Genomic DNA, 495,407 nt, shown 5'->3' on the forward strand with positions numbered 1-495,407 from the left:
GTCTACTTTATACATCAGAGCCCTGAGTGTATTAATCATAGTTGTTTTAAATTCCTGGTCTGATAATCCCTGCCAGGACTGGTTCTGACACTTGCTCTGTCTCTTCAAATTGTGTTTTTTGCCTGTTATGCATTGTATTTTTTTGTCTTGATAGCTGGACATGATGTACCAGGTAGAAGGAACTGCTGAATACAGGCCTTTAGTAATGTGGTGGGGAGGTGTGGGGGAGGGGAAGCATTCTATAGTCTTGTGATTAGGGTTCAGTCTTTTAGTGAGTGTATGCCTCTGAACTGTGAGCTTCACAAGTGTTTCTCAGTTTTTACCCCGCTTTAGGTGGGAGAGGATGGCTAGAGTGGCTGGATTTGTGTATTTCTAGCCTCCCACATGGGAGGCTAGAGCTAACTGGAGGTGGGTATTTCCCTTTCCCTAGATCACTTAGGCTCTGATAATACTCCAGTTTTATAGACATTGTGTCTTTCTGCAACCTGTTAAGGATGACAAATGATTTTCTAATTCTTTTCTGATTCTTATAGTAAGTAATACTCTACTAATCTTATGTTTTCATAAGTTCTACATATGCCCCTACTCTACACTCCATTTGATTTCAGATGATGGCAGGTGGACATGCACAGCTCACCCCATGTCTGTCTGAATCTTATAAGACGTAGCCCCTGGATCTTCTATGATGGAGTGCATGAAAAACTCTAATCCCCAGTAGGCATTGTTCCCAGGACGACTCCTGTTTCCAACTCTGCCTGCAGTGTTCTATGTGAGTAACATCTTGCAAGATGAAAAGCACCATCACTAGCATTTGGAATGGCAAGAGGAATGGAGACCACCAGTGGCTGGCTATCATGCCCACTGACCACACTTCTCCTATTGATAGGTTTACTAGATTGAAATGTAAGAAGAGACCTTTCAATGTCTTTCATTATACACTGTATTTATTTATTTAAATAGTACTTATTGAGCACTTCCTATGTATAAGGTCCTGTTCTAGACAATAAAAACAGAGCAGTGAGCAAGGCAGACATGGCCCTGCCCTCAGAGAGCTTACATCTCAGGGCGGGGTGGGGTGAATATTAAACAACTGATTACATAATTAATCACTGTAATTAGAGCTGTGATTAGAGTTTCAGAGAAAACATCCAGCCCAAGGGGAAAGAGACAGGATCACTGGTGTTGGTGGTTCCAGGATGGTCTCCCTTGGAGAATTGGTGTTTGAGTTGAGCTCTGAAAGATCAGAATGAATAAACTAGGAGAGAAGGAGAGTATGAATGTTCCAGGCATAGAGAAGAACATATACCAAGGCCCTGGGGCAGGAGGGATCAAGGCGGAGTTGAAGGTATATAGAAAGTTGCTGTGGCTGGAGTGAGGAGGGAAGAAACCAGAAGAGGTGAAGCCATGTTCATTGTTGCGTGGGCAGAACAGGGGCTCTGTAAATGATTTTGTTTAGCGGATGAAAGAAGGCAGTCACGGCTGGTCTGTAATGAGGTTCCTAATGGTGGCTGTGGGGCTGCCCTCAGCTCCTTCTTGTCCTCACACTTTACCAGTGACTAGAGTGAGAATGCAGAAGCCGTGCCCAGTTGGCCAGGAGACAAGGGAATGAGGGAAAGTTAGAGAAGGTCTAAATGAGGGATGAGCATTTAGACCAAATGCTAAGCCACCAATGTGGCTAAGACAAAAAAAGACATGCTGATATGAGGAAGCCTGGAGGTTTCATGCGGAGATAGCTGTAGAGGCAGTTCTTGAGGAGTGGGGGGTAGAAGGCACCCCAGCAAGTAGCAGGGCAGGAAGCAAGGGCTCAGAGAACAGAACAATGTGAACAAAAGCTTCACAAAAGAGAAGCTTGGGTGTGGGGGTCCTGCTGGGCTGTAGGACCAGGGTGTGCAGAGTAGGAAGGCTGGATCATGAAGTGGATGAGGCAGCATCTCAGCTGCTGTCTGACCTGAATATATCTTCAGACTACACGTGTCCCTTTCTTGAAGCCCATCAGGATGAAGCCCAGATCAGCCTTCTCTGTCCAGAGCCCTGAGGTCTACTGCTTTTCTTATTCAAGCACTGGATAAAGGTACCTGCTTAGGACTTTGGTTTCTGGGAGGTGAAGAAAAGTGGCCAAAGCTGGGAAAGCTCCAAATCTTCAAACGCAGACTTGACATCCTACTGCTTCCCAGTGAACTTGAGAAAGAAGTTGCCCCATCTCATCACTCAGATCTCAACAGATCTGAGACCTAGTGAAAACTCTGCTCTAAAGTCCTACAGAACCTGAACAAGGGAAAAGAGAAACCAGAACAGCCATGACTGCAAGCCATTAGTTTTGATAAACATTAGTTTGTTTTGACTGCAAAACATTCGTTTTGTGTCTGTGGAGCCAGGGTCCTTCATTCAACAAACATTTCCTGTGTGCCGTCTCTGTGCTACACACACCAGCTGGCATCAGCTATCTCTGTTGATGCTGAGAGATGCCCTAAACAGCACCATTTGGGACATGAGACATCCCAGAGAGCAGTCTCTCAGGAAGTGGCTTGGCTTCTCTGAGCTCCCAGGAGTCTTTGGCATCCACTCTTAGGGGAGAGGACGGCTGGGAGGGACACGTGAGACTTTCTCCAAGACCAAGAAGCCACGAGGCGGCAACTCCCCAGGAGCAGGCAGAATTGTACAAACTTAAATGAATCAGGAGTGTAAATGGAGAAGTTCGACTTGGCTTGCACAGTACAATAAAGATCTGCAAACACTCAGCTCCGTATTGAACTCGAAGCAGGGTGATTAGTTCATTATTCACTTTCCATCCTGGAAGGGAAAGCGTGCATACCCGGGGGCCAGCACGGATGAGCACAGTCGTAAATCATACCATTTACAAGCCGCAATGAGAAAAGCAGCTGGCTGGAGGGGGACGCTCTGCAGGCAGCGACAGCGGCTGGAGGACTGGCCAGTCGAGGCGGATCAATCTGCTCCCTGGAGTTACACCAGTTGGCTAGTCATTCAGCCTTCCAGCCAAGGCAGCCAGCCTCTTGGCCACCCAGCTGGGCGCTTCCTGGCCAGACCACAAGGAAACAAACTCCACTCCACCCAGGAGGAGTGCTTTGGTGACCTGAGGTAGCCTCTCCTGAAACTGGACAAAATACTAGGAATAGTGTTAGGATCTTTCCAAAAGATCTCTCCGGTCCAATTGGGATAAACCACTACCTGCTTCCCTCCCTGGGCTGTTCTGGGTCCCAGGTCCTTCTGGCCCAGCCAGAGGGCCAGGCTTGTGTCTGCTCAGCATCTTCCAACAGGGGGCCCTGGATATCACCAGCTGCTAACCATGCCTCACACCCTTTGCCCCCCCACCCCCGCCAATTTCTGCTGCTTTCAGGGCAGAGCCTTTTGGGGGATCAGAATTTCATTTAGAGCTGAAAGGTGCTATCCGGCACAGGACATCCTTGTCAGGTGGCTGTTTAGCCACTACTGGCATACTGTGTAGCCCTTCAAGTAGACAATTCTTTCTCTTCCAAGCAAAACACCCTTAGTTTCCTTAACTGTTCCTCGTATTTCAAGATTTCCAGACCTCCCATGATCTGACATTTTGTCATAGACTCTTTCCCACTTTATGTTTCCTCTTAAATCTCCAAACCCCCAAAACGGGGTGTAGCACCTCCTGTGTGTTATCGCGAGAACAACAGTAATTAAGACTTATTATTTCTTAATGCTTTACATGTATCATCTAACTCTCATAATGACCTGGTGGCGTGGTTATTAACTCTACACCATGAGATGTAGATGAGGCCTGTAAGCTAGAGGTGAAATGGCTGGTCAGGATTCAACCCTTGGTCAGTTTGACTCCAGAGGTTGTGCTTCTAACCTTTTTGATATGCCTGGTCACTCACCCAAGAGCCTGGTGGGTTTATTAGCTAAGACACTAGAGACATCTGTTTCAGGGCCTGCTAAACTTGGGGGCTTTCTTCCTCAAAGCCAAGCTGAGTTTTGAGAGACTGGCGAAAACCCTTTAATCTTTACCAAAGGTACCATCAAAAAACAAATAATAATAAAATAATGAAAGCATTATCCACACTGTTTTCTACTCTTCCAGAAAAGGGAGAGGCGGTCCTTATTTCTCTCATTCTTCTCTTCCAGGCCAGATATTACGGCTCAGGATGCAATCTACTCACACCTTCCTTCTACCTTATTTCGGACACAGAGGAACATGATTCTCCCTAATCTGTTTATGGCACAAAAGAGCAAGCCAACAGGATTCCTGCACAAAAGGGTCTCTAACCAGGGATTAGGGGATAATGCTCATTCTCCTCAGGGCTCCCAGACAGACATCTTACAAAAAAGAGCACTGGGACTCAGTCTACCTTGCTTAAAAACAATAGGCCTAATCTATTAATACCTTCCCTTCCCCTAAGAAGGGGAAAAAATGTTACATGGCCAGAACTGGGGGCCCAGGCTCCAGTTGGGGATGTTGCCAAGCATTGCCCATAGCGACACTACTCATGTATTAACAAAACTTCCAGGGGGGTATTTGCAGAGGAGTATTCTGATCTTACTTCCATGTGGGCTGTATTGGACATTATCGTCAAGGAGAGAGGATGGGGATTGGGCTGCTGCTTCTGTAAGGGTCTCTCATCCTAGGAGAAGTTGAGTGACCTGGAATGGGCATGCAGGTGGGGCCTGCAGAGCTGTTCCCTGAGAGGTGGAACAAGGAGTTCAACCCCTACGTTCCTCTGGCAACCTCAAGGCAGTTAGAGTTACTCAAAGCCTGCCCATTGGGCTGGCCTTGCTCCAAACTAACGGGAATATGGACGCAGGACACCAGCTGGTGCCTGCCAACCATCCGTTAGGATCCGCATGGGATGTGGGTGGGTGAGAGCTGTCTATTTCGGGCAAGGGCATGAAGACTGAGGACGATTTATGGAAAACTGCTTGTGGCTCAGTCCCAGATGCAAATATCCACAATTGCCTGAACTCGGGATGCTGTGTGCTGACGTGTATGTTCAGATCCATCACCTGGCGTGACTTTTCCAATTAGATGTTATGAAAATTAAACTGTCATGGAGTTGAATATGCTGAGGGATGTAGCACATGTCTACCATTCAAAGGAGGCGAAGCTCACTAAACAGGTACCAACCGGAAGGTGTGCTAATTTTCCTTCGAAATTAAAATTTTACCCCCCAAAAGTATTTAAAAACTTCACTAAACTTCAAACCAGAGGTAAAAATATTCAAACTTGGTGTGCTTCTGAGTGGAAACTTACATATGAAATATAAAGAAGTATAAACAATAATTTAGTGAGCTGTTAATTTACACCTAGTAAAATGCACAAATCGTAAGAGTAGAGCTTGATGACTCTTTGTGTATGTATGACTTTTTGCACATGTGGCCACTTTCCAGATCGAGACATAGAACATTTCCTTACCCCAGGAAATTCCTTTATGCTCCTTCCCAGTCAATTCCTACTCCTGGATAAGAACTGTACCAATGCTTCCACCATATTTTAATTTTTGCCTCTGCTTGAACTTCATACACATGGAATCATACCCATGCCTTCCTGGCTTCTTTTGTTCAATATGTTTTTGAGATTAATCCATGTTGTTGCATGAAGTAGTAATTCATTGTATGTATGTAACTGAATTTGTTTATTCTTGTGTTGATGGATACTTGTGTTATTTCCAGTGTTTGGTTATTATGAATAAAACAGGAATGATCTTTTTTTGCTCATACGTGTTACACAAGTCATTTTGTGTAAAAATACGCTGTTTTCTCTAGGATCTATACCTAGGCATAGAACATTATTAGAATTTGCCAAATGATATACTGTAAGTTTAAAAATAACTTACAAAAATGTGACATAAACGTAAAAGTCCCTTAAATTTGCTTACAAATTCACAAAATATTTACAATAGGAGGAGTCCTCCAACACTCAAAATGCTGTATAGAGACAGAGTGATTTTATTCTTAAAAGCCACAAATGTGCTCTTAAGATATGCATTTTCAGGACTTCCCTGGTGGTCCAGTGCTTAAGACTTCACCTTCCAATGCAGGGGATGTAGGTTTGATCCCTTGTCAGGGAGCTAAGATCCCACATGCCTTGCAGACAAAAAACCAAGACATAAAACAGAAGCAATATTGTGACAAATTCAGTAAAGACTTTAAAAATGGTGTACATCAAAAGAAAAAAATCTTAAAAAAAAAAAAAGATATACATTTTCAACAGCCGGAACTTTAAGCAAATTGACTTTAGGCAAAATGGTCTTAGGCAATTTGGCCCAAAGGCTCAATGTAGAGTCTTGTCAAGGCAAGTCTCCCCCAAATTTAATTGAATTTTTAAACAATGCAGAATTGACATTCATCCCTGTGAGACTGCATACCGGTGGGAAGTACATATATATTTATGCCCATGGATATATGGGATTAGGATGTTGAAACAAGTAGACACTTGGTGGAAGGAGGGAAAGGAATTCCTGGTCCTGTTCACAGAGCTCTGGGGGACTGATGATGGGCCATGAGCTGGCAGGATGCCCAGAGAGTTAAAACGTGGCTGAGTCAGGACAGGGGCCTAAACTGGGAAGGTCTTGATAGAGCTCAAGTGCAGCAGTAGGCTTTGCCTGTCAATGTTGGGACCCATTTGTGGGGAGGAGCAGGGGTGTCATTAAGTTAACGAGAAGAATAAGATAGAGGATGACCCTGGGGCTGGTGGCATAGGGAACTAGGTAACCAAGAGGGCCCCCAGCGTCAGCGGGCTGTGCAAGTTAGCATTTGTTGGAGAGGGTGAAAAGATGGCTTGAATCAGCCCTCAGCAGGCTTTGCCCTGGTTGCCGCTATTTCAACTTTCACTGCCAAACTGTCAGCAGATATGACTGCAAATTTTAAAAAATTTATAGTCTTTCACGTGTGTTCACTATCTCTTCTGCCTTAGTGTCTCCCACACCTTTGATAAAATGGACTTCTATGTCATCTTCCAAGTTATTAATAAAAAATATTAACCTGGACAAGAGCCCGAACAAAGCCCACTGGAGTGCCTCCAGAGACCCCCCCCTCCTGGATGACAGGGATTCATTCATCAACACCCCTGCAGAGCAATTGTTCAACCAACTATAAATCTACTTCTCAGTCCCCACTGACAGGTCCCTACCTTTGCACAAGAGAATCAGGAGGGATTTAGTAAAAGGCCTCGCAGAAGTAAGACACTGAGTCTATGACATCCTCCTGAGCCACTAATCTAATAATTCATACAAAAAAGAAACCAGGTTAGACTTATGCTTAGTGACTCCATACTCGCTCCTGGCAAAAACACTTTCTTTTTAAAGTACTCAGAAAACCACCTGTTTAATAATCCTGTCAAGATTTGTGTTGGCGCTGGTGGCACTCATCAGCCAGGTTGTAAATTTCATCTATCGCCCCATTTAAAAATCAGGACATTTTCATGTTTTGGCTATGCTCTCCATTTTCCAGGACATCGCAAAGATTTTACAGGTGACTCTTGTGGCCATCTGGAAGGTCGTTTTTCTGGACCAGCTGACTTAAACTCATTTAAGCAAGCTAGGTAGTGTATTCGGTCCAAGTGAACTTCTGGGGTATAAGCAGAAAGCAACTTTATTTCATCTCCATCTGTTTCTTAAAATTATTCCGGTGGGGGATATCCTTCTGCTGTTTGTGGATGAAAATTCGTCAGTCCCGTGACTTTTCTGATCACTCATGATAAATGAAAGTTCTATAATCACTTTAAGTCACCAAATACGGTCTCCATTTAGATACAGAAGTCTCCTCTACATAAGGAGCAGAACTGTGACCTTTGTTGCAAGTTAAATCTTCCTCATCAGCCTGGGCCTGCTGCAGACAGGAAGCTTACAGCTGGTCAAACTGTGTGTTAGTCATCTTTTTTTTTTTTTTTTTTTTAACCCTTTCCTCCTACTTCGGCGTACTAACCTGGAATTCTGACTCCCTGGGGTGGGGCAGTGCTGAGAAATCTTGAGGGTAGGGAAGCTCTTCTCTTGTACTTCTGTAAACTAGCTCTTCACTCCCTGAGCCTGGCAAGTGCTGCAAGCCTTCTCATTCTTTTCTGTTTGTTTGTTTTTTACATCTTTATTGGAGTATAATTGCTTTACAATGGTGTGCTTCTCATTCTTTAGATTTTTCAGGCAGGAGTCAGACCCCAATTTCCTGTGTCCCGTCCTCAGCCTCTGCCTTCCAACTGCTCTCCTTTGAAGCCTCTCTCTCTGTCTCTTTCTCGTTGAAGGGGAAGTACCCACAGGACGCAAACCATTCTCTCCAAAGACCTCTTTCTCCCAAATCCTCTCCCCTGTCTGCCCCCCTGACTCTCAGTGCTCTCAGTGTGGTTTTAAGGGGTTCAAGAAAAATTCTACCAGATCAAAGACACTTATGCAATATTTGAACAGTGGCCTCCCATGGAATGCAACTTTTCTTTTCATGTTGCAGCCAAGAGTGAGGCAGAGTCCAATTTGTATATTCGGTTAAAGTAGTTTCCCACTATCTGTGCGCCTATCTTGGCCTTCAGTTTCCTCCAGTCTGGTTTGATGGCATTTCTCCTTGATAGGGAGACAGATGAAAATAGAAGTTAAGAACGTCTGTGCTCTCTCTGAAACCTCCCCTTGTTACCTGCCATCTTCCTCAAGCACAGAGATTTTCTTCCTTTCTGAAACATGTGCTTTTAAAAACCACAACTATCAGGCCATCCAATTAATTTATAATGAATAATAGAATGGTACATAGATCTAAATACTCACATTCTTTTTATTACTTCCTATTGGTAAAAATGAAAATAGGAGTGGGGAGGGGGGAAGCAGGAGAAAGAATCCAATATTTATTGAACACTTAATATGTGCTCATCACTTTATATTCCCCTTATTAAATAATCAAAATAGCCATGGGAGGTAAATATTATCATTCCCATCATACAGATGAAGAAACTCAGGTATAGAGAAATGAAGTGACTTGCCTAAAACCTGCAGCTAGCTGGATATGTGCCTTTTCTACTATACCTCTGAATTCCACATTACTGTCATAAGATAAATTGGTGAGCTTGGTAGAATAACAAATAGATCCAATTATTATTATTTTTTAACATCTTTATTGGAGTATAAGTGCTTTATCCAATTATTTTTATAAACAACAAAAAGCTGTCTCTTTGGTGAGGGATACAAAGAAGAAAATAAAAATCACCAGCTATGAATACCTAAAGGGTTGATATATTTCTTTTTAATATTTTACTTAGGAATATGCACGTAATCATTTTATAAAATTAAAATAATATTAGATACACAGCTCTGAATCCTAATTCTTAAGCTTACCATACTATGACCATTTCCCATTGCCAATACAATTATCTGAAAATCACTTGTAATGGCTTCATGCTAGTCCAACATATGGGTATACAATTACTTAACCTTCTTCCCTTATTGTCAAACACTGAGGTTTTCATTTGTTACCACTCTGGGTGACACCTTAACGTATACCATTGTGTGTAAAGCTGTTTGAATTTCTGACAGTTATTAGAAGTGGATTTGCTGGATCAAAGTGTATAGACTTATTAAAGGCTCTTGATACAACTTGCCATTATTGCTTTCTAGAAAGTTCTGTAACAGATAGGCTTATCTTAATGGACAGTGGCATCATCAAACTCCACTAGTCTAAAGACCCATTTCCACACTAGGGCCAGCCAACGAAACCAGGACATTTATGAGGGCTGGCCAGATCATTCCCTTCTCTGGACAATGTCAGACACACAGAACAGAAGTGTTTTCTTGGCTACAGTAACCATTTTCTCAAAACTAGGAATCCGTTTGGAGGGAGTGGAAGGAGGGAGTACATTTGTATATCTGCATATTCCTAGTCAGGGTTCTCCTGGAAGGCTGTGTGCTCCTTTGATCCAGCCTGCATTGGGTTCATTGCCCTATAACACAGCCCTGCTTCAGCCGGGTGGGCCAGAAAGTCACAGGCAGGGCAGTTTTGTTTGCTTTCAGTCACATTCCGGTCACACCTTCCTACATGTAACTCCAGGGCTCCTCCCTGGAGCCAGGGTTTCACTCAGGAATCCCCAGCAACACATCTTAATAAACACATCTTAAGGTGGGTTTGCTTTGCGTCTATCACAGGTTGAACTGTCCTCGTTTTGCTTTCAAGTGATGACCTTTATCTAGAGCTTATTCTAAACCCTGCCCGTTTCCCACCCCAGAAGCACACTTTTAAGACAGAAAAGCAACATTCGGCAATACTAAAGATACTTTTAAATAACAGTATTTTAATAACTTTTCCCTCTAATTTCAAAAGCAGCACATGTTTAGGAAGAAAACTTAGAAATCCAGGAAAGAAGGAAGAGAAGGATGCAGAGTGACCAGCACGGACTGTGGCCTGCCCGGCAGATGGGGTGTGTACAAGTCTTGGCAGACGTCTGTGTGGCGTCAGCAGGGGTGATGTTCAGCTCAGCAGATGTTGGTGGACATACAACAAAGACTGAGAACGGGTAAGAACTCTCCCACTTGATGCTCTGTAAGCCCAAGAACTTACTTCCAATGCCAGGAAGAAGGGGAGGGGGAACTCCTGAAATGATTCAGGAGAAAATTGTCAGAGCGGTAGAATGGTGCTTGATACAGAAATGAAGTTCACTTGTACGAAAACAAAGAGCACGAGAGTCTGATTTGTATTCTCTTTCTAGCTCTCTGTGGCTTTTGGTCTCCAGCTTCAGGTGTACCAACCACCAGCCTCTGCTGGTACCTCGGCTGGGTTCTGCCCTGGTACCTGAGAGGACTGGAGGAACAGAAGTAGAATCTTTTGGGCTCCCCATGGGAGCTAACCTGCAAATTGCCGTGGAAACTGAAGATACTGTGATTGTTCATGCTGGGCTCAGATTGAGGTTGTTCCCAGGTAAAGGCTGGGAAACCCACTCTTACGAAGGCTGCCAATGGTCCTCTACCTCTGAGGATTTTCTTCCCCTAATTCTCATTGGAACTGGGGGAACCAAATCTCTGAAAGCAGCAGGTGGATATAAAACAAGACAGCAAAATAAAATAAACAGCCCAATAGGGCCATGATCCTTGGCAGAAACATATCAGGAGGAAAGGAATCTGGTTTCCCATGATGCTGGACCTGGCTCTTTGTACCAAAAGGGCTCTCAGAGCCACCTGACACAGTTGTCTTTCTCTTGGGGGGGGGTCCTTATTTTTGCACTCCTGCACTCTTGGCAATGTTTCAGGGGAGCCCCTGGGTAGGGCAACATCCTGTCAAGACGATGCAGTATCAGAGAGAACCACTGAGGCAGGCTCTGGAATCCCTGGAGATCTCCAAGAAGAGAGCACATGTGCCAGGATTGTCATTGCAATGAGGTCTACAGTTACAAAGAACTTGAAACATCTGAAGTGTGCTGATCCATAGGAAACCACTTAAATTAAGGTACAGTCATACAAAGGAGCACTATGCCATCATTAGAAAATACACAGATTTATGTAAATTAAAAGGGAACATGAATACATGAATATGTTTGTAATGTATTTTCAGTGTAAAAAGTTTAAAACAGTATGTAGAGCATGATCTTATTTTTATATGTTATAGATAGAAAACCTCTAGTGGGATAACAATAATTTCCTTTTCTTTTTATACTTTTCTACATGTTTAAAATGATTATGATACACGTGCTTTGCTTTAATTTAAAAATATCATAACCTTTGTTGATGAAAATGTTGCTAAAACCTCTTGTGGCGGCCATGGAGGTGTGCCACTTGGATCTCCCTTCAAGAGAGAACTTGATATCGTTATGAGGAGTGCAGTTAGCTGACAGCCTCTGGCTATAGTGCCTTGGGGATTCACTGGAGCTTTTGCCCCAAGCTCTAGGTGCACTTCCTGGGCAGCCCCTGGCAATGACCTAGCATGGAGGGTGTACCAATTCCCACTCTTGCTGCCCCACGTTGAAGTCCTGTTGGGGGCCCTTGGTGCTAGAGCTCCCTTTTGGGCTGACAGCTTTCTCAAAGCTGCCCCAAAGTCTGAGACTCTTCCACGCAGCCATTCCTCTTCCCCTCTCCTTCCACGGGTGTTAGACTGGCATGGCAACATGAAGCTTTCCCTGCCTCCTCTTTCTCCCCCTTTATTCTTTACTCTTTACAGATATCACTCCAAAAATCTCTATTGATGTCTGCTTCCTGGAGGACATAACACGATGCCTCTGTGTTCCTGAACCTATAAGAAACTTGGACTTGGTTTTACATTTTTTACATAGAAATACCATCTCCCCACCCCTTACAAGGAATTATTATCCCAGATGACCCCCAAGTGGTCTCACAAACAAAATGAAATGCCTTTTTTTTTTAACCAGGATTTTCTTCTTCTGATTGTCATTATCTGCAATTTTACTAGAATATTGGCTGTTGTAGGCTGATTTTCCCAGATATGAGATGGACCTTTCACTATGAACTTTCAAGTCTTATTTCAGAAAAACTTTCTTAATTTAAATATCTTTGTATTTGTGTCATTCTGTTGCTTTAGTCTTCATCTTCAGGATTTCTATTCCACATGCATTAGGTCTTCATTGCCTAATGTGTGTGCACACACCATCTTCTCTTGAATCATTTTTCACTTTCTTCATTTCTTTTTTATTTAAAAATCTTTGATCCTTTGCAACTAGTGTTCAGTCATATTTAGATTCTGTGGTGGCTTTAAAACATGGCCACAGAGAGCCGTGAGAAAACATTTTAAGGTGAGGGAATTGTTCTACATCTTCACTGTGCTGGTGGTTACAAGACTATATATAATCATCCCAAGTCATCCAACGGCATGATTATAATGGATGAATTTTATTGTATGCAGATTATACTTTAATAAAGCTGAGAAAAACAGACAAAAATTCTTTGACACTCTTCCCAACAAGAGATAGAATCTATGTCTCCTCCCTTCAATTTGGGTGGGTCTGTGACAGTGCTGACTGATAGAGCACAGTGGAAGAGATGCTATGTGACTTCCAAGGCTAGGTCAGAAAAGTCCCAGCTAGTCTGCCTTGGTCTTTGGGACATTCACTCTTGGAAACTTGAGCCGTTATGTATAAAACCTGACTACCCTAAGAAGGCTATGCAGGACAGGCCACCTGTCAGCACTCCAGCCGCCAGGCCTAGCTGAACCCGCCCTCCAGCCAGCCAAGCCCAAGTGCCAGAGATGAAACTGAAGAAGCCGTCTTGGAAGTAGACCTTCAACTCCCAGCTGTCTCAGCCTACAGCCATTCAAGTCATCCCAGCTAAGGCTAGAATCCATGATCCCCATACAATTATTGTTTTCTTCCACTAAATTTTGGGGTAATTCATTATGTATCAGTAGATAGCTGGAACGTGTCCCTTCCATTTTAATCTTCACTTACAAAATTGTTTTTTATTTCTTATTCTTTTCTGAGTTCTGTCACTTCTCTTTTCAAACCTTTCCCTTCTCAATTACCTCATCTCTAAGTGTTTCCAAGCTTATTAGAATCTAATAGTATTAGGACTATTCTTTCATAACATCATTTTTCTTAATTTATTTTAGTTCATTTCATATATTAGGTTACAACGTTTATCTGTTTTGCGGGCATGTCTTTCTAGCATGCCTTTGTCATCTGCAGAGACAGTATTATGCGCCTTATTTTCTTTTCTCTTAGAGTGACTTGGTGGGGGATTTGCTCACGATCATTTTCTATTGCTCATTTTAATGAGAGAAATTTTTGTACCTTTAGGAGGGAAAGGTAGGCTAGGATAACTTTCCTAGGTTCACTACCTTGGAAGTTCTCCTTCACTGTTTTCACAACATGATTAAATCTCGTGAAAATCAATCAATCAACCTCTCTCTCCAAGTATTTTCTCAGCTGTGTCTCCACTGCTCTTCTCTCTCACGTCTACATGAATCCCCTCTCTCTCTTTTTTCATCCCTGTTATACTCAATTTAAATTCTACTCCCAGCAGGCACCCTAGAAAAAACTTTGGTTTGTTAGCTAAGAACATTCAGAAAGCCAGGACTCTTCCAGCACCTTCCACCTCCTGAGATCCTCTTGCACTCACATGCAAATTGGAGACTTTGAACTTCCTCCAGCTTCTGGCTGATGCTCTCAGGTTGGGCGACCAAGATTCCCAAGGCAATCTGTGGCTCCCTGGTTCTCAGGGCTACTGGACCATTTCTGTTTCTCACCTTCCTCCCACCTAATTGCCAAAATCACGTGATCTTGCAGCTATAAGTAGCTTGTACCCACCTGCTTGTACTTTGGAGTTTGTTATGATACCTTGTCACCCAGTTCAGTTGTAGATCAGTGGTTCTCGAACTTGAGAAGCAGCATCACCAGATGCCTGGAGGGCCTGTTGAAACACAGATGCAGAGGTCTAGTGTGGCCTCTGGGATCTGCATTTCCAATAAATTCACAGGTGATACAGATACTTCTGGTTTGGAGACCCCACTTTCAGAACCATTTTTGTTGATGTTTGTGGGCTTTTTGTTTTGCTATCCTTTCTGTTCTGTCTCTCCATTTTTTTTTTTTTTTTTTTTTTTTTGGCCTTGTCTCACGGCTGGTGGGATCTTAGCTCCCCAACCAGGGATTGAACCTGGAACCTTGGCAGTGAAAGCACAGAGTCCTAACTACTGGACCGCCAGGGAATTCCCATGTTCTGTGTCTTCTTATGGAGGAAACTGAGGAGTTCAAAAATTATGCCGCTGCCACTTTGGCAAACTATCGGGCAGTTCTTCAAAATGTTAAACATAGAGGTACCATGTAACCCAGCAATTCTACTCCTGGGTATATACCCAAGAGAAATGAAAACATATGTCCACACAAAAACATGTACACGAACGTTTACAGCAGCATTATTCTACCAAAAGGTAGAAACAACACAAATGCCCATCAACAGATGAGTGGAAAAACAAATGTACTATATACATACAATAGAATATTATTTAGCTTTAAAAAGGAAGGAAATTCTGAACCATGTTACAACGTGGATGAACTTTGAAGGCATTATGCTAAGTAAAATAAGCCAGACACAAAAGGACAGATATTGTATAATTCCATGTATATGAAATGTCCAGAATAGGCAAATCTATAGAGACAGAGAGTAGATTAGTGGTTGCCTAAGGCTAGGGAAAGCGGGGGGGAATGAAGTGTGACTGCTAATGGGCACCGGGTTTCATTCTGGGGTGATGAAAATGTTCTAAATCGATTGCGGTGCCGGTTGTACAACTCTGTGAATGCAGTATGGTATGTAGTACAATCATGTAGTATGGTATGTGAATTATATCTCAATAAAGCTGTTACTAAAATAGCAACTATGTTGCCACCTCTGCCACCTTCCCAGTATCCTCTTATTTTCAAAAAAGATTAATTATTCACAAATGTTGGTACTTCTATTCACTGTAACAAGTTTTGCATAACACTCCTTGCGAACAAGCACACACGGCCGTTGTTGGAGGGTTCTGTGATTGAAGGTGGTGGCTGCGGGCACCCAGAGGAAGGCTTTGTGGCTCCGAGCGTTGCTCCCAGTGTAAGCTGTGGTGATGTAAAGTGGGGTTTGCCATGATAAAGCCCTGTGTCTGGCCTGAGAACAAAGCCTCTGGGCTCCAGGAATCCTAGCCCCGCCCTGGCCCTCAGTGCCGCCCACTGCCGGTTGCCTCTACCATGAAAGGAAGCAGACACCTTCGTCCTTCCGCTGGCTAGTCTTTTCTCCCTGCAGACTCCTTCCCAGCCCTTCCCTCGTTCCAAGGGCTGTCAGGGTCACCCTCCCTCTCCCCAAATCCCCCACCCCCTGCCCGATCAAGACTCAATCTGCTTTCCATCTTGTCAGACAACAAAGACACTGGAGGAATTTATTTATACGTCCAGCCAGCTAATGAGACAATTCAATAGAAAGCAACCCCAGCTTGCTGGAACCTCCTCAGGCCTTTGATTGTCTCTTCTGTGTTCCAATTCCCAGCATTTATTCTACATATAAATTCTCCATGGTGAATAGACACCATTCTTCCTGGAAACCCATTTGTTCCCCTGGTTATTTCATTTCAATCTCTGGCTTTGCTTTTTATTATTATTGTTAAACTGTAATTAATTCTTCTCCTATCAGCTTCTCTTTAGTGTACAATGCCTAATGCAGCATGAAGTGGCTTCACTCACCCCAGCTCCACACCCATTCTTGAGAAAAAGGAAGCCTCTGACATTTGAAAAACACGCCAGCTGCTAAGTCCTTTCCTCTCTGGGATGGGAGTCAGGGAGGGAGGTTTGTGCAGGCAGAGTTGAAATGGTTTCATAGCTGAGAGACTGTGGATTTCAATTTAGCGGAGATACTTCTGACTTTTAGCAGACAGACGCTTGAAGGGTGAGGAGTCATGGCCAAAGACTGAGAGAAAAGCCAAGATGCTCTTTAAAGTGTGGCCCCTGTCTTGCTGCTCACATTTGGAACCACTGTCATGCTACCTCCAGAAGAACTTTGCTGCACTGTGCGCCCTCTGTTTCTTGCAGCATCCCCTCGAAGTCAGCCTCTTTGAAAGATTTACCAGCACCCGTGGACAATTATGTGATGGTGTACGTAGTGGCCTGAAAGGTGACCCCCCCCCCAGAGAAATCCACATCCTGATCCCCAAAACCTGAAAATGTGACCTTATTTGGAAAAAGGGTCTTTGCATATGTTATTAAGGATCTTGAGAGGGGGAGATCACCCTGGATTATCTGTCATTGGGCCATAAATCCAACGACAAGTGTCCTTATAACATACACCCAGAGGGGAGAGACAGACAGAAGAGGCTCTGATGGGAAGACAGAGGCACAGGCCAGAGTGATGCAGCTACAAGACAAGGACGGCAGGGCAGCCACCAGAAGCTCGAAGAGGCAAGGAATGGATTCTGTCCCAGAACTTCCAGAGGGAGTGTGGTCCTGCTGACACCTTGATTTTGGACGTCTCACCTCCAGAACTGTGAGAGAATAAATTTCCGCTGTTTTAAGCCACCAGGTGTGTGGTCATTCGTTAGAGCAGCTCTAGGAAACTAACGTCACATTCACGGTTTGCCAACTCACAGCAAGCTGAAAACGCGGAAGAGAAAGGGATGGATAATATCAAGTCACAAAACTTTCAAATGTCAGCCTGCTTCCGTCAGATGGTGACAGGCTACGTTGTCAGATCAGACGAGGCTGTCCCCATAACTCAAGCCTAAAGCACTTATTGGATGCGAGAAATGAATTCCTGCAACTCAGATCTTGCCAGAACTGTCTGCCCACAGTTTTGCTTTGCAGGAATATTGTTTCTCTTGTGCACGTATGACATGGCATGTCATTGCTCAGCTGTGACTTCTTGTTTATACATAAGATTCCTCCAACCCAAAAGATTTCAAGGCTCAAGATTTCTGTATTTCATCCCCCCTGCCCCCTATCTTCTGCATTTCTTTTAATGGCTGGAAAGAACACATTTATGAGTAGTTAGGGACATGTCCTGGAATCACAGGGCCGCATGGGACCTTTCTGAGAAGTCACATTGTTTGTGAGCGGATACCCTGCCTTTGTCTCAGAAAGGGGCCTGTCCCAGCCGATGGGTGCCCCACTCTACCCATCTTAAGAACTGGCTCTTCCTTGTTATTCATTCATTCAAATAAATGCTTGCTTTTTAATATTTAAAATTTTCTCATCAGTTGATGACACCTTATAGGCATCTGTTTTTCTTTCTTATTCTGTTGATTCAGGCAACTTCTGGTCATTCTCCCTGTAAGCTTCTCCTTGGTTCACTTGCCCCCTACTGCCAACCTCTCATGTAATATCCAAAACATTCCCTCGTCCTGTCCCCAGGACTGAAGGCAAGTTAGTTGAGGTCTGTATTTTTCATCTCTCAGTAGAAACAGAGCCTACATAGGACCTGGCATACAGTAGGTCCTTACAAATGATCTGTTGACTAAAAGGCCAAGTTTCCAGTTATCCTAGCCATATATAATACCACTTTGTTATACTTTGATTTTTATCTTGTGGGAAAATGTTTGAAAATTTATATTGAAATTGCCTCTATTTCTATTATTTTAAATAACCTTCTCTTGCAGCTTACAGAGTGAGTTTTTATCCTAAATGACTAGCTATGTATCTCTGTTTGACTTGTTGTAGCTGTGTGTGTGTGTCGCATCTGTGTGTGCATACGTGCGTGTATGTTTACACACAAAATCCCACTGGTAACAGAAAGTTTATTTTTCCTCTTCCCATAACTCAAAGTCCACTGAATGAATTTAACTTAGATTACCTCTCCTGACCCAAATAAATAAATAAAATATCAACAGGGTAAATTTGGGCCTAAAACATTATTTCTTACTTTCAAAAAGTGAAAAGGTGAGCGTAATTGAGTTTGCTGCTCGAACCACAGCTCTCGCTCTTGGCAACACCCTAAAATAACACTTTCCACCTCAGTTCTGTAGCCCAAACACAGAGGCAGCCAGGCCCCGCTTCTCCACTGATGAAAGGTTTTCATTTCTGGCAGGGCGCGCTGAAAACCGAGGCCCACAGCAGTGAAACAAGAGGTGGTGTGGAATTTACAAAGCTCAGAGGGGCAATCTGCATCCATTTGTGGTGATTAATATCTCCTTCCTGTGGGTTGAATGCCAGTCTTCCATTAGAAACAGAAACAGAACCCTGCTTGTTACAGAGCAGTCCCCAGGAGCCCTGGAGGTGACTGCCCCTGGAAAGGAAGGCCTGGTAAAATGGGAGGAGAAGAAGAGCTGACATTCCCGCCTATTAGCAGAGGACACTGCCTTCCCGTGTCTTCCAGGCCTTCCCTGCTGGGCACGTTACAACATGCCAGCCTTACCAGTGAGCTCAAGAAGGTGATGACTTAGGGAAGGAAAAAGACTTAGTGAATTTCTTCTTTCGTTTGTTTGTGACTATTTTTATTAAGGGGAAAAAAAATCCCAGGAGTCAGTGGGAAATTTCCTAGGTCTCATTGGTTATGAATGGGATAGTCTAAATGGATGAAAATGGAAACCAAACAGGGCTAGATTACTCTGAAAAGGTCACCAGTTTTGTCCTGGCAATCAGGTAGAGAGAGTCTCCAAGGCCCTGGGATGGGAGAAAGATCTAGAAAGGAGATAGTAAGAAAGAGAGCAGGTCCAAGGAATGGCAGATGCTGGGGCTCAAGGATAGGCTGGCCACTGACATCCTTGTGGTGGGGATGGTCCAGGCCTGTAAGATCCCATTGGTCTAAAATTCCACTGTAGGTTGTTCTCTGCTCCGTACCGTCCTATAGACCCCTTAGTTATCCTCAGACCTTTAGAAAAAAGAGTCTGTCACACAGGGATATCAGCTCGGTGCTTTGTGACCGCCTGGAGGGGTGGGATAGGGAGGGTGGGAGGGAGGGAGACGCAAGAGGGAAGAGATATGGGAACATATGTATAACTGATTCACTTTGTTATAAAGCAGAAACTAACACACCACTGTAAAGCAATTATACCCCAATGAAGATGTTTAAAAACAAAAAAAAAGAATCTGTCACATGTAAAACCTCATGTGAGTGGAGCTTTAGAAAATCAAAGAGAACACAAAATTGTTACTCAAAGACAGGCAACAAGGAAAGATCAGGAATTCAGAAGGATTAGGAATCTGAATTTGAGTTTGCAGACCAGGAGAATGTGAAACCTTCTGGGATCCCTCAGAAATCGTGGGCAGGGCGGTAAATGGCCATGGCACATGGGATGGAGGCTTGAAGCAAGTTTAACTGGCTACTAGCGTAGTGGTGATTCCAAAAGACTGAAGATCTTGAGGCTATGTGAGTTAATATAAGTAAAAACATGCTAATTGATTTTTAAAAATCGGAAACCCATAAAGAAGTAAAGATTGCCGGCGTAGCATTTCCATCCATTTGGTGTAATACATTCTCGCATTAAAAACTAAACTCACGCACTGCGCCCTCCGACTTTCCCCTCTGCCATCGCGTCTGATGGTCCAGCTTTTACAGTAATGCAGTACATGGAGTCAGAAGCCCAGAGCTCCATAAACCATCTAGACACCTAATAGTGCTTTAAAAGGGACCCTGAGCACAGGAGGGCAAGGGGCCAGTAATGGCTGAGTTGGGTGGTGAAGGGGAGGAGAGAGGGCTCAGGGCTTCAGGGGAAAGTGAAGTAGCCAGTGAAAGGAGGATTTTACAGCGGCCATAGAAACAAGCCCCACGCACGCACGGCTAGATTCTGAGTTGGCCAAGTAAACTCAGGCCTCTTGCTGTTTGAGTTGCCAGGCTTGGCTTCAGTTCTGGCAGCTACTGTCTTAAAGACCCAGTACAAAACGCTTCAAGAGAGAAAGAGGCACCACCATCTCATTGTGTGGCCGGGGCAAGGATGGCTCTCAGAAGGGCTCCCTGTTACCAGGAGTTACAGGCAGCAGGCAGTCCTCCTGGTCAATAGGCTCCTGGCAAGTGATTATTACTATTCAGTACCAGCTTTTGGTTCCTGGGAACCAAACAATTATTTAGGCTTCTGAGCGAGGGCCACGCTTTGCAGACATGGAAGGGAAGGTCAGTATCTGCAAAATGCTATGATATAGGGCTGCTGACCCAACAGCCCACTCCCATAGGAACTCCAAATGCAAACGCTCACCCATCAGTACTCCCGAAACTCCCTGCTCTCAACCCATCCCCGGTGACACATGGAAATTTCCTGCCTCGGCCCTGCTCTTGAGAGGTCAGAGCACAACTGCTGGCTTCACTGAAACTCCCAGTTTAGATGTGCTGGGAGAGGAAGGCCAGACCTGGGCTGATAAATGTTCAACCACCAGCTCTCTAGGGGACAAAAGCCCTGATTTATAGCATTTGCTGATTTCCATGCGGTAAATATTCCCACCAGCTACCAAATCATTTCTCTGGACAGAGTCGGGAAGAGGAGTTCAGTAGCACACCATGCTGTAATGGATGGGAATAACCCCCGGAACAGCGAGAGTCATAAAATGCAGTAAGAGAAGGAGGAAGTGATGTATTCTGAGTATTTATTACCTTTGTCTTTGATATAATGTATTTAACTGTAAGCGGATATAATTTAATTTTTAATAATCACTGTGTTTAACAACTGGCTTGCCAAATTCCTGAAAATTTAGCAAACGACTCTCATGAGCTGGTGTGTGAACTGGATCTTAGCACACCAGTGGCTGGGCCCTGGGGCCTCCTTGGTTTGGGTTCTGGATCTAATTTCCTTCTATAAATTTCCTCCATGCTTCTCTCTTTGTTCTTCTTCTCTTCTCTCCTCCTCCCTTGCTCTGGGCCTTTTCTCCCCACTTTTGCCCTATTTATCGAGCATGTAGCCCCTGTGCTGGGCATGTGACGTGTATGATCGGAGAGGCCCTCTATGGGGCAGACTTCCGTTTGTGCTTTTCTTTTGGCACCGGGAGGATGATACTGCTCGGCCTCCCAGCAGTTAGAGCCGTATAGCCAGCTCTGGTCACTCATTGGTCGTAAATGGAAGTGACATGTGTCACTTCTAGACCAAAGCATGTAATTGATGGTGGGAGACTTCCAAGGCTCTGTTTCTTCTGCAGTGGTATTGGAGAAGGACTTGTGTAAAGACGGCGGGGCCAGAACATGGAAGGGGCTCAGGTCACTGGGTCACCACATGGAGTATGGTTGCCCTAAAGAATCATCTGGACCTGGGGTGGATTTACATGAGTAAGAAATAAACATTTGTGCATTAGGTTACAGAGATTTTGGTGTTGCTCATTAATCAAGCATAACCTAGTCTATCCTAACTAATAACCCTCCTTATAGTGAATGGCCAGCCATGCTTGTATTATCAGGAAATCCAGTGTACCTCCTTCAAGACTCCCCACCCCTAGCAAAATCTTTGTTTAGGAAGTTCCATGTGCTATAAGTGTTGGGGGTTTGTTTTTCTTAGAGGGTTGGACAGTTCAGTCGGTTTGAGTTTTATTTACTGCGGATGTAGACAAACCAAAAAATATGGTGAGTTATCTAAGGTAGAAGTTTCAGATGCCTATTTCTCTTACACATAAAAGTCCATACATCAGCAATACAGGGTTGTTGAGATACGTCCTGAATATGTGGCTTCCGCTCTGGGTCCAAGGCATATGACCCATTTGTTACTCTTTCCCACCCAAAACAGAAGAGAAAAGGGAAACCCAGTCCTTTCAAGCTAAGACCGCAAAGTGGCACACACCACTTCTGCTCACATCTCATTGGCCAAACACCTCATCACGTGGATATACCTAGCTGCAACAGAGGCTGGGTTATATAGTCTCTAGCTGGGCAGCCACATGGCTGGCTAAGATTTGCTGGGGCATTTCTGTTACTAAAAGTAAGAAGGGATACAGAGAGAAAGAACACATTCTCTGCCATGATCTATTGTGTTGTCCAGGCAGGGAAGGAGCTCTAGCTCCTGTGGAGAAGCTGCCTGGGGCAGAGGAGCTGTTCCCAAGTAGAGTAACTGGTCCTCTCTGGCTTCTACCATGGAATAGGCCATTTGGGGTAGAGGTGAGTCCACTTCTCCAGTATCATCATAGCTCCACCCCAAAATGGCCAAGGCCCTCGTGTCAGGGTGCTACATAGTGCTACGTTTCTTCCCCCAGTCTTGGCCAGGGTGAAAGTCCTCTCCAGTGAGGTTGCCTATCATGGAGGTCAGAGATAGAGGGCAAGAAGCACTTGTCAGACTGTCTATAGGGAGACGGCCAAGGAATGGTGGGATATGTGGGCTCTGGAGTCAGACTCCCTGGGGGAAAGTGCTTCATCTTTACTCTCCTAGATTTGTCATCTGTAAACTGGGACTATAATGGTACCAAGTTCACAGCATTCTTGGGATTATTAAAGGAGGTAATGATGTCAACGAGCTTAGCATAGCGCTTTAACACCCATTAGCTATGACTGCTGCTACCATGGTAGGGAGTGACTGCTTCTTGCTGCTTCTGCAAGGTGGAGGTCTCCATTAGAAGGGGGAAACACAGCAGGCTCCAGCATGCCTGATATCCTAAACCTAGAACCATTCTCTCCCATTTCTCATTTATGACTCATACAGAGTGCGGGTCCATTTCTGCTCTCATGGCAGCTTTGTTTCGGTGTTCTTCTTGCTTTCTCTGGCACTGGGCCTTGGTCAGGGGACCAGCCCGGGTCTCAGAGAGGAGTTGGGCTATCAGTTCAATCCTCCCAGAAGGGTTTCTGGGTGCTTTTTGCAAATTGATTCTCCTGCTTTCCAAAGTTCTGCTACTCAGGGCACTGTCTGGCTTTGCCACATCAAATAAAAATCCTGTTACATCTTTTCTCCAGGGCTGGACAGTTTGCATAACTGAGAGGGGTAGGTGAGGTGATCCCTGCCCACAACCAGACTGAGTTGTGGCTGGCAGCTTTTCTAAAAAAACAAACCAAAACGTAACAACAAATCGTAACATCTTGGTAAGACACCCGGCTGGACCTCTCATTACATAAGTTTTATCTCATGTGATTCTCCACAACAGACCTGTGAGGTAGGCATCCTAGAGCCAGATCTATTTAAGTCCAAAATATTGTCTTGCTCTGGTCATTAACCTATTTAGGCAGAACGAATACAAGGGAAAAAAGACAACTTTACGTCCATCAGAGCTTATTTTTAAGATTTTGAGAAATATTCTTACGTAGGATTCTTATAGATACAACTGACAAACTCAAATCCAGTTGGGTTAAACAAAATCTGTACTCCATTGACTCAATAAAGGTGAAACCCAGTGGAATCTTCAAACGGAGCTGGGTCCAGGTGCTTAGATGTTGTCACTAGTGCTGTGCCTTTTCTTTTTTTAATCTCTGCTCTCCCTGTGTTGGCCTCATTTCCAGGCCCACCCTCTCTTCATGGTGACCCCGGAAACCTGAGGCTCACAGGCTACGAGCTTTAAGCCCGGGAGAGAGAGTTTATCTTTCTTGATAGCTTCAGGGAAAGTCCAAGGTCAGCAGCCTAATTGGTTCACTGAGCCTCGCTGAGTCCATCTGGGCCCTGTACCCACTCCAGAAGCTGGGGAGGATTGGGAGAGAGTGGGCAGAAATGAGAAGAATTGCTCCCCAAAGGAAAGTTGCTATGCAATTACTGGAAGGTAAAGCAAAACCCACAGATGAACCTGTAGCGCCTATAAAGATTGGGATGATGAGAGGCCGTATTTTTGACTCCCTGCGATGTAAAATGAACTTCTCTCAATCTCTCTGATTCAGGGGTTCTCACTCCTGGCTGAACATTGGTATTAAATATCTTTGATGTTTGGGCCACATCCTAGACCAGAGAAATCAGACTCTCTTGGGGTGGGGTCTAGGCATCAGAATTTTAAAAACTTACCAGGTGATTACAGCGTGCAGCCAGGATTGAAAGCCAGTGCTCCAATTTCCTGGTCTCATTATTAAAACCTGTGCTTTGTGAATACATTGATTATGCCAAGTTCCAGCCCAGCAGTTCCGAGTGCTGTTATGAGCTGTGTACTTGGGGCGGGTGTGTGTGTGTGTGTGTGTTTGTGGATCTGAGCCTCTTCTCTCCCAAATGCTGAGCCAAGGGCAGGTTACCTGGGCCCCCAGAGAAGTCTCTGGACATTCACAACTCAACTCAGTGCCAAGAACCAGGCTTGGCTCAAGGGAAGAGGCCAACACCCCAAAGGGTCAGGGACCTGGCCATCACCCTCTCAGCACAGCTGTAGCCCTGTTAGTGCAACCCCTGCCCTCTGAGGGCCCCGGGAGGCCTGATGCTGCCTGCCCCCAGGGTAAAGTCCTGGCAGGATGCCAAGTGGGAGGAAGAGATGGTGTCCCCTGAGGGAGAGAGGAGTACCCCACTCAGGGCAATGTGGAATTTATCTGAGGAAGAGAAGCCAGCCGCTTACACCACTGGGACAAATGAGTCTCTTGGCAGAGAGGGGGCTGAAGTGGCAAACACAGGCTCAGCCTTCCAGCATCCATGCTGGTAGACAAGTGCTGGAAAGACAGCAGGGAGACGCACTGTGTTCTGGGTGTTGCCCGTCAGAGTCCCCATACACTAGGATGGGTGGTAGGACTCATCTGTGATCTCTGGCAGGTGCCCCTGCTCTCTGGGCCTGTCTCCCCTGCTCTATGACAAAGAGGCTATGTGACAAAAGGACATCCCTGAGGTCCTTTCCTGGAGGTTGTTGCTTGATGAATGGTTTCCTTTCGAGAGGCTGCATGTCTGTGCTCTGCCCCAACATTCGTCCAGAAGGTGAGAGTCTCAAGGGGCCCCCTGGACCTGCCCTTTCCACTCAGATTCCAAGGCCATTGCCCTGGTCTGACAGTCAGCCAGTCCCAGTTCACTACCTCAGCTGAGCCTCCCGGATGCTCTAGGGAGATGTCAGATCAGGTCTACCTCAAGGACCCTGGGTTCTGAGCAGTGCAAGTCTCTCCTCTGCTGCCAGCCTGAGGCTGTCCCCATCAGCCAGGCCCTCATGGCAGCTCTCCTGAGATACAGATTTCTCTGGCTCTATAGCACTGTCCTAGGTTGAGGATGCATTTGGAGTTTCCCTTGGCTTCCCCAAAGGCTGATCCTCCCAGGCTCAGGCCTCCTGAATAACCAACCAGCCCTACCAGTTCCTCCCGGAGTTTCCTACTCTTCACCCTAATAGGAAACCTTGTTTTCTTATCTGGAACCCAGTCTTGCAGTTTCAGGACATGACATAGGCACCTTTCTCGTCCCCCCTAGCACCCAGATCACTGCAACCATCTCTTAACCTATTTCTCTGAGGCTCTCTCCCCTCTCACCCGGCACCATACTAGTAACAGGGTCCTCTTCCTGAAAGGGCCCTTCCTTTGGCTCAAGAACCTCCAAAGGGTCATGAATACTTCCGCACTCAGTACAAATTCTCTGCCCACCTTTCAGGGCCTTGAGGCCTCGAGCTGGTCTGTGAAGACAGCCTCTTTCTGGGTTGGTCCCGGGGAGCCCCTTCCACTCAGCCCAGACACCTCCACCCCGTGGTACCCTGTGCTTCATCTATTAGCCTGTGTGTCCTCCCCCAGCTTTGAATGTTCTCCATTTAAAAAATCCCTCCATCCATTTAAGGCTCCCGCTCTGGTCTCACTACTTCCAAAAGTCTGTTCCAACTATTCCAGCACATACTGGTCTCTTCATCCTTTTATTTCTTTTCTTACTCAGAGTCAGTATCATCGTTTTTGTTGCACTTGACTGATACTGAGCTCCCTGAGGGTGGAAGCCACAGCTTGTACTTGTTTTGTGTCTCACCGTGACACCTGGCACCAGGCTTTGTGCATCGCAGGGTGGGACACAATGTTGTTGCCTGGTTGCCCACCCAACGGCAACCCCTTCTTGCTGGCCCAGCCAGCGTCGCTGCAGGATGGCGTCAAGAAGGGAACCCAAGGGCTGTGTTTGCCAGCCTCCTGTACAGCAATGGAACTGATGCAAGAGTCAGTCCTCGCCACTGGAGCCCGAAGGGAATTCCCATGGCTGGGGGCAGGGCGGTTGGGGGGTGTCTGGGGGAGATTCCTTCCTGTGTGAGGCAGGAAATTCTTTTACTTCTCAATCTGTGGAAATCAGAATGGAACCAAGAGATACTGGTCTCAATACCAGCCCCTCCCAGACTTGAGCCAGCACCACTGAACCGGAGCGTCCCCCAAGGCTCTTGGTAAGTCAGTGAGACCTCGGGAACAAGCCCAGAGAGAAGCACATAAATCCATAGGACTTTGTTTGTTTCATTTCTGATCATTTCATCAAGCCACTGACCAGCAATTAATGCTTCAGAAGAAGGTAAAAGTCTTTGATAATGGGCCTACCCACTCATGTAATCCTAGAAAATATGCCTTCCTGACCCCTCCAGGCAATCAGCTCATACCATGAAATATGAAATCCACGCATGCATAACTGTGAATGTTATTAACGATCATAAAACAATCCAACTCCTTCGAAAATCTCAGCCTTATTTCCGACACAATTACCCCCTGCTGCAGGCTGGTTATTCATGATGAAAAGATACATTTCCTTTCCTTTGTTAAAATATACCAGTCATTAACTCTACTAAATGAGAGACTTCTCATATTATGGACAAGTTGAAGCTTTCCCAAGAAGGGAGAACTGCACACCAAACGCTCCCAGCCTGGGTCTGGAGATGTCCAGAGACGGCCTTTGCTAACCTAGAAGAGTTCTCTCTGTTCGTTCCATTAATACCCATCTATGAGTGTAAGTTGGTATCTCCGCCGAGCAGGGTCTGGGAGCTGTTTGCTCTTGGGGAGAGGCGTGAGGTAACACATCAACCTTCACCCCCAGCTCAGTATCAGCTTGAGTGTATTGATTTACATGACAGGACAACGCTTTGGTAAACTATGGAATATCAGCATTGGTTGCCTGACAGACTCTGCCTGTCCCAGCATTGGAGAAACTCCCTCTTCTTTACCCTTCATGTTCATATTTCAATTGGAACAGCCAGGTTCCCACCAGATGACCCTGGTCCCCTCCCTGCTATTGACTGGACCAGGGTCAGCACCTGATGATGGCAGCAACACACGGCAGAGGTGACAGGAGCAGTGGCAGTCATGCACGCAAGCTACAGCAGTGCCCAGCAGATGCAATGTCAGTTTCCAATTAATGCGATGGGGTCAAGGAGTCCTACTGTATCCACAGTGATGTCTGGCAAAGCCAGCAATGCCCGGCGGGTGTGGTGGGTCCAGTGATGTAAGGATGGGAGTAAAGAACTCAGAAGAGGAGTAAAGGATCAAAATGTTAGTAGCTGCCTGGACAGCTAGATGGAAGCCTGAAAGCTAAAGCAGTCCCAGATGTAAGTTGGTGCAGCCACTGTGGAAAACAGTCTGGAGGTTCCTCAGAAAACTAAAAATTGAATTACCATATGATTCAGCAATCACACTCCTGGGCATATATCTGGAGAAAACTATAATTCAAAAAGATGCATGTACACCTATGTTCATGGCAGCACTACTCAAAATAGCCCAGCCATGGAAACAACCTAAATGCTCATCGACAGAGGACTGGATAAAGAAAATGTAGTACACATATACAATGGAATATTACGCAGCCATAAAAAAGAATGAAATAATGCCATCTGCAACAACATGGATGCAACTAGAGATGATCATACTAAGTGAAGTAAGTCAGAAAGAGAAAGACAAATACCATATGATATCACTTATATGTGGAATCTAAAATATGACACAAATGAACCTATCTATGAAACAGAATCATGGACATAGAGAAGAGACTGGTGGTTGCCAAGTGGTAGGGGATTGGGGGAGGGATGTAGTGGGAGGTTGGGGTTAGAAGATGTAGGCTTTTTTATATGGAATGGATAAGCAGCAAGGTCCTACTGTATGACACAGCGAACTATGTTCAACATCCTATGATAAACCATAATGGAAAAGAATATAAAAAAGTATATATATGTATAACTGAATCACTTTGCTGTACAGCAGAAATTAACACAACATTGTAAATCAACTATACTTCAATTTAAAAAAATAAATAAAGCGGTCCCAGAAAACCTCAGTAGACTGCTAATGCCTTATTGACCAGAATTTTGCCACATGGTCACCCCTGCGAAACAGCAGGTTAAAAAAACAAGTTTTCAACTTTTTTTTCTTAATCTAGAAGCAAGCAAGGAAGAGGAGAAATAGGAATGAGTACCGCCTTGATAAAGGGGAGTTAAAAACAGTATCAAATTAAATATAGGCAGATATTATGGGGAAAAAATCTATAAGAGTTCTTCATTGAGACTGTAGTTTTATGACACATAGCCTTATATCAAAAAACAGTGAGGGGTGTTCATTTATGTGTTTTAAATGGAAATAAAATGTTTAACACATGCCTATGTCATTCTTTGATTCCCCACAGTAACTGACATTTTCCAGTTTGTCAACCATGGGTTTCATCACTTCCAGTAGATCAAGTCGACTTCCACCACATTTCTTCTTCTTTTATTTTGAAAATAGCTTTATTCTATTAAAGATTCATGCTCATTATAAATGTTGAAGTAATAAGAAATACATAAAGAATAAAGTAAAATTCAGCTGTTAAGGTAAACATCCTTCCAGACCTCTCTCTATGTGCACTTATTAAAATATTTTACAAGTGGGACCATGCTGTTCTGTTATCCCCCTTTTTGCATTCAATTACATGTGTCACAGGCAAATTTCCATGTCATCAAATAAAGAGCTCCATCATCATTTACACATTATCTATATGGAAGTGCTAGAGTTTCTCTAACCAGTGATTTAACTCATCCACTTTTTTACTATTATAAACAAAGCCGAGATGGAAACCCTTGTCTGTAGCTCATTGTACGCTTTGGTAATTATTGTCTTGGGGAAAATTACAGGAAGTGGGATTGCTGGGTCAAAGGTACACTCATTTAAAATGTTCCTTCCTCCCATCCTCATGCATTCCGGAAAGGCTGGGCCAATTTATGTCACCACCAGCAGAGCATGAAAGAACTGGGCTCCTGCCTCTCACCAGTCCAAGGTTTTGTCATTCTTCTGTTTCCTCGAGTAAAATTTCAGAAGAATTCTCTTCATTCATCTTTTGTCTACTGTAGTCTTTTATTGTAGGTGCTTTTTTGCATAGGTGCCACGCTGAGTTTTTTGCTGCTTACTTATCTTTGACAGCAGTTCTATTAGGATTTACCATTTGCTTAAAAAATAGTATGAGTGAAATCTCCTTGACTCCATTCCCCGTTGGTTTGGTTACTGTTAGGATCTCCTTTTTAGGATTTGAGTTAAAGGCTACAATCTAATTGGGATTTTCCTCTCCCAATTTATTAATTTGCCAGAAAGATTTGGTGAAAGGATAGAACCCTGGTTTCCCTCCTAAATTGTTACCACCTCTGCCACCTGGACTACTTGGTCAAGTTGGGGCTGTTTGGGTTTCTGCAAAGGCTGTCCACTTAGGTGAGAAGTTGGGTGAGTAATACCTGGTGGTTCATCAGATGAATCTGCTCCTCTTTAATAAGGAGAGCAGGCCAATTGAGACAAATACAGTAAAAACCCAGCTGCATTAACATCCTCTGGCTAATTGGATCCAATCTGAGCAAGGTTACCTTCTAGATCATTTGTGTCCAGGCACTGTCGCCAGGGGGCCTCTCATGAAGGTTTAGGCCTATCCTTGGCTGATCCCACAGCTCAGAGCTGACATAATTCCCTCTGACCTGGTCTCCAGGAGGACTCAAAGACTTCTCAGTTGATACGTCTGTCCTCAGGGTCTAGAACCATACCCTTAAAGACAAGATACTACCTTTGATCACCACAACTCTCTCCTTTTGGGTCACGAAGTATGCTGTCCCAGGCTGCACTAGACATACCTATTCCCTGCCACTCTTTCTGCTTGGAAGGCCTCAGGGCAACTGTGGGGTCTCCACACTCAGACAGCTATCTATCAGCAGGTGAATGGGACCAGGATAGCCATAGGAGGGCCCAGATAACATCCATGACGACAGCATATGAGAAAGACGCAGAGTTCACTGCTCAGAACCAGAGCCCCAAGAGGCTGGTAGGGCATCCCAATGAGAATCAGCCTGTGTTTCAGGAATCCTACCTACCAGCTCTTGAAGGAAGTGCAGATGGCCAAGTGCACTCCAAGACCAAGGTCACGGACTGACTCCGTAATACCTCTTAGCCTTCCGGTTCTGTATTGGTTTTCTACTGCTGCCATGACAAATTACCACAAGAGGCTTAAGAGGCTCTGGGGGAGGATCCTTTCTGGCCTGTGCAGGTCGCTGGCAGAATCCAGTTGCAAGTAGTTGTAGGAATGATGGCCATTGGCCAGGGGTCATTCTTAGTTTTTAGAAACCACTCACATTCCTTGGCTCATGGCACCCTTCATTTTCAAAGCCAGTAACAGAAGTTCAAGTCCTTCTCATGCCTTATCTTTCATGCCTTCTCTTCTGCTGGGAAAGTTTCTACTTTAAGGGCTATGAGATTACACTGAGCCCACCTGGATAATCCAGGATAATCATCCATTTTAAGATCCATAAGCTTAATCACATCTTAATTAATTAAAAACTACAATAATCTTAACTACATAAAAGTCCCTTTTGCCACATAACTTAACATATTCATAGGTTCCAGGGATGACGTGTAGTCATTTTTGGAAGCCATTATTTGGCCTACTATGACCTTTTTGGCCAGGATTCATTCAGGAGTAAAAGGCCCCTCAGAAATCAGTCCAAGAAACACTTGCATGATTCCTGCCACCTCCCAAACCCCCTCTCCACACACACCCACCTCCCCGGGACCAATTGGTCCAGGCCTCCCAGCTGAAAAGCTTGCCAGACTCATGCCACAGTGCATCATGCTCCAGGAAAGGCTGAGCAACTGGCACAGTCTCCTGCCTCTGGAGAGCTGAAGGCAAGGCTGTTACTTTCACCCCAGGCCCTGAGCTGCCCAATCTGTCTGCCTACTGCTGTTTCCTGAAGCTGAGCCAGTATGCCTGGGAGGATCCCAAGGACTTCGGGTTTTGGTCCAATGTGCCCATAAACAGAAAGCTCTGCCTTCCCTTTACCCTTAAAGGCCAGGGGTAAGTTTTCAGTGGAATTATAAATATTATAATGGTATTATAACCAGGGACTCAGGAAGGCGAAAATATTGATACTATCCTGCCAATCAGCCTGCTCCTTTGGAGCCCGTATAAGGAAGAGTAGAAGGATGAGAACTAAAAAGTCCCACTTTAAAAATCAGCCTTGTGAGTGGCAGACACGAAAATGAAGAAGCTGGTGCAACGATGATTGTATGAGGTGACTCAGGTCTACGCAAGATGCACCACTTCCCCTCTTCCTGAATCTAAATCTAGGGGGAGCAAATGCAGGTACACGTGCCAAAGAGTGAGCGGGCCGAATCTGACTCATTTACCTATTCAGGGAGAGAGAGCCGTGGCCAGGTTTGTCCTGGGGCTTGCTCACCACATACAGGCAGGAAGCACAAGCACAGTAGGCCCCAAAGACGAAGACCTTCCTAGGACCAAGACAGGAAGAAAGAGAGAGAAAGTGGAACCTAGGGTGGGTGCCTTTAAAGAACAGTAAACTTGCTTGTCAATAAAGTGTGGCCCAATGAATATTCTGGACTCTGACCTGTCAGGCTACCAACTGTTCTTCCTCTGGGCCAGATGGGGAGCCAGGAAGGAGCTAGAGGCTGTGCTGGCGTGTGAGGAGTACACCCTGGGCTAATTCATTCGGGCCCGCCTTCACCTACTTCTGCTCTCAACCCAGGGGCTGCCCCCAGATTTCTAGGGATGGACGGTATGGGTGCTTGTCTACCCACATGTTTGTGAGCCCGATTTTCTTGGAAATCAGGTGCCCAGCCACTGTGAGCTCGAGATGACCACACCCACCAGTGGAGGGGACACATCACCCACTGCGAGCCACTCGGCCAGAGACCTGCAATGGTACAGCTACTTTGAGACCTCCTGGCCTGTAATGGCTGGGGTGAGCTGCTCCCTGAAATGTCAAGGACATCCTAAATTCCTAAAATGCAAAGACCAAATCCGGTGCCAAATTTCTGTGCTGAGAAATTTCTAACCTGGGTTAGGGGAACACAGATGGTTTCCTGGGTTCAAGAAATTATCAAGATTCTCTCCAGGAAGTTTTCCCTGACACCCAGGTCAGAGCTAAGTGTCCCACCTGAGGCTTCCCTGCCTGCCTCATACTGCACTGAAATCACTTTTTATTGGTCTGACTCCCCTAACACACTGAATTTTTTGAGGCCAGGGACTGTGCTTTTTCTCCATTATTTCCCTAGACTGGTGTAGGATATAGCTCCGTAAGAAGTCAGCTAAAAGCTGTTGATGAGTACTAAATGATTGAAATACCTGTCCTACCCAACCCTTGACGGATGCCCCCCACCACCCTGATCCGTATAGCCCTTGCTAACCTCAAGCTTCCCAGGCATGGCATTTTTCAGAAGGACAACCTTTGTCATGGTCTGTACAGAGTCTCTTGCAAGCTCTCCCTGCCTCACATAATCTGACCCCTATATTGGGTGCTCCATATTGGAACTTCCAAGGACCTACTGAACCAGAGGAGGAAGGTTTCTTGCCATTTCTTCAAATTGTTGAAGGCACCAGAACTGTGGGCCTGATGGTTGAACTTAGAAGTTGGAATGCTTGGCCAGCCTGCTGGTCAGTTCTCCTCCTGGCACTCTGCTATCATCCCACTTCTTACTCTTTTTGTCCTGCTCTGTTGATGCCGACCACCCAGTCCTTTCATCCAAGAAAGAATAAGGATGGGATCAGGTGCTTTACAGCTTCCACTTTAAGACACAGAGGGAATAGCGTGTCAAGATTCCCTGGAAAGAGCCCAGCCTGATGCCCTAGGCAGTGAATCTCACCCACCTCATTGCTTCATGGACCATCACGGACTCCCTACTCATCCCCGCCATCTCCTCTGCTCCACCCCAGGCAACTACCCTGTGCTTATAATCTCACTCTCTGCCCACACTCTCCTTGGCCTCAGACCTAGTTGTATTTCCTACGGATCTTGCTCTTGATTCTCTGCTGTGCCTCTCTGGCACTGATCTTCCAAGGACTGTACTAGACCCTTGGATGTACACTGCAGACCATTCCTATTCCCCAGCTTTCAGCCACCATTCAAGGCTGGTTCTATGCTCTTCCCAGAACCCCTGGGTTCCAGTCCCACCCTGAGCTGTCCATGTAGATGGAAGAGGGAATGACTGGTGACTAGGAGGAATATGACCCAGGCAGGTGACAAATCCCCAGGAATGTAGGACACTTACACAACGCTGGGGTGAGTTGAGACTGACAGAAAATACAGAAGGCCTTCTACTTTTTTTTTTTGTGGTACGCGGGCCTCTCACTGTTGTGGCCTCTCCCGTTGCGGAGCACAGGCTCTGGACGCGCAGGCTCAGCGGCCATGGCTCATGGGACCAGCCGCTCCGCGGCATGTGGGATCTTCCCAGACCGGGACACGAGCCCGTGTTCCCTGCATCAGCAGGCGGACTCTCAACCACTGCGCCACCAGGGAAGCCCCCAGAAGGCCTTCTACTCTTTAATCTGCCTTCCTTACCCTCCAACTGAGTATCATTTCATTATCTGCTCATATCAGAAGCCTTACATCCACCTTGTTTGCTTGTTTTTTCTTACTTGTTCCATACATTGGTAAGACCTTTGGGGTGGGGGAGAAGGAGTAAGAGGTTACTGAAGGCTTGTGAGCAAAAGATGACATGATCAGAGTTGCTTTGTGGTAAAACCATCATGGCAGCAGAGAATGGAGGAAACTGGAGACCAGTTTGGGGGTATTGTTCTGGGCCATATGAGGGATCTAAACTTGAAGTAGGTTAAGGGACTTCCCTGGTGGTCCAGTGTGTGAGACTGTGCACTCCCAGCGCAGGGGGCTGGGGTTTAATCCCTAGTCGGGGAACTAGATCCCACATGCATGCTGCAACTAAGAGTTCGTGTGCTGCAACTAAGAAGCCCGCATGCCACAACTAAGAAGCCCGAATGCCACAACAAAGATCCCGTGTGCCACAACTAAGACCCAGCACAGCCAAAGTAAATAATAATAAATAAATAAAATAAACTTCAAGTAGGTACGAAAACATGGTGATGGTGGTATTACTACAGATACAAAATATAGTCAACCCCTGAACAATGCAAGGGTTAGGGGCACCAACACTTCGCTGCAGCTGAAAATCCACATTTATTATAATTTATAGTTGAGCCTCCATCTCCACATCTACGGTTTTATCCAACCTAGGATCGTGTAGTGTACTATTTGCTATTGAAATAAATCCATGTATAAGTGGACCTGCACAGTTCAAACCCATGTTGTTCAGGGTCAACTGTATTATGGAAGTAGAATTGCAGGATGTAGGAAGGGATTGGATGTCAAATTTGGGTAGTGGGGAAAAAATCAATGAAAACACCAAAGTGAACAGCTTAGCTGACTGGGACTGTAGTGGTGCCATTAACAAAAATACTGAACATAGGAAAATACGTTCCTAGGAGATCATTTTGAGTTCCTTTTGTGGTATATTGAGTTGGCAGGCTATCTAGGTAGGATACCTAGATAGAGCTGTCCAGTAAGCAGTTGGGACTACTGCACATCAGTTTGGGAGAGGGGAGAATTGAAGTTGCAGCGATAGGAGTTATCTGCATAGAAAGGACAGTTGGAAACAAAACAGAAAGCAAGCTGAAAGGGAAGAATACCCAGACTGTCCCTTTGCCTGCAATGCTTTTTCTCCCACATCTGGTGGGGCAGTTAGCTATTGTTGGGTAACAAGTGACCTCAGAATTAGTGGCTTAAAACAACAAGTCACTTTATTGTTAACTCTAATGGTTCTGTGGATTGATTGGGCTTAATTGGGTGGTTCTTGCTCAGGATGTCTCAAGTACTATTGACCCTTGAACAACACAGGTATGAACTGCACAGGTACACTTATATACTGATTTTTTTCAACAGTGAACACTACACCATTCATGGTTGGTTGAATTGCAGATACAGAGGAACCCTGAATATAGAGGACCAACTATAAGTTAGAGGCAGATTTTTGACTCCACTCCTCTAATTCCCTGTGTTGTTCAAGGGTCAACTATAGTTTTAATCAAGTGGTGATTAGGGATGAACTAGGCATCCCTAATAATGAAGGTGGCTCCTCTCCCTCACACGTCTCTAGCTCAGGCTGGGAAGAATCCTACAGGTGGGGCCTGGAACAGCAGGGGCTCTTCAGGCGTCTCTCTGTCTCACCCCCTCTCTGTCATCTCTCCAGCATGGTGGCTCAGGTGTCCAGGGTAGCCAGACTTCTCACATGGTGGCTCCAAAAGTGTTCATGTCTCTGGGCTTCCCTGGTGGCGCAGTGGTTTAGAGTCTGCCTGCCGATGCAGGGAACACGGGTTCGTGCCCCGGTCTGGGAAGATCCCACTATGCCGCGGAGCGGCTGGGCCCGTGAGCCATGGCCGCTGAGCCTGTGTGCCCGGAGCCTGTGCTCTGCGACAGGAAAGGCCACAACAGTGAGAGGCCCACGTACCGCAAAAAAAAAAAAAAAAAAAAAAAAGTGTTCATGTCTCAAGAGAGACAGAGCCAGGAGAAAGCCACATCACCTTTTATGACCTAAGCTCAGAAGTCATGCAACATTATTTTTGCTACATATTGTTCCTCAAAGCAATCACAAAGGCCCACTCAGGTTTTCAAGGGGAAGGGACATAGATTCCAACCTTCATAGGTCAGTGCAAAGGTTCTACAAGAGCATATGAGACCAGAAATAATATTTTAGTCACTCCAGGAAAAAAATCTGCCTTGTCTTCCAAAATCCAGCATAAGAAGCCTCCCTGAATCCTCATGGGTGGTGTAACACACCCTCCAGTGGCCTTCCAGCATCTTATACCCCTACAAAAACACTCGCCACTATAGGCATTTTAATTTAGTTCTATATATTGGCATCTATATAAATTGTAAGGCTCTATAAGCCAAGGCCCATGTCTTGTCTTGTTTTGGTGAAGCACAAAGTAGCAGGTAGATACGGCTTACTGACTTTAATTTCAAGACAAAAGGAGAGGACTGAGTGCAGAACACTGGGGAAAACCTATTTTGAAACACCAGAAGCAAGATCACCTATGAAGTGTTTAGGGAAAGTGTTTTCAAAAGCAAACTGTAATAGTCTTTGCAAAAATATTGTGCGCATTTTTCCTATGTATGAAAATTGTTGCTGAATGAACCTAAGCACGTCTATGATAATTAGCAAAATTTGAAAATCCTCCTTATTTATAAGGAAAAATTTCCTTATTTTTATAAGAGGGAACTTCAGAATAAACCCTGTAATAAATCATAATGATAAAATAGAACCAAAGCTTGAAAGGATTTTTTTTCTGCCCAGAAACTTATGGTATGATAAGGCATAACTTCACCAATAATCAAATAGTCTTAGAAAAATACAGAGACATCATTTTATGTCTATTAAATTGGGAGAGCTTTAAAAAATATATTTGTAAAATGGCCTAGTACCATCAAATGGACAACACTTTTCTGACAGAAGGGTGAGTTACCAAGGCTTCTGGAGGATAAAGGCCTTTTCTTTTTTTTTCCTTTTCCGGTACACGGGCCTCTCACTGTTGTGGCCTCTCCCATTGCGGAGCACAGGCTCTGGACGTGCAGGCTCAGCGGCCATGGCTCACGGGCCTAGCCACTCCACGGCATGTGGGATCTTCCCAGACCGGAGCACAAACCCATGTCCCCTGCATCGGCAGGCGGACTCTCAACCACTGCGCCACCAGGGAAGCCCGAATAAAGGACTTTTAAGAGTGCATTCCTTTTGATGCAAAAATTCCACCCAAGAAATTTATTCTAAGGAAATAACCCTGGTATTATTCATATGAAGGTGTACAACAAAGTATATTTTATGACAGTAAAATACTGGAAACCACCTACATGGTCAGAGGTTGGTTAAATGATATATTATGGTTAATTCAATCACTGAATAATTATACAGCCATTAAAAATAATGTTCTTGAAAATTATTTGACAGAAAGGGCATGCTTACAATATGATATTCTCTATAAATAAAACAGAATACAGAAGTCTAAGCTCTGCTCCAAGTCTGACGTGGCTAACTATAGGGAGCTCCATGACCCTTCAGTATGGAACCACTCCCCTCGAACATCCATGTGGCTGACAGGGTCTTGGTGCTCTGGCCAGGTGTCAGGCCCATGCCTCTGAGGTGGCAGAGCCAACTTCAGGATACTGGTCCACGAGAGACCTCCCAGCTCCATGTAATATCAAATGGCAAAAGCTCTCCCAGAGATCTCCATCTCAATGCTAAGACCCAGCTCCACTCAATGACCAGCAAACTACAATGCTGGACACCCTATGCCAAACAACTAGCAAGACAGGAACACAACTCCACCCACTGCCTAAAATCATAATAAGGTCACGGACACCCCAAAACACACCACCGGAAGCAGTCCTGCTCACCAGAAAGACAAGATCCACCCTCATCCACCAGAACACAGGCACCAGTCCCCTCCACCAGGAAGCCTACACAACACATTGAACCAACCTTAGCCACTGGGGTCAGACACCAAAAACAATGGGAACTACAAACATGCAGCCTGCAAAAAGGAGACCCCAAAAACAGTAAGTTAAGCAAAACGAGAAGACAGAGAAACACACAGCAGATGAAGGAGCAAGGCAAAAACCCACCAGGTCAAACAAATGAAGAGGAAAGAGGCAGTCTACCTGAAAAAGAATTCAGAGTAATGATAGTAAAGATGATCCAAAATCTTGGAAATAGAAAATACAAGAAACGTTTAACAAGAACCTAGAAGAACTAAAGAGCAAACAGACAATGATGAACAACACAATAAATGAAATTAAAAATTCTCTAGAAGGAATCAATAGCAGAATAACTAAGGCAGAAGAACGGATAAGTGACCTGGAAGATAAAATAGTGGAAATAACTACCACAGAGCAGAATAAAGAAAAAAGAATGAAAAGAATTGAGGACAGTCTCAGAGACCTCTGGAACAACATTAAACACACCAACATTTGAATTATAGGAGTCCCAGAAGAAGAAGAGAAAAAGAAAGGAACTGAGAAAATATTTGAAGAGATTAGAGTCAAAAATTTCCCTAATATGGGAAAGGAAATAGTCAATCAAGCCTAGGAAGCGCAGAGTCCCATACAGGATAAATCCAAGGAGAAACATGCCAAGACACGTATTAATCAAACTACCAACAATTAAAAACAAAGAAAAAATATTAAAACCAGCAAGGGAAAAACAACAAATAACATACAAGGGAATCCCCATAAGGTTAGCAGCTGATCTTTCAGCAGAAACTCTGCAAGCCAAAAGGGAGTGGCAGGACATATTTAAAGTGATGAAAGGGAAAAACCTACCACCAAGATTACTTTACCCAGCAAGGATCTCATTCAATTCAACAGAGAAATTAAAACCTTTACAGACAAGCAAAAGCTAAGAGAATTCAGCACCACCAAACAAGCTTTACAACAAATGCTAAAGGAACTTGTCTAGGCAGGAAACACAGGAGAAAGAAAAGACCTACAATAACAAACCCAAAACAATTAAGAAGATGGTAGTAGGAACACACATATCAATAACTACCTTAAATGTAAACAGACTAAATGCTCCAACCAAAAAACATAGACTGGCTGAATGGATACAAAAACAAGACCCATATATATGCTGTCTACAAGAGACTCACTTCATACTTAGGGACACATACAGACTGAAAGTCAAGAATGGAAAAAGGTATTCCATGCAAATGGAAATCAAAAGAAAGCTGGAGTAGCAATTCTCATATCAGACAAAATAGACTTTAAAATAAAGACTATTACAAGAGATAATATATTAATGATGAAAAATCTGAAAGTGAAATTAAGAAAACACTCCCATTTACCATAGCAACAAAAAGATTAAAATACCTAGGAATAAACCTACCTAAAGAGACAAAAGACCTGTAATGCAGAAAATTATAAGATACTGATGAAAGAAATCAAAGATGATACAAATAGATGGAGAGATATACCATGTTCTTGGATTGAAAAAATCAACATTGTGAAAATGAATATACTACCCAAAGCAATCTACAGATACAATGCAATCCCTATCAAACTACCACTGGTATTTTTCACAGAACTAGAACAAAAAAATTCACTGAAACACAAAAGACCCCGAATAGCCAAAGCAATCTTGAGAAAGAAAAACGGAGGTAGAGGAATCAGGCTACCTGACTTCAGACTATACTACAAATCTACAGTAATCAAGACAGTATGGTACTGGCACAAAAACAGAAAGATAGATCAATGGAACAGGATAGAAAGCCCAGAGATAAGCCCACACACATGCGGTCACCTTATCTTTGAAAAAGGAGGCAACAATATACAATGGAGAAAAGACAGCATCTTCAATAAGTGGTGCTGGGAAAACTGGACAGCTACATGTAAAAGAATGAAATTAGAATGCTACCTAACATCATACACAAAAATAAACTCAAAATGGGTTAAAGACCTAAATGTAAGTCCAGACGCTATCACTCTTAGAGGAAAACGTAGGCAGAATACTCTATGACATAAATCACAGCAAGATCCTTTTTGACCCACTTCCTAGAGAAATGGAAATAAAAACAAAAATAAACAAGTGGGACCTAACGAAACTTAAAAGCTTTTGCACAGCAAAGGAAACCATAAACAAGACCAAAAGACAGCCCTCAGAATGGGAGGAAATATTTGCAAATGAAGTAACTGACAAAGGATTAATGTCCAAAATTTACAAGCAGCTCATGCAGCTCAATATCAAAGAAACAAACAACCCAATCCAAAAATGGGCAGAAGACCTAAATAGACATTTGTCCAAGAAGATACACAGATTACCAACAAACACATGAAAGAATGCTCAATATCATTAATCATTAGAGAAATGCAAATCAAAACTACACTGAGATATCATCTCACACCGGTCAGAATGGGCATCAACAAAAAATCTACAAAGAATAAATGCTGGAGACAGTGTGGAGAAAAGGGAACCTTCTTGCACTGTTGGTGGGAATGTAAATTGATACAGCCACTGTGGAGAACAGTATGGAGGTTCCTTAAAAAACTAAAAATAGAATTACTGTATGACCCAGCAATCCCACTATTGGCCATATACCCTGAAAAAACCATAATTCAAAAAGAGTCATGTACCACAATGTTCATTGCAGCTCTATTTACAATAGCCAAGACATGGAAGCAACCTCAGTGTCCATCGACAGATGAATGGATAAAGAAGATGTGGCACATATATACAATGGAATATTACTCAGCCATAAAATGAAACGAAAATGAGTTATTTGTAGTGAGGTGGATGGACATAGAGATTGTCATACAGAGTGAAGTAAGTCAGAAAGAGAAAAACAAATATCGTATGCTAACAATATATATGGAATCAAAGAAAAAAAAAACGGTCATGAAGAACCTAGGGGCCAGACGGGAATAAAGACCCAGACCTACCAGAGAATGGACTTGAGGACATGGGGAGGTGGAAGGGTAAGCTGGGACAAAGTGAGAGAGTGGCATGGATATATATACACTACCAAACGTAAAATAGATAGCTAGCGGGAAGCAACCACATAGCACAGGGAGATCAGCTTGGTCCTTTGTGACCACCTAGAGGGGTGGGAGAGGGAGGGTGGGAGGGAGGGAGACACAAGAGGGAAGAGATATGGGGATATATGTATATGTATAGCTGATTCACTTTGTTATACAGCAGAAACTAACACACCATTGTAAAGCAATTATACTCCAATAAAGATGTTAAAAAAAAAAAGAAAGACTTACAAGAGACAAAGAAGGACACTACATAACAATCAAGGGATCAATCCAAGAAGAAGATAGAACAATTGAAAATATTTATGCACCCAACATAGGAACACCTCAATATATAAGGCAAATGCTAACAACCATAAGAGGGGAAATCGACAGTAACACAATTATAGTAGAGGACTTTAACACCCCACTTTCACCAGTGGACAGATCATCCAAAATGAAAATAAATAAGGAAACACAAGCTTTAAATGATACATTAAACAAGATGGACTTAAGTGATATTTATAGGACATTCCATCCAAAAAAAACCCAGAATACACTTTCTTCTCAAGTGCTCATGGAACATTCTGCACGATAGATCATATCTTGGGTCACAAATCAAGCCTTGGTAAATTTAAGAAAACTGAAATCTTATCAAGTAACTTTTCGACCACAATGCTGTGAGACTAGAGATCAATTACAGGAAAAAATCTGTAAAAAATACAAACACATGGAGGCTAAACAATACACTACTGAATACCCAAGAGATCACTGAAGAAATCAAAGGGAAATTAAAAAATACCCAGAATCAAATGACAATGAAAACACGACAACCCAAAACCTATGGGATGCAGCAAAAGCAGTTCTAAGAGGGAAGTTTATAGCAATACAATCCTACCTTAAGAAACAAGAAACATCTCAAATAAACAACCTAACCTTACACCTAAAGCTATTAGAGAAAGAAGAACAAAAATCCCACAAAGTTAGAAGAAGGAAAGAAATCATAAAGATCAGATCAGAAATAAATGAAAAAGAAATGAAGGATACGGGCTTCCCTGGTGGTGCTGTGGTTAAGAATCTGCCTGCCAATGCAGGAGACACGGGTTCGAGCCCTGGTCCGGGAAGATCCCACATGCCGTGGAGCAACTAATCCTGTGCACCACAACTACTGAGCCTGTGCTCTAGAGCCTTTGAGCCACAGCTACTGAAGCCCGCTCACCTAGAGCCCGTGCTCTGCAACAAGAGAAGCCACCGCAACAAGAAGCCTGCACACTGCAACAAAGAGTGGTCCCCGCTTGCCGCAACTAGAGAAAGCCCGTGTAACAGCAGCAAAGACCCAATGCAGCCAAAAATAAACAAATTAATTAATTTAAAATAGAAAGAAATGAAGGAAACAATAGCAAAGATCAATAAAACTAAAACCTGGTTCTTTGAGAAGATAAACAAAATTGATAAACCATTAGCCAGACTCATCAAGAAAAAAAGGGAGAAGACTCAAATCAATAAATTAGAAATGAAAAAGGAGAAGTAACAACTGACACTACAGAAATACAAAGGATCATGAGAGATTACTACAAGCAACTGTGTGCTAATAAAATGGACAACCTAGAAGAAATGGACAAATTCCTAGAAAAACACAACCTTCTGAGACTGAACCAGGAAGAAATAGAAAATATAAACAGACAAATCACAAGCACTGAAATTGAGACTGTGATTAAAAATCTTCCAACAAACAAAAGCCCAGGAACAGATGGCTTCACAGGCGAATTCTAACAAACATTTAGAGAAGAGCTAACACCTATCCTTCTCAAACTCTTCCAAAATATAGCACAGGCAGGAACACTCCCAAACTCATTCTATGAGGCCACAATCACCCTGATACCAAAACCAGACAAAGATGTCAAAAAGAAAGAAAACTACAGGCCAATATCACTGATGAACATAGATACAAAAATTCTCAACAAAATACTAGCAAACTGAATCCAACAGCACATTAAAAGGATCATACACCATGATCAAGTGGGGTTTATCCCAGGAAAGTAAGGATTCTTCAATATACACAAATCAATAAATGTGATAAACCATATTAAAAAATTGAAGGAGGAAAACCATATGATCATCTCAATAGATGCAGAAAAATCTTTCAACAAAGTTCAACATTCATTTATGATAAAAAACCCTCCAGAAAGTAGGCAGAGAGGGAACTTACCTCAACATAATAAAGGTCATATATGACAAACCCACAGCCAATGGCATTCTCAATGGTGAAAAACAGAAACCATTTCCTTTAAGATCAGGAACAAGACGAGGTTGTCCACTCTCACTACTATTATTCAACATAGTTTTGGAAGTTTTAGCCACAGCAATCAGCGAAGAAAAAGAAATAAAAGGAAAATTTAGATTTTCCAATTTAGATTGGAAATTTAGATTGGAAAAGAAATTGGAAAAGAAGAAATTGGAAAAGAAGAAATAAAGCTAAATTGGAAAAGAAGAAATAAAGCTGTCACTGTTTGCAGATGACATGATACTATACATAGAGAATCCTAAAGATGCTACCAGAAAACTACTAGAGCTAATCAATGAATCTGGTAAAGTAGCAGGATACAAAATTAATGCACAGAAATCTCTTGCATTCCTATACACTAATGATGAAAAACCTGAAAGAGAAATTAAGGAAACACTCCCATTTACCATTGCAATAAAAGAATAAAATACCTAGGAATAAACCTACCTAAGGAGACAAAAAACCTGTATGCAGAAAACTATAAGTCACTGCTGAAAGAAATTAAAGATATACAAACAGATGGAGAGATATACCATGTTCTTGGGTTGGAAGAATCAATATTGTGAAAATGACTATACTACCCAAAGCAATCTACAGATTCAATGCAATCCCTATCAAATTACCAATGGCATATTTTACAGAACTAGAACAAAAAATCTTAAAATTTGTATGGAGACACAAAAGACCCCAAATAGCCCAAGCAGTCTTGAGGGAACGAAACGGAGCTGGAGGAATCAGACGCCCTGACTTCAGACTACACTATAAAGCTACAGTAATCCAGACAATATGGTACTGGCACAAAAACAGAAATATAGATCAATGGAACAGGATAGAAAGCCCAGAGATAAACTGACACACCTATGGTCAACTAATCTATGACAAAGGAGGCAAGGATATACAATGGAGAAAAGACAGTCTCTTCAATAAGTGGTGCTGGGAAAACTGGACAGCTACATGTAAAAGAATGAAATTAGAACACTATCTAACACCATACACAAAAATAAACTCAAAATGGATTAGAGACCTAAATGTAAAACTGGACACTATAAAACTCTTAGAGGAAAACATAGGCAGAACACTCTATGACATAAATCACAGCAAGATCCTTTTTGACCCACTTCCTAGAGTTATGGAAATAAAAAGAAAAATAAACAAATGGGACCTAATGATACTTAAAAGCTTTTGCATGGCAAAGGAAACCATAAACAAGATGAAAAGACAACCCTCAGAATGGGAGAAAATATTTGCAAACGAATCAACGGAGAAAGGATTAATCTCCAAAATATATAACCAGTTCATGCAGCTCAATATTAAAAAAACAAACAACCCAATCCAAAAATGGGCAGAAGGCCTAAACAGACATGTCTCCAAAAGAAGACATACAGATGGCCAAGAAGCACATGAAAAGCTGCTCAACATCACTAATTATTAGAGAAATGCAAATCAAAACTACAATGAGGTATCACCTCACACCAGTCAGAATGGGCATCATCAGAAAATCTACAAACAACAAATGCTGGAGAGGGTGTGGAGAAAAGGGAACCCTCTTGCACTGTTGGTGGGAATGTAAATTGATAGAGCCACTATGCAGAACAGTATGGAGGTTCCTTAAAAAACTAAAAATAGCACTACCATATGACCCAGCAATCCCACTACTGGACATATACCCAGAGAAAACCATAATTCAAAAAGACACATGCACCCCAATGTTCATTGCAGCACTATTTACAATAGCCAGGTCACAGAAGCAACATAAGTGTCCATCAACAGATGAATGGATAAAGAAGATGTGGCACATATATACAATGGAATATTACTCAGCCACAAAAGAAATGAAATTGAGTTATTTGTAGTGAGCTGGATGGACCTAGAGACTGTCATACAGGGTGAAGTAAGTCAGAAAGAGAAAAACAAGTACCGTATGCTAACACATATATATGGAATCTAAAAAAAAGAAAAAAAAAAGGTTCTGAAGAACCTAGGGGCAGGACAGGAATAAAGATGCAGACGTAGAGAATGGACTTGAGGACATGGGGAGGTGGAAGGGTAAGCTGGAACGAAGTGAGAGAGTGGTGTGGACATATATACACTACCAAACGTAAAATAGATAGCTAGTGGGAAGCAGCCACATAGCACAGGGAGATCAGCTCGGTGCTTTGTGACCACCTAGAGGGGTGGGAGAGGGAGGGTGGGAGCGAGATGCAAGACGGAAGGGATATGGGGATATATGTATATGTATAGCTGATTCACTTTGTTATAAAGCAGAAACTAACACACCATTGTAAAGCAGTTATACTCCAATAAAGATGTTTAAAAAAATTAAAAGTGGAAAAAAACCCCCCACAAAAAACCACAGCAGTTGCTTCTGTGACTAGATAGGTGATTAACAAAATGGATAATGGAGAAATGTTTTTCTGGAAGGAAATTAAATAATTTATGATAAACGTCTTGGTATAGAATAACTCATACTTTTTAAAAACCTAACATGCAAGAAAGCAGCCCGGACACACACAGAAGTGCTATCTCTGAGGTGTGAAATTTCACACATGCCAAAGCCTGTGCAGCCCCACTGAGTATTTCCTTTAATGGCATAAGGGAACTTGGAGTCCTCCGGCTGTAACTAAGACAGAATCTAATGCGCGGCCAGAGTGCTGAGCTGTGCCTTTCTGGTTCTGCCTCGGACTTCCTGGCTAACAAGGAATAAATCCTTTAACCTCTGGAGCTCTTCAAGTCCCTCTCGGATATGGAAATCCACTAACATCAACAGAGCTCCTAAGGGCTTAAGCGGAAGAGAAGAAGAAACCACAAATAAGGTGGCTTTAGATGCCCAAGGATGGGGACACTACATATCTGTCTCCAATTGAACTGCCAATGATCCCTGGCTGGGGGGTTTCCCGATGCCCCTTGTCATAGCCCTCTCACTGCAACACTGCTGTCGGTGCCCAAGGAACAGCTGAGCTTTTGGGAGCTGCCTGGGACCCACCACACCTCCTCTGATAGGAGGAGCCTCTATTGCAGAAACTAGTTACCGTAATGCCATAAAGGTGTCTGCCCTTGGCCATGCGTCATGCAGTGGTGACAGGCTCATAAAACCTGACTTCCCTGTGGACACTGAGTGCTAGCCCTAAGCACATATATGGTCAGTATTCAGGCCATTCCCAATTTGCAAAATGAGCCAGGATTTGCAAACCTTGTTTGTAAAGCAGTCCTGAGGAACCTGGAGGGCCAAGGAAACCACGTTATAAATATAGTATAGTACGTGGCACATAGTAGATACTGAATAAATATTTGGTAACCAGTGATGGCCAATTGTAGGTCAAGGTCCAGTTCTAGCTCTTAGAGGCATAATGTAGAGAAAAGTTGCATATTTTTTCAATATGGGAAACAATTTTGCTTAATGCTAGCAAGTAAAAGAACTGAAGACCATCCATAGCATTAAATAACTGAATACTTAAATATATTTATCTTAATGTGTTTGAGGAGAAAGCAGTCTTAACTAGAGGAAGTTGAAAATGCAGGTTCTAGCAGAGACCAAGGAGGAATCTAGGCAGTTTCAAAGAGTTTAGAGATGAGAAGCACTGCATTTTTATTCTTTTACTTTTTGTATCATTTCTATAAATGAAACAGCACTTATCTTTTGGTTGACAGCCAAGATGGAGGTCATTTTACAACAACTACAAGAGAAAAGAGGCGGAAATAGAGAAAAGGAGGCAGTGTAAATCCACGCTCAGACATTACAGAGTCGCAGGGACTTCCTGCCACACACCTGGGGAGCAGCCAGGACCAGCACACACAAATCTAAGATTTAGGAGCTGGTTCAGCCACTCACCAGCTCTGTGCCTTGCGATTCGTGACCTCCCTCTCTGAGCTCCAATTGCTGAAGCATAAGCGTACCCATTTCATAGAGTGATTGGGAGGATTATATAAGGTCCTGCAGGTAAGCACTCTTACAATGGCACATAACAAATGCTAAATAATGGTTGTCTTTATTATTATCATTATTGGGTTTTCTTGACCTTTTCCTCTGAACTCTAAGTTTCATGAGAGTGGGACCCATGTGGCCATCTTGTTCACTGCTGTATACGCAGCATGTAGCCAACAAATATTTGCAGGGGAGAATTTGTTCTCATTGTTTCCTATGGTCAGCGGCAACATTTTTTATTTTGCTTACCTTTTTTCTCAAGTATTTTGTAACACATTGTAAAAGTCATAACACTTCATTCTTAGATATTATATATAGTATGCTTCTCTAAAAAGGACATTTTCCTCCATAGCCATGATATCATTATCATACCCAACAAAGTTAGCAATAATTCCTAAAAATCATATAATACCTAGTCTGTATTCAGATTTCTTCCTTATTCCTAAAAATACCCTTTACAGCTGATCTGCTTGCTCCAGGACCAAATAAAGGATCATTTGGTAATTAGCTCTTCTAAGTTTCTTTTGATCTAGATCTCACACCCCACTCCTTTTTCCTATGACACTGACTTATTGAAGATACTGCAGAATATCCCATCTTTTGGATTTGCCCCATTGCTTCATTGAGGTGACACCTAACATGTTCCTGCCTCCCCTGTTTTTCTCCTGAGATGGAAGTTAAATCTAAAGTCCTGTTGTGATTCAGGTTAAATATTTTTATCCAGAAAACCTCATAGATGATGCTGTGTACTTAGCACTGCATCCCACCAGGAGGCATATACAGTTGACCCTTGAACAACATGGGTTTGAACTGTATGCGTCGATTTATTTGTGAGTTTTTTACAATAAGCATATTGGAATTTTTTTTTGGAGACGTATGACAACTGGAAAAAACTCACAGATGAACTGTGAAGCCTAGGGATATCAAAAAAAAAAATTAAGCTATACATGGATTTCCCACTGCGCTGGGTTTGGCACATCTCAGGGTCAACTGTAATGTTGGCTTGGCCTACTGTTAGTAATGCCAACATTGATCACTGGGTTAAAGTGGTGATGGCTTGGTCCCTTCACTGCAAAGTAAGGTTTCCCCCTCCTTGGAACTAGCAAGTAAACTATAGGGTGATAATTGGTACCTTGTCAATATGTAATTCACTATCAAACTTTCTCTGGATGGTTTGAGCACCCACTGATGATCCTTGTCTGAATCAAGTGTCCCAATAGGGGGTTGCAAAATGGAAACTTTCCAATTCTATCATTCCTTTTTAATTTATAAGCTTGCATTGTTCTGTAAAAAAGAGCTTTGCCTCTCAACTGGGGCTATTTGGTTATTCTGAAATATAGCGCCTAATGGGAGAACAGGAGATACATAATTTTCCCTTTAAGAAACAATTTTTCAAAAAAAAGTTATTGGTAAATAGCAGCAAATTAAAAAAATACTGAGAGTCAAAGCAAAGTACATAAATGGGCTTTCCTCTACTCTCTGGTCCCAGTAATTGTCTTAGTATAAGCCTGTGGAGGGATTGGGGGGCTGGGGAGTGTGGCAGTTACCCAGACTGCTTGGGTGGAAATCACACCTCTGATCTCGGTTCCTCAGATTCTTTCTCCAGTTGGTTGATCCTACATCTAAGATAACATGTGCCTATTATGTTCCAGCTGGTCCTGGATATGTAATTTGTGAATTTGGTACTAATTTCCCCTCTATAATTGGAAATATCTCCTAACAGTATTTTTCCAACGCTTCCCTCGGAAGAGTATTCCACAAGCTGATAGAAGGCGGGGGTGTCATTGATTTTGCTGAAAATTTTATTTTATACATTCCAGTGAGAACTCTTCATTCTGAAACCTCGAATCAGAGTAAAGTAACTCTCCTCCTTCCCTCCATACATGTGGTTGGACCCATCACTAGCATAAAACCTTGACTCTCCTCTCAGCCAAGCAACACAAGCCACACTGAGCTCTTGAACGTGGCCCCATAAATCCAGCCCTGCTCAGTGCTTCTCCATCCCGGCCCTATCAGTGCCCTGGGATTCTGCGGCTCCAGATTTGCTCTCCCAGAACCGAGCTCAGCACTGCTGTGGCAGGGTGGCGAGGTGCCCCCTTCCTGAAATCAGATGCAGAATGTCCTACCCTCTCTCTGACCCCTTTGCTGCCACGCTGCAACATAAGCTCCCATCTAATTGCTGCTCTGCCTCTCTCAGCAGAACTTGACCTCTTTCTGGGCTCCTCTCTTAAAGCAACTGTCTGTGTTTTTCATTATGTTTGCCAAGATGTATTAGCTTGAACTTTCCCTGGATGAGTGGATGAGGTTCATTTTGCTACTTTCCCTTCAAACCTCTGAGGCAGCAGGTTCAAGAATGCAGCCTTTGGTGGGGAAGTTTTTCGTCTCAGAGCCTTCAGCCAGACAGCTGAGTTCATCAGACTGTCCCACTGGTGCTGCGTGAGAACTGGCCCTTTAAGAAGTGGACAAATTCGGGTTCCAACTCCAAACCTCAGTTGGAAGTTCAAGCCACAATTGGAACACACACGTCCTGCCCAGAAAGCTGCCCCAGCCTTGAGTTGACGTCCTCCTACAAGGCTGTCCTCCTCAAACCCATCCCACGCAAACAGAAACATCTCCTTTTAAACATTGAAGTCTCAGAGCCTCCACCCTAAGGAGGAAGTTGAAAGCCAAGTTCCGGGTACCCTCAGCTTCTCTAGTCTGACCAGTCAGCTGGCCAGAAGCAGTGGCGGTGGACAGCATGTCCAACACAATGCCAATGAGAATTCCTTTGCGATCCCTGAGAAGATGTCATCTCTGTGTCTCAGCTAATCCTTCCCTTAAAAATAAAAGTCCTCCTGAGACTGAGAGAGAGGAGAGAGGAAATGTAGTGATAAGAATGCTAATCAGAAGGAAAGGAGTTTTCCAGCATTTTCTTTGCTAGCACACACACACACAAAAAAACAAGGTCGTCTATAAAAAGTGCTGGAAGTCTTTTTCATGCAGCCCGGGGCCTTTGCCAGGGGGACAGATTTCTCTGCCTCATCTCAGTTTCTTCCAGGCCCTTTTCTTGTGTGTTCTCCTTTTCTCTTGCTTCCTTTCTTCTTTCCTCTAGCAGTCCTCTCTGTCTGGGAAGCAATTTGTGGGGAATCAGAGGGGCCTGTGCTGTGCAGGCCCTGACAGCAGATGAGGCAGATTCCCTGCTGTTGGGGACACTGGACCATTTGGGGTTGCAGTAGGGAGACCCGACTCCTCAGCCTGGTGGGGTCCTGGTGAGGTCCTACCCAGAGCTCCCTGCTGCTTTTGCTATCACTTTGCTTGCTGTTTCATTCCCGTTTCCTTCTTCTCCTGGACTTCCCTCTCGTGCAAGCCCTTTCCTTTGGCAGCAAGATGACCAAGGGAGTCAGCACTCTGGAGGCTGCATCCTCACACTCCCTCCCTACACATGATTTTTGACAAGACTGATATGTGCAGCTCAGCACATGCAAAGGATGGCTTTCTCCCTGACTCCATGGTCCGGATGCACGACCCCAACATCTTTGTAAATAAAATAGTATAATCTCAACCTATAATGGAAAAGAATCTAAAAAGAATAGATGTATATATATATATATATATATAACTAAGTCACTTTGCTGTACACCTGAAATCAACTATACTTCAATAAAAAATTTTTTAATCTTAATATAAATAGTATAATATTATACTATTAATAGTATAATCTCAAGAGGCTTGCTGCTATAGAGAGAGAAGTAAATAAATAAATATGTAAATAAACACACAAGGGAGGTGGGTGGGGATATACTAGGACTTTGCAAAGCTGTGATAAAGCATTTTAGAAGCTGGATGTTGCTGCATTTCTGGTGAGCTGATTGAAGGGCTAGGATTCCAGCCATGGGCTGTGGGAGAGAGAAAGTGAGCCGTGACTAAAACTCCCTCGTGGATTGATCTGACTTAAATATATTCCAGGAGCTGGTCTAATTCCTGGTTCAGTCTCAGGCTTTGATTTTCCTTCTCTCAGTTCCCTGCATTTCAAATACTTTTTATCAAGGGGCCCTGAGCTGCCTTCAGTTCTACTGAGAATTTTTCTGGATTCATGATCGACTCTTCTGAGAGCACAGTGCTGAAAATTCTGCCCTCTGCCAAAGGGAGAACCAGACAGTTCCCACCTGGGAGAAACATTCTGGTAATTTCCAGGGAAAAAGGTGGTTAATTCTCATTTTGAAATGGAAGTACAGATGGCAGGCTTTCCCTGTTCACACAGACTCAGAGCCGCTTTGCTATGGCGGAGAAGGTGGGAGGAGAGTTTCCAGTCTTGCAGGCCCTCTCACATCGCCCAGCCAGCACAGAAGGCCACAGACACTGATCTCTGGAGTCTAACCCCATGAGCCTCTTGCCAATTCACAGTCCCCAGCCCCACCCCTGCTGCCAGTCTCCTCTGCTCGACCCCCTGCACTACCACCTGATTCATTCTTCCTCCACCTTCCTCCTCTTCTCCTTCTCCTTCTAGAAAATCTCAAGGATATACAAAAGTAGAGAGAATAGTGAAATGATCCCCCATATACCACAAACCCACCACCCAGCTCCAGCAATGATCAATTCATGGCCAATCTTGTTTCAATTTTATACCCACTTACTTTCACCTCCACTCCTCATCTGTCATTTTACTGGGATGATTCTGAAGCAAATTTCAGATATCATTTAATCTGTAAATAGTTTAGCATGTATTGCCAATGAGAAAAACTTTTTTGGATGCAATCCCATTATCACACATAACGATAAACGATTCCTAATGTCTCCAAATGTTCGGTCAGTGTTAAAATTTCCCAATGTGTTATTTTTATATTTGCTCAAGTGAGGATCCAGATAAGATCCATATGTCATAATTGGTTTATGTGGCTTAGAAGTCTTTTTTTCTTTTTTTCCATGTAGCTTCTCTTTTTATCTCAAAATTTATTTACTGAAGAAACTCAGCTATTTGAATTGCAGGGTTTCCTGCAGCCTGGATTTTGCTGATTGCATCCCTGTGGTATTATTGAGCATGTTCCTCTGTCCCTTATATTTTCTTTCATTTGGTAAAGAGCTTCAATGACTTCAGGTTTGATTTTTTTTTTAAACAAGAATACGTTATAAATGGTGTTGTGTTTTTCCATCAGGGAGTACGTAATTCTGTTTGTATTTTTTGTGTGCGATATTAACAGCCATTGAGTGTCACTGTCTGATCAACTATTTCAACTGTTTTATAAAGGGTTGCAAAATGGTGACCTTCTATCTTTTGGTTTTCATTTATTTGCTAAAATGCTTCTATAAAGAGAAATTCTTTCCATCAACGAACTGGTTACACTTAGTTCACGCATTGCTTGGAAACTGTAGTCTACACAGACAGAATGTGAAAGCTTTGTGGCCAGTGTCCCCTAGACCTTGTGGTAGATTCCACAGGAGGAAACTGATTTTTTTCCTGGGCCACCTATGCCCATTTTTTTCAAAGGTATTTCAAAATTCATTTGCCAGCCAAGGGATTGGCCCTGCTTCAATATCTGTAAATTCTGTGTTTACCAATATGAAAATATACATTAGTTTCAGTTATGCAGAAAAAAATCTCCTCCACTAAGTTTTTAGAGACTCAAGTTCACCCCTCCAGAGTTCAGAGCTGGAGCTCACATGGGGTATAGCGCCAAGAACCCACCATTCCAGGGTTGTCCTATTGGCTGCACAGTAAGGAAGATCTATCCTAGGGTTTGGAGGTACTCAGTATAGGCTCTGAGGAGGAGGAAAGCATAAACTTCTCCATGTAGAGAGGCCTTCACTAGCTGAGGACAAGGGTGAGGCCAGGGTCCGGCTGCTTACCTTAAGCCACCCATAAGCCATGCTCACTGACCATGATGGCTCCAATATCAGAGTCCCTGCTACTCTGTGCTCTGCAGTCTCTTTAGCCAGGTTTCTTTGCAACTGTGGAGATTTGCAGGCTGCACCTGGGTCATTGTCCATCAGATCCTACCAATAGAGGCTTGTCTGCCCACACCTAATGGGGGAACCTAGAGGTGGGTCTTCCTGCATAAGCTGTCAACAGCCCACACAAGGGCTCTTGGATTCCCAAGAGATCCACCTAAGCGGATACCATTCAGCACCCAGGGCCCTCTGTCAGGGCCAGGCCAGCTGGCTGCACCAACAGGATCTCTGAGGAGCGAGCCATAGTGAACCAGCTTGGACTGTAGCCACTGACTCAAAATGCTCCTAGGCACTGGGACCAGGGTTGCCTTACTAGGGGTTTGAGGAGAAGTAGTGGCAGGAGTACAGCAGGTTTTCTACTCTTAGCCCCAAGCAGTCAGCCACAGAGAGAATGCAATGAGGATGCAGAGCTGGGTACCATTTACCCTGACTACCATAGTGAAGTTTGGTTCTTGGGGACCCAGTTGGGTGGGCCCTGTGTCCTTCTAGAAGAAATGTGGGAAGAGGAATTAGCCAGCTCTACTCGAGATTTTCACGAACCACCTCAAGTTCCTCTCTGATCCAGAGAGTGTTTTGACTACTCACCAAAATGCAAGTAGATTTTAATTAAAATCCATCCATTCCAAATTTGGGAGCTGGACTCTGGCTCAAAAGCACCCATAAACCACCCAGTGCAAGCTGGTCCCAGTCCAGGTGAATATATTGATATCTTTCGAGCATCCACATTTGGGGCAGAGTTTAGTAGGGAGTGGGAGTGGAACCTCTCACCTATAAGATGCTTTGAGTCTTACCTGTGGAGTTTGAGGTGGGTGGCTGCAGTTGGACGGGAGGGACCCAAGAGAGGTTAGTATTGTCACTCACCTTATGTTCATGTTTTTATTTCCTGTTAATAATCAGATGTAGCTGGAATGAATCCCCTGGCTCTGCCAGCTTCACTCTAATGTCCTGGTATCAACAGACCATGCAAATACCCTCATAGCCCACTTGGATAAGAACCAAGCAAACATGCAACCTCTGAGCTGTTCTGGGACAGACCTTGCCAAGTATAAGGACCGGTTTTCAAAGCCTCATACTCAGGTCTGCAGGAGCTCAAGGGCACATCAGATTTTTGCCACATCCTGGGGCTTTTTTTGCAGGGGAAGCTCCAGATAAACCATGCCTGCAAGGAGGGGACATGGTGATGATATGAGGCTACCATTTGCTACTACTTGACACCAGCTTTTGGATTATCTCATATCATTCCTAGGATTCACAAAGGCAGCCTTGCAGGGAGCAAAGCCTCATTCAAATCAGGAACCAGTGGAAAACACTAAGCTAGTAGTCATTAATGCTATTCACCAAATACTCTTGATTCTCTGCCTTCTAGACACATGGCATGGTTGCTCTTCTTGATCCCACTGTGTTTTAGTGTGACCAGTTGACTAGCTTTGACCAATGAATTGTGAGCAGAAGTGATATGTGTCACTTCTAAGCCCAGGTGTTTACCTGCTGGGCAAGACACTCCTCCCCCACCGTGATCTCTCTCCATCCTTCTGCCATGACAATGGGTGATGTTTGCATTGGTGGTTGCTCTGTCCATCTGGGTCTCTGAGTAAGGAGCACAGAGCAGGGTCCTGTGGATCCATGATGGATATGGATTTACCAGGTTTACCCAGTAAACCTTGGTTGTTACAGGCTATCAAGATTTGGGGATTATTTGTTACCACAACATAACCTAGACTACTCTGACCGATACACAGATAAGAGATGCTTAGGGGCAAAGTGGCTATCTAGGATGGCCTGGAAGACAGCCTTCTAGAGGTTTCTTGAAGTTGTATGTAAGCTCCTACATGATCTCTTGGACCAGGAGTGATTATCCATTTAATGACATATCCATGGACTTCCTGGCCTGCCTCCTTCCAGATACCCAGAATAGTGTCCTGGAATTCTGAGTGCAGGGCATCATGAAAGATGCAAGGCCTATCTGTAGGGCATGAGACAAATGATAGGCCCAGGAAGCCCAAGGTTTAGTAGGCAGAAGAATGGCCCCCCAAATATGTCTATATCCTAATTCCCAGGACCTGTGACTACGTTACCTTAGATGGCAAAAGGGACTTTACAGATGTGATGAAGTTAAGGATCTTGAGCTGGGGAGACTACCCTGGATTATCTGGATGGACCCAATGTAAGCACAAATGTCCTTCGAAATGAAAGAGGGAGGCAAGAGTATTGGAGTCAGAGGTTTGAAGATACTCTGCTACTAGCTTTGAAGTTGGAGACAGGGGATGATGTGCCAAGTAATGCAGGTGGCTTCTAGAAACCAGAAAAGGCAAGGAGACAGATTCTCCCCTAGAGCCTCCAGAAGGTACACAGTCCTGCCAACACTTTGATTTTAGCCCAGGAGACCCATTTCAGACATCTGACCTCCAGAACTGTAAAATAATATATTTGTGTTGTTTTAGGCAATCAAGTTCGTAGGACTTTTTACAGCAGTAGTAAAAAACTAATTACTCAGCCATAAAAAGAAACGAAATTGAGCTATTTGTAATGAGGTGGATAGACCTAGAGTCTGTCATACAGAGTGAAGTAAGTCAGAAAGAAAAAGACAAATACTGTATGCTAACACATATATATGGAATTTAAGAAAAAAAATGTCATGAAGAACCTAGGGGTAAGACAGGAATAAAGACACAGACCTACTGGAGAAGGGACTTGAGGATATGGGGAGGGGGTAGGGTGAGCTGTGACAGGGCGAGAGAGAGACATGGACATAGATACACTAACAAACGTAAGGTAGATAGCTAGTGGGAAGCAGCCGCATGACACAGGGATATTGGCTCGGTGCTTAGTGACAGCCTGGAGGGGTGGGATAGGGAGGGTGGGAGGGAGGGAGACGCAAGAGGGAAGAGATATGGGAACATATGTATATGTATAACTGATTCACTTTGTTATAAAGCAGAAACTAACACACCACTGTAAAGCAATTATACCCCAATAAAGATGTTAAAAAAAAAACAAAACTAATACACAAGGGAAAATGCCCTCCTGCTCCTGGGCATTCTCAGGAGCCCATCACCCAAACTTGCCAGGGTCACAGCACAACCTGTGCTGGATGCAGCCCCTAGAGCCCCCAGCAACTCTACAGTGCCTATGTGCCTATCAATAGACCCTCATTCCTGTAGTGATTATGGTAGATATTCTTCAAGATCCTCCAGGTTTGAATCTTCGGTTCACTGCCCGTCACTCTCAAATTGCCAAGTGCCGTTGAACCAATGCACTGCATCTTCCTTATTCACTGTTGTATGTCAAACATGGAGTAGGTGCCAGTATATATTAAGTAAATGGAAGAATAAATAAGTGAATAAATGCCATGAGGAATTATCTGATTATATGTGTAGTTCTTGATGATTTATTGAAAATCTCCAGCAAGAAACACATCAAGCTGAGTTACTTACAGTAAAAAAATTCGAACAAAACAGCAAATGAATACAAAAAAGAATTTAATGCTTTGCCCACTCACAGTTTTGTCAGGTGCAAACACAATCTATATGAGTCTCTTTACCTGGCTGATTCTTTTCTTTCCTTCTGCCGTGCATGTTTTATCTGTGTGTGTGCTGGCAGAGGGGTTTTCTGACAGTGCAACAGATCCATTCTCCCCTGGGCACCTGCTTCCTCCAGCTTATTAAAATTTCACTCATTTTTTAGAGAAGTAGCTTGGTTTTGTAAGCAAGGATGTTCAGTGGGACTAAAATGAAGCAAATAAACTCATATTTTAGTGACCTGAATACAGTTTCATCCATTCTTATTTATTTCGACCCTGCTATTGAATAATAATTACAAAAAGAGAGTTTATGCTTCCATAAAATAACATTTTGCATGAGAGCTAGAGAGGTACAATCCCATCTTAACAAAAACAAGCATATCTAGGGACTTCCTTGGTGGTCCAGCAGGTAAGACTTTGCTTTCCAATGCAGCGGGTGTGGGTTTTATCCCTGGTCAGGGAGCTAAGATCCCACATGCCTTGCAACCAAAAACCCACAACATAAAACAGAAGCAGTATTGTAACAAATTCAATAAAGACTTTTAAAAAATGGTCCATATAAAAAAAAATCTTGGGCTTCCCTGGTGGCGCAGTGGTTGGGGGTCTGCCTGCCGATGCAGGGGGCGTGGGTTCCAGCCCCAGTCCGGGAGGATCCCGTGTGCCGCGGAGCAGCTGGGCCCGTGAGCCATGGCCGCTGGGCCTGCACGTCCAGAGCCTGTGCTCCGCCACGGGAGAGGCCACAACGGTGAGAGGCCCACATACCGCAAAAAAAAAAACCCCAAAACCAAGCATATCTAACTTAACAACAATAGTATGTTCCTGAAAAACCGAAAGTTCTGCTCCCAAACACTGATCATTATTTTAAAAGGGGATAATCCATTCTGTAACAACCCAAAACTCTAATTTCCTAAAACATAACTGAAACATAGGAAAATGCCTGTGTATGTAACAACTATCATTTTTGCTTGTTAAATGCTTAAGATTTAATCATCATTTGATTGTCAAAATTATAAAGTCTAAATCAAAACTGATCTAACACTTAAGTGAAAAATCTAAACCTATAAAACTTCTAAAAGAAAATATTTCTGACTTTGAATTAGGTAAAAATTTCTCAAATATGACACCAAAAACACAGTCTATAAAAGAAAAAAGATTGCTAAATTGGGCATCAACAAAATTGAGAACTTCTCTTCCAAAGATACTGTTAAGAGAATGAAGAGACTAGCCATAGACAGGGGAAAACATATTTTCAAGGTACACATCTGATAAAGAACTTGACTCAAGAATCTATGAAGAACTTTCAGAACTCAACATTAGAAAATATAAATAATCCAACTTTAAATGGGCAAAAGATTTAAACAGAGAAGTCACTGAAGAAGATATATGGATGACAAAAAAAGCACATACAAAGATGCTTATCCTCATTAGTCATCAGAGAAATGCACTATGCTCCCATTAGAATAGCTAACTTTTTTTTTTTTAAGCTGACAATAGCACATGCTGACGAGGACGTGGAGCAACAGGAATTTTCATTCATTGCTGGTGGAAATGTAAAATGGCACAGTCACTTTGGAAGACAGTTCAATGGTATCTTATAAAGAGAAATATACAATAACCACCTGACTCAGCAATCCCTCTCTTAGATATTTATCCAAAGGAAATGAAAATGTATGTTCAAAAACCTGTATGTGAATTTATAGCATTTATTCATAAGAATCAAAGTCTGGAAACAACTCAATGTTCCTCAGTTGCGGAATGGATAAATGGACTGGCCTATCCATGCAATGGAAGGTTATTAGCAATAAGAAGGAACAAACCATGATACACACATCAATACAAATGAATCTCAAATGCATCATGCTAAGTGAAAGAAGCCAGACTCAAAAGGCCACCTACTGTATGATTCCATTTATATGTTACTCTGAAAAGGCAAAACTTAAAGTTTTTCTGAACTTATAGGTAAGAAAACAGATCAGAGGTTGCCAGGGTGGCAGGGGTGGGGGAGGAGTTGACTACAACGGGGCACAGAAGGGAGTTTTGGGAATGAAAGAAATATTCTTTATCTTGATTGTGGTGAGGTTTGTCGAAACTGCAGATCTGTGCACTTTTTTTAAAAGAGCATATTTTATCGTATACAAATTACACCTTAAAAAACAGCAGCAGCAAAAGCAGCAAAGGCCAGTTGCTTCATATGCAGTAGCACGTGCAGTTCCCATGACCCTGTGAACGTACGTGATTCTGATAATCTACCATTTACATTTGGAAAGTAAGTTAAGACTTCTCTGCATGTTGTTTTGTTAAAAATGTTGAATTGAGTTTTTGGTATGTAAATACAATTTTTTCCTATGTAAACATCATACAAAAATATATTGACAAATACATGTGTTCAATAAAGTTTGGGTATTAAAAACCCAGAGGGATTCTACTGGGAAAACAAACTGAAGAGACATTCTGCAGGGTATGTGAGTCTCAGGATACTGTTGAACTCTATTTTTATATCCTGGCTGACAGCCTATACCATCACTGTTAAACTGACCTATATACAACAAACCCTGTTGAATAAAAAAATCCTCTGTATTTAGCATATCCTTTTCAGTTGCTGTCTGTTAAGCTGGCAAAATAGAGAGAAATCCAAAGGAGTTGAATAATTGAAAGAACAAAGATGATCTAATATTAATATCAATACTAATATTGATTTCCAGATCTGGTAACTAGAGAATACACAGTGTTTTCATGCCCGTGGAATATTTATAAAACTTGATCTCTTGGTCTATGAAACATTCTAAAATGTACAAATAAACTATATTCTCTGATTACAATTCAGTGCCACTATAAATAGGTAATGGGAGAATAACCAAAAACTTCTTGGAACAAAAATGTAAATACAGAATGTTTGTTAATATTAATAGTGTGAACAGTACACTTTGAAACTTTTAGGATGTAGCCAAAGCTGTACTTGGAAGGAAATGTATAGACTTAAACACCTCGCTTACCAAATTAGAAAAAAATGAAAATGAATTAAGTAATCAATTGAATATGTCTGGCACATATTAAGCAACCAATAAACATTTAGCAAGTGAAGAAACTAGGGAAAAACAACAAAACATAGTTAGGGCAAATAGGATAAAAGAAAACATTTTAAAACCTTAATTACTAGTTTGAAAACAATAAAAAGAATTAAGTCAGATAGCTGGATGGGGAGGGAGAGGGCAATAAAATAGATTGTCCATAAAGCAGTCAATTCAAGGAGAGAGAGAGAGGAAGCATAACTCTGCAAAATTTAGAATAAGGAAGGAGATGTAGCCACAAAGCAGATGGAATTTAGCAGAAGTTAAAGAATACTTTCTATGCTATGCTATTCATTTAATAATCTAAATGAAATGAGAGATTTCCTAAGAAAATATAGACTAGTAAAAAGTATGCAAGAAGTATAGAACCAGGAGACATTATCAAAGCAAAGGTAGAAAGTACAGAGCTTGGAGCCAGACAATCCTCATTTCAGGTCTGAGCTCTGCCCTATGGGAGCTGTGTAACCTTATCAAATTACTTCACCTCTCTCATCCTCAGTTTCCCTAGCTGTGAAATGATACAAACAATAGAACTTACCCCATAGAAATATTATGTGGAGATTTTAAAAGATGTATGCGAACAGCTTGTCTGATGCACTGCTGTGATTGTGAAAATTTAAAAAGACCATGGAAGAAATTAAGAATGTTGGCAAAGAACCAGCCCTCATCAGAACACTGCAAACAAAGAGTTTCACTGCTTGCACAGCTATTTCAGGTGTTTTAGAACTTAGAAAAAGTGGAAAGGCACCCCATTTCTTTTTAAGAGACTAGTACATCCTGACACCAAAACCTGACAAAGATAATACATGAAAGAAAAGTACAGACCAACCCTCATAGGAATACCAATATAAACTTTCCAAATAAAATCTTAGAACTCAACCTCAGTAGTATTTATATATAGCATATGGGTCAAATTAATATTGCTACATTATGTCTCTGATCATATAGTGCACTAGTTTCCCATTGCTACTGTAACAAATCACCACAAACTTGGTGACTTAAAAACACAAAAATTTATTCTCTTATGGTTTTGGAGGCAAGAAATTTGAATTCGTTTCACTGGGCCAAAACCAAGGTGTCTGCAGGGCTGTGCTTCATCCAGAGACTCTAGGAGAAAATCCATTTTCTTGCCTTTCCCAACTTCTAGAGCTACATTCCTTGCCTTTTTCAGCTTCTCATTTCCGCCTGTATTCCTTGGGTCATGGCCTCTTTCTCCATCTTCAAAACCTGGAGTATCTTCCAATCTCTCTCTCCATGCTGAGGTCATCACATTGCCTTTTCTCTGTGGGTAAACATTCCCTCCTTCTGCATCCCTTGCGTAAGAATTGCATTAGGGCCAACCTGAATAATCCAGGATAATCTTTCCATTTCAATATCCTTAACTTAATCATATCTGCAAAGGCATTTTTTTCACATAAATTAGGATTTGGATACCTTTGAAGGGATCATTTTTTCCCCACCCTACCACAGTCTACCCTTTGGCCTCAAAGATTCATACCTGTCACACATGAGAAATGCAGTCACCCTATCCCAACATCCCCAGAGTTTCAACCCATTATAGCATCAACTCAAGTCCAAAATCTAATCGGCTCACAAGTCCAAAATCTCATCATCTATATCAGGTATGGGTGAGATTAAGCATCATCCATCCTGGGGTAAATTCTTCACTATTTGTGCACTTGTGAAACTAAAAAACAAGTCTCTGTTCCCCAAATAAAATGGTGGTACAGTCACAGCATAATAGCTGTAGATATTCTCATTCCAACGGGAAAAAAATGGAAGGAATAAAGGGATCACTGCTTCTAAGCAATTTCTAAAGCCAGCAAGGGAAATTCCATTAGGTTTCAAGGCCTGGGAGCAACCCTCTCTTGTTCAAGAGTCTTTGCTCTGGGTCCAGGGCTCTGACTTCGGCCTCTTGTCTTCTGGGCTCAAGGCCCAAGGAGTTATTCTTCCTTTTCCTTGTTTGCAGCTAGTGGTTTTCCTGCCTATAGAATTTTGGGAGTCTGACAGACATCCTTTATTTCATCCTCTCCCTGTCCTTTTTTTTTTTTTTTTTTTGCGGTACACGGGCCTCTCACTGTTGTGGCCTCTCCCGTTGTGGAGCACAGGCTCCGGACGCGCAGGCTGAGCGGCCATGGCTCGCGGGCCCAGCGGCTCCGCAGCATGTGGGATCCTCCCGGACCGGGGCACGAACCCGCATCCCCCGCATCGGGAGGCGGACCCTCAACCACTGCGCCACCAGGGAAGCCCTCCCTGTCCTTTTTAATACAAGTTAGCAGTATTTCTGCTGGCTTAATGTGCTCAAAAACTTTGTAATTCTCCCCTGTATTTCAGAGACTCATACCATTAGATAGAAGGGTCCTCCACAGCCCCCTGGCTCATCCCACATCTATTTCTGGCTTCTGTTGAGATTATTAAGTGGCTCCATGAGTCCCACCTTTAATGCTTCAGCATTAGCAAAAGGTTGTCCAGCCATAACCTTGGCTTTCTCTCCAGAGCACAATTTCCTAACAGTTAATCTCTTAATATTAGCATTTTCTGCAATCTAGATAGGCTGTGAATCTCCCAGATCATTAAGTACTGGTTCCTTTTTGCTTCACATTTCTTTCCCGAATTTGTGTCTTTCCTCTCACATTTTATAGGAGCGATAAGAAGAAACCAGTCTGCATCTTCAACACTTTGCTTGGAATGCTCTTCAGCTAAATATTCAAGTCTATTGCTTGCAAGTTCTGCTTTCCACATCACCATAGGACACAATACAGCTAGGCTCCCTGCCACTGTATAAGAAAGATCTCCTTTCCAAGTTCCAATAACATGTTCTTCATTTCCTTCAGAACTCTCACCAGCAGCACCTTTAATATTCATATATCTGCCAACATTATATTTATGATACGTGTTGTACTTGAAGATGGTACAGGCTTTCTCTACCATGTTCCTTACTTCCGCCTGAGCCCTTACTGGACAGAGTCTTTAACAACCATATTTCTACCAACAGTCTGTTCAAGACAATCTAGGCTTTTCCTATCACGTGCCCCCAAATTCTACCAGCCTCTACCCATTTTCCAATTCCAAAGTCACTTCCACACTTTTAGGTGCAGTTGACCCTTGAACAACATGGGTTTTAACTGCACAGATCCACTTATATACAGATTTTTCTTCACAAACTATATACTAAAGTAGTACACAATCTGAGGTTGATTGAATCCATGATGCCAAACCATGGATACAGAGGAAGCGCAGATACAGAGGGCCAACTATAAACTATACCCAGATTTTTGACTGTGCAGAGAGTTAGCGTATGTAAGCCCTTGTTGTTCAAAGGTGAACTGTATTTGTTACAGTAGCACTCTACTTCAAGGTATCAAAATCTGTATCAGTCAGGGATCTGCCAGAGAAACAGAACCAGTTAAAAAAATTATATATACAATACATATATACACACACATAGGTATAAAGTGTGTGTGTGTGTGGAGAGAGAGAGAGAGAGCTAGAAGAAAGGTGGGAGGTTGATCAATTTCAAGGAACTGGCTTATACTGTATAATTTGGGGCTGGCCGGGCATGTCTGAAATCCACACGGTAGGCCTTCAGGAGGGGGAGTCTGGAACCCTCAGACACAAGCTGAAGCTTCAGGCCCCAGGTGGAATTTCTTCTTTAGGAAAGCCTCAGTTCTGCGCTTAAGACCTTTCGACTGATTGAATCAGGCCCACCCATATCGAGGATAATCTCCTTTAATAAAGACAACTGATTATAGAAATTAATCACATCTATAAAACACCTTCACAGCAACACTTATATTAGTGTTTGATTGAATAACTGGGGACAATAGCCAAGCCAAACTGACACATGAAACTAACCATCACACACTGTAAATAGGTAATTAATGCAAAATATTTAGACAAACTCCAAATAGAAAATATGATAATGAAAACTACCAGGAGACCTACCAGCCAGAGACACCACTGCTAAGCTCTCAGTGAATATCCTCCCAGACTTTATTCTATGCAAATACAAATACAGACAGACAGACACACACACACACACACACACACTTTAAAATAAGATCATCGTATAAATTCTGTTCATTTTTACAAAAGAAAATAACTCTGTATGTATTTTAGAAGTAATACATGTTCACTATGCAGCATTCAGAAAGATATAAAGGAGAAAGTAAATATTATTGAAAGTGTCATCACTCAGAGATAAGTCACCATGAACATTTTGGTGTATTTAAAAAAAGTTTTCAGAGATATATAGATAGAGATAAATATATATTGTTATACACATTTAATTTTAATAGACATATGCATTTTATTCTAAGGATGTACTAGAATTTATTTAACCAATCTTTTCCTGGTGATCCTTGCATTATTCAGAACTGTTTCTCTTGCAAATGACAAATGCCCAACTCAAACCAGCTTGTAAGAAACAAAGGAATGTATTGGTGTAGCTGGGAGGTTAAAGCACAGCTGGAACAAGGAGTCAAATGATGTCTGACTTCTGTCTCCCCAGCTCTTGGTAGGCTCTTTCCATATGCTGTATATGATGACTGCCAGCTGCTCTACACTCACTTTTTATAGGCTTAACAACCTGATGCAGAGATTGCTATTACTTTACTTCGTAACCTTACAGAACTCTAACTTTATTTTGGGACTCAATGTACCCCGATCAAAACTACATTTCTGAGACTCCCTTGCAGGTAGGATTCAGTTCTGACCAAAAATAACAGTCATAAGATGTGGCTACAGGCAAAGCTCTCTAAAGGGTGTTGACCCAGTTAGCATGCATTATTCACAATAGACAAAAGGTGGAAGAAACCCAAACGTCCCTTGATGGATAGATAAACAAAATATGGTCTACACATCCAACAGAATATTATTCAGCCTTATAAAGGAAGGAAATTCTGAAACATGCTATGACATGGATGAACCTTGAACATTATACTAAGCCAGTCACATATATAAGGCAGTCACAAAAGGACAAATACTGTATGATTACACTTACACAAAGTGCTTAATCAAATTCGTAAAGATACAAAGTAGAATGGTGGTTTCCAGGGCCTGAGGGAACGGGGGAAATGGAGAGTTATTGTTTAATGGGTACAGAGTTTCAGTTTTATAAGATGGAAAGAGTTCTGGAGATGGATGTTTTCTATAGCAGCTACACCATTTTACATTTCCACCAGCATTGCCATGAACATTTATTTAGGTTGTCCTTAATTGCTCTCAAAAATGTTTTGCAGTTTTCAGAGTACAAGTTTTGTACTTCTATTAAATTCATTTTTATTTTTTTGATGCTATTATAATGGAATTGTTTTTAAAATTTTATTTTCATATTTTTCATTGCTAGTGTATAGAAATACAGTTAACTATTTTTTATTGACCCTATGTCCTATAATTTTGCTCAACTTGTTTACTAGTTCTAGCAGTTTTTAGTGGATTCCTTAGGATTTTCTATTTATAAGAACATGTCATCTGAAAATAAAGATAGTTTTATTTCTTCCTTTTCAATCCAGATACCTTTTATTTCTTTTTTATTGCCTAATTGCCCTGGCTAGAACCACCAGCACAATGTCCACAAGAGCAGACATCCTTGTTTTATTCTTGATCTTAGGGGGAAAACATTGTCTTTCACCATTAAGTATGACTATTAGCTATGCTTTTTTGTTGTTTGTTTTGGTTTTTGCAGATGTACTTTATAAGGTTGAAGAATAGAATAGTAGGCAGAATAGAGAATAGTGGATCCTCAAACAGGCCCACATCCCTGGACCTTGTGAATACGTTAGGTTACCTGGCAAACAGGAATTAAGTTAGCAGATGTGATTAATGTTGCTAATCATCTGGCTTTAAAATAGGGCAAGTCACTGGGAATATCCAGGTGAGCCCAATGTGATCACAGTAGTCCTTAAATGTGGAAGCAGGAGAGCAGAAAAGTAAAAGAGATATGACAGTAGAAGCAGAGTCAGAGAAATGCTATGTTGCTGGCTTTGCCATGGAGGAAGGGGGGCACTAGCCCAGGAATGCAGGCAGCTTCTAGAAGAGGGAAAATGGAAGGAAATGGATTCTTTCCTGGAGACCCCAGATGGAACACAGCCCTGCTTATGCCTTAAATTTTATCCCAGTAGCCCACAAGTGTCCGACTTCTGACCTCAGAACAGTAAGACAATAAATGTGTGTTGTTTAAGCCAGAAGTTTGTGGTAATTTGTTACAGCAACAATAGAGAATGAATACACCTTGTATTTCTACTTTGAGTATCCTTATCACAAACAATGGGTTGATTTTTTTTCTTTAAGCCTCACACCTTATGAATTCTAAGGAAAAAAGAACATCTTAAAATCATCTAGTCAGAAAGTAATACATTTGCTACCATGAAAAGTGAAATAGATTGGTGCTGGACTTTTCTTCTGTAGAGATACTAAATATTGGGAGATGACAATGTCCACAGACTTCTGAAGGTAGAGGATTAGGCCCGAAGAGTCTATGGCAAACCAATGGCTGTTCATGTGTAAAGAGAGAGAAAAACATGCTTAGACATGCAAAGGTTTGGGAAGGGTGTCACTCATGTATCCTTCCAAAAATTTTTCTCAAAGAAAAATTTCATCCAAATGAAAAATAGGAATAAAGGAATGAAAGGATGAAGGAGCATGAAAAACTGAAAAACAGTTAAATTTAAATGCTGATACTCTCAGTGTAAATTACAATGCAAACGTGTTTTAAACATTTCTTTATGGAGAAGGACATATGATGTCAAACAAAATCAGTAGTACTATGGAATTCTTAAACAAGATTATAAGGTAGCAGAGGAGGTAAGAATTGATAACTGCCAACTGTCATTTCCTGTTGAGCAGGGAACTCAGAGAAACATAGGCTCAAATATTTTTGTTACAAATTGTAGGATAAAGGTAACCATAGGCAAATCAGAAATAGAATATGTAGATTTCAAATCCTAAAAGAAGAGAGGAAACAAAGCCATTATGAGAGGTCTGGGTGACAGAAAAAGAAGAAAGGAAACAAAACAAAAAATAATACATTAAGAAGGCAAATGACCATAAAACACATAAGAGTACTGGATCTCTCTATTAAAAGATAAAGATTGATGTTGGGATCATTTTTAAAGGTGAAATGAGCTGTCAACTACATTCTAGAGCTCTTCCTAAAACAAAATGACATAGCCAGTTTGAAAAGAGACGGATGGACAAATGTATTCCAGGTCAAAATAAGAAACAAAAATCTGGGTCCGAAATCTAATTTTAGACAAAGAAGAATTTGGGACTTAAAGAACAAGGCGAGAGCAGATACTACTTGTTAGGTAATCTAACATCAACTGCCAACCCCTTCATCTTTTTCTTCCTTAAATACAGAGGCTAGAAAAGCTAAATATTCACTTCACCTTTCCAACACCCCATACAGCTCTGGGTGGCCTTGTGAATAGGGTTGCCAGATTAAGCAAATAAGAACACAGGAAGCCCAGTTCAATTTGTATTTCAGATCAACCACAAATAATTTTTAGTAAAAGTATGTCTTAGTCAATATTTGGGACATTCTTATGGTAAAAAATTATTTGTGGTTTATCTGAAATTCAAACTGAACTGGGAATCCTATATTTTTTTTAACATCTTTATTGGAGTATAATTGCTTTACAATGGTGTGTCACTTTCTGCTTTATAACAAAGTGAATCAGCTATACATATACATACATCCCCATATCTCTTCCCTCTTGCGTCTCCCTCCCACCCTCCCTATCCCACCCCTCTAGGCGGTCACAAAGCACTGAGCTGATCTCCCTGTGCTATGTGGCTGCTTCCCACTAGCTATCTATTTTATGTTTGGTAGTGTATATATGTCCATGCCACTCTCTCACTTTGTCACAGCTTACCCTTCCCCCTCCCCATATCCTCAAGTCCATTCTCTAGTAGGTCTGCGCCTTTATTCCCGTCTTGCCCCTAGGTTCTTCATGACCGTTTTGTTTTTAGATTCCATATATATGTGTTAGCATACGGTATTTTTCTCTTTCTGATTTACTTCACTCTGTATGACAGACTCTAGGTCCATCCACCTCACTACAAATAACTCAATTTCGTTTCTTTTTATGGCTGAGTAATATTCCATTGTATATATGTGCCACATCTTCTTTATCCATTCATCTGTCGATAGACACTTAGGTTGCTTCCATGTCCTGGCTATTGTAAATAGAGCTGCAATGAACAATGAGGTACATGTCTCTTTTTGAATTATGGTTTTCTCAGGGTATATGCCCAGTAGTGGGATAGCTAGGTCATATGGTAGTTCTATTTTTAAGGAACCTCCGTACTGTTCTCCATAGTGGCTGTATCAATTTACATTCCCACCAACAGTACAAGAGGGTTCCCTTTCTCCACACCGTCTCCAGCATTTATTGTTTGTAGATTTTTTGGTGATGGCCATTCTGACAGGTGTGAGGTGATACCTCATTGTAGTTTTGATTTGCATTTCTCTGATGGGGAATCCTGTATTTTATTTGGCAAACCTACACGTAACCAGCTCTGGCCAATGAGACATAATTGGAAGGGGTTAAGATGGCAATGAGTCTCAGGTGGAGCAACAGATTCAATACAAAGCCTATCAAAATCCCAGCTGCCTTTTTTTCCCCAGAAATTGACAAACTGATCCTAAAGTGTATATAGAAAACCAAGAGGCCCAGAATTACAAAACAATCTTGAAAAAGAAGAATAAAATTGAAGGACTCACTTCCCAATTACAGTAGTCAAGACAGTGTGGTACTGGCAGGGGGTAGATATATAGATCAATGAAACAGAATTGAGGTCTAGAAATAAGTTCTTACATTTATAGTTAACTAATTCTCCAAAAGGGTTCCAAGACAATTGAATGGGGGAAAGAATCATCTTTATAACAAATGGTGTTAGGACAACTAGAGAGCCACATGTAAAACAATGAAGTTGGACTCCTACTTCATACCATATACACAAATATTATGTGAAAATGGATAATAGACCTAAAGAGCTAAAACTATAAAACTCTTAGAAGGAAATCAAGGAGTACATTTTTGTGATCTTGGGTTAGACTGCCTTCTTAGGTATGATACCATATGCACAAATGAAAAGAAAAAGATAAATTGGACTTAAGCAAGCTTAAATTTTTGTGCTTCAAAGGACACTACTAAGAAAATTAAAAGACAACCCACAGAATGGGAGAAAATATTTGCAAATTATATATCTGAGAAGGGTCTAGGACCTAGAATATACAAACACCTCAACAATAAAAAGACAAACAACCCCATTAAAAAACAGGCAAAGAATTTGAATAAACATTTCTCCAAAGAAGATATACAAGTGGCCAATAAACACATGAAAATATGCTGAACATCATTAGCCATCAACGAAATGCAAATGAAAACCACAACAGGATGTCATCTCATTACCCACTAAGATGGTTAAAATCAAAAATAGGCAATAACAATTATTCTTGAGGATGTGGAGAAATTGAAACGCTCATGTATGGCTGGTGAATTGTAAAATGGTACAGCCACTTTGAAAACCAGTTTGGTAATTCCTCAAAATGCTAAACATAGAGCTACTCTATGATGCAGAAATTTCACTCCCAGGTATATGCCCAAGAGAAATGAAAACATACATCCACATAAAAACTTGTACACAAATGTTCATAGCAGCATTATTCATAACAGCCAAAATGTGGAAATAATCCAAATTCCCATCAAGTAATGAATAGATTAATAAACTGTGGTGGATCTATACCATGGAATACTATTCAGCACAAAAAGAAATGAAATACTGAAACATGCAACCGCATGGATGGACGTTGAAAATATGCTAAATGAAAGAAGCCAGTCACAAAAGACCAATATATTGTATGATTCCATTTGTACGAAATGTACAGAATAGGCAAATAATAGAAAGTAGATTAGTGGTTGCCTAAATCTGGGGGGTGGGACAGTGGGAGGTAGAGAATGAGAAATGACTGCTAATAAGTATGGGGCTTCATTTTGAGATTATGAAAATGTTCTATAATTAATAATTGCATGACTGTGTATATGCTAAAAACCATTGAATTGTACACTTTAAATGAGTGATTGTAGGCTATGAGAGTTATATCTCAACAAAACCTCTAACAAAATAGAGCCAGCCTCTCATTTGGTGCGCCTTTTGATCTGAAGATGATCTTCTATTATTTGTTTGATAATTTCATCTGCACTTGTTCACTTATCTACTTCTGGAACTTCTGTTACATATAGTATATTTCTGACATCCATCCTCCATTCAAGACCACAACATTGGGACTTCCCTGGTGGCACAGAGGTTAAGAATCGGCCTGCCAAAGCAGGGGACACAGGTTCGAGCCCTGGTCTGGGAAGATCCCACATGCCATGGAGCAGCTAAGCCTGTGCATCACAACTACGGAGCCTGCGAGCGACAAATACTGAAGCCTGCGCGCCTAGAGCCCGTGCCACGAGAAGCCCGCGCACCGCAACGAGTCGCTGCAACTAGAGAAAGCCCACACGCAGTGACGAAGACCCGACGCGGCCAAACATACTTACATAAATAAATTAATTAAAAAAAAAAAAGACCACAACATTACACAACCCGGAAGCCACCACTCACAGGTGGTGAAAGGTGCCCAAGCAACCCACCTCCCATCCCACCCCCCCACCCCACTCCCGCTGCCCCAACAGAGTTTTGCACCATTATGGCCCTTTCTGTGCCCCTTATTGTTTGTGGTTCCTCAAAATTTCCCTCTGTCTTTTTCTTAAGGGTTCTGGGAGAATCCCTTAAGCCTGTCTTCTGACTGAATGGTTCTAAGATCTGGTACCCCATCAAAATGACCTCCAGAAGCTTGTTAAAGATATGGATTCCCAGTCCCCACCTGATGATTCTGATTCTACAAGTCTAGGGTAGGGTCCAGAGACATTTTTAATATTAAAGTGCACTGGAAGATTGCTGACTTTAATTCAGCTAGTGGGGCATTTAGAAACCACTTTTATAACTAATTCCTCACCCTATAACATGCATTCTGCTATTTACTGCTCTACCGAGCATTTCAACAATGCTTTTCATCTCTAAGAACTTTTTGTTCTCAGATTACTCCTTTTTCATGGCAGTTTTTCTTTTTTCTATTTTAGCACGGCAATGTCTTCTCAAGTCTCCCTGAGAATACGAATTAGAGGTGTGTGTGTGTGTGTGTGTGTGTTTAAGTTCTCTTCTTTTTTTCTGTATGAGTTTCTGTGCACGCCCAGAGTACTCACATTTTAGGAGACTTCTCTTCTACCTTGGCCGCTCGTGTCAGGGCTGTGAATGCTCAGTGTGGCGGGCACCCTGTTTACAAACAGGCAACGCGGCAGGAAGAAGACTCGAGTTAAAGTGCAGTTATCTCCCTGGCATTGCTAGAAATTCCGTCAACAATCGTGCAACAAACACTCACCCAGTGTCTTCTTCAGCAGTGGTTCTCCATCTTGACTGCGTGTTAGAATCACCTGGAGAGCTTTTACAAATCCTGTTGCCTGGGCTGTACCCAGAGCAATGAAACCAGAACTCTCTAGAGCTGGGTTCCAGGAATGGGTCCGTTCTATAAGCTTCCCAGGTGATTCTAATGTGTAGTTAAGGTTGTAAACAGGTTATTATCCAAATCAACACGTTTCAAACTTTCATGGGATGTGAATCACCTAGGGATCTTAGTAAAAAGCAAATCCTGATTCATGAAGTGTGGCATGGTGCTTCAGATTCTGCATTTCTAACAAGCTTCTGTGTGATGCTAATGCTGCTGATTTCTAGGCACCATATTCTGAATATTAAGGGTCTAAAGCAGTGGGTGGCACAGTGTGATGTCTAGACCAGCAGCAGCAGCAGGATCACCTGGGACCTTGTTAGAAATTCGGGTTCTCCACAAATTTCTCCTGAATCAGAAACGCGGGGGGTGGGGCCCAGCATCTTTGTTTTAACAACCCCTCCTGGTGATTTCTGATGTTTGCTCAAGTTTGAAAACCTACAGCATACCTCTCCACGCATGGGCCTCTGACCACCTTAGTCAGAATCACCTGGCTTTATAACATGCAGATTGGTGGACCCCACCCCAGCTCATCTAATCAGATTCTCAGAGGGTGAAGCCTCAATTCTGCAGGTTACACAAGCTTCCCAGGTGATACTGATGCATGTTCACTTTAAGAACTACCGTGCCTCACCCTTGCTAGGCTTCTGAAGATATTTCAAAGTCCCAACACCAAGCAGTTTTGGTTATTTCAATGCCCCAGGGTATTTCTACCCAGTTAATTACCTGTGTAGAAGCTTAAGGTGATTAATTCAGGTGGATACCATCTTGGAAGTCCCATAGTACCCTATGATTATATGTGAAATACACATTTAATTTAAACACAGGGGTAAAGATTGCTCTGATGATGCTCAGGGGCCTAAGGGCGTGAAGAGCAGGTTTTGAACAGGGGATGAGAACTGTTCCTTCCTAGGCTTATGCCATAGCCATCTGCTGCTGGTAGGATTCTCAAGATTTGGGCTCTCCCATTCCCAAGTCAGTCTTTACAGCATCCAATCAAGTCTTAGTGCCGCTAGGGGCTTAAGCTCAGAAAAACGACAGTGGAGTCCCATAGATAACACCCAGCAGAGATCTAGGTGTAATTATTTGGATAACTTGACCACAAAATGTGCCAAATGAAATGTAATTTTATTTTCCCCAAATGTATTTTTGGGGTCTGAGTGGTCAACATCTCCTTGGTCTCTTGTTTTGTCTCTTGCAGTAACTTGGTCACTGTTTGAGTTTTGCAAAGAATACATTTTAGTGTGCTGGTCTATGATGTGTTAAACAAATGGAGAGATTTGGGTTCAGAAATTCTTTTTTCCTCTGTACTGGCCAAGAATTTCAAATGATTTGGCTTTAGTTTCAGTGTTCCTTTGGAGAGCTGATTTTTTTTTTTTTTTTTTTTTTTTCTGGTAATGGCTTAGGACAAAAATTTAAAAGAAAAATCAACTCCAAAGTGCCAAAGGAACAGCCAGGGCAACTCCATAACTGCCACCCCAGCCCTGGGCAGAAAAAGAAAATCCAAACAACACAAAATAGCCCAACAGGCCGTCCCCTAACTAACTGAAAACAGGTCTCAGGGGAGTGTTTCCTACCACGGCTTTCTCTCCACTACTGGGTCCTGGCTGAGGCTGGAAAGGGGCCAGGCCTCGGCACCTCCTTGCTTTTGATTGCTGTTTATCCCCCAAAACATGATTGTCTATAATTATGTATAATCTCTCCCTTGTTTACTTTTTTCCACCGAACCTTGAACGTGGTTCAATCTCTCTTTGCTCTGCCCAGGCCCAGCGAAGAAACATTTCCTGTATTTTCAACCTTTTTTTTTTTTTTTAAAGAAATAAAGGCGTTAGGTCTCCCTTTGTCCCTTCATTCTCCAAAACCTGACATTCTGGCCATTCCTGAATTGATTTATTCAATATCATTGCCAAGCACAGCGCTAAGTGCCTTGGAGGAGTTAGAAGTGAAACCAAAACGGACCTGGCTCCCAAGGATTGACCAGAATCGGTATCTTTTGTATAAAATGTGTGATAACACAGGGAGAGCATATACTTGAGATAATAACGGGAAGAAATAAAGCTACTCACGTCCTCTTAACGACAACATATCACTCGTCAATATATTCTCCCTTTCAGTCACTTGCTGGTTTAATTCCAGACCCTGAATTAATCATTAATAGCTGAGCTTATTAGAGGAATGGGCCCAGGAATATCCTATTTGGCTTATTCCATTACAGGCCATCTCTACTGCTCTGCTTAAAGAAAGTGAAGTAGTGTTCTCTACACGCAAAGCAGATCCCTAAGGCCAGAACAGGCACATGGATACATGCTTACAAGAATATGAATCGTACATGCGGCCTGTGCAGTCACATAGGACCCCATGCTCAGACAGACCCTGTACTTGTTTTAATGCCCTGCTGTCACCTCTGTGACATTCTTAACACTTTTTGAACAAAGGGCAGACATTTTTATTTTGCATTGTGTCCCACAAATTAGGTATCTATTCCTACAGATACCCCAGAACCCATCTTCTTAAGGCCTTCTCATCCAACTTTGAGCAAAAGGCAAACGGAAATTCATCCAGAATCTGATGGCAAAGAGGGAGTGGGGAAAGAGAGAAAAGTTTGTGTGTGTTCATGTGCTAATGACTTTTGTGGCACTCCTCCAGCCCGTGTTTAGATGTCTTTAACGTGCCTATTAATCTTGTCAAGTTTAAGCCTAGCTCTTCTGAAATAGAACTGCCACCAGAAATATCCTGGCAGTGGGCTGTTTGGACCCTGCCACCTTTCTCGGGCTTCCTGCTCACTGAGGACGCTGTTAAGGGGACATCTGTCTCCCTTGAAAGGAAGCTGCTAACTCCTGGGACTGAGCTTGGAGGACAGACTGAGTGTAAAAATCGCTTCCTCGGGGCAGTGATGGGGGCTGTTTGATAAACCATGTCCAAAGGGAAGGGGGACAGAGCCTGTTGGCTAAATCACCAGAGAATTACATAAAGGGAAAGCAGGGCCCTCTCCCGAAAACCTTATAGATTCCAAAAGGAGAGAGGGGAAGTTTACTTCCCAAGCTGTGAAGAAGTTCAGCCCCATCTCTTGAAAGGGCTGTGGGAGAGGAAGAGTGCCCCAGGGCTGTCTACATGGCCCAGTAGTATGAGTGAGTGAGGAGTGAATGAGAAAAGTACAGTTGTCTTATAAGGTTTACTTTGTATTTGGTGAGGCAAATATTGGCAAGGGAATCAGTTTCTTAAAAAAAAAAAAAGAGCAAAATCTTGAAAGTCAAAGCTTTCAAAAGACTGGAAGAAAATGCAACAAAATGTTACAGCACTTGATTTTGGATGGTAGGAAGATGATTGGGAGTCCCCCCCGCCACATTTTATTTCTGACTTTTTCAAATATTATACAGAGATAACCTTATCACTTTCATCATATAAAAATAAGTTTATTGACCAACTATTTAAAAATGGAAGGGTTAAATTTTAAATAGAGAGACGTAGGCACACATTTAAGTATGCTTGGGTCATCTGCTGAAGCGGAGAGCTTTTCTCCTGTCAGTTTCCCACCCCGAAGCCTTACGAAGAAGGTAGAAAATCATGGACTTACACATCTCACTTCAGTATTTTTAAATCTTCGGGATTATTTGTATGCAAACAGGAACGTGCGCTGATGGCTATCAGAATTCATTTGTACCTGCTGAACGTTCCCACCTGAATCTCCAAGTCATTCCTCTGCAATTTCCAGAGCGGAAGGAAACAAAGCCATACAAAGCTGGCTGTGAAAGGCGGCTGTCAAGGGGCACAGCTGTCCCACAGAGAAACTGGGTACTCAGTTTTCCAAAGGTGAGACGGGCAAGTGGACCATCGTTGTAAATTACCTGGCAAGCGTAAATACCGATGTTTGTGAGAAAGTCTTTCAACCTTTTTTTCCCAAGAAGGTTTGGTGGCTCTTTCAAGTACCAATTATAAATTTCCAAACCCCAGACATTTGGGTGCCAGTCTGAAACAGGGACTGTTAATGCTAAGACTTGTAGTAAATTGCAACAGTTTGGAAAGTGAGTTGTTTCCCAGAGTTCAAGCATGGACTGTAGCTGCCAGTGGCATCTCTTCCAGACGCTTCTACACAGGGCTCTTAGCTATTCCAAGATGCGAAATAGCTTTCATAGCCTTCCGAAAGGGGAGGAGTGACAGGCAGGAGACAGAACTCTCCAGCCTTTGGGCTCTAGGCTCATCAGTAAAAAAGTAACGGCTTAATGCAGCTTCCAGCTATGAGAGGAATAAAAATGAACACTGTGTTCTTCCAAAGGCATCTAATCTGAGGTGCCTGGGGGAAGATACATATGAATGTGTTAAATTTATCTATAAAGAGTCAGGTCTTGTGGATGTCCCTTTATGACTTACAAGTCAAAATGTGTGCAGCAGTGGAAGTTAACTTCACAGATTACAGCCTTGTTTCAGAAAAAAGGCCACTGGGCTGTCACTGAAAGATTCAGTGAGAAAAAAAAAAAAGGTGCCCAACGCCTCAGAATGGCAGCATATTAACTTGGGTAAACACCAGCATGTGGTGTGTCTTACACATGTATGTTTATGCCTCAGTCAGATGAATAGCACCACGAAACGGCTATTGAAGTGATTAAGTGTATTTGAGATTTTATTGATTCTAGAAGAGGTGGCACGTGAAAGGAGGGATGGGCAGGCAGAAAGCAGTATGTAGGCTGCAAACAAGAGAAGGATGTGCTGCCTTGCTGGGTGGCTGGGAAGTCTTGGGCCAGGAGAGAAATGCTTGAGTTAGCCACCACCATCTGAGACCAGATCCAATATGGCTACTGGCTTATCTGAATATAGACTTCAAAGGTCTAAAGGCAAATCTGGCCATACAACCTGGCACCTTAAGAGTTGACATCAAGACCCACGATCTCCTAAAGAGGAGGTGAAGTCAAAAAGACCTTCTACCTCAAGATAAAACCTCTAAGTCAAAGAGAAGGCACAGGCTTCTTCCTAACTCATCAGAGTTCCCTGAAACAGTAAGCAAGAGACCAATCAGCAGGAGGGGAATGGGGATGCCTGGACTCCACCTGCAATGCTAGGTACCAAAGGGCAACTTGAATTTTGACCCAAGGTGGTACCACTTGAACTGGGAATCGACAGAACCAGGGAGAAAGTTCCTCAAGAGAAAAAGCTCTAAAAACAAACAAAAACCTTGAGAGTGGATGGTCATCTTTTCAGTAGGCATTCAGAGTTGTAACACTGACTACGTGAGGCCTTGGCCAGGGCAGGGAGAGATCAAGGACCAACAGGAAAAAATCCAAGGGAAGGTGTGACCGGGGGAGCTCTGGCAGCTGAAGGGCAGGTCTTGGAAGGCTTCAGAGCTTTCTCTACTGGTAGAAGCTGGGGCTCGGGATACCAGGAGAAACTAAGGCTATTTAGAAAAGGGTGACAATGACTTGAAAAACTTGTTGCTAAATATGAACTTGAAAGTTACAGAACCAGAAGCATGGGCTATGGCATCAAAGAGCTGTGACTTCATCGCTTACTACCTTCCTGAGCTTGGCTTAGTTAAAACAATTTGAGCCTCAGTTTCCTCACCTTTAAAATATGTGTAATAAAACCTACCTCACAGGGCTGTTGGAAGGATTTAATAACAAAATACTTGCAAACAGTAGGCTCTCAAAAAGTGTTAGTTCCTGGGCTTCCCTGGTGGCACAGTGGTTGAGAGCCCACCTGCGGATGCAGGGGACACGGGTTCGTGCCCCGGTCCGGGAAGATCCCACTTGCTGCGGTGCAGCTGGGCCCGTGAGCCATGACCGCTGAGCCTGTGCGTCCGGAGCCTGTGCTGCACAACGGGAGAGGCCACAACAGTGGGAGGCTTGTGTACCACAAAAAAAAAAAAAAAAAAAGTGTTAGTTCCCTTCTCCTTCCTTCTCTCCCCTATTTAACCTTCTTGATTCAGGTCATTTATTCTTTTCTTAAAAATTGAAGTATAGTTGATTTACAATATTATATTAGTCTCAGGTATACAATATAGTGATTCACAATTTTTAAAGAATATACTCCATCAGTAGTTATTATAAAATATTGGCTATGTTCCATGTGCTGTACAATATATCCTTGTAGCTTATTTATTTTACACATGGTAGTTTGTACCTCTTAATCCCCTACCCCTATATTGCCCCTCCCCTTTTCCTTCTCCCCACTGGTAACAACTAGTTTGTTCTCTTTGCTTGTGAATCTGCTTCTTTTTTGTTATATTTAGTAGTTTGTTTTATTTTTTTAGATTCCATTTTTAAGTAATAACATACAGTATTTGTCTTTCTCTGCCTGACTTATTTTCCTAAGCATAATACTGTCCAAGTCCATCCATGTTGTTGTAAATGGCAAAATTTCATTCTTTTTATGGCTGAGTAGTATTCCATCACATATATATGCACCACATCTTCTTTATCCATTCATCTGTTGATGGACACTTACGTTGCTTCCATATCTTGGTTATTGTAAATAATTCTGCCATGAACGTTGGAGTACATGTATCTTTTCAAATTAGTGTTTTCGTTTTCTTCCGAGAAGTACCCAAGGGTGGAATTGCTGGATCATATAGTAGCTCTATTTGTAGTTTTTTGAGGAACCTCCATACTGTTTTCCATAGTGGCTACACCAAATTACATTCCCACCAACAGTGTACTAGGGTTCTGTTTTCCCTACATCCTTGCCAACATTTGTTATCTGTGGATTTTTTGATTGTAGCCATCTGACAGGTGTCAGGTGATATCTCATAGTTGTTTTGATTTGCATTTCTCTGATAATTAGTGATGCTGAGCATCTTTTCATGTGCATGTTGGCCATCTGTATGTTTTCTCTGGAAAAATGTCTATTCAGATTCTTCTGCCCACAGGTCACTTACTCTTCTCCTTCAATTATGTCTTTTCTCAACTCCCTCTATTGTCATTCAACGAATGGTGGAGGCTAAAGGTATACATCAACTTTCCTTGTCCTTGGCCATGCCTCCAGTTCTGAGACCTACTTCCCCCTTGTTGTCAGATGGGTTAGCCATGCAGAGAACTCCCGGATACCACAGAGCTGACAGTAGAGCCCCATGTTGACTTCGACCTGTGTCTCGATTCTAGAATAGTCTGGAAAACTGCATTTCTCTTGGAGTAGGCTACTTATAACTTTAAATTGGGTTATTGTCATTCTTTGGCCTAATAATATTCAGTTATAAGCCTCTTCCAAAAATCTTTAAGAAATTGTCCTGCTCAGCTGCTACTGCCTGCACTCTTGGACCAAACACAACTGACCTGGTTCTAATTTGCACGGCTGATAACTTTGGGATCAGTTCACTGTTTTGAAGATAAACCAAAACTAGGTCAGCCTCTGTTAACCAAGGCTAAAATCAGAACACACTGTTGAGGAAAGCAGCCAACAAACATAAATATATAGACAAGTAAGTATTTTTGGTTCTTTTTTTATTATTAATGTATTCTCATGGTTAAAAATCAAAGCAGTATAAAAAGTTATAGAGTGAATGTAAAGTTTTTCTCCCACACCCCACCACTTTGTTCTTTATTCCTCTGCTCCAAGAGACACTTTTTAACTATTTTACATTTCCCTCCATTTCTTTATGCCAATGCAAATATATTTTTATTGCTTTTTCCTTTCTTAAGAGGTAACAAATTATATACCTTCTTTTGTGTCTTTTTAAAAAATTTTGCAATATGGCCTGTATATTTTGACAAAACAATATTTAGAGACGTTCCTATGTATTTTTCCTTTCATTTTACAAACGCACAGTATTCCACTGGGTGTCTTTATCCTAGTTAAATCAGATCCCAAATTATGGACACTTGGGTTATTTCCAGTTTGCCGAGACTAACAAAGCTGCCATGACTTAACTTAGGCATCTGTCATTTTGCACATGTGCAGGTGGATCTGTAGGATGAATTCCCGGAAATAGACTTGTTGAGTTAGAAAGTCAGTGCATTTGTATATTAATAGATATTTTCATATTGCCCACCACGGTGTTGTAGCACTGTGCACTCCCACCAATGGTGTATGGAGGAGAATGCTTGTTTTCCCAAATAACTTTGCCTACAGAATATGTTGTCAAATGCTTGGATTATTGCCAATTAGATATGTGAAAAATGGTATCTCAACATCATTTCAAATGACATCTCATTGCATTTCTCTTATCATGAGTTAGGATGAGAATCTTTTCATATATTTAAGAATCATTTGTGGGCTTCCCTGGTGGTGCAGTGGTTGAGAGTCCGCCTGCCGGTGCAGGGGACACGGGTTCGTGCCCTGGTCCGGGAAGATCCCACATGCCGTGGAGCGGCTGGGCCCGTGAGCCATGGCTGCTGAGCCTGTGCGTCCAGAGCCTGTACTCCACAATGGGAGAGGCCACAGCAGTGAGAGGCCCGCATACTGTAAAAAAAAAAAAAAAAGAATCATTTGCATTTTTTCCTGTCAACAGTCCATGTCCTTTACTTAATTTTCTATTGAGTAAGCAGTCTTTATCTTCTCAGTTTTTAGACCTCTTTATATAAACAGAGATTAATCCTTTTTCTGATATGTGTTCATTTTTTTCCATTTTTGTCATTTGTTTTCTGACTCTTTTATATAATTGAACTTACCATGGTTTTCATGTATGACTTTTGAATTCCTGTTAGAAAGGTTTTTCCTACCCCAGTGTTATAGAGGAATTTGTCCATGTTTTCATCTAGCATGCGTATGACTTTATGTTTATACTGAAACATATATTTGATCTATATGGAGTTTGTCCTAGTGTACAGTGTGAGGTAGGGATCCAATTTTACCTTTCTCCAGATGGCTGCACACTTGCCCCAATACCATTTATTTATAAATCCTTTTTTACCTGCACTTTTTAAAGATAGGCCCTTTGGGGGCTTCCCTGGTGGCGCAGTGGTTGAGAGTCCGCCTGCCGATGCAGGGGACACGGGTTTGTGCCCCGGTCCGGGAGGATCTCACATGCCGCGGAGCAGCTGGGCCCGTGAGCCATGGCCACTGGGCCTGCACGTCCGGAGCCTGTGCTCTGCAACGGGAGAGACCACAACAGTGAGAGGCCCGCATACCGCAAAAAAAAGAGGAAAAAAAAAAAAAAAGATAGGCCCTTTATCATCTATAAGACACTCACACGTATTTGGGTCTATTTCTGGACTTTCTATTCTGCTCCATACAACCCTGGAGATGTATCAAGGGGGTGATTAAGAGCAAGAGGTTTGGGGTCAAACTGCCTAGATTAAAATCAAATACATCACATGCCGTGTGGGTGACCTAGGACAATTTACTATCTTAATCTGTAAAATAGGATTAAATGTACCCTACACTATGCCTGGCACAAGGGCACACTATGTTAACAATGAGGATAAGAATGTTGGTGTGGTTCCCACCCATTACGATGGGTGATGGGTATTATCTAAGAAGCTCCTGGGAGGGGTGTCTCATCCTTTCCGCCTTTGCTGGGTCCTCTGTGAGAATGCTACTGCTTATCCTGAAGTCCTCTCTCCTTGGGTTCCCAGTGTTGCCAAAGAAGGCCTATACCAGCAGAGTTCCTTACTGCGTGGGAGCTACCCAGTGATCTCTGGGTGTTCCAAGTCCCTGTGGAAATGGTTCCTTCTTCCAGTCCCTCTCTCCACAGACCTCAGGCCTGAGTCCTTGGGAGAGGAGCATAGAACAAGTTTCCAGCTGACACTAGCTCTCCCTTCATAAGCTCCAACCAATGCCTTATGTTTCATACTAAATCTTCGTATAAATCAACTCCTTCTTGTGGATCTGTCCTTTGGTTCATCAGACATTCCTGGATAGGTTTGAATCTCACTGCATGTCAAGGACAGGTCTTTCTCTCTATCTTACACACATACACACAGACACATACACAAATGCATATTAAACAGAGACCTGTAGAGCTAAGAATGTGAAGGAATGAGTCCTAAGGGATTGAAGAGAGAGGCAACTTGGGTTCCAAAAAACACTGAGACGGCAGAATGCAAATGGGAGTCAGGAACCCACTCTTCAGGCATCCAACCACTTCCCCTGTTCAAGATCTCTCACTGAACAGACCACAACTAAATTTTGTGGAGGAGAACAAAAGAAAGTGAAAACCTCAGATTTTTATTTTTATTTTTTTAATCTCAAAGGGGTCTCCAGGTTAACATGTACACCAAAACTACAAAGACATACAACAAGCAAGAGAAAAAAGTGTCTGATAGCAGCTAGCCTATGGTACACACAAACACAGATCTGGTCACATTTCCTTCAGTAGTGATTGGAAATCCATACGGAGCAGGGCACATTACTTTTCACTTGATAATAATGGTAACGTCTACTCTAAAAGTCCAAAAATACCAATACCATTACAAAACAAACAGCTAAATCAACTTTATATATAGGAGTGCACAGTTAAGGTCTCCTGTGAATCACTGATGAATTTGGGCCAAGTCAATGAAAACAGAGCTATTTAACAGACCAAGCACATAACATGCAGGTAAACATTTACTTTGTTTCTTAATCCCTCAGGCTCTGTCTCACGGACCCTCCCCAGTTTTAGCTACTCAGCAACTTCAAGGACACAACACAGTTACTGAGAATTCAGAACACAAATGGTCCATATTAAGCATTTGGGGTCAGGATGAGAGTTAAGAGATTTTCCTCTTGTCAGGAATCTCTCACGGTACATGTGCTTCACTATATAATTTGGGTGGAAACACCAGCCATTGTAACAGCAGCGTCTGGTACTAGTTGAGTCCCTGCTGTGGGCCAAGCACTGTGCTACTGTACTAAATGTTTGACCTGAGTTTTCATTTAACCCTAACAGTTGCTCTCTGAAGCAAGTACTATTATTATTTCCATTTCATGAATGAGGAAATTGAGGCCAACATAGTTCAAGTGACTTTCCCAAGGTCTTAAGAGCTACTCAGTGGCAGAGCTTGAACTCAGGTCTGTCAAAGTCCATACTCTTAACCTCTTCATTAATGAACTAATTACATGTGACCTTCGAGTACAAGCACAAATTGAATCGTGTGCTAACAGCACCTGGAGGCATCAGTTACACCTCAGGAGCTGGGGCAGGTGGCTTGACCCTATTCTGTTCCAGTTCATGTGGGTGAGCTCATTGCTAAACACTCTCTTTGCCTAAAAATATCAGGCTGTCCACACCCTGGAGCCCCACAGCTGCTCACGGCAGATGCCCTAGAACTAGAAAGTGCTTCATAAAGCCTTTAGAAAGGCTTTTTGACCAGGGTGATGGTGATGGTAGTGAGAGGAAAGGGAGGGAAGTGAAAGCAAGAAAGACCAAGAGAGACACCGTAGAGGTCCTGCAAACAAGGCAAGAACTAATGACATAGAGATCCTACAGACAGGGCAAGAACTAACAATGTCTGCTTCCTTAACTGAGGGGGAGCCAGACGCCAAGGCCCCTCCTTGAGGAGTCAGTCTTGGCCAGCTCGGCCAACCACCTTTACCTCTCCCTGGCCTTCATGGATCCTTCCTGAGTTCCAGGGGATAGCTAAGGGTAACTGGCCGATCATTCAATCCTTCTATTAAATGTCTACCATATGCCAGGCATCGTTATAGATTCTGGGGCTAGAGCAAAAAACAAACAACTCATTTCCCACCCCACCCCGCAAAAAAAAAATCCCTGAGTGGGCCTCATGGCCCACTCTAGAGTGGAAGGAGGAGCTGCAGAAATCAGACAAACTATAATAATAGTAAGTACATATCATAGGTCAGAGAGTGAGAAGGACTATGTAGAGAAACAGAGCAGGTTTGAAGATGGGAAGTGAGAGAGGAGGGAAAGGCAGAGAATGAGGGGAATTGCTATTTCATTGAGGGTGATCAGGGAAGGCCTCCTTCGATAGGTACCTCCTGTGACTCATTCTGCTCTCCAGGAAAAAGTGTTCCAGCCAGAGGGAACAGCTAGGGCAGAGCTCCAGAGGCAGGGACAGGCCTCACTTATTTTATGAGTGGCATGGAGGTCAGCATGTCTGGAACACAGTGAGCCAAGGGGAAAAGTGAAAGGAGATAAAGTGAAGTAAGCGGGGGCCAGATTACGTAGGGCCTTGAAGGCTGGAGTAAGGACTTCTGGAGTTGACGGAAGGTGATTGAAGAGCTTTGAGCGGGAGGATGACACAATCTTGGATTTAAAAGAGACCAGTCTGGCTGTTCTCATGAGGGCAAGAGAGACCAGCTATAAAGGTATTGCAATAATCCAGATGAAAGGTGAGGATGGCTTGGACCAGCATTGCAACTGAAGATAAGACACAAAGTGATCAGGTTTGGGCTGTATTTTGGAGGTAGAACAGAATTTGCTGAAGGAATAGATGTGAGCTGTGGAAGAATGAAGGGAGTCAAGAAAAACTCCAAGGTTTTTGACTTGAGCAATTGGAAGAATGGAAGGAGATTGCCAGAAGGACAGATTTGGAGATAAATTAATAATTTGTGTTTAAGATGCCTATTAGACATCCAGTGAAGATGTTTAGTAGGTAGCTTGGCATCAGTGAAGCTTGGATCTCATAAGAGTTACCTGGGCCTTTCTGTGTGTAGCCTTTGCAGAAAGACTTATTTTCATTTGTTCTCACTATATGGCCCATTGAATAACTTTGCTGCTATGTTGATTAGTACAAAAATATTCATTGCTCTTGTATTTCATTATGGCCATAGTATTTTCCATTTAGCACTTTTTGCTTTGAATTCAACTTTATCTGATAATAATATCTTAATCTGTTTGGTTTTTTTTTTTGGTTTGTTCACATTCCTTGCACATATTTTCCCATGTTTGAATTTTCCATTTTTCAGAGTCAGTATATTGTAAAAATATCTCAAATAAATAACCCGTATAATGTAATTAAAAAAATAAAAACCCAGTGAGTCTTTTACTTTTAATAGGTAATTTTATCTCATTTACATTTACATTCATTTACATTCATTGCTGTCAAATCAGAACAGAGTCTAGGTAAGATTTCCACTGGTTCATTTGTGCTAAGAACTTAATTTCAAAGCTCATCAAATATATTTAGATTTAAAAATTAATAGTATTTAGTTTCATTCCAGAATATGGGTTCACTGATTCTCCCTTCGTTCCTTTTATAAAGTCTGTCCCGATATTACAAAACATACATTTCTGGTTAGGAAGCTACTACTCTGACTATCAAAATAAAGGCCCTGGGACCCAGAGTTGGCAAAACCTGGCAAGTAGCTTCTTGTTCACAGTGTTTATCTGAACTCATTTTCATCTGGGTACACAATATATTCCAGGAATCATCAATTAAATCTGACTGGTTGGGAGGGACATGAGAAGGTTTTTCAAAGCAGCGGGCATTTGAACTAAATCACAAAAGATATGGAGGATATACAAATGAAGGCTATTTCATAGAAAGGGAAAAACAGGAATGCAGGCATACTCCTGGAATCTAGAGTCCAGAGTGGCTGGAAAGTGGGGAAATTAGTAAAGGGATTAAAGCTATAACAGAAGGTTGGAAAAGTAAAGCCAAACTGTGAAGGCCCTGAACACCATGCTAAGGAGACTAGACTCCCATAAGTAAGAAATAAGGAGTCATGAAAGGTGTAAGAGGGGGAAAGTGAATGTTCCTGACTATTTTAGGAAGATAGTATTATGCAGGCAAGAGACTGAAGATGAAGAGAGAGTGGGGAAATTGTTAAAACACCTGGGCCAGGGATGGTGCATGCATGGTTGACATACTGGCCCTCCTTCTCCCACATCCACAGTAGACATCACTCAGTGATCTTGATATTCTTTCCCTGTGTACCTGGATGAGGCCTCAGAATCCTTTTCAATACAGCACCATTTGAAATGGCACAGGAGTTATAGATATCTTCTATCCTTGGTTTAGACAAGAGGTGTTGGGAGTCTGAGCTGGGGTAGATCTGAGATTACCAAGTGTTAATAATATAAAAAAAGAATCGAAAGAGATGGATAAGGAAGAAAAAGGTGTTTAGGATGAGTGGACCGTCTTTAGCCTTGCAGAAATTCTATCATAAAGTGTATTATGAAAGCATCACCCCCAGGGTCTTTGATTCTATCCCATGACTGTATTGAGCTATGCTGATGCAAAGAGGAGATTTGTGTTCAATAGTAAATATGCAGATCAACAAACACAGCAACTCATTTTGAAATTAATTGGTATGAAAATGCAATGTGAAAAAATGTTAAATTATTTTTATGTCTTTTCCCGTCTGTAACTGGTTCTCTTATTGAGTGTTTTATGTTAAGTGCTTTATGACATGGAGTATTAAGGAGATTGCATAAAAATGAAATGGATTATACAAGGTAGACCTCATATACATAACCCAAACTCAACTCCATTTGTCATTGCCTTAAATTATCTTCAGCTATTACAATTTTTTTTTGGTCTTTTGCAGCTGTTCATTGATTTTTTTCTTCCATCTCCTCTCAGTGACCTTTATTACACAGTCCTTTCTGTTGCTAGTCCCTCCTACTCCATTTCTTCTTTTCAATTTCTCCCTGATGAGATACCTTATCTTGCTGGTCCTGTTTCAGACAGAGACTGAATTATATAGATTCCCCCAGAGAGCCTGCATCGAACCAAGGAAGTGACTGATATTTCTACAATAATACGTCTGAGTTTGTAAAAATGTTCTTTCACCCTGTTACTGAAAATTGGCATTAATTAATTTATTAACTTAACAAATAATTATCTGGCGCATTCTACGTTCTAGGTACCGCCCTAGGCACCGGAAATACAAATGTCTATCTGCAAGCTCAGTGTCACAATTTTTACGCTATTGACATTAGTAATGGAGTCAAAAATTTATTTGTGCTCCAACTCAGACGTGCGAAGAGAATGTTGCTTCTCTAGGTTGTTCATAACAAATCTTTGATGAGGTCTCACCTACTGGGAAGCCAGCAAAAACGTTTAAATTTTAGGCCAATCTTATAACCTGGTATAGTGGTACAATCATTTAAACGATGTCCTTAAGAAAATGCTCAATCCCTTTAAGTAAAAATGCTCTGCTTCTCAGATATCTAGCTGTTCTCCCTGCTCCTCTGCAAGATGGCACCTAGGTGTGTGAGAAAGGGCCATGGCTCAGTGCCTGTGAGCAGGAAAGAAGGTCCTAGATCCAGATCTGTGTTCCTGTGTGGCTCTCCACATCCTCACTGGCCTCTCTGGCAATGGTGTCTCTTTCTGACACCTTCATTTGCTCTGTGAGCCTCCTCTGCCATTGTCTGTGGTCTGGTCTCAGCCTGAGCAAGCCACAGAGAAGCTCCCTGGCTGACTGGTTCCTCAGCTCCTGTGGGCATCACGGAGCCCTCTGAGGTTCTGCCTTGGCTTCCCCCCAATTCCTGGACAGGTCCGACTCTTTGCCCCTCACCATCACAAGCCCTCTTGCAGGCCCCCCAGCCTTCAGATCAGCTGTGTCTTGAATTTGCACTCACACAGGGGCATGTGGAAACTTCTAGCTTCTACCCATGTCTCAACAAAACCAGCAGCTACTCAGAAAAATCAAACTCCTTCTGCAAATCATGCTGCCCCACCAAACAGTACTCTGATATAACCCCCAAAGGCTGGAGCAGTGCAGCCTTTGAGACAACTTCTTCCAGAGTGTCAAAGACATCTGCCCCCCACCTAGCATCCCCCATAACCCAGCTAACACTCCTCCCCGCTCTGAGCTGACGTCTCCCTGAAGAATTCTGGGCACAGTCTCGTTTCTCCTGCTTTTGTTCTCATTCTTTGTTCCAGTCTCCTTGGCCAGAGGAGGGGGTGTTTCTTTTACTTCCTCTTGCTGTTTGCCTGGGACTTCCATCTCAGTAACCTTGGCCAGAAGAGGTGGGCGCCCTCTTCCTTTTCCTCCCTACTTTCCCTCCTCCTCCTTTATGTCTTATGTCTTAAGTCTTATGGCTAAGCCTTAACAGTCAGTGGGGAGGGCAGGAGAGAGAGAGGTTTAAAAATAATTTAACCTTCGCTGAGAGATATTTTGAAAATACCGTCAAACACTGAAAAAGAACCAGGACATTTTTTGAACCATTAAAAGTTTGGGTCATAAAAATGTAGCTCTGAAATTCTGGAACAAAGAATAAGCCTCTTTGTGATTTCCTTGTGATTCAAATCACTCCATGACATGCGTTTCTATTGCTGCATGGTCTGATGGTATATAAAACTATTACATGAATTTAAATATTATAATGTAATGTTTCAATTATAATCCCAGCCTGTAACAGGAAAGTGGAATAGAAATCTTACATTAGGGATCATCTAATTATTTGTCGCCTCCAAGTAGGAACCCTGACCTATATCTCTGAGCCCCTGACTTAACATATGAACTCTAAGCACTAAGGAAATGCAACAACTCAGCAGGCAGCCCCTCTCAGAGCTAAATAACCCCCATTGTGAGAAAATTCTGCCTCTCATTGAGTCAAATTTGTCCCCTTGAGACTTCCAGGCATTTTTCTTAGTCCTGCCCCCTGGAGCTACAGAGGCAAATTGTAACATCTTTTCTCCATAGTGCCACTTAAAATATTCTAATTCTAAAATATTCTGCCCCTTTCTCAATATGTTCTTCTACCATCCATGGAGTGTTTGTGTGTGTGTGTGTGTGTGTGTGTGTGTGTGTGTGTGTTTCTTTCATTTTAATTTCTTCCACCTGGATACTTTTTCCCAGGCACATTGCATTCTCTCAGTGTAGTGTGTCTGTCTTAAAATGAGGGGCCTGGATGTGAACACGATGCTTCCGTTGTGGTCCTGAGTCCGGCAGGATCTGGATCACAGATTTCTTGTGCCAGAGTCTATTAACAGAGATTAATAAATGTTTGCTTCCCACTCTCTACCCCCAAGACCCGGTGGTTCATTGAAAAACCCCAGCTACACCTGCTGTCATGTAACATATTTCCTTGGCCCAGCATATCCCTGCCTCACTCTACAGTTTATGAAAAATCAGGGGCAGGACTTGTCCAGGCTCGTACAGTTAGTAGAGGCAGAGCAAATGCTGACATATCAAAGCTTAGGGCTGCTGCATTTCATAGCAAAGAAACAACAGTTTGGTGCTGGGGAAGGCTAAGAAAAAAAATTAAAATAATTTTTTCTCCTTTTTTCCTCTTTGTTGTCCTAGTAACTCATTGGCCCTCCTCCCTGCCCCTAACTTAAAAAAATCTCTTTTCACATTTGAAGGCACTATGCAGGACTCCTTAGAAAATAAAGTTACTGGGACTTCCCTGGTGGCACAGTGGTTAAGACTCCATGCTCCCAATGCAGGGGTCCTGGGTTCGATCCCTGGCCAGGGAACTAGATCCCACATGCGTGCCACAACTAAGACCCGGTGCAACCAAATAAATAAATAAATATTTTTTAAAAAGAAAGAAAAGAAAGTTACTAATATCACACTAGGAGAAATGTGCCGATACAATACTATACTTTCTTATAATGAGATACCATTATGGTCAGTATGAATCATTTTGAAATGGATAGATTTGTCAACCTCCCCTCACCAGTATAATATTAAGATAGTCCCCCTTAATACGCACATCTGTAAATAGTTAATTCAGTCCTAATGAAATATTAACCTGTGACTGTTGCATTAATACATGTAAAGTATGAAGTACCTTAGATTATTACTCTGCCTCTTAGGTGAAATACCCTAAGTGAATGCAAAGATGGTGATATAATATTCCCACAAGAACTGCAAATTTTGCATTTCCTGAACTGGGTAGGTTTTAAGTTACATCATTTACTTTGAAAAAAAGATATATAAATGGCTTCTGGTTGGCAGCAGAGTGCTGTTCCTGATACAGTTCCCCCTGCCTTCCCATTAACATGCCAGGAGGATAGACCATGATACAAAACTAGCAACAGTGTTGGAAACTATAAATAAGACCATGTCATAGGCCTGCAGTGGGGCAGACAAGAGGAAGGATTAAGAAGCATATTATTTGATTTGCCTCCTGCATGCTCTAACCTCTGAAGGAGAACAGGGCAGATGGCCTAGAGAAAGAAGGAATTACTTAGAGTCTTCCTTCATTATCTAAACATAATTCAGGTGCAGATCAGACAATCCAGAAAAACAAATTGCCGTTTCCTAACTGTTCTGGAGTCACATTCTGAATGAACTGGGCTCAGCCTCCTGTCAGTCTACCAGCATTCACATTGCTCTCCAAGCCCTTGGAGACTGAAACTCCCAGCATGCAATAGAGCAGGAAGTGGCAGGAGGCAAGCCGAGAAGCACCACGTCCTGGACAGAGAGTCACCTCTACAGTGAGAGCAGGAGTGGAAATAGGAAGACTGCTGGAGGTGTGCGGCCTTCAGTCTGACACGGTTTAGAGAAAAGCCACCAACTGCATCTGAAAATTTACAGGTTGAAATGGATGGCAGGTAGATTGGAGTATGTCTCTGCATCCAGCAGAACTATGCCAAAAAATGTCTGCTGGGAGCTCCTTTATCAATCCAATCTATGGGTTTCGAGCAGAAAGGGTCAAGCAAATTCCTGTATCTTGTCTGTTGGCAAACCCTGAGTCTGAATCTACTTACTTCATTCACTGATGACTAAACAGAAAAAAAAACAACATGAGTAAAGATGCAGATGTAGAGAATGGACTTGAGGACACGGGGAGGGGGAAGGGTAAGCTGGGGAAAAGTGAGAGAGTAGCATTGACATATATACACTACCAGATGTAAAATAGATAGCTAGTGGGAAGCAGCTGCATCACACAGGGAGATCAGCTCGGGGCTTTGTGACCTCCTAGAGGGGTGGGATAGGGAGGGTGGGAGGGAGGGAGATGCAAGAGGGAGGGGATATGGGGATATATGTATACATATAGCTGATTCACTTTGTTATAAAGCAGAAACTAACACACCATTGTAAAGCAATTATACTCCAATAAAGATATTTTTTAAAAAGATAAAATATTAATTATAAAAAAACAACATGAGTTTTATGAAAAGATTTATGCTTTTGCCATTGATAAAGAAATGAAGATTTAAGGATTACTTTTCTAAGCTGAAAAACATTAGTAGAATAGTTTAAACAGAACTTCTGAATTATAAATTACCACAGATAATTCAAGCAAATAAAACATTCCTATTACAGGATGTGGAGAAAAGGGAAGCTTCCTACACTGTTGGTAGGTATGTAAATTGGTGCAGACACTGTGTAAAACAGTATGGAGGTTTCTCAAAAAACTAAAAATAGAACTACCATATGATCTAGCAATCCCACTCTTGTGTATACATTTGAGAAAAACAAAAAACACTAATTTGAAAAGGTACATGCACCCCGATGTTCATAGCAGCATTATTTACAATAGCCAAGATATGGAAGCAACCTATGTCCATCAACAGATCAATGGATAAAGAAGATGTGGTGTATATATATATATATATATATATATATATATATATAAAAAAAATGGAATACTACTCAGCCATAAAACGAATGAAATTTTGCCATTTGCAACAACATAGATAAACTTGGAGAGTGTTATTCTTAGTAAAATGTCAGAAAGAGAAAGGCAAATACTGTATGATATCACTTATATCTAAAAAATACAACAAACTAGTGAATATAACAAAAAAGAAACAGACTCACAGATATAGAGAATAAGCCAGTGGTTACTAGTGGGGAGAGGGAAGGAAGGAGAGGTAATATAGGGGTAGAGGATTAAGAGGTACAAACTATTAGGTATAAAATAATCTACAAGGATATATTGTACAATATGCAGAATATAGCAAATATTTTATAATAACTATAAATGGAGGGTAGCCTTCAATAATTGTGAGTCACTATATTGTACACCTGTAATTTATATAATATTATATATCAGCTATACTTCAATTTAAAAAAAAAACCAAAAAAGCATATATTGCACAATGCAAGGAATATAGTCAATATTTTATAACTATAATTGGAGTATAACATTTAAAAATTGTGAATCACTATATTGTACACCTGTAATTTATATAATATTGTACATCAACTGTATTTCAATTAAAAAACATTCCCATTATTTTTGTTTGTTTGTTTGTTTGTTTTTGCAGTATTCAGGCCTCTCAATGTTGTGGCCTCTCCCGTTGCGGAACACAGGCTCTGGACGCACAGGCCCAGCAGCCATGGCTCACGGGCCCAGCCACTTCGCGGCATGTGGGATCTTCCCAGACCGAGGCACGAACCCGTGTCCCCTGCATTGGCAGGCGGACTCTCAACCACTGCGCCACCAGGGAAGCACCCCATTATTGTTTTTAATACAACATAGAATATGGAATAAAATATAGAAAACAAAGGAAATACCTATAAAACACAAAAAGCAAAAAACAATTTGATAAAACATAATCCCTTTGGCAAAAGATGTAAATAAATTTATATATTTAGTTTCTGTGAAAACAACAAAAATTTTACTTGGAGGTCATGAGAAAACACTTGCCTAATGGAGAATCAGGATAATGATATCTTGCAGGTGAGAGAAACTTACTCTAGGAGATTATAAACATTTTATAAAGCTATAGAAATTAAAACAGTCTGGTTCTGGCATAAGAAAAGACAGATCAATGGAATAGAATTCAAATTACTGGAAATCAGATAACATTCAATAAATGATGTTGAGACATCTTGCTGGCCATTTTGTGGGGAAAAAATGGCTAGATCCACATTGCACTTGTTCATATCAAAGTAAATTCATGGGTGATTACAAATGTAAAATGTAAAAACTTGAACCATAAAGATGTCTAGAGAACAAATGGGGAAGTTTTCTTTGAAACTTGCCATCAAAGGCAGGAAATGTAAAGAAAAGACCACTAGGGTAACTATCTTAAAATTAAAAATTTGTAGAGAGGGGAAACCACTCCATAATAAAAGTTAAAAGACAAATATGTGCTTGCAACATATATAACAAGGAATTAATTTCTTTAATATTTAGAGTTCTTATGAATTAATAAGAAAAGATGAGCACCCAAATGTAAATATAGGCAAAAGACATTAACGGGCAATTCACAAAAGAATACAAATGACCAATAGCCATACAAAAAGATGTTTAGCCTTACTAGTAAACAGATATACAAATTAAGTAATCAGTGAAGGAGCTTTTTTTTTTTTTAAATGATATTGGCAAGGCCTAGCAAGACTAATACTCCTCAGCGATGTCAAGAATGTAGGGAAATCAAATATAGCTCTGCTTCCATCTCTGCTGGACACGGCATCATGCCATCTCTAGCACCAGAGACCACTTCCGATACTAATGTCTCTGAATTAATGACATTAGAATGAGAACGGCACTAGAATGCCGTTTCTGCTAAAGGGGCTGACAGACAAGGAGAAAGCAGAAAGGTCAAAGGAGTAGCTCCAATGAGGCCCCAATATTGTTGAAGGGCAGAAACGGTGAGTCATTGGATGAGCAAGATAAGGTAAGAAGTGGTGGTTAGATTAGCAGGATGTTGAAATTAGTGGCAAGGACATTAGTACAGTTTTGGGGAAATGACAGGATCCAAACAGAAACAGTGGGAGGAGATGTCTGGGGTGGTGTCAGAGGGAAGGCCTTTGGCAGTGAAAAAGTCAGTGACTGGGAGACCAAGATTTTGGACGGTTGTTCCTGCAGAGACCTTGAAGTTCCCCAGGATGATGGCATGCGTTGGGATGGAGAGAGAGTCTGTGAGTCAGGGGCAATGTCACCAGTAAATGAAGGAGAGATACTAAGAGGGCAGTAAAAGGCGGCATCAAGATGAGGAGAGGGTAGTAGGGCTAAAAATGGGCTTCTTAGTTTCACAACAGAATAAGGAGATAATGTTCTAGAAGCAGCCTTTTGGAACAAGGAGGACAAGATGTCAATTTCTGAGGCTGAAGAACAGGAAGCATATAAAAACAAGCAGCATCCTTTCAGGAGGGCAGCAGAGCAAGTGATGTCTCTGGGAGAAAGTTTGGCACCAGTGAAGATTGGAAATGCAGGAAATATTTGAGGAAAATATTGAAGATATAAAGGAATTTGGTAATAAAGGAATGGGAGCATCAGAGGAAAAGAGATGGGGTTTGGGAGGGAGGGCAAAAATAGAGTTTGAGTAACAGAGAGGAAGTACCGAGCTTATAAAGATGAAAGGTCAGGTAGAGAATTTATCGTAGGAGAGTTTAGCCACTTCAGCGCAAGCTAAACTGTTTAGCCACAAGCCAGTTTAGCCCAAGACCATAGCTTTGGCTGGTGCAGCTGGTAAGTGATGGCTCCAGCCAGGGTCTCTCGCCTGGGTTTATCTCCCACTGCAACCCATCGTGGACTTAGGTGTGAAGAAGGGGAGGTGTGAATACTGAATGAGGAGTGTCACGGTGTGGTGAGTATACTTCGGTTTACAAGTAACAGGACCCAATTAAACTATCTTACTCCAATTTGACTCATGTAACCAAATCACAAAGAAGGGCAAGGGTTCAGCCGGGCCTGAAATCCAGGTCTCTGCTTTTCTCTGCATGCTGGCTTTCTTTTTTTTTTTTTTTTTTTTAATTTTTATTTATTTTTGGCTGCGTTGGGTCTTCGTTGCTGCACGAGGGCTTTCTCTAGTTGCAGCGAGCAGAGGCTACTCTTCTTTGCGGCGTGTGGGCTTCTCATTGCCGTGGCTTCTCTTGTTGCCGAGCACGGGCTCTAGACACGTGGGCTTCAGTAGTTGTGGCTCGTGGGCTCAGTAGTTGTGGCTCATGGACTCTAGAGCGCAGGCTCAGCAGTTGTGGTGCACGGGCTTAGTTGCTCCACAGTATGTGGGCTCGCCCCAGACCAGGGATCGAACCTGTGTCCCCTGCGTTGGCAGGTGGATTCTTAACCACTGTGCCACCAGAGAAGTCTGGATCTTAAGATTAAACATGAAAAACTGCACATTCTCTCATTTAACTAACTTTTTAAATTCTGAAAGAAAGAAATTATTTATTTAAAACAAAGAATATGGAAGATATAGCATACAACTATTTAAGGTGAAATGTGGAAGTCCCATGCTGACTTTCTTGACTCAAACCAGTTCTAGAAACTTAGCTGCCAGCAATTCCCAAGTTCACATTAGATTGACCACTCTAGAGACTTGAGTTCCCCAAGTTCAAAAATTCCAGGGAAGAGCCTTTATTGGCTCAGTTTAGGTCACTTGCCCATTCCTAGACAGTAAAGAGGACTGAAAACATGACAATAGTGTAAGCCAAAAAGGGAGATACAGTAGTTATTTCCCCTAGTTTGCAATAGAACATGGGGACAACCATGCACCAGCAGCAACCAGAGGAAGCAGCAGCAGTGCCTGGCTAAATGCCAGCACTGAGTGGACTTGAGCACTCCCGAGGGAAGGAGTACAGACCAAAGGAGAAGAAAAAAATAACAGAACCTCATGCGGTGGACCTAACATACTTGCTAGGTGCATGGGAGACACCCCAGGTATCTCACTGGAAGGCAAAGTCCCAACCACTGGGCTGCCAGGGAAGTCCCTGAATGATTGTTAATACACTCTTGTTACAATGAAAAAGACAATTTATAGGTAAAGAAAGAATACATTCACTTTTACTAACCACCTCTCTCTTGTCCTTTCCCAAACAACGTTTTTCAGATCCAAACCTTTCCTTTCATAGGTGCAGAAGAGTGCCTGAAGCTCAACCAATTTATTTAAGAGCAGGGTCCACCAAAGATATGAGCTGTGTATTCTGAATCCCTCAGCAGGTTGTCTTTTTTTAAAAACAATAAGAAACACACCCCATGTTTCATTGAATCTAAAATACCATTGTTTTTAAGACATGCCATTGTCTTATGTTCTTCTAAGAAATAATAAAGGCTGCCGATTAAACTCTGATATCACGCTGTTTCATTGCTTAGAATTTTTTATACTTGTTGAAAGAACTCTTTAAATTTATTTAGACATAGAATTTTATCCTACATTACTCTTGTGTGTACATAAAAAGGAAAAATCTAAACAAAATAAATTGGTTACAGTGTTCTTAAAACTTTTCACATTCAGAGTTCGGTTCTGGTAAGTTATTTTTTGAATTAGTGTTTTTTTTAAGACTGTTCCTTTCCCCTCCTTACACACACACACGCGCACACACACACACACACACACAGAGTATCATCCTTGCTGATGCAACATTTCTTTTAGAATTTTAGAACTAACATCTCTTAGATTTTCTTCCAAGCCCCTGATCAAATTTTGCTGTGCACGTGCAGGCAATGACAGCCCCCTCACCAACTGCTACCTGGAGGACAGAGATTTTTAAGACACATCCTGATTTCAGAGTTCTTAAAACATGACAAAAAGAGTGTTTTAGAACCATTGAAACACGGTATTCATAACAGGTTATTGCAGGCAGGGTGCCATGAGTTACATCAGGAAGTGCCATGTTAATGTCAAGGGCAAAATTTCTGGTGACATTTAGATTCAAGACAATGCAGTAGTAACATCATTTTAGTAGGTACAGTCTTCTCCAACATACTGTTGCCAAGTCTATGACTTCTTTCCCATTTTCTGATAAGACTAACCTTAGTGGTGATGCTGGGGCAATTACTTTTTTCTTTTTTTTTTTTTCTGCGGTACGCGGGCCTCTCACTGTTGTGGTCTCTTCTGTTGCGGAGCACAGGCTCCGGACATGCAGGCCCAGCGGCCATGGCTCACGGGCCCAGCCACTAGGCGGCATGTGGAATCCTCCCGGACCGGGGCACAAACCTGTGTCCCCTGCATCGGCAGGCAGACCCCCAACAACTGCGCCACCAGGGAAGCCCAAGGGGCAATTACTTTTAAATATGGCTGATGTGACCTTAACCAGAAAGACAAGTCATGTTCTACATACCTTGCTTCTTTTTTCACTTAATAATATGTTCTGCAGACCTCCCCATATAAGTGCTTAAAATGAATTCATTCTTTGTAATATCTACATAGCATCCCATTTTATTAAATAAATTTAAAAAGTTTATTTTACTAGTCACTACCAATGAACACTCCGTAACTTCTAGCCTTTTTGTTATTATAAATAATGCTGCAGTGGGCATCTTTGAAAACATAAGAAACCATGAATAGAGGTTGCCTTTTAAGAATGGGCCCACAGATTTGAAGTTAGAAGGAGACTTCCTTTTCATTGTATACACTTTTGATTACTTTATTTTTGCAATATAATTTTTATTTTAAAATTAAAAAGTAAACATTTAAAAAAAGGTTTCCCTGGTTTTGTTTTGACTGGTGGTTGATGTTTTTGCCTTGGTTTTAGAATGAATGTTGGGTTTAGGCCTCCCCACTGATTCTGCTCTGACCTGGGAAGTCTCTGGCTCTCTGTTGCTTGATTCTTGGCCTTGTTGGACTTTTCCAAAGGACAACTCGTTTCTGCAAATCCAGCTGATTGTTCTCTCCCAACCCCAAGTTAGAAAGAGGCACTTTTTCTTCAAGAGATCCTCCAGGCTGCCTATGGTATCAATACTGCATTTTTTTCTGCATTTCCAGACAGGAGAAGCACTATCTCTAGTCTACACTACCCTGTCAAGCTTCTGCTCTCTGGTTTGTGAAGGAGCTTGTACCCTTCCTTTTCTTCTCTTTTTAATCCTGAAGATTAACATTCACCTTTCACAAGAGACAAGATCATTTTTTCCCTGAAAATTCCCCTCTATGGCCTCAATTCAGAAGTAACTCCCAGTCCTTAGCAAGGCCTGTTGAAGTGGACATCTCGTGATTTGATATCTTTTCTAATAACTAGTATGTATTACAAAGTGGTTAAAGAGAGGGTATTTTAAAGCATTTTTTAAAATGAAAGACTCCATTAACAATTTCAAAATTCCATGATTTTGAAATGGGATCTAAGCCTTCTATTTTTTGATTCTCTTTTTTTTTTTTTGGTATTCTTGCCTGAGAATACTTGACTTTGTTTCAGACCAGGAACGTTGAACTTCCAGGGCATGTACTGTGATATTTTAAAAATGGATATCTCATAAATAAGTGGGGAAAAAGAGACAAATCTTCCCAAATAATATATATAGATACTCTCTCCTCTTATCCCCCACCACCCAGGGTTAGCTGGACTTAGTGACTCACTTGCAAAGAATAGAGTATGAAAATATAACTTTACAGTGGAGAAACTTGGCAAACACCACCCTCATTAAATGATCAAGGTTAGCATCATCACTGATGTCATGTAGCTATCAGGTACCCTCTGATATGGTGTGATGAGAAGGGCACATGACCCCAGTGGTATTCTTTCCAAAAAAAAAAAAAGCCATAACCTCAATCTGATCATAAAAAATATATCAGAACAAACCCAAATTGAGAAATATCCTACAAAATACCTGACCAGTATTTTTCAAGAATATCAAGGGCATGGAAGACAGGGAAAGACTAAGGACTTGCAACAGATTAGAAGAGCCTAAGGAAACATGACAATTCAATGCAATGTGAGACCCAAAACTGGATCCTGGAACAGAAAAAGGACCTTAATGGAAAATCTGGTGAAATCTGGGTAAAGTTAGACTATAGTTAACAGTAATGTCCCGATGTTAGTTTCTTAATTTGACAAATGTCCCTTAGTAATGTAAGATAACACTAGGGGACACTGAAAATAGCTGAGAGGTGTACAGGGACTCTCTGCACTATCTCTGCAACTTTTCTGTAAATCTAAATTTATTCCAAAATTTAAAGTTTATTAAAAAAATTTATATTTGTGTTGTCTCTTTTCAAGATTGTGAACCAGTGCAGTTAGGACTTTGTTTAGCCTGATTGCCTTTATCCAGAGCCTTCTATGATATGATGAAGAAACTTGTGGCTGCAACAAAGAGTTCTCATTTCTCCTCTCAGTCTAACAACCAGAAATACTGGTGAGAAGATGACATCAACAGCCAGGGCAAGAGTGAGGGAGTGTGTGTTTCCCGGAAGACCACCGTCTCTGGTCTTCCTGGCACCTGGGGTACCACCATCACTGCAGCTGCTGCTTTCTAACGTGCTGTCACATTAGAAGGGGTCACTCTGAGATCTCCAGCTGCTGCCATCTCTCCCAATGAGCTTAGGCTGCTGGTAACTGTGCTGTGATAAGTGAGATGGCAGTAGCATCTTCCTCAATGGCATTCTTAGACCCCATCTTTAATAGCAGAGTCTTTTAGAACAATCATGCTAGTTGTTTGAACACTATTAAAATGATAAAGATGCTGTAAACCACAGAGAATCAATAACTTCTTTCAAAGGGTTCCAATCCACACATGAGACAAGGAAACACAAACAAACATTTTTATCACTGAGCCAAAGTTCCTGACCCACAGGTTAAAGACTGCCTCCACCCCAAATAAGGGAGATTTTGCAGGGTTTCTGAATAGATGAGAAGATTTTGCTTCTCTTCCCTACATCCTGCAGAAGAATGAAGGAGATTGATAAGGACTGTGTTGTGTCCCCCCCAAATTCATATGTTGAGGCTCAAACCCCCCATGTGACTGTATTGGAGATGGGGCCCTTCAGGAGGTGATTTTTGTTAGAGATCATAAGGGTGGAGCCCTGATCTGATAAAACTGGTGCCCTTATAAGTAGAGGAAGAGACACCAGAGCTCTCTCTCCACCATGTGAAGACACAGGGAGAAGGCAGCCATCTGTAACCCAGGAAGAGAGGCCTCACCAGACCCCAACCCAGCCAGACCTTGATCTGGGACTTCCCAGCCTCCAGAACTCTGAGAAATAAATTTTGTTGGTTAAGCCACCCAGTCTGTGGTATTTTGTTATGGAAGCCCGAGCAGACTAATATAGAGCTTTTTCTCCCTTCTGCTTTTCCTCTTTTCACCCGAAGGGAAGAATGTTATAGGTAAAACTCAGAATAAGGCCATTATAAACAAAGGGACTTCTATCACTTTTAATCCCAATAGTGGCTGCTGGGGAAGAGACAAGAATGATAGAAAATACATCACCTTTCCTGGGCCCTACTCAAACTCCTAGGCACAAGGCAAAGTTTAGCTGGCCAGAACACTACCTTGTTACTACTACTAGTACTACTACTAGTACTACTACGACTACTACTACGACTACTACTACTACTACTACTATAATAGTAATAAAGACTGGTCTTTGGAATTTTCCCCACTTTTTTTTATCCTATTAATCGAATGACCTGGAGTTTCTTCTTGGGTCCTTTAAAAGCATCTAAAAGTGAACTTATACAATTTCCCTAGGCTTTCTCCCACCGTAGAGGTCTCTGAAGGCTCTTGTGAGGAATTGCATGAGGTAATGGATGCCAAAGTATTTTGTAAAATACAAAGCATTCCACCCATACAAGCTATTATTGGAAGGAAGCAGAAGGATGAATTTAAATCCCAAGATCCCCTGAAAATGTGTGAAAGGTGGCCCTGTTTAGATTGCCATCCTCACCATGAATTTACAGATCGTTTAGCAATTTCTCCAAGTGTTCACACCCGTTCCCTCGGTGACATCCATGCCCTGTGCTGGGTAGAGCAGGGAGAGGCTGACTCTCCCAAGTCTGGCCTGGTGGACAGCAGCAGTGCCTGCAGAGAAAGGGTCTTGGTTGCTAGGAGACCGGCAAAAGTGGGCAGCCAGCTCCCAAGCAGGTTAGAATTCATCGAGGAAGGATTTTAAAAGCCTATTTCTGTCTGCTTCTGATAGAATTGAAATTCTCTTCAGGGTCCAGCCACCAGCGATACAATCTGCTTACATTACTGGTATTGAGAGGCCCTTGAAAGGGATCTATTTGGCCATTTCTTGTGTCTCCCTCCCCACAGTGCCTAGAAAGGCAGGCACTTTAAATAAAAGGGGGATGGGGGTTGGGGGGAGGCAAGAGTTGACAGAGTCCACAGCAGAATCAGAGAAGTGACTGCAAGAATTAACCCAAGCACGACTGATCATGACCCTTAGACTCCAAAGAGGAAATAATTGTGCTCAAGCTATGTTAAATTACAGTGCACCTTCCACTGCTTCTAAGTACATCAAGGCCAATGGCTACACAGCACTGAAACTGTTTTTCAAGTCCACAAGGGGTATTTCAATCAGGTCCTTTTTTCTGGAGTTTATCTTCACAGAAACAGCCTGACATATGCTTCTGGGCTAATTGGATGAGGTTGACACTGTATTTAAGTTTTCCCTTTGAGGATTATGAAAAGAATACGATTTTCAAATAAGAATTGTTTGTTTGGTTTGATTTTCCCAAAGCATGCAGCACACCCAAGAAATCAAATGCTTTCTCCAACCCTGTGAGCCTTCAGCAAGATACAGGGATGCTTACAACTGCCTAGAACAGAGTATTGAACTCAGGAGGAGTCAGCTGGAAAAACAGTGGAATAATAGGTGCATTTAGAGTCACTTATGGGCTGAAGCTTGACGGTCTTTGTGCCTTGTTACTGCTGGAGGACTGAGAGTAAAGCAGCAGTGCTGATTTATCAGGAAGAAAGAAAGCTCGCAGGTGGTATGAAAATAAACCATCTCTGAAGAGGTTCCTGTGCCCTCAGCAGACATGATTTATTTGGTTAAAGGGTAATGTCTAATGACAAAACACAAGAACAGTTTCAGTATTTACTGGGACATGCTGGCTTCCAGCCTGCTTTTACAGGCAGTTGGGGTGGGGTGGGGGGACTCCAACAGGGCACAGTAATTGGGTGAGCAAAGAAAGATTCAGGAAAATCAAGCACATGCATAGGACAGTGCCTGTTTAATGGAGGTGAAGATGAGGGCAGATCTGAAATCTGAGAGTAGCGTCTTTCTAAACGACTGCAAACCCTTCATTGGCTAATGGTAGGAGGTGTGAGAAACACAAGGATGATCAGATGTGTGAATCGCAGCAAGGTGGGGAGATGAAATACCATGATACTATGCATATAAACGAGAAATAACTGAATCTCATGTATGCTTCTACATCAAGCTCACTGAATGAAAGTACCAAGCACTAGAGCCATTTCCCCCTAATTTCTCCATTGTAAAAAGTGGAAATAAGTACTTTGTATATGGAGACTTTTGATGAACGAAACAATTCTGGGCTTTGGGGTTGCACAGACCTGTGTTCAGATCCTGGTTCTGCCATTTACTAGTGTGGGACCTAGGACAAGACATTTAATCTTCTGAGTCTCAAGTTTTCTCATCTTTTTTTTTTTTAAATTTTACTCTTTTTTTAAAAAAATTTATTTTGGCTGCTCTGGGTCTTAGTTGTGGCACACGGGATCTTCACTGCCACATGTGAGATCTTTTAGTTGTAGCACGCGGGAAATTTTTTTTTTTTTTTAAGTTGTGGCATGCAGACTCTTAGTTGCGGTAAGCATGTGGGATCTAGTTCCCTAAGTAGGGATCGAACCCAGGCCCCCTGCATTGGGAGCACGGAGTCTTACTCACTGGACCACCAGGGAAGTCCCTCAGTTTTCTCCCTCAGTTTTCTCATCTTTAACACAAGGGAGGTGCTGCCTTCCTTCAGTGCAACAGTTTTTGGGGAAAGCCCAGTTCCATCTGTCTTATGACTCCCTGGGTTCCCACTCCAGGTTCAGATACCTGGGAAAGAGGGTCTGTCCGGGGATTGTGATAGAAGGGTCAGGTCCCCCTGATTTGTAGCTTTCCCTGAATCACACAGTGTGAGGGAGGGCCATTTTTCAAAGATGAAAGATGCCTGGCGGACAAAAACATAATCCCAACCAAACAACGTGAAAGGAGTCTTTGAACACCTTAGTTCGAAAACCAGGTGAAACTGTACTTCTTCGGAAGTTTATGTTTATGGTAAAGTGGCGGTAGCTCTGCAACTTCAAAGAAACATCACTCTAGGACTTGGGTCGCTCTGACAGCACTGGCCACGTCTCCTAAGAGGAGACCCAGGGGCTTGTCATCAGGTGGTTCTCCAGGTTTTCTCTAAATACCTGAATACCTTCACTACCCCTGGGTCCCAAAGGGCAAACTTAATGTCTCCTGCTGGGCAGTGGAATCTACAGAGCCAAGTAGCTCTGGGAGATGCCTTCTCCCCCTTCCTCAGTGAATGAACACGATTCTGTAGGCCTGGCTGCTCCCCTCAAAGATTCAGCTTTGGGAACCTTGGGTCCCTTCACCAGATGGATGAGGAAGAGCCGGTATCAGCTCTCAGCAAATGCTGCATTTAGGCCTGGTGAGCAGATGGAACCTCAGCTCACTGGTTACTGTTTTCTCCTTTCAAATAGCACCAGAACCCTAGCAGAAGCAGCTGAGTTTAGGCCGAAAGGCACCTTGGGGCTGAGTCTGCGGCAAGGCTCTAACTGAAAACTAAAGAAGGGGGCAGTTCCTTGACTTTCTGCTCCCTGGGAGGCAGTCTGTATGTCCTGGGTCATCCTGGTACCAGGAGGGGAGAAGGGTGAGAGGTCCCCCAGGAGGAACGCCCGCCCAGGTGTGGGTTACTATGGCAGCAGTCCAGGTCTTTTCTGGCTCAAGCGTCTCAACCTATGCATAACCTAGCCACCTGGTCCATGGCTGGAGGTGCTTCTGGGAAGAGTCTCATTTGTTGCTCTATCTCCCCCTCTCCAGCATGGGCCTGACTACCTTTTGCCATGCCTAAGGGAGCAGACTGCCAAATAAATTATCTATGCTTACGTGTCTAGCCGTACATGAAGATGACCTACTTCTTACCCTCACCCCAGCAGGTGGAAACCCAGAAAGTCCCCTGTGATGGTTAATTTTATGTGTCAGCTTGACTGGCCATGGGGCGCCCGGATTAAACATTATTTCTGAGTGTGCCTGTGAGGGTGTTTCTGGATTGGATTCACATTTGAATCAATGGACTCAGTAAAGTAATGGCCCTCCCCAATGTGAGTGGACATCATGCAATTCACTGGGGCCCTGAACAGAACAAAAAGCAGAGGAAAGAGGAATCTGTCCCCTTTTTTAACTGTCTCACTGCTTGAACTGAAACATCTCATCTCATCTTCTCTTGCCCTTGGACTACGATTTACATCATTGGCTCTCTTGGTTTTCTAGCCTTTTGATTTAGACTGAATTATACCACTGAGTTTCCCAGGTCTCCAGCTTGCAGAAGGCAGACTGCCGGACTTCTCAGCCTCCGTAATCTCATGTGCCAACTTCCCATTTTATATGTATGTATATCTGTTTCTCTGGAGAACCCTGACTAATAGAGCCATTCTCTCAGTTACCCTAAGAATTACAAAGTATGTAGGGTGATAAGTCTTCTAGCCATGTCAGAAGCTTCAGCACTGCGTTCCCCAAAAGCCAAAACCTGAGCCCTGACCCACCATGTTCATCAAACCTTCACGCCCAAGATACTGTGTGCAGGTTTGTGTGCCCATCCTAGAATAATCAGATAGGGGCTGCCTCAGGGGAGCAGACTGATGGAGAAGTACTGGAGTCCAAGTCAAGTGTGGAAAGTCAAGTAAAAGCACTGGAGTCCAAGTCAAGTGTGGAAAGTCAAGTCTGGAAAGCAAGTCATGGGATTGATGAGTTAAGGGAAGATCTGAAAGCAATAGTGAGGATGTTGTAGTGAGGTTAGAAGCCCAGAGAACTGAGTGGTTTATAAGAAGTATTAGTGGAAGATGAGTCAAGGGGTAGATAACAAAGAAACTAGAGAGAGCTGCCATTTTGCCAGGGGAGGGCTGTGTGTATGTTTAGAAGAGTCAAACCAGGTGAGCCAGTGATATAGAAACTGGCTCCAGGCTGGAGAGGGCCAAGGTGAGGTTGGGCGGGGAGGACAGAGTCCTGGGTTTCAGATCTCAGAGGCTGAGACCTGGTCTGATGGGGCGGGAGGGAGGAAGCACCTGATATGCTGCCAATAGCTGGCAACCACATGAATTCTCAGCCTGTGCTACAGGAGTCTGAGGATACCTGCCACACCTGAAGTTACCTTTCAGGAAAGTGGCCCAAACCGGTTCTTTCCTGTGGCAGTTACTATTGCTTATGCCATGTTTTGAGTGAAACCAAATCATTACCCTCACCATAACTGGCTTCATCAGACACAGATGCCAAGCCAAAGGCAGCCACCCATGAGCCGGGCATGGTAACTGCCTCTGGCGTAGTGTGGCATAAAATCTGCCCAGTCAGGGCACTTCATATCAGAAGGTGGCAAACTCACCTGTTAGAGGCTGACTTGTGTTCCTCCTCCAAAACCATATGCTGATGCCTTAACCCCTAGTACCTGAGAATGTGACTGAATTTGGAGACAGATCCTTTAAAGAGATGATTATGTTAAAATGAGGTCATTAGAGTGGGCCCTAATCCAACCTGACTCTTGTTCTTCTAAGGAGAGGAAATTTGGATACACACAGACAGGCACCATGAGCGTGCACGCGAAGAGGAAAGACCATGTGAGGACACAGCAAGAGGCAGCTGTCTGCAAGCCAAGGAGAGAGGCTTCAGAAGAAACCAAACCTGCTGACACTTTGATCTTCAACTTCCAGCCTCCAGAACTGTGAGGAAATAAATTTATGTTGCGTAAGACATCCAGTGTGTGGTATTTTGTTATGGCAGCCCTCGCAGACTAATATACACCCAATTCAGTTCTCCCTTTTGGGGAAACTAAGTGCAAGGTTTGGATCTCTCATAGTACAGTTGGAAGCACTGGAATCTAGACAGAAAGTCCAGCTGAGAAGACACGTCCCTTATGACCCCACATTCTTAACTCTACTGACAGTCAATCCTCACCAGCAAGGATCTCTTGCTTGAAATGTTATGGAGCCAGGTTAATGCACAGGAAGATGTTGAGGGGCAGGACAAAGACTGCAGGTAATGGGCATAGTGTGAGCAACTAGGCTGGGCTGGGCTGGGCTGTGCAGAGTTGGGCTAGGCCAGAAAGAAGCTCACAAAGTCCCAGGCCCTGACCTGGAACAGGAAGTACTCTAGGAAAGAAAAACAAAAGAAGGTAAAAGGCTGAAAGTGTGTGTTCATGTTTATAAGAAACACTAGAGGTGAATGGGGCTCTAACTAGATTTACAGACTAAGAGCAAGCAATTGTGTCCCAAATTAGCTCTGAGCCAGTGGCAGGGTTCATAGAGAGTGGATGTTAGAGTCTTGGGGGCTGCTGGGACCCTGGAAGGGTCTCTGGGGGTGGAATTTCTATATTGATTGGAAGTGAATCGCTCCCGGTGAGGACTTGCCCTAGTGGGGTTGTAGAGTCTAATTCTTAAGGCTGAAGAGAAACTATTTGCTTTCCCTGTCTTCTCACAGAAAAAAAACATTAGATTTCTTTTTATAATTGGCTCACAAAATAGTTAAGCCAGCTCTTGTGCATACTTCTTTTTCCCTCTTTCCTACAATGTTGCTTCTAAGCATATTTTAAAACTGTTTGGGGGAATATTGCTATTTTGTCACTCCACAGAACTTTGGATTTTTCTGGAGAGACGGGAATCCAGGGAAAGGGAGATAAACTCCAGTTGCCCTTTCAAATGAATTCCGGCAGCTGTGTGAAGAAGTTTAAGAACATGCTGAGTGTGGTAGACAGGCCGCGTGCAGGAAAGGCTGCTTGTGTCCTACAGGCTTCCATATGTGGTCTGCAGTTTTGCACTGTCTGCTTTGCTTTGATTTGCTTTGATTTTCTTGCTTTGCTCCGCGGGAGGAGGGACCAACACGAGGAAAAGCAGAGGGCGAGGGGAAGGGCATGCTGGACCAGACACATGGGACCAAGACGATCTCCATCTCCTGCTGTTCAGTTTGTCCTTCCCCTTCTCTTCTCTCATTCCTTGAGGGATGGGCTGGTGCTCCGGGGCAGGGAACAAGAAAGCGTTAAGAGTGAAGCTGGTTTTGTAATGGACTGTGAGAGTCTTTAGTTCTAATGGGGACCCAGAAGAGCATAGAACTCTTGCCAACAGCTAAATTTATTTTTGTTTTGACCTCCCAGAAAACTAAGATTTCTAGAAATTGCCTGTGATCCTATGGACCAGAGGCATCAAATAGGCAATCAGCCTTGCACAAGTTGGGCCATGGTGGGCCAACACCTGAGGACCCTTCAGGGCAGGGAGAGAAAGAGCCTAGAGGGAGTAGAGTCTCCTGTGGACTTAAGGGGTGTGTGATATTGAATTTCTTGACAGATTTTCTAAGATCATATCCCTAGGGCCTTCCCTGGGAAGGAAAACAAATATGATCCTTATTTTTCGTGGCAATTCCCAAGGGGTTGTTTGTTTGCTGTAAGAAAAAATTTTAGATATGTAAATAGGCTTCATAGCAGAATAGAGATCTACAATAAGGGAACATTAACTCTCAATTCTGATTAGTTTAGACATTTCCTCTGCTTACAAATAGGTAGGTCGACAAGATGATCTCTTGAGAATTCTCTCAGATCTATGATACTATATTTTCTCTGGGTTGGGTAATATTCCAATTGTACTACTTGAATTTATGACAAAGGAAATGAGTGACAAGTATCTTTTTATTATGTGCTCTGCATAAGTACCCACGTTATGTATGCACGCTGCAACGTAAATCTGCTTGCCTACACATTTATTTCGCACTCTGGTGCAATACTGTGACCGTGCATTTTGAATGCATTTCAAAAGCTACCTAAATAAAGATACTTTCTAAGACTTGGATGTATTTCTGTTTAACCATGACCTCTTTAAAAACACCAATTTTGGGCTTCCCTGGTGGTGCAGTGGTTGAGAGTCCGACTGCCGATGCAGGGGACACGGGTTCGTGCCCCGGTCCGGGAAGATTCCACATGCCGCGGAGCGGCTGGGCCCGTGAGCCAGGGCCACTGAGCCTGCGCGTCCGGAGCCTGTGCTCCGCCACGGGAGAGGCCACAACAGTGAGAGGCCCGCGTACCGCAAAAAAAACCAAACAAAACACCAATTCCTTTGGCAGCAATTCATTTGAGGGTCTCTCAGTGGGCTGCACTGATTCCATGTGCTACAAGGGTATGTGAAAAGCTAAGTGTAGGGCTGTTTGAATTAGAGTTTGTTGGAGGAGCGCTGGGAAGCTGCAGTGCCATGGGAACGGTAATCAAAATCCAGAAGGCAGCCGGTAGCACGTCATACTTGGGCACCAGAAGCCAGGTGACTCAGAGCCCATCTGCCCAAATGCCACCACAGCTGCTCTGTCTCCTGTATGAGGACCAGATTTCACATTTGAGGGATATGGCTGAAAGCACCCTGTCCATTTGTCCTAAACTTCCAAAGAGCATATAAATCATACAGGAAACTAGAAAGAGGCAGTATGCACAGAAATTGGCAAGCTCTCCAAAAACAGCAAAACAGAAGGCCTAGCGTAAAGAAAGGGAGTGGAAGAAATCTAGTACTATACAAAGAAATCAGGAGTTAGGTAAAAAGAGTCAGGTGTGTACAAATCCAAAGGGCAGAGAAGGAAGAGAAAGTTATTCCAGGCAGGAAGGTATAGTACAAAGAGCCCTAGAATTGCAGAAAAAGGGCTTGGCCTCTGTTCACCAATCTCTGGCTGTTTTTTCTTGGGAAAGTTGCTTGACCTCTTCTCACCACCAGTTCTTGGGCTGTAAAAAGAAGAGCGGGAAAGAGAAAAGCAACCAACCCTCAGCACTTGCCAAGAATAAGCACTTTACACACATGGCCTCACTTAAGTTCAACCTCGTGTGGGGGATATGATTGTCCCCATTTTACAGATGAGGACTTGGAGGCTTAAAGGAAAAGGCAACTTTCCCAAGGAAGCTTAAAGAGATTAAATGATCTCCCCAAGTTCCCATGGCTAGTGTGTTGCTAGTGAGAATTTCAACCCCGATTACCCGGCCTAGGTCTGGGCTCTTGCCCCTGTAAAAAAAACCCCTCCCTGTATCACAGAAATGAGGGTTTAAAGAGCATAATGTATGTGAAGGCTTTTTGATAATTGTGAAAAGCTAAATAGTTGTAAAGAATTCTTATAATTTAAAGTCAGATCTCTCCAGACCAGCCCACAATGAGATCGTGGAAAACTGTGGTCCAGAGAAATGCTCTCACTTGCCAAGTCAGTGACACTCCTTCCCAGATCACCAACAGTAATAAAGTGAGTTAATGACTGAATAAAGCTTTTAATGGTGGGTTGGGCTAGATGACCTCTAAGGTCCTGCCAAGTCAGTATTTCTGAGGATCAGGAATTTTATCAAAGCAGTAAGAATGTAGCTCTGTGCTGAATCTGACCTCCTAGAAAACTGAAAAGTCAGCAAAATGTTTCCTTTTTGTCTCTATTTTCATTTCTTTGTTCTTTCCCCTCACTTTCAACCCTCTTGCCAGGCAGTCATCGCTCTCAAGGCTATCGTTAGGTTTGCTGTGCCACAGAGGAGAGGGATTTGATAAATGAATTCAGACGGAGGGAGGGAAAGGTCACATTTGACTCTTGGCTCCTACACTGAGGGCTGTGTGATCTGGCAGTTTGTCATTTAACCTGTCTGGACCCCAGATTCCTCATCAGTAAGATGAGAAAAGCTTCTCTTAGAGATCGTTGTAGGAATTAACCAACGTGACATGTGAAGTGCCTAGCACGCAGTGTGACCCCTTTCAGTGTTAGTTCCCTTCAATCTTCTGGATGTAGTGACTGTTAGCAGAGTATGATAACTTCCTCCAAGAGGTGTCTGCCTATTTTTAAAAAATGATACCTAGAGAAGGCAATCCAGTACAGTCCCATGGTGAATTTTTTTTCCTGCAGTGAGACATCTGGGTAGAAGAGAGAAATTGGGGTAGGGAGAGGGGAGTGTGGGTGGATGGGACTTACCTGGCTTTTCCCAGTTGACTGCATAATACATGCCATTTTATAGCATTGTACTTGTAAGACAAACCTACATGCAACAGTATGAGAATATTTCCTTATTTGATTTGATTAACTTTCATTGACCCAAACTACTTTTTCTTATATTACTAGAGATGTGTGAAGAATGGTTGTTTCATGCGGCAATCAGGTAAACCTGAAAAATATGTTGGTTATTTACATAAAGAAATTCTTCCAGGGATTCAGAAATGTTTTGTCCAGAAATGGACCATCCATGGTTTCAACAAATTACTGATGGGTTTGACAAACACTGATCTGGGCAGAGGAAGAGTTTGGAGAGGGATACTTCTCAGTCCTTTTTTCCAGGAGGGTACCACCCAGAAAGAAATTTATAATCTGACTGTGGAAGCCTGGATTTCTTTAGATTCTAGTAATCTCTCATGTACTATATATACTTTTAGTAAGCTAGTACTGTTAAAGGAACTGTGACTTTCTTCTCACAGCTGTAAAGTGCAGGGATTTTCCTCTATTTTGTTTGCTGCTGTATTTCTGGTGTCTATAACAGTGCCAGGCAATAAACATTTGTGAAACAAATGAATTGTGAAGGTGATACTTACGAGAAGCAATTCCTCAGATCCACAGTAGAGTTGCATTTTAGCAGCCAGTTGGGTAACACATTCTTAGAAATATAGTCGATGTGGTAGGATTTCTTTTTTTTTTCCCTAGGCTTGGGGATACTTTATTGTTATTGCTAAGAACTTATATGTGTGACACAGAGCCTTCTATTACAGCCTGTACCTTTTTGCTAGTATACAATAAATAATTCCTTGGAAACATCTGCCCTTTATGGGTAATTGGAGAAATGTTTGCTTTGGTGTTATGATGAGAAAGATGTGACCTTTTAACTTTTATTCAATTGTTAGGTGAGGAAAAAAAGGAAAAAATTATAAAGTGGAGAAGATAATATTCTGGCAAGCTTTCAAAAAATGAAAAACCAGTACAGTTTAATATAGTCCCAAAGCTTTGTATGTTCCAGCTCTTTTTGGCAAAAAATGCTTCTTAGCTCAAAACAGAAGAAATTATTAAAAGAATTCATGAGGTGCTCTTAGATATCAAATAGCACTTTAAAAATACATCATTAAATGAAAAACGAATAAAAATCATGATTAAATATCCTTTGAAATCCATCTGTATTTTAAAGATTAGGAGACAAATTTCAGGGAGACCACATTTTGTATACTGTTGAAAACCAAACATTTGAAAATAATTCTACATAGTTGATGGAACACACACTTTTGTTATCTATATATCTTCCTAACATACATAGTTCGTTTTAAAAAATGGCAGAGCAAGTTACTGTACTTTCTTTTTTAAAATAGTTAATTAATTAATTTTGGCTGCCTTGGATCTTCGTTGCCACCTGAGGACTTTCTCTAGTTGCAGCGAGTCAGGGCTACCCTTCGCTGTGGTGCCCAGGCTTCTCATTGCGGTGGCTTCTCATGTTGAGGAGCACGGGCTCTAGGCACACCGGCTTCAGTAGTTGTGGCACGCATGCTCAGTAGTTGTGGCTCGTGGGCTCTAGAGTGCAGGCTCAGTAGTTTTGGCATAGGGGCTTAGTTGCTCCGCGGCATGTGGGATCTTCCTGGACCAGGGCTCGAACCCGTGTCCCCTGCATTGGCAGGTGGATTCTTAACCATTGTGCCACCAGGGGAGCCCTGTACTTTCTTATAACGGTACATTTTTAAGTTAAAAAAAGAGGAGGTTCAGCATTCAACAATAATAATTTAGGTTTCTAGGTTTTTTTCTATAAACGTACCAAACATGCATTTGGGGTGGGACTTGGAGGGAAGAAGGGATGATATAAAAGCTGATTTAAATAATTTATCTGCCTATTTCAAATGTTTGTATTTATCATTTGCGTAGCATCTTATATATATAACATTTTAGAAATAGTTCTTTTATCTCCTAAGTATTCAGAAATATGTGCTTTCTTTTTAAAAAAAATTTTTTTTTGTTTTGTTTTAACTAGACAGGAAGTTAAAGTACCAGATTGTCTGGTTCAGTACCAGACACCTGGCAAACCTATCATAACTTTATAAGTTCATATAGCTCTTTTCCTGGAAACTTTGAACATGTTTTGTACAACCTTAGTGACTGGGGGGGAGGGGGACTGGGAGATGCCCACGAAGCAGGTCTCCAGGTAAGGGTCTTCCCACAGCTATGGTAAGGCGAGGCCACCAAAGTTATAAGAGGGGAGCCCCCAGGCAACGTCAAACCTGACATTGAGGTGCAGAGGCTAGGCTCTAATTCCGAGGGTTAGTATTCCAAAGGCAGAGCCAGGCCCAAACGGACAGCTGTCAAACCAGCTAGGCGGCTGCAAGTGTTAAACTCAACAAACAGCCGACAGAGCACAGACCAGGGAGAATTCCAGAACTGAGCTGTGATCAGCCATCTCCAGCTTATGGTCAGTCTCTGAGGCTACTAGTATCCTGTCCCTCAGAGTTAAAGATATTAGTGGAGGATGGACACATTTGTAAATTCCTTGTATGCTATGTCAGGATCTCATTTAAGACCTGGGATTTGGTGTCACCTAATTCACGACTCTCAGCGAGTGGTCCAGGCAGGATGGAAGCGGTGTGTGTGTGGGGGTGCCCTCCCCTAGAGAGGCAGCAGTGCATGCATCCTTGTTCTAGGGAGATGGGTGGGCCTGGTTGAAGAAGGGTAACCAAAACAGATCACCAAAGCAAGGAAGGGCTAAAATGAGTCTTGGTTGCCAAGGGGCAGAGAACAAAGGAGGTCAAAGAAACTGGAGACAACAGTCGGGAGTAACAGGTTAAATAAACAAAGTAGGAAGTAGCCTTAGTGACTCTGGAGACTGGGCTGGAGCTGGCATAAGGAGGTGAAGAAGATTATATTAACAAGATTACTCACTGGGGAGAATATTGGTGTTGTTCAGTGTCTCTTTGGGTGAGGGTGAAACCCCCAGAGGGTAGGCTTATATAATAATAAGTGGTTACTAACTTGCCTTCTAAAGAGGGTGATAGGTCCAATAACTGCAAAGCTTTTACTGACAGGACTCTGCAAATCAGAGGGCAGAGCTGAATTTAGAGCTGTGTGGATGAAGGGTAGAGAGAAACACAATGCACATGTAGATGAAGTCTGGGGGGTGTTTCTGGGTGGTATGAATGTTATTTCTCTTCTCCATTCCTTCTCTCTCCCCCAGTGAAATCTTCAGCAAAGTTGACGTTAATTACTGAGGTTTTGTGCCAGTGGATGAAACAGGGTTGGTGGACGGCATGTAAAGCTGCTAGAGCTGCATCAGAGCAGTGTGTAGTGGAAACAGAGCACACACATGGTGACAGCTGACAGAGGGTCAGCTAGCTGAGGGTCACTGGAAATTTATGAACTTTTCCACGAGTGTATGCAGGCTCCTTGTCTTGATTCACTGGGGACATCTCTGGGTGTTGGTGAGCTGAATGCAGGGTTGAAAATGAAGTGGACGTACCTGGAGAGGGGTAACTACTATTAAAAAAGAATATGCATTGGTTGACTTCACAACCTCGAAGGACTCACAGTTATCAACTTGAGCAGTCCAAAGATGTTGTTTTTTGCTGTAATGAGAGTATAATCCCTTCTGGATAAAGTGAAAAACATGGTGAAAATGACTTCCAGACTGAAGTGGAGTAAGTAAAGTGCCAGTCCTTATTAAGAAGTAGATGATCCAACGTCAGTGAAGTGGCTGTTTTGTGCCAATAAGTTGTGTTTAGCAATCAGGAATGGAACACATGTATCCCTTCCCCCACAGACTTCTCCTCACTCCACGCAAAACAAATTGGAGTGAAACAACACCATCTGCTCATTTCACACTCTGAAGAAGCACGTCAACTCCTTCTCAAGGTTAGGAAGTCCAAACTCAAAAAGACACTCTCTAGCTGTGCAGTAAAAAATGCTTCCTGAAAGCAGGAACTCCATAAACTTAGAAGAGTCTGATATTTCCTGAAAGCTGACACTGCAAGGGCTGAGCTGATGAGGGCTTTCTTACAGGGGCATCACAGAGGCTTTACTTAATGGCAGAACGTCCTGTTTCCCTAGTAAATTGCATTTCCATGATTTGGGGCCTCTGATTTAGATGAGAAGAATAACGTAGATACTACTAATCTACATAATCACCACAGTTCTTGAATCCCAGCACTGAAAGGAAGAGAAGGAAATAGGTGAGTTTTTCTCAGTTTGAGTCCTGTTTTATTCTGATATTTTTCTTTGCTGTAGCAACCACGTTTTTTGGAAATCACTGTAAAAGACCCAAATCCCTAATGAAACTTCATTATCCTATTCAGAGATGATGCTTTGAATCAGAGAGGAAACTCAGCCATTTGATTCCAGTCTGTTTACTTTACTCAGCTAAGCTCTGGGCTCAGAAGTAAAGATAAGGGAGTGTTCTTACTAATTCATAGGAACACCTCCAGAGATTAGAAGGAGGGCAGACCTTTGGCTTTGGCAACAAATCTTAAGCTCCACATGGTTCTAACTGGTTGCGCATTAAATAATGCTGCTCCCAGGAGGACCCCTGGAACAATAGTGGCTGGACTTGTCTTGGAGACCAGACATTTGCAATACAAAGTCCCAGAAGAATCAAGTCTCTTGCTACCTACAGCATGCCTCACCAGTATGTATGTTGGTAAGTTATGATCTCCTGGGAGAAACAGGAGATTAATATAAAAGGATAAATTGTGACATGCTAAGTGCCAAATGAGTGTACATTATATAAAATTTTACCTCTTTTTATTCATAAAGCTGTTGCACCACAGTTTTGAGATTTTGTGAACAAGGCCACATTAACTTGAATTCATTCATCCATTCAACCATCTGTTGGTGTGTCCATCTGCCCAACAAACGTTACCCTAGCATCTACAGTGCCAGCCCTCAGAATTAATGAGAAGTATAAGGCGTGGTCCCTGCCCTAGTGGGAGAGCCAGACCTGCAAATCATAATATGGCAAAAAAGTACAATCACAGAAGTGTGTTCAAGATGGTAACTATAAAGGAGGGAGCTGTATGATGGTGGGATTGTGGGAGTATGGGGTTTGGGGCAAGGAAAGCTTCCTAGAAGAGTTGCTATATGAAAGAGGACTTGGAATTTACCAGGCATACACATTCTAATCAGAGGACACAGCTTGAGCAAAAGCATGGAGGCGTGAAAATCATGGGATAACTAAGGAGCTAGAAGCTATGTGATAGTGCTGCAGGGTTTCGGATGGCAGTATTGGAGATGAGCCTTGGAAAGTAGACAGAGGCTAGAGTAAGTGGATCTGATAGGCCACGTTTTGACATTTCCCTGTAGACAATTGGCATCACTGATGGGATTGAAGGAGGACATGTGTTTTGAATCATCTTTATGATGGCTATAAGGAAAATGGACAGGAGGAAAGTAAGAGCAGAACAGGAAACCCAAGAAGGGTGAGTTGTCACTGTGTTCACACCATATCTTTTTAAAGTTTTGGTCCTATTTTAGCCTTTGTATTTCTAGACTGAGAAATGTCAATATTAGTAAACCCAGTGTTTTTAATATCTTGGACCTTATAGAAACTGATAATATGTTTACAGCGTGCTGGGGTTGAACATTCTACTGAGTATGCTTATGACCCCTCAGCCACCCCAAGGGCTGAGGAAATCAGCATCTCAGCTTCACCTGTAACCCAGTGGAGATACTCTTCGTGCCTCAGCGGCACTCAGAGTCTAGCTGTATTGGAAACAGATGAAGTAATAATAAACAAGTTCAACTAGAGTAGAACAGGAAGCCAGGCGTTGGCCTCCTGACTCGTGTTATACCTTCTTTTCCTCTAATTCATCCATGCTGCCTCTTGGAGCTGTGCTTTAGGAGAATTACTCTCTCAGGACGTAGAAAAATGGGCAAATAGTTCATAATGGCCAATCAGGGAAGCTGTGGATATTCAGGGCTGACCCCCTGGAAGAAAATCATGTTTCCTCATAAAGTATCTTTCAGTACCAAAGTCAGAGGGAGAAAAATGAACTATGTAGTTCGTAGATTACTTTCTACATTGATATGGTCCACCTCATTGCTCATAGTTGTTGAGGTATCTCTGGAATCTGGCACATGTAGCTACAGGGAATTTGGGTAATCTATGAAAGTAAACTAGTGAGTGAGTGGCAAAGCTAGGCACACAAAAAGTTCAATTCTTTTGAGTTGTGGCTGAACTATTCTACTTGCCATGGTTACCCTTTCTTTCTCTCAGAGTTTTTGTGTTGGCGAAAAAGGATTGGGCAGTAATGCTATTTTTAATTTGCTATTTGGTCTACGAATAATTCATTTAAAATAAAATCTAAACATCTTTGAGCTCATTTTAGGGTCCAAAGCATTGATGAAAATAACAGCACATGGCAATCCTCAGGAAAATGTCTTCCTTCCATGTGCCGTCACACACTTCCAGTGGATTCCTTTTGCATTATATCATATTGAATTATATTACAACATTTCCTTCTTGCCATTAACTTTACAATCCAATTATTAAAGGAATCCTCTGATTTTTCTCCCTAAATGTTTTCTTCACTGTGATTAAAAGAGCTAAACTGAACATTTTGAAGATAACTGTCGAGTTGGCTGAAATAGTAAAAGTTATATGTTGTCACCTCATTTTTGTCTTCAGAGCACCACATCTAGGACTGAGACAGGAATGTATGCTGTTGGTAACCTTATACTTCTTATTTGTCTTGCTGAGACTGTCAACACAGTAGCCAAACAACTGTAATAATTTCTAGAAGGCATTTGTGCCATTGACATTTGGCATATTATGAACTACACCAAACCCCTCTGATCATTTCATATGAGTCTGAAAGTGGCTGTCAGGCAATAAATGCTCTCATTTGTTACTGACTTGGGCTAGGTTTGTATTCTACTTATAAATTTCCATCTGGTGTTTCCATTTGTTTTTTGAATCAGGGCAAAGCTACATTTGGACTCTTAAAATTCGTTCCGTATTTCTTTTAATCAATACAAATCAAAGGCAGCCTCAGAAATGCTTAGCTGTCAATATGTCCAGCCAAGTCACAAGTAAATGTTGTGGCTTCTGAAGGTTGCATTTTCTCAAGGAAGCACTATTCAGGCATATTTGTTACCTCAATTAGTCTGATTTAGTGGTTCAGTCGGTGAGCTAGAGCCTCTGGCAGCCAGCCGAGTAATTTGATTTCTAAGCTGCTAGTAAGGGACTAAAACTATCCAAAACGATGACTCCATCATCCTGAAAGCAGACGTACAGATCTTGACATTCTTGGTGGCTTAACTGTCAGGGAAATGTGGTAGTCTTTGATTCCGTTTTCATCTAGGATCAGTACCCCTCAGTGTCACGTACCTGGAGAGTGTGACTTTGACCATCAATTCCCTAAGAATGTTGGGAGGTGACAGGACAGATGTTCCTTTTGGAAAGTCAGTTCCCTGAAGTGATTCTTTTTCTTCTTTAACTACCTTTATCTGGCAAAAGGTACAAGCTGACAGTCCTGGGGACAGCACTGCAGGGCATGTTTTAGAAGGGGAGTAGTTTATTCTCAAAGGCTATCAATCTAGTCTCTTTTCCTCTCACTTCATCCAGAGGCCATGAAACTAGCTGGCTGCGGCCCAGATATGTGCTCTGGAAAAGTGGTCACATTGTGACCAGACCACCTATGACCTCAATCCAGTGGGAGAATTGGTGGCAAAAGAGGTGAGGGGAATGGGACCTAGATAACCTAAACTAATATATTGTATTCTTCCCGCTCTTAGTTCTCTGATGAACTGATCTGGCCAATATAACATCAAAAACAATTATTTATCACCTTGAGAAATTGGAAAGCTATCTCACTTGCATTCCTGCTTCAACAGTGAATCTCAACTGGTTACAAAGATATATATTATATTAGCTAGGAATCTTTTGATTGCAAGTATTGTTGAACAACTCTAGGTGCAGAGATGCAGCTGTACTTCAGAAACACCAGAAACTGAGGACTTGGATGACATTCACCCATTCATTGTTGCTGAGCTTCTGTATATCAGCTTCATTCTCTCTTGCTGGACATATGCTGAAAAACATGGCCTTGGACAGTTTCTGGTTTTAGAATTTTAGACTTTAAACCACCAGAAAGAAACTAGACTCGTTTTTTCAGGATTCAAGTCAAAGAGTCCCTTATGGACTCCATTTAGGTCAGGTACACATACATGACCCAATCAAATATGGCCAGTGCATTAGGGTGCCATGACTGGCCAATCTCAGGTGAGCTGTCTACATCAAGCCCAATCAGCTGTGGCCAGGAAGTAGGGTCACACTGAACTAACATGGTAGCACCAAGTGCTTGGAAGAGAATGGGTGAATGACAAGCACTCCCACAAGTGTCCACTATACAAAGCTAAAACAAAAAGGATAAAATTTAAAAATAAAAGCAAAGCAAAGATATATTAGGCATAAATAAACATAAAGAAAGTAAAATTCAAAGCCAAAACCATTCAGTAAAGAGTCTAATGTTATTTTGATAAGAGGTGTATTTCAAAATAAAAACATAACAGTAATAAATCCTAAAACATCAAGTAACATCTTATCAAGAACACAGAGTAAAATCGGTTAGAAAGAGAAGGGAAAACGAATTATATATCTATAAAACCAAAGAGATTCCATTAAAAAGCTATTTGAATTGGTAAAAAGAGTTCAATAAAATGGTAGGATTAGATAAATACACAAAAAATCAATAGGTAGCCTGTGTAACAGCAATAATGTATTAAAATGTGATGAAAAAGGAAATATCATTACTAAATGGCATCAAAAATGCAAAAATGGTAGGGAGCAGACTGGGATGAATATTTGATCAAATTAGTATAAAATTTACTTAGAAGAAAAACCATAAAGAAAACAAAAAATATATACTAAAGGTAGGCATAATGAGGGAGAGTTAGCCGGGCCAGATAGTAGAATGTCTTACACTTGTATAGTTAAAACAGTGTGGTATTAACTCAAAATAGACAGATAAATGAACAAGGTAAATAACCTTGAAACAGATCCTGATGTACTTAAAATGTTAATACTGTATATGATAAATGTAACCACACAAACCAATGTATGAGGGAAATATCATTCAGCAGAGCGTCGGGACAAATGGTGGTTATGGAAAGAGAAAGCAGCACACCACCAAAATTGAGTCAATCAAGAATCTGGAAAAGTTATTTGCAGCAAATATGATAAAAGTTAATTTTGTGCACCTTAAAATCTCATTCAAATCAACAAGAAATCCAAATAAGCAAAGATTATAAAATAGTGTAAAAACCCAATGATGCCACTGCAAAGGTAGGAATACAGATTGCCATAACCCTTTGGAATGTAATTACGAGTATGTATCAAGAATATGAAAATATTCACACTTCTTGACGCAGTAAATCTTTCACTGGTAAATTATCGTGACAAAATAATTTGAAGAAGTTGAAAGTACTGTAAATTAATCTACTCACTGCAGCATTATTTGTGCTAACTGTGCTCTATAAAATAGCAGCCCTGTCATCTTCTAGCCCCCTTTCCCTGTTTTATTTTTATGGCATTTATTATCATCTGACTTTTGTTTTTTGCCAGTCTCCCCCCACTAGAATGTAAGCCCCGTGAGAATGTGCCTACTTTCTTTTCTTCTTTTTTTTTAAAATAAATTTATGTATTTATTTTTGGCTGCATTGGGTCTTCATTGCTGTGTGGGGGGGGCTTTCTCTAGTTGTGGCGGGCAGGGGCTACTCTTCATTGCGGTGCTCGGGCCTCTCATTGCGGGGGCATCTCTTGTTGCGGAGCACAGGCTCTCTGCTCTCCGCGTGTGGGCTTCGGTAGTTGTGGTTCACAGACTCTAGAGCACAGCCTCAGTAGTTGTGGCGCATGGGCTTAGTTGCCCCGTGGCATGTGGGATCTTCCTGGACCAGGGCTCGAACCCTTGTCCCCTGCATTGGCAGGCAGATTCTTAACCACTACACCACCAGGGAAGTCCCTGCCTACTTTCTTTACTACTGTATTTCCAGGCTCCAGAACCCTGCCCAGCACATAGTAGGAAGTTAATAAATATTTGTGGAATGAATGAACAACTCCAAATGTCCAATAATAAGAAATGGTTTAGATAATAATGATTCACCTACCTAATATAATATTGTGAAGCTATTACCTACCTTTTTTTTTTTTTTTTTTTGCGGTGCGCGGGCCTCTCACTGCTGTGGCCTCTCCCGTTGCAGAGCACAGGCTCCGGACGCGCAGGCCCAGCGGCCATGGCTCACGGGCCCAGCCGCTCCGCAGCATGTGGCATCTTCCCGGACCGGGGCACAAACCCGTATCCCCTGCATCGGCAGGCGGACTCTCAACCACTGTGCCACCGGGGAAGCCCTACCTACATTTTTAAGAATAATAAGATATAACATGGGGAAGTATTTATGATGAAATAATAAGTTTAATAGAGCAGGATATATATGTAAGGATAACGAATTTTCCTACAAAGTTAGAAACTAGTTTAAGAGAGTACATATAGAAAAGCTTATAAAGTTTCTTTTTCTATGTATGTTATGATTATAAATATAGAAAAAGAAACTTTGTGGAGAGAAATAAAAAGGGAAGGAGGTACAGCTAATCCTTCAGAATGGTGTGGGAAAAGGGAATACAGGTGATTTTCCTCTTCTATTTACTTTTGACATTTTCAGGTGTTCCATAAGATGCATTTCTTTAATATTGGAAAATATGATAAATGCAACACCAAAAGGGACAGTTTTTAAAATCATCAATGATAAGAGGGTATGATATCAACTTAAAACAATGACAAGCAGGAAAAAGAGAGGAGAAAAAGCAAACGGGCTAAAAATAAGGAATTATAAGAGAATGTTTTGATTTATTTTAGTATAATTATATAAGTTTGGGCTTAAGCATATGAAAATCTATAAAGCTGATTATACTTCGAGTCACTGCTTACTTCTGTTACCTAATTACATCACCACCCTTAAGTTCCTCCTATACAGAAAGTCACTGAGTGACTTCTCAAAAATACATATTCCTAGGTCCCACCCCTGGGAGTTTCTAATTCAAGACGATTGGGGTGAGGTCTAGGAATCTGTGTTTGTTTAAACACAGTCCCTGGGTGACTCTGAGAATACCTGACCTAAGTGGCAGGGAGGCTTTCCCTCCGAGGAGCAGCACCCTTGAACTTCTGGGGTGGAGGAACCTCTCTTACATTTGCCCTTGGGTCACTACTGCTCCTGCAGTGTTGCCCCAGCTGCTATAGTTCTTGGCTGTCCACCTGAAGGTGTGTGTGAGAGATCTAGAACCCTCACGCGAGGAGCTAACAGACTGATCCTCCTCTGGCCCTTGGGCCTCCACCTACTGACCCGAACACAGTCCACAGACCTCAACATGATACATCGGCTTAGTGTCACCACTGAGTCAGAACCCCTCATGCTAGTGGTCATTGTCCTGCAGGCTTATTTTAAAATGTTCTGTGCTTCCTCCTCATTGATGCAAGCTCTCAGTGCCGACCCTCCATCCTAACCATTTCTTCTGTTCCCCTGGAAGTCCCTCTGGATGGTAAACAAATGCCTCCATTCCCCCAGTCTCTGCACAGGGACTCCCTCTATCTCCTGCTTTATTTGAAAGCTGACTGTCTCTCCTGAGGCCACTTCTGTGGACCTCATTTGTTCAGATCTCAAGTGACCAGGAGGTGGTGTTAATATTCACCTGGGCCTCCACTGTCATTTCTCAACATTTTGCTTATGTTTTGAGGCAAAAACAAAGAATCCCAAGCAAAATAGGAATTCTGTTTGATTTTGAGAATCATGGCATCCAGGCATCCTTTTTTTGTGGTACACGAGCCGCTCACTGTTGTGGCCTCTCCCGTTGCGGAGCACAGGCTCCGGACGCGCAGGCCCAGCGGCCATGGCTCCCGGGCCCAACTGCTCCGCGGCATGTGGGATCTTCCCAGACCGGGGCACGAACCCGTGTCCCCTGCATTGGCAGGCGGACTCTCAACCACTGCGCCACCAGAGAAGCCCTTTTCTTTGGTCATCTAATGACTGACATCTGAGTCACTTCTCAGATATCTTATGTGTAGAGTGGCTTGCACTCTTTCTCTCCACTCCACGCCTAGCATCCTGGGTGACTTCATTGGCCTTGTGGATGACCCATCTCTTGACGACACTGCCTCTGCTCTCCTCCTTCTCCCTCCCCACCACCTTCAAAACCTAGGAGGAGATTGCATGGCAACATGCAGGGCAGGAAAAGACCAATACAGAATAGCATTCCCATTGATTCCTTCCTCCCATTGAAACCTGGAAAGAGGCAACTCTCTTTTGTTTCCCAATTAGTGGTAAGGTTGGGGGTGTGTTCTGTGTGGGAGTTTCTCAGCTCAGGATGGCCCGGGAGGGCTGAGAAAAAGGGACCAAAACACAGGTGGCCCTTATATAGAACATAAGCTAAAGGAATAAATAAGCTTCTTGGGGTTTTTAATGTTGCCTACTTCAGCTTCCTAGTGTTGGAGAGCTGTCTGTGCATGTGCCGTGGGTTGTAACTTGGAATAAGGAACCTGGTAATCTCTGCTTGAGTCACTGCTTACTTCTGTTATCTAATTACATCACCACTTCTGGTAATCTCTTTTTTTGGCCACTTCAAATCTTTTGTGGAAAGCAGCTTGGTGTGTGTGTGTGTGTGTGTGTGTTTATCATATGCAAGCTCAATGCAGGCAACTGGATGGAGCTGAGTCCAGAGCAGTAAGAAAGAAACTCCCAACATTTCCAACACATATGAGTAATGCACCCCAAGGCAATGCACCGAAGACTACTATCTAAAAGTTTCTCAGTTCCTTAACTCTTCTGAAACAGTAAAGTTTTAGTGTTGAATACATAATCTTCTCTTTTATGCTTGTGCTTCCTTTCTCATACATAGTGCATTTACTCTTTGGTTTTCTTGAGTGCTCCAATTCCTTGACACTCTCCTTTTATCTTAGTCATTCTGCCCATATTCGATTTATTTCCTTCCCTATATAGACTAAACCACATGATTTACCACTTCAATAAATTCACTTTTCAGAATCCTTGAGTGCCTCAGTCCCTTGTCCTTTTGCTTCTTCACCTACTCCTAGAAACTGGGTCATTGCAACCATCTACCATCTCTCTTCTTACCATGCCTTGCCTGATGGAGAAAAATCACAAATATATCATTACTACTGATAATTTCAGCTGGGCTCATATATATATATATATATATATATATATATATAGTTCTTTCTCTTAAACCCTTCTGTGACTCTTTCAAACATTTACTACTCTCCTCAAACACCCTACCACAACCCTTCTCTTCTTGCAGCAGATGGCCTTGTTGCCTACTTCACGGAGAATATCAAGACGTTCAAGGACAAATTTTGTATCTTCTTACAACCCTATTTGCCTATACCCATCTTTGCCTCCTTCTTTTCTGGCTCTTCCCATCCAAGCAAATCCCTTGACCTATATCTAAATTCCCTTCCATCTTAAAAAAAATCTTTATATCAACATCAAATATCTATTCCTTAGACAAATGTTTATTAAACACCAGGTACCAGGCTGGGCAATTGAGATATAGTGACAAATAGAACCCAGCTGCCATAAGGCCTATTGAATTGTTTGGCACCTCTTTTCCATGAATTTCACATTCCTCCTTTATTTATTTGGTTACAATGGGAGCTGTCATATTACTCCCCGAATGATTTGGAGTAGGCATCTAAACCAAGATTGGCAATCAATCCCTTCACTGGGAAATTTGTAATTGGGACTGACAGTCAGCATCACACGGCAACAGAGTAACTTGGAAGTTGATGGTAGTGGCCGTTTTCTGTGATGTGGACCAAGACACGCAGAAAGCCATTCTGTAACAAGAGTGACGCTGAGGCAGATTCAGAGATATGTATAGAGGCAAGGCACTTTCCAAAAGAGGACTTTCTGGGTTCTTTAAGGTGCTCTAGGCTCTGGTTCTATTCCTGAGGTCCAGCTGCATCCTTGCTCTAAGATTCCAGGGTTCTTCCATTAAAATTTCTTTCTGCTTAAGATAGTATTTTGTTTTAGGTTTTTGTTACTTGCAATCAAAAAGCAAGATTCTGTCATTCTTACTGGAAAGCTGGACTGCCTTGTTTTGTGACTGCTGTCTGTTGGAACCCAACCACGTATCCTTTGAGGATAGAATTTTAGAGGACTGGGTAGCGAATGTCAGAATACTGCCTCTTATTTTCAGTCTTCATTAAGGTGTCACGAGAAGGGAACATGCTCAAATACAGCTGAAAGCTGCCTGGAAACCACAAGGCCAGGGTGTAACTCTGTTCTGTGAAGTCCTTTTTGCCTATTGCCAGTTGCCTGAGACTACTGAGGTCAGATAATCACGGGCTTTACTGAATTACAGCTGCCAAATTATCTACTACACTTTTTCTACAGCTATCAATTATTCCCTTTCTCTCTTGAATCTTCAACACTTCCCGCTATATTTGCTCCTTATATTAGCATTGAAGTCCACAGCCCTCTCAACAAAATCCTAGATTTCACAACTCTTTCTTCCTCCTTCTTCTTCCTTAAAGAAGTTGTTCATACTCAGTGACAAGCTGTAGCAATCAGGTGGCCTTACTCTCTGCTGTAACTGCACTTACTAAGGTTGTCCATGACCACCTTATCACCAAATTCAACGGGTGTTTTTCAGGTCTTACCTTACTTGACCTCTCAGGAGCACATGCCACTACTGACTGCTCCTGTATTCCTGAAACACTTTCTTTCCTTGGTTTTTGTGATACCGTATGCCTCTGGTTTTCTTTCACATGTCTGCTTGTTTCTTTGCAAGTTCCTCTTTCTGTTCTATACTTTAAACATATTGGTGTTCCTTGGGTTTGGTCCTAGTCCTCAATCCTCCTTTCTGTCCTCAACTTTCCTGGGACAATCTCAACCACTTTCTTGGCATTACCATACATACCTGAATATAAGACCAACACCTGCCTTCTTCCAGCTCACAATAATCTCTTGAGGAAGTCACCTTATATTCTGACCCTTAAAAAGTCCTTGAATAACAAAATGCTCTTTGGGGGAATACACATTAGCATGCAATGATCTCATTCAATGTTCATATAGAAGTCACCTGACAGAATTGGTAAGAAAGGAAAGAAGGAAATTTAACACAGATTTAGAAATTAGGTCTAGAGAAATTCCTTCACATTTGCAAATATTGGATGTCCTTGTAAACAGGCCTTTGAAAGATGATATGGAAGATGATATGATAGTGAATATGATTACAGGATGAATGACATAATGTGATTAGATACAGTGGCCTGGAATAAAATTCCCAGTGACAACACCATATATAGGGTCAAAAACTTAGGTGGAAGTGAAGATGACTGTCCTTAAGAACTATGTCAGAGACTCAAAATGTGACCCTGGTGATCATAAATCACTGTGAGGAGTTTCAATAAAATTATTTTTAAAATTACATTTTATATAATATGTAACTTCAAGTATTTAAGTATAATTAAATTAATACAGGGAACATTATAAGTAGATCCTTGATTATTTCATCTATATCTCTAAAAATTTATACATGCAAGTTGACCACAAAATTTTATTAGGTGGATGGATTTTATTTGGGAAAATGGGGGCCACCCTGTATTCAAAGGCACCTTATATCTGGGAATATATGGTATACACTGATGACTCACCTCTCTCTGGCCCAGTTCTCTCTGCTAAACTACAGAGACAAATAACAGTTTACTGATATTTCTACTCAAATATCACATAGACACCTTAAACTTGTCCAAAGTTAAACTCACAGTGCCTCCAATCTACTCCTCTTCCTTGGTCCCTCCTCACTGAATGTCGCCATCTTCATTCAGTGGCCCAAGCTGAAATCTATCACCCATATCGCCTCTCTCCCACACACCCCTGTGGTTTCTATCTCTTAAATCTCTCTCTTATCTGTTCGCTTCTCTTAATGCCCTCTGTTTTACTCCAGGCCACCCACATTTCCTCCCCAGACTACTGTTAACAAAAATCTAAACTGGTTTTCTTGGTCTTGCCTCCTTTTACCCTACACTCCTTGAAGCAGCCTGAGTAATCCTTCTAAAATGCAAATCTGATGTCAATTCCCACTGCAGGGGTAGTCAAGTCCTTCCCTTCTTCTTCCACATTCGTCTCAGTTTAGAGACTCATGCTGCTTCTCTAATTCCCCAGCCCTCCTCCTCTTTCCTCCCTAGCGCCTCCCCCCACAATTTAGTGAGATTAGATGCTCTTACTATGTTTTCCCACACTCCTTATCTTTCCCTACTATAACACTCTTCACACTTCTTTATTATAATTGTTTATCTTTCCTGCTAGGCCGGGAACCTTGTCTATATGGCTCACCATTGCATTCCCCTAAGAGAGGGCAGGACCTGAGACATATGAAGTGCATTATTAATATTAAACAAAAGAACAAATAATTTTGTTATCCCAGTACCCAGGATATCTGGCAAGTAAGAGGTCCTCAGTAATATTTGTTGAGTCAATAGATTGTTGTTGAACTAAAGATGTGTGATTAACTAAAGCAACGTGTAACAAGCAAAATTAATACTGTGAAGGCTTTGTCCTTAAGGAGCACATATCCTTCTTAACTGGGCTTAATTAGAGATGGCTCCCTAGAACAGGTGGCTTTTGGAAGAGAAAGGGAGAAATAAAAATTCTTACCTAGTGGAATGTAAAGAGCAAATGTAAAAATGTCAACATCTGTGCAGAAGAAAATCATGTTCTTAAGACCTGGGTAATTCCTAGTTTAAAACTGCTGTGACTTGGGAGTGTTCTGTACTGGGATCTACTTGTCAAGGAGCTAGCTTTCTTCTCTACCTTGGATACTGGGATTCAGCCAGGGAATCAGCTGCAGAATCTAATTACTGCCAGCAATTAAACACTGAACTATATTGCCTCTCTAAAGTTGAAAAATAATCCTTTCACTATAGAGAATAAGATTCTGACCAAGTTTTATATTCATAGGCTTTATTAATTTTTATATTATAGTACTTAGAATAAATTTCACAAGAATATTTGCTCTAGTTATTTTTGGCCTGCACTTTGATAACTTACACTAACACAATGGCCAGTCTGTTTTCTTTGCTGTAAAAGTTTCTTTGTGCACTATTCCTTGAACATGGGTCTCACGTTCTAACTTTACTTAGATGAAAAAAAGTGTTAATTTCATGAATGGTTTAATATCACTTCGTAGATTAATAGACTACATAAAAATACGTTGGCTAGCCGTATAAATGTGGATTGATGTATTAGTTGGAAATCTTGTTTGGAGAATGAAAATGATAAATAAGATGCCTAATAAAATGTTTTCTCAGAGATGCCTTACTAAAGAAAGGAGAGGTTAATTACTCCAAATGATGATTTTGAAAGGGAATGTCTACAATGTTGGTTACATTGAAACAAGGTGAAGGATCTGAATTCAAGTGTGTGGGTTACTTTACAATCTTACTCTTGAACTGTTATAAAGTCTGTAATTTTTAATCTGGGGCTTCATTTATTAGTGGTTTATTAGAGTGGGTTTTGTTAAAACTGATTTAAGCACAAGCCAGCAATATACTATTCGGTCACCCTATTTTACAGAAGGTGCTTTAAACTTCTGATTTAATCCTGATACACACAGTGGACTGATAAATTAACTAGAGAGTTCACAAAGGTCATACATGAAAAACAATCTGATTACTTTATTAGCCACAACTCATTTATTTTTCAAACTTGGAGATAAATGCAAGTTTCCTTTTCAAAGTCACATTATTATGCATTTTATACTTATGATACAATGAAAATTTTCCAGACTTAGAAAAGATGACTGAATATTAACATTTGCCAGGCAATTTACAGTTTCCAAAGAGCTTTCTCATTAATTACCTCAGAAAACTGAATAATGATGTGATTATTAAAGGTTAATTAAGCAAATACTTGTGAAGTAATTGGGAGGTAATCTATTTCTAATGTAACTGGTCAATCAGGGGTATTTAGGAAATATTTTTGCTGGTTAACAAGTCTAACCAAAACAAAAAGATATTTAAATTGTTTCCCTAGTGGAAAACAATAAGCCCGTGTTTGCTCTTTTAAGCGTCAATTGTTTCAAAGGGCTCCTGATTCCACCGTTTTGATGGTTTGAGAGGTTTTATGAGGACTCTGAGCTTACCCCTCCCAATGTTACCGCAAACCTCACACGGCTTTCTGCCAGTTGAGAATAAAAGAAAATATCTGAAGAAAGTAATTACGAGAAGGCACAGAGGGCTGTGGAAGTCAGAGAACTAGCCATCTACTTGCGGAAAGCAACACATTTTGGTTACTGGGTATACGGAACAGTGAATAAAAATCCAACTCATTAACAATCGAACATGACTCTCCAAGTGCATAACCAACACAACAAAATTTTCTCAAAATATTTTCCATGGGTGTAACTTATAAGATTTTCAGTATTCTCATCAGCAGTATAACTCCAAACTGCTTACTCCTAACTTTGGGTAGCCTGGGTGCTGCCTCACGATTACCAAGTGGTTTAAAATCACATCCCTCCTGCTCCCGCTTTACCAGCGAAGAGACGTTATTTCCAGGTACGAAATGCGAGGTGGCCCGCAAAAGTAGAGGTAAAAGGTCTCAGTTACAGCCCGAGGATCAGCCCTGGGGAGTCATGGGGCTCGGCTTAGGTCCCCGCACTGGCTGGTGGAGTGGACACCGGGCACCTTTGTCTGCGCCCTGCTTCCCTGGACCCGGGCGGAGAGCCGCGGGTGGGGGGGCGGGTCCAGCGGTCCGGGCGGGCCCGGCACTGTCCTGGGTAAGCTCGCGGCGAGGGCGGCCCGGCCGGGAAGCGGGAGGTCAGAGGCGGGGCGGCAGGCCCCCTCCCACGGGAGCCGCGCCAGGTCCCAGCAAGAGCCGGGAGGGATCGCTATTGTTTTTGGCTGGCACGTTAAGCCCCACGCCGACCCTCTGCGCACCCAGGTTTCCTCCCGGAGGCCATTCGGCTTCCTCTGAGGCCCTATATAGGGGCCTTGGGCCCAGGCTGAAAGAGGTGCGCGCCCGCTCCGGCCTCTCGGACAAGCCCGGGCTCGGAGCGCCTCTCGCCCTCAGGTCTCCGTAGCCAGAGGCGTCTGGAGAGGTGAGGCGGGGGAAACTTCTCCCCGGTGCGAGGAGGCCAGGAGGAGGAGGAGAAGTAGTAGTAGGAGGAGGATCCGCTTCTCCGGGGTTTCCCTGACGCCAGCAGCAGCGCTAGACGCGCGCTCCCCGCGCCTGTCCCCGGCTCCGGGGGCAAGGGGGAGGGGAGCGTGCCCGCCGCCGCGGCCCGCGAGGCGGCAGCCGGGATTGGACCGGGGCGGGCCGCGCGCGGAGCCTAGGAGGTGTCGGCGAGGGAGGCGCGCGCCTGCGCGTGCGCGGGGGTGCGCGCCCCGGGTCCCCGCCCCCCACCCCTGCCGCCCGTGGTCTCCGCCCCCCTTGCGCTGCTGTGTGGAGCCGGAGTCGGCGGTGGGTGGCGGCGCCTGGAACCTGGAGACAGACCCACCTCCCCGCCCCGGAATGTAGTGACTCCCCGCTCTCCGCTCTCCTCCCCTCTCCTCCCCACTGCAGGAGGGAGGCGCCCCCGAGTCTCCCCTCCCGCGAGAGGGGCCGCGCGGGCCGGGCCGGGCCGGGCTGGAGCAGCGGCGGCGGCGGCCGCCGCGGGAGCCTAGCCTGCAGCGAGGGACCGGCTGAGGCGCGCGGGAGGGAAGGAGGCGAGGGCTCCGCCGCGCTGCCGCCGCCGCCGCTCGCGGGGAAGAGATGGCGGCGGAGCGGAGAGCCCGGCGACTCCTCAGCACCTTCTCCTTCTGGCTCTGCTGCCTGCTGCTGCTCGAGCGCCGGACGTCGGGCGCCGCGGCCGCCAGGAGCGGCTCCCCGCCGCAATCCCCAGGTAAGCGGCGGTCGTGGGGTGCGGGCCCGGGAGGCGCGGGGTGGGGGTGGGGGCGGGGGCGCGGCACCGGCACCGGCGGCGGCCGCTGCGGTGTTTTTGTTTAGGATCCAGGAGGAAACGTGTAGGAACTTCTCTGCCTCGTCTCGGGTTGCCGAGGAGAAAGGGGGTCGCGCAGGGTAGAGAGTGAAGTGGGCAGGCGGGGGCGCTGCTGGGGGAGGGGCGGCCGTGGGGGCGCATCGGGGGCTCCGGGCTATAGTTCTGCGCTTTGTACCCGGAGGCAGGTTCACCCCTCGCCTCCCTCCCCTCCCCCAGGCTCATCCCACTTGTAAGAGTGGGACATTCTTGTGCTCACACAAGCACCAGTAGAGGCCACTACACACCTCATTAAATAAACAATCGTACGGCCAATTCATTAATTTTCAGGAAAGGAAGCGGGAGGGGGGCTTGAACTCCGCATTCCCTGGCCAGGGATTTCCCAGCTGAAGTCTCAGGGAAGCGCTGGTTGATCTCGAGGGACTCCTCGTGCGGGATTTGTAGCCCCGAGGCTGTGGAAGATAGAGGGTGTCCGAGGGACACGGTTGTCCCCTCATAACCAGTGGTGTTGACTTAACGATGAGGGCGCCTTGGAGAACAGCTCCAAGTGATTCTGTTAGTGTTCCCGTTATGAAAATGCTTGTTCTTTCCTGGGAATTACAACTATATTTACAGCCTGTTAACTGCTCTTAACCTAGGGAATGGTCTAAGCATCGGATTTTAAGTACTTGAACGTTGTTTTCAGGTGGCAATATTTAAGTATATTTAGCCGCAAAAGCCATTTTCAGGTTTTCTATATCATAGATTATTGAAGTCACCTGCATTCCTATTTATTTAAGGGGACCAATTAACAAAACGCCAAACCTGCCCGTAAGGACCTTACAGAGTAATTGCGGAGCGGGACACACTCAGCAGATGAAGGACAAATTAGCATGTAATCTGTTTAAATTGTTTGACCAAGGTGGTGTATCATAAAACTTGACAACTTTCACCTACTTGCATGAGATCCGAAATTTCTGTATTTGAAAGTCATCTTGTCAGGCACAGTGGCAGCTTCTATTCACTAAACCATTACTTGTTTTTCTCTGGTTTATATTTAAAATCACACGGCAATGTAATTTGGCTGATAAAAGCTTTCTTTTGATATTCTTACAGAGTATATGTAGTACACGGCTTTTGCCAGTGTTAAATGCTTTAACCCTGAAGTACCAATGGGTATTATCAAAACAGCCACATAAACAATAGTGTTTTAGTATCACACTTGCACATTCAGCCTAGAGTACACATGTTGGTCCTGAAATGTAGGTAACTGGTCCAACCCTTTCTATTCTTGTGGATAGGCAAGAAAAATGTAACTATCTTGGAAGACTCTTATTTAATTTTACATGTAGTTCATCTATTATGTGTGTGTTACTGCTTAAAATTTTGTCAATAATTTTGTAAGTAAAGTGCTAGTAATTTTAGATTAATAAAAATAATAAGTCTCTTAGGAAGTCATAACATCTGTCTCAACGTTAATTCAATTGATGGGCTTTTATTTTGTGCTGATGAGAGGTGTAAAGCATGGCTGAAATGTGCACTTTGCCTTCATGGAGTTTGCCGTCTGGCATGTGGGTTAGAAAGATAGCCATTTTAGCCACTAATTATATAGTAATTAAGTTGTTGTGATAAGCACTACTGAGGAGAAGAGTAGGTTTTGAGAAAGCGTATACTGCAGGGACCTAACCTAGACTGGGTGTCAGGGTGTCTCAGAAGTGAGATCTGAGTAGGAGTGGAGGTGAGGAGAGTCACAGCTAATTAGTGGTGTGGTTGGGTCTAGAGCACGGATCTTCTGATCCTGTGCAGAGTGCTTTCCACAAACCATTCTGCCTCACTTCCAAAGGGAAAGGAATAACTGCAGCAAGGAAGGGTTGGTCAGTTCTTTCGCCAGCTGCAGAGACATCAAGGGGATTGAGAAGGGAGTAAGCAGCAATGGAACAAGCTGTTTCAATAAATCAGATGTCATTCGTAAGTGGTTTAATTTTTTAATTGCTGTAGAGAGGTAGCTGAGATACCTTTTTGTAGGGGATTACAGTGAATAGGTGGTAGGGTATGGAGATATTTGGTAGTAAAAGGAGAACAATAGGATGTGGGACAACAGGATAAATGGAGTGTTTTTCCAACATTGGGTAGACATGAGGAGGTGGAGGAAAGAGAGAAGGACTGGTGATAGAAAATGGCAGCAGTGGCAGAGGGTTGGAAATGATTAGGCACACAGTCTGGCTTTAGGAAGCAAGGAGGGGCAGATTACTGAAAAGATATGCAGGGACCTAGGGAAAGATGACATGATAAAGTCACCCGTGCATTGCAGGTCTTCTCTAATCAGAGTGAACAGGTTAAGGAATGGTGCTCAGGTGGGATTGGGATGCCAGAATGGAGAACGTTAGGAAGACAGTGTGAGAGCTTATTTGAAATCAGTTTGAATTTGAAGTAGACTAGATCAGCTATTTCTACCATTTCAGCATCAATTTTTTTGTATCCCAAGAGCAGAAATAGTGAAAAGTTTTAATCCAGTATTGGTTGCTTCTGAGTTACATGAAATATGTAGAAATTGTTTTTTAAAACTTTTCTTAGAATAATCAAATATCCAATTCTCTGATCAGATTGCAAAAGAACATTTGATGTCCTAATGATGCTGAGGCTAGCCTTGACCTAGACTTCAGAGGTGTACTATAGAGGTCATGTAGCTATACTTCTCATTTAAGGTAAGAATCCTCTTGTCAGCATCCTGCATAGGTGACTCTGTCTGCCTGAATCATTAACTTGGTGATGTGATTCATTACCTCACAAGGTAGTCTATTCCCGTTTTGAATAACTTCTTTTAGTAAACTTTGCTTTATGTAGTACATTTAACTTTAATTTTCACCCTCTCCACCTTCTTGAATTTTTTTTATCTTCTCCTGCCTTTTTTTTGGCGTCACCCTATCTCCTGATTCATCTCATACTCCTCTGATCAATTCTTCATTTGTTTTCAGGTTTTTCTTTCATATTCTCATCAAATATTGGTATCTAAGGTTGATCTCATTCTGTATACTTTACTTGTGTTCAGTTGCTACTGTAAGCTAATGACTCTCCTAGTCCACTCTGCTTCACGTGTCACTCTGTAGCTTCACTGAAGAGGTACCTTGCATTACACAAGACCAAAGGTAAACTCATCTTTGTACCTCTTCCCTCATCCCCTCTCTCCAGACAATAACAAACCAGTTTCTGGTCCAGGACTCTCATATTGTTTGAATGATTGCATGGACTTGTCTTCCTTTGTTACCCACCTTAGACATCACTGTTCATCACTCAACCAAGTTGTGATCTAGAAGTCATCCTGGACTCTCCTCCTTCCCTCTTTCCCATAGCCAGTAGTTCTTGATTTTTTTTTTTTACCTCTAGATATTTCTCGAATCATCATCACTCCACCTAGAGTAACAATAGTAGCTCTGTAAATTAATCTCTTTATCTCTGCTGTTAGCCTCTAGAAGTCTGTCCTCCTGCTAGAATGAACTTTCTTATATATTTTTCTGAGCATGCCACTCTGCTACTTATAAACTCTTAGTGTTCTGTAGCTTGAGTGTTAGAGTCTGAACTTCTTGGCATGAAGATTGTGAGGCCTTTTGTGTTCCTTACTACAGGCCTCCCACACTCCCAGCTTAAGCCTCATCTCTTGGCACTTCTAATGTGTACCTGGTGCTCCACCACTCCAGGTTAACTGCAGAGCTTCAGGTCTCCAGGCCTTTGCACATGCTGTTCTTTCTTTCTGGTTTTTTTTAAAAAATTAATTAATTAATTAATTAATTTTTGGCTGCATTGGGTCTTTGTTGCTGCGTTTGGGCTTTCTCTAGTTGCGGCTAGCAGGGACTCATCTTTGTTGCACTGCACAGGCTTCTCATTGCGGTGGCTTCTCGTTGTGGAGCATGGGCTCTAGGCGTGCAGGCTTCAGTAGTTGTGGCATATGGGCTCAGTAGTTGTGACGCACGGGCTTAGTTGCTCTGTGGCATGTGGGATCTTCCCGGACCAGGGTTTGAACCCGTGTCCCCTGCGTTGGCAGACGGATTCGTAACCACTACACCACCAGAGAAGTCCCTTTCTTCCTGCTAATGCCACTTCCCACCTACTCATCTGTTCAGTGCATTTTTTTCTAGTAGCCCCCTCCCTCAAAGAGAGTTAGAGTCATCATTCTCTGTGTGCCCATAGCTTTCTGAGTCCTTTTCATCTTGTGTTACTTATTTCTTGTCTTCTCTACTAGTCTGACCCTCCTGAGGATTTGGACTTTTCTTACATGGTGTAGAACAAACATCTAGCACAGAGTAGATCCCCATTAATTGTTTATTGAATTTCTTTTAACTCCCGGGCCTTACAGCACAAATCTGATCCCTTTATATGATGGTCCTTCACATGTCTGATGACAAAATTTGTGTGTGTGTGTGTGTGTGTTGCTCTCTCCTTCTTTCTAAATTAATCATCCTAATTCCTTCAGCCACTCTTCATCTTACTTAGTTTTTGACCTTTTGTGAGTTTGGTCATCATCTTCTGGATATGCCGCAAATTTAATATTTATTAGTTTTGTCATCTTTGGAAAGATCAGTGATCATACTAATTGATCTGTAAACAGAGAGCGATGCCCTGCTTTGCCTGCCTAACTGGATGAAGTATAAAGGAGTTCATAGATTTCCAGGATGAATGTTCAAAGGAGATAAGAAATGTGACCGCTTTTAGTAAACCATATGAAAGTTAATATGTAGAATGGTGAAAAAAGACGTAGGATATGGAGGCAGAGGATTTGGATGTGACTCATGGTTCTACACATTTCCATATATCTGTTGGGGGCTATAGGCAGGCAAGAATAATACCTTGCTTGCCTAACTGAATTGTCAGAAGAATGAAATGTAAAATTGCTTATAAACTGTAAAGTACAGTGTCTGTATAGAATGGTTTTAATGTTTTTTTGTGAACTTAAAAATATAGTATAATTCTATTAAATTTTTGAAAGTGTAGTTTTCTTTCCAGCAATTTATCATTGTTGGTTTCTTCTTTACGAGTTTTCTCTATGCTAATATAAAATATAGGGGTAACATTAATCTCATTATGTGGAAGTTCTGTTTACCTATTTCATAGTCTTTCTTGCCAAACCCTTCATTTTATTACTGACTTTTGTGTGTTTGGGAGGTATTTACCATGCCATTGGTAGGCATTTTGGCTTCTAGGTAAAATTGCATCAACAATAAGAGAACAGTCAGTGGAAATGACTATAGGTAAGATATTATTGACCCAGAGAGCTAATGAGGTGAGGAAAAGTGTTTATGATGTTTAAAAATTGACTTTTTCATGGGACACAAGCCAGTGAAAGATGATATTAAAATATAACCCCAGTTTTGGATTTGTTTAGAATCAAAGGAGTTTTTTGACTAAAGATTTTGAAAACAGACAAAAAATTCCATTTAGACCCACTGGTATAACTGTTGGTATATTTCTTTCTAGTCACTATCTATATGGCACATCATTTTTATGTTGTAATCATGGTGTATGTACAACCTTATATGTGCATTATTCCATTTTTCTTTGTTGCCGCACTATCTTTAAATCGTCAATTAAAATAAGTTTTTTAAAAAATACTTAAATACATGTTTGTTTTGAAGTAAAAAGAAAGTACATAAAGTAAAACTTCCACCAGCAAATTCCTTTTTTAACCCGTAAATAACCACTGTTAATACTTTTTCTTCTGTATTTACAGAAGATATGTGTGTATAGTTTTATTTTTTACACATAAGCAGGATCATACTAATTGTTTTTCAACTTGTTTTTCACTTAATAATGCGTTGGAGATCTTTCCATACCACTGAATACAGATTTTCCTATAATCATTATTTAAAATGTCTGTACTCTTCCAGTGAATGAATATAATATTAATAGTGGCCAATAAAAGTATTTATTGAATACTCACTGAGCTGTAGGCACTGTACCACTCTCTATTACATGCATTTAATCCTTTATACATCCTGTGAGGAAGATGGTAATATCTCCCCATTCTACAGTTGAGGTAACTGAGTGTCAAATATTAAGTGACTTGTCATAGGCCTCACAGTTCTCATGTGGAAAAGTCGGCATTCAAATCCAGTCCTTTACAGGTCGAAAGTCTATGCTCTTTATTATACTGCATACTGCTGCTAACAGTTATTCTCCTTTTATAGATGTTGACGTTGTTTTCAGTATTTTGCTCTAATAAAGAATGCTGTAATGAACATCTTCCCACGTGTAGTCTTTCCTTCCGTATTTTGGATTCCCTTGTATAGGATTATTGGTGAAAAGATAATTTGTGTGTGTATGTGGGAGTCAGGGTTCCATTTATTTTAGAAGAGTAATGATACCATTGAGTAATACCATTCATTGACCAGTACTTTTACAATTTCTTCAAGATATTTCATCTTTAATTGTGACCTTAAGGCCATAATTTTAAAATGCAGGTCCCATAACTTCTCTGTTTCATCTGTTAACTGAAGGAATTAATTAATAATTAATAGGTGATCTCAAAGGTCCCTTCTATCTCCAAGTTTCTATAACTCTGAAGTCTATAAAATTGAGTAGTAGATTTATCTCAGCTAAATGACTTCTGCTAAGTTTTGTGTTTGAACACTGATCTCGTTTCTGTTCTTTGATTCAAGAATTACCTTTTGTCATTCTCTAAAGCCCAAGTTACTATGCATCTTTTTTTTTCCAGTGTGAAGTCGGATATGATTGGGAAAACCTTTTAAATTGCCCGTAAATGATCGTGTATGATTTTATTTTATATGTGTAAAAATAGCTTTAGGGCTGATTTCAAGAAATAAAACTTCAGTGTTAAGCAATTGTGAGATATTTTAAGTTGCAGTACTACTTGAAATATTAGATACTCTTAGGCTTATAACGGATGTAAAGTAAACTGGCAAGGTTACTGATCTAGCTGATATTTTGATTCTGCCTTCAACTTCTTTATGTAAAGAAAGGAGAGAGAGGTAGTGAGTGGTTTTATATGTCCTATTTTACTAAAATCAGTACTTGAGTTCATCTTGTTAAGGAGTTAGCAGTTGGGCAGTCTGAATTTCAGATTGTGTCTTTGCTTTTCCTATTAAAAAGAAGCATGAGAAATAACTTCCTGTTAAAAATTTGTTATTGAAGTATAGTTGATTTACAAGGTTGTGTTAATTTTTGGTGTACAGCAAAGTGGTTTAGTTATACATATATATTCTTTGTCATGTTCTTTTCCGTTACGGTTTATTATAGGATACCCTGTGCTATATAATAGGACCTTGTTGTTTATCTATTTTATGTATAGTAGTTTGTATCTGCTAATCCCAAACTCCTAATTTACCCCTTCCCATCCCCTTTCCCCTTTAGTAACCATAGTTTGTTTTCTATGTCTGTGAGTCTGTTTCTGTTTTGTAAATAGGTTCATTTGTGTCATATTTTAGATTCCACATATAAGTGATATTATATGTTACTTGTTTTTGTCTTTCTGATTTACTTCACTTAATATGATAATCTCTAGGTCCATCCATGTTGCTGCGGATGGCATTAAGAAATAACCTCCTTTAAGTTTGTTTTATGGCAAGAATGTTTACATTTAATTTTGTAGTCAGTTGGATAGTTCTTGTATAGCCAAAACTAGAAATTTAGGTAATTTTGACTAGTTGCAAATATGTTATCTTTGAGGTATAATTATGCACAGAGCCATGCACTGTGGAGATACTAAGATGAATTGGACATATTTTCTATCCTTGGTCTAATAGCAGAGATAATAACTTAATTTGGAGAGAGAAAATGTAATTACTGCTGTAGGTGGAGAAACAAATTCTGGAATCATTGTGTTACTATTAATCAAGTAATAGTACTACTTTTCTCATAATTTTGGTTCTTTGTCTTTAGAGTAGTCCCAACTTAGTTTTAACAGGTCAGTAGACTAGAACTCTCAGAGAGAGTTATTTTTCATTTCCTCTATGTGAAATGATTACTGGAATGTTTGAATATATGAGAATGCTAATAATGGAGCCAACTGGGGGTGCAGCTACTTCCATGTCTTCAGGAAATCCGGAGATTGATCGTACAGGTTTTCAGGATTTATTACTGGTCAGTAATAGCCAGTAAAACTTACTGAGGAGTCCTGAGCAGAGTGAATTTTTAAAGTGATACCACATGGAAACTGAATACAGAACATTTGTTTTTCAGGTGCAAAGTAAATGAGTAAGAAAAAAATTTACCAGGAAATATCTTTATGTGTAAGGTCTAGTTAAGATTCTAGCATTATCATATACAAATTCAGGGAATAGAATAACAAATTATAAGTTTTATTTATAATTTTTATTCATGGCATGACTTTTAATGTAAAAACTAAAATTTGAGGATCTTTTTGGTTAATAGTTGAAAGCTTTTGGTTTGAAGTTGGGTTATTAGTTTTAAATTTACACAGTGTTGTGTGTCCAGGAGATTGTATGTACACTTCCTATGGCGATAACCCCTTTATTAATAGCACCCCACCTACATAGAACTCAACCATCATGCACCCTCACCTCCAGAACGTAACTGAAGACTAGGGAATAAGAGAAATAATTTTCAAAGTCTGTACATTGAAGTAAATAAGTTTCTCAGAGTCCCAAAAGTCTTTATTTAGAGCCTATTTATCTTTAATTCATATGTAGTTCTAACAGACTGTATTGTCTTATTTCTAAGTCGATAGTTGATCAGAAGTGGTAGAAAGACTGTCTTGAAATGCCCCCTAACAACAGCAGTTAGTCACCTTTGTAAGGAATAAGATTTAAAATAAACGTAAGACCACAGAGATCTTCCTTAAACAGAAATGGTTGTCTCAGCCAAGTTGAGGAAAGTTTCTTTTCCTTTCCATCACTGCCAATGGGTATTTCCTGCCCCTGGCCATTTCTTTTGCCCCTCCTCCTATAGATACAGCTGCTGTCTGGAAAGAAATATCTTCCCTCAGAAAATTCTGTGGAGTCCCATCTCACCTCAAATTAGTGTTAGTCCAGGCTGACACTCGAGGTGGGAGAAAAGGAAATATGAATAGGAAAAGAGGTGAGGTGCCAGGGCAGGGTTCCTTCTCTGCTAGTCCCTACCCCTCAAAGCCATAGAATTTCTCTATTAGCAGCATTTTTAACCCTGATGGCTAAAATATGTCTGTCAACTTTAAATTTGGGGGTAAAATTAATTGTTGGTTTGATTTTAAGAAAATAAAAAATATTAAAAATTTTTCAAACAGTATGTAAAATAAAAAGTGAGATCATACATTCCAACCCTCTCCCCAGTGATAATCACTTTTAATAGCTATGGACTTTCTGTTTTATCTATACAATTAAATATTTAAAATATATAATATATACATGTATAACAAAACTAACAAGTGATGTAGTGCTGTGCATACTGTTTTCCAATGTGTTTTAGGACATCTTCCCATGTGAGTACATACAAATTTATCACAGTTGTTTTGATAGCCACATGGTATTTTATAGATGTATCATAATTTAACCAATTTCTTTTGATGCTCCCCAATTTTTATTGCAGACATATGCAGTGAACCCACTTTTACAAAATGTCTTTGTGCACATGTTCAAATATAGTATAGAATAAGTTTGTAAATGTGGAATTGTAGGGTAAAAGAGCATGTGTGTTAAATTTTTTGCTAGTTATTTCCAGGTTGTTCTCCAAAAAGCTGATTTTTCTCTATCAACAGCAAATGAGAGAGTGCTGTTTCCCCACACCCTTGCCAACATACTAGTTATTTTCAGACCTCATAGTCTCTGCCAATCTGATAGATGAAAATGTATATCTCTTTAAATTTTATATTTTAAAATTATTAATGGAATTGAGCATCTTTCAGATTTTTATTAATGGTTTATATTATTTTTGAGAATTGTCTATTTGTCTTTTGTTCATATTCCTTTATCCTGTCTTGAATTAATGGTTCACTTATAAATGTAAATTAAACAATATAATTAAGAATAGGAACAATTTAAAACTTACAACTGTCAAAACTCCCATGGCTACTTGTGGTTTGTCACGTAATGAGAAGTGCATAGAGTAGTTGACTCCGTCTGCTTATCCGACTTCTGCTAACCACTGTTCATGTTTGCTTGATATAGATTCATAAACTTTCAAACTGCTCTACTTTGAAGGAAAAAGAGCTCATTGATTTGAGTGAAAAATAGGAATTGAAACAGATGCTACTACCTCTTTTAAGACAGAGCAATTTTAGTTTGGAGTAAGTTCAGTTAATCAAATACTTGCATGCCAGTTTGACTCAAGATACTGAGGTGGTGGTTTAAAGTGGAAAATGGATTAAGGATGTAGCAGGAAAGACAAGTTTAAGGGACAGGATATGATTTCCATTTTTGAATACCCTGAGCCTGAGATGTCAGCAGATCATCTCTGTAAAGGTATTACAGAATTGGGGCTCAGATGAGAGGTCTCTCTAGACCTCTGGCTAGAAATATAGGTTCAGGAATTATATGATAGAGGTGATAGTTCAAGCCATGAGACTAGATCATTTCACTGAGGAAGGAAGAAGAAAACCTAGGGCAAAGACTTGAATATACACCCATCATTGGGTGTCCAAAGGAAGGAAATATTACTCTGTCTGCAGAACAAGATAAGTACGTAGAATTAGAGCTATGTAAAATGATAAAAGTTCATTTTGCCCCTACATATCTTATTCAGAAACATCTGTGTGAATAAATGGGATAGTGCTAACATAATGTTTGTTCTTTTCCCTTCTACATGCATGGTGTGGCCCTGGGTTAGAGTGCTAGGCAGGGAGAGGGGAAGCTTAAAAGACAATTCTGAACAATTTTTTTTTAAAAGAATTGTAAGATATTTATTTAAAAACATTTATTTATTTATTTGGCTGTGCCGGGTCTTCGTTGCGGCATGCAGGATCCTTTAGTTGTGGCATGTGAACTCTTAGTTGCGGCATGTGGGATATAGTTCCTGGACCAGGGTTCAAACCTGGGCCCCCTGCATAGGGAGCGTGGAGTATTATCCATTGGACCACCAGGAAGTGCCCCCAATTCTTTACTATAAATAACATATATAATAATTTATCACTCTGAACTGAGGTAAACAATGAGTTAATATGTGTCTGTGCTTAGAACAGAGCCTGGTTTATCTTAATCACTCATTAAATGTAAACTGTTGTTTGTTTTTATTATTTCTATAAACTGGATGGAGAGGCTAAAAATACATGAAAATTAGATAAAACTTATATAATTTGGTTTATATTATCTGATGGCTGTGTATAATTAGATTGAGTAAGCTTATGTGGGGAAGGATAAGGGTTTGTTTAATTTGGAGTATTTGGTTAACAAGTTTCGAGGAGGTAGACTTGAGCTGGTTTTGAAGGCGTGAGTAGGCTTTTTAGATGGGTAGGATTTTCTGGCAAGGAGAGTAAAATGAAGAGCAGTATGAGTTGAGGCAGAGTAAAGGCAAAGGCAACAAAAATGTTCTTGATCAGTAAACCATTTCTAGAAGAGACTCACTTTTGTTATTCTGAAATTTATCTTTTGTTATGAAATGGCGGGTGATTATTAGATGATGAAATCATAGGCCAGGTAATCTTTAAAGATTGTGATGCTAGAAGGGAAGCTGGAGGTAGTGCTTGTTCCAATTCTTAATGCCTGAAAGTTAACCTTATCATTACATATTTGCTTCCTAAAACTTCATTTATTTCCTGTTAGGCTTTGTGGGTATCTTTTACGAAACATTGATTTCTCTGGATTTTATTCAGAGCCGCAGAAATAAGCTTCAGGATGATGTGTATTGGGAAGTTACTGAGGAATTAATTTTTGCTACTTTATGAAGAAATCCTTATTTTAAAAAAATTCTGTGGAAGTGTGCACTTCCTTCTTCAGAGTAGGTGTATTTAGGTAGAGATTTTGCAGTTTCAGAATCAGCCTTAATTATCAGTCATTAATGTTCTTGGGTAAGAAATGTCAGGTAATATTATGGTACTAACTTGGTGTGTAGTTCCACTTTGTTCAAAATTGTTTTAAGATTTGCTTCTGCATACGCATAATAATTTGACCTTGATATAAGGTTCCTTTTTCTTTTAGAACTCACTGGACAGCCCCCCCTGCCCTCCAAATTTAGTGCTATACATAATAGTAATGTCTACTAGGTACCCTCATACCCTCATCTTTTTAAAAAAATCTGTATATTTGTAGAATTTTGTGTGTGCGTGGACTTTGAGATTTAGAAATTTCATCAGGATATGATTAGATGGAAGTTTATTCATTGTTTTTTTTTTTCCTCTTTAAAAAATGGTACAGTGAAGTTGCATTTTTGGTTAGGCATTAGGTTTAAATTCAGCCAGTAATGTGAAAACTGCATATTATCATTTTCTCATTTAAATACCTTAGGAAGACCCTACGTTGGAGGCAGATATTTCATCTCAGTAAGTTGGGCTTAGATAACTTTTCTTCTTAGTCTTGGAACAAGTTATTTCTTTTGTTGACTACTAAATAAAGAAGAAGACTTGCATTTGTATTGTTCAAAATCATTTTTTTTTTTTAACTCTAGAACTGAAGTGTGATGAGATGCACATACTAAGAGAGGCACACTGGAGCTGAGCTCAACTAGGAGAACAACAAGTTCATATCTCATATTGCATGCTTATACTGAATGGCAGGTAGAATGGTTCTATTTAAATTATTTCGTATTTTCTCATGTATGATTGAATTCATTTAACTTAAAATGTGTGTATGATATGATTTCTCTCATTAGTGAGTTTTGTTGTTGTTCTGAACACACGAATCTATTTTAGGGTAGGAAAATTTCTTCTATTACTTTACTACCTATACTCTGTATTCTCTTTCTGGAATTCCACATAAGTATATTTTCTCTGTCTCTTTTCTCTATGACACTTTATTTCCCCCTTTTTTGGTGTGTCAATTTTTGCTTTATATGTTTTGAGGCTATATTATTAGATGCGTATGGATTGAGAATTGCTGTCTTTCTGGTGATTAAAGTCTACTTTTTTCTGATTTTGATATAGCTATATCAGCTGTTTTGCTTAGTGTTAAAATAAGAGTTTTCACCCTTTCACTTTCAGCCGTTTTTATAGTCTTATATTTATGTTGTGTATGTAGCATACTCTTAGGTTTTCTTCTTCTTTATTTAGACTGACAATTTTTGCCTTTTTTTCTAGAGCTCTTAGTCTATTTACATATAATGTAATGGCTAATATATTCAGCTTTAAATCTTCCATTTTTATTATTTACTTCTCATTGCTTTGCCTGTTCTGTGGTCCCCTTTCTCTTTTTTCTTGATGCCTTTTGGTTATCTTCAGTTATGCAGTTTTTCCCTCTCTTTTAGTTACCAGTTATATATTCTTTTACTATTCATTTAGTGGTTCTTAACACATTATTGACTGGGATTTTTGCAGACACTAACGCCTGTGGCCATAATACGTCTCCGGTCAAAAATGTGTTAAATGTATCTTTGACTTACTACTTTTACCATTTATTGGATAATACAAGACCTTTTGAACACCTTAATTCTATTTGTCCTTTTCTTCTAATTTTTGTTATTATTGTTATGTATTTTAGTTCTGTTTATATTTGATAGCCACATGACATTATTATTTTATAAGCCATTATTGATTTAGATTTACCCAATGCCCCTTTTATTTGTCAGTTGCTCTTCATTTCTTTCTGCATCTCTGAGCTTCTATTTGGGGTCATTTCCTTCTGCCTGGAGAATATCCTTCAGTATTTAGTTAGGTCTGCTGGAGATGAATTCACTCAGCTTTTGTCTGTCTGAAAACATCTTTATTTCATCTTCAATTTTGATATTTTTGGTGGGGGCTGCTGGATGTAGAATTCTAGGTGACAGTTTTTTTCTTTCAGCCCTTTAAGAATGTCATTCCATTGTCCACTGAACTCCATTTTTGATGAGAAATCAGCCATAAGTCTTATTTTTACTCTCTTGTGGGGAATGTGCTTCTCTCCCTCTTTCCCCCTTTGGACACTTTTAAGATTTACTCTCTATCTATGATATTCAGAAATCTGACTGTGATGAGCCTCGTTGTGATTTTCTTTGTATTTATCATTCTTGCTGAGTTTCTTGTATCCGTGGAATGATTACTTTCATCATTTTTGGAAAGTTCTTGGCCATTATCTCTTCAAATATCTTTTCTTCCCCATTGGAGTTTAGGCTTAAGGCTTCTTTGAATCCTCGTCATTCTGATGGGTTCAGAAAAACTATGGTTTTTGTAGTTTATCTGTGTTGTTTTGGTTGTTGAGGTTAAGAGTGACAGTCTCTTATGACTTTCTGCATTCTAACCAGAGGCAGCACTCCATTTATTGATTTCTTAATTTCATTTATTGTATTTTTCAGATCTAGAATGTCTGTTTTGCTTTCTTTTATAGTTTCTAGGTCTCTGCTGAAATTCTCCATACTGTATCTTTATTCCTTAACCCATCCTGTCATACGTGTTACCATGAAGGTTTGCTTTTATATTTGTTATTTCTCCTGGTTTTGGGGTTGTCTTTTGTTTTTATGTGCTTGTTTATTTGTGATTGAGTGCCAGGGATTGTTTATGAAAAATTATAGACATAATCTGAATGCTACTATCTTCTCTCAGAAAGGATTTACCTTTGCTTCTCTTCTGGAATGTGGTTATATGAAGTCACTAATAATCTCAGGTCACTTTAATCCATTCAGGGATTGAAATGATTTAAAATTGGGCTTCAGACCTTATGAGCTGAAATATTTTGGGTTTACTTTTATTTCTTGTATGTAGCCCTTTGAGGTCCTAATCCACAGTTTAAGAGGTTTATCCTCCTCCTTGGCAGGTCCTCACTCCAATTTTTGTCCCCTCAGGGCTTACGTCTGTCAAGAGCTATGCTCATCTTCTCAGCCTCTTCAGCAGTAGTGGCCTTTAGAATCCACAGATACCTCTAGGTTAAAGAAAAACAGCTCCAAATACCAGGTTTATTTATTTTGATTTTCTCATTTTCTAGATCTTGGTCCCTTAATTCCTCATGACCTTGATTGCCCTCACACAGATCTTTTGTATTTTGTCTAGTTTCTCTATTTCTCCTTAGTGGAAGAGTTGGTCTGAACTGCCTACTCCGTCATTCCTGGAAGCTGAACTCTTGCAATGCCCCTTTCGTCTTTTCTCTTATTTGTGTTCTGTTAGAAATTTTCACGCTTGTCTGGTTTTTTGTCATGTGCAATCTGCATTTGTTGCCCCTGTTGTATTTCTTTGAAAAATTATTCAGTTGTTTTGTGGCTGAAAGCAGTCTGTCCTGATTTCAGATTCTCTTTTCATGTGCATGGTATTCTCAAGTTTTTTTAGGATTTCTACAGTTGAGATTTCTGTAGTTAGGAATTCTAGTACTTTAAAGTTTTCTCTCAGTAAATTTTCCAGGTGAAAAATTGTTTCAGTTGATAGAACAATCACTCCTTTAGCTCCTGGGTCTTTTAAAGTGTCTATTGATGGGTACTTGTAATGATGGGATGGTGTCTGTGTGTGCAGAGTATTGCTAGTTGAGATGGACTCTTAAACGTACGTGGGTTCATGTTCTAATGTTTCAGGTCTAGATGAAAGGAGAAAATTTTAGACTTGCAGTAATTTTGTGTTGCTAGATCATTGGTTTGTAGGGAGTAGGGGTGCAAGGTATAGTCATACTGCTGTGAAATAGGTTTACTGCTACCGTGTTTGTTTTCAGTGCTGGAATTAAAAAATTCACAATTTAAATGCTGGCAGTTGGCTGTGGAACTAGCAGTAGCAGCCTCTTCTCTTTCTGCCCCTTGTCTCAAAACTTCACTTCACACATGATCTGCAATGTGAATGCTCTGCCAGGTGCTTTGCCAGGCTTTTTTCTTGGAGGCACCCCAGGCCCACATATGGTTGGCACTCTTCTGTGATTTTCAGTGGGCTGCAGATTTTTCCCCTGGGTTTTTCTTTTAATCTATTCCTTTGATTATTTCAGCGGGTATTGGGGGTGGAGTGTTGGGTAGGCATTGATTACATTTATGAGCTCAGTTTTGCCATCTTGAACTGATAATCTACACTGTGTGTGTGTTTTCTCTTTTCAGTTGGTTTAGTTTGGTGTCTGACCCAATTAAAAAAGAATAGTTTTATTATTTTCTTTTTACTTTTATGTACATATAGATTATAATGCAATTTCTGAAGGACTCTAATAGGCTAATTAACTCTTGCCTGATACGAACTCGTATGGAATGGGGTATTTTTTATTCCACAGACATTTTTGTGAATGTTGAGTATGTTTTCAGGACTGTGCTAGGTTTTGGGATTACAGACTTCAGCAAGTCTCTCAATCTTATGTACCTATTCTTGAGGCAGAGATACATTTCTCTGAGGCTGAAAGACTTTTCTTCGGGAGAATGACAGCAGCAGTGTTCTTAAAATTTTGATTGTTTTTACCCATTGTTAAATATAAATAGGTACAAAGTATTGATAATAGTTCTTAATGTATGTAGAAAATATTCCAGTTAAAATCTTACTTATAATTTTGGCTGTGTTACTCATTTTTTTCCATATATAGTAAATTTCAGTATTTACTGAAATGAAAACTGTATTCTCTGACCAGGTGATCATATCAAATAATAAGGGTTTATGTTACATGCATTATTGCATTTATTCATATGTAACACATACATGGAAAGTAGTATGGCATGACTTCTTTTTAATAAGGAATTCAGAGTTCAGTAAGGTAGGTAGGACATGAAACAGAAAAGTAGAAGTGTTATGTATTCATTATGCAACCTTTTACTTACGGGAAGAAGAATTAGGAATCTGCTTCAGTCTTAAATCTAGAATTTGCCAGTCTGAAAGTCATTCTTTGGAAGTGGTTTGAATGATAAGGTATAGTAGAAGGAATTAGGAAAGCAGGTAGCTGAGGCCACAGGGTGGATTGGAAAAGAAAATGGCTAGCTTCATTATGCTGTTTCAGGAAGGACAACGTTATTTCTATCATAGACATAAAATACACTATAAGGAATGTTGGCTGTCTTCACTTTATATCCAACAAGAATAGTACAATTTAGGAAAAGCTATTTAAATTGAATCTTCCTGACTAATGTTTTGTTGTGATATAAGTTGATTTTCCTCATATGTTCATCTTAGGTTAAATACATTATTTATGTAATGTTATAAACTTGATATGACAAAGTACACTTGCTGCCAGGTTTTCAGTTTTTAATGCAGTGGCTTTCACACTTGTTCAATTGTTAGAACATCTGGAAGCAGTGGTGTACTTTGTGAGATAATTGTGAAGTATTAATACCTTTAATTACATTAAACAAATGAAGTATAATTCTGCAAGCTGTAAATATGACATATGAATGCGGTTCAACTCAGTTTCAATTGAAGAAATATTTAATCAATATTTGTTGTGTACCATAACACAAGATAATTTCGTGATGAAAATGAATTATGGAAGAGGTAACAGAAAACAGAAGTAAGGTTCCCCTCCCCCCCACCTCCTCAATGGTTTATAGTATCTTTTAAGATTAGTTGAGGTCTTCATAGGGGCTGGTTGCTTTAGCCAATGGCAGCATGCCTAAGTGATTCTTGAAGTATAGTCAGTATTTTTCAGAGCATCATTATACATATACTGAGATAAATCTGTGCTCCAGAGGCCTGGTAATCTGCATTTTAAGAAGCATCTGCGAGATTTCTTACAGAGCTTGAGAAGTATTTGCTAAATGTTGCCTGAAAAAAAACCCAGAATATTGCTTCGGAATTTAAAAGAAATAGTGTTTTAGAATGAACTTCCTCTCCAAGGGAATATAATTCATATGATAGGGTAGTTGCTATTTCACTTATATTTAGGAAATGTCTTTTTATAGCTACGAACATTTGGAATATTGAAAAGAATTGCCATTTCGCTGAAAGTCTTTTGTTTTTTCCATGGGAATAATCATATCTAATGATTTTTCAAATGTGAAATTTATTAGAATTTGGACTGTATTAATGTAATATCTGGAAGATTCAAAGTTATAATACATTTTAAAAAGTTTTAGTTTTGCTTTGTTAACTGCTTCAACTTTTGGAAGCAGGAACATAAATGAAAAGTTAAACTGAAAGTCTTATATATATAAACTTTAAAAAATTCTTTCTCCAAAATTGTGAATTTGAGACTCATTCATTCAGTAAACCCTTATTGAGTATATGTTCTATGCCAGGCTCTGTGCTGGGGTGTTGAGGATGATTCAAACTTAAACCCTGTTTTGATAAAGTTCATTTTAGTGGGAATGAGATAGGGAAGGAATATATATATATATATATATATATACACACACACACACACACACACACACATACATAAACAAGTGATTTGTGCATTGCCTAACTTTAAAGAATTTGAAATTCCAGTAAAAGGTATTTAAATAACCATTATATTACATGCAAGAAAAAAAACCACAGTGTGTATACATGTGTGGTGGTAGTGCTAGTGTTGCCTCATAGGCTGTTTGGTAGTCTGGGCAGTCTGCAATGATTTCTTGGATTAGAATGATGGAGGTGCAGAAAAGTTTATGGAATGGGAAGACATTTAGGTGATAAAATAGAATTTGGTGATGGATTGGATTTTGCAGTGAGAAACGTGTCCAAGATGATTGCTAAGGTTCTTTAGGATTTGTATAGCAGGATGGTTGATGGTTATTTGTATAGCAGGATGGTTATGGTTATTTTTGAGGGGAAAGAAATAAGTTTATGGGGGACAAGAAGAGCATGAGCTTAATTTTGGATATAATGAATTTTGATATGCCTTATCCAGGGGGCAGTTTGTTACAGTCTGGAGTGTAGTGAAAGATGTGGGCTGTAGGTTTGTGAGTCATCTGCTTAGAGTGTATGGTTGAGTAGAGAGGATGGGCTGTTACAGGACAGAGAAGTGAGTGGAGAAATAGGAGGAAAACCAGGAGAGGGTTGTATCATAGAAGTCAAGAAGGGAGTATCAGACTTGCTGGTAGATTAAGTATGGTGAGAAGTGAAAAATGTGTTTTGCATTTAGCTACCCATGAGTCACCCATGACCTTACTAAGAGCTTTAATTGGAATTTGGAAGCAGCTTGAGGGACAAGTGGGAAGAGAGGAAATGAAGACTGTGAGAAGTTCCAGAAATTTAGCTGTGAATGAGGATGACTGAATGCAGTGGTTGAGTCTAATAAGAATGGTGTGTGTGTGTGTGTGTGTGTTTATTGGGCAAGACTCTTGAGCATGTTTAAAGGCAGTGGAAGACTATGTGAGAGGGGTAGTTTGAATATACAAGGAAAACAAAATAATAATATAAGTTTCCTGAGAAGGTTGGGAGAATATGGGGTTGATTCTGAGCACAAGTGGAAGGATTTACAGTAGATCAGAGAGGAGAGATAAGGCTACTCTTTAACTGGAGGGAAGGAGCGTAGAATAGGTGAATATTCTTAATAAGGAAGTGAGGTCTTCTGCTGTGCATGTAGAGGTTTGAAAAGCAAGAAACAGTTTTCAGGAGAGTTGGTGAGCAAGTAGACCAGAGTTAGGATTGTCAATACTTTAAAAAGTACTAATATGAGAATATACTGTACTAGATTTACCATGAATTTAAATTCTGTGGGGATAACACTGTTTTCTATGCCTTTTCTCCCCTCATATGCTAGGGGCTCATGAGCTGAGCACCTTGGAGATGGTAGGTTCTCAGTAAATATTTACCCTAAACTACTATCTTTAAGTGAAAAATGCATAAACAGCAACTACTCTTGACTGACTTAAATTTTGTAGATTAATGATAGAATTAATAAGTGAAGGAAGCCTCTTCCTGTAATGGTGTTTAATTCACCATTTCAACAAATCTCTCCCTGCAGCCTACTAAACTTTTCTCTTTAATTAAGTAGCTGATTTACACAGCAGATTTTGCTCATTTGAGGACTCAATCCATGTCTAAACAGATAAAGGTAACAGCTCAGGCATAGTTAAGATACATTGTAAATGTGATCAGAATTTCACCTCAGGGCAATTCACTTTTGAGACATCCATCTCTAAAAACCTGTTGTGTCTACAAGTGGGGACTTTTATAACCAATTCTCCCTTATTCAGAGGCTAATTATGTAGTTTATTTGTCTCAAGATTAGGCACAGTCTCTTTGTTTCTCCCCTTCTAACCTATCCCTCGGTTTGGGCATTTTGTTACTCTAAGCTCATGGGTAAGGTAAGGAGAAGAAAAGCATAGAAAGTAGATAAATTAATGACTAAAATGAAGCTCTCTTGCTTGTTAGTTTTTCTTTTATTTCTGTGGTCCATTGGAAGCTGTCAGAAGTGACTGCAGTATTCAGTGTAATAAAATGGGTTTTCAGTGTGTGAGGGAAACCCTCATCTTGTTTAGATGATAGAGATAATAACAGTTCCAGGCAGATAGAATTATTTCCCTATGTTTCCATATAGGCATATGGCTCTTTATGGGTGGGGAGTAACCCTTTTCTCTGTGTCTGTCTTCACACCCCTCCCCAGTAGCTGTCCCCTTTCTGTCAGTCTTATCCATAGCCGTAGGCATCCCCAGCCTACTCCCCCTCCTCACTGCTTACATGGATTGCTTTGCAAACATATGAAATGCTGTCATCTGGTGACCTGGGCAGAGTGTGACCAAGGTCAGGCAGGGTGCAGAGACCAGATGGAGGAATTCAAATTATGATCACTAGACCATGCCCCCCTAGGTAGTGGCCTAAACTTTTATCTCTATCCTCAGTGGCCTAAACTTTTATCTCTGTATCCTCAGGGCTTCAGTATCTGGCACATATTATGTCTCCAGAAATATTTTATTTTTGAATGAAAGACTATTTCAAAATCAGAGTATAGGAGGAATTATTTAATTTATCTTTCTGCTTTTGTAGATGAAAAATGTGAGGCTTAGATGCAGTAGTAGCTATTTATGTTCCTCTGACGTAGCTAATTATATTGTAGACCATACAGAGAGGTAAGTGAATATAATATGCAATTGCACCCTTCCAGGAATCCCAAGTTAAATAGAAAGTCAGCCATTTATCTAGCAGTTTGTGTGTGTGTGTGTGTGTGTGTGTGTGTGTGTGTGTCTGTGTCTGTGTCTGTGTGTCTGTGTGTTGGGCGGGTTGGTGGTGGTGTTTTTTGTTTGTTTGATTTTGTTTCTGGTGCCTATATTTTCTGGATACTGTGATATGGCAGGTACAGAGTTGCAGAAGACATAGACAGCTTTTGCCCTTAAGGAACTTTTCTGATGTAACATGAGACAATGTAAGAATCAATATGTCTCAAAGTGGTATATGATTAAATGCCAAGTAAGTGGTACACCTTTATATGTGCCAACGTTATAAAATGAAAAAAATGCTCATGATCCATCATTAGGAAGATATGTATTTTCAGTTGTTTTTCTAGAAGTGGGAACAGATTTGAGTTGGGAGAACTCTACATCTGGAAGTACATGTTGGTGCTTATTGTCTACTTGATGGAGACGATGGAAGGGTGTTGCTCAGTGTAAACTGTCCATGTGGAGACCAGGCTGGTTGATGGATTCTTTTGTGTCATATGATGCCTTGAGAACTCATGAATTTTTTTCCACTGGAAGGGGACCTTCAGGATCATCTGCGTCACCCTTTCCTTTCTCTCTGGTCCACTTGATTAGATCCACCATTACTTGAGTTGTGACTGGCACTATGACACTTTCTCTTGTAGCTTATTTTCTCTCTGAATTTCCTTTATTACTAAATTTAGCAAAAAGTTCGCCACGTATAAAATGGATTTCTCATATTTTCACTGTTTGGGGAATAGTTGAGTGTGGAAAGAGAGTGTAGAAATCTGGGAGGGAAATGGTGAACTATTGATTCCGGTGAATTTATCAGAAGTACAGAGAACCAGGAACTTAGGTGCAGTTCTGGTCTCCCTTTTGGCTGCTTTTGGTTTGTGATGGCATAACTTCACCTGCAGATAGTCATGATGAATATTTTCCTTTTTATTGGTAGCAACACGGAGGTATGAATAGATCCTGTGGCATATCTAGATATAAGAAGCTATGAGGATAATGACATTTAGTACATAATATTTACCTTACTATCAAGGTGTTTGTAATCTAGTTGAAATATATTACCTTCAAAAGGTTTATAGTCTGATTGAGGGTTAAAGGACCTGAAAAAGTTAAATAACAATAGCATATATCTTGTTCTTTGCGCCAGATGAATGCTCATTACTGTTTTCCCAGTGTCTAGAACAGTGCCACGTACATAGTTGATTTTCAGTAAGTATTGGTCGATGGATAAATAGAAGGTACTGACAGTAAACATAGGGGGCCTCTTGAGGGCTATGGCAATTGGAGAAGGACTGAGATCTTGTACAGTGCAAAGGGTAAGTAACTTCATTCTGTCCAATTTTGTGTTTCTGATTCTTCCTGACCTCAACACTTCCCCCCACCCCCCAACCTCTTCAAATCCTGAAGCTGTTTCTTCCTTTTGATCCCTGATTTTTTCCTTCAGAAGCAAGCCTGACTTCTCTTTTATTTTGCCACTGCTTTGTTCATCTCCTTAAATCTTCTTTGCTTCTTCTCTTCCCAAGTCATTGCTGTTTATTTCCTAGGATTTAGAAGGATCATGTTTTGGTTTATAAGGTGACTATGTTTTCTTAGGTCCTAGTTCCCTCTTCCCCTGAAGAGGAGGTGAGGCACTATCTGGGAAAGACCTGAGTTATCAGAAAAAGTTCCAAAACATCTATGATTAAGGGGAAAATTCTGTAGGATAGGTGATATAATAACATAGCAATTTTTGAGCCACATTTTCAGGCTGTCATAACTACATTTTAATTGGCTACGTTTTTTTAAACACAAATTAAACTGGTTATGTTCTCCACCCTCCTCAATTTTGGCAGTATAAAGGCCTGTTTCACAGAGAAGAACACGTAAACAAGTAAGTACAAGGAAGCTTGTGTGAATGAAATTCTGCTCTATAGCTCAGTGACTTTCTCTGATTTAAGATGTAGCTCTTGGCAACTTCAAATAGTTTGTGTTCTCTGAGGGAGAAGTCCAGTCTATTTAACTGTTTACTAAAAACTAATTATGATTCTCCAATGGGAAATAAGATTCTCAGACTCATTCATTCAACAAGCATTTATTGAGTAGCTAACATGTGTGAGGCACTGTGCTAGGTATTGAGAGATGGGAGAAATAAGAGTTAAATGGCATATCATCCATAAAAATAATCAAAATGCTGTGTAGCAAGTGATGATGCTGTAAAAGGGGTGCAGAGTGCTTTAAGAGTTCTAAAAACGGAGAAGTTACTTCCAGACAGAGTAACTCAGGGTAAACTTTATAGGAATGGTAGAATTTGAGCTGGATGGTGAAGGGCTGAGTACATACATGGTCTCTGCACTGGAACACAGGCTGTTGGCCCTGGCTGAGTAGAGTATGTGGAGATGGGAAGGGGGGCAGGAAATATAATGAGCAAACACCTATGAGTAAGAAAGCGTTTGTGATATGGGCACAGAAAGTAATTTACTTTGAGGTTTGGAGTGTTAATGTGAAGTGGCACAAGGTAGGGATGGGTGCTTGATTTGGCAATGGGGTATGCTATGAAGTGGAGGAATGGGTTGAGTCTAGGCTATTTACCAAAAATTGGTGTTTCGTGGAACATTGTTCCTCTAGTCAAGAAGTTATTAGTTTTATTGTGGAAAAAAAAAGTATTCTGTGCTCAAATAAGTTAGAGAATTCCTTAGGAGAGGGAGAATGATATTGATATCTTAGAATGATTTCTGTGGTATACTGTTTTCAGTTATGTTGCTGTATTAAAAATAGTGGCTGAGGCTTCCCTGGTAGCGCAGTGGTTGGGAGTCTGCCTGCCGATGCAGGGGACGCGGGTTCGTGCCCCGGTCCGGGAAGATCCCACATGCTGCGGAGCGGTTGGGCCCGTGAGCCATGGCCGCTGAGCTTGTGCGTCCGGAGCCTGTGCTCTGCAACGGGGGAGGCCACAGCAGTGAGAGGCCCACGTACCGCAAAAAAAAAAAAAAAAAATAGTGGCTGTAAAAAAAAAATAGTGGCTGTTCCAGTGTTCTATAGATTTTGTCAGTTGAAATTTGTTGCAGTTTTTCATGATGATGTCCTTCAAGGATGGTTGAAGAGCAGCAGTGTAGGTGATTGGGCTGGTCTCTCCCCTCTTCTCATTCCACAGAGGGTTCTGTGTAATTTAGATAATGGCAGTGCTTCCTACCTTGCTGCTCAGTAAGAAGTCCAGTACACAGTAAAAGATTCTTAAAAGGCTTTAGGGACACTCTGGAGTAGGGTGTGGCATGAGCAGTTGTTGGTTATACAGGTATAGGAGATGCCCTATGTTTCGACTGTGTAAAATACAGTTGGCTAGGGGGCTTCCCTGGTGGCGCAGTGGCTGAGAGTCCTCCTGCCAATGCAGGGGACACGGGTTCGTGCCCCGGTCCGGGAAGATCCCACATGCCGAGAAGTGACTAGGCCTGTGAGCCATGGCCGCTGAGCCTGCGCGTCCGGACCCTGTGCTCCGCAATGGGAGAGGCCACAACAGTGAGGGGCCTGCATACCGCAAAAAAAAAAGATGGCTGTATTTTCCTCGTCTTTCTGTAAATCTCACTAGCAGTGCTGGATGTTCCCAAGGTTTTGGGAACTTTAGGCAAGTTGGTTAACCTCTCTGTGCCTCAATTTTCTCATTGTGGAAAGCTCTATATGCCAGAGACTTTAAAAAAGTGCGTTGCATGTAACAAGTCATTTACTCTGTGGTTATATAACTAGTAAGTGACAAGCAGGAATTTAATTTAGGCAAGGCTGTTAACCAGCTGGCTATACTACAATACACTAAACAGTGTAGTTTTCCCTCCTGGAATGCTGGCTTTTTAACTCTTTTTTTTTTTAAATTTTACTTTATTTATTTTTTTATACAGCAGGTTCTCATTAGTTATCCATTTTATACATATTAGTGTATATCTATCAATCCCAGTCTCCCAATTCATCCCACCCCCACCACCACTTTCCCCCCTTGGTGTCCATACTTTTGTTCTCTACATCTGTGCCTCTATTTCTGCCCTGCAGACCGGTTCATCTGTACCATTTTTCTAGGTTCCACATATATGCATTAATATATGATATTTGTTTTTCTCTTTGTGACTTATTTCACTCTGTATGACAGACTCTAGGTCCATCCACCTCACTACAAATAACTCAATTTCGTTTCTTTTTATGGCTGAGTAATATTCCATTGTATATATGTGCCACATCTTCTTTACCCATTCATTTGTTGATAGACACTTAGGTTGATTCCATGTCCTGGCTATTGTAAATAGAGCTGCAATGAACACTGTGGTACATGACTCTTTTTGAATTATGGTTTTCTCAGGTTATATGCCCAGTGGTGGGATTGCTGGGTCATATGGTAGTGCTATTTTTAGTTTTTTAAGGAACCTCCATACTGTTCTCCATAGTGGCTGTATCAATTTACATTCCCACCAACAGTGCAAGAGGGTTCCCTTTTCTCCACACCCTCTCCAGCATTTGTTGTTTGTAGATTTTCTGATGATGCCCATTCTAACTGGTGTGAGGTGATACCTCAATGTAGTTTTGATTCGCATTTCTCTAATAATTAGTGATATTGAGCAGCTTTTCATGTGCTTCTTGGCCATCTGTATGTCTTCTTTGGAGAAATGTCTATTTAGGTCTTCTGCCCATTTTTTTGATTGGGTTTTTTTTTTTTTAATATTGAGCTGTATGAGCTGTTTATATATTTTGGAGATTAATCCTTTGTCCGTTGATTCATTTGCAAATATTTTCTCCCATTCTGAGGGTGGTCTTTTCATCTTGCTTGTAGTTTCCTTTGCTTTGCAAAACCTTTAAGTTTCATTAGGTCCCATTTGTTTATTTTTGTTTTTATTTTCATTACTCTAGGAGGTGGATCAAAAAAGATTTTGCTGTGATTTGGGTCAAAGAGTGTTCTTCCTTTGTTTTCCTCTAAGAGTTTTATAGTGTTCAGTCTTACATTTAGGTCTCTAATCCATTTTGAGTTTATTTTTGGGTATGGTGTTAGGAAGTGTTCTAATTTCATTCTCTTACATGTAGTTGTCCAGGTTTCCCAGCACTACTTATTGAAGAGACTGTCTTTTCTCCATTGTATATCCTTGCCTCCTTTGTCATAGATTAGTTGACCATAGGTGCGTGGGTTTATCTCTGGGCTTTCTATCCTGTTCCATTGATGTATATTTCTGTTTTTGTGCCAGTACCATATTGTCTTTTGATTACTGTAGCTTTGTAGTATAGTCTGAAGTCAGGGAGTCTGATTCCTCCAGCTCTGTTTTTTTCTCTCAAGACTGCTTTGGTTATTCGGGGTCTTTTGTGTCTCCATACAAATTTTAAGATTTTTTTGTTCTAGTTCTGTAAAAAAATGCCATTGGTAGTTTGATAGGGATTGCGTTGAATCTGTAGATTGCTTTGGGTAGTATAGTCATTTTCACAATACTGATTCTTCCAATCCAAGAACATGGTATATCTCTCTATCTGTTTGTATCATCTTTAATTTCTTTCATCAGTGTTTTATAGTTTTCTGCATACAGGTCTTTTGCCTCCTCTAAGATCAGGAACCATAGAAGGGTGCCCACTCTCACCACTGTTATTCAACATAGTTTTGGAAGTTTTAGCCACAGTAATCAGAGAAGAAAAAGAGATAAAAGGAATCCAAATTGGAAAAGAAGTAAGACTGTCACTGCTTGCAGATGACATGATACTATAGAGAATCCTAAAGATGACACCAGAAAACTCCTAGAGCTAATCAATGAATTTGGTAAAGTTGCAGGATACAAAATTAATGCACAGAAATCTCTTGCATTCCTATACACTAATGAGGAAAAATCTGAAAGAGAAATTAAGGAAACACTCCCATTTACCATTGCTCTTTAACTCTTTAGTGTGTACTCATTCCCATCCTCTTTATTTAGTCATACCTACTTCTTCTGTTCCAATGCGAAAGGAAAGAAGTTCTTTTTAAATTGTTCAGGAATGTATATGGTGAAGAGAATGCCCATTATTGGAGTCTTACTGTTACTAGTTATTTACTACCCCAAATCCTTTGCTCCAAAGAGCAGAGGTTTTGGCTGTGAAGTTTGGCATGTATTATATGCTGTTATGCCATACAGTAGGCCCCAAATTGTGACCCTAGGAATACAAATTGTGTATTAAAAATATTCTGGTGTTAAAACAAGGTAATTTCTAGGAAGCATTTTCCCTGAAACTAGAGTTAGTAAAGAATGCCAATAATTTTTCTTGTTAGTGGGTGAAATTACCCAATCTTACTCTTGATCTTTTTTTTTTAATTTTAATTTTTTACTGAAATATAATTGAAATGTAGATATAGTTGAAATGTAGATGTATATTTTAAATGTACTATTCAATCAGTATGAATATACAGTTTTAATTTTTTTGCATTTTTTAAATTGGTTTGTGAAAATATATTCTGATTTAAATAATTGTCTCTCTTTGTTTTCTGTGTGTTTGTTATGAAATTCATATGTATTTTCAAGTCATATCTTTTTTACTGAGACATATGTCAAACAATAACCTAGTAGTGGAGGTAATCTTTTGTATGATCTTCTGGTATATTTGAATAGTTTCCCTTCGAAAATGGACTGTTAGTGTTGGAGCTACATAGAGTGAATAAATTTCCTGGGAGGAAACGATAATAAAATATTCAGGAAGTTATTAGGAAATGAGAACTTGTGTTCTTGTTCACTTAGATAAGCTGCTGAGACCTTTGTGTATATCAAAACAGTTTGTATTAGAGGAAGGAATGAGAGGTTTGGCAACTTTCTTCTGATAGTGTTAGGGACTGTGGACTATAGAATGATGGGGTGTATGGTGCAAAGTTGTTTGAGAATTGTTTTTTCTCTATTTGAGTGTTTCTGTCAGGGAAGAAAAGTGAGAGTTTTCTGAAGCTGGGTTATGTAAATAAGAGCCCAGTGGGGAAAACTGTTCCCTACATTCCCCTCCTTGGTTCTACTAACAGTTTTTCTTCCTCATGCTTTGTTCTCATGTCATCATTAGACTGTTGGGCTCTGTCCTTAATTTTAGCCATTTTGTTCTAAAGTAACTAAGAACACTGTAACTCTCTAGGCAGTATTATTCCTTTTACTGGCTGGAATTGATGTACCAGTTGTATTTAACAAGAGGCTTGTTTTTCCTTAGCATGTGTTCATGGCAGGACGATTCATCCGTAAGTTGATGAGTTCTGCATCCCCTCATTTGCAGGGACCCCTTTTAGGGTCTGGGAGAGGCTCTAGCAATGTGTTCAGTACTTATATATTTCTGTACAATCTGCAAAAGTGACTTTTTCCTTATTCTTTTTCTTACAGAAGGCCCCCAAATTATATATTCTTCAAACCCCACAAAACTCAGATCAGCCCTGGTTCATGAGGCAGCTTGGGTATTGATTTCTAATCGTGGCTGAAGTAGATTTGAAGGATATCAGGAAGGAAATATTAGTGAGGAAGCTGAGCTATTGCCTGGTATTTGCAGTGGCGAGGGGTCTCTTTCTGAGTGTCGGGAGCCATGGCTGCTGCTTCTGCAAACATGAGCCAGGAAGAGGCAGGAGAAGTTGGATTAGGGCTGGAGGAGGAGAGGTGGAGGGGAGGGTTTGCCACAGCCAGGGTGGTGAGCAGGTGAGGATGTTCTCCTTAGATTGAAAAGATGCATTTGCAAGAAGTGTTTCCAATAGCATCTTAAAATAACTGAAGAGTCATTCCAAGGTAGTATATTTCATCTTGAAATTTAATACATTTTTAGAATTTAAGAATCATTTTAATGAAAATTTTTGAAAAGTCAATTTCTTAATTAACTGCTTCACTTGAGATTAGTGTTTATTGATTAGAATATTATTCTGAAAACACTGAAATGTCACTGGTTTTTTGGGTTGCTATAACGGGTTTTGATAGCTTCTTGGTTTGGTAGGTGTTTCTCCTCTTTGTCCTTTCTTCTCTTTATTCATGTCTTTCTTCACAATTTCTTTTCGTCTCTTGCTTTCCTTACTTTTGGATTCAAAGCTCTTTCTTACACTTCTGAGGGTTTTGAATGACTGGACTGTGGATAACCACATTTTAAAATTGTATTTTAGTGTTCTGCTTTCTTTAAAGATAATTGTGTACCCTGCATGGCCTGGAGACAGATTTACAGTTAAATAGATGTGTAATGTTCTAAGGAGCAGTCACATCTAGCCTGTGGTTAACTGGCTCAGGTTCAAATATGCTTAAAATTATTTCACTTTTCCTAAAATTCCTTCTAATTGGACTAACTTCTCAGGACTGATAAGAGCATTTCTAGAAAGTTGCATGGATCTGCCACCTGGTGGTGAAATATTACAGCAAGCACTAAATATTTGATGAGAGTTTAGATTTAGAGTCTGCTTAGCCTCTTTAGATATGACATTTTCTTCCCGTAAGTTTTCTTTGAGTGAGAAAAAGTTACTTAAACATGACAGAACAGGGAAATTTTGACTAATGTATTACTGTTGACTACCTTGTATAGGACTCTTCCTGGCTTATGAAATTTGTTTATTACTGAGTTGAAATAGTTACTCTAGTCACTATGAGAATGTACTCCTCTTGAATTCGAAAGAGATGAGCTTTTTGAGAAGAAAAGTTTGTCGTTAATTATTCTAAAACTTTTAATATGAAGAATCATTGACTCAGAAAAAAAAAGATATCAGGACAAAGACAGTTTTTTGGAGAGAGAAATAAAGCATTCTGTTTATTCACTTTGAAAAACAGCCAGAGGCGTTTTAAAGTTTTTTTTAAGCAAATACATTAACAGTATTTAATGGCCCTAAATTAGCTTATTAATACAAATAAATATTTATTATATACTGGGCACTGTATTAGGTATAGAAGAGAAAGGCGTGAAAAACAACCCAAATGTCTTCTGTCCTTGTGGAGTTTATAAACTAGCAAGGGAGGCATACATACAGCATACTTATAATTTAATTTCACTAAATATGACCTGATTGTTTTCCAGAATGTTTGTATTCATTTATACTCCCACCAGCAGTACATATGAATTACCATCCTCGCCAATATTTGATAGGACTTAATCTTTCTAACTTGCCATTTTGACACAGGTATAGTGTTATTTCAGTGTTGGTTGAATTTGCATTTTTCTGATTACTAATGGGTCTTGCGATGATTGCAGCCATTTAGCTGTCTGCTTCCTTAACTTTCCTATTTACATCCTGTATGAATTTTTATGTCAGATTTCTGGTCTGTCTTGTTGATTTGCAGTTCTTTTTATATTCCTGATAACTAATGAGTCTAGTAGTGATTGCAACCATTCAGCTCTCTGCTTCTATAACTTTTTAATTTACATTTTGTATTCATTTTTGTGTCAGGTTTCTAGTTTTTCTTTAATTTGCAGTTCTTTGTACATTCCTGATATCATTTTTGTTGATTCTAGACGTTGCAAATCATTTTTCTCTGTCATCTGTTTGTTTACTTTGCCTGTGGTGTCCTTTGAACAGAAATAATTAATTTTCATGTGGTTAAATCCATTGTTTTTTAAAAATTTCACTTTACTCTTTGGGCATTTTTGTGTTAGTGACCCTTTGTCTCCTACATTCTCTTCCTCCTTAATAGTTTCAGATTTCACATTTAGATAACAAATATCTATCGAGTACCTCCTATATTCTAGGCATTGGGTACAGAATTGTCAACTAGATATAATGAGTACTTAGCTGAACCATAGAGCTTTTCATAAGCTCTGTGAAAGATGCTCTTTCATAGAGCATCAGAGCAACCGGATGGATAGTGGTATTATTTACTGATGTAGGAAACATAGGTGATGAGAAAGTTTGGGGCAAGAGTGGGGGTTGGGTAAAGGTAATTAATTCTGTTAAAAATTTAAATTAATGTATTATAAAATTAACTTTGCATGCATGTACAGTTCTGTGGGTTTTATCCGTGTGTGGTGGATTCCTTTCACCATTCACTTGGTGAAGGATGACTGGATTGTCTTCAGTATGTGGGGATTATGAATAAAACTGTTACTAACATTTATGTACAGGTTTTGTGTCAACATTTTTTCATTTCTCTAGGGTAAATATCCCTGAGTGAGATTGCTGGGCCACGTAGAAGGTGTTTAACTTTATAAGAAACTGCCAACCTGTTATCCAGAGTGGCTGTACTTCTTTATATTCCCTCCAACAGTATATGAGAGTTCTAATTGCTTGGTATCCTTACGAGTACTTGCTATTGTCAGTTTTTGTTTGTTTTGTTTTGTTTATTTGTCATTCTAATAGGTGTGTAGGGGTATCTTGTATTTTAAGTTTGCATTTCTTGGGCTTCCCTGGTGGCGCAGTGGTTAGGAGTCCGCCTGCCAATGCAGGGGACATGGGTTCGAGCCCTGTCCGGGAGGATCCTGCATGCCGCAGAGCAGCTAGGCCCGTGCACCACAGCTACTGAGCCTGAGAAGCCTGTGCACCGCAACGAGGAGTAGCCCCCGCTCGCCGCAACTAGAGAAAGCCGGTGCGCAGCAACGAAGACCGGACGCAACCAAATGCAAATAAAATTGATTCTTTAAAAAAAAAAAAGTGCATTTCTCTAGTGACTAATGTTGTTGAGCGTCATTTCCTGTGCTTACGTGCCATTGTTGGTGAAATATCCATTTAAATCTTTTGCCCGTTAAAAAAATTAGGCTGTTTTCTGATGGTTGAGTTTTCCGTTTTTAGTTCTTATATAGCCTGTTTACAATTTTCTTTGTTAATGGTTTGCAAATATTTTCTCCCAGTCTTTTATCTTTTCATACCCTCAGTCTTTCACAGAGCAAAAGATTTAAACTTTGATGAGGTTTGAATTATCATTTTATTTTCCTTTATGAATTATGTTTGTAGTGTTATGTATAAGAACACTTTGTCTAATTCAGGTTTACAGAATTTTTTCTTCTCTGATTTCTTTCAGAATTTTATAGCTTACATTTGATATTTAGATTTATGATTCATTTTGAGTTTTTTGTTTTTTGTTTTTTTTTTTTGTGGTACGTGGGCCTCTCACTGTTGTGGCCTGTCCCGTTGTGGAGCACAGGCTCCGGACGCACAGGCTCAGCGGCCATGGCTCACGGGCCTAGCCACTCCGCGGCATGTGGGATCTTCCCGGACCAGGGCATGAACCCGTGTCCCCTGCATCGGCAGGTGGACTCTCAACCACTGCGCCACCAGGGAAGCCCTTGAGTTATTTTTTATGTAAAGTTTCTCTGTCCTCTTTTCTTTTTGTGGCATACGGATGTTCTGTTTTTCCAGCCCTATTTGTTGAAAAGACTGTCGTTTCTCCATTGAATTGTATTTGCATCTATGTCAGAAATCAGTTACCATAATTGTGTGAGTCCATCTCTGGATTCTCTCTTTGGTTCCAGTGATCTATATGTCTGTCCTTCTGCTAATACCTCATTATTATTGTAGCTTTGTAGTGAGTCTTAAAATAGGGTAGTTTGAATTCTCCAACTTTGTCCCTAATTTTTGAAATTCTTTATTCTACTTTGTTTGCCTTTGCACATACATTTTAGTCATCTTGTCTTTATCTACAAAAATTCTGGTTGGGATTATGATTGGAATTGTATTAAATCCATAGAACAATTTGGGAAGAATTGACATTTTAACTGTGTGAGTCTTTCAGTCCATGAACAAAATGTCTTTTCATTTATTAAGGTCACCTTTGATTTCTTTCATCCATATTTTATAGTTCTCAGATACTTAAATATTTCATGTTTTTAGAGCTGTTGTGAATGGTTTTGTTTTCTAATTTTGATTTCTAATTGTTGATTGCCAGTATATAGAAATATGATTGATTTTTTGTATGTTGACCTTGTGTCCTTTGACCTTGCTTAACTCACTTAATAGTTCTAGAAGCTTTTTTGTAGATCCCTTGTGATTTTCAAATACGGTCTGCAAGTAGTGACACCCTTATTTCTTTATTTCTGATCTGTATGCCTTTTATTAATTTTTCTTGCCATATTATACCGGCTAGGATTTCCAGTAAAGTGCGATACAGTAATGGTAAGTGTCGACATCTTTGACTTGTTCCTGATCTTAGGAGGAGAGCAGTTCAGTCTTTCACCATTAAATATGATGTTAGCTTTAGAGTTTTTGTGGATGCCATTTATCAAGTTAAGAAGTTTCTATTCCTAGTTTGCTGACAGTTTTTATCATGAATAGAAGTTGAATTTTGTCAAGGACTTTTCTGCATCTTTTGGTAAGATCATGCAGTTTTCCTTTTTCGTCTGTTACTCTGGTAGATTACATTGATTAATTTCTGATTATAAAAGTAATCTTACATTCCTGGGATAAACTCCTCCTTGGTCATGACTTAATATTCTTTTAATATATTGATGGATTTTATTTGCTAATATTTTCTTAAATTATTTCATCTATATTAAAGAGGAATTTTGATCTGTAGTTTTCTTGTTCTGTCTTTGTCTGGTTTTAATATCAGGGTAGTGCTGGCCTCATAAAATTAGTTATGCCGTGTTCCTTCCTTTTCTGTTTTTAGAAGAGATTGTGTAGAATGTTATTTCTTCTTTAAATATTTGGTAAAATTCAATTCTGAAAATAAATGTAAAATATAAAAACTTTCATAATCAGCATAGCAGTGTATTTATTGGAGAAAGCTAAGAAAATATTGTTAGAAGTTGATTAAGAGAACCCAAATCACTTATCTCACAATTCAGATGATTATGGTTAACATTTTGGAATTTTTTTTCTAGTTTTCTTCTTTTGCATATATGCTTGTATATGTTTTAAATGCATATAAGTGCGTGTGTGTATTTAAAACAAAGTTTGGGATAATATTACAAATGTCATTTTATACCTGGACCCAGTATGGCTTCCTAATTTCATTGTATACCATAATTTTACATAAACAGTATTCTAATGTTGAACATTTAAGTGTGATAAATGCCTTTTTTATAATTTTTTTTCCTGACAGTTTACTTAAGATTTATTTCTGGAACTAGAGTTTGACATATTGACTCTTCATAGACATTGCCAAATTGCTTTCTAGAAAGAATGTATAATTTTTTCTCCCTAATGGATACTTGAAAAATGTTTTTGTGTATATATATTTATATTTTATATATAAATACATGTTAATATATGAATATGTATATACATAGTTTAAGAAATTTTAAGGACTGGAGTGTACCATTCTTAAAAGTTTAGTTTTTCAAATGACTGTGAGTGTATTTTATAAGTGTGCACACGGAGATAGTTTTGATATAGAAATTAAAACTTTTAAATTCCGACTGTGAAAAAATATCAGGAAGAAATTAATTCTGATCATGCTAACGGTGTGACCTGTGATTCACAATTTCCATAATATTCTCTACTGATTTTATTGAGTAATTTACATGATATACCTTTAATGAAATTGTTCTTGAAAATATGTGCTTTAAATTTTTCGTAGGAAATACTTATGTCATTTGTGTCAGATAGACATCTTGATCTACAAGGTTAATGAAACAGATTCCTTTGGTGTAAAAGTAGAGAAGACTCCCAAAATAGTAGTCAGTAATCTGATTTTAGGTGTATTTTAGCAAGGTTACATATATGTAGTTAACATAAGTCATGGTTTGCTTAGGGCAGTTTTTACCTGTTGTTGCTGGTATAATTATTTTTAGTGTTCCCTCTCTCAAGAAATGTCCTGGTTTGGATAATAAATTATATAATCACCTTGTATTTATAATAAATTGGGCCTTTTCAGAATATAAACTTGTCAAAAGCTTTGAACCAAGTTTAACCGGCTAAGGAACTTTCAGATTGGTGTTTAGGAAATTATGTGTGCTCAAGAAAAATGGCGTTTTTTGACATCTGGCACTCCCTTGTGAAACATGGTTTTCCAGTGACAGTTTTGAAAAAATCTGATTTTGTATTTGTGTACCAACATTTTAAAATTCGCTTTCTCAATGTATGTTCAGTTTCATTCAGTTCCCTTTAACAAAGTAACAGGACAACAATTATTGCTTCCTCCCACTGTAGACTATGTTTTCAGATCTTTGAGGTAGTGCAAAAAGCAGAAATTTTATTTCCATGTCTTGGTATGTATAGATAAAAGTCTAGATTCAAAAAATAAAGTTGAGCCTTGCTTAATTTGTGACAGGTGTTTTGCCAAGATTCACAAAATGAAAAAGGAATCCAGATACAAAGAACACTCTATTTCAGGACAGCCTAAAAACAGATACAACCTGCAAAACACAAAACTATGGGATGTTTAACAAATTTATTTTATGTGTACTGTGTTCTAGGTACTATTCTAGGTTCTGGGGATGAGCACTGAATAAGATAAACATAGTTCTTGTCCTTACGGAGCATATAGTCTAGTGGGGAAGACAGAACGTACACTCTATTAAAATTAGGCATTAAGTACCCTAAGCTTAAAGTAAGTACTAAAACTGCAATATCCTGGTGTGATGTGATAGGAATCCACACTTTACTGTATAATTTACACAAACCACACGGAATAGATGTGTGCAAGTCTTGCTTAGAATTTAATCAACCTAGGTGCATTTTTTCAGTTCTTGCTTACACATTTTATGTGCGTTCTTATGTAGGTTAACATTTAATCAAAATCTCAGTATTATAGTAACAACTTTTTTTTTCCACATCTTTATTGGAGTATAAATGCTTTACAATGTCGTGTTAATTTCTTCTGTACAACAAAATGAATCAACTGTATGTATACATATATCCCCATTTCCCCTCCCACCCTCCCTATCCCATCCCTCTAGGGTCGTCTCAAAGTACAGAGCTGATCTCCATGTGCTATGCAGCAGCTTCCCACTAGCCATCCATTTTACATTTAGTAGTGTATATATGTCAGTGCTACTCTCTCACTTCATCCCAGATTCTCCTTCCCCACCGTGCCCTCAAGTCCATTCTCTGTGTCTGTGTCTTTATTCGTGCCCTGCCACTTCAGTACCGCTTTTTAAAATTCCATATATATGCATTAGCATACGGTATTTGTTTTTCTCTTTCTGACTTACTGCACTCTGTATGACAGATTTGAGGTCCATCCACCTCACTACAAATAATTCAATTTCATTCATTTCTATAGCTGAGTAATATTCCATTGTATATATGTGCCACATCTTTATCCATTCATCTGTTGATGGACATTTAGGTTGCTTCCATGTCCTGGCTATCGTAAACAGTGCTGCAGTGAACATTGTGGTACATGTATCTTTTTTTTTTTTAATTTTACTTTATTTATTTTTTATACAGCAGGTTCTTATTAGTTATCTATTTTATACATATTAGTGTATATCTGTCAATCCCAATCTCCCAATTCATCCCACCACCCCCCGCCCCGCCACTTTCCCCCTTTGGTGTCCATATGTTTCTCTATATCTTTGTCTCTATTTCTGCCCTGCAAACTGGTTCATCTGTACCATGTTTCTAGGTTCCACATATATGCATTAAAACACGATATTTGTTTTTCTCTTTCAGATGTACTTCACTCTGTATAACAGTCTCTAGATCCATCCACATCTCTACAAATGACCCAATTTCGTTCCTTTTTATGGATGAGTAATATTCCATTGTATATATGTACCACTGCTTCTTTTTCCATTCGTCCGTCGATGGGCATTTAGGTTGCTTTCATGACCTGGCTATGTAAATAGTGCTGCAATGAACATTGGGGTGCATGTGTCTTTTTGAATTATGGTTTTCTCAGGGTATATGCCCAGTAGTGGGATTGCTGGGTCATATGGTAATTCTATTTTTAGTTTTTTAAGGAACCTCCATAGTGGCTGTATCAATTTACATTCCCACCAACAGTGCGGGAGGGTTCCCTTTTCTCCACGCCCTCTCCAGCATTTATTGTTTGTAGATTTTTTGATGATGGCCATTCTGACCAGTGTGAGGTGATGTCTTATTGTGGTTTCGATTTGCATTTCTTTAATGATTAGTGATGTTGAGCATCTTTTCATGTATTTTTTGACCATCTGTGTGTCTTCTTTGGAGAAATGTCTATTTAGGTCTTCTGCCCATTTTTGGATTGGGTTGTTTGTTTTTTTGATATTGAGCTGCATGAACTGCTTTTATATTTTGGAGATTAATTCTTTGTCAGTTGCTTCATTTGCAAATATTTTCTCCCATGCTGAGGTTCGTCTTCTCGTCTTGTTTACGGTTTCCTTTGCTGTGCAAAAGCTTTGAAGTTTCATTGGGTCCCATTTGTTTATTTTTGTTTTTATTTCTGTTACTCTACGAGGTGGGTCATTTATGTGATTTATGTCAAAGAGTGTTCTGCCTATGTTTTCCTTTAAGAGTTTTATAGGTCTGGCCTTACATTTAGGTCTTTAATCCATTTTGAATTTATTTTTGTGTATGGTGTTAGGGAGTGTTCTAATTTCATTCTTTTACACGTAACTGTCCATTTTTCCTAGTACCACTTATTGAAGAGGCTGTTTTTTCTCCATTGTATATTCTTGCTTCCTTTGTCAAAGATAAGGTGACGATATGTGTGTGGGTTTATCTCTGGGCTTTCTATCCTGTTCCATTGATCTATATTTCTGTTTTTGTGCCAGTACCGTATGGTCTTTTTTTTTTTTTTTTTTTTTTTCCCAGTACGTGGGCCTCTCATTGTTATGGTCTCTCCCGCTGTGGAGCACAGGCTCTGGACGTGCAGGCTCAGCGGCCATGGCTTAAGGGCCCAGCCGCTCTGCGGCATGTGGGATCCTCCTGGACTGGGGCACAAACCCGCATCCCCTGCATAGGCAGGTGGACTCTCAACCACTGCGCCACCAGGGAAGTCCCATACTGTCTTGATTACTGTAGCTTTGTAGTACAGTCTGAAGTCAGGGAGCCTGATTCCTCCCGCTCCATTTTTCTTTCTTAAGATTGCTTTGGCTATTTGTGGTCTTTTGTGTTTCCTGACAAACTGTAAAGTTTCTTGTTCAGATCTCCAGTCCAGTATGAAATTTTCATAGGTCTCCTCTCATAACTGAAACCTAGCTCCCCATGGACAATCCTTGTCATTTCTGTATATCCTGATGTCCAAAGAACAGCAAGTGTCCTAACTTTCTACTGATACTTCCAAAGCATTAATCCAGAGTTGTGTAAAAACCCCTCAACTATCATGAGGGCAGAAAATTTGCATATAATTTCCGAAAGAGAAGAGTATAGAAAAAGAAAAGAGGACTGATCTTTGTGAAATACTTTGATCTAGAGAATCATAGAAGGTGGCAGGGAAGTAGAGATGAAAGACAGAATTTTGAAAGTGCACTGTGACAGAGGAGAGAGCCCCAAGGGAGGGGGGAGTGGTCAACATGAAACACCTGAAGGCTTTAGAAGTTAGAGGCCTTTGATTTTTGACAAAATGGAGAGTGTTGGTAGCCCTGGAAAAAGTTTCAGTAGAGCTGATGAGTGCATAAGCCAGGTTGTAAAATGTTAAGGAATGAGAAGTGAGGAAGATGAAGGCAGGAATACAGATTGCTATTTTAACAAGTTTGACAGTGAAAGGAAACAGTGAGAAGAGAGTATCTCAATGCTTTTGCAAGAGCGAGGGAAAGATAAAACATTTCTTTTTTCATTTGACAAATGGGGCATTTTTGTGGATCAGGGCAAAGATCCAGTATAAAAGAAAAGATTGAACAGGAGCAGGGGAGCAGGAGAGTTGCTCCAAATGATGAAATAAGATCTAGATGAAAATACGGGGGAAAAATGACACCAAGGAGACAGATGGAGGGAGCAAAGGAATTGTGCCTCTTTTAGGGTTAAAGCATATGAGATTGCTGATATTTGACCAATTTTTTACCTAAAAAGTTTGTAATTTCAAATGGTTTAACGTGATGTTTGTGACAGAAAGTAAAGAGAAAAGATGAAAATAAAGAAATTTTGAAGTATTGATATAAAGGAAAATCCAGTTTATATAAAGCAGATTGTGTTTTCTCGGTCAAATAGGAGGCAGGGTCATCTTAATAGAATGGGCTCAGGCCATAAAAGAGGGAAAAGGCTTGGGATATATACTGTGTGGAATGTGAGGTTGGAGCATCAAGAGACAAAGATAAGTCAAGAGGCAGTGGTCTCAACATAAAGGAGAGGCACTAGGAGTGGAGAAGATGGGCACCTTTGAAAGAGATCATTAATTTGGTAAATTAATTGGATCTGGGATGGAGTTGGGTGAGATAGAAGATAATAACGTTTTGAGACTACGGGAGTAGATAAATGATGTTTCTTCCTAAAAAGATTTGGAAAGATAAGGAGGGAGAAGTGTTAGGTTTTACCTTGTTGAGCTTGAGTTGACATGAAGAGATTCAAATTTGTGCACCATTGTTACAGCTGATAGTTGAAGTTCGGAGAATGAGTAAACTGTTTGAGAAAATACAGAGAAAAGATAATTTTATTTTTATTGGCGAGTAATTCAACAGTGTCCTATATTTTCCAACCACTTATCTTGCTACACCTGTTTGTTTCTTTGAGATGTAATTGACATATAACATTGTATAAGTTTTAGGTGTACAATGTATTTGATGTATGTATGTATTACAAAATGATTATCAGGATAAGTTTAGTTAACATATACTCACATTTTTTTCCTGTGATGAGGATTTTTAAGATCTACTCTCTTAGCTTTCAAATATGTAATACTGTATTGATAACTATAGTCATTAAACTGTTCATTACACCCCCATGACCTCTTTATCTATAACTGGAAGTTTGTACCTTTTGACCACCTTCAATCCATTTCACTTACTCTCCACCACCAATCTGTTCTCTGTATCTATGAGTTCAGTTTTTTTTTTTAATAGATTCCACATATAGGTGAGATCACAGAGTAGTATTTATCTTTTTTTTTTTCTGACTTAATTCACTTAGCATAAATGCCTTGGAGTTTGTCCTTGCAAGTGGCAGGATTTCTTTCTTTTTTATGACCAAATAATGTTACATTGTATGTATATTCCACATTTTCTTTATCCATTCATCCATCAGTGAACACTTACGTTGTTTCCATGTCTTGGCTTTTGTAAACAATGCTGCAGTGAACATGAGGGTACAGATACCTTTTTTAGATAGTGGTTTCATTTCCTTTGAATGAATACCCAGAAGTGGAATTGCTGGATGGTATGGTAGTTCTGTTCTTAATTATTTGAGGAACCTTTGTTCTGTTTTCCACAGTGGTTGTACCAATTTACATTTCCACCAACAGTGCACAAGGGTTCTTTTTTTTTTCCACAGCCTCTCTCCAACACTTGTTATTTGTCTTTTTGATAATAGCCATTCTAACAAGTATGAGGTGATCTCATTGTGGTTTTGATTTGCATTTCCCTGGTGATTAGTGATGTTGAGCATCTTTTTATGTACCTGTTGGCCATTTGTATGTCTTTGGAAAACTTTCTCTTCAGATCCTCTACCCAATTTTTTATTGGATTTTTTTTGGGGGGGGCTGTTGAGTTCTGTTGAGTTCTTTATATATTTTATACGTTAATCCTGTATCAGATACATGATTTGCAAATATTTTCTCCTATTCCATATGTTGCCTTTTCATTGTTGTTTCCTTTGCTGTTATGGAGGCCTTTTAGTTTTTTTTTTTTTTTTTAAACATCTTTATTGGAGTATAATTGCTTTACAATGGTATGTTAGTTTCAGCTTCACAACAAAATGAATCAGTTATATATATACATATGTTCCCATATCTCTTCCCGCTTGCGTCTCCCTCCCTCCCACCCTCCCTATCCCACCCCTCCAGGTGGTCACAAGGCACCGAGCTGATCTCCCTGTGCTATGCGGCTGCTTCTCACTAGCTATCTACCTTACGTTTGGTAGTGTATATATGTCCATGCCTCTTTATCGCTTTGTCACCATTTACCCTTCCCCCTCCCCATAGCCTCAAGTTCATTCTCTAGTAAGTCTGTGTCTTTATTCCTGTTTCATCCCTAGGTTTTTCATGACATTTTTTTTTCTTAAATTCCATATATATGTGTTAGCATACGGTATTTGTCTCTCTCTTTCTGACTTACTTCACTCTGTATGACAGACTCTAGGTCTATCCACCTCATTACAAATAGCTCAATTTCGTCTCTTTTTATGGCTGAGTAATATTCCATTGTATATATGTGCCACATCTTCTTTATCCATTCATCCGATGACGGACACTTAGGTTGTTTCCATCTCTGGGCTATTGTAAATAGAGCTGCAATGAACATTTTGGTACACGACTCTTTTTGAATTATGGTTTTCTCAGGGTATATGCCCAGTAGTGGGATTGCTGGGTCATATGGTAGTTCTATTTGTAGCTTTTTAAGGAACCTCCATACTGTTCTCCACAGTGGCTGTATCAATTTACATTCCCACCAACAGCGTAAGAGGGTTCCCTTTTCTCCACACCCTCTCCAGCATTTATTGTTTTTAGATTTTTTGATGATGGAGGCCTTTTAGTTTAATGTAGTTCCACTTAACATATTTTTGCCTTATTTTGCCTTTGCTTTTGGTGCCATTATTTCATTTCTTCATATGTATTTTTAAAATAGATCTTTATTGGAGTATAATTGCTTCACAATACTGTGTTAGTTTCTGTTGTACAACAAAGTGAATCAGCCATATGCATACATATGTCCACATATCCCCTCCCTCATGAGCCTCCCTCCCATCCTCCCTACCCCACCCCTCTAGGTCATTGCAAAGCACTGAGCTGATCTCCCTGTGCTATGCTGCTGCTTCCCACTAGCTAACTATTTTATATTCGGTAGTGTATATATGTTGATGCTACTCTCACTTCGCCCCAGCTTCCCCCTCCCACCCCGTGTCCTCAAATCCATTCTCTATGTCTGCATCTTTATTCCTGCCCTACGACTAGGTTCATCAGTACCTTTTTTTTTTTTAGATTCCATATATATGCGTTAGCATATGGTATTTGTTTTTCTCTTTCTGACTTACTTCACTCTGTATGACAGACTCCAGGTCCATCCACCTCACTACAAATAACTCAATTTCGTTTCTTTTTATGGCTGAGTAATATTCCATTGTATATATGTGCCACATCTTCTTTATCCATTCATCTGTTGATGGACATTTAGGTTGGTTCCATGTCCTGGCTATTGTAAATAGTGCTGCAGTGAACATTGTGGTAACTGTCTCTTTTTGAATTATGGTTTTCTCAGGGTATATGCCCAGTAGTGGGATTGCTGGGTCATATGATAGTTCTATTTTTAGTTTTTTAAGGAACCGCCATACTGTTTTCCAAGGTGGTTATATCAATTTACATTGCCACCAGCAGTGCAGGAGGGTTCCCTTTTCACCACACCCTTTCCAGCATTTATTGTTTCTATATTTTTTGATAATGGCCATTCTGACTGGTGTGAGGTGATACCTCATTGTTGTTTTCATTTGCATTTCTCTAATAATTAGTGATGTTGAGCATCTTTTCATGTGCCTCTTGGCCATCTCTGTGTCGTCTTTGGTGAAATGTCTATTTAGGTCTTCTGCCCATGTTTTAACTGGATTTTTTTTTTTTGATATTGAGCTCTATGAGCTGTTTGTATATTTTGGAGATTTATCCTTTGTTGTTTCATTTGCAGTGTTTTCTCCCATTCTGAGGGTTGTCTTTTTGTCTTGTTTATGGTTTCCTCTGCTGTGAAAAAGCTTTTAAATTAAATTAAGTCCCATCTGTTTATTTTTGTTTTAATTTCCGTTGCTCTATGAGGTGGGTCAAAAAAGATCTTGCTGTGGTTTATGTCAAAGAGTGTTCTTCCTATGTTTTCCTCTAAGAATTTTATAGTGTCTGGTCTTACATTTAAGTCTTTAATCCATTTTGAGTTTATTTTTGTTTATGGTGTTAGGGAGTGTTCTAATTTCATTCTTTTACATGTAGCTATACAGTTTTCCCAGCACCACTTATTGAAGAGGCTGTCTTTTCTCCATTGTATGTTCTTGCCTCCTTTGTTGTAAATTAGGTGCCCATATGTGGGTGAGTTTATCTCTGGGCATTCTATCCTATACCATTGATCTGTATTTCTGTTTTTTGTGCCAGTACCATACTGTCTTGATTACTGTAGCTTTGTGGTATAGTTTTAAGTCGGAGAGCCTGATTCCGCCAACTCCATTTTTCTTTCTCAAGATTTCTTTGGCTATTCAGGGTCTTTTGTGTTTACATACGAACTGTAAAATACTTTATTCTAGTTCTGTGAAGAATGCCATTGGTAGTTTGATAGGGATTGCACTGAATCTGTAGACTGCTTTGAGTAGTAGAGTCATTTTCACAATATTGATTCTTCCAATCCAAGAACATGGTATATTTCTCCATCTGTTTATGTCATCTCTGATTTCTTTCATTACTGTTTTATAGTTTTCTGAGTAGACGTCTTTCACCTCCTTAGGCAGGTTTATTCCTAGGTATTTTATTCTTTTTGTTGTGATGGTAAATGGGATTGTTTCCTTGATTTCTCTTTCTGACCTTTTGTTTTTAGTGTATAGGAATGCAAGAGATTTCTGTGCATTAATTTTGTATCCTGCAACCTTACCAAATTCATTGATTAGTTCTAGTAGTTTTCTGGTGGCATCTTTAGGATAGTCTATGTATAGTATCATGTCATCTGCAAACAGTGACAGTTTTACTTCTTCTTTTCCAATTTGGATTCCTTTTATTTCTTTTTCTTCTCTGATTGCTGTGGGTAGGACTTCCAAACTATGTTGAATAAGAGTGGCGAGAGTGGACATCATTGTCATTTTCCTGATCTTAGAGGAAATGGTTTCAGTTTTTCACCATTGAGAGTGATGTTTGCTGTGGATTTGTCATATATGGCTTTTACTCTGTTGAGGTAGGTTCCCTCTATGCCCGCTTTCTGGAGAGTTTTTATCATAAATGGGTGTTGAATTTTGTCAAAAGCTTTTTCTGCATCTATTGAGATGATCGTATGGTTTTTATTCTTTAATTTGTTAATATGGTGTATCACATTGATTGTTTTGCGTATATGGAAGAATCCTTGCATCCTTGGGATAAATCCCACCTGATTATGGTGTATGATCCTTTTAATGTGTTGTTGGATTCTGTTTTCTAGTATTTTGTTGAGGATTTTTGCATCTATGTTCATCAGTGATATTGGCCTGTAGTTTTCTTTCTTTGTGACATCCTTGTCTGGTTTTGGTATCAGGGTGATGGTGGCCTCGTAGAATGAGTTTGGGAGTGTTCCTCCCTCTGCAATTTTTTGGAAGAGTTTGAGAAGAATAGGTGTTAACTCTTCTGTAAATGTTTGATAGAATTCACCTGTGAAGCCCTCTGGTCCTGGACTTCTGTTTGTTGGAAGATTTTTTTATTATGGTTTCAATTTCATTACCTGTGACTGGTCTGTTTATATTTTCTCGTTCTTCCTGGTTCAGTCTTGGAAGGTTGTACTTTTCCAAGAACTTGTCCATTTCTTCGTGGTTGTCCATTTTATTGGCATATAGTTGTTTGTAGTAGTCTCTTATAATCCTTCGTATTTCTGCATTGTCAGTTGTAATCTGTCCTTTTTCATTTGTAATTTTATTGATTTGCGTCCTCTCCTTTTTTTTCTTGATGAGTCTGGCTAAAGGTTTATCAATTTTGTTTATCTTCTCAAAGAACCATCTTTTAGTTTTATTGATCCTTGCTATTGTTCTCTTTGTTTCTATTTCTTTTATTTCTGCTCTGATCTTTATGATTTCTTCCTTTCTACTGACTGTGGATTTTATTTGTTCTTCTTTCTCTAGTTGTTTTAAGTGGCAGGTTAGATTGTTTATTTGAGATTTTTCTTGTTTTTGAGGTGAAATTGAATTGCTATAAACTTCCCTCTTAGAACTGCTTTTACTGCGTCCCATAGGTTTTGGATCATCATGTTTTTGTTGTCATTTGTTTCTATATATTTTTAAATTTTTTCTTTAATTTCTGTATTGATCTCTTGGTTATTTAGTAGTGTACTGTTTAGCCTCCATGTATTTGTGTTTTCTATAGTTTTTTTTCTGTAGTTGATTTCCTATCTGCTAGCATGTGGTCAGAAAAGATGCTTGATACGATTTCAGTTTTCTTAAATTTTCTGAGGCTTGATTTGTGACTCAAGATGTGATCTATCCTATAGAATGTTCCATGTGCACTTGAGAAGAAAGTGTATTCTGCCACTTTTGGGTGGAATGTTCTATAAATATCGGTTAAGTCTACCTGGTCTGTTGTGTCATTTAAAACTTGTGTTTCCTTATTTATTTTCTGTTTGGATGATCTCTCCATTGGTATAAGTGAGGTGTTAAAGTCCCCTACTATTATTGTGTTACTTTCGATTTCTCCTTTCATGGTTGTTAGCATTTGCCTTATGTGTTGAGGTGCTCCTGTGTTGGCTGCATGAACATTTATAATGGTTATATCTTGTTCTTGGATTGATCCTTTGATCATTATGTAGTGTCCCTCCTTATTTCTTATGACAGTCTTTATTTTAAAGTCTGTATTATATGATACAAATATTGCTACTCTAGCTTTCTTTTGATTTCCATTTGCATGGAATATCTTTTTCTGTCCCTTCACTTTCAGTCTGTATGTGTCCCTAGGTCTGAAATGGGTCTCTTGTAGCAGCATATATATGGGTCTTGTTTGTGTATCCATTCAGCCAGTCTGTGTCTTTTGGTTGGGGCATTTAATCCATTTATATTCAAGGTTATTATTGATATGTATGTTCCTATTACCATTTTTTAAATTGTTTTGGGTTTGTTTTTTGTGGGTCCTTTCCTTCTCTTGTGTTTCCCACTTAGAGAAGTTTCTTTAGCATTTCTTGTAAAGCTGGTTTGGTGGTGCTGAATTTTCTTAGCTTTTGCTTGTCTGAAAAGCTTTTGATTTTTCCATCGAATCTGAATGAGATCCTTGCTGGGTAGAGTAATCTTGGTTACAACCTACAGAAAAACCTACAGGTTTTTCTCTTTCATCACTTTAAGTATATCCTGCCACTTCGTTCTGGCCTGCAGAGTTTCTGCTGAAAAATCAGATGATAATCTTATGCGGATTCCTTTATATGTTATTTTCTGTTTTTCTCTTGCTACTTTTAATATTTTTTCTTTGAATTTAATTTTTGTTAGTTTGATTTATATGTGTCTTGGTGCGTTTTTCCTAGGATTTATCCTGTTTGGGACTCTCTGTGCTTCCTGGACTTAGGTGACTATTTACTTTCCCATGTTAGGGTAGTTTTCGACTACAGTCTCTTCAGATATTTTCTCAGACTCTTTCTTTTTCTCTTCTTCTTCTGGGACCCCTGTAATTCGAATGTTGGTGCGTTTAGTGTTGTCCCAGAGGTCTCTGAGAGTGTCTTCAATTCTTTTCATTCTTTTTTCTTTATTCTGCTCCACGGCAGTTATTTCCACCATTTTATCTTCCAGCTCACTTAATCGTTCTTCTGCCTCAGTTATTCTGTTATGATTCCTTCTAGTGTATTTTTCATTTCAGTTATTGTGTTGTTCATCTCTGTGTGTTTGTTCTTTAGTTCTTCTAAGTCTTTCTTGAACATTTCTTGTATTTTCTCAATCCATGCCTCCATTCTATTTCCGAGATTCTGGATCATCTTTACAATCATTACTCTAAATTTGTTTTCAGATAGATTGCCTTTTTCCTCTTCATTTATTTGGTCTTGTAGGTTTGTACCTTGCTCCTTCATCTGTGACATAATTTTTTGCCCTCTCATTTTAAAATTTTTTTTGTGGGTGAGATTGTGTTCCTTTCTTTTTTCTTTTTTTTTGCTGTACGTGGGCCTCTCACTGTTGTGGCCTCTCCTGTTGTGGAGGACAGGCTCCAGACGCGCAGGCTCAGTGGCCATGGCTCATGGGCCTAGCCGCTCCGCAGCATGTGGAATCTTCCCGGACTGGGGCATGAACCCATGTCCCCTGCATTGGCAGGCGGACTCTCAACCACTGCGCCACCAGGGAAGCCCCTGTGTTCCTTTCTTACTGGTTGTTTGGCCTGAAGCTTCCAACATTGGAGTTTGTAGGCTGTTGGGTAGATCTGGGTCTCGGTGCTGAGATGAAGACCTCCGTGAGACCTCACTGTGATGAATATTCCCTGGGGTCTGAGGTTCTCTGCTAGTCCAGTGGTTCGGACTCAGAGTGCCTACTGCAGGAGCTTCGCCTGACCCCCAGCTCTTGAACCAAGATCCCCCAAGCTGCGTGGGGTGGCAAAAAAAAAGAAAGAGAGAGAACACTAACAAAGTAAAACATAAAATTAGACTGGAAAATTAATAGATATGTTAGAAAGAATATAAAAATAAAAATACAGTTGAATCAAAAACCGGGAGGTACATCAGTACCACAATAGTAAAAAAGAGGAGGAGGGAAAAGGAAAAAAAAAAGGAAAAAAAAGGGGGTGGGAAGGCCTTGGCTGTGGAGGGCGGGGCCTAAGCAAGGGCAAGATTTGGGTGGTGGGTGGGGCCTATGCTTAGGACCCACAGGACTGGAAAAGGCCCTGGATGCTGTGGGGGGTGGGGCTTAGGCTCAAGGAACAGAAGGGGCCCAGGCATGCCTTCTCACCTGGGAGCCCAGCTGGCTTCCTGGGCTGGAATGGGCAGGGCAAATGCCCTCCTCTTCTCTTCTCCTCCTCTGGTCCCGGAGGGCCCCTCCCACCTGCTTCTACTGATCTCCCTGGCCTCTCTTCTATGCCCCTAAAGACCCACTCGGCCTGGAGGGGGCCTTGGAGGGCAGGGGACGGGCCTGGGAGCTCAGCAGCTCCCCATGCCTGAGTGGGTGGGGCAAATGCCTTCTGCTCCTCTCCCGCCCCTTCTGCCTGCCTCTCCTGTTCTCCCCTCGCCTCCTTCCTATGCCCCAAGGATCAGTGCAGCTGGAGGGAGGGTGAGCCTTGGAGGGTAGTGGACCAGTCTGGGAGCTCAACAGTCTCCCCTGCCTAATGCCCTCTGCTCCTTTCCCTCTCCTCCTGGATGGCTCCTCCCACCTGCCTCTCCTGATCTCCCCAGCCTCCCTCCTATGACCCCAAGGACCAATGCGGCCTAGAGGGGCTCCGATCCTGTCTGGCCTCCACTTCTCCTCCCCCCTCAGTCCCCCCACATCTAGCTGGTTCACTTGGCGGTTCCTCCTGTTTCCTTGGGCATCAGAGTCCCCCACCAGTGGCTGGCAGGTGCCCTAGTTGTGGGAAGACACTAACTCGGTATCTTCCCACACTATCATCTTGACTCTGCCACCCTCTTCATATGTATTAAAATATTTTTTTTATTGAGGTATAGTTGATTTATGATATTATATCAGTTTCAGGTGTGCAAGAGCGATTCAGAATTTTTATAAATTATACTTCATTTAAAGTTATTATAAAATATTGGTCATATTCCCTGTGCTATACTATATATCCTTGTAGCTTATTTTATATTTAGTAGTGCGTACTTCTTAACCCCTATCTTGCTCCTCCTCCCTTCCTTCTCCTCACTGGTAACCACTAATTCTCTATATCCATTAGTCTGTTTCTGTATTCTTATACATCTTTTGTTTTATTTTTTAGATTCCACATATAAGTGGTAACAGACAGTATTTGTCTATCTCTAGCTTACTTTACTGAGTATAATACTCTCCAGGTCCATCCATGTTGTTGTGTTGTTTCTTGATTATAATTATGAAACTAAATTTTGTTTCATTCAAAACAAATTTCTTTTGTCCCCTCGTCCCCTTTTCAGAAGTAGGAAATTTTGCTTTTTCAAGACAGGGCATATTAATATGTAGTAAAAGGAGTGGGAGTACAGATTAGAATTAATTTTCTCAGTGATTTGTAAATAACCTGATAAAGCATCATTATTGTTCTTGATATCTTAGAGAAAAATGTCTGATAAGCAAGGCAGTTTTTTCTGGTTATAAATAAAATGTTTTGAAATATTATATAGGACCAACTAGTGGACAGTCACTTGACTTTTTAGACATCTATGTCACCTTGCATAGAATGAGGGTGTAGTTAAGGTTCTTTCCTGTCTTAAATTAGAACAATTTTTAATTCTGTAATTTTGACTTTTAAAATACTTTTAGAAGAAAAGAATAAAGACTTTGTTAAGCAGTCAAATAAAACTATATAATGCATGGAAGATGTGTTAAAAAGATGCTTGGCTTTACCCATTATTGAGGGAAGTGCAAGTTCAAACAAATTTTTAAAAAGCTACCCAATTTTTTTTTTTTTTTTTGAGGTACGCGGGCCTCTCACTGCTGTGGTCTCTCCCGTTGCGGAGCACAGGCTCCGGACGCGCAGGCTCAGCGGCCATGGCTCACGGGCCCAGCCGCTCTGCGGCATGTGGGATCCTCCCAGACCGGGGCACGAGCCCGTGTCCTTTGCATCGGCAGGCGGACTCTCAACCACTGCGCCACCAGGGAAGCCCAAAGCTACCCAATTTTGATAAAAGAAAAAGGAAAAAGTTATCTTACATACTATTGACAGGAATTATAAACTGATACATCCTTCTTGTAGGTGATGGTATTTATCAAAATTTAAGAGAGATATATATATATATATATATATTTTATTTTGCTGTATGCGGGCCTCTCACATGGCATGTGGGATCTTCGCGGACCGGGGCACGAACCTGTGTCCCCTGCATCGGCAGGCGGACTCTGAACCACCGCGCCACCAGGGAAGCCCCAGATAGGTATTATTTTTGACTCAGTAATTCTGTTTCTTGAAACCTACCCTACAGATATCTCTTACATGTGCAAAGAGTTATAGGTACAGGGATGCTCATTGAGGCATTGTTCACAGTAGCAAAAAATTTGAGATGACTTAAATGCTAACCAGTAGGTATAGCTCTCCTTTGTAGGGTGGTCATATGTCCCAGTGAGCTTGGGATGGGTCTGATTTATACCTGTGCTACTAGCATAATTTTAAGAGCACTCTCTTTCACTCTCAATAGTGTTCTGGTTTGGATGGTAATTTAGATGTTATAAGTACACATTAATAGCATGGATTACTATGCATCTGTTAAAAAGAATGAACTATATGCATTGACATGGAACTATATCAAGACACATTGTTAAGTGAGTTGCAGAATTATATATACTGTCCCTTTCATTTTTTAAGGTAAAACCCCTAAACTGTGTGTGTGTGTGAATGAAAGACAGAGAGGATTGTTAAAAAGGTGTGGAAGGATTCACACTAATTTGGTAATAAGGTAACCTCTGGAGAGAGGTGGTAACCCCATGAATGGGCATATGTTGATTGATTTTTTTTTTTAATAGAAACAACAAAATGGAGGGAACTGTTGATTGCCAGCAGATTCTATAATTTTTAACTAGAAATCATTAATAAAATAACTATTAACATAAAAATTATAACTTTTATTCTGTCTTGTATAAATAAGTTTATTATATTTTTTTAAATGTACTGATGGAAATTTTTAAAGTTATCACTATAATTCCAACATTACAAATAAATAAGGTTTTCATATTACCTCTTTCCTATTCCTTGTATCTGTATATACATAGTTTAACATAGTTATAATCAGAGCACAGATATAATTTCATATTTTTTTAAAGTCACACTCTGTAGCATAGTTTTTTGCTACAATCTAGTACTTGGCATTTATGAATGCCTACTATGTGCTAGGTACTGTTCTAAATGTTCTCCATGTATTATATGATTTAACCCTCCCATCTGCATTATGAGGCAGTGACTCTTATTTCCATTTTATAGATGAGTAAACTGAGACTAGATAATTCGCCTAAGGCCACATAATTAGCAAATGATAGAAATGGTATTTGAATTCACGCGGCTTGACTCTTGAACGCATGCTGTTATGCACTACTCTTGTTGCCTCCCTTCACAATTTTTCGGTGACTTTATATCAATGTGCTGTAATTTACTTAGCCATTCTAGTTATATGGCTAGTTTATAGACTTTAAGATTTGAACCCCAGAAGTTTTTAATTAAACAAACTGGTGCCTCCTCTGCAGGAACCTGTATGGGCATTGGTTTACGTACATGCAGTTATGGTTTAGTATTATTTGACCTTGCATTATGCATTACATTCCTGAAAAGTGGAGTATACGAGGCAAAAGTTTGTTTATGTAACCGTGTTTTTTCCAATTAGTTTCACAGTTTTAAAGAATTAGTCCTATGGAAAACAATATTTTTCTCATAAATAATAAAAGTATTGATACTTAATAAAAATCAGCAGTGAACTCAGCACTGTGTTTGGTTCCTTCACAAATTCTTCTTTTGTGCTCTATTATATTCTTTCATATGACACCTGCAAGAAAAAGTATTGAAATAAACACTTAAAATGATTTGTGATTACTCAGTGGAGGTGCATGAAGTTGAATTATCTGTTCAAATGGAGAGATTATGTGGATAATTCCCAAATCTTTTGTTTGCCTTTAGAATATGCCTTTATGCTTATGTTGAAATAGGGTAAAATTACAAGGTTCTTACAGAGAAGTCACATTTGTAATGCAGGAGGGGTTAGATGGCTTTCTGACTTCTGTTCCCTGGATTTAGGTTAGTTACTGCTCTTTTATCTTTGGGTGATATAGAGTATCAATGTAATAGAGAAATCTGGGTACTAGACAGGTGTTAGCTGCTGTCTTGGTCTGAAGGAGATAATTAAGAGCTTTATTTCAAAGCTCACCTTCTGGATTTCTAGGTACTTGTTAACAATGTGTTTTGTTCTTATTTTATCTAACAAATACCTTAGAATCCTCTTTGCTAAATTATATCATTTATTTTTGATGGCACTTCTAATCTTGCAACAAAAATTTTGCATTTATTGTAGCATTTAGTTGATGACACTTTCATTGGAAATGTTCATTAGTCCATTGATCTTGAATGTATAATAGTTGGTATTTGGTTATACCATGTAACTTCTGTATCTGTTCTTTTTCAGTTATCTTATTTTCTTGGGTTTATATTTTATGTCAGTCATAAAGATTTTCACACATAAAACAAGAAAAGTGAAAATACTGTGTCATATAATACCCACTTAGTGTTTACATTTCTAATTGTTTTATAAATGTCCTAATTATTACTTTTTAGTAAATTTATTTTTAATATTAGTTTTAGACTTACAGAATTATTGCAAAGGTAGTACAGACAGTTCTCATACTCCACACGTTTTCCCCAATTATTAACATCTTATATTAGAATGGTACATTTGTTACAATTAGTGAACCTATATTGATGCATTATTGTTAACTAAAGTCCATACTTTGTTCAGATTTTCTTAGTTTTCACCCAGTGGTTTGTTTTTGCTGTTCCAGAATCTCATCCAGCATACTATACTACATTTAGTTGTCATGTCTCCTTAATCCCTCTTGGCTGTGAGAATTTCTCAGACTTTTCTTGTTTTTGATGACATTGGCAGTTTTGAGATGTACTGGTCAGGTATTTTATAGTGTCCCTCTGTTAGGATTTTTCTCATGTTTTTCTCATGAGTTGACTGGGTTTATGGTTTTAATAGGAAGACCATAGAAATAAAGTGCTAACTGTTGTCATCATATCATTTCCAGGATATATAGTATCAACCGACTTATCACTATTGATGTCTACCTTAATCACCTGGCTAAGATAGTTAATGTTAAGTTTCTCCACTGTAAAATTAGCACCACCTCCTCCCCCCAGTCCAATACCATACTCTTTTGGGAAGGAGGTCTATGCACAGCCTGTACTTAAAAAGTGGTGATTCTGCTCCTCCTCCTTGAGGGTAGAGGATCTGTATCAATTATTTGGAGTTCTTGTATATGGGAGATTTGTCTTTTCTTCTCTACTGTTATATTTATTCAACCTTTTATTTATATCAGTATGACTAATGGATATTTGTTTTATACTTTGGGTTATACTATAATACCACTTCATTTTGTTGCTCAGATTGTTCCATCTTGGGCATTGGAAACGTTTATTTGTTCATTTGTCCCTTTCATATAGCTCCATCTTGGTTTCTTTTGTTTTGTTGTGTTTTTGTATTTTTAAGTACTTCTTACTTTCTGTCACTACAAGATGCTCCAGACTTTCCTGCCCCAATCCTAGAATTAGCCATTTCTCCACGGAGCCCTGGTTGCTTTCATAATACTTGTTTTTTAATAACAGCTTTATTGAGGTATAATTTACATATCATATATTCACCTGTTTAAAATGTTAAGTTCACTGGTTTTTAGTATATTCACAGAACTGTGTAGTTACACCACAGTCGATTTTAGAACATTTTTATCCCCACAAAAAGAAACCCTGTACCCCATTAAAAGTCACTTCCCATACCCTATCCGCACCCCCCACCCCCCAAGGTAACGCTTTCTGTTTCTGGATTCACTTGTTTTGGTCATTTCATATAAATGAAATCATACAATGTGTAGCTTTCTGCACATTGCTTCTTTTGCTTAGCACAATGTTTTCAAGGTTCATCCATATTATAGCTTGTATCAGTATTTCATTCCCTTTTATGGCTGAATAATAATCCATTGTACGGATATATCACATTGTGTTTATCCAGTCATCATTTGATGGATATTGGGTGGTTTTTTAAATATTTTTATTTTTTATTTTTTGCGGTACGCGGGCCTCTCACTGTTGTGGCCTCTCCCATTGCGGAGCACAGGCTCCGGACATGCAGGCTCAGCGACCATGGCTCACGGGCCTAGCTGCTCCGCGGCACGTGGGATCTTCCCGGACTGGGGCACGAACCCGTGTCCCCTGCATCGGCAGGTGGACTCTCAACCACTGCGCCACCAGGGAAGCCCTGGGTTTTTTTGTTTCTACTTTTGGGCTATTATGAATAATGCTATGTATGTATACAATACTTTTATTTTAAGATTTCTTTTTTGTTTGTTTGAATCTGAATCAAGATCTACACAGTTGTTTGGTATGTGTTTCAAGTTTCTTTTAAGTTAACAGTTATCCCCCCACCTCTCTTTATTCCTTGTAATTTATTTGTTGAAGTAACTGGGTCATTTGTCTCAAAGAATTTTCTCTCAGTTGGTATGATGTTGATTGCATCCCCATGGTGTCTATCACCATATTACTCTGTCCTTTTTATTTATTTTTTCTTAATTTGTAGTCGGATCTAGAGACTTGATTCAGGATTTTGTTTTTGTTTTGTTGAGACTACCACATAGGTAGTGATGGTGTATGCTTTCATCAAGAGGCATATAATGTGTGATTGGGTCTGTTTCCCTGTTGCTATTAGCCACCAGAGTTCAGCATACTATGGCCATGGGTCACATCTGGTTTGTGGCCTGTTTTTGTACATTCTATGAGCTAAAGTTGGGTTTTATATTTTTAAAGGGTCTTTAAAAATTTTTTGAAACAAAGAAGAATATGTGACAGAAACTGTATGTAGCCTGCAAATCCTTAACATACTTACTATCTGGTCCTTTTCAGAAAAAGTTGCTGACTCCTGGGCCATTGATGTTTATTTCCCAGAGCTGTTAATTCATTAGGGGTTGCAAAATTGTGATACTGTGTCATTCCTTCATTATTAGGTGGGCAACTTCTATAAACAGAAACTTACTTGATCAACAATTTTATTGCCATAAGGAACAGTTTGATAAGGAAAAACACTTAATTACATGACACCTTTCAAAATAATGATTTGATTCTGTAACATTCTCCAAAGCTGACCGATTAGCGTTTGTTTTTTAGGTCATTATAAAGTAATGGTATTCAGCATACTTGAGTATTTCAGTTTATTATGTTATTATGGTGATTGATGCTTAAATCTCCCATATTTGGCCAGTAAGAGCCTCTTGGGTTTTTTGGGATGACCCTAGTAGTCATCGATAAGCTTTGCGTTTTCTGGTGTGACAAGATGTTGCAGATTCATCTCATGTTCCAATTGCAAACCTAGAATTAGCTAGTTTATTTGAACATTATTTTGTGTGGAAAAATGGAATTTAGAGGCCAAATCTGGGTATGGAAAGTATTTATTGATACTGGGTTGCTCATTGTCACTAGTCCTTTTCAGTGAAGTGCACTAGGAAATACATGTTTTTAAAATAAATAAAATACAAATTCGTGTTGCTACATACAGGTAAAACTGAGGGATGATACATGGCTTTTACCTAATCTTACTGATTTTACATCTGTATTGCTTTTCTTCCACACTGAGAATCTTGTTCTCTGTGACCTCAGTGAATTTACTCATTTCCTTTATTCCAACACACACACACCCCCCCAGTCTCAATATCAATAGCAACTGCAACAAAATGGTTATTAAAACAGTTTAAAACTTTTGTAGTTCTTTTGGTCCTTAGGGTTTATTCCACTGTGTACAGTTTGGCTATTGTGTTCCTAAATTCTCTTAGACTAGTTTCTTTCTGTGTGGTTAAAAGGACAGCTGGAGATGTGGGTTTGTTTCATTTCTGCTTTTAATTTTTAGGAGCTTTGAAATTTTAATATTTTGTTTTTTAACTATGTAAAGTATTTACATGGTCCTAAAGTCAAATCTATGAACAAGATCCATTCAGAGACATCCAACTTCAATTCCAGTCTGCTGTAGTCATATTTTTTCTCTTTAAATGGATTAAAAATTATGTGTGTATGTATTCATATTTTACCTTTCTTAGATAAATATACCCACTTTCTCCAACCTTGCTTTTTCACTTAATTTATTCTAGAGATCACTCTGTAGTAGACTACATATAAAGTTATTCTGTTATCCTATTTACCACTGCATAGTACCTCATTGTGTCAGTGTACCATAGTTTGTTCAGTGTGGCCCTTACTGATAGGTATCAGGATTGTTTCCAGGCTGTTACTGCAAGTAGTGCTGCAGTGAATAGTCTTGCTTGTACCTTAATCTTGCTTTTCATATTTTGGCCAGTCTACTGTTGGGATAGATTCAGAGACATGGGATTGCTAAGTCAAAGGGTAAAGACATATATAATTGTGCTAGGTGTTGCAAACTTCCCTCTGTAGTGGGTATGCCATTTTGCATTCCCATCAGCCTGTTTCCCTATCCATTGCCTGGAGAGTATGTTGAAAACATATGGGTTTTTGCCATTATGATAGGTGAGAAATCGTATCTCAGCATAGTTTTAATTTGCATTTTTCTTATTATGAATGAGGTTGAGCATCTTTTAAAATGATTGAGGACCATTTGCATTTCATTTTAGTCTAATTCTACATCTGTGTGAAAGTGGTAAACAATTATAGTAGCATAGAAAAGTCTTATTTTACTCCCACAAATGTATTTAAAACTGTTTGGTTATTATATATATGCACATATGTGGCTTCATTGGGAGGATTTTGGGGCTCGTGTCTTATCCTTCTGATACTATTAACATCTTTCTTAGGCTTTAGAGGTTTTCACCTCTTTTTCCTCCCCCCAAGATTATTTCACATCAGAAGTGTGTTACCAAGAGATTAAGAGGTCAATGAATGAGATTTGAATTTGTCTGTGACAACATGACAGCTTACTAATGCAGGCTTGAATTAACAAGCCTTTGAATTCAGTTTATTTTCATCAGTAAATATACAGTTGAATAGAAGAATTCTAGAACCTAGTCTACAGACCTTGTGAGACTATGACATGGTTTTTCTGAAACATCTGTATATTTTGCAATGAGAGCTTGTACATGCACAACATTCTTTGCAGAAAATAGCTTTGATACTATAAGATTCATTATTAAGGATTTGTAGTCTTGTGTTATTCTCTTTTGTATATATTTAAGTTGTTAGATTGTCCTGTGGGATTTCATAAATATTGCTTTTGTTAATAAAGCTGCTGACAGCAAAAGCTTTCAGTAAATTATTCATATGCTGTTTGTTTTCTGTGTTCAAGAATTAATGCATCTTTATGCAGGGTTTTTTTAAGCTGAGCTTGGTAACAATTTGTAGACATGGTGTACAGTGCACTTGAATAAAATCTGTAATGCTTGTTTTCCATATGAGAAAAGTACTCTGTGATATTTAGAGCAACATCAGCTCTCTAGAACATAGCTGATCTCTGAAGTATAATGGAAAATAGCTTTCAGAAATGTGAAATAATTACTCAGAGAAATTTCTCGTCTTTAAAGATGCGGGCCACTGAATTTTATCTCTGTTTTTCTTGTTCACTATCATTTGTGTACTTACTGTTCTCTTTGGTTCATTGAAAGCTTTACATCTTGTTTTACCATCTTCCCCTTCATTCCAAGTCTGTCATTGTTCTGGATAATTTGTGTGTCTGCTTGGCTTATCTTTCTAATACCAACTTCATTACTTTCAGTACTTTAACTTCCTCATCTCCAGTGACTTCTCTTTTATGCTACTTCAAGCATCAGCTTCCACAATGGCACCCTGACCCTTGTCATCACTCAGCAGTGCTGAAATACTGAAATAATATCACAGTCTCAGCACAGTCTCCTGTCCTTCCAGGTTTCTCGCATTGTACTGGCACCATTTTTACCTATCACAGTTCACTTCTGTTTATTTCCTTTCCTATCTGTTTTAGATTCCATTGACAACCACTTTCTGATATCTTCAGCTCTATTTCATTGTCACTTTCTACTCATCTGCCTAGAAAAATTCAGTTTTAAATGTCTAAACTTTCTCTTTGCTTTATACTCTACAAAATCATGTTCTCTTATTTGAACCTCTTTAAATACAGTTACCAACCTTAACTGAGCTTTCAGTGTAGCTGAGTAATCCTATTTTCCCTTTTTCTGTGCTCTCTTCCTTTCTCACTGAAGCTGCTTCAGGTGTTTATCACTACCAGCAGACACCTTCCTCACACCCCGCCCCGAGCCTTCCCACACCATCAACAGTTGTACTCACCTTATGCTTAAGAGACTATACAAGCAATTAACAATGACTCCCTTAACTACCTACCACCAAGCCTACTCGTAATCTTATCCTAACTTCTTGTTATAACAAAGGAAGTGTCCTTCCTCTGATCCAAAATTAACCCTCCTACATGTCTTTTTACACTATATACTTTTTATAGTATAGATATTAATGCTATTGATACAATTTCCCTTTAAGCATTGCTTTAGTTTCATTGTGCAAATCTGACATGCTGTATTTTTATCTTCATTAACTTCAAAATATTTTGTAATTTCTCATGTGATTGCTTCTTTGATCTATGGGTTATTTAGAAGTATGGTGCTTAATTTCCAAATATTTTAGGATTTTCCAGATATTTGTTATTGATTTATAGTTTAATTCCATAATGGTTGGAAAACATACTTTGTACAATTTCATTTCCCTCATATGCACATTAGTAGTCATCCAAAGATTTAAGGGGACTCTTATGCCAAACTCAGGAGATCCTCTCTCCCTCCTTCCCTCTCTCCCTCCCTCCTTCCCTCTCTCCCTCCCTCCCTCCCTCTCTCTGCAGCTTCCTCCTCTTTCATACTCTGCCCTGCAAATTGTAGTCACTTTGGCCTCCCCAACTCTGACCTCTGTCTTTTCAATTCTGTGTGATTTTGGAACTCCCTCTGCTTTGCTCTTCCTCAAGCTAAGGCTTGGAAAGATGGGATATCTATAGGCTGTAAGATGTGGTAATTTTAGAAATCATCTTGTTTGTTTACTTTCTCTCAGGGGTCATAGTCCTGTGCTACCTGTTGTCCATTGTCTGAAAAGCATTATTTCATTGATTTTTTGTCTAGTGTGCTAGTTGTCTAAGGCAGGAAGGTAAGTCTAGTCCCTGTTACTTTGGATCCTAATCTTACCCTCTTCTTGTCTGAATATTCTACTTTACCCTCTACTGGTTCTATCTTTCAACATGCTCAGGTCTCTCCTCTGTAACAAAGAATATAAAAGAAGACCAAGGTCAGATTTTCTTTATTTACCACCCTGTCTCTCCTCTACCTTTTATAGCCAAACATTTTGAAAGTGGTCTTGATACCCTTGTTTGTCAAACGTGTTGTTTGGTGAAATGGCAGAATCTGCACCACCTGGACACTTGTTATGTAGAAATCCCCACCCTAAAACTACTGAATGATAACTTGAATTTTAACAGAATATAACAAGGTGATTGGTCTATACACTAACATTTGACAAGTGCTGTTCTACATTTTACAGGCTCTGTTTCTTCATTCTTCCGTCTTGTTCCTGAGTGCATTGTAGTCTGGCATCTGTCTTTGCTAACTATACTAAATCTGTTCTTGCCTAGGTCATCGATGACTTTCTCAAAATGTATCCATTGAATGAGTGTCCATCTGTATTTTACTCTCAGCAGTTCATCCGCCTCCTTGAAATATTCCTTTGGCTCCTGGGATGACATGTTCTCTTACCCTCTGACCTCTGTGACTTTTGCAGGCTTTTTCTCTGCCTTAAATGTTGGTATTCTGCAGAAACTGGCCCTCTGCTTTCTTCACGTTTTACATTTCTTAGTCTGTCTCATTTTCTCTTGTAACCTCAGTTTCAACATGTATTTCCATCCTGAATTCCAAGCTTGTATGTCCTTAAACTCTCCATCTCTGTGACAGACACCATGATCCCCCTGCTGTGTCCTTTTCCTCAGTGATGGCACTTCAGTTTAGCCATTGTTCTGGCCAGAAACTTGTCAGTCGTCTTGGACTCCTCCATCGCGCTTATTAACTCCATACTTACCTCACTTCCACATTTAATCAGTCTCCAAAGCTTATTGCTTTGACTCTAAAAATTCATTAAATCTGCCCATTTCTCTTAGTCACTCTAGCTACTTGTCTAAATAGGACTTCATCAGGTTTTAACTGAGATCACTGCAGTGGTTTCCTGTTTTCCTTATCTCCAGTCTTGTTCTCTTTAAATTAATCTTCATTTTGCAGCAAAAATGACCCTTTTAATAAGTAAATGTGATCTTCACTTCTTATCTTAAAGCCCTTGCCAAACTTCTTAACTTCTTAACTTAGCATATAAAAATCCTCATGACCTGGTCCCTGTCCACCCAGTTCTGAATTTCTTTGAGTGCTTTGCCTCTTCCACTACCATCTTGTTTCTAGGCTTTTGTACCTGCTTTTCCTTTGACTGGGCACATTCTGCTCTTCACTGGCTGGCTCCTCCTCTCAGATATCACATTAATAATCACATTTTGCATGTATGTCTTCCCTGACTCTCTAGGCGAGTTTGCCTCTCTCTGTGCAGCTTATTATACATACCCTGTCGTGGCTCCTACCTTGTTGTTCTGTGGTTGTATTTGTGTGAGCTGTGATTATATCATTGTGTGTCTTCACTGTAAGCAGTCTGAGGGTGGGTACTAGTGTCTAATATTGTAACTTAGGTACTTATCGTCTTTCATTCATTCAGCAAACATTCATTGAGCACTTACTGTAAATGCCTGGCAAGGTTTCTGCTCTCATCAAGCTTACGTTGGATTGTGCTGTTGGGAATAGCTTAAGGGTGGAGCGAGAAACAATAAACAACAATAGAAGAATTTTTTATTCTTATTCATAGTAGATCCTTAGTAATACGTTTGAAAGAATTATTGTATAAATTATTATTTTAAAGAGCCCTTGAAGTCCAGAAATCTTTGATGTCATTGTTATTAATTTAAGCTCTTGAAACTCTGCTCTCTAAAAATGTAATAACCCTTTTGGACCTAGTGATCTGTGGTAATTAGCTTATTATTCAGGAACTTTTACTCTACCTAGTCTTAGTTTTATTTTATCTAATTTCCCTGAACAAAGCTGCAGTATCAAAGGTTATTAGAGGTCACTTTAGAAATAGCAGTGAGAAGTAAACTTCAAAAATAGAAAAATAATAAATTATGTTATTATTAAGAGAGGATATTTTATGTGCATTGTTTTTTATAAAGGTCAAGATCTAGATCCTAAAATTAGAAAAATTTCTCTTTAAATAACCAAAATATAGATTTGATAGTCAGTAGGTTAAGTTAAACTGAAATTGACATAATATTTGGAACACTTTTCTTAAAATGCTGTCACTTTATTAATTTCTAACTCTTTAATTATATGAAAAAGTGATATTAAATTTATTTTAAAATCTTGTATACCCAGAGTATCAATTAAGATTTTTTATTCCAAGCATTACAAATTTTAACTAACTTCAGCAAAAAAGAAATTTATTAGAATGATGTGGGGTAGCTTAAAGGATCAGTGGAATAAACTAGAGAACCAGACAAGTGTCTACCGTATCATTTAGGTCAAAGAGATTATTTTTTTATAAATTATAACTCTTCTGGGTTATATAATTAATTCTACCTGTTTGAATTTTCTTGAGACCTTATGCCTAAGAGTATATGCTTCATGTTGCATAGTTTCTGATATATTGTAATTGCCTAGACAATGAGCAACCCAGCTGAGTGTTTTGCTCTTAATGTTTTTATATGGCAAAAGCATCTAGGAGTAAGGACATTTTCCTACATAACAGTACCATTAATCACATCTAAGAAAATTAAACTGAGTATTATCTAATATACTAAAAATTTTAATTCACCCAAATATTCCCTACATGCTTTTTGAAGCCCGGGACTCAATAAAAGTCCACTTATTTCATTGCATTTGTTTTTGTCTCTTCAGTCACTTTTCATCTAGAATAATTCTCTTGCCTTTGTTTTTCATGACATTGACTCCTTTTTGAAGAGTCCAGGGAATTTGTCCTGTAGAATGTCTCACATTCTGAATTTGTGTATTATTCCTTCATGCTTAGATTTAGGTTCAACACTTCTAGCATAAATATTACAGTGCTTCTTACTGCATGCTGTCAGGGAGTATATGATGTCAGGCTGTCTCACTACTGGTAATACTGAATTTGATCCCTTAGTTAAGGTGATGACCACCAGATCTGTTCATTATGAAGGTACATTTCCTCTTTATAGATAATCAGTAATTTGTGGATGACACTCTGAAATTGTGTGACTATCCTTTTTTCAGAAACCTTCATCCAATAGTTTGGGCATTCATCAATAATGAATTGATTATTACTACAATTTTTAATTAAAAGTTTCCAAAATGTTTCATTTCTAAATAGGCATTTCTGAGTAAGTGTCGAAGAGAGGGTGCTGATAGTTGCTTAAAATTCTTTAATTTTTACTGTTTAGATATGGTAGACCGGTTATTTATATTTGACAGCCAGAAAGAGCTTTGCTTTGATCCCTCATATCTACTGTCATGATTCATAGTCTTTTACCCTTTGCAGAAACAATGCAGCTTTTTTTTTTAGAAAGAACTTGCTTGTTTGCTTTAAAGCATATTAATGAAGAGTAGCATAGTCCATTGCAGTGCTGACCAATAGAAATATAGTGTAAGCCACATAATTAAAATTTTTCCATGTACCACATTAGAAAATTTAAAAGAAACAAGTGAAATTAATTTTTAAATATTCTATTTAAATATATCCAAAATATTTAAACATGTAATCAGTATAAAAATTATTAATGAGATATTTTGCATTCTTTGTGTGTGTGCATACTAAGTCTTCTAAGTTTGGTTTGTATTTTATGAAACCTTAATTTAGATAGTCACATTTCAAATTCTCAATAGCCACGTCACGAAGTGGCTACTCTATAGGATAGTTCCAGTATCCATTTGGATATTGGTTTAGTGGTTATGATCTTGGGCACAGGGAAGCCAAACTAACTTGGTTCGAATCTCACCTTCTTCATTGGTAGCTTCATGACTTTGGACATTATTTATTCTCTTTGTGGCTTAGTTTTCTCATTGTAAATGGGGATAATAATAATTACTACCACTAGTTTTGGAGGATTGAAAGAATTAATATAGGTAAAGCACTAGAATAATGCCTGGCACATGGTAACTGTGCAGTAAATATTAAGTATTATTATAGTACCTTTAGACTTGATCCCATAACTACTTTAGACTTGGTCCCATAATTACTATTTTGTCTTAGAAGTATCCTTGTATTTTGTTAGAGTTAGGACTAGTTCTTGGATCCCTTGACTTCTGTTTTGTATCAGGCTGTTTCTTGCCCTCAGTCTCCTGCTTTACCTCTTCTGTGGTGACTTTATAAACGAATAAGATGAACTAGATTTTCCAGGACAGTTTTGGTTTCAAGTGTTCACTCCTCTGGTTACTATAATTTGGTGAAATGAATGGGAAAAACCCAAAACTCTGCAAATGGCAATGAGTTAGTAAAAAATTTATTGTTATGACTTTTTAAAAAAGCCACAAAATATTGACAACCACAGTAAACTGGGTTGTTGTTGCCTTTCTCTTTGTAAAACCCACAAATGCCTCTGTATTACAAAAGCCCATATAATTGTAGCAGTGAGATAAAGCATTAGCATATGGAGTAGAGGTGGTATTGAATATTCATGAGTATAGTTGTATCCAGTTCAGAGTTATTTAGAATGTGTTTCAAATTAGATTACTCTCCATTTTTGTATTAGGTCAGATTAACTGTAGATGATTGGAAAGGAAGTATTTAAAGAAGTTTTACAAAGGAGATACCCTGTTTAAAAAAAACTTGACAATTTATTGTGATAAAACATTTTGTAGTCAGAACACTAGTAACGTACTGCTCATGGTAGAAAAGTGTGAACCATAACAATCAAAGAAGTATTGAATTACAGTGTAAAACTGTCACCATTCAGATCTTTGGATTCACCTCCAGGTTAATATTCACATTATATTATCATTGAGCTTATATTTTCTTCAGTATAATATGCAAAAATGGAACTGAAAAAAACTCTTGTTTCAGAAATTCAGAAGACCCATCAAGTACTGAGTGAGATGTATTACTCTTAGGACAGTCTTCTGGCCACAAATAACAAAAAATTGCTTATAAAATGTTGAGATAACTATCTAAACATGAAGGTTTATATAGTTAATAGAAGTTCTATGTAGTTAATATAAAAATTCTTATATTTTTCTCATCTAGCAGAATGAAAACTGACCAATTCAGATTTTCCCTCTATTTTGATGTGTAATATAAGTATTGCTAATATTGTTGGCATGTTAACTATTATTAACATACTTTTTCTAAGAATTAGAGAATTTTCAGGTAACTGTTCATAACATTAGTGGTATTGTTTGTAGGTTATCAGATTGTACCTAGTCTTCTTGCTGATCACATGGAAATGATAAGGTATTAATATTATTTATTTATGACACTTTAAAAAGTGATACTAAAACATTTCCACAAAGGACAGATTTGAAATCATCTGAATATAAAATTTTTGAGAATGAAGCTGATCTTAAAAAACAGTGGAGAGTTGATGTTATGCAAAGTCACTCAGAATCACTAATACTGAATTCCATCTTGGCCCACCCACCCTTCAAACCTGTAGGATTCTGAAAAGGATACAGACAAACAAAACACAAGAACAAACCAAGGTACAAATAGCAAGTAGCAGTGACAAACCAGGGGTCACTTTAATACTCTTTTGTAGTCTCGCCTTCTAGTTGGGAAGATAGGCCCTTAAAAACAAAGTTAAATGCTGAGAAGAGCACATGTTGGGCAGGATAAAAGACTTTTTCAGAGAGAGTTGTCAGGGAAGGCCTCTGTAGAAGTGACAGTTGGGTTGAAACGTGAAGGAAGAGAAAAAGCTAGCCCTGTGACAGTAGAGTGGTGTGGAGCTAGTGTTCACGCAGAGGGAGAGCAAATGCAAAGACTTCAGCACGGGAAAGAAAACTGCTTGTTCAAGAAATTGAATTATGTGGCCAGAGTTTATTGAGTTAGAAGGAGTGTGATGTAAGATTAGGCTGTAGAGAGGCAGGAACCAGATCCTGTAGCCCTTCTGAATGCTGTGGTAATGAATTTGGATTTTATATTAGCTGTAATAGGAAGCTGTTGAAAGATTAGGCAGAGAAGATGACCAAACTTGAGTTTTAAGATCACTTCACATTATTTTATACATAATTGTCAAAATGTGACTAAAAGTAAAAAAAATAAGGTCCATATTTTATGCATAACAATTTCTAAAATGTGACTGGTGAACACCGAGGTCCTAGATTTTAGCAGTTTGGGGGGAAATATTGTAAGCTTTTGAACTATGAATAGTTACTGTTTATTGAGGACCAAGTAATGAGGTGGGTGCTTTTACACATGTCTTCACAGAAATTTCCTTAAAAGGAAGCTATTATTTTTCCTATTTTATAGGGGAGAAAATTTTGGATACAGAGAGAAATTAACTAGCATAGCAGAGCTAGGGTTCGAAACCATGTCTGCCTGACTGCATTTTACCAAAGTTTTTTTCCACTATGGCTGTTTTTGCGGGGGGAGGGCAAGAGGAGGAAGGCTGAAAATTGAAGAAAAGGAAAGCACTCTTACTATAATAAATGTTTATTGAATAAATTCACATTTCATTTTGAGGAGTGGTGGGGAAGGTAGATGCTGTAAATTAGAACAATCAAATGTTACCGATTAGGATATTATGATCTTGAAAAAGAATTTCTGATCCTGCTTTGATTAGAAGTTCACATTTGCTGTTTTTATGGTATATCTGTACCATAAAAGTTTTTCAAAACATATGTGTTTGTCACACAGTTAAAATCATCCATATAATATTAACTACTAACCACTTATCTTACTTGAAATCCCCAGGAAAGGAGTTTTGCATGCTCAGTAGTTCAGTTTAGCGGAATTAGCTGTGTGAGGCAGAGAGGGGAGCAATGATTGCTGTATAGCAAAACGGGGTAGAAAACATTTAACTCTAAAGTGTTGTTTGTTCTTCTTAATAGATAACATGAATGTATTTGGTTGAACCCTTAGAATGTTGAATTATTTGAACTTTCTAATTTTTAAATGTTTTAATTATAAATTGAGAACTAGAAGCAAGAGAACCTGAGCTATATGGAGATAGTGGACACCAAGAGCTCAGGAAGGATGAAATATAGGATTTAGAGACTGACTGGATGGGTTGGGATGATCAAAAGTAATGTTAAGGAGTAAAAGAAATATGAAGTCCTTCAACATAGTCTCTTAGCTTATAGTGAAGAGATAATTTTCCTAGGATGAATAACATTCTGCAGAATGCTTATAGTTGTAGGTATTTAAAAATGTTTGCTTACCCTTCTGTTCTGTATTTCTGCTACTGTCAATAACTTTGAACCTCTTTGGGCAATAAGACAGCTAGATATCATTTTATTTCTGCTAGTATTTATATACTGTGTGGTGTTTTGTTGGGTTTTTTTTTTTTACTCTGGGTACAGTAAAATTTAGAATAATTATTGGCCACATAATTAAAGTGTGCAGTGAGTGTTATGATTTGTTGATATTTGGGGGTGGGGGGATTCCAAATGTAATGAGTTCCCTGTGGATATTTTCCTTTCACAAGATGGAATTCTGTCAAGAAGTGTGAAATATTCTATCAAAAAGTGAGGAATAGTCTATCAAGAAGTGAGAGCTATTCCATTAAGAAGTGAGAAATTTGCAGAGAACTGAGAACGTAGAAGAGATCAGATAGAATCATTAAGCCTATTTCAGAATAATTTGTACAGTGACTCTGGTTGTAGTAAACTAAAATTAAGCAAACTTAAGTGGATAGGGAGTCAGGACCCTGGTGAGAAGTATAGGACAGTTTTTATACAAAGTCAGCCAGGGAGTGAGTGTCTGATAACTCTTCTACTGTGACAAAGAAAAAGTGGTTAAAGACAATGGTGATGGATCTTTTGAAAAATAAACCCTCTGTCCTCAACAAAGGATTAATCAACAACAAAAAATTTTTTATCATAGAATAAAAAGATGACAAGAAGAATGCATAAGCAATTGTTCATATTTTTAAAAGTGAATAATACAGAAATCCATGGTGTAAAAAGCCTTCTCCCTGTACACTCTCCATCAGCAGCTCAATCCTGCTACTCTCCCCAGGAGAAAACTCTGTTGACTTTTCTTCCAGACTTCTCCCTCTATATTTACATTTAATTATATGCACACACACACACACACACACACACACACACACACACACACACACACATATATATACCTGTGTGCATATATTTTAATGTAAGTGGGGTCATCTTATACACATTTTAAAACTTGAATGTTTTTTATTTAATATATGTATTTTGACAATCATTCAATCTAAGTATATGAATATACCCCAGACTTTTCATATTGTCCCCTCCTATGTACACTAAGTATAAAGATGAAAACAGCTTTATTTCTGCTTAAAGAAACAATACTATTTTTAATGTAAAATATTCAGACAATACCAAAGATGAAAGAAATAGTTAAAAAGCAACTGAAATCTCACCACACTGAGATGATCCCCATTTTGGTGACTAGTTAAGCCTATCCCTTTAGGTATTCACACAAGTGTAAACATCCACCCATATCTACCACATACATGTTTATAATATTTATCAGTGGATTACAAACAAGCTGATTTTTATCACAAAATTGTTTTACTTGTGCTTGGGGATTTTTATCCTCCCTCCCTGTTCCCCCATCCCCCACCAGTCCCCTCTCATCTCTCCCCTCCCAGTGACAGGTCGTAACAACCTGGTGTATACTTTCCTATGTTTCTCAGTGCTCCTACAATCATATGCATATGACTGCATTGTTCATTTTTCACAGAACTCATTTCAGATCAATTGAAACGTAGTTTACTCGTTTTTTGCTTGCTAAATACTCTAAGGCAGGAATCAGTAAACTACAGCCAATAGATCAAATCCATCCTGCTGTTTTTGTAAATAAAGTTTTATTGAAACACAGTTTCACCCATTTTTCTGTTGAGTGGTGTGACCTTTTAAATTTTTTATCTGTTATATGTGATATATTTTCTTCCAATCTGGTCTCTTTTGCTTTGTTATGGTATTTTGCCATACAAGAGTTTTTTTGTTTTGTTTTGTTTTTTAATTTAAACACAGTGAAGTAAAGCAAGTCTATCTTTTCTAGCTTTAAGGTTTCCTATTTTGATTTAAAAGGTTGCCTAACTCCAGGGTACTCTCTCCCTGTATTTTCCTAAAACTTTTATGACTTAATTTTTTCATAAGTCTGGAATGTATTTTTCTATATGTATATGAGTGGTGGTGTAGTGTGGTTAAGATCACAGACTCTGGTTCTGTCACTTACTATATACCTGTGTGACCTTGGACAAGTTAATTAACATTTCTGTGCTTCAGTTTCCTTCTTTAAAATGGAAATAATAATAGTACCTATCTCATTAGGTAGTAGTGAAGATTGTGTGGTTACTATGTAAGTAATGTTTAGAACAGTGCCTGATACACAGAAACACGTGTCTATTATTATATGTTGTGAGTAGATGTCCCAGTTTCCTCCTCTATGGATAACTAGTTGCCCTAGTAACATTTGTTGAGTAATTCATCCTTTTCCCAAAATGCCATCTCTACTGCATATTAAGTTTCCAAATATATATAGCCGTATTTTGGGGCTCTGTAGCTTGTTACGTGGCTCTGTTTTACCCTGTTTCAGAACATAGTGGCTTAATTACTGTAGCTTTATAAATATTGGTAACTGATGAGTGCAGTTACTTTACTTTGTTCTTCTAAATTATTTTGACTCTTCTTGGTTTTCTTTGCTCTTCTATATAATTTTTTTTAAAAGCTCATCAAAGTTAACGAAAACCCTGCTTGTTAGTAAGTTTTATTGTGCAAGAAAGTGATACTAATTGCCTAGTATTGGAATGGAACCTGTGGTCTCATTAATACTTTAAGCAGTGGAAGTTTTTAGAAGTTATCTGGTTGTATAATCTAAAGATTGATACCATCCACTGTGCTAGGTGGGCACTGAGAATATGGTGAATAAAAACACTGGAGAAAGATAGATTGTAACCCTGCAGTTCCCAAACTGTACCCTGAGATACCCCACAGCACCTCAGTGAACTTACAGGAATATTTCAGACTTTTTAGGGAAACATATCTGTTAGACACCATGTAAACTTCTAGGTCAAGGTAGTTCACAGTTCAACATTTAATTGTGCTGCTTTCATCTTGATGCTGCGATACCTTCGTGAAGTTGGGTTTTTGGTGGTCACTGTGATAAAAAGCAAGTATCATGCAGAAATGTGTGGAACAGGAAATGAGGATGGCAATATCCAATGGGATTTCAAGGTTTGAGAAGTTGTGCAAAGCCCAGTAGGTGCACACATCCCATAAGTAATTGTGATTACTGAAAGATGAAATTAAAATATTTTTCAATTTATGTGTATTATTTTTTCAAACGGGTACTAACTTGTTAAGACACAAGTATTTATTCATTCATTTGAACCTAACAACCAGAACTCTTAGGTATTTCTTTTAGCCTAAGGAATTCATGAAAAAAATTACTGAACAAATAAGGGTACCAGGAACCAAGAAAATTTGCGACTCTCTCTGCCTTAACAAGTTATTACAAACATTTAAAGATTAATACATTTGAAGTGCTATGTGGGTAGATTACTGTATGCCATGCCTGCTTGTAACAGGGCAAACTAATCTTGCCTGGGCTTTAGGGACAGATAGCTTTTCTGAGAAAGTGATATTTAAGCTGAGCTTGAGGGAAGACTAGTTAATTGGAGAGGGGTGCCGGTGGGAATAGCTTGTGTGAAGAGGGCAGATGTTGTATGAGACTGACAGGAGTGCATCATGCTTTACCGGATGAAGGAAGAGCGATTCAAGGGGAGGGGCCTGGAGAGTAGGCAGAGGCCAATCACAGAGTGATGTGGCAAGCCAGTTAAGGAGTTTATTTAGATTTTTTTAAAATAAAAAGTAGTGGCAAGCCTTTGAGAGATTTTAAGTGAAGGAAGACTATCTTAGGTCACCCCCTGCTGAGAGAGTAAAATAAAAGATGATAAATGTAAATATTTAAGCAATGCTATATTCTAAGTATACTGAATGGATAGATATTTTTTGGTAAAATTTTGAAGTGCCTTGATTTTTCAAAGGCATTTGTAAACTTTCATGAGTATAATTTTTTCTTAATTTTTTGAACACATATACTCTTGTTCAACTTGGTTGATATGACATAGGCTTTTTAAATGAAATAAAATCAAAATCAAGATAGAACATTAAACTGTAAAATATTTATATTGGTGTATTTTTTTTGTATTTTTTGTCAAATGGCAAAGACTTTGTCCAAATTTTTAAATTAATTTTATTTATTAATATAGTTAATGACTATTTTAAATTGTTAATTTGCATAATTTAACTGCCAATCTAATATATCTCTGAGTTTAAATTTGGGTGGTGTAATGAAGACTTAATAGTTATACAGAAAAGGTATAAAGGTAATTTTTCTTATTTAACCATTTTTTACTGCCCTGAAGTTTATATTTTGATTTATTTTACTATAGTTCCAGTAAATTAATGCAGTATAAAAATTTTTATAGTAATAAGAAGCAAATTACTGTAGGTTACTTCTGAAAAATTCCTAAAGCTCACTTTCAGGAGTTTTAGGACTTGAAGAATCAGTTTCATATTCATCAAATGGGGATTGAAACCCCTCGTGGTGTTTGGGAAAGGGTGCTTAGTCTATTTGGAATTTATTTATCGTTGTAAGTGTTGGAAAATGTTAAACCAAGTGAATATTATTTCCTTTCCTCTGCCAGTGTGTTTCATATTTATTTATAACTATTCTTTTATTAGGTAATAAAGAATTAGTGTCATACTTAAATTCATAATGTAAGTAACCTATAAATAAAGGGCTGTGTAGATGTATATTTGAAAAAGTCTTGGTTTCATTTGTTCATATGAAGAAATCTGATTCCAACTCGAGTTGTTCACAAAGGAGTTGATCAGTAGTTCTTGTGAAAAAAGAGGTAAAACTAAGTTGGAAAGCTTTCTCTGGCTGAGAATATAGGGTTTATAGCAAATGTTTTCTTTAAATTATGTTTTTTCCATGTTCAAAGAACTGGCTGAAGACTTAGAAAAATTAACCTGATCCCTCCAGTGGTCTTTACATCAAAATGAATTCTAGATGAAGATTAAATATAGAACATGAAACCACAAAAGTACTAGCACAAAACAAAGCTGAATTTTAAAAATATTCTTGCGATAAAGAAAACCTTTTTAAATGTACCAGATTTACTTTTATGTAGTTAAGATATATTTTCTTATAACAAAAAAATCATAATATCAAAGTAGAAAAAAGAACATTTACAAAACTTGATAGCTATGTCCAAAAATTGCTTTTAGTCAATAGGATGAATAATCCACTAGAAAAATGGACAAAGGGTGTGTATAGTGAATTTATGAAAGAAGTACAGCTGGTAAACATAGAAGAGATACGATATTAACAAAGAATCATTTCAATTTTCTACCTCCTTTACATTCTGTAGAAAATTTCACTTTGAATACCGTAATTTTAAATATTTCTAAATCCCATTGTAGGGTTTGAAATAAAACTTTTACTAGATACTCATATCATCTAACAAGGTTGGATTATCTCTGCTAGCAGGGTCTTTTTTCCTAATGTTCTTCTAAATGGGTCAAATTTTGATTTTCTAATAAAAAGTAGATTTTATTTATTAGATATTCATAGTGAAATGACTGTATTTGTGTATCATACCTAAGGGGGAACCACTTAAGAATAATTTTTGGACATGTTATATTTTCTTACAGCAGTAGTAGAGGAAAGTTTTGCTTAACTTTGTTCTTTTTCTTTATTATTTTTGCAGGATCCAGCATTCGGACATTCACTCCATTTTATTTTTTGGTGGAACCAGTGGATACCCTCTCAATTAGAGGCTCTTCTGGTATACTAAACTGTTCAGCATATTCTGAGCCTTCTCCAAAAATTGAATGGAAGAAAGATGGAACTTTTTTAAACTTAGTGTCAGACGATCGACGCCAGCTTCTCCCAGATGGATCTTTATTTATTAGCAATGTGGTGCATTCCAAACACAATAAACCTGATGAAGGTTATTATCAGTGTGTGGCCACTGTTGAGAGTCTTGGAACTATTGTCAGCAGAACAGCCAAGCTCACAGTAGCAGGTAAGTTTTGTTGAGTAATTTATTTGTATTTTCAAATTTTTTATAAAGGGTAAATCTTGATGAAAGCAGTATTGTCTTAGGGTTTTCATTAAACTGGTTACAGCAAATACACTCATTTAACAAGTATCTATTGAGCATATACCAGGTGTATAGGATTATGCTAGGACTTGATCAGTGCTGTAGGGATTAAACTATAGCACTTTTCCACTTTCTAATGGTTTAGATGGCTTAAAGTTGCTATCAGAAGTACTGAGCCAGGTCTTTTTATCTTTTTAACTTGGAAATGGCAAAAGAAGTTGTGCAGTAAAATTGTCACTTTGATTGTGAACTTTTACCCTACCCACATAACCATTTAGCATGATTTTGTAAAACTTGTAGTATAGTCAGTCTTGGTTCTTTATGCCTTAACCAAGGAAATGACATTTAATTGGATTATTTAAAAATCTGTAGGATACCGTGCTCTGAAACGGGAGAGGCCACCGTAGTGGGGAGCCCGCTCACCGCAATGAAGAGTGGCCCACACTCACCGCAACTAGAGAAGGCCCACCAAAAACTAAAAATTAAAAACAAAAATCTGTAGGATATATATGTATATATATAAAGAGCAGAAGGTTGTAAAGAGAAAAATTGACTCTCTTTTAGCGCATTCCTGTTTGAAAAATGTTGGAAAGTGTAAGAACAATTAAAGATCTAGAAAGATAAGCTATGGTTCCTAAAGAGATCATACTGTTTGCAGTAGATATTATAGTCCTCAGATCAGTGTTTTTAACACTTGAGAACCAGATGAAGTAAGTTTCTGTTAAGGGTCAGATTGTACAAAAATTGTTTTATCTTTAAGTCTTATATTTATTCTCACCTTGGTGAAATGCTAACATGTGAACAAAGAATATGACTGAGACAGTAGTTTCCCATCTTGTTCCCACTCTTGGATCATGGCTCCCCACCTCCTACTCACTACAGGTTGTATTTGCTTGTTCATTCAGAGTGTGATGGCTCTTTTTCTCTTTGCAGCCAAATACTCAAAAGTTGAATTTGAGTGTGATGTACAGCCATTGTAATTATTTCATAATCACAGATTGAGGATGGAAAAATAAAAGGAGAAAAGAATCAGGCCTTTTGACAGTTTGCCTTTTCTCTTTTTTCTTTCTTCTCTTTCTTTCAAAAATCTTTTTGCCATACTTTCTCCAAAATGTTGATAAATAAGTTAGCATTATGACTGACTGCCCCTATAATGTCACTTAGGTCAGCCTTTGTTTATCATTCACATTTTAAGCTGGGCTTTTAATCTTAACTCCTTCCTCTCAGCTGTCCCCCACGTCCAATCACCAAATCCAGTGAATTCTGCTTCCTAATTCCTCTGTACTTGATCCACATGCTCCTTCCTGAGGCTACTCCTGGTCATCCCTCATCACAACCTTGTAACTGTCTGCCACCTCATTTTTTCCCTCCTCCAACCCAGTCTCCACTCTGTGGTCAGAGCACTCTTTCTCACCCTTCAGTGGCTCTCCAGTAAACAACATCAAGTTAATGTCTAAACTCTTTAACAGGCCTGTTGAGTCCTTTCGTGAGCTGACCTCCACTTCTCCAGCTTCATTCCTAACACTCGGTTCTGCTTCTGTCCCTGCCTCCTACCACCATCACCACCCTCACCTCATTTTAGGCTCTGGCAGTACTGAATGTTTTCACTTCCTTTCATCCTCTGCCTCTGGCCTTTGTTCACGGCTTCCTCACTGCCTATTAATCCTGTCCTCCACCTTTTCTTCTCTTTCTTCTCCTCTGCTAGGTTTGTTCATCATTCCTTTTAGCTTTCATATCCTTTAGGAAACATTTTTGACCTAATATCTAAGTAAATAGGCAATTTTAATACAAAACCCAAGTTCTTTTGCTGCAAACAACATTCTGTAGGAGATTTGTTTAACCTGCTCTTGGCCTGGGTATCAGGAGGAAATAATATCTAAGCTAAGACATGAGTAGAAGTTCTTCTTAATAGTTGCATAGTATCCATTGTATTTGTATATATTGTGATTTATCTAAAAATTCCCTTTTTGATGAATAGTTAATGGATAAAAATTGTTTGATCTTATAGACAGCAGTATAGTGAACAAACTTTTGCAAATCTTTATTTCTGTAGAATAGAATAGGACTGGAGATGGGGGGAATGAGGACATGAAGAGGGTGGGAAAGGGGTGGGTACAAGGAACGGGAATGACTGCAAGTGAATACAAAGTTTCTTTGGGGGATGGTGAAAATGTTCTAAAATTAGATGATAGTGATGGTTGCACAACTCTGCATATACTAAAGACCATTGAATTGTGCACTTTAAATGGTAGCCTTTATCATATAAATTGTACCTCAGTAAAACTATTTTTAAAAAAATGCTGCCAAAAAAAAATACGCTCCTGCTAAATTGCCATTCTGAAAAACTATTGGTTAGAGTTCTTTGTTTGCAAGCAATAGAAACTGACTCTGGCTAAGTCAAACAAGAAGGGGAATTTTTGAAAGCACACTAAGTAGATAGCTCATAGAATTAAATGTGACAGGTCGTCTTCTCTGGGCTGTCTCATATCTCCACAGCAGAAATTTTTCTTTTACTGCCTGGGCAGTCCCCTGGCTGTGGGTGTTTTGTGCCCAAAGGTGGGGTAACTGGGTAGTCTAAATACACACACTGTTAATCCCTTCTTGTCAATCCCATGCCTCACTCCCACTCTCTCTCTTTTCTCCTGCAATTCTCCAAAGACAGCAGGACAAACTGGCCTCCTACTCGTGAGCAAAAGAAGCTGCAGCATTTTCTGCCTCGATATGTCAGTTACTAGTTCCTCCTGCTTTCCCTATCCAGAAACTTTTTGAAATCTCTTGTCTGCCAACTTCCCATATGTTGTTGTGGGTTTATATTTTAAAAAATTACTCATTTTCATGAGAGCACAGGAGGGAGAATATTTTGATTTTTTAAAAATAGAACTAGTTCTTGGTTTTATTTGATTCCTTTTTTCCTCTACTTTATTAGTTTCTGTTTATCTTTGTTAATTCTTCTAATTTTCCAATTTCTGAAAAGTAGATATTTGGTTAATTTTATCTTTATTTCTTTCCTTCAAAAATCCCCTTGAAATAAAAAATAAGAAAAAATTTGTAGCAGAGCTAGACAACCTGTGTGTCATTTCCATATAGACTAATTGACTATCATAGAACTAGAAAACCTGGAATTATGTTTCTCATTATTTAATGTTTGCTAGTCTTTGAAGAAACATTTTGTTGTGTTCTGAGCATATCAGAGTCACTTAAAATTTTTTTTATTTTTATACAATTTTTAAAGGTTACTTGCCATTTACAGTTATTATAAAATTATTGGCTATATTCTTCATGTTGTGCAATACATCATTGAGCCTGTCTTATACCCAATAGTTTGTACCTTCAACTCCCCCTCCCATGTGTCCCCACCCCACTTTCCCCCACGTTAACCACTAGTTTTTTCTGTATATCTGCTTTTTTTTTTTAAGAAAAAAAGATAATTTAGATTTTATTATAAGAAGAGGTTCTGCTCATCTAAGGCACCTTTAGAAATGAATAGTCAGCCCACAGATTGGGGAGAATATTCACAGTATATGCTTAAAAAAGAACTCATGGCTGCAATATATTTTTAATAACTACTACAAACCAACAATAAAAAGAAAAACACCACTTTTTTTTTTTTTTTATGCGGTACACGGGCCTCTCACTGTTGTGGCCTCTCCTGTTGCGGATCACAGGCTCCGGACGCGCAGGCTCAGTGGCCATGGCTCACAGGCCCAGCCGCTCCGCAGCATGTGGGATCTTCCCGGACCGGGGTCACGAACCCGTGTCCCCTGCATCGGCAGGTGGACTCTCAACCACTGCACCACCAGGGAAGCCCCAACCCTATTTTTTAATGGGCAAAAGACTTGAACAGACATTTAATAAGAGAAAATGTCGGTGTAGCTGATATCACATGTAAAGATGCTCAAAATCATTAATCATTAGGAAAATGCAAATTAAAACCACAATGGGGTACCATTTCACACCTGTTAGAGTGGCTAAAAGTCAAAAAGTACGCCGGTACCAGATGAGGATGTGGAGCAGTGGATCCTTGTATATCTGCTCTTAACCATTACGTTCTGTGGCGTCTACAAAGTATTTATGACTACATTTTTTTGGTTAATATTCTATTTTGAAATAATTTTAAATTTGTGGAATTGTCATAAGAATGAAACCAAGAAATCTCATATATTCTTCAATCAGATTACCCGATTGTTAACATTTTACCACATCTGCTTATCATCTAATATGCACATACCCACATAAAAGTTTTTCTTAACCATTAAGAGTAAGTTGCAGATGTTACCCCAACCTAAATACTTCTGTGTGTATTTCCTAAAAACAAGGACCTCTTCCTAAGTAAACATCCATCAATATTAGGAAATTAACCTTAATAAAATTCTATCATTTAATCCATAGATACAATTCATATTTCATTGGTTGTCTCAATAATGTTCTAAGTAGCAGAAAAAACAAAAGCAGAAACTATGCCCCATCATCCCCCTTCCTTTCTGGTCCAGGGTTACAAGTTTTACTTAGTAGTTCTCTCCTTAGATTCTTACGATCTCAAACCATTCTTCAGTTTATCCTTGTCTCATTTCAGATTTTCTAATTTTCCTCCATGAATAGATTTAGATTTTGCATTTTGGGGAGAAATATCCCAGAAGTGATGCTGTATTATTAGTGCATCATATCAGGAAGCATGTGGTATTTTGTTCCATTACTGGTGATGTTAACTTCTATTACTTGGTTAAGATTGTCTGTACTATGTTTCTTTACTCTAAAGTTAATAAATATTTGTACTTTTATTAATTAGTAATAAGTATTTTGGGAAGAAGTAATTTGATACTCTGTAAATATCCTATTCTTCATCCAACTTTCACTTACTAGTTTTAGCATCCATTCTTGATTCTTCCTGCATTAATGTTCATTATCCCAGATCTAGCCAGAGGAAACTCCTTTTGATCTGACTTCTGTGTCCTTTTGATATGTCCCTGTTATCCTTTAGATACTTCCTTACTTTCTCTCACAAGATTTTCCAGACTCATATTGTTCTTTCCCTACTCCAGTCCTAGGATCAGCCATTTATCCAAGCTGCATTAGTGGAGAATAGTATTTAGAAATCATGATTAGGTCACCGTATGTACACATTGCTACTGAAGTGACATTGATTCTGGGCTCTCTGGCCAGAGTTAGTATGCGTGTGTGTGTATCTGTAATAACTGTATATGAAACGTATATATATTTTACGCATATACATTTATATCCAGATATACATCTATCTATATACATCTGTAGTTTTATAAAACTGTTTATACTGGTACCTCTGTTCTAGTTCAATACCATGGGATTTATTCTACCCTTCTGCTTTTAATATTTGTACCTTGCTTCTTCAACTGTGAGGAATCTGACTCCAGTTATTCCTAGTACATTTATTTACTTGATCTGTATCCCTGTATGTAGCCAATATCCTGACCCATGGACCTTCTTGACCCTGGTTCCACTACACATGTGGCCACACCGGCTGACTTGCTCCTGGTTCCTATGACTACATTTTAAAGTAATATTTAACTACTTTTTATTTTCTCGTTTTCTTTATTGTCTAGGTCTTCCAAGATTTTCCAGCCAACCAGAACCTTCTTCGGTTTATGTTGGGAACAGTGCAATTCTGAATTGTGAAGTTAATGCAGATTTGGTCCCATTTGTGAGGTGGGAACAGAACAGACAGCCTCTTCTTCTGGATGATAGACTTACCAAACTTCCAAGTGGAACACTAGTTATCAGCAACGCAACTGAAGGAGATGGGGGACTCTATCGCTGCATAGTTGAAAGTGGTGGGCCACCAAAGTATAGTGATGAAGTTGAATTAAAAGTTCTTCCAGGTATTAGTTTATTATCAGCACTGTTGGTTTTATGTTTATTAATGGATAAAAATCGTTCTGTTAGAATTTTTTTTAATAAACACTGTCACAGGTGTGGGTTGAGATATTAATGTCAGCATAAAGAGTTTCAGTTTCTTACAGGGAGACAAAAGAAGAAAACATACCAGACAGATTTTTAGCAAATGTGTTGGTCAGTAAAAATTTACCAAGCAGTAAAGTATGTTCAGTATCTGTGGCGTTCTTCATGGCCAAAGAAACATTAGCTCTGTGTCTTTTGTCAAACCTCTATCTTCTGCTCTCTCCCCCAATAGCATACTTTTTATAGTTCTCTTACCTCCCTGTAATAAGGTTGTTTTTATAGTTCTCTTACCTCCCTGTAATAGGGTTGTTTTTGTAGTCAAGTCTTTTTACTTATAAGAATCAGAGACTCACTCAGGCTGGTTCATATAAGGGATGGGCAGAGTAGTAACTGTTAGTACAGCATCTCTAGAGACACTGGTGAGCAAGAGTTCTTGGATCTTTGTGATGCTCCCCCGTTTTAATGAACGCTCCTCTTTCTGTGTTTCCCTCTCTTTGTGGGTTCTCATTCTTTCTTCCCTTACTGGCTTTCCTCATAATCTGTTTTGTGCATCTTTTCTCAGCTCTGTAACTTCTGCTTTCTTGTGACGTCCTCTCACTTGTGGCTCATCATAGTCCCTCTACCCTCTTGGTGTTTCATGACCTTTCAGCTTCTGTTCCCACTGCTACATGCCTGATTCTTTCCATATTTCTCATTTCAAATCTGAGTTGGACCATCCCTACATTGTTTGGACAGTTTTTATATATAACCATTTTGTAGGCATGTTTTTAGCCTATGGATTGGCTTGCAAAGGGAGGCCAATGTTATCCAATGTTATGAGCAGCCACTCTTGAGAGTATTCCTAATGGGCCTTGAACTGATTTTTTAAAATGCAGTTTCTTCCTTTGTCATCGTCGTTCTTGCTCTTATCATTCCTATCCCAGTGTATTCTCAGCTCAGCAGCCACAGTTATCTTTTAAGATGTTTATTAGATCATGTCACATCTTTGCGTAAAACCTCCTAATGGTTTCCCATCTCAGAGCAAATGTTAAAAGTCCTTGGCCTGTAAGGTTTTGTATAACCTTAATGCCACCTCCCTCCCCCATCTCTCTTCTTACATCTCATACCCTTCTCTCCCACACTCTGTGATTGTTGCCACCTTATGTTTTTAGAACACTCCAAACATGCTCTTGCTTTAGGGTCTTTCTACTTGCCATTTTCTCTGCCTGGAATCCTCTTCCCTCAGATATCTCTGTCTGACTCACTGTCTTACCTCTCTGCTCAAATATCACTTTATCAGTGAAGCTTTCTTGGACCACTGTTTAAAACAACAGTCTTCCATTTGTGCCCCAGCGCTTTCTCCTTCCCCCTTCATTTTGCTTGAGAACGTACACCAGCTGACATACCATGTCTTCTATTTGTTGTCTCTCTCCCCTTATTAGTATGTAAGCTCAACTAGGGCAGGGAATTTTGTCTGCTGCCAAGAATGGTAACTGGCACATAGAAGCCAATAAATATTTGTTCAGATTTGTTTGTTTTGATCAAAATTTGATTAATTCTAGGTAAATAGTTCAAGGTGAAAGAGAACTATTGCTATATAGCGATGTCTTCCTGCCTACTTCCTGACTTGCTTTTATGTGACAGAGGGCATATTTGATAGCAGACAGAGGTCATATTTTTTTCTCTAAATCTGTGGTAGCAGTCAAGCAAATCCTAAAACCAGATTCAAGTAAATAAGATTCTTGGTGTCAAAAGGATGAGCCACCATGAAATATCTGAAACAAAAAGTACAGAATGTTTTGTTTACTTAACGGAGAGCTATGCTTGTAAAGCATAGTCGTCTCGAATAATGCAAACTGCTGATCTCCTATAAAATATTTGGGAAGACATTGTTCTTGGTGTGTTGGTTAGGAGGCTGGGATGGGTTGATGTCAGTAATAGAAGCATGTTTTATGGTTGGTTACAGAGATGAGAGCAGTGTCAGCCTTAGAAGCATGGGATTCCACCACTGAATGGCTGACTTTTAAAGGCATTGGTTAAACTCATTGGTTGGCTTTCAAAGGCATGTTCACTGAAGCAAGTTGTACTGAACTATTAGACAGTGTTTGTTACCATAGCTACAGAACTGTCATCGATTGGTTACATAAGTTTAAGGCCAGCTCTGGTGGTTGTTACCATGGCTATAGAACATCTTTTTCTAAGAGTATGGGGATAAGAGTCACATCTCTTTGCCTGAGAACAGTCTTTTTTCTCAAAACTTAACATTAGAAATAGCACCCCCATCTAGTAGAGAACCCTGTCTTCTACCCCACGAGTATGGCCTTTTCATATGCTCATAAGAGGGCAGCTGTATGAAGTGAATACACGTATAGTGGTAGCCTGTTAGTTGCACCATTATAAAATCAAAGGTTTGACAGTCTAAGTGAGAAAGTCAAAGCGATGAAGATCAAAGATTTTCAGAAGTAACACACAGGTGTAGGGAAGGAAAAGAAACCACTTATGGTATCCCTGTGAGTGGGGAGGATACTGCTAAGGGTCCTGAGCTTGATCAGTCTTTTTTCTATTTGTACCACTCATGAAGCATTTACTTTATGTTACCTTTTAAAATGAAGGGGATTCACGTCAGATCTCACTCAGATGACCAGTAAGCACATTGAAAGCAGGAGCTATAACTTATACATCTTTAAGGCCCCCAGAGAGCCTAGCACAAAGTTTTGCACATGGAAATTATTAAGAAATGTTTGCTAATTTAAATGGAATTTTCTTGTCACTTTTGCTTAAACTATTTTGTTGTATAAAGCCACACAGACTGAATAGGAATTTGCCATTCTTTATCATTAAAGTGGTAAAGTGCTTTCTTAATTATTGTCTTTTGTTTAATTTTTTTTTTTTTTAGATCCTGAGGTTACATCAAACTTGGTATTTTTGAAACAACCTTCTTCCTTAGTCAGAGTCATTGGTCAGAGTGCAGTGTTACCATGTGTTGCTTCAGGACTTCCTACTCCAACCATTAGATGGATGAAAAATGAGGAAGCGCTTGACACAGAAAGGTAAAAATGTCTGCCTAAAAGCCTTTTCAGCCTTAGTGTGAGACCTGGTCTGATCTTATTTGGGACTCTTGATTAATTTTAAAACGATTATATCTTTCACTTTTATTTAACTATATCATGATGCTCATTTATCATTCTTGAAATATGTTTATATTGCTGTATATGATTAGGATGTTTAAAGAAAAAAATGCTTTTAAGATATTAAGGGATAATTATTCCATTGTTTTTTCCTGAGCTGCAGTACACTTAAATTCAGGCCTTCCCTAAATTGTTGCAAGAGTTTCTGATCCTGACTACCAGAGACGTCTCACTTACTCTCATATGCATTTTGTCGATAGTAGTTTTTTTCTTTACTTAAACAATAAAAGAAAATGTATTCCTCATTCTTTTGTTTTTGCCTTTTAAAATCATACCAGCTTCCTTGTATGATCACAAATTTTTCATCTTACACACCAGCCTTTTCTGTTGACATCAGCCACCTGTCATCTCTCCCAACCCCCCTCATTACTTCCTTAGGTAATGGATACTTTTCTCAGTTGTATTTTGGTAAGAGAACTGAGGTGGTGGTGGTGGTGGTAGTTAGGTATGTTTTGTTTACAAAACAAAGTCATTTTGTGCATTGTAGGATGTTTAGTAACATCCCTGGCCTTTGCCCATGAGATGCAATAGCACTCCCAAGCTGTGACAACCAAAAATGTTTTTAGATATTGCCAGATGTCTCTTGGGGAACAAAATTGTCCCCAGTTGAGAACCAATGTCCTAGAGCAGTGCTTTCCAATAGAAGTGTGATGTAAGCCACATATATAATATTAAAATTTCTAGTATACACGCACTACTAAATATACTAATTTATGCAGTGTACAGGTGAAAGGGAAATTTAGTTCTACCAAAACAGTGAAGTTTGTGTTTAATGCTGCTTCAACTTTTACATTTAAATAAAAATTAAATAAAATTAAAATTCTGTTCCTGAATCAGTCTGGCCACATTTCAAGTGTCAGTAGCCACATGTGGCTAGTGGCTATTGATTTGGACAGAGCAAGTATAGAGCTTCGCAGTTGAGTAATTCAAAGTAAGCAGATAATCTTAATTTGTGTCATTCAGTAAACAAGACATGGAAAGGGATATCTGACTAGTCAGCTTGGTGATCAACCTTTACTGATCAGTGGGGATGCTAGAATACAATCAGATTGTTCCTCACATGTTCCATTAGCAAAACTGATAGTATCATCTTCAGTATCATCTGATTTCTTGCTGAACACCTGTGCAGTCACCAACTTCTGCCTGTATTTTACTTCCTTTTTTCCCCACTCTTTTTCCCAGCTAAATATTATGCAAAGAATTTCTAAGACTTCAAGGGAATTATTTTAAACTTACGCTACCTGAAACATAAGGAACCTTAAAATAGGGGATACAAATTTCAAGCTCTTAGAGTAGAAATTTTAATTGGCTGCATGTTAGAACAAAGCATCAGGAATGGGAAAACTGAGCTAGGTTATTTTTAAAACTTTTATATTTCATAATCATAGAAGTACATTCTGAAGATAAATAATGATATAAGAGTTTGATTTCTTAAGTAAGAAATAAAAGTGAGAATTTCTGTGATTCTCATTTGTTTATACAGTAATTATTCAACAAATATTTATTGAATGCTGATTACGTTAGGCCCTGTTCTAGCAGGGAATAGAGTAGTGAACCAAATAGAGGTTTTTGCTCTCACGGAGCTTGTATTCCAGTGCTGAAGAGTCAGGCAATAATCATATGAACATACGAAATTTTAGTTTATGATAAGTGCTATGAAGAAAATTAAGGCAAATTTAGTAATTTCCTAGTAATATTACTCTGAATTTTAAGGATAAATAGGAGACATAAGATGGAGTAGACTGTTTCCAACCTTGAGTTCTGTAGGCTTTTGAATACTTGCATTATATGGTAGAAAAGTCTGAGAAGCATTGCTTTGATATATCACTGTCTCAGGAAGCTTCAGAAGAATATAAGAGCAGGATACTGTTGGTGTTGTTCACATTGATGTTTCCAGACCCTGGCACAGTGCTTGGCATATAATTGGATAAGGATAGTGGTGACTAGTATATTTTGGTTGAATATCTGAATGTAGTATAGGAAAATGTAAGTAGATGAATGGAACACAAGAGTGCTTCAGGTTAGATGCAGGTAATTACTCAAAATATCTGTTTCTCCCAGGGCCTTATGAGATATATAGATGGACCTTAGTTAATAAATTGTTTAGACTTCAAATTAGAAAGAAATTTAGAAATTGAAAGAAAAAAGTGGCTAGAAATCCAGGTAGTAACTGGGCTGGGTCTAGTAAAAAAAAACTTAAATTATTGGACATCCTTTTCTATCGTTAATTTTAAGACCTCTTTGAAAATGAATATTTTAAAACATTTCCATGGCTTTTATAAATGTCTTAAGAATTGATATATTTACTTAATCTTTTGATCAGATTTGTTCCGATCCAAACCAAACATAGGTATTGAAGTGGAGGTGGTGGTGGAAATGTATCCCATTCATTGAGTAGTTTTATTTGAAAGGAGGAGAATTTAGAAAATACAGATGGCAAAGTGCAAGGTGACTGACAGCAAAATGTTTTAGTAATTAAATAATGTTATGTTTTAGTGGAATGATAGATTAGAACCCAGCTGCAAAAGAACAGGTTATAGTTATAAAGATGCTTAATGTTATTATAGTTGACAATAGTAGAAAAATTAGAGTATTTAAAAAACAAGTAGAGGACTTCCATTTCTGGGAAGATTGAGTAGTATTTTTCTGTATTCTTCCTGCTGATTACAACTAAAAACTCTAGCCATTATATGTAAAACAAACATAAGAAGACTCTGAAAGATGGAGAGAGGAAGATTGACTGGCTAGGGGCTTTTAGACTGAAGGAACACCATGATGGTGTGTTCCCTGGTTTTTGTTTTTGCCTCGTATATCCCAGCTTGAGCTGAAGAAGCTGATAACTTGGAAACACCACTAGGCATAAAAAGAAAAGCTCTACCAAAAGTGTGCTCTCTCTAGCCAAAAGACCAGGAAAGAGGCAGCCTGGCAAGATAAAAACTGTTAGACTATAATCACTCCTACTCCAGCCATACACCACATAAGAAACTGTGGCCCCATCCTCTCCCATGCCAGCAAAGGCCAAGTGGGAGGCCTAGACTTCCACCCTCACCAGGTTGTAATGAGGTCTCCCATCCTCCCTGCTATATGGTGTCAGAGGCTAAGTAGAGAGCCAAGATTTTCATCCCAACTGGGAAGTATTGAGGCCCCCACCCCTGCTGTATCAGTGGAGACACATGGGGAGCCTGGACTTTTATCCCACCTGGCAATAAGAGACACTCCTTCCCAACTTCCCTTTTCCACTGGAGTGGTATCAGAGGAGGCCTGTAGAGAGTCAGAACTTTCAGCACCATGTAGCATTGACACCCTCTCTTCATGGTATCATTGGATGCCATGTGGGGAACAGTAATGAGTTACTGTTACTGCACCCAGCCAGGGGGGGCAGTATCAGTGGAAGCCTGGTGAGGAGCCAGAACTCCCAACCTTGCTAAGGGGTAAAGAGGAGTCCCCACTTCCCCCTCAGGGATCAGTGGAGACTGAGTGTAGAACCTGGACTTCTACCTCCACCTGACATAATGAGGTGGCACCTCCCCTTTCCTCTGGGTGTCAGAAGAAGCCAGCTGAAAACAAAAGGTTTAGTAAGATCCAGAGTCTTATAATATGATGCCCCAAATATCCAGATTTCAGTTGAAAATCGCCCATTCATACCAAGAACAAGGAAAATCTCAAAAGAGAAAAGACAGTCAATTTATGCCAACACTGAGATGACAGGTCTTTGAATTACCTGACAGAGATTTTTAAAGCACCCTTAGGTAGGTTTATTCCTAGGTATATTATTCTTTTTGTTACAGTGATAAATGGCTGTGTTTCCTTAATTTCTCTTTCTGATTTTTCATTGTTAGTGTATAGGAATGAAAGAAATTTCTGTGCATTAATTTTGTATCCTGCTACATTCATTGATTAGCTCTAGTAGTTTTCTGGTGGCATCTTTAGGATTTTCTATGTATAGTATCATGTCATCTGCAAACACTGACAGTCTTACTTCTTTTCCAATTTGGATTTCCTTTGTCTCTTTTTCTTCTCTGATTGCTGTGGCTAAAACTTCCAAAACTATGTCAAATAATAGTGGTGAGAGTGGGCACCCTTGTATTGTTCCTGATCTTAGAGGAGGCAAAAGACCTGTATGCAGAAAACTGTAAGACACTGATGAAAGAAATCAAAGATGATACAAACAGATGGAAAGATATACCATGTTCTTGGATTGGAAGAATCAACATTGTGAAAATGACTATACTACCCAAAGCAATCTACAGATTCATTGCAATCCCTATCAAATTACTGATGGCATTTTTCACAGAACTAGAACAAAAAATTTTACAATTCGTATGGAAACACAAAAGACCACGGATAGCCAAAGCAATGTTGAGAAAGAAAAATGGAGCTGGAGGAATCAGACTGCCTGACTTCAGACTGTACTACAAAGCTACAGTAATCAAGACAGTATGGTACTGGCACAAAAACAGAAATATAGATCAGTGGAACAAGATCGAAAACCCAGAGACAAACCCACACACATGGTCACCTTATCTTTGACAAAGGAGGCAAGAATATACAATAGAGAAATGGCAGCCTCTTCCATAAGTGGTGCTGGGAAAACTGGACAGCTACATGTAAGAGAATGAAATTAGAACACTTCCTAACACCATACACAAAAATAAACTCAAAATGGATTAAAGACCGAAATGTACGGCCAGACACTATCAAACTCTTAGGGGAAATTGTAGGCAGAACACTCTTTGATATAAACCACAGCAAGATCTTTTTTGACCCACTTCCTAGAGTAACGGAAATAAAAACAAAAACAAATGGGACTTAATAAAATTTAAAAGCTTTTGCACAGCAAAGGAAACCATACACAAGACAAAAAGACAACCCTCAGAATGGGAGAAGATATTGCAAATGAAACAACAAAGGATTAATCTCCGAAACTTACAAGCAACTCATGCAGCTCAGTATCGCAGACACAACCCAATCCAAAAATGGGCAGAAGACCTAAATAAACATTTCTGCAAAGTAGACATACAGGTTGCCAAGAAACACATGAAAAGATGCTAAACATCAATAATCATTAGAGAAATGCAAATCAAAACTACAATGAGGTATCACCTCACACCAGTCAGAATGGCCATCATCAAAAAATCTGCAAGCAGTAAACGCTGGGTAGGGTGCAGAGAAAAGAGAACCCTCTTGCACTGTTGGTGGGAATGTAAATTGATACAGCCACTATGGAGAACAGTATGGAGGTTCCTTAAAAAACTAAAAATAGAACTACCATATGACTGGGCGATCCCACTACTGGGCATATACCATAATTCAAAGAATTACATGTACCACAGTGTTCATTGCAGCACTGTTTACAATAGCCAGGACATGGAAGCATGTCCATCGACAGATGAATGGATAAAGATGATGTGGAACATATATACAATGGAATATTACTCAGCCATAAAAAGGAATGAAATTGAATTATTTGTAATGAGGTGGATGGACCTAGAGTCTGTCATACAGAGTGAAGTAAGTCAGAAAGATAAAACCAAATACTGTATGCTAACGCACATATATGGAATCTAAAAAAACGGTATTGATGAACCTAGTTGCAGGGCAGGAATAAAGATGCAGATGTAGAAACGGACTTGAGGACCTGGGATGGGGGGGCAGGGGGGAAGCTGGGATGAACTGAGAGAGTAGCATTGACATATATACACTATCAAATGTGAAATGGATGGCTAGTGGGAAGCTGCTGCATAGCACAGGGAGATCAGCTTGATGCTTTGTGATGATCTAGAGGGGTGTGATAGGGAAGGTGGGAGGGAGGCTCAAGGGAGGGGGTTATGGGGATATATGTATACATATAGCTGATTCACTTTGTTGTACAACAGAAACTAACACAACATTGTAAAGCAGTTATACTCCAATAAAGATATATTTTAAAAAGATTTTTAACACAGTCATCATTAAAATGCTTCAACAGGGAATTATGAACACACATGAAACAAATGGAAAAATAGAGTATCTCAGCAGATAAATAGAAAGTCTCTTCAAAAGGAAAGAGAAGACTTAAAGGAGAACTAAATGGAAAATTTGAACAAAGACAATAACCAAAATAAAGAAAAACTCAATAGATGAGCTCAGCAAGAGACTGATGGGACAGAGGAAAGAATCAGTGAACTGGAAAAAAAAGGGAGAAGACACAAATGATCAGTATTAGGACTGAACCAGGAATGCCACTAAAGACCCTGCAAACATCAAAAGGATAATAAGGGAATCCTATACACAACTATACATCATGTAAGTTTGATGACTTAGACAAACCATATCCTCTAAAACACAAACTACCACATCTAACCCAATGTGAAATAGATAAATTGAGTAACCCTCTTACTCTTAAGTAGATTAAATTTGTAATTTTAACCCCCACCAAAAGTCTGCAAGTCCAGATAGTTTTATTGGAGAATTCTACCAGTGTTTAAAGAATTAAAACCAATTCTACACAATCTTTCCAGAAAATAGAAGAGAAGGAATTGAAGCTATTACCCTGTTAACAAAACCAGAGAAAGATAGTACAAAAAGGGAACACAACAGACTAGTATCCCCCGTGAATATGAACATAAAAATTCTTAACAAAATGTTAGCAAATAGAATTCAGCAATAAATAAAAAGTTATATGTTCTATAAGTGTGGTTTGTTCCAGGGATGCAAGGCTGACTTAGTATCCCCGAATTAATCAGTACAATCTACCAGAATTAAAGAAAAAAAAGAAAAACCTAAACCTGATCAGATTAATCAGTGGAGAAAAAGCTGCTGACAAAATTCAACACCCATTCATTATGTTAAAAAAAAAAACCCTTAGAAAAATAACTTCAGAGCATCTACAGAAACCTACAACTAACATTATACTTAATGGCAAACAACAGTACTTCCCCATCAAGATGAGGAACCAGTTAAGGAAGTTCACCATCACAGTGCTAGAAGTTCTAACCAGTTCAATAAGACAAAAAAAAGGTATATAGATCAGAAAGGAAGGCATATAACAGTCCCTATATGCAGATATGTTTATGTAGAAAATCCTAAGGAATCCACAAAACTTACAACTAAGAAGTGAGTTCAATAATGTCACAAGATACAAGATAAACATAAAAATCAGTTGTATTTCTGTATTCTAGCAATGAACATGTGAACACAAATTGCAAATACAGTAGCATTTGCAGTCACTCACATCTTAAGTGTAAATTAACAAAACTTGTTAAATTTGCATACTAAAAACTATAAAATGCTAATGAAAGAAATCAAAGAAGAGCTAAATAAATGGAGAGACATACCATGTCCATGGATTAGAAGACTCACCATAGTAAAAACGTCAGTTCTCTTCAAATTTATATACAGGTTAACTCAATTCTTGTCAAAATCCCAATAAGATTTTTTGTAAATATAGATAAAATTATTCTAAAATTTATATGGAAAAGCAAAGGAACTAGAGTAGTTAAAACAGTTTTTTTTTTAAAGTGGGAAGAATCAGTCTATTTGATTTTAAGACTTACTATGTATCTACAATAAAAAAGACTGTATGGTGTTGATGGAAAGATAGACCGATATATCAGTGGGATAAAATAGAGAATCCAGATATAGATCCATACAAAAATTCCCAGCTAATTTTTGACAAAGATGCAAAAGCAATTCAGTGGAGGAAAAGTAGCCTTTTCAACAAATGCTACTGGAATAACTGGACACCCGTCCATAGACAAAAACCTGAACTTCAAGCTGAGTCTCATACGTTATGTAAAAAATTAACTCAGAATAGATCATGGACCTAAATGTAAAATATGCAACATGAAATTTTAGAAAAGAAACATAAGAGAAAATCAGGATCAAGGCCTAGGCAAAGAGTTTTTAGATTTTACACCAAAAGCACAATCTATAAAAGGAAAAATTGAAACTGGATTTCATCAAAATTAAAACGTTTTGCTCTGTGAAAGACCCTGTTAAGAGGATGAAAAGATAAGCTACAGAGTGGAGAAGATATTTGCAAACCATATCTCTAACAAAGGAATATTATCTACAATGTGTAAAGATATCTCAAAACTCAGTATTAAAAAAAAGCATATAATTTAACTAGAACATGGGCAGAAGGGATGGATAGGTGGTTCACCAAAGAAGATGTACAGATGGCAAATAAGCACAAGAAAAGTTGTTTTAACATCATTAGCCATTAAGGAACTGCAAATTAAGACCACAAGATATCACTACATACCTATCAGAATACCTAAAATTTTTTTAAAGTGACAATACCAAATGCTGTCAAATATGTGGAGAAACGGGATCACTCTGACATTGCTGGTAGGAAAGTGAAATGGTACAGCCACTCTGAAAACCTGTTTGGCAGTTTCTGAAAAAATATGTTGCAACTGCCATATGACCTAACATTTTACATTCTTGGGCATTTATCCCGTATAAATGAACTTATGTTCACACAGAAACCTATACATGTATGTATATAGCAGCTTTATTCATAATAGCCCCAAACTAGAAACAACCCAGATGTCCTTCATTGAGTGAATGGTTAAACAAACGATGTCTATCCATACTATGGAATTACTCTTAAGCAATAAAAGGAATGATAATTGCAACAATCTGGATGAATCTCCAGAGAATTATACTGAGTGAAAAAAAGCCAATCCCCAGAAGTTACGTATTGTATGACTATTTACGTAACATTCTTCTTGAAATGACAAAATTATTGAAATGGAGAACAGCTTAGTGATTGCCAGGGGTTAATGAGGGAGGTGGTAGAGGGAGGGAAGTGGGTGTGGCTGTATGTAAAAAGGACAATATGAGGGATCCTTGTGGTGGAAATGTCAGTCTCCTGGTTGTAGTTTTACTAGATATTACTGTTGAGGGAAACTAGGTAAAGGGTACATGAGATCTCTTTGTATTATTTCTTAGTACTGCATGTGAATCTACAGTTCAAAATAAAAAGTTTAAAGAAAAAAAAATCAGAGCATGTAAGATTAGCTTTCACCTACCCTTCCTTTCCTGCTGTTTTAGAGGAAGAGGGTGTGTAAGAAGTCCTTTTGTGCTCTTGATATTATTGTTTTCCATTCTCTCCAGCGAAATGTCTATTTCTAACTTCCTGGCAAGTTCTTTTGGTATACCATTTTGTAGAATTACCATTTTTTATGTCTGTCTTTCCCACTCAGTTGCATGACAGTACTGATTTTGTTTTTGTTCACTGCAGTATCCTAGCTGCTACCTGACATATATAGGCACACCAATAAAGAATTGTTAAATGAATGATAAATCCCTCTCCTTAACTTTATCATCCAGCTTCTTAAGAGTGGTCATTACTTTATGCCTTCTCTTTACCCCTCTTGTAACTGCCATAATTCATCCTCTTTAATTCTGAACCATTACACTAACTTTACAACTTCTAATCTTTTCCCCACTCCTCACTCCTCTTGTTTCCTCACTAAATCTGATCTTGTTATTGATCTGCTCAAAAGCCTTTCCCTTTTGCTAAAGAAATGTCTCCTTAGCACAGCGGTCCCCAACCTTTTTGGCACCAGGGGACTGGTTTCGTGGAAAAAAATTTTTCCACGGACCAGGGAGGGCTGGGTGGGGGGATGGTTCAGGGGTAATGCAAGCAAAGGAGGGGATGGTTCAGGGGGTAATGCCAGCGATGGGAAGCGGCAGATGAAGCTTCGCTTGCTCACCCGCCCCTCACCTCCTGCTGTGCGGCCCGGTTCCTAACAGGCGGCGGACTGGTACCGGTCCCGGTTCTGGTCTGCGGCCCGGGGTTGGGGACCCCTGCCTTAGCACACCAAGCTCTCCTCAACTGACCCCTGGCTACTCAGAGACACATATATACATACACTCCTGTGTCCAGCAACACTCGATTTGGGTCCGTTGACCATGAATACTTTTTCACTTATTGTTTCTGTTGCCTGCGTTTTTGAATTTTGGAGCTGTAAAAGCTTGATTGCCATTTTACTATAAGCCACCATATGTTAGGTGAACAAGTTAAGTGAATTCTGAGAAGCTAGTGGACGTTCTTCCTCCCAGCCTTCTTTTAAGGAAAGTAAAGTAAGCTCCATTAAGAAAGATTGACTTCTCCTGTACTTGTACTCAGTTATGGCAAACATGAGGCATAGCAGTATCAGGAATATTTTTTAGTGTAAGTATTAGATATAAATTGCTGTACCTCAGTTTCAAAAGTACCATACCAGCTAGTGTTTCAGATTGTGTTCCTCTCAGCTGGGTATCATATGTGTGTAGTGCTAGTTTCCCTTTTGTGAACCTTGTTTTCCATTTATGAAACTTAGTTGTGATTTTGTCCAAGAGTAATATATAGGATATTAATTTTTGTAAATTTATTTTGTGAGGCACCCAAACCCTGTCTTATCTCTGTTTCTTTTATCCCAGTCATTCTTGCTTTCTTCCATTATATGTTGTCTTGCTTCTCTATCACATAAAGTTGTAATTTGAGGGTATAATTAAGATAGTTCACATTGGAAGACCACTTGATGACGTTTAGTCTTGATCTTGCAGGGTATTTCTTAGAGAAGTCACCAAATCTGATTCTGGTTTTCCTTTCTTTGTCCAGAAACTTAATCTTGCCTATCAGATTTAGAAAGACTACCCAAACCCACAGTGTACTGAAACTTAGGCCAAGATAGCACTTTACTTACAATGAGAATTATTAAGTGTGGCACAGGCTGAATAGTCGTCGCTTCCTCTGACTTTTTTCCGTGTCAGGAATTCCATATGGGGCTTCCCTGGTGGCGCAGTGGTTGAGAGTCCGCCTGCTGATGCAGGGGACACGGGTTCGTGCCCTGGTCCGGGAAGATCCCACAGGCCGCAGAGCGGCTAGGCCCGTGAGCCATGGCCACTGAGCCTGCGCATCTGGAGCCTGTGCTCCTCAACGGGAGAGGCCCGCATACCGCAAAAAAAAAAAAAAAAAAAAGAATTCCATATGAAAAGCCAAATTGTAATCAAAACTTTTTTGTTGAGCATAGTTACAGACAGGAAATATAACAATATTAAGATTTGAGAGAGAAATCTGCCTGTGAAAGTCAGTTAGATGTAGAACCTCAAAGTAAAAATAAAATTGTAATTCTCTAAAATCTCCAAATTTAACTAAACTTATTCACTTTATAAAAATTTCATCAGAATGTTAGTTTGTGATTTCTTCCTTGATGTTATAGAATCATTTGGCTTTCTTTTTAAATATTCTGTTTGAGGGAGAGAAAAAGGGAAGGAGGGAGTGGGGAGAGGAAATGAGATTTTCTTCTGGTAGTTATTTTCCTTTCCAAGGATAACTTCAAATAATATATAATACATCTCAGTGTTACATATAGCAAAATTCCTTTATAAAAATACTTTACCTGTACAAAAATAAAAAATATATATTTTCCTTAAATAGACTTAAGACATTCTGTAGAGCTGGGTTAGTAATGATCAGCATCCTTGTTGAAGATGGCGTGATGGTGGCTGGTTCATGCCCAGCTACCACACCCAGGAAGCTGCTCTCTGGCAACTGTTCTCTCTCCCTTCCCTTCCTCTTTTCCTCCCTTTCCTAGCCAAGCCACTGTCGGAAACTTTCAGTAGGCACTGTGACCCCATGACTTACTGTTTCTGATCTGACATTTGCCCTCTCTGTTAGTCATTTGAGTATAGCATAGGTGTGGTGGTGTGACTCTCAGATTGATACCAGACTTGAAAATTACGTAATTTGCAAAAAAAAAAAAACTGGGCAGAGTAAAGAAGCAGAGATGGATTGTGGGGAGTGGAATTGGTCACAAAAATGGTATCCCTTTGGGAATAATTAAAGTGTCGGAGATAATTCATTGTAACATTTTGATTTGTATTTGTGATATTTATGTATGAGCAAAGCAAATTGGAGTAAATTAAATTCTGATATTTTATGTTGGTCTCAGTCCATCTATAGCTGTATAAATAATACTGTCTAAGTGTTTTATCTGTTTTATGTGGAATGTTTTTCAGGTGTTATTTTCCTAGTTCTGAAATGTATCAATATGTTTTAATGCAGCTCTGAAAGATTGGTACTGCTGGCAGGTGGTAGTCTGGAGATCAGTGACGTCACCGAGGATGATGCTGGCACTTACTTTTGTATAGCTGATAATGGAAATGAGACCATTGAAGCTCAAGCAGAGGTTACAGTACAAGGTATGCAAATGTTTCCTTTATAAATTTTAAAAATCCTGTGTGCTTTATGGGTTTGTAATTGTTAAAAGTTAATGTGGAAGAGGCAGTACACCATAATAGTTAAAAGTAAATGGGCTACTTGAGTTCAAATGCTGGGTCTAATACTTCCTAGCTATATAACTATAGGAAATTTACTACTCTGAGCTTCATTTTTCTCATCTGTAAAGTGGAGATTTAATGAGAGTACTTACCTCATTGGAGTTGTTTTCAGGACTAGAAGAGTAATGCTTGTAAAACTCCCAGAATAGTGACTAGAATATGGTAAAAGCTCAAAGTTAGTTATTGTTATTATCTGTAGTGTAGGGTAGGGAAGGGTGTGATCTATGGCATCTGGAAGGTTCAGTTCACTTTTCTTGTCTCAAAAATGCTTTCTCTTTCTCTGACCCAGAACCACATACCCTAAGCATTGGTGTTCCCTCCTTTAGGGTGAATAGATCACCTAGGAAGGAGCGCAGCGTGGCTCTCAACATAACAACCTGTTTGATTTGATGATTTCTTTCTTTTCAGCTAATGCTGACCATTGCAGCATCTCCCTTATAGGTTCTCTGATTTGGAAGTCAAAGAAAATGACCATGGCATGTACACATAATCTCCCCATCTCCCTTGTTTTTCCTCCATACGGAAGTATACCCTCAGAGGAACATTTGCTCTCTCTCCTATGAATTGTCTGCAAATCTGTCTTTGTTTCAAATAAAAATCTTTAAGATCTTCTCTGTTACTTTTAGGGAAATCCAACACTGCTTGGATATGTAGAGGTATATATTAACTTATGATATTCATTATCAAGTTGTCTCAAAGTGTACTGTATTTGATAGACTACTTCCTGATACATGGTTTGGGGTGATCTCATATTTTATATGAAGGTTTCTTTCTCTTGGTACATTTTGTGGGTTTCAGAGTGGAAAGTAGTCACATTCCTACTCTGTTTGATAGGAATTGGGGAGCACATTGGGGTTCTGTGCTGGCAGAGGCATAGAATGTTTATTTTCTGTATTGCTATTTGTGGGTGGCTTCATAATCTCTGCAAATCAAAAGAGCAGGCCTTAGAGTTCATATAACTGTTAACTCACTTGAGCTCAACCATTGCTCTGGCTAGATAGTAAGTAGGATTAGACCAGTGGTAGAATGACTGATTTCTTTACCTCTATGTAATTGGAACTGGACAAGTAAAATATTAGTGAACTTCCATGCCTCCCTTGGTGGATGTTTTCTCTTTTTGTTTTTTTTCGTTAGTCAGGTTCTTGGCTTGATACTGTCTCCATTTTTCCACCTGTGCCTCAGTTTCCTCCAAAGTAAAGTACCTTGTTATTAGCCTCAAATGGGAGGCGTAGTGTCTGCCATATGTATTAGTTACATTTGTCCATGCAATTAATTTCTGCTCTTTGTTTTTATTCATTGTATGGAATCTAATTAAGACTCTGTCTGTTAGCTTAATTAACTGCAGTTTTTAGTTACAGGATAACACATACATCTGGTACTTTGTATCCTGTTCCATCTTATCATCTGTGCCTTAAGAAAATGCCCTTTAAGTGAATACATTCTAGAAAACTGAGAAAAGAATAAGAGTGAAGAAACCCAGATATTAAAATTAAATAACTTTCTCCAATCAAAACAGCATGGCATTGGCCCAAGAATAGACTAGACAATAGAAGGGAATAAAATCTAGCTGATACAAGTAATTATGGAACTTTAAAATATTATCAAAGTGGTACTTCAATTCAGAGGGGAAAAGTGTTTTATTTATTAAAGAGTATTGGTACAAAAGACTTTTAAGTGGAAGGAAATAAAGTTGGATCTCTACTTCATTTCAAAGGTGTAAATGTGAAAAGGTGAAGAATATATGGGATAGCGTTTGTATTATCTCTAATGGGAGAGACTATCTTAGGAAAAAGAGAAATGGCATGTCAAGCAAAACCCAACAAATTCTGACAACATACACATTTTTTAAAAAGTTATAGAAAGACCCTGTGCAGATGATATATTGGGAGAAAATATTTGCAACACATAACTGAGAAAGGGTCAGAATCATTAAAATAAAGAGACCTTTCAGAAAGAGATTTTTTAAAAAGAAATAACCTAAAGAAAGCTGATAAAGACTGCCAACAGGCAATTCACAGGAGTTTATTAGCTATTTGCATTTCTTCATCAGTAGATAGTCAATTTCACTAGCAGTCAGAAAAATACAAATTTAAAAGATACCATTTTCCCCACCATCATATTGGCAAAAGTTTAAAAGATTTTGACCTTCAGAGAATGTGGTGTGGTGCTCAGTACTGAAAAGTATTACTGATACCATCTCATCAGTACAGAACAGAGCAAAAACATCACCTCCTTGGTACTAGATATTGTATTCTACAATATCTACAATACAATTTAAGGTTGAACTAGCTTTTTTGATAACCTTATTTTAGGGGGCAACCAAATTCATTTACTTACCAAGTTTTATCAATAGTCCACCAACTCTTTCTTTTCCTCCCCAACCTCAATTGGGGAGAATGTCTAAGGTTCTATGTTAGGTCCTTCCATTTTTGCCTACTATTGAAATAGCAGCCTATCTGCTAACTTCTCTGTATCTAACATAGTTTCATATTGGCTTGAGGCTAATAGTTGTACATATGTGTTTTAGAGTGCCTGCCATGATTTTGATTTTCATTAGATGACTGGGGAACTCTGGTGCTTAAAAATATCTCAAGGTCAAAAATCTTAGTGAGCAGACCAATAGAAGAGTTTTGGTTGTTTTTTATTTCACCCAGAAGTTTACACCGAATGCTTTATAAGTCTATGGTGATGAAAAGTTAGAAAAAATAGCTAAAAGGTGTTTTCAAAGGTATGAAGCTAGAGGTGGCATAAGATCTCTATCCATGAAAGAATTACTCTCTAAACTAGATGCCCCAGGTAGCTTTTTTGGTGGTAAGATGTTCTATTAAATATTAACTTTTCATTCATCTGCTTGCCTGAAATCTTTGAACTGAGTTGGGAGTGGTTGAAATTGAGCAAGACTTCTACACCTTTGATGAAGAAAGTAGTTTCTAGGCTGGTTTCCATTTTCTGTCAATCTGATTCTAGCTGTTGACTCCCTCACCCAAAATCAACTCTGAAGAAACTAGAGGAGTGAGAGGGAATTATGGGGAGACTCAGGTGCTATGAACCTGTATGTGTTTATGGATGAGTGAAAGAAAGATGGTTTGTGGGGGTGGTGGCTGCAGCCTGGGACGAAGGACTGCCAGCGGTAACAGCGAGAAAGTAGATTGGAAGGAGGCTGTTAAATTTTATCTTCCTCGCTGGTGTTGCCTTGAGACTATCTTTTCACAGCAGAAATGAACAGGAATGGCCCAGGCTTCCATGTCCATTCAAAAGGTCTGCTGGGGCTCTGATGGCATTAATGAAACTGGTATGGCCTGACTGCCCTTAGGGGATCACTTTTCAACTTTTTCCCCCACACTGCCTCCAAACTCCCAGATTGGTAGGTTTTAACCTAGGAAGACTCTGAGGCCGGTGCTATTTCTACCTAAGAATTTAAATATGAAACATTGACCAGAGGAGTTACCTGTGGAATGCCCAGCAAATTGGAATAAAAAACAGTAGTTCTGAGGTCCTTAGGACTCTTTACTCCAGGGCTCATCCTCCTGCAGTTAGGGCCTGGTGACCATACATGTTCTCAGATAGAGTGGCTGGTACACCAGAAGAACATTAGTTTATAGCCAAACTACTCCCCTGAATTGTACAGCTGCTCTCAGAGAAAGACAACCAAGTGAATAACATATACCATCTGATGGCGAATTAGTGGAAAAATTGACCAAGAATTTAAAATAAGCATGATAAATACATTTAAGGAGATAAGAAGGATATTAGCAATATAATGCAAGAACTAGAAAATGTGAAAACAGAACCAAGTAGGAATATTAGGTATGAAAAATGTAGTGAAGGTAAAGAACACGGTAGACTAATAGTCTAAGATATACAGCTGATGAACAAACTCCTGAGTTGGAAGATTACATTGAGAAACTCTCTAAGAACATAGCATTAAATGAGAGAATGCATAGAATAAAAGCCAAGGGGTGTGAAAGTTAGATGTATTAGATGTATTAGATGTATTAGGGCTTGTATCCAGATAAATAGGAATCCTAGAGGAGATCTGAAATAAAAAGAGAGAAAGAAATATTTGAAGAAATAATTAAGATAAATTTCTCAGAATTAAAGATTAATGGAAGACCTAAGATTGAGAGGGCTTTTAATGACTGCTAAATACTGGAGAGGAGAAAACACTCACCATTAGACTCATTTACAGTGGCTGATAACATCAAAGTCAAAAAGAGCTTCTAAAAGCTCCCAGTGACAAAGAGCAGATCACCTATAAAGGGACAAGAATTAGATTGCACCTAGTGTTGATTTTGAGAGATGTGATTTCAAGAGGACAGTGGAGTAATTTTTTAAAGGTTTAAAGGAAAAGAACATTGAATTCACATAGCATTTATATATACCCAAAATGTGAGGCATAGTAAAAATTCTCATCGTACAAGACCTAAGAAGGTTTGCTACACAAAAATACACACTGAAAGCACTTTTGGAATGAATACTCAAATAAGAAGAGACACATTCAGGAAAGGCTGTAAGAGATATGGGAGTTTTAAAATGTAGCCCCCAAATTCTTTGAAGTCCTCCTAGTGAGTGCTGGAGTTTATTATACCCCTTGTCCTTGAATCTGAGTGGGCTTAGAGCTATTTGAATCAATAGAGATATCACATGACTTCTGAGACTTATAAAAAGCCATGTGGAGTCCTCTTGGTTCTCTTGAAGTTAGTGCTTTCCAGACACTTCCTCTTGGGATCTCCATCTCAGAACCTAGCTACCATGCTGTGTGAAGCCCAGACCACGAGGAAAGCCTGCATTGTAGGTGCTCTAATAGACAGCTCCACCTGAGACCAACTTTCAGGTCATCTAACCAAGGAACCAGACTTGTGAATGAAAAAGTCTTCAGTTGACTTCAGCCCCCAGCTTTCTGTGTCACCCCCAGACATTCAAGTCTTCTTAGACATTGTGGAGCAGAGATAAGCCATCCCTCCTGTGCCCTGTCATAATTCCTGACCTACAGGATCTGTGAGCATAAGAAAATAATGGTTGTTTTATGCCAATAATGGTTGTTTTATGTTTTGGGGTTTGGTGTGCATCATTAGTAACTTGGGAACATTCATTATTGTTGTTTTTTAAAAAGGAGAATCAAAGTAAAGAAAAAGTATGTTAATGATAGCCCACTACTAAAATTTTTGACAATACCAAGTAGTGGGTGTAGACAAGTATATGTGTGTTGTTAGGGGAAAGCTAGAAATACTAATATCTGTATACCTATAGATATAAATATTAAGAAATAAAATATGAGTTTGGAACTTAAGGGCAGTTACCACAGAACGAAATAGAATATACATATAACTTTTAAACAGCAGAAGAAAGGTTTATCCAACTGAAAGCACAAAAGGGGGAAAAATAAACATTGTATACTATAAAGACAAAGTATGAATAAAATGCAGAAATAACTCCCAATATAATGGTAATTATAATCATGTAAATGGGTCAAACTCATCAATTAAAAGCAGATTGGATTACACAAACACCCCAATATGTTGTTTACAAAGATACACATAAAACTAATAAGACAGTGAGATTTAAAATAAAAGGATGGAAAAGACATAATAGGCAAAACAAAAGAAAGTTGAGGTAGCCACCTAAAAGACGAAAATAGCAGAAGGAACATTTATTCGTAAGAGGAATCATAGATCAAGAAGATATAACACGAAACATATAGTCAACAAATCACAGCAAGATCTTTTTTGATCAACCGCCTAGAGTAATGGAAATGAAAATAAACAAATGCGACGTAAATAAACTTAGAAGCTTTTGCATAGCAAAGGAAACCATAAACCAAACTGAAGGACAGCCCTCAGAATGGGAGAAGATATTTGCAAACGAAGCAGCTGACAAGGGATTAATCTCCAAAATATACAGACAGCTCATGCACCTCAATATCAAAAGAACAAACAACCTAATCCAAAAATGGACAGAAGACCTAAATAGACATTTCTCCAAAGAAGATATACAGATGGCCAACAAACACATGAAAGGATGCTCAATATCACTAATCATTAGAGAAATGCAAATCAAAACTACAATGAGGTATCACCTCACCCCAGTCAGAATGGCCATCATCAAAAAGTCTGCAAACAGTAAATGCTGGAGAGAGTGTGGAGAAAAGGGAACCCTCCTACACTGTTGGTGGGAATGTAAATTGGTACACCCACTATGGAGAACAGTATGGAGGTTCCTTAAAAAACTAAAAATAGAGCTACCATATGACCCAGAAATCCCACTCCTAGGCATATAGCCAGAGAAAACCATAATTCAAAAGGATGCATGCACCCTGATGTTCATTGCCGCACTATTTACAATAGTCAGGATATGGAAACAACCTAAATGTCCATCAACAGAGGAATGGATAAAGAAGATATGTTACATATATATGCTGGAATATTACTCAACCATAAAAAGGAATGAAATAGTGCCATTTGCAGAGATGTGGATGGATCTAGAGATTGTCATACAGGGTGAAGTAAAGTCAAAGAGAAAAATAAATATTGTATGTTATTGCTTATATGTGGAATCTAGAAAAATGGTAGAGATGAACTTATTTGCAAAGCAGAAATAGAGTCAAGATGTATGGTAATTTATGATTACCAAGGGGGGAAGGGGGGCTGGGATGAATTGGGAGATTGGTAATGACATGTATACACTACTATGTATAAAATAGATAACTAATGAGGACCTACTGTATAGCACAGGGAACTCTACTCAGTGCTCTGTGGTGACCTAAATGGAAAGGAAATCTAAAAAACATGGGATATATGTATGACTGATTCACTTTGCTGTACAGCAAGAAACTAACACAACATTGTAACGCAAATATATTCCAATAAAAAGTAATTAAGAATAAAAGAAAGCTAAACAAAACAGTACAGTCAACATAAATGTATATGCAGCCTCAAAATATATCAAACAAAAACTAAATAACAGCTGAGGGAAATAGATAAATCAACAATTGTTAGAGAGTTTACCATACTCCTCTCAGGAAATGACAGAAGAGACAGAAAAGTTTAGGTTGGCCAGAGTTACCTCTACTATTTAATAACATAGTTCTACCAGTACCATAAGAGAAGAAAAAGAACTAATGGTGTTGAAATTGGAAGAAGAGATAAGATTGTTCTGTTGACAGATGATTTGGTTGTCTACCTGAAATCACCTACAGAATCAGCAAACTAGTATATAATAGAAAACAACATTGGGCAGGTTTGCCATACAGGATAAATTTATCAAAATCAGAATTATTTCTCTATACCAGCAATAATCAATAGAAAATATTTAAAAAGAAAAAATATTTTAAAATAGATAAATTTTCAGTAGGAAACGACTATAAAATATCTAGAAATATAACTTACCAAGAATATACAAGACCTTTGTCAAGAAAAATTTAAAACTCTAGTAGAGAACATAGATGATAAATAAATAGCAAAGTAGATATTTCATGCTCTTGGATGGGTTGATATAATATTTAAAATGTCATTCATCCTCCCAAGTTAATGTATAAATTTGGCATATATGAATCAAGATTCTTAATGGATTTTTTGATGAACCTGGAAGTTTTCTTCTAAAATGTACATAGAAGAATAAAGGTTTGTGAACTACTGGGTTTGCTATGGAGAGTAAAAAGAGTGGAGAGCTTACTCTACAAGATATTTAAACGTATTAAAAAGTCACAGTGCTCTTTTTTTTTTTTAAAGAAAGTATTGTATTGTCAAAAGAACTGAGAAATAGACCAGCGGAAGGAATGAGGAATGGGCTAATTGTTCAGTAAATGGTTTGGGGGGAAATGGCTTCCTAAAATGGAGAGAAAAAAAAATGAATTTCTGTGTTACAGTGACCATGCAAATGACTTCCATTTGGTTTAATAGTGACTGAAATTTGAAGGGTAAAACTGTAAAGTTAATAGAAGAAATTGTAGGAGAATAACTTCGTCACCTAGGAGCAGGAAAAGATTACTTTAGGTAAAACTTTAGATGCAGAAATCATGACATAAAACATTGATGGCTTTGATCACGTCACAAATTGATGATATTTTTCATGAAAGTTCAGGTGATGAAAGAAAAATGAGGAGCAAAGGAAAAGTTAAATATTTGGGTAAATCTAAGTGAATATTGAATATGTAAAATAATAATGTTATATGAGATTTAAAATACAGTACACAAACGTATAAGTCAGGAGTAAGGATATGGAGTTAGTCTTCTAAGGTTCTTAAAATTTCCAGGAAGTGGTGAAAGTACTACTTTATATTAGAGATTAATAAGGCAGGGATGTGTACTATAATCTCTGTGAGAAGCCTTGAAAGAATAATAGAAGAATCTATAACTAACAAGATAATAGAAGAAGAAAATAAAATTAAAAATTCTCCAAAAGAAGGTAAGAAAGGAAAGGAAAAGGAACATAGAATAAGTTGGACTAATAGAAAGCAAATAGTGAGATGGTAGGTTTAAATACAAATATATCAGTAATTGTAAATGGACTAAGTACTCTAATTAAAAGTCAGATTGGAAAGAAATTAAAACCTAACTATGTATTACTTGTATGAGAGACACACTAAATATAAGGATACAGAAAATTTAAAAATTACAAGGATGGAAAAAGGTAAACCATGCCTAAACTAACTGGAAAAAAGCTGTTGTAGATACCAAGCAAAAAAGCAAGATGCATTATTAGAGATAAAGTGGGACATTTCATATTATTAAGAGTTAATATACCAGGAAAATAAAACCATTCTAAGTATGTATTACCTCATAACATAATCTCAAAATGTGAAAGGCAGAAACTGATAGAACTACAAGGAGAAGTAGACGAGACAAACCCACAGTCCTAGTGATAAATTTTAACACACTTCAGTAGCTGATAGGATATGTAGCACAAGACAAATAAGTATAAACAAAATAAAAACCACAAAGAGTTATATTACAAAACTGAACAACACAATTAACAAACTTGACCTTATTGACATTTGTAAAATATTGCACCAAACAAATAAACTCTATGTTTTATAAGTGCCTGTGAACTGTTACTATTGGGTGGGCCAAAAGGTTCCTTCAGTTTTTTCTGTAAGATGACTCTAGTAGCACTTAGATGTCTTCAACTTCATTTGAAACAATTTTGTTAGATTGTATGTGACAGTTGCCGCATCAGCGTGCATTTAAAGCAAGACTTATCAAAATTGGTGAATTTTTGTAGAGCCATTTTAATATTGAAGATGGAAGAAAAAAGCAAAAATTTTGGCATATTATGCTTTATTATTTCAAGAAAGGTAAAGATGCAACTGAAACACAAAAGAAGATTGTGCAGTGCATGGAGAAGGTGCTGTGACTGACCAAACGTGTCAAAAGTGGTTTGCCAAGTTTCATGCTGGAGATTTCTTGCTGGACAATGCTCCACGGTCGGGTAGACCAGTTGAAGTTGATAGTGATCAAATCAAAAGAATAACTGAGAACAATCAACGTTATACCACACGGGAAATAGCCAACATACTCAAAACATCCAAATCAAGTGTTGAAAATCATTTGCGCCAGTTTGGTTATGTGAATCACTTTGATGATAGGGTTCCACATAAGTTGAGCGAAGAAAACCTTCTTGACCGTAATTCCCCATGCGATTCTCTACTTAAATATAATGAAAATGTTCCGTTTTTAAAACAAATTGTGATGAGTGATGAAAGTGGACACTGTACAACAGTGTGGAATGGAAGAGATCATGGGACAAGCGAAGTGAACCGCCATCAACCACACCGAAGGCTGGTCTTCATCCAAAGAAGGTGATGTTGTGTATATGGTGGGATTGGAAGGGAGTCCTCTTATTATGAGCTCCTTCTGGAAAACCAAATGATTAATTCCAATAAGTACTGCTCCCAATTAGACCAACTGAAAGCAGCACTCGCTGAAAAGCATCCGGAATTAATCAACAGAAAACACATACTCTTCCATCAAGATAACGCAGCAAGACTGCATGTTTCTTTGATGACCAGGCAGAAAATGTTACAGCTTAGCTGGGAAGTTCTGATCCATCCGTTGTATTCACCAGATATTGCACCTTTGGATTTCCATTTATTTTGGTCTTTACAATATTCTCTTTTTTTAAAAAAACATCTTTATTGGAGTATAATTGCTTTACAATGGTGTGTTAGTTTCTACTTTATTACAAAGTGAATGATGGAAAAAATTTCAGTTCCCTGGAAGACTATACAAGGTACCTGGAACAGTTCTTTGCTCAAAAAGATAAAAAGTTTTGGGAAGATGGAATTATGAAGTTGCCTGGAAAATGGCAGAAGGTAGGGGAACAAAAGGGTGAAATACGTTGTTCAATAAAGTTCTTAGTGAAAATGAAAAATGTATCTTTTATTTTTACTTAAAAAACCAAAGGCACTTTTTGGCCCGCCCATTAAAATATACCATATACAGACTACAGGACAAATCTTAAATTTGAGAGAATAGAAATTCTATAGGTTTGACCACTGTGGAATTAAGGTTGGAACTAATTACAGAAAAGTGACTTTAAAAAAAAAGATAAGTTGAAGGTCTCCTAGTGTTTGAAACTTAAGTGAATCACTTTGATATAATCTATGGGTCAGAAATGAAATGTTGAAAATTTAAAAATAGGTCATATCTTTGTTAGCTTAACCTTTCAAAACTTAGGGGATGCTTAGAGGAAATTTATAGCCTTAAGTACATATATTAGAAGGGAAGAAATGCTGAAAATTTAGCGATTTAAATATATATCTCAATGAATGGATAAAGAGGATGTGGTATACACACACACACACACACACACACACACACACACACACACACACACACACAGTGGAATACTACTCAGCCATAAAAAGGAATGAAATAATACCATTTATAGCAACATGGGTGGAGCTAGAGATTTTCGTACTAGTTGGAGTATGATACAAATGAAATTATTTACTAAACAGAAACAAACATAAGAAAACAAACTTATGGTTACCAAAAGGGAAGGGTGCGGGGAAGGAAAAATTGGAGTTTGGGATTAGCAGATACAGACTTCTCTATATAAAGTAGATAAACAACAAGGTGGTACTGTACTGTATAGCACAAGGAACTATATTCAATATCTCGTAATAACCTATAATGGAAAAGAATCTGAAAAAGAATATATATATATATATATATATATATATATGACTGAATCACTTTGTTGTACACCAGAAACTAACACAATATTGTAAATCAACTGTACTTCAATAAAATAAACAAATAAATATCCATCTCAAAAAAGCTATAAAAAGAATAGCAAATTTAACCCAAAGAAAACAAGTAATCATAAGAGCAAAAATTAATGAAATAGAAAACAAACATTCAAAATAAAGAGTTTCAGCAAAGCCAGAAGTTGATTCTTATAAAGAATAACAAGACAAGACTTATATATAACTCGACAAAGGTCTTTATTTAGACCAAGAGTCAGCAAAATACAGCTTGTGGACCAAGTCTGCCAACCCCTTCGTTTTTATTCAGCCTGTGAACTAAAAATAGTTTATATAGTTTTAAATGGTTGAACCATATCAGAAGAATAATATTTAGTGATATATAACATTTTATGAAATTCAGATTTTATTGTCCATAAATAAAGTTTTATTGGCACACAGTCACACTCATTTATGTATTGACTGTGGCTGCTTTCATGCTGCAGCAAAGGAGTTGAGTAGTTGTGGTGGAGACCACATGGCCCACAAAGCCTAAAATATGTACTATCTGGCCCTTTTCAGAAAAAGTTTCAACCTCTGATAGAGACTCTATAAAGAACTATAGATCAGTAAGTAAACAAAGACAGATAATCCAGTAGAAAACGGGCGAGACTTGAACAGCTACCTCACAGGTCTCCCTCCAGGTGACTACTAAACATTTGAAAATGAGGTTCTTATCATTAGTTCTTAGAGAAATATAAAGCCACAATGAGGTACCACTGTACTCCACCAGAGTGGTTAAAACTCGAGAGACTAACAATACCAGGTGTTGGCTAAGATGAGGAACAATAATGGGGACTCTAATATACTGCTGTTAGGACTATACATTGATTTAATCACTGTTTGGCAGACTCTACTAAAACTGCATACAAACGTTATCTTTTACAATGGTTGTATTCCTAGGAGTATACTCACCAGAAGTATATAACTATATGCATCAAAAAACATGCATGATAATGTTCTCACCAGCTTTATTCACAGTAAATCAAAACCAGAAACAATCAGCCATAGAATAGATAGTGTTCTAATCATACAGTGGCATATTATCAACAATGAAAATTGACAGACCGCCGCTCAACAACATGGATAATACCATTGAATCAAAAAAGCCAGGCACGAAATAATACATACTGTATGATTCCATTTTTATAAAGTTTAAAAATAGGCAAAACTAACCTATGGTTTTATTTTTTTAATCTTATTTTTTTATACATCAGGTTCTTATTAGTTATCCATTTTATACATATTAGTGTACATATGTCAATCCCAATCTCCCAATTCATCACGATAATGATCACTTTTGGACAAGGGCAGGGTAGTGACTATTGCACAATGGGGTTTCTGGTGTGTTAATGTTCTATTTCATAATCTAGGTGGTATTTACAGTAATTCAAGCTGTAATGTTAATGTGTGTCACATGAGGCCTTCTCTTTTCGTTTATAGATAGGAAGTCACTATGTACAAAAAATTTTTGGAAAATTTTATTTTGAATCTTGTCCCATAACTGAAAGTATTTGTTTCTTTTTCTGATGGGGAAAGCAGTTTATGAGAAATGGTTGGAGGTTATATATGTGTATTTATTTATATAGTTATATTTATAGTCATAGCTGTCTGATTTCCGTTATTTTTTAAAAACTTACAGCTACAGGAAATTCTTTAGTGAGTGTTAATGCAGAAAGGGTTATAAGTTCAGTCTTCATCTGTTAAATATTTCAAATTTATTGTTTTATCGTTAACTCCTGGGATTTCTACACATGCTGTGACGTGAATTAGCTCATCGTGTATTTCCTGTCATCTCAGATTGTTGATAACACTTAAAATGGGTCATGAGTGTTTTTTTTTTAAACAGGGATTTTTCCTTTTCTCTTAAAACGTTCATAATTGCCTACGATACACATCTTCCCTCCCCTGCAAAAGAATAAATTTTTCCATTTGTATTTTTGTGAGACAAATTGATAAATTCTAAATTGACTTTGTCAATACTCATAACAAATCTATCACTGAAGTTTTAAATTACACCATCTTTCTCTGAAGTCATACCCTAACGTCACCCTATTGGGCTGGCCAAAAGTTCCTTCGGTTTTTAATTAAAAATAAAAGTTACATTTTTCATTTTCACCAAGAACTTTATTGAACAGCATATTCATCCTTTTGTTCCACTGCCTTCTGCGATTTTTCAGGCAACTTCATAATTCCATCTTCCCAAAACTTTTTATCTTTTTGAGCAAAGAACTGTTCCGGGTGCCTTTTACAGTCTTGCAGGGAATTGAAATTTTTTCCATTAAGAGAATATTGTAAAGACCAAAATAAATGGAAATCCAAAGGTGCAATGTCTGGTGAATACGACGGATGAATCAGAACTTCCCAGCTAAGCTGTAACAGTTTCTGCCTGGTCATCAAAGAAACATGCAGTCTTGCTGCGTTATCTTGATGGAAGAGTATGTGTTTTCTGTTGATTAATTCCGGATGCTTTTCAGCGAGTGCTGCTTTCAGTTGGTCTAATTGGGAGCAGTACTTGTTGGAATTAATCATTTGGTTTTCCAGAAGGAGCTCATAATAAGAGGACTCCCTTCCAATCCCACCATATACACAACATCACCTTCTTTGGATGAAGACCAGCCTTTGGTGTGGTTGGTGGTGGTTCATTTCACTTGCCTCACGATCTCTTCCATTCCACACTGTTGTACAGTGTCCACTTTTCATCGCCCATCACAATTTGTTTTTAAAACGGAACATTTTCATTACATTTAAGTAGAGAATCGCATGCGGAAATACAGTCAAGAAGGTTTTTTTTGCTTAACTTATATGGAACCCTATCATCAAAGCGATTCACATAATCAAGCTGGTGCAGATGGTTTTCAAAGCTTGATTTGGATATTTTGAGTATGCTAGCTATCTCCCGTGTGGTATAACGTTGATTGTTCTCAGTTATTGTTTCGATTTTACTGCTATCAACTTCAACTGGTCTACCCGACCATGGAGCATCGTCCAGCGAGAAATCTCCAGCATGAAACTTGGCAAACCACTTTTGACACGTTTGATCAGTTACAGCACCTTCTCCATGCACTGCACAAATCTTTTTTTGTGTTTCAGTCGCGTTTTTACCTTTCTTCAAATAATAAAGCGTAATATGCCAAATATGTTGCTTTTTTTCTTCTGTCTTCAATATTAAGATCGCTGTAGAAGAATTCACCAATTTTGATAAGTTTTTTTTTAAATGCATGCTGATATGACAGCTGTCACAATACAATCTAACAAAATTGTTTTGAATGAAGTTAAAGATCAGTAAGCGCTACTAGAGCCATTTTACGGAAAAACACCGAACGAACATTTTGGCCAACCCAATACTGCTCCTACCCTTCTATTCTGCTCACTCTGATCTCTGTCCACGTTAAGCATTGATCTCCCCTTTTCTCCCAGTCTTCTTCGTGATCTAACTTTCCTTTACGTCATGATTAATTACAGTGTTCTGCTCTCATTTATTAGAACTCTCAGTTCTCTTGGCTTAGGATAAATGCAAACTCCTTATGGCATATGTACAGAACACACCCAGACCCTTCATGTGTTAACTACTTCTCTGTGGTACCCCTCAGTTAACAGCAGTCTCTGGACCCAGAATGCCTGGGTTCCAGTCTTACATCTGTCACTTAGCTATGTGAACTTGGCCAAGTTATTTAACTTACCTGTTTCTTCATTTCTTTTATCAGTTAAATGAGTTATTATAAGAGTTAATTAAATAAACTTCTGGCACTCTTCCACCTGAACCTTGCATGGAAATTGATTCATCTTTATCAGACAGCATTTAGGATCTGAACATATGCAATTTGATGGCTCTGTTCCCTGTATCCTTTCACCCACAGCTAAAATTTCTAGATAGTTCTTAAAGAATAGTTCACCTCACTCCTCTTTGAAGCTTTTCATAACCATTCTCTTACCCTCAGGTAATTATTATGTCTCTTAAAATAGCTCTCTTTTTACCAGTAGTTTTTCTCACTGATTTGTTTATGTGCCTTTCCCCACTACTGCTAGACTGAGGTCCTTATCAACAGGGACTGGTCTTAATAATTTTTTATCATTGTAGATTATCAGCAAATAATTATTAAATATATGAATGAAACTTTGTGTTGAAATCGTGAAATATGACAACTAGAACGATTTCATGTTTGTGGTTACTTTATTATTCATGTTTTCCTTTGTACCTTTTCATAGACTTTTAGTATTTTAAAAGCAACTGAGATTTATTTATTTATTTATTTACTTTTTAAAATTGAACTACAGTTGATTTACAAGTTGTCTTAGTTTCTGGTGTACAGCAAAGTGATTCAGTTATACATACATATATATATATACTTTTCATTTTCTTGTCCATTGTAGTTTATTACAAGATATTGAATATAGTTCCCTATGATATACAGTAGGACCTTGTTGTTTATCTATTTTATATATAGTAGTTTGTATCTGCTAATCCCAAACTTCTAATTTATCCCTACCCCCACCTTTCCCCTTTGGTAACCATAGTTTGTTTTCTATGTCTGTGAATATGTTTCTGTTTTGTAAATCAGTTCATTTGTATCATATTTTAGATTCCACATATAAGTGATATCGTATGATATTTGTCTTTCTCTTTCTGACTCACTTCACTTAATATGGTAATCTCTAGGTCCATCCATGTTGCTGCAAATGGCATTATTTCATTCTTTTTTATGGCTGAGTAGTATTCCATTTGTGTGTGTGTGTGTGTGTGTGTGTGTGTGTTTACACACCACATCATCTTTCTAAAAAATTTATTTTATTGAAGTATAGTTGATTTACAATGTTGTGTACATTTCTGGTGTACAACAAAGTGATTCAGTTATACATAGATATATTCTTTTTCATATTCTTTTCCATTATGGTTTATTACAGGATATTAAATATAGTTCCCTGCAGTGAAAAGTAGGACCTTGGTGTTTATCCATTCTATATATAATAGTTTGCATGCTAATCCCAGACTCCTAATTTATCCCTCTCCCCCCTTTCCCCTTTGGTTAACCATGTTTGTTTTCTATGTCTTTGAGTCTGTTTCTGTTTTGTAAATAAGTTCATTTGCATCATTTTTTAAGATTCCCCATGTAAGTGATATCACATGATATTTGTCTTTCTCTGTCTGACTTGAGTAGTATTCCATTGTATGTATATACCACATCTTCTTTTTTTTTCTTTTTTTTATATCTTTATTAGAGTATAATTGCTTTACAATGGTGTGTTAGTTTCTGCTTTATAACAAAGTGAATCAGTTATACATATACATATGTCCCCATATCTCTTCCCTCTTGGATCTCCCTCCCTCCCACCCTCCCTATCCCACCCCTCCAGGCGGTCACAAAGCACTGAGCTGATCTCCCTGTGCTATGCGGCTGCTTCCCACTAGCTATCTACCTTACATTTGGTAGTGTATATATGTCCGTGCCTCTCTCTCACTTTGTCACAGCTTACCCTTCCCGCTCCCCATATCCTCAAGTCCATTCTCTAGTAGGTCTGTGTCTTTATTCCTGTCTTATCCCTAGGTTCTTCATGACATTTTTTTCCTTAAATTCCATATATATGTGTTAGCATACGGTATTTGTCTTTCTCTTTCTGACTTACTTCACTCTGTATGACAGACTCTAGGTCTATCCACCTCATTACAAATAGCTCAATTTTGTTTCTTCTTATGGCTGAGTAATATTCCATTGTATATATGTGCCACATGTTCTTTATCCATTCATCTGATGATGGACACTTAGGTTGTTTCCATCTCTGGGCTATTGTAAATAGAGCTGCAATGAACATTTTGGTACATGACTCTTTTTGAATTATGGTTTTCTCAGGGTATATGCCCAGTAGTGGGATTGCTGGGTCATATGGTGGTTCTGTTCTTTATCCATTCATCTCTAGATGGACATTTAGGTTGCTTCTATGTCTTGGCTATTGTAAATAGTGCCTCTGTGAACATTGGAGTGCATGTATCTCTTTGAATTATAGTTTTCTCCAGATATATGCCCAGAGTGGGATGGCTGGATCATGTGGTAGCTCTATTTTTAATTTTTTGAGGAACCTCCATACTGTTTTCCGTAGTAGCTGCACCAATTTACATTCCCACCAACAGTGTAAGAGGGTTCCCTTTTCTTTACTCCCTCTCCAGCATTCATTATAGGTAGACTTTTTGATGATGGCCATACGGACTGGTAGTTTTGATTTGCATTTCTCTAATGATTAGTGAAGTTGAGCATCTTTTCATGTGCTTGTTGGCCATCTCTATGTCTTCTTTGGAGAAATGTTTATTTAGGTCTTCTGCCCATTTTTTGATTGGGTTGTTTGTTTTTTTGATATTGAGCTGTTTGTATATTTTGGAAATTAATTCTTGTTGGTCACATCATTTGCAAATATTTTCTCCCATTCCGTGGGTTGTCTTTCTGTTTGTGTATGGTTTTATTTGCTGTACAAAAGCTTTTATGTTTGATTAGGTCCCATTAGTTTATTTTTGCTTTTATTTCTGTTGCCTTGGGAGACTGACTTAAGAAAACATTGCCATGATTTATGTTAGAGAATGTTTTGCCTGTGTTCTCTTCTAGGAGTTTTATTGTGTCATGTCTTATATTTAAGTCTTTAAACCATTTTGAGTTCATTTTTGTGTGTGGTGTGAGGGAGTGAAAAGCAACTGCGATTTTTTTTTAAAACCACTAAAAGATTATTCTGGAGGAAGATGAACCATTACCCTCATTTATATTATTGAGGTCATAATTGTCACCTTCATATACACATATGTTCACAAACAGTACTTTATCATCTTTATTAATTCCCATTCTTGACCTTTTGAGGTCTTCCATAGTCACCATAAAACTTAAAAAAAAATACTGAGATCATTAAAGATGAGCTTTCTTCCAAATGGCTGCTTTAAAACCCTTAAAATCCATATTTGCCTTCTTGGTGTGCATTGAATCCCTTCATCTTTACTTACAACCCATGAAATGCTCCACTACTTTGGCTTGATAACACTGTATTTATGTTGTTTCTCCTCTTATTTTCCTGTCCATTACTTTTGTTTTCATGAGCATCTTTTCTTCAGCTTTCTCATTAAAATATTAGTGTTCCACAAAATTCTGTCTTCAACCTATTATTCTTCACACTCACGGTTTCAGATATAACTTACATAACAGTAACTCTGAGATTCCTAGACCAGACCCTCTGCTGAGCTTCAGACATTTCTAATTGGATGCCCCTAGGTACCTCAAACTTGACCTGTCCAAAACTGAACTTAACATTTTTCCCTAAATATCTTTCTCCTCTGATTTTTCTGTATCTCAGTGGTATCACTGCCCACCTATTCACTTTTGCTAGAAATCTGGGAATTATTCTTGATCATTCCGATCTTCTAAATTTCTTCCCACATCCAGTTCTTTAGTCTTTCTTTCTCCTTGCTTTAATCCCCTGGTTCAAGTTCAGTTAATCTTTTTTCTAAGACAGTGGCAGTAGTATCCTAACTTGTCTCTCTTGTTCTAACCTGGTCCCTTATGAAATACATTCTTCAGAGTGGCTAAAATGATCAAAATCCTTTAATTAAAAACTTGGAAAAGTAATTGCAGCAGATATAAGTGGCACTTATAAATTAACAAGAATGAAAGAAAGCCTCAGTTGAAGGGAGGGGAAAGATAAAATAGTCTGTTTATGAAACTGAACAGTTGACCTGAAAAGAGTTCAGCCTTGCTAATAGTGGAATAAATGCAGGTTAATGCAGCCCCCTTTTTTGGCCTATATAGAGAGCTTTAAAATAATAACCTACTCTTGGCAAAATTACAGTAAAATGGGGATTCTCCTACATTGCTGGTAGTAGTCGTGCAAACTTAATCTTTTTGGAGAGCAGTTTGATGATATAATTTAAAAGGCTTAAAATTTGCACCTACTGGGCTTCCCTGGTGGCGCAGTGGTTGAGAGTCTGCCTCCTGATGCAGGGGACACGGGTTCATGCCCCGGTCCGGGAAGATCCCACATGCCGCAGAGCGGCTGGGCCCATGAGCCATGGCCGCTGAGCTTGCGCGTCCAGAGCCTGTGCCCTGCAGTGGGAGAGGCCACAGCAGTGAGAGGCCCGCATACCGAAAAAAAAAAAAAAAAAAAAAATTTGCACCTACTTTGACCAGCAGTTCTACGTCTAATAATTCACATTAATGAAATAATCCTGGATGTGTGTAAAGATTTATGCATAGAAATTGCAGTGATATGTATTGGAATGATAGATATTTAATGGAGAAAAATTGTAAATGGCCAACAGTAGCTGATTGGTTAAATAAATAATGGTCTCTTCATATACCAGAATACTATGCATCCAGCAAAAATCATATTTTAGAAGACTATTAAATGACAAGTTAAAATGCTTTGAATATATTAAATGAGGAAAAGTAAGGTGCCAAAGTACCACGTGAGAGAGATGATTTGTGTCATAAAGTTATGATGTAAATTGGGTCATATTCTTTGACTTTCTTCTTAAAATTACCTCAAACCGAATAGCAAGAAGCCTTAAATATCTTCCTCTTGAGGTCTCCTCCCTGTAATTTTCAGAAGGGGTCGTTTTTCTTCCAAATGCCAAGCAGAGCGAGAACTAGAGTCTGAGTCTGAGCAATATTGCCACTGCTTCTCAAAATATTTTAATTTCAAGGGCAACAGCTAGCTGCTGAGATACCCTATACAGTTGTTTTGTTGTACTGTCCCTTCTGCCTAGAATCTTTCTCTTCCCACCCTCTTGCCTGGCTTTCTTCAGAAATCTCTGAAACTCTGGCCCTGCTCACTCCCATCTCTTGTGCCCATCCTCTTCCCACCTCCTTCCGTTAGGTACTTTTTAGTTTTGCACATATACCTTATACATACCTTCCTTGCTTTACCTGTCACATTTAAATTTCTTTTCATTTTGTGTATCTTTCTCTCCTGCCATTCTCAGTTCCTTGAAGACAGGACTAGGTCTTGTCAACTTTTAGATCCTTAGTACCTAATGTAGTGCATGACACTGCATATTTGACAACCAGTGGATGAGATGTTGGGACATTTTTATAGTTTGCTGTCTTTATCCAGACTATTTCACAATTTCACTTTATAAACTTTACATTTTTGAAGTCCTTGCTGTAAATTAAGAATGATTTACAATTGTTTTATAATCCTGTGTTGGGACCTGAATCATTTTGAATTGGTTTTGCAATTCTTAGATTTTTATCGCATCAGTGGTCATGTTAGCTTTCAGATAAATCCCATATTTTACAAGCTTGAAATAATTTTCTAATAGTTATGTAAATTTATTCTGAACTACAGTAGCCTCATTTCCATGGTAACTAACCACCTTCAGGAGAGAACCTGCAGGTATTCTAGAAAAGACAAGGAATATCCACATGAAATAAAATGAAATGTGATGTAAGGTTAGAACCTAGATTTATGTGGAATACAGATGCACGGTTTTTGACCATGAAAATGTTACAGAATAGAAGAGCCATTGAGATGCCTGAAGATTCTACCTGTTTGTTGTTTGTGCATTAGTCAAAATACAGCATGAGAAGAACTAAACTCTCTATTGTGATTTTATGTTAACAAGTGACCCTAATCAGGGGGAAGCTTTGTGGGACAAATAAGCAGGAACTGTGGTATAGAAATGGATCCCTGGTTTCTATAAAACCACTAAGAGATCAGCACTGAACTTCATAGAAGGAATAGGGTATGATGAAAAGAGAGATGTTTTTGGTGGCATGTCACTGTTTTCCAGTCTCTGGCCATGTGATCTTGGCAAATTAATCAGTTTACTTCAGCTTCATTTTTCTTATTTGTAAAATGAAGATGAGAACACCTTCTTTGTAGTGATGATGTAAAGAAGATGCCTAATATAGCACCTGACGCATCGTAGGCATTTAGTAAATGTGCCTCAGCTAATGTCCTCGGGGTTCAAAGAATCTTTCCTTTCTTCTAAGCCCTCTTCACTTGATCCTACTTCCTTTGGTTCTTTTTTGCCTATTTACCTAGATTCTGCTTCTTCCTTGGATCATTCAGATTGACATCTCAGAAGACTTTCTGTTTTGGTTTTGTCACATGCCACTAACCATCACATGACCTTTGCACCATATTTTGCAGTCCTTGAGCCAGGCCGGTCACACTTCACTCTTGTGCCCAGTCTAGTGCATGCTGGACTTTTGCTTGTCTAGATGAGCAGATTGGACAAAATATTAGTAAGCATTCTTCAGTCTTTATTTAAAGAACATAAGAATTGTGATATTAGGGCAAAGTCATCCCCTTCTAGCCCAGAAATAAGTGAGGAAGTTTGACTGTCATCTTTGACATTACTACTCTACTTCCTAAATTACGTACGTGTCTTTACCTCAGAATTTTAAGCTTAGCCCACTCCGGGTCTCTTATTCATTGATTTTTAGATATATTCAGTATTTCTGAGGGAATATGTTCTATATGGTATTTACTGTCTTACTTTTATTGAACAATATTTCTTTTACTTTAAGGGGTGCTATCAAATTTACCAAATTTGTGGCAGAGATCCATGCTAGGAAGAGTGTCAGTAATTTTAGTCATATTGTCAGTAAGTTTCTCAAATATGTTACGTCTCTTAAACTCCCATTCTCTTCTTTAATTTTAGTTATATTCCTCTTTCTTCATTAAAGAGGTGATAGCCAGAATTGGGAGCAGCAGAAGTTTTAGGAACCTCTTACTAGAAATTGAACTCAGAAGCTCCAAAATGGGAAGTAGAAAGATAATCTCCTAGTGAGAAGAATATCTAGAACATATTTCTTCTTCATTGCAGATTTCTTCCACCTTTACACAGTCCCACCCCCACCATTGTTTATTGATGACACTTTCAGATAAACCCAGTTTATACACAGGGATGGGATCTTGTCCCAACAGGAGTATCTTATCTCAATACAACACAGTTACCCTTAATTTATCTGAAATGTAACTGCTTTGAATCGTAATCTACATTCGGAATAACTGCCAAAAAGCTATGTGAATCTAAATCTATTCTGCTTTTTCCCAATCCCCATTGTAATGATAACCAACATTTTACTGCTCTTTTTGTCCAGAAAGATTTCTTAGATTGAGATCATGTCAGAGGTTTTCAAACTATTTTATTGGTGGGGGGGAGGGGGGGGGCGCGTGCAGGAGGCAAGGAACTAAAAAGTAAAATCTCATTTTGAAAGCCAGAAATTTAAAATATTGATAGATAAGCATGGCATTACTCTACTGGAGACTGGGCAAGGTGGGCGTAGAGTTTCCTCACACCATCCCCTTCATTGCTTATTTAGATTTTTTTCTGGTCTGTGATTACAAAAACAGAATTTCACCGCGTCTTACTCTTCCGCCATCTTCCGCCTTCCTCAGTTACTCAAACAGAATTTCAATGACTATCTTAAAAGTAATATCAAAGATATTTTCCAAGCAATATTTATTCAGTATCTACTGTAAATTAGGCAGAAGGCAGAATCTAGTTTCACTGGAGATGGAATCAAATAGGATGCAGTTCTCATCCTCAAGGGTACAGTAGGCAACACAGAAAAGTAATTAAGCATTTCTAGCCCAGAATGACAAAAGCTGCATTATTATGTGTCAGCCGTTGTCTTTGAGACTCATTCTTGTCCAGTTGATTTCAGTGATTCTTGTTCAGAAAGTAGAAAAAAATGACACTCGTTTTTAACAGATAAATTTATTCCTTGAATTTTTGACATCACATTTTGAATCAGAAAAGGAAAATGAGTCCAAACTTTTTTTATTTAAATTGTTCTTTGCCATTTGAGAGAACATGGATGGACCTTGAGAGCATTATACTAACTGATTTTTTTTTAATTGTTCTTTGCCATTTGAGACAATATGGATGGACCTTGAGAGCATTATACTAAATGAAGTAAGTTAGACAGAGAAAGACAAATACCATATGATTTCACTGATAGATGGAATCTTTTTTTTTTTTTAATAAATTTATTTATTTATTTTTGGCTGCATTGGGTCTTCGTTGCTATGCGTGGGCTTTTCTCTAGTTGCAGAGAGCAGGGGCTACTCTTCATTGCGGTGCGCAGGCTTCTCATTGCAGTGGCTTCTCTTGTTGCAGGGCACGGGCTCTAGGCGTGCGGGCTTCAGTAGTTGTGGCGCATGGGCTTAGTTGCTCCGCAGCATGTGGGATCTTCCTGGACCAGGGCTCGAACCCCATGTCCCCTGTATTGGCAGGCAGATTCTTAACCAGTGTGCTACCAGGGAAGCCCTGACAGATGGAATCTTAAAAGCAACAACAAACTTATAGATACAGAAAACAGATTGGTGGTCGTCAGTGGTGGAGGGTGGATGAAATGGATGAAGGAGATCCAAAGGTACAAACTTCCAGTTACAAGATAAATAAGTCCTGGGGATATAATGTATAGCATGGTGACTATAGCTAACAATACTGGATTGTATATTTGAAAGTTGCTAAGACAGTGAATCTTAAAGGTTCTCATCACAAGAAAAATATTTGTAATGAGTTTTTTTTTGATGTTAACTAGACTTGTTTTGGTGATCATTTTGCAATATTACATGTATTGAATCATTACATTGTACACCTGAAAGTAGTATAATGTTATATGTGAATTATTTCTCAGTAAAAGTTTAAGAAAGGAATATTTATGTGAAAGATAAAATTCAGTAATGATCACAGGCCTAAATTATTTTCTTCTATAGTTTTGAAGAAACAGAATGGACAGAATTTGGTTTGTGAACTTTGGAATACTGAGAAACGACTGTGGTCAGTTGGGTGTTCTGTGTCATTGTCAAAACCAAATCATTTGGCAAGATGCTGATCTTTGCCATCCATTTCTACTTCTGTCTTATATGGTATTATTCTTTTTTCTCAACTATTTTTCAAATGGTAGCAGTTCTTTTCTTTTTCAACCCTTAATCATAGTAATTTTCTAGTAGCAAGAATGACGGGGTGGTGAAGAATATTTTTTTCCTAAAGAAAAAATCTTTTCCATTTTTTTCAACATTTCTCTGTATTGGGAAAATTTCATAATAAAATGTTGAAAGAATTTTACAGCAAATACCCACTACCTAGAGTCTACAATTGACATTTATTGTAATTGCTGTATCACATGTCTGTCAACTCGATCTATCCATCTGAATTTTTTGATACATTTCAGAGTAAATGGTAGACACCCCCAAATACTTCAGTTCATATTAGCTAGGCATAATATTTTGTTTGTGGGTATTTTTTCTTTTGAGATAAGATTTATATACAGTGAAATGCACAGATATTAAGTGTACTGTTAATGTGTTTGTTGGGCTGCACTTGCCCCCCTTCAAGACTGAAGAAAGAGCCCAGAGTCAGCAACAAAGACATGAGTGGTTTAATGGATGGGAGCTCTCACATGTCTGAAGCAAGGTCCTAGAGCAACACCCCATCATGTGCAGCAGATGGCAGGGCGGGACATGGTGGCAGTCTTCGCTTCCAGGGCAGAGGGTGTGGGGTGGGGGATAGGGAGACTACCAGTTTTAGGGGGAATTGATGTCAGATTGGCTCATCAGTTACCAGGGAAACCAGCAGCGGGGCACACCCCTCACTGGCCCCAGAGTAGAGAGTTCTGTTGTAAAGCTAGAACATCGGTAGCTGGGGCCTAGGGCAAGTATGCAGGAAGGTCAGTCATGTGAGTAGGCTGTAGGTGAAGCAGGCACTGGTAGTGCAGGGGATGTATAGAGAGCAAGAGAGCAGCCATCTTAGGTGGCCTGACCATAGTGTTTCAACAATATGCGTTAACTATACACCAAAACCCCTATCAAGATACAGACTAGTACCATCACTGCAGAAAGTTCCCTCCCCAGCAAATCCTGTCCTTACTACCCCAGAGCCATCTACTCTTCTGGTGTTTTCCCACTGTGTATTAGTTTTGCCTCTTCTAAAGCTTCATATAAACGTGGTCATGTCATCTATACTTGTTTATGTAAGGATTCTTTCACAAAGCATAACGTATTTTAAATTCATCCATGGTGTTGCATAATTAGCAGTCTATTCCTTTTTATTGCTGAGTAGTATTTCTGAGTATTATACCAGACCTTTTCCCAAAGTGGTTGGTTTATTCCTACAAACAATGTATGTGAGTTCCCTTTGCTCCACATCCTGGCCAGCATTTGGTGTTGTCAGTCTCTTTAATTGCAGTCATCCTGGTGACTATGTAGTGGTATCTCTCTATAGTTTTAATCTGCATTACCCTGGTGATTAATGATGTTGAATACTTTACCATCTGCTTATTGGTCATTCCTGTATCTTCCTTTGTGAGGTTGTTTTCTAGATTTTCTAAACATAGATTTTCTCTGTAGATGGTACATGGGTTTGTCAGTCATCTTAAAGAGAATTCTTAAAGTGTTGTGTTAGAGAATTGTCCATTTATTGGTACCTGAAAGAAATGGCCAATAGGAAAATTAAAACACTGCTATAATTTCAGGCCTTTGGTTTACATGTCTTTAGAAATAGTTGAATCTTAGCTCTCCATCACTTCTACTTTTATTATTTTTGGATTTGAAATTTTTCTCAGGATAGCTATTTGAATTTCTCTTGAAGTAACAAAGGAATAATGTCAAATGTGCTATGAAATGTCAGTAATTTACAAATTGATCCCAAATATGTTTGCTTTCATATATTGCTCTTTGATAATATCTGTACCTAGAGTAAATAATTAAATTTGCTTAGTATATTAGTCTTCATCTAATTACAAGGTTTTTAAAAAAATCTAATTACAAAATCTAGTCATTGCATTGGCAGTGGTAAAACACCTTTTTGCCAAAACCCTGGGGGAATTTTGGCTTTTCATGCTTGTAGGTAAATTATTTGTGATTCATTGGCCCTGAGGTCCAGTCAAAGAAAACTATAGAATCTAGACCATATCACACTAGTGTGTTAAAGTGAGAAAATAATATGTAAGCAAACTGTCAGAGTTGTTATCTTCAGCCCTTTTTAGTAGCAACATAATGGTTGATTTTCAGTGATTGTGTAACAGAATTATACTTTACATATATATGCCTTACATTTTGAGACTTTAAAGAGATTTAATAAAGTACATGTTACAATACCTGACTCATAGCTGATACTCAACAGATTTTAGTTCCCTTTTCTCTTCTAAAACTCTTTAGAGGTATTGTTACTAATCTACTGATTGATAAAGCTTCTGAAAGTCCCCAAATTATATTTTCCTCTTAAATTTTTTCCTTGGCATGCTGCAAATAGTTGGCTCATGCATTTAAAAAAAAAATGGAACAGTGACAGCAGTGGAATTATGAGCCATTTTGATTTGCCAAGAAATTTTATTATAGTAGAAATATCATCAACCAACTTTTATTTACAAAGTGTAGTCTGTATACTTTATCACATTTATGTTACATGGATCTACCTGGAATATTCCTTAAATATCTTTTGTACTAACAAACAAGGTGTTTTTACATACGTATTTCTTATATCCTTTTAAGGAAAAGTAATTTCCCTAAAATCACAAAACACATTTGAAGGCAAAGCCCAGAACTTCTGATTCCTGGTCTAGTATTCTTTAATCTGAACACTTTAATCACTGTTTACCAGTTCATAAGGGTCTTTATTCTCTCCCAGTGGTTTTAAAACATTTTTAACTACTATAAATAGAAAGAAATAATTTTATGCGACAATCTAATACACATATATATGTCTGTCTCTGAAATAAGTTTTACAGAGCAATATTTACCCATACTATGGGAAGTGCACTGTTTCTTAATCCACTCCATCCTGCCTTTTCCTGTTCTATATTTTAAAAAATTGATTTCATGAAACATTGATAAGTCAGCTGACAAAGGGGTGGGAGTAGTCCTCTCTGATTGGGAGGAGTATCTAATCACTGACATTGTTGAGAATTGCTGGCACATTACTGATGGAAAGACATCAGTATGTGCTAGTATATAACTTCCTTAGTTACCTTTTTATGTTAATTTCTAGGACTACTGTTGCTAAAGTCCAAAGTATTAACGTTTTAAATATTGAAGTTATTGTTTTTACCTTGTATGGACAATGTACTTGTTCAATGCCTGCACCCAAATTGACTATGACTATTGGGCTGCCCTTGGCTTACCAGTGGGTGAACAGTTTGAAAAATAAATATTCTGCTTTGTATTGAACTGCTGGAGCTTGTATTGAGCAGCAAATTCAGGGATTTATTGAACTTCTCCTAAGAGTTAAAATGCTCATTTTCAGCTGCTCTGCGGAATTTTCAAGCATATATACTTTAATTTGCATTTGGAAAAAGTATACAGAGATCTTTCTCTGCTAGGCCAATTTGGAGAATTTTCATGAGTGGTAAGGAGTGAAAAATAAATATGTCAGTAACAGTTTGATAAATAAAGAACATGTTTAAGAACAAGCTTTTCATCTTTGGAAATGAGGAATTAGTTCAGAAGAAGCTTAACAATCATTTACTAGTTTTTATAATAATAACAGTCATTATTCAGGGAACTGTATTCGTTCAAGGTTTTCATAATAAGATTACAAAATTATTTCTCCAGCTGTAAATTGATACTACAAAAATAATTTTATTGCTTTTTTAGATTATAAGAATAATTGATATTTTATATTCCCTCTACAAAATCAAAAGAAATCTGGAAAGAAGAAAAATTAAAGTCACCTATAATGTCATCACCCACAAATAGCATTGCTGTTAACCTTTTAGTTTATATATTTCTAACTATTTCATGAACAAATTCATGGTTTCTTAAAAAATGAAGTAATACCATTCATTCTGTTTTTTTTTTCTGTGTCTTTTCTATTGGGTATCGTGGTCACATCTCGGTGTCAGGACATACAAATCTATATTATATATAGTGGAATTATAGCAGAGTCAGCAAACTTTTTTTAAGGACCAGATTTTTAGTCTTGTGGGCCTTAGAGCCTCTGTCACAACTACTCAGTTCTGCCATTGCAGCAGAAAAGCAGCTGTAGACTGTACCGAAACAAATAAGCATGACTGTGTTCCAAAAAAACTTCATTTGTGAAAATGGCCCTTAATTTGCTGACCCCTGCTATATAGTATTCCATGTTTTCATTTCTTTATCCAGACCCCTAATAAGTAATGTAGGTGGTTTCTACTGTTTTACTACTATAAATAACACTTTTATGAACATCCTTATACATATACATTTGTACACTTACCTTTTTATGATAATTTCTAGGACTACTGTTGCTAAAGTCAAAGGTATTAATGTTTTAAATATTGATATATCTTGCTAGGTTGCCCTTCCAATAGGTGGTATCACTTTATTTACTTACCAGTAGTGTGGAAATACTGGTTTCCCCATAATTTCCCCTGTGTTGGTGTCATCAGGTTTTTTAGTCTGTGCAAATGGGATAGGAAAAAAGAGATCTTATTTTGCTTTTTAATTCACGGGGGGGTTGGACATCTTTTCAGATTTTTGTTGACTTTTATTTTCTTTGTTCTTACTGGACAATTTTTGAGTTGTCTTCTATTGACTTGTAGAATTGTTTATGTATTCTAAATATTCTTTGACAGATGAATTGCAAATAATTTATTCAGATATTTCACATATTTTTTAACAGCTTTATTGAGGTAATTAATTGATACAGTACAGTGCACTTAATATATTTAAAGTGTACAGTTTGATAAATTGTATATGTTTACACACATGAAAATATCACCACAGTCAATATAATTAACATATTCATCATTCCCAAAGTTTGTCTAATGCTTCTTAGTAATCCCTCCCACCTGCCCTTCACACTCCTTATCTCCAAGTAGCCACAAATCTGCATTCAGTCACTGTAGATGAGTTTGCATTTTCTGAAGTTTTATATACATGGAATTACACAAGTATGTGCTTTTTTTTTTATCTTGTTTCATTCAACATACTTGAGATTCAGCCACACTGTTGCGTGTATCACTAGTTCCTTTTTTTTTGCTGAGTAGTATTCTGTTGTATAAATATATCACAGTTGTTCATTCACCTTTGATGGACATTTGGGTTGTTTCCAGATTTTGGCTACTTAAAGTAAAGCTGTTATGAACATTCTTATAATTTACATTTAATTTTTTTTTTTCTTTTTGCGGTACGCGGGCCTCTCACTATTGCGGCCTCTCCCGTTGTGGAGCACAGGCTCCAGACGCGCAGGCTCAGCGGCCATGGCTCACAGGCCTAGCCGCTCCGTGGCATGTGGGATCTTCCCAGACCGGGGCACAAACCCGTGTTCCCTGCATCGGCAGGCAGACTCTCAACCACTGCGCCACCAGGGAAGCCCTTACATTTAATTTTAAGGTGTATTTTATCATACAGAAAATTTTCATTTCTATGTAGTCACTTATGTTGGGATTTTTCCTTTTGGAATTGGATCTTGTTTAGGCTGCACAATTCCCCCTCCCCCTAATTAAAAATATTCTTTCCCATTTTCTTCTAATACTTTTGTAGTTTATTTTTACTTTTTGATCTTTGGTCCATCTGGAGTTTTTAAAATATATGGTAATAACTGGAGATCAAACTCTGTATTTTCCCAAATGGATTGTTACCCCAACACTATTCTTGCCCTACAGTTATTTGAAATATCACCTCTGTATAATCCCAGTTTCCAAAATTATGGGTCTTATTGCTAGACTCTATTTTGTCGATCAGTTTGTCTGTTCCTACATCAAGACTGTACCATTTGAGTTAGTTTTGATATTTTGTTAAGAGTCCCTCATTGCTCTTTATGAAAATGTTTTTGCAAAATTTTTGACCGAAATATAGTTGATTTATGATGTTGTGTTAGTTTCAGGTATACAGCAAAGTGATTTGGTTATATATATATTTTTTCAGATTATTTTCCATTATAGGTTATTAGAAGATATTGAATATAGTTACCTGTGTTATCCAGTAAATCCTTGTTGTTTATCTATTTTACATATAGTAGTTTGTATCTGTTAATCTCAAACTGCTAATTTATCCCTCCCGCCCCCCTTTCCCCTTTGTTAAGTTTGTTTTCTATGTCTGTGAGTCTGTTTCTGTTTTATACATATAGAGTCTCACATTTTTTAAATAGACTGTGAAATCAGCTTGTCAAATTTTCTTAAAATTTTTCTTGGGATATTAAATGGCATTTCATTGAATTTATAGATTAACTTCAAAAGAATTATAATTGACCTTTTTACAAAATCAAATCTGCCCAGCCAGGTGTATATATGTCTCTCCACTTTTATTATTTTTAGCTAAAGATTTTTAATAGGTAGTATATGCAGAGGATAATATATATATATATATATATATATATATATATATAAAATGAAATATAACCCTATGTCCTAGCCCCCCCTCCACAGAAGCAACCACTACCATTAATTTCTTTTATATCCCTCTAGAGATATTCTGTTCCTAGTCAAGCAAAAATATGTGCAGAAATGACATTAGGTACAACAAGCGGTCAGAGAATATTATTGTCATCAGGAGCAGATGCAGCTTTTCTGGGGCCTAGAGTGAAAATTATTTTGGAAGCCTTGTGTAAGAAAATGAATAGAGTAGTTATTTACAATGAGAAAATTAACCACAACAAATTAAGTTTTTTAAAAAACTAATAATCACTGCAAACAACACAAAATTCCAGAAAAATCACATTTCTTTTTGACTTTTGACATGTAATATTTGTTTTGGCTGCATTTTATTTGATTGTCTCCTCATATGACAGTGATTTTTAAGGTCATTTTCTATGAGAATAGAAAGTTAATTTGGTCTTTTTGCTCCAGTGTTTAGGCTGTGGTGACATGAATATGACTCTGCACCTTTGTGTCTCTGTTGGGTCATGTTGGTACAGTGGTCAGAAGGAATATTTCAGAATCCATTCTATACTGAGACAGCTTAAGTATACATGGATGCTTTGGCAAATCACATAAATACATCATCCCACTAAAGCAACTAAAGGTATATGTAGTTCAGTTTCCTCATGGCTTGTCTTGAGTTCAGAGATGCCTTCAGCCACTCCACTGTTACCCAACATGAAGGGAAGTAAAAATGGAAAAAACAGTGATGTCTTAATGGATTGTGGTTAAAATAGCTTATTCTTTAGTGGTTCTAGTCTTTTGCTACTTCAAACAGTGAGCAGGTAATACCGTCATGTCTATGTGAATGTGTGAGTCTATCTGTTAGATGAATCTCTCAAAGGGAAATGCTGGATTATAAAGAGTATATGTAACTTAGATTTTGCTTTACTATACTTCATATATCTATACTTTATAGATACTGATTACCCAAGAAAGATTGTATCAGTTTGTGTTAATACCAAGATATATGAGAATGTCCATTTCTCCTACTCTTGTCAACCTAAGAGGTAAAAAAGAGTATCTTGACATTTTTATTTGCATATTTTTACACGAGTGATGTTTAGTATCCTTTCACATATTTCGAAGTGTATTTATTATGCACTGTACATTCATATCTTTTTCTCATTTTTTAACTGGATTGTGTTTTTTTACTTTATTAGAACTTTTATATTTTAAAGAAGTTAGACCTCTGTGTACCCTTCCCCCCCGTCTTTTTACTTAATGATAGTTTTTAATCATGCACAATTTAAACTTTTTATGTAGCACAGTATGTTTATCTTTTACGGCTTCTTGGTTTGTGTCATATTTAGGCCTCCTTCCAAGATTATTTTTAAAAATCTCATATTTTCTTCTAGTGCTTTTATGGGTCTGTTTTTAACCATTAAATCTTTGATAGATATGAGCTTTATTTTGGCATAAGGAGTAAGGCATGAATCCAGCATTATTCTTTTCCAAATAGCTTCATCGTTTCTAGGATTATTTACTGAGTTAGGCATCTTTTCCCCCTGATTTAATGTGTCACTTCTGTCATGAGAATTTCTTACATGCCTGGGTCTATATTTGTGGCTCCATTCTTTTATACTTTCTTTTATGTCCTTTAGTAAAGTTTTATAGTTTCCGTCTTAAAGGTTTTATACTTTCCTTGTTAGGTGCATATCTATTTAATTGTTTTTGTTGTTATTGTGAATTATATTTTAAAATTTGTACGTATGTATTGTATGAGAATATGAATGACAGAGAAAAATATGTTAATCATTTATACTGTTAGTTTAAAAAATTTATATTCAGTTCTAATAGCTTTTCAGTTCATTGTTTTGGCTTTTATTTTTCCTTTTTAAATTTTATAAGTAATACAATACCATTATCAAATAATCAAACCATGTTAGCAAAGTAAATCTCCTTCATTGCCCCTTCCTCATCCCTACCCCTTTCCTCAGAAGTAACCACTGTCATCATTTTACTGTATATACTTCTAGATGTCTTTAAAAAGCATTTACGTATGTGTACTTGTAGAAATATATTTTTTGTTAACAAATAGGATCATCCCATCTGTGTTGCAAGTTGCTTTTTGACTTTTTAATCTTTAGATTGTTCCATGTTTGTACATGTAGACTACATCAGTATTTAAATGCTCAAAGCAGTGCTTATTTATTAAACTTTTCACATGCAGTGAGTCAACTAGAGATCTTGTAAAAATGCTGATACTGAATCAGAGGGTTTAGGGTGGGGGATAGAGACTGTGTTTCTAACAAGCTCCCAGATGATGCCAGTGCTGTTGTTCCTACACTTTGAATAGGAAGACTATAACATATCCTTCAGCTAGGTGTACCATAGTTTAATTATTATCCAGTTGATTAAATCATTGAAGTTTCCCCTTGATTACAAATAGTATGACAATGCACACTGGAATTTTTCCATGAAAGATTTCTTGAGTATTCTAGTAGACAGTCATTGCCATGGTGTGCTTGTGTGAGGGAACAGGAATTTCTCCAGCTCCACCCCTATATTTGTATTTTTCTTTTTCTTAATTGCACTAGCTATGACCTCCAGTAGAATGGTAAATAGTCTTATTGATACTGATTCTTTGATGGGAACATAAAACTTGTACAGCCTTTGGTAATATTTACAAAATTTTTAAATATGAAATCACCTTGACTAGCTATTCCCTCTAAAATTCTATTCTTCTGAAACTCTTACACATGTGTACAAAGATCTATATGCAAAGATGCAAATTACAGCATTACCTGTAATAGAAAAATTAAAAGCAACCTTAAATGTCCATTAGCAGGAGAGTGGTTCAATAAACTGTGATATAGTCAGACTCTGGATCACTATGCTGCTATCAAAAGAGAGGTGGCCATATATACTGATATGTAAGATTACTAAGAGAGAAACGTAAGTTGCAGAAAAGTATTTATTGGCTGATCCATTCTATATCTTTAAAATGTGTGTATGTGTGTAGTGTGTTTGAAATACATAAAAAAAATTTGCAAGACTCACACACCAAAAATATTAGTAGTGTTTATCTCTAAGGAGGGTAGTGGTATTGGGCTTGATAAAGGGGAGGATTTTATGTTTCCTGTATTCTTTATACCTTTTGTACTGAATACTTATTCAAAATTATAACAAGGAAGATGGAGAAAAGAAAGCAAAAGCTAACAGAAAGAACCAAGTGAAAGAATACTAAGGAGTAGTTGGGAGCAGACAAATCTAAATCATCCAGTAGTCAGTAAAAATTTCTAAATAGACAATCCATGAACATGCAAAAGGTCAAATGGTACAAAAGCATAATGATACGATGAAATACCACCTCACACCCATTAGGATGGCTACTAACAAAGAACCAGAAAATAACAAGTGTTGGTGAGGATATGGAGGAATTGAAACGCCTGTGCACTGTTGGTGGGAATGTATAGCCACTTTGGAAAACAGTATGGTATTTCCTCAATAAATTAAAAATAGAATTACCATATGATCCAGCAGTTCTACCTCTGGCATACTCAAAAGAATTGAAAGCAGTATCTCTAGGAGGTAATCGTACACTCATGTTCACAGCAGCATTATCCACAATAGCTAAAACATTAGAAAAAATCCAAGGGTTCATTGACAGAGAAATGAACAAGCAAAACATGGTATGTACGTACAATGGAATATAATTAGCCTTATAAAGGAAGGAAATTCTGATACATGCTATGACATAGATGAACCTTGAGGACATTGTGCTAAGTGAAATAAGCCTGTCACAAAAAGACAAATACCATATGAGTCCACTTATATGAGGTACTTAGAGTAGTCAAATCATAGAGACAGGAGGTAGAATGGTGGTTGCCAGGGATTAGAGGGAGGCCGGTGAGTGGGGTGTTACTGTTTAATAGGTATAGAGGTTCAGTTTTACAAGATGAAAAGAGTTCTGAAGATGGATTGTGGTGATGGTTGCCCCAAAATATGAATGTACTTAATACCACTGAGTTGTGCACTTAAAAATGGTTAGGATACTAAATTTTATCTTATGTGTATTTTACCACAGTTTTTAAAGTTGAGGGAAAAAGTATATGGTAACAACTCACTATCCTTATTTGCCAGTTTCCTAGTTACCCTCCTGTGAGATAACTACTGAACCAGTTTTCTGTAGATCCCTCTATGCATCAATAGCTAATTATATCTCTTCCTTTTGAATTCACATCTATGTAACTGTCGTCTTCTCTTAAAATATCATACCTTTCTATCTTACTTTACAGTTCATTAAATACATGTCTTTATTATCTCTCTCCCTCACAGCATCCAGTAAAACATCTTTGTAGCTTAGTAGTTGCTTATTACATATTTGTTTAATAATTGAGCAAACAAATGAATTCTGTGGTCCTGGAAGGCACAAGAATTGGGGAGTTCTCTGTGTATATAAAAAGGTGATGATGTATACAGTAGTCTCCTTTAGTGACCCCCTAATGCACGGTTCTCACACCTTAGCATGATAGAATAATCTGGGAGAACTTGTCAAGATGATGATTATACGGCCTTATCTTTTGGAATTCTCAAACATGTGTGGTGAAACCCAACAACCAACATTTTTCTAAGTATCTTTGCATATCTCTGCAAATAGTCTATGAACCTCCTTAAGTCATTTGTATGCTCCTACAATGCTGAAAAGCAGAGGGCTTACAAATTGAGTTTAGCTATTTAGGGAGCATATCTAATGTATGTATAATACTAAGTGAAAATAATCAACCATGAGGCCTTCATACCTTCTCTGTGTAAATGTGGCACACAATTAATGTTCATCATGATAATAGTGGGATATCATACAAAGAATAAGTATGTTCAGGCTTGTCAGGGAAGGGGAACCTATACTTAATAAAGATTTTTGTGAATTCTTCACCAAAAAACCATGTGTAGAGCTGTTTGTCAAATTTAAGAGCTTTAAGGACCCTGAGACCCTAATTTTGAGAAACATTGCACTAGGATTAAATTCTACAGTCACAAAAGCCAACTTATAAACATAAATGTGAGTGCTGAAGTTATATGATTATTAAGATTTTATATTATAAACTTTTAAAAGCACATTTTAAAACTTATGCAGAAAATTCACAGCAAAGATTAGATGTATGAATTCCTATTGGAGAAGCAGTGGTATAAAACATTAAATCCTTGAGAAGCTTGAGAGTCCTTGAAAAAATTCTTATTTATTTATTTATTTTTATTTTTGGCTGTGTTGGGTCTTCGTTTCTGTGCGAGGGCTTTCTCTAGTTGTGGCAAGCGGGGGCCACTCTTCATTGTGGTGCGCGGGCCTCTCTTGTTGCGGAGCACAGGCTCCAGACGTGCAGGCTCAGTAGTTGTGGCTCACGGGCCCAGTTGCTCCACGGCATGTGGGATCTTCCCAGACCAGGGCTCGAACCCGTGTCCCCTGCATTAGCAGGCAGATTGTCAACCACTGCCCCACCAGGGAAGCCCCTTGAAAAAATTCTTATTCTCAACATCTAATTTTCTGATAGTGCCGATTAATGGAATTTTTAGAATTCAAGTAACCATTGATTTTAACAAATATGCATTGAACACCTATTATGGTTTAGGCCACTGGGGTTTCAATGGTAAATAGGGCAGTGATGGCCTAGGACTGGGGAGGAAAACGGGGGGCGGCTATGGATCAGGAAAAGCTTCTTTAAGGGATTGTTTTTAGAGATCTGAAGGATGAGTACCTGTTAGCTAAGTTGAGAGGTAGGGGTAAGGAAATGCAGTGCAACTGGACGTGGAGGTACAGGGATAGGATAGAAATGTAATTTCAAGGTCGTGTGGCAATTCTGTCATAATGTTGCTTCATAATTGATTTCACCTGTTTCATCTGGAGATTAAGGACAACTTTCATCTTCTTTGGAACAAGAAGCTTTCTCAAGAAGTATTGGAGGGTTCTAATGTATTTTTGTTAGTTGAGCCAGTACTTACAGCAGACTTGTGATTAGACTGTCAGACAACATCCCTGAGGGGATTTCAGACTTTAAAATGCTTGGGTTTTATTTGTTGGGATTTTTTTTAAGGACTTACATGTAATTTTGTGAATTATTGAAAAGAAGCTTAAGAACAGCAAGTGTGCAGTGTGCAGTTTAACATAAAATGGACAAAGTTGCTTTATTTCTCTGCGTAAAGTGCTTTTTAAGAATTTCAGTGTCTAAACCTTTAAAATCAAACAATAGGAACTCCAACATTTCAGAGCTAATGTAAACAACTGGTTATAATCTTCTAAATAACAGCATAATAAAGTAACCTTGAAACTTTGGTGTTGGCCCTGTATTGTTTTCTGTTTGAATTGAGTGGCAATTTCCATCATTATATAATAGTTATGGAATTAAGTGATATTTCCAGTAAGGGAATTTTGCAAGTGTAATATGTTTTAGTATTAAGTTCTACTTGTGCATTTAGCAATTAAAATTGTTCTTGTAATGATGATGGCATTAGAAGGGATAGGGAGCTGTCAAAGAGAATTTGAAGCTTAATTATCTCTTTGGTAACAAAATGCATAATCTTCCATTACGATGCTTATTTTCTTATGGTAATTGACTCATTTGCTCTCTGGTTATCAATTTAACTTCCCAACCACAAACATCTGCTCTTACATTATGTTTAATTGGTGTGAATACTATCTACAGAGAGGTTAAAATCTGGAGAACATTTTAAAGGCATTATTTTATAATTCATGAAAGGGAAAAGTAAATGATGAATTGAACATTGTTTGTGATGATTTTTTTCTGATAGTCTTTGAAAGTCTGTTTACTGAAAATGCATACTAAAATTATATCAATTGGATTTTCTTTTGAAGAGAATTTTGCTGTTTTCCAGAATTACATACTCTGCTTCAGGGTGCGCCTCAGTCCCTTAGACTTAAGGGGGATATGTCAGTTCCTCAGAAACATGGTACCATAGTGGTTAAGATTGAAGGCTTTGAAGGTAGAAAAAATTGTTTAGTACATAACTAATCTGAAGATGAGGTGTGGGTACAAATTGTGTTTGTTTGCTTATAATTTTTTAAATGAAAGGTAAATCATTCAAAAAAAATTAATGGTTACCTATAGGAGAAGGGAGGGAAAAGGGTAGAGAAAACAGGGTTAGAAGCAAGACTTGTTGGAATATACCCTTTTTTGCAGATTTTAAATGGCTGTAAAGGGGAAGTAAAATGAAACAAATGACTCTATATGTGTAACTAGTTGGTAGTATAGCCACACAGAAAGTTAAAATTCCAAGTGAAAGTTACTGTTCCAAATAAATTTAAAATAGTAATTAAACTATATATACCTAGTAGAATATTCTCAAGGACAAAAAGAAATCTTCAACTTGTTTGTTTTCTTTGAGAAGGAACAGAGAAACATAAGCAAAGATGAGTCTAAATTCATCTGGGAAAAAACATCTTAATGAACATGTTAGGAAATTTTTGAGGAAATAAAGGAATAAATTAGGAGAGTACTTGTTCTGCCAAATATTTTAAAATACTATATAGTAACAATCATTAAGTTTGTGGTTCTGGCCCAGGAATAAACAGGTCAATGAAACCACTTAATATGCTAAATAAACCCCTAAGAGTATATAGGATTTAGATATTAAAACTATTTCAAATCGGTTACTTTGATTGGGACTACTGGAGTTGCTGTTTAGAAAAATATAAAGCTGGATGCTTAACTCAGTGAAGTCAAGATTGTTTCATAGACATACTAGAAGAAAAAGTAAGTGAATATTTTTATAGTATGGAAGCAAGGAAAACCCTTTGGAGTAAGAATAATAAAATACAGATGCCAAAAAAAGAGAGGATTAATAAATTTTACCACATACAGATTTAAAACTTTGATACAATAGGCATCCTAAATTTAAAAAGACAAAAGAAACAACTGAGAAGAAATATTGGCATGTAAGAGAAAGGATTAATATCTTACTGTATTAGTCAGGGTCCAGTCAGGAGCCAGAAATTGCACCAGGAATTTGAACAAGGAGAATTAAACATAAATAATTATTAACTAATAAAAGGTGTTTTAACTACTAAATAGGATAAAGTAGGATTCTAAAGAATAAAGAAAGAGTAAATATAAGAATTAGCTACTACCTCAAGAGCCGAGGGAGAGAATCCAAAAAAAGGAACAAACTTGGAAGAGGGCACCCTTACTCAAGGTTGCAATTCAGACCTTGGAGAGAGTGTAGTCACTGCCAGAGAATACAGCCCATGGGCCAAACTGGTCCACAGGAGATCGCCTGTTGGATGCCACAGGCCTGAGCTGGTGCGCGGAAAGCCGCCTGCTGGGATGCCATGGGCCTGACTGATGATGAGCAGGAAGTTCCCCAGCGGGGTGCCTTGAGTCAGAGCTGATACATTGGATGCTGTTTAATGGAATGCTAACAGTCACAGCTCCTGCACAGAAAGCTACCTGCTAGAGTAAACTGGAGAAACTTACTAGAGACTGAGCAGAGAAACTTGCAGGAGGATGATCACCAATGGTTCTCCCACATACCTTCTAGCTGCCACACTGTAGGGCCGAGAAGAACAGCACACCCCAACCTGAAAGATAAACATTTTCTTCTGCCATGCCTTACAATGTCCCTCCAGTGTCCTCTGTTCACAAAGTCTAACATTGCATCAGCTGGCAAAGGTCCACATCCATCATTACAAAGAAGAGTGGACTTGGAGCTGAGAGGCCATAAATTAATAACTGGCATTATGTGAAAAGCTCTTACATATAGATAAGAAAATTGTGAACACTCTAATTGAAAAAATAGCAGAGTATGTGTACAGATAATTCACCAAAGAATACAGATGACTAACCAATGTTTGAAAAGAGAGAGTTAAATTCACTGCTAATAGATTTCCCTTACTTCATCTAGTTGTACACTTATGTTTTCTTGATCTTGCATCACTGTGTTACATTCTTGCCATCTTTGGCTTCTACTGCTTACCTGGGGTTCTGCCTGCTCTCTATACTCTTACTCTTCATTTACCCAAATTATAAAGCTAGTCTGGACTTCTTCCCAGGACCTGTCCCCTCTAGCCAGTGCAATAGATTAAAAAAATGAAAAAAGAAAGAAGATTGGAAAGGAAGAAATAAAACTCTCTCTATTCACAGGCAACATGGTTGTCTACGTAGATAATCCCAGAATTGTTTATAAAAAGCTGCTAGAACTAATGAATGAGTTTAACATGACCACAGGATAAAAGGTTAATATGCATAAATCAGTTTCATCTCTAGATACTAGCAGTGAACAATTAGAAACTAAAAAAAAAAAAAAAAGTACCACTTACAGTAGCACCAAGAAATTTAAAATACTTAGGGATACAGCTAATAAAGTAAGAACAAAATTTGTATATTGAAATATATAAAACAGTGATGAGAGAAACCAAAGGTCTAAATAAATGGAGAGAGAAACCATGTGCATGGAAAGGAAAAACTCCGTATTGTTAAGGTGTCAAATTGCCGCAGATTCAGCCCAGTCCCAATCAAAATTCCAGCAGGTTGAGCACATTTTAACTCAACTGTTTAAAAAAAAAACAACTGCTGTTATCGTCTTCATTGTGATATAGGGAGTTCCTTGTCATTGGGAACTTCAAACAGGGATTTGTAAGACACTTGTCATGGATGTAGCAGGAATAGGAAATTATGGCATTAGGTAGGAAGTTGGACTAGATGATCTACTTTTACCCTTTAAATTCAAAGTCTTACTGAATCTATTTGAGTCAGTGATTTACAACTTTGGGTTAAGGGGAAAGGGAGACAATGGGATAATCAAGCTTTTTCAAATACATTTAACTTTTTCCCAAAGATTCTGTCACTCTACCTCCCACCCTTAAAAACCATTGCATGTAATGAAGGGTGTTACTAATGGAAGTGTGTGTGTGTTTCTGTGAGTAAACTATTTCAGGCCTCTAATGTGACATTTGTATTACTTTTTGGGTTCTTTTGTTACTCATCAAGCTGACTGAAAAGGAAGATAATGTCAGTCTTCTCAGCTCTTTTTGAATTGTAATCATGGCTTTTCTAAAATGGTTTAAATCTTAGGGAAATAGACTTCAATATTCAATTTTTGGACAGCTTAGAACTTTCCTATTTTCATTTTCTTCAAAACAGTCAACTTAGTAAATATTTCTCAACAGAGAAACTCAGAAATTATTGTTATAATTATTCTGCCAGTTAATTATGCCAGAATATCAGTTTTTAAAGATATCATGTTCCTAACATATATTTTAAATATGTATTTGTTATGTTTTTCTAAAAACATATGAAAGCCTCAAATAATTAAAAATCCTATTAATTCTATGATTTTTAAAAATTGCTTGAAATATAAATAGCTACCTATTTTTATTTTTATTAATACCTTAATTTTCTTTCTGTTTTAAAGCTCAACCTGAATTCCTGAAGCAGCCTACTAATATATATGCTCACGAATCTATGGATATTGTATTTGAATGTGAAGTGACTGGGAAGCCAACTCCAACTGTGAAGTGGGTCAAGAATGGGGATATGGTTATCCCAAGTGATTACTTTAAGATTGTAGTAAGTATTTTTCAAAGAAACTTATCTCGGAAACCTTTAAATATCTTTAAATGTAATCACCAAGAGATCTGTTATCTGTAGTACATGAAATGGTGTATATAAGATGAAGATAGAAAAATTCGCTTAGAATATAATCTCTTCATTGACTGATGAGAAAGCTGAGCCCAGAAATATTTTGGTAGCTCATGTAAGATCACAGAGCAAGTCAGTGTTTGAACTCAGCCTGAAGTCCACATCTCCTGACCAACAGTCCAGTCCTCCTCGGACGTACTAGCACTCTTTAACACAGCCGCCACCACTTTCTGGGTAATGATTATCCTGTGTGTGTATTCACATGTACCAATTGTCTTCATAGCTCTCTATTCAAGGAGCAGAAGTCTGTCTGTCTTATACTGATGCCCAGACCCTTCAAAATAAGGGTGGCCCCGTGTTGGACAGTTGTTGTGAAAATAAACATAAAGATTCTTTTAAAAAGTAAAGCAAAAGTAAATAAGTAGCCTTAAGTCTACTTAAGAAGACTCAGTCATTATTTCTTTTTACTTTATATGTATATAGGAAATGCTTAGTAAATATTATCCACTGTCATTATTATCATTATCTAACATCCTGTTAACAGAATTATCTAGGTTTTAGTAATAAAGATTAATGACATATCTTAGGATGCATACCTGACATTCATAGACATAATCAGAAGTAATTATGGTTGTTCAAGACTTAATGTCTCATTACAAATTTCTCATATAACTAATTCATTCTTCATAGGAATACATTTTCTATTTTTAAAGTATGTAATCTCATATGTTACAAAAAGTAATTCACAAGTATTTAACCCTAATTAAAAAGCAGCGTGTTATGGTTAAATTAGCATTTTTCCTCTTTTATCATTATTTTCATACTATTTTTTAAAATATCAATAACAATAACTATAGTTGACATTCATTTAGTACTTTATAGTTTAAGAAAAGCTTTTATATATGTGGCCTCATTTAACTTATCTGTTAGAACTATTGATATTAGAGATAATCTTAAGAAAATGCCTTGAATTCACAAATTCAGACTCTCACTATGGTCACATGGTATTACATGCCAGATATTTTTCCAAGCAAAGGTGTAAGTTTGCATACATTGCAGATAAGACTTTCTATAAGGATTGAGTTCGTAATTGTTAATGACAGTGTTTCCTTTTCTAGTCACTTGAGTCAGTATCTTGTCAATAAAATTGAGTTAACAAGTTCATAGGTAGATAATATTCAGTAACTGAATCATACAATTTTACTTGTTTTTCCTCTCCAGAGAGAGCATATCCTTGAGATTTTGAACTGATGTTTATCAGTTAAATCATAAAATTTTATTTATGTTTTTCTTCCTCAGAAGGAACATAATCTTCAAGTTTTGGGTCTGGTGAAATCAGATGAAGGGTTCTATCAGTGCATTGCTGAAAATGATGTTGGAAATGCACAAGCTGGAGCCCAACTGATAATCCTTGAACATGGTAAGAGGGGCTGAAATAGTAAGATGAAAGAGGCTGACTGTGTTTGAGGAACTAGGACCTATCACAGGAGCTATCATTCCAGGATATCTAGTGATTAATAACCTGTTTGTAAAGGCTAATATATGGCATAACTAAGAGAGAAAAAAATAGCAGTCTAAATCATTTCTGTTTTTTTAAATGACCTAGAAACACAATTTTGGATAATACTGAAAAGAAATTGGTATTAAGAAAAGAAAAACTGAACATTTATAGTCTTACACAAATGAATGTTCTTCAGATTTCAGTCATTTTAATCTTACAAATATATTTTTGATCTATTAAAGTAGAAAAACTTTACTTAATGTTTATTTAGTAGTGAATTTTTCTTTAATTTTTCCAAAATAAACTTGCCTTTTCTGATTTTCACACACAAAAAATGCTTAGAGGGCTTCCCTGGTGGCGCAGTGGTTGAGAGTCCACCTGCCAATGCAGGGGACACGGGTTCGTGCCCCGGTCCGGGAAGATCCCACGTGCCGCGGAGCGGCTAGGCCCCTGAGCCATGGCCGCTGAGCCTGCGCGTCCGGAGCCTGTGGTCCACAACGGGAGAGGCCACAACAGTGAGAGGCCCGTGTACCGCAAAAAAAAATTTAAAAATGCTTATTATAAATTCAGACAACATTGAAAAGTAAGAAGGGAAAAAAAACTCACATCAGTCAGGGTCAGTTCTGGGGAAACCACACGGTAATTTGAGCAAAAACTAAAGAATTAAATATTCTTTATTAAAAATTATTAACTGTAACCAGGGATTGGAGTGGCAAGGGGTTGGCTAGTAAGGAGTAAAGAGAATTCTAATGAATATAAAAGAATGGCAGACATAAGGAGCAGCCCCATCCCGTAGGTCTGAGAATGTTCAGGAGAAGGCCCCTCTCAGGGCTAATCCCAATCATGTTAGAGAGGGTGAGGCCATGGTTTAATGGATGATGGAGAAGTTGCTGTGCTGCCATCCCATAGAAGCTTGTTCAAAACCTCCTGTCTATTGTGCTGGGCAAAAGCTGTTCACAAAGAGGTGTCTCAGTGAAGGTATTCTGCTAAAAAACCACCAGTGGGGTTGGGGTATTGAGGGAAGCTACTCACCAGCACACTGTACTGATAAAGTTTTAACACATGTCAGCAAAGGAAAAATATGTAAAGGGCCCAGCTTCCTTTTTGCAGAGCAGGCAGCAAAGTATGAATTTGGAGCTGAAAGACAATAAATTGATTACAAGCACATGCTTCAAACCCTGCCATCTAGGAGTACTGCGTATGAGCACACACAGATGTGTATATGGTTTTATAACCTATTTTCTTGCAACAGCATGCTGTGAACATCTTTCCATGTCAGTGAGTATACATCTGTGTCAACATTTTTCATTGTTGAATAGTAAATATACACTTTGTTTTATATAAATGATTCCCCATTGGTTAGCATTTAAACTGTTCCCTGTTTTTTTACTATGATGAATGAGGCTATGCAGAACTTCTTTATATGATTATTTTCTCATACTAAATTACTAGAAGTTGAATTGTTGGATGACAGTTTTTTATGAAATTGATAACTGTTGGGTGTACTATTTGTTTTAGCAGGGAAAGCATTTTTCATTTTGTGTGTTTCTCAAGAATGCATGAAAAAGAGGCTGCTTTAGACATCTCATTGGGTGTCTGAGTCAAATTTAAGTTCCAGTTGCATTGTGATCAGGGAAACTAATGGGCAAAGCTACTCTGGCTTTTCACTAAAATAGCATGTAGGATTTTTATATGCTATTTCTTGAGAATGTATTTCAGAGTACTGTCATAAAAGGGCGTAAAATAGTAGAATTGCTCTTTTTCTTCCTATGTTTGTCTGTCATCTTACCTTTCCCTTTACATTGAAAACGATATAGTAGAAGCATATCACTTCCATTTTGGCAAAATGCCTGAGTATGATTCCCAAATAAGGCATTAACAGAATAAGTGAGGTAGATAGGCTTATTTCTTTTTATTAGTGGCAGTGTTTTTCCTTAGTACATGTCATGGCTCTCCTAGGGTTATTTCCATGGAACTAAATAAAGGGACTTCAGTATATTTGTGCTTGTGATTACCATTATAGATTTAACACTAACAGTATAAATGGTGGCTTTGCTAGGAGGATGCTAAACTAATCCTAACCGGACTTTCCTCTGAAAATGCTTGGATGGCATAATAATTATAGTCATAATGTGTGTTTTATTCTTTTTGAAACAACCTTTCAAAAACAGACGATGTTTTGTGAGCTGGTGAAAATTTTTAGTGACCTTGTCAGGGATGCATTAAGGATGCACAGATTCTAGGAAGGAGAGTAAATGTCATATTATTAATTTGCTATTTTAATTTGTAAGATAAATATTTATGTGGGAAAACTAAAAGAGAGACTGTAACGGTTTATAAGATCTGATCTCTGCCTTTCTGAGGTTTATGATGTTGTAAGGGATGTAAGAGATGTGTATGACATTAATACTAGTCCATAATAAGTGTTATTTTTATAATATAAATAAGGCAGCATACAATTCAGAAGAGAGGAATTCTGTGTCAACAGGGAAGTTTTTTCATGGAAAGTGTTTCCTTTGTAATAGACCTCAAATGATAAGATTTCCAGATGTTAATAAGAGGACCTGGCTCAGTATGGAAACAGAATAGAGTATCTGTTCCTGTAGGAAGGAGGCCTGTAAAGTCAGAACAGGATCAGATTGATCACGGCCTTGTTTAATAATAATCTGAAAGTATTTGAGCATCTTTGACACAGTCTTATTTTTGTAGAGGGAATTTTCTGATTCTTCTTGGAAGTGTGTAGTTATAAATCCTGGTCATCAGCCTTTTGGCTAGTGCTTGGCTGCAAGAAGGTAATTTCAAGCAGCCATAATTGGCCTGTGATATAATTGGACAGCATGGCTTTTAAGTTAATTATCACCTATGAACATTAAATGAAATTTCATAATTATAGTTAAAATATATAAAACATCTGTGCAACAACACTAGGAAACAGTATTTCTAATCAAATTGGGAAATAGAATTTGAGAATGAGCATGTCTCAAACATACTTCCTCCCCCTCCCCCAGCTTTATTGAGGTCTAATTGACATATAAAACATTGTATAAGTTTAAGATGAACAATGGGTGTACAATGTGATGATGAATGTATATATTGCAAAATATTTACCACAATAAAGTTAGTTAACACATCCTTTACCTCACATAATTACCATTTTGTTGTTATGGAGAGAACATTAAAGTTCTATTCTCATAACAACTTCCAAGTATACACTACAGAATTGTTAACTATAGCCACCATGCTGTACATTACATCCCTAGAACTTATAACTCTTAAACTAGAAGTTTGTACCCTTTGACCAGCATCTCCCCTTTTCCCCCATCCGTCAACCCCGTGGCAACCACCATTCTATTCTTTGTTTCTCTGAGTTGGATGTCAAACATACTTCTTAATTAAAACATTTAAAATGCATTTTTTAGTATTTAACTTTACTCTTATGCATTTTAGGAGCAGCAACTCTTGATTTTAGAAGATTGTGGCTTTTAAAATATTTTAACAACATAACAGTATTATTTTTATTTGCTGCTAGTTCAAATTATGTTATTTTATGCTAATATACTTTATGTCTTATAATCATCTGTTGAATGATTTTTTTAAGTATTGGCATATAAAGTACTGCAAGTATGAGTAATAAGAATTAAGGTAAAATGTGTTTTTGTCAGTTAACTTTTTATTATCCTTTCTTTGTGTCAGTTGGAATTTAAAAATAGATTCCAAAACTATCATGTGTCTTGAGATATAAAAACACAAATACGATTTTTCTTTGTATATTCATTCATGTCAAGTCTGATAATTGGCAGTTTTTTAGTTCCAGCAAGGGAAAATGGGTTGGTGAAAAGGGATTAATACGAACTTGTTTTTAGTAAAGGAAATTCATATTTTACCGACTAATTAAATGACTTCTAGGATATTATGGCTGTGGTAGATAAGGTTCCTGAGCTTTACTTTTTTTTTGACAGAAACATTTGTAAAAAATTCCGTATAGTATCTGAGGTAAATATTGAATAGTAGAAGTTCTGGAATAAGTGACTAATGACCTGGCATGATTAAAAGTTGGCTAGATAGCAGGAAATTGTTAGTCATTAGTGGAATATTTTAAATCTAAAGCACTTAGAATGTGTGATAGTTGGTGTTGATTTTAATCAAAGGATAAATTCTAATCAGTTATTTTGCTTTTTTGTAGCAGTAATTATAACTTTAATAAAACTTTTAACTCAAGACAACTCTGATGAAATTTGACTTCTTAGCATGAATTCCATGTCTAGGAACTTTCTAATATTGAAAATGCATCTAATGTCAATGCCTGGGTTCTGGTTCTTATCTGCCATTAACTTGCTGAGTGATTGAATCAGGCACTGAAATTCTGTGATTTTTAAATTTTATTTAAAATTAAGGAATTAAATGATCTCTGAGGCCCCACATCACTCAATCTGTTAAATGCAGTTGTTTTAGAAATAGGTGCATTAAATATAAGGTGCTTTTCAGAACACTCTTTAGGTATTGAAATAAATAGATACATTGTTTGCAAAAAGATTAAGACATTGCCAGCTAATTTTATGTTACCTGCCACAGTATGTAACAAAACAAACCTGGTGCTCAAAATCTGAAGTATTGGCTTTATGTTCCAACCCTACTAAGATGAGGTAATCTCTATGAGCATCAGTTTTCTTATCTATAAGTATAAGCAATAATCTCTGCATAGCACACATCTGAGGGACAAATAGAATAATATATGTGAAGTATTTTGTAAATTTTAAGTACTCTAACCTTAAGGTACTTTTTTAAATGTTTAAATTTATTTTTGGCTGCGTTGGGTCTTTGTTGCTTGCTGTGCACGGGCTTTCTCTAGTTGCGGCTAGTGGGGGCTATTCTTCGTTGCGGTCGGCGGGCTTCTCATTGCGGTAGCTTCTCTTGTTGCAGAGCACGGGCTCTAGGTGCAGAGGCTTCAGTAGTTGCGGCGGGTGGGTTCAGTAGTTGTGGCTTGCAGGCTCTAGAGCACAGGCTCAGTAGTTGTGGCGCTTGGGCTTAGTTGCTCCATGGCATGTGGGATCTTCCCAGACCAGGGATCACACCCGTATCTCCTGCATTGGCAGGCAGATTCTTAACCACTGCGCTACGAGGGAAGTCCTAAGGTAATAGTAATTTGAAAGAATATACAAAGGCAAAACTACTGAATAGGAATTCAGTAGTTGGCATTAATCCAAATCAAAGTGCATATAAAAGGTTAACTTCATGAAGCAAGGTTTGAGGATTTTTTTTAAGTAGACAACAGAAATCCATTTAATATTCAATTATATCATTTAAATTTGTAAAACAAGAAAAAAGATCTATGTGACCAGATTGCAAGGTATTTGAAATAAAACTAAACTTGGCACTGAAATAGATGAACATAATACATGTTCATTGTCAAAAATAAGAATGCATAATTGACTGAAATATAAGTAACTGTACCTTTCTTTTAACCCTTCCCCTATCTCACTTTCTAGAGATAGCCCTTGTTAACATTGTATATGTATTTATTTGTTCAGTAAATATTTGTTGAACAAAGTTCTGTATGTAATATAAAATTCTATATCCATTGCCCTAAGTGGTAGGGATTAAATAGCTAACAAGCAGACATGATTCTCTGCCTTCACAATGCTTCTGTTGTATTAACAGAGACAGACGTTAAGCAAGTAAATAAACAGAATAATTCAGCTTTTATGTCTACTTAAAGGAAATAAAAAGAATGCTCTGTTAAAGAATTATTGAGGGTATATTGGGAGTTACTTTAAATAGGATAGACAGAGAGGCCTTTCTGATGGGATATGCTAGGTGGGACCTGAGCATTAGAGAAGTCTCTGTGTGTGTGTTTTATGCTTATATATACACATACACACATTCATGTATAAACTTTTTATTTGAAGGTGTGAAATCATTCTTTTGTGATTTTACCAAACAGTATTTTATGCACATGTCGGTACTTAGAGGTTTACCTTTTTTTTTTTTTTTTAACTTCTCTATTCTCATCAAACTTGCGTATGAGGAGACTGGTGTTTTGCATTCTTGATGACAATATAAATTTTTTTGAAATGCAGTTTAGTAATTTAGAATTCACATACCCTCTTATCACATAACTCTCTTTATAGTAATTTATCTTGCAGGTATAGTTACCAAATATTTAAAGATATTTGTGTTAGACTAGCATAAATCTGAAAGCAATCCAATCAATGCAACCAATAAGGGGGCTGATTAAATACATGAATACAATGGAATACTAGGTACCTGTTAATAATGTAGATCTGTATAAGGTAGATATGGAAAAATACTTAAGTTTTATTATTAAGCAAGTAGAAGAAAAGATTTCTTGGGTGGAAAAGGTAGGAGAGAATGATAAAGATTTATGTATGCTTATATGTGTAAGAAACTTTTAAAGATCTACACAACAATCTGTTAATTGTGCTTGTATCTGAGGAGTAGAATTGGAAAAGTCTGAAGATGAGGAGGATAGAACAATGTACTACTGTAAAATTTTGAAAAGCCAAATAAAAACTATTAGAAATTAAACTTGGAATATTGCAATCAGGTCTATACATAGTGATTTTCACTTTGTTCAGGGTAGTTTAAAACTTTCTGAGTTTTTATTTCTTGAAAGAAAATGCTGTGGGAGAAAAAAATAGGTTGTTAAGAGTATTTGGTAACTATCTCCAAATAGCTTATCTTCTTATCTCCAAAAGCTTATCTTCTTATCTCCAAATATAATATCTTCTGTTACAGCATTTTTTCCCTGGAAGATGAATCATGTCATATAAATACTAAGACAGCTATAATTCGTTAAAATATTGAAAGCAAATTTGTTTTGTTAAACCAACAAGTATTTTATTGAGTACACATACTGTGTAAATAAATCGAGATTTATAGTTACTAACCCTACTATATAGGCCATCAGGAGAAGTAATGTAAAATCATGGAGAGTCTAGCTGGGATGGACCTTAGAGACCTGAGTATCTAGTCTAGCTGAGCTGGAGACTGAGTTAAGTGACTTGCCTTATATCACATAGCTAGTTGGCACCAAAGTTAGGACTGATAATTAGGTTTTCAGTTTCAAAATTCACTTCTATCACTTAAGGAAGTTTAATTTTTTTTAATAAATTTATTTATGTTTATTTTTGGCTGCATTGGGTCTTCATTGCGTTGCGCGGGCTTTCTCTAGTTGTGACAAGCGAGGGCTGCACTTCGTTGTGATGAGCGGGCTTCTCATTGCGGTGGCTTCTCTTGTTGCCGAGCACGGGCTCTAGGCACGCGGGCTTCAATGGTTGTGGCATGTGGGCTCAGTAGTTGCGGCTCGTGGGCTGTAGAGCGCAGGCTCAGTAGTTGTGGCACACGGGCTTAGTTGCTCCATGGCATGTGGGATCTTCCTGGACCAGGGATCGAACCTGTGTCCCCTGCATTGGCAGGCGGATTCTTAACCACTGAGCCACCAGGGAAGTCCCTAGTTTAATGTTTTTAAGACAGAGATCATTTACGTTCTTTTAATTTCAAGTTTAGTCTTTTAAATCTACAGTCTACTGTGGTTACACTTATTGATAAGGTTGGTCAGGTATATCATTTTGCAAGGATGATCATGCATCTAGTGTGCCAGAGACAGTCCTAGTTTATGTCTGTTGTCCCACCATAATTACCAAAAGTGCCTTTTTTCACTCGCAGAGTTATCTGGGTGTGGACAGTATGTTCTAAAGTCACTCCAATAATTGCTAATTTATTGAATCTAAAAGGTTCTAAATAGTTAATAGGGTAGAGGTTTTGGATTATGAATCTTAAGAACTGCAGTACAAGCTGTGCTAAACGCCAGAGTGGTACTGTAATTCTGAATGGGAAGAAATGCTTTCTGCTAGATTTGAAAAACAAGGAAGGCTTCCTGAAGAATATGGCATTTAAACTGAGCATAGAAGGATGAATGGGATTTTAGATTGGTCATGTTACACAAAGGGGAAAAAAGAATGACATTTCAGGTGTATAAGTAAGAAGACTCAAACTGCATTTGAACAATAGAAAGCAGTACAGTTCAGCGTTCTCAGAAAAGTATAAATACAAGATTGTACATCCTGGAAGATGTGTCCAAACCAGATTATTTAATACCAAGTCAAAAGGTTGGAATTTTTTGAGTAGCTGGAAGACCCTAGCAATTTTCAGGTACATGAAGAAACAGTAGCAGTTTAGGAGGATTAGTGTATTTGAAATGTGTTGAATGCGTTTAGAGAGAAAAATAATGGTATCTGTGATACTGATTAGGAGAATTTTCTACCAAATCAGATGTGATGTTTGAGACCCTCAACTGGGCGGTGACAGTGGAAAGAGAAATTCTTTTTATCCCTCAATGGCTCATACATGGGAAATATTTATTAAATGTCAACTGGATGTTTCTACAAAGAAGATAGGACAAGATTTGTGATTTTTTTTGGATATTTAAGATAAGGGAGAGGAAAAAATTGAAGTTTTACACTAAATACAAGTAGAGAGATTCTCTGTATAAAACAGGGTTATGATCTTAGCCTACTTAGGTTAGGAAAGTTTGTCCCCATTACTGTTGAGTTGTGCTGTAATTGCTGCTCTGTTTTTAGATAGTTCTGGGGAGGTAGAAATAGAAATAAAAGTATGATTAGTTTGTTTAATGTTTAACAATTCATCTATATCAAAAGTCATGAATTTAAGACCAGGACTTGTGAGGTCCAGGTAATAACTTAGTGCCTTAATTATAATTTTTGGTGTTTAGCAGTTAAATAGAAGTTTTGCAGATGACCTTTCTGGACACAAAATGGATTTAGAGATTATCAAAGAGCAGGCTTGAATTTGAATTGTTGCTATTATTTTGTTATAAAGAAAGAATCCATTATGCAGTGCTAAAACACCAGAAGGAAGATAGTATGTCTGAATATCTTTTAATTGGTAGCTATGTTTAAAAGATGTTAAATTACACAGTAATGTCATAGTTGGCAGAATATCATTTGGGTCTAAAAGACATCACTGAAAATCTGGCTGCTTATAGCCTTGATTTCATATAGTTTCAGTACTGGATCAGAGTGGTTTTCATTTTAGATTTTAGTGTTGTTGATGTTGAGAATATCTCCTGATTGATGCATGCTTAAGAGATCACCAGACATAAAATGTATAGTATAATTTGATATGCATTTTGAGAAATTTTGTCTATAGTATTAGCATTTTAAATGCTACTACTGCCTCATAACTACTGTAATGTCCTAATATTTTAGCTATATGCATATTTTAAGAAACAGCCTTTGTTCACCAGAAGAATTACTCTCTGAGTTTCCTTTTACACAGTTTCTTCCTGACCGTTTCCTGACTTTTTAGCTGGATTCTAGTCTGATGACAATTGTCTCCTAATTTTTAGAGCTCCTCTTCAGTTTACACCCCTTTACAAATCTGAGTAGATGTAGTTTCTTGTCAAGTAGTTTTGTTAAAGATTTGGATTAGGTACTACTTGTATTCTGTTACTTTTTACACAATCAGAGGAAATAAAAACTGTTAGACTTTGGACTTCTGAATCTGAATTTTTAAAAATGCTAATACTCAAATGTCTTGGAAAATTGGTTATGATTAGAGTTAATGTTAATCATTAAGCACACTGGAACAAAGTCAGTTTTCCCTTTTTGTTAGTCTAAATGGGTAATGAGCAGAAATACCTTTACACATTTTGTCTTTCCTTTCCTCTTGAGTTTTGGAATCTTGTTAAGAAGATAGCGTTTTGATTTAGGATGAAAGGAGAGAAGGCTGTCTTTTTTCTGGGCTCACTGCTGTGATAGGTGCGTCATCAGCAACTGGCACACCTTTTTTAATGAGTGCTTTTGATGTCAGGAAAATGTCAGATGACTTCCTTAAAATTGAAACATCTCTCCTGCACACAAGAATGGGAGGAATGTTTTGTGTTCATTTTATAATGTTTTATAACTTCCTTCAATTGTTTATATAAGTCATTTGTTTAAAGCAGCAGTTCACTGCCAGGGCTGCTTTTCAGAACATATGCCTATGAAAACTGTCCAATAGAGTGCCTTCCTCTGGTATCAGATTAGTTCTGCTCTACCTTTGGGACTTAGTTCCTCAGAGGGGGAGCTTTAAAGTCTGTGGGAACATTCACATGCAACTCTATTCCCTTTCTTTGAAACTGAATACTCAAAATAAGTAGCCTTAACCAACTGTTTTTGTGAGTATGTGTTCACACTGCATTGTGCCCCTAACCAGTCTCTTAGCTATTCAGCAACGGTGCTAATGGACGTTTCAGGTATTTGGATAGTTTTGAATTATTTTATTTTGGCGTATGTTATTCTCTCACAACCAGGAAGACCAGTACTGAATACATAAGTACCAGCTTTATTTGGGCCTCAGACTGCTGGGAAATCATTTTAAGTTTTTCTAGTCTCCTCCCTCCTCCTTCCCTGTATAGCATTTATTTTAAATCTACTGTTCCCTTACTGTTAGCAGATGACTGCATTTCTCAATTCATTGGAATTTAAGATTCTTTTTGTGATAAAATGCACGGTCAGTTTTTTGGTGACAGTTCTGTGGGTGTTATGTTTGCTGGATATTATGGTTCATAAATATTAGATCATTGTTAAGTATGGTTGTAAAATCCTTTAGAGCTTCACCTAATTTTTGTCTACTGAATCTGCCAATTTCTAAGAAAATATATTTCTAAGAAAGGTATGGTTGTAGATTTATTCAGCTCTTGTGTTTCTAACTATTATTGCTTTATATATTCAGAAACTATATTGTCAACGCATTAGGAATCATACCTTATCTTCCTGGTGGATTACTGTGTTTCATCAAATCTAAGACACCATGGATTATAAGATGCATCCTGATTTCAGACATGTTAAAATGTGGAAAAAGTGCATCTTAGAAACAAAACAACATGGTATTTATTTTATCAACAGGAAACACTCATTGAAGGCCCTAATTCTTGTTGCCTTCAACTGTGTTTTGTCTGATACTGACACTACTATACCTGCTTTCTTTTTAATAGCATTGCGTGATGTATATTTTCTAGTCTTTCATTTTCAAACTTTTGTTCTCCTTTTATTTTATGGTTATTGACTATAGACAGGTTTACACTTATCATCTGTGTGAGTCCTGCCAACCCACCTGAATTTGTTTCTATTTTTCAAATAGTTATCCTTGAAATTTGACATACATATTGATATTTACCCATATTTTTCCCTAGCAGCACTTAGGGTTAATCATGATATCTTTCCCCTCACCAGATAATTGAAAAACTTTATCACGCTGCTTTCACTGCCTTCTTGCTCATATATTGTACCTTCCCCCAGTTATATTCTTTGGATTACAATTTATACTTTCTTGGAATTGTTGTTTTTAATTTATTTTTCTAAAGTATATGTTACAGTACATTTTTCAGAAAGGATGTGTGAGAAGTAAATTTTCAAGACTGCATATTTGAAAATGTATTATTTGCTCTCTTTTAAGGTTTCATTGTATTTTGGCATACTGTTGGGAATCTTTCTTGTTCATCTTTAAATAATAGTCTAAAGCTTTATTCTCTGTAAGCTTTTGGAATTTTTACCCTTTGAATTCTGCAGTTTCATGATGCTGATTTCTTTCTTCCTCCACTCCCAATTCATATTGTCCAGTGTTGAGTGGTTCCTTTAAAACAGACATCTGTTTAGGTCCAGAAAATTTTTATGATGGTATGTATTTGACATTTGTTGCTCTTGCTACTTATTCTGTTAACTACTCTTAAATTTTCCCTTTACATGCCACTTCTTAAGTGTTTTTTTCTGGCAAAATCCCTAGAATTACTTTCTAGTCCACTAATTTTATCTTTGAGTCCAGTTTGCTTATCTGCCTATATTTTTAATAAGCTTTTTATTTTAAATTTTAGTTTTAGATTTATAGCAAAGTTATGAAAATAGTATAAGGAGTTCCCCTACATCCCATGCCATTTCCCCTATTGTTAATGTCTTACATTAGTAAGATATAGTTGTCACAGTTAAACAGCACTGATACTTTTTCTTATTAACTAAAGATCATACTTTATTCAGAGCTCCTTAGTTTTTATCTAATGTCCTTCTTCTGTTTCAGGACCCTATCCAGAATACCACATTACATTTAGTCATCACATCTCATTAGACTCTTCTTGGCTGTGGTAGTTTCTCAGACTTTCCTTGTTTTTGATAAGTTTCAAGGAGCACTGGTCAAGTATTTTGTAGAATGTCCTTCAGTTAAGATTTGCCTGATATTTTTCTCATGATTATACTGGGAATATGGGTTTTGGGGAGGAGGACCAAAGAGGTAAATTTCCATTCTCATCACATCATATCAAGGTATGTACTATCAACATGACTGATCACTGTGTGTGTTGACTCTGATCACCTGGCTGAGGTAGTGTTTGTCAGGTATGTCCACTGTGAAGTGACTCCTTTTTCCCTTTTCCATACTATACATTTTGGAAGGAAGTCACGGTACACAGCCCACACTTAAGGAGTAAGGAGCTATGCTCCACCTTCTTATAGCAGAGTACATAAACTATTTGCAGTTTTTCTGCACAGGAGATTTGTCTGTTCTCCCCCCATTTATTTATTTATTTGTTTGTTTGCTTGCTAATATTTTCTCAAGGATTTTTGCATCTGTGTTCATGAGACATATTGGCCTGTAATTTTCTGGCAATATCTGTGTGGTGTTGATATTAGGATAATACTTTCTCTATAGAATGACTTAGGAAGTATTCTGTTTCTATTTTCTCAAAGAAATTATGGAGAATTCATATTGTTTATCCTTTGAGTGTTTGGTAGACTTCACCAGTGAAACCATCTGGGGCTGGTTCTTTCTTTACGGAAGGAAGGCTTTTAATTATTGACTCAGTTTCTTTAATAGATATAGGGCTATTGAGGTTATCTATTTCTAATTGTGTGAGTCTTCATAATTTATATATTTCAAGGAATTGGTCTGTTTCCTTAATTCTATGGGCATGGAGTTTGAAGTACAGACAGTCCCCAACTTAAGATTTTTTGACTTTACAGTGGTGCAAAAGTAATACACATTCAGTAGAAACTGTACATCGAATTTTGAATTTTGATCTCTTCCCAGGCTAGGAATGTGCCACACGATACTCTCTTATGACGCTGGGCAGCAGCAGCAAGCCACAGCTCCCATTCAGCCGTGCAGTCACAAGGGTAAACAACCAGTACGTTTACAATCATTCTGTTACCCATACAGCCATTCAGGTTTTCACTTTTATTACAGTATCTAGTAAATGACGTGAGATATTCTACACTTTATTATAAATTAGTCTTTGTGTTAGAAGAATTTGTCCAACTTAGGCTGAGGTAAAAGTTCTGAGCACATTTAAGGTAGGCTAGGCTTAGCTATGATGTCCGGTAGGTTAGGCATATTAAATATATTTTTGACCTGCAGTAGTTTCAACTTAGAATGGGTTTATCAGGACATAACCCCATTGTAAGTCGAGGAAAATCTGTATTCCCTTATTATACTTGTAATGCCTATGAGATCAGTAGTGATGGCCCCTCTTTCATATCCGTTATCAGTGATTTGCAGCTTTGTTTTCTTGGCACCTGGCTAGAGGTTCCTTGATTTACTGATTTTTTCAAATATACAGCTCTTAGTCTTACTTTTTCTGTTGTTTTCCTGTTTTCATTTTCATTACTTGCTGCTCTAATTTGTATTATTTCCTTTCTTCTGCTTGTTTTAGGTTTAATTTACTCTTCTTTCTCTAGTTTCCTGAGGTGGAAATTTAGGTTATAGATTGTAGATGTTTTTTCTTTTTCTAATATGTGCATTAATGCTATAAATTTCCCTCAGTACTTTTGTTGCATCCCAGAAATTTGTATAAGTTGTATTTTTCATTCAATTCAAAGTATTTTTTCGTTTTCCCTGTGACTCTTTGACCCATGGATTATTTAGATGTGTGTTTATTTCCAAATATTTGGGGGGGCTCCATTTATTTCTGTTACTTATTTCTAGTTGAACCCCATTGTGGTCAGAGAACATACTTTGCGTGATTTCTATTCTCTTGAATTTGTTAAAATGCGTTTCATGGCCCAGATGCTATCTCTCTTGGTAAATTTTCATCTAAGTTTAAGAACAATGTGCATTCTGCATTGTTGGTTAGAATGTTTTATAAATGTCAGTTAGATCAAGTTGATTGATGATGCTCTTCAGATCATGTATATCCTTACTTATTTTCTTCCTGCTTGATCTATAATTTACTGACAGAAGGGTGTTTAAACTCTCCAACTTTAATAGTGAATTTATCTATTTCTCCTTGCAGTTCTATCAATTTTTGCTCATAAACTCTCCAACTGTAATAGTGAATTTACCTATTTCTCCTTGCAGTTCTGTCAATTTTTGCCTCATATATTTTGGCACTGTTTTGTTGGATGCATATGCATTTAGGATTGTTATGTCATCTTGGAGAATTGATAACCTTATTGTTGTGTAATATCCCTTTTTATCCCTGGCAATCTTCCTTTTTCTGAAGTCTGCTTTGTCTAAAATTAATACAGCTAGCTGTTCCAGCTTTCTTTTGATTAGTGTTAGCATTGTATATCATTTTCCATCTCTTTACTTTTTTTTCCACTGAATTCATTGTAACCTTTAATTATGTGGTTTTATAAAGAAAAGATATTTAAACAATAACCGCTAACACATGAAGTTCTTCAAAGATATGTTTATGGGGCTTCCCTGGTGACGCAGTGGTTGAGAGTCCGCCTGCCGATGCAGGGGACACAGGTTCGTGCCCTGGTCTGGGAAGATCCCACATGCCACGGAGCGGCTAGGCCCCTGAGCCATGGCCGCTGAGCCTGTGCGTCCAGAGCCTGTGCTCCGCAACGGGAGAGGCCACAACAGTGAGAGGCCCGTGTACCGGAAAAAAAAAAAAAAAAAAAAGTTTATGTAAAAAGGGATCCTCCTACTCAAAATTTTGAAGTCATTGTTCTAATCCGTAACAAAAAGATGTTTGTAACTCAGCCCCCTTTGACAGTGCTTAAGAAGAGAATTTGTAATCTGCTTCCTGTTCATGGCTGCTTCATCCCTTGAATATTATCCTAAACTAGAATTTGGTTTTTTGTTCTAGCTATTCTTGTTCTCTTCTTCCTTGTCTCTATCTTATCTTCTGCAAGTGTTTTTTCCCAATTTTTTATTGTGGTAAAATACATATAAAGTTTACTGTCTTAACCATTTTTAAGTGCACAGTTCGTTGGCATTCATACTGTCATGCAACCATCACCACCATCCATCTCCAGAACTCTTTTCACCTTGACAAACAGAAATTTTTACATAATATTTGTCTTTTTGTGACTGCCTTATTTCACTTAGAATAATGTCCTCAAGCTTCATCCATGTTGTAGCATATGTCAGAATTTCCTACCTTTTAAAGACTGAGCTGTATTCCATGGTACATGTTTACCACATTTTTGCTTATCTATTCATCCACCAACGGACACTTGGGCTGCTTCCACATTTTCATTATTGTGGATAATGCTGCTGTGAACATGGGTGTACAAATATCTCTTTGAGACCCTGCTTTCAGTTCTTTTGGGTATATACCCAGAAGTGGAATTGCTGGATCGTATGAATTCTATTTTTAATTTTTTTGAGGAACCTCTGTACTGTTTTCCACAGTAGCTATACCATTCTACTATTTTACATTCTCATCAGCAGTGCACAAAGGTTCCATTTTCTCTACATCCTTACCAATACTCTGTTACTTTCTGTTTTGTTGTTGTTGTTATTTTATAGTAGCCATTCTGATGGGTGTAATTGTCTCTTTACTTTTTTTTTTTTTTTTTTTTTTTGCGTTACTTGGGACTCTCACTGTTGTGGCCTCTCCCATTGTGGAGCACAGGCTCCGGACGCGCAGGCTCAGCTGCCGTGGCTCACGGGCCCAGCCGCTCCGCGGCATGTGGGATCCTCCCGGACTGGGGCACGAACCCGTGTCCCCTGCATCGGCAGGCGGACTCGCAACCACTGCGCCACCAGGGAAGCCCCCGTCTCTTTACTTTTAATCTATCTGAATTTGTTTATTTAAAGTGAGTTTCTTGTAGACAACATGTAGTTGTGTGTCTTGTTTTTTTTTTTTAATCCATTCTGACAGCCTGTCATTTAACAGATGTATTTGGACTGTTTACATTTAATATGATTATTACTGTGGTCAGATTAATATCTACTGTGTTTCTGTTTTCTTACTATTCATTGCGTTTTTGTTTCTTTCCCCTCTCTTTTTTCTGCCTTTTATGGTTTTGAGTATTTTATATGATTCTATTTCATCTCCTTTATTTGTGTGTCAGTTTTACTTCTTTTAATATTTTTTTAGTGGTTGCCCTAGATTTTACAATAAACATTTTAAACTAATTTAAGTCCATTTTCAAATAACACTATTAACACTTCACTTGTGCTACAAGTATTTTATAACAGTATTCCCAATTCCTCCTTCCCATCCCTTGTGTATTGTAGTCATTCATTTCACTTATCCATATTATTGCTCTAAGCAAATAGTTAGCTTTTAAATCAATCAAGAAAAATAAAAGATTTTTATCTTACTTCCATTAATTCCTTCTCTCACACTTTTCCTTTCTTTATGTAGACCCAAGTTTCTGGCCTATTTCATTTTTCTTCCTCCTGAAGACTTCCTTTTAACATCTCTTTCAGGGTAGGTCAGATGGCAGTGAATTCTGTTTTTGTTTGCTGACAAAGTGTTTCTTTCTCCTTTACTTTTGAAGGATAGTTTTGCTGGATATAGAATTCAAGGTTGGTGATTATTTTTTTTTCTTTCAACACTAAATATTTCATTTTACTCTCATGTTCATTTTACTCTCTTATGTGGTTTCTGACAAGAAGTTCGTTGTAATTTTTATTGTTTCTCTGCTGGTAAGGTGATTTTTTTTTTTCCCTCTGACTTCTTTCAAGAATTTCTCTTTCTCCATGGTTTTCAGCAGTTTGAATATATGTTTTAGGTATGAATTTTTAAAATATTTATCTTATTTGGTTTCTCTGAGCCTCCTGGATCTGTGGTTTGGTCTTTGTCATTAGTTTTTGGAAAGTTCTTGGGCATTATTTAAATATTTCTTCTGCTCCATTCTCTTTCTTCTGCATTTCAATTAGCCATATGTTATACTTTTTGATACTATCTTACAGTTTCTGGATTTTTTGTTTGTTTTGTTTTTTCCTCTTTTCATTTCAGTTTGGGAAGTTTTCTTCGACCTATCTTTAAGTTGACTGGTTCTTTCCTCAACCATATCAAGTCTACTGATGAGCCTGTTGAAGGCGTTCTTTTCTGTTACTGTATTTTATTTGTAGCGTTTCCTTTTGATTCTTAGAGTTCTGTCTATCTGCCTAGAGTTCTGTCTGTCTGCCTATGTATCTGTTCTTTTATGTTATCTGCTTCATGTATTAGAGCCCTTAGTGTATTAGTCATCGTTATTTCAAATTCCCTACCCAGCAATTCCAACATCTGTGTTCGTTGTTCTGAGGGTTGTTTTGTTTCTTCAGACTGGGTTTTTTCCTTGTCTTTTGGCGTGTCTTGTAATTTCTTGCTGAAAGTTGGGCATTTTGTATCAGGTAATGGGAACTAAGGTGAATAGGCCTTTAGTGTGAGAATTTATGTTAATCTGGTTAGGAGTTGAGTTGTGTTTAATGTTTGTTGTAGCTACAGGTAACAAGCTTCAAATTCCAAGGCATACTTGGTTTTTTTTTGGCTTCTACTCTTGACTTTGAAACTTTCCTATTTTCTGTTCCTCAGAGAGAGTGTTTCTTGCAGTTCTTTCACCTGTAATCCACTGTTTTACCTGAGCCTCATTTGTGTGATGTTACGCTGTGGAGAAGGAAGACCATTATTTTATAATCTTTTGATTAAGTCTCAGATTTTAAGTGGGCCTGTGTCTCATGGCTGTGACTTTCACAGGTGTTTCTCTAGTGGTATAGCTTTTTCCTCCTTGCTTCCTTCCCTGCCTATAGTGTTCCCAGTCTACATGGAAGTTCTGTCCCATGTTGACTGTTGGTTGTTGTATTTCCCTCCTTCCCCTTAGGTGAAACAGGAAAGCTAGAAGAAGTTGGAGAGGGTAGAACTTGCTTTTCTCCAACTGGAATAAAGGTTTCAGAATTGTCCTCCAGCAAAATCTTTTCCTCTAGAAAGTAGGCTTTTGTTACGGAAAAGGCTCTCAGCATGTTTCACAATGGTTGGTTACTCCTTCACAGCCCTTGCCTGAGACAGGAGGGGATCTTTCTTGCATCCTCCTGGTGAGAACCTGGTAGAGTTCCTATAGGGAAGGCCCATAAAAATACTAAGACTGTGGCCCTTAGGAGTTTCTTTTTCTGACACTAGTCTCCTCTCAACCTCCAGCAATTCATCAGAATTACCGTTTAAGTGTTCCTACCAGTTTATGGCTCCAGTGGCTTCTGATTCTTGTAAGCAGATCTTGGTTGCTGTATGTCATTGGATGCACCTGTCTCACCAGATTTGGGGGCAGCAGTTTGCCTTGTAATCTCGGAAAATCCAAGAAAAGTAATTCATTGTAAGTTTCCCCAGCTTTTTCGTGTTGTAAGGACAGGAATGATGACTTTCAAGCTCTTTATATGCCAGAACCAAAACCAGACATCTCTCCTGCATTTATTTTTATTTTCTAAGATATCTAAAAGTTCTTAAAATAATGACTTATTCTTGTTTTATGGTATCCAAATTTTTAACGTCTTTTAAAGTTTTCTCCTGTTTGCTGATTTATTCTGTTCCCTTGATTATTACTTCTTGAGTTTCGTAAACTTCTTTCATTGTGTTATTTCCAGATGCTTTAGCTTTCTATACGTATTTATCTTTATCCTTATCTGCCTGTTGTTGACCTATGTAGAGTCTATTCAAAAAGTTTCTTCCTTGGGGAAGGGGTTTTAACATTTTAGATCAAGGGTAAAACCAGGGCAATATGTGGCTTGGTGTGAGCAGAAGAGAAAACATATCTGGCCAAGGTATTTCCAAGATAGTTTTTTACTTAATTACCCACGTGTTTTCTCATGTCTTTAATCTGTGGAACATGTCTGGTCTTGCTCTTTCATGCTCGTTTGAAAATTATTTTCTCCTCTGTGAGGTTTGGCTGTAGATTTTCTCTATTCTTTTGTTTTCACCAAACCACTTTCTATCTTTTAAGAATTCCTCAACATTTTAATTTTAAGGATGGCATATTTTCTTATTCAAGTGGTTTTTTCTGTAATTTCAAGGGATTTTGGTTGGAAGATATTTGGCAGATATGTGTGTTCAGCTCAACTTGTTCCAATATCTTTCAATTAACAAAATAGATCAATTATTACTATTGATAATAGTAAGTTAATATTAATTGAACACTTACTCTGTGCCAGGGAACATGCTAAATGCTTTTAATATATTATCTCTTTTAATCCTTACATCACCACAGTAAAGTGGACGTTGTTATTATTTATATGTATACTTAAGAAAAATAAAGTTTAAAAACCACAGAATAACCTGCCCAGGATAACACATGTAATGTATGTGTGAGAACCAGGATATGAACCTAGCCTTTCTGACTGACAGGTCCATTTAAACACTGGTATTTCTGTGGACGTATAGCTTCTACCCCACCAAGCTCAATTAAGTTCAGTTCCTTACTTACCGTACAGTTTATCACTTAAGTTGCTTTATTCATAAGATAAAATTCCCTCTACCAGGACCAAATCCTGTATATTTTTAAGATCCAGTTTTAAATGCCACCTCAGCTGCAGTGCTCTTGGCAATATTCCAGCAAAAATAGATCTTACTTTTTACTTCATTTTACATTTGTTTGATCTCCTTCCTAGCACTGTCTACTTCCTACTTTATATATAATATAGTCATTTGATGCATACAGTTGCTTCTCTACTAAACTGTAAGACCACTGGGAAAAGGATTTGTGTCTTCTATCATTTGTGTCATTTATCTTTATGATTCCCAGCATTGCCTGATATGTACCATTTTGGTAAATATTATTAATAAATAATGTGTATTTATTCAGTTCAATTTGTGTCTTTATTTATAAATGGATCCTTTTAAATCAATTTCTACATCAGGGTTGTTGACTTATAAGTATTTGTGTGGATTTTATTTAGTATGAGTAGGGATCATGAGCATATCTGCTTTAATCCTGCTGTTGGGATTAATATTTATGAATATTCGGGAAATGACAAATAGTTTTAAAATTAATTAGAGGCTCCTCATTATACCGGTATGGATAAAGTTTTAGAATTAATTAGAGGCTCCTCATTATACCGGTATCGATCTGAATTTGCATAAATATATCAAGGAGATTCAAGATATTTGGGAGTTGTTTGAGTGTGAAATAAACCTTTTGATTTCTGCTTCTAGAAGTTAAATAATATGAATCATAATATGGAACATGATTCATAGATCAAAAGTGGCATCAAATAAATCATTGTTTCTGTCACAGTAAACCCAGAAGGAGAATAGTATGTATTTGTGAATTCTTAAATTCATGTCACAATTTCACAAAGCAATTTGATTATAAAGTATCTTTTTAATAGTACATAACAATTAGATTGTGCCATTTCAAACAAGTGATATGTTAAGCATAGAATCCTTGAGATTTATTGGGAAGACCATTTTTTACTGTTTCAGAAATTCATAGAATTTTAGAGTTACAAATTTTACCTATACAGTGATTGTTTTTACAGTCACCCTTAACTATTTTCCAGTGATAGGGAATTCTTTCTCACAAGACATCTGTCCCATTCTACTGTTGAATAGAATTTTATGTTTAAAAAATTATTCCTTACTTTCAACTAAAATCTGCCTCTATTTTTTAAAGCTGTACTTTGAACCTTTAGAATCTATAAAAATCTTAAGATTCTTCACACTAACTCCCACGTGGGGGCATCCAGCAGAATGGGATAGGGCAATAGGTAGCGGAGCTACAGCTATTTCTTTATATGAGTCTCTTGAAAGCAGATGTTTATAAATCAGATTGTGACAGTACAAGAGGATGCTGAGCCTAAGTCACCACCATTATGTAGCATTACTCCTTTGCTTTAGCTTTCTTTAATTCAATGTTATTATATTTTAAATTGGAAAATAACAGTGAATTGTATTAGTTTGAGAAGGGGGGAGAAATCTTTTTCTTATGATTCTCACTAATGAGCTTTCATGAAATATGCCTAATCTGTTGAGAGATACCATTGGGAACAACCAGTATACAGCCTTGAACTCATTATAACTGCCACATATTTTTCAGTGGCTCCTTTATGTGACAGATTACTCTCAGGAGCAAATAATTTGCAGCTCTTTTCACATTGTGTCAGTGTTTTTATTTTTAATAAAGTGTTGTGATTAATAGTCTCGTATAATTGTCGTTTCCCCAATTGAGTGTAAATGCTTCATTTGAATGTTTTTAATCTGAAGGAACAGATTGTTTTTTTATTGGACTCTCGTTGTTTTTCTATGCTTTCAAGATTTTTTGATTGCTTTGTTTGAGGTATCTACAGTGGGGGAAAATGAACTTCTCTGTTAGAATTGTGGAGTAGGACCCAGTAGAGAAATTTTAAGGATGAACACTGAGATACTTGAACATTCATACATATATTTTTATGATAATTTCAGAACAGGACAAGGACATATGGCAACTTCGATTGACTTTCCAATGGCAGTTATAAAAATAGCTTATCTCTTTGGCCCAATGGTACTATGGTGACATTACCTTATAGTTACTATCTGAAATGCCAGGATGCTTTCACTGTCATTTTTTTTTTTTAATTTTTTTTGGAGGCCAGACTTAATGTATAAGGTAAGACAAGAGGTGGAAGAAAAAGAATTATTGAAAAATTGAGAAATTATGAACTGCATTTTTACAAGAATCCAGTGCCTCATGCATCATTAGGACAGCTGTTTGTTGGTTTTGCTCTTGAAGTGGTGATACTTTTCATCGTGGTCACTCCTTCATCCACTCCCAGGAACCTGACTGGGATGAGAAGTATTTCCTGTAGCCATAGAACAATTTTGCTTTTGTTCAGGAATCCAGAGTGCAGGTTGGGCTTCATTAGCACAACCATTGAGTATTTCATTAACCCTATCCTGGGCCAACTACTGTGCTTATGGTGTAATGGAGTTGGAATTGTGGAACGTTATATGAATTCAAAACTACTTACTAATAAGAAAGCTTGAAGACCTATCTTGTGAAATTGAGTGTTGAATACATGTAACTTTTATTTGATAAAGCAAAGAAGTTGGGTGAAACTTTTAACAATTAGAGAAAAATAATTTGAGATTAATTTGAAAGTTGAATAGCATATGTTTACTTATGTACACACAAACATTTTGGCTTTTTTGGGCTAATAAGAGAATTATTTAGATTAGAATGTTAGGGGAAACTGCCCAGCTTTGTGTAGTTAAAAGTTTTTATTTTCACATAAATTAAATAAGTCCTCTTTATAAATTCAGCTTCAAAAGTTTTCTTTATGATGTAAATGTATATTTTTAAGTCCTTCATATCCCCACAATTACATATTTTTGTTCTTAAGTTTTTCCTTAGTTTTTATTTATTCAGTCACTGAGCAAATATTTATTGAATGTGTAGTAGATATTAGTTCCTGCAAAGGAAACAAATGAATACAACAATTAATGTAAAAATACATAAATGTTTCCTGTAATGATCAGAGCTTAGAAATGCTTTTAATACAATGGGTTTTTTAAATTACAGTTCTTTGAAAGGGTATTGATATAATGGTATTATTGTAGTATTTTAAAAGTATTTGGAAGTTATACTTTTCTGAGTATGCATTCCAGAGTAACCAGTATTGGACTGGCCTTCCTCATGTAAACAACTAGAAAATTGGACAAAATAAATGTTTCTAGACATTTGAAAATATGCAGGACCATAATCCTTAAGAGATGACCCCCAGCTTTCTTCCTGGAAGTACTTTCCAGACTGGAGTACAGGGTTGGGAGAAGGGAGCAGGCAGCTTAGCAATCTCAGTGAGCTAAGGAGACAGAGAACAGAGTTTAGGGCTAGAAAGGTAGTGGAATTTGTGGGGCAGGCTGCTGGAGAGAAGAAAGATGTGCGAAGAAGCTCAAGAAAATTGTATAGGGTTCCCCTTGAGTCTTTTACTAAATACTAAGCTGCACATAAACAGAGCAAAACTCTCCACAGTCCAGACAAAGAACGCCTACTAAGGAAAGAACAGCTACTGGAAAGCTGAAAAATTACTGGAGCATACGCAGAGATGAGAAATATTCACATTCTGTTCAACTAGAGTAGAGAGAGATCTCAAAACACACCAGGTATTCAGCAGATACTATAGAAAGGCTGTATTTTAAGAATAGGGCTAATACAGCTCTAGGTTCAAGCCTACTGTAGAACCATCCTAACCGCTTAAAACACACCTTGAAAGGAACAAGTTGGGTTAACTGCCTGCCAGAACAAAGTTCAACCCTCTACTTAAGAAAATGACAAAATTCAAACAACTAACAGGTAGCATACACAATGTCTAGCATATAGTCAAAATTAGTGGACTGGCCAAAAAAAAAAGAAAAATGAAATGTGAACCACAATCTGGAGAAAAGTCAATCAGTAGAAAACAAACCCAGAAATGGAAGACATGATGAAATTAGCAGATAAGGAATTTTAAAGCAGCTCTTATAAATGTGTTCAAAGGTATAAAGGAAAATATGAACATAGTGAGGGAACAAATGGTAGTTCAGTAAAGAAATGGAAATGTAGGGCTTCCCTGGTGTCGCAGTGGTTGAGGGTCCGCCTGCCAATGCAGGGGACACGGGTTTGTGCCCCGGACCGGGAAGATCCCACATGCTGGGGAGCAGCTGGGCCCGTGAGCCATGGCTGCTGAGCCTGCGCGTCTGGAGCCTGTGCTCCGCAACGGGAGAGGCCGTGGCGGTGAGAGGCCCGCAAACCACACACACACACACACACAAAAAGAAATGGAAATGTAAAAAAGAACTAAATGGAAATTCTAGTATGGAAAAATATGATACCTGAAATAACCCTTGGAGGAGCAGAACTTTGCCAGAATTAAGGAAAAGCAATGATGCTAACAAATATAAATTTCTCTTTTCAACTATCTTGTTGAACTGCGCCTAAAGGTTCACGTAAGTTAATGTTAATATAATCGCTATTAACACAGCTCTACACAGAACATTCTTTTCATATAGCTCTGTACAAGCAGTATATAATTAATTTTAAATAATTACATAATTGCAGTATAGGATAGTGAAATAAGCTCTTCTTAGTACCACATGTGAGAAATCATATGGCTTTTAGGTTACTGCTGGCTCTGTAGATTTAATCAGTGTGATATGGATGCCAGGAAGCTTTCTTAATTTTTATTACAATAACAAAAATATATAGTATCTTTGTGTATGTTTTGGCAACTTCATTTTGAGAGTTTATAAAAAGGTTCTGGAACCATATTATAAAGGGAACAGAAGAAAAAACTGGGAAAATTTGATCAAATAAGAGAACTACCCCCAAATACTTGCCAAAGTAGTCTTTGGAAATTCATTCATATTTGAAAGTATGGTATTTTAAAAAGTGTTGAAAGCTCTGTTTATATAAATGGGCCTTTTTAAAAACTTTATTTTGAAGTAACTTTAGAATTACAAAAATGTTACAAAGATTGTGCAGAGATCTTATAATATAGTATTCACCAACTTCATCTAATGTTAACTTCTTAATATAACTGTGATACTGTAACATCTTGTATAACTTTGATACTGTAAACAAAACTAAGAAAGACATTGGTTAACTATTAACCAGACTACAAAGTTTGTTCTGATTTCACCAGTTTTTCCACTAATGCCCTTTTTCTGTTCCAAATCCACTTTTGGATTGCATATTGCATTTAGTTGTCACATCTCCTTAGTCTCCTTCAATCTGCAAATGATCTTCAGTCTTTCCTCGTCTGTTCTACCCTTGACAGTTTCAAAAAGTATTGGTCAGGTATTTTGTGTAATGTTCTCAGTTTGCATTTGTCTGGTGTTTTCTCATGATTATATTAAGGTATGGACTTTTTTGGGGACAAATACTACAGAATTGCTGTGCCCTTTTCAATACATCCAAATCAGGGGTACATGATATCAATATGTCTTATTATTTGGTAATGTCAACTTGATCATGTGGTTATGGTGGTTTCTGCTAGATTTCTCCATTGGGAAGTTATTATTTTTCTCTTTGTAATTAATAAATATTTTAGGTGTTACACCTTGAGATTGTGTAAATATCCTGTTTTCCATTTTGGGGGTAAAGCTTTTTAACTGCTGAGCTTTATTATAGAATAATTGGGTAGCCAGTTTTTTTGTAACTGTTGCTGGGACCTCACCGGATAGCAGCATTTCTGAGTCTTCTCTGCTTCTGCTCAGTTTATCCAGAGAGGGATGCTTCAGTCTTCTACCTAGTGATAGTAAGCCTACCTGGTTGCCAACCTACTAGAACCTGTTGAGGAGGGAGATAGGCTGTTCCATGTTTTTAGTATGTGGTCTTAATCCCTCTGATGGTCTCCTCTGAGCCCACAGCCTCTCCGATTTAGTTTCTCCTGAGTGTAAACCTCCCATCTTCAGGGGTGAGTTGGAGGTTTAAAAGCTCTTAAGTCCTCTACCTCCACATCATCCCTGTCTCCTGAAGTGCTGCCAGTTCCTCAGGGTCAGTTGGTTTGAGTCTCATCAGTGTGTCCCTCTGGAGGCACTTACCTTGACTTTGCTCCATTAATTAATTTACTTCTCTTCTCTCTCCCTTCTTTTTTCACATATTTTGGGTTGGGATTACAGATATCACTCAGTTTCATCCAAAATGGAGTTTGTGTTCCTCTTTCTTGTCCTATTTGTTTGGGGTATTTTAATAAAGTGGTGGACCCAGAAATGTATTTGACCCTTTGTCCTAAAACTGAAGCCAAAATAACCTTCATCTCTCAGCTTTCACATTTACAAACCTTTGGCTTGACATTTTCGCTTTTAGGAATTTGTCTTACAGAAATATGTATACCTGTACACAAAGATACATGTATAAGAAAGTTTACAGAAACATTGCCCATAGTAGCCTGAATTAATTAATTAAACAGCATAAATGTAAGCAACATAAAGAAACGATGAATAAAATTGTGATGTATTTGTATTTTAGAATAATATGCAGCAGTTGAGAATATTCAGGTCTGTTTATATATACTAATGGGAAGCTCTTAAAGACACATGATATCATACAGCAGTTTGGAAAGCAACATGTTTGGTATAATTTCATTCTCATACTTATGTGTATGTATAAGTGTATCATGAAAAGGAAAATATTTGGAAGAACATGCACCAGACTTTTAACAGTGGTATTTTGGAGATGATGAAAAGTGAAACTTTGATTCTTATACTTTGTATATTTATGTAATGTATTAAATAACTTTTATAACAAGCTTATTATCGCATTTTGATTTTTAAGTAAAAACATATGAAATAGATTATCTACCGAAGCAGTTGAACAATGACTGGAGGTTTTCAGGCAGGGGCTCTTGTAAAGGATCTCTCTGCTAGGTACTAGCTCACGTATCATTTAGTTCAGGATTGCCCAAACTGGATTACTGTTTGGGGGAAAAGGGATTTCATGATCGAATAAGAATGAGAAATCCAGGTTAACAAACTGAACCGGTTTTTCTCCTACAAAATTGCTGTGAGTCTTCAACATGCTGATAAGCATGGCCAGTCTCCACAATCTTCCAAATATGATTGTTTCCACAAAGAAATGCTCTGTGGAACCGTACTTGTGATCACATCGCTGTTATGTTTAGAGCAATAAGCACCATGTAAATCTGACTCAGTTCTGAACACTGAATTCTGAATAATGCTGCTGTGAATGTTCTCGGGGAATACAAAGTAATTCCTTTACACAAGGAAATGTGGGGGCAGCAAAGGAGACATTTTCCCCAAAATACTTTCTTAACTTCTGAAGGAGTTCAGAAGATTTTGAAAGAAGTTCTAAAACTAATCTGTCTTCAAAGAAATATTATGAAAAAGAAACAGATTTTTAAAACAAGTCTTGAAAATTTCAAAACAGAGTTTCAAAAGAAAACTTAAATGTGCCTGCTCACAGCTCACTTGGCTGGTATGAGTGGGTGTCAAATTAGGGTAACTGGATCCACTTAACCGAGAGCAACATGCTCAGCACAGAATTTAATGATCTCTACCTAGAAACTGTTGTAAGTGCATAGATCTATTGGTTAAGCCCATAATTATAATCTACTAGAAGTGACACTTTGTCACAGATCTAATGTATCATTAAACTGGAGCCATCAACCACAGTGTAGCTGGATCTTGAAAGTGATTTCTCACTTTCAAATGAAAAGTGACAAATCCTTTTATTTTCAAATGAAAAATGAAGAGTAGCTCTGATGATTAATTCAAGTAACAAAAAGCTAGATCAGGAGAAACATAATCCTTCAGGATCTCACATAGGTCACTTCAGTTAGTTCCACTTAAGAGCTGATTGAGATCATTAGGTATCAGTGAAAGTGCCAACGTGAAGCTACTGCCAAGCGTTTGAGCAGCAGGTCAAAGCTAACAGCATTTTTGATGTTCAGATTTTCAAGGTATAATACTGTTTCTCAAACAAATTTCCCAGTTGTCTTTGACTCGAGTCCGATTTACATGTTGTTCATCGCTCTAAACCTAGTAGTGGTGTGAACATAGGTACAGACCTGGAAAGTCCATTCTTGTTCAGTAACCAGGCAAACCTAGAGCACAGCATGTCCTGGAAATGAGACTGGAAAGCTGGATGGGACCAATCTGTAGAGGACCTTGAACACTGTGCTGAGGCGTTTGGACTTTATTCTGTAGGTAGTTTGGGGAAGTGATGCGATCATCAGATCTTTTTCTTTTTTTTTTTTTAGCATGTTTTATGTTTATTAAGCAAATATTATACAAGTGAAACATGAGCATATTGTCATAGAAAGAAATGAAACAATTAAGTACAGCAAAACCAAGAAATCCCCTTTTCCATATCTCTTGAACTCTTCTTAAAGATAACCACCGCCAAGAGTAGAGTGTTCATTGTTTTCCGCCACTGAGGCATTTACATATGTGTGTATTTATGTCCTCGGTGTCATATGGGAAAATCTACCTGTGAGATAATATTATCCATGCTGCTCTGGAACTTCCTTTTTCACTTAAGCAAATGAGTTGATGGTAAATCTAGTGTTGACATGTGGATCCTACCTCATCCAATTTTACAGCTTCACTGTGTTCCTTGGGAAGGTAGCCTTTTAAATTACTTAACCACGTCTCTGTTGATGGACATTTAGGATGTTAGCAACTTTGCTGTTATCAACAACATAGAAATTGAACATCTCTGCATCTTTTGGCACAAGTGCAAGTATTTCTTTAGCATAAATTCCTGGAAGGATTTATCATTTCTAGTTTGATAGAGGGTCGCAACTCACCTTCCTAAAAGTCAACACCAATATACTTTTCACATTACTCTTTTAGATTTTTTTTTTTTTTTTTTTTGCTCATTCTTGAAAGTCTTTTCTGTCATCAGTGTTTTTACTCTGGCAATTGGATGAGGCCACCCAGCAATATATCTCATGCTTTCACTGCTCCCCAGTAATTTCTATTACTTATTGATCAGAAAAGTCAAAAGATAAAGCTTCCTCCTCAGTTTTCATCTCTCCAGACTTGGGACTATTAGTAAAATTTCTCAGGTTTATGGCTCTTCACCAGAATGGTTTCTAGGGATTGAAACAGACATAGGAGCAGTCAAGTTTATCCCCAGCTCTGCTCAAATTGAATTAGGTCTCCTCTCTTCTTCTTTCCTGCCTCCCTCCCTCCCTCCCTTCCTTCCTTCTTTCCTGATACATTTTGTAATGGGAGAGAGGTAGCTTGTTTCTTAATTTTTACTCATTTCTTTAGGTATTGGCAAAGAGGTTTTCTGTGAAGAAATTTCAATCTTAAGGCAGAAGTCGAGTTGATTCTTTTCTGTGAATGCAGTGGTCTTTTTGATCATCACTGACAATATTAATTTTACTTACTGAAAAGTGTTTTTTGCTGGTTTTGTTTCTTTTTGCAATTTTACCTGTGGATATTGTTCCTTCTTTTAATGCAATTAAGTATCGATCTTTCCTGGTGGTTCAAAGCAGGTTAACCAAATGTTATTACTGATGTTTGACTATTTTCTAACCTACAAAAACAGCGAATTCATATTTTGCAAGGCTTGTAAGACCCTCTTTTTCTCTGCCTATGCTTTTCTGTGTAGTTTGGTCACCGATAGGGTTACCGGGTGGGGTGGACTGGCCCCTTGAGAACCAGAACCTCTGAGGGCTTCCCACTGCTGGGCCACACCGCAAGCAGTGGGGTGGGGGGGGGGAGAGGGGCAGAGGGAGGAGGTTGAGCACTGCTTCCCATTTCAGCACCCTGAGGAATTACTCCTCCACTTTTTATACCCACCTGTTGACTGTGGCACTGGGACTACACGGGACCACGCTTATCTCTGCGACAGTGTCTCCTACAACAGGGGTCCCCAACCCCTGGGCCGTGCAAGGGAAGCTTCATCTGCCCCTCCCCATCACTCACATTACCACCTGAACCATCTCCTCCCAACCACCCGCCCCCTTTCCGTGGAAAAATCGTTTTCCACAAAACCAGTCCCTGCTGCCAAAAAGGTTGGGGACCGCTGCCCTACAGCATGTTGGGTAGCACTTGGCTCCCTGGATCTATTCTTCTGTCTTGCTTTCATGCATTCTGCAACATTTCTGATCTACTTGTTACACTTGTTACACTTTTTTCTTTATTTTCCTCCCCATAAGGTAATGAGCATGCTCACTTTACTATATTGATCTAAATTCTCATGAATGATTTTAAGGAATAATTACTGACTCAAGAAATGGTAGAAAATCTGAATATAACAACCATGATTTTTTTAAATTGTTGATGAATATCCTTCCCCATTAGGGCTCCAGATCTGAATTGCTTTATGGATAATTTTTATATTACTCTCATATAAATTATTTATACTCTTGCAAAGCACGGAAAAATTAGAGAATTTCTCGTGTCCTTTTAGAAAGCCAGCTTAATCATAATAAAAACACCTGACCAAAACTGAATACAATAAAAGTTAGGCTCTTGAATGAACATAGATATAAGCATCCCAAACAGAATCTTAGCAAAACACATACAGTGGCAAAATAAGATAATAACAACAATACATTACGAAGGAGGTGAGTATGAGTACATTTCAACATTAACACAAATTGATGTAACATAAAATATTACATCACAGAAAAAAACCCAAAAAGAACAGGTATCTCAGTATCTATAAAAGGCCTTAAACAAAATCTCATTTATAATTAAAGTGTATTTTTTTAACATCTTTATTGGAGTATAATTGCTTTACAATGGTGTGTTAGTTTCTGCTTTACAACAAAGTGAATCAATTATACATATACATATATCCCCATATCTCTTCCCTCTCGCGTCTCCCTCCCTCCCACCCTCCCTATCCCATCCCTCTAGGTGGTCACAAAGCACTGAGCTGATCTCCCTGTGCTATGCGGCCGCTTCCCACTAGCTATCTGTTTTACATTTGGTAGTGTATATATGTCCGTGCCACTCTCTCACTTTGTCCCATCATACCCTTCCCCCTCCCCATATCCTCAAGTCCATTCTCTAGTTGGTCTGCGTCTTTATTCCTGCCTTGCCCCTAGGTTCTTCATGAACATTTTTTTTTGTTGTTTTTTAGATTCCATATATATGTGTTAACATACGGTGTTTGTTTTTCTCTTTCTGACTGCCTTCACTCTGTGTGACAGACTCTAGGTCCATCCACCTCACTACAAATAACTCAATTTCGTTTCTTTTTATGGCTGAGTAATATTCCATTGTATATATGTGCCACATCTTCTATATCCATTCATCTGTCAGTGGACACTTAGGTTGCTTCCATATCCTAGCTATTGTAAATAGAGCTGCAGTGAACATTTTGGTGCATGACTCTTTTTGAATTATAGTTTTCTCAGGGTATATACCCAGTAGTGGGATTGCTGGGTCATATGTTAGTTCTATTTTTAGTTTTTTAAGAAACCTGCATACTATTCTCCATAGTGGCTGTATCAATTTACATTCCCACCAACAGTGCAAGAGGGTTCCCTTTTCTCCACACCCTCTCCAGCATTTATTGTCTGTAGATTTTTTGATGATGGCCATTCTGACCGGTGTGAGATGATATCTCGTTGTAGTTTTGATTTGCATTACTCTAATGATTAATAATGTTGAGCATTCTTTCATGTGTTTGTTGGCAATGTGTATATCTTCTTTGGAGAAATGTCTATTTAGGTCTTCTGCCCATTTTTGGATTGGGTTGTTTGGTTTTTTGCTATTGAGCTGCATGAGCTGCTTATCAATTTTGGAACTTAATCGTTGGTCAGTTGCTTCATTTGCAAATATTTTCTCCTATTCTGAGGGTTGTCTTTTCATCTTGTTTATGGTTTCCTTTGCTGTGCAACAGTTTTTAAGTTTCATTAGGTCCCATTTGTTTATTTTTGTTTTTATTTCCCTTTCTCTAGGAGATGGGTCAAAAAGGATCTTTCTGTGATTTATGTCATAGAGTGTTCTCCCTATGTTTTCCTCTAAGAGTTTGATAGTGTCTGGCCCTACATTTAGGTCTTTAATCCATTTTGAGTTTATTTTTGTGTATGGTGTTAGGGAGTGTTCTAATTTCATTCTTTTACATGTAGCTGTCCAGTTTTCCCAGCACCACGTATTGAAGAGGCTGTCTTTTCTCCACTGTATATTCTTGCCTCCTTTGTCAAAGATAAGGTGACCATATGTGAGTGGGTTTATCTCTGGGCTTTCTATCCTGTTCCATTGATCTATATTTCTGTTTTTGTACCAGTACCATACTGTCTCGATTAGTGTAGCTTTGTAGTATAGTCTGAAGTCAGGGAAGCTGATTCCTCCAGCTCCGTTTTTCTTTCTCAAGATTGCTTTGGCTATTTGGGGTCTTTTGTGTTTCCATACAGATTGTGAAATTTTTTGTTCTAGTTCTGTGAAAAATGCCAGTGGTACTTTGATAGGGATTGCATTGAATCTGTAGATTGCTTTGGGTAGTATAGTCATTTTCCCAATGTTGACTCTTCCAATCCGAGAACATGGCATATCTCTCCATCTATTTGTATCATCTTTAATTTCTTTCGTCAGTGTCTTATAATTATCTGCATACAGGTCTTTTGTCTCCTTAGGTAGGTTTATTCCTAGATATTTTATTCTTTTCATTGCAGTGGTAAATAGGAGTGTTTTCTTAACTTCACTTTCAGATTTTTCATCATTAGTGTATAGGAATGCCAGAGATTTCTGTGCATTAATTTTATATCCTGCTACTTTACCAAATTCATTAATTAGCTCTAGTAGTTTTCTGGTAGCATCTTTAGGATTCTCTGTGTATAGTATAGTATCATGTCATCTGCAAACAGTGACAGCTTTACTTCTTCTTTTCCATTTGGATTCCTTTTATTTCTTTTTCTTCTCTGATTGATGTGGCTAAAACTTCCAAAACTATGTTGAATAAGAGTGCTGAGAGTGGGCAACCTTGTCTTGTTGCTGATCTTAGTGGAAATGGTCTCAGTTTTTCACCATTGAGGATGATGTTTGCTGTGGGCTTGTCATATATGGCCTTTATTATGTTGAGGTAAGTTCCCTCTCTGCCTACTTTCTGGAGGGTTTTTATCATAAATGGGTGTTGAATTTTGCTGAAAACTTTCTCTGCATCTATTGAGATGATCATATTGTTTTTCTCCTTCAATTTGTTAATATGGTGTATCACATTGATTGATTTGCATATATTGAAGAATCCTTGCATTCCTAGGATAAACCCCACTTGATCATGGTGTATGATCCTTTTAATGTGTTGTTGGATTCTGTTTGCTAGTATTTTGTTGAGGATTTTTGCATCTATGTTCATCAGTGATATTGGCCTGTAGTTTTCTTTCTTTGTGACATCTTTGTCTGGTTTTGGTATCAGGGTGATGTTGGCCTCCTAGAATGAGTTTGGGAGTGTTCCTCCCTCTGCTATATTTTGGAAGAGTTTGAGAAGGATAGGTGTTAGCTCTTCTCTAAATGTTTGATAGAATTCACTTGTGAAGCCGTCTGGTCCTGGACTTTTGTTTGTTGGAAGATTTTTAATCACAGTTTCAATTTCAGTGCTTGTGATTGGTCTGTTTATATTTTCTGTTTCTTCCTGGTTCAGTCTCTGAAGGTTGTACATTTCTAAGAATTTCTCCATTTCTTCCAGGTTGTCCATTTTATTGGCATAGAGTTGCTTGTAGTAATCTCTCATGATCCTTTGTATTTCTGCAGTGTCAGTTGTTACTTCTCCTTTTTCATTTCTAGTTCTATTGATTTGAGTCTTCTCCCTTTTTTTTTTTTGATGAGTCTGGCTAATGGTTTATCAATGTTATCTTCTCAAAGAACCAACTTTTAGTTTTATTGATCTTTGCTATCATTGCCTTCATTTCTTTTTCATTTATTTCTGATCTGATCTTTATGATTTCTTCCCTTCTGCTAACTTTGGGGGTTTTTTCTTCTTCTTGCTCTAATTGCTTTATGTGTAAGGTTAGGTTGTTTATTTGAGATGTTTCTTGTTTCTTAAGGTAGGATTGTATTGGTTTAAACTTCCCTCTTAGAACTGCTTTTACTACATCCCATAGGTTTTGGGTCATTGTGTTTTCATTGTCATTTGTTTCTAGGTATTTTTTGATTTTCTCTTTGATTTCTTCAGTGATCTCTTGGTTATTAAGTAGTGTATTGTTTAGCTTCCATGTGTTTGTATTTTTTTTACAGATTTTTTCCTGTAATTGGTATCTAGTCTCATAGCGTTGTGGTCGGAAAAGGTACTTGATACGATTTCAATTTTCTTAAATTTACCAAGGCTTGATTTGAGACCCAAGATATGATCTATCCTGGAGAATGTTCCATGAGCACTTGAGAAGAAAGTGTATTCTGTTGTTTTTCGATGGAATGTCCTATAAATATCAATTAAGTCCATTTTGTTTAATGTATCATTTAAAGCTTGTGTTTCCTTATTTATTTTCATTTTGGATGATCTGTCCATTGGTGAAAGTAGGGTGTTAAAGTCTCCCACTATTATTGTGTTACTGTTGATTTCCCCTTTATTGCTGTTAGTATTCGCCTTATGTATTGAGGTGCTCCTATGTGGGTGCATAAATATTTACAATCGTTACATCTTCTTCTTGGATCGATCCCTTGATCCTTATGTAGTGTCCTTCTTTGTCTCTTGTAATAGTCTTTGTTTTAAAGTCTATTTTGTCTGATATGAGAATTGCTACTCCAGCTTTATTTTGATTTCTCTTTGCATGGAATATCTTTTTCCATCCCCTCCCTTTCAGTCTGGATGTGTCCCTAGGTCTGAAGTGGGTCTCTTATAGACAGCATATATACGGGTCTTGTTTTTGTATCCATTCAGCCAGTCTGTGTGTTTTGGTTGGAGCATTTAATCCATTTACATTTAAGGTAATTATCGATATGTATGTTCCTATTCCCATTTTCTTTTTGTTTGTTTGTGTTTTTTGGCGGTACGTGGGCCTCTCACTGCTGTGGCCTCTCCCGTTGCAGAGCACAGGCTCCAGACGCGCAGGCCCAGCAGCCATGGCTCAGGGGCCCAGCCGCTCCGTGGCATGTGGGATCTTCCTGGACCAGGGCACAAACCCGTGTCCCCTGCATCGGCAGGTGGACTCTCAACCACTGCACCACCAGGGAAGCCCTCCCATTTTCTTAATTGTTTTGGGTTTGTTAATGTAGGTCTTTTCCTTCTCTTGTGTTTCCTGCCCAAAGAAGTTCCTTTAGCATTTGTTGTAAAGCTGGTTTGGTGGTGCTGAATTCCCTTAGCTTTTGCTTGTCTGTAAAGGTTTTAATTTCTCCATCAAATCTGAATGAGATCCTTGCTGGGTAGAGTAATCTTGGTTGTAGGTTCTTCCCCTTCATCAGTTTAGATATGTCCTGCCAGTCCCTTCTGGCTTGCAGAGTTTCTGCTGAAAGATCAGCTGTTAACCTTATGGGGATTCTCTTGTGTGTTATTTGTTGTTTTTCCCTTGCTGCTTTTAATATTTTTTCTTTGTATTTAATTGTTTTTTGTTTTTTTTTTTGCGGTACGCAGGCCTCTCACTGTTGTGGCCTCTCCCGTTGCGGAGCACAGGCTCCGGACGTACAGGCTCAGCAGCCATGGTTCACAGGCCTAGCCACTCCACGTCATGTGGGATCTTCCCGGACCGGAGCACGAACCCGTGTCCCCTGCATCAGCAGTCGGACTCTCAACCACTGCGCCACCAGGGAAGCCCTGTATTTAATTTTTGATAGTTTGACTAATATGTGTCTTGGCGTGTTTCTCCTTGGATTTATCCTGTATGGGACTCTCTCTGCCTCCTGGACATGATTAACTACTTCCTTTCCCCTATTTGGGAAGTTTTCAACTATAATTTCTTCAAATATTTTCTCAGCCCCTTTCTTTTCCTGGGACCCCTATAATACTACTGTTGGTGCGTTTAATGTTGTCCCTGAGGTCTCTGAGACCGTCCTCAATTCTTTTCATTCTTTTTTCTTTATTCTGCTCTGCAGTAGTTATTTCCACTATTTTATCTTTCAGGTCACTTATCCGTTTTTCTGCCTCAGTTATTCTGCTATTGATCCCTTCTAGAGAATTTTTAAATATATGGAACGCTTCACGAATTTGCATGTCATCCTTTTGCAGGGACCATGCTAATCTTCTCTGTATCGTTCCCATTTTAGTATATGTGCTGCTGAAGCGAGCACATCATCAGATCTTTTATTTTCACAAACGAACTCTGGTGGCAGAAGGAAAAGCCACCAGCCTAATTCTTAATATAATCAGACCTTTTTTTTTTTTAAGTAACAGATTTTTTACTACATTTGGCCTAGATATCTGTATAGTTCACTTATGCTTTAGGATCCTTGATAATCAGTTGGTACCTGTGAAACCTTTGAGTAGTTTCTGGACATTTTAATTTTGTCATGACTTCAGATAGGTTGATTTTAAGCTCAGGTGTTTTGAGCAACAGAGAAATCCTAGGACTCGGTAACTATTGCTGTTTCACACTAGAAAAAAATATTGTTTAATTGTTGCAACTAGTCAGTCTAAACCGTTTCATTCTTTTCAACAGTATTATTGAAGTATGATATGTAAAACTCTCTACAGATAACATCATTTTGTATATAGAAAATCATGAAGAATCCATGAGTAGACTATTAGAACTAATAAATAAGCTTAGCAAGTCAGTATCAGTATACATAAATCATTTGTATTTATATATACTTGCAGGAACAATCTGAGATTGAAATTAAGAAAACAATTTCATGTATAATAGCATCAAAAAGAATAAAATACTTAATAAATTTAGCAAAGGAATTTCAAAACTTATGCTCAGAAAACCATAAAACATTTTCTAAAGAAATTAAAGATGTAAATAATAAGTGGAGACAATTCGTGTTCATCAACTTAAAGAATTAATACATTCCCAACAGTGTATGAGGAGTCCAGTTTTTCCAACACTAAGTATTGTGTACCTTTTTTGTTTGTAACCATTGTAGTGGGTGTGTAGTAGTATCTTTTTTTTTTAATTAATTTATTAATTTTTGGCTGCCTTGGGTCTTCGTTGCAGTGTGTGGGCTTCTTATCGCAGTTGCTTCTCTTGTTGCGGAGCACGGGCTCTAGGCGCACAGGCTTCAGTAGTTGTGGCTTGCGGGCTCAGTAGTTGTGGCTCATGGGCTTCGTTGCTCCATAGCATGTGGGATCTTCCTGGACCAGGGATCGAATCCGTGTCCCCTGCCTTGGCAGGTGGATTCTTAACCACTGTGCCATCAGAGAAGTCCCTGTAGTAGTATCTTACTGTGATTTTAATTCACATTTTCCTAATGACATTGATGTTAAACACATTTTCACGTGTGTGTTGGCCATTTGTATGTTCTTTTTGGTGAAAAGACTTTTCAAGTCTTTTGCCTGTTTTTAAATTGGCTTGTTTTCTTACTAATTTATAGAAGTTGATTATATATTCTGATCCTGAATATATTTTCTGAATTATATGTTCAAGTCCTTCATCAGATACACACTTTGGAAATATTTTCTGCCAGTCTCTGGCTTATCATTTACTTAGTTATGTTTTCCTTAATGTGCTGAAGTTTTTATTTCTAATAAAATACAATTTATCTGTTTTTTTCTTCTGTATCTTGTGCTTTTGTTATCATGTCTAAGAATACTTTTCTAACCCAAGGCACAAAGACTTTCCCCTATATATTTTTTCAGAAGTTTTAGTTCTTCTATTAAGTCTAGGAGCTGTTTTGAGTTAATCTTTGTATGTGGTGTTAAGTAAGGATCTAAGTTCATTGCTTTGCATGGGGATATGTAGTTGTACCAGCATCAGTTGTTGAAAAGACTGTTCTTACCACATTGAAACTTCTGGACACCTTAGCTGAAAACCAGTTGACCACAAATATAGGGGCATACTTCTGGACTCTCAGTTCTCTTTCACTGATCTATATGCCTATTCATATGCTGGACTGTCTCAATTACTAGAGCTTTATAGTAAGTTTTGAAATCAGGTAATCCAAGTCCTCCAACCATTTGCTTCTTTTTCAGAATTATTTTGGCTATTCTAGATCTTTTGCAGGTCTTAATATTAAATTTTAGGGGCAGCATATCATCTTAACAACATTAAGTCTTCTAATCCATGAACATTTATTTATTTAGATGTTTTCATTTAGAACTTTATTTAGAGTTTAAAAAATTTCTCTCAGCAATGAGTTGCAGTTTTCAGGGTACAAATCTTACGCTTCTTCCATTAAATTTATTCTTAAATATTTTATTCTTTTTTGATGCTGTTGTAAATGGAGTTGTGTTCTTAATTTTACTTTAGGATTGTTCATTCCTAGTGTATAGAAATAGTGTTGGTTTTTATATATTGATCTTGTATCCTATGACCTTGCTAAACATATTTATTCGTTTTGGTAGCTTTTTTTTTTTCCTAGATTCATTAGGGTTTTCTACTCAGTTAATTATTAATTACAAATAAAAACAGTATTACTTTTTCCTTTTTAATCTTTATTCAGTTTTTCTTGCCTTCTTGCACTGGCTTGGACCAGTACAATGCTTAATATAAGAAGCAGGAGCTAACATCCTTGTTTCCAGCATTGGGGAAAAAGCATTTATTCCTTCACCATTTAAGTATAATGTTCACCATAGGTTTTTTAGGTCTAGGAAGTTTACTTCTTTTCCTAATTTGTTGAGAGTTTTTATTATGAATAGGTGTTTGATTTTGTCAAATGCTTTTTCTGCATCTGTTGAAATGATCAGGTTTTTTTCTGTTAATATAATATATTACATTGGTTTTTGGATGTTAAACTAGTCTTGAATTCCTGTGATAAATTCTACTTGATCATGGTTTATAATCCTCTTAATATGTTACCAAATATGGTTGACTAATATTTTGTTAAAGATTTTTGTATCTATGATCATGAGGGTTCTGTAGTTTTCTTTTCATGTGGTATCTTTGGCTTTTATATCAGAGTAATACTAGCTTCACAAAATAAGTTAGAAGTGTTTCTACTCTTTTTCTGAAAGAGTTGTGAAGGATTAGTATTAATTCTTCTTTTAAATATTTGATAGCATTCACCAGTGAAACCGTCTGGGCTTGGACTTTTCACTGTGGGAAGATTTTTATTTAAATTTTTCTATCTATTATAGTTCTGTCTAGATTTTGTGTTTCTTCTTGAGTAGGTTTGGTAATTTTTGTCTTCCTGGGAATGTTTTTATTTCCTTTAAGTTGTCTGATTTATTGGCATAAATTTGTTCATAATATTCCCTTATAATTTTTTTTTTTTTTTTTTTTTTTTTTTGTGGTACACGGGCCTCTCACTGTTGTGGCCTCTCCCGTTGCGGAGCACAGGCTCCGGATGCACAGGCTCAGCGGCCATGGCTCATGGGCTCAGCCGCTCCGCGGCATGTGGGATCTTCCCAGACCGGGGCACGAACCCATGTCCCCTGCATTGGCAGGCGGACTCTCAACCACTGTGCCACCAGGGAAGCCCTTCCCTTATAATTTTTAATATCTGTGGGATTCGTAGCATTGTTCCCTCTTTTATTTTTTATTTTGGTAGCTTACATCTTCTCTTAATTTCTTACCCTTGTATTTTTTTAAGAATGTGGTTAAAATTTAATTTTTTTCCAGCTTTATTGAGGTATAATTGACAAATAAATGGTAATATATTTAAAGTGTACAACATAATGATTTGATACATATACATTGTGCAAGGATTCCAACATTTAAGTTAGTTAACACATCTATCACCTCACATGGTTACTTGTTTTGGGTATGTGAAAAAGCTTAACCTGCTATATTAAGAAAAGAAAAAAAGCTTAAGGTCTACACTCTTCAGTAAGGTAGAACCTTAGGTAATTCATGTGAGACTTATCTTCTGGTAAAGGTATTTTAATTTTCCTCTAAGCACTGCTTTAACTGCATCTTTTCATTTTTAATATGTTGTATTTTCATTTCATTCAGTTAAAAATATTTAAAAAAATTTTTTCTTGCTATTTCTTCATTGACTTGGGTTATTTAGGAGTGTTTTTTGATTTCCAAATATTTGAGGTTTTCCCAGATTTCTTTGGATTCCTATATTTTGGGGCTCTTTTGTTAGATGTATATGCATTTGTAATTGGTATATTCAAAGAGGAAGTACATAAATAAATGATAACAGTTGGAGATTTCAATATCCTACTCTCAAAAACTGATAAAACAATTAGAAAGAGTATAGAGGACTTAAGCAATCCTGTCAGTCAACTTGACCTAGCTGACATCGTAGACTCTCCACCCAGCAACTACAGATACAGATTCTTTCCAAGCACATATGGAACAATTGCCAGGATAGACTATATGCTGGGACACAAAACAAGTTTCAGTACCTTTTAAAAGGCTGAAACCATACAAAGTATGTCTCCAACCACAACAGAATTACATATAGAGTGGCATGGACATATATACACTACCAAATGTAAAATAGATAGCTAGTGGGAAGCAGCTGCACAGCACAGGGAGATCAGTTTGGTGCTTTGTGACCACCTAGAGGGGTGGGATAGGGAAGGTGAGAGGGAGACGCAAGAGGGAGGAGATATAGGGATATAGGTACATGTATAGCTGATTCACTTTGTTATACAGCAGAAACTAACACACCATTGTAAAGCAATTATACTCCAATAAAGATGTTAAAAAAAAAAAAAAAGATATCCACAGCAGCTCCATTCTTTGTCTGGAGCTTGCTTTCCCTTGCTATGAAAGTGGTAAATCTCACAAGCTCAGGGTTTTTCTCCTGTAACACCTACTGCACGTGCAGGCATTCATCCTGGGCCCTTTGCATTGCCTTCACGAGACTTGGGGGCAAGGGGAATTGACAAAAACAAACAAGAGTCCCTGATTGCTCCCATAACCCTGAGTGGCACAACAAGGACTAAAAACTTCTATTGGCTAAATCCAGAGGCCTCTTAAGCTAAAAACCATGGCTGGTTTTAACACTCCACCACTTCCTATTCCTAGGAAGGGTGATTTAGCCTTTTTTAAATGTCAGTCTCCATATATAATATAGAGATACAATGATAGTACCTATTTCACAGAGTTGTAAGGATTGAATGAGTCCATGTAAAGAGCGAGAGTGCCATGTAGAAAGTGCTCAATAAATGGTAGATGTCTAGAGACTTTATGTTGGTCTTCCTCTGCCTTCCCTTGGAGAATTTATTCTCTGTGGCATATTTATTTAGACTGCCTCACTTTAAAAGATTCTCCTGTAATTCATAGACATTTTCAGGAGGTTGTTGTCCTACCATTTCATTGAAAACGAGGTCCAGAATTGTCATGCTTTCCTCTCTGCCTCTCTTCTAATTTCCCCATTAAGGTTAGGACAGAATTCTAACGAATTCCGTGAGTTGAAAATTGTGAGATTAAACGTATACTCCAAGGTGAAGGAAATTTTAGGTTAATATTAGGAATGGACTTCTAAAGTCAGAAGTGTCCAACAACAGAATGGGCTGACTCCGGGCATACAGACAGAGGCTTTCGACTTGCAGAGCTCTGATTTGCCACTGCTTCATCTGTCCCATCAAGTCCCTGGGGTCTGCAAGCTGTTGTAATCTATTACACTGCAGTGAAGACTGTACCAAACAGATATGCTACCTAATAAGTGTTATATTTGTGTGACTTTGGAATTTGTGATGCACGATTTTATACTGTTGTAGTCAAATGAATTGATGAGAGGAAATGAACTATAACTTAGTGAATTGAGAAAGGTTATCAGACTTCCCTGGGTATTGCCAAATACAGAGAGCAAACTTTAATGTTAGACTCCAGTTGAAGATCTGGCTCTTGAATCTCCTGCAGAGCTAAAGGCACACACAGCTCTGCAGTGAGGTCATGATAGTCTGGGGCCTATGTTGAGTGTAATTAGGCCCATCCATACTACACACATTATTCCATATTTTGATAAAGTGGGAAAAAATATTGAGGTTTTATCATATATAAGACTTTTATGTGCAAAGTTCAACAGATGTTGCATGCTGCTGTCAGAATTAAAGAAAATTACTTGGGCACTGATGTGTCCTTCCGTGAAATGTTTTATTCTTAGCTGTCACACTCCCTGTCCCTTGCCGACAACCATTATAGTGACCAGAAAGTCTGCTTGCTCTGCAGTGATGTGTCTTGACTAGTGCCCATTAGTTTTCAGTAGTTACCCCTGGCCTGCATGTTAGCCTTCAGGTTAATGGCCTTTTTTATGTTCATTCATTTTATTTTATTTCCCATCGTGGTTTTGTTTATTTCTTTTTTGTTTTTTGTTTTTTCTGTTCTCTTTTTTAAAACCGTCGTGGTTTGCCCTTCATATTCCCCAATATTTGCACATGACAAGATGTTGCCATCCCAACATTACCTCCCACTTCACTGACCAGTGCCACTACTGACCATCTAGCACCAGCCACAACTGGACCACTGCCTTCAGCTCCTCGGGATGTCGTGGCCTCCTTGGTCTCTACCCGCTTCATCAAATTGACATGGCGGACACCTGCATCAGATCCTCATGGGGACAACCTTACCTACTCTGTCTTCTACACCAAGGAAGGGATTGCTAGGTAAGTGCCTGTACGTCTGGAGCCGGTTAGTTGCATCTTGTCCACCCAAGACCAGCCGTCCCTACCCTGACTCTTCACTGTGTAGAATCTGTACCAACTTTCAGTCCAGAAAATATGATCACCGAGATGACCTAGTTTTAGGTCATTAAAAGTAAATTCCTAAACAGACTGAAGTCCTGGTATTCTTTCCTGCCTCTCTGGGATGACTTGGGGAGAGAGTTATTTAAGTTAGAAGTATTAAAATGTAACCAGGGCTACCGTTTTTTCATAAGAGTCAGTCAAGCACAACCCATAGGCTATGTCTTTCTTAGAACTTTCAGATTCTGGAAATTAAGGTAGTTATTAAAGTAATCTTAATGAATATCTGTCTGCACCCGTACACGGATGTGGGTTGCTGAGCTCTGGGGTGGGGGTGGGGGGTCTCCTTGATGACACAAGAGTATTTAGTGACTCATTTTCCTAAAACAACATTTCATTAAATTTCTCTCCATCTCCACCTCTTTCAGGAACTCACGTTGCCTCTCCATTGCTTTTGGAGATTCTCCAGAATCACCAGGCTGCTTTACTCACAGTCTACCTTTGTTTTATCTATCCAACCTTATTTTCCTTTAGCCCCAGTTTAGCTCACTTTCTAATGAAACCAGTCTAATTCCTGTCACTGTGCAGCCTATTTTCCCAGTCTGTTCTCTTCAGTCACTTCCCCCTTGAAAAAAGCGTTTTTCAACTGAAACTAAAATTCAGTTAATCTTTCTTGGCCCAGACTAAGCCCCATGAAGCCCTCATAAATCTTTCTCTACCTTTTTCAGCACATACAGCTTTTCTCTTGTATGTATGTCTGTGCCACTGATATTGGCACTTAATTATGATAACACATGATCTAATACTACCATAGTTGTTACTCTTCTGTTATTTTATGTGTATTTGTGTTGTTTTCCCAACCAGGTTATAAACTCTTTGGGAGGTACCATGCCACATGCTGTGTACTCTGAATATTGCTGAGTAGATTCCTTCATTGTGCTGTTACTTCACACCAAAATAAGAAAACTAAAATAATCTGTTTTGGTTATGGCCCTAACCCATGAAATAAAGCTTGTATTTCTACAAGGGTGCCTAGATTTGATATATATTGTATTTAATACCAGACTGGCAAGTTCAGCAAGTGTAGGCACCTTCGTCAAGTCAGTACCCCTTGGTTTAATACTCTTAAGACATCTGAGTGACATAATTTGAGTCAGATAGGTGGAGCTGCTCCCAGGGTCATAGAATGTTCATCCGAACACTGCACTGGATGTTTGGGGAGTTACAAAGATAAGGAAACGTAGAGCTAGTCCCAGAAAGGCAAGATATTACTACCAAACAGAACCTGTCTTAAAATGTTTCCAGTAGGCTTTTAGATCGCATTGCAAACGTCATGGGATTACACAGAAGGGAAAAAGTTTTTAGTAATTCCTCAGAAGCAAGCTTATGTGCATCACAGGGCCTTTGCCCTTGTTGTTCCTTCCACCAGAACTGCATTTCCGTCACAAATAACTGTCTGGCTTCTTGTCCGTCATGATCAGATGATCCCTTCTCAGGTCTTCCATGACTACCCACCCAGCTTAACCCCTTGGTCACTGTCGCACAGCGGGGCACTTGTTCCCAAGCCAGTTGTTAAATTTTCAGGAAATTTTGCAAACCCAATGACATGGCTCAGTAGCTCAGAATTGGGTAGAGGGAGTATTTACAGTGAGAAGTGCTACAAACCAGAGCCAGTTGTTAAACATTTACCAGAACATCACTGTAACATACCACCGTATTTTGTTTTTTAGCTTTTGTGTTGTGTTTCTTCAGAACACTTAACACTCAGAAATTTTCTCTTCATATTAATGCACTCATGGTGTTTGTCTTGTTCAGTGGAGTATCACCATCACCTGGAACAGAGCCTGGCTTATAAGTAGCACTACAAGTGTAAATAAATACTTGTTAAGTGAGTAATTCTAATGAATGGAGAAATAATAATTATTCAAGAAATGTTGAGATAATTAACCTCCGTTTAATAGAAGGAATAAAGTTGTATCTCTTATGTATAACAACAAGTTATAGATGTATCAAGATGTATTTTTAAAACTTCTAAGTGTATTAGAAGAAAATATAGAAACTATTTTCATCACTTAATGTATCTTTTAAAGGAAGACAGAAAATTCAGGAACCATATAGGAGAGATTGACAGAGTTTATTATATAACTGTAAAATTCCATGTGATAAAACATAATAAAAAAATCAAATTATCAACTGATAAGCTGGGAAAAAAATTAACATTTGTAGAAGATTGTATTGATATCCAGTCTATATAAAGAACTTCTACAAATCACAAGTAAAAGACAGATATCTCAAGAGGCAGATGGTATAAGTAGGTGCCTCAAAGAAGTTAGTGGAAAGCCCATTAAAGTTCAAAAAAAAAGTTTTCACGATTACTAACAATCTTGGAAATACAAAATGATGAGTTACCATTTTTCACATGTAAGGCTGGCAGAAATTTTAAGTTGATAATATCCAGTGTTAAGTGAGCTGAATGTTGGGATTAAATCCAATCTAGGCTCTTGGTGGTAGTATAAGTTAGAGGAGCCTTTGGAGAAGGTGATTTGGCAGAATTAAAAAAAAAAAATTTTAATGCACATTCCTTTCAACCCAACAATTACACTTCTAGGTGTCTGTCCTATAGATATGCCAATATACATACACATAGGGCACTCATAAAAAATGTTTATGTAGCATTATTTGTAAGGATTAAAAAAAGGAAACAAAGTAAATGTCCACTGGTAGAGAAATGGGCATATAGTTAATATATGTATATCCATATGAAGTATGATGCAGGAATTTTTTCAATGACTTATATCTATATATTTTGATGTGTATATAAATGCCTAGGTCAGTGATTCTCAACCAGGGACAGATTTGCCCCCCATCTCCCAGTGGGCATTTGGCAATGTCTGCTGACATTTTTGGTTATTGCAGCTGAGATGGGAGGGGATGCTTACTGCTGTCTAGTGAGTAGAAGCCAGAGATGCTGATAAACATCCTACAATGTACAGGACAGCTCCCCCCTACCCACCAAAACAAAGAATTATCTTGCCCAAAATGTCAAGATACAGGTCTACATGCCACCTTTAGGTCTCAGGGTGGAACAGGTTTTAAGGAGGGAGAAAAACTAGGACTTTTAATTATATATACTTTTGTTTTTAATGAAAATCTGTCACTTATTAGTGAATCATGTGTTGAAATAAGCAGGGATGATTAATAAATGAAGTTGGAATTGAAAAAATGTAGAAGATAAATTGGCAGGGGCAGGAGGACAGGGCAAGTATATGTGAAGAAAGAGGAGATGCAAGGAAGATCCAATTTAATTTGTGTTGTTGAAAGGATGGGAAAGTAAGAAAGCTCTGGCCTAGAGTTTTTGGTCAGAATTAGTAAGAGATTACAATAAAGTGGAAATTTGGAGCCAAGTGTTGGAATGCCAGTAAGAATTTTGACAATCAGTTAAGAAGGGACCATTTTGGACTTCTGAGCAAGTGTACACTGTGGTTTTATTAAACAGCTTTTATTAGCAGTACTTGGAGGGCACTGCATAAGATTAGAGAGGAAAAGCAGTGGAGTCAGGGAGACAGATCAATAGTAGTTAGGTTGATCTAGGCATGTGGTAGGCCCAGATGAAGATGACAGCAGTGACTTGGAACAGACAATAAATCTGGGGAATATTTCAAAGGAATATTCTTGGAGATTGTAATAATAATTTTTGTCGCTTCATTACTTTATGATTTCTGAATAGAAGCAGTGAAGGAATAGAAATAACACTAAGTCAAAGACTAGATCCCTGTTACTTGTTTTATAAACAAAATTTATTTAACCTTTGTAAGTTAAATTTTCTCATCTAAAAAATGAAGGTCTTCATAGACATTATCTTCATAGACTTAAAACATTTCGATGTGAGGATATATGCCGCTGCCTGCATTTACGAATTCCCTTACTTCCTGCATTTGATAACTCAACCACCAGGTGGCATTATGTGCCTTGGTCATGAGCTATATAATTCTGTTGGGTACCTGAGTTTCCTGAAATTCCAAAGGGTTCTTCCTCTGCCATTTCACCTATGAAATGTTCACCTTTTTTTTTTCAATGCCTTTAATGTAAACAGCAGTATTTTCTGTTAGCCACCAAATGGAAAGTACAGAGTAAGTTATTCCAGAAATTCATAGCATTTTAGAGTTGGACAAAGCCTTACATATCTGTTAGTCTAGTCCGGGAGCTGGCAAACTATAGACCCTGGGCCAAATCAAACTTGTTATTTTTATGGCCCAAGAGCTAAGAATAGTTTTTACATTTTCAAACGGTTACATTTTAATAGGTTATACAAGTAACTACAGTTGACCCTTGAACGACATGGGTTTGAACTGCACACATCCACTTATATGTGGATTTTTCTGTACTATGGTACAGTACTACATGATCCACAATTGGTTGAATTCCCAGATTCAGAACTGTGGCTAGGGAGGACCAACTAAAGTTATACTTGGATTTTTAACTGTGGAGATGGTTGGTAATATTTTTCATTTGGCATCTTGGCCTGTAGATAGTTACTATCAAGCCCTTTAAGAAAAAGTTCACCACCCTGGGCTCGTTCTTTCATTTAATACATGAAGAAACTGAAGCCCAGAAAGAATTGGTGACTTTCCCACGATCCCCTAGCAAGCTAGTAGTATTGCCAGAACTAGAATTGGAGCTCCTAACTTCTGGCCCAGCACTGTCTTAGTATAAAGTGTATCTTTTTCTTTCTCTTTTGACTCTTAGCTAAGACATTCTAACCTAAGACCCATCATAACCTCACACATTTATGAGAATTGTCCTTCATAACTCACCCTGGATCTTTCCTGAAGTCAAAAGTTTTTTTCTAGACAGACACTTGGTTCTGGGACCTCAGACCAATCTACTGTTAGAAGCCTTTTCAGGTGCTAGATGTTTCATCTTAGGGAATCATACCTACTACTGATTTTTTCTTATTGTAATGCTTCTGTAGAAATTTGTTCTAGGTATTTTCCCCTTTTACATAGAAACAAACAAAAAGATAAACGTGATATCATTAGTATATCATTTACACATCAAAAGGCAAATTTCCATTCATTCATTCAGTACACATTTGCGATGGTACTTCTGTGTGTGAGCCTTCTGCTAGTGCTTCTGTGGTATGTGAACATGAATGAACACTTTCACTTTTATTTAAAGTAAGATAGTGCCCCCCCCCCCCCAGCTGTCTTTCTGAGAGAGAACTTGTTTAAAGTTTCATGTACAGTGAGCGAAACAGACTATTCTGTGCTCTGGCGTGGAGCTGTTAGTTTAATGAAATGTCAAATACCATACTTCCTTTTAGACGGCATTTGTGATTGGATCAAGTGTCAGAAACCTCACAGCATAAGAAATCAGTTGATACTCTCCTTCTAAATCTTGTGATTTAGAGGTTTAGCTGAAGAGAAAATAATATCTATAGATATCCCAAGTGTCTCTGAGCAATAACTTTTATTACCATGATATTCTTTTCCAATGGACCTAACTGACTGTAGACAGACAACCTTTATAAATATGTTGTGGGTGGGTACTGTTTGTTTGTTTTAATTAAAATAACATAGTTTAAAGAACTATAGAAAACTATTGAAAAACGCTCACATCTCCGAAATGCAAATGTTCACACACAGTCAGACAAATTGGCATATGGTCATGTAGAACTAAACAAATCTTAATCAGTAGCTTCAGGGAAAATTATCAGTATTTTAAAGTAAGAATTTAATTCAACAGATTATTAGGTAATTTTAAATAATTTCTTCCACAGAGTAGTTTTGGGCCCTTTTATTGCTCTCTCAAGATAGACACAGATCTTTCCTCACATGATCCGTAATTCTTAAAGACCAGCTATTTGTCTAAAGCAATTATTTTCCTTTACAATATTTGTTGAAAGCAAATATAATCTGGTTTTTGTTATAGTGAGTACAGTATACTGAGCATAATTATGGGCCCAAGTGTGGACACAGAGACCCCCAAAATAGAGCCTGGAGGCCACCTTTTTTAAGAACCTAACTGATAACTGTTTTTGTGTTTTCATCTCATAACACTAGACCACTGGCCATTTGTACTGTTTGTGATAAGATTTGTTAAACGTTTCAAATCATTGAAAATCATTCAAGAAGATTTTTTGTTTTAAGAAATAAATTATAAAAATCAGAGGCATGGGCTTCCCTGGTGGCGCAGTGGTGGGGGGTCTGCCTGCCGATGCAGGGGACACGGGTTCGTGCCCCGGTCCGGGAGGATCCCACATGCCGCCGAGCGGCTGGGCCCGTGAGCCATGACGGCTGGGCCTGCGCGTCCGGAGCCTGTGCTCCGCGGCGGGAGAGGCCACAGCAGTGAGAGGCCCGCGTGCCGCAAAATAAAATAATAATAATAAAATAAAAGCAGAGTCATGATTAGCTTATTTTATAGACTGGATTCATTTAAATTGTTAATGTTTTGTTCTCAGTTTTGAAAGTGATAATCTCTAATTTTCTTTTTATTGAGAGTCTGTTATCCAGAAGATACACAGCATTCTTTGATACTGTGTGAAAATTGGGTCATACCTATAATCACCTTCTATATGTCTCCCTGAGGATAACCCCTTAAAATTCAGTGATTCCTAAAGCGTACAGAATTGGTGACCAGCTGCCCCATTTGAGATGGCACCAAGAAGATTCTTTGTGTCTTTTCTGAAAGGAAGTTGTGATTATAGCCAGCAGTATCAGTAATGTTTAAGCAAGAACACCAGCGATTTATCAGACATGTATGACATTGCTCTTTGCCAGCGTCCATATTCTGTGCACTGTTCCGCCCCCAAAGGTTTCCTTTTTTGAGAGTTAATTTGACTTAGATTTATTAAGATTTTGATGTCATATGGTATCTATAGGCATTACAATGAAAATGAAACTGCACATTCTGGAAATTTTCCTAATCGATCCCTCTTTCTCCAAAGGGAACGTGTTGAAAATACCAGTCGCCCCGGAGAAATGCAGGTAACCATCCAAAACCTAATGCCAGCGACTGTGTACATCTTTAGAGTTATGGCTCAAAATAAACATGGCTCCGGAGAGAGTTCAGCTCCACTACGAGTAGAAACACAGCCTGAGGGTAAGTCTCCCACCTCTCTGTCAGCCCCACCTGTAGGGAGACCTGTATGAAGGGCTACCTTATATATAGCCTGGCATACCATAGGAGTGCAGAAGATAACAGTTCCTCACCTTCAAGGTCCTTATAAAATAGTTTCGGGAGATCAAATTGATTCACATCAAGCAGTAGCAAATAGTGTAAGACAATATAATTCTGCTGATAGACACCCAAATTTCACTGATCCGTTAAGACCTAGCTCAGATGCCTTCCTAGAACCTTCCCTCTGATCTTATCTAATACTGTATCTCGACAGTCCTAAGATACATTATCATTTTCTTCCTTGAATTATGAATTTCTTCCTTGAATTATGAATTATGAATTATGAATATATCTCATTAATTTTATGGCAAAGACAGAGTCTTTTCTATCCTTTTATTTCCCACCATATCTAATGCAGTGCCTCACACAGGAAGTAGGTATTTAATCATTGTTCAACGGGATTGCCCTGATCTTTATACATACCACACTCTTTGGAATCTCTTCAGGGCTTTACTTGGGACCTGCTGTCTTTTGTGCTAAATAATGTTACTTCCAGTTACATTTCTTAAGATTTTCTCCAACTGAAATGAGTGTCAAGTTGATTTATCTTATAAATGTCTTCTATGTCTTAAATTTTGGTTTTAAACTATAGGCCAGAAATGACAAGCAGCAGTCAAATCAGAATTAATGCTTATCTCATGAGGCTTTCTTCTACACTTTTACCTTTTAACATGAGCCACTGTTTTTCCTTGGAGCCTTCTCCAGATTTCTTTTACTGTTAACTGCACTAGTGTTTCTGTATTAACAAACTTGCAGTAATAAAATTTTACTTCAGCTAGGGAGCATGGGAGATAAATTCATGAAAGCTACTGACCAGGGAACTAAACATATTAAATGAATTTACCGCTGAAACTATGGAAATAATTCAAGGACTCTGCCTAATGGGTAGAATAAGTAAAGTCGAAAAGCTGTGGAACTTCACTTTCTAATGCTGCAGCAAACCATTTACCCGTCAAACAGTTATTGAGGACCTCCTCTACCAGGCACTGCAAAAACTATAAGAGATGCAGAGGATGGACAAGATAGGAATTCTCCCCTTAAAGAATGAGCAGTCAATATAGGAGGCCATTGATCATTCCAGTAATAGAGCTTAAAGATCAGGAATCAAACCCAAGCAACAACAAGAGGGCCAACAGAGAGCGGGGTGGTGGCGGGGGGGGGTTGATTTAAGGAAAGAATGTGTTCTCGCTGCAGGGAAAGGATGTTGAATTTCATGGTTACTGTGTTCAGATGAGAACAGGAGCAATCTATCAGATTTCAAACTCAAGCCACGGAGCAAAACTCAATTTCCTTCATTAACTCTCACATACAGGCGTCATTCATGAGAGAGAATGGGATACAGAACAAGGAAGAGTTACTGTAAAAGTTAGGTATATCAAGTCAGGTTCCTAGAAAAAGATGAGACCTGAGGTTGGCCTTAAAGCATTTGGCTTAGAGCAAGCATTCTCGGGGAAGGACACTGCTTGACCCCACCCCAAAATAGGACAAACAGTGCACATGCAAGGTGAGTCATGATGAAAGTAAAGGAAAAGACCACTGAATTTGATTCAGTTCCAGGGTTCAGTCCTGGGGCCATGAACTTTCTGAAGATACATGAAAATATTTGTGTGTCTGTACATGTTCACATTTTCCTTGGGAAAGAGCCTGTGGTTTTCATTATCATTTCAGAACTTACAAGTCAAACTATTGAGAACCACTGGACTAGAAGGGCCATTGTCAAGTTAGAGATGAAAGAAGAGATTTATTGAGTGCCTGTCATGTGCCAGGTACCATGCTAGGCAGCAAGATGTAAAGACGAGTAAGACTTGACTTCTGTTCACAAGGAGCTTACAGTTTGGTACCAGCGCCAGAAAAGTAAACGGGCAATAATGTGATGTACAGTCATCACAAGGAAAGTAGGCAGCACAATCATTTCTTCAAGGAATTCAATTAAACGAAAGTAGCTAAATAAGAATATAGATGGAAGGGCCAGCAGATTCTGGTGAGAGTATTTTAGGGGTAGAGAGTGACTATAACATGTTTTGGCAAAAGAGGAGTTAGTGGAGAGAGATTCGCATTTTATCTGGAGGTATTCAGCTTGGGGGCAGGTGGGAGGGGCCGTAAGTGTGGGAGTCAGCCCTGGGAAAATAGTTTACATTTTTAGCTTTTCAAACCAACTTAAATTTTTTTCCATTTTTTAATGCCACTGTACAGATGAAATGGAAGAATTTACTAGCTCCTATTTTAGGATCATCTTTGCCTACATTTAGCCAATGAATATACTGAAAGTGATTTCAAGGGAATTTGTTCTGTTCTCCTTCCCTTTTAAAAAGTTAGGGGAAAGTTTTCCATAGCAGCAGAAGTGTGACGATTCCCACCTGTCAGGCTGCACAAAATATGCTCTTAAGAGAATAACATGATTCATGCCTAAATAAAGCAAACAACTGCCAGAAAACCATATTCAGGTTTCTCTGCTTTGGTAGGAAAACGAATCTTCAACTGTCATGCTGTTATTTAAGCAAGCCAGCTTGTTTTACATTTTGTTTGTTTTTTCCCCTTTCCTTAAATCTAATGGATGTCTGTTACAGAAGCAGTGGCACCAGAGAAATGGTTTTCAGATAGAGAGTATCCACCAAAGTGTAGATATAGGCACCTGCCAGGATTTGTGTATAAACTGGGACTGGAACCTGTCAGTCAGACAAAAAGAATATAGTAAAAAAGGATGTGAGCTGTTGTAGGATTTAGAGGCTGGGCAGACAATCAGTCAGCCAATCGTGGGATCTTCCAGTCACATCATCCCACAGAGGGTGTTGTCTTAATCCCCTAACTGGTTTTCCTGAGTCCACGTTTTAGAACGAGGAAGTGCTCAGCTCCTAGCTCCACTACCCGCCAACTTTTCCATCTTTGGGGAATGGTTCTTAACCTCTCAGCCTCATCCATAAGTAGGGATGATAACAGTATCCGTCTGATTTGGGTTAGTGCACAGATTAAATAAGATGTAATTTAAATAAATGTAAAGCACTTAATGCTGGCCTGATTGCAAGCATTCAATAAATGGTGGCTATTTTTTAAATTATTATTTATGTAGTCTCGTGCCATTATTGTTTTTCTTCCATGCATGTGTTCACATGTTCTTTTTAAATGCAGATCTGATCGTGTCATGTTCCTGCTCATAATTTTTCAGTAATTACCTAACACCTGCAAGAAATAATCCAAACTCATAGCAGGGCCTTAGAGGTTCTCCTTTATCTGGCTCTTGTCATCCTTTGCAGCATTCTGTCTCCCATATCCATTCTTTGTTTCAACCTGAACCACATGACACTGTCTTCTTACCTGTTATGTCCAAATTGATTGGATCAATTTCCCTCTTGGTGTCTGAGAAAACTACTCATTCTTCCTGCTCCCCAGAAGTCCTCAGCAATCCTTCCCTTTCCTAACCACCCCCACCCAAAGCAGAATTGTGTGCTCTCTTCTTTCAGTTTTCATTACAGACGTTACCTAATCTATCAGCACTTAGGATCTTCTTTGTAACTATATGTCTGACTTCCCTCTAGACTGGGAGTTCTTTGTGGGCAGGGACTCTGTCCATCATTCATTGTATCCCCAGAGCCTGGTAAAAGAAGGCTCTCTTTTTGTGATGTTTGCTTTTATGTGCTGCAGTCCCACTGCAAAACTAGGATTTTATAAACCACAAGAAGAATTCTGCACTGTTCACTTTTTTCTTTGAATAAATTGGAGATACATCACAGATGATTTTTGGTTTTTCAGTCATAAAGACGGAAATCACTTAATTATATATTATCCTGAAACCACTTCAGTCAGATCACTTGTTTTCGTAGTTTTTATTGTTTTAAAAACATAGCCAGGGCTTCCCTGGTGGCGCAGTGGTTAAGAATCCGCCTGCCAACACAGGGGACATAGGTTCGAGCCCTGGTCCGGGAAGATCCCACATGCCGCGGAGCAACTAAGCCCGTGTGCCAGAACTACTGAGCCTGCACTCTAGAGCCTGCAAGCCACAACTACTGAGCCCACATGCCACAACTACTGAAGCCCACGTGCCTAGAGCCCATGCTCTTCAACAAGAGAAGCCACCTCAGTGAGAAGCCCACGCACCGCAATAAAGAGTAGACCCTGCTCGCTGCAACTAGAGAAGACCCACGTGCAGCAACGAAGACCCAACACAGCCAAAAATAAATTAATTAATTAATTAATTAAATTTTATAAAAAACCATAGTTTGCCATTATTGCTGAGAATGGTCTTGAGGGATGCAGTAAATTTTATTTATGTCCTACTGTCTTGAAATTTTCTTTCTAGTTCAGCTCCCTGGCCCAGCACCTAACATCCGAGCGTATGCAACTTCACCTACTTCCATTACTGTCACCTGGGAAACACCATTGTCTGGAAATGGGGAAATTCAGAATTACAAACTGTACTACATGGAAAAAGGAACTGATAAAGAACAGGTATAATAGGAAGCCATTTTTTAATGCATTGATTGGAATAGTAGAGTTGAAATTTATTTCCAAAACTCAATACCTGCTTGTCTAGAAATCTGAGGAAAAAAATATGTATAAGAAATGAAAAGTTGATAGATTCTATTTCTTGGTACAAAGGTTTATTCTGTAGTTTTTGCCAGCAAGGGTTCCTAAACATCAAGGAGTATTTCTCAGCAAACTGCAGTGCTTATGATTAATTTGCTTTAACTGTTAAATAATATTCTGTGAAAGGGACAAAAATCTGCATTATGTCAAATATAGAATTTGTATAGTTAATTCTTTATTTTGCAGCATTGCTTTTGGCTTGAGTTGTGTATATATAAATTGTTTTATTTTATTCAAGGATGTTGATGTTTCAAGTCACTCCCACACCATTAACGGGTTGAAAAAATATACAGAGTATAGTTTCCGAGTGGTGGCCTACAATAAACATGGTCCTGGAGTCTCCACACAAGATGTTGCTGTTCGAACATTTTCGGATGGTGAGTCTTTCTTCCTCTGGAACAAAATACCATGCTTGGGGGGCGCTGGTGGCATAGTAGCAAGATCATGGGCTTTGATGTCAAGGAGATTTGACATCTGAACTGGTTCAGATACCAGTTCTAGTAGTGTGACTTCGGTCAAGTCACTTCACATGTCTGAGCATGTTTCCTTATATGTGAAATTTATAATACCAACTTCATTGGGTTGCTGTAAAGATCCAGTGAGAGCGCATAGAACATGTAGTGCCTGGTACTGAATAGTTTCTCTGTATTTTTATTTTTACTAGATGCTTTTGTATAAGTAAATATTATTGCTTGTTCATAGCACAGACCATCCCAGGGCTGTTGGAAGGCTGGGCTTGCTCTACTTAGTAATCATATTTGCCTGCCAAATAGGTCTTTTTTTTTTTTTAACATCTTTATTGGAGTATAATTGCTTTACAATGGTGTGTTAGTTTCTGCTGTATAACAAAGTGAATCAGCTATACATATACATATATCCCCATATCTCCTCCCTTTTGCATCTCCCTCCCACCCTCCCTATCCCACCCCTCTAGGTGGACACAAAGCACCGAGCTGATCTCCCTGTGCTATGCAGCTGCTTCCCACTAGCTACCTGTTTTGCATTTGGTAGTGTGTATATGTCCCTGCCACTCTCTCACGTCATTCCAGCTTACGCTTCCCCCTCCCCATGTCCTCAAGTGCATTCTCTATGTCTGCGTCTTTATTCCTGTCCTAACCCTAGGTTCTTCAGAACCTTTTTTTTTTTTTCAAGATTCCATATATATGTGTTAAACATACGGTATTTGTTTTCCTCTTTCTGACTTACTTCACTCTGTATGACAGTCTCTAGGTCCGTCCACCTCACTACAAATAACTCAATTTCGTTTCTTTTTATGGCTGAGTAATATTCCATTGTATATATGAGCCACATCTTCTTTATCCATTCATCAGTCGATGGACACTTAGGTTGGTTCCATGTCCTGGATATTGTAAATAGAGCTGCAGTGAACATTGTGGTGCATGACTCTTTTTGAATTATGGTTTTCTCAGGGTATATGCCCAGTAGTGGGATTGCTGGGTCGTATGGTAGTTCTATTTTTAGTTTTTTAAGGAACCTCCATACTGTTCTCCATAGTGGCTGTATCAATTTACATTCCCACCAACAGTGCAAGAGGGTTCCCTTTTCTCTACACCCTCTCCAGCATTAATTGTTTGTAGATTTTTTGATGATGGCCATTCTGACTGGTGTGAGGTGATACTCATTGTAATTTTGATTTGCATTTCTCTGATGATTAGTGATGTTGAACATCCTTTCATGTGTTTGTTGACAATTTGTTTGTTGGCAATCTGTATATCTTCTTTGGACAAATGTCTATTTAGGTCTTCTGCCCATTTTTGGATTGGGTTGTTTATTTTTTTGATATTGAGCTGCATGAGCTGCTTGTCAATTTTGGAAATTAATCCTTTGTCAGTTGCTTCGTTTGCAAATATTTTCTCCCATTCTGAGGGTTGTCTTTTTGTCTTTTTATGGTTTCCTTTGCTGTGCAACAGCTGTAAAGTTTCATTAGGTCCCATTTGTTTATTTTTGTTTTTATTTCCATTTCTCTAGAAGATGAGTCAAAAAGGATCTTGCTGTGATTTATGTCATAGAGTGTTCTGCCTATGTTTTCCTCTAAGAGTTTGATAGTGTCTGGCCTTACATTTAGGTTTTTAATCCATTTTGAGTTTATTTTTATGTATGGTGTTAGGGAGTGTTCTAATTTCATTCTTTTACATGTAGCTGTCCAGTTTTCCCAGCACCACGTAGTGAAGAGGCTGTCTTTTCTCCACTGTATATTCTTGCCTCCTTTGTCAAAGATAAGGTGACCATATGTGAGTGGGTTTATCTCTGGGCTTTCTATCCTGTTCCACTGATCTATATTTCTGTTTTTGTGCCAATACCATACTGTCTTAATTACTGTAGCTTTGTAGTATATAGTCTGAAGTCAGGGAAGCTGATTCCTTGAGCTCCGTTTTTCTTTCTCAAGATTGCTTTGACTATTCGGGGTCTTTTGTGTTTCCATGCAAATTGTGAAATTGTTTGTTCTAGTTCTGTGAAAAATGGCATTGGTAGTTTGATAGGGATTGCATTGAATCTGTAGATTGCTTTGGGTAGTATAGTCATTTTTACAGTGTTGATTCTTCCAATCCAAGAACATGGTTTATCTCTCCATATATTTGTATCATCTTTAATTTCTTTCATCAGTGTCTTATAGTTTTCTGCATGCATGTCTTTTGTCTCCTTAGGTAGGTTTATTCCTAGGTGTTTTATTTTTTTTGTTGCAGTGGTAAATGGGAGTGTTTCCTTAGTTTCTCTTTCAGATTTTTCATCATTAGTGTATAGGAATGCAAGAGATTTCTGTGCATTAATTTTGTATCCTGTAACTTTACCAAATTCATTGATTAGCTCTAGTAGTTTTCTGGTGGCATTTTTAGGATTCTCTATGTATAGTATCATGTCATCTGCAAACAGTGACAGCTTTACTTCTTCTTTTCCAATGTGGATTCCTTCTGTTTCTTTTTCTTCTCTGATTGCTGTGGCTAAAGAGGAACCTTGTCTTTTTAGCAAGCCTTGTCTTTTTCCTGATCTTAGTGGATGTGGTTTCAGTTTTTCACCATTGAGAACGCCGTTGGCTGTGGGTTTGTCATATATGGCCATTATTATGTTGAGGTAAGTTCCCTCTCTGCCTACTTTCTGGAGGGTTTTTATCATAAATGGGTGTTGAATTTTGTCGAAAGCTTTTTCTGCATCTATTGAGATGATCATATGGTTTTTCTCCTTCAATTTGTTAATGTGGTTTATCACACTGATTGATTTGAGTATATTGAAGAATCCTTGCTTTTCTGGGACAAACCCCACTTGGTCATAGTGTATGATCCTTTTAATGTGCTGTTGGATTCTGTTTGCTAGTGTTTTGTTGAGGATTTTTGCATCTATGTTCATCAGTGATATTTGCCTATAGTTTTCTTTTTTGTGACATCTTTGTCTGGTTTTGGTATTAGGGTGATGGTGGCCTCATAGAATGAGTTTGAGAGTGTTCCTCCCCCTGCTATATTTTGGAAGAGTTTGAGAAGGATAGGTGTTAGCTCTTCTGTAAATGTTTGTTAGAATTCGCCTGTGAAGCCATCTGGTCCTGGGCTTTTGTTTGTTGGAAGATTTTTAATCACAGTCTTAATTTCAGTGCTTGTGACTGGTCTGTTTATGTTTTCTATTTCTTCCTGGTTCAGTCTCGGAAGGTTGTGCTTTTCTAAGAATTTGTCCATCTCTTCCAGGTTGTCCATTTTATTGGCATATAGTTGCTTGAAGTAATCTCTCATGATCCTTTGTATTTCTGCAGTGTCAGAAATACAGTCAGTTGTTACTTCTCCTTTTTCATTTCTAATTCTATTGGTTTGAGTCTTCTCCCTTTCTTTCTTGATGAGTGTGGCTAATGGTTTATCAATTTTGTTTATCTTCTCAAAGAACCAGCTTTTAGTTTTATTGATCTTTGCTATTGTTTCCTTCATTTCTTTTTCAGCTATTTCTGATCTGATCTTATGTTTTCTTTCCTTCTAACTTTGGGGGTTTTTTGTTCTTTCTCTAATTGCTTTAGGTGTAAGTTTAGGTTGTTTGAGATGTTTCTGGTTTCTTGAGGTAGGATTGTATTGCTATAAACTTCCCTCTTAGACCTGCTTTTGTTGCATCCCATAGGTTTTGGGTCGTTGTGTTTTCATTGTCATTTGTTTCTAGGTATTTTTTGATTTCCTCTGATTTTTTTCAGTGATCTCTTGGATATTTAGTAGTGTATTGTTTAGCCTCCATGTGTTTGTATTTTTTATAGGTTTTTTTTCCTGTAATTGATGTCTAGTCTCATAGCATTTTGGTCGGAAAAGATACTTGATACGATTTCAATTTTCTTAAATTTACCAAGGCTTGATTTGTGACCCAAGATATGATCTGTCCTGGAGAATGTTCCGTGAGCACTTGAGAAGAAAGTGTATTCTGTTGTTTTGGAATGGAATGTCCTATAAATATCAAGTCCTTCTTGTTTAATGTATCATTTAAAGGTTGTGTTTCCTTATTTTTTTTCGTTTTGGATGATCTGTCCATTGGTGAAAGTGGGGTGTTAAAGTCCCCTACTATGAATGTGTTACTGTCGATTTCCCCTTTTATGGCTGTTAGCATTTGCCTTATGTATTGAGGTGCTCCTATGTTGGGTGCATACAAATAGGTCTTTTAAATTCCTCAGGCTTTTGTGACAGTTTATTTCTCACCTGTGACTGAATATTTGCTTATACCTATGACCCTAAAGCAGTCGTTTTCAAAGTACAGCCTGCCAACAAGATTGAGTTGGTCAAGACCAGCATTTTTAAAAAATGTTTTTAAAGTAGAACAGAAAATAGCAGTTTATTGCACTTAGCGTACGTATTATGTCCTGAAACTCAGCTAAATCCAAGTGTTAACAAAAATGTCTTTTTCTTAAAAATGTGTGTATATGTGTGTAGCCCTTATATATAAACAAGCGTGCCTTAGAAGCTATAGTTTGACTCCTTTAAGCCGGTAGTCAGACATCACATCACCAACAAAGGAGCAGACTGACACCATGTGATATGTTGCATCGAGAAAGATATAACTTCTCCTCTATGTTGTATCCCTGCCAAAAATGTTTAATTTAAATATGATCATGATGAAATAACTAGACATATTGAAATTGATGGACATTCTGCAAATAATTAAATAAACTGTCCTGAATTCTTAGAAAATACTAGTCTCATGAAAAAAACCAAAAAATGTAGGGGAATCGTTCTAGAATCTAGATTAAAGGAAAGTAAAGACACATGAAATAAAATAAAACATGTGTGATCTTTGATTCTGGGAGTTGAAACAGCTAAAAAGGACACTCTTGGTACAATTACTTAACGTTAGGTTGGTATAGTATCAGTCACTATTAAATATTAGCTATGTTATTAGGTATATTAGGTAATATTTTTGTGTTGATTAGATTTTTAGTGTGATCACTGTATTATCATTTTGTTGGAGAATGTTTTTGTTCTTAGGAGATACATACTGTAGTATTTAGGAGTGAAGTATCATGACGACTGTAACTGTCTTTCAGCCATCCAGAAACAATATGTAGATAGATAAACATGTTTGTGTAAATATAATGAGAGAAATAAAGCAGATGTGGCAGAATATTAACAATTGGTGAATCCAGGAAAAGAATGCATGGTGTTCATTGTATTCTTCTTGTCACTCTTTGTGCTTGCAATTTTTCAGGATAAAAAGTTGGGGAAAATAAATGCAAACTGTAGTTTGGTTAGCCAACTACATTACCCTGTTTTTTGAGGTAGGCTCTTAAATCTACCCATGAGCCACTTTTAACTGCATTAAGTGGCTTGGCATGCTGACTACAGTGCCTGTCACGGGAACTGAATGTGTCTCAGCATGGTGGTTAAGGGCAGCAGTTCGGAGTAAGATAAATCTTAGTTCCTATACCAGCTGAAACAAATACCTTGAGCAAGTTAACTCTCCTGAGCTGCATCTGTAGTTTTCTTATCTATAAAATGGGAATAATAATAGAAACTCCTTTGTAGGATTGTTTTAAGGATTAAGTAACTGTCATGTAGGAGCATGCAGCAGATCTTAGCTATGATGGTGGCAGTGGTGTTGATGATGAAGAAGAAGACAGCAACAACAATTATGTTGGTGCCTTTGCAGCTAAGTCAGAGGTTCAGGGAGATGATCAGAACCATCCATGGACTTTTTTCAAAACACAGGTTCCTAAGTCCTTCTCCAGACCCTCTGTGCCTGAATCTCTTGGTTGAGGCCTGATGTACTTTGTTGTTAGCACAGGATTCAACAGCGAACAAGAAATAGTCTCTGTCCTCCAGAAGCCTGTAGCTCAGTGGGCACTTAGTTATACGCCTGGTCACCAAATGTCAGAGAATGGGAGGGAGAAATTTCCATGGATGGATTAGGAGAGAAAAGCCAAGGTTAGCATTTTGTGATGGAGAAGAAACTAATCAGGTTTACTTAAATTTTCTTTGCTTCCTATAATTACTACAGAAGAAGACACTGGAGGGTGTATGGACCATAAACTTAGAGATACCCTTGTCTTATGTTCTAATATGTGAGAAGCTAAAGTTATACAGCTGTTTTTTAACCAACAGTCCCAAACTTCTCACATCTGAATGAGTGTTCCCTGCTACATAGTTCCCTTGGAAAGCCAGATCGTTTCTTAACTGGACTGTCATTGCTTAAACATCTCTTTGCTCTACTTGGAAACTGCCTTTAAAACCAGTTTAGGACCCCACAAGAAATCCAAGCTCATTGGTTTGTGTACATCACATTTTGGACTCATAGTGATATTACCCAGTTGATTCACTTGCCATAGTCATTAGAGTTGTTTCCAGAAAGTGTATCCCAAGATAAGGATATGCTACTCCCAAGAATATTCAAAAGAATACGTTAAAGATTCAGAATGTATTTGGGGTCTAGAAAAGTTTACAGTCACTATCATATCCTTGAAATAAGTACCTGACTTCCCAAAGGTACAGCCTGACTTGGATATGGGTGCATATGTGAACGGGTCTCATTATTTTAAATGAATCAAATATGGCCCCACACCTTGTCCAGATACTTTCAACATGAGGGCACTGGCTGCTGGGTTAGACCTTCAGGTTGTATATCAGTGTTTGAGATGTGCATTTGTATAAAGTCCAGCCAAGAACAGTCACATGATGGGTGATGCCTGAGTGATTGAAATTTTTTTTCTTTTCTTTTTTTTTTTTCGCCTATGCAGTTCCCAGTGCTGCTCCTCAGAATCTGTCTTTAGAAGTAAGAAATTCAAAGGTAAAACTTCATATTGCTGTTGTTCATTTTCTATTTGCCTCAGGAGGGCAAATAGAGAGGGAGATTCTGCATCAAAACAATCATAATCAAGCAAAGAAATAAAGTAACATAGATATTACACTTGCCAGTTTAAAGCTGGGCTTAGAAGCCAACTCTGGTTGATTCTGTTCAACTTTACTGCCTTTCTGCTGTGCAAAAATTACTTTAGCTTTTCTTCAAGTACATTGCTATTATTATGTAAATCATGACATCCTAGATGTTAGCCATCCGGAACCTTGGTGACAGGTAGAAAGAAGTAAGTTGTTGTTTATGATACCATAGCCTGTTTAGTACTGTGAGGTGAGCCCACTGTGGATCAAAGGCAGACGTCTGTCAGATGGTTGCATTGCTGAAGCTGTCCCTCTTGGTCAAGTTCACTGTGCACTGAAGGCCATGTGTGCCTCTCAGATGCCCAGAACCCCTACTGGGCTGCATAGACAACTGAGACAGTTCTTTCAAAAAGGACTATGGGACTCCTTTTCCTTTAAGAAACAGCCAGCTGTTGATCAACAGTCCCCTCTTTGAAAAGTTTTAGACAGAAATTGTCTAATTTCACTGTTGCTACAGTGGAAGTAGAAGAGAACCTTACACCTAACAGTAGTTTACTTCCTAATCCACATGCCTCTGACCTTACGTTTTCCTTCAAAAACTTTCCTGAGACTTTTGCCCTATGTCTTCATTCTGGCAAAATAAATCAAGTGCCCAGCGTATACTGCCCACAAATACAGTCTCCCCATTTGAGCTTTGATGGTTTTAAAATTAAACACTATTTTTGAGTGATTATTAAATAACTTAGTAAAACTCTGAACACTGTTGCTTTTATGGTTCCTTCTCTTACACACTGAATTCAGAGTAATAATACATAAAACAGGACCAAGATTTGATATATTCGGTCTTTTCCCTGTAATCTTGTCTTTCCCAGAGTATTGTGATTCACTGGCAGCCACCTCCTCCAGCCACACAAAATGGGCAGATCACTGGCTACAGGGTTCGCTACCGAAAGGCCTCCCGAAAGAGCGATGTCACTGAGACTTTGGTGACTGGGACACAGCTGTCACAGCTGATTGAAGGTAAGCTGCTTTGCACATAGGCGAAAGCTAGGAGATGGTGTCTCTCTCAAACATTGAATTGTGCTAGTCTAATGACTGCTCTGGGCCGTTGACTTACACAAAGCAAAAATGGTTTAAAACAATTTGTAAGAGTTCAGTCTACTTCTGACTTGATAAAAATTAGTGGAAAACACTCTTACAGGTTCTGCCACCTCTGGTGAAATTGCATTTGAGTTTCATTGCCTTACTTGTGTTTTTCTGTGTTCTCCATGTTTTCTTTTTTGAATACACACACACACACACACACACACACACACACATAACTCTTTTGTAATCTGAAAGAAAGGTAAAACAAAGCTATATAAGCAAAGAATCCACTCAGTCTAGTTGGTAGCAGAGGCCTACAAAATGACGTCTATAACGCTGACACCACTCAGGTATATGTGGCCTGAAACAACATTTGTGAATAGCCACAGCCATGCAATAATCATTCTTGCTTCTACAGACATGATAAAGTTCTAGAAAATTCTGTCAAGGATAGCTCTCTTGTATAGTTCTCCCTTTGTGTGAAACAGAGCAAGTGGCACACCTGATAAAAATGAACCCTAATCCATATAGGTTTCTGAAAATTGGAGAGCCAGTGACAGTGAAAAACTGTACTCCAGTAAACCAGCAAGCTTTTCTCTGTACTCCTCACCTCATGGATGAGATTGACTTCTTTCAAAATAGGAGAAGGTGAATGTTTGTCTTCAAGGGTATCTTTCAGTCTTCTAGTTTCCTCTCATAACCCCACAGCTCTAAGCTGCAGCAGGTAAATATGGCTGTAGGGGTGTTGCTGAGAAGTCTCACCAAAGGAGCCTTACAGCAAAATTGGTCACGGATGTTCTTAAAAGTCAGTCTGATTTTACTCCAGACACAGATAAATAACATTTCCCAAAGATAAGGCTTTTATGTTGTATGTTTAATAGTAGATATTTATTGTATACCAGGCACTCTTCTTGTTTCTAATAAATAAAAGTAGATACAGTCCTTGCCCATGAGGAGACTATTCGTTTTCTCAGTGGAACATTTGATGTATAAGCAGAGTACCACTTTCATCATAAAAATAGCCTTTTCTTTATCAAGAAAATTCTTGCATTTTAAAATCATATTTAGATTCATTCATTTGTTTAATAGACTTTATTGAACTTTTATTAGCAGGTACTGGCACTGAGTATACAATGATGAGCAAAAGTGGAGATCATTGTTCTCCTGCAGCATTAACTTGAAGCTGATAAGTATTGGAGAACAGTATGGATTCCCAAGATCCTGTACTGAACAACAAATTATAGGATTTTAAGTTTTAGCCAGAAGTAATTGTTGTGTCTTCTTTTTGTACCACTTACAGCACTAAACACATTCTGCCGTATCTTTATAATATGAATCGAGTGCCTTGGTTTTAGTCGATGAGCTCTCTAGGTTATCTTGAGGGAGAGCTCAGCCTCTATACTCACGCGTCTCTCTCACTTGCACCTACTTATGTGCACTCTCTCTCTCACTTGCTCTCTCCCTCTCTTACATTCCAACTCCCCAGAGGAGAGGGAATGATAATCTGATTGGTTGAATTCTTCCAGGTCCTCAATTGAACCATGTTTGTTGTCTGTTAAAGTTACAAATGCTTGTGTAGCCCATTCTGGCACGTCCTGTTCAGTGTGTGCAGGGAGGAGACAGAGAGGTAAACTGACTTGGCCCCAGCCGTTCTGCTTCTCCTCCTGTCTTGCTTCTTGCTTTCTTGTGGACAAACAATCAGGATGGGCCTGCAGAGGACAGAACCTCCCATCTCTCCTCTCACACCACATGACAGGATTGATTAACTGAGCAAGGGCTCATCCTGCATCCTAGCCAACTTCTCTCTCAGTAGCTCTCTCTTTGGAGTTTCTGTACTATGTTGCTGGCCAAAGATGCTGTTATTTGAATATGGGGAAGTAGGATAATTTTTCATAACCCTTACAAGACCTATCACAATATCTAGAATCTAAGTGCTCTGAAAATGTATGCATGTGAACTGTACACTTAAAAATGACTAAGATGATAAATTTTATGTGATATGTATTTTAACACAATAAAAAGAGAAAAAAATGGAAGCATGAATATATGAATAGCTGACCATATTATTGACTGTTACCCCACTTTGTAGGGTAGACTTTTACATGTAGATCTTTGTTGCCTTTGGTACATTTGTATATCAGGTACTTTGTTAGCTGATAGTAAATATGAAACATTGCATAGTAGAGAGGCTTTATTTCTCTTTTACTTATAGTATATACTTATGGGCAATAGGCTGTTGAGAAATAGATTTCTAGGCCATATTAGATGTTTAAATTTTTTTCTACTGTGGTTATGGGGTGGCCCAGAGAACAGAGGTAAACTGGTAGGTGTTATACCTCTGCATTATTTTCTGGTCTTTGGTGTCTTTTGAGACCAACTGACTTTGTTCCTTTGTTGTAACTCTTTCATTCCTTTGGCCTCTTTTTGGCCTTGGCCTCGGCCTCCTTAGTAACAAAATGAAGGGATTGCATTAAGTGATCTCTAAGATGCCTTTAAGCTCTTTTAAAAGATCTGAAGTCTCCTGGGACCTTTACTCATTTTGTTTTCCTCTTGGATTTTGTGGGCTTTAGCCTCTACTTCAGAGGTAGGAGCTCCTCTGTCCTGTATTTATGTATTGCTTGTTCTGTATTAACTTTAACTGGAATGTTATCAAGATAGTAGCTTTTTATTAAGTTGGTGGATGAGATATTTGCTTTAATGAGAGATTGCTGATCTTTTGTTTTTCCAAACCTCTTGTTTCAGCCCTTTTTTTGTTCTGTCGTTTGGGTTGCAGGTCTTGATCGGGGGACTGAATATAATTTCCGGGTGGCTGCTCTAACAATCAATGGTACAGGCCCTGCTACTGACTGGCTGTCTGCTGAAACTTTTGAAAGTGACTTAGATGGTAAGAACAGCAATCGGCAGGATTGGCACAGGCTAGGTACTAACTGAAGTCAAATAAGTCAAACTGGAAAGGCACAGATTTTGGGTGTTATGTGGCTTACATCTGTGAACTTTAGTGGATTTATACTGCTGTCATTCCTGTAATACAGCAAGTGTCCTGGAATGTTTTTTTTTTTTTTTTTTTTTTTAAGAGAGAACCGTCCCTTTAAGCAGAACCAGCACAAGTAAAAATGTACAAGTGCTTTAAGTCTGGTTTTTTACCAAGGCCGTCAAGTAGATAAATGGTCTAAAATTTAAGGCTGAACCACATAAATTGTGCCTTTATTTCAGTTACAGTTTCCCTCTTCCCTTGGTCCTGGAAACCTTTCCCTTTTTCTCACCTGTTTATTCAGTAACTCCATGTGGGTGTGTGTATGTACCTTTATCAGAGACAGGTGCTGCACTTAAAAGACAAAAGACCTGGGTATTTACTCTAATTCTTTGTTTACTAATTTTTAAATAGTGGTAGAAAGTTATGCCTTGAAATAATGTATGTGAAAGGTACTGTAAATTGCCACCTTTTAAAGCCTCTTAGTCTCCCACCATTTAAATCAATTTGTGGTTCTAAAGTTTCATATTTTCTGACTTACCATATTACTTTGGGGAGTAAATAATTGATATAATTGCTGTAATATGATACTTGATCACCTGTTGACAGCAGGCTTCTAATTAGTTGATGTTGTGCCTTTCTCATTCCACCTGGTAGAGTTTGGGACTCAGATGTAGGACCAAGAGGAATGGGTAACAATTGAAAGACAATTTATTTGTTTTTCTCCATTGGGAAGACATTCTTGGATCTCTTTCTCTTCCCTTTCAAATTAATACTGCAGTGTTTTGTATTTCAGGCTGTTTGAGTTTGTTTTCTTAGACTGCAGTAAAACCATGGGCCATACTTTACTGTACATACAGATTCTCTGAATTCTTGGGCAAAATGGAAAAAACTAAGCCCCAGATAATTTGGCAGAAGGCTGAACACCATTTCCCAAGCATGATGAAATATTCTAAAGGAAAGCGGCTCTGGATATCATCCTGCTTTTCTGTTTTCCTTCCCAGAAACTCGTGTCCCTGAAGTGCCTAGTTCTCTTCACGTCCGCCCACTTGTCACTAGCATCGTAGTAAGCTGGACACCTCCGGAGAATCAGAACATTGTGGTCAGAGGTTATGCCATTGGTTATGGCATTGGCAGCCCTCATGCCCAGACCATAAAAGTGGACTATAAACAGCGCTATTACACCATCGAAAATCTGGGTATGTGTGCTAAGTAGAGGAAGTAATCGCACATGTGATTTCTTTCTTTCTAACTTTCTATTGTGTAATAATTTTATTTTTACAGAAAACTTTCAAAAATAGTACAAAGAATTTTTATATATCCTTCACCCAGATTCCCCAGAGGTTAACGTTTTACCACATATGCTTTATCTGCTGTATGTACCTGTTTTTTTTTTTTTCGCAGACCGTTTGAAAGTAAGTTGCAGACATGATGCCCCTCTATATCCACTCATATTTACTTTTAATTTGCATTTCCTAAAAATAAGGGCATTTTCTAATATAACCACAGTGCAGTTATCAAAATGAGCAAATTAACTGTGAAACTATCTAAAGACTTCATATTTTACTAGTTGTTTCATTAATGTCCTTTATAACAAAAGAAAAACATTGTTTTCTGTTGCAGGATCACGTGTTGTATTTATTGTTTCTCATTAGTTTTCTTTTATATGTAACAGTTCCTTGTTTTTTTCTTGACTTCCATGACTATGACATTTTTGAAAAATACATATAGACCATTTATATTTTATAGAATGCTCCTCAGTTTAGACTTGTGTAATATTTCCTCATTACATTCAGCTTATGCATTTTTGGAAGGAGTGACATAGATGCATGTGTTCTTGTCAGTACATCATATCAGGAGGCACGTGAGAGTCTAATGCTAGTGATGTTAACTTTAACCACTTGGTTAAAATGGTATCTTCCACATTTCTCCACTATGAAGTTATTATTTTTTTCCTTCATAATTAAAAAGTACCTTGTAGGGGAGGTACCTTGAATCTTTGTAAATATCTTGTTTCTTGTCGAACTTTTACTCACTAGTTTTAGAATCTTTAGTTAACAGTTATTACTGTGGTGTTTCCCAAGTGGTGATTTCCTAATTCCATTATTTCTTCTACATTTATTAGCATTCTTTGATAAGAAAGAGCTTTCCTTCTCTTCATAGTGAAAGAGCGGCCAATGGGAGTCTCTTTATGACTAGTTTCTCTGTCCGTTTGACATCTCCCATCTTTCTTTGAGCACTTTCTTTCTTTTTGACACAGTACGATGTTACAGGCTTATCTGGTATTTTCCTAGCCTTTGCCCTTGAATCAGCTATTGCTCCTGATTTTTTATAAATGATATTTAGAAACCAGTATCTGAGCACTATACATGCTCATTGTTACTGGGGTAGAAATCCTGAGGAATCTATTAAAAAGGCTACTAAAACTATAACTGGGTTTAAAAGGTCACAAGATACAAAGTCAATATATAGAAACAGTTGTATTTCCACATACTAACAATAAGCAATTGGAAATTGGAATTAAAATAACAATACCCCCATCAACAGAGGAATGGTTAAAAAAGTTGAGGTACATATATACAATGGAATATTAGCCATAAAAAAGAACAAAGTAATGCCATTTGCAGCAACATGGATGGGCTTAGAGATTGTCATAGTAAGTAAAGTCAGACAGAGAAAGACAAATATCATATGATATTGCTTATATGTGGAATCCAAAAAGAGGGGTACAAATGAACTTATCTACAAAACAGAAATAGAGTTACAGATGTAGAAAATAAACTTACGGTTACCAGGGGGTAAGGGGGAGGAGAGATAAATTGGTAGAGTGGGATTGACATGTACACACTACTATATATAAAATAGATAACTAATAAGGACCTACTGTGCAGCACAAGAGACTCTACTCAATACTCTGTAATGGCCTATATGGGAAAAGAATCAAAAAAAGAGTGGATATATATGTCTAACAGATTGACTTTGCTGTACACCTGAAACTAACACAACATTGTAAATAACTATATTCCAGTAAAAATTTTAAAAAATAGCAATACCACTTAATAGCATCAAAAATATGAAGTACTTAGGAATAAACTATATATATATATATAAAGATTTGTGCACCGAAGAGTGGAAAATGATGGCTGAGAGAAATTAAAGAAGACTTAAATAAATGGAGATACCATGTTCATGGATTAGAAAACAGTATATTACAATGACAGTCCTCTCCAATGCAATCCCAAGTAAAATCCCAGTAGACTTTTTTCTAGACATTGATAAACTTATTCTAAAATTTACATGAAAAATCAAAAGAGCTGGAATAGCCAAACATTTTTGAAAAAGAAGAATAAAGTTTAGAAGACCCACACTACATGATTTCAGGACTTATTATAAAGCTACAGTAACCGAGACATTTTGATAGTGTTTATGTAAAAGGTAGGTGAAACAGGATAGAGTCCACAAATAGATCCATACGTATATGGTCAATTGATTTTTGACAAAAATACTGAGATAATTCAGTGGGAAGAGGATAGTCTTTTCAACAAAAGGTGTGGGAATAATTGGATATCTGTATGAGAAAGAAAAAAGAACCTTCATTGACCCTTATCTCATACCATACACAAAAACAGATCTAAATACAACAGTTAAAACTATAAAACTTCTAGTAGAAAACAGAAAAAAAATCTTCATGACTTTGGGGTAGCAAGGATCTCTTAGGATGCAAAAAAGCACAAATTAAAAATAAAAAATTAATAAATCAGGCTTCCTCAAGATTTAAAACTTCTCCTTGGAAAGACACCAATAAGATGAAAAGTCTCTGAGCCAGAGACTAGAAGAAAATACTCATCATTCAAGTACCTGACAAATAATTTCAGTCTAGAAGATGTAAAAACAAACAAGCAAACAAAAAAAAGCACCTCTAACAACTCAATAAGAAGATAACAATCCAATAGAAAAGTAGGCAAAAGATTTGGATGGACAGTACACCAAAGAAGATGATATATGAGTGGACAATAAGCACATGAAAAGATTCTCAGCTTCATTAATCATCAGAGAAATGCAAATAAAGCCACGATGCAATATCACTACACAACCTCTAGAACTGCTAAAATTTAATAGACTGATAATACCAGATATCAGCAAGGATATAGAACTGGAACTCACGGTTGCTGATGGGAATATCAGATGGTACAACCACTTTAGAAAACAGTTTGGAGCTTCCTTAAAACGTTGACCATACAACCCAACATTCCCACTCATAGATTGTTAACCAAGAGAAATAAAGACACATATCTACACATAGACTTCTACACAGATGTTCATGATATATTTATTTATAATAATCTAAAGGGGGTAAACAAGTAAATGGTAAATTATACTATATCCATACAGTAGAATACTACTCAGCAATTCGAAGAAATAGGCTATGGATACACACAACAAAACAAATCTCACAAACATTATGCTGAGCAAAAGAAGCCAAACACAAGAGAATACATATTGTGTTATATTTTTATGAAATTACAGAAGGGACAGCACTTATTTATAGTGACACAGCAAGATGAGTGGTTGCCTGGAAATTGGGGTGGTGGAAATTTACTGCAAGGGGCATAAGGGAATTATTTGGAGTGTTGGAAATATTCTCTATCTTGATTGTGGCCATGATTACACAGGTGTATATATTTATCAAAATTAAAAGTATACATTTAAATTGGTACATTTTAGTTCGTACTAATTATGCCTCAAAGTTGAATTACAAAGCCAAAATTTTGAGATATAGTTAATATTTTATAATAGAAAATGAATTGATTTGGGTAGATATAATTACTTTTCCAAATTGGATTATATCATTATTGAGATCTTTCTTTGAAAGACTTGCCTTTTAATTCAGAATCTTCCCTGACCAACTTTTTTGTTCACATCATTTCTTTGTAAATATCTTTCCTAAGGACAGTTTTAGGTGTCCTACAAATTACTTACCTTCATCTTTTCTGGTAGAAAATAAGCAGCAATCTAATGCTTTATTCAGAAACAGAGTAGCCTTTCTCTTTTTCCTTTCAAGAAGAAACAGCACAGTTAACCTAGGAAGTGTTCCCCACACGAACAGTCTTATAAGGCAATTGTAGGAGAGCAGAAGAATAGGATAGGATAAAAATATCTCTGTGGTGACCCATTCCTACTGTTTCCTTTATGAAGCTACTGAAATGAAAATCCTCTGCAGTGCAAGCAGTACATGGTCTTTGAATTTCAGGTGCGTTCAGCCTAATCGGAGAAGAAATGTAAAACACAGGAAACAATGAGATGAGTTGAAGTGAAGTATGTTCAGAGAAGGAAAAGGTGGTACGGCACAGTAGAGCAGTCAGGGGAGAAGCTTGACCTGTACTTGAAAGACTGAGTCAGAACAGAGTGGTTGAAAAGAAGAGATGAGAAGGAGCACTGCATGTGCTGAAAACAGTAAACAGATTTTATTAGTTAAGAGAGTGTACATTGAGAAGTAGCAAAAAATTAATTTTGTATAAAGTAAAATAAGCTTGCTATATTTATCATCACAGATAGAGCTAAGATGCATATAATATTGAACAAAAGTCAGCAGTTGAGAAATACTTTTAGGAATTCATTTATTCACACAAGAGCTCTCTCCTGAGCTTCAGATCCATATAAACATCTGCTTGATGGGTATTTGCACTGGGATATGTCCCATAATCTATCATAATTTAATCAAAATTAAAATCAGTATCGGGCTTCCCTGTTGGCGCAGTGGTTGAGAGTCCGCCTGCCGATGCAGGGGTCACGGGTTCGTGCCCCGGTCTGGGAGGATCCCACATGCTGCGGAGCGGCTGGGCCCGTGAGCCATGGCCGCTGAGCCTGCGCGTCCGGAGCCTGTGCTCCGCAACGGGAGAGGCCACAACAGTGAGAGGCCCGCGTACCACAAAAAAAAAAAAAAAAAAAAAATTAGTATCTTCTCCTGCAAACTTTCAATCAGCAAATACCCCAGACCCTGTGCTAGAGACAGAGCAAAGAATCAAACAGACATGATCCCTATTATTAGAAATGATACAACTTATAAATAATTGAAATTGTTTAGAGTGCGGAGGAAGAGAAATGAGGTGCCACAGGCTATGTAACTAGAGAGGCTGACCCAGTCTGGGAAGAGCCCTTTCAGATGAATAGGCATTGTCTAAGTAAAGAAGGGTGGCATGTGTCCCTAGTGTAAGGGACAGCTGCACATGTTGCAGCCCAGTAGTAAGAGAGCACATAGTGCTCAGTGAACTGAGAGATAGCCAGTAAAGATGGAGCCCAGGGAGCAAGGCAGAGTGGTGAGAGGCAAGTAGGTATAATCAGCAAGGCTTGATCATTTGTGTAGGGGAGGAGGGAGAGGTCTTAATGACTCCCAGCTTTCTGACTTGAGCAGCAGGGTGCATAGTCATGCCATTTATGAACTCTAGGGAAAACTGGAGCAGCTGAAGGAGCAGGGAAAGGGGAGAGAGAGATTTGAGACATCCAAGTGGAAATCCAGATAGACAGTTGAACTTAGAGGTCTGGTGCTCAGAAGAAAAGTCAGGACTAGTTTGCACTTGATGGCACATACATGCTAATCCAACCAAGGAAATAAATAAATGAAAGCACATCGGGAGAGAGTGAAGAGTAGGAATAGAAGGGGACCTAGAATCAAGTCTGGAAAATGTGTATCGTAGTTGCTCTGCCTCTGTCCCCAATCTCAGTGAATGACATCACCTTCCACCATGTTGCCCATATCAGCACCCTTTCCTGCCAGTCAAGTACTAAGTCTCATTGATTCCATTTGTTGTCAATTCTTTCTCACATAGGAAGACCAGGTGCCTTTATATATTGCTCACTGGTATCTAGAGGATGGGCCACCAAGCAGCTTTTAAAGTAATGCAGGACACTTGAGGTGTGGCCACTTTGGAAATCTACCCAACTTTGCCAGAAGTGAGTGTTATGGGTCAGCTTCTCCCCCTGCAACACTTCAGTGGAGCCCAAGTCTTCATTTCTGAAGCTAGACTTTTGAAGTACCCATACTAAACCTTGTCTGGATCAGGAATGTGATAAAGTAGACTCTTCCTGATTTGCCTTAGCCAGTAGGAGAATGAATTCTATTCCAACTATTTAATACCTCTCTTTTTCACCAAGTCTGACTAGCAGCATTTTATATGATCACCTGGAGAAGTGTTTCTTTCAGTCTTACACTTCCTGCAGCACCACCTCCTAGCTGGTTGAAATTCTGGGCCATGTCTTTTCCAACCAAGAAGTCTGCATGAAGGCTAGATTAAGTTGGCATTCCTGGATTTGGAGGCACTCCAGAGAGTTAAGGATCTTTAGCAGTTACTGAGTTAACAGTTTATCTCCTACTTGTCTAGCTTGGCTGTTCCAGTTGCTGTCCTCCTGAGAAGAAAAGGGGTTTGTTTAATTCCAAGCTCCACCTATGGGCTTCCAGCACATGAAAATCTTATTCATTTTAATCCAAACTCTTCACTATACAATAACATCACTAAACCATTGATTAGCTGAAGCCAAGAGAGGATTCAGGAACAGTCAACCTGACTCCTGGGACTAATTCCAGGAAGTTTATCCCAGCCAGTTTTTCTATATACTCTGTATGCTGCCATCTCCATACCTCCCCACCCCCAGAATAATCCCACATAAAAAAATTTAAAAATCTTTCCTGGCTTTTTTTGCAATTAAGATTATGCATCGTCACCCGTGAATTTTTTTAATTCTGTAGTGAGAATTTTTTTAAGTGTTTCCACTTGTTTCTTTCCTTCAGATCCCAGCTCTCACTATGTGATTACCCTGAAAGCATTTAACAATGTGGGTGAAGGTATCCCCCTCTATGAGAGTGCTGTGACCAGACCTCACACAGGTAAGGTACCCTGTCCATCTCTGGTCTTCAGCATTTTTTCCAGCAACTTAAGTAGAATGTTGGCATGAGGCCTGCCCCATAGGTATCAGTGAAAGGAAAAGTATATGGCAATTTAGGGTACAGGCTTCAAATAGGAAGATAAATGGGCTTTAAACATGGAAAGTTCTATGAATCCCTGTTTTGCTTTTTAGAAAATGTTAACAGTTCTGTCATGTAAACAAATCTATGTAAATGTGTAACACATGTTTTTAATATGTTGGGATCTAGAAAGCATAGTCGTGAGAGAATTAAAAACGAATTTTCATCTTTTGGTCATGTGAATTATAACTAAAATGAGAAAAAAAATGAAAGGATCTCCATATCTCTGAGGAAATATATAGGTTACTGATGGAATAAATGTATATGATTGATGAATCCAACATTTTTTTATTAGTCACCTGAGTTATTTGGGAAGGTATTTTTCTATGTGCTTTTTATATGCTTTATCTATAGAAAGTATGAAGTCATATGTACTATCCATTTGATCAACTGTATATTTATTACAAAAGAGACCAAATATTTATTATTTTTCTTTGTAATTTAATCTATTTTATTTAATCTATTTTAATCTAATTCAATCTATTTTATTATTTTTCTTTGTAATTTAATCTATTTAAAATATCTTTAAAAGAATAATGTAAAATTTCTGTAAATTATGTAAAATGTGATTTAGATTTGAATGAGAAAGTTCATTGAAGTGAATATATTAGAATTGCAAAATTTTCTAAAGGGTACTGAAAATCAAAGAATTTATCACTTTCAGAAATGCTCTTTTCTATTTGTTTCTCAAAATTGTGAATCTGTATTGCCTGCTATGTATTCTGGATACTTTGCTTAATAGTATGGATTTGGCATTATTCGTTTTAAAAAGATAATCTCTGTCCCCTTTTTTTATGCTTTTACTTAAAAACACCAGCACCGTGCTACATATCCTGTCTTCTGCTCCTGTGTGCTTACAGTTTATAAGTTCTCTTAAAAATAGCTTTGGTATTTCAGAAAGGAAAAAGAGTAAGATGAAAAAGAATATTTAAGCCGTTTGCTACTTTCTTAAATCAGTCTATAATAGAAAAAACAAATTCGGAATTATTTTCTTTTATGTGACTTAAAAATATAACATGGCGAGAAATATACAAGGGGAAATGTTCATAAGTCATGTAACCTAGTTATCTTTTCCAAGAGTTGTTACAAATAAGAAAAAAGTTCTCAAAAAAGTCTTGGTGATGTTTGCACCTGAAGGTGCATTTTCTGTAACTAATTGGTATGTGTCCTGATCTTTGAACAAAGCCCTTGATTATAATGTATGCTGTTCCTGTGTTATTTTTAGTCTTCATTGTGTAGGAAATACACAAATGGAGACTATTTCTTTAGTTTGGCAATTATTCATAAACAAGGCCCACGCCATTTCAGATTTAGGTTATAGAAAGGACTAGTCACCGTAACTATATGGGAAACCCACTTTAAAACCTTCACTTAAAATAGATCAGTGTGTATATACTTAGAAAACTGGCCAAGAGTTGGGAAAGCCCAAATGGATGCTGCTGTTTTGCCGTGGGCTCATGGTGCCTTTGTGCTCATTCTGGCCTTTGTTTTGACAATGATGCTTAGAGAATGTGTCTGTTGCGTATGGTGCAGGACAGCACATGAGTATAGACTTTCCTTTCGATCAAATAAGTGCTCTGATTTCTAAAGTTCATCAAGGCTGTGTCATTTAGACCTTTAATAACTATGGCATTTCCCATAGCTGATTGGGATTCATCAGAGGGTTGTTCTAAGTCTACTGGAGAAAGTGTGGAAATATTCCTGCGTGGCGTCAGCTTACCTTTCCTCTATGAAGAGTAATGCCCTTGAGTTCCCTTTGCTTTATTTGCATGTGAGCCATATTGCTGCACTTCTTTTAGACCCAGGACATCAGCAGATCTGAACTGGACCCTGCGCCCAATACCAAGGCCAGGCTAAGTTGCTGTTGGCTGATATTCAGGACTCATGTTCCAGAGTAGGGACCCCTACATGTCCAGTGATACCCACTGATAAGCCATGTCCCAAAAATTCAACCATAGTCACTGAAATATTAAAACAGATCATGAGTTTTGTGTTATTTGTTTAGAAAGAATACCCTTGATATTAAAAGCAGTTTTCATCTTTTAATGATTTTTGGACAGGAGGTAGAATTTTCAAGTAATGTAAAGGAAATTTTTTAGGAAAAAGAAAATTCAAGTTTGAATACATTAATATAGTCACTGGATTATCAAATTTTATATACCTGTTCAATATACATACAGAATACAGGAGAAGAAAATAGTTAATTACTGTTTCTCTAGATGCTTTCCTGCAATTTTTTCCTGAAAGAACACAAGTGGAAATATTCTTTTAAATGAATGGTGGTTATCTGTTAACTCCGGATTCTCTTTCTCTTTCTCCATTTCTCACCTTTCATTCCATTATATTACCCTGCATTTCCCTTTTCTTTTATTTTTGTTTATGTTAAAATGGCACTTCCATTTTTTAATTACTTTTTACCCAGACACTTCTGAAGTTGATTTATTTGTTATTAATGCTCCATACACTCCAGTGCCAGATCCTACTCCCATGATGCCACCCGTGGGAGTTCAGGCTTCCATTCTGAGTCATGACACCATAAGGATTACATGGGCAGACAACTCACTGCCCAAACACCAGAAGATTACAGACTCCCGATACTACACAGTCCGATGGAAAACCAACATCCCAGCAAACACCAAGTATAAGGTACTGGCACATTTGTTCTGGTTGAAAACCTAATTCTTGATATTTTCTGACTCTGAAGCTCTTGATTCATATATTTCCAGAATGCTAATGCAACGACTTTGAGTTATTTGGTGACTGGTTTAAAACCAAATACACTCTATGAATTCTCTGTGATGGTGACGAAAGGTCGAAGATCAAGCACATGGAGTATGACAGCACATGGGACCACTTTTGAATCAGGTATGTGTTGTCAGAACTTTGTCACATGGCATTTCTTCTCTTTGCAAGAAGTGAAAGCCAGTGAAAGTCCGTGCTAATGTTGTGCCATATCTCAAGTCATAAGACATCTCATCACCTGTTTTTCCTACCCAAGGAAAGAATTGAGTGCATGAATTGACATATTTACAGAACACAGTGAGCAGCTACAGCTGGAGTTCAGTGTTTGCTTTTTCAGCTGATTAATTATGTTTTTTCATCATTGTACAAGAACATTAGCAAATAGGACAATATAATGCAAAGTGTACTAGATTTTAGGAGTCATGAGACTTGAGTTCAATTCCAAGGTCAACCATCTGTTGACTGTGATCATAAGCAAGTCATCCAGCCTCTGAATCTATTTCTTCCATCTATAAAAGAGGGGTGATCTCTGCCTTTCCTACTTTATAGGGTCAAATAAAGTCCCCTATAAATAAAGTATGTGGTAAATTGTAAAGCACTGTGTAGATGTAAGGAATTACGGTTATTAACCTTGCCTTACTGGGAAATTGAGATAGAAAAGATGAAGTGGGCTGCCCTTCACCAATGCTATGCTTGCTAGAGCCTCAGCACTTTACCAGAGCCTCCCAAGCCTTCCCTAGGAGCTTTCTTGCAAACTGGTTAGTGTCTTATAAAATCTCCCACTGGAGTATTCTTAGGGTTTTTCTCTGTGAGTAAACATGAAAGAAAAAAGACAGCTAAGTAAATCAAGGGGAAAGCACGCCATCCGATTCTAAGATTTTGCTTGCCTTTTGCTCACTTGTAGACCTACCCTTCTGCCCCTTGTACTTGCCTAGCGTGGGGAGGTGTGTAACCGTTGGGAGGCTCTGTCTATTCCACCCTCCTATTTCTTTCTCTCTTTTAAATGAATAATGAAAAAACTAGAGCTATAAAGTCTCCGTAGACTGGGTTTGGCCCTAATGTCTTTTTATCTTCACCGTTGGTTGAATTTCCTGCAGAGAAAAGGGGATAGATTTGGAAAGAAAGAAATATAATGCACAAAAGCTTAAATAGACCTTGAGTTTGCTTTCTTTGCCAGTTTTAAGAGTATCTTTGTGCTTTCATTCCAGCCCATTAGGTAATAAATGATACTCCATCAGGAGTTTGCATTTCACTGGGCTCCCTTCCGTTTTATACTAGGAGAATTCCAGTATTTTAGGAAAAGAAGAGTAAGTTTAAGGATATACTTACTTTGCTCATTTTCCAACTAGTACATTAAAAGTTTTCAGCCATAACATGGAAATACAGATGCACTGTCATTTTTATTTTATTGGTTTTTCTGTTCCATAAACAGCTTTACATTTCAGAGCAATAACCTTCGTATCTTTTCAGCGTAAATTTAACTTAAAAAAAAACCCATCAATTTGTAAATCATTTATTCTTTGGGGGAATGGTGGTTTTCAAACACTGTATTTGGTTTAGAGAGCCAACTGTAGGTAGAGAGAAAGTTACTTTATACTTAAAACTATTCTAACAAAACAATCCAAATTGGGGGGAAAATGTCATCTTGGGCACATTATATAACATTTCTCATTTTCAGTCTCCTGATCTATCTAGCAGGGACTACAAATGTCTTTTGATTTCCCTAACTAGCCTGCATATCCCTGACCTCCCCATCTGGATGCCTATACTGTATCCTCATGGTGTGATATTTCCTCTTTGGTACTTTGCATATCCTTCTTTTCATTGGAGCTATTTATAGATAGACAATGAATTCTTTGAAGCCAGGAGGCTTTATCTTTTTTGCCTCTGCCCTTCATTGTGCCTTCTAAATGGAAAGGGTTGAGGAAAGGGTGAATTAAATTGAAATGGATGGGAATTACTGAAAGTATTATTATTTTGTAGCTCCTGCTTCTCCACCCAAGGATGTGACAGTTGTGAGTAAAGAGGGAAAACCTAGGACCATAATTGTAAATTGGCAGCCTCCCTCTGAAGCCAATGGCAAAATTACAGGTAAGAGGCCTAAGATGCCTTTGAGTGTGTGACTGTTCCCTGTTCCTGCCTGGCAGAAGCATTCCAGAAGGGTGCCTCCTTGTTAGGAGAAATGGGGGTCTTAAAGCTGCCTTGGCCATTTTATGAGGTATGAGTCGTGATGGTCCTGGAAGGTGGAGCAAGGACGTGCTGTTTAGTGACATAAAAATGATTCACTAGCTGGTTGTTCTGACCCATGTTGCATGAAAGTCTGAAGGTTATGGGTTGTACTAGACAGCCTTTGGTTATAGTGGAACTTATGGACATATTTATTTTCCTCAGGAAAGCTGTTCTTCTCTATCTCTGACTAGATGACCAGCTTTGAGATTAAAGACCCTGCCTAATTCTACGGGATAATACCCAATAAATATAAACTCAGTTCTTTTACCCAGAAGCCAAAAAAACCCATTAGGCTTTTAGTTTCTTTTTTCACCCAGAGCTGCTACTTCAGCTTCCCATGCTCTTACAACTAGAGTTAAAAGTCCGAGTTGGCTTAGGCCTTTGAAGGGACCTTGAATTTTTCCAGAATAGAGGGCACTATGCCTTCCTTGGCCTTATCAGGGAGGAAAACCTGCCTCTGCTCTAGGTAGGTGTATGCCTCCTGAAGTTTCTTCGTATGAATAAGGCAGCCTAAGGAAACTGAAGGCCTTTCTTAGCATTGTCCTGCCTTGGCTTTCAGTAGGAATCCCTTTCCATAAATCCCAAGTCTTTATGAAATTTTTACTTTAGGTTTTAGAATGTGCCTCTTCCATAAAGGAATTAAGCATGACTTGACATGGATTACATTTTGTTTTGTCTTTAAAACCAGTAATGATGCAGTGCATTTTTGCACTGTGTAGGTCAGGTAGGCTTGTGATTGTGGTTCTTCCTGCCTCAACCATGGAGATTGAGTGCCCTCTGGTGGATATATCAGGTGACGTTTCACTGTGACTTCACCCACCCCAAGTTTGGGAGAATTTAGCAGAGGTGGCTGCGCATCTCCTAGGAGTTTTTCTCCTGGGAAATCACATTGGTGAGAGTTAAAACAGCATTGATGGGCTTCCCTGGTGGTGCAGTGGTTAAGAATCCACCTGCCAATGCAGGGGACACAGGTTCAAGCCCTGTGGGAAGCCCTATGGGAAAATCCCATATGCCGCAGAGCAGCTAAGCCCGTGCTCCACAACTACTGAGCCTGTGCTCTAGAGCCATGAGCCACAACTACTGAGCCTGCGTGCCACAACTACTGAAGCCCACGCGCCTAGAGCCCGTGCTCCGCAACAAGAGAAGCTACCACAATGAGAAGCCCGCACACCACAACAAAGAGTAGCCTCTGCTTGCCACAAGTAGAGAAAGCCCCACATGCAGCAACGAAGACCCAATGCAGCCAAAAATAAATTAATTAAAAAAAAATATATATATATATATATAGCATTGTCAGGCCATTACTAGTTACTAGTTTTCAAAACTGCATTGAGTTAATTGTAGACCCTTGAAGTATAGGATGTTGGAATGATGATTAGGTTATTTTCCTTATATAATTTCCTAGCTTATGAGAATATTTAACCCTATATTTTTATCTTTACCTTTATTACTTCAGCTGCAGATATAGATGGTAACTTACAGTCTGGCACTGTTGAAATTGTGGTTTTATCTATATTATGTTTAGTGTAGCATTTAAAATGCTTTTTACCATTGCTAATTTAATCTGTAACTAGTTCTCTATTTGTATATGCTGTAACATATATCTTTATTGACTTAACTGATTGCAAAAGAAAAAGCAGGAATAAGATTTCTTTTCCCATTAATTCCCTTGGATAGGTTACATCATATATTACAGTACGGACGTGAATGCAGAGATACACGACTGGGTTATTGAGCCTGTTGTGGGAAACAGGCTGACTCACCAGATACAAGAATTAACACTTGACACACCATACTACTTCAAAATCCAAGCTCGGAACTCAAAGGGCATGGGGCCCATGTCTGAAGCTGTCCAGTTCAGAACACCCAAAGGTAAAGCCTCCCAAACAGAGTGTTCCATTGTGTGTCTCTTGAGTGGGGCTATGCGTGCACATGTCACTTTAGCATGTAGAGACTGTGGATGATACAGGAAGTCCTGATGATGCGCTTATGAGCCACAGTGTGAGCATTAATCTCAAAATGATCCCACCCACTGATACCAAATCAGTGTTCCCTAGGTTACTGACCTAACCATATAATTTACAGGGGAACTCTTGACTTCAGGCTGCTTGAGGCAGATGAATCGCAGTGATCTAAAAGTTCTTACCCGTCAGATCAGATGGGATTCTCTTGGTTCCCACACAGCGTAGTAGCATGTTCATTGTGATGGATGATTCTCTTTCAACACATGCAGGCTCTTAACCTGAAAGGCTTATTCATGGACCTTTGTAGAGAGAAAGGGTTGAGGCTTTTCTCAAAAGGGGCCCTTTAGAGAAAACTCTAGGTAAGAAAGTGAAGGTAAAATATTGAACCAAGTAAAGCTTAGGAATAAAAGTCGGGGACTGAGTCTGGAAGTATGGAAACCATACATGGATTTCTTTTCTGTTAGTACGAAAAACAAGACTCAACGTGTTTGGAAGTTTGTGGGTTTTTATTTTTTCCTTTAAAAATTCTGCCTGTCCCATCTTCAAAGCTTGTGATCCTTGCTCTTGTTTTTTTCTTCCCCTGTGCTTGGCCTGTTAGCGGACTCCTCTGATAAAATGGCTAATGATCAAGGTAAATGAGTAGATGGCCTCTCTTTCCTTTCCTCTCTTTTGTGACCTATTATTAGCTTTTTGGTTTTTTGGGGGTTTTTTTTTCCTGAAAATCAGTACCAGTACCATGTGTTAAAAATCGAATATTTATTGGCCAGAGTAGAGTTGAGTCCATGTTTGTGGCACTTGGAGTATCTGAAAAGCTGGGGAATCTATTGATACTTAGGAGCTAAATAGACTGGCAGGAAAAAAACTGAGTCAAACTTCTGCAGCTATAGGAGATTGGCCTTAAGTGTGGGCCAGATTATCATTTGCGCTAAGATACTGAAATTCTGTAACACAGATAGGGATTTGGGACATGATGAGAACAAGCATACCAATTTATCATATTTGTAGCATCTAGAATTTTATTAGCATCTCTAAGTGAAAAATTTAATCAAATTCAGTGAATACCCTCTTTTCCTCCCCCCAACAGAAAATCTACAAATGTACCCTACTGAATTGTATGATTATCTGTGATAAAATTAGTGGTCTCTGTTCTCTTGTTTTAAGCTTAATTCAGAGCTGTTTTTCCATTTCTTCTCTTAAATATATCTGCTTATTTTAAAAGAGGTTAGAGACAGTTTACAGTGGAAGTTTAGGAAGCTTGGGCCTCAGTGTCACCATTCTTGAAATTGTCAGTGTAGTCTGTTCACTGCAATTGCTATGGTGGAGAGGTAACTATCCTTTGTGATTTTCATCTCTGGGAAGTCAGCTAAAGTAGGTATCTGTTTTCTATACTAAGGGCAGTAAAAGTAAATTTGATGGTTGCTTTTATTCTTTAGGAGTAGTTACTAGAAATACAGAGTCTTTGGATCTTGGTTAATGGCAAGGAAGATTCAAAATTTGAAGTTTCAAGTTTTAGGGCTTTGGAAATGTGTTTGCATTCAATGAGCCTTTTGTTGTATGTTAGAGAAACTGCAAACATACCTCTGTGTCTGTGTGTGTGTGTCTGTGTGTAAGGCACCCTAATCATGGTAGAACCTTTGACTTAAGCCTGAGAATAGAAAAGTAACTATACTGAATATGCACAGAATATAAATGTGCTCACTGTTCTTCCCTCACTTCACTCCATAAGCCAGGGTGCAATTCTCAGCTACACCGCACCTTTGGTAGTTAAAATTCTTTGCCCATGTTTATTTTTGGTGTTTGGCTAATCCCTGGAATTTCTTGTTCATAGGTTAAATATAAAGGAAAAATGTTAAGAAATATGGGAATTAAGTCAATCGGTTTCTTGGCAAAGTGTGTTCATTGGCAATTATTTACATAATATGTTACTCTGGATAGCTTGGCTTAAATGTGGGCTACCTGACAAATAAGTACACTTAAATATGAAGAGCCTTACAAGGGCTGTTTCATCTCTGCCACCTTATCACAGTGAAAAGAAAAACTGGAATCTTGAAATATGGTGTGTGCCATTTGGGAGGAATGATGGCATCAGAAGTAAAGGGATAAAGTAATAAGTATGGACAATGGGAAAGGGTCAAGGACTGTGAGTTAAATTCTAGAATATGCCCTTTTGGATACCCAAGACCTTCTTTGGGGGTTTTGAGCTTCTGGAAACATAGAAAATACTCTTTTCATTTCTAGATTTATTCGTTAAATGAACTCATACAGAAACCTTCAGATTTTAATTTCTTCCATTTCCTCCAAGTCTGATCATTTATAGCAGTACTTGATATTAGCTGTAATGTTTTACAGCAACACGTCTGGTTTATGCATTTCCAGGCAAGCTTTATTTCGTAGAAATAACTCTCATTTATAAGTGTTTTCTGAAGCTTCATGCTCTTTACCTCTGCAAAGGATAAGATAATATTCTTCCCTAAAGATTTATTTAGTAGTTAATATTTACTGAACATTTACTGTGTGTCAGGCAGTATTCAGAATACTTTATAGGATTAAATTTCCATTTAATCCTCACAACCATTTCATGAAGTAGGTACCATTATTATCACTGTTTTACAATGAGGGAACTAAGACCCAAAAATAATAGCTTAGTAACTTGCCAAAAGTCAAACAGTTAGTGCGTGATGGAGCCGGTGTTGCGGTGCAGGCAGTCGGTTACGCACTGTGCTGTATTAACTGTGTGGAACAGCTCTACTTTGCAGTTCTTGCACACTTCTTCAAAAGAAGCATGAGACTGCCTTCTGGCCCCAGACTTTGCACTGAGGAATACCTTTGCTTTACTGGGGACGGACTCCTTATATTTGCTTTACAAGGCAGCTTCTTCTATAAATGTGAAGAATAAAATTCAAGACCAAGAATATAAATTTCTAAAAAGCTGATATTTGTGTTTTCTGAGGTCTGCTTATGAGGTGGTCCCAAGCCCAAGGTCAGCAGCCTCACTTGTTATGTTCCATGATGATGGATTAGGAGACAGTGTCCTTCGTGAGCAACTAGAGGGAAGACTTTGGTTTTTTTATCTTTGGATATTTAGGTTGACTGAGCAAGAACTGAGAACCCAGTTTGAATGTCCAGTTGCCTTCCTGCTCCCGTTACGGTAACTTTATATTTGGAAAGGCAGCTTTATATTTTGAGAAAAGAATCCAAACGCTACTGACACCCACTAGGCCAGATCAGCATAGCCGGTCCCTTGGAAGAGTCCATTTCTTTAATGCAGATTAACCTAACTGGTCCCCTTAGTCCCTTTTCCATGAGAAGCTACTTTAGCCATAAGTGCTCTGGGTAGTATTTCAGCAAATGTTTCCTGGGCTAGAGAAACCTTAACAGCAAGGGGCAGCTTTGTTACACCCTAGATACAGCCATGGAACAAGGGTGTCAGACTTTCAGATGCCTCATTGCATAGAAAGCTATACCTTAGTTTGTTTTGCACAAATAGGCTATATTTTCCCATTGTGTGTGTGCTACTTCCTTTTCTTATGGACAGAGTAGACTGAAAATATTTTTTTTTTGTAGAAAACACTCACTAGCTGTGAAGTAGACTTGTCACACCAATGGATTGGGTTGTTATTGACATGAGTTCTTCTTCTTCAGCCTCAGGGTCTGCAGGGAAAGGAAGCCGTCTGCCAGACCTAGGATCCGACTACAAACCTCCGATGAGCGGTAAAGCCCTTCCTGTGGCTTTTTTGGCCTCCTGTGGGCATGATGCAGTTCTGCTTGAAATCTTGAAATGTTTTTTGTAGCTCCTGTGTGGTGGATTGTAGCATGTTACTCATTTCTTTTTATTTAATAGAACTGGCTTTAGGCATTTTCTGGCAAATGTTTGCTGAATTACTATAAACTCATTCATTATAGGATCCAGAAATAAAATTGTTTCCCCACATATCCAGCTTAAAATAATTCTAAACAAACAAGTCTTCCTTTTGCCCACTGCCTCTAGAAAATAATTAGAATCTTGCTTTCAAAAATAAACCCTTTAGTGGGATTAGCTATCATCTAGAACAAGGCAGAGAAATGCTTTGGAATCATTAATTTATCCCCACACTACTTACTGCAGTGTTTTTAGTTTGGGAATTCTAAAAAATTATTACCAGTCTCCAAGCCATCCTAAGAGCTGATGCCTTCTAATTACTTAAATGATGACACCTACTTCTGTACTGAACGTCACCATTTGTAAGTTACTTTCACACATGAAATCACATTTGATCCTCATAACACTGTGGTGAGGCAGGGAGAACAAGTATCATTATTCCCATTTTATACATTAAGAGACTCAGCGGAGGGGTAATGTGCCTGGATCCACCCACATATTCTGGAAGTCCTAAAACCAAAACCCAGGTCTTCTGACTTCAGATTGTGCCTTTTCCACTGTCACACACAGCTTGAAAGGCATGGGGTTCTATACCAGATGTGGGAATCCAGGATGGCAAAATGTCCACAAAGGTAGTTACTAGAAATGACCCTTACTGTCTCCTCACTTGTAGAGTAATTTTACTCCAATAAAAAAAAAAAAAAAGAAACATATGGAAGAGAAAGGAAGAGAGTTTCTAGTTCTCTGGAAACTCCTGATCTAATTGTGGAAACAAAATTATCTCAGTCTCCAGTATCTATTTAAATAAAAAGTGACATTGCCCAGACTTCTGTGAAATCAGCCAGTTCTTAGGAGAGCCAGACAAATTTGCTTGCTTCAAGAAATTTTTAGGCTCTGAGTTCTAGGACTTTATGAGTTTTTCCTCCTGGGATGCATACGTTATATTTATGTGCTGTCCACAGTATAATATTCAAGACTGTGAGAAAAGCAGTTATTTCTTTGTCTTATCTTTCATTTATGCATTCATTCATTCATTCACACATATTTCTAAAGGTTCAGGTTCTATGTAACAGGCTGTAGGAACAGGAGGATTGAGTAACAAACTACCTGATAGAGAAAAGAGAAAGCTTTGTAGAAGAGATGATCTTTGACCCAGATTTTAAAAGACACAGAGAAGATTGCTAAATGTTGAGGAGGGGGTTGAACATCCTAGGACACAATAAAAGCACGTGTGGAGGCATGGCAGTTTAAAACAGCCTGCTTGGACATGGAGGCAACCTAGGTGTCTGTTGACAGGTGAATGGATAGAGAGGGTGTGGCGCATATGTGCAATGGAATATTATTCAGCCATAAAAAGGAACTAAACTGAGTTATTTGTAGTGAGGTGGATGGACCTAGAGTCTGTCATACAGAGTGAAGTAAGTCAGAAAGAGAAAAGCAAATACCGTGTGCTAACATATATATAGAATCTTAAAAAAAAAATGGTTCTAACAAACCTAAGGGCAGGACAGGAATAAAGACGCAGACGTAGAGAATGGACATGAGGACATGGGGAGGGGGGTGGATAAGCTGGGACGAAGTGAGGGAGTAGCACTGACATATATACACTACCAAATGTAAAATACCTAGTTAATGGGAAGCAGCTGCATAGCACAGGGAGATCAGCTCGGTGGTTTGTGACCACCTAGAGGGGTGGGAGGGAGACGCAAGAGGGAAGGGATATGGGGATATATGTATAGCTGATTCACTTCGTTACACAGCAGAAACTAACACAACACTGTAAAGCAAGTACACTCCAATAAAGATGTTAAAAAAAAAATTTTTAAACCTGCTTTCTCCAGGGATCACACTGCCTAGAGACAGGATAGAGAGTCTCGTGTTAGAGAAGGTAGGTTAGAACCAGCCTGTCAAAAGCTCAAGTGCTGATGCTAAGAAATGTGAGCTTCCTCATGTAAGTAACATATGTAAGATGTCTGATACTACTGGTAAACTATGACTTCCATTTATTGAGTATCTACTATTATTACCCTGATGACAGCGGAGAATGAGTTGGGTGTCACGAGTATGAAGTCAGAAAAGAGTGGTTTGGAAGCTGTTGCAATAGTCCAGGTGAGCCTTAATGTCCCTGGTAGGAGGGATGATGCTCCCATTGGCAGCTCATTCTTACTCTATTTTAAAAGGGAGCTTTTGGCCAGCTCAGAAGTTAGAGGTCAACTGCAATTAAATGAGAATTTGTCTCTGTTGAATGCAGGAAAGAACTGCCGCCACCACCTCTGCTTGCCTCCCACACCCCAGCTCCCCAGCCTCTGATTGCAGTGCCTGCCCCACCCAGTAACTCAGCACTGCTGTTAATAAAAGTTTTATGTAAGGCCCTAGTATGGTCTAATTGTATTGGCTTCCAGTTCCATAGTCGTTCCCAAATATAAAAATGTTATTTTATTGAAGGTCAGTGTGTACAATTTAAGTTGTCTATCTGCTGACTTCTTTCTCAGAAATGAAGGATAAAAGTGATTAAAGCAAATGTAGAAGAATAAGCTCTTAAGCTGTCAAAATTATCCCACATTTAGGACTGTGCTTAGTAGCCTATAAAATCATAGAATCAAAAGTGAAAGGTCTGCTAATCCAATCCAATGTTATGGAAGGGATTCCCACAATAAGTATAGTTTGGATTAGATCGTAAGTTTATAAGCCAGGCTGTATATGAGAATCACTTTAGGAGCTTTTCTAAGAACACGGGTAGGAGGCCATACCTTCATGGTAGGAATTTCTTCCACAACATCCCAGACGGGTAGGATGACTCTTCTTAAGTACTTCTTCTAGTGACTAAATATTTAGTCACTAGCAATAGTTAAGCAAAACAGCTCATCCTATTAATTGTACAGCTTTGATTGTTAGGGCAATAAGAGAGAGTAACTAGAGGAAAAGATGTCATCTATCCATGATGGTTAGATCTGTGTAGAGGGATTTCCCATATTTTATAATATGAACATGCATAACTTTTATAACGAGGTGGGAAGCAAAGAACTATGTTTCAGAAAATGGAAGAGCAAGACTACAAAAGGCCTTGATAAAAAGCTGAGCCTCATCCTGTGAGCAATGAGGGAACAATAATAGGAAGAAGAAAATCTGTTTCTTCAAGGTCCTAAATGATGCGGCCTCTGCACACCCCTCCAGCCTCACCTTCATCTTTTTTCTGCTCACTTCCTTCTCTCTAACTTTGCATATCTCTCTTTGCTTCAGCAATACTGGCTGCCTTTCTCTTCCTTGAACGTGCCAAGCTCATTCCTGCCATAGAATCCTTCCACTAGCTATTCCCTCTCTATGGAATGTTCTTCCTCCAGGTCTTTGTATGGTGGGATCATTCATGTCATTCAAATCTCAGCCCAAATGCCATCTCCTCAGAGAAGCTTTTGCCATCCATTCAATCTAAAATAGCCACCCAGTCACTCTGTATCATATACCTTCATTTTATTTTTTCATAGCACTTATTACAAACTCATAATTTCTTATTTGTTTATTGTCTGCCCCCACCCCTACCTATCTTTGTTGTTCACTGTTGCATCCTTAGTACCTAGAACAATGCCTGGCTCATAGTAACCACTCAATAAATATTTGTCAAATTAATGCATATGTACATACTTTTTCCTGAAACTGAATAAGAAAATTAACTGCATAGACTGTGTATTTATAAAAAGAGAGACATTATTTTTCAAATAATTTTTTTGTGATGGCAGACATCTATATGTTGGAAAAAACCTTTCGTTTTCTATGAATGTACATTTTTTAAATAGTTTTGCAAGTCAGAAAACTAAAATGATTCACAAATGGTGCTTTATAAAATGAATTTACATACAACATAAGACACCAGGAGACAGACCCCCTTATTTGTCCAAGCATAGTGTTTAGTATAACTTGAGAAACTTCTATTGAACATCAGCTTTGTGCAAGGTACTGTGCATAGGGCAGAAACTCCGCTCTCTAGATTTCATGATCTAGTGGAGATGGCTGTGTTCATGAGGCACTTTTATACAAGGCACGGTGATGACTGTTATCAAGAAGCTCACAGAAGTATCTATACTCACATGACGGTTCTGTAGCCTGATTTTATGCTAGAATTCTCTAACACTAGCAAGCGTACGGTTTTCCCTTTCCAGGCAGTAACAGCCCTCATGGAAGCCCCACCTCTCCTCTAGACAGTAACATGCTGCTGGTCATCATCGTTTCCGTTGGCGTCATCACCATCGTGGTGGTCGTGATCATCGCTGTCTTTTGCACCAGGCGTACCACTTCTCACCAGAAAAAGTAAGGAGCCCCAGTTGTAGCCCATACATTTTTTTGTATGTATTCTTTTGCTTCTATGTGACTTCTGTATCTGGAGTTGTACACAGAGTTAAAACATAAAATATGTGAAAAGCGATGTTTTAAATATTTTTAAAGGAAATGCAGAATGGTTCCTCTTATTAAGTGTGTGTCATTCAGGGTCCTGGCAGGAAAGAGGTGGCACACTGAAAGGGGGTGAAGGAGGCTTTAATGAAGGGACCATTTACAACGTCCTAGGTGGGGTTAGCGTTAGGCAGCGGTGTTCAAGGGCCAGCAGCAGTGATAGGCCACTGTCACCCTTAAAAGGGTGAGGGTTTTTTCTGATGAAGAGAGAGCTGTTTTCAGGGATCTGAAGCAGCAGGAGAGGGCTTGCGACAGGAACCGTGTGGGGTGGTAGGACTGTAACTACTGCCAACCTCTAGCCCAGCAGTGAGGGGGCAGGAGAGAAAATACGTCCTACCTTCCAGTGTCTTGCCTGTGCATTCTACCTTCCAAACCAACTGGAAGCCAGGGACAGAGTTACCTTGTAGATGTAGTTCATTTAACTCAACCTCTCAAGTCACAGAGCCAAGTAGACAATCGATCTGGAGAGGAAAGTGGACAATGTCCAGCCTTGTTGGGGGCCCCTTTGGAAGACTGTCTCTGTGCACACAGTGAACCAGATGCACAGGAGTTTGTGGAATTTCATGGCACAAATGTCAGCTGAGATGGACGGAGACCATAGACCATAGACTCTAAATCTAAGCTTAAGAGTATTTTTAAAGAAGTGCTACCAAGTGTAGAAGTTGAGGTTGGGACTGCAGGAGGTGGGGTGGGGGGAATGCGGTGGAGAGATGTATTGATTAAATGAATGAGAAAGGATTACTTATAATCAGCATATCACATTAGCAGAGAGGTCAGGTGGCTGCTAGCTCTGAACTCCTCTGGGATTTTGAGGCTTGCGGCTAATGGTCTAGAGGAGATAGCAAGGTGATTCCATAATATGGTGCTTGATAACAGCCTGCACTCCGGAACCTGAGAGAATCCTTGACTCTAGGTCATATTCTACTCCTATCTCTGGCCAGCAAGACAGATGCCATAAAAAAGGAGATTCTTGAGTTACCCCTAATAGCAAAAGCACAGTATGGGTAATAGAACAACTTTAGTTGCAGTATCCTAAAGGATCGTAAGATGGAGGTATTGCTCCATAAAGAGAAAAGAGAAATTCACGTCTGTGTGATTATCATCAGACCTGGTCTGCCCAAGGCAAGGATGCGAGGATTTAATAACAATAAATCTGTTTGTTTTCAAAATAGAGGGCAAGTACAAGCTACCAGCTAACTGCTACTAGTAATGGCTTTATGTCATTTTCTGTAGGTTCTGTGATGTTTTTAATCTTTCTTTTACCGAAATAAAATAGCTTTCTGTAGCTCACCTTCATCATGTTCCCAAGAGAATGGGGGCTCTCTTTATAAGCCTCTTGATGGCTGCCTCTTACAGCTTTCCCTACCTACCTTTGACTGTAGAAAACTGTTTCTCTTTAAAACCTCAGAGATGACATTTTTCTATGCTACAACTTTTCTATAAGCTTCTTTTTCAGCATTTCCCATTTATCTCTATGAACTTGATTTTGCATCTAGTTTTAGACATCTTGAGATCTTTATTTAAAAGAATCTGGAAAAACAAAATGACAAAATTCCTTAATGTTTGGGCGATTTAAAATTCAAAGTAAATAAAAAATAAAGTACTTAGACTTCAGATTGAGAGGTGGGAAAATGAGTTTGTAATAGGCTCTGTACTCTGTATTTGCATCTGCAGGTCCTATAATTTGCGTCCCTTTGGCTAAAAGAATCGTATCAAGTCTTCATAGAGCTTTCCCTTCCTCCTCCCCCAGTGATCTGCTTTCCAAGTGTTCCATTGACCATCGAAAATATGTGAGCTTTTCTCAGTACTTTTCTTCCTCTTTAATACCTGAGACACCTCCCATTTCAATTGTAGCTGTTCATAGACTCTTACAACCTCAAAGCTGACAGAGTATTTAGAGTCTAGCCCCTTGTAGTTTCTCAGCACATCCCTCTAGAGCCCCCTCGCTCTCAAAAGATGAGACCTACCTCAGTGTGCCGCCATCAAATCTGAAAACCTTTCCATGTCGGGAATAATCATTTTCTCCCCCTTCCTCCTGTCGGAGACCAGTTCTCCACTTACCGTCTGGATCCCAGCGTCTCCTGCTTTCTAAGACCTTGTACTTGTGGTTGTCCCTTTCTCCAGCACAGCTAACCTCTCACTCTCTGTTGGCTCTGCCCCTTCAGCATGTAAGTGTGCTCAAACTTCTTCTATCTTAAGAAATAATTATAACCCTTCCTCTGTTGCATGGTCCTTACCACCAACCACTTACAAATCTCTGTCTTTCCCTTCACCACAAATTTCTTGAATACTTGTCTACACTCACTTGTCCATTTTTTCACTGCCCATTCATGCTTCAGTCCTTTCCTAATCCAAATTTTGCCCCTACTGCTTCAGCAGAATTGCTTTTGCTGAGGTCACCAGTGACTTCCATATTGCTAAAGCCAAAGGAAATTTTTCAGTCCTTATCTTAATCTCTCCCCACTTAACACAGTCAACTACTCCTTCCTTCTTGAAACATTCTCTTGACTACATTCTCTTGTATTCCGTGGCTGTGTGTTCATTTTCGCGGCCTCTCCAATCTGCTCAGCCATCCAATACAGACATTCCTCAGGGCCTGGTCCTAGAATTACTCTCTTCTCCTTCTGCGCTCTCTCCTAGTGATACTTGCTCCTTTGGCTTCATTTACTTCTGAATTTCAGCTACTCCCATATTCCTCTGTCTAGCCAAGGCCTCTCGCTTCTGAGTCTCAGGCTTGCCTCCGTCTCAGAACCAATTACCTGTTTTATGTTTCATCTGTAGTGTCTCAGAGCCACTTAGCATGTCCAAAACAATTTATAATCTTTTCTGTCAAACCTGCTTCTCCCCAGTGTTAGTAAATGGCTTAAGCCAGAGACCTCGGCATAATCCTTTATTCCTCTTGTTTCTTTATTCCTATCCTTTCCCACATCCATTTTTTCACCAAGTCTTGTCATTTTGGGCTCCTATAAATAACTGCCAAATCTCTCTCTTTCCTCCATCCTCACTGTCCCAGGCCACCGTCAGTCATGGCTGAGATTATTGCAGTTGCCTCCTAACTGCCCTCCTGTTTTGTCCCCTACCCCTCAGATCCATTCTTCTCATCCCAGTTGGTTTAAATTTTTAACTCAGAGTTCATCTCCTTACTCTCCTGCTTAAAACCATTTAGGGGTTTCTCTTTACTCATAGAGGGAACTGCAGACTCTTGGCGTGGCTCTAAAAGCCCTTTATGATCTAATCCCTGCCCATCTTGCCAGCATCATTTCATATCATTCTCCCTATGGTTCATAGGCTGCCACCACGCAGGACTTTTTACAGTCCCTCTAACACACCAGGCTGTTGCTCTGTGCTTCAGGGCTCTGACATAATCTGATTTTACCACCTGGAATGCACCTTCTGCCCTGTCCCATTTAGGTCTTAGCTTAAATGTCACTTTTTCCGTCACATTTTTCCTGTCCACTGTATGTCCAGCTATTAAGAGGTTACTATAACACTTGGCATTTCATTAAGCTCAGAACATTTAAAAATAATAGTTCAGGGCTTCCCAGGTGGTGCAGTGGTTGAGAGTCCGCCTGCCGATGTAGGGGACGCGGGTTTGTGCCCTGGTCCGGGAGGATCCCACATGCCGCGGAGCGGCTGGGTCCGTGAGCCATGACTGCTGAGCCTGCGCGTCCGGAGCCTGTGCTCCGCAACAGGAGAGGCCACAACAGAGAGAGGCCCACGTACCGCAAAAAAAAAGAAAAAAAAAAGTTCAGTGTCTGTCTTCTTCACTTGGCCAGAAGTGCTGAGGGTACAGCAATCCAGCATAGGGCCTGACATACAGTAGGTACCTAATAAATGCTTATTGAGTTGGGTGAGTGACTTAATGGAGAAACTAAGGCACAGAAAAGTCGACACTGTCATCCCCATTCTTGACTTAACCCAGTGGTGGTCCTAGTTTGAGTTACCTAAAATGGAGTTCCCTTCCTCCTTTATAAGCAGACTCTATGTCTACTCCATTGTTATATTTCTAGGTAACGGTGTCCTTTCTCTATTGATTGGAAACTTGGGGAGAAACCTTTTGCTTTAGAGATTATTTGATTCAAAAATGCTGTCTAATCTGCTTATACTCAAAAAGTCACAAGGCAATATTCAAATATGCCCTCTGCTTATACTCAAAGTCACAAGGCAATATTCAAATACGCCCATGTACATACCTCTAAATAATGTGGACAAAGCAGTGATACACTTACTATTCCCAGAAGGAAACTTCTTGACTCTGTTTTTCTTGTTTGTTTCTGATTTTGCCTGAAGCATCTCTCAGAAGGGAAGTTTTAATCATTGAAACCTTTTGACTAATAATGTTCAAGAGTTACTTTTAAAAATCCTCTTAATTTTGTACCTAGGAAACGAGCTGCTTGCAAATCAGTGAATGGCTCCCACAAGTACAAAGGGAACTCCAAGGATGTCAAACCCCCAGACCTCTGGATCCATCATGAGAGACTGGAGCTGAAACCCATTGATAAGTCTCCAGACCCAAACCCCATCATGACTGATACTCCAATTCCTCGTAACTCTCAAGATATCACACCGGTTGACAATTCCATGGACAGCAACATCCATCAAAGGCGGAATTCATATAGAGGTGCAGGTTTTTCCCAAATGTTTGGAGACTATTTTCACTTAAACCATTTTCCATTTTGTAAGGTTGCCTTAATTTGGTGATTCCTATACGAGGTTAGGTTTAAAGAAATGTGTGTTACAGGATCAACCTCTGATGAAGAATAGCTAGCTTGTTAGGGGGGAGAGGTTCTATACCCAGATGAGACAGTCTTCTAGCTCTGTTAGGTCTCTCATCGTGTTCACCAACCTGACGCTCAAGCATTTGAGACAATGTAGCCTATGTCTGTGCGTTTCATTCCATGCCTTCAGTGGGGCCCCAGCTCTCATTGTGGCGTTCAGCATGTTCTTGGTCTGGCTGCTCTCCCTCACAGACCTGCAGTGAAGCATGGTAGGCAGCGTTGTGTCAACTGAGTTGACTCAACAGGGACTCCTGTAATGCACTAATGGTCATTTTCCTCTTTATTTCACTTCCTGTAGAACCACCTTGTCCCATTGTTGTTTGTGAGTTCTGAATCCCCCACTTGAAATGTTTTACTGCTGAGGCTGCTCATTGGCCTAGGGCACATGTTTGTAACCCACCTCCATATTTGATGTCTAGGGCATGAATCAGAGGACAGCATGTCTACACTGGCTGGAAGGCGGGGAATGAGACCAAAAATGATGATGCCCTTTGACTCCCAGCCACCCCAGCGTAAGTTAAAAGCTTCTCTTTTCCCGAGGGCTGCCAATCTATCCAGTCATGTTGGGGAACAACTATCAGTGATCTCTTTGACTTCACTTGATCCTAACACAAAAAATAATCTACCAAAGCTTTGGCACCATGAGGGAATAAGTATCAAGCATTTGCCATATTTTGCAATTAATATTTATTCTTGCAAGTAGCTCCTTTAATTTCAGTGCAAATAAGCTAAGAAGCCAATTTCCACAAGTCTCCCAGGCATTAGGGAAGTGACCAGTCTCTTTAAAAGTACATCGAGTCTGCAGGAGAGATAGGGCTGAAGATGGCTAGATGTCACAGTATTCCTTAGGCTTCCCGATACATAATCAGTGTTGATAGGCACCTGCGGAATTTTTTTTTAGTTAATAGACGTTATATTTTAGAGGAGTTTTAGGTGGACAGCATGGAATATTTTTCAACCTTATCTGACCCATGCTTCACTTTGATAAGCATGAAAATTGCCCAGCCTCCTTTAATAATATTTGAAACTCAAAATAAGTTAACTGTCATGATTAGAAAACCAAAAAGCAATGGGACAGACCAATTATATTTTTAAACTAGTGTTTCTTCTCCCTTGTTACTGTTTTCAAGGTGGGGAAGCCTTCAGATTAGCTGGCACAATGGGACTTGCGGTTGAGGGTCCTCTGTGCCATTCTAGAGAGATAAGAAGCCATTTGCCTACCAATATCAAGTTTAAAAAACTATTTGATCTTGAAGTTATTTGCTCTGGACTGAACAGTAGGTTAGTAAACATTAACACTGTCAGGTGCCTAGATTCAAATCCTGAAAGATCACTTTTTAATTTAACCTAAATGAGCTTTTGGATTTTTATTCATTTCTTAAAAGATGTCCCATTTCAGAACTATTAGCCATCCCTGTTAACAAGCGACAGAGATTTTAAATAATCACAGATATCCTACACACAGAAGATGGTACCATATACTTGGAAACTGGTGGAATCCCTGAGAGTGTAAACGTCTGCACACACGCTGTCACTTGCACGAGATTCTAAAAATCAGCTTTGAAAGGGAAAGGGCCCATTTGCTAACAGGTCATTTCTGCACAAAGTAGTTTTTGCTTAGGGTCCACGATAAAAAAAAAAAGAGGGGCCTGTACTTCGAAGTGTGCAAGGAAAACCAGTTTCCCTCTCATCAGAGGTGCCCTGGACGGGGTCCCCAGGTTTAGAAGTGTCCAAAAAGAGTAAATTATTCCATTCCAGTTGCTTTTGATTTATAAGAAGATGGTAGCTTGACTACTTACTTGTTTGTTTTATATAAGACTTTAGTTCTTGCCTGAACTGGCTTATTTTTAAAACTTGTAAAACTTGACTAACCCTATTCCTAGATTTGTTATTTTTAAATATGTTACACAGAAGAGATGTGCTGTACTAGTTGATAGCATTCCTGTTTTTTTTCTTTTTTTGGTGGTGGGAAGGAGTATGCATAAAGGTACAGTATTACTTAATTTGTGCCTCAACAGTTGGGTGGGTGAGTGGATCCTTTAATTCAAGAATCTGAAACCCAAATTTACTTGTGATGTACTTGTGATCTTCAGGTTTAGAGATATGCTTTTCCCCACGTGGCTTCAATCCTTTTTCACAAGCTGGGATTCCCTGGAGTCTGCATCCCCCATCCACCTACCATGGCTTTAAATGTCTGAGCACTGTTGAGAAAGGCTTGGTGGTGTCAGGATGAGGGTCCATGAAAGGCCTTGCACCAGAAGCTTTGGATTCTGATTCAGTTAATAGCTAATGATTGCCAACTGTATTCTAGACAGACACTTTCACATTTTTAATTTACTTAATTTGGAAAAACTGGCAATGCCTTAAAGTCAACTTTGTTTTTCTTCTGTGAGAGTTCTCTGTACCTAAAACACTTTCAAGTTGCACTTCCTAGATAAAAATCAGGAGGCTTTTTCCCTCACCCTAGCCTTAAAACTGGAAAACATTGATTCTGAAACACCCTACTTCTGAAAACTACCTGTCTTCCCCTGGAGGAGATGCTGACTGCCAAGCTGCCCTAAGACCTCTGCTCAGCCAGATTTTCCAAGTTGTATTTTATTCCAAGGGACCACCTGCAGCTTCTGATCCCTGAGGGCAGGGAAAGCCCCTGATTAGTTTCCCAGGCCTTGAGGGGGGAGGGGCAGCACTGCTCCAGGGTCCCTGGCTGGTTGTGCCACCTGCTTGTTTGCACGTGGCAAAGAGAAAGCTGCAGAATAAAGGCCTCAATTTTTTTTTTTTTTTGCGGTATGCGGGCCTCTCACTGTTGTGGCCTCTCCCATTGCGGAGCACAGGCGCTGGACGCACAGGCTCAGCGGCCATGGTTAACGGGCCCAGCCGCTCCGTGGCATGTGGGATCTTCCCGGACCAGGGCACAAAGCTGCGTCCCCTGCATTGGCAGGCGGACTCTCAACCACTGCGCCACCAGGGAAGCCCAAGGCCTCTATTTTATTGACTGGGATTTTCTTCACCAGTCATGTTGAGTGGCTCCCCAAAGATCTAGGGAGATTCTTGGTGACAAGGCATTTTAAGAGACTCCAAAGGCAAATTAAGTTTTATCACAAAGTTTGTGAAGTCCTTGCCTAAAGGGAAGAATAAAAAGATCCCATGTGTTCCTAGCCAACCCTGCCTGTTTACCTGTTTGGGGGATTTAGAGCTGGTTATCTTGATGTTAAACATTCTGCTTCTCCAGCTACTCTATGGGAGTACCTAAGAAAAGTTTATATCCCAACTGGGCTTCTGATTTTGTTTGTTTGCATCTCTGGGATTGATAATGAAGCCTCATTAAAGAAGCACTTTGTCTTCATAGAAAGTTGTATGTGGAACATCTGTGTGAAAATTTGGATTTGTTTGCTAAATGCAGCAAATTGAATTCCTTAGCCAGTGTGGGAAGGAAAGAGGCAATTTAGGAAAAATCCGTTTATCTTTTAATATGTGAATGGATGTGGCTGAGCTCCCAGACTGGAAAGCAGGAAGAGATGGTGCCCTAGGCCTGTGTTTCATGCTTTTAGTATTAGATTGTAACGTAAGAATTCAGTTCCACTTGCATTCCTTTTAAGATGAAAGCTGATTAAACAGCTACTTATTCATTCAGCCTAAATACCTATTTCATGCTTCATTCAGCAAGTAAGAAAAGACAGAATGAATTAGGAATATACTCAAAGGAAAAGGGACTTCTATCTTTTTAAGCAAGAGAAAAAAATAATAGATACCCAAACCACCATTTGTTTGCTTATGGATTTATATTTTATGACATATTCAAGGAGATATTTTAATAACTCACATAATCCATATTTATTGTAGAAGAATTGGAAAATAAAGATAAACCAAAAGAAATTTTTTTAAAAATTCTTCACCACTCTTCCCCACAAGATAATCACTGTTAACATTTTAGTAAAAATCATCAGGGTTTTTTTTTTCTGTGTTATATCTAGAGACATATGCATAGGAGTGTGTTGATTTTTTAAAGCAAGTATAAAACCCATGGCTAATTGTCCAAATTCAGCCATCTGCCACCAAAAAGCCAAGGAAGTGGTCGTAGAGTATGGGAGGGGGGCGCGGGGTAACTGCTCTTGAACTGTGATATGTGTGTGTCTGTGCAAGCATGTTAAGCATTTCTCTGTCTTGTGTTCATTCACAGCTGTGATTAGTGCCCATCCCATCCATTCCCTCGATAACCCTCACCATCATTTCCACTCCAGCAGCCTCGCTTCTCCAGCTCGCAGTCATCTCTACCACCCGGGCAGCTCATGGCCCATTGGCACATCCATGTCCCTTTCAGACAGGGCCAATTCCACAGGTGAGAGATGAGGATGGAGCCCCAGGTGGAAAGCATTCCAAAAAGCATCGGCAGGCTGCAATGGGGAGGACTTGCCCTGCTTAGAACGATTTGGATTTTTTTTTCAGTGTTATTTGTTTATCATAACGTTTCTGTTACTGACTCAAATTTGTTTCTATAAAATTCAGTCCATTTTTTTCCCCTATGTTTTAAGTGCCTAGGGCAAGGTGTTGTTTTAGTAAAAATGTAACTCTAATCACATAACCATGTCTTGTTCCATCTTGCATCTTAATTCCGTTATATTTTCAGTTTGTTTATTTTTTTAATCCTCCAGTTTGAAAGGAAAATGTATTCTGGGTGATTTTCAGACACTAGATGTTGCCTTTGCCTAATGTTGGGAAGGTTCTTAGGGCAGCTATAAGGTAGTTCTAATGTTAGGCCTTAATTACTTACTTCTGCCATGTACCAAAGTAAGAGCAACACCTGGGGACAGCAGGGACAGTGGCCATGTTGAGCTTGTGCATATTGTAAACCTCAGGTTGCCTAGTGGATTACTGAAATTAGAAAGGGCTCACAGGCATAGATCATCTCTAAAAATAGATAGGAAATTAGCCTAACAATCTGCAGTGTATTTAAAGATATACATTGCCAGACTAACATGTCCCAGTTTGGAAATCTTAAGAAACAGCTTTATCGAAACAGTTTTAAGGAAGAAAAAGTGAAGGTGAGAGGACAGCAAATGGAATAAATACTGTTCCTCATTAATTGAAAATTAATTTCCATCTTCTCAGTTTTAAGGTGCAAAAAAAACCACTTTTCATCTATACAGTGTACTCTTTTTCCATCATTTGAAACTTGTCTTTTAATAGTTACATATGTTACTAGTAGAACTAAGTTTTGGTAGTTCTGGAAAATAAGGGAATTTCAAGTGAATTCCATTTTAAAAGAACCTCAAAACTTCGTGCTAGAAGCTTGGGTTGCCGGTAACATCCCTTCCTCCTTTACGTTTTGATCAATTATAAACATACCCAAAGCATCAAATGGAAGTCAAAGCTTATTAAGAGATGCCTGATAACTCCGAAAGTTATCTACTCCCAAACCTTTACTTGGTTTGGAGAATGCTGCTTGAACTCATGTCTAAAATTGGTCTCTCCCTCCCTCCAAATCCAGGTGTGGGGTCCTGCCTTTAGGGAAAGACAGTCTACAGGAGGCTATGGAAAACCAAAGGCTGCCTCACAGACATAAGCTCAGATAGAACAGACAAGAAAGCAGCCCTCCAAACCTGCTCTTAGAAAGTGGTTTTTGTGTCCTGACTCTGTTTCTCCATTTTTAAAGGCAGAAAGGCCTCACCCACTGGGATATGGGCCTACCTAAGTGCATGGCAGGGTCTTCCCATCAGATCAGCCCCTTCCTCCTCCCTCTTGGACAAGGAGGGGGTTGAAGGTTGGCAAGAAGCATAGGGCTCTCGCCCACCCCTCGAAGTGGTCCAGTGTTGATAAAAGCTTGGTTCTGTATGGATTCAGGCGGAAAGCGAAAAGAGGAAAAGTAACTATTTGTACCACTAAAGGGTTTCCTGTTTTAATGACCAGAGGAGATAAAAGAGGGTAAAACTTGTAATGGAGCCACTGAAGATGGATTTGAAATGTAGAGCAGGTATCTAGAAGTGATCAAAGTTCTCCTCCTGTTGTGTTTTCCTGTGTTTCTAGAGCCCAGTATTACCACAGACCTGTAGATGTGGGCTTGGCATGACTAGACCTTGTCCAGGGCCATCTTTGCTCTAGAGGGCATTGGCTGTGTCTTTTCCTTGGACATTTACTATGTCACTACCACCTGATGCAGAAAGCGTGCTTTCCACTTGCCCAAGCGCTCAGCCACTGTTCACTTTGTGTGTCTTAGACAACTCTGAGAGGTCAGTCGGGAAGTAGGGTCCCTCACCAAAGCAGAAATTTTAGTTACAACATACTTTCCCTCGTGGGCCAGAGGTGTTGCACAGTTTCAGGGCACACCCTTCACAGAGAATACAGTGTGCTGGTGCCCTCTGGAGTTGCTCCACACTCTGATTCATGTAGGCAACCCTCTCTTCCTTTTTCACGTTTCCCACCATTTCTGGCCCTCAGAAGCATATGCATCAAATGAAGGCAGTTGAGGCATCCCAGGTAGGCCTGTGTGCCCAGAGCTGGCCTAACATATCTGCCAGTACAGTCTGACATGGTCCAGGCTAGAGCCTGCTTTCTCTCTCCTCATCCTTGTAACCCTCGCTAACCAGCTTCCACCCGGCCCAGGATCACACAGGGTGGGACCAGCAGCTCCCCAGGTGTGGTGACAGCTGACCTGAGCAAGCATAAGAAGTGAGGTCCTCAGCGTACCCCTGGAAAGGACAAGAAGCGACCTAGGCCTGGGAGGGTTATCACAGCCAGGCTCTCGACACTTGGGGAGGGTGTATGAGTCCCTCATTGCTGGGACCCAAGGCCTTTAAGTTAAGGGAGTAGCACTCATGACTGCCATGGCCCATCTCCTGAGAGCCCAAGGGAACAGATTCATTGCTATCTCAGCAACAAAGGCAGGGAAAGGTTGGATTTCTGCAGGTTGCTCATGCATTACTGCTTAAAAGGGTTTATTTTCCTTAATAAGGTTGAGGACTCTAGGAATCAAGGGAGGCCCTCCTTCAGGCTACCTGGTGCAGCCTATGGCCCTGAGCTGGTATCCTCCAGACCCCTCCTCAGGGTGGGGATGGTGATCTGCACCAGCTCACACTATTGGAAAGGTCTTCCTCATATGGTCTCCCTGGGACTTGGTGCTGCTTCTGCCCCTGCAGAGTCGGGGGACAGGTGGTATTGGCCATGGAAGAGCAGTGTGATGTGTATTGGATGGAGCATGGACTTGGGACTCGGGCAGGGATTCGGAATCCTGCCCCATTGGTTCTGTGTCCTTGGGCGGTGCTTAACCTCCCAGTGTCTAACGAGTTACTAGGAGGATTGAATGAGCTAATGAGTGTAAAGCACTTAGCATGGTGCCTGGCTCAGAGTAAGCACTCGGGTAATTTACGAAGAAAAGAACCTTATCAATTACTCAAACCCTGTGTATACCACTTTACAGACATTTTCTTAATTAATCCTCGGGGAATTGTGTGTTGTTCTCCCTATTTTTATAGGTAAAGAAACAGATTCAGAGATTTGGTGACTGCCAAGTTCGCTCAGCCTGTCTGTAGAGATGAGGGTTCAGGTCTATCTGACTCCAAAGCCAGTGCTTTTACTACCCCCCATGCTGCCTTCCAGAACAACTCTGACCCCTCTTCACATATTTTGAGATTTTTGTCATGTTCTTGAGTTTTCCCCGTCTCCAGGCTTTTTCTTTCTCTGGACCCCCAAATACCTCGTGACATGATCTTAAAGCCATTTACAGACCTCTGGACTGTTTGGTTGTCCAGGTCTCACTTGAGCTGTGGGGCTGTTGCTCAGGGGAGGGTGTGCACAGTAGCCAGAGAGCGTGCAGGGCCTGTGTGCCTCTCCTGCACTGACCACCAGGCCTCGCAGGCAGAGCTGGTCCTTGTCAGGTACCCAGCCAGTCTTGGTGGTAAGACATGTTGTCTGTGAAAGGCTAGTCTCTGAGACTGTCAATCAGTGACTGACATTTTCAGTTTTCTTTTCTTCTTCCTTTTATTTATTTATTTATTTATTTATTTACTTACTTACTTACTTACTTACGGTTGCGTAGGGTCTTGGTTGCTACATGCAGGCTTTCTCTAGTTGCGGCCAGTGGGAGCTACTCTTCACTGAGGTGCGCACGCTTCTCATTGCGGTGGCTTCCCTTGTTGCAGAGCACGGGCTCTAGGCACATGGGCTCAGTAGTGGCTCGCGGACTCTAGAGCACAGGCTCAGTAGTTGTGGTGCACGGGCTTAGTTGCTCCACGGCATGTGGGATCTTCCCAGACCAGGGCTCGAACCCGTGTCCCCTGCACTGGCAGGTGGATTCTTAACCACTGTGCCACCAGGGAAGTCCCTTCTTTCTTCTTATTTACATCTTAATAGACAACATCTCAGGAACCTTGATATGTGCTCCATAGTGAGTACTGAGAAGAACTTTAAATCTGTAAAATTGGGACCACTTGGTTGTGTAGGTGAAACAAATCCAGCATCTGGTTGACAGAATTGTTCGGGATTCTTAGATTAGACTGTTCTTACTTAGCCTTGACAGTGGTGCTAATCCATATTCCCTTGGACTAGCATTGATCCTAAGTGCTTATTGAGCTGGTTTCAGGAGCCCTTAGAGGTAGCCAGAACCCTGGAATGTGCATATGTTCAATAGTAAAATAAATGCTAACATTTGGACTTTCCTGCTGTAGAATCTGTTCGAAACACCCCCAGCACTGATACCATGCCAGCCTCCTCGTCTCAGACATGCTGTGCTGATCACCAGGATCCTGAAGGTGCTACCAGCTCCTCTTACTTGGCCAGCTCCCAAGAGGAAGATTCAGGCCAGAGTCTTCCTACAGCCCACGTTCGCCCTTCCCACCCACTGAAGAGCTTTGCTGTGCCAGCAATCCCTCCCCCAGGTCCTCCCACCTATGATCCAGCGTTGCCAAGCACACCGTTACTATCCCAGCAAGGTGAGTGGGGACAGCAGCACTACTGGAGGGGCCCTTTGGCTCCGGCTTATGGCGCAAGTCACCTCTTCTTTGCAGAGGAACAAAGCAAATGTCCTCCAAGCTTATCCCTGCAATTTAGTGTTGCAGAGTGCATTGCCCCTCTCAGGGAGTGTAAGGGCTCCTCCTTTGGGAACATATATAAACCAGAGAGAATAATTTGGCAGGGAGCAAGGGCTGATTTTCTGAATTGTGTTTTGGGTGCAGAGTCCTTGGCGGTAAAAGCCAGTGGCATGGGTATGAACAACAGATGTGGTCTGCCCAGCCTCCTCCCAGAGTTGCCTCACTCCATAGGGTTCCTGCCAGCTGGAGAAGGGTCAGGGAGGCCAAGACTTGGAAACAAGCAAGAACCTTAGGGTGGAGGAATAACCCTGCAGAAGGAAAGCTAACTCCTCGAGTTCACCCAGCTCAGCAAAAGCCCTCTCACCTCCAAGACGTGCTTTCTGCCTCCTCCTCTTTCACATTTTTCTCTATTATGATGGTTTGTTTCAGAATAAATCACTGGTTTTCAAGCTTTCTGGTCTCAGGACGCTTTTTAACTCTTACAAGCTGTTGCAGCTGCACAAGAGCTTTTCTTCACATGGGTCGTACCTATCATGATTTACTATTTTAGAAATCAAAACAGATTTTAAAACTATTTTATTCATTTAAAAATAGCAATAAATCTATCATGTTAAGATAAATAGCATATTTTTCATGAAAAATAACTTTCATAATAAAAGAGTAGCATTGTCTTATATTTTTGCAGATCTCTTTAATGTCTGGCTTAATAGAAGACAGCTGGATTCTCACACCTGCTTCCGCATTTAATCTGTTGCAATATGTTGTTTTGGTTGAAGAAAATCTGGCCTCACAGATATGTAGTTGGAAAAGGGAAGATTATTTTTATAACCTTTAAAGACAACTGTGGATATTCTTTTTTGATACTACGGCAAACTCAACAAGTTGTAGTTTCTTATAGGTTTGTTTGTAATGTGGAATCAGAAACCATATAATTATTTGTACTCTGTTCCAATAAATCTGTATATCTTGTACTTTGAATGCATGGTACTGAACATCACATGTTGGTCTTTGGAAAGTAGTGGTTCACTAAGTTACACAGATCCTCCGAATTTTGATACATTTTGTTAAACAGTATCTAAAAATACATTCGTTAATATCACCAATGTCTGGAAGTATTGGGAAGCTCTCAAGCTCATGGTGGCAGATACAAGTTTTTCAAAATTCTGATTTTTCACTTTAAACTTAAATTTTATCATTGGAAATAAATACTGTCCGTTGTTTTCCCTGAAGTGACTGACTTGACTTCATTCACTTTCTAGAAAATATCTGCCAAATGCTCAAGTCTGAATAACCGGTTTGTGTGTCAGTCTTTCTCTGACCTAACATTGATGTTTCGTGATGAAAGCAGCAGTTCAGCTCACAACTCAATTACAAGTCCCTTTATTGAAGACAGCTGTTATGCTTTGGTGTACAGCAGAAGTATTTTACCCATATTTCCATTTTAGAATATTTAACAGATGTGTAATCAAGGTTGAGATTTCATAACATAATTTTTGCTACTTCATTAACGATGATTTTTAACTGGCTCTTTTTAAACTTGCAAGTATGCATGTCCATGAATGACTTTACAGTTTGGTGCCACTGCCTTAATTTGTGCTAAGGCTCCAGCAGTTTTACCCACTGTTGCTTTTGTACCATTGGTGGAAGGGCAAAAACTGTCTTGGCATGATTATGAAAAGAGTTTTGACCTCCCAGATATCCTGCCAGGGGCCCTTGGGCCCCCACACTTTGAGAGCAACTGGACTAGGAGATGAGCTTTCTAAAGCCAAATGGAACATTTGGCCTCTTGGATGCCCTGCTTTCTCCCTCCTGCCATCTTGTTCCAGGGCCTTTTCAGAGCAGGATCTCTGCCCTGGGTCTGGGTGCATCCCTCACCCTTAGCAGCATTTGGACCTTGGGTACCCTTGTGAGGTCTGGGGGAGCAAGCTCAGCCACACACCTGATGGTGCCCTTTCCCCCTCAGCTCTAAATCATCACATTCACTCGGTGAAGACGGCCTCCATTGGGACTTTAGGAAGGAGCCGGCCTCCTATGCCAGTGGTGGTTCCCAGTGCCCCTGAAGTGCAGGAGACCACAAGGATGCTGGAAGACTCCGAGAGTGTGAGTTCGCAGGGCCACCAGCCCTGCCAGGATGACTAGGTGCATGTCCCAAGGCCTGAGGGTGCGCTGGGCACGCTGATACTCTGTGCTGGCCCAGAAGTGTGAGGCAGAGTCGCTCACTCATTCATCAGGCGAGCACTGAGCAGCTCCTGTGAGCTGGGGCTGTGCTGAGGGTTTGATCTGCTCGGATTAGCTTGTCACACCAGCCCACCCACCTGCCTTCCTTTTAACTGTGTCCTGTCTCTCTGGTCCTCTTGTCTTGGTTTGAACCATCCACGTATTCTTTTTCCCCTTAGTCCCCCTTCATGACCTTTCCTGAGCAGGATGCTGGAGAGGAACGTGCCTGCATGGTTGCTCTCAAAACAAAAATCAACAGGGTCTCTCCTTGATCTTTCACTCCCACATTCCAATAAATATGTTCTGCCTCTGCATTTCCAGGTACAGGACTCTCTTAGGAGGAGAGCTTGGGGCCCAGAGATACAGGGGACATACCAACTGTGCTGGGTCCAACAGAGACTAGAAGGGACGAGTGAGGTCCTCGTGACCCTGGCAGTGTGGGTTGGAGGAAAGGCATTCTGCAGTGGAAAGAAATGAATGGTTGCTGGCTTGGGCACATCCTGCAACCTCTGATGCTGCTGGGCCAGCAGGGGTGTGGGTGGTCCAGTCTCTTAGGCAGTGTTGTCACTGACCACTTGACGCTTTGACGTCTCTCTGTGGGCCCTCCTTCTGGACGGCTGCTTGGACTGTGCCTGGTAACTGTTCTCTTTTCTGTAGAGCTATGAACCAGATGAGCTGACCAAAGAGATGGCCCACCTGGAAGGACTGATGAAGGACCTAAATGCCATCACGACAGCATGACGACCTTGACCGGGACGTGACTCCAGACCTGAGTCTAGAAGTCTTGGGACTTAGCCTTGAAAACAAGGAGTTGTACAGAGCACGAGAGGACAGCACTTGAAAACACAGAGTGAGCAGGCCGCCCGGCCAGCACCCCCGCGTGGGGCCAGCTCCAGGCCTGGCCGCCTGCCTTCTCCTGGTCGGCCTGGAAGACGCCGTGTCAAGGCAGCTTCCCTTTGCCTGCCGATACCCTGCAGGACTGGGCACCATGGGCCAAAATTTTGTGTCCAGGGAAGAGGCAAGACGTGCAACCTCTGTTTCACTTTGTGGTCAGGCTGCGTCTTCATGCTGCGACGGCATCGCCTTTATGGAGTGTAGACGTTGGCATTTATGTACAATTTTATTTGTGTCCTATTTTATTTTACCTTCAAAAGAAAAACACTATCAAAACCCAAGGAAGTCTGTGGTGTTCTCCACAAGTGGTCGACGTTTGACTACTTGTTTGAATTATGTCTGGAAAGTCATTGACAGTGTGGGTTGTTCCAGGGGTTGGCGTGTTTTGTGTTTTTGTTTTTATTTTTGATTCTGAGTCATTGCATCCTCTACCAGCTGTTAATCCATCACTTTGAGAGGGGGGAGGAAATGTTGCATTGCTGTTTGTAAGCTTTTTTATTTTTTTTATTATAATTATTAAAGGCCTGACTTTCTCCTCTCATCACTGTGAGATTACAGATCTATCTGAATGAAATGTAACATTGAAAAGACTTGTTTGTTGCTTTCTGTGCAGTTGCAGTATTGGGGTGGGGGGCGTTGGGGGGGTTGGGAACTGGAAATGGAGGGGCTGCTGAGGTCCTGTGAATGTTTCAGTCATTGTACTTCCTTCCAGAAGCCTGCAGAGAATGGAAGCATCTTCTTTATTGTCCTGGCATGTCCATCTCTATTGTCACTAAGTTGCAACTGGAGTTTCATTTGGATCTGGTTAAAAATTTCTTCTGTGCAATAGGTGGGTTCGAGGATGTAGCTGCCCTGGTGTCTTGGTCATATCCTGATAAGAATGTCCACGCTGAGGAGTCAGGCGCTGTATTGCAGGAGTGATGGCAGGACAGGGCACGAGCCTGGCCGAGTTCCTGGGAAATCGGAGAAGAGGTTAGAGACCCTTCCTGCTGTTACCATGTGTTCCCTTCGGGGAAGTCGGAGGTTAAGGAGGGAGCTTTGTTCCCATGTAAGACTCCTTGCTTCTCCCTAGCTCCTGTCCTCAGCCAGTCCAGCTCTCACTTCCACGCCTCAGAGCCCCACGGGGAAGGTGTTAGCAAGAATGAAGCAGGCAGGGGCTGCAGCACCAGTGAGGCTCCCCACTTCTTTCTGAGCACTGTTCTGTACACAGCAGGGGACGGGGACAGTGGCCTCCCCAACTCCTACACACCATCCCAGCAGCTCAGCTAAGCCCCTGATCTGAACAGGGCAGCAGGAGGTCTCTGAGGTGTGCTGAGAGGCTGGCCACACAAGAAGCCTTTGCCTTTGCAGGAGGTTCTTGTATGCTTTTTCTCAAAAATGTAAGGAGCTGAGATTTTTCTTTTTGTTTAATATAAAGAATCTCTTAAGAATACAGGACTGACCCTCAGGCATCTTCCCCTACTCCCCAACAAATCCCCAGAAGAGAGTGTGGAAGGCAGTGCAGAAGGCGGATTGCGCTTTGGTTCTGTAGCCAGGAAGAGGTCAGCTGCTGAGAACACCAGTGGGCACTCGGACCCGCCTGCCCTGGGGCCTGTGCTCTGCCCTGGCCACACAGGCGCCCCACTTGCCTTTGTACCTTGGTTATTTCCCCTATTTAGGTCTTACCACACATTTGCTTTTCTAGAAGATGAACTCTGTTTCTCAACTGGGGGCAATGAAAAGTGCAATGCTGGAACTCCTGTTGCCCTGCTAGCTGGTCACGGAGGATAGTGCCAGGCCGGATTCTGGAAACCCAGTGCACTTAAACTGATCCTGAAAAGAGCACTCAGAACACTCTGGACACCAGGAGGGCTAGATTCCCCAGAAACTGTCTTACCTTTTGCCCAAAGAAACATGCTCGGTATTCGGGGCATTCCCCCCCATGAACCCTGATACTTTGGTTACCTCAGGGCCTTGGTACCTGGATACTGCCACAGAACTGGGGTGGGGGGAGGGGCCTATTTTTAAATAACTGTTCAAAGTTGGGGGATTTTTTTAAATTAAGAAAAAGGAAAGTTATTCTGTATTGCACCTTTTCACAGTTTAATACATTTTCTTACATTTTCCTGTGATTTTTGAAATTAAACCATTGTGTGTCTTGTAATGTCCTAGTTGAGCTGCTGACCAGCAGTTTCCTTCAGGAGGATTTGGAGCAAATGTGTCTGTTGCCTTGTCACCTGCTGGAAGGGGACCTGGAGGGCTGCTGGGGACTAGTTTCTGTACACACTTGTTTGGCCTTTTCTGTAGTTGATGCTGTAAACTCTATGGCTTTTTGAAAAACAATTTCATGTTTTTATTTAGTATTGGAAATCCAATACACTTTTTTAAATCCAATCAAACTCTGGTCTGGACAAAGTGTTATTTTCCTTTTTCCCTAGGAAAACAGAACTTCGGGGTCCCGTTTCCCATCCTCAAGTGGACTTCACCATTGCCCTCGTCACTGTAAAGGCAGGAGTTCGGAGGGGCACCCAGGGCGGTGTAGCGGGTGAGCCAGGTGGTGATCTGGGTGTCCTCCAGCCCCAAAGACGAGCCCTGTCCCTGTCCCCACCCCCATGACCATTGCTCCCCTGCAGGGACTGAGAGCCTGAAGGATCAAAGATGACACCTGTCAGAAGGAGCCAGGTGCCCCCCTCCCCCGCCGCCCCAGGCAAAAAAGCGCAGCCGTTCCTGAATGGTGTGCAGGCCGCGTCCCTGCTGTGGCAGCGTCCTGCGCAGCAGCTCGTACTGTTGGCGCATAGCCTGGGACCCACGCTAGGCCCGGGCCTCCCCGCCCCCGCCTCCCACAGGTGTGTGATGCCAAGAGCGGGTGTCTGCAAGGAGCCCCACCTTTCCCAGGCTGTTTCAACTTCTGACTGCATTCACTGTGTCTCAGCTTGGGCTGCTATGACAAAAATATCATAGACTAGGGGGCTTAAACTGCAAACTCTTATTTTCTCACAGTTCTGGAGGCTTGGCAGTCCAGAATCAAGGAAAAGGCAGATGTCAGGTGAGGACCCACCTCCTGGTTTATAGATGCTGTCTTCTCACTGTGTCTCATGTGGCAGATGGGTGAGAGAGTTCTCTGAGGTCTCTTTTACCCAAGCACTAATCCCACTGTGGGCTCAACCCTCATCGCCTAATAATCACCTTCAAATACCATCATACTGGGGATTAGGATTTCAACATGCGAATTTGGAGAGAGACAAACATTTGGTCCATAACACTCTGTAAGATTTCTCACAGTGTATGAGAGTCTGGGCTCAGAATAGTGAGTGGGGAGCACAGCAGCCACAGGCCTGCCCTCCATGAATGTGGAGGAGCGTGAGGGCTGGATACAGAGCCCAGCCTCCTTACTAACTGCTCCCTCGGCCCCAGGACTTCTGCTCTGCGGCCGTGTACTTTATGAAACACAAATCCCATCATTCCCATTAGCCATGCCCCATTGGCCTCAGGGTGGAGTCAGAGGTCCCAGTGCCAGAGCCTGTGCCAGTCTGCCGCAGCCCCAGGCCAGACGCTGTCACCTTGTGTACCCAGTGTCTAGCAGAGGAAGGTAACCTGGGACACGCTTTTCAGTCTTTGCATCTGGAACACCACTACCCCCATCCGTGTTCTAACAGCCAGAGGACCGGTGGAGACCCTCCTCTGCATCCCTAGATGGAGCTCTTTACAGTGATTTATGTTTTGTGTCTTTTTCCACTGGACTGTGGACTCAGTGGAGACACAATTTCTCACTCCTCTCTGAAGGCCTAATGCCAAGGGCAGATTCTGACAACAGCAGATGCTTGTCTCCTAGAAGGATGGATAGACAGGCAAAAGGACTCATGGCCTGGAGTGTGTGGGAAGGCTTCCCGTATACACACACCCCCTCCCGCTCCCTTAGAGGGATCCTTGTAGGTCCCTAGTGTTACTGGTGCCAGGACCCTCCCATTCCAGCAGCCATGGCCCTTTGGTGTCCTGGGGTGAACTTGAAAGATAACAAAGACCTGTCTGCCTGGCACAGTTATAAGAAATGAGGCTGATACCACAATGATGAACTGGGTGCAAGGTTGTCCTCCAGTTGGTTCTAAGACAAACACTGTGAACAAGGCTCTATATGAAGAAAAAATGCTCTCTTTCCCCAGTCTATCAGCCCCTCCTGAATTTAGACATCTTCCTGCCAGGAGTGTTGTGTCATCAGGAGAGACTGGAGAACAGCACTGAACCAGCTGTCAGACTGATGGGGAGGGGGCAGGGGGCAGAAAAGCAGGGCCAGCCTTACCCCACAGACAAGGGGCCTCAGACAGGAGGTGTCTGACTCTTCACCTTGGGTCTCCAGCTACCAAAGGAGAGAGTTCACCAGGGAGGGGGAGAGGGGACGAGGTGGGAGAGAGTAATTCAAGGAGATAGTACTTTACATTTTCCATAATCTTTTAAAAGTATGTAATGTTGAAAAAATGTTATCTGTGACTATAATTACTACTCTCTGGGCACAGCGGATGATGTTCATCCCAAGATGCTCTTTCACTCAACTATGGATTGGATGGGTTTGTGAAATGAAAACATGGGCCTAGAGCTAAGCTCAGAAGGGGTGAGAGGGAGCTCTTGCTGTGCTATAGTGAGAAGAATTTGGAATTTCCTGAAATAATTGGGGGTGGGGAGGCAGCGGGTATATCAACAAGAAGATGAGAGAATGAGGGGCAGGTGGGAGGATGCCCACAGTGGGAAGAGGCTGCCCTTAAGGTGCCCCAAAGAATGTTTTGAAATGAGAAGATCTGAGAGGTAATTTAGTGCAGTTTGCTCTTTGCACCTCCATGATGTAAACCCATCCAGCTCCCCAAGTCTTGTATAACGTCTGCCATGTGCACAAGGCCTTGCACAAATTACTGGCTTTCCCCCTTCAAAGAAAGGGGCATCTGGGTCGACGTGGTGACGGATAGACCACAAGTCTGGCATGGTGATTGAGGGTGACCAAAAATGGGGTTGGCTCAGAGCCAGAAGTGACCAAAAGAGTTGAAACCTGAGAGTTTGCAGAAATCAGGGGGCACAGGAGGGCACAAGACCTTTCCCACGTCAAGGTATGAGAATCCCAATCCGCCTTATCCAGGTTTAAATAGGCAGACTGACCGCAGCTGGTGTCTGGGTTGCAGTCATCTTGCATTTCCACACCCTCCACCTCGTTGTCCTGGAGCAAAGCTCCACCACTCCATCATAGGTGTGCACACAGGTGCCTGCCCCTCATTAGTGGCTTTACCTTTGTGGAGCTGGTCTCCCCAAGGAGAATTCTGGGAGCCATTGTAAACTCTTCCCTCAACACCACAGTACATGGCTCGGCAAACCCTGCAGCTCTCTCTCAAATGTCTCCAGACTGGCTCCTGTTGGTCTCTATTGGGCAAACTCCTCATCGACCCATCCCCCCACCTCAGCCTCAGTGGCAATCCAGCCTCCACACGATTTGATTTTTCTTTCTTTTTTTTTTTTTAAATAACACATTACTTCATTTATTTATTGCATGAGTTTGGCAAACAGCACAAAACTTCAGCAACATTTTAAACATGTAAAAAAGTCAAAGGCTGAACAGTACTGGAAATCTGTTTTTACATAATTAGTTATAGTGAGTACACAGGGTTCTGCAAAGCTAACAAAATACCAAGGATGGCTTAGCTTCTGAACATATACCACAAAAACACACACAAAAGCAATATAATTTATCTTTACAAAAATTACAGCCAAGCAATAAAAAAGGATGTTAATAATGAAGATACTAACACGTATGTTCACTACGTATATCTTATACATTGAAATGCTACACCTTGTACCCTGAAATGCCATGTGTAGAGAGCCAGGCAGAGTAAATTTAGGCTCATCACTGAGGTTAAGAATTACCTGAGAATTTAATGCTTGTATGTAACATACTCGATTGAAACTTGCTATATACCAATTCCTAGATCACAACAACGCATTTCACCATATATCTGAGAAGTTGAGTCTTCTTTGTTGGCAGTGTAAAATTTTTAACCAGTGTCAAAATTCTGGTAAAACACACATTGAAGGCATTTTCTAGTATATGCAATGTTTGGGGGCATTAAAGAATGTGGGAGAAATTCTTAGATTTCACACTAAGTTTCTGCTGAGCTTTGTCAAACCAAACAGCTCAACTATAAGGCAAGAAAAATTAACCCCCCTATAACAGATTAGGGGGTCTTAACAAATAAAGATAAGAATTCAACCTTAGGAAAAAACTCCCTACATAAGCAGATATGAAACAGTGGGCACTAAAATGAACATCTAAAAATTACCTAACATCTTGATATTCAGTCATTGGTTCAGAAGCCTGACAATTTTTTGGTATATTTTATCTAATTAATGTTTTAGAATCAGCACCAGTCCCCAAAACCTCAAATTGTAATATTTAATCTTCATTAAAATACATCCTTTTGTGCTGTATTAACACTACAATCAAAGCTGAATTTACTCAACTTATTATATATTTTTGTGTACACTGGTAGGAACTTAAATTTTTTTATTGTGTTTCTGTTTTGGGGCACTTTGAAGAGAAACTCATTTCACAGGATTACATCTTGCTAAAGCATTCCTCAGCATTGGTCCAAACTTCAATTCCCATTTTGCATATACTGATCTGCATGACTGCATAGCTTATGAGGGCCTCCTTTAAATCACGGTTCTTTTGTTCTTTGAAGTGTTCAATATCAGCCCAAGCATTTCTGACAAATTCTCTGCCTTCCAGATTTTTAGAGTTAAGTTCTCCTTCATTTATTTGTTCTTCTAGCACCTTTATTCTGGCGTCTCTCTGCTCTGGAGTTTCTTGACCAAAGAGCTTGGTAGTCATTCCCTTCAAATAAAATGTTCTCAGGGTCCCCGTTGCCAGTTCGTCACACTGCTGCTTCTTGGATGCTAAGTCCTGAGCAGCCATCTCCAAGTCATACTGCATAAGTTCATGTTTCCTGCACACAGCCCACATTGTATGCATGGCTTCTGCATAAAAAAGATACTCCTTTAACTGATCTGCATAATGTTCTTCATCTTCCAAAATATCATCGATAGACGATGCATACACCTCCCTATGATGAGCAGCACTCTGCAGTCCATCACCCATTTCTTTTTTCTACGGCACTCCACTCACCGAAAACTCACCCGTAATTCCCATATACTTCATATACACCATACAGTCGATCTGCTACTCTCGCTCTGACTCGAAGAAGATATGCAATGACAGACTGTAGTTCATCACTGTAGTGTTTTAGTTCAGTACATCTCTTGTCTGGGTTTTTCACTCTGAATGTTGCATTAAACGCTTTTAACCTGCAGTCTGCCTTCAGCTGAAATCCTGTTTCATTCACAGTCTCCTTCCAGTTGCCTGCCTGTGTTAAAAACAAATAGAAGATTATGTCTCTACAGAGGACGGGATATGAAGCAACTCTCAAGAGGAAGTTTTCTAAACCAATTCATTGTCTTTCCATGAAATCCTTGTCAGTGTTGTCAGCAGAGAGTTTATGCCAAACACATTCTGCTCGCTCTTCTGGTAGAGGTAGCACAACAATATGTGGATAGTATACTAAAAGGTTGTTTCTCAACAACTCAGATTCACTCTACTGCCTCCATAGTGAGTCTGCTAGGACACTCTGACCATCAATATGTTCAACTGACCTTCTTTCAATGAGGTGAGCAGTATATATTTCTTGCATGTTCATGGCATTTCTTCCAGTTTGCTTTTCTGCTTCTGAAACATTCATTTCTATCTTCTTCAACCAAAAATTATTTTCTGTCATTGTGCCGTCCCCGGGGTCCCTCGTCCCGGGCCCCCTCCGCTTCCTCACTGGCCACAGACTCCAGCCCAGTGTCGGGGTGGCCCAGCTCTAGGGGCTCAGGCTGCAAAAGCCGCTCGGGATCGGGAGGTGCGTGCTGCGTGGCTGCGGTTCGGCGCGGCCTGATTTTATTTTTCTAATTCAAATATGGCCTCTCTCCCCTGCTCAACATCGTGTGATGGCTCCGCGTCACCTGCCCGGCAAAATAGAACCCAATGTGGCCCTGTCTACCTCTTGGCTTTTATTTGTCAGTTAATCTGCCCTTTGACCCAAATTTGGCCCTAGCAATACAGACCAATTTGCACTTAGAGAATAAGCCATGAAGTCTGACCTGTGTACTATTCCCTTTGCCTCAAATTGTCTCCCTACCCCCTACCCCCACTACTGGCTTTCTCTGCCTTGTAAATTTCTATTTATCTTTAAACACCCAGCCTAACCATTCAGTCAGCTGAACCTGATGGTTCCTGTTCCTGTCCTCTGTCTCTTCTAATACACTGTGAACTCCTTAAGAAAAACAATCATGCTTGTTTTTGTATTCTAGGTCTGAGTACCTAGCACATTAGAGGTGTTGACTCAATGAACTTGACAGGTGAGGAAGATGGACTTGCAGTCACTGCGGCCCAGTGCTGGGGGAATTTGACAAAATCCTAATCCTTCCTGAGGGCATGTACTTGGAAAGGTTTTGCAGCAGAGGTAAGGCTGAGCTGAGTCTAGGAATTAATGAGACTTTCTATCTGGAGGGAGGAGGAGGCCAGTGCAGAGGTAGGAAGCTAACCTGCTTCACATGGGCATCAGATACCTTGAGAACAGATCCCAGCCATCCTGCATGGTTCTGGGGCTTCTAGGACTGTGCTAGGCCTCCTGTCACTGGATTAAGTGCCGGGGCCCCAGGATATGGAGCATGCACAGAGCTGCTGCTATGCTCCCCCAAATCCCTGGAACACTGCAAGGGTAATGCTAGGCCCAGTCGAGCTGCATTTGCTTGGCCAGGTGCCACAGGTGGGGGTCAGTCCTAGTCAGTTCAGAATAAGATGAGTTTTTTCCATAAACTCAAACCCCAGCTGAGAATTCTGGGCAGCTTTCTGTAAGCGGACAGGAAGAGCTGGGATCTATTCTCGAAGGCAGAATGATGGATCAGGCTCCCATAGACAAAGTTGCCTAGGAAATAGCAAAAGAACTAGCTGATGAACATTCTAGACCAACACACAGGAGGGAACCTGGCTGGAGTTAAAGCCAAAGAGATCTCCATGTGGGTGGGTGGGTGGCGTGAGAGAAGGAATATTATGGGCCAGTCAGAAAAGAGTCTTCCTCACCCTAGAAGCTGGAAGTCATTCATGGTTTCACAAAGGTTCCCGAAGGCTGACTGCATGCCAGGCGCTGAGGATGCGGAATGGGTACGACCGTCTCTATTGATGTGTTCACAGTCTACAGGAGGACACAGACATTTAACAGACAGAAACTACCATCCAGCATGAAAAGTGCTAAGAGACCTGACCAAGTGATCTGGTAAAGTGAGGAAGGAACTTCCAACCATGACTGCAGCGTCTGCCAGTCACAGAGTAAGTACCTGTGAGAATGGTGGGGAAGTCACTAGAGAAAGGAAACAGAGTTTCTTCCAGCACTGCTTGCACTAGATCTGAAAAGCAGGAAAGATTCAGATACTGGCTAAATTACAACAGAACGACTTGTAAATTATTTGCTCAAAAGAAAGTAAGGGATTTCCCCAACAGAGGACAAGAAACAACCCAAGTGGCAAACAAAAAGGGAAGCTAGTGCTTCCCTGGGGAAAAGCCTAATACCAGGAACCTGGAAGCAGAGGGAGGAGCCCTGGGACCTGGAAGGGAAACTTGTGAGAGGGTGGCCCAGGAGAAATCCACCTGTCAGGAAACGAAACCAAGGACGCCTGACTGGCACCGCTGTATTTTAAAAATAGGTAAAACTCCTCACCCTCCCTTGAGAATTTGTTGAAGATTTTTGTGTCTATATTCATAAGGGATATCGGTCTGTAGTTTTCTTCTTTTGTACTTTTTTAGCTGGTTTTGATATCCGTGTAATACTGGCTTCATCGAATAAGGAAAGTTTTCCCTCCTTTTCTATGTTTTGGGAGAGTTTGTGAAGGATTGGTGTTCGTGGTTCTAAACATTTGATGGAATTCACCAGTGAGGCCATCTGGTCCTGGGCTTTTCTTTATGGGAAGTTTATTCCGAATTGAATCTCTCCACCTGTTATAGGTCTCTTCAGATTCTCTGTTTCTCCTTGATTCAGTTTTGGCAGTTTGTGTGTTTCTAAGAATTTGTCCATTTTATCTAGGTTATCTGATTTGTTGGTGTACTGTTGTTCATAGAGTTCCCTTATGTCTCTTTTCGCTTCTTAAAGGTTAATAGTAATATTGCATCTTCCATTCCTACTGGTACTTTGAGTCTTCTCTATCTCTGTCCTTTGGTTTTTGGCAGTCAAGCTCTCTCTTTATGTATGTGTGTGTGTGTGTGTGTGTGTGTGTGTGTGTGTGTGCAAGTAGCAAGTTTATTTTCTTCAATAAAGAATTAACAGGGTTGGACTTCCCTGGTGGCGCAGCGGTTAAGAATCCACCTGCCAATGCAGGGGACACGGGTTCGAGCCCTGGTCCAGGAAGATCCCACATGTCGCAGAGCAACGAAGCCTGTGCGCCACAACTACAGAGCCTGCGCTCTAGAGCCTGCGAGCCACAACTACTGAAGCCCACGTGCCTAGAGCCCATGCTCTGCAACGAGAAGCCACCGCGATGAGAAGCCCACGTACTGCAACGAAGAGTAGCCCCTGCTTGCCACAACGAGAGAAAGCCCGCACGCAGCAACGAAGACCCAATGCAGACAATAAATAAATAAATTTATATTAAAAAAAAGAATTAACAGAGTTAATTTGATGTCCCCCAAATGAATATTTGCATAAATATTCAAGGAAAACTTTCCTTGAAACACTTATTCAGATCTTTTTTATGGACTGTCAGATCAAAGAAACTGCAATTTCAAGTTTGTTCACAGAAATCAAAACATTTTTTACTTGGGAAGTTTCAAAATGGCAATGTAACCGAGCGGGACCCTATGGGGCCTTCCCTATGGGGCAGACCTTTACCCTATATCCTCTGCTTTAACTCCTCTCTGAAGTACCTAGATGACAGTATCTGATGCACATTTCCTGAGTTGTTTCACAGATGGTAAAACTCCCACCAAATGGAAGAAATTAACTACTTGATGACCAGGAGCATGGTAGACCCCAGACCTACTGGCACCTAAGGACTGATGTTAACCCCTGTGACACCAACCCTGTTACCTCACGATCAACCAGTCAGAGGATTGTACATGAGCTGATCACATACGCTGGGATGCTAAATGCTTTGCTGAAAGTCATCAGGGAGTTCAGGCTTTTTGGGCACTAACTGTCCCGGACTCCAATGGCACCTTATAATAAATGCTACACTTTCCTTCACCACAACCTAGTGCCTGTAGATTGGCTTTACTGCATGCTGTGGGTGAGCGGACCCAAATTTTGGTTTGGTAACAGCAATTCTATCCCAGAGTCATAATTACCAGGGGGAAGAATGTTCTCTAGCTAAGAGTTTGTTTTTGTTTTTTTTTGCTGTACGCGGGCCTCCCACTGTTGTGGCCTCTCCCGCTGCGGAGCACAGGCTCCGGACGCGCAGGCTCAGCGGCCATGGCTCACGGGCCCAGACACTCCGCAGCATGTGGGATCTTCCCGGACCGGGGCACGAACCCGTGTCCCATACATTGTCAGGTAGACTCTCAACCACTGCGCCACCAGGGAAGCCCTAGCTAAGAGTTTTGACAGCACTTTAATACTGTGTCCATCTGCCTTATACAAAAACATGTGTGTTTTGCAAAGAGTACATATTTCTGTTACATCATTTTTGGAAATGTACTCAGTTGCCTTACTGTCTCCAAGAGGGTCAATGGTCAAATTGTCAAAATTTGTCAATTTTGTTCATCTTTTCAAAGAACCAACTTTTGATTTTGCTGATTTTCTGCGTTGTCTTTCTATTACCTATTTCATTTATTTCTGCTTTAATCTTTATGAAGTCCTTCCTTCTGCTTGCTTTGCTTAGTTTGCTCTTCTTTTCCTAGTTTCTTAAGGTGAATGTTTAGATTATTGATTTAAGGTCTTTTTTTAAATATAGGAGCTTCCCACTATAAACTTCTCTCTGAGCACTGCTTTTGCTGCACCCCATAAGTTTTTGTATTTGTGTTTTTGTTTCTATTCATCTGAATTTACTTTCTAATATTTTTTGTGCTTTCTTCTTTGACCCACTTGTTCTGTAGAAGTGTGTTAATTTCCATATATTTGTGAATTTTCCAAATTTCCCTCTGTTGTTGGTTTCTAATACCATTGTATGATGGTCAGAGAACACATGTTGTATGATTTCAACCCTTTTAAATTTACTGAGGCTTGTTTTGTAGCTTAACACATAGTCTACCCTGGAAGATATTTCATGTGCCCTTGAGAAGAGTATGAGTTTTGCTGTCATTAGGTGGAGGATTCTAGATGCCTGTTAGTTTATATTGTTGTTCAGATTTTCTATTTTCTTGCTGGTCTTCTATCCATTATTGAAAATGGTGTATTGAAGTCTACAGCTGTTACTGCTGAACTATTTATTTCTCCCTTCCATTTTGTCAGGTTTGCTTCATGAATTTTGGGGCTCTGCTGTTAGGTGTATATATGTTTATAATTGTTAATTCTTCCTGACAGATTGATCCTTTTATCATCTTAAAATAGCCTTTGTCTTTAGCAACAATTTTGTCTTAAAGTCTACTTTGTCTGATATTAGTATAGCCACTCCAGCTGTCTTCTGGCTAATGTTTATATGATATATCTTATCACATTCTTTCAACCTATTGTGTCTTTGAATATCAAGTGTGTGTCTCTTATAAACAGTACATAACTGGATTATATATATAATACATATAAAGTATATATTAATATATCAACAAATAGCATTCTCTATTCTTAATATATTAATGACTAATGTTAATATATTTATAATTATGTATTTATATATTAAAACTATGTAATATAATTTTGAGAGAGATATATGTCTCAAACTTATATTGGTTTTTAAATCCATCCTGCCAATTTCTGCCTTTGAGTGCTTAATCTGTTTACATTTTATGTTAATTACTGATAAGGCAGGATTTACACTTGGCCTTTTGTTATTTGTTTTATATAGGTATTTATTTTTTGTCCCTCTATTAATTTGTTACTGCCTTCTTTTGTGTTAAGTAAACATTTTTTAGTGTACCCTTTTAATTTACTTGTCAAAAGACACTAATTATAAAAGAAAAGTTTGATAAGATGAACATCATCAAAATTAAAAATATTTACTCTTTGAAAGACATGGTTAAGAAAATGAAAAAGCAAGCCATAAACTGGGAGAAAATATTTGCAAAACATATATCTTATAAAGGACTTGTATCCTGAATATATTATTTATAATTTGATAATAAGAAACAAATGCCCCAGTGAAAACAAATGGGTAAAGATTTGAACAGTCACTTTACCAAAGAACACATATAGATAGCAAATAAACACTCAAAAAAGATGCTCAGCATCTTTAGTCATTATGGAAATGGAAATTAAAACCAGGAGTTAACATAACACACCATCTTGAATGGTGAAAATAAAAGACAAGATCAAGTATTGCAAAGATGTGCAGTAACTGGAACTCTCATGCAGTTTGAAGGTGGGAGTGCAAAGCAGTATTCCAGCGCTGGAAGATAATCTGGTGGTATCTTACAAAGTTTAAATGTATACTTACCAAATGACCCAACAGTGCCACTAGGGAAAAATGAAAATCCATGTCCACCTGAAGACTTGAACATGAATGTTCATAGGAGCTTTATTCTTAATAGCCCAACTGGAAACAACCCAACTGTTCGCCAGTGGGTAAAGGAATAAACAAATCCTGGCATATTCGTGCCAGGGAAGGTTGCTCCACAATACACACAACCACAGGGACAGGACTTAAAGGCTTTATAGACTGAATGAAAGAAATCAGACACAAGAGATGACATACTTTACGATTGCATTTATATGAAATTCTAAAAAAGGCAAAACTTCAGTGACAGAAAGCAGATTGCCAGGAGTCAGGAGTAGGAGACTGACTGCAAAGGGACAGGAGAGAATTTGGAGGAGTGACAGAAATGTTCATTATCTTCATTGTTGAAGTGGTTCTAAGGACTGAGTAAATTTGTCAAAACCCAATGACCTGTACACTGAAAAGTGGTGACTTTTGTTAAATATAAATAGGTACATTAGCAATAGCAACAAAAATAAAAGGTACTAGGAATAAATCTAACAAAATGCACAAACCTTCATGAAGAAAACTATAAAGCCATGTGAAAGATTTGGCAGACAGTTAATGCCCAGCAAATATTCCATGTGCTCCCCCCACATAGAGCAGCCTCCTTCGCAGTTACATTGTGGCCAAGCGATGACCGAGCATGAGAGGAAGTGAGGTGTGTCACGGCCAGAGAGAAGTAGTTCAGAATCCGTCATCTCTTCCGGTTCTCTCTTCTCCTTCCACGTGATCTTGGAGACCACAGGATCAAGTTGGTATCAGTAAGGATAGTGGTTGCCTGGCCTGCAGGGGAATTTACCTGAGCTGGAATAAATCTTCATTGTGTTAAACCATTGAAATTTTGGGCTTTTTCTGTTGGGGTCACTAGTGCTAATTGCCCTAATACAAAAGAAACATTAAAGAAGACCCAAATGTGGGGAGAGTTGTACCCCATTCATCCATAGGAATACAAATTTTAATAAATAACGTTCATGTTATTTCAAAGCAGAAGTCCACTGAGTTCTTCATGCATCTTAACAAACTGATGGTACAAAGTATATGGTAGCACAAAGAGACTAGAGTAGCCAGGATATGCCTTAATAAGAAGAAGGTGGCTCTACTAAGATCTACACACTTTATAAAGCCACAGTAACTAAGACAGTTTGAACAAGGATGGACAAGCTAATGGTACTGAATAGAGAGCTTTGACATAGACCCAGATGTGATATATAAGTAACATTGTAAATTGGTAGGAACAGTTGGTTGTCCACATGGGGCAAAAATGAAATTGAACCATGTCCTGACATCATACCCAAAGTCTAGGTCAAGTAAGTTAAGTAAATGTGAAAAGCAATGCTTCACAGGTTTAAAAATTAATATAGAAGAGTATCTTTATAACAACAGAGGAAGATAGGTTTCTTAAACCAGCAAAAAAAGGCACTAAGGAAGTACTAGACTTTTTTTTAAAAAATCACTAATCTTGGGCTTCCCTGGTGGCGCAGTGGTTGAGACTCCACCTGCCAATGCAGGGGACACGGGTTTGTGCCCCGGTCCAGGAAGATCCCACGTGCCGCAGAGTGGCTAGGCCCGTGAGCCATGGCCGCTGAGCCTGCGCGTCCGGAGCCTGTGCTCCGCAATGGGAGAGGCCACAACAGTGAGAGGCCCGCGTACCGCAAAAAAAAAAAAAAAAAAAAATCACTAATCTTGATCTCATTAAAATGTAAAACTTCTATTCATCAAAGAACACCAAAAATAAGAAAGAAAATATAAGCCATACACTGGAAGAAGATATTTACAACACGTACAATGAACAAATAGATGTATGTGTATAAAACTCTTATGAATCAACAAAAAGACAACAACAGGAAATCAGGCAAAATACATGAAAAAATATTGCTCAGAAGAGGAAACATAAATGGCAAATGAATATGCAAAAAAAATTCAGCCTTACTAGTAATTAGGGATTTGCACATTAAAACACAATTAGATATCACTAGACTGGGAAAAATAAGAAAATCTGATGATTGTAATCATTGGCAAGAATGTGGATTAAGAGTAACTCTCATGCCCGGCAGGTGGAAGTGTAAATTGTTAGAGCTAGTTAAAACGGCTTGGCATTATCTTGTTAAGTGAAGATTAAGTCACCCTATGACTCAGTTCTTCCACTCCTAGATGCGGAGCTTAGAGATGCTCTGACACATCTGTACCAGGAGCCACAAACAAGAACGTCTGTAGCAACAGTGTCTGGAATAGTGAGAACTGGAAATGACTGAAATATCTGTCTCCCGAAGAACACATATGTCAGTGGTGGCATATTCAGATACCGGAATGCTATACAGCAGTAAAGATGAGTAAACTATGCTCCATGCATCAACAAGCTCTCAAAATTACAGGACTGAATGAAAAAAAAAAAGCAGATTACTGAAGAATACATACAGCAGGATGCCACTTATATAAAGTTCAAAAATTTACAATACATTCAGTGGTAAATGAAAGTGGAAGAGGTATAGCCCACCCCGGCGCAGGCAATGAAAAGGTACATTATTTGTAAAGAAATTTAAAACAATAATAAAACGGACTGAATCTGCTGCTGCTCATCCCGATGCATCAGCAATTCTGAACAATACTGTGGACAAAACTCTCCTCCCCACAAAGACAACTACTTCCAATCCCCACCCTTCCACCTTGGTATACAACTGAACACGTTGTTTGGAGACATTTTATTTCTGTAGTAAAAAGTATCATGAGAAGTAACAGGGTGCTAAAATTAAAGTTCAGCTGAGTGGTTTCTCTTGGAGAGCGAGAGAGGGATACAGATGGGGACCAGCAGATGCCTTCAAAGGTATGCCTTACGTTCTATTTTTTAAACCAAGTGATTGGTACATGACTGTTTATCCCATTTTTAATATTAAGTATCTATTATGTTTATATCTTCTTCTGTGTGTATGAAATATTCCACCTTCAAGAGAAGACTGAAAATGCAGAATCAGCAGGGGGAGGGCCAGGTTGGAGAGAACTCGCTCTGTAATGCACTGGAAGCTGCAAGCTCAAGAAAGAATAAAAGGACCACGGTTGACCAGAAAAGGATGAGGAACCGCATGGGGGCAGCAGCAGCAGACACCCAGGCTGAAGCTCAGGGGATGTGGGGGCCTGAACTGAGGGGAAAATCTGGGGAAGCCATGGGCACAGGTGAGGCTTCAGGAAGCACATGTGGAGTGAGAAGACGGGGGTCACAGCCAGGGGCCCAGAAGCACTGAGCCTCAGGAGAAGGAACCCTTACTTCTGAGGCTGAGGCTGAACAGGAAGGCAGAGCAGCGAGAGGAGAGCAGGTCCTGAAAGCTGGGGAGGGCTGGTCAGCAGGCCACACACTGCTGGGAGGGCAGCAGGACAAAGCCGAGGAATCCGCCCTGGATTTCACAATGAGGGCCATGGAGGACCCAGTTGTTCTGTGTAGAAGAGGGGGGAGCCAGATTGCAGTGGAGGAAGATGTGACTCAGAGGAAGGGAAAGGAGGGTGGGGAGTCCAGACAGATCTCCAGAAGTTTGGCTGAGAAGATGGGAGCGGCAGCTGGGAAGAGACATGGAGTCAAGGGAGGGATTTTATTAAACTTCTAAAATGTTCTTTTAAAAACCCCAATCTGGTTTAGCCCTGCTAGGGCAGAGAGGGTGCCTTCAGACCTTACCCTGGTGCTGGCAGGTTTTTGCTGGAGTCAAAGCAGGGGCTTCGGTGGCATTTCTGGGGGGGGGGGGGGCTGGCTGTCTGCCATGGTGGGGAGGAGTATTTTATCACTGACTGTTCAGAATCGCTGGTAGCTGGTGATGGTGAAAGATAAGAAGCAAACCACTTTTAGTAATTTTTATTCTTGTTTTTAAATTCTCTACAGACTATGCACCTTTTCTTGCCTGCACAGACAGACTGCTCTTACCACCCAGCCCTCGGTACATACCACCAATGGGAGGAACAAGGTTTGAGTCGGTGCCCTTTGGCCCACTGTGATTGAGGCTAATTCTTACCCCCTTAGGGTTGTTGTGAGGATGGAATGAGAGAACAGGAAAGCACCAAGTGCCTAGCACACAGTAGGTGCTTACTAAGCAGACTGCTGACCTTTTGAAGGCAGGGAACAGAGAAGATAGTGACTGGAGTTGCTCCAGGCCCCAGTGGAGGAACAAGGCCCTGTGTGGACCTGGGGTGGATCCAGCATAGGGTGGGTGGGGGTGAGTCTCCTGGATCTACCCCTTGCAGTTTGGCTGGGCCCGCAGCTAATCCCTCCCACTCCGCAGCTGCTGTCTGTCCACAAAGTCCTCCCCATAGACCCAGAGGCCAGGCCTGCATCCCGCCTTGCCCTGCCCCCCGCACGTCCCAGAGGACCAACCGCTGCCTGGGCTGCAGGGGGCAGTTGTCATGGGGACGCAGGGCCTGCTGAGCTGCCTCCTTAGCAACGGGACTCCCAGGCCGGTTACCATGGCAACAGCATCGCCTAAGCAATCAGTGATGGGGATGGGGATGGGGACGGGTTCCCTGCCCTTTTCTGAGGACTTTCCCCTCCGGAGGGCGGGCTACACAGCAATCTTTGCGCCACACTGGGAGCCCCTGGGACTTCGCTTTTCCAGCGGCGGATCACTGCCTCTCTCCCACATGGCGAGGTCCAGCTCCGAGGGTCCTCGGGGACCCTCTGCGGCCAGGGGTGGGGGAAGCAGCCATCTGAAGGCTTTGCAGAGGGTCTGGGGGGTCAGGCTTACCCCTCCTACCACAGTGGGGAGTAGGTGCCACACCTCCTAACAGTGAGGCCTCTCAGATTCCCCAAGCCCAGCAGAAGCCCACGGGCTGTGGCCCCTCCATGGCCACTCTGAAATGCAACCTTTTGTCCTGGGCATGACATCCGCCTCCCAGCCTGGTCACCTTTTGTCCCCCAGCCACCCTCCATCTGAGGGCCCATCTAATCAAGCTAAGAGGGCATCTCCCTCTTCAGTATCCAACTGCAGTTCACGTGCACACTGACTACCCTTCTCCTTCAGGGAGCACCAAGGAGTCCCAGGGACTCTGCAGCCCCACAGCCGGGGTGGGAAGGACCTGAGTCAGGGTCTTGCACCTACACTAGCAGAGAAAGGACACATACTCTCTTTCTCACCCTCCTCCTTAATGACTCTCGAGAGCCCCGCCCACAGTGTGCGCTTCTGTCCATAGCCAGACCTCGCACTCCCTTGCAGCTTTGCCTGCCTGCTCGTGGGGGCACAGGCTTGTGCACACAAGCGCCCCGTGCTCTAGGGACCATGTCCCACTGCCCTCCACGGCCTGGCTCCTGAGGCTCCCGAATTCCCCCCATCCCAATCCCTGGCCCCTAGAAGAAGGCAGCAGCTACTGGAATTTTTTTATTGAAATAGAATATACAACTCGGCGCATTTACCATTTTCTGTTTTAAAAATGGAAGATTTGAAAATTGCTTGTGGGGGATTGGGGATGGGAGGGCCCACTGACCGGACCTGGCTTTCCCAGTCTCTGGAGTGGCTGGGCTGAGTCAGAGCTTTTTATAAAGAGTGAGTGAGTGTGTGTGTGTGTGTGTGTGTACTCAGAGCTTTTTATAAAGTGTGTGTGTGTGTGTGTGTGTGTGTGTGTGTGTACACTCAGGGCCCTGGACCCTCCACCCAACTCCTATTCCCTCCCTGCCCCTGCCACCTCCAGGACTAGACTGAGTTCGGATGCAGAACTCAAGTTGAGTGCTGCTACTTCCAGCTCTGAGAACTCCCTGGGCCCAAGCGGGCTTCTCCTGCCCAGTAGGAGGCCAGGTGGCTCCTCGTCTCTCCCTAAGATCCCAGGATCCTTCACTCTCTTCTTCCCTGGATTATTGCCTCACACTCCCTGTGACCCATCTATGGAGAAATTTTGTCCACATCCCAGGACAAAACCTGATCTTGTCAACATTCTGGCTTAAGAGTAAGGAGGAGGGTTCTAGATGGACAAGGCAGTACCAGCCCTCCTCATTAATCAGGTCTTGGCAGCCTAACCTCCTCCTGCTCTTCAGGCAGTGGGCAGACCACTGGCCTTGTCTCTGGCAGGTGTCTGAGCTGCTTTCACAATGGCCCCCGCCCTGGACCTGCTTCTGGCTCCTAGTTGCCTTCGGAATCAAGGTCAGTCCCCTTAACCTGTCATCTAAGGCCTTCCCTCTGACCATCCAGCCTCTGGCTCTCTTCCCAAAGCCCCTGACTCCACAACTCCACATCCACCTCAGTCATGTCCCCACTGTGCACTCCATCCTACAACCCCCCTCCCTCCTTCCTTCCTTCCCTCCCTCTAACTCTTCCCACACCTGGAGGCCTGGCTCAAGCCCACCACTGGCCACACACCTTCCTTAGGCCCTTAGAAAGTTGCAGCCACCTCCTGTGTCCTGAGATCATAAGCCCTGGAGCCCGCAGCCAAAGCTCCCCAGGCTCTCACCATAGCTCGCTGGGGCAATGCCTGGGCACGTGAGGAGGGGGCAGAAGAAACATGATTTACTGAGCACCTACTATGATATGTGCAAGGCGCTGTAATGGGCATTTCACACGTACTACTTTTCTTATCTGGTCCTCATAGGTCCTTGTGAGGTGGTACCATAGTATTCCCATTTTACAAATGGGATAACAGAAAGCTCAGATAACTTGCCCAAGGTCACACAGCTAAGAAGTGGCAGGTCCGGGATTCGAACTCAGGTCTGATTACCTCTAAACTCTGGTCTGTTGAATTCAGCCCCTCTCAACACAATTTTCTAATGAAAGGAACATCGGCTTTGGCCTCAGGTAGGCCTGGATTACAATCTCAGATCAGTCCCAGCTCTGCCACTTGTAGTTATGCGATTCTGGAATAATTACCAAAACTTGGTTTCCTTATCTGTGAAATGGGAAGAATCAAAGTAACTACACCTCCTGGCCTTTGTAAAATTGAAGAAGTTAATGTGTGTAAAGTGCTAAACCAGTGCTTGGCACAGAGCACACTCAATAAATAGAAGCTTCCCTTACCTCCCCCTGTACAGATGAGAAAACTGAGGGCCACAGAGGTGATGGGAATGTGCTTGAGGCCCTACAGGAAAGGAGAGGCACAGCCTGGAGTCTTCTGCTTCCACGTAAGAGGTCGGGCTGGGACTGGATTTGAGACCAGAGACGGGGAGAGAGGGGGCCTGCTGAGAAGCCCGGGGCGGGGGGGTCCTCTTCCCTGAGGACTGGAGAGAATACTTCCCCCAGGCCCTGTGGTGCCCAGCCTGCGGGCCAAGGCAGGTTGCTGGATGTAAGGTGACCTGGGTGTCCTGGCAACATGGGGTTAAACTAGATTGCACACACATGTGCACACGTGTGAGTGGCTATCTACATGGCTCTACAGAGCACTACATAACTATACATATACACATCTTACATATATATACATATACATATTCATATACATATCTTGCTAAGTTTGCAGTAGAAAAAATGCAAGACTCTCAGGGCCCTGGCCCGTTTGTCCCAAGGACTCAGGCGACTGAGGCTTCCCAGGAACAAACCCAAGGGCAGCCCTTCCTGGAGGAATGGGATGACCCCTAGCAGAGTGGGGCTCCAGGTTCACAGCTAAGGGCCTGGTGGCGGCTACTGCCCTAAGATGAATACAATGACAAGTCTGCTCTAGGTACCCAAACATGGGTCACCCCCACCCTTGCCAAGCCCCAGGGAACCCACCTGCCTTCCTCTCACGTTTGCATTTGGGCCCTGCCTGCTCCCCTCCCCCCTCCCTCTAGTGCTGAGTATTAAAATAGTCTATAAAAGCAAGTGACCAAAATTCTATAGCTCTAAGAATACCTGGTTATTTTCTGCTCTTTTGTTTTTCTGGTGTGGGTTTTTTAATGATAATTATTATTGTTATTGGTATATCTCCTAATCACAGTTAAACCTGAAGAAAGAAAGGAGAAAAAAAAGAGGAGAGAAGGAAGGAGGGAGGGAGGGAGGGAGGGAACGCAGCTCATAGATTGGAGGGCAGTTTGGAGCGCACTGGCTCAGACCTGGCCCCAGGTTCCCTCTGGGGAGCAGCAGTCAGAGGGGGACCCCCAGAAGAGGTGGCTCTTGCCCCAAATAAAGAAATAGGGGGTGGCAAAGAACCTGAGGATGTCTTCCGAGGCAGAGTGACGTGCTGGCCAGGGACAGCACCATAGGGCCTCCCGGGGAGACCGAGGCCCCCGCTGCCCCCGCTGCCGCCCCCGCCTCTGGGAAAGAGTGGGAAGGCAGCCACGGACTCCCCAGAGGAGTGCGGGGAGGCTCTGCGGAGAGTCTGTGCCCCGTCCTGGGGTAGGGCCGGCTGAGAGGCTGAGATGAGCTTGAGGTCCTGGGTGAGGCGGCCCGGGGTGAGGGGCGGGGTGCCCCGGCGCTGGGGGACTTGGGGTGGCGGGGGGCTGGATGCCGGAGGCAGGAGCAAGGAACCGTGGGAGCCGGATGCCCGGGGAGGGGCACTTGGGAAAGTTCTTGGAGGACCTGGGCTGTGGCCAGGGGGGCTGAGACCTCCTCGGGGGGTAAAGGCTACAGGAGAGGCCCCCCCTGAGGCCCCTGCCGCAAAGGACAGCCGCTCAGGCTGCCGGGGGGGTGTCTCTGGCGTACTTGGTGGGCCGGCGGCCAGGCCCGGGGACAGCTCCCCGGGAGGCTGGCCCAGCTGCCCGGGGCTGGACGACGGGGACCTGGCCGAGGCTGGGGGAGGCAGGAAGTGCTCCGCCAGTCCCAGGCCGCCCCGGGCCCCCGGCAGCGGGGGCGCCGGCTGGTTGGCCTGTGGGGAGCGGGCGCCCGGCTGCAGCGGGGTGAGCAGGGGAGAGTCCGAGGAGGACAGGGAGCCGCCCAGCGCCTTGTGGAAGTGGCCGAACCCGGCTGTGGCGGCGGCGACGGCCGCCGCAGCGGATGGCGTGGGTGCCGAGGAGGAGCTGCCCACCCCAGGCGGCGGCGAAGAGCTGGACGAGGGCAGGAGCGGGCTCAGTCCGGCAGGTGCAGAGAATCCAGCCAGCTGTTGGATGTGGAAGGAGGAGGAAGACGGCGTGTCCACCTGCGACGGGCTGCTGGCGGGCGAGGCGGAACCCAGCGCCGACGGGATCAGGGACTGCAGCCGCTTCAGGTGCCGGGGCGTCTGCCCGGCCCCGAGGCCGCCCAGCCCGGGCCCCGGGGGAGGCCGGAAGATGGCGGCGGGCAGGCGCGGGTGGTGGGTGAGCGCGATGGCCACGGAAGTGGTGGCGGCGGCGGCCTGCAGCGGTGCCTGGATCAGCGGGGTCCAGATGACGGGCGTGGGGGTCGGAGTGGCAGAGGCGGCGGCCTGGACGCGGTGGGCGCAGTGCGCCATCTCCCGGTCGTGCTGCACGATCTGCTGGATGATCTCGTTCTCCTGGTAGTTGAAGACGCCTGAGTTGAGGTCGTGCTGGACTTTGTGGAGGAGGATGGAGTTCTTCTTGCCTGGGCCACAGAACAAGAGCAGGAGCTCAGGGTAGGGTGGGAGGAGAGGGGAGCCCGCCCAGCCTGTGCATCGGGGGGAATCCACCCTCCCTCCGGGCCGCCTCACCGATGCGATCCAGGCGGTCCAGCGCCACCGTCTCGAAGGCCCGCCGCATCATGGGGTACTCCTCCAGGACCTCGTTGAAGTTGTCCACGCTCAGCGAGTAGAGGCGGCAGTAGGTGTCAGCCCTCACGCTGGCTGTGCGCCGGCCCCGTGTCAGCAGGCAGATCTCTGCCAGGACGGCAGGAGTCACGGGGGGGAGGGGGTTGCGGTGGAGGGGTCCCCGGCAGACTTCAAAGGATCCCCCACCCCACCCTGACCTGGGGCCCCGCTGTCTGGGACAGAAGCTGGACAGGCTCACAAGGCCCCACCCCTAGGCCGTGACTGCATCGGGGATGCCAGCCCCCAACCAAATGGGTACCAGATTGTCTTTCTCGTCTCTGGGACCACCCATGCCCTGGGCTCACGGACACCCGCCTCCAGGCAGTGGCGTGAGGGTCTGTGATGTCATCCTCGGTGTCTCTCCAGCCCATTGCCCCGTCCCCCCAGGGCCCCTTGGCTGTCTCACCTCCAAAGTAGGAGCCATCCGCCAGCTTGGTCTCCTTGTTGCCCTTGGTGAGCACGCTGACCACCCCGTGCTGGATGAAGTACATCTTCTTGCCAATGGTGCCTTCGCGGATGATGTAGTCCCCCGGCTGGAAGACCTCAAAGCGCAGCTTGGTCAGCATGGAGGTCACAAAGTTGGGGTCCGCGTTGGCAAACAGCGGCATGGAGGCCACCAGCTTTCGGCAGTTAAAGTTGATGATCTCCTGCTCCCCAGACAGGGTGGATTGAGAAAGGGAGGTGGAGGTGAGGGGAGCCGCCCAGCAGAAAGGCCTGGACCCCCTCCCGGGCCGGCAGCCACAAAGCTCACCTCCCGCAGCGGCTCGCTCAGCTCGCCCAGGATGCTCTCCTCGTCGAACATCTTGCCCTGGTAGCGGTGCTCGTAGTAGTCATGGATGCGCTGCCGGGTGTCGGGCGGGAGCTTGTGGAAGGACATGTACTGCTCCACCTGCTTGTACTGAGTCCCAGGAGAGAGGGAGAGGGCGTTACCCCCTAGCCAGCCGGCCCCACTGCCCCAGCTCGCACCACCCTGTCTCGGCTGCCGGTGACCAGAGCTGGCACAGACCCTGTGGGCCTTTACGGCCGACCCGTGAGATTGAGGTCCTCGGTGTGGGTGTGGCCCTGACTCCCAGCCGCCTGGAGTGGAGGAGGGGCGCCATCAGAGTGTCCACTCCTCACCATGTTCAATACTGTGAAGATGGCCGGCCGACAACAGGGACTGTCCAACTCCCAGATACAGGAGACCCACTGACCAGGAGGCCGATCGAGTTTCCTCTAAACGTCGGTCTCTTCTGTGTTACACTGTGGACCAGAGAGGCCTCACCCACAGACTCTAGAAGGAGCTGTTTCCCATCAGTTGTAACAAACAGGCAGAGGCAGCAGAATGGGCTGCAGTGGGTTAGAGGGACTGGAGGCTGAAGCCAGGATGCCTGACCCATCAGGGGGGGCATGTATCCAAACATGGCCTCGGCGGAGGCTGTCTTTTGTTGAAGAGCAACTCCAGCCCAGGAGAGGGGCTGGGTAGAGCAGGGGCCTTAAAAAGAGGTTTGGGGACAAGAGATTTGTGAACCTAAGTGCCCAGGGCTTCACCAAATAAGAAATGCTCCTGCTCACCCCGGGGGTGATGGGTGGGTGCTGCTCCAGCCATCCCTGGATTGTGGGTGGAGAGCGGGGATCTTCAGAAGCATGGCTGGGACAGGAGGCACCATTAGGCAAGAACAGATGTTCCCCACACTGAGATGTAAGGGAAGTCCCTGTACCCCAGGAACAATCAGAAACAGGGGAGTCTATTTTCACCTACTAGCGCTCCAAAGAGGTGGGGGCTGACTATACTATGCGGGTCCCACTGCGCTGAGATGGACACAGAGCGAGGGGTGAGGGTGAGGTGGGAAAAGAGCAGCCCCTAGGAAGATGGGGGAGAGAGAAGCAGAGCTGGGCCCACGCCACCAGGGGCCCAGCGTGGGATGACTGAGAAGACGAGCCAGCCAAGGAGAGCAGGGAAGAGAATGGAGAGTGCGCGGTCATGGAAACAAGTGTGAGGCCGAGCAGGGAGTCATAACTGTCAGAGGCCAAGCAAGACAAGGACCCCAGAGGACCCCCTGGCTTCAGCAACACGGAGGGTAGAGGTAACCTCAGACTCAGTGGGCTGAGAGAAGAAGGTGGATTCAGCAGCCGTAAACAACGCGAGTGTTTTGGTTGGTCGGTTGGTTTTAGGAACTTGTCCGTGAAAAAGAGGCAGACAGCAGAAAAGATAGGAGGCAAAGCCCGTCAATGGTGGAGGGACAGACGTTTTTAAAAAGGGAGCGATGGAGCAAGTTTCAGTGCTGATGGGAAGGCCCTCCGAGAGGAGGAGGCTGGAGGGGAGAGTGGGCACGGGGTGGGGCGGTCAGCAGGGAAAGGGGCCCTCAGGAGGGACAAGCCCCCAATTTCGGCAGGAGGAAAGCGGGGTACAAATAAAAAGACATTTAGAGGTTTAAGGCTGGGGGGCTGAAGAAGTTCTCACCTAGGAGGGGGTCGCCCCCATCTGTCACCCATACGGGGGCCCCCATCACAGGGGCCTGGACCCTCTGGGGCCCGGTGGCTGGCAGCCGGTGCTCCCCGTGGGAAGGAGCGACGGGCAGGTTCTCCTGAGAGAGCCCAGGGTGGACCCCAGCGCTCCAGCCTACCTTCTCCTGGTACTGGCGCCGGGAGGAGTCCAGGGACTGGATGAGGGCGGTGGCGTGGCCGATGAACATGGCGTAGCAGGTGGCACCCACGATCATGCTGAGCATGGTGAGCCAGACGTCCGACATGCCCACCGGGGCCTGCCGGCCGTACCCGATGCACAGCATGTGGCTCATGGCCTTGAAGAGCGCGTAGGAGTACTGCCTTCCCCAGGAGCTGTTCTGTGGACAGACGCAAAGGTGGACAGGTCGGGGGAGGGGGGAGGGGCCTGGGCCAAGGGGAGGGCAGGCCCTTCTCAAGAAGAGCTAGGAAAGTCCCTGCTACCTCTCACCCCTCCGCCTCACTTTCCCAGTGGCTGAGGCCTGGGCTTACAACCTTGCTGCTGGCTGAAAGCCTTGGGTGAGGGGCAGGGAGGCCCACACTAGCTGCCCGTGGTGACCAAGTGAATCCCTCACTTAGGCCTTTCTCTGGCAGTGGAGGGGCAGGGCTCAGACCAGAAGCCCCAGCGAAGGGATGGGCACCCGCCTAACGCCCCACCACCTCCACAGCCCCGGACCTCTCAGCCCGGGGGCAGCCTGGAGCCTCCCCGGCAGCCAGGGCTCCAGGCTGGGCCACCCTGCTGTCCTGAGCTCACCGAAGCAGCTCCATCCCCCGCACCAAACTACCGCCAAGTGAAGCCCATTTCCCCACTGACCTCAATTATAAAACCAGATATGCTTCCCCTGGGGGGACAGGCTCGGGCAGACGGAGCCGAAAATGCTGTCCTCGTTTTGGGTGAGCAGAGTTAGAGAGCTGCCGAGCTAAGTCGCCTCCTGTGTGAACCCGGCCTGCATCCGTCCAGGGCTGTGGCCACTCGTTACCCTCCCCCACCCCAGAGGTGGATGGCCTGAAACACACACAGTGCTGGGGGCGGAGGAGGGAGAAAGGGAGCGAGGCTCCTGGCTATTTTTGTCTCCAAAGCCAGTCGGTGTCTCAAGGAAGGCTCAGTGTGGGAACACTGCGCTCAGAAGGGCCATCTCCTGAATTTAATGCATGTGTGGGCCTGTCACCCTCCCACAGAGGAAACTGCCCCAAATGAAGGGGCCACCGGATAAACCCACCTCCCCAGTGCTGTCTGCTCAAGAGGCAGATGCGTTAGCATGATTGTGGAAAGCCACCCTACTGCACGCCCAGAACCCCTGCCCAGAGCCCTAAGCACTTCCGCAATCACCAGGTTGTTCCCAGCACCTGGAGGAAGGCACAACCCCTGCCCAGAGCCCTAAGCACTTCCGCAATCACCAGGTTGTTCCCAGCACCTGGAGGAAGGCACAGGCGCTACGTGCCAAGTTCAAGTTCACTCAGACCATCCTGGACACAGCTGAGCTGGTCTAGGGGCTCTCATTCCAGAGGGTGGGAGGTCAATGATCTGCAGGGATAGAGGGGGCCTGGGTTCCCCGTCCCCAGGCAGCCCCCAGCTGCCTCCAGCCAGGGCTCTGGCTTTACTGCTGAGCCTCTGGGGACCGGGAAATTCAATCCACGTGGCCGATTCATTTACACTTAGCTCATCAAAAGGCTGTTTTGCAAAGGCCTGTTTGATGCTGAAAGATGCCTCAGGGTCTCTTTCACCTCTTTCAAAGCCAGTTTTTCCTCCCCTGGGGCCCTGAGCGTTTGCCTAGAGACCAAACCAAACTGACTGGGAGTGAGAGGAGGACGCAGGGGTTCGCAGAGCCAGAGAAAGGCCCATAGGCCCAGGGGACCCGCCACCCTGCCTGGAGCATGCCCTGTTCACAGGAGGCTGGGGAACCCTGCCCCACGGCTCCTCTCACCCTCCCACAGGGTGGAGGGGGAGGGAGGGGATCAGGCTCCTTCGAACCTGCCTTCCCTGCTCAGGACCCCACCTAGGACGGGGCTGTGTGCCTGTGGGGTGGGGCAGGAGGAGGGTGCAGAGCACCCTCTGCTGCTGCCCTGCTGCTGAAGCAGAAAGCGGCAGCCACGTGTGATCTGGGAGTCCATGTGGGCTGCCCACAGTGCCCCTCACTGGTTTCTCCTTCCTAGGACTCTGCTGGCTTTTAATGGTTGGTCAGCCTCGGGGAGCAGAGATAGGAGGGCAGGAGCCACCAGCCCGCTATTCCCACACCTGATACAATCTGAGGAAGCCCTGGTCTTAGTCTCCCTGGGTGCAATCAGCGCCAAAGAGCGAGGCTCCCGTCAGGTAGCAGCACGAGGCCCTACGTGACCTGCTCTGCCCGTCTGCACCTCGTCGGTCCCCTCCCCCCGCACCTGGAGGGAGGGCCGAGGGCTGGGCACTCACCACCATGTTGTTGATGGACACCCAGCAGTCGTCAGGGAAGTCCTGCAGCATGGGCACCAGGAACTGCAGGCAGCCGTCCCAGTGGCAGAGCAGGAGCATCATGCCAATGAGGTTCACGATGCGCACCACGGCGCTGGCCAGGTCGTAGGTCATGTGGAAGATCTGCGGGCAGAGGGGAGAGATTGGCCCAATTAGCTGGGGGCCGGCCCGCTCCCGGGCAGACCCCGCAGCTGCTTGCAGGCCCTGATGCTCTGCACACACTGGGCAGCGCGCCCAGCTCGGTGCAGGTCCCGGCCGTGGCGAGGGTGGGAAGGCGTCAGGCTGGCCCTGGGAGAAGCAGCCTGCAGGCTGTGGGGCTCCAGAGGGACTCCACCTGGGATCCGTGCAGATGCGGGGGTGGGCTCCCATGGGGAGTCCAGCCACCCAGGCCGGACACGTGAAGGGAGGGCACATAGAGCCCCATACAGCCTGGAAACGGGCAGCTCACCTGGGCTGTGAGGACAACACGAAGAAGAGCCAGCCCACCAGAGGCTCCTCGGGGTACTATGGTCTGCGGTCACACCAGGGACATGGTGTTTCCCTAAATCTGTCACTAGACTCTCAGGAGCCCCCAGGGGCAGCGGGTTCTGCCAAAGCAGCCATGGAACTGCGGGGGGGCAGTACAGACACGTAGGCTCCAAGTTCACACAGACCTTGATCCCAGGCCCAACTCCTACCCAATTCCTAGTTGTGTGACCTTGAGAAAGTTCCTGAACCTCTCTGATCATGTTTCCTCATCTGGGAAATGGCGATAAAATTTCTTACCTTGAGTGGGTTGTTAAAAGGATTAAATTATACATATAAAGTGCTTAGTACTGGGTATGGAAGTAGTCAACAAATTGCAAACCATTATTGATAAGTTATTAATAATTAATCCTTATGATTAGTTAACATGTATGAGTAGTAATGCTCTCCTGTACAGTTTAATAAGGTACAGCAACCATGGCCACCCGTGTATCTCCACTCCTGTGGCTCTGAGCAAGAGGCTGAGGTGTGGCTGGGCAGGGCCAAGGATGCGTACATCCCAGCATCCCTGCCCCACCTCCCTCCTCCCCAAGCTGCCTCTTGGTCTGGTTTCAGCAGGGGTCACCATGGTGACAGGATGGGGAGGGGACAGAGATGGAAAGAAGTCTAGAGAGAGGTCTCTGGAAGTTCTAGCCTTGCCTCTGGCCTGGCAGACTCTGGAGGTGCCCCCACCCCTAGTTCTGGTCCCTCCATATTATTCCCAGGTAGAGAGCCTTCCTGGAGAGGGGCTTTGGGCCAAACCTGAAGACTTGTCAAATGCCACAGAGACCTAGTTTAAGCCCATTTCAGATGGGGGAACCTGAGACCCAAAGAAACAGACCCTAGATATTTCAACCCCTGTCTAGTGGTCTTTTAGCAACAGCCCCGTAGCTGGTGGCAGGATATTCTGATACTTGAGACCTCAGTTTCCCCTTCTGAAATATAGGCTTAGCCTGGGTCTTGGTCTGGAGAAACCAAAGATGACTACTACTGTGTATCACCCCCTGGGTTGCGCCCACCTGTGGGCCCCTTAGTAGCATGACTCTGGATGTACGAGCTGAAAGGATGAAACAGACCTTGGAAAGTTTCCTGGAGGATGGCAGCTCTAGCTGTCCCATCACCCCTGTGTCCCCGGCAACAGAGAGACAGTAACACCGAACCTGAGGGGGCGGGCACACGGTCCCACAGTCATCATCTCATTCAAACTCACAACAACCCTTTGCTGAAAATGTTATTAATGCTTTTACACCCAGGCTCAGAGAAGTAAACGGACTTGCCCTTGGTCATGGTGGCAGCAGAAGGGGCAGATCTGAACCCAGGGCTGCCTGCAAATTATTAGATTGGCCCAGGGCGGGAAGGGTGGTTTTCAGTAGCTCCGTTTTGTAAATAAAACAACTCAAACCCAAAGTGGCCAAGTGATGTGGCCAGATCCACACAGCAAGCTGGACCCAGGGCCAGGCGGGACTCTCCGGCATCTCACCTCTGTTAAGCCTGGTGCACAGCGTAATACTGTAGACAGAGCTGTGCGCCTGGCAGCCTAGCCCCACTGGGGCCCAGAAACCAGCCCCAGGGCTGTCAGCATGCCATTGCCCAGCTTAGCGGACACATCTCTGTATAAGGAGGGGTGGGCACTAGAGACCAGGCAGGGCAGGCAGCTCCTGAGTACCAGTGCCCCAGCTGTGGCTCCAAGGGAAGATCCCACTTCTGCCTCTAAAGCAGCTGCTTAGGTGAACACAACAGCTCTATGACCTTGGGCCCACTAACCTTGCAAAGTCTTGGTTGACCAGAATGCCACCAGCTCCCCAACTCTGGGGGGATGGGGAGGGTGAGTGACATGGGACCTCCTAGTCTCAGAGATGGCTAACACCTGTCCTCACCTCCCTCCACACCTCAGCGTCTCCTCAACTAAAACAAAGCTAGACATCTGCCCCCACTTCTCAGGGTTGTTCAAGAAATTAAACTGGCTAAGAAAGTGCTCTGGGCCCTGAACACATACATGGGTGGTGGAGGGGGGGATTCATTATGATTAAGTTCCTTCATTTCCCAACTTATATGAACTGAAATCTCCCCAAAATCCTACGTTGAAGCCCTAACTCTCAATGTAATGGTATTAGGAGGTGGAGCCTTTGCAAGATGATTAGGTCATGAGGGTAGGGCCCCATGGATGGAATTAGTGCCCTTATAAGAAGAGACACGTGAGAGTTGATATGTGGCCACGTGAGGACACAGAAAGAGGACGGCCATCTACAAACCAGGAAGCGGGCCCTCACCAGAACCTGACCATGACAGCATCCTGATCTCATCCTTCCAGCCTCCAGAACTGTGAGAAATAAATATTTGTCATCTAAGCCCCCCAGCCTGTGGTATCTTGTTCTAACAACCAAAACCGGATACCACACTGAAGGAAGACTTGGATCACTTTTAAGAAAGCATCCCAGACTCCACAGCCTGCAATAACTGCTCCTTTCTATGTATTACTCTGGGTCTTAAAGACCAGATCAAGGTTGGCACATTTGAACGCAATGTGTTCTTTCCTTTTTCTATCATCCTTGTTTTTCTTTTCTTTGTAACTAATTTTCTTCCAAGATCAGGTCGTTGTATAATTTTGCCTTTATACTGATCTCAGCGACGAGTATGCAGAGCACATGGTAGGGTCTCAGGAACTGAGAAGTGCTTAAGCGACGAAGGTGAAGGTGATGAAGACGGTGGGGATGATGGGGATCAGGGCTGCCACGAGTATACACAGTTGCATTCGAAAAAGGCCCCAGTCTGGGCAGGCACAGCCCACAGGGAACCTGCTTTTGCAGGAAGAGAAAAAGGTGCTTTTTCCTGCAGGTGGCACAGACTCATGTATCCTCAGAGAGCGTGGTGGTGGTGGTGGCGTGCCTGATATTGGCTGAAGGATGCAGATGCTGGGAGTGTCCTGTAGGGGTGGGGTGGTGGTAGTTGTGGTGGTGGTGAGGGGTACTGCGGATGGCTCTCAGACACACAAAGCCAGGGGCACCAGCATGGCAAAGTCTGAGCTTTCTGCAAAGAGTTGGTGGGGGATATATCCATTCATGCTAGGAGGGTACCCCAGACGGTGGACACTCACCCCACCCCCAACACTCTACAGCACCCAGGGGTGGTTGCTGAGAGCAAGGCTGGACGTTGCTGGGAGAGGTTGCTAAACACCCGTGTGTCCCCACTGTGGGCTGGGGCCATAGGCCACCCGCAAGTCAGCTGCACTGTGCAAATATTTGTCTTGCTCTTTATACCTCATTAAAACCCCCTTTTATGATGTTGGTTCTGACTTTCGGGGTTGACTGTCTTCATTTCAAGAGCCCCACAAGGCTTGCCAGGCAGGTGGCCTGGACAGCTCACTCTCTGTGCCCAGCATGGCACTTGGGGGAAGCTCCTACTCCTATTCCCTTCTGTCGTTTCTGGACCACAGGGTAACGGCAGGGCGACACGTCTCTCACCGTCTCCCACCTTGGGCAAGTGCCTTCTCTGCTCTGAGCCTCAGTTTCCTCATCTGTGTAATGGGTCAGTAACTGCCAGCTCCCAGGGCTGTCTTGGGGATCAGGAGAGGATGTCCACAGCCGGCACACAGGAGGTGCTCAGCACATGTTGGTCCCTTTCCTTCGGTCTCTTTCCCAGCCCTCAAAATAAAGAGCTGATTTCTCAGTCCTGGGGAGAGACCAGAAACTGGAGTTTCTGCCAAGGCCTCTTCTTGGGGCCTTGTTGAGTTCCCTCCTGGGATTTGTTTTCTCCTCGGGGAAGAACAAAAAACTCCTCCGTTTGTCTCAGGAACAAGCGGCCACATTGAGAACAGCCATCCGGGTCCTGAGAGAGTGGCTGGTGCATGTGTATCCTGGGTACAAACTAGAGGGTCACGCTAGGTCCCTTCCTAGGGCCCGTAGAGAGGACCAGCTCCTGCCCCCCAGGACCATGCCTCTGTGTTGTCCCAAACCCCTGATTCTGAGAGAGGTGGAAAAATTGAGGCCCACAGGGAGAGGAGCTTCACTGGGGGCTGCACAGCCCCCCTGGCCTGACTTCCTGCATCCAGCCCCTCCCATTACGCCAAGATGCTGCCGAGGGAAAGAAGAGGCTTCTGGGATGGGTCACTGGGGTGCTGGGCCCTGCAGGGGAACATCCAAAGGGGGGCAACCACGGTTTCTAACAATAGCCTCCATGCCTATAACAAGCTCACACCTCAGAGGGAGGGAAGAGGCTTGGGAGGGAGGATGCTGACCTAGATCGCCCAGGATGCAGGCAGAGGCTGGCGTCCTCTGAGACAGTCGTCTACGCCTGCCGAGACCCTCCACCTACCCTGACTCCCAAGAGCTGCTACTAACGTTCGTGAACTCTTGGCTGGGAGGCTGGGCTGGGCTGAGCTGGGCTGGGCTGGGGGAGGCAGCTGAAGGCTGAGGGTCAGGAATCCAGCATCTCTGCAGCTTCACCAGGAGATCTTGGGCAAGGTTTTCCCTCCCCATGGGAGGCCGACTCTCCAGCCCTCACCCAGCACCACCACCGTGTCCTCAGAATGACCAGCTAACATGATCCTCGCCGAGGGGGGTTGGAGTGGGGATTGAGGCCCAGCCTCTGAGGACATCAGAGTACATCTGACAGTCGGGGAAACTGAGGCCTAAAGAAGGGGAGAGATTCACATGAACTGGAGTTGGAGGAGGAGATAGAGCAGGGTCTTCTCTTCGAAACACCTCCCTCCCCAGGTCTCATGCAGACCTGAGGCCTAGAGGTCTCCCTGCTGCTGCCTGCAGGCCAAGGTGAGGCTGGGAGAAGCCCCAGGGGTGGGGCAGGCTACTGAGGGTATGGAGACAGGGTTCCAGCTGGGAAACCCCAATCCAACCCCAGGAGTCTGGGGGGAACCCCTAGCTGGGCAGTGTGCCCGGCAGACAGCAGCTCAAAGCAACTTCCTTCCCAGCTGCTAGGCAAGATAAGGGTGTATGGTGTGGAGGGGGTGGGGAGTCATCCATCTGGCCTCCTGGGATCTCCCTTCCTGCGCACAAGACAGGGTAGTGATGTCCAGTTCAGGGTCCTGACCTGGGGCCTCTGTCCAGGGTCAGAGCCTGCCTGGCCATTTTTGGGTAGCCCAGAGGGTGGCCAGGCCAGAGGGGCGGTGGGGACAGTAAGAGAAGAGCTTACTTAGCTCCTGTCCCAGGGCCCACCCTGCCCACCCACCGGCAACGCTGTCAAATCTCCCCAAAATACCATGGCCCCCAGGGCCCAGGTGTAAGTGGGGAGCAAGGCTGGCCCCCAGCGGGCTGGGGCCTGGAGACACGAACCGACGCTAGAGAAGGGAAAGAGCGACTGCTCTGCTTTTAACGGCAGTCCAGCTGTTAAGTCCAAGACACACAGAAGGTTGGGGGTTTCTCAGGGACTGAGGGAGCCAACGAGGTTCTGAATTTCCACTTGGGACAGAAACCAAGAGACAAGCCCCTCAGGACATTCCAGGAAATACGCCTCCATCTTCCCTCTGCAGCTACTCAGAGGGGCCCTGGCCACCACCACCCTCACCCCAACAGGCACTGTCCCCTCTCAGCCCTGAGCTCAGACCCACATCCAACCTCTCTGCACCTACATGTCCCCCAGGTTCCTCAAACCCAGTCTGTCCCACAGAACTCACCCCACCCCTCGACCCTCCACTGCCTGCCTCCCCAGTCTCAGCGGGGAGTCGTCCCCAACAGAGGGAGCGGTAACAGGACCAGGCAGCCTACTTTCAGGCCACCTGAGAAAGTGGGAAGGGCAGGGAACTGGGAGTCAGGAGGCCTGGGTCAAGATCCTACCACTGGGGCAGCTGACCCTTCCACCCTCGGTTTCCTCACCTGACAAATACAGGTAATAAATCCTGCCCTGTTGACTTTGTCAGCCAGGTTTGAGCAACCAATGAAATTATGGGTAGAAAGTATTTGAGAAAAGTAAACACCCTGTAGAATGGGGACGGGCATTTATTAAACAGTTCTCTGCACCCAGTTTCACACTAAGGGTTTTACAAACATCATCTCTTTTAATCCTCACAACAACCCACTGAGGAATGTACGACTTCTACCCACTTTGCCGATAAGAGACTGAGGCTCAGGGGGTAAGGTGGCCCCAAGGTCAGTCAGCTGGCAGTGTGGAGCTGGATTTTAATTCAGGTCTCACGTGTCATCCTAGCCCTAAAGCCCACATGCATTCCACCACACCCAGTCCCTGCCGGGAGTCAAGAGTGCTAACTGGGGTCTGATCTGGCCCTGCCAGAGGTCTGCTGCGTGACTTTGGACAAGTCACCGCTCCTCCTATCAGCAGAAATAATGCAAATTCCAAACCAAAGAGAATTTCTGCCATGAAGTGATTCTGCCAGGCTGGTGTAGGGACTTCTGCAGCACAGGTGTCCGTGACACCTCTGACCTCGATCTGCCAGTGCCCCGACTCTCAGCCATGGGTGCTGTCGCCCAGGGCCCAGGCTGCTGCTGGGAGTGGGGTGGGGGCTTCGTGTCCTGAGTGTGGGAATTTCCATCCAAGCGTGCAGAGACCAGGAGACTAGCAGTGAGCCATGGCAACAAATGCACCTCTGCGGAAGCTTCCCCAGGCCACAGCCCGCTCCAGACCCCAAGGCGGACAGTCTCACAGAACACATCTCCCCCCACCCTGGTACATTCAGGCTGGCCTGCCTGCGGCTGCCTCCAAAAGGTGGTACTTGGTGGTAGCGGTAAGTCTCACAAGGTCACCTGCCTTTTTCCAAACCCCAGCCTGCAGTCCTCTCTTTCTCCCATAGATGGTTGCATTCAGCCCACAGATGAGTTAGGTTTGCTCAGAATGGTGTTGGCCACCTAGTTCTTTTACAATTTTTTATTCAGTTTCTATAGTCAGTGCTCTGCCCAGAGCCCCTAGGATCCCTTTACAGTCTGTGCTCACACAACTCCAGGAAAGCACCAGGCTTGCACTCCCTACAGCTAGCACCTGTGGCTCGTTATCAGAGGCCTGACTGCAGGAAACCGCTTTGCCTGCTAGCACCAAGGGCTGCAAGGGTCCTGAGCCAGTGACTGACAGGTGAGGGGATATAAAAAGTTCAACTCCTTTGCCCTGATTGGGGCAACTCCCAGGTGTGGTGTACACCATCCTGGAGCTCCCCACAGGATTTGCTTGGTGTCACCCTTGTTTGGCTTCCTTCCTTCCTTTCCTTCCTATTCCTTTCCTTCCTTTCCCTGCCCTTCTTCCCCAGTCCCTTACCAGATTTTCCTGGAAACACTTTGCTCCCCATCAAAAAAAAAAAAAAAAATCACTTTCATACAAATCCTCATCTCAGGGTCTGCACCAGAAGAACCCAACCTAAGACAGTTGCCAACAAATTTTGCACAGAAGTCCAGATTTCTGCTTCTCATGATAAATCTGTAGATATAGCAACCCTGAGCCCATTCTCACTTGGCCACAGTGGCTAGAGCTGAGTAGAGGCTCCCTCATACAGATGGAAGATATGTTCTCCAGTTTTCCCCAGTCCACCACACTCCCTATTGTCCTCCAAATGGCCCTTTTCACCCATTCATATTCCCTGCCTGGCCCCCACAAGCTTCTGAGTTTGCAACCTCCACAGTACAGTGCAGTGATTAACAATGCAGGCTCTGGAGTCCAGGTCCACCAATTAATAATTCTGTGACACTGTATAAATCTCTTCATATTTCTCTATTTCCTCATGTAAAAAATGAGTACTTATACCTACCTATATGGTACCCTCTATGGTTGTTAGAGACTTAAATGGGATATTGCCTGTGAAGTGATTCGTGTAGTATCTAGCGCATGATAAGAAGTCAAGAAGTTACTAATATTTGTCCTCTTGGAAGAGATGTGCCTGCTACAATCCGACAGCCCACATCCAACTATCTGAGGTTACCTGCTGGTCCCTCACTCCCCTAGAGGGAAGACACCTCTTCCCTGAAGAGGTTTGGGTCTGAACACTCACCTCTTCCCACTGGTGAATATATCGAATGAGGCGGGAGAGACGCAAGAGGCGCAGGAGGCTGAGGATCTTGGTGAAACGGACGATGCGCAGGGCCCGGGCAGTCTTGTAGACCTCCGAATCGATGCGTGTCTCCACAATGAGGAAGATGTAGTCCACGGGGATGGAGGAGATGAAATCCACCACGAACCAGCTTTTGAGGTACTTCATCTTAATCCGCTGCGGGTCCAGGATGATCTCTGTGTTGTCCTCCACCACAATCCCTGTGCGGAAGTTGAGGACCAAGTCGATGAGGAAGAACGTGTCCGACACCACGTTGAAGACAATCCATGGTGTGGTGTTCTCATCCTTGAAGAAGGTGATGCCCACAGGAATGATGATCAGGTTTCCTACCATCAGCAGCAACATGGTCAGGTCCCAGTAAAATCTGCCCAGAGACACATAGGTCAGTCATAGGAGGAGAGAGAGAATGAATTACAGACTAAAAGAAAGCTCAGAGACCGCAAAGGTGGGAGAGAGAAGTCTTCAGAGGTTCTGAGACCCTGCGGGAGATAGATGCATGGGTACCAGGGCAAGATGTCATGACTGGCATAGAAACAGCCTCTTCCTTAGTCATCCTTAGGGACGCCTTCTGCCTGCCCCTCCGTGAGATCCCCGATGACAAGCCTCCTACTCCAATCCCCACGCCCCAGTGAGAGGCTGAAAAGCAAACTAAATGATGACATCCAGAAAGAGGCGAGAGGCTGTTTTAGCAGCAGAAGTAATTCACCCTGCACCACCCCAGGCTCAGGCCAGGATGCTCCATCCTCCCTGAGGGTCAACTGTGGCCTGAGACAGGATGGCAGGCAGACATGCCACAGACCGTGACCAGAGAACAGGGGAGGTCCAGACACACAGCAGGAGCCTGGGATGCTGGAGGCATGGGATCCAGTCCTAGCTCTGTCACTGACAGGCAGGTGCCCTCCCCACTCTGGGCCTCAGTTTCCCTACTGTGCAATGAGGGGCGGGGCCTCCACACTCGGTCCTGTAATTCTGATCTGGCCTTCTCCCACACTGGCTCTCGGGGGGGCCTCCCTTTAGTCTATCCCCTATAGTCAGAAAATGTCTGACCATCTCTCTCCCCCAGAGGTTTACTTCTAAACACAGCGGTAGGGAAGGTCAGTAATATCTTCAAATGCAGGCAGTGTTTTTCTTTTTTTTTAAATATATTTCAACAATTTTATTTTATTTTTTCCAGCAAATAATTCATATTTAGCAAAGTAGATATTTTTGATGTTCAAGTACACATTTAAATAAATACTGATTGAATGATCAATATATTAATCACAATAAAATACTGCAAATATTTTCTCATTTTTTCTTAAAAAGTTTCCTTTAAACATTATTTGGTAGAATAATTATTTCAGTTACCAGAGTTTCTGTGATAAAATGTTTAAAACATTTTTATCGGAGTATAGTTGATTTACAATGTTGTGTTAGTTTCAGGTGTACAGCTAAGTGACAGGCAGTGTTAACGGGGGGATTTCAGGCACCAGTGAGGTACCACTCAATGCAACAGAATGAGACCAGTGGGGACTTCCAGCATCACTTCTTCTAAGGCCTCAAAGCAACTGCTAATATTTCCTGGGGAGGTGAGGAGGGACCCTCAGGGTGAAGCCTCTGAGAGGTTAAGCAGTATAAGGAGGTAAAAGCCAGCTCACAGGTCTCCCATCTGGCCCAGCAGGGGCCCCTCTGGAGTATGCAGGTAGCACAGGGAGGCAGAGACCCTATGTCTAGAAGGCATGACCAGGGACCCTGCCCAAGAACCAGCCACCCCAGGGCTGGCCCTAAAACTGAAAACTTGCACTGCAGAGCTGTTTCTCTCTGCTAGTAATTTAGACAGTTACACAATGACAGACAAATGTATTATGTTGGGAACAAATAAGCCTGTCTTCTCCCAGGAGAAATAACCTTTCAGCCATCTTTAATTCTCTACTGCAGGGAAGCCAGGGGGAAGGGAGTGGGAGACAAAAAGATAAGCTTTCCTCGAGTCTTCAGTGGGTCCCACCGCAAAACCAAAGTTCCCCGGCCTGAAGAGTTCCAAGTTTGAAAAGAATTACTTCACAGCAAATTGCTTTCTTTGTCAGACTCAGAATGGCGCTCTGAGTCAAGGAGAGGGCAGGGCCTGCTTCAGTGAAGGTGGGCGAGAGAGTTGTCCCACATCACACAGCTCAGGGAAGTGTGGCTTCCGGAAAGGCAGCTTCCGGCAGCTCCTCTGAAAGCCAAGTTCTTCAGGGCATGAAGACGGAACTTCAAGTCACAGCCTCACTGGGCTAAGGCTTTTCACTCTAAGTCTGGTGCCAAGAGGTCAACTTTAGCTCCTTCCCTGCCCCACAGCCCGCCACCCCTTCGTCAGCCCTACTCCCCCTGTGCCATCTGGGAGAACCCACCCCAGCCTTCACACCCACTACACAGAACACAGCACATCCTGCTAATGACTTCTGGGCCCTGGGAGAATGGTTTCAGCTTCTATGCTGCTCTCAAGCTGTGTACACTCTCCACTCAGCCTCATGCACACCATTCAAAGACAGCTGCAGACACTCATTAGAGGCCATACACAGGTATCCTCATTCACACACACAGTGTGCAAACACCCCTATGTACACATGGCCATCGTTCCTTTTATTTAATCTCTTGGGAAAAACAAAACAAAAAAATTGTGACATAGAGAGGCCACTGAGAGCCTTGTGGCCTCTGTACATAAAGCTAATAATACACCCAGACTGGGAGAGTTTCTAAAATTAACAGAGCGGGTGCAAGGCAGCTCGGAATGCTGACTCGGGCAGGCCTGCTACTCCAGCGGGTTTCTACACTCTCCCAAGCTCTAGTTCCCTCAATTACAGACCAAATTTGAGACAGTAATTAACAGGAGAATGTTTTCATTTAGTGGTCTCCATAAAACCAAATTACATGAGGCAAAAACACCCATTTCCTTGCATTCTGATTAACTGTTTCAATCATGAGTTTCCAGCTGCTAAGGAATATTTTCTGGTGCCTGATCTGGGCTGGGGTCAGAACACTGGAGCATTTCTTCCCGCACACCACTGTCCTGGAGCATCAAAGTGATACTCAAAAGGCAGCATAATATGGTGGGAAGAAAGCAGCACAGGCTCTCAGGCCAACCCACCTGAACCTGATTCCTGGTTCCATCATTTGCTAGCAAGTTGCTTAATCTCTCCAAGCCTCAGTTTCCTCATCTGCTCACCTAACTAGTGGAACTGTTATAAGAACAAAATGAAGTGATATTTGTAAAATGCTCTGACCTATGCCTAGCCCATAGTTTTAAATGAGTAAATAAGTAATTCAAGTCAAAAAATTCACAGGAAAGAGGTGAGGGAGGTAGATGAAATCTTCCAGGGAAGAGCCAAAGCAAAGCATCTACAGGGGGTGGGTGGATGGGAGCTTAATAATGGTTCCAGAACAGCCAGGGGTGGAATTAAGGGCCCACAATATTCCCTGGATAATTGGACAGCAGAACCTATTTACCTCAGCATAGAGATGCCCTGATCTCAGGGAGCTCACGGTCCAAGGCTTAGCCAGAAGACAGAAGACAAGTTGGGCAATGATGTAAGAAACCATCCCAGGCAGCAGCCCAGGCATCTGAAAAGGTGGGCTCCTGGTGGCCTAGAAGGATGAGGTCATAAAGTGCTCCTGGAGGAGGTAACAGAAGTTGGGCTTTGGGAGCTGACCTTGGCCTTGTACACTATGCTTCCTTACTCTTTGCCAGACGGTTGCACAGATTTCTGAAAGCTGGGCCAGCAGAGAGCAATAAATGGTGTTCAGCACCACGGACAGCTCCCGGCGTGCCGGCCAGCCCTAGGGTCCTGGCCCAGCCAGCGGAAGTAGCAACAGCCTCCCCACTGCATCCGCAGCTCTCTGACCCCTCTTCTCCCTCAGTCCCAGTGATCAGAAGCATCTCAAGTGATTCCTTAATGTCCCTGCACATTTTCAATGGGGGGCTCCTTGGTGACTGAAAAGGCTCTATTCAAAAAGACCCCAAGGGGCTTCCCTGGTGACGCAGTGGTTGAGAGTCCACCTGCCGATGCAGGGGACATGTGTTCGTGCCCCAGTCCGGGAAGATCCCACATGCCGCGGAGCGGCTGGGCCAGCGAGCCATGGCCGCTGAGCCTGCGCGTCCGGAGCCTGTGCTCCGCAACGGGAGAGGCCACAAGAGTGAGAGGCCCGCCTACAGCAAAAAAAAAAAAAAAAAGACCCCAAAACACTCACATGTATCAAGCACTTACTTGGTGCTTTCAATGCGTTACTTCATTTATTCCTCACACCAGCACTAAGGGAGCTGCTATTATCTGTATTTTACAGATGATGACACTGAGGTTCAGAGAGAAGTATCTGCCCAAGACCACGCAGCTAGTAAGGAGCAAACCCCTAATTCAGAAAGGTCTGTGGAACTCCAGAGTCTGACCTCTTGGGATTTTAGGCACCTCAGTGGGATGCGGGGAGGTGGACAAGCCTTTCTGGCACGTTTGCATTACACTGTGGAGGCAGCCTACCACAGCAGGTACAGCCCCTGCCCCAGAGACAAGAGAGAAGAGAAGGGTGCAAAGAGGTTTCAAGGGGACTTATCTTCCTGATGCCAGGCCTTCTAAGGTACTTTCTGGGTGGGGAAACTAACACATCTTTCAAGTATTAAAAGCACCCCAGTCATCAGCAGTCATCAGCACCCCAGTCATCAGTTGTACCCATCCTGCAGAAAGGAAAACTAAGGTCCACCAAGAGGGAATAGTTAACATTTCCAAAGCCTCAACCTGGAGGCCCAATGCTCCCCTGGCCCCCACTACCCCTAGAATCATTCATGAATAAATCCCACAATCCCGGCTACGCATCCACAGTGGCAGGTGGCAGGCCCTGGCGGGGAAGCAATGGATGGCCAGACTCGGGCGTGCTGGGGTTGGCACAGCCCTGAATCAGAGGCCTTGGTCTCCCGAAAGCCCGATGACCCTCCCCATCCCAGTGTTCTCTAAGCTGAGAGGAAGTCCTAGCCAGCAAGACACCAGCTGGGCTCTGGAAGCCCCTGTCCCTGGACCCCAGGTCTGTTCTCCCTCAATTCTGGACCTTACTTTCTAACTGGACCAACAGGTCCATCTAGGCAGGTGATGGCCTCTCAGCAGGAGGGAGTGGCCTGTGGGCCAGCTTTGGAGGAGCGGGGTGCCCACGGGCAGAAGGAAGGGGGTGGCAAAAAGCCCAACAGCCCATTACACGGGTACCTGGAACATTTCATGGTCTGAGTGGAAGGTTATGGCCTCAAGGGAGCTGAGGGAAGAGAAGATCGAAGGCTCCTGATCCTGAACTCGGAGACTCAGGACCAGACCAAGGGGCCTCTCCTTCCCTGGAGGCTGAAGAGGATGTGAAGGGTGATAAAACGGAGGCAGAAGTGGATGTCCCGGGCTTCCCTGGTGGCGCAGTGGTTGAGAGTCCGCCTGCTGATGCAGGGGTCACGGGTTCATGCCCCGGTCAGGGAAGATCCCACATGCCACGGAGCGGCTGGGCCCGTGAGCCATGGCCGCTGAGCCTGCATGTCCGGAGCCTGTGCTCCGCAACGGGAGAGGCCACAACAGTGAGAGGCCCGCGTACCGCAAAAAAAATTTTTTTAAAAAGAAGTGGAAGTCCCGGAATAGGGACGACCTCCTTTAGTTTCCTCTTGTCCACACCTGCCCATGCTTGCCTCTGAGCACATATACTCTCTCTCACACACACATGAACACATTTTTGTACACACACTCTCATCTACGCACCCCTGTTAAATTTTGTCTTTGTACACGCATCCATTTTCACACAGGCATACTTTCTTGCACACCCACTTGCATACATTTTGACACAAATGATATCCACTGGGAATCCTGTCAGCTGTAAGAAAGAGAATGTTTGGTTTTTGCCCATTAAGATCTTTTCCATCCTTCAACATTCACCTGAAGTGCTGCCTCTTCTGGGCCTCCCCAGCCTCTCACTGATGGAGCCACAGCCCAGCCTGAGCCCTGGCTCTGGATCTCCTAGAAAACGGTGGATTCCTTGAGGGCAGGAGCCTTGTCCCAGACACGCCTGTGTCCCTGCAGTGCTGGTGGCAGGATGTGGGGGGGTCCCCCGTGCTTTCTCCTGGGTGAGCAGCACACCCACGGCCCCATCTTATACCCTTCCCTCTGTGCAGACGGCTCCCACTCAGACCGCTCCTAGCACCAGACTGCATTCCCACCTGCCACCTGGAGGGCCTGCTGGCCCCTCCACCCAACAAGTCCAAGGCTGAGCTCAGCATCTTTCTCCTCAAAGCTGAATGGCACAGTCAGCATTTCAATCACCTGGGCTGGAAACCTCACAGCCATCCTCAGCTGCTTTCTCTTTCCTCCCACCCACCCCTGCAGGCCAAGCAGTGGCCAAGTCTTGTCTGGCCTCTTCAATGACAGCTTCTGAATCGGTCCCCAACTGCTCTGTCCTAGATCAGTTCCTCACTACTCCTCACCTGGACCCTTGCCCCTGCCGCCCACCTGGTCTCAGCCTCCTCCCTCTTTCCCTCCAAGCCACATGCTCTCTGGGTTATCTGGCCAAATAGCATTATGATTACATCACTCCATGCTTGAACCCCCCTTTGGTAGACTCCCACTGACTACAGAAGAAGGTTCGAGTTCCTTGGTCTGGCACCCCCGACCCCACTTCCCTCTTCTCCCTTCCACTTCCTTCACAGGAGTCAACTGGACACTTTTGGCCCCATCTCCATCCACCTCCTGGTTCCTCCTCCTGAGAACCACCCCTACCTCTTGAACCCCCATCTTTTGAAATCCCTTCTCTCATCCAAAGCCCAGTTCAATTGCCTCCTTCTCCATGAGCTTCGCCTAACTGTGCAGTGTGTCTATGTTAGCAGTTGTCACATCCTGCCCCTTTCATCAGGTACCACCGAACTCTCCTTCTAGCCCCTCAACAAAGAAGCCAGGAGTCTTTTGTGTCTGAGAAATGGACGGGAGCTGGGAGCTTCACCCTCCATTTCAGGCCCAGCATAGATAACTGCCCAAGCTGCTCATGAAGACGATGAGAATGAAGGAGGACAGCCATCAACATCTGTTAGGCATTTACTATTTGCCAGGCGCTCACCTGAGTCCCTTATACAGACTATCTCATTTAATTCTCATAAAAACCCTATGAAGGGCTGGGCCTGCGCGTCCGGAGCCTGTGCTCTGCAACGGGAGAGGCCACAGCAGTGAGAGGCCCGCGTACCACAAAAAAAAAAAAAAAAAAAAAAAAAAAAAAACCCCTATGAAGTAAATACTATGATTATGCCCATTTTGCAGTTGAGGAGACTGAGGCACAAGAAGTAGAGAAATTTGCTGTATATGGTGGATCAGGAATTCAAACCCAAACAGCCTGACTCCAGAGTCCCACTTCTAACCACTCTATACAAACATAAACCTGGTTGGTAGTAGTTTCTCTCTCCCAAACCCTGTGCCGACTCCTACTGCACCCCTCCCTCCCAAACCTGTCTCCTGTGCTCTCTTCCACGGCATCTGCATCCCCACCTTCTTCACTCCCTAACCCGTCTGCTTTTTCCCTTAAGCGAACCTTAGTTGTGTCACTCTCCCAAACCCCCAGAGGGTGGAGTGAGCACCCTCCCCGCTCCACACTGATGCCCCTTCCTGTCTGTGGTAGGAATGTCTACGAGATCCTCTGAGCAACCTGTCATTTGCTGCCCATCTTTCCAGCATCCATCTGCCACCCTTGGGGACCCTGGTGATGCTGGCACCTGGTTTACAACCTTCTGTTCCACTCCGAATCCTGCCATCATCATGGGTGACTTCTACTCCTTCTCAGCAGCCCAACAATAAACACCCAGCCTCCCAGGGGCTTGAAGTCCTGCCTCTAGTGTCTTCACTCCAGTCCATTCCAAGAGCACACCCTGGATCGGGTCACTATCTCCAGTTGGTCCATCTCTAATCTCAATGCTCTCTCTCACCCTAACCTCCTTTCCTTCCAGCTCTTTTATCCAATCATGCTAAGTCTCTTCTTTAGTGTCCCAGGAGCCTGAAGTTGGCTGACCCTCTAATTCTCCCATGAGAACCCTCCTGCCTCCTCCCGCCACCCCCAGGCATAATGGTCCTGCTCATCAACCTCTCTCGCCCCGTCCTTCCGGCACCCACTTCACCGGATCACAGTCCTAGCTCAGGACCACCATCAGCTCTTTTCCTGTTTACATGGGGGGCTGTGCAGAAAACCTCAGACCTCAGACCAGTCCTACTATAGACCAAGTGCCTTAGCTCCTTGTGCCTCTATTTCCTCATCAAGATTTCCATGCTCAGCTGGGCCCTCGCCTCTACCAGCCCATCCTCCAGGAGACCCTAACGACCTTTCCCACCCACTTCCCACAGCAGCTTTTCCAAATTATCTCCTCTCTCCTCAGAGCTCTGAAACTACCACTTCCCCTCTCCCTCCCAGCAGATAACACCACTTCTACTTCACAGAGAAAACAGAAGCCCTCAGAATGTCCCCGTCCTCTTCCTGCCACCAGACTACTCCCTTGCTTGTCTCCTCCTCACCGCTTTTCCCTTCCCCAGTCACAAGGGGATCAGTGACCCTTCCACCTGCCCTCTTGACACTGTTCCCTTTTTCCTCCCCAGGAAGCTTAATCTACAGGTTATCCATCCTCTCGCCCATATCTTCAATCTCCCTCTCTACTCATCCTTTTCCATCAGCTTTTAAGCTCTCTACACTTAAAAAAATAAAATCTCTCCTGAATCCCTACTGTCTTATCTCTTCTCCCCTCAGAACCAAGCTTCCTGAGAGACGTGTCGCCATCCCCACTCTCTCGCTTCCACGTCCGTCCCCAACACGCCTCTCAACCCCCCCGGCAACACTGCCGATGCACACGTCGTGCTGCAAAATCCCACGGACGCTTTCTGGTCTGTTTCCGTCTTGACCCTCTGCATCAGCTGACGCCGTGTGCCATATCTGCTGAGACACCTCACTCTGCTCTTTGTTCTGCCTCTCCTTTCCCTCCCGTTGCAGGAGCTCCTCTTCCCCTGCATGACCTTTAAATGTTTTTGTTCCTTTGGGCCCCCCCCCTCCCTCCTTACTCTCTCCCTGGGTGACCTCACCAACTCCCAAGGCTTCATTATTCCACTGGCTTCCAGACCAGACCTCTCCCTTGAGCCCCATAGCCATGTGTTCACTTGCTGACTACACATCTACACCTCGATGTCCCAAGGGAACTTCACTCTTGACATAGCCAGATATAACTTAGCAGCTTCCCCCATAGGCTTGTGCTTCCAGCATGTGATACCACCAGCCATTCAGATGCTTAGCCTAGAAACCTGGGGATTATCCTCGACTCTCCCATCTCGCTTACCTTCCAACACTCAGTCATGTGGGATGCGGCATGGCTCATCAACCCACCACCTGGCTTACTTCAGCAGCTTCCTAACTGGGCTTCTGCCTCTCCCAGGACCCCACAGACTTCAGGGTCCAGGGTAGGGTCCACAACCTCTCCACGCTTGGCCAAGCCCAAAGTCCTTCCATACTCCCAGCTAAAATCCAAGTTCCTCACTGTCATTCCTGGGCACTTCCTGATCTGGACTCAGCCTCCTCTCTTGCCTTGATTCTCGCCATGCCTCCCCTGTGTGAGATGCTCTGCTCCAGACACACTCAGCAGCTTTCAGTGCCCCAGACACACCGCACTTCTCTTCTCCTCTGGGCTTTCCTACATACTGTCATCTGTCTGGAGCTCTCCTCCCCACCCCTGCTCACCCCAGGCCACTTGGTTCAGAGGAGCCGTCACTTCTCCTGGGAGGCCATCTTTGTCTCCTAGGAAATCTGGCTAGGGGCCCCTTGTTTGTGCTGCCCTTGCATAGTGTTTATCACACTATGATGGAATTGCACGTTTGTCTATCTTGTGGCCACTTGACTCTCTGAACTTGGCACAGTGCTTTTTATGAGGTAGGTCCAAAAAAGGTCCAAAAAACATGGGAATGGGTGGAAATATGGGAATGGGTGGAAGCGTGAATAAATGAACGCTTGAATGAATCCCTTGGGAGCCAAAGGCTGAGTGGCAGGAGGCCCAGGAGAAGCTACACAAAATGGACAGCCCTCTGACACCCCAGCTCCTTCCCACAAGGCTTTCACAGGCCTCCGATGATCAGGGAGGAATTTATCCCATCCGAACACCCAAGGCACGAAGACTCCCAGCCACATCCACTAGCAAATGGCCCCCACCTGGTGAAGATGATGGTGGGAAAGCCACAGAGAAGGAGGGAGGGGTTGGAAGGGGGCGGGCAGGGGGGTAGATGAACAAGAGACAGGCCAGGAGAAACATGGGGTTGGGGTTCTGACACAGTGGGATGACAGGGGGCTGGTGGGGGGACACTGAGGCTACAGACGTCAACAGAGGCCATGACTGTATTTCCAGCCTGACCAGCACAGGCCCACGGTGACACAACACACTAAGCCCCCTCTGTTACAGGCATGCCCCCTCTCTGGGGGCTTTGAGGATTCTCCCTTCTCTCCAATAGGCTTGGCCCAGAGATCCAGGAGGTGGGGGGGAGGGGAGGGCAAGAGGAGGCAGCTCCACTTCTCCCCTAGAATCTCCTGACATCGTCCCCACCTTGTGGACCCAGGATGAGTCTCATCTCCCCAAATCTGCTGTGTGCTCCCCAAGGGCAGAAATGACTTCTCTTCCTTTTCCAAGATGTAAACGCAGAGCTGGGCCCAGAGGGGGAGGAGTGGGGGTCCTCAGCAAAATTGTCTTACTGTTAAATAAATGGGTGGATTAAAGGCTGCTGGGGGGAGGGTTGGTGGAGACTGGCAAAACTAAAAATAAAATACACTAAAATGTTAACATTGATATTTCTACGTAGTGGGATTACGGGTGATTTTTGTTTTCTCCATTACACCTTAATGTTCTAAATTCCCCATAATGGGCAAATATTACCTTTTAATCAGAAAAATAAATCCACCAGTAACCACCGACCAGTGTCCCATGCTGTAAAGAGTCTTCTAACGTGTGTCAGGGGAGAGACACACACGGGTCCCCGGGGAACTCCCAGGCGGCCCGGGTAGACAAAGATGCTGTCCGACGCGAGGGCAGGAAAAGCAGATTTCCCGGAGGCGCTTAAGGAGGAGGAGACGGAGGGAGGCCATTTGAAGGGCAGGTGTAATAGGCAAAGGAGACCACGTGCCTGCCCACAAAACCCACGTGGGAACGCACACACGTGGGCCACCTTCCTTGCCTTCCCTCCCTCACAATCAATAAAGCTGCTGGGAAGCGTCTACCAGCCCCTCCCCGCCCCTGCGCGTCCAGTCTCTCCTTCATCTTTCTCGGAGGCAGCGCTGCGGCCCCGCCCCCTCCCCACGCTCCACCCACCCGAGGGGGGCGGGGCGCAGGAGTCTGGCATTTTAGCCTCCCCGCCCCCTCACGCTGGAAAGCGCTGCCTTCCACCGCCCTCCGCTCGCGCCTCTGAGGGGAATGCACGCCCACCCTCCCCTCACTGCTCCTCCCCGACCCTGGCGTCTCCCCCCTACGGCAGATGAATGGCTGTCTGCCTCCCACCCCCGCCTGGCCAGTAGGGCTCTATTTTTAACCCACCTCAAAAATCTCTGACTCACAATCACAGTGCTCCCAGGTAGCTGCTCCCTCGGCCGCCTGAAGCGGCCTCCCAAACAGATTCAGAGCCAAGGGCATCTAGCGAGCGCTGGGTTTATGGGTGGGTGGGATTTTGGCGTATCTTTAGGTTCTCACTTTTCTATAAGGATGACCTATTACCGGAACAACAAAATTTGGTTTTGTTTCTGTTTTTGAAGACCCAAACAAAATGACCCTTTACCCCTGCCTCTTCCCTGGACAGTCACCGTCCTGGGCTGAGGCCCTAGTCCCTCAACGTGAGGGCTAGTCTCGGCCATTCCCCAAGGAAGAGGTGAGCTGTGTGAGAGCTGGAACTGCCAGCATCTTGCCTGCCCCTTCTGTGATCTTTCAGTCATGTAGCACAGTGCTTCTTCAAACTTTAATCTGCACGCAAATCGCCGGGGGATCTTAACCAAGATGCAGACTCGGATTCTCTGGGTGTGGGGTGAGGGCGGACACCTGTATTGCTAACAGGCTCCCAGGTGATGTTGAGGCTGCTGGTCCAGGGACCACACTTGGAGAAGCTAAGCTGTAGCAGACAGTACAGTGGTTAAGCACTCTAGTGTTTGAACACCTGGCTGTGTGGCCTTGAACGAATCGCTTAACCGCTCTGAAATCTGTATTTTTTCACTTCCCATTTTCTTTTATTTATACAAAACAATTGTTTTAAATATAATTTAAAAACCCCTCCAAGCACCGGTGTCTGTCTCTGGTTTCCACCACCACTTCCCCCCACACACCCCCTCATGGACACAGCTTGAGGGTACTTGGAGGGGCAGGGAAATGTCTGGGGGTTGTGACGTGACCAAGGCACTGTCCTGGAAACAGACACAATGATGGGTCCTTGTTTCAACTTGGGCAAAGGAGGCGATAATGAAACCCTCTAACACAAAAAGTTACGACAGGGATGGCAGGAAAAACAAAAACAAAAAAAGGGAAGGAAAAATAAGACCAAAAATAAAACTCAAAAACCTTCAATATGAAGGCAGCAGATGGGGGAGGGGCACTTACAAGGGAAAACCGAGTTCGGTGGAGACAGCAGCATCCAAGTCCTATGATGTTGTCACTGGGCCATGATGCCCCTTCCCGCCTCCCGAGCTCGCAGGCTAGTCCCCCCTTCTCTTTGGTCTGCAGAGCCACCGCCCTTCAAGGTGAGGAGGGGCACCTGGGGGCTCTAATTGGGGATCAGAGGGAGGCCGTGGGGATTGTGCCCACGGGGATGCTGGCAGAATCTGCGCACTTCTTTTCCTCAAGTCACACCCAATCCCGAGGGAAGGGCTCCCACATCCTCAGTTTGGGGTTCCCTGCCTGGGGAGCGTGTGATTTCTACAATCCCATATGGCAGAACCTCCAAACCCCTTCTCTCCAAACGTCCAGCTCCCCACCCCCGTGGTTCAAAGTGCAACCCAGTGGGGCGCGGGGATGGGAGCCTTCAATCTGTCTTCTCATGTACAAAACGAGTACATTAATCCCACCCCACAAGATTCCGAGAGAATTCAGTGAGATAATAATATGCTACACAATGCAAATACCCAGTACGTACTGGCTGTTATCATCATTATTATCATTCCTGTAACCACTAAGATGCAGGCCCTGGTCTGAGGACTATGGGGATCCAGAAGTGTGTGGACTGGTCCCACGTCAAGGAGCCCTCGGTCTTGGGGGGTGGGGGGCAGCATGGCTTGTTGGGCACAAAAGCCCCAAAGAGGAGGGGGCCTGAGAGTGCCCACTGGTCAGGAAGGTTGGCGTTGTGGTTGCAGGAAGGAGGTCCCTGCTACACAGCAGAAGGAAGCTAGGCCAGGGGCCCGAGTGTCTTGGGTTCTACCCAGCTCAGTCTCTTAACTTGCTGTGTGTCCTTGAACAATGCCCTGGCTCTCACAATCCCTGCCTCAGTGTCCCCATTGGTACAATGAGAGGATGGAGCCAGACAATCTCTAAAGACATGCCGATTCCATGGATCTCTGCAGTGCAGAGGCTAAAGAGGCCAGCCAAGGGCAGCTGGCCAGATGGAAAGCTGGCTGAGAGAAGAGTGCGTATCTCAGAAAACCAAGACACCCCCTCCCCCAACCCAATACTGATCTGAAGAAAAGATGGGGCCATCTTGAATGCCAGACTGAGTAGTCAGGACTCTTCTGGGGACATGGGGATCCACGAAGGCTGCGGAGGAAGAGCTCCTCAGGGAAAGGATCGTTAACTGCACCTTCTCAATAGCACAGCTGAGCACAGGCCTGGCCATAAGAACACCAAGACGTCAACACATTGATTCTCCCATGGTCTTAGACCTCCTCTGCAGACCCTAAATCTGTGCACTCACAGAGACACACTAGCATAAGTGTGCACACACACACACACACACACACATCGAACTATACAGCAGAGGTCACCTGCTCTACAGCCGCCCGGAATTGCCAGGATGCTGTGTTCCCTCTGGCTAGCGGCCTAACCTCTCTGAGCTTCACTCAGCTGAAAAGACTATTGGGGAAAATTGTGGAGGGGACCAGCAATTGGAGAACTTCTCCACCTGGGCTTATAAGAAACAAAAGAGGCTCAAACACACCTCTCCCCACTTAGGAGAATGAAGCAAAAATGGAATATTGCTGTGGAGTAGCAGATGAGCACAAGCTCAGGGGAAATTAGGTAGGAGAGCTCACCTGCTCCTGCGGGAAGGGCGTGCTCCTGTGAAGGAGGAAACGGGGTGCATTTGGGGCAAAACTCCCTAAGGCCAAGCAGCACTGGTGCCGCACAGGGCTAATGAGGACACCAGGGGAGGGCTGTCCCATAAAAGGTGGCTAAATATTGACTCTGGGAGGGTCTCTGTGTGGCCCTCTTGTTAGACTGTGGGTCTCCTGGGAGTGCCTGGGCTCTGGGGACATGAGCTGGACAGAACTCCACCTTCCCTCCAGGAAAACACAGGCTGACAAGGACATTAAGCAAGGGGCATGTTCCCTGGGGTCCCTCCAGCCCCAGAGTTTTATGGTTCTCTTTGCTAACAACCTGCGAGAAAGAAAAGGGAACGACTCCCTGAGGAGGGGCCCATCATGAATGGCTTGGATGTATTTCACTCCCAGGCTCTGGGGAGCACTGAAGGGCTACGGTGAACGCAGTGCAGTCAGAGAACCGCAGACTGTTAGCGCGGAAGGGGCCCTACGGGTGCCAGCTCATTGGCTCCTAAAGTGACAGAAGCAGAATCACCTGCGTGCTCCCCAAACTTATACCCACCCGGGGCCTCACCCACGGAGACCCAGGCATCCATAATTGCATAAAGCTCCCAGGTGACGCTACAGCCACCAATTTCGGATTTGGTGTCGTGCTAAAACCCAATCTCTGGTCCCATTTTCAGATGAGGAAAGCAAGGCCAGGGTGGTGAGGGCTCAGCTCAGCCCACAGAGCTGGATGGGGCAGAACCAAGTCTTCAACTGGCCTCTTACTCACAGCCAGCTCCCTCAGCTCTGTCAGCAGAAGCTTCAGCGCAACATGGCAGGAGGATGACTCCCCAGAGCCTCTGGGACAAGATGGACAGCTTGCCACATTTCCTAACCCTGCCAATTCCAAAGGTGATGATCCTGCTGGTCTTCCCCTTGGACTCTTCCAACCATAGTTGTCCAGTGTGACCTGTGGTCTCCACGGATCCTCACATCTGAACTCTTCCAAGGCCAGGCTGGAGCTTCCAGGAGGGGACAGTGGCCCCCTACAAGAGGTGGCTGGGAGGAGGGAGTGGGTGCGGGCCTTTGCCCAGGGAACAAAGAAAAGAAAGCCTGATCTCCACTCCCACAGGGGTTAATGGGTTACAGCATAAGCACACAACATGCTAGGGAGCCCCCCGCCCTGAGCCCCAAGACAGGGGCTGGCAGAAACCCTGCAGAAAGAGGCCAGTAGGTAAGGCATGCCCCACCCACTCTGGGAGCACAGGGGCCCCGTAAGTGCAAGATCACGGCTGGATGGGTCTCGGCAGAGTCTCAGGAATGAGGGAGGGAGATTCTCATCAGCTCTATTTGTCAGCGGTGCTGTCCCCGCCCTGCTGGCTCAATGTGTACTAATGGGGTCAGGATTACGGGTTCAATACCTATTTGGCCAACTAGCTTTGCTCCCTTCTCAGCCTCAGACTGAGGCCTGACGCTGGACACTGAGAGAGGAAAGGACTTTGCTGAGGTCACACTGCAGAACAGGATGAGGGTCAGGAGGGTAAACTCAGCGTGGGAGGGGTGGACAGTTACAAGCTGGGAACGCTGGGATGAGAGGCCCAGGGCTCCAGGCTGGGCCAGCCCCGATGTTGCATGAGGACAGGCCACAGCTGCAGAGTCTCCCCTGCTGGACCAAGTTTCTCCTAAAAGTTGCCAGTGGCATTGATGAGACCTGAGGGTGAGGGTCTTTTCCTGTCCCTGGGGAAGGGGATAAGTGCCCCGTATCATATCTGACAATTTGTAGGTGGGAGAAGCCCACGGCTGGGTTTGGCATCAAGTGGTCAGGGACTCGGGTTAATCATTGACAGGGGCTGCTCCGGCCTGCGATGGGGAACCACAGGGTAATTACTTCTCGGCTCCAGGCCACACACTCAGTGACATTATTGCATTGGTAACACCTGCCTTCTGGGCCTAGGATGGCAGAAGAAGGAAGTCTTCTCAGAGGTTGTACAGCTGGGGCCAGGGCTTGGGAGAGCTCCCCTGGGCTTCAAGGACCCAGGGTGAGAGGCCAGAGAGAGATGCATACAAACACATGCAAACACACACACACGTACTCAGGCAGCATCATGGGGTCAGAGTCCTCAAGGGCAAAGCTTAAGGAGTGCAGGTCCAAAACGGCAGGTTCTGAGCAATCTGAGGAATCCTCAGTGTCTGCCAACACCCACCCAAGCCAGGCGGCTCAAGCTCCCAGACACTCGCCTCCAAGAAAGTGTGCAGAATGGTTCTCTCTCTCCTTCAGATCTAGCTCAGCTCTGCTTCCTCCAGAAGCCTTCCCTGACCATCAGTCCAAACTGGTCTACCTCCTGTCTGCCCTCCCCCTAATCAGACTGGGGGACCCTAAGAGGAGCTGAAGTCCTACTCTCCTCTTTGCCAGGTGGGGAGTGACCCCCATCATAATGGGTGAAAACAGTCTTGGAATGCAGTGTCTGGCCTCCCAGAGGGCACGACCTCCCTTAGCTTGCCCCTCCCCAAGCCCAGAAGATAATGTATTAGCCAGCCCCATATTATGTATTAATTTCCGAAATCCTCGTTCGTGCAGACATAACACATCCACCCACGCGGGTAAATGCTTAGACAGACACAAAATCAGCAGCAGCCAGTCATCAGGCCCCCACAGCTGCGGTGAGCAGACCGGAGGCCCCACTGCTTGCTCTGCAATTTGTGGGAGCCCAGAGCTGCGGGAGCAATGGGGAGTAGAGAGTCCCTCTACCCAGCCAGCTCACCTCTCTGCCCAGCCCAGAGTGCCGCTCTGCAGGAGCCAGGAGCTGGCCACCTGGCTGGAAAGACAGACACAGCCCCAAACAATAAGAGACCAGAGCAAGGCAGGAGTGGTCACGTGTGAGATTTGGTGGCTCTGGCATTGGGAGCGGTGGCACTGCTGTGTATTTACAATTTGTACTTTACCTCCCCAAGAAGACCAAAGGCAGCTGGCTGGGATGCTAAGAGGTGTAGGAGCTCAGGGAGCTTCAAAGAAGGGAGGGCTTCCTGGGTGGGGGGCATAGGATGGAGTGGGCAACATGCCCACCCTGCCTCCAGCCCTGGTGCCTCAGGGAGGCACTGGGCTTGGCTCAAAGCTTTTGTTCAAGGGCTCCAGTTCCTGACCTCAGACCAAGGCCTTACCTTGGTCCCAGGCTGAACCCTGATCCTGAGCATAGACTGAGTCTCGGCCCTGGACACACACTGAGCCCTAAACCAGAGACTGACTCCACTTCCTTACTTCTCTGACAGATGTAATGAACAGACCACATGACCACCTACTCCTCTGGTGGAGAGAACACAGATACCCCTGACTATTTGTTCCCTTCCCCTTTAAACCCCAAACGCTCCTATCGAGGAACAGGTGTGTCAATGGCATCTGGATGTGGCTCCAAAATCCCAAAGCTCTCCGTGCAGCCAGGACATGCCGCGGTGTCGGGGGAGCAGGTGGACAAGTATCCTGATCCGGATACCCAGGAGCAGCAGCCCCAGAGCTGGGGGTTAGGACAGGCATGTCTCAGCCTCCAGATGCTGCATTTTCAAGTATGGAAAGATTCCCTTCTCATTGATGGGCTTAAATTAAGACGGGACCCTGAAAATACCTAACACTTCAAAATTCAGGCATGGGGCTGGGGAGACAAGAAAAAGCTCCAGGGATGAGACCATTCAGGAGAAGGCTTCTCTGTCATCTAGACACCTAGATGTCTGGACCCCTCTGGCTGGGGGTGGAGTAGACTGTGGAGCCTTAAGACCTTTGAGCCATATGTTACATAACCCTCTTGGGTTCTGGTTTCATCTCTGACTTGGACTTACTCTCTGCCCTTAGGCCAGTCACCTTCCCTCTCTGGTGCTCTGCTCCCCATGTATAAAATAAAGGCTTTAGGCCAGGAGCTTTGCCAAGCCCTGTCCAGATCTGGTATTCTGAGACCTGTTAAATTTCCCGTGCCCGCTGAGCCCCTCCACACAGATAATATGTGTCCAGCATTATCTGCAATGCTTTCATTCTCAGGAGAATGTTTTCTTGAACTACTTTGGTAATTTAGCTTTTAAAAGCTAACACACACGCGCGCGCGCACACACACACAAGAAAGAAAGAAAAGAAAGAAGGAACAGAGAGAAAGGACAAGTATGAGTTTTGAGTCCTAGAGAACAGGTTCAAATTCCAGTTCTGGTGCTTCATAGCTGTGTGATTTCGGGCAAATCTTTTTTTTTTTTTTCCCATCAGAGCCTCAGTTTCCTTATCTGTAAACTGGGGATAATAGAACCTATTTTTCGAGCCACTATGAAGAATAAATAAAACATAAGAAAAGAAGCTCCTAGAACAGTCTGGCACATGGTAATGGTTCATAAATGGTGGTTATTGATCTGTGAGTCCACCTGGCTTTAGTCTCTATTGCTTTGAGCCACTGTTTGGTTTCATTACTTAGAAGCCTAAGGGGTCAGGCAGCTAAATGTGCAGGTGTGGCATGGCCAGAGACCACAGTGACAGGTGGGGACTGCGGGCAACTGGAGAGCAAAAGCCAGTTTAAAGCCTCTAGTGTGCTCCAGCTCCCTGCTGCGGGTGGCACTGTGGGGCCAGAGCTGCCAGAGTTTCCAATTTTTCAAGAGAACCTAGAAAGCCAAATTTTTGTCTTACACCCTTCCGTTTTAAACATTGCCTCAGACTTGTCATGACACACTATGCTGGCCAAACAGAACACATCTGGGTACTGTATTTGGTCCACAGGATGCTGCTTAGCAACCTCTGGTGTAAGTACTGCTGTCCCATCTTGAATGCCCTCAGTGACGGGGAGATCACCACCTCTCTGTGCCGCCTCCCACCCCTCCTCTGGGCAGGTGCTGATGATAGAGAGTGTCTCTGAGTGGCCTCCTAGGCTCTGGGATCGCAGATTTCCAGGGCCCTGGCAATGCTTTCTCAGTAAAGCCTGGCTGGCAGAGAACATCCTCTCTGAAGCCAAGGCAGTGCCCCTGCCCTCCCCACAGCCCGCTCTGGCTGGGAAATGTGGATTCTTCAACATCCCCTGGGCCCAAGCAGGACCGCCTGGCTGGCCTCTGTAGCCCTTCTATTAATTAGCAACTGGAAACAGCAGCATTTTGAGAGCCCTTGAGCCAAGAGGTGTGTGTGTGCTGGAGCTGGCTGCCTCCTCAGTTACATGACAAGTCCCCCCAGGGACTGGGGCTGGACCTTCTGCTCTGGGTGAACTGCCCCACGGTGGCCGGTGTTGTGGCAGGCACAAGGGCCACTCAGGCTGCTTTGACACTTGTCAGCCCTGTCATCTGTACGTAGACTGGTGCCTTCCAGGCTGGGCAGGGGCAGAGAGAAGTGACAGGCAAGCCCAGCCCACAGCGGGGCTGCTAGGCATAGTCTGGGCTGGGGGAGGGGGCATTAAGATTCAGACACCTCCCCCTCCCCACCACAACCTCAAGGTGCTAGGGTGGCTGCTCCCACGGGATGCCTCTGTCCTCCTCCCAGCCAGCCACTGTCAGAACCCCCTCACACCAGCTCTCCTGCCCAGAGAGTCTCTGGACTCTCTCACTGACAACATCTGTTCCTTCCCAGAAATCTCAGCGCAGCACAGCAGTCACTGCACTCCCTGCCACTTCTCCAGCCAGCCGCCCCTCTGGCCCTTTGAATGGGAGAGAAGCTGCGAAAGCAGTGGGACAGGATGGATTGAGGGCCCTCTGGCCCCCTGGCCTCTTCCTGCTCACCCCACCACAACAGCCAGCATCCCGGACCAGCAGGGACCAAGCAGCATAGCGGGAAGGGAGGAAGGCCGAGTGCCCCAAGTTTGCGCCGACCTCTGTGGCTGAGTGCCGCTCACCCCAGGTCACAGGACTCACCCTGTCGTGCTTTTGCTAGAGGCCGAGAGGAGAAGGCAGAGTCTCTGGCCTCCAGGAACTCAGTCAGGGAGCCCAGGCTAAGCGTGGAACACATGGTCTGAACCTCAGTACTCCAGCAGCAGCATCACCTGGGTGCTTATAGGAATGCAGAATCTCAGACCCCACCCGCGACCTAATGAGTCAGAATCTGTATTTTAACAGATCCCCAGGGGAGCTGGATGACATGATACTGTGAGAAACACTGCATTGTAACAAACACAGAGCTCCATCCTAATGCCATGCAATGGGCAGGGATGGAGAGATGGACGATGGTGGCTGCAGTGGCCTGAGAGGGCATCCCAGAAGACCCAGGGGCCCTAAAGCATGGGAGAGGAGGACACATGGAAGGCAGACAGCCCAGCACTGTGTAAGACAGGCCACTTGACAGCCCAACGCCTCATGGCTTACAGCAGCTAGGGGAACAAATGGAGCAGGGCTAGGCAGGGGAGAGGCCCCCCAGCCTCATCATGCAGTGTCCAGACCAGGAACTGAAGCCTTGCAACGGGGAGAATGTGGAGCCCAGGCCTTTCCACCCAGGCAATATAAGGGTCCTGGCCCTCTGGCCCCATCGGGTTTCTGTGCACCTGGCATCCCAGGAGCACCTCGGCCCCGAGCTGGATGCCGGCCTTCGCAGCACATCCTTCACCTGCTCCAGTCTTAGCAGGTTGAGCACATCCTCATCACTGGAGAATCCCGCTGCCCACTGTGCCAGCTGACAGCACCGCCCAGGCAGCTCACCTTGGAATTCCCCTCTGCACCAAGGCGCCCTTCCTCCTCCACTAGCACCACAGGGGCTTGCAGCACCTTTTTGGCCTGGCTTTTCACACTGATAGCAGAAACGCATTCCCGGGCAATGCCCCCAGGAAGGCCCCAGAACGCCCCAGACCCAGAGCCGGCTGCTGCCTTCTTCCTCCTCACCACCTACCTGAACAGCCCCTCCCATGGTTGAAAGGGAAAGAGATGGGCGTGGCACTGAGGAAACAGAAAAGTGACTAGTCCCCCAGCAGAGCACCTTTCCTTCTCCAAGCATCTAACTCTGCCCCCGTTTTCATTTCCATCCTGCAGGCAATGGGAAGCCCAAGCCTCAGACTACAGGGCCCCAGGGAAGGCTCTGGGAGGCTAGCACCTGCCCCTCCCAGGCCAGGACTCTCTTCTGGGATAGCCCAGAGTGGGGTTCACAACCTAGATGGCTTTCAACTTAGCAGTTCCACAGATGCCAGAAATTGAGTGTCATATTGAGTGTGTCTGGATACGTGTATCTTTCTGGATAGAGACTCTGTAGCTTCCAGCAGGTTCTCAGTTCGTTTTCTGACGCAGATTCAGAACCACTGGCCTGAGCCAAGGTTGGAAGCGCATCTGGTCTGCTCAGAACTAAGGGAAGGGAGCAGTGAGGGCAGGGCAGTGTGGTTCACGACTGCATCACTGGTCTCTGACAGTGCACCTCACCTCCACCAGGTGACCACAGTTGGACAATTTGTGTCTGACATGGCCATAGGCAACAGGATTCCCATTTTTCTAGATGGGAAAACTGAGGCCCAGAGAAGGCTCCTAACCCAAGCGGGGCCCCGTAGCAGACAGAGCTGGGAAGTGATGGGAGGTGGGCAATGGCAGTGCCTGGGGCCATGGGCCAGCACAGGAAGTTAGTTTTAGGCCAACCCTGGGACCTACAGAGCCACTGGCCCAGTTTCCATGATTTCGGAGCCCAGCTGTTTCTGTCCCCAAGTAAAGGACCCTCTAGGGCCCTCTGTTTCCTTCCCTTTCTCACAGCTTCAGAAGGCTCAGGCTAGGAAAGGGAAGGGGGAGAGGGATAAGCAGGGTCAAGCTTCTGCCTGCTTCCACTCTCAAGGCCAAGCTAGAGTCTGGGGCACAGGAGTAGCCCCAGAGCTGACATCCCACAGAGGGACTTCCCTGCCAGCCCCCATGTCCACCCCACAGCCCCAAGATACCTGCTCAGACACCTAGATGTCACATACCCAGGACAAACCCCTGAGCCTGATGCTTGAAAGCCTGACCAGCTTCTGGGAACAAAACCTGATACATCTTCACTGGGGGTCCCCACTCCTTTTCTCCCCTCTTGGAAAATCAAGATCACACCGTTACTATTTTTTATATGTTCCAGGTTCCCATCACCAAGCTCGGCTTCTAGGACATGCTTCAGATGGAAGGAAGGACCCACCCAGGACCAAAGAGCCCAACCAGCCTTGGGCAGGAGCCTGGGGACCAATATCCCGAGGAGCTGCACGTTCTGGCCTCTTCCCTTACCAAACCCTAAATACAGGTTCAAAAGGCAAATGTGGAGTGGATGGGGAGGGGAGGCCAGACAAGCTCGTCAGCCTGGAGGAGCCATGGGGGTAGCCAGGGCATGGCGTGTGTGCATCAAGGGGGTGGTGAGGAGAAGCAGAGGCAGCCAAGAAAAGTCTATTACATACGTGGCCCAAGTTACATGGGTCCCTCAGAGTGTAGCCCAGTTCAGCACTTGGGAAAGGCACCCAACCTTCGCCTCCCCAAGAACAGGAGATGCCAGAAGCAACCCATGACAGCGAGCCCTGGGCTCCGGACGCGCAGGCTCAGCGGCCATGGCTCACGGGCCCAGCCGCTCCGCGGCATGTGGGAATCTTCCCGGACCGGGGCACGAACCCGTGTCCCCTGCATCGGCAAGCGGACTCTCAACCACTGCGCCACCAGGGAAGCCCACTGGCGATTCTTTATTAAACCAGTTCTGTTGGATCAATGCTTCCTGCCCATGAAAATGATGAATAAATCCTCAACTAGCCTGAGCAATGCTTGCAGAAGCTTTTGTGAAGCCCGAGCTGGACGGTGGGGATTGGCTCCACATAGAGGCCAAAGGCCAGTGGCTGAAACCTGAGGGACTGAGCCTTAGGGTGCTTGGTTGGCTGGGGGGAGGGGGAGGCAGGGAGGTGAGGCTGCATTGAGTTGGTGGGTTTTCTAAGCTTAGGAGACTTGGCCAAGTCCTTGCCTCTTTGACCTTGTGAAGATGAGACCAGCTGTTTTGGCCTAGAGGCATGACCACAACCCCTCCACACCACACACAGACAGTCTTTCTTGGATTTCTTCTCTTACACCTCACCCAGCATCAGGCTGCACACAGAAGGTGTCTGCTTCCAGCTACCAGTTCCTGTTGCTTGTGGCACAAACCCAGATTCAAAGCCCAGCCTGACCCTTTTTCTGTTGCCCGTTTATCAATCCTGCTGCAGCCACACCTCCCTATCCCTATCACCCTCCCCTCTGCCATGTCCCGGGTGGCCTGCAGTTAGTAGGAGATTCTGCAGCAAGGGGACTGCAGATAGACATGCCAAGAAAGGCAGAGTAAGATCAGGAAGGCGGGAGAGGTTCCCATAGATGCAATCAGCCGGGCCCCAGACCTTCACTATCCAGGGTAAGGGGCAACAGGGAGGGCAAGGGCCAGTTCCCAGAAGGTGCTTGATCAATGCCTGTTGTCGACGGAAGCTAGGCATGCCTGGGATTGGCCTCTTGCAGGCTCCCACCCCAGGCAATGAGGTTGGTGGTGAGAACCCTGAACAGAGGCTTTCAGACAACAAAGCCAGAGGGGAGCTGAGTGAAGGAAGGGAGGTTGATATTGACATGGCCTACCTGCCATCACAACCAGGGAGTTCAGAGAGAGGAGGAGCCCAGGGCACCCCCAGGGGGTGCAGGAGACAACAGCACCTGCCCACTCCTCCCTAGCTCAGGCTGGGATCCTCAGGTCCTAGTACTGACCAGAGGGGAGGTCACACTTTAGGAACCTGGCAACAGGAACCAGCCACAGTTCCTCATGAGAGGGTCTCACATCGGCTCACACAACTTGAGGACTGTGGCTGTCTGTTTAGTCTGTCCTCTGGCCCCCCTATGCCCTCTGGGAATGGGAACCCTGGATATTAGGGTTAGGCAGAGCAATCCGTCAAAAAAGGAAAAGGTAGGGGCCCTCTGTTCACCACCTATTTTAAGCCCTTGAGTGTTGCCTGACTGGTCATTCCCAGCACCAGAAATCTCTCTCATTGGATGGAAAACGGCTATGCTCTCATTACAAACCTAGCTTCCCTGAAGTTTGCAAAGAGGGCTCTGGGTTGGCAAAATGCTCATTTATATTGGCAGGTAAGCAGGGTAGGCAGGGAAGAGAGCTAAATAGGGGGCAGGGCCCAGAGAGAGAGAGGATCAATCAAACCCAGCTCAAAAGCGTAAACATTTTTCAGACCCTCACTTCAATCCTGTGTATCAGGAAAGCCCAGAGAGGCACTGAGGGACCCCAAGATCTTGATTAGGGTAGAGGCATCCCTGATCCCAACTTCAGAGGCAATCACCAATATCTCTTTTTGCACAGATACCCCCACAGGCCCCGATTGGTATCTGCTCTTCAGTGGCATCTGACTCAGGTGATGAGGAGGGGGTGGGGTCCCTCTCCCTGACTGGTAGTCACACCATTTGTTTGCGGACCCACCACTGACCCATGAAAGACCTAGCAGCTGCTGGAGCTTGGGCTGCTGGGGTGAGGATGGGGCACAGGACGGGCTTAGGGTCACAGGGTGACTGCTCATCAGTCAGGACACCAGGCATCTTCACTGACCACTACAAGCAAGGTCATGCTCTCCTGCTAGTCTAGATGCCAGCTGACCAGGGTGCCTGCTCCTGGCCCACCACTTGGCCTGAGGGGCCGTGCCCAGGGTTAAGGTGGGTGCGGAAGGCTTTTATCCTGGACTTCAATCCTCCAGGAGCTCAGCTCTCCCTCCCCAGCTGCAGCTTCCCAGGACACCAGAAGGCAGATATTAATGCCTGGGGTCAGCGCCCAAGGAGCTGACCCAGCTGCCGAAACGTCTGTTTCTCTTCAGAGCCCTGCTCTGCAGGCTTAAAGACCTGGAGCAGCCTTTAGAATGTCCACCCTGACTCTGCAGCCCAGAAGAGGGAGGTGGAATGTGGGGCTTAAGGTGGTAAAGCCTCATCTTGGCTGCGGGCAGGGCTAGGCCAGGCTCAGAACACCTTTCCAGCTTGCCTCTAATGCGGCCCAGCCCCGGACAGGACGAGGTTGGGAGGCCTGAGCACAGAGGAAAGTTCTCAGAGCGGTACAAGAGGAAGTCTGGGGGTGTCTCAGAGCCTAGAGGCGCCCCAAGCTCCCAGCGCGAGAAAGGAAAGTTAACTCCAGCTGAGAGGCAGGGACGAGAGAGAGGAAGCATGCTTGCAACCGCTCAGGCAACCCACAGGATCATCGCCAGGCCCCCTTACCTGAAGTCGCTGTAGGGGTGGATAATCCAAAACCCGGCCGACTTAACCCTCTCCTGCTCGCGCTCCACCGCCTTCTGGCTGCCGAACATCCTCAGGGAGAATTTGTTGACCCCGGGCTGGAGCATGGCCCCGAACTGGCGCTGCATGAAGCCGGCCTGGCCCAGGCGCACCTCGGCCTCAGGGAGGATCTGGTCGCCGGCGGCCGCACCTCCCTCCACTTTGATCGCGGTGTCCACCGAGGGCTGCTCGCAGGAGGCGGGGACCGGCTGCGGCGGCTGCTGGGGCGGCGGCGGCGAGGCTGCGGGCTGTGCCGAGGCGCCAGAGCGCTCGGTCTCGGCCGCCAGGCCCGGGGGCGTCCTGTCCTCACCGGGGGACGCGTCGCCCTCGGCGATGAGCCGCCGCTCCTCCGCGGAGTCATGCAGGTGCCCGTGACTGCTGCCGCCCCCCGCTCCGGCGCCGCCGCCGCCCCGGCTGCCCAGCGATGCCAGGCTCCCGCGGAAGCGCCTGCAGTCGCCGTTAGTGCTAGACTTGCCCGCGCCGCGGGTCGACCCCTCGCTGTCTGCCGCCCCGAGGGCCGCACCCCGGGGCTCCGTGCCGCCCGCGGCCGCCGAGGGCGAGGGCGAAGGCAGCGGCCGCAGCCGGATGCTCCTGCGGCTGGGGTCCTGGCGGCCCCCAGCCCCCTCCTCCTCGGCGTCCTCTTCTTCGTCCATGATCCACGCCTTGGCCCCCACCTGCTGCGGAAGGCTGTAGAGTCTCTTGCGCATGGACGGCGGCAGCTTGTCCATGGCTCCAGGGGCCGGGGGCAGGGGCGCGGGTGCGGCGCCGCGGACCCGCTGCAGGTCCGCCCGCCGGTCAGTCCGCCCGCGGGGACGTGTCCTTCGCCGCCGGCGCCGAGCCGCCTCAGGCGCCCATGCTGGGCAGGTTGCGTGCGGCTGGGAGGCTCCCAGTCCGGCTCCGAGTCCCGGGGCTCGCCGCGCTGCGCCTCCTCCCGGGCCGGGCTGGGCGCGGGGACCCCGCTCTCTCTCGCTCCCTCCCTCCCTCCCGCGGTCAGGGGCGCGGCGCGCGGCCCGGCTCCAGGCGCCCCGCCCCCGCGGGGAACAATGGGCGCGGGTTGAAGCAGCGCTGCGGCCGCGGCGCTCGGAAAACCGCTCCGGAGCGCAGAGCGCACGACCAGCACTCCTCTGGGGCGTGTGTCCCGCGGGCAGGCGGGCTGTCCGTCTGTCCCGCCGCCCGGGCTTTGTGGCCAGTCACTCGCGAGCTCGCCTTGCTTCCTCTGGCTGAGCCCGGCCGGCCCGTCCCGGGGCTCCCGCTGCAGCCGAGCGGAGCCCAGCGGCCCGCCGGGCTTACATCAGCGGCCGCCTCCCCCGGAGCGCCCTCCGGCAGCGCCCGGCTCCCGCGCCCCGGAATATTCATGAAGCCGCCGCAGCTCGCGGGTTGCCATAGGAGCGGCTCCCGCAGCCGGGCCGGCCTACCTGGGCTTCTTAAAGGGGCAGTGGCGCGCGGGCCGGGGACCGGGGGCCGGGAGTGGGGGGGGGGGGAAAGGCGGGCCCGGCGGGGGGCGCAGGGTAGACCCTCGCCGGAACTTAGGGGTTGAGGTGAGAGGAGTCCTTAATCCTCAACCCTCGAGTGTCTTTCCTTGGCCAAAGGCTGGGAGTGCATCCCAAGCCTAGGGTTCCGACAGGGGTGTGGGGCGGGATTTCCCGATATCTCCTTCTCCGAGCTCGGGGCCCGCCTCTCCCCAGCGGTTATGCTTTTCAGCTGGGTCTCCGACCCTCCTCCGGGGAGGCGGGTCGTCTGCATGCGGAGCCCCGGGCCTTCCCGCAACGCGCCTGGAGAGGGGGGTTTCCGGGAAAGGCACTGCGTCGGGGCTGCTCCCGGGGTTTTCCTGTGACACAGGAGGGGGCAAATCCCCCGCTGGTCTTTCCCCTGCGGAGCCTCGCAGCGACCCGGCCAGGAGGGCTTGGGGAACTCCGGGAGGCACAGGGCGCGCGGGTGAGACCCAAGCCGTTCGAGGTAAGACTTCGAGGAAATGAGCCTGCAGCAGCCACGGATGCGGGGTCCGATCCCTCACGCACCTCTCCCGGGGTGGTTCCGATGCGGGTTTCGGAGACTAGCCGGCTGCAGCAGGAACCAGCAGGCGGGCTCCTCCGGGCGACCTGGCACTCTAGGGCTAGCTGTGGACCTCCTTCTCCCTGGGTTCTCATACAAATTGTGACACCCAACGCTAGGGGAGTTCCTGCTCCACCCAGGCCCCCTACCCCCAAGCAGCTGCACAGCTCCCACTCCCTTTGAGTCCGCTCCTCACCCCCACCCCCCAGGCCAAACAGCGATTCCGGCTGTGGTCTTCTCTCTGTGTGCAGTCTCGGGTTTATGGACAAATCCCACCAGCACTGCCCCTCTCCAGCGCTCTAAGACAGCCTGACCGCCCAACCCCCATCCACACAGGCTGGGCTGCCAGACCCCCTCTCCCAGGCCTGGGGGCTGCCAAGATGAAGCAGGGGTTACTCAGATCCCGTCAGGGCCAACATGCCAGATTAGCTCAGAAGTGGGGATGGGTCATTAGAGGAAAGGGGTTGGCTGGGGAGGGTTGGAGTCTAGGTTAATGTTGAGGTGGATTTTCAGCAAAGTCTGACTGGAGGGAGGCAAAAAGGTCCTCTAGCCCTGCCATGTCTCTGAGGAATAACATGAAGTTTTTCTTCAAAGAATGTTTTATTCTCAGCCCACTTGTGACCATCTCTCCCACCCCATTCAGAGCAGCAATTTTGGAAGCAAGACTGGGGGTTGGGGGCAGCCTGGCAGGAGCTTTTCTGCTCTCTACCACTGGACCACAGGACCTCCCATGCGGAGAGGGAATGACTAGGGTGATGACATCACTGCTTGCTGGCCTTTCTACTTTTGAGCAGCTCTGAGCTGACAGTTCTCTGCACAGATGCTGGGAGGCCTAATCCCTGAATGTCCTTGGGTTTCCTTGAGAAAGAGTGTTCTTAACCAGCGGTGAGCCCTGCCTGCCCTGGTGTGCCAGCCACAGGAGGAAGACCTCCATTTAACTCACTTCTTTGGGCTTCTGTGTCAGCCAGGAGCTAGGCTGCCCTACCCCAGCTTCAGGACAAGCTTCCCAGTGACCCATGGTAGGGACATCTCCTCCTCTAGAAACCTCTTCCTGGCCACCCAAATCTTGGCCATGTCCCCCCTTTGGGGTCCCATGGCCCAGGATCTCCCATCAACCTGAGCACTGATTACACAGTGCAGTCTGTGTCCCCTTCAGGACTGAGCTCCCTGAGGGGAGGATAGGTCTGATTCATCTCAGGGACCTCCACACCAACTCAGGGGGGACAGAGAGAAAATCCATATATGTCAACTCAACACACGAATGAGGGACCCCGGGAGTTAGTTAATGCCACTGAAGGGGCTCCTTGAAGTAGAAGGTGGATACAACCAGGGTTCGGCTTCCTGGGACACTGGTACCACAGGCTGGCCAGGGGTCAGGGTCCCTTAATTCCGCCCCCTCTAGCACCTCACTTCCTCTCAATTTAATTAACACCAGCCATGCAGGACCCTCTAGGACCATCCTTGGGTGAAGAAATGACCGTTTGATAAAGCTGGCACATGGGAACCCCTCGTGAGGCCTGGTCTCTCCTGTCTCCTCTCGGTGAAAACCATAATGGAGGACAGCTGTGACATGCTAGCAATCTGGGGGAAAGAGGAGGGGGAGACCCAGATCTTGCCCTTGATGTGATCCAAGTTGTGGGGAATCTACACTCATGTTCAGGAAAGAGGAGAAAACTCAAGAGGAGAAAACTCAAGACAGAAAAGAAGTGTGTACTAAATCGTGCTTCAACCAGTGAGATTTGAGGAGGGGGAACTCACTGAGGCTTGTGGATAGCTAGGGAGGACTTCCTGGAGGAGGGGTCAGATTTGATGAGAGACATGTATCCAGCACTTTACAGTTCACACTTCATTTGTTAAACCACGTGAAATTTTCGTGGACCAAATATGGTCAAATTTTTCCAGTTTCACGTAGCTCAACCTAACATTCTTTTTTTTATTATTTTTATTTTATTTTTTTGCAGTACACAGGCCTCTCATTGTTGTGGCCTCTCCCGTTGCGGAGCACAGGCTCCAGACGCGCAGGCTCAGCGGCCATGGCTCACAGGCCCAGCCGCTCCGCGGCATGTGGGATCTTCCCGGACCGGGGCACGAACCCGTGTCCCCTGCATCGGCAGGCAGACTCTCAACCACTGCGCCACCAGGGAAGCCCACATTCTTTTTTTTTTTAATATAAATTTATTTATTTATTTATTTTTGGCTGCGTTGGGTCTCCATTGCTGCACATGGGCTTTCTCTAGTTGTGGCGAGCGGGGGCTGCTCTTTGTTGAGGTGTGCGGGCTTCTCATTGCGGTGGCTTCTCTTGTTGTGGAACACGGGCTCTAGGTGTGTGGGCTTCAGTAGTTGTGGCTCACGGGCTCTAGAGCACGAGCTCAGTAGTTGTGGCACACAGGCTTAGTTGCTCCACGACATGTGGGATATTCCCAGACCAGGGATCGAACCTGTGTCACCTGCATTGGCAGGAGGATTCTTAACCACTGCACCACCAGGGAAGTCCCTAAACCTAACATTCTTACTCCCGTTTGCAAGCAGGAGAACTAAAGCACAGAGAGGTTAAGTGACTTGCTAAATGTCCCACAGCAAGAAAATGGTGGAGCTGGAACTCCATCCGAGAGCTCCACAGGTCAGGCTCTTCTCTGACTCACACAGATGAAGTGGGAACAGGCCCACGTACCAGAGGGAGAGGCAGTTCTGAGTCTGGCATGGCTAAAGCAGAGAGGAAGTAAAGACAGAGCGCCCCCATTCCATGCTCTCCCCATTGTTCCACTCAGGTCTCACACCCTCTCCTTTCCAGCACTGCCTAGAAAGCCTGAGGTCTGCTGTGGTTGGTCTCGTAACACAATACACAGGACCTGGGGGCCCTAGCAAGGGAAAGGCCCTACCTTTAGACTGAGATAGGGAGAAGATCTGTGGCTATCAGCTGCAATGGGGAACTGAGTACCTCTGGGAGACAGATGTGCTTCCTGCTGGGCTGCAGGGGGCCTGGGTATTCCTGGAATGCAAACCCAGAAAAGAGCTGCGTCTAAGAGAGAAGGGGCTGGGAAAGATGGGCTTCCTTCCCTGGAAGGGATGCTGAATGTCAGTGAGATTCAGACGACCTGCTGGGGGTGGGGTGGGGATGTAGCTGATTATTATATATCATCCTCAGATCTTACTTGGTGGCAACCTGGATGGGCAGATGGGGATGGGAAATTCTGGAAGTTTATTTGCTCGTGGTCTGAGGGCATTTTTCTTGCTTAAAGAGGCAGCTCTGGGATAGGGCAGTGGCTCCCACACAGTGTAATGCCAAGGTTTTGGCCAGTTCTGCTTGAAATTTAACCAAAAAAGAGAGAACAATGTAGGATATTTTAGGGTAAGATTGCAACTGTCCTTTCTTAGAAGGCTGTCTTTATTCTACCATTATATCCTTGTCGCATTTTCTGTGTTAAAATGCCCTTTTATGAAATCATACTGCTGGGAGAGGGTATTTTTTATGTCCTTGGCTAAATAAAAAGTTGACATAGGGTCCTGTGTTTGTTCCCAAAAGTCATTTTTGAAATGTTATTGGTCTGTGTATTCCAAAAGTCTGGGATCCCCTGCTATAACTGATAGAGCATGAAACTGGAAAACAAAAGCTCTAGAATGAAATATGTCTGTCATTTACTGCCTGTGTATGCCTCAATCTTCCTTGTGTGTAAGATGGGTTTAATGATATGTATCTCCTAAGTTATCGTAAAGACTACATGAGAAAATGAGTGTGGTGAGCATGGCTTCTCATGTGTGGTCGGTTCTCCATAAACCCTGAACAACGGAATATTGAATGAAACCACTGTTAGCCAACAGAGGGGGAGACACTTGGCCTTTGGAATCTGATTTGAGGTCATATTCATCTTAATTGTTGTTGGGATGAAAGGGTTGTCTTGCTATACAGGATTGCTTTTTTTGAATTCTCCATCCTCTATATGCCCTGGCCAGGTGTCCAGAAGACAGACTTTCTTCTCTCTGGGATGGGCATTTGCCTAAGTGGGATCAGAGGGAACTGACTCAGAGGTCACACCCTTGACCCTGTGCTCGAGACCCCCACCAGACACAGGTGCAACTTCATCTTTCTGTTTAGCATAGATATCATCCTCCCAGTGCACCTTCTGCTCTGCTCTGAGGCAGGTCTGCTCTGTGGCCTGGATCAGGGATATATCAACTTCCTGCTGGGAGTCCTGACCTGGGGACTAGGCCCCCGAGAATTCACTACATTCCCTCGGGTTTCCTGTCTTGAGGCTTCCTGATGAAGAAACTGGAAGGGGGACGGGGCACACAGGGAGCTGGCCCAGTTGGATGTAGATGTATGAAAAGAACAAGTCAACCCCCCAGTCTCGGCCTCCGTCCCTGAGCACAGCCACACATGGATGGAGGCCGAGAAGGCAGAACATGGGCAGTTCCCAGTCTGGTCGAAGCAGCAAAAGGCTATCTCAGAGGTTTGTAATCAAGGGTCAGAGTAAGTGGTTCAGAAGCTCAGAGCAATTGTCCTCCTGAGTATGTATGGTCAAGGTGGGCTTCCTGGAGGAGGTGGAAAGTGGACTGGGTTTTCTACTGTTTTGTGTGTGTGTGTGTGTGTGTGTGTGTGTGTGTGTGTGTGTGTGTGTGTGTGTGTTACGGGGGAAACCGTGAGTGGAACAGCCTGGTAGGGGTGAGGCCTGCTGCATTCTCTCAGTGGGGTAAGTGAGGCATCGCCAGAGGGCAGGGCTAGGGTAAAGGTCCACCTTAAGGGACCACTAAGCTGTTGCCCTAAGCTGGCCCTAGGAGAAAGTCTGCTGTCCCCATAGAAGGAGGGTATTGGGTCCTTCTGATCCCCTCCTTCCCAACATCCTCCCCTCCAGACTCTGGCTGCAAAAGTGCCCTGGGAGCCCACATGCCCACCCTTCCCCAGTGACATTAGGGCACTAGTGAAAGAAAGCCCCCCAGGTTCAATTTCCTATTGGGCTTACTGCCTGCTTTCTTCTCAGCTCTGCCTGGTTTCTTTCGGATCTGTGAGTGTGAACTATTATATTGTTCTATTCTCCACTCCCTGCCTCTGTGCAGGACCCCACCTGGGAGTGCCCGGAGCCCAACAGAGCCCAAAGGGCTTTCATCTCCAGGCCAGCCCTGGCTCCACTGACCTTGATCTCTCCAGTCTCCCCATCCTGCACTCCCAGCTGTTCCCCCAGCGCTCTGCCAGGACCCTGGCCGGGACACCATGCCCCTCTCCTCCCAGGCAGGCAGAAGAAAGATGTGCTGACAGCTCAGCCAGTCCTGGACTGTGTCTCTGTGTCCTGCTGGGGCTCCAGGACATCTGGGCCACCTGGACTCGGAGCCAGGTTGGAGAGTGAGGCACTTGGGGTAGGAGGAGGCCCCCGAGGTGCTGGCTGAGCCGAGCTGCCAAGAAGTAAGGACCAGACTCTCCTCTGCCGCATGTCTGGAATTCAGCATCTATCAGGGCTGAAGTGAGTTTAGACAGGGGCCCCGGGGGGTGGTTTCAACAGCCTGGGCTGGAGGTGTTAGGGAGGGAAGGAAGAGACAGGATGGCCTGGGAGAGGGGGAAGAGGGAAGAGGCTTGGCAAATGGGGCAAGATGGAGGGTGGAAGGAGGGGGAGTGAGGAGACCTGGGAAGATGGGGCTCACTCGGGAACCCTGAGGTGGCCCAGGGAGTGGGCTCACAGCCCCCCATGAGCACTGGGCTCCTCCCCCCTGCCGAGCCCTGCCCATGCTGTCCTCCCTGACACGCCCTCCGCCCTCTTCCCCACCCCTCTACATTTTCTCCTTCCGCCAGTTTCACATCACTCCTTTTATTTATTCAATCATTCACCCGTTTATTTCTCTAGCTCACTTGTGGAGTACCTTCTATATGATGCTCTAAGGTCCAGCCCCTAAGTTCCAGGCACCTCAGGTTGTGGCTGGAATAACACAGGTACAGAAACTCCCATCTGGAAGGCAGGGATGAGGGTCCTGTGATGTGGACAAGTGGCTGGAGAGCAGAGGATGGAGGGGGAAGGGCATAGAGGAGGGGAGCAGGGGAGACGGTCGTGTTTGAATTGGTCTCTGAAGAAGGCACATGTGGTTTGGAAGAGTGGAGGCAGAGGGGTGGGAGCGCCAGGCACTGGGGACCCCGTGCACTGGATGGTCTGGGAGACCACAGCCCTGGTGATCCAGGGCAGTGAGTACAAGGACCCTTGGTGGCTTCGTTCTGGAGGCAAAGGGAAGTGACTGGAACCAACTCAAGACAAGCCAGGACTTTGGGCATGACCATCGGGTTGTGCCCTGGGAGCCCAGCCCTATTCTCAGCTCGGCAGTGAGGGAGTGAGAAAAGAGTAAGACGCAGTCCTTCCTCTTGGAGGCTCACAGTGGGGTCACACGAAACCATTTAGTCATCCTCCCAGAGTCAGAAACCTGAACCCCTGACCCCAGGGGGCAGGGAGTGAGCCACAGCCAGGGCCGGGCGGCTGCTTGGGAGATCTGCTCTCCAGCTCCCTGCATAGCAATCTTTTGTATGAGCCCCATGGCCCAGCCTCCCTCCACAAGCCCTGCACATCAGGATAACCTGCTATTACATGAGGCTTCTGCTGGACGCCTTCCAGGGAGACACAGTACCGCTGTGTAATGGAGGCTGAGCCCCACAGGCCACCTGCAGGGTCCAGACCAGAGTCAAGAGTCAGGGAGAGGCTGTGACAGACTGACAGGGGCTGTGATAGGGGCTGGGACAGAGACTCTGACAGAGACTGTGGCAGAGAATGTCATGGGGCGTGATAGGGTCTGTGACAGAGTCTGTGACAGAGACTGTGGCAGAGAATGTCACGGGGCTGTGATAGGGGCTGTGACAGAGTCTGTGGCAGACTGTGGCAGAGAATGTGACGGGTATGTTATAGGGACTGTGACAGAGACTGTGACGGGGCTGTGATAGGGGCTGTGACAGGGGCTGTGACAGAGTCTGTGACAGAGACTGTGGCAGAGAATGTGACGGGGCTGTGATAGGGGCTGTGACAGAGTCTGTGACAGAGACTGTGGCAGAGAATGTGACAGGGCTGTGATAGGGGCTGTGACAAGGACTGTGGCACAGAATGTGACAGGGCTGTGATGGGGCTATGACGGGGCTGTGACAGAGACTGTGACAGGGACTGTTGCAGAATATGTGACAGGGCTGTGATAGGGGCTGTGACAGGGGCTGTGACAGAGACTGTGGCAGAAAATGTGATGGGGTTGCGATAAGGGCTGTGACAGGGGCTGTGACAGAGACTGTGACAGGGGCTGTGGCAGAGAATGTGACGGGGCTGTGATAGGGGCTGTGACAGAGACTCTGACAGAGACTGTGGCAGAGAATGTGATGGGGCTGTGATAGGGGCTGTGACAGAGACTGTGACAGAGACTGTGGCAGAGAATGTGACGGGGCTGTGATGGGACTATGACAGGGGCTCTGACAGAGATTGTGAAGGGAACTGTGGCAGAGAATGTGACGAGGCTGTGATGGGGCTGTGACAGAGACTGTGGTAGGGACTGTGACAGAGACTGTGACAGGGCTGTGACAGAGACTGTGCCAGAGACTGTGGCAGAAAATCTGACGGGGCTGTGACAGGGCTGTTACAGACACTGTGACAGGGACTGTGGCAGAGAATGTGATGGGGCTATGACAGGGACTGTGACAGAGACTGTGGCATAGAATGTGATGGGGCTGTGATGGGGCTGTGACAGAGACTGTGGCAGAGAATGTGACACGGCTGTGATAGGGACTGTGACAGAGACTCTGACAGAGACTGTGACAGAGACTGTGGCAGAGAATGTGACGGGGCTGTGATAGGGGCTGTGACAGAGACTGTGACAGACACCGTGACAGAGAATGTGATGCGGCTGTGATAGGGGCTGTGACAGAGACTGTGGCAGAGAATGTGACGGGGCTGTGATAAGGGCTGTGACAGAGACTCTGACAGAGACTGTGACAGCGACTGTGGCAGAGAATGTAATGCGGCTGTGATAGGGGCTGTGACAGAGACTGTGGCAGAGAATGTGACGGGGCTGTGATAGGGGCTGTGACAGAGACTGTGGCAGAGAATGTGACGGGGCTGTGATAGGGGCTGTGACAGACACTGTGACAGAGACTGTGGCAGAGAATATGACGGGGCTGTGATAGGGGCTGTGACAGAGACTGTGACAGGGACTGTGGCAGAGAATGTGATGGGGCTGTGATAGGGGCTGTGACAGAGACTTTGACAGGGACTGTGGCAGAGAATGTGACGGGACTGTGATAGGGACTGTGACAGAGACTGTGACAGGGACTGTGGCAGAGAATGTGACAGGGCTGTGACAGAGACTGTGCCAGAGACTGTGGCAGAGAATCTGACAGGGCTGTGACAGGGCTGTTACAGACACTGTGACAGGGACTGTGGCAGAGAATGTGATGGGGCTATGACAGGGGCTGTGACAGAGACTGTGGCATAGAATGTGACGGGGCTGTGATGGGGCTGTGACAGAGACTGTGGCAGAGAATCTGACAGGGCTGTGACAAGGCTGTTACAGACACTGTGACAGGGACTGTGGCAGAGAATGTGATGGGGCTATGACAGGGGCTGTGACAGAGACTGTGGCATAGAATGTGATGGGGCTGTGATGGGGCTGTGACAGAGACTGTGGCAGAGAATGTGACACGGCTGTGATAGGGACTGTGACAGAGACTCTGACAGAGACTGTGACAGAGACTGTGGCAGAGAATGTGACGGGGCTGTGATAGGGGCTGTGACAGAGACTGTGACAGTCACTGTGACAGAGAATGTGATGGGGCTGTGATAGGGGCTGTGACAGAGACTCTGACAGAGACTGTGACAGAGACTGTGGCAGAGAATGTGATGGGGCTGTGATAGGGGCTGTGACAGAAACTGTGACAGAGAATGTGACACGGCTGTGATAGGGACTGTTACAGAGACTGTGTCAGAGAATGTGACGGGGCTGTGATAGGGGCTGTGACAGAGACTGTGACAGAGAATGTGATGGGGCTGTGACAGGGGCTGTGACAGAGACTGTGACAGAGAATGTGGCAGAGAATGTGTTGGGGCTGTGATGGGACTATGACAGGGGCTCTGACAGAGATTGTGACAGGAACTGTGGCAGAGAATGTGACGAGGCTGTGATGGGGCTGTGACAGAGACTGTGGCAGATAATGTGACGGGACTGTGGTAGGGACTGTGACAGAGACTGTGACAGGGCTGTGACAGAGACTGTGCCAGAGACTGTGGCAGAAAATCTGACGGGGCTGTGACAGGGCTGTTACAGACACTGTGACAGAGAATGTGACGGGGCTGTGACAGGGCTGTTACAGACACTGTGACAGGGACTGTGGCAGAGAATGTGATGGGGCTATGACAGGGGCTGTGACAGAGACTGTGGCAGAGAATGTGACGGGGCTGTGACGGGGGCTGTGACAGAGACTCTGACAGAGACTGTGACAGAGACTGTGGCAGAGAATGTGACGGGGCTGTGATAGGGGCTGTGACAGAGACTGTGACGGGGCTGTGGCAGAGAATGTGATGGGGCTGTGATAGGGGCTGTGACAGAGACTGTGACAGACACCGTGACAGAGAATGTGATGCGGCTGTGATAGGGGCTGTGACAGAGACTGTGGCAGAGAATGTGACGGGGCTGTGATAGGGGCTGTGACAGAGACTGTGACAGAGACTGTGACAGAGACTGTGGCAGAGAATGTAATGCGGCTGTGATAGGGGCTGTGACAGAGACTGTGGCAGAGAATGTGACGGGGCTGTGATAGGGCTGTGACAGACACTGTGACAGAGACTGTGGCAGAGAATATGACGGGGCTGTGATAGGCGCTGTGACAGAGACTGTGACAGGGACTGTGGCAGAGAATGTGATGGGGCTGTGATAGGGGCTGTGACAGAGACTTTGACAGGGACTGTGGCAGAGAATGTGATGGGGCTGTGATAGGGGCTGTGACAGAGACTGTGACAGGGACTGTGGCAGAGATTGTGACGGGGCTGTGATAGGGGCTGTGACAGAGACTGTGGCAGAGAATGTGATGGGGCTGTGATATGTGCTGTGACAGAGACTCTGACAGGGACTGTGACAGAGACTGTGGCAGAGAATGTGACGGGGCTGTTATAGGTGCTGTGACAGAGACTCTGACAGAGACTGTGACAGGGACTGTGGCAGAGACTGTGATGGGGCTGTGATAGGGGCTGTGACAGAGACTGTGGCAGAGAATGTGATGGGGCTATGATGGGGCTATGACAGGGGCTGTGACAGAGACTGTGACAGAGACTGTGGCAGAGAATGTGACGGGGCTGTGATAGGGGCTGTGACAGAGACTGTGCCAGAGACTGTGGCAGAGAATCTGATGGGGCTGTGACAGGGCCTGTGACAGAGACTGTGACAGGGACTGTGGCAGAGAATGTGATGGGCTGTGATAGGGGCTGTGACAGAGACTCTGACAGAGACTGCGACAGGGACTGTGGCAGAGAATGTGACGGGACTGTGACAGAGACTGTGACAGGGCTGTGATAGGGGCTGTGACCGAGACTGTGACAGAGAATGTGATGGGACTGTGATGGGGCTATGACAGGGGCTGTGACAGAGATTGTGACAGAAACTGTGGCAGAGAATGTGATGGGGTTGTGATGGGGGCTGTGACAGAGACTGTGGCAGAGAATGTGACGGGGCTGTGATAGGGGCTGTGACAGAGACTCTGACAGAGACTGTGGCAGAGAATGTGACGGGGCTGTGATAGGTGCTGTGACAGAGACTGTGACAGGGACTGTGGCAGAGAATGTGATGGGGTTGTGATGGGGGCTGTGACAGAGACTGTGGCAGAGAATGTGACGGGGCTGTGATAGGGGCTGTGACAGAGACTGTGGCAGAGAATGTGACGGGGTTGCGATAAGGGCTGTGACGGGGCTGTGACAGAGACTGTGACAGAGACTTGTGCAGCGAATGTGACGGGACTGTGACGGGGCTGTGAAAGAGACTGTGACGGGGGCTGTGACGGGGATTATGGCAGATGCTGTGATAGAGACTGTGACAAAGGCTGTGACACTCACTGTGACAGGTGTTGTGACAGGGACTGGGTGGGGACTGAGAAGGAAATGTGACTAAGTCTGGTACCACAACCAGAGTTGGGACAACAGTTCCTGGAGCCCAGGCCCACACTCCCACGGCCAACAGCGCAGTTGGCAGTGATAGCAGCAACACTGCAAACACATAGGCCCAGCCAGTCCCAGCGTTTGTGGAAACGCCAACAGGCTGAAGCTGCCACAGGAAGAAAACAAGAGGTGAGTGAGGCCGGTTCCCCCCCAGCTCTGCTGTGCACTCCTGCCCGTCTGTCAGGGGCAAGTTTCTAGGCCTCAGTTTCCTCGATAATGCCTGCCTTGGGGAGAGATCAGATCGCAGAGGGAGATAGGGGCTAACATGGACTGACCGAGGGGCCCTGTGAGGCTCCAAGTTATTGCAAGGGGTCCCTGAACCTCCACAGTCTCCCCAAGCACAGCCTGCTGACTAAGAAATGCGCCTTCCATGTATATGAGCAACCGTTTACCCCATGTGTGGGTGCTAGTGTGATGAGTAAAAACACACATTTGTTTTAAAGCATAATTGAATTCATAGTCATGATAACTAACATTTAAGGAGAGCTAGCTCTGTGCCAGACACCATGCCAAGTACTTAGTATGGATTAGCTCATGTAATCCTTGCTAGAGGCCTGTCAGGTAAGTGGTATTATCCCCATTTCACAGATGATTAAATTGAGGCTAAAGGGGTTGACTAACTTGTCCAGACTCCCACGGTTAGAGGAAGAGCCAGGGTTTGCAGGCAGTTGTGTCTGACCCAGACCCTCATCCACCACTAGCAATGTTCTCAATCACACCTGTTCCCATGTCAGATGTGTTTTGAAGTTTCAAAGTCAAGTGGGTTTTTTTTAGTGAAAAAGAGGTCCCTGTACTCCAATTGGCTGGGACTTACTGGGAACACTTCCTTCAGTCCATGGGCATTTGGGGAACTCATCTCCTCTCTGCACCCCACCTCCCAAGGCACTAGGAATTGGGGATGAGCAGGACATCATTTTCTGCCTAAGGAGAGCACAGAAGAGCTATAACGATTCCGAGGGCTATGGTTGTCATTGCAGCATTCAGCCAGGCTCTCCCTGACCAACGTGGGTCATAAACAGTTCTGGCCAAGGAGTCATTGTCGTCTCTTGCTGTGCTAACTCTGTAGGCTATTCTGATGGCCCCTGGTCTCACACCCTTCTTGAGTCATGTTCAGAAAGGAAATTCTCCGCCAGGCCCCTTGAGAGGACGGGCCCCTCAGCCTCTTCACAGAGACCCCCTCCTCTGCTGTCCTTGAGGGATGACTCCTCATTCTCCCAGACCACCCCTGCCCCGTGGTCAGGAAGTGACATGGTTACTCCCGACGGCTTCTCTCAGACCACTGGGACCTCTACCACCCATAAAACTCCTCCACCCACCTGCTCCTCTGAGGCTCCCACACCCGGCACCCTCATGGCTGTCACCCAGGGATCATTGCCACCTGGCTTCCTCCCCACCGAAGTCCTGGAGAGGACTGCACTGGAAACTTGGCCCTGACTCTGGGTTTTCAGAGCCCTTCTCAATTTCAGCTACCCACTCCATGGCCAACACCTAGCGCTACTCCACCTTCTACAATCTGAAATTCAGGCTCCCCAGTCCGACCTCAGCCTCGTCTCCTTCCACCCTCTCTGGGTCTCCCCTTTACACCTGCTCTTTGAGGGTAGAGCAAGCTCTGTCCACCAACCTCCTGCCCCAGCTTAGACTCCAAGATCCATCACCTCAACCTTCACCTCCAGTGTCCTCTGCTCCCTTGTTCCAGCCCCACGATCCTTTTTGTTTATCAACCTGGAAACTCCAGCCCTGGATCAATGCAACCACCAACCCTCTCTGAGGTTCATGGGCTATAGCAGCCCTGCTGAGGCAATCAGGGAAAAATCACAGAGCCACCCAGATTTGCTCTTCCTCAAGTTCATCACCTAGTGTGCCTCAGTGCTGCCTGCCCGGCAACCCCATTGTATTTTCCTATCTGCCTTGTCTTCATCCTGTCCATCAGTTACCACTTCTCCCCAGTGTCCAACCTCTTCCTGCAGGATCCTTCCCATCCACATTTCAACCTGATCAAATCTTTTCTCTCCAAAAAAGGTCCTCCTTGAACCCCACTGTCCCTTTCTGTCCTTCCCATCACATCTAATCTTCTTAAAAGGGTGGGCTTCACATGCCTTCCTTTCTCAACTGCCACTCATTCTTTAGCGCACGGAAACCAGGCTTTGCTACCCATTGTGTCTTCAGCAAGACCAAATCCACATTGCATTCCTGTCCCTACGTGGCCCCTGAGCATCATGTGATGCTACTGACCACCTCCCCTCCCCCCATTCTCCTCCCTTGACTTCAGGAATACATACTCTTCTGATTTTCTTTCTATATCCCTGGCCAGTCCTCAGTTTCCCTTATGTGAGGAGGAAGGTTTCCTCTGCTGGCTCTTCACCTGTTGGCATTATTCCCGACTCTGTTGCGAGCCCTTTCTTTTCTCATGTGATCGCTCTCCGTGGACACTCTCACCAAGGCCCTTGGCTTCTCTTCCCATCCTTGCCTTCAGCCCAGACCGCTCCCCTGGACTCCAGACCTGTTTGATCAACGGCCTCTTGGATGTCTTACAAGCACCTCCCCCTCCACATGCTCTCCTCCAAAGACCCCCTGTTCTTCCCACTCAGTGAATGATGCCAACATCCCTCTGGTGGCTAAAGCCAGAAACCTGGGCATCATTCCTGACATCTTCCATCCCCTCACCTCCCACATCCAATTAATTCAAAAGTCTTGCTCTTTCTCCTTCATAAATATCTCTCAAATATGTCTACTTCTTACCATGCCCACTGACACAACTCTAAATTATTTCTTGCCTAGGCTATGACAGCAGCCTCCTAACTGACCTACCTGCCTCGAGCCTTGTGTAGCTAGAATCCATTATCCATGATGTTACCAGAGTGGTTTTCCAAAATGTAAAACTGGCCATGTCTGCTGAAGACTCTTCAATGACTTCCACTGGACTTAGAATAGAACCCAAACTCTCTAACCTGGCAAGTAAGCTGCTTTTCAGCCTGGCTGATGTAATTCCCCAGCCTTCCCTCCCATCAGTACCCTCCTTACCCTGGCACTCTACACCCCTGTACTTTCATAGGCTTTCTGCTTATGGTGATGGGGACACTCTTGCGCTGGTGCTTATGGAGATGTCAGTTGTTGACAATTATGGTGATGACTTTAAACCACTGCCTACCACATTTCAAAGGCAGTCCTTGGAGGCAGACCCCATCCCACAGTGCTCCCTTACTCCTGTCTCCTGTTTGTTTATGTGTGCCCGTCTCAGAACCATCTCCCTTAGGGTTGTTTTAGGACTCGCTGGTCAGGCCCAGGCTATCATCCTATGTTGATTCTTGGATATCAGCCTGAACCTACATCCAATGTCCATCTTTTTCTAGTCTTGAGTTGGGCCCAGCATGTTGGTGAAGGAGTAACAATGGCAACGAAGGTAGAGAAACAAGGGGATAAACGTAAAGATGCTGCTACCATCAGCACTTGGTGGGGAGACAGACAAGGTCAGCTACGGGACTGTAGAAAAGGGACTCCAGTCAGTTGGTGCCCCAAGCCCTCTCTTTGCTGTGACTCTGTCTGTGATCAGCCGGTGGGGTGCTTTGTCCTTCTCAGAGGCTTCAATCTGTAGCACTGACCTGCCACCCACTGTCCATGTACGTCCAGGACTGACCCCCATCATGGGGCGCTTACTTGGTTTGCCAGGCTGGGGATCTGATACTCCTTGTATGGACAACACCCCCCAATATTAGCATTTATTTGCATCTATAAATATGCATGGAGGCTATTTTCCTAAAATGGGGAAGGTGGTTGGGGGCTAGGAAGAAAAGAGATGAGCAGTCTGGAGGTTGATGAAAAGGCATCTGCCCCTGTGGCGGTCTGAGTGATAGTCCCCAAAGATAATCATGTCGTAATCCCTGGAACCCCTGAATGTTACCTATGTGACAAAAGACACTTGGCAGATGTGATTGTTTTGGATTGTCTGCGTAGGCCCTCAAGGCCATCATTAGTGTCCTTATAAGAGGGAGGCAGAGGGGGATCTGACACAGAACAAAAAGACAGCGTGACCCCTGAAGCACGATGCTATGCTGCTGGCTTTGAAGATGGAGAAAGGGGCCAAGGGCCAAGAAACACAGTGCAACACTAGAAGGTGGAAAAGGCAGGGATTCTCCCCTAGAGCCTCTGGAGGGAGTGCAGCCTGCCAGCATCTTGATTTCAGCCCAGTGAAACGGATTTCAGACTTCTGGCCACCAGAGCTGTGAGAGAATAAAAGTGTCATTGTTTTAAGCCAGCAGGTTTGTGGTCATTTGTTACAGCAGCAATAGGAAACTCATGCTGTCCTTTTTCCTCTTCCCTCTCTGTCCCCGCCCCCCCTTCCCCACCCCCCTTCCTCTTGAGTTGGATTAATCCCCTTGGTGTTAGCAGGGAGGCCGGATAGAGGGTGGTAGAGGAGGCATCCTCCTCACCTCTACCTGGGGCTCAGTGCCCTCTGGTTCCAGGGAATGGTGGCTTTGGGAACATTAGAAGGGAGGTGCCTACTCAGAGCAGTAGTCACACGCAGGTCACTGTTGGAATGGCTTTGCTGGCAGCCGGCACTGAACTAGGACAGGAGAGGAAGAATTCCGGAGAAACCATATGGGGATTGTGGCTGACGGGGTGATGCCTCAGCATATGTGGGCTCCCTTTTTGGAGCTCCCAGAAATACTTGTGGCAGGGGAGGAAGAGGGCAGAGGTCCTGTAGGTGCTGGAAGAGAAACAGCAGGAACTTTGGGTGATGGATGTTAATGGAACTTTATTTATAGTCCCAGACTGGGAGGGTTTGATAACATTTGTGCTCTGTCGCTCTTCCAGCTGACTACACCCTCCCTGCCTTTATACAAGGTGGCTGATTAAGCAGATAATGACTTACAAACCCTTTTCATCCCCTTTCCCCCTTTCCATTTAGTTTTCATCTTCTCTTTTTTTTTCTTATTTTATTTATTTTTGGCTGCATTGGGTCTTCGTTGCTGTGTGCGGGCTTTCTGTAGTTGCGGTGAGCGGGGCTTCTCATTGTGGTGGCCTCTCCCGCTGTGGAGCACGGGCTCCAGGTGCACGGGCTTCAGTAGTTGTGGCTCGCGGGCTTCAGCAGTTGTGGCGCACAGGCTTAGCCGCCCCACGGCATGTGGGATCTTCCCGGACCAGGGCTTGAACCTGTGTCCCCTGCATTGGCAGGTGGACTCCCAACCACTGCACCACCAGGGAAGCCCAGTTTTCATCTTTTCTTTATAGAGTTGAAGGAGCACTTTCTATATTGGGGAGAATATTCCCTTTTCTATCATGTATTGCTACAACTATTTATTCCCCCTCACCTCATTTGTTATTTCACTTCTGTTATGGAGTGTTTGCCACGCAGAAATTTTCAGTGTTATATGTTGAAGCATATCAGACTTTGCTTTTATGATCTCTGACCTAGATAACATACTTAAAGAGCTCTTTCCCACCTCAAGAAATATTCACTTACATTTTCTTGTCCGTAAATACATTTTCATATACATATATAAACCATCTTTCCTCAGTAATTAGCAATGTCTCTTTTCTCGTTTATTACCTTTCTATATACATTTCTGAATTCTATATCTGTTCCATGATTTCCTTTCCTTTTGCCATTCCAGTATCACTCCTTGCCCCACCGCCCTCAAATTACTGCAATGTACTATCTTTTTTTTTTTTCTGTTATCTTTTTTAAAAACAGATAAAGGAGTCTCTCTCCTCTACTGCTCATCCCTTTTAGCATTCTCTTAGCTATTTCTTTTACCAGATTAACTATAAAATTATTTGATCATGTTAAAAATCATGCTGGTACTTTGATTAGGATTGTGCTGAATTTACAAATTAATTTAGGGGGGATATATATCTTTATATCAGGGCAAGAGGAAGGTTTGTCTCTATTTAAATCTTATTTTGTGTCTGAGGAGAATCTTGCCACGGTTTCAGCCCTCACTTTTGTCTCTCTTTGTTCATTTCTGTCAAGTTGGGAGAGGCTCGTTTTGTAAACCTGCGTTTACGCCACCGTGATTCTCAGAAGTCTTTAGATTTGCGCTGAATTGAGGGCTAAGGCAGGGATGATGAGCTAAAGCTGTGGGTGTGGCTGAAATTCGGAAGGAGAGTAAATGCTAAACGAGAGGAACAGAAGCTTGCAAAGCTCCAGCATTTATGGGGAAGGTGAATGCAGTGGATATGGGTGAGAACAAGCACAACAGAAAGGAGGAGTGAGAAACCCGTGGAGAGGTGTGTCAAGTAAGCCAGAGGAGGAGGAAAGTTCAAGAATGGCATGGTCAACAGAGGCCAGTGTTGCTGGTAGTTTATGGAGAATGGCTGTGATGGAGCCGTGGGCTGTGTTGGCTGTAGCTGGTTACTGGTAAGGTGACCATATCACTTAGTTTTTAAACTGCGACACTTGGAGAAGACTCTGGGACAACAGGGATAAACCAGGATTATTTCTGGTAAACTGGGATACATGGTGACCCTGATTAGTGTTGACCCCTGAGAAAGTGATCCCAGTGGATGATGGCTGAGGTGCCCAGGTTGTGTGGGTTTGAAGAGTCAAGACAGTAACAGTAGATTCTCACTTCTTCTCTTTAGAAGTTTGGGTCATAACCTATATGGGAAAAGAATCTGTAAAAGAATGAATATATGTATACCTATAACTGAATCACTTTGCTGTACACCTGAGACTAACACAACATTGTAAATCAACGATACTCCAATAAAATAAAATACAATAATTTGGCCAGAAAAATAAGGAGAGCGTTGGGTCATAGCTGCAGGGAAATTAAGGTTGGAGAAGGGTTTATTTGCTTGTCGGTTTTGCAGTCTTGGGGAATTTGTCTGTTTGGGGAGGAAAAGAACTTAGTAAAGAGGGAGAGATTGAAGATGTATGATACAGACAGGATAAATAATAAAGAGAGGACATATAGGAGGGGAAGGAAGCAGTATCAACAGCCTATGCAAGACACGAGTTTAGCCTGGAAGAGAAGGAAGGATAGTTCTGTTATGAGAGGCAAATAAATGAATGCATGACAAACCGGCAAAAAGTTGAGGTGCAGAGAGGAAACTTGAGGAAACTCATTTAACTTCTCAAGAATGGTTGCTGAGAAGGAGGTGGGCAAATCCATAGAGGGAAAAAAGCCTCCAAAAGGAAAGGATTGGAAACACTTCACCCCTTCCCTTGGGGATCAACATGGTCAGACCCCCTCTGATATATAAGGATGGTTCTGAATGAGGTCCACTGGTGGCGGGAACTGACAGATTGTCCAAGCTCAGTGCCAGGCGCTGAGTTGGCAGGTTTCTGGCTGGTGTGTATATGGGGCTGGAAGCTCCTTCCATCCTAGGCACTTTGGAACATTGGGAGTCTTCCTCCATTGGAGAATTACCTTAGAAAACTCTTAGAAATCTGAACCAGTGAGAACATCACTGCGTTGGTGGACAAAGACACTGAGACTATACAGGACCAGATTCTACAGGGACATGTTGTGGGTAGCAAGAGAAGACACAGCTCATTAGAGGCTCCAGCGCTCTTGTCACCTGGCCTTGGATGAACTGCCCTTTTGAGGAAGTCCTTGATGTGCTTGAGCAATTCAGTGTGGAGGACGAACTCAAGAGAGAGATACCGTATTTCTTGTTACTTCAGATGGTCTTAAGTGGTTAATTAAAAATACTTATGATGGGGAAAGGGCTCTGCACTTCCACTGCAGGGGGCACAGGTTCAATGCCTGGTCGGGGAACTAAGATCCTGCAAGCCCCATGGTGCAGCTAAAAGAAAAAAAATACTTATGAAATATTTATCTAATTTATACCCCAACTTGATAAAGCAGGTTCATGTAATAGAATGGTATACAGCCATTCAAAATGATATTGGAAAATAAAATTAATTTGATGAAATGAAAAAGTATTGGGGATGCATTAATTGAAAAACTAGTATCAACCCAACAACCTGATTTTTGAAGAGTATGTAATAGGTCTATATAAGGACAGATATAATATTGTAGGAATATCTACCAGTTAGCAGTGGCTGTTTCTGGGTGGTGCAGTGTGGAATCAAGGGTGACTTTTCTTTTTACTTACCTTTATTTTCTAAATTTTCTATGATGTGTTTGTATTACTTTTTTTTTTTTTTTTTTTTTTTGGTAAGCTGAATAACACTTGTTTTGTAAAAGGATTGCCAAGCAGCCATAGGACCCCAACCTGAGCCTGAGGGAGGAATCTGTTGAGGGGCTCGTGGATGCGGTTGGGTGTACTCTCTCCAGCTGCCCTCAGCAGCTTCTCTTTCCAAAGGGGAAACAACCTGGCCACATTTAACAATGCACCCAGCCCAGTGCTGCTAGGTGTCGCCCATGGGACACGTCGGGAGGAGCTGCCCTACATTCCCCATCTGGGACTCCACAGACAACCTGCCACCCTTGAGCCATCATCTTCAATCCAGACGACATAAATGAAAGTTTCCCCTCCTCTTCACCCTGCAGACAAACTATTCTGAGCCCATTTGTACCTAAGACCAAAGGGAGAGAGGAGGTTTTAGGAAGGCTGAACTATCCAAGGGATTCTTGGAAGGAATAGACTGCTCTTTGCTGTGCCTGTGACTCTGGTTACGTGAATGCTGTGTTTGCCACATTGTACGAAGCTATGGTTGTACCAACAGACTGAGGACAGAAGAGCGAGGACACTGTCAGATAGTTTCCATGGCTATGTGGAGGAAGGACACACTGCCAGACCAGAACCCAGCACTCAGAGGGAAGGCCCTTTTCGTTCTACCCAGAGTCCTTGGTGAGTCCTATCTAGCCTTCAGCCTTGAGTTGGATGGTGAACACGCTCCTCCTGCCTTAGGTTGTTGGTCCATTCTCCATGCATCAGTGAGTCTGACTCCGGAAAATCCTTTGGGCAGTTCCTGGGCTCAGAGGCTTTGCTCCGGGTCAGCCCCATTGGAGAGGAACCTAATGATGCTTCCTACCTACATCTGGCTGGTATGTGTAGTTGATGGATATGAGTGGTTCTCCGTTGGGCCATGTGGAAAGGTCTGGAGGTTACCTGGCCCTCTGCTCTTTCCAGAATTCTGAACTTTTAATCCCTGAATCAGATGTCACCACCTGCCCCATGCGAAGCCTGTGAGGCAGCCAGACCTCTGCTCAGTGCCACAGGGCCATCTCTCCCAAGAAGAGCACCTTTGCTCAAAAACAGAAGGAGTGAAATGGGCAGGTGATGAGGGAGGGCCCTCCCCTGACTCACCTCCATGCCCATGTGAAATTCTATGCCATCTTTGGTACCTACTAGCTCTCTCTGAGCTCCCCACAGAGACAGTGAAGGAAATACACGATTCATCCCTGACTCATGACAGGCATTCCATAAATATTTGTTGAATGAAATGAGAGTGGGAGTGAATTAATCAATTACCTAATTTTGTGGGCACAGAGGCCTTACATGGACGGTTGAGGAGATAGACTCTTTTTAGAATGGAGGGTAGATAAAAATACCTATGGTTCTTGGCCATGAGTAAAAAGAAAGGCTAACATGCCAAGGTTTATGACTGTGATTCAAAACTTTGATGTATTAATCATCTTTATGTATTAATCATGATACTTTACAAAATCTTTCTTTGGCACAAGAACCGTAGATTTTCAAGTCCAATCAAGTCCAAGCCTCAGATAAGAAAACTGAGGTCCAGAAAGAGAAGGGAGTGTCCAAAGCCACCAGGCTGGTGGAGTGAAAGTGTGATTCAGGTCTCTCGGCTCCCGCCCTGCAGGGCTCTTCCCACCCTCCATGCCTGTGTGATTGGGGTCTTCTGCTCTGGGCAGGGAGGGGAAAGGCAGCTTCTCTTATAAATAGATATTGGTTGGGCATGTACTAGATGCTGCATACCTACTATGTGTCAAGCAAGTTGCTAGATGCTGGTGATATAATGGTAATTAGATAGTGCCATGACAAGAGAAGAGATGGGCAATTATGATAAGGAAGGTGCACCTGGCTAGGGAAGCACAGATTTGGGGTGATGGGTTGGGTGGGGGGAGCTTAGGGGGGAGGAGACACCCTGTTAGACAGAGTCTCTTTAGGGGCATACCCCCAGCATTCCTGTGCTGCTCTGTCTCCTGCTTTTCTGAGAATGCCCGGCTCCAGGGGCCCAGACATCCAGATAAGAGTCACAGCTCAGAGTCTAAGGGGACAGATAAGCAGGGCAGTCTGCTCAGATAGAGGGGGCTCAGGCAGGGGTGTCAGGCTCCAGAGGGAGGCCCTGGGAAGGAAAGGACCCACTGTCCTGTTTGAGGGGATGTGGTGGGGGAGGTGTGGAACCCACAGCAGAGGCCTGAGCTCCAGGACGCTCTCAGCAGGCCCTACCACCCCCAGGCAGTCAAACTGGGTTCTGCTCTTCAACCTCGAATCTGTCTTGTTTTTTGTGTGTGTGTTTTTTTTGCGGTACGCGGGCCTCTCACTGCTGTGGCCTCTCCCGTTGCGGAGCACAGGCTCCGGACGCGCCGGCTCAGCGGACATGGCTCACGGGCCCAGCCGCTCCGCGGCATGTGGGATCTTCCCGGACCGGGGCATGAACCCGCGTCCCCTGCATCAGCAGGCGGACTCTCAACCACTGCGCCACCAGGGAAGCCCGAATCAGTCTTGTTTTGAAGGAGGTCCTAGATGTCTCCTCATCTCCCTTCTATCCTTTTTCCCCTGCATCCTCCCATTGCTGCCTCTCCATCTCACTGACAACTCACCCCTCCTGCCTCATCCGCTCGCCCTGACCCGTTCCTTCCACACTTCATTTGGATAGCTCCTGAAACTCAGTCTCTTCTGGGAAATGAAAGTTTGGAGGCAGAGGCAGAGATGGAGAAGGAGGAACATCCATGGTTCCTCCTTCTCCATCTCTAGGGCCCTTCCTAGCCCTAGCAGGAGGGCTAACCAAGACAGGAGCCTCTGTGTCAGTCAGGGGCCCTGCAGGACAGAGAAGACGTATTCACACTAGGTCATGGAGGACAGGCTAATAAAGAGTATTTATAGGGGACTTCCCTGGTGGTCCAGTGGTAAAGAATCCGCCTTCCAATGCAGGGGAAGTGGGTTCTATCCCTGGTCAGGAAACTAGGTTCCCACACGCCACGGGGCAGCTAAGCCCACACACCACCACTACTGAGCTCGCCTGCCTCAACTAGAGAGCCCGCGTGCCCTGGAGCCTGTGTGCCACAACTAGAGAAGAGAAAAAACCCGCACTCCACAACTAGAGAGAAGCCCGTGTGCCGCAAGGAGAGATCCTACATGCCTCGACGAGGATCCCACATGCCACAACTAAGACCCAACGCAGCTAAAAAATAATAAATAAGAAATAAAATAAAATAAAAATTTAAAAAGAGGATTTATAAAGGGACACCAACAAGGGACAGTGCAGCAGCCCACTGAGAAACAGCGGGAAGTGGCTTCCACCCTGGGCCTGAAGGGACAAATGGAAGGAGCAGTTACTGGAACCTGGAGTGAGGACCTCTCCAAAGAGGGCCACCTGACAGAAGCTGTGGCCTCTCATAGAGGGACAGAGCCCACCCACAGTGGCCTGGCAGGGAGGGTGCCACGGAACAAATACCCCAACCTGCCCTCCGGTCTTCTATGGTGTCTTCCAGTGACCAAATCCAACCAGAGGCCAGAGGGCAAGGAAATCCACTGATGCAGTCCAAAAGGTCAGCTTCTCAGGCACTCCACAGTAGGGTGGGAAAGTGCAGAGAGTGGGTCTGGAGGGGCACACTGAAGCTATCCAGTTCGTCTGACTATGTGCGGGGCACCGTGCTAAACTGTCATGTGGGTCATCTCATTTAATGCCCATGACAACCCTAGGAGGCATGCATTATTATTATCCCCATTTTAGAGAGAAGGAATCTGAAGATCAAAGAAGTTAGGGAACTAACCCTGATCCTCAGCTAGTAAATGGTAGAGTACAGATTTGAACCAAGGCAGCCTGACTCCTGGATTATGGTTCCGTCTATGTCTTTGTTCAGAATCTGTTTATCTAAACCAGTGCTGTCTGATAGAATTTTCTGCAGTGATGGGAATATTCTATATCCATTCTATATCCATACTACCCAGTACAGTAGCCATACATGGCTATTGAGCATGTGAGATGTGGCCTGTGTGACTGAGTGAGAACCTGAGTTTTAAATTTCATTTAACTTTAATTCATTTTAATTTAAATGACCACACGTGGCTACCCTGTTGGACCACACAGGTCTAGACCTTACTCTGGGGATCTTTGGCTGTTGGATTCTGGAGGGAAGAAATGCTGCCCATGTCACTCTGCTGCTCGCAAAACTTTGGGGAGAATGGATCGATTGTCAAAGTCATGGCACTGCAGGTTGGGGTAGACATGGACTGAGAAAACATGCGGGGGTGTTCAGCTGCCCTCCCCCATCTCAGGCTGAAGAAGCTCATCAGATACATCCCTCCACCTTCCCCTGGGCAGGAACAGTCTTGGAGGTAGGAGAACTGTGGGTCAGTAAGATACTGGGGGGCAGGGTCCTAAGGGAAATGGGACAAAGACATTTGGTCACCTTCCCTAGTTAGACTTGCTGGCTAAAATAATCATCTGTGGTAAGTCTGTTACTCTGAGATTTTATTGCTACTGCCACTTAGCCTGGGGCAGGCCCCTGAGCACTTTTCATGCTTCTTGATCAGGAATTCTTAACTGGGCTACTGGGGTTCCATTGCTCCAGGGGAGTCTCCAAAGCCCCTGAAATTGTGTGCAAAACATCACATACTTGCACATGTATCTTTGTTCCCTGCATCTGTGATACATAAAAAGGTGCAGAGCCCCTCATCCAGGTCTTTGGAGGAAGAATTGCCTCCTGCTGGCCTGCCCCCTCTCTTGAGGCCCTCCCCCCCTCCTCTGGGTTTCTTCCACTCCTGTGGTTCTGCCAGCAGCCTGTCCCCAGAGCCAGCTGGGGCCATGTGCCTCTCTGCTCACCTGGACACAGCACTGTGCCTCTATCGACTGTCCTATTTAGGAGCTGCTGAACTGACTGCAGAGACCGGGTCCGCATCTGTCCCCTCCAGAGGTGGCCAGGCTTTGAGGTGGGGTGTGGGCAATAGTCCTCTGAATCTCTGGGCTTGCAGGAAGAAGCATGAGTCCTAAAGTCAAGAAAGACTTGCTCTTCACCCTGAATCTGTGCCGCCTTGACAAGTTGATGAACCTCCCTGAATCTCTGTTTCCTCATCTATAAAATGGGGGGAAGAATGCCTCCCTATAGGGGTGTTGTGAGGATTAGCTGGGGTAATGGTTATAAAGTACCAGGCACTCGATAAATGTTAGCTCTTATCTGGCACAACTGGATCCAGAAATTTTCTCTACAGTGTCCCTGGCAGGAGGGTGTCCTGCTCTGCCTGGAGAGCTGCCATGTCCTGAGGCAGCCCAGCCCCCATTTGCACAGTTCTGACTGTGAGAAAATCCTTACATCAGTCAGGAACTCTTTGAGTTGAAGTGACAGAAATTCAACTCAAATGGCTCACCAAAAAAGGGAATTATTGGCCCAAGAAATTGGGAAGGGCAGGAATGGAGGTGACCTCAAGGGCTCTAGAGATCCAAACAATGTTATCAGGACTTTCCTTCTCTCCCTCTGTAGCTCTTGGCTCTGTTTTTCCATGTGACTGGGGAGAGGGCAAATCAACAACTCTCAGCATATATCATCACATCTTAGTGAACCAGAAGAGAGCTTCTTTCTCCCAGTGACCACATATAAATTCCCAGGGGAGGATTAAGACAGGGCAGCCTTGGGTCACATGCCCATCCTGAGCCAAGCACTGGGGGCAGGGCCATGGACAATCATGATTGGCCAGGCTTTGTCACATGACCAGAGGATGGGAGACAGTGTACTTTGAAGGTAGCCATGTTGGAACCATGCGGAGTGTGGGAGGGTAGGATCTGCAAAGGGAGGAATGCTGTTTCTAGAAGCCTGTGGAAAACCAGTGGATGTTCACTACTCTTCTTCCTTACATTGGGCCTGATTCTTTGTCCCTCTGACAGCCCTGAGTCCAGTGCCAGCGTTAGCTCTGTCCTCCTGGCCTGCACAAGGCAAGGCTGTTCACTCTGCTGAGCCAGCCCCTCACAGATATGTAGGGACATTATGGCCTCCCCAATCTTCTTTTCTGCAAGCAAAGTTGTTCTAGCTCCTCCATCTCTCTGAGTACAATGGATTTCCAACCCCCCTCCTCCTCCTGGGCAGAAGGCAGCAATCTGGTAGAGGTCGGATGGGGGCCAGACTTGAGAAGTAGCTTTTGGAATGCTGATGAAAATAACAGGGGCTTTAGTATCCCTTTGTGCCGGTCACTAACTTGATGTCTCCCTTAGCCACATAAGGGGAGTTGACTGGGGAGGAAGGACAAAGAAGGGGGAGAATGTGGGTGAGCAGAGGGAGAAGGGTGAAGAGGAGAGGAGAGGGAAGAGTGGGAGGAGGAAGGGAAGCAGAGGAAGTAGAAGGAAAGGAGATGAGGAGGAGAATGGGGAGGAAGCTTCGGCTCTCTGGAAGCTCTCAGGCTGGGAAACACAACCAACTGCTTTAAAAGGCACCCAGGGGCTTCCCTGGTGGCGCAGTGGTTGAGAGTCCGCCTGCCGATGCAGGGGACACGGGTTCGTGCCCCAGTCCGGGAAGATCCCACATGCCGCGGAGCGGCTGGGCCCGTGAGCCATGGCCACTGAGCCTGCGCGTCCGGAGCCTGTGCTCCGCAACGGCGGAGGCCGCAACAGTGAGAGGCCCGCGTACAGCAAAAAAAAAAAAAAAAGAAAGAAAGGCACCCAGCTTATATGGCACAGACTGTAAGTGCAGAAGGAGCTCAAGTCTGGGTAGCCATCCCCCTGGCTAGTCAGGGGAGGCTTCCTGGAAGAGGGGGCCTTGAAGGAAGCAAGATTGCAAAGCCGAGCCTGGCCCTGGGAGCTTGCTGCAGGAAGTGCAGAACCATCACTGATTGCCCAACTGGGGAGAAGGGGGCAGGGGAAGGGGCTTCTGCTCTCATTCCCCCCTTCCCTGCCACTTGTTGTTCTCCCATTCCCAAATGGGCTGCTCTGCAGAGGTCACCCCTAGGCTAATGAGAAATCTTCCTGAAGTTTAAAACCAATTAAGCACCACCGGCTTCTGATTAGTTATTTCTCTTGATGTGAATTTTAATGAACAGTCTCCTCTCCCCTCCCTACCTCCCAAGCACCCTGGGGCTTAACCAGCTTTTGGTGTGTCTTGAAGAGACCTCAAGGGTGTCTGGAAAGGCTAGAGAGGAAAGGGATAGGGGCTAGGATGGGGTCCAAACAGCTTTTCACAGCACAGCATGCTCCACCAGTCAGCCTGCATTTCCCCTAATATTTCAGAGTTCCACTGTGTCCTCAGGCAGGGGCTGCTCTTGGAGGGGAAGGGGTGAGGGGTGGGAGCACAGAAAAACAGTGGAACAGAGAGATGGTGAAACACAGCCTCGAACCTCTGCCAGTGCACTCTAGTCAAAGAGACTGAGTATAACGCGTAAAAAGTTAGCCCATGACAAAAGCTAGAAATGCTCGGTGAAAGATGTGTGACTAGGTCGGGAATGCCAAGTTGCGGGGCCGCAGAGAGGTGGACGCAGGGCTGCAGGAGAGGGCAGAATTGTGCAGTGGGCAGAACTCTGTTCTCTGGGGATGTGCAGAGCAGCTCTGAACAAGGGAGCCTCCCATTTTTGGCTACTTATCCTTCCAGAAATGTAGAGATGTAGAGATGCTGGCTATTGCTTGGCCTTCCTCTGGGGACTCTTGTGACCTTCCCATGAGAAAACACAACAGAAAGTTTAGTGTAAAAAGGAGACTGGGGTAGGGTGGTGAGTATGCGGGAGATGGCAAGGCGCCTCTTTACTGCCCTGAACCCTCAACAGGAGAACCACTAGGACAACAGCGGTTGGACCCTATTCACACCATCCCTATTTCACAGGCAGCAAACTGAGGCCAAAATATTCAGCTCTGTCTCCAGTATGGACAGGAGGGCCAGCTGCAGAGTCTCAGGGTCCAGCTCCCTCCATCCTAAAATGGGCATCCTCTAGGACCTTCCCCTAGGACCTAAAGCCCCTGGGGGTAGCTGAGACCCAGAGGGGTACTCAGGAGCCTTGCTGAGCCTTGCTGTTCAGCCCTACACTCCTGACCACTCCTTCTAGCTGAGCAGAAAATCTCTTTCTTAAAAGGCAATAAAGTCCACGGTGTCTGCTGGAGGAAGGAAAGGGGGAAGCACCTCTTGGGAACTGCTGATAAAAGAAATAAAGATGGATTTTTCTGCAGATTCCTCTTCCTTGTCTCTCTTCTCTTCTCCCTACTCAGAGTACCTCTTTCCCCTCTTCCTCTCCTCTCTGCCTTTCTCCCTCCCATCCTTTCTTTGCTTCCCAACCATGTTGGCTCTGAGGGACGTCTGGCTGAGGAGTTCCTGAGGGATCTGTCCAGGCCCTGGACTCCCAGGGAAAGCCCAGAGCACTTCACAGTGATTCCCTGAAATTCAGCCCTGCTGCCCAGGTCAGAGGAAAAGCATCATTTCTGGCTCAGGCATCTAAGTGATGACAAATTTAAAGAGGCCACCTCTAAGCCCAGCCCCTTTGGCTTCCATTTTGGGTACCAGGAGCCAGCCTGGCCCAGAAGATTGGCTTCTGACCAGGGCTCTGCAGCCCAGAACTGGGGCCAGCTGTTCCAGGCCTGAGATTCTCCTGCACTTGGCCCCATCTCACCATCAAGCACCTGGGCCCCTCTGGTTGGCTTCATTGCCCCAGCTTTCTGGGACATGCTGGCTGTGTCTTCCTCAAGCAGTGGTGATGGATGAGGGGATAGATTGATCAGGTCTCTTGGTGGCAAGGGACAGAACCCAGTTCATACTAACTTGTGGACGAAAAGGGACTTTGCTGGTATATGTGATGGTGCAAGATTGTCCCTTATGAGAAGCTGGCTGGGGTCAGCTTTGCCAATGGGATATTGGCAAACACATCCCAACCAAAAGAAGTGTTGAACAGTCAATCTAGGGGGAGCAGGAATACCACTGGGCCTCAGGAACATTTGAACTCAAGTCTCGAACGCGGCTAGGAATCTGTCTTCCACATTACACCTCTATCCCTGTCTCTGCCTCGATCTGACTACAGGTCAGCTTCCCACACCTCCTGAGCTTCACCCCTAACAACCGTAGCTCCTGGAGAGAGATGGGCTCTTTATCTCAGTACCAGTTCAAAAAATCCCAGCAAAGATGTCTGATTGGCTCAGCTTGGGTACTTCTGTCCCTGGTGCTCTCACCTATGGCCAGTGGACCAAATAACGAAATGGCAGCTCCCATGGGAACCCTACAGTGGACAGGGGGAAGGAGCAATTTACTAGGAGAAGGGGGGCCCTCCCTAGAAACTGAGAGGAGGGAGGGAGAGTAGGTATCTACTTCACCTGCTCTCTCACCAGGAGGACTATGGGATATATTTGCAGGTCCTATTACAGAAGCTGTGTGAATATTACTCTCACCAGCTCTGGTTTGCTAGGGCCACAGACAAGCTGGATATATTTCCTTCCCTCCTTCGCACCTCCTAACTTGTCATCCTGACCCATGCATGGGCTGCTCCTAACTGTCACCCCACACCTACCATCTTACCCTGGCCTCCTCTCATCTCGGTCAGCTTTACTTAGCAGCTGCAATAAAGTCCAAAGACAGAAGCCTGGGATTTGAAGCTTGAATTAAGGGTTACCATTTACGACCTATTGGATCTTTTTTTTTTTTGGCTGCGCCACGCGGCTTGTAGAATCCTTGTTCCCCAACCAGGGATCAAATCCAGGCTCCCTGCAGTGGAAGCACAGAGTCCTAACCACTGGACTGCCAGGGGATTCCCTACCTATTGGATCTTAAACAGTTTCTATGAGGTCCTGACTCCTCACCTGTAAAATGAAGCTGATAATAGTACCTAATCAACGGGGTTATGGTACAGGTTATAAGAGGTAGGAGATGTAAGCTCTGGGCACCCAGTAAGCACTCAATAAGTGGTAGCCTGAAAAAAAGCCATGCCCCCCATGGGGGATGCAGGTGTAGAGTGTTCTCGGCTCCTTTTTCAAACAGCAAGACCACTGTATCTGAGCAGGAGCTATTTATGGCAGGTGGAAAAGTTGGTGGGGATTGTCTTCCAGTCCCAGGCTCCCAAATGCAGGCTGATGGAGGGAACCTCAATCCCCCTCCCCAGCTAAGTCCACACATGTCCCTTCAGGTCAACTCTGGGGAGCTCTCTGTTTGCTGGGAGAATGCCAAAGACAAGGTGAAAGCCCTCAGGCCTGCCGTTGGCCTCAGCGAAAGGACTGATTCCCTAGAGTCTGTCCTGAGAGCAGAGTGGATCAGGGGAGAAGGACCCTGCATGGGACCCTGGCCACATCTGTCCAGAGCAAGCTTCAGTTTCCAAATGTTTCAGGCCACGGGGAAAACCCTAAACGCAGGGTCGCATGGGGGCACGGTCTGCATCTGTGTTCAAATCAGCCTTGTGTATAAGCACAGGGTGCCCCTTCTGAGGAGCTGGCCGTGACCAGGTATGGGATATTGGCAAAACACATCCCAGTGCCTTGTTTGGGCCAGCATCCCTGAGCTCCCAGCCGGTAGGCATAGTAGTGATGGGTCGGGGGTGAGGTGTAACAAGGAGGATCAAAGACGTGGGCACACACATGCACCCACACACTGCCAGCCCTGTGTGCAGAGGGAAACAGATGGCCAGGACCAGAAGCTCTACCTGAAGCCTCCCAGATGCCTTAATAATAGTAACTGAGCTGCATTTACAGAGCACTTAGCATGTGCCAGGCTCTGGGCTAACCTCTTTGCCTTCACGATTTCAGTGAATACTTTCCATGACCTCCAGATCTGGGCGTTAGTATCCTGTTTTACAGATGAGGGAATCGAAGCTCAAGGGTTAAGTAACTTGCCCAAGGTCATACAGAATGTGACAGAGCCAGCATTCAATCCCAGATACGTCTGATTTCAAATCCCTGTTATCCTGCTGCCCACCTGGTACTTCAACAGACATAGTTTTCTGAAGGAGAGATCCAAAGGGGACGAAGGATTCTCCAGTCAAATGCACTGGTTCTTAGAGGGAAGCCTGGAGAGGACCAGCCTCAAAATCCCCCAGGGAAGTTGCTGAAAATGCAAGTTCTTGGGTCCCATCACCTCCCTCCATGCATCCCTTCCTCCAGGTATTGATTCAATGGGGTTGGGGGCCTGGGAATATGCGTATTAGGAAGCTGCCTAACTCCCATGAAAATAACTTCCTTTCCCATTGTAAAATAATAATACTGCTCATTGTAAGATCTCTGAATCCATGTGGGGCTCAGGACTCTGCATTTTTAATACCTTCTCCAGAAGAGACCTATGTTCACTGAAGTTTGAAAACACTTGCTCAGGGGTTTGAACACGTGGCCTTCCTTAGGTCAGTCCCAGGGATCTACACAAAGGACCCTGGGGGACTCCACAGTCTGACGTTTGGGAGAAGGGTGCTCCTTAGGCTCCGGTAGGCTCTGTGGACCCAGCATTAGAGGGAGGGAGGAGAGGGCAGTGTGCTCTACTCAGAGAGGGAAGCTCTACTGGGCTTTTCTGTCCATGGGGGGATGCAGCACCAGCTTCTGCAAGAGCCCATCCTCCCTCTGCTTCCCTGTCCAGGACCCTCTCCCTGGGAAGCCTGGGGCCACTCCTTGGATCCCTACTGCTGAGCTCCTCCCACCCCATTCTGCTAGACTCACAAAGCATCTCTTCCAAGAATGTCCTCCCCTGGGTAATTGGACCCTCAGGCCATTGGCATTTAAAGAAATGTTCTTGACCTTTTCAGCAGTTCCATAAAATCACAAAATAGAACTCTAAATATTACTGCAGACTCCTACTTGCCCAGACCCTGGCAAAGACTCATTTTCCAGGCCAACTCAAAAATGAGAGTAAACAGCAAAATTGCTAGGACAAAAGGGACTCTTCTCAAAATCTCCCTTTTGGTTATCATCCCATTATGGACTGCTATTGTCTGCATCAGAACTCTGTCCTCCACTACCACCGGCACCACCAACACATCCTCCCCACTATCACCACCCCTGACCACCCTTACTCTGTTCCCATCATCCCCTTAATGACATCATTCCATAAAATACAGAGGATTTATGCTCTTGAATCTCCACAGTGTGATAGGTCTGCTTGTGTTTTAGATATTTGATCCAGGACCTCTCCCCACGTCTCTTCTTCCTCCATTGGTATGGAATCAGATGAAACAATGGGTAGGGAAGGACCAACTACCGGCTCTGGAGGGAGACACAAGATAGGACAGAACCTCAGGAGGAGAGAATAAATGTGTTAAAGACATTTTGAAAAAAAATCAAGAAAATTTGAAAATAGATTAGATATTGGATCAGGAACATCCCTTACATTTACACAGCTTGGGTTAAGAGCAGAAATTTAAATTATTTTTCTCATGTTTCAAAAAAACGTTTTGTCATCTAAAAAGGAGTCAGCAGACTCCAGTCTGCAGGTCAAATTCAGCTCTTGGCCTGTTTTTGTATGGCTGTTGAGCTAAAAATGGTTTTTACATTTTTAAATAACAGCTCTGTTGAGATATTCACATACCATAAAGTTCACCTTCTTAGAGTGTACAATTCAGTGGTTTTCATTATATTAACAGAATTATACAACCATTACCACTATTTAATTCCAGACCATTTCATTATCCCCAGAAGAAATCTATACCCTTTAGCAGTCACTTCCCATCGCCCATCCCCACAATCCCTGACAACCAGTAATCTACTTTCTGTCTCTATGAATTTACTTATTCTTGACATTTCATATAAATGGAATTGCACAATATGTGAGCTGTTCTACCTGAATTCTCTTACTTAGCATAATGTTTTTAAGGTTAATCCATGCTGTAGCATGTGCCATATATGTAGTGTGTATGAATAATATTCTATTGTATGGCTATAGATGTGGTGTTTTCTGATATCACTTCTGATACCAGATGTGTGGAGTTTTTCTCTGACACCAAGTACATGTCATTTTCCCATACCAACCACAAACAATTCTCAGATACTAACTGCATGTCAACAGTTCAGTTCAATTCTGACACTAACTATCTGAGTTAGCACAGACCTCAGAATTTAAGGACTCAGTCCCAGAAGCCTGCCCCCATTTCAGATGCCAGCCACAAACAGAGCGCCCAGGGTACTAACACTTCTCCCTGTCTGACTACAAATTCAGGAGCTGATACTGCTCAGTTTCAGTAATTCACCAGAACAACTCATGGAAGTCAGGAAAATGCTTTACTTATAACGACTGGCTTATTATAAAGGATACAAATGAACAGCCAATTGGAAAAATGCATAGGGCAAGGTATAGGGGGTCCGGAGTGAGGCATGGCGCTTTCATGCCCTCTCTAGGGGGCGCCATCTTCCCAGTACGTCAATGTATTCACCAACTCAGAAGCTCTCTGAATCTCCTTGTTCAAGAGTTTTCACACCCTCCCTGGAGGTCAGGGGATTGGGCTGAAAGTTTTCACCCTCTAATCATGTGTTTGGTCTTTTGGGTGACCAGCTCCCAACCTGAAGCCATCTAGAGACCCTCACCTTGAGTCATGTCATTAGCATAAAATCAGGTGTGGTCTAAAAGGGCGCTAAAGAACAACAGAAGACATTCCTATCACTCAGGATATTCCAAGAGTTTTAGGAGCTCTGTGCCAGGAACGGGGGACAAAGACCAAATGTATTTTTTATCATACCATGGCATACCACATTTTGTTTATCCATTCATCAGTAGATGAACATTTGGATTGTTTCCACTTTCTGGCTATCATGATACTGTTGTGAATATTCATGCACAAGTTTTTGTGTGAACATATGTTTTCAATTTTCTTAGGCTTACATCAAGGAGTAGAATTGCTGGGTCATGTTTCACTTTTTGAGGAACTACCAAATTGTTTTCCAAAGAGGTTGTGCATTTTATATTCCCACCAGCAATGTGTGATGATTCCAATTTCTCCACATCCTTGTCGACACTTATTATTGTCTGTATGTATTATTTTAGCCATCCTAGTGGCTATGAAGTGGTATCTCATTGTGGTTGGCTTTTACATTTTTAAAGGCTTGTAAAAGCAAATAAACAAACAAACAAAAACAAAGAATATGGGACAGAGACTGTATGTTATATGTAGCCTATTTAGTATCTGGATCTTTACAGAAAATGTCTGCAACCCTTGGTCTGAAATATTCTAAATTATCTACTGAACTAAAAGGAAAAAATACAAATCATATATCAGGAGTTTAAATCCAAATTATTTAGCTAAAGCTGAAATTTTATTTTAAATTTTTTATTATATCAAGTATTTTTATTAAAAATATTCAGAATTTTATACAGCAGAAATTAAACACAACATTGTAAATCAACTATACTTCAATAAAATTAAAAAATATATATTCATGGGAATTCCCTGGTTGTCCAGTGGTTAGGACTTGGTGCTCTCAATGCCGGGGCCCAGCTTCGATCCCTGGTGGGGGAATTAAGATCCCGCAAGCCTTGGGGCACAGCAAAAAAATAATAATAATTATAACAATTTTAGCATGCATTGTCTTTCTACTTGCCAGAGTTAAGAATCAGCATTATACTTCAGGGATATCATATCTAGATCTAACATACAAATTTAAGAGTAACATGAATTCTTTAATTTTGCAAAATATTCCTCGGTCACCATATACAACTATTGCAAATACTGTAATTCATGAGTGACTCCAGAACCATGAACTAGAATATGAAGACAAGCAAGAAAATGGTCTCTTGGCACTACTAGGAAGGATACTTCATTACACAAAATCTACTGCATTCATGCTCTCTAAGAGGAAGGATTTGACAAGTTAATTTGTCTTTTCTCTACTTAAGTGCTTCTGCTGCTAAAATCCTGCAGGCAGTGGACACATCTCCACCCTTAAAAGCAGCATAGTTCAGACGCCTACTGAGTGTTTGAATGCAGACCTTTAACCTAGAGGCCCTGGGGCAAGAAGGGTGGATAAGCCATTCTCTGGGGCCTGAATTGGTTAGTTACAAGAGTGGATGTTAGGGCTCTGGGCCACTTGTGCCAGACCTCAGTGCTGTATCCAGAGTGGTAGAGGTGCCCTTGTGATCCTTAATAAATTTATGTTCTTTGTGTTTGAAATATGTGGGAACCTCTAAAGAACAGGGACTTGTTCAGATCTGAAAGTAATACTATATTATTATATTAGAAGATTGAGGTATTATTATTAATTTGGTTAGGTGTGGTAAGGGTATTATGATAATTTTAAAAAATCATCTGCTAACACAAGTATTTATGGATGAAATGATGTCTAGGATTTGCTTTATAACACTGTAGCAAAAAAAAAAATCATGGAGATAGATGAAATAAGATTGGCAAAGTATTAATAGTTGTTGAAGCTGGGTGATGATATGAGGGTTCATTTCACCAGTCACTCTACTTTTTATATGTTTGAAATCTTTCCTAATACAAAGTTAAAAATAATAAAATGAAATGAAAAAGGATAGGAAGATGGGGGCGAGGCAGAGACATGCCTGCCTCCTGGGGAGGTGGCCACGTTCTTCTCCCGGAGAGTGCAGGAGGAAGGCAGCAAGAACACCCATGAAGGGCCCCAGACGCAAGTAACTTTCCTAACCAGCTCCATAAAATTTGGATAATAGCACTTGAACCTGAAATAAAGGACTAATTAATCCTTTCCGGGATTCCAACTGTGCATGCAACACATGGTATGGCTACTTTGATGTGGACTGTTCCAACCCTCCCTTCCACAAAGACGGTTCTATTTAAGGTCAGGTTACACCAGGAAGACTGGGGATTAGACGATCAAGCGTGACTGGGATGACAGATGACAGAAGAGTTACTGAGAATTTATGACTTGACCTGCATGGTAGCTCTTTTCCATATAATTTTAAAAATTAGGAGATAAGTTCAGGAACCGAAAAAAGTATATAAAATAGTTGAACAAACATCCATGTACCTACCACTCAGCTTGGCAAATATTAACATTTTGCCATCTTTGTTTCAGACCTTTTTAATAAACTGAAATAAAATATTATGGATACAGCTGAAGCCTTCATGAATGGTCTGCAATTCCCTTTCTCCTCAGAGGTAACCACTAGCTTCAATTTGGTGTTCATCATTCCTATGAACGTTTTAATATCTAAACTACAGAGGTACGTTATCTGTAAATGATAATTAGTACTGGATTGCATATTTTTATTTTATTTCATTTTATTTTTTAACATCTTTGTTGGAGCATAATTGCTTTACAATGTTGTGTTAGTTTCTGCTGTATAACAAAGTGAATCAGCTGTATGTGTATATCCCCATATCCCCTCCCTCTTGCGCCTCCTTCCCACCCTCCCTCTCCCACCTCTCTAGGCGGTCACAAAGCACTGAGCTGATCTCCCTGTGGATTGCATATTTTTTAACTTCATATAAATGGTATCACACCTAAGTATCCTTTGGCAATTTGCTTTCTTTCACTCACATTTTTGCAGGATTTATCTATGTTGATCCTGATTATATCACACTTATTCATTTATTCTTCTGTTGATGGACATTTATGTCGATTCCAACATTTCTCTAACACAAACTATGCTAAAATGAAAATTTTTTATGTTTTCTCATGCACATGTATATAGCTGGATTTCTATATAGCTGGTAATAAAATAATTGTTGATTTCTAGGGTGTACACATCTTATATTTAGTAGCTCCTCTCCAAAGCAGTTGTATAAGAGTCTGTGTTGCATCAGACTTCTTTTTTTAATACATCATTATTAGAGTATAATGTCTTTACAATGTTGTGTTGGTTTCTGCTGTATACATCAGACTTCTTAATTTTTACCCATCTGTTGAGTATGAACTGATATGCCATATTGTTTTAATTTTGCATTTCACTGATTATTTGTGAGGCCGTGCGTCTTTTCCCTTGTATTGGCCACTGAAGCTTCCTTTTCACCTTTGCATTGTTGGTCCTTTTCTCATTGATTTGTAGAAGTTCTTTGTATATTCTATATACTGACCCTTTGTTGGTTTTCTGTATTGCATAGCTCTTCCCGCAGTCAAAAACTTGATTTCTCAGTAGTTATCTTTTTTGTGCAAAAGTTTTTATTCTTAATGTAGTTGAATTTATCTGATTTTTATTATTGTTGATGCCTTTCTTCCCTAACTTAAGACATCCTTTTCTACTCCAAGGTCACATAGATATTCTTTTATATTTTCCTCTGAAAGTTCTATGGTTTTGCCTTTCACAATTAGATCATTTAATCCATCTGGAATTTATTTTTGTGTATGGTATGAGCTACAGTTCTAATTTTTTACATGAGTATAACCAATGTTTTCAGCACCACTTACTTCTGATTCAAAATTCTACTCTATCATATAATACATGAAACATCCATATAGGCACAGGCATGTTGGTGGGCTCTCTATTATGTAGGGTTTTCAATTTGTCAATGTTTATTCCAATAACACACTCTCTTAGCTACCATTGCTTTAGACTAAATCTTGATATCTGGTCAGGGGAGTCTCTCCTTCAAATCTTTCTTGGCTGTTTTTTATCCTTCACTATTCCAGGTAAATGTTAGGATCAAATTGTTTTGTTTCACTAAAAACCTTATTGAGATTTTGCCTGAAAATATATTGATTGTAGATATTTATTTGGAGATAACTGCCATCTTTACAATGTTGGGTTTAGTCAAATATAAATATTATATATATATATATAAACATATATATAAAACATATAACATACACACACACACACACACACACACACACACACACACACACACACACACACACTTAGGTCTGTTTTAAAATCTTTCAATAATGTTTTGTGATTTTCTCCATTAAATGCCCTGAATGTTTTGGTTAGGTTTATTCTTAATTATTAGTTTTGTTTTTCTGTTTTACTTGTATTTTTAAATTATATTTTATAAGTATTAATGCTACTGTATATGACTGAAATTGATATTTGAGCATTTTCATCTTCTATTCTTAGTTCTAATAATTTTACTGTGGATTGTCTTGGATTTTTCTATGCAAAAAATTTTCTAACGCAAATTTCTCGGTAAATTATGATGGTTTTGCTTCTTTATTTTTAATACATTTTGACAGCTCTGTACTAATTGCCTTATGCTTTATTAGAGGTATGTTTTTTTCTTTCCAAGATCTTTTTTTTTCTTCTGCACTGGCTAGGAGCTCACAGTACCTTATTGAAAAGAAGCTGTATTGGTGGCCATTCTTGTCTTATTCCTAACTCTCAAAGGAATGCTTCTAACACATTTGCTGTAACTTTTTGATTAGTATCCTTTATCAGGTTGAGGATGCTCCCTCCTAGTCTTATTGCACTAAGAGGTTTTTTGTTTTTAATCGTGAATGGGTATTGAATCAACTGCTTTCTCTGCATCTGTTAAGAAAGTCATATGAATTTTCTCCTTTAATGTGTTGATGGTTCTGAGTTTCAGCATGGGCTTGTATGCAGGCTAGATTCATCTAGAGAGGATGCAGGAGGATGGTGACCACCACTATTAGAACAGGGTGCATTTCCTCTTTATCCAGCTGCAGTTAGAATTCATGATGATATAGATCAGGCCCCACTGGGACAGTGTCCTCAGGATTTACAGCTGCCTCTCTGACAAGCTATTTTTCCTCTCACTCAGAAAATGGGAGAATTTCTCTGAGGAACGCTCACACAAGCAGAAGACCCACATCCAGGGGTCCTTCTGCAAGTGAAGGCCCCACTGTGTCATGGGTGGCATGTACCTTCGAGACAGTAGGTCAAACTGATTTGGAGGAAGGCTGGAATGGCACAAGAGAGGTGGTCAGTAGGTAGATGGCTATAATGGGTGAGTCAATACTCCATCAAGAATAGCAGTGCAGGGCTTCCCTGGTGGCGCAGTGGTTGAGAGTCCGCCTGCCGATGCAGGGGACACGGGTTCGTGCCCCAGTCTGGGAAGATCCCACATGCCGCAGAGCGGCTGGGCCCGTGAGCCATGGTCGCTGAGCCTGCGTCTGGAGCCTGTGCTCCGCAACGGGAGAGGCCACAACAGTGAGAGGCCCGCGTACCGCAAAAAAAAAAAAAAAGAATAGCAGTGCAGGGACTTCCCTGGTGGCTCAGTGGTTAAGAATCCGCCTGCCAATACAGGGGACACGGGTTCGAGCCCTGGCCCGGGAAGATCCCACATGCCGCGGAGCAGCTAAGCCCGTGCACCACGACTACTGAGCCTGCGCTCTAGAGCCCAAGAGCCACAACTACTGAAGCCCGTGTGCTCTGCAACAAGAGAGGCCACCGCAATGAGAAGCCTGCGCACCGCAACGAAGGGTAGCCCCCGCTCGCCACAACTAGAGAAAGACCGCACAGCAACGAAGACCTAACACAGCCAAAAATAAATAAAAATAACTAATAATAATAAAAAAAAGAATAGCAGTGCAGGAGACGGGGGACAGGAAAAGATGCAGGAAGAACCACGTTAACCACATGGGGCTGAGGAGCGGGTTCCAGATAACCCTTGGGATCCAAGTACAGCCCAATAGTGAGGGAAAAGGAACCAAAGCACTGCGGTAGACATGGTGAGCAGTTCTTTATATGTTAAAGGGTTGAGGTGCTTCAGAGACTGATTTATTCTGGCCTGTGAAAATAAAGAAATGGGAAAATTCCCGCATCTGAGGACTCTCATTTATATCATGACTGACTCTCATTTCCATCTATCATAAGGGCAGATATTCTTGTTTCCTTTGTTCATCTAGACCAGAGCCTACTGTACAAAAGGCATTCCCCCTTTCCCATATTTGTTAAATGAATGTTTGTTGACAATTGAATGAAACCCATACACAAAGCAGTCAGCACAGGGCCTGGCACACAGTGTTGCAGAAGCCATAATGGCAACTCTGGGCGCTGGTTGGAGAGATGCTAGGTGAGTAGAGGCCCTCACAGAATTTCCAGAGAAGTCTCAGACAGGCAGTGTCTCCCTGACCAAGCCCAGGATGAGAGAGCATAGTAAAAGGGCAGCTCCAGCCTCTCTCCCCTCCCCTGGCTTCCCTTTGCAAACCCTCTAAAGGGCAGTGGAGCCAGACAAAAGAAAAGTGACAGGAGCATGTCAATTCACAGAGGCTGCTCTCCTCCGTATGGCTTCCCCCAGCTCATGCTTATTTGTTTCTGTTTCACTAAGAGAATGAGACACATATGAGCATGTGGTCTGCTTTACTCCTTTCCCGGGAGCTGTCAGCTGGCCTGTCAGAAGTTATTCTTGCAAAACCATCAGTGATTAGAAAATACCATGGTTGGTCCCCTTTCCTTGGTGCCTCCAACAGAACTGCAGGAAAAGCACAGATCGCAGCTTTCCCTCCCTCCCCTCCTATTACCCCTCCCTTCTCCTCTCCCCGCCATGTCCCTGCTGGGGAAGATTGGCCTCTCAACTTCCATTCTACCTTCTAGTTAGATTGATGAAAAAGATAAAAGCTACGTTTCTTAGACTCCTTTGCAGCTAAGCTCCTGGATTCAAAGTAGCTGTCGCCAATAAATGCTCTCAAATTATACTTGGAAATAAGAAGTGAGGGGGAGGCCATCTTACTGCTGCCGGTGGTAAGCAAGGTTGATAGGGTTTAAAGGCTACGGCAGCAGCTAGACTCAGGCTTCCACTGTCCAGTGCCCAGCTTTGTGGTCCAGTGGTGTCTGTAGAATTGGCAGCAGTAGTGCATTCCTGATAGCTTCAGTGGTGTGTTCATTTATTCAGTAGCCTGGTGGCAGAACCCTGACTTCTACACCACAAATCTCTTCCCAAAACATACCTAATTCCTTGTGTTAAATCTTCTTCTGCACAAAATACTTAGAATGATTTATGTTTGTTGCAATGAACTGCTTGATGCATCCACCCTCTGCTAGATCCCCTAAGTACAGGCAGACCTCAGAGATTCTGTGGGTTTGGTTCCAGACCACTGCAGTAAAGCAAATATCGCAATAAAGTGAGTCACACGAATTTTTGGTTCCCCAGTGTACGTAAAAGTTATGTTGACACTATACTGTAGTCTACTAAGTGTGCAATAGCATTGTTAAACACAATGTTAAAATTGTTAAAAACAATGTACATACCTTAATGAAACATACTTTATGGCTAAAAATGCTAACCATCACTTGAGCCTTCAGCAAGTAGCAATCTTTTTGCAAAATAACATCAAAGATCACTGATCACATCACAAATATAATAATAATGAAAAAGTTTAAAATATTGCGAGAATTACAAAAATGTGACACAGAAGACATGAAATGAGCAAATGCTCTTGGAAAAATGGTCCCAATAGACTTACTTGACGCAGGGTTGCCACAAACCTTCAATTTGTAAAAAACGCAATCAAGCAAAGCCCAAAACAGGTATATCTGTATGTAACATTTTGCCCAAGAGAGAGTTCATTTCAGTTCAGTTCAGTTCAGTCTGTATTTACGTCCACTGTGTGCCCAGTGCCTTTTCTTGGGCCTTGTCTTCGGGAAGTTTCTAGTCTGTTAAAACAGCAACAGGCTCACACTCAGGGGTCTGTATTAATAGTTGCAGAAGGTACTGTTGGGACTTTCCATACACTGTCATTGTTTCTCATCACAACCCTGTGATATAAGTGTATTAAGAATGCTTTTGGCCATGAGCATTAGAAAACCCTTCCACTTAGACAAGGAGTTTATTTTTTTCTTGTATGAATATGTTCAGGTTAGAAAATTCAGGACTGCATGGCTGGTCAAGGTCATTATGAAGAACTAGTTTTCTTCTCTCCACATGTTTTACCACCATTAGTGTGTTTTTCTTCCTTGAGTAAAATAGAATGGATGCTGCACCTCTAGACATCCCATGTTCCAGGCAGAAAAAAGGGGATTGAGGGAGATAAAAAGTAAAGGGTATAATCAACAGCCTCCTCCTTATCAGGCATTGCCTTTTATTCTAGAAGGGAAGGCCTCCCTGGGGCCTTCTGCCTGCATCTCATCAGCTAGAGCTGTGTCATGTCATGGCCACCTCTATCTGAAAAAGAAACTAAAATTTAAGTATTTCACTTACCAGCCTCTGTGGTAGAGTGAGGCAGGAGATAATATGGTTGAAATGAATGCTGAACCAGCTGATCTACGGTATTTGCCAGGGCAGATGTTATCCCAATTTTACAGATGAGGAAACTAAAGCTAAAAGAAGTCACATGATGAGCCTGAGTTAACTAAGGGAATGTGGACCACATACAATATGTCAATCTGTCCTGTAGAGAATTTGTGCATTGCACAGAGAGGAGAAGGAGTACCTTCCATCAGTGTCTATGCCAGCCTCCTTGGCTTCAGTGCTTCTTGTAGGCATCCCCAGACCTTGGACAGGAAATGTAGACTTGTATAATTCTTGACGCCACTGAGTATCTCTTGAGAAATTGACCTTTCTGATGCTGGAGCATTACTGTGGGGATGTATACGGCCAACGTATCAAGGCCACTCGCCAGCAACTTTGTGTGGCACCAGCAAGGAGCATCAGGGCTAACAGAGAATGTTGCTCATTGTTGAGTTGGTGTAGAGGTTGGTTACAGCATGTGGGATAGCTTAAAAGAGAAATGGTGAAGAGGTAGATGGCTTGGGAAGGTAGAGGTGGAGGAAGAGTCTTTATCCCTGTTGAATTGGCTTGGGCTTGAGTGGAAAGAGAGACCTGGGGTGAATGATGGTGCCAGAGAGGAGCACTGGGGTAGTTCTGAGGTCAGCAGCTGTTGTGGATGCTCCAGCACAAGACCTCAATAAAGGTAACTATAAATTTTTGAGAGATTTAAGGAAGGCCTAAATAAATAGAGGTATATGCCATGTTCATGGACTGGAAGCCAATATTGTAAACATACAAATTCTCCCTAAATTGATCACTAGATTCAGTGCGATCCCAGTTAAAATCACAAGATGCTTTTATACAACATGACACGATGATTCTAAAATTTATGTGGAAATGTAGAAAGTGAAGATTATCCAAGACATTCTTATGAAAGAACAGGATAAGGGAATTTGTTCTAGCAGATATCAAGATTTATTATGAAGTTATGGCAATTAAGACAGTGTGGTCTTGTGCAAAGATAGAAAATTGAGCCAATGGAGTAGAATAGAGAACTCAGGAATAGCTTGTGCATAGATAGACACTTAACATATGAGAAAAATAATATTGCAGATTATTGGGGAAAAGATATGAGAAATGGGAGGTGATCATATAAATGGGTATCCATGTGGAAAAAAATCTGACCCTATTACCACATCATCTACAAAAATAAAGTTTCTTGGATGGATTGGAACATTCTGGGTAGATTGGAGTCCTAAAAATTAAAGGTAGAATAATAAAGTCTCTAAAAGATAATATGGGAGAATACCTTCATGACCTTAGGGTAGGAAAAATTATCATAATACACACAAAAGGTACCACCCATAAAAGAGAAAATTATTCAACATTAAAAACTTTTGTTTATCAAAAACACTATTAAGGGCTTCCCTGGTGGCGCAGTGTTTGAGAGTCCACCTGCTGATGCAGGGGACACGGGTTCGCGACCCGGTCCGGGAAGATCCCACATGCCGCGGAGCGGCTGGGCCCGTGAGCCATGGCCGCTGAGCCTGTGCGTCCGGAGCCTGTGCTCCGCAACGGGAGAGGCCACAACAGTGAGAGGCCCGCGTATCGCAAAACAAACAAACAAACAAACAAAAAACACTATTAAGAGAGTGAGTAAACAAGACACAGAGTGGAGGGAGATAGTTTCCACACTGACATTATATAAAGAACACCTACAAATCAGTAAGAAAAAGACAACATAATTTTAAAAATGGTAAAAAGTACTCGAACAGATGCATTGTAAAAAACAGGAGGTCGAAATGGTGAATATACTTAAGGAAAGGGATTCAATCTTATTAATCATCAAGGAAATGCAAATTAAAACCACAATGAGATTCTATTACACATCCATCAGATGGGTTAAATAAAATTCTAAAGTTTGGCAGCACTAGGCATTGGCTAGTGTGTAGGGCAAGGGGAACTTTCTTACACTGTTAATGAGAGTGTAATGTGGTACAACCACTTTGGAAAACTGGCATTTTCAAATAAAGTCAAAGATTTGCTAACTCTGTGACTCAAAAGTTCCCGAATAAGAACGTACACGGGCAAGAAAGTTCATAGCAGCATTGCCAGCAAAAGCATCAAACTGGAAACCCCCATGTTCATCAACAGTAGAATGGATAAACTGTGGTATATACACACAATGGAATATTATACAGCAACAAAAATGAACCCAGCTATATTCAACAACAGATGAGTCTCACAAACACAATTTTGACCAAAAGAACCCAGAAACAAAGGAATAAACGCTACATGATTCCATCCATATGATGTGTAAAAACCAGCAAAACTAAACTACCTCATCTAGGCTTGCATACTTTGGTAGGATGTGATTACTGTACATATCAGGATAGCATACACCACTTGGGGAGAAAGGGGGTTGTGATTAGAAAGGGACACATAGAGGTGCATCAATGGTGCTAGAAATATTCTTTCTTGACCTGTTGATTATCTGGTGTTCACTACATGACAATGATTAAAATCTACATTCATGTTTTATGTACTTCCCTGGGTATTATATTTCAGAATTGTACTCGGAAAGGACTTTAAGAGACCTTCTGATTTAGACCCATCCCCATTTTCAGATGAGGCAACTGAGTCTGAGAGCTTTAAATGACTCATCCAAGGCTCAATCATCAGCACCAGGAATAGAATCCAGACCTCCTACTTCCAGTGTAAAGACTCTTCTCAATCTACTTTACATTTGTCTCAGCCCACGCATCGATAGTTCGAATCAGAAAGGATTAGCAGCACAGCTGAGAGAAGACCATTTCCGGGTGACCTCGGTCATCACTAGGGCAGGTAAAAAAAGCCTTCTTCTTCTCCTAGGGTTCCAGCCCCATGCTGATGGTCCAGGGAGTATTAGGAACTGAGACTGGAGACTTGACCCTGATTTCTTTAAGATTGATCTCCTCTTATTTCCCTGCTCTGCTCCACATTACCTGAATGGCCCTTTTGGACCTAAAAGTCCTGGCTGGTGTGACCAGCTCTTGTGATTGTACGTTTTATTTCCTCTCAGTCAAGAAGAGAATGACCTAAGAGACATAGAGTATAAGCTCTGAGAGGGCAAGAACCATGTAAGTCTTGTCCGCTAGGCACTATATTCTCAGCCCCTGTGTACAGGGGCTGGCACAAAGAAAGAGCTCAAGCAATACTGACTGGTCATTTGTTAAATGAGGGTTGGGTGTTCATTAATTGAATGGCCAGCCTAGGAGGGCTGTTGAGTGAGAAGGAGCTGGGAGTGACATGGGGATGGGTGGAGCTGAATAAAGGTCCCATTCCTTACCCAAGGCAGTCCATGATCAGTATATGGACTCTGTAAGCCACCAATGCTTGGGGAAGGGAGAGAGCAATTGTGGGCCATCTGGTCCAAGAAATCACATTGGAACTGAGTCTTGAAGGATAAACAGAAATTGATAAATGGAAGATATTACAGCATGGACAATGGCAGTGATGTGGGTAAACTCCAGCCAATTTGGGGGACAACGATGGGTTTGCCCTCAGAGAATCATTCAGGTTGGAGTGTATCAATTCAGTCAGTGTGTCTCTCTGCCCTTTCTGATTTGGCATTCAGGAGAGCTTTACCCCATGGCTCATCACGGCCAGGGCTTCTGCACGGTAAGGTCATGCTTCCTCTATGGGGCCCAGCCCAGAGATCTGCACTCGGTGGCTTTGCCGAATCCCCCTTTAATCATTGGGCTCTCTGTCAGCAGTGTTCTTCCCTGTGACCATCTGGGTTCCAGATGACGGTTCTCCCAGATGTCCTGGTTTGCATTTTTTCAAGTTGAAGTACACTATTCCATCCTGGCTATCCCAAAGGCCCCAATCCTTCTTCGTTTGGTCCCCCTGCTCCCCCCCCCATATTTTCAGCAACCAGTGTAATTAATGTGCTGTCTAATTTGTTTTCATGGAAGTGTGATTATGCTCAAGGTATCTCAAAGCTTTTTATAGTAATTACTGGGAAAAGTCTTGGAGACTATGAACTGTGCATGTGGAGTGAGCTGTTATCTGGCCCTTGGACACATAGATATTAAAAATCTCTCCAACTGTGTCTGCCTTCATTTGCATTTCCAAATTTTTAGGTTAGAGGGACTTTCAGTTGATTGAATAATGGGTTAATGGCATCTTTGCTCTAATTAAATCGAGATTGTCTCTTTGTGAAAGGGTACACTTGATAGTCTCTATCTGGATCATTCTAACTGCATTCTTAGAGCATGCCATGGGAGCTTTAAAGAAGTGACTGTCCTGTGTGAGGGTAGAAACTCTGTGCAAGAGGGAGAAGGGCAGGTCCAGGAACGCTCAGAGGCCATCTAGTGCTGTGTATTCGGTGTTGCTATAACATAAGACTCAGGAGAGCAGGGACCTGCTCTGTTTTGTTGAGTCCCATATATCCTGTGTCTGCCACTGTTCTCAATGCTGGTCCTTGGTGCTCGAAAACTAGTTCTTGAATGAATGAGTGAATCAATGAATGAATGATTTACAGCTGTGTTGTCATACTGACAACCCAGTGGGTAATCTGGATGGTTGCTTGGATACAGTTTAAATCCCAAATTTCAAAATATGGTTTTAGGATCTAGAGCTTGAGAAGGTTCTGGACATAGGAGAAGCTAGGTTTGAGCAGTTTCCATGTCTCTCCAAATATATGCTCCCATAATGAGCATTCTGTTGTAATTGGAGAGGCCCTCTCCTCAACAAACTCTTGCCTTGCTAATAGCCATCTCTTTTCTATGCCAGTTACTCCATATGTCAAAAACTTTTATGTGAAATCCTCTCCTAATACAAATTCTGGCTAATCTAAAACATACTGCTCCCTCTAGCCGTGCATCTCTATGCTTAACTCTAATCTTTTTTTTTCCTTAAGCCGAATAATCCTTGACTGCAGAGAAAGACTCTGTGTTGTGGTGGGAAAAGTATTCTGGGGATGTCCACTACAAAGACTTAGACATAAAATATAACAACCATTATATATGTTTTAATGTGTGGTCAAGATTACAAGCAAGAAAAGTGAGTCTTTCATTAGCCATCAGGGAAATTCAAATTAAAACCACAATGAGATACCATTTCCCACCCACTAGGGTGACTATTAAAAAAACAAACACAAAATAAAAAGTGTTGATGTCCATTATGGTAATTACACCCACATTGTCTCTAAAGTTATGTACTGCCTCCTGACCTCTCTATTCCAGAATTCTATCATCTCGTTGATGCTAGGGCTGCCAGATCTGCAGCAGCATCTCGTACCATCAACCCTGGCCTACAGAAGGCAGACCACACTGAGCCCCCTCACTAGTATATTCCTCATTGCCTTAATGAAAGTGTCTTCCGGGCCTTCCCAGGGAACACAGTCAACTGGAGTGCTCTCTGGTATTACATAATAAGCCCATTCTAATACTTACCTCTTTGAGGGTTTTGACCTCCTCCTTAACACTCTGCTAAGGCACCTCCACCTTATTTCCTATAGACCATCATTGGTTCCAATCTTCAAGGAGCCATTCCAACAGCTTCTTAGTGCCAGCTCCAGGCACCCTTGCCATGATATTAAAGACAAAGTAATCGAAGTGTCTCCGTATCATGAAATCTTCCATACCAGCCTTATATTCAAATCTTTTTGTCCAGTAATCTTGAGGTCCATCCCCATATATGTTTTTTCACATATTTGCTGTGTTCTGCGGCTCTTTTGGGGAATAATCTCTTTTATTCCATAGGAAGGACAATATTTTCCCCCTGAGCCATGCTGAAACCTGACCCTAGTTATCAATCTAGGGGTGGCAGTGGAAGGCTGCTCTCCTAGAAGTTGGTGGGGGGCACCCCTGCTGGCCCAGTGGATTCCGGGTTCTCAAAGGCATCTACCCAAATATCCCTATCCCATGTGTCAGGGTCCTGATCTCATCTTGCCAGGGCCCTGAGTTTAGCATAGATTTGTTGGGGCTATGAATTCATTTTCCTTCACAATCAAATCTTGGCCTGATTTTTTAGCACAATCTGTTCTCTAGCTGAAGGAAATGAGGGTCACTTTAAATATTGCCATGCAGGCCCAACGGCCTTCACAACGTGTCTTGATTTGATAGTAGGCTGCTTTGAGCTTGCTTTTTTTTTTTTTTCCTTTTAGATTTCTATGGCAGTTAACCAACAACTATGCTTTGAGTTGCAAGAAATAGAAAACCCAAATCGAACTGGATTGAAAAATACAGGGGATTTATGGGCTCACATAACTGAAAAGGACAGAGGTGAGGAGAGCTTCAGGGCCGATTTGGTTCAAAGGTTCAGCGATGCTGCTACCCTTCAGAGACTGGTTTCCTTCCCTCTTTCTGCTCTGCCTTCCAAGGCTCCAGCTTTACCCCAAGGCTGGCTCCCTTCATGGTGCCAAAGTGGCTACAGAAGTTCTAAGCTTTGCTGATACTTACCATGATGTCCCAGGGAGAGGACCTCTCTCCTGGCAGCTCTTTCAAAAGAAGAGGAAAATTTTTTCTCATATGGCCCAGACAACTGACACTTGAGTCTCCTTGGTCATATTGTGTCACGTCTCCATTTGTGAATCATTATCCTGATTATCTCGGGACAAGCAAGGCCCACCCAAAGCAGATGGGCTACCATGGGGAGGGGTAGATATCTGAAAAAAATCTTGGGTATTGCTAGAGTCCTGGCTAGGCAGCTAACAGATAAATGTATTTAAGTGTATTCCAAATTTTTACTTACAATGAACTAGTATTTCTTTGGGAATTTAGAAACCATAAATGTAAAAATGCTCTTTGATATTTATAATAATAGTGTTCTAAATGCAACAAAAAGTAGCAAACTCCTTTCACTAGACTTTTTCATAGTAATGTATAGAATGAGGCCAGCATTCTGAAATCAGCCTTAATTTAATAATACAATTAGGGGTGATATTCAAAATATTTAATGAGGGCTTCCCTTGTGGCACAGTGGTTAAGAATCTGCCTGCCAATACAGGGGACACGGGTTTGAGCCCTGGTCCGGGAAAATCCAACATGCCGCGGAGCAACTAAGCCCGTGCGCCACAACTACTGAAGCCCGTGCACCTAGAACCCGTGCTCCACAACAAGAGAAGCCACTGCAATGAGAAGCCCACGCACTGCAACGAAAAGTAACCCCCACTCACCACAACTAGAGAAAGCCCGCGAGCACCAACGAAGACCCAGTCCAGCCAAAAGTAAAATAAATAAATTTTTAAAATATTTAATGAGCAGTATGGCACAATTATTAATCAATCAGGGTGGTCACCCAATCAATCAGGTGGTCAGTGGCTCTTACACTGCAGCAGTGACCTCAGCCACAATTATAGTTATTATCATTTAGCAGACACCATCACATACAGCAGTCTAGTCTACCTTCAGTCACTGGTGCTGGGCACCCCATAGCCCAGGGATCCTCACTGACACCCAGCCCATCACTGTACATGGACAGGGGAATTCCCACCACCAGACACACAGCTTCAAGGGAGGTCAGGACTGTCACTGTCAAACACCAAGGGAACCATGGACTAAAGAGAACAAAAATAAAACTCAGCAAAAGCCTTCCTGGTCATCTGTTGGGATTAGTGAAGAGAGACAGCATCGGAGTCAAGACAAGCCAGTGTCAAAATGAGCTTGATCATTTGTAGCTGTGTAATGCTGGGCAAGCTACTCCACTTTGCCAAGCTTCAATGTTCACATCTATAAAATAAGTAATGTAAGAATTGCCCTGATAATTGGTTATGAACATTTAGAGGTAATGTAAATAAAGTGTTTAGCTCAGTGCTAGACACTTTAGTTAATCACTGAGTTAATCTAACATAAGCATCTGTTATTACCATCTTGAAGACACTGGTTGAAAAACTTCAGACAACCCAGGGGCTTACAAACATCCTTGTAGAAAGATTAGCTCTCTGATTTCTGAAGTAAGGAAACTCAGCCACAGACCTCTCCATCATTTCACCCCCATTTTGGGCTTGAACCATCCATTCGTCCACGCTGCCCCTGTCTCTATAAATATAATCGGCTGACAGCCACTAGTGCTGGAAACAGCTCTTCCTGAACTGGAATTTCTGACAGCTAACTTCCACAAGCTGTTCATGAGTTATTTCAAGGGACATTTTGCTGTCAATCACTTACCCCTGAAGTGGACTGCACAGCCTGCTCTGCACCCAGGATCATGAGAGGGGTGGGAGCAACATTTGCTTCTTGGAAATTAGAACACTAGTTAGTGACCCAAAAAAAGGAAGTTGAGAAAAGGACTGCAATGCTAAACAAGGAAAGGAAACTAGTTTTACCAAGAACTCCATACATGTGAAGCATTATGTTACCTTGCAGAATCCTTGTAGGAATCCTGGGAGGCGGGTAATAGATTCCTCTCTTACAGGTAGAGAAACTGAGGCTCAAAAATGATAATTTGCCCCATCCAGTAAAGTGAGGCGATGAGTTTCAAACCTAGGGCTCTTGGACTACAAAGTTCTTCCAGTATTTCTCAGAGGTGGTGCTGTGGGTATTTGGGGTGAGACAGTTTTTTATCGCACAACGTTTAGCAACTCTGGTCCCTGGATATTAAAGGTCAGTAGGATGTCCAGGTCATTGCAACAACTAAAATTGCCTCCACACATTTTCAGAGCTCCCCTCATGGAGGGGTGGGATGCCCCAGGCTGAGAACCACGCAGATAGATCGATCTATGACGAATCTATCTGTAATAGAACAGCAATTTCAGAACAGGATCCTGACAGAGAGTAAGAGGAGGAAGGGAGCTTTGCAGATTTCCACACCTAGTGTGGAAATGCATTTGTGAATCTGAGTGTGTGTCTTCCTACCTGGAGTTAATAATGCTCCTCTACGTGTAGTGTGTGCATGCAAACCAATGTGCACATGTATGAGGTGTGCCCTTGAGTATGGAGTATCAAGTCCCAGGCTCCCAGGCCCCCTACTTCCTTCCTTCACCTTCCATCAGTCTCTTCTGTCCTGTTGAGTCCCCCTCCTAAATACATCTCGCACCCATTCCTGCTACCCTGCTCTACATCAGACCTGTTCACCTCTCATCTGGACCACTGCCATGGCCCTGCCTATGGTTGCAGATACCAACGATTCATTCTCCACACCGATGCCAGCTTGATCTTTCTAAAAGGCAGATCAAAAGACCACCTCACTCTCTAGCTCAAAATTCCTCTGTCACCGCCATTGCCTTCACAGTTTTAGAAGCAGACCCTATATCTAAAGGAAATCTTCAAACAGAAGTGCAATATGTAAAGCAGCTAAATGCAGGACTGCTCTGTTGAATTGTATGGACTCCTTAGCAAGGCATACAAGGTCTTTCATGATCTGTCCCCTGCCTCCCTCTCCAGCAACATCTCTTAATGCTACAGAATGGGTGTGGCTTGGTGGCTAAGTCACCAAGGACTCTAGAACCAAACTGCCTGCCTTCAAATTCTTTGCTCTCTGTGCACTTACTATCTGTGCAAACTTGGGGATTATTGTTTTACATCTCTATCGCTGGGTTTCCTTACTGGTAAAATGGGCTAATAGCACTTCATGGAGTTTTTTTAAGAATTAGGTTAGTTTATATTGTGAAGCACTTAAAACCGTCCTGGCATATAGTAAACACTCAGTAAATGTTAACTCTTATGACCTTTCTTATATCTTACCTGGAGTTGCCCTAGACTACAGGTTCCCTGAAATGTTTTGCTACCCACTCCATTACTTTGCACACTGTATATGTGTGTGAGTAGCTGTGCAGGGCTTGGCTGCAAGACCTGGAGTTATGAGGCTACTTGAGAAAGGAAGGGACTTTATTGTAAGCACACATGTGGACAGGATCTAGCATCACGAAGCTATCCAGTACTCAAGGGGACTCCAGGCACCAGAGGCTCTAGCCAGGTCCCCTCTTCTCTCCGAGCACAGGCTTCATCATCCTTCTACTCTGACTGGACAGCCCACTCTGCATTCTCTAAATTCTTAAGGGGTTCAGTCTGATTGGCTAAATTCAGTTTCCAGTGCCTCTTAATTGGTTAAAGCACTTTGTGCCCAGTTACTTCACAAGACACTGTCTTCCTGTCAGAAGGCCACCTCTCGTCCAATCAGTGGCCTCTGTACTTCAGAGGATGCTTTGCTTTTCTTTGAATTATGTGCTGTGGATGAGGCAGTACAGCTGGAAGGGAGGTTATGATCAGTCTTCTCACATAACATCTTGCGACCTCCACTGGAATGACCTCCTTCCTACTTCTCTGCCTGGCAAACTTTCTATTTACCTATCAAGTTTGAACTCATGGACCACATGCTTCCCTGGTTTCTCTTCCCTGATTCTCCCAAACAGAATTGGGTGCTGTCTTTACACGTGTTGGACCTGGGTACAACTCTTCACTGGAGGATCTATCTTATCAATGTGTGTATTCCTGACTGCCTATCTATTTTTAAAAATACAATTCATATATAACATTGTATTAGTTTTAGGTGTACAACATGACCATCTTTTCACAAGAATTTCTCTTGTGTCTCTAGCACCTGGCACACAATAGGTGCTTAACTGTAAACTTTATTAGTGAATGAAAGAAATCTAGATATTTATTCAAAAGAAGGTAAATTTCAGCCCATGTTTGTTCTCTTTGCTGACACTGTATCTTTCCTTCAGAACTAAGACAAGTTCAAATCAGAGAGGAAAAAATAGAAAATTGGGAGAAATAGATGTTGTTTCTGTAACATTTTCAAACCCTCCCTCACTACCTGGAGGCAAAATTGCCTCTCATATCTGCTTTCTCTGCTCCCTCAAAGTGGAACGTCTTCCAAAGGCTCCTCATGTCCGTCCCTTGTCGACCTAGTGCACAGCTGTTCACCTCTGAATAATCTCTCATGTGTTAGCTTCTCTAGGAACATGTCTTTGACCTCCTCCCCTTCCGGACCTAGATACATCATTCCTCTGTGCTCCGTGCTAAGTTTGTGTGGTGCCCTATAGTTGCTTTTGTTACATTTATCATATAGGATGGAGATTTATTTCCTTATGTATTTGTCTTTTTGCCTAGAAAGGAGCTCACTGAGGGCAAGGAGAGGGATTTATTCATCTCTATAGCTCACATGCGCCCAGGATAGTCCCTGGAATGAAGTAGGTGCTCAATACATGTGTGTTAAAAAAAACAAACAAGGGCTTCCCTGGTGGCGCAGTGGTTGAGAGTCCGCCTGCCGATGCAGGGGACATGGGTTCGTGCCCTGGTCCGGGAGGATCCCACATGCCACAGAGCGGCTGGGTCCGTGATCCATGGCCGCTGAGCCTGCGCGTCCGGAGCCTGTGGTCTGCAACGGGAGAGGCCACAACAGTGAGAGGCCTGCGTACCGCAAAAACAAACAAACAAACATGTGGGATGAATGAATGAATGAATATAGGGTGTGTAGCTATTCCAAAATAGCAGAACATTCCCAAACCCTTTAGCTTAGTCCTTGAAAAGTGATCTTCTTGCTGCAGACCTCCTTTTTTCATTGTGTTTGGTTCAGAGTGAAACTACTTATTTTCTCTTCTCATAGTTTTCACAATCTCCCTGAACATATTTCAGCTGACTAGAGGGTGTAAGGGGCTGGAAAAATATTCACTAATGTTCCACTGAGACCCACTGTAAACATTTTCAAAGTAGTTTTTGTATGATTGCTTTGCCTAAACAAGATCTCAGCACTCACATTTGGACGATATGTGAAATTCCTCTACTATCCCTAGTTTCTTCATGCTTCCTCCCTCCTTTGCTACCTTTCTGCCATTTCTAGGTCTGACAAACGTGCATTGTGCAAAATGCCAAGATGTTTCTGCAAGAAGCATTATTTAAGGAAAAAAAAAAGCTTCTTCTCGATGCTTATTATCTCAAAAACACTGATTCCTCACACCATGCATGAAAATTAATTTCAGATGTATTAAAGACCTAAATGTGAAACCAAACTGTAAAACTGTGAGAAGGGAAAATAAGTAAATATCATTAAGAGCTTCCAAGAAAAGAAGGATTTCTTAAATAAAACATAAAAATTACAAACAATAAAGGAAAAAATAGATTTGAGTCCATTAAAAATAAAAAACTAATTATCATAGGGAAAGTTAGAACACAAGTAAAACACTGGGAGAAAATATTCACAACATATCTAGCAGATAAAGGATGGGTATCTAGAATATATGAAGAACTGCTATAAATTAATAACAAAAAGACAAACTCAATAGAAAATTGAGTTTCAAAAGGATATGAATGAGGAATTCATATAAGAAGAAAACAAAATGGACAGTGAGCATATGAAGAGATGCTTAATTTCACTAGTGATCAAGGAAATGGATATCAAAACAATAATGACTGTTACTTGCAAGAATTAAAATCAGACCACACCAGTATTGAAGAAGATGTGGGAAAATGTGAATTTTCAACAGCATGGACAACAATGTAAATTAGTACAACCACATGAGAAAGAAAATTGGCAATTGCTAATAAAATTGGGAAAATACATACATGTGACTGAGCAATTCTATTTTTAGGTTTACACCCTAGAGAATAAATTATACATGGTCACTTGGAAACACATAAAAGAATAAAGCTGGATTTTTTTTGTAATCATGATAAATTTGGGAACATTTTATGTCATAGTGTAGATTCACCCCCAAAACAGAGACCAAGACAAAGTCTTGCATGTTTATTTTGGGAAGTGATTCCTGGAAATAGAGGTGGGGTAACTGGGAAGAATGAAAGAGGGAAGGAGAGAAAGCCAGTCCAAGAATAGGTATCTAACTGGTTACCATTGTAAGCAACTCTACTGGGGCTCCATTCCACTATAGATATCTTTGGGAACCACAGAGAAAGCACCATGAAAATGTATTCTCCAGGGATAGAAGATGAGCACATTTATCCATGGTCTTCCAGCTTCCATTGGTCCAGGATTGTCCATATGTCTCTTACTTTTCCAGGTTGTATGCTTGTCAGAATGGCTGAGTAGGATCTCCTGGAACTCCCAGATTGTTCTTATCTTTTCTTTCACATGCTCTACCTCTTTGTCTTTTTGTCCTACTTTCTGAGAGAGTTCCTCAACTTTATTTTCCAACTCCTCTACTTTCTTTTATATCTGTTCAACATACCTTTTATTTTCTGAAAGCACTCTTTTCTCTAATTGCTTCTTTTTTCATAGCAACCTGTTCTTGTTTTACAGATGCAATAGATTTTCATGTCTCTCTGAAGATTTGAATTATTATTTTTCTTTTCTTCTCTATGTTATCTCTTTTCTCTGTGGTCATTTATCCTTTCTTGTAGTCTCTTTTTTATGGTGGATATTTTTCTCAAATATCTGATAATATTGTGGGTTTTTATTTAAGAGTGAGGCACTAAAAAACTGATTGCAGCTATAAAACGGGTTGGGCTGTAGAATTGGTGAACTTTGCTTTATGTTATCAGATAGGAAGTTCACTTTTACTCTGAGTAGCCCCCAAATGACAGATAAATAGGAGTTATTTAATCTCTCCATGAAAGAAACTTCTGCTTGAGGAGACACCCTGTGGCTAGGTATTTTACATTCAAGTAGTGAGAAGGTGTTCCATTCATAGACATTCCGTTAATCCATCTGTTTTCTGCCCCACATTTTACTCTGCCTTCTGGGGATACATGCCATCTCTGCCGGGCATGTTGGATTTCTTCTAGGCTATATCATCCTTCTAAGATTCTCCAGGCTGCAGTTTCCTTTGATCTACTCTATCAGTTACCCTTCCTCATGTAATTTTTTTCTCTTCAGAAACTTGTTGAAATGTGAACAAAGTTCATAAAGTTCTCCTCTACTTTACTTTGAGATCATAGTCTTTTTCTCCCAGGTGAGTTGATATCTACATTTATTAATATGAAAATACATTTGGTCTTTCATATTTCTGTTTTCAATACTTCTTTTTTGATATTTTGCTATACTGATATTTCATTTTATAATCTGTGATTACTTTTCTTTGTGTGTACCTGTGTGTGTGGTGTTTTCATCTGATAATTTGAACATTTTATAGTCTAATGATCTTCTAGTTGATAATCTTATAATTCTAACTTTATATAATGTAATTAATTTTATCATATAGCTACACTTGAAAAGTATGATTTGAAAATTTATGTTTTTAATAATCTATTAACAATCTATTACATTTTTGTGAGTGTCTATATGTTTGAATTTTCAGTACCAGCTTACACATGATTTCTCTTTACCATTTTTCTTTATTTTTCCTTTTTATTGATAGGTTTTTCTTTATCCCAACCCTCTTGTTTTAGTCTACTCCTTTGGAACAAAGATTACACTTCTATTTTTTTAGTAGTTTCTCTAATTTGTTGTAAACTTACTTTTCTAACAAAATTGATGTTATCAAATATTTTAATCCTACTTTCAGACATTGCCATAATTTAACTAGTTTTTGAACATCTCGTCCTCCATCTTGTTGCACTTCTTTAGAATTTCCATTTTACATTTTTACACAAAAAGTGTTTTTTACCAGTCAATTTCTCTGCATTTTAAACAACTTTCTGTGTTATCATTAAATAAATCCTTTAATAATTATTTTAATGAGGGTCTGGAAGTATAAACTTTCTTAGTTTTTATTACATTGAAAATGTATTTATTGCTTAAATTGAACACTGAATTCACGAATATTGAACTATTGCTCCTAGGGGAAATGCAGGGTTAGGTTCCTGAGAGCCTCTGGTCACCACATTTCATCAACTGATCAATACATAACCTTGTTTTATGTGTGATTCTGTTTAATGATACCTTATTTAATATATATTGTTGATTCATTAATATAGAACTCAAAGCCAACAGCAGTATAACTCATGTCTGAAGGAGGCTTATCTAACACACATATTTTCTCCATGAGGCATGTCACAGCTTGAGCTTAGGAACACCAGCCAGAACTTCAGCATTATGCTTGGGAGCCATTTTAAACAGTGAAATCACCAACAAAAAAGATAAAAATGTGAAAAACATGGCAGTAGGTAGACTACAAAAAGGACCCTAGTTTATGGTATGAGAGCTGAAACAAGAAGGCTGAGTGTTGCCTTGTTCCACCTTAGGTGGGACCACAAGTGTCTGATGACTCAGAATTTTCCCTTCAATGCATATGTCTATGAAGGACCACAAAGGTGTAGCATGTATTGATTGCGGCGGGGGGGGGAGGGGTTACAAATAAGTTTTAGTGAGTAGGCAAATTTGCAAACATGGAATCTGCAAATAAAGAGGATTGACTATATATGTAACACAATGACTTTTCACAAAATGAAGGCATCCATGTAACAAGCACCCAAGTTAAATAAAATATTTCTAGCATCCCTTTGGGCCCTCTTCCAAGGGTAACTACTGTCCTGACTTCTAACATCGTAGATTAGTTTGTCTTGATTTTTTTTTCACATTATGTCAATGTAAGCATTTGTTACGTATTCTTGTGTCCAGCTTCTTTTTTCAATATTATATTATCTGTATTGTTACATATGACATATAATATATTCCATGAATTATATTCACCCATTTTGTTGTAGGTCATAATAGTACTGATCATTTTAAAACATTTTTGTTAGTCTATTTTATACAATTCAGTTTTTCAGAAGTGAGTTTGTATTGCTATTGTTGCTTTTGTTGTCTTTCCTAGAATTATATTTCCTCATGTGTTTTAGACTTTTGATTTTTTAAAGTCATTTTAAGTGGAAAGTTCTCTGCTTCTTCATCTTTCCTTTACTTTCTTTTCTTATTTTTTAATTAAAACAATTTTTTTTGGAGTGTAGTTGATTTCCAATGTTGTGTTACTTTCTGCTGCACAGCAAAGTGAATCAGTTATACATATATCCACTCTTTCCTTTACTTTCTAGTAGTGGAAGGCATGTGTTGCTGCCTTCCTCTAACCTCCCAGGCCCCAGTCCAGAACCAAGTCTTATAGGGGTGTTTCAGCGCCCCTCTTCTGCTGCAACGTTAGGGCTATCCCGTCACAGAGGCTGCAGGAGACTTGGCTCAGTTCCTGCTTGTGAGGTTGTGTCTGTTCAGCTGCCTCCTTAGGTTCCTATTAACCTGGAAACAATTATACCAAGCATCAGGGTGGCAGCCTTGTTAGGCCCCCTTCAAAGAAGGGGCACTGACTCCCACTCCTGGCTTCGTGCAGGGAAACTGACTCTATTCTGTGCCTTGTGTGGAGCTGTTTGGCTCCTGTTTCTCTGTTGGAATGAGTCTCCTGGACTGTCTGGGTCCAGACTTGGAGCCCAGCATGACCCTGGCTTCATCCTTACTCACTGTTGCAAATTTCTGGCCCCAGAGTTGCTTGCCTTGTCTTTGATCCCAGTTATCTCTTTTTGGTTATCTCTTCTTATATCTGACCTGTCATTGCTATGTGTTTGGAGATGGAAGAAGCTGTGGAGTAGTAACTTAACTATATACTATGGTGCCTGGAAGTCTATATTGCTTTGTTTTACAAGGATAGAAAAGCCATTTTTAAAAATTTATTTATTTATTTCTTTTTGGCTGCATTGGGTCTTCTTTGCCGTGCGCAGGCTTTCTCTAGTTGCGGCGAGCAGGGGCTACTCTTTGTTGCGGCACACGGGCTTCTCACTGTGGTGGCTTCTCTTGTTGCGGAGCACAGGCTCTAGGCGCACAGGCTCAGTAGTTGTGGCTCCTGGGCTCTAGAGCAGAGGCTCAGTAGTTGTGGTGCATGGGTTTGTTGCTCCACGTTATGTGGGAATCTTCCTGGATCAGGGCTCGAACCCGTGTCCCCTGCATTGGCAGGCGGATGCTTATCCACTGCACCACCAGGGAAGTCCCATGCAAAGCCATTTTTATTCAGATAAATAAAGCACTGTTCAAGAGTCCCCACCCAGGTGGAAACAAACCAAATGTCCATCAAATGATGAATGGTAAACAAAATGTGGTATATCTATATAATGGAGTATTAGTCAACCATTAAAAAGAATGAAGTACCAATGATACATGCTATTTACATGGGTGAATCTTGTAAACATTATGCTAAGCAAAAGAAGCCAAACATGAAAGGCTGTCTATTGTATGATTCCATTTATATGAAATATCCAGAACAGGAAAATCCATAGAGATGGAAAGTAGACTAATGGCTTCCAGAAACTGGGGGAGGAGAAAATGGGGAATGACTGCTCCTGGGTATGCTGTTTCCATTTGGAGTGATAAAAATGTTCCAGAGCTAGATAGTGCTGATGGTTTCACACCATTGTAAATGTCCTAAATGCCACTGATGGTACACTAAAATGGTTAAAATCATGAATTTTATGTTATGTGAATTTTACCACAAGACAAAAAAGAGTCTCCACCCTTCTGCACACCTTCCCTACTGCTCCTTTTTGAATGTATCACTCCTACTTTGCACCAACAAAATACCTGGTCTGTACCTTTAGTGAGCATCTTCCACATTACACTGCAAATTGGTTGTTTTTGTGTCTGTCCCTCTACCAGACTATAAGCATTTTCAAGAGAAGAGCTGTGTCCTATTCAGATTTGCTTCTCTGTTACCTTTCTTAGTGTCTGGCACACAGTAAGCCCAACAAATGCTAGCTGAATAAAGGAATGAACAGATTAGCTGAACTCACATGACCACTAAAAAAAAAAATCACCCTTTCTCCCTGTCTCTCAATTTATTGTTAGAATGATCCCCTGGGGAAAGGATTTTCATTTGGAAACATATTGTGATGCACTCAGGGCTGCAGTCTTTGGCATGAGAAAACAGTACAAGCAGCCCTGACCATTCCCTGGGGTCCCCCTAAAATTTTGACCTCCCAGCTTCTGCCAGTCCTAACCTACCATCTGCTGGAGGTGCAGTTGCAATGGCTGCAGGCTCAAATATTCAAAATATTCTCAACAACTAAGCTAAAAAATGCTTCTGCTGAGTCACCCTCGGGCACAAAGCGTTTTCTTTACAATGCTCTCATCTGTCCTCTGAGGCGTAAATTGTAAATATTGCAGCCTCACTCGTAAATTGTAAATATTGCAGCCTCACTCTCCAGAGGTGGGTTAAATGACTTCTCCTGGGTCAGGCAACAAATGATGGAATAAGTGGTGCATCAAATTGGAAGAGACTTCAAGGGGGTCTTCCTGTCTATGCTCTGATATTTGAGTATATATTTGTAGCCTTCAGGGTTGTAAATTTCCTGAATATACAGCTCTGAGATTAAGATTTTGAGATACAAAAATTTCTTCCTCAGCTTTAGCTTCAGTTCTTTATGATACGGCTGAAGATGTTTCTTCTTGTTCCAACTTGTGTGGAGATAAAGATAGGAAAGGGTTACTAACCACCTCCCCGTGTCAGCCCTTTATACCCTCAAAATGATTTTTAAGTTATCCATTTCACTCTTCCATATTAAAATTTGCAATCTTTTTGTTAAAAATAATTGAGGACCTACCATGTGCCAGGAACTCTGGATTCCAACATAAGTACAATATAAGCCTTCCCTTGAAGGTATGAGTTCATGGTCTTTCTTTAGCGTTTGCTTAAAGTTCCTATTTCTGACTCTAATCCACCTTGGTAAAATGTGGCCCCAAATCTACCAGAAGGCAAACATTTTACTAGCTGATTAGTATTCTCTGTGTGTTTAACAAGTGGAAAAAGTCTGTATTAATCTCTCTTCATGTTGTGCCAGTGATCAGCAGCCTGTGGACAGGTTGGAATTGTCTGTGCTCAGTCACGTGGAAATCCCTTCAATTACCTGAAATGGAGCAGTTAGTTTTTGCCTGCGAAAGAAACAGAGCAGAAACTTGAAAATAATTGCTTTCTAGAAGTGAGTGTAGAGTTCCATGGAAACATCCCTTTCTTACACAGCATCCCCAGGTCTGACATCATGGAGACACCTCACCTGGCTTGACTTATGCAAACAGGGCTTTTCTGGGAAACCCCACAGCCGCCAGCAATGCCCTGCAGCTTCCAATCACTGTGTGGTCCCCAGAGCTGTTGCTGAGGGACATGGCAGGCGAAGTAAGGGTGCATATTTCTCTGTCATCTAGGAGACCCAAGGAGACTGAAGCCATCATTTCCTTTGCTGACTCAGCATCCTAGGGAGAGGGGTTGGATGGGGTCCCTGGCCTGCTTTGAAAGAGACGTGTGAGGATTCCAAAACCAGCCCTGCAGCCTGCCTCCAACAATTATGCTGACTACTCATGAAACCAGCATCTCTGTCATTTGTGCCACCTGCAAAATAGAGTTACACAGTAAAAGGATTTGGGATCAAAAAATGTTCAGTGAAATAAATGACTGTTTTTTTATACTTTGGGGCTAGGTTTTAAAAAGCTGGTAACAGTCTCCTAAGAGGGGGATGGAGTAGCTCATAGTCACCTGTTATTCATTAGTCCTGATCACAAATGCTGTTGTTCTACTGCTGCTGGTCAGCAAGGCATTGGAGGGTCTGCTTTGGATGTGAGAGTGACTTTTCCCTCCTCTTACTGCCTTTTGTGCCATCTTCTTGCATGTGACTATATTATAGCTAAATGTATGAAGGCAGGGAACTGTCTGCCTTGTTTGTCCCTGTCTTAGTTTGGGTTCCCCCAGAAGCAGACCCTGAGACAAAAATTCAAGTGCACGTAATTTATTTGAGACGAGATCTCAGGCAATGCTGGTAGGGGAGGGAGACGGGGAAGAGAAGTTAGCCAAAAAAGAATCATCACCAAGCAAGTTACATCATGGGTAACTAGAGCCTGATCCCACGGGTGAACTCTGGGGAATGGGGTATTACGCAAATCTCAGAGTTGTCCACTTGAGAAGTGAGGAAATTGGGGTATGTATATGCCAGTTTCCATCAGCCATTGGTTGAGGGCTGTTCCTGTGTAATATTAATTTTATATCCATATAAGAAAATGAACCTTAATTTTTACTTCACTTTATACAAACAATTTAATGCAAGGAGGATCATATGTAAAAGACAGAACTATAAAGTTTGTAGAAGAAAGCATAGGAGAATATGTGTACAACCTTAGAGTATGCAG

At 41.6% G+C, this 495,407-nt stretch overlaps 2 protein-coding genes and 1 pseudogene across 4 annotated transcripts; 1 reads left to right on the forward strand and 2 right to left on the reverse strand.

Moving 5' to 3' along the window:
- Nucleotides 1-128,484: 128,484 nt before the first annotated feature.
- NEO1 (neogenin 1) lies at nt 128,485-370,190 on the forward strand (the record flags this gene model as incomplete). Of its 2 annotated transcripts, none has more annotated exons than XM_082861203.1 (28): nt 128,485-128,614; nt 200,024-200,341; nt 205,996-206,271; nt 209,226-209,379; nt 221,558-221,694; nt 262,765-262,919; nt 264,291-264,411; nt 306,458-306,677; nt 313,702-313,856; nt 318,229-318,377; nt 318,754-318,892; nt 325,717-325,766; nt 326,728-326,875; nt 329,715-329,825; nt 330,917-331,111; nt 337,699-337,794; nt 340,403-340,578; nt 340,659-340,797; nt 342,658-342,765; nt 344,581-344,775; nt 348,510-348,578; nt 352,881-353,028; nt 357,552-357,790; nt 358,367-358,459; nt 362,125-362,283; nt 366,605-366,868; nt 368,931-369,067; nt 369,842-370,190. In XM_082861203.1, 28 exons carry the CDS (start codon nt 128,485-128,487, stop codon nt 369,923-369,925), a joined length of 4,365 nt encoding a protein of 1,454 aa, XP_082717329.1. In that variant the 3' UTR covers nt 369,926-370,190. The 2 variants fall into 2 exon arrangements, with proteins under 2 accessions (XP_082717329.1, XP_082717330.1); XM_082861204.1 differs by having other exon boundaries at nt 306,518-306,677.
- Nucleotides 370,191-376,646: 6,456 nt separating this feature from the next.
- Nucleotides 376,647-384,567, reverse strand: LOC309969024 (sorting nexin-4-like; annotated as a pseudogene). The gene is made up of 4 exons: nt 384,546-384,567; nt 379,466-379,534; nt 379,212-379,323; nt 376,647-378,020 (listed from the first exon to the last, which is right to left on the reverse strand). The product of its transcript is annotated as a sorting nexin-4-like (transcript).
- A 7,120-nt stretch (nt 384,568-391,687) lies between these two features.
- Nucleotides 391,688-432,932, reverse strand: HCN4 (hyperpolarization activated cyclic nucleotide gated potassium channel 4; the record flags this gene model as incomplete). Its single annotated transcript, XM_082839060.1, has 8 exons — nt 391,688-393,150; nt 393,257-393,421; nt 393,759-393,999; nt 394,104-394,250; nt 395,959-396,177; nt 398,247-398,408; nt 406,729-407,152; nt 432,148-432,932. The coding sequence occupies 8 exons, from the start codon at nt 432,930-432,932 to the stop codon at nt 391,688-391,690; spliced, it is 3,606 nt and encodes a 1,201-aa protein (XP_082695186.1).
- Between the last annotated feature and the right edge of the window lie 62,475 nt (nt 432,933-495,407).

The sequence above is a fragment of the Leucopleurus acutus genome (genome assembly GCF_964270905.1).
Source record: "Leucopleurus acutus genome assembly, chromosome: 1".
Taxonomy (NCBI): domain Eukaryota; kingdom Metazoa; phylum Chordata; class Mammalia; order Artiodactyla; family Delphinidae; genus Leucopleurus; species Leucopleurus acutus.